Genomic DNA, 547,876 nt, shown 5'->3' on the forward strand with positions numbered 1-547,876 from the left:
TGAGCTGCTTTGCCGGGAAGATGAATTTTTGTGGTGTTCTTTTGTGCAGTATTTGTGTTAAAATCTAGCGTGGTTCATTACGGTAATGATTTTTTTGGTGGTGGTGGTGGTGTTGAATAAAACAAACATTCAACTTACTAACATTGAGTCCAAAACCTCCCTAAAAACATCTATACCACTAGGTGACGTAGAGATCTCTGCGCATTCTAGATAGATGTTTACTAACAAACCTTCCAATCCCCGAGGTTAGCAAGCTACCGGCCAGGATCCCCTTATCTTACTGGATAGTATTACACGCTCATCTAATGATGAAAACATGGTATCTCCCGAATATTCTAACCGGATGAGAGTCTAGTGCCATCATACGTTTAATTACAGTTAAACAGCAAGATAAGCATTGTGCAGCCATCCAGAATTGAGCGACCTTTATTGCTAATGCTAATGTTAATGCAAATTATTGTTTACATGTACATGTACCCCAGGTTGAGAACCACTGCTGTAAATTGTAAAATTGTGTCACTTGAATTAACCTAATAAGCCTCGGGTTTAAAACTCCCATTGTTTTATCATCAGATTTTAAGAAATAGAACCTCAATCCACCTACAATAGAGAACGAGTCCCATAAACCATGGTCCTCCTGGATTATTACCACTTGGCAAGTGGCTGACTATTATTTCAACAGTGGAGCTTATCGCATTCAATGTTTAACAACACTCCTTCTTTTTCACAGTTTTCCACAAACCCTACCGAAAATCCAACCTCCTATGTTTGGCTTCTTTCAAATTAGACAGTCCAATCTTGATTGTTAGAAGTTTATTCAAATTCAAATCAAATTTTCACAAAATACAGTAAGGACTATCCATAAACCTGGTGGACGGCTTGGGGGGGGGAGAGGCGATTTTCCACGCTCCATACAAAAAAAATTTTATTTGTTGGAAATTGTCTACGATGGAGGGAGGGGGGTTTGAGATTTCCCAAAAAGTGTTCACTTGGTTTGTGGATGGTCCCGTATTTTTATTTGCAATGTGGAAAAATAAATTAATAAAGGCCATTTGTTTTATTGGTTCAACATTTGGAAAAAATGAAAAATTTGCATTGGCCTTATACGAAGAGAAATAAAAAAAAAATCATTATTCTATCATCCAAAATTGTTTTGAAAACATTCGGATTGCCAAGCTTCTATAAATCATCACATCGGATAATTGAGTCTCGACTGTATGTAGCACACATGCTTTGCGGTCATGTAATCTCGACAACCCAAAATCCGTTCGTTAGATTAAGGGACCATCCATAAACCACGTGGACACTTTTTTGAAAGCACCGACCCCCCTTCCCTCATCGAGAACAATTTCCATACAAAACAAATCTTTTTTGTACGGAGCGTGGACTAAGGTGTCCACGTGGTTTATGGATGGTCCATAAGGGACGGATCCAACCCGCAAAGCTGTGTCTTGTTCAGCAGCGCTTGCTGGTACCATTTTCTGTCTCTGTCGAAAAAGTTCTTTAACTTTGAGTTTTAAGCAGGGGTGTGGGTTGATTCATATGGATAGAACCATCAAAATGGAAAATGTGTGATTCTTCAAAGGGCTTTTTTGTTGGCTCGAATCTGAACTTAGTGTCTACAACCTGGGCGTAAAAATTACCTTCATTCAGTTTTCAAAGGTGATTTTGATATTACTTTGAAAAAAAAAAATCAAACCATCCACATTAACGACCCCCGGGTCTTTTGTGGTCTCTATTGCAAGTTTCTGATCGAACCTAGGAGTCCGAAGGCTTGAATGGGGAGAGCACCCAAACCTCTTTTACTCCAAGGAACCTTCCACCCCAGTGTTTGAACTGACGACCTTTGGATTGTGAGTCCAACCGCCGCCAGCGATTCCACCGGAGTAGGCTTGGTTTGGTGTGTTGTTTGTACTTATGGCATGGAGACGAGACTCCTACACCTGGAATGACTTAACGGCCTAACAACAACCAAGGCCAGGACCGACATTTTACTTCCTCATCCGATGGAAGGTTGCAGCAGATGGGAATCGAACCCAGAATCATCCGCTTACAAAGCGGACAGCGTAACCATTCGGCCGCGCACTGCCACTTTGAGCAACAATGTATTTTTTGCTTAGCAATACACTCAACCCCCGTTGGTAGATCACTGATTTAGTTTGTGCCCCGTTAGTTGGTCAAAGTCAAACTAAAACGTGACGAACTGTCACTTTTTACACGGCGTCCACCCACACTATCAAAACAAACGTTTGATTGTGTGTGTGAACTCCGTGTAATAGGGGTGTCAAACTAAAAAGTGACCCCGTTCGTTTGACAGTTGGTGTCAAACCATCGGGGTTTGAGGTATTTACTTCAAATTTTGACTTTGGGTATTTTAAACTTTAAATGTTATGTTTGAAACAACGTCCTGAGCACATCATGTACACAGGAAAAATTGTGTAAATTTGGAAGGTGTAATTTTTTATGGTTAAGAATTATCTCTTTAAAGACGCAATTTTTCCTCAATTTAGACTGAAAAAGTGACATTACACCAAAAAAGTGGTAAAGTTACACATTTTCAGAGGTAAAATTATACATAAAAGATGTAACCCTTCCCAGATGTAATATTACAATGAATTTATAAACTGTTTAAATGCTAAGTAGGTAACTGTATTTTTTCTAACAAAAGGTTGTCACTTGTCAAACTGGCAGTATTGCTACAATTTTGCAGGTTTATCTAACTTTAATCCTAACCAAAGCCTGGTTCCCCTGCAAAACCACACAATTAACCTAATTTCATCTCTCTGCAACTCTGTTTCCCAAAACAAAACCTATCAGAAACTCTTTGTGATTTGAGCTTTTTGCAAACAATAACTGTTTCAACCGCACAGAACCAAACATTTACCACACTTTCCAGAATCACTATAGTCACTGGACTACATTGTGTCGGTGGATCTCGCTAATGGATGATGGTTTTGCGTTTGATGTCACGAATGGGCATTCAAAAGAACGATATCACTTTCGCACCACTTGACATTCGATGAAAAGCGGAATATTTTACATAAAGTTAAATCGAAAGTTTTGCTTCATCTGCAAATTACGCCCCTTTGAAAAGCTCGTCCAGGATTAGAACGCCACTATCATAGCCTTACGTGGCCACAATTTAGGTGACCCGAAAGCCGGAATAATTGATGCTCGGTTCTAATCCGAAGCCGTGTGATTCCCAGAACCACACAACCACCGTAATTGGACCCGTTTTAGTGACAACCACCTCACCGGTGATAATACCGGAAATATAGGACGGGCAGGTGTGAACGTGTTGGAGGGACTCAATTCAATAGCAATTTTTAAGCTGCGTGTGCTAATTAATTGTGGCAATGTTACACTTGAATGGATTAAACAAGTGGCATTTCCAGTGCATTTTAAAATGTAATGCTGCAGAGTGATGTCGGATGAATCCATAGAATTGATTCGTTTTAACACAATATGGAGTTGTACTTTTATTAAAACATGTTTTTAATTTTATTCCAGTTATTTCCATAATTGCACCCCTTCAATTGTTATTAACCTTTAATTCAAAAAATATATTTAAAACTTTCAGAGATCGTAACACCGTACAAAAAATCATGAAAAAATTGCACTCCCGGAATCACATTTTTACAGATTTCTTTCAATAAAATAACAAAATATTTTCAAACCTCAAAATGATAAGAAAAATTGTAACAAGGTATTGAAAAATAATGCTATGAAACCAAGAGCCCATATTTTTCTAAACCCATTTTTTAAAAAAAGCATCAATTGTTTTCTTTGAGTTGTTTGTAGAAGCATTTTACATATCGTGATTATTTTTACTATTTTTGGACCCTGAATGCTGAACCATCATCGCCCAAAGGGTGAGAGCCACCATCTCCAACCATAAGTGATTTAGAATTTTTAAATCCAAAATGGCGGCCAAAATCGCGGTGATCATGTGCGCGGGATACATGTGATTAATAAATAGGGAATCAAATATTTTCATTTGATTCAAATGTAATCGTAGAACTTGATTTTTTTACCCAAATGTATTCTGTTTAAAGCAATAATATAATACAATAAGAAGTAAATAAAATAAATGTGACAAGCCAATAAGAAAATGAAAAATACAACTAAGATGAAGATCACTTACCACTTAGCACATAAAAGAAATGTGGACATTTGTCCATACAAAAAAAAATGTATAAAGGATCGGAAAATATGAAAAAACAGGCAAATAATTCATTTAAAATACTGATTAAGATAAATGATAAAGAAAAAATTACCAAACTTAACAAAAGTCTCAAAAAAATTCTTCCAATACATAGATAACCAGGCAAATTATTGAAAAAAACATCAACGGATAAATTTTTAAGTGATGGTTTTACGAAAACTGAAATAATCTTTATAAATAGTAACTGGTAGTTATTGCTGTTCACCAAAAATGAGACTCTCGAATAACACCAATATCACGTACCGCCGCCCTAACGTAGGCAACCCGCATACATCCGAAACGTTTCACCAACACGCAACAAGTTATTCTTACTGTTGTAGGGCAATCTTCATTTTTCGCTCGTTTATTTCAACAGCCAACGACAACGAAAACGAAATAATCGTACATGCATCGTACACGTGTGTCGTGCATGAACCGAAATGAATTTGTTTTTGGACGGAAATGAACTTGCTCCTCTCTTTTCATCTCCGACGCTATAAAATTCATGCAAAGTTTACAGAAAAAAAATATATTTAAAATATTTTAAATTTGGCTTACGTTTGTGTTTTAATTCAATAGTTGTGTAGAAAATTTAAATGTATCACACTTTAACAAAAAGGTAATTAATTGACTATTCCTGAACAAGTTGGTTAGAATACTTACAGCGAGCATGACAACCACAACACATCGGTCTTTTTGAAACACCCTGCAACGGAGTTCATCGCGAGTTCATCTACAGACTCGCTTTTCTAGACTTTTGCTCTCTGAGAGAATTTCTTCTCTCTCTCTCTCTCTCTCTCTCTCTCTCTCTCTCTCTCTCTCTCTCTCTCGATTGCGGCATTCGTGGTCGGCCCCATGCACAAACCGGACGCCCTCCAGTTTCATTCGGAACGTCGGGTGGTACGGACTGTCACGTCGCTCGGTGACATAAAACAACAGTGTGACAACATACGACGATCGCGCGTGGACGTGAGTGTGTGGGTGATAAGAATCGGTTCTATTGTGCAAGCGCAGCTGGTGCGCACCCCTGTCTTATTGGATTAAACAATAGCGCCCAACCCACCGTCAGTACACACACGGTGTGGCCTACATTCGGCAAAGCCTACTACAACACCTAGCGATAGGGTTTGGGAAGAAGGAAAAAAAAATAAGTAACGAACGGGATTTGGTCCGCGTATCTTTCGGCTTGCGAACGGAGTCCGAAAGAAGAATCGCTCGGTTGTAGTGGTGGTAGAAGCGACGTGGGCTCTGCCGGCGAAGAAGCGAAGGAGGAATAACGAGGGCGTGTAACACGCGAGGGCGCCAAGAAGAACAGCGCGAAAGGTTGTTTTGGAGTGCGGCTTGAAGCAACTCACGAAAGTTGAAATTAAATCGGTGTGTGCAAAATTTGGGCTTGTGTTGGTGTGCTAGCACACAGTACACCCGTGGGGAATAATAGATACCTCGCGCGGGGCTTATTTTTGTGCCGCGTGGAGTACATCGAATTCGCAAGGTTCTACTGACCTCTGCCGTATTGAGGTGCGTTTTTTGTTGTGCTCAGCGCATGGACGCTGGAAGAACCAGCATAGCTGCGAGAAGTGACCCCGAGAGGTGATCGATTCCGATGTATCGGTGGGAGATACCAACACAACCGCGCACACGAGCCCCGTGAACCGGTTCTGCGGACCAAGCAGCACTCACGAAGAAGAGAAGAAGTAAACCCGTAAACAAAAACATCTAAGCGGCTGCTGTCGAAGACCCTTCAGGGCGGCGTTTCAACGCAAAGAAGGCTAGGAAGCAAGAAGAACGAAAAGGAAAAAAAACAGCGACCAAAGCGCATTACATAAAGTATTTACACGCTTGAATGACCAGCCTAGGTCGGCGGCAAAGGGTTCACCGAAGCAGTTGAAGGTATTCTGCAAAATTTAGCGCACGAGGCGCCTCCTTGCGGCTTGCTAGCGCATTACGACATCATAGGCAAAGCAGCGACTAAAGTCCAGCCCGCTGTCGAGTCAGTGAAGTGTGAGCTCTAGTGTGGAATTTCATTATTTCGATCCAAGAGTGCTAAGGAAGGGAAAAAAGTGGTGTAAGTGAGAGAGAAACAACGCTGGAGTAAGCAGATAGTGCAGTGCTGAAAGAGAAGGAAGAAGCGAAGTGGGTTATTTATGGTTTGGAAAGAAAAATAAAGCTGAAGAAATAGAGTTTATAAAAGGTTGTGCCGGGTGTAAGAAGAGGCGCGCAAATAAAAGAGAGAAAGCAAATTAATTGTTGATGATTCGTGCGTGCAGTGGAAATAAACAAATCAAGTGCGAGCCTTGGGATAAACAACAAACGAAAACACAGACAAGCGTCGGCAAAGCAGCGGGACATAAACATCGCTGATTGCAGTTCAGTTTATAAAGGTTGGTACAGAAAGTCGCTCACATGACTCATACGAGGCCAAATGGTCAAAGTTGTCCCGTCAAAGTACTACTAGACTTAAATCCCATTGATTCTCCACCTATCACAGTCTACAAACATTACTCTAAATGGTCGAATTTGTCTCAGCAAAGTTGTCCTACGAACTAGAATCGCTTCCCGATTTGTCCCACCGTGTCCAACAGATTTTTTTTTTCGCAATTCTGATCAAGGTTCATTGATGTTCCATTTGTATTACACTTATTGTAAGTTAAGTATAGTAAAAAAAAAATTATTCGATTTGGTCAAATGGTCAAACTTGTCTCGCCGAAGTCGGCCAACAGGCTTGTTTAATCGATTTGTTTTCATTGTTGAACTTTTTTCCAGTTGATTCAAACGTGTCCAAAGGGTTAAATTTGTCTCATCAAAATACTCTTTACTTGAATCACGAATTGATCTACCCTTGTAATTGGTCTATCATGGTCAATTCAAATAATTTTTGCATGACGTAATGAATAATGTTGTCCCACCGTTATGTGTCCAAAAGCATTTTTACCAATCAAACATTGTTACCAAAGTTGTCTATCAAACATTCGTATTTCTACGTTTCAAATGGTCGTATTTGTCCCATCGTTCTTGCACAAAAGATTAAATTATTTTCCCAAAATTTTGATCAACCTGTATTAATTCGTCAATAATACTGATTCAATTTACATTCCATCAAATCCAAAAAACATTACTCGATGACAAAAGGTCAAACTTGTCTCATCGATTTTGTGCAATTCTGTCCTTGATTATACAGTTCGTATGGGACTTCGGATGATCGAATCATGAACACAAATACCTTTTTTCTTGCTCTAATCCGAGTTCTACGACCCCATTTTTGTCAAACTTGAATAGTTGATGCCTATAAAATTACAAAATGCATTTTTTTTTCAATATTTTATCATTTAATATGGATTTAATTCTAAACCACTTTAGCATAGTTCAGGGGTAAAATAATGCAGCGATTTTTTCTATCGAAAGCCTTCTGATAATTGAGTCTGTATTGTTATAAATTTGTATTGATTCTTGAACTCTAGATTTATTTTATAGTTCCTATAAACATATGATACACAATAGCTTATAGCACCTTTTCAACAAAAAAAGCTCTGGAAGTGATTTATACTTAAACCCGAATTAGTTGAATCAAACGTGCCTCTGGCCAAATATGAGAAATATAGAATTTTTTCCAGTTTTTTTTTGCGAAAACCACGTATACACCAATTATACACAGTTTTACTGAATTTTTATCTACTGAAATTTTAGTAAGCGATTCAGTAGTTAGATTTTACTGAATTCTCAGTTAACTGGTATTTGTCACTTTGACAGATGATTCACTGAAATTTCAGCTCAATGGTTGTCAAAACAACTGAAATTACAGCTAAAGAAACGTCAAATTATTTTGCTGAAAATTCAGTAATTTTCTTGTGGCAATTTTACAGATCATTTGCTGTAGATTCAGCAATCGTTGCTGGTATTTCAGTTATCAAAATTTGATTTTGATTTGATCATTGAAAATGTTTCCATTACTGTTATTTTTACAATTAATTCATCAATCGTCCAAACCTAAAAAACAGGTGGTTAGAATCGAGGTATTTGTTATTAAAATTATTCTTACCTTGGTTTCTAAAGATCACAATACAAAATTTATAAACACAACATGTTTGAAAGAGGATTTTCACTCGGCAGCATCCAAACAATGAATCATAAGTGACATTTCACTTTGACAGATATGCAGTTAATGATTTTTCAGCAATGTTTTTGTTTTTTTTTACCGAATTTCAGCAAAAGTGATGATTACTGAATCGCATTCAGTTAATTATTTTACTAAAATGGCAATCCAAAATTTGCTGTGTAGCATTATGTGTGGGACAAATTTATTTTCAGTATTTCTTTGAAAACTGATTGATCTTTTCTCAAATGATATGTTTAAACATCATCTTATTTAAATTTGTCTTGATCCTTCAACGCCTATGGTAGAACCTCCTCAAAGTCCTCAAAACAATTTTCACTTCAATTTAACGATTTTTGAACTGTCCTTATTCTTTTGACATGGTTCTATTTAGGATGTTATTGATATATAGATATGAATATTTCATCCAATTTTGGTCATGTCATTCACATCAATAAAGAGCAAAAAAGTAAAAAAAATCCCGATTTATTAAAGGCGGGAAATGGTCAAACTATCTATCAGTATCAAGTTTTCCTTTGAGTCAATTTATATAGTACAGTCATCCCAAATATTCGGAACAACCACAAATTCGGAACACTTTGATGATAATTTGTCAATAGCATGCCAAAAGTAGCTTTTCTGTCGACCTTACTATTTTAAGAACCTTCATTTGGACATTATCTTGCTATTTCACTTGTAAAAGTAGTACTTTTTTAAAAACAACTTCATTCCAAGACTATTTTGTGCAGAGCAGCAAAACACTGCCTCCAAATGACCTGTTTCATAATAGTGGGATGTTATTGTGCCTCCCACAATTGTGGAACACCTGAATTTAACTGTTATTTTCACAAAAAAAAATTATCAAACCTTGTTTAAAACATCACTAAGCTTGGTTTCAGTGTGTGAAGTCATTATTTGGTAATAAATATGTACTCCTGGAGAAATCCAAAGTTTGTTTACATTCGTAAGAAAAAAGTGTTCCGAATTTGTGGATTTCAAGGGTCAAAGTAATTCTTCAAAATCTTCATATAAAAGTTAAAATATGCAGATGTTCGATACAGCATTTGAAAGATCGCAAGAAAAGCTTTCAAATGAAGGTAAAAGTTCAATTATCAATTTGCTATGATTTTTTGAACATTGGCCGATCTGGAAACCGTTCCGAATATGTGGGATGACTGTACTGCAAGCAGATCAAATTACTGGTCGATTAATTTTCAACTTTTTTAGGTCAAAGAAATTTTTCCTTTCATCAGCGTTCAGCTTCCCCTCCAGTGTTACGATTTGCCAGCCGTAACCTCCGTTCGAATCCTGTCCGAACTCACCGATCCAATTGAGTAGTCTGACTGTAACAAAATCGGGCCCCACCCAGTCGCTTTGGATATCATTCCTTTGCAATGCGTTCCAAAATTTGCGTACCCAGCGAACCGGTCGCCGTCCGTTTCCGCTCTGGCTGTGCTGTTTTTGTACCCTTGAACTCCCGTTATGAATCATAATGTACAGGCGCGCGCCGCATTCTGTGCGAAAAAAAAAACACAGAATGAAGTGGAACTAGACAGGAACGGCACAGCCCTGATGCCCTGATGATGATGATGAAGGACGTTGGCTAGCCAACAAAGGACCTAAAACCCCAGAAGATTGGCCACTTTCAGCGGTGGGAAAGACTCGACGAGGTGGCTGTTACTGTTGGTTTCAGTCAATATCACAAAAGCACAAATTTCCCATCACTGCCATCATCAGGCCATCCATCGGGCCAAGAAACTGCAGCGTTGGGCGTTGGTCCCCGGGGTCGTCCTGCTGTGCCATTTCTTGCCAACCGGGCTGCACCGGGGCTTCCATTCTTTTCCAATTTGCTCAGCTTCCGGCAGTTGGGCGCGTTCCTTGGTGCAGCAGTTTCTCCGCCGTCCGGACAACAGCTTGCACTGATGATGAACCACCGCCGCACCCCGGACTCTCTGGCTCTCGGAATGCCCTCGAGGGATTTTCTCCCCCACCAGTCAAAACCAGCGCCATCTGGTCTTGCTCAAGATTCCGCATTTAATCTGGGGCCAAGATTTGCGTCATTTCCGTCACTACTCTTACTTTTTTTGCGAGCGCGTTTCCGGAAACCGTTGGCATTCTTGGCCAATTCTGTTCTAGCAAAAAAAAAACATCCCTAATTTATTTCCTTCGCGAAGGCGCGTCGCTTGAACCCAGCGGTCCGGAAACGGTAAAATGTATGGCATTTGCCTCTCTAGGCATCAGTTCATAAAATGGGCTCATTCTTTGGTTGTGCGAGGCGGCGAAAAAATCGTTTTCCGCCAAATTGTACAAGGAGAGCCCTGAAGTCACACATTTTTCCCCAGGATTTCCATGTATTTCGCGTGCGACCGTAATTCACACAATCAATGTCACTTTCGGCGAACGCAGACAGGAGGGGAGCCGCCGTCTGCCATGACGTACACGTGTTCCACTTGGAAGAGTATTTCGCAGGTTTGTAAGGAATAGGGTTATTTTAAGATATTTTTTTTCTAAAACATAAGCCGCATATAAGCAACAAGCCATTAGAAAATTGGGTTTATAAACCAAATTCCCAATATGGTTAGGGAGAAATAAACCTCTTCCAATTTTAAAACTCGCTGGAATATTCGATAAATCATACTTAACTTTTGATTTTTAATAATATGATTTCAAGGTCTGAACTATCATGTCTTCAAAAATCAATGAAGATCAATTATTTTCAAACTGATGAGGCTTTATTCAGATTTATATTTCAGTTTAAAACTAAATTTCATCAATGGTATTTTCAAGGATTATTGTAATGTTTGACCTTAAAATTTCATACTTTAACGTGATAAAACAATGCTCCCTGAACACTTACTTCTTTACAGTGTTCAGCATGATTCCATACAATACAAAGACAAACTTATGGGAAGTAAGTCGTGCAGTCTGGTAAAAATATTTTCGAGACTGAAAGTCAAGTCTGTCATATAGAAATAGCCAAAAAAGTTGCCCGAAACCTTTGTTATTCAACTTTTTGCCTTTCTTACTAAAGAAAGGTATAGGTTTTACTTTATGGCTGGACATCATTTTTATCTTCGTAAATATGACGATTGAGCAATTTTTATCGGAAAATCGCTAAAAAAAATCACACTGCATCGATTTTTGACGCTCTATAGATTCACCTTGACAGAACTCGTTTGTCTCCAACCCTCGAATTTTGAGAAAATAAATTCAGTGGAGTTCGAGTGATGTCCGTGTGTGATAAAATTTCGCAAAATTTTGTGTCGCGATGTACTCGGTTCCCCTATTTTAGATTTTGATTGTTCCAAGTGCATTTGAAAGCTGGTGTGCTGAACCCGGACCATTTTGAAGTCCAATTTAGAAATATTCATCTGTTTTCGGAAGTGGCCAGACTTTTCAACAAAATACACAGTTTTCAGACGAAAATATGGTCATATTTTTCATTTTCTCCTATTTTATTTATCTCAAAAATTGCATTATTCGAGCTCTACAACCTCCCAAATTTTCATCAAGATTCATAATTTGGTTCTGGAGCTAGAGCCGTTTGATTAACCTGCAATAAGAAAAAAATCCCAAAAAAAGATAAAAGCCCACCTGGTGACCTTCGCTAACATTTTTCGTTTCTAATTTTATCCAAAATTTCTTTCTACATTCATAGTTCAGACCACGAGTGCGCATCTGAAACAAATTTGACATCTATCGGCAGTCCCGATCAAATTTTAGAACGATTTACTTTTTGCCTTTCTTACTAAATCACATCATTCTCGTCTTTGTAAGTATGACGATTCAGCATGAAATTTAATCGGAAATATCGCCAAAAAATCACACAAAAAATGCATCGATTTTCGACGCTTCGTCGCCAAGTAGACAAGTTGTCAAGTTGAGCAGACAAGTTCAAATACTGACGCGAGAATGCTGGCGCATATATTTTGTGGCTCGAGATATACTCGTTTGTAGTAGCTTGTCTACCGATGTTTCCTGCAACATGTAAGGTATCGTAGCTTTAAGATTTTTAAGCCCTGTCCGTTTTTGCATAACTGTCCAATGTTAATGCAAAAAAATTTGTGACTTAGGACATTAATCCGGCTATAAACAATTTGTTTCCCGTGTGCTCCTAAAATCGCCTAAAAGTAGACTTAATTTTTCGTGATTTCGTAAGTTTAGTTAATAGGTTTCATTGGATTTCAATAGAAGCTTTCTAAGCATTTCATCGTTTATATCGTTTTCAAAGTTTTCAACGCTCGCGACGCCAATGGGTATCTACCTAAGCTGCCCCTGATCGCATAAATGTCCCATATGCATTTTCATCGATTTTGAGTTATTGATGCAGTTTGGTTCAAAATCGTATGATCTTTCAAAAGAGCCTATAACATCCAGTACTTTGTTCTAAAAATCAGGAGAAAATCCAGTTTTTTCGCGAAAACTTAACACGTAGCCTTATGTATGGGACAAACTTCAAATGCGTTTTTCTCAGCTTGCTGTTTTTGCATATGGGACATTTATGCGAACATGCGCAGTAAGGTACTCGCGGTTGAGTGTGTAGTGGTGCGGTTGTAAAAATAGCTTTCTCTGACTCTGTCACTTTCATAGAAGCTGCATGGCAATGTTCCCTGCACCGTGCGGCACACGCGTTCACTTGTACCTCAGTTTTGCTTTGATTTTTTGTTTCGTGTCTGGCGCTTACCCGTGGCGTGAACTCAGTGAACAACCTTGGCTCATACGCTGGGTTCATGCCACGAGTGAGCGCCAGACACGAAACCGAACTGACGAGCCGACGCTGGCTCGTACCGAAGCTAGAAAATTAAAGCCGCGGTGTGCGTTATCACTGGCGCATGAGAAGCTTGCTATGCTCGCGTTTGTCATAAACTCTTGTTTGATTAAAAATATGTACGATTAAAAATATTCTCTCGGTGAAAATTGCATTTTAAATTTCTTTTGGAAAATGTCATTTACAATACCTTGCCTTCATTTTTTTTTTTTGTATCATTACACTTCCTTTTGTGCTGACGTTATTAATAAACATAGTCGATGTTATGAATTGAAAGAAGTTCTACCATTGTTGTATCCTTTTGTAAGAAAGGCTCTATCTCACCCCAGGTGGGATTAAATCGAGTTTAAAGACAATGGTTAATATGGAGACTTTTATGTAAAATAGTCTGGAGAACCGACTTTTAAACTTTTTAAGCTCCTAAAAGTGCCGTGTTTTTTTTCTTTCGTTGTAATTTACTACAAATTTGGCTTTGACCAGTTCCAAAACTCAAATGTTATCACAGATTCGGATTAAAAATAGAATTTTCTACAAGAAGTCACTATGGAAAACTTATTTTAAATCGAACTTTTCATTTGCCACATCGATCACTCCGTGAGGTTGCAACGAAGCGAGAAATAGCGAAATTTCGACCCATTTTGGTATCATACAAATTAATAACTCATCTTTTTGTTGGGATAAACATTTCGTCAGCTGTGTGCTATCTTGTGACATAGACCATTTTGGTCGAAAATGAGTTATTGATGACGTTTTGCTATACTTAAAAAACACTACAAGATGCTTTAACCCGATTTTGGAAACTCGCTTCCGTTTCCCGGATATCGCAATACACACTTGTGACATAGACCAATTTATCATCAAAATTATTGTGCACACTTGTGACACGTCATACATGTTGTTGGAAAATGTGGAAATTTTTTCTTGTTTTTCACAAATTTATGTACACACATATTTTCTAAAGGCAATGAAACGTTTTGTTGATAAAATATACTGATTAAGTCGAATGAACCATTGATTTGAGCTTATTTTAGTATGTATGGGAATTCTGTGCACACTTGTGACACGTAGTACAATTTTACTTTCGAAACGCACTTGTGACACGTGCTTTTCAGATTTTTGTTTACATTATTTACTGTATTTTTTAACTGGTGTAACCAAATTAGTTGAAACTTGGAGCGTTTGTTAAGCGATAGTATACAAACCGATTGCTTCAAAAAGTTTGGCTCTATCATTCATAGTTTTGAAATTATTTACCAACAAACTTTAAAAAATGATTTTCTCGAAAAGTACTAAATGGTCGTTGTCACAAGATAGCACACAACTGACGATTTGTCATTGTCATTCGGAGAATGTGTCAAAACTATTTAAAACACTTACGCCCGTCTCAAGTGTCATTATCGAGTGAAACTAGCTCCAAATATAATTGCTTATATAAAATGGTTTCCACCATCGACAAACTTTCCATTATTAGTTTAACATTATTTTTGGCTAAATGAATAGTGACAATAACAGTTTTCAATTTCCAACTAAGAAAGATTTTTGCTTACTTCTGAATCAAAAAAAGTTAAGCATCAGTGAGCAAGCCAGTCAGCAAATCAAACCGAATCAAACTCTCGTCCTACTTCTAAGTAAACAACGTGTGACTCAATAAGTTCATTCAATATACATTCTAGTTTCAACCGTCAACCTCCCCCAGTCCGTTTGGGAATGTTTACTTCATCGACAGCGCTAATTCCTGGAAGGGAGGAAAGTCGGGCGCAATGACTCAACTGCCCTGACTGAAAAGTCCGTCGGACGTCCGTCGTTTGTCGTCCGTGCAATCGTACGACGTCGCACGACAATGTCGTGCGACATTCGCACGAATGTCATACATTTTTGCACCAAAATGTCGTATTTGTCGTGCGATCGATCATCGAAATTGTTCGACATTGTCGTACGACATTCGACCGACGTCGCACGGTTTTGTTATTTAGGTTGTCGTGCCTTTGTCGTATGCTGTTTTTCGGGTTTTGAGGTTATGTGGCAGTAAAAATAATCATTTTTTTTATTTTTAAATTATGTTTATATGTATTTTTTCTGTAAATTAATCTTTTTCACTCGATTTCACAAACATTCATTAATTTTACTTGTTGTGTGTCGCGATCTTCATGTGGTTTTTGGCGTTGTCTTCCAGTTGGCCTTTCAGCTCATCTCGTCGCCTCGGCATCCCACAAATGGATGGCCACCGGAGTCCGGACAAGGTCGGTTTACGCACTTCCGGTACAAGTGTTTTTGCGATCGTTACAGCTTCCGTTCTGTGGGACAACACGGAAACGCTGGGTTGTCAGCAGGATTCGATTGGAATATTTTTGGTTACCTGAAAAAAGATTACGTCATTCGGCTAAATCATCCAAAATATAACTAGAAATGTGAAATTTAACTTTCAATGTAAAATTTAAAAAAAAAGTAGTCTCTAAACTTGTAAGTTTTTGGGAAAAAAAAGACAAAAAAATGTTAAGCATAACATAATATTTCATTGAAACATTTTAAATTTCAGATAAAAAAATCAAAATCAACTTATGTTGATTTTTTATCCAAAATTTGTATGGAGAATTTGATTTATTTTTTAAATTTAAAGTGCATGTGTTTCTTGGGACTCTGAAGTCCATGCTTTAAAGAAGCAATGAACTTTAAAGTTTTCGAACAATTATGATATGTTCGAATGTTAGAATCGTTAAAATCTAAAATATCTGAATAATTTTAAAATTAAAATAAAATCTTTGATAATCTGAAAAAAACGTTTTGAAAATATCAAGAATTTTAAGAATAACACAATTTTTTTAACAATTTTAGAATTTTAAAATTTTATAATTTTATAATTTTATAATTTTATAATTTTATAATTTTATAATTTTATAATTTTATAATTTTATAATTTTATAATTTTATAATTTTATAATTTTATAATTTTATAATTTTATAATTTTATAATTTTATAATTTTATAATTTTATAATTTTATAATTTTATAATTTTATAATTTTATAATTTTATAATTTTATAATTTTATAATTTTATAATTTTATAATTTTATAATTTTATAATTTTATAATTTTATAATTTTATAATTTTATAATTTTATAATTTTATAATTTTATAATTTTATAATTTTATAATTTTATAATTTTATAATTTTATAATTTTATAATTTTATAATTTTATAATTTTATAATTTTATAATTTTATAATTTTATAATTTTATAATTTTATAATTTTATAATTTTATAATTTTATAATTTTATAATTTTATAATTTTATAATTTTATAATTTTATAATTTTGTAATTTTGTAATTTTATAATTTTCAATCGTTTGGTAGTTTGTGTGAACTCCGTGTAAAAGGGGTGTCAAACTAAAAAGTTACCCCGTTCGTTTGACAACAGTTGGTGTCAAACCATCGGGGTTTGAGTGTATTGTTAAAAGATGACCAAGATAACCAAAGAAATAAATAGAATTGAATTGAATAGAAACAATTTTATAATTTCAATATATTTTTTCATATTTTTGAACGAAACTATACCTTTTAATAGATTATTTTATATTTATGTGAATCTTAGAAAATTTGAATTGTGGAATTGAAAAGATTCAGGAAAGATTGCTATGAAAAATAGAATTTTATTGTTTAGAATTTGTGATGGTTTCAGGTTTTTAATTCTCCAGTCCCTCCCACGCACACTTTCATCGTCCTCATTTGTTTTCCGTCGTCCAAATGGGATGCAACACCCCCTCTATCGTTTCAAAAACACAACTCACCGTATAAAAACCTCCGGTGGATCAGAAACGCCGTCTTCCTCCACCTTTCTTTTCACACGGAACATTGTACACCTCCCCAAGACTTGACGGGAAGGGGAATGGTCTTTCTCCCTCCTTATGTTCCATTGGGGGAAACATTCATTACTTGCCGTTTCATTGTCCTTGGGTATGGCACGCACCGCCACCTCCCGCGGAAAGTTAAAAACCAATCCGCTTCCTCGATCGCAGACCGGGTGCTTCCCTTCCCGTCTTCCGGCATGGCCCGCCGGATCAACGATGTGACCCGTTCTCCTCTTCCTCCTCCTCCTCCATCACGAAGGCCGAAATCAGGAAATCTGGAATATATTGCTATGATAAAGCCGCTCGCAAAAAAGCAACACAACTTACCAATCAACCGGTTCGATTCGGTACAAAGTTTCTTTGATTTGATCAAGTCCAAACAAGACCAACTGAAGAGAACTGTCAAACTGCGTCGACGAATATCGTGACGTCAAATTGAAGGAAAATCGATGGAAAAAACAATGTCGGGCATGTCAAGTGTTTGTCGTTCGTTTGTCGTCCTTTCGACCAATCGATATTGAAACGGTAAAATGAAAACCGCGCGACAGCTCGTACGACGTGCGACATTTTTCAAACAGGGTGTGTGCCAACCATTCCACACGGGGGGGAAACGATGAAATTCGTGACTTCGGTAGAGTTCAACATCCTCGTCGATGGAGCGTTCTTCTCCATAACTTGGTTCGCAAATCCGTGCTAAATTGCAAAAGCAACTTCACACGTTCTCCTGCAGCGCGTCGAGTTGAAGCCGGCGATGCAACACGGGCTCAACTTTCATATCGATAGAGGGATGTCGCTGGACGCTGTACGCTATAAAGTGGCCAGCTTTACGAGCCCTGGCAGTGCTGCGAATCCGATGCGCATAGATTCGCTCGCCGGCTCCGGAAATCGATTACATCCAAGTCTCCTTTCCCGGACTTTGGGTGTAAAGCTGCAAAGTTCTTTGGAAAATGCAAGAGTAATAGAACAGTAGCTGTTTATGTTTTTTTTTTATTAGAAAACACCGCAATTCAACCATCGACTCAAGTTCCGTCAAAGTTTGAGGTTAGAATTGTGGATGCGCTTCTCGGTCGGGATTTTTCAAGCAGCCGGAACGATGAACGTACCAACCAAGAATCCAACGGCCAAAATCCTCTTGCGGCAGTTCAGTGGCCAGGGGAGTTGTGGTTTGGCGCTGGGAAGAATTTCCCTGATGGATGTTCGTTCATTCTTTCCGCGGGTTTGAGGAGGATTCCGGGCAGACCGTCGTCTTGTCGTTTTTGGGCATCCGCCCAAGTGTAATGGAACGAGTTAATATTCTTGTTTCTTCTGTTTTATTTTCTTGTTTCTCTTCTCCTGGCCATTTCTGGTACAAACACATTTGAACAATCTTCAACACACACTCACTTACAGCACGTGTTTTATTACGGCTTATAGTCTTACCGAAGACGCTGGGACTTGGTCTTGTTCGCCTGCCAACCAGTAATGGTCATGATTCTCGGCGTTGCCCGGGTACGTGTTCCAAATAAAGAGCAAATGCCGCCGCCGCCGGAGGCCTTCTGGACGTGTCCAAGACATCCACGCTGCGCCAAGAATCCAAACCATGGTCTACGGGCTCAGGGTACGTTTATCTTGCAGTCACGATCTCTGTGTACGACACGCGGATATTGCCGGTGCTGGTGTTGGATGGATGTTGCTCTAACTGCAGTACGGTTGATGATGATGGTGACCTCGAGATGGACCTGGATGGGCGAACAGGGCTGAAGCCAATTAGTTGATTAACTTGATGTTTTCTTATAGATTTTAAAGCATCCGAACGAAGAAATCGAAATCCTTTGGGAATGAACCTCTGATAAATAAATCTCTCGCTATACTTACTGTATGTTTTTTGATACTTTGTGTTGTTTAACTTTTTTTTTGTTTCTTGTTTCTTGTTTCTTGTTTCTTGTTTCTTGTTTCTTGTTTCTTGTTTCTTGTTTCTTGTTTCTTGTTTCTTGTTTCTTGTTTCTTGTTTCTTGTTTCTTGTTTCTTGTTTCTTGTTTCTTGTTTCTTGTTTCTTGTTTCTTGTTTCTTGTTTCTTGTTTCTTGTTTCTTGTTTCTTGTTTCTTGTTTCTTGTTTCTTGTTTCTTGTTTCTTGTTTCTTGTTTCTTGTTTCTTGTTTCTTGTTTCTTGTTTCTTGTTTCTTGTTTCTTGTTTCTTGTTTCTTGTTTCTTGTTTCTTGTTTCTTGTTTCTTGTTTCTTGTTTCTTGTTTCTTGTTTCTTGTTTCTTGTTTTCTTTTGTCTTTGTTTGTTTTGGTAATCGCAATGGATGTCTTCGGCCTTTCGTTTGGATGTGAAGATGAACGGAATTTTTAAATGATATTAAAACATTACGATTTTATCAACTTTTCGAACCGTTTTTTGATGTCCTCATTAGAAACGAAATTCATTCAAATCCATTCTCCCAAAAATATCTCCTTCCGACCCAGTCCGACCCTCTCATATCGATTTTTCATATCTTTGCTCCAGATTTAATCTCGCAATGACCGCATTATGGTTATACGCTGCTGGCGGCTCCGGTCTGGTCTCTTGCAAAACAACAGAGATAAACCGTCCCCAAAATGTTTGCAAAATCCAACGCCCTGCAACAACTTCATCCCAGAAATAAACGAGCCAAAACAGCCGCAGCACCCAGCATCCATATCTGGGCGAATCTCGAGGAATCTTCGTTGCTCATGTTTTGGAGTCCCCTGGCCCTCCCCTCAAGGGTGCTTCTTTTTCATAACATTCCTTCTTCTTAAATCGCCTGTATTAGTGCATGTTTGTGTGTCTCTGTACCATTTTAGGACGTGTCGTCCAGCACACCCATTTTCGTCTGACCAGCGCGCACCCTTCTTTGGTCCAGAAGAATTATTGAATTTTTCATGGACCAAGAGCAATGGCTGCACTCCAAAATAAACTTTATGGTTTGTTTATGCGGCTGGAGAGGTTATTTTTATCCTCGTTCCCTTCTGCGTCTCCATAAATTGGTTTGCGTTCGTCTCTTTCTTCTTCTTCCTGCTTTCTTCTTGGAATATATGCTGCGACACGATCTCGATTCTTCGTGCTCTGTTTTTGCACCGGCACGAACGAGAGACTTCGGCCGCTGCTGCAGACAGGACAGGATGTTCGGCGAGTTCTTCCTTTTGTTTTCGTCGTCGTCGTCTTTGGTTTGAACGTTTTGCGCGCGTTTCTTTTAGCGATACATCCGTACGAACTCTTTGGCTTTGTTGCATTCTTTTGTTGTCCGGTTCGCTTTCGTTTGGTTCTTTTGTCCCATTTGGTGGATCGGTGTTTGGATTATGATTGAGAGAAAACTGTCATTTGTTGGTCAATCACAAAATAGGACTTGAAGAAACTAACGGGTTGGAAAACAAAACGAGTCAAAAGAGTTGGATTAATTTTATTTCGTGTTTTTTCTGTTTTACTCAGTTTGTTACGGTACACAAGGGGTTGAATTTAGAACGATTTTGTTTTTTTTCGGTCCAGTAAGGATTTGCCTTCGCCTTAAACTTTGATAAAAACCCGTCCCGAGCAGACGGAAATAACATGGGAATAACATTTTTTGATATTTGAAAATACTAGGCCAATAACATATTATGTTATTTATAACAAAATTTGTTATTCGTCGTTATGATTTTTTTGTTATTGAATTGTTATTGTAATAACAGATTAATAACACTATTAGTTATTCTTCGAACAAATATTTGTTATTATTTTTTGTTATTTTAACAACTAATCCGATCATCCCAATAACATTTGGAGGTATTCTTCCATAACAAAAAATGTTATTCCAAAGTTGTTGTGGCTTTCAATCAATATCAGACCAATAACAAATTTTGTTATGATAACATAAACTGTTATTCAAATCTTATGCAAAAATGGATTTTTCAAGAATATTCCAAAACACTTTCTGTTATTTTAACAGTATTTGTTATTGAAATGGCATGAATTATGTTATTACCGTCTGCCCGGGACGTAACCATTCGGTCACAGGAGGTTGGCAAGCCGGTATCTTCTGACGCTGTCAGATCAACTTCCACGGATCCTTTTTCGGATGTTCCAAATATTGGTTCTAGGTCCGGAGGTGTTTGGACCTATTGGTGAAATGGCATACTAAGCATCATGCAATCGGTCAAATATTTATTGTAGAATCAATTTCAAGTAACCACCTAAGAATTTGGATCAAGTATGGCCATCCCGGAGGTTCCGATTACTGGTTCTAAAAGGGGAATTTCGTAGACTCGGAATCAGTCAGTCAGTTGGACTAGATATGGCCATCCCCGAGCATGGGTAAATAACAAGGGAAATGCGTAATAATACCTTTCTCTGGTATCAATACCAAATTTTGGTATTCCTGGACCCTTTAAAATTTGTCTTGAAGATTATGCAAGAGCAAAATGTGGTATCATACCAATTTAAGGTATTGTTTTGATATTGCAAAATTGCAGAATTTGTCAATGGTCGAACATCACATATTGGTATTCTTTTGGTATTACAGTGTTTTATCAAATTCCTCTGAAACTATGGGAAAATTTTGACCAGTTTTGACAAAATAATTAATTTTGCGCTAAAATTATGTCTCAAAGCAAATGCTTTAATTGAAAACCGGAAATTTCAAACTTGAATTTAAACATTTTTGATATACCCCCTAAAGAAATGCCTTGAAATTGTGGAAAATTTTCTAAGTCAGGATGGCACATTTTGGTATTATTTTGGTATTTAAGTGTTTTATCAAATTCCTCTGAAACTATGGGAAAATTTTGACCAATTTTGACAAAATAATTAATTTTGCGCTAAAATTATGTCTCAAAGCAAATGCTTTAATTGAAAACCGGAAATTTCAAACTTGATTTTAAACATTTTTGATATACCCCCTAAAGAAATGCCTTGAAATTGTGGAAAATTTTCTAAGTCAGGATGGCACATTTTGGTATTATTTTGGTATTAAAGTGTTATATCAAATTCCTCTGAAACTATGGGAAAATTTTGACCAATTTTGACAAAATAATTAATTTTGCGCTAAAATTATGTCTCAAAGCAAATGCTTTAATTGAAAACCGGAAATTTCAAACTTGATTTTAAACATTTTTGATATACCCCCTACAGAAATGACTTGAAATTGTGGAAAATTTTCTAAGTCAGGATGGCACATTTTGGCATTCTTTTGGTATTACAGTGTTTTATCAAATTCCTCTGAAACTATGGGAAAATTTTGACCAATTTTGACAAAATAATTAATTTTGCGCTAAAATTATGTCTCAAAGCAAATGCTTTCATTGAAAACCGGAAATTTCAAACTTGATTTTAAAAATTTTTGATATACCCCCTAAAGAAATGACTTGAAATTGTGGAAAATTTTCTAAGTCAGGAGGGCACATTTTGGTATTATTTTGGTATTAAAGTGTTATATCAAATTCCTCTGAAACTATGGGAAAATTTTGACCAATTTTGACAAAATAATTAATTTTGCACTAAAATGATGTCTCAAAGCGAATGCTTTCATTGAAAACCGGAAATTTCAAACTTGATTTTAAACATTTTTGATATACCCCCTACAGAAATGACTTGAAATTGTGGAAAATTTTCTAAGTCAGGATGGCACATTTTGGTATTATTTTGGTATTGAAAGGTTTCATCAATTTTCTCTAAAACTATGGGATTTTTTTACCAATTTGGACAAGATAATAAATTTTGCGATAAAATGACTTGAAAAAAAAACCAAATACTTTCAAAAACGAGTCAATCGAAAGATTATTGAATTTTGGTTAATTTCAATCCAGTTTCATTTTAATAATACTTATTTTTCAATCTTGTTATTTTTCAGAAGCTTCAAGAACTTCAAGTACAGCCGTTCATCAATGACAAATGCATTCGGTGTGGTGAAGAATATCACTAAGAACAACATGGAATCATCAAAAAAAACGGAATCGACGTAACACCTTATAATGTGGCCCTCTTAAACCTTGCGGTTTCGTCAACGGATCCACAGGCGTGTATCGTTCTTTTTGCGACAAGACTCCGCCTCCCGGGTCTCCTAAGTGTGAAGGTATGGGCACGGGGAGAGGGCACCGAATACCTATATTTACACTTAGAATCACATGGAATCATCAGGTGAGTAGATTTGGCTGTTGCATATGGATCATTTCCGTTTTTTCACTAACTGCAACTGCTGCACTAAAAATGGTATGAAAATACCAAATTTTGGCATTACTTGTGCAAATATCAGCGACCAAAATGTGATCTTGGTTGCCCAGTAATAGATGGTAAAATACCATCAAATCATACCAAAATCATGTATGTGGAAGACCACAGGAATACCAAAATATGATTTTCCAAGGGCGCGGGAATACCTAAAATTAAAACCATGGCAATACCAAGTTTTGGTATTCAAGCAATGTTCAAAAATCCAGAAGACCTCAACTTGGTATTGAAATGGTTATTTTGAGGTATTATTTTGCCCTTGGAATAACATGGTTTGGTATTGTTGTGCCCTTCCACATACAAGACTTTAGTATGATTTCATGGTATTTTACCATCTATTACTGGGCAACCAAGGGCACATTTTGGTCTCTGTTATTTGCCCAAGTAATACCCAAATTTGGTATTCCCGTGTTATTTACCCCTGCTCGGGTCTTGGATTTTCCGAGTGCTTCAAATAATCTTAAAAAATCAAACCATCCACATTAACGACCCCAATTACTGAGAGTACCTTACTCATTAGTGAATTTTTCCAAAAAAGTTCACCTATCCAAAAAAAGTGCCGGTACTGAGACTCGAAACCAACACCTTTGGCTTAATGAACCGTGCTTTTGCCGTATGGGCCACCATGGTAAGGTGACTAAGCGGTCATTTGTCCACATAAGCCACTCAATGAAGAAATATCATCAGGATGTTGTATTAACAGTCAGTTTTAAGAGAATGCATGCAAAATATGTCTTTTCTAACAATTTTTCATCAGAATTTGATAATTCAAATGACTTGTTGTGTTTCGAATCCCGGGCACTGATAAAAGCTGATTCGAAATCCGGACACTTTTGCTTCGAATAGAGGAAAAAATCGTGACGTCAGAAATGAACTCAAATCACTCAAAGTTCATTTTGTGTGTGACTTTAACATTTTGGCCTAGGTTGACAGATACCTCGTTCCCAGGTTTTCTGTGGAAGAGAAAAGGATTCGAATACTTTATGAAAATCATACCTGTCAAAATTCCTAGCCTCAAAATTTTGTCGCGAGTTGCTTTTCTCCTCTATTCCGGACACTCGTTTTTGCTAATGAATCACACAAATTTGGACTGAAATGTTAGTGAATGGCATTCTTTAGTTCTTAAATAAGCTGTTAACATCAAAACAATCGATATTTTATATACAAATTTCTGCTTTGCCTTCCCGGTGCTTTGGACGCCTATAAAATATTTCACGTGAAATGTTTCGCATTTTTAGTAATCTTATAATTTTATTTTATTTAATAGTTTTGACATTAACTGCAGCGTTCAAACAAACATTAAATGAAAGTTGATGTTAGAATTCATCAAATAACCCATTTTTGACATTTACAATGTGAACTTATATCCAAATAATTGATAAAACAAGATGAGGTGTCCGGGTTTCGAAGCGTCCGGGAATTCGAATGACGTTATCCTCTCGGTTTTAAACTTTGGGTGTAGGAGTCCAAATGCTTGAATGGGAAGAAACCCCAAACTTCTTTCTACTTCCAAGGAACCTTCCACCTCAGGGTTCGAACTGACGACATTTGGATTGCGAGTCCAACCGCCGCCAGCGATTCCACCGGAGCAGGCTTGTTTTGGTGTGTTGTTTGTCATTATAGCAGGAAAACGACTCCCACACCTGGAATGACTTAACGGCCTAATAACCAAAGCCAGGGCCGACGTTTTACTTCCCCATCCCATGGAAGGTTGGAGCAGATGGGAAATTCAAATAATCTACTTTGGACTCATCTATCAAATCAATGGTCATGGTTTGGTTTCGGTTGCTTAAACTAGCCAAGCAGTATCAAATCGATGCCGGTGTGCTCTTTAATACTAAGCTTGCTGGTTTTCCTATCTAGATAGGACAAGAGAGCACACGAGCATCGACATGTTTACGGATGCGCCATTTTCAACAATATTATTTCAATTAACCAAGTCGTATTGATGTTTCCCCATCCAGAGCCCGAAGTCTCGCAGGTGAAATGTAAACATTTAGAATCGTCGCACAGCCTCGACTCTACTCGACACTCGTCCATGTCTGCCTTTTCTTGAAATTGATACCGTGCCCTGTCTGCTTCCCCTTTCTCTCTCTGGTGGCACTCACAATTAATCGAACCCAACGTGATCAATCGAGCGTGAAGCTGCAACGCACAACTACACCTTCTGGCTCGGGTACGAAAACAACCCACTCGACGCTCGACTTCTTTGTAGTTGTTCAACGCTCGATGAAAAGAAGAGACAACCAAACGTAAAACTCAAACAGACACTCACCATGTGTTTGTGCTGTTGATTCGACTGCAACGAGACGACCCGCAACAACGGCGCAGCAGTACACTCAAAACAAAACTTGCTGACATCAAATGCGGCTCGTTCATCGTAAACACGGAATGACAGCTGCTTCTCGCCGAGTTGAGAAGAAAGTTTGCCCTCCCAAGTTTGGGTGTACGTGAGGCACAGTGTTTGCCGAACTTCCCGCAGGTTTGGTGCCGATGCAGCAGCGCAGCTCCAGTCAGTCAACTGAAAGAGCTGGTTTGGGGAGAAAAAGCAGGGTACACACACCACACATACACACACAGACAGACAGTTACATCAAGTCAGTCCCAGAACGGAATCGAGTATCAAACGAAACCACCACCACCACCACAAAATCCGGCAGACTGACGAGTGAACGAGCACCGTACAGATAATGTGTGCTGGATGAGAGAACGACTGAAGAACCTCTCCTACCTTCGACGATGAATTGTACAGATGTGTAGAGGCACACGATCAGCAAGACCTCGTAGGAGAGGGCGGTCAACGGTGAGACAGCTTTGAAGTTTTGACCGCCACCGGGCCAATTAGTGCTCTCCTCGTGTCTGTTACTATTACGGGGTGTGTCTGACGAGCGATGTTCACGTGTGTTCTGGGTGGAACATCTCGCGGTTACGACGTTCGGTTCGTCTAGGTCGTTCAGTGACAGATTGCCACCCTGGCTTGCCGGTACAAATTCACTGGCATGGTGAAGAGATGTTTGCAAGATACAACTACAACTTTCTGATGGTTGGAATTCCGATGATGATTAACGAGAGAGTTGTGGTAACAGTTTCATTGCTCGTGCATGAACCAAACAAATTTGTAGTACGAAATTAAGAATTACTTACAAATACAAGATACTTCCAAGTTTATTTTTCCTTTTCAGAAGATGATAACGATGCGATGATGATGTTTGCCTCTCAATCTACAAGTATCCACTTGTGCCCGATGGAGCAAAACCCCAATCAAACAACAAAGATCGAAACAAACAAACACAAACGTCTCCCTCTCTTTACACACGTGTATGTTGACGGTTGCCGGGCGTCGGTGTGAGTGTGACGAGTGCGACTGCAATCTGTATAAATCTCGACTAAACGAGAGCACACCCAAACGGGAGATCATCAACAGATGCTACAAGATGGCGCACTTACAAAAATTCTGTGCGACTTCGTCTCTATTTTTCAGTGTTGGCATTCTCGCACGCTCGCGAGATAAAAAAATTGTGTCGTTCGCATTCATAACCCTGATAAGGGTCATTCCAGGTCAACTGAGTACACTTTTGGACTCGACCTTCACCGATTTGGACCAAACTTGGAGGGAACGATTATCTATCGATAGTTAACGTGAAGCCGTTGATCATTTTCGAAGAAAATTGATCATCACTATAAAATATTCTGTATTAAATTCAATTCAACGAATTTCAGCACCAAAAAGAATCAGCATGTGCCAGTTGTTGCCTTCTTGAAAACACTGAAAGAATTTTTGATCTAAATCAATTGTGCTTCAAAATTTATATAATTTTGTGGCACAGTCATTGACGTCTTAGTTGGCAATCATTGATTAATGACGATTTCCATAACTTTACAAGGAATGGGATAATTGTTACCAAAAGGAATCAGCATGTGAAGGGCACTATTCTAAACAACCTGTTGAAGGAATTTTGTCAAAATATTGAAAGCGATGCAAAATTTATATGTTTGAACGAAAAATCATGAATCCCAAGTTTAGTGCTGGTCCTCTATTTTTGGCACCGCCTTCTTTTTTTCTAAAAAACTTTTTTTTTTTTAATCATAACTTTGCAAATACTTAAGAAAAAGACTTTCTACAGGTTGCATTTTAAACCCTTAGGTGCCCACTAATATTATATTTTAACGTTTTAAGTATTAAAATTTAGTTTTGACCAATTCCTTATATATTTTTTTGTTTTATATTATCTCCATCGTGTTCCCCGGACAATTTTTCATCAAAATCAATGTAGACCTCAAACTAAAATGAACTATTTGCAAGATACAGTGATTTTACTGAAAAAGGTTTGATTTGAATTGTCCAAAGAATTCGATGAAATAAAATTTCAACCCTTAGGTGCCCACTAATATTATATTTTAACGTTTTAAGAATTAAAATTTAGTTTTGACCAATTCCCTATATTTTTTTTTTGTTTTATTTTATCTCCATCGTGTTCCCCGGACAATTTTACATCAAAATCAATGTAGACCTCAAACTAAAATGAACTATTGGCAAGATACAGCGAAAAAAGTCTGGGTTGAAATTTTATGTTTAGCCAGTCCTTATGGATTTGCTGACTTTTGCAGACATTCTTTAACGCTGAATTGGCATATATTGGAGCCAATCGCTTCAACCAGATCCGAACTGGATGACATTAGACTTTGATGTGGGTGCACCTGGCTCGCATGTCTTCGTCCATACTCCCAAGGCGAGAGTCCTTTGGCATCGCAAGAAAGCGTTCTGCAATAACACTTGAGCTTCTCGTGATCATCATCGAACCCAGCTGTTGTTGTTGCAGTGATGAGCTTAGCCGCAAAGTACACGCCCGGTAGCAGCTGAGGTCGCACGTACACACACACACATCCAATTAGTTTTATCGTGCTTGTAAGCACCAAGTGCAATTTAGTCTGGAGCGATTCTGACTAATCCACCTCTCGCTGACGAACAATGCCCGGCAGGCCACAAATCGGTGTCGTCCAAGTGATGCAATTTGTTATCGTTGCTAACCAATACAGAAAGAAAACAACTTTGACGTTTTAATGCTTGCAAGCATTTACTCGCCATTTCCTGGTGCCCGCCCGATAAGCCCTTTTACACTGCACTTGTTGATGCAATTTCAATTTAATTGTTACCGATAGAAACGATGAGTCCGGAGCAAAACAAACCACAGAAATGGTGTGCTAAACGTCGGGGGAGAGAGAGCGTAAAACGACCGTGGGAATTGTTGCAGGTTAGGTTCGGAGTGGGGAACAACTTCATTGGCACGTTCTTTTCCAGGGGTTTGTCCCGAACAGCCGAAGCGTTTGGAAAAGTAGGGCACTGGGCAGCTAGCAGTGAGAATTTTTGCCTTCCTCATTAAGGTTAGGCTATACCATAACTCGAAAGTTAATTTCTTAATTAGAACTTTTAGACGTTCTTTCATGAATACATATGGACTCAGAATCAAACTCTGGGCAAAAGTCTGCTTGGGAGAAGAAAATGATGTCCAGATCCAACAGGCGAACAACAGGCGAAGATTTAAAAAAAATTTCTCCGAGTTTTAGTTTTCTTTTTAACATAAAACCTCTGTGAATAATCTACATAGATCTTTTTAAATTTATTTTTGAATGTTTTAGGATTTTTTTGGCATGCAGTACAGTAGTTCCTTATAAAAAAGTAGCAGCATCTAATATTTTTTTTTTTTATATTTTTAATTGTATTCAACATTTTCAAAAAACATTTAGAGAAATTATTTACACGAAAAATATTTTTTCAATGAGAGATTTTGGTTTTGATGCTCCCTATAATTTTAAAGCAAAAAAAAAAATTTGGCGAATTGACACTTGGAGAAATGTTCCTTCGGTGAAATTACTTTCGGCGAAATGTACCAGATTCCTCAGATCTTACCATACTCTGCCGAATCACGAAATATCTTCATGAAAATCATGAACAATCATCTTTTTAGTGGATTCAATAAATTTTCTGTAATATGAAATTTTGTTTTAACCCTCTACAGCTCATTTTTTTGTTTTTTTTCCCCGTGTTCAGGAGGTCATTTTGAGCAACTTTTGTTCTACAAAAAACTTTACTTCTCTTGTTTTATGTTTTTCTTGTTTCACTTTTCAATTCAATTCAATTCTTCAATTCAATTCAATTGTTTCACTTTTAGCATTTTAATTCGCATTTATCTTGTTTAGTTTATGTTTGTTTTTGGTAGTTTTTGGCCTATTCTACCTCGTTCTGTCACATTTTGCTTTACATTTTGCCTTTACAATTTTTCATGCTTTTAAGTCACTTTTTCAAAATGGCACCATTATCATTTAAATTGTATAAAAATTCGTAGAGGCATAGTCTGGGACACTAGAAAAATTACTGCATACAGTTGACTCTCTGGTTGTCGATCCTCTCGATATCAATATTGCTCCATCTATCGATGAATTCTTCAGTCCCTTCAAACTGCATACTTCGATTGGCTTTATTCCTCGATATTTTCTCTTGGTTGAAAAATCTCTTCCTCGACGGTCCCTTGGATTCTGTTTGCTTTAAAAATCTCTTCCGGTTGTCAATATTGTCACTATCTCATGGCTTGCATAGACATTTTCTTTGCGAAACAAAGCTTTGAAGGGTGTTTGACATTAGTTTGTTTTTGTTTGCTGGACGTTACCATGATTCTCTCCCATAGCTGGGTACCAAGAAAAATATTTTTTCAATCGAGTCTTCATTTTGCATCGTTCTGTAAACTGATAATTCTCTTCCTCGACGGTCCCTTGGATATTGACAACCAGAGAGTCGACTGTACTACTTTTTACTTAAAATATAGCAAATGTTAGTAAAAAACACAGCCAAAGTTGACCCCTAAAAATTGACTGTTTTAAAAACATTGGCAAAGTCACATAAAATAAATAAAACTTCCAACCCATAAGTTTTCTTATATTTTAAGAGTTCTTCTTTCCAATGCTTTTTAAAGATTGAAAATTGATCGAAAATTGTTTTTTTTTTGCAATTCTGTCGTGAAACTACTTCTTTTTCCTGCCATTTTTGAACGACGAAATAAAAAAAAAAGTTTTAAAAAGTAATACTGTAAACCGGGGTGAATTTTGTAGGATTTCAATTTGTTTTTGGAATATTTTCCAACAGTTAAGGTTTTTCTCAAGATTATTACTACACACATAGTCCATGCCTTATTATGGAATAACAGTTTTTTTCAATAGTGTTTAGAAAAAAAGTTACGTTAATTTTATTTAGGTTAAACTCCAGGGTGACTTTGATAGTCAAAGTTTTTCTTGTTAAAATCATATTTAAGATGTTCAAACTTTATTTGTACGTTAAATGTACCATCACTAAAATAGCTGGTATAGGTGTTTAAAACAAAAATCAAAGTTTATATTAAGTTAAGTAATTTAGTTAAGTTTATAAGCTTTTTAAAAATATACAGCAATTCCTCACGAAAACAGCATGATTCGAAAAAAAAGTTCTCCGATCGAGCTCAATTTTTTTCTGGGGGATCCTTGGCCGAAATAATTAGACCCGTATTTTTTTGTTTGGCCATTAGGGTGACCTACGCCGTGTAAGGGTGGTTCGAAAAATTTCAATTTTCGTCGATTTTCGCGTCTGCGTCTTTTAATAACAAAAATTTTGGTATCCTAACATGCATAGGTCATCGCTGAAATTTTAAAGTTATCGCAGTTTTAGTGAAAAAAGTCGATTTTTTTCCCGTTTTCGTCATTTTCCCATTTTTGCGCGTGGTGCGTCGAAAAACCCAGTTTTTATTTTCAAAAAATCGTATCTCAGAGTATTGAAAATATAACTTCACCATTTTTTGATATGTTATGTGAAATTTTCCGAGGAATCCGATAAAAATATTTTCAGACATAGGCTCTTTGGTCCCGAGACCTTCAAAACAGCATTTTATGTTTTCATTCAACCTTTTCAAATGTTAAGCTAGATTTTTGAACCACCCTAACACGGCGTAGGTCACCCTAATGGCCAGTCAAAAAAATACGGGTGTAATTATTTCGGCCAAGATGCCCCAAAAAATTTTTTTTTGAATCATGCTGTTTTCGTGGGGAATTGCTGTATATACATACAAATTTAAGGTAATTTTTTTTAAAAGTCGGAATTTCGCCTCAAAATTGGTTAAAACTAGTTTTGTTTATAAAATTATTGATTTATATTGCATTTTATACTGAATTCGAAGCACAAATCAAAAGCTTTCACATTTTACCGGAAATTTGTTAAACTTAAATTGTCTATAAATTTGGAGATTTTTTTTGAGTTGTATACATATTTTTTATTATTTACAAATTAATTGAACCTTCTCTTAGTGGAAAATTGTCCAAAGAATCCGAAAATATATTCCGTTTTGCGATTCAAAATCATGTTCATTGAGTAACTCATGACACTTTGAGAAGTTTAAAATAATGACCTTCATCAACATTAAAACTTTTTAAACTTTTTAACTTTTCAAAATTTTACAAAAAGTTCTTCTTGAGGTACTTAAGGCTATCAAAGTCTCCCCGGCTATCAAAGTCACCCCGTTTTACGGTACTTTAAAAAAATGATTCAAAAGATTTATTGACAAAATACATGAACATTTGACTAATAATTTCACTCAATTGGTGTTTATCTGAAATGCAAAAAAAAAGAAATGTTGTATGAAACTCGTTGCAAAACTTGATTTTTTCAACACTTGTCGTATCTAAAAAGTCCTCTTTTTGCAACTTGTTGCATTAACTACTATTTTGTGATTTTTTTCCCAAAATGCACCACTTTTCCTTCTTAAATTTTCCGGTTGCCAGGATGACGTCACGTAACCAATCTCGCATGATTCAGCGTTTTCCGAGAGAATGAAAAAAAAAACCCCAACTAGAATAGTCCACACAGCAATGAATGCTACAACACGAATAAACCTTATTTATGGTCGACATGGAATGGAATCACTCGCTCATAAAACTTGCCCCCGCCCCACATGGTACAATCGTACAACCAACCATGTTGGGCGTTGATAGCGCAGTGTATTTGCGTTCAAATCATGCATGGAAAGTCTCCCAGTTGCTGTGCACAAACGGTACAGTTCATAACTTCCTTGAGGCGCCCAGGAGCCGATTCCGGTTCAAAGCATCCTATTTGCGGTAAAGGGTGGAGGTAGAGTGCAACTGGACTGGGTTGATTGTTTTGCGAGCCAGTGGTTTGTTTTGCTGTAGTTTCGATCGATATTTCGGCATTTGAACGCTTTTTGGAATATTACGAAGTAACTTACCCACATAACAGAACTGCTCATGTGACCACGGATTCCCCTACAACAAATCTGGGGACGACCTACCATGATCTGAATACCGAAGGAACCGACACGGTCACGTAGTTTCGATATTTTTCAAGTTATCTCCCAATTTCGGTGGTCCTCTTGACTACCGAGTAGAACAAACCAAATCCTACCAGTAGTAGTAGTCCTTGGGGAATCGATTCTTCTTGTGCGTGTGCGTTCCGTTGTAACACCATGAACCGGGCCAAGAACGAGAGATGTATCGAGCATTCATCGATTGTAATTTATGACCATTAAATAACTCGTACGGTGATTTGCTACGGTTTCGTCCTTTACGCACCAGGATCTCTGTCTCTTTCTCTCACTCTCTGACGGCACTTCTTTTGCCGGAGGCAAGATTGCTTCCTTTTCGCCCGGCTGCTGCTGGTTGGTTCGAAATTCATTACACTTGCCGCTTTTATCGGTAGGTTGGACTTGCCGAAAGTGCTGAGTGGGTTTACTGTGTGGCCAGCACCGGAATTGCCGACCATAAATTTTGCCGGAATGGTCCGGGGCTTGCATGCCATCACTACAGCGCTCCGGAAATGGAAGAAAGTCGTTTCGGTAAGGACACGGCAGTGGCTTCAATGGGCTGGAGATTTGTGTGCCTGTTGAAGTAGGTGCGGGATTAGTGTGCTGGCTCAATATCTATGAACATGTCCCCGGGCCGTTCATCAACGCGCACCTATCATATCAATGCTTGCGAAGTCGATTGAAGCAACAGGAGCTCGGAACTCGTCCCGGAAAACAAATCACCTAACCTCGAAGCTATTTTTCGCTCGAGCTTCTACCCCCTCTTCGGACGACCGGAAATCGATATCGAACATAATTCGTCGACTCGCTGTGAACGGGGCTGTAGTGTGGCCCAATTTGTTTCCCAGGCCTGTCGAACCTACACTCCTTTGACGAGTGTTCATCGTAACACATCGGCCTCAACAGGTATGGCCTGAACTCAATGAGTGTGCTCTTCTTTCACTTTTTTTTTGGGCGAGCTGTCTGTTTTTCTGCCATCGTTCAAATTGGGTCGAGTCCGTGGTCATGGCTGGGAGGAGGAGGAGCAGCCGGATGGGGACCGTTCAATCACAGTCAACTTTGGCAACAGCCTTTTGGTGACGAAATAAATATTTTGCCATCGTTCAAACTGGAAGGCAAGGTATTTTAAGATTCAAGGCCGATTGAGGACGACCACCAGAGCAGGAAAGGTCGGAAGTGGCTTAAAGCGTCATGATGTGTGGAATGAACGATTTTTTAAAGGGAAATAGATGGAAAAAGGATGACAGCTTAAGTTTGTGGTAGGACTAAACAGTTTAAACTGACAGTATTAGGTCAACAGTTTCTGCATTACTTTATTTCTTTGTAATTTAATTTCAAGTTTGACTCCACCACGCACCATCTCTCACCACTCCAAAACAAACCCTTCAACCCGTGTACACCTCTGAAGACAGGAGTTCTTACTTTTCATAACAAAGTAAAAGTCGACAAACGCTGCTGTTACAATGACTGCGACGCGTGCGGCGGACACAAAGTACCTGGATTACTACAACGTCGTCGTCGTCGTCATCATCGTTGACGCGGGCCCGGGACTACTCTCGGGAAGAGCGCAGAGCCCGGTCGAGTGTCGCCGGCGCCGGTGTTGCCTCGGGCCATGCCACCGTGACCTGGGACCAAAGGTGCACAAAAAAAAGCTCGGAGAAGCGGTGAGTGGTGAGACCCTGCCGGCACTGCTTGTAACGAGTCCTTCAAGCAAAGTTGGGTACTGTTGCATGTCTTGCAGTTTGGGGTAGGAAAGGGTTGGGAGTGGAACACCTCTTTCACCTGGGGTAGACCGACTCAACTCAGTTCCTGCTAGGACGACATGGTACAACGGCTCCCACAATCGCCCGGTCGACCCTAGTTTTGCGCACCGACCCTCGGGAGCCGTGCTCGACAGGCCACGAACTTCATGTTGCACACCTCAAGTGGGTGACTTTATTGGATTTTATGCTTCAACCCCGGGGGGGTGAAAAGTCATGCCGATGGAAGCGTACTGTGCGAGTATTCATTAAATGTGGAAAAATCATTCACTGGCGTAGTGGAGGCAAGTCATTGAGAAATGAAAAGTTGCGGCCGGACCAAGTGCCCTACTCAAGCCAACCGACGTCGAGCAAGACAGAGGTTAGTTTTCTCGAGTGACTGCATTTGCTTCGGGTTTCAGTGTCTTTGCATCTTAGGAATGGGAATTTTCTGGTTCTACGATGACCCTTAAGCTGGTAGCGCCACCGCTGGCAGAGTCGACGCTACCGGATGGACTCGAGTGAGGGACTTAATCATAGCTGGAATAACTTTCTATGGGGCTGGGATGCATTTCTATGTGGATGTGTTGGAATGTAGTTGGTTGAAATGAAATAAAGGTGCATAATGATGTCGGTAAAACGAGATGCATTTCATAAATTGCTCGTTGAGTTTGCGAGAAATTTCATCATCGTTGCCATATAATGGTTCAAAATAAAATTAAATACAACTCTTCAGAATAAACGTTGAGATAAACGTTCACTCTACAGCCCACATGTCGTCGCCATCGTGCTAACTTGTCGTACGTGCATTTTGGGCCAAATTGAGTTAAGAACGCCATTTTGTGCAGCTCACAATGCCTCACCTTTTGATCTTCACAGATCCCCAAAATTCGATTTCAATCCTGAGATATTCAACAAAAACCGAAAAAACTCCGTGCATTTTTGTCACTTTACATATGAATGTAGTTTCAATCTTGTCGTGCTATCTTGTCACTCCATGAAAATTGATGTAAGTGCGACAAAAGGCCAAAGGGATTTCAGGCCAGGAAATCCAGGATGCGTTTGTCGCACGTACAAGCTAGACTACCGTAAACATTTGTAATTATAACTCGGGACTCCAGCAACCAACTTCAACCAAACTTTGGGACAATGCACAGAATGGTGAGCCAAACAAAACGTGTTTGTTATTGTTTACATTGCGTGCTCTCGTTTTTGAATATTCAAGGTCAAACATTAAAACTCGTTTTTCTCGGAACGTCAAAATGGCGGGTGCGACAAGATAGCACGACGACGTCGATGTATTGTCGGTCTCTATTGCAACATTGCTTTTCAGACCGTTCTTTCTACACCAAGAACCCACCCACTCCGGGATTCAAACTGACGACGCTTGGGTTGTAAGCAGGCTTGGTCTTCTTGGTTCAGTTTTAGCCAGAACTTTCAGTCCGAGCATTTTGAGTTTTGCCTTCCTCACCTTACTGAGGAAAGGCAATAAAATCACTTGAAAATGGAAGTTCTTAATTCAACCTCGTAAGACCTTTCCAATGAGCCTTAAACATTGTAGATCTGATAACCCTATCAAAAGTTATGAGCACTTATTTTTCCAATTGTCCCAAAAGACAGTCCTATCAAAATAAATGAGTAACGAAGCTTTCTGTTGTGAGAAGATATGACGAGTAACACGGTATTACACAAGCGAAGATGTAATGTATGATTGTGGGGAAGGCACCAAACACCTAAAGGTGGATTAAGTAATGTTTTAAATTTAAATTTAATGCCTTAGTTACAGCCAGGGTTGTTAAAATAACAAAATATCACCTCTCAGCAACTACAATTATCTCGCCTGAATATTCATGCCTCAAATACAACTGCTCTTCTCTCTTCATTGAAACTCTCAGCGCCGAACATAGCCGAACACGTTTTCGTGTTTACCCACTCGCGATTGACATTTTCCATTTCTCTCTCATTCTCGCTTCCACGATCATCCTACCACAACAGCGTTTAACCACAAAAGCCGCCACAAAACCAATTTTGCAAACGCAGTTTGAAGGGGCGTCATGCGTGGTCGGCTCCTAATCGCCATCTCGCGTTCTCTCATTGCAGTTTTCGGAGAGGTTGAGAGACTCAGCGGTGAGAGCGCATAGTCGAGGAAAAGGGAAGGAGTGATAAAGAGAGGATGACATCGCTGGGAATCACGAGACACAAGAAGAGGTCTCACAAGCTATAGTGACGGCCGCTATACTCTCGGATATTTTTGGTGCAGAGATAATCTATTGATAGCTTTTCTATCACTCTTTTGCAACACTGGTTACAGCTTTTTCAAGATTTTTACGTTTTCAACCTGCAAACGTTTATTTAGAGAATCACTACATAAACATTTTATATTCTGGATTAAATTTTCAAAAGGTCCTATCTGCATGGGTTGTTTTGAAAATTTACTCTAGATCATCATGCAAAAAAGGTAGGCGTCGCATCACGCGACGCCCGAGACGCCATTCGAGTTTGCTGGTACCAATTTTTCGAAAAATTGCCAAATTTCGAAGATTTGTACCGAGATCCGAGTTGCTAAGAACTTAAAGGAACAGTTCTCTCAGATTTCGGTCATTCCATTTTTTTGTATTTTTTAATCCGACTGAAACTTTTTTGGTGCTTTCGGTATGCCCAAAGAAGCCATTTTGCATAATTAGATTCTCCATATAATTTTCCATACAAATTTGGCAGCTGTCCATAAAATGATTCATGAAAATTCAAAAATCTGTATCTTTTGAAGAAATTTGTTGATCGTTTTGGTGTCGTCGGCAAAGTTGTAGGTATAGATTTGGGCAACACTGAAAAAAAATGATACACGGTAAAAAAACTAGTGATTTTTTATTTAACTTTTTGTCACTAAAACTTGATTTGCAAAAAAACACTATTTTTAATTGGTGATTTTTTTTTAACTTTTTGTCACTAAAACTTGATTTGCAAAAAACACTATTTTTAATTTTTTTTATTTTTTGATATGTTTTAGAGGACATCAAATGCCAACTTTTCAGAAATTTCCAGGTTGTGCAAAAAATGATTCAGTTAGTTATGAATTTTGGAATCAATACTGATTTTTTTTAAAATCGAAATATTGCTCGTAAAAAATTTTCAACTTCATTTTTCGATGTAAAATCAAATTTGCAATCAAAAAGTATTTGAGAGAAATTTTGATAAAGTGCATCGTTTTCAAGTTAAATCCATTTTTAGGTGACTTTTTGAAAATAGTCGCAGTTTTTCATTTTTTTAAATAAGTGCACATGTTTGCCCACTTTTGAAAAAATATTTTTGAAAAGCTGAGAAAATTCTCTATATTTTGCTTTTTTGAACTTTGTTGATACGACCCTTAGTTGCTGAGATATTGCCATGCAAGTGTTTAAAAACAGGAAAATTGATGTTTTCTAAGTCCCACCCAAACAACCCACCATTTTTTAATGACGATATGTCAGCAACTAATAGTCCGATTTACATTATTTATTTTTTTTATTTTTATTTCTGAATATGAAACATTCATGAAATATTTCGATCTCTTCGAAAAAAATAATTTGAAATTTTTAAACCAGGACAAACATTTCAAACGGGCGTAATATTCAATTTTGGCCCTTTTAAAATGTTAGTCTTGATTTAAAATTTTTGAAAGTATTTTTTTCGAAAAGATCGGAAAATTTCACGAATGTTTCATATTCAGAAATAAAAATAAAAAAATAAATAATGTAGGGGAACTATACCCTTTTTCAGCCTATTTCTATTATCATCCTATCAGCACTTTGATCATGATTTACAGCTTTTATAAAGTGTTTTTGACTGTTCCAAAGTAATAAATAGCTCAAATTAAAGTGAGCAAGCAACTCTCCATTGTTGATACTTCTGAAAATGTTGATTTAATAGCGGAAAACTTCAAAAGTGATGAGAATTGGTCGAACGGCTTAGAGTGATTAAAATGGGTATATTTCCCCTAAATCGGACTATTAGTTGCTGAGATATCGTCATTAGAAAATGGTGGGTTGTTTGGGTGGGACTTAGAAAACATCAATTTTCCTGTTTTTAAACACATGCATGGCAATATCTCAGCAACTAAGGGTCGTATCAACAAAGTTCAAAAAAGCAAAATATAGAGAATTTTCTCAGCTTTCCAAGAATTTTTTTTTCAAAAGTGAGCAAACATGTGCACTAATTTAAAAAAATGAAAAACTGCGATTATTTTCAAAAAAAATCACCTAAAAATGGATTTAACTTGAAAACGGTGCACTTTATCAAAATTTCACTAAAGTACTTTTTGATTGCAAATTTGATTTTACATCGAAAAATTAAGTTGAAAATTTTTTACGACCAATGTTTCGATTTTTTGAAAAAAATCAGTATGGATTAAAAAAATCATAATTCGGTCAAAGATTTTTTGCACAACTTGGAAATTTCTGAAAAGTTTGCATTTGATGTCCTCTAAAACATCAAAAATAAAAAATTAAAAATTGTGTTTTTTTTGCAAATCAAGTTTTAGTGACAAAAAGTTAAATAAAAAATCACCAAAATTTTTTTTACCGTGTATCATTTTTTTTCAGTGTAGTCCATATCCATACCTACAACTTTGCCGAAGACACCAAATCGATCAAAAAATTCCTTCAAAAGATACAGATTTTTGAATTTTCATACATCATTTTTGTATGGACAGCTGCCAAATTTGTATGGAAAATTATATGGAGAATCTAATGATGTAAAATGGCTTCTTTGGGCATACCGAAGGCACCAAAAAAGTTTCAGTCGGATTCAAAAAATACAAAATTTAAAATTCCAAAAAAAGACCGATTTCGTGGAGAATTGCTCAAAGGTTAAATATACTTGGCCTACACGCCAGTTATGTTGAAAGTATACTCTTTAGTGGCCAAAGTACCTCAAAAGTTACATTCTTGAAAAAATATCTTTTTTGCTGATTAAATCCCATTTTAAATTTAAATGCATAGCGCTAGCTCCTGTTACGTCCAATCAAGCTCATATTTGGGAATTGCGCTCTGTACGCCTACCGGAACGAACCTTTGAATGCCTACCAATAACTCATTTTTGTTACATCCTATTAGCCATGGACGCATTCGCCTGTCAAATATTGAAAATTTTCACTGCAGGAAGTGTAATATGTAATATTTTTCTCACAAAGGTGTTGTACATATCCAACGCAACTTTTGCTGCGTCAATCGCAACCATTCCGGCACTTTGATTCGAACTTGAGTAAAAAAAAAAAACAAAATTTGATTTCGACCTTCCAAGTAGTCCACCGTCATTTCTCTGCACAGTCTTGCCAGCTAAGCTTCCACTTGAAAATTTTTCCACTTTTTAAGCTGCCTGTCGATATCCTGCCTGCCAGTAGATACATCACGAACCAGCTATCGAAGAGGCAGTCGTCGCAGTCGTTGTCGAACGTGTTCAATTATTCAACCGATTTACGGACTAGAGGCTCTAAATTTTCATTCGATTCTCTGCCGTAAGAGCAAGGACCTACAAGGACTTTGATGGCTCTGCTGAAGCAGCAGCTGCGTCGAGCGATTCCTGAGAACGAAAATCCTTTGCTATCTTTTCTGTGTGTTGAGTTGTTTGTTTTCTAACCGTGACGTGACCATCTGGAGCCGTGCAAGATAAAGTGGAAATTGGAAATGGATCCGGGACTTTTTTTTGGGACTTTTCGGTTTCGGCGAAGGCCTAATGCAGTGTATTCAAGGCAAGAAGTGACTTTGGATGCCATACCGTAAAACTACCACATCGAAGCCACGGGACGAGTCCCGTTGATTAACTCTCAGCAGTGAGCGTTCGGGATGGCCCAACTGTCGGTAATTAATCACTTTTGGGACGGCCGCTGGTCCGGGGAAGCCACAATATCGATGAAAGCGTTGCGTAATCTCGTCGGCCAGAGCCAGTAAATAGACGGCGCGCTCTCGTGGTGATTGATGGGATTGCGATTCTTTTCGTCGAAAAGATCCATTTCTGGCCACAGCGCCCGGTAGGGAAATGTGCCTGACCAGAGTGAATGCTGCTGGATTGGCTGCTGGACTAACTGGAATGGTAGCTTTCGAGCAGTGACTGAAGGATTCGTTTGTTCCTAGAAATTTAAGGAAAGCTATACCGTTTGTTAGAGAAATTAAGTCAATCATTCCCTCAAAGGAGGGTGTAGCCACAAAGGCCGCCACAAAACATACAGTAGTTCAACGGGTCGTAATACTTGGTTGGTTCCTAATCCCCCTTTCGCTTTCTTTTGCGGCTTTCTGAGTGAACAAGAGAATCTTCGGCGAGTGTGAATGAGGAAATGAGAAGGAGTGATAAAAAGCGAATAAGCGAAAAGTTTCTTGCTGGCACGAGACAAAAGAAGAGAGATAAAAAGCTATAGTGACGGTCGCTTTATTTTCTGATATTTTGGTACAGGAATGTTTTGAAAAAGTTACTTTTGCCTTCCTCACTGAGGTAAGGCTATAATCCTGCTCTAAAAATGAACTTCGTATAAAAACGTCGTAGACCCACCTTCATGTATACATATCGACTCAGAATCGAAAACTGAGCAAATGTCTGTGTGTATGTGTGTGTGTATGTGTGTGTGTATGTGTGTGTGTATGTGTGTGTGTATGTATGTATGTGACCAACAAACTAGCTCATGTTTCTCGGCACTGGCTGAACCGATTTGACCCGAACTTGTTGCATTCGACTTGGTTTAGGGTCCCATAGATCGAGTTTTATACAGATTGAAGTTTCGATAAGTAGTTCAAAAGTAATGTATAAAAATGTGTTTTCACATATATTTGGATCTCACTTAACTGTATGTAAACTATGTCCGGGTCCATCATCCGACCCATCGTTGGTTAGGTTATCGAAAGACCTTTCCAACGAGTCCAAAACATTGAAGATCTGGCAACCCTGTCTCGAGATATGGCCACTTAAGTGATATTGATATACTTTTTTGAAGTCGGATCTCACTTAAATGTATGTAAACTATGTTCGGGTCCATCATCCGACCCATCGTTGGTTAGGTTATCAAAAGACCTTTCCAACGAGTCTAAAACATTGAAGATCTGGCAACCCTGTCTCGAGATATGGCCCCTTAAGTGATATTGATGTACTTTTTTGAAGCCGAATCTCACTTAAATGTATGTAATCTATGTCTGGATCCACTATCCGACCTATTGTTGGTTAGGTTATCAAAAGACCTTTCCAACGAGTGCAAAACATTGAAGATCTGGCAACCCTGTCTCGAGATATGGCCACTTAAGTGATATTGATGTACTTTTTGGAAGCCGGATCTAAAAAATAGAAGAAACTTGTGTACACCATATTCTTGATTTACACAACGAAATGGGAGTGTTTAAATCGAGAATCGTTTAAAAAAAGAATGTCCATGACTTAAATTGAGAATATGACTTAAATTAAGAATATATGGGATTACGTAATTTTTCGGAAAATTTTCAAAATGTGTCAATTGTATTTTATTAAAAAATGTTATTGAAACATTTTATCATGGTTTTGGAACACCTGAGATGTTCTAGTCCATCCGAAACTTCCGGAAATGTTGTGCAACAGGCTTATCAAAGAAACAAGTCGAACTTCAAGATTTTGACAACGGATCCTACCCAGACTGCTTCAGTGAGTGTAGTAAGCTACAGATCATTATTGTAACAACTTATTGGGATGATCTGGGTCATCCAAGAACTCCCTGGAGTTAAGATCTTTGGTCTACCGCCGTAACAAGCAAGAGGTCGACGGTTTTGACCCCGGAACATATCCGCATAGCTTCAGTGAGTATGGGGACTACTTTGCTGGGGTGTTGAGATGTGTTTGAATGTTCTGAGTCATCCAAGGACTCCCTGGAGTTAAGATCTGTGAATCTACCGCCGTAACAAGCAAGAGGTCGACGGTTTTTGACCCCGGAACATATCCGCATAGCTTCAGTGAGTATGATGGACTACTTTGCTGATGTGTAGGGATATTCTGGGACATCCAAGGACTCCCTGGAGTTAAGATCTGTGAATCTACCGCCGTAACAAGGAAGAGGTCGACGGTTTTTGACCCCGGAACATATCCGCATAGCTTCAGTGAGTATGGGGGACTACTTTGCTGGGGTGTTGGGATGTGTTTGAATGTTCTGAGTCATCCAAGGACTCCCTGGAGTTAAGATCTGTGAATCTACCGCCGTAACAAGCAAGAGGTCGACGGTTTTTGACCCCGGAACATATCCGCATAGCTTCAGTGAGTATGATGGACTACTTTGCTGATGTGTAGGGATATTCTGGGACATCCAAGGACTCCCTGGAGTTAAGATCTGTGGGTCTACCGCCGTAACAAGGAAGAGGTCGACGGTTTTTGACCCCGGAACATATCCGCATAGCTTCAGTGATTATTGTAGACTAGTTTGCTGATGTGTTGTGATGTTATGGGACATCCAAGGACTACCTGGAGTTAAGATCTGTTGGTCTACCACCGTAACAAGCCCGAGGTCGACGGTTTTTGACCGCGGAACATATCCGCATAGCTTCAGTGGATACGGTAGACTAGTTTTCTGATGTTTTGAGATGTTTTGAGACATCTAAGAACTCCTTGGAGTTAAGATCTGTGGGTCTACCGATGTAACAAACCAGAGGTCAACAGGTTTTGACCCCGCAACACATCCGCATAGCTTCAGTGAGTATGGTAGACTACTTTGCTGATATGATGGGATGTTCTGGGCAATTCAAGGACTTCCAGGAGTTAAGATCTGTGGGTCAACTGACGTAAAACGCAAGAGGTCGACGTATTTGACCTAGGGAAATATCCGCAGAGCTTCAGTGAGTATGATAGACTTCTTTGCTGTTATGTTCCGTCCCAGAAAGTCCTTGTAACAGCCGTAACCCCTCGTGTTATAACTTAATGGAGTTCTTGGATGACCCAAGACAGTCCAATAAATTAGCAAAGTAGTCAACCGTACTCACTAAAGCTATGCGGGTCTGTCCCAAGGTCAAAAACCGTTGACCTCTTACTTGTTACGGCGGTAGACTCATAGATCTTAACTTCAGAGAGGCCTTGGATGTCGCAGAACATCCCAACACATCATCACAGTAGTCTACCATACTCACTGAAGCTATGCGAGTATGTCTCGTAGTCAATAACTATTGACCACTTGCTCGTTAAAGCGGTGAACCCATGGGTCTTAACTCCAGGGAGTCCTTGGATGTCCCAGAACATTCCAACACATCAGCAAACTAGTCTACCATACTCATTGAAGCTATGCGGATATGTTCCGGGGTCAAAAACCGTCGACTTCTTGCTTGTTACGGTGGTAGATTCACAGATCTTTACTCTAAAGAGTCCTTGGATGACCCAGGACATCCAAACACATCCCAACACCCCAGCAAAGTAGTCCACCATACTCACTGAAGCTATACAGGTATGTTACGGGTTCAAAAACCGTCGACTTCTTGCTTGTTACGGCGGTAGAGTCACAGATCTTAACTCTAAAGAGTCCTTGGATGACCCAGAACATTCCAACACATCAGCAAACTAGTCTACCATACTCATTGAAGCTATGCGGATATGTTCCGGGGTCAAAAACCGTCGACTTCTTGCTTGTTACGGTGGTAGATTCACAGATCTTTACTCTAAAGAGTCCTTGGATGACCCAGGACATCCAAACACATCCCAACATCCCAGCAAAGTAGTCCACCATACTCACTGAAGCTATGCGGGTATGTTACGGGTTCAAAAACCGTCGACTTCTTGCTCGTTACGGCGGTAGAGTCACATATCTTAACTCTAGGGAGTCCTTGGATGACCCAGAACATCCAAACACATCCCAACACCCCAGCAAAGTAGTCTACCATACTCACTGAAGCTATGCGGGTATGTTCCGGGTTCAAAAACCGTCGACCTCTTGCTTGTTACGGCGGTAGATTCACAGATCTTAACTCCAGGGAGTCCTTGGATGACCCAGGACATCCAAGCATATCCCAACACTCCAGCAAAGTAGTCCACCATACTCACTGAAGCTATGCGGGTATGTTACGGGTTCAAAAACCGTCGACTTCTTGCTTGTTACGGCGGTAGAGTCACAGATCTTAACTCTAAAGAGTCCTTGGATGACCCAGAACATCCAAACACATCCCAACAACCCAGCAAAGTAGTCTACCATACTCACTGAAGCTATGCGGGTATGTTCCGGGTTCAAAAACCGTCGACCTCTTGCTTGTTACGGCGCTAGATTCACAGATCTTAACTCCAAGGAGTCTTTGGATGACCCAGGACATCCCAATAAGTTCTTACAACAATGCACTGTAGCCTACCACACTGACTAAAGTAGTCTGGGTAGGATCCGTAGTCAATATCTTGAAGATTCGACTTGTTTCTTTAGTAAACCTCTTGCTCAAAATTTCCGGAAGTTTCGGATGGACTAGAACATCCCAGATGTTCCAAAACTATGCTTACATGTTTCAATATAATAACTAAATAACATACAATTCATACATTTTGAAAATTCTCCGAAAAGTTACGAATTCTCAAAGATTCTTAATTTAAGTCATATTCTCGATTTAAGTCATGGACATTCTTCTTTTAAGTCATGACTTAAAAAAAGTTGCGTAAATCGAGAATCGTTTAAAAAAAGGTGACTTAAAAAAAAGAATATGGTGTACAGCCATTGTTGTGAGGAAGGCTCCAACCACATAGGTGGATTAAGTTAGTTTTTGTTTTTCTCTTTGTTTCGTCGTCCGTGTCTGTAGCGGGTGACCGTGATCGGTCATGATCAACGACGACCAACTTTTTCATAAAAATTTTTTTTCGTAAAATCGCGATAATTCGTGATGTTTATAAGCAAACCCCTTATGTTTATATATAAATTTCTGTAATTGTATGTTCTACAATTTTGTAGAACATTGTTTCACTCTAAAAATAACCCTGCAAAGTTAGAACAAAACACAAAATTTTAAAGTGATAAATTTTGTTCTAAATGGAAAAGTGACCCTTCTGGGTCAATGTAGATTCGAAAAGTACATTAAATTTCCCATAAAATGACAAGTTCCAAAATTTTTGACAGTCGAGTAACGGAAAGTGGAAGAGTTTTTAAAACTTTTTTTTCGATTTTTCGATGAAAAATAAGTTTTTTTCGGAATTCGCCACGCCATCTAATCGAGCGTCTATTTTTACATAAAAGTCCCTTAGACACCAAATGTCTATCTCATCACCGTTTCAGGCTGCAAATTATTGAAAAATACCTCTTTTTTCGCATGTTCAAAAATTAAAGAGAATTACCTCTTTGTGGTTCACTCCTTTAAAAAAAAACTTTTTACTACCTTTGAGAAACAGATTTTTTTTTAAATAAAATCAGTCAAATAATTTTATTTAAAAAAAATAATTCTGTTTCTCTCTCTCTCTCGCTCTTTTTTTAACGTGAACAAACAAACACACACATATCAATGAATGAAAATGAAATTCATTTCAAGTTAACAAATCAATGACAGTAGAGCAGTTCTCTCAGATTTCGATCATTCGATTTTTTTGTATTTTTTAATCCGGCTGAAACTTTTTTGGTGCCTTCGGTATGCCCAAAGAAGCCATTTTGCATAAGAGCAATTCTCTACGAAATCGGTCTTTTTTCTTCAATTTTAATTTTTGTATTTTTTAATCCGGCTGAAACTTTTTTGGTGCCTTCGGTATGCCCAAAGAAGCCATTTTGCATCATTAGTTTGTCCATATAATTTTCCATACAAATTCGGCAGCTGTCCATACAAAAATGATGTATGAAAATTCAAAAATCTGTATCTTTTGAAGGAATTTTTTGATCGATTTGGTGTCTTATGCAAAGTTGTAGGAATGGATATGGACTACACTGAAAAAAAAATGATGCACGGTAAAAAAAAACTTTGGTGATTTTTTATTTAACTTTTTGCCACTAAAACTTGATTTGAAAACAGACACTATTTTTATATTTTTTTTTATTTTTTGATATGTTTTAGAAGACATCAAATGACAACTTTTCAGAAATTTTCAGGTTGTGCAAAAAATCTTTGAGCGAGTTATATTTTTTTCAATCAGTACTGATTTTTTAAAAAAATCGAAAAATTGATCGCAAAAATTTTTCAACTTCATTTTTCGATGTAAAATCAAATTTGCAATCAAAAAGTTCTTTAGTGAAATTTTGATAAATTAAACCGTTTTCAAGTTATAGCCATTTTTAGGTGACTTTTTTGAAAATAGTCGAAGTTTTTCATTTTTTTTAAATTAGTGAACATGTTTGCCCACCTTCGAAAAAAATATTTTTGAAAAGCTGAGAAAATTCTCTATATTTCCATTTTTGAACTTTGTTGATACGAAGCTTAGTTGCTGAGATATTGCCATGCAAAGGTTAAAAAACAGGAAAATTGATGTTTTTTAAGTCCCACCCAAACAACACACCATTTTCTAATGTCGATATCTCAGCAACTAGTCCGATTTTCAATGTTAAAATATGAAACATTCGTGAAAATTTCCGATCTTTTCGAAAAAAATATTTTCAAAAATTTTTAGTCAAGACTACCATTTCAAAAGGGCCAAACATTCAATATTACGCATCGATTTTTTGAAAAAATCAGTATTGATTGAAAAGTTCATAACTCGCTCAAAGATTTTTTGCACAACCTGAAAATTTCTGAAAAGTTGTCATTTGATTAGAAGACAACATATCAAAAAATAAAAAAAAAATATAAAAATAGTGTCTGTTTTCAAATCAAGTTTTAGTGACAAAAGGTAAATAAAAAATCACCAATTTTTTTACCGTGCATCATTTTTTTTCAGTGTAGTCAATATCCATACCTACAACTTTGCCGAAGACACCAAATCGATCAAAAAATTCCTTCAAAAGATACAGATTTTTGAATTTTCATGCATCATTTTTGTATGGCCAGCTGCCAAATTTGTACGGAAAATTATATGGACAAACTAATGATGCAAAATGGCTTCTTTGGGCATACCGAAGGCACCAAAAAAGTTTCAGCCGGATTAAAAAATACAAAAAAATAAAATTTAAGAAAAAAGACCAATTTCGTAGAGAATTGCTCAGTAGCTTTCCCTGCCTGTTGTTTTAAAATCTATTTGGGTACTGAATTGGAAATTCATTGACCCGTTTCATGTAGGTTGCCAACCGCAGAAGGGTCACACTGGCTTCGGGTAAATCTTTTCTAAACTTTGATCTCCTTTGAATAAATGGAAAACCACACAAAAACAAAGAAATGTTCAAACTTTTGCTGTACAACCTACACAAAGAACTCTTAAATTATCTAAATATCCGAGCCACAGTTGTGTTACAAGGAATCCAGAACGATTCTGAATGATAAAACATGCTGTCCAAGCAAACGATTGAACTTTGCTTTTTATTCAAAGCTGATCAAACAAAAATTCTTTCAAAGTGCAAATGCTCTTGTACATGTTTCAAGTTCTCGGAACACATTTTACATTGTTTGATATAACTTTAATTGTGTTTCTGGGAAATTTTGATAGAATTATTAATCACATTGCTCAATTCCAGAGCAGTAACACATATTTCCAGTGGTATCGAACACCATATTCAAAATGCCAACCTAATTCAAGAGATCTTGTTTTGCGTTACCAACCATCAGATGATTTCCAAGAATATTGGAGATGCAATGCAATGCGAAATGTTCTTTAGTTTTATATTTCAAATACTTGTAAAATTCCGATAATAATAAAAGCAAATTGATAAAAAAAAATGTTCTAATTTTACTTCTTCCTCTCTTTCCAGGTAAACTTATCAACCCCCACAAACGGACAAACGCAACTTCAGGAATGTTAAATTTTGACCGTCTTTTAAATTGATCCCGGTCGTCGTCGTCGTCTGGTGGTGAAAAAACTCAAGTAAACTTTGTCTCTTGCATCATGAATATTTACCAACAGTGTTGCCAGCGCAAAAGTCGACACAATGGCGCTCCGTGCTACTATGGAGCAAAAAAAAAATGTATCGTGCAACAGAAAAGTTGTTTTTTTTTTGGTCTTCCAAAAAGTGACGAGCAAGACGGGGAGAAATAAATTTTCCGAGTGAACAATTTTTCCAACTTTTTTTTTATTCTTTGTTTGATCCATAAAGCTGTCCATCAAAGCTCGCAAGCTGAAGTAAAGTCGAGAAGAAGATAAAGTTAGCCACTTGGTTTACCTACCTTAAGCTTCTAATATTCAATCAACTTTCGCATGCGGTTTAATTTCTTTTATTGTGGAGAAATCTTCCCAATCGTTTTGATTGATTTTTAAATTAGATTTTTTTTCACAAAAGCTACCTTTTGCTTCTTTATTTTTTTATTTTTATAACAATTATTTCTTATATTGGTCTTTTAATTTGTATTGATTTTTTTTATATAACTAAACTTCAATTTCAAAGACATTTTGATTCCAGATTTTCTCAAGTTTATGTCGCCTGGATCAGAAAGAGGTTTGGGTGCTCTCTCCATTCAATCCTTCGGTCTCCTAGGTACGAGCAGAAACTTGCAATAGAGACCACAAAAGACCTGGGGGTCGTTAACGTGGATGGTATATTTTTTTTTATTTACTTCAAATTGTTTTAAATTTTTGCATTGATTAGAATACATTTGGGTAGAAAAACAATCCTTTGAACAACTAATCCTAACTTAAAACTAAAGTAAAAATTCTGTGAATCATTCAAAATCATAAGAAAGAGTAACCTACGAACTGTATTTTAAGATGAATCCTCCAAGGGTTCTTACTTTTTCCTGGCGAGTTTTGCATCCACGCAGAGTTGTTGTCGTTTTGAACAGCTTCAATTCTTGGTCGAATGGTTGCCACCACAGTTGAAGCATTTCGCTTCGATGTTCTCGTTGATTGTGTTGCAAGCTTGAGTTTTGTGCTCACCTCGGCAGGTTGCACAACGACTCTTGATGAAACAGTTCCTTCCACCATGTCCAAACTACGTTTCCAAGTCACGATGATTATGAAAATTGCCCGAACTGCTTTCAGCTCAGACGGCGTTGTCGATCCTTTCTCGAGATGAACCAGGTACAGCTGATCACGATACTTGATGTCCTTGTTGTGTCTCGTCATCTTGAATACTTCGATCACGTTCAACTTAAGAGTTTTGAGCTCTTCTTTCAGCACACTCACATCCATGTCGTACAGGCCTCGGAGGACCTGTTTCATGGGGCGTTTACCTGGATCGTCATGGCTGTAGTATTCAATCTTTGTGTTGTTCAAGAAATCCCAAATGATTGATTTCCTAGGATCCGCCTTCCTCATCACATCCATTTGTTCCAAGGAAAATGAAGGGGTGGGGATTAAATTGTTTTGCGGTGCCGAGTGCTCACTAACCGACGGATATTGGATTACTTATCAATCAAATTTAACAACCCCCGAGCGTCCACACAGCGGAAGCCTTTTTCAGACTCAATTCAACTAGCCTAATCCTCCAACCCCCTTCTTTTCCCAGCAAACCCACCACTTTCAACGGGGAAAGAGCCCAAAATGGGGTGGTGAGAAAATGGGCGAATAAAAAATTACTCTCTTCCTCCGGTTTCGATTGGCGGCCCCAAATTGGTAACTATGGGGCGAAAATTGGTGCCGACCAATAAAAGGAGGGGGCCGGTCACAAGTGGGTTGGGAAAATAATATACTTGCCCTTTCGCGTGTGGAGTGCAGAAAAATTAAGGGTGGAGGAGGTTGGGAAAGGGGATGGCTAACTCTGTGATAATAAGCACCTTGGGGGTTGTTGGTTGAAATTGATTTTTTTTTCGTTCGCACTTTTCTTGCAAGCCGAGCATCTTGAGATCACGCCGTTTGAAAGAACATGACATTCAATTAATTGACATGGTTTCAATTGGTTGTTCTGTTTGTTAGTCTTTCATAAATATTGAATTACTTCCCATATCTAATCTGTTATAAATATTTCATTTCCTAAATTTGTAGATCTTTTGTCAATTAATTAATGAATAAATTGAAAAACTCTACAACCTCTCTAAAAATCGAGAATTTCTGAACTTTGGTCAAAAAGTCGCAAATTTCTGGCTTTTTTTTCTCAAGCCTTTGCAAATAATCTTGATTTCCTTTTTTTTATAAATATGTCAAAAATGTATAATGAAAAAAAATAATATAAAAACGTTACTTAATCCACCCTATCGCGGTTGCACTATGGGCCATCTCCATACAAACAGACGGCCAAATTATTTGTTTTTGCTTTTTCAATGTTTTTCATACAATTTTGGGTAATTGTATGGTATTGAAATGATATACGTCGATTTTTATGACTTTTCATGTTTTTCAATAGTTGATTGTTTATAATAAATAGTCTTTTCATACATTTGCAAGTGCAACAGAATTGCGTATATATTGTATTGCAAGTTTACATTATTAAATTATGGATAAGCTAATACATCCCCACTTTAAGGACACAACCCCTCCCTTCTCTTTTTTTCCCCCTCCTCCTCCCCCACCAACAAAATTTGGTTAAGCGTAATAAATTCATTTTAAGTCAAATATTTATTATTTACTGTTGTGTGTTTCTTTTTGTGAGTCTATGCCATATAACTTGTAGGGTTTATTTCTTCCTAATGAGTTCTTCGTTCCTTAGAAATTAGGAGAAAAAAGATACTGCCGCCACCTTTGCTTAATATTTGCAGGTACCTCATCAGCGGAGTTGGTCAAAGGATGACCAAGTCAAACTCGTTACTGACCAATTCCGACATCTACTGGCGAAGGTGATCTAGGACATCTGACGGCGGTTGCGGGGTCGTCCTCTTAAAAGCTAAGTAACAAATCAGTAAGGTAATCGTATTACAGGCCTGTCTATTATGGTCATGTTGAATACGATTAACTACAACACTAACCATTTAAACTTTCAGCAAACAAGACTTATGACGGACGTGACAAGACGAGGGCCTGTTAAGCTGTTAAACATTGTTTTCTGTTGTTTTCTTTGCTTCTGGGAATTAATTGCATAAAAACCATTCTGATTTGTCAAAATTTCCATAGAGTCTCGATCAATCAATAGTGAAATGATATCGGACTAAATTCGTTGATCTGTTGAACTAACGGTTGTCGGATTATGATTGTATCGACCATTGTTGCGAATCGAGGATCTACTGGAATTCTGACATCAAATGGTCGTCTCTTTTTCAATTCATGACTTGTAAAATATGAACTGTTAATCTATTTTTTTGTTTTTGTTTTTTAAAGAAGCCAGACAGGTTTTTAAAGAAACGTTCTAGATTTTTTGGCTATTAATTAAAATGTCGGGGATTTGAGATAAGAGTAGCTTTCGGATAGGTTACTTTAAATCGTGTATTCAATTCAAGTTAGGTACACCCAAAGGAAAAATATATCTCAAAATCTGCAACATTGGATTTGCTGCAGAAAATGTCACATTTTGTAACTTTTTTTGCAGCAAGCCCGTGATCATTTTTACCCGCGTGTAAAAATTTTAGCGATCTGCAGTTCTCACCAACACATATAATGCTGGCCCGTCCCCGAGCAACACTCCAAAGAGAAGCGTATATTGGTGCTCTTTCACTCACTTTTCATCAAGCGTCCATAGCGCGGTGGTAGCGTGTCGGATCAATAACCAAGAAGTTGGTGGTTCAATCCTCGTTCTGCTAGGTGTTTTTTTTTTGTGAAATACAACCAAAAAGCCGTCGGTAATGTCGATAAATGTCGGTAATGGGCAAAAATGTCATACTCCTATATCGCAAAAAATGCATGAGGACAGATTTCATGCAGATTCTGATATACTTTCATGCCGCCATGCATCACAATCATGCGACTGTCAGTTGGGTGTAGTTAGGCTGGTACAAATATTTTAAAAAGTTTTTGTCACCCCCCCTTCAAAATTGGCCCGAAAAATCAGGGGGCAAAAAAAATTTACAATAAACTTCAAAATTTCAATGAAAATTTAAGTGCAACCAGCTGAAATCAAATTAAAATACATTCTCCTGCGTTTAAAATCATTTTTAGCATGTTTGGGTTTATTAAAAAATCTTAAGATTTTTTGAAAATTTTCGATGCAAAATCTTTTTTTTTTCGATACAATTTTTGTTTTTGTCAGATCTTAGATTTTTTGAAAACTAATGATTGCAAAAGAACTGAACTAGTTTGAAATGCATTTTAAAACACTTTTTTCATTTAAATGTGAAGACTATGGCTTGTTATTTAAATTTTTATATTTTTTTATTTTTTTGCCCCCCCCCCCTTTACCCTGGGCCAGGGCCGAGGGACAAAAACTTTTTTAAATATTTGCATCGGCCTTATCCGGAAATGAATATTTGGACTTATATGAATAATTGAACATTTTGGACTTATGAATAACACACAAGTGTGCATTTATTCTAGAGTCAGATACAGCGTCAGTGTTTATTTGGTCGAAGTGTACTAATTCATTGGCAGATCTGGTTCTAGTTGTAATGTACGACAAGACTACTGACCTGTCTATGGCCCATTTTGAAGTGCTTCAAAAGACCTTTCGAATGCATCTAAGAAAGTTGGAATTGATGAAGTTTTACGGAAATGCGAGCAATTTTAAGATTTTTTAGGTTTTTTGGACCTCAAACTTCGAAGCCCGTTTTACCCCACTTCCCTTTGTCGTAGAGGGCTCATATTTGGCATGAGTTCATCTCATGTATAGACAAACAAACGCTGAAAGTTTCATCCAATCGGAGCACCTCGATAGGACCTCTAGAACAAACCGAGCAGAATTTACAAATACTGCCTCTTAAGTGCTTATAACTTTTGATAGGGTTGTCAGATCTGCAATGTTGTGTACGTGTTGGAAAGGTCTTTCAAATACCTTTCTGAAAATGTATAACATAACGGAGTTTCTTACAAAAACCACCCTGTTTACAATCTTCCGAACTTTTGTCGAAATTGTTTTTTTAGCATAACTTTTAAAGTACTTATATAAACTGCATAATTTTTAATAGCGACTTATGGGACCCCAAGACGGATCTAATGAGGCCAAAACGGACAAAATCGGTTCAGCCAGTCTCGAGATAATCGAGTGACAATTTTTTGATCATTATCCCACCACACACACAGACATTTGCTCAGAATTTGATTCTGAGTCGATAGGTATACATGAAAGTGGGTATAGGAGGTCTAATTAATAAGTTCATTTTTCGAGTGATTTTATAGCCTTTCCTCAATAAGGTGAGGAAGGCAAAAAGAATCATGAGTTCCTACTCATTTCGACTTTGTAAGCATGTCCCGTCCACACCTGTTCCCCAATCAGCTCTTCCACTATGTTTACCCACGTACCGCTTGGCGAGCGCGCGGCACTCATCACTAATTCAGCGGGGCACTCATGGGCAATCCAAGGGCGGGCCACTCTTAAATTATTGCCCCTGGACAGAACCCTCTTGTTTATAAATAAACGCCCGTGTTTGATTTCCAATCTTCGGCTGGTTTGTTCTTTTTTTGTTCCTCAAAAAAAGTGGGCAATTTCCATGAGTGCGTGTAACGCGAGTTTCTCTCATAACAATGGCATTTACGCAGCTTACTGGCTTTGTGTTGGTGATGGTGATGGCCGGGGTGAAAAAAGGGCACACAACACAATAAAAGTTTCATAAAAATAATTGAATTATTGATGAGAACTGGGGCTTGGCTCGGGTTGTTTTCAGGCGCGCGCTCGCTCAAACTTCGACACTTGATTAGGTATTCATGGAAGGTTACCCCTCGTCCTTTCTGCCGCCTTGTCGAAGGAGTTTGGGCAGGTCCTTCCACTCTCACAACATAAAAATATCCAGCAAAGAAAAGCCCGAGCCTCCCGTTCACCGATTCGGTCCGTTTGTGTTATCATGTTCAAAGTTATTAATTTTTATGACAGACATGTTCGTAGGGAGAGAGACAGAGAGGATATTGTTGATTCGATTATGGGGGTCGCTCGTTTATTCATGACCTGGATCCTGAACACAGTCCGGCGTTGGTCGGACTGTTTGCCGAACTAACGATGGGGGGGCTGGTTCACCTGGTTAGGTCGGTAAAGATAGGGACGGAGCTTGTTCAAAATTGGTGCAATGATTTATGCTGGTGACAATTCCGACAGGTTTTCAGGGGAGAGAGCCATAAGGCTGGGGATGAGTAAAGAAATGTTCTGGACACAGTTGACTTTTATCTGTTGGGAAGTTGGGAAAGACCTTGAAACAGGAATTGGACAAGTGACATTTCAGGCTTTATCATTGCTGTTGCAACCGCTATCAAACCTTTCAGCCAAAACCAACATTAAAACTACTTAGTCAAGATCCCCAAAACCCCGTTAAACCCCTCTCCAACCCCAGTAGGACCTCTGCAAAAGGTTGTTACGGTCTATTTATAAAACCTTCATAGAAGTTCAAGGCTTTACAACTGAATCCTAACAATCTCCTCAAAGCCTTAATAAAACCTTTGTTAAAACCTAGTTAGGAGTTATCGAAAATGACATTAAATGTATGAAATGTTCATACGTCTTCAAACGTCTTCTGCCAAAAAGGTTTTATTCTGGTAAAAAATAAATCTTCGTCTTGCCAAACGATATAAGGAAAATTTACCCTTTCCAATCAAACACCTAACTTCGTCTTATGGAGAGTTTGATGCTCGATCAAAGCTCCAAAAAAACTATTTAGCCTATAAACTTACCAGCAACAGCACCACCTCGAGTAAGCACACAAATGTATACCACTTACTGGCCAAAAGATCAAATTTCATGCACTTTTGATCATAATTCTATTTTGCGAGACCATTTCTCATCATTTTGTTGGCACACGTGAGAAACCCCTCAAACGCTTAATGAATATCGCCAAAATCAACTTTTCACGACGCTTTCGATACAAAACTGCCCCCAACCTCGGCAACATGTTCTTTTGCACATTAGTTGATCACTCACTTGAAAAATAATCCCGAAACATGTAAATAATTAGCAAGCGCCATAAAAAAATCAAACGCACCAAGTCTTTTGACGTTTCAATTTGGACGACCCATTCCAATCGAAGGCTGAAGAAAACCGAGCGAGAAGCGAAGGAAACTAAAGAACAAAGGTGCCTGTTGGAGCGAGCCAGTGATGCCAGGAAACTTTCTCTATAAATGCAACTTTTCGTGAATGTTAGCTTAAAATTTCATCAATTTTGACAGCACTAAGCAGGCCCAAAGGAGCACTGGAAGTAAAAAAAAACTAAGCTGAAAATAGGAAAATGGGAGTGGAAAAATGCATTCTCGTTCGATTAGAATACATTTTGGAAATATTTTTTTCAAATGCTTGTAAAAGGAATAGGATAACCTTTAGTAAAAGTGAAAATAAACAGAAATGTTAACAAAAAGTTGCTCTACTCGTTGGTGTACTTGGTTTTAGTAGATTTCAAGGAACACTCCAGGTTATCCATAATCATTCAAAAACGACCGCTTATTAGGCTTAAAATGGGTTTATTTCCCCTAATGGAGATCGGCCTGGGTTCGGTTCCAGAAGGTCCCGATGAATGTTGGCCCCGGTCTAACCGAGAGGTTAGGTCGTTAGGTCAGTCCAGGTGTAGGAGTCGTCTTCCTAGTTCCTGTTCCGGTGGAGTCGCTGGTAGGCAGTTGGACTTGCAATCCAAAGGTCGTCAGTTCGAATTCCGGGGTGGGTGGAAGCTATGTTGTAAAAAGAGGTTTGCAGGTGCCTCAACTTTCATTTGAACACCTAGTTTCGAGTAGGAGTCTCGCAATCGAGAACGCCAAAGCAATGCTGTAGAGCGATTAATTTATTTATTTTATTTATTATTATAAATTTCATAATCGCAAAACAAACATTTTGACAATTTGCGCAGGCAAATATTTACCTTCTTGGTTTTCATCTCCTGCGTGGTTACTAAGTTTCAATTAATTCTTCTCCGAACTTTCTTCACACACGCAAACTTCCACAAAGGATTCCACATCTCACCTCACTCAACATTCCCTACAAAGCACTGCAGTAAAGTCACACATCCTGCTAACACACAACTCGCATTCCGTCTGGTTGGCCAACCCTGAACCGACATTTGCGTACCTTCCCCGGGGGAAAGGACCCGCCACGGAACACCACTTGCCAGTGTGTACGACGCCGCTGAGTAAACAAAACCGGAAGCGGCTTTTCCCCCGGAATTGTACAAACACAAACTCGGCTGCTGCTGCCGGTCGTAGTTGCGCTATTTCCCACCAGAGGCTAACGCTCAACCCAAAAACTTTTTCCAGTTGGCCTTGCTCTCCGGGACCAGCTTCCGGCGGAAACGCAAAGTTTCACTTGGTACACACATACGTGGTGGTGCCACACACTCGTATTACACACAAAAGACACCGGAAGGTTTAGTCCTCCACCCAGATTCGTTTTTTTTTTGGGGTAGGTTCGAAACGTTAAAGTTTCAGTGCCGTTGAACTTACGTTCGCCTCACTTTTTCTTCGGCAACAGCTCTAAATTTTGCAACTATCAGGGGAAATTTGGCTGGTGTCACAAAATCTGGGAATCTCCCTCGGAGGAGGAGACTGTGGCCCTTCGGTTGGGACGACCTGGCTGGACCAACTTTGGAAATTAGTTTATGGCAACGAAGAGAAAGAGTTTCACTGGACCAACAGCACCTGGGGGGATGCTGGGAGGAAAGTTTGAACCATCTCTCCTTCTCTCTAGGTGACAATGAACTAAATATATGGAAAATGTGGTTTCCGACGGATTTGGTGCGGTGAACCCATTCTGTGGTACAGCTGGGACGTACCATATGGAATTAATTAAATTGTTCAAGGTAGATTTTATGGCACTCTTCTGTTGCTAATAGCTTCCAATGCTGGAAGTAGTTTAGAGCATTGCCCTGGAACGATAGAGAGACAAGTTTTGTATTCGTTTGATACCAGTGGGACAGACATTTCACGTGAAACATGGAAATCGACGCAATTGAACAGCGAATTCAAAAATTTCGAAAAACGGAAAATAAAAAATGTAATTTTTGGAGTTCTGCCTAAAATTGAAAATTTGGCTACTTTGTCAAATTTTTGTAGTACTTTTTTTAAGTTTTTTTCAATGAGCAATTCTTTAAATGAGCAATTCTCTACCAAAACCAGAAATGGATTTTATTTGTATTTTTTGATTTGGCTCAAACTTTGTGGGGGCCTTCTCTATGACCAAATATGCTATTTTGTGTCATTGAATCACCCATACAAGTCTCCCTACAATTTTGGCAGCTGTCCATACAAAAATGGTATGTAAATATTCAAACAGCTGTAACTTTTGAGTGAATTTTCTGCTCAATTTGGTGTCTTCGGCAAAGTTGTAGGTATTGTTGAGGACTTTTGAGAAAAAAATGGGAAACGGAAATTTTTTTTCAGATTTTTTATCAACTTTTATTCACTAAAACTCAATTTCCCAAAATAGGTATTTTTTGATTTTCGAGATTTTTTGATATGTTTTAGGGGACTAAAATCCGCAACTTTTGAGCTATGGTCAAAAAATCTGCCGCCAAGTTATGAATTTTTGAAAAATAGTGATTTTTGGAAAAAAATCCAAATTTCATGCAAAAACAAATTTGAAGTTATTTTTTAATGCAAAATTGAATTTGCAATCGAAAACTACTTTAAAATTTTTTTGATAAAAGAACTTCGTTTTCAAGATATAGCCACCGAAAGTTTGATTTTAGCAAAATATTAGCAGTTTTGCAATTTTTAAAAATAGTGACCATGAGCGACCATTTCTAAAACTAACTATTTAAATGGGCGTAATATTCAATGTTTGGCCCTTTTGAAATATTAGTCATGATTTACTTTTTTTTCAAAATATTTTTTTTCGAAAAGATCGGAAAATTTGACGAATGTTTCATGTATTAACATTGAAAATCGCACCATTTGTTGCTGAGATATCGACATTAGAAAATGGTGGGTTATTTTGGTAAGATTAAGAAAACTTCAATTTTCGTGTTTCTTTTTCTTAAAGCGGCTCTATCTTAGCAACCTGAGGTCCAATCTTCAATGTCTCTTAGACAATTTATATAGCAAATTTTTTGAACTTCTAAAAAAAATATTTTTAGAAATGGTCACTTATGGTCACTATTTTTAAAAATTGAAAAACTGCAAATATTTCGCTAAAATCAAACTTTTGGTGGCTTTATCTTGAAAACGGAGCCCTTTATCAAAAAATCTGTAAAGAACTTTTCGATTGCAAATTCAATTTTGCATTAAAAAATAATGTCAAACTTGTTTTTGCATGAAACTTCGACTTTTTCCAAAAATCACTGTTTTTTCAAAAATTCATAACTCGGCGGCAGATTTTTGACCATGTTTCTCTATGGCTCAAAAGTTGCGGATTTTTGTCCCCTAAACATATCAAAAAATCTCGAAAATTAAAAAATACGTATTTTGGGAAAAAAGTTGATGAAAAAATCTGCAAATTTTTTTTCCGTGTACCTATTTTTTCTCAAAAGTCCTCAACAATACCTACAACTTTGCCGAAGACACCAAATTGATCAGAAAATTCACTCAAAAGTTACAGCTTTTTGAATATTTACATACCATTTTTGTATGGACAGCAGCCAAAATTGTATGGAGACTTGTATGGGTGAACCAATGACGCAAAATAGCTTATTTGGTTATAGGAAAGGCCCCCACAAGTTTGAGTCAAATCAAAGAATACAAAAAAATAAAAATGGTCGAAATCGGCCGATTTCGTAGGTTGCTCAAATACAACTTTGCGATTTTTTTCTTCCCCGAAAAGCTTTTCATTTTTTGAAAAGTTCTGCAAAAACACAATTTTCGTCATTTTATATTTTAGATCAAATTTTGAAATTATCATTGAAAATCGAACCAATAGTTTTCGAGACTGAGCATAAACTGAAAAACTCGTTTTCATCGATTCGAGTTCGTTGTGAGGCTGTACCTCAGAAGCTTATTGTCTGATATTCAGAATTTGGGGTTGCATGCCATTTTTAAAAAATAATTATAATAAACGGTTTAGTACTTTTTAGGTGCAAATTTGATTTGCCTTTAAACATATTTTTTATTTTTTTCTAACGCATTTCTCGATATTTAAAAAAATCTTTTTTTTAAGAGTTATGGAAATGATTTGAAAATACAAAAATATATTCGGGATTTTTTTTTCAAATAAATTTATACTAATTGGTCCTAGTTATAATCTACAACTTTGCCGAAGACATAACATCGATCAGAAAATCTCTTTTCAAGATACAGATTTTCGAATTTTTGGCTACTCATTTTGTATTATCTGCCCCAACAAATGTAGGAAGACTTGTTTCTAAAAACAAATTAACTTTTTTTGGTAAAAGAAATGCATGGACAAAGTTTCAGCGAAATGGAAAATTTTAAAAAATATTTAGAATCTAGAGAACCGCTCATGTATTTTCACGTCTTTTCTATCAGTTATGCTGAGTTGCTACTGAGCAAATATAAATTAAGCATACCATCCTAGCAGTTTTCAACAATTATTTAAAAGAAAATACCAATTCTCTAAGTCGGTCAATTCTTACTCGAGTTACCGTGAAACCAGAATCGGAAAATTTATGAATTCTTTGATCAATTTTTAAGCTCATGGGAAAGTTTAGTGAAACTATGCAATACAAATTTTATCATAATTTGTATCGTGTTAAGCTTAGTTTCCTTTGAATTATTTAATCTTGTTAGGCGTGAAAAAAAACTGATCCGATTTTAAATTCGGATATTTTAAACCATTCAACAATCAAGCTTGATGGACGCATGTCGTAGAAAACAGTCGGCGAACATGTCACCTATCAATTTGCTAAACCTCGCCTCTTTCCCGTGCAGCTTTTGGCTGAAACCTGAAAGTTTGGTGTTTTTGCTCCAAATTCCCCATTGAGAGACAATCACTGCTCCTCACTAGATGCAACTCCTCTCCAAATTGACAGTTGGACATGGCGTCCATTTCGAAGTGAACGCAGCCCGTGCAGTACTCGAGACTGTCGTGTAAAATTGAAGAAACTTTGTTTCTGTGGTGTCAAACTGCAAAACAGCCACTTTATCACGGCTTCGATCCCGGTGACGGAAATTTTCCAAGCGATGTCGTGAAAAGGTGTCGAATTTCGCCCGTAATAGCTAATAAACCAAGCGTAATGAACTAGCGCGGTGCGGAGGTTGGCTAATTAAAGTGTCGAGCTTGTGTATCTCCGAGATGATGATGACGATGCAGTGCAGTCGCTTCAAAAATTACACCAAGTTGCGCAAGCGCGCTACCGAACGGGTTTGACTTGCTGACGACGTGCTAAATTGAGACCGCCGTGGAAATCCTAGCCCGGTGACGGTGGCTCCAGTTACCGCAGGACCACCTCAACCCCATGCGGGTAATGTTCAGCAAGTTCAGCGTATTATCAGTTTTGCTAACACGATACAAGTCGGTACAACTCGGTGTTGGTTAAACGAGCCTCCGTCAAGATATCAATGTGGAGTTTGTTGGGAGGACACTGCAAAAAATCGCATTTGGATGAAGCAGCTTTCAAAGTGAGCTAACGCTAAGGTGGTGTTCGGAACTTGGAGGTCGTAGGTGCTGATCTCTTCTGGTTAGTTTATTCAAGACTTTTAAATCTCATTCTTACCGTGCAGCAGCGTTCCATCACTACCCAGGAATGTCTCGTTTAAATTATCTCAAATTACCGCATGATATCATTTAACCGCTTGCCGTCGTCGATGACAAGACGACATGGTTTCAAACGCCCGTGCCCCGCCGTGTCAACTCATCACAATCGTCAGCAGCACCGCTTAAAACGGGAGCGATCCGATGTTAAGCTGCAGCGGCACTGATTAACAACCCCCGTCTTCATCGTGTGCCGAGGTGTGCAGAAATAATTAGCCTCCGATAATTGCTTCGGAGCTCATCGCAAAACTTCTTCCAGGGAATAGCTACAGAGTGGGCGTCCTGTAGCGAAGGTAAACTTTTCCAATCAATGTCCGGACGTCGTCGTCGTCGATAGGGGACGCTATTTTAATCGAAACTTGGTCTGCTGCCTTGGATTTTCAATCACCGAAGCGGCGGAAGTTATTACCTTGTGCCGGTGGCGGCGGCTGATGATGAACGTAGTGTCACACCGTATATCGGCACTCAATCACAATATTTTGCCTAGACCTGCCGAGAAAGCCGATCAAGGCTTGGGGACACACACTGCTGTTGGTTTTATGCAAAACGATCCGAACTCTAATCTGAATGGTAATGTGAGGAGTGATGTGGTTGCACGATGAGTTTGAATAATTCAACGAAGAAAAACAAGTTCATAAGTGGATCGACTTAGTTTGAATAAAATGCATCGCAAGACGGCCGAAATGTGCGTGTTTTCCTATGAGCGAAGATCTGCTTTCCCTACCCACCACTAGATGTCGTTGTGTGGAAGCGTTGATCTTGCATGCAAGTATCTGCTGTATTTGTCTGAATTCTGAATGTTTTCAGATTCAACAACTGTCAGTACATACAAAGCTTTTCCTCCGTCCAAAATTTCACGCTACGAAACTTTCAATCTTCATCATCCAATCGTACTCCGGTTCGATGGCTGCAAATATTGACCCGCAACCGGTTCAACTATGCCCATTCCAGAGTTCAAGACTCTCTCTCTCTTCGTGACTGTTTAACTTTTACAAACCAACACTTCCCGGAAGCTAGTCCGGTGTTTGAGTTAAGACTCGAGTACGGAACGTTGGCCGCTTGCCGGCTCCTCTCAGAAGTGGTTGAGCTTAAGAAAAGACCTACACAGAAACCTGCCCGACCTTCGTTAGAGACTGGAAGCGAAAGACAAACACAAGTGCTACCAAATGTCCTAGTTGGGTGTCAAATATTCGCTCACTTTCTTGGACTTTTGCCGGAACTTGCTGAAGGTGGACGAGATTGCTGAGTGGTGATTTAATTGGTTCAATTGATGAAGGATGTCCTGGAAGTGGGGATGAAACTTTAGAGCTTCCAATCCAATCAACCAACTTCAAAATTTTGAAGAAAATCTGTTCAAAAAGTTTATTCGGGCTGTATAGTTTACACTTTCTGATTGATTACTTGGAAGATTTTGGAAGTTCAAAAGACTGTCGTTTTTTTTTTTTTGCTAATTAAGTGCCGAATGCTCAAACTTGGTGACTTTGTAAAGAGCAATTCCAGCTCAAATCAGGATTTTTTTCTGGTACTTTTGTACCCGACCCTCCCCGATTTCAATGAAACTTTGTAGACATGTAATCCTAGGCCTATATAAGCCATTTTTGTGTATATGGAGCCAGTTACACTCGATAATGACATTTGAGAATGGCGTAAGGTATTAAAATATTTTTGTATTTTGTAATTTAAAAATTACTATATCTAGAAGCCATTGCGTCGTATCAAAAAGTGGTCAAAGACAAACTTGTAGGAAATTGGACGGGCTTTCTGAAAAAATACACTGAAACAAAAATACACGCCACATCTGTGAGATTTTTTGATTTTAAAGTCTAAAACTTCAATTTAAAGGTGATGTCACTATTTTTTTGACTCGTTTTTATATTTACGTAAGCAAATTTACTATCCAGGTTTCTACCACACTGAAAAAAATATTCTATTTTCAGTTATTAGCAATGTAGTTAAGCTTATATCTGTAAGCCCTTACATCCAATTGTAATGCTGTCAAACGCAAACTTATGGGAAATTGGACGAGCTTTCCGGTAAAAATATTAGAATTCCCCAATCATATAGAAATTCCCAAAAACCACCAAAAAACCCGTTTTTTCAACATTTTTATTTTGAAAACCGCTGTATCTTCCCAAGGAATGGACATAGGACAATGGTCAATATAAAGATTTTTATGTAAAATTGTCTGGGGAATCGATTGCCACTACCGGTTTTCAAAAATTTTGACGTTTAGACCACTTTTCAAAAAAACTGTTTTAGTAAATGATTTTTGTATTTTTTTAGGAGTGATATACCATCCTGCATTTTTCGTCAGTCTTTTGGTTACATTTTAGGCTATTCCCTCAAAAATTTTGAACGAAAAAAAATCGTGACATCACCTTTAAATTTAAGTTTTAGACTTAAAAATCAAAAAATCTCATAGATGTGGCGTGTATTTTTGTTTCAGTGTATTTTTTTCAGAAAGCCCGTCCAATTTCCTACAAGTTTGTCTGTGACCACTTTTTGATACGACGCAACGGCTTCTAGATAAAGTAATTTTTAAATTACAAAATACAAAAATATTCAAATACCTTACGCCATTCTCAAACGTCATTATCGAGTGAAACTGGCTCCATATACACAAAAATGGCTTATATAGGCCTAAGATAACATGTCTACAAAGTTTCATTGAAATCGGAGAGGGTCGGGTACAAAAGTACCAGAAAAATTCCTGATTTGAGCTGGAATTGCTCTAAAGTGTTCTTCCCTTTAAAAGAACGTTTTAGAAAAAAAAACGTACCATGCTATTTGAACCCTGTGTTTGTGGTTCCAAATTTCATGAACGCTTGTTCTCACTTTAGGGAACAGTTTATTTTCTTCGTGTATGAAAAATTCAAAACTAGTTAAAATAGAAACAGAAATCCTTAACTGCTCGATGGTGATATCGAGAAATACACTGATGAGAGTTTCATGAGCTCTTTCTATAAATTCTGAATAATACTTTCGATGAAATGTGAGCCAAACTGCTTTCAGCTTGTACTTTACTCTCGCTCCGCAACGTTCAAGCCCAACTTAACCTCCCGTTGAAGTACAATCACGAACTTTGATGAGCCCAAGACAAGACTCTCTCGATGAAAATCAATTTCCCATCTCCCACTGCTGAAGCCGCCGTCGAGCCGGGGAAAAAAATGGAACAAGCTTGAGCCTTCGTAAAAGTCAATAACGGCCGAATGATTTTGGATTTTGGTACTAATAAGGGGGAGCGGAAAATGTGTTCAGAAAGCTGCCCTTCTTTATCTACTCGTTGTATGGAAAAGATGGTTAAAAATTGAATCGAAAATCGATAAACTCGTTTGTTTTAAAATTTCAAAACGAAATCTCTCTTAGCTAGAATAATCGTCGCTAAGTGCTTGAAAATAAAACTAAACCACACATTATTTTTATTTTTTTTCTGCTTGAAAACGCTTAAAATGGATTCAATTCTCAATACTTGAGAGAAAAAAAAAAGATGAAAAAAGACACATCCATTGATTTATCGCCTCCCTTTCGAAAATCGTTTCGATCACAGTTCAATAGTGACTGATTTAACAATTCAGTGAGCAGCGTTCGTTCTTCCATCGTGCAGCACTGGTTTTATCTAAATCCGAATTGATTTCGGCAAGACAACGTCGGTGACGTTTGCCATCAAGTGGAAATCACTTTTGCTCTGGAGCCGTTGGCTTTTGGATTTGCGTTTCGATAGCAGCTTAACCCTCAAATGGTTCGACAGTTTGGCTTCTTGATGTTCATACTAAGATGTGTTATAAAAAAAAGTTTAGGTGACACATTCTCCGGGTATAAAAAAAAGAAAAAAAAATAAAAATTTGATTTAATAGCGAAGTAGATGATGTGATAGGATTTTGTATAGTTTAAGACTTGTAAAACCAATTTTTAAAACTAACTTTATCCACCTGTGTGGGTGATGCCTTCCTCACTCTTTGCCAACAATGGAAAATAATATTATGATGGCCTTGGACAAATATAACTAAAGTGAATATAATTCGAAACAGGGTTGCCAGATCTTCCATTTTATGAAAGGTCTTTCGATAATCTATCCAACGATAGGTTGGTTGATTGATTTGGACATTTCATACAGATAAGTTAGATCCGGCTTCAAAAATATACATAAATATCACTTAAATGGTCCTAACTTGAGACAGCGTTGCCAGATCGTCAATATTTATGACTCGTTGGAAAGGTCTTACGATTACCTATCAAACGAAATCTAACTTGATGATATTTGGTGCGATTCCCTAGCATTTATTCAATTTCCGAAAACAAAAGAAAAATCTTTCGATTACCTAACCAACGATGGGTCGGATGATGGATCCGGACATTGTTTACATCAGGGCTGTGGAGTCGGAGTCGGAGTCGGAGCCGGAGTCGGTGGAGTCTGGTCATTTTGGGGACCTGGAGTCGGAGTCGGAGTTGGAGTCGTCAAAACTCGAACAGCTGGAGTCGGAGTTGGAGCCGGAGTCGGCTAAATTTTAAGAGCTGGAGTCGGAGTCGGAGCCGGAGCCGAAGATTTCTGATAACCCGGAGTCGGAATCGGAGCCGGAATTATCTTAAATTCAACAAAAAATATGCTTTTTTATTGTTCAGTATTTCCTATAGAACAGTTTAATTTTAAAAATCTCTTTTATTTTTAATTGATTTATCAGATGCCATTATGTTTTTAAAGCTATTTATTGTGACCTAGAAAATATTTTACTTGTGGATATTTGTTTTTTATTATATTTTAGGTTTTTTCATATATTTTGATGGAGGCGCAAGATCATCCATAAAGCTTCGTTTGAGGTTTCACGAAGTATCGTGAACCTCCTTTTCAAAGTATATATAATTTTAAAATAAAAATAAATTAAAAAATTCCAGGGTGACATATTTTCCATGTCACAGATATTTGAAAAGGACATCTTAAGCGTCAATTGTCATTTAAAAAACAAGGTGCCTGTCACTGTGCTTCTTACAAATGTCAGCCTGAAAGTGAGCAAATAGAATTTTATTGTTCAATAGATCATTAAGGCCAGGTTTCTTATAGTTATTCATTCAAAAATAACAATTTAATATTTAAATTTATTAGCTTTGAAAAAAATATTTTCAATTTGAGGTTAAGCAAATAAATCCAAATTTACTTACAAAACTGTTCTTCTCAAAATGCCTCTAAAACTGAAAATATTTTTTGATTTCTGTTTCCATAACGTATAAAATTTGTAACATAGAAACTTTTTTTCCGTTTATTTACTCTACTTTACTTTTACTTAACTTATTTTTCTTGAGAAAAACATGACGCTTAGAGAGTATTTGAATAATCCTATTTATAAATGTTTTGAAAATAATTAACTAGTAATTGTTAACTTACTTTTGAAACATTTAAAGATATGTGGAGTCGGAGCCAACCATTTGTTGAAAGCTGGAGTCGGAGTCGGAGTCGGAGTCGGCTAGAGTTGATAGGCCGGAGTCGGAGTCGGAGCCAACCATTTGTTGAAAGCCGGAGCCGGCTAATCTGAGAAAGCCGGAGTTGGAGTCGGAGTCGTTTGAAATATGACCCGACTCCGCAGCTCTGGTTTAGGGTAGGGTAGTCATCAATGATACACTTTTGGTTTTTAAACTTCAACGATTTTTGTATTTTTTTCTTTAGCATATTTTAAATAACTTTTTGTTGCCTTTTCTTTCTTTTAGTTTGTTCTAACATTGACCAAAATATGAGATCGATCTGACGTCTACAGCCAGAGTTATTCAGCTGTCTCATTGTAGACGCACTTGGCAGGAACAATGAGACAGCTGGGGAACAATGAGAGACTCTACGAAAATCAACATTTTCCTAGCAAAACATCATGTTTTTGTATTGTTCCATTGCAGGTGACTTGCCTTGAACATTTTAGAGCAATTTTGCCAACATGAAACTTTAATTAACAAAAGTTATGTTAAAACGTATTTAAATTTTGTTAAATCCATTTATTTATACCAAATGACTTTATATTTTTTGTTAAATGAAGTTAAAACTCTATAAATATGCCAAAAATCACTTTCAATTCATGTTTTGAAAGATTTACATGGATTTTGAAATGTTTAATGAAGAAAAATCAAAGTGTCTCATTGTTACTCATGGGCTGAAATGAGTGGGGAACAATGAGACAGTGGGGATTCTGAGTATATTCTAAATTTTGGCCAAATCTAATGAAAGGAAATTGTAGCCCAACTTAATCCCTATGGAACGTCGAAAGACATTTGAAGAAATATTAGTTTTGGTGTGAATGGCAGCCTACGAGCGAAAAAATATTTTTTGTCCATAATTTACTTTTACACCCCAGAATCAAACATTTATGAATAACTTGTCAAGGGAGCGTCCATAACCAAAGCCACTATAATATCAGACGTGTATTCAGTAGACACACCTTTCCCCCAAATATGAGCCTGATTGGTTGAAACTACGACTTGTGAGAGCCATTTTATCATTGTTTCCCGTGTCTCATTGATGACTACTCTACCCTACATACATTTAGGTGAGATCCGGCTACAAAAAAAAGTGCATAAATATCACTTAAGTGGCCAGAACTCGAGACAGGGTTGCCTGATATTCAACGTTTTAGATTCGTTGGAAAGGTCTTTCGATTACCTAACCAACGATGGGTCGAATGATGGATCCGGACATTGTTTACATACATTTATGTGAGATCCGGCTACAAAAAAGTACAAAAATATCACTTGAGACAGGTTTGCCAGATTATCAATGTTTTGGACTCGTTGGAAAGGTCTTCAATTACAATATACATCAAGGTGGGTTTTCGAGCTTAAAATAAAAAGTTCAATTTTGGAGCAGGATTATAGCCTTACCTCAGTAAGGAAGGCAAAAATCATTTTTAGAGCAGGATTATAGCCTTCCCACAGTGAGGAAGGCCAAAAATTCAAAAATTAATAACCTAGACTTTTGACGCAAGTGAAGTGAAGTGAAGTAGAACAGGAACCATTTTTCCAAAGCTGATTATATCCGGAAAAAAAATCCCGTCGAATGCAACTGGGTTGATTGGAATTGGTAATTTTTTCGCAAAGATACTTTAGTAACTTGATTAAAAAAATATCACTAAATATTCAACATAAATAGTTTGCCAAGGGTTACCCAATTGTAAATCGTGTACCGACCATCAGAAACCCTCCCCGACCTGCTCGACTGTTTTTTGCAAATTTTCACAGCTGTGAACCGTTCTCACTCGCAACCGGGAGACTGATGAGTCACGAAATGTTCATTACGGAAAGTGCTTTCTGCCATTCAACACGTCATTTCCCGGAGAAACTCCACTTCAGCCCAAAGTGTGTGTGTGTGCGTAGGTGTGACTGATGGCTCAATGTGGCTGTGAAATTGTTCATGAGTTCATGGGAGACTTTTTTCCTTCTTCTGCTTTCGCAGAACTTTCATCTCATTCACACCCTTCGAACGTGTGAAAAGTGTGAAAAAAAGAGTCCTAAAATTTTACACGTGAGCGCACGCCTGAAAGTATGCACCGATAGCGTGTACATTTGGGCGCAGGAGTCTTATGAAAGCGAGAGGAGCAACTTTTCCGATTACATACACCGGGGTGCTTGATTACACGTGTGGAAAATTACCCCGCAACTCGAGAGTTTGGCAGCATGAGGAGATATTTTAAGCGTGTACGTTGAATTTTTCGTCTAGGTAAATTGTATTTCTTGGAAGATGGTACATTTCTGACAACATAACAGTGGTTGACTGATAACTGATGATTGGTAGCTGAAGAGTGAAGGATTGCTGAGAACTGAACTGCCCCTGATCGCATAAATGACCAATATGCAGCAGTTCCATATGAAAGTTAAAGAAAAAAAATAGTGCTTCGATTTGGCACAAAATTTTTCTGGGGGTTCCTTGGCCAAAATAATTAGACCCGTATTTTTTGTTTTGCCATTAGGGTGGCCAACGCCGTGTTAGGGTGGTCCGAAAAATGGCAATTTTCGTCGATTTTCACAAAAAACACTTTTTTCAAAAAATCATAACTTCGCTCCATTTCAACCGATTTTAGCTGTCTTAGGCGCAAATTAAAGATGATACATATTTTTAACGGATTCCTCGGACAATTTTACATAACATACCAAAAATTGGGCGAGGTTCATTAACAGGATTCAGAGATATGATTTTTTGAAAATAAAATCCGGGTTTTTCGACGCGCCTCGCGCGAAGACGGGAAATTGACAAAATCGGCAAAAATCAACTTTTTCACTAAAACTGCGATAACTCGAAAATTTCAGCGAACTAAGAACCAACGACTGAAGACGAAATACTCATGACTTAAAATTTAAACCTGAAGAGACTTCATAGCACAGCTGTCATACTCTCACGATCTAAATTCTTCCGAATCAATCAATTAACACAGTCTACCTCTACCAAAAAAACCATAATGTCTACGCTTAAATTATTCCTCTCACGCACACACACAAGTGCACCGAAGTCGCACACATTATTGTTTTGCATTCAGCACTTTTGTGTCGCCAAGCTAATTGTTATTCTGAACCGGCACTCAAAACGCGTATGAAAAACGCCGTTGGCGGCGTCGCCGTCGCTGATTGACTACTCTTTTGTTATGACACCAAGCGCCGCCGCCGCCGCCGATCGCACAAACAATACCAATCATTGTCAAAATTCGGATGGTAATTTCTGCAAAAGCAGGCAAAAACCGGTCTGTTTATACAGCCGTGCGTCATTCAGTGCGCCGGAGAAGATAAATGATCGATTCCAAGAAACGGCGTTTGGTAGAATTTTGCCTTTTGTCATTTGTCAGTGCAGAACAAAATGGCGGCTACTGCACGGTGGGAAAAAATCCCCCAAATTAATGGCAATAATTGAGCCATTTTTGGTTGGCCCGGCCAGACATTGCGTCCGCAAAGTGGTTTGATTTATGGTTTTTCCGTCTTCTTTTCAAGTGCGTAAGTTAGCACCCACCAACCTGACACAAGAACAATCAACAGTTTGCTAGTGTGAGTGGAACGCTCCAGTTATTCGTTTCGCACTCGCGAATTTTCGATCGATGACTCTCGTTGTCAGTTCTTGGAAAAGAAAACTTCGTCGTTTCCTGGCGGCCACAGCACCATCTCGATGGTTCGTTTGTTTTTAAGTTTTACATTGATTGACAGATTTAAAATGAAAATAAAATTATTTTTGTGAATAGGTTATGATTTGATGAAATCTGATCAAACTGGTGAGTCAAACTAAACTTTATTTGACAACCTTCAACTGTCAAACCAGCGCAATTTTACTGTGCTGTGTGTGTTTGTTTGTCGAACTTTGATAGCGCTCCTCGTGCTGATAAAAGTGGCTCGCATCTCTTTCTCGCACAACACCGTGGAGAGCGTGAAGGGCTGTCAGTCGAACACGTTCTGACATGATAAGAACGGAAGAAGAACAGGGCTGTAAGTGGAAGCAAAAGTTTGCTCCAGGAACTTGGGCAATCGATTCGTCTTGTGAATTTTGCTTTTGATTTATGGTTCTGCACTCTCCATCTGTTCCAGTTTTGACGATTTTGCTTGTTTATCATTTTTCAATTTTGATAAGATATATCGAAGTGAGTTTGCTAGTTGGAATGGAGTGTTTGATTGCTATTCAGTGTTTTATCGCACCAAGTTCTCGATGGCATGCTTTCCGTGTCTGATTTATTTTCTACGAAATGAACTCATGCAAATCAACCCAAATTGAAATGCCTGTCACAACAATAACTGGTTCTGATTTGGTTATTTAAACTTCGACTGGGTATAAATTTCTCTTCCACTTAACCTCACAAAGGAAACTCCCTCAAAAAAAATCCCTCGAGATTCAATCTCCAAAATCAAACCACTCACATCAAACCCATCCATCCGTGTCGTTCCGGATGACCATTTAGTCAAATTGGTCTCCGATATCCGATCGACCGACCGGCTTCTGCTGCCTAAACCATCATTTCCACGACCAATTGACAGCTGGAAATCCTACAAATGTCCGCACCCCCCTTCGCAAGGCACCCGCCGAGACCATTATCGTCACCATCGCCGAGAGATGTCGAACACGCATCTCAAACGGCCCATCACGGGAGATCAACCGGGGTCCGGCGGACGCGGCAGACAGACAGCGCAACCACAAACCACAAACCTCGGAATGTCAACGCTGCGTGTCAGCATGGCAAAAGTGCCTCCGAGCGCCATCTGTCATGGGCGATTAGGGGAAAGTGGGGCAAGTGTAACAAGCTAAGGAAATGCTCGTAATAACCCATTAAAAAGTTAAAAAACCTGTCGGATTTTATTATAATCATCTTATTCTAGGTCTTGACTAAGACTTTGTCAAAGCAAGTTTTTAAAAAATTCTGTTTTTAATGTAAAAAATTGATTTTAAAAATTTTGATTTTCCGTACGTTCTACTCAACTAGTGGGGCAAGACGAACAACCCGTTGGGGCAAGAGGAACAATGCATGAAAAAACATGTTAATTTGCTAATAATTGAACTGTTATCCCTCAGATACATCAGATTAGAATGTATTTGAAAGGTTTCTTCAATTTTTAGATTAAATAATCATGTTTTACTAAAATTTTTATCGTTTTTACGAAAAAAAATATTACTTAGATGATAAATAGTAAATTTTCATAATATCACTATTTTTTGTATGGACAATTTTTTTTAACGATTGTTATTCAGTTTTTAAGTACTTTCATGTATTTATTTCCCAATAAAATATGTTGTTGCCGCAATCCGTATTTTTTCCATACTAAAATCCTTATGGTACACTTGCCCCACCTGAACAAGATTTTTTGAAATTTCTCAACAAAAATAACCAAAAGTTAAATCATACTTTGTAATAGGTGCATGGCATTGGTAGGGACACTACTGATCTAGGAAAAATAGCACTTTGATAAAATGAGCCTTAAAACGAACCCTAAGCCTTATTTTGTACTTTCCCAATATTATAAGAAAACAAAGGTTTTGAAAAAACTTCATTAAATCTTATGCTCCGTGGCGTTTACGTCGTTTTGGCGGTTATGTGTTAGAAGAATCAGCTAATTGCATTGCTAGCAACAATTCCTCATACTGGAAATATCCAAAATTGTAAAAATTACGGCCGTACGAGTGATTGTCCCTCTTGCCCCATATGGTCGTCTTGCCCCACCTTCCCCTAATTGAAACGGACCGATTTGGGAGCGATTCGGGTTTAGGATTGTCTCGAAGATGTTCCATACGAAATGACGCACTTTTTGAAGACTTCAATGAAAGTCAGTGTGGCAAATTATCTCGTTCTTTTTTCCTCGTTCACGCTCACTCGCCGAAGATTTTTTTGCTTTCTCCGAAAACTGCAATGAAAGAACGCAAGAAGCAAGATTGTGAACCGACCGCGCATTACGTCCCGTTAAACTGCATCGGCATATTGCTTTTTGTGGCGGGTTTTGCAGCTAATTGAGGGATAATTGAGAGAAAAAGAGAATGTCACACAAGCTTTTGTAAACACGAGATAGACAGCGGCAAATCTTTTTGTTGGAAATCTCACGACGAAAAAAGGGCTTTGAATGTTGGGAGATGAGATTTTGGGCATGGTAATTGTAGTCACTGATATTTTTACAACTTATGAAGTCTTCTATGCAAAAACTAATGATTCAAAATGGCAAGTGAACACAATGACTGGTACGAAAGCAATCTTAAGGGTACACAGCAACCAAAGAAGTTGTTGAGCAATTCTCTCAGATTTCGGTCATTCGTTTTTTTTTGTATTTTTTGATCCGACTGAAACTTTTTTGGTGCCTTCGGTATGCCCAAAGAAGCCATTTTGCATCATTTTGTTTGTCCATATAATTTTCCTAACAAATTTGGCAGTTGTCCATACAAAAATGAAGTCTGAAAATTCAAAAATCTGTATCATTTGAAGGAATTTTTTGATCGATTTGGTGTCTGGGGCAAAGTTGTAGGTATGGACTACACTGAATAAAATATGATACACGGTAAAAAAAATTGGATGATTTTTAATTTCACTTTTAGTCACTAAAACTTGATTTGCAAAATCACACTATTTTTTGAATAAATGTTTTTGAGGACATCAAAAGCCAACTTTTCTGAAATTTCCAGGCTGTGCAAAAAAAAAAATGACCGAGTTATTAATTTCTTAATCAATACTGATTTAAAAAAATCGAAATATTGGTCACAAAAAAATTTCAACTTCTTTTTTCGATGTAAAATCAAATTTGCAATCAAAAAGTATTTCAGTGAAATTTTGATAAAGTGCACCGTTTTCAAGTTAAAGCTATTTTTAGGTAACTGTTTTGAAAAAAGTCGCAGTTTTTCATTTTTTTAAATTAGTGCACATGTTTACCCACTTTTGAAAACAATATTTTTGAAAAGCTGAGAATATTCTCTATCCCAAGTAGCACACTTTGTTTGCCAAAAGATTTCCGAACTTGTTGTTGAACTCATTTACTATGTTTTCCCAACGTCCCTGAGAACTCTTGAACGCTGGAAAAAGCGCACGTTTTTCTGTTGTTGAACATCTCTTAACCTGTTAGAAATGTGCGTTGTTTTAATTCAGTTTCACCAGCGCACGTCCTACTTGCATAGAGATCGTTTGTTGAACATGTCATAAGAACTCTTGACTATAAGATTCTGAACCGGGTTGGATAACGTCGTTAGAACCGTTTAACAACATTCTGCCTTTAAGATTCAGGAGGGAGTTGGGAAAACGTTTTTATAATCGTTCAAGAACATATCGTGGCAGACAAGACTGTTAAACAGGCTTTTCATAAAATACGTCCAAGGTGTTCGCTCAAAAGTTTTTTTTCTTAATTTAATCCTTTATTTGTGAGTAATGCCGCTTTACGACACTTTAACTACTAGTTTTTTGTTATTTATTAGTTTGGACAGGGATACGCCATTTATGAATGATAATAATATGAATGATGGATAATACAAAAATATCAACCATAAAAAATCATTCAATTTCCTCATTGTGCCTTTGGGGATTTTTTTTTTCAATTATGTTTGAGTGCTAATTAACATCGCTTGCTACTACTACTCTACTACTGCTGCTGGTTCCCGGTGCTGCATTTTCAGTTTTCCTTTTTGATGAAGAATGCTCAGGGCAAGTATCGAACCCAAGAGATCACTCCAAATGTCAAGTCCGGGCGCGCGTCTGCTTCTTTCCACGAGGGGTTATGTTGGATGAGCAGGCCTAAACGTCAATAAGAAGTCTGCGTTCATCTAGGTTTTACCAAGTTCACTAACAGTTTGCCAAAACTTCTTTCAAACATAAGCTGTTTCTATTTTTAGAACTATCTTTGCTTGTTTCGTCAACATATCCTTGCTCGGTTTTTAGAACACGAACGCGAACTTCACATAAACAACTTGTTTACGGGAAATCCCAGCCGAAGCCAAAGTTCAAATCTACTATGTTTACACGTTTAGCAAACTGAAATGAAACATCATGTCTGCAAATGTCATTTTGCTTTTCGAGTTCTACAAGCATGTTTCATTGAGGTCAGAATAAACTTCAAAATGAACTGTTCGTAATCCGTTGCTAGATTTGGCATTTGTGTTACACAGCCATGTTGAACAATTGTTTTTTGATCAAAATGTAAACAATTAACCAAATTTTTTGACACTTGTTCAAAAATTAACGAATAAAAACACTTATGCAGCAATTGTTCAACAAAAAAATAAAGAGCGATGTTTTTCTTGCTACTTGGGATATTTTGCTTTTTTGAACTTTGTGGATACGACCCTTAGTTGCTGTGATATTTTCATGCAAAGGTTTAAAAACATGAAAATTGATGTTTTCCTAGCCTTACTCAAACAACCCAACATTTTTCAACGTCGATATCTCAGCAACTTATGGTACGATTTAAGTTGTTTCGATATTTCGATTTTTTGAAAAAAATCAGTATTGATTAAAACATTCATAACTCGGTCAAAGATATTTTGCACAACCTGATAATTTCTGAAAAAATTGCATTTGATGTTTCCTAAAACACATATTACTTTTTTTTCGTAAAATCGCGATAACTCGTGATGTTTGTAAACAAACCCCTTATGTCTGTAAATTAAAATTTTTGTAATTGTCTGCTCTACAACTTTGTAGAACATTGTTACACTCAAAAAAATAAACCTGCAAAGTTAGAAAAAACACGAAATGCCCCTTCTGGGTCAATGTTGATTCGAAAAGTACAATAAATTTCCCATAAAATTACATGTTCCAAAATTTTTTACAGTCAAGTAACGGAATATGGGAGAATTTTCAAAACTTTTTTAGTGTTTTTTTCGATGGAAAATGCGTTTTTTCGGAATTCTGAGTACAGCAATCAAATCGGGCGTCTAATTTTACATAAAAGTCCCTTTGACACCAAATTTCTATCTCATCACTGTTTCAGGCTGCAAATTATTGAAAAACTCCTCTTTTTTTCACATGTTTAAAAATGGAAGGGGTCGTACCGCCCCTCCGTCACGAGATATCAAAAATTCGTGATCAGGGACAAAAGTTACCCCTTAGGACAAAGTTTCACGCAAGTCGAAGAGGGGTCGGGGCAACTTTTCCCGATTTCGTGTGAGTTGGTAGAGAATTACCCATATAAAAAATAAAAATAAAATAAAAATTAAAATAGTGTTTTTTTTTTTGAAAATAAAGTTTTAGTGACAAAAAGTGAAATAAAAAATCATCAAAAAATTTTTACCGTATATTATTTTTTTTAAGTGTAGTCCTTATCCATATTACAATTTTGCCCAAGACACCAAATCAATCAAAAAATTGCTTCAAAAGGTACAGATTCTTGAATTTTCATATATCATTTTTGTATGGACAGCTGCCAAATTTGTTAGGAAAATTCTGTGTACAAACTAATGGTGAAAATTGCTTTCTTGTGCATACCGAAAGCACCACAAAGTTTCAGCCGAATTAAAAAATACAACAATTAAAATTCTTAAAAAAAAACACAGATTTCGTATAGAATTGCTCTGTTGTCTTCTTATAGCAAAATTGTTGAACTTACGGACCCAATCCTGAAATAATTTGATTTTAAAAATTTACATATTTTATTGTAAATCTTTGGAGGATGCATGAAAAATGTTATCGATAGTTCCCGTAATTTTGGAGGTACCAAAATGTATATGTCAAAAATCTGGGTGAAATGCTCTGGTTAAAGTAAAATTTGGACCTAATCTGAAATTTGAGGCGAAATAAATTGAAATTATTTTGAAATTTTAAACAAATTGAGTGAAAAACCCTTTTCTTGCCTTTTGAAAAGCTCGCAGAAGTTTTTTTTTCTGTTTTCTATACCAACCCCGACAGCTCTCCCACGTTTAGAGAGACGTCAAGCGGCGAAACACGATAAACAGGGTTATTACATTTTGGTCTTTTTTTCAAAGGGCCTTGGCCGCTCCGGAATGTCCAAGTTTTTCTGTTACCCCGTTACTCCAACAGAAATGATTAATCGTGTTTCGCGTGTATAAAGCGAGCGGCCTCCGGAAAATGTACCCTCGTTTTGTGGTCCCGGGTAGAAGTTTCCTCGGGGCGGCCCGGTTAGCGTTTTTGTTTGGACAACAACAACAACGGCAACAATGACGCCGCCGAGTGGCGACTTTGGCACGTTGACTTTTCTCCATGGCAGAGGCCCCGAAGGAGGCCCGCTGGCGCTGACCTTGGTCATCCGTGCAGCAGGATTGCGTGACTGAAATAATAGATTGAATTTAATATTTGGACTCTTGGGAACGGTGCCAGGGTGGCTGCTCACGGGACTTTGTTGAAATGGTTGAAAAATTTCAAGTTTCACATAATGTCATGTATTGCCACCCTGAATTTCCCGCGGTGACTTGAAACTCTCGGGAGTGGCAATTACATATGTGTGCATTGTAAATGGCCCAAGACCATTTCTAGGAAAGTGACCTCTGGCTTTCTCAGAGGGAAAGTGGCCATGTCAATCAATATTTAATGACAGCAAAAACATTAACCTGCTTCTTGGAGGAATCCAAGCTAATACTATGAAAATTTCACTCTAGTTACGTTTGCAGTTTGTTGAAAGTTTCTCTTCTGCAGAACAATCGGCTATTCATTAGTGGTGTAAAATCTGGTGTTGTCCGTACCGGTTAAACTTTCTAAAAGGCAAAACTTTTCCTGTTTCACCATTTAGTTATGGCCTGCAGATTCCTGTTAAATTTCCAGATGCAACTTTTCCTTGCAGCTTGCAAACAAATTAAGTCATCAAAGCTCGTCATTTTCCGGACCACCACCGTCCGGCAGCTACACAGATGGACTACTTTTCCCAGCTTTCCGTGGCGACCACGACGACGATGGTGGCGGCCTTTATTTACTGCTTTGTGAACACAAAACCGGGGACCAAACACTCTCTTTAATGTGGTGTAGCGGGGTTCTCCTTCATATTCCGGCTGTTTATCATCCAGCCTGGGAGCGTCTTCATTTTCAACCGAGAGAAAGGATGCTGGGGCCGGATGTCACGTGGCACGGAAAACGGAACTTCAAAGTGACCGTAACTCAACGGTGTGGGAGAGATGGAGCTCGGAGTGGGTCAGGCATTTTCCCTGGAAGGCCTGGCCCAGATGGTCACTAACGATGGGGGTCATCAGCCGACAGAAGGGCGAACGGACAAATATTTGGTTGCCAGGGTTGGACAATCTACCTTCTTTAATGTGTGTATTGATTGAGACACTAAAGGTATATTTTAGACGCTTGAGACAAAAAGAACTCAACGGTTGGCAAAACTAAGCTCGGACTGTATCCTAGAACTTCCCAAAAACCACCCAACTGCAAGCGGAATTAATTTGAAGACAACGTGGAGAATTTCCCTTGTCCCCTAAAAACAAGGGTACCCAACCTTTTGGCCCTGCGGGCCAGATCTGATTTTTCTAAAGCAGAGGCGGGCCGGAACTAATGTCGGTGAAAGTAAAAAACAGTAAACATTTTTTGCCTTCCTCACCTCACCTCACTGAGGGAAGGCTATAAAATCACTCGGAAAATGAACTTCTTAATTAGACCTTATAGACCCACCTTAACGTATACATATCGACTCAGAATCAAATTCTGAGCAAATGTCTGTGCGGGTGGTTGGATGTTGATCAAAATAATTGCACTTGATTATCTCGGCACTGACTGGACCGATTTTGACCGTTTTGGTCTCATTTGGTCCGTATTGGGGTCCCCTAAGTTACTATCTATAAAAAATTATGTTTAGTTAAGTACTTCAAAAGTTATACTATAAAAAGCGATTTCGGCCAAAGTTCGAAAGATTGTAAAAAGGGTGATTTTTGTCTTGCTTTACATTTTTAGAAAGGTATTTGAAAGGCCTTTCCAATGAGCCTAAAACATCAAAGATCTGACAACCCTATCACAAATTATTAGCACTTAAGTGTTATTCGCACACTTTTTGGAGGCCGGATCTCAGGAGGAAGGCACCAACCACCTAAAGGTGGATTAAGTAACGTTTTTTCATAAAATTTATTTTAATAGATTAATTTAAGTAAGCAAATACATAAACAAGTGTTGCAAATAAGATTCAAATAACTTAATTTTAAGAAAGAAATACAAAGATTACTTTCAAAGATGTGTTTAATTGATTTACTTTTATTTTGTTTTGGACAAAATTGTATTGTAATTGTTTTAGTCGATTGAAATTGAATTCCGACACCATAAACTAAAAAAATATATCAAAATTGCGTCGTTGCAAGTTTTTATTCAAGTTTGAAAAATCAACAAGACATGATAAAATTTATTAAAACGAAATTTGGATTCAAATCTTCTCTACGAAAAAACATTTTTTGCGTTGTTGTGCACCTTTATTCAAATATTTTACAAAACATTTTAAAATTATTTTAAAGACATGAAATTAAAAAAAAGTGTATACACATATAAATCTGATTCGTCATTCTTCAAATTTCTTAGAATTATTGAGGATCATAAAAAATGCTATCTAATTTCTTGACTTCTTTAGATTGTTTTTTTATTTTTTTTTTTTAAATATGTGCAGCGATCTTTATTTTCAATATGATTAATTTGCCTTTTTTAAGCTATTTCCTAGCAAAACTTTATCATTGAAAAGTTGCTCTGAAAAAATAATAATAATTAATCAAAATCCTCAAAACAGAAACAATTGAATTAGAAATAAAAAACAGCCAAAACTTTAAGAAATTAGAATTCATTGTCTTTTGTAATCTTTTTGCATATTTTTCATGTTCAATAATAAATTTTATAACATCAATATTTAAATAATAAGAATTAAATTCAAACATAAAGAATGTTTAGATGTGAAATAAAATCATTTCAAAAAATACAAAGGCATAATCCTAACAAACGTTGAATTAGTAACATTGTATGTCAAAAGCAAAATAAGCAAATAATTGTTTTGTTATAATATCTGAAAAATTGATCTCAAGATAGTTTTTTTTGTTTAGACACTCAATTAATTTATTGAATATTTTATGAAGGGCTGGTCATAGAACCATTATGAAAAGCCGTCGCGGGCCGGATGAAATGGCTTCACGGGCCGGACGTTGTGCAGGCCTGCCTTAAAAAGTGCAGCATTGGAAATTTCAGTTTGTTTATTCTGATGATGCAACTTTGATTCAAATTTCCAACAAATTACCTTCAAAGATTTAGAGCTCTACATATGAGCAATTCTCTACGAAATCGGTCTTTTTTCTTCAATTTTAATTTTTGTATTTTTTTAATCCGGCTGAAACTTTTTTGATGGCTTCGGTATGCCCAAAGAAGCCATTTTACATCATTAGTTTGTCCATATAATTTTCCATTCAAATTTGGCAGCTGTCCATACAAAAATGATGAATGAAAATTCAAAAATCTGAATCTTTCGAAGGAATTTTTTGATCGATTTGGTGTCTTTGGCAAAGTTGTAGGTATGGATACGGACTACACTGGAAAAAATGTTACACGTTAAAAAAAAATTGGTGATTTTTTATTTAACTTTTTGTCACTGAAACTTGATTTGCAAAAAAACACTATTTTTAATTTTTTTCATGTTTTGATATGTTTTAAAGGGCATCAAATGCCAACTTTTCAGAAATTTCCAGATTGTGCAAAAAATCTTTGACCGAGTTATGATTTTTTAAATCAATACTTATTTTTTAAAAAAAATCGAAATATTGGTCGCAAAAATTTTTCAACTTCATTTTTCGATGCAAAATCCAATTTGCAATCAAAAAGTACGTAAGTGAAATTTTGATAAAGTGCACCGTTTTCAAGCTATAGCCATTTTTAGGTGACTTTTTTGAAAATAGTCGCCGTTTTTCATTTTTTTAAAATAGTGCACATGTTTGTCCACTTTTGAAAAGAATATTTTCGAAAAGCTGAGAAAATTCTCTATATTTTGCTTCTTCAAACTTTGTTGATACGACCCTTAGTTGCTGAGATATTGCCATTTAAAGGTTTAAAAACAGGAAAATTGATGTTTTCTAAGTCTCACCCAAAGAACCCATTATTTTCTAATGTCGATATCTCAGCAACTAATGGTCCGATTTACAATGTTAAAATATAAAACATTCGTGATTTTTCGTTTTTCCGATCTCTTCAAATAAAATATTTTCAAAAAATTTGAATCAAGACTAACACTTCAAAAGGGCCAAACATTCAATATTACGCCCTTTTAAAATGTTAGTATTGAATTAAAAAATTTTAATATATTTTTTTTGCGATCGGAAATTTTCACGAATGTTTCATATTTTAACATTGAAAATCGGACCATTAGTTGCTGAGATATCGACATTAGAAAATAATAGGTTGTTTGGGTGAGACTTAGAAAACATCAATTTTCCTGTTTTTAAACCTTTCAATGGCATTATCTCAGCAACTAAGGGTCGTATCAACAAAGTTTAAAAAAGCAAAATATAGAGGATTTTCTCAGCTTTTTGAAAATAATCTTTTCAAAAGTTGGCAAACATGTGCACTATTTAAAAAAAAAAATGAAAAACTGCGACTATTTTCAAAAAAGTCACCTAAAAATAGGTATAGCTTGAACACGGTGCATTTAATCAAAATTTCACTAAAGTACTATTTGATTGCAAATTTGATTTTGCATCGACTAAAATGAAGTTGAAAAATTTTTGCCGGATTAAAAAATACAAAAAAAACGAATTACCGAAATCTGAGAGAACTGCTCATATATGTGTGGGACTTACCCGTAAACGGGTAAGTCCCACTTTCTGTACCGCCTCCATGATCTGTGAAATGCAAACTTCTGCGAACTCTGAACCATTTTCTCCTCGATCCAAAACCCGAAAAAGAGAGCAAAGCATCGCCTCTTTTGCGCGGACGTCTTCCCGATAAATATTGGCACTAATTTTGCTCCTCAGGTGGCCTAGAAATGACCGAGATCGGGATGAGGAGGGCCCGTTTGGTCCCAGGTCAGCCCGGGTGGGGTTATCAGGGACAGGGCTGGGGGGAAAATTTAATTAAAGCCAACCCCTGAACCGGCTGAGCGCGAAGAATGATGATGATTTCCTTTCGGGAGAAAATACAAGGGGAAGCGAACCGCAATTTAAATTCAAATTCATTGTGATATTTTTGTTCTATTTGGATTGGGAAAATGTTACCGCTCTCCCGGAGAAAAAAGGCTTCCCACGACGCGTTGCGCCGGAAAATAGACGCCGCCGAGCGATAATGAATTCGACGAAAATTGGTGGGATTTTATGATTTTTTTGTTGTTGTCTTCTTTCTCCTCGGGAGGGCGTCGATGATTTATCATCCTTATTTGTGTGCGGAGCAACTTTTCCTGGCTGCTGTTTGCACAAATTGTCTTCCTAGGGTGGAAATCTGCCGTAATTAGAGCCAAAAGCTAAAATATGACGACAAGCTGCTGGAGGGAGGGTTCGAGACCTTGAAGTCGAGTTGACACAGTGAAAATCGTTTGTTATATTATTAATTATTTTCTTCATTTTGACTGAGTTTTTCTTCACATGATATCGAAACGACTGCATAAAATTCCATGTTAAAATGTCGCTTTTCTTCCAACAGTGCCCTTTGAGCCCAACACGACGTCTCATTATGCGTAAAAAGCGGATTTTTCTGCCCATGTAGCGAAATTTATTTGTCTCCTTGTTTACGGCTGGCAGGAACGTAAAAATTTCCACAAATTTTCCCCTCCGCACGAATTAAGTCGAAACAAAATCTGGAGGGGATCACACGTTGAGAAGAAGTTGCGTTCGAGCCATGCGTGAATGTGCGTGCGTGGCTGGCGGCCATAACCCAAGACCCCGAGACCTGTAATAAGTTTGCCAGTTTTACGTGACTTTGCTAGGTCTTTTTCTCTCTTCAAAGGATTACAGCTTTTGAAAGAGTTGTGTTTATGGTTTATGGTGTAAATTTATGGCACAACGCACGAACAGGAGATCAGAGGGGATAGAGATGTCATGCTAGAGTTGATGGAGCTTTTTGGATGTTTGGAGGCTCACACGCAAGTTGCTGATTGTCCAAAGTGATTAGAAGAATTTCTGTTTACTTGGGTGGTCAAAACCATTCGTCTAAAGCTGATTTAATTTCATTTTGATGATTATTTGATGCCGCGAAATTCGTAAGCATCTTTTGCCATATTGCTCCTCAATGTATTTAAACACTGATTTCTTTTATTTAAAAGCTCCACAAAATTTTAAATATGCATTTTGGAGGCAGTTGTAAAAAAATGCACGGCAAATTTTAAACTCAATTTTGAAGATATTATTCATTTCAATGTTTTTAGAAATGCAGAGAACTTATTTATTGTAAATTTAATCTCTGTTAAATTTATTAAAATAACGATAAACATATTGCATATAAAATTAAACTTTATTTATTTTTTTGTTATAAATGATTTTTATTCAATTCGGTTTAAGATTCAAAAGCTGAAAAAAAACATTTCTTTTTATTTTTCAATGTTTTATCATTTTCTGAAATTAAATATAAATTAAAAATTTAAATCAACAAAATTTTAATAGCGGAATAGAAGAAAATTCTACAAAAGAAAATCAAAAAAATTAAACTTTTCTTTTTTGCAATGAATATTTAGTGCCAAGTGGTTCTTTTTGGTTTGGCATTAATGCTTACTTTCCCGAGCAGACGGAAATAACTTGGGAAGGTCAGTTTTGGATATTGTGAGAAGATCGAAATATGTTATTGGGATGATCGGATTAGTTGTTAAAATAACAAAAATCAATAACAAAGATTTGTTCGAAGAATAACTTAAACTATGTTATGTTGTTATTGCAATAACAAACCAATAACACAGAAGGAATCATGGAGGAATAACAAGATTTGTTATTTTGTGTGGAGAGGTGGAGCAGCATGATAACAAAAATTGTTATTGAACTGGTATGTCTCCATAACAAAAAAAGTTTATTGTTTTGATTTATATGCAATTTGCAAATAAACCTGCAGTTGCCATAACTCCTCTGTACTAGTCAGGGCTGCAGAGCCGGGTACCTTCAAGCAACTTTGAATCCATACTTTGGAGACAACTCCGACTCTGGATGCAGGATACGACGTCAACGCCGACTTCAGCTCTCCAAAAATACCCGACTTTACAGATTACGACTCCAAGTGAAAGTTGCTGAAAATTAGCTGAATCCGATGTCGTCTCCGAGGTCTCACTCCAGCTCGAACTTCAACGTCAGCTCCGACTTCCTGGCTCTGTTGAAATATTATTCACATTTCAAAAATTCTCAATAAATAAATTAATTCCCTTAGAAAATGTAACAAAATTTAAAAAAAATCAACTATCAAAAGTTAATTTTATCGGATTAATTTTAGCTTAAGGACCCCATTTCATGGTCAAATAAATGACCACGATGAAATTGGTCAAAGTTATCCCATAGTTCTAGCCAATTTTAGCAAAGTCCCTTAGGGGGTATATCAAATAATTGATAAAATCAGCTTTCAAAATTTCAACTTTTTGGAAAAATTTTAGCTTAAGGACCCCATTTCATGGCCACCCCGACGAAATTGGTCAAAATTATCCCAAAGATCTAAACATTTATAAAAAATAATTACAGATTATGTTATGGACACTAAGAAACTTCTCGATTTGTGCGATTTATGGTAATTTTTTTTTTCTAAATCAGAATACCAAACGAATAACAAATCTTGTTATCAGGAGAGTTTTTGAAATGTATAACATTTCCTCTTATTAGCGTGGTATTAAACAATTTCAATATAGTATCACTTCAATACCAAATCTTGTTATTTTATCAGAAATTGTTATTATTTTTTCTTCTTGAAGTTGAAGTTCAGGAAAAAATAATAACGCTTTTTGTCATTTTAACAGGATTTGTTATTGAAATATTATTAATTTTGTTACTACCGTCTGCCCGGGTTTTCAGTAATACTAACCAGATTTCAGAGTACCGTGAAATTTCCGTTTCTTTTTTTCTGCCGTGAAAAATCACAAGTGTTTTTTTTACTGTTTCGATTGATTTGCAATAATCTTTTGTCAACAATTGTGAAGCAAAATATCAGCCTTTTATTTATTCATCTACACCCAAAGTTAAAGAACGAGGGGATAGTCCTCACGAAAAGAAACGTAAGGAAAGTGCTATATTGCGAGAGTATAGTCCTCTCGCGTGTTGATTCGTTCATTGGAACAGTTCATCCTATTGAGTGGCTTATATGCACAAATGACCGCCACTTAGTCACCAAACCATGGTGGCCCATACGGCAAAGACACGGTTCAATATGTCGAAGGTCTTGGGTTCGAGTCTCGGTACCGGTACTTTTTTTTTGATAGATGAACTTGTTTTGAAAATGAACCCATGAGTAAAGTACTCTCGGTAGTTTCGGGATTTATCCTCTCAGTCCGCACACAGTACCATTTTACTACCGAATCGTGATCTTTATCCTCTCGTATGCCGATGTCCAGTTCTGGGTGTATAAATTTAGTAATTGTGTCCCAGATTGTTTTAACTTTTTAACATGAATAAGTGAATTCTAATTTTGATTTATCCTTTTTCTTTTCAGGTACATACAACTATTGAAATAATCTCGTTAAAATAGGTAAATATGATTATTTGACAAATAAAAAATTAAGAAAAAAAAAACATGTTTTACATTCCAAGCTCTAAGCATCCTAAATGGATGCTTGTTCATGAAGCAATTCAAATTTAACGTTTCGCTTCGCTGTTTCGGTTACTTTTACTTTTGCAGATCTGGAATACTTTTCAGCATCCATTTGAGTGCTAAAATAGTAGTTTTTGCAATTCCGTCGTGAAATTACTTACTTTTCCTGTCATTCTTGAACGACGAAATAGCCTACTTTTCTGTACCAAAAATAACAGAATCGAATAACAACACTTTTCAAAATAAATACTGAAAAGTTCTACTTTTAAGCACTCAAATGGGTGCTGAAAAGTTGAACTTTTCAGCACTTGTTTCGAAAAGTAACACTTTTCAACATTTTTTAGATTTAAACGATTTATTGACAAAATACATGAAAATTTGACATAAAATTTCACTCAGTGTGTGTTTTTTGGAATTGCAAAAAATGTTGTATGGAACTCGTTCCAAAATTTGTTTTTTTTTTTTTTTTTCAGCACTCGTCGAATTTATCCAACGAGGTAACATAGGGTGATTTTCAAAACTATTCAAACGTGAATTCATACCATCTTTTGAAATTTTACCAATTTACTTGTGTGTAATCAACATAGCTGGTTTATTATTTTTTCAAATTGGATTTTAAATAAGTTAAGCCGATTGAAACCAACCGACATTGGAATTCGACTTGGTATTGTCTCTAACATCGAAGCCCCACCCACTTGTAGAATGCGGCCCCAATTTGGTTCCCCAAATAATTTCTACATTCCTGCGCTCAAATTGTCGCATTCTGCGCCCCGTGTGTAACTTCCAATTAAACAAGCATTACAAGTCTCAGCACGACGCCGTCCCAAAAGTGCATTCCACGCGACCCACGAGTTATCTTATCTTCGAGCTTAAAAACGAAGAAAAACTAGAAAACCATTTGCCGCACTACATGGTGGCACTACGCGGGTGACGACTATAAATATGGCGCGACGATGTGCACTAAATGTGTGTGTTTTGAAGTCTAAGAAATGGCTGTGAACAACTTGATTCCATTTGCCACTAAAGTGTCTGGGAGACGGCTGTCAACGGGACACAACTTGACACCCAGCGTGAACCTTAATGAGTGAGCCGATCTTGTGGTGACTGGATTCGTTGCTGTTGGAGGGGAAAGAGAAGTCGACAGCGAATTAATCATTCCGCTTTTCCGGGAGCGTGATGGCGGCAATGACCTTTTGGGGTTACGATCCGACGACTAACATATCATACTTTTTTTTTTGTATTGCACTATTGCACTTTGAAATAATGATTTTTTTGTCACATGAACGATAGTCCCAGCTTTAGATGTCCAATATTACGAGTAAGGAATCAACAAAGCTTCTTTAACATAACTCTTCATAAAGGAGAATTCCAACGAAGTGATACTATGTTGTACAGCTCTGAGTAATCCTCTCGCTGCAACTATCCCTCATTAGTGTGATGAAAGCAAGAATGTTAAATCTTCTCGCTTCTTTTCTCACTTTCCAAAACAAACATTCCCTCCTGACTGACTCTGTCACGTGTTAATGATCTGCTTATGCTGCAGTCGTGCCGTGTTCATAAGTGGTACATTTCACGACACTTTTCCATTTGTTAGCAGCATCAGTCCTGGGTGTCATCATGTCACTGTCCTCGATGCACGTCACCCGGTGACGTTTGAAAGCTCCTTATGTTTCCCTTTGTTGATGCTCTTCGCACGATTGTGTTCGCTTCGTGAGTGACGAAAGTCAAGCAGCTTGCACATATTTGGACAACATTAGGGGACAATTCTGGGGAACTACTTTTGTCGTCACTTTCCGCTGCTTTTTCAACCCTTGACAACCCAACCCTGAAAATTGTTTAATTATGTTCTGTTCAAAATTAGTTCTCAAAACAACAAGCTAGAACTTTAGCTTCACAGAAAAAAATAATGTAAATTTGGAAGCTTTAATTTTGGAAGGTTGGATATTACCTCTTTTATGATGTAATATTACCTCAATTTAGACTGAAAAAGTGACATTACACCAGAAAAGTGGTAATATTACACATTTCCAGAGGTAAAATTACACCTTTTTCTGACATAAAAGATGTACCCCTTCCCAGATGTAATATTACCATGATTTTTTTTTCTGTGTTGGAATGAAACACAAATTTAAATGTAAATCTCAACGATCCTTTCGAACCCCAATGTCAACAAAAGTGCTAAAAGTTAAAAAGTGTGACTACCCTGACAGAAAACTCTTTGGACTGACCATGAACTCTAGGACGACATTCGTCGTCGTCGTGTGAAACACAAAGAATGCAGACAAAGTCAGTCTGGCAGGCAGCCAGCCAGTCAGTCAGCCTGGGAGAGACATTAATCAGAGAGCATTCTTCGCTTCATTGCCGGCAATTGCCGTTTGCCGTCAGGTTTGATGATGCTGTTGCTTCAAGCTGTTAATTGGACAAATTGGGCGCACCCTGACGACCATTTTGTGGTTTAATGATTGTAACTGGAGTTTTTTTGTGTTAAGTTTGCTAGTTAAAGCTACCAAAAATTGATTTTTTGTTGATATTTTTACCTGTAGAAGTCAGGACCGTGGCCCGAAAATATTTTATTTTTGACCATATTGAATCTTATGGTTGATTTGAAAATTTTAAAAATATTTTTTTTGAGAGATCGGAAATTTCACAATAATTTTATTTTTTTACAATCGGTACTAAGTAATAGTCTTTTGAACAATTGACTTGCCAATCCAAAGGAGGAGGGATTGAACCCCGACTTGAGCGATTTTGGTTTTGCGTTCATTATTATATTACTATTTGCAGTTCGATTTGCGATGCCTTTCCGTAGGGTCGCAAGTTTGCTTCGTTTATCAGTACCCCACTAAACATCAATCATTGAAAACTCGTAAAATCATCTGAAGTTAAAAACTACACTGCTTAATCCTTTATTCTTTAATTACAAATGATTTTGGTTCTATCTTACCACAGCCGGCTGTCTAATATTAAACCATTTCATTTAAAATTTAACAGCCGATAAACGGGAATTGTCTCATCCGCAGCATCCGATTGCTTTTCTTGAGAATAATATATAATACTTTTCAACAAATGTTGAATGATGATTCCTGACCAAAAAACCTACCTTACTAATAAATTTTCAGGTTCCTGGCGCTTGTGGGGGGTAAGCACAGGGCAAACCAGCTGCCCTAGTAGCAACCTGCGCTAACTAACATTCCTGTCCCTTAAAATCGAGATCTACAAACTGACATGGCGGGCGCCGTTGGTGACCAATGACTGTTACCTATTCTAATTTTAGCAATCATGGTGTTCGATTTTTTCAGCGCATTCGTCGAAGCCTATAATTAGTAGCGCTGAAAGGATATTACGGTTCTGGTCTCCATGGATGTTTTTTTAAATCCCGGAATCGAAGATTTAATATTGTTCAAAGTTTGACAAACCGAAGGTTAAAAATAATTCTTTTGACTTTAAATTAGATTTCAGTAGATCGAATCTATTCAGTATTTAGGGTATAATATTTATGCAAAACAGTACAAAAAAGACAACGAAATTAAAAGCTTTGTAATTCGATTTTCCGAGAATTTTTTTTGAAATTAACCAGCTCAGAGGCTGTTCTACTCAGGGATGCCAATTGGTTTTGAAAATGTCTGGCACAAGCTCAAATGAGCAATTTTCTAACAAAACCGAAAATGGATTTTATATGTATTTTTTGATTTGGCTCAAACTTTGTGGGGGCCTTCCCTATGACCAAATAAACTATTTTGTGTGATTGGTTCATCCATACAAGTTTCCATACAATTTTGGCTGCTGTCCATACAAAAATGGTATGTAAATATTCAAACAGCTGTAACTTTTGAGTGAATTTTCTGATCAATTTGGTGTCTTCGGCAAAGTTGTAGGTATTGTTGAGGACTTTTGAGAAAAAATAGGGACACGGAAAAAAAAATTGCGGATATTTTTATTAATTTTTTTTTTCACTAAAACTCAATTTCCCAAAATACCTATTTTTTGATTTTCGAGATTTTTTGATATGTTTAAGGGGACTAAAATCCGCAACTTTTGAGCTATAGAGAAACATGGTCAAAAAATCTGTGATTTTTTGAAAAATTAGAAGTTTTATGCAAAAACAATTTTGACATTATTTTTTAATGAAAAATTGAATTTGCAATCGAAAAGTACTTCACAGATTTTTTGATAAAGGGCTCCGTTTTCAAGATATAGCCACCGAAAGTTTGATTTTAGCGAAATATTTGCAGTTTTTCAATTTTAAAAAATAGTGATCATGAGTAACCGTTTCTAAAAATATTTTTTTTGAAATGTTCAGAAAATTTGCTTTAAAATTGTCTAAGAGACATTTAAGATTTTTTCGAAAAGATCGGAAAATTAAACGAATGTTTCATGTATTAACATTGATAATCGGACCATTAGTTGCTGAGATATGGTCATTAGAAAATGGTGGGTTATTTTGGTGAGATTAAGGTGAAGCCGTTGATCATTTTTGAAGAAAATTGATCATCGCTATAAAAAATTCTGTATTAAATTCAATTTAACGAATTTCAGCACCAAAAGGAATCAGCATGTGCCGGTTGTTGCCTTCTTGAAGCCACTGGGATAATCGTTACCAAAAGGAATCAGCATGCGTAGGGCACTATTCTAAACAACTTGTTGAAGGAATTTTGTCAAAATATTGAAAGCAACGCATAATTTATATCTTTGAACGAAAAATCATGACAATGATGGAAGTCTTCACGTTAAGAAAACTTCAATTTTCGTGTTTCTTTTTCTTAAAGCGGCTCTATCTCAGCAACCCGAGGTCCAATCTTCAATGTCTTTTAGACAATTTTATAGCAAATTTTCTGAACTTCTAAAAAAAATATTTTTAGAAATGGTCACTTATGGTCACTATTTTTAAAAATTGAAAAACTGCTAATATTTCGCTAAAATCAAACTTTCGGTGGCTATATCTTGAAAACGGAGCCCTTTGTCAAAAAATCTGTTGAGTACTTTTCGATTGCAAATTCAATTTTGCATTAAAAAGTAATGTCAAACTTGTTATTGAATGAAACTTCGATATTTTTCTAAAAATCACTGTTTGTTCAAAAGTTCATAACTCGGAGGCAGATTTTTTGACCATGTTTCTCTATGGCTCAAAAGTTGCGGGTTTTTGTCCCCTAAAACATATCAAAAAATCTCGAAAATCAAAAAATATATATTCTAGGAAATTGAGTTTTAGTAAAAATAAAGTTGATAAAAAAATCTGCCATTTTTTTTCCATGTACCTATTTTTTCTCAAAAGTCCTCAACAATACCTACAACTTTGCCGATTGATCAGAAAATTCACTCAAAAGTTACAGCTGTTTGAATATTTACATACCATTTTTGTATGGACAGCAGCCAAAATTTTATGGAGACTTGTATGGGTGAACCAATAACGCAAAATAGCTTATTTGTTCATAGGGAAGGCCTCCACAAAGTTTAAGTCAAATAAAAAAAATACAAAAAATAAAAATGGTCGAAAACGGCCGATTTCGTAGAGAGTTGCTCAAATGTCTGTAAAACACAGAAAAATCTTTGCATCTGGCATCCTTGAGTTCTATTGTACCAACAGTATCAAAACAGTGGAGTTAATTTTATGTTTGTTTTTATTGCCCGAAATGCATAACGTTATTTTGGTAAGTTTGAAACAACTGCATTTTCCAATAAATTTGCCACATTTTTCCGGAAACAAAATTGCGCACAAACAATGCGGTCACATCAACTGATTGCACATTCCGGGAACTATTCCTCCGTCAGGGCTACCGCACTAATTAGTTTGATTGTTTCAATTTTGATTAGAAATTTATCCGATTATTAGTTTCGGTAGACAATGTTTGCAGAGCTCCCCCCCGCCCGGAAAAGGGTGCCTTTCCCCACCCACAATTCCCACAAAAAGCTAGCAGCGGACTGCCAGAAGCATTCACCAACTGGTACTGGTCCCTTTGTTTATCCAACTTGGTCAATATTGACTGAAAACTGGCAACATTTGCACTATCGCGGCCAATTACTTGGCAGCACTGGAACGTTTTGCGGTGGACCGCGAAACGGTTGGATTCTGAGTGGGAAACGAATTTAAATTGGATTTGAGATCATGATTGAAATTTCTTTTTTTTTGCAATAAAAAAAAATTAAACAGAATCATTAAAAGTTTCAGGTATATATTGAATTTTCACAATGTGATTTAAAGACCACGGTGAATTCCAAACGTATTGATGGTTAATAATTGATAATCAATTTCCTGCCCGACCTCCGGTCAGCTCAATGCCACCAGCATCGAACCCTGGGTTATATCAACGAATGCGGATTAAAATCCCCAGAATGAACCAATTTAAATAGCGTAACACTGGGATGATGGCGGCTGAAGGCCACCGTTCACAAATATTTATGCGGGACAATTTGGGATCAAACGGGTGAACGAAAAAAAAATATGCGAATTTAAACAATCAATGGAAATTTATGCAGGATAATGATTCTGGACGGTTTTTGGCTGCATAATCGATACATTTCGATTGACCGTGACACGTTTGGGATAAAGGGACGAACCTGGGTGCTGAATAGTGGTTCGCAAAACGGCCTCAATTTTGAACTGTCAAAGTGGAACCAATTTACTGTTTGCCAAAAGTAGAAAGTATTGCTATCGATCATTAAAAAAGGTTTTTTTTTTGCTGGAATGACAAATTTTTGGCTTTTGAGGAACTGAAGTTGAACTCAAGAATTTTTAAGAAAGTTGAAGACGAGATCTTATTTTTTATAATTATGAATGAAAATTGTTTATAGAGTCGATGCGGTTGTAACCAACTAGAAGCTGTCTTAATTGTTTGATTCTAGTTGAAATCCTACTGGTTAAGTGAAAATCTTCTCAGTTTGTTGGATCAACTTTGCTAGAATTAGCGATGTTTTTCGCTGGGCCAGGAAGAGCTGCATTCCCAAATCAGCCAGGGAATTTTTCTGCAACATCGCAGAATGACACTCTCGCCGCAGGACTTCGTCACACATAAAAAAGCATCTTCTAACCGATCGAAATTTGAAAACACACAATTTTCCAGCAAAAAAATGTCAAAAACTCGACAAAATAAAACACATACCCGAGCAGACGGAAAGCAGACGGGAATAACATTTTTTGTTATTGAAAAATACTAGGCCAATAACATTATATGTTATTTATAACAAGATTTGTTATTCGTCGTTATGAATTTTTTGTTATTGGATTATTATTGTAATAACAGACTAATAACATTTTTAGTTATTCTTCGAACAAATCTTTGTTATTATTTTTTGTTATTTTAACAACTAATCCGATCATCCCAATAACATTTGGAAATATTCTTCCATAACAAGAAATGTTATTCTAAAGTTGTTTTGGATTTTAACCAATATCAGACCAATAACAAATTTTGTTATGATAACATAAACTGTTATTATATCCTTATGCAAAAATAGATTTTTCAAGAAGATTCCATAACAATTTCTGTTATTTTAACAGTATTTGTTATTGAAATGGCATGAATTTTGTCATTACCGTCTGCCCGGGTACATACATGATTATCAAACAGCTCATTTACCAGTAAGAAGTAAGTCATGTAAGAAGTAAGTAAAATCCAAAAAGGCTTGAAATTCATATCAGCATTTATTATTAAATTTTAACAGCAAAATACTAGAAAATTAACAATAAATCAATAAAATAGACGACCAGAACAATATTACTAGGGTTACCAGGTTAAAATTGAAAAAACTGGAAAAATACCAAAAAAAAATCTGGCAAAAACTCAAAATTTTGAGTAGGGAAAGGAGGGAGGATATGGATTGATTTTTCGGCATTAAAAAGATTGATATTTAATTGTTTTATGAAATAAATATTTAGCGAACTTTTCGATTTCGATTATAATTAAAAAAAAAGAGTATCGTGAAGAGTATCGGGGCCGGCATTTATAAAGCGGATTCAGTGACAGTTTATCAAACAACTCAATGTTATAATGTGTGATGGTGTCTTGATAAGGTCCAGTTTGTGACGATACACTACTTTTCCTTTACTAAGCAATCGAATTCAGAAGGGAAAAGATCACCAGTTGTGTTGGTCCGAGCCGGGATTTGAACCCCGATCTACCGCATACGAAGCTCGATCGATTATTATCGTTTATTTAAATATTTTTTTTTCTAAATCGGCACAAAATGAAACGCCTGGCATATCTGTCAAAATCTGGCACAGATAATATTTTGACAGAACAGATCAACAAAACAGTAAAACTACAAGTCAACACAATAAAACAGAAAAAGAAAAACAGAACGAAATCTCTATTTCGTTCATATTTGCAAGCAAATAAAAAAATGATTTTCCTGCAAAGATCACGATTAATTCCAACCCGGTCATCAACACCACTCAAAAATATCATCAGCAACATATCCCACAATTGAGTGTACTCAGCTTCATTTCAATCAATTTAAAGCACTAATGAGTTGCCGCTAGCTTTTTTTTCTTCATTTCTTTTTGCTGTCACACCTAACCAGCAAGTGAAATGCTGCGCTCGAAAATTGCTCGTCATGACTGAAAAAAAAATCCACAAAAGCACTAATTATTTCCCGCACGTCGTCACTTCAAATTTTCAGCAGAAAATGCAAAAAACATAAAAATTGCGCCTCGCCCTGCGCAACAAAAAAAACTTTGAAAACTTGTTGCGTTAAAGTCGAACCGAAAAAAAACGATGACGATTTTTTTTACAGTGCATCCTGTTGAATATTCATTTGCAGTGTAAACATGGGTAGAGCGCAAAAACAAACCGTGGAAAAACAGTTCCACATCCATCAAAAATTTTCGCGGCAAGCTCGCTATCACCATCGTTTCGTAATCATCATTATCGTTTGAAAATGAGCAATTTCACGGAATGAGTAAAAAAAATCGCCTCACTTGATTTGGCAAAAGAAGAGGAGTGAAAGCATTTTCCCTCCCGCGAAACCACAATATTTACAGAGTAAACTTTGCTTGGAGTGCAATTTTTTACCCGAAAAACAATTTGTGAAAAATCACTGTAATTTTCGATCCGCAAAATAAGACACTTGAAACCCGCGGAAAAGTAATACGAGATCAGATTGAAAATGTATGCTATTCCAGCCTCTCCAATCAACTGAAGCCTCGTATTCACAACCTGAACCGCTGAAACAGCTCCTCGGCATAATCCTCTTAAGGGCGATGTCAAACGAACCAAAAAAAATGAAATAAAAGTATCAAAAGTGAAAAAATAAAATCACGCCATAACGAGAACTGTTTCCTTGGCGCAAAAAGCAGATGCAGCTACCACGAAGAGTAACGTGAATGTAAGAGTTACAGGGTGGAGGTTTCTGTTAAATGCTGTGAGTTTGAATGATCCAATTTATACCTGAAAAAAATGTGTTTTAAACGCATTTACAGAATTGCTTTAATATCAATTTGAAAAGAAAACTGCTTGTCTAAAGTCACCCCACCGTACTGATCCATATTTCAATTCGAAAATTGTGTTCCATTCAAAGCAACTGAAGTGTAACTTTTATCCCGAATCCACATTCAGTCTTGTTTTTTTTTCCTACACACAGCCGTGTCTTTCCCTAGCGCTGCTGCTTTTGCTGAAATCAAAAAAGCGCTCCGCTCAGAAGAAAACACATTTCCTGGATTGACATCAATCTTTTCACTCTGCGGTGGGTAGATAACTTTTTTGTTCGTTTGGTTTGTCTCCACTTTTTCCAACGTTCAAATTTGTTTTGTTGTGATACATTGCGGAAACTAGGGATTTCGTGTGAATAGATGGAGCTTTGGGGGGCTGTTGCCTTTTACAAAAAAAAAAAAACATTGTTAAATTTAGTTAAAACCAGGCACAAATATTGTATCGCTTCGGCTAATCGGAAAAATCTGCATATTTTACTAACCCTTTAAGTCCTAAACTCGCCTCTAGGTGGGCTTCGACCTAAAGCTTTTTGTTTTACTCACACTGATCACTTTGTCACACTATCTTGCGACTTTATTGCCAATGGTTTTATGTATATATAAAAAATGAGAAAAACATTTGAAAAGTAAGAAATTAACAACAAAAATGCAGCCAGAAACTTTCAATAAAAAAATGAAACTAATGGAAATAAATATTAAAAATAAATGAACTACAACGTAAAAAAGGAAAACTATGGCAAAATAGGTGAATTCCAAGCATATTGGTTAGAAGAAAAATCGTAAGCTCGTTTGCTATATATGCACTGTCCTGATGATCACGTATCTTAATAATAAAGTTTCATTTATAGAGATTTTCAAATGTCGTACAAAAAGGGTTAGTGAAATTTCACGATTTCGCAGACAGCGTGAAATCCGCGAAATTTGGCTTTTTCCGTGAAATCCCGTAAAATTTTATATTTGTGTGAAACTGTAACGATATTTCTTATAATAATTTATCAAACTTAAATAGGAATAAAAATAATCTTATGAACTAGTGTTGAATTACGCGAGTGAATACCCTGGTTTAATTACTAATATAGGGTTACAGATTTTTGACGATTTTGTTGACGGCGTAAAATTCGTGAAATTTATCAATTTCCTCAAATCATTTTTTTAAATAACAACATAATTATATCATCCATATAGACATATTTAAGTAAATTTCATTAGATTTCAATTGAAAAGCGTGACATGTATCATCTAGAGAAAGATTCAGTTTTTTCAGTTTCTTTTAGAAACTCACTAAATTTATTAATATCTTCATTCGCTGCATTACAAATTTTACTGCTATTCTGTTTGAAACGAAAAAAAATTAAATTAAAAAATTTAGAGTATTTTTAAAAACTTTTAAAAACATTTCAGATTTTTTTTCTGAGTCCTGTTTAATTTTAACGGTATTTGCTTATTTGGGTGGATGATTCCCGTGAAAGTTAAAAAATACTACTTTTTTATGTTTTCTGTTCCTAGGTATTTGGAATGAAAATTTTGACATCGTTGCAAATCACATTATTTTTGCCTATTGATTTTGAATTTAATTTTTGCAATTCCGTCGTGAAACTAGGGTATATGACCCTATTTTGGACCTAGTACCTATTTTGGACCTATTTTTATTAATCGAGGTAGTTCAGGCTTTTAAAGTACGAATTCACTGAATCCAACCAACAGAAAGTGTAGGCAGGATCGTTTTGTATCTTACCTCTTCCAAAAATATTAACATTTTTGATTATTTCCGCTTTTTCAGCCACTTTTTCCAACGCCATTCGAACTTCCTTTCATTTTCCTAGCACATCGATTAGGTCCAAAAATTCCGGCCTCGTTGCTTATCAGATTTGGCTCGCGGCACCTTGATGATTTTTTCTGTTTTGCACTGACACCAAGCAATTTCATCCGGTTTCCGAGCAATGTAACTGTTGTTTATTTAATTCTTTCTGGTTTTCCGTCACTAAACCATTGAAATAACTATTCTATTATCGAAAAAAAACTCATTTCAAAATATTTTTTCAAATCAGCCGCGTTGGACCAGTTTTTGGAGCTACTTTGCCGTCGGTTCAAGGCTATCACCAACACATGCATAACAAGGTGTTGCCAGTTTTGTATTTCAATTTATTCTCTAAGCTACAAAAAGCAAATGATTAACAGAAACAATGAAAATATGTTTTTTAAACGATAAAAATGCAAATTGATGCTAGAGATTTAGATGATTGTTAGGACCGATTGCAAAGTATCCCAAAATTTAAACTGATGTTGATTTATTTTTGTCTTAACATCATTATCACCAATTTAGCCGCATATATTTTTAATTTTTGCTTCAAAAAATGCAAACTGGCTACCCTGTTGGAATTGAAGGGGAAACGATTGAAAAACCTAAAGGGTCTAGTTCATTTAATCGTCAGCTATCACCGTGACAGGAGCTGTCAACTTCGCTTACGAGTGGTTTTTGAAAAAGTCGTATGAATTAAATTTAAAAAAATCTTGAGTTAGTTTAAAAAAGATCCTAAGCGCTAGTTGTAAACAAATCAATTTTTCGATTAGTTCTCGATCAATTTACAAATTATAAATAAAAAATGCTTTGAATTATCATCTGCACGTCTTTTAAATGCTCTTTACTGGAAAACAAACAAAATTTGGTTTGGTTCAGAAAAAAAATCAAATATGTGTCGGAGATCGAGATGGCTTTTGAGACGTATTGCAAACTAATCAGAGAATTATACATATGGAAAATATATTTTTTTTAATTTATCTATGTATAATTTTTAAAAATATAGGTATAACGATTTTTTTTCACAATTGGCAGCGTTGGTTTATAATAAATTACACTTTTAAATTTTACCGTTTCAATCATGTTAGAAACACAATTAAACCAGCTAGAAAAATAAAAATCTTCTTAAAAAAATAAGCATAAGAATTTTATGATTTGAGACATATAACCGGGGTGACTTTGATAGGTTTGATATTTTTCCGCAAAATGAAGAGTAAAAATTGAATACGTACGGAATGGTATGGAATCATACTGACCGTGGTAGAGAAGTGCTCAAAGTACCTCATGAAGAAATTTTCATGAAATTTTGAAAAGTTTAAAAAGTTAGTTAACTATAACTAAGAAAATGTTGATAAATAGCATTATTTTCATCTTCTCAACGTGTCATGATTTTTTCAATGAACATGATTTTGAATCGTAAAACGGAATGCATTTTCGGACTCTTCGGACAATCTTCTACTAGGAAAAGGTAAAATAAGTAATATAAATATTATTTGTTTTTGAAACATAATTTAAAAAAAAAATCTCATAATTTAAAGGCATTTCCAGTAAAACAAATTTCACATAAAATGTGAAAACTTTTGATTCATTCTTTAAATTCAGTTATACATGTAATATAAATCCATAATTTAATAAACAAAACTAGTTTCAACGAATTTCAGGCAAAGTTCTGAATTTTTAACAATATTACTTAAAATTTATATATATTATATTAAAAAGCTTATATACATAATTAACTAAGTATTGACATAAATGATTTTCTTAAAAATTATATCAGCAACCTAAGTGATGGTAAGTTCGAAGTAAAAATAATGTTTGAAAACCTCAAATCTGCTTTTAACAAGTCAAATTATGACTATTAAAGGCACCCAGGTATTCAAACAAAGATTTTTTTCAAATATTAGATTGTTTTTAAAGTGCAACATGTAGTTAAACTTTTTGTCAAGAAACTGTAAAGTTTAACATGACAGATGAGAAAGTTTCACACCAAGTTACAAGCTATAATCTCCCTTTAAAATTTCTTGATTGTTTAATAATATTTGAACATAAGCTCTGCGAAAAATTTAGAACCTTTTTTCATTGTATCTTGTTATGTATCTGTGTCATTCATTTAATTTTAAGATAAGGTGTTTTTATTGCGAGTAATAACGGGTTGTCTTTTATGTTCTAATGCTTGAACAATTAGGTCGTAAGAATATGCAAAATGTAAATAGGACAGAGACCTGCTAAAGATGCGTGAGTTTCCATTCAATATGATTAAAACACGTTTTCAAATTCAAATCCATTGTTTCATCATAATTGTTTAATTTCTGAAATAAATATTTTCCAAATTATAATTGTGGATAGGCCCTTTAGTTTATCAAACCGAGTTATTGTAAGTGTGCGTGTTGCCGCCACACGCCGCAATTCGAGTTGTCCAAATTTCAACCAATCAGAGTGTGGGTCCAAAATAGGTTCAGCGATGTCTCCAAAATACATTCAATAAGTCCAAAAAGCATCCAAAAAATGTTTTACTTGAAATGCTTATTACAAGGGATGGTTAAATTATTTTAAATTTTCAACAGTACACTTTGTTAAGCATGAATTAAGGCACAAAACAATCCTGAAACGAGCCAAATTAGTTAGACCGTTCCTGAGAAATATGCGAAATATGTTGACGCTTTGCATAGTAGGTCCAAAATAGGGCCATATACCCTACTTGCTTTTCCTGTCACTCTTGAACGACGAAATAGCCTACTTTTATGTACCAAAAATAACTGAACCGAATAGCAACACTTTTCAAAATAAATGCAGAAAAGTTCTACTTTTCAGCACTGAAATGGGTGTTGAAAAGTTGAACTATTCAGCTCTTGTTTCGAAAAGTAACACTTTTCAACATTTTTTTGATTTAAACGATTTATTGACAAAATACTTGAACATTTGACTTCAAATTTCATTTAATGGGAAATAATTTCGGAATTGCAAAAAATGTTGTATGGAACTCGTTGCAAAACTTAATTTTTTCAGCACTCTTCGTATTTATCCAACTCGGTGAACCTCGTTGGATAAATGTACGACTCGTGCTGAAAAAATCCTCTTTTTGCAACTTGTTGCATAAACTACTATTTTGATAAGTGAGATGAAAACTTTAAACAAAAATTTTTATGTGCTAAATGTCGCTGGAAATAAAAATTATTTTACTCTTTATGGCTGGACAAGATTTTTAAATCTTGGTTTGATATGCAATTTAAAAAAAATGTAAAAAGATAAAACAGAAGCAAATAAGCGAAACTTTTTAGCAGTTAAGCAGTTCAGTAAATGAGAATACGCATGCCCTAGATTTTGTTTAAAAAAAATATATAGAGCACATCCATAAACCAGGTTGAAACTTTTTTGAAAATTAGGGGAATTTTTATTTTGTTACGTTCAAATTTAGTGAAGTTTTTTTAGTTTATTGAAGAATAACATATAATGAAGCATAAAATGTAGTTTTTGTGATTTTAACATAAGATTTTGAGAGTTATTTTGACTTTTTCCACGTTCCACGAAATTTGCGTGAATTTGGTGTTTTGAAATTGAGGTCCCCGTGAAATTTGCAATTTTCAAGCGTGAAAAATCACTAAGCCTACATATAATCATTGGGATTTCCTATGTTTATTGAATCTTTTCAAATAAAACTCTGGATGAATTGGATTTCATTTGGCACAGATTTATGTTATAATTTTTATTATGAACTAAATTTATTTTAATTATTTTTTACTAATGCTGGTACAAAAAATTTCAAAATATTTTTCCCCAAAATGTTTCAAAACAATGCACTTCAGCAAAAAATATGTCACGCTCGAGCTTGAACATAGCTTCATACTTTGTTTATGTTTACAGCTGTGGTGTATTTGTTGTAGTCAGGATCATTCGGAAATCACGTAACACATTGTGTCTTTTCAGAACCCAGAGTATGATTACCGTAAAGTGATTAATCTGTTCCATTAAGTTACATTTCTTTAATAAGCGAAAATGCTTTAATAATGCGAATGTTTTTTTGGGCAGTTAATCCTAATTTATGAAGTCGTTACCGACATCTTTTTCCAAATGTGTTAATCCCATTAACATAGATGAAAAAAAGATAGGTGAAGTTTAACTATCAAATAAAATGTTTTTCGATTTTAAAAACATCGTTTCAATTGGAAAAATAAAACTTATTCAGACCAAAACCAAAAATTTTCTACAGACAGAGCATGGCATTCTTATTAAACTGCGTTGAAAACAAATTGAAAGCAAATTGACGAATCACAATCGATTTTATATTTTTTTTCGTTTTCGCCCAAAATGAAAGTTGCATGACGAAATTGAAAGCATTTAAATACTGACAAATTTATAAATGGAAAATGATTTTTAAAATTGAGTATCAAAATTTACTATGTTAATGAAAACTTGATTGGAACATATTTTTACGCAATTGTTTTTTTTTTAATTTTAAGCAAAAATAATAAATTAAGATTTAAACTGAAGTCATTCAACCTTTTAAAGACATTTTTTGGGTTTCCTTTTATTGACAAGTTTTAGTTTGCAGTTGAGCGTCCAATTTCCCGAGGTTACAAATTTCCCGGGAAACAGGAAATTTTCAACCAATTTCCCGGGAAATTGCGGGAATTTTAAATTTATTGAAATTGTTCTAATCTTGGTTCTAAATAATATTTTGCATCAAAATTGAATAGGACAGTGACTGTAATGGTTAAAATAAGTGTGAAAATCAACTAATAGCTTGAATGCATGCAAAAATCCATACAACTATATGAAAAATGTATATTTTTTCTAATATTATAAGCCTAAACCGTATAATAAATCAAAAAATGATCTCTGGTATATTTTGCTGAGACAGTAAGTAAAATGAATCCATACTCCACAATCCTAAAATTTCTTTAAAACTTGCTTCTGTGACCAATTTGAGAGAGTATGGTTTGACACATTAGGTTAAAACGAATAAAATCATTCAGAAATTGTTTATTTTATAGCAAAAAACTTTTCTAAACCAAGTTATACTAGTTTCAGCTCTTGAACAAATTTAAACTATGTTTGCATTTTGGGACACCAGTGCTCCATCATTCTTTTACTTTAAATAGATTTTTTTAACGAATAGAAGTAATTCTTCTTGCAAAACCCTATTTTAAATATTAAATGAAAATGGTAAACAAAAACGTAAAAAATCTCAATTTTGCTTTGGCGGCAAAGGGTTTAAATATTCTTTATTCTATATCCAATCATTTTTTAAAAAGCTTACCTGAATTGTAATAGTTTATTTTCATCAAGCAAGGTCTTTTCCAGTTGCTTCAGAAATTAATATTATCAGAAATAAATCTTGATATTAAATTGAAATTAATCCTTTTTTTCTAGAGCACTTCAAAAAATGGGGTCCAAAAAATGCATACTTCTTCTTGAATTAGGGGAATTCCCGAGAGTCTGGAAAATGTCGGGATTTCGAAAATGGGATGTAAGTGGCCACCCCGACATCGTGAAAACGGCGCTTGTATGCTGTCTTGATGAAACGACCATTTAGGCTGGTACAAATATTTTTAAAAGTTTTTGTCACCCCCCCCCCCCCTTCAAAATTGGCCCGAAAAATCAGGGGGTAAAAAAATATTTTTACAATAAACTTCAAAATTTCAATGAAAATTCAAGTGCAACCAGCTGAAATCAAGTTAAAATACATTCTCCTGCGTTTAAAATAATTTTTAGCTTGTTTGGGTTTATTAAAAAATCTTAAGATTTTTTGAAAATTTTCGATGCAAAATCTTTGTTTTTCGATTCAATTTTTGTTTTTGTCAGATCTTAGATTTTTTGAAAACTAATGATTGCAAAACAACTGAAATAGTGTAAAATGCATTTTAAAACACTTTTTTCATTTAAATGTGAAGACTATGGCTTGTTATTTTGAATTTTTATATTTTTTTTATTTTTATGCCCCCCCCTCCTCCCCTTGACCTCGGCCTGGGCCGAGGGACAAAAACTTTTTTAAATATTTGCATCGGCCTTAATACCTTTTAAGAAAATGTTTTTTTTTGTATGTTTGATGGCATATTTTTTCAAACTTTGTGAAGCAATCGTTTACTATCACTAAACAAACGCTCCAAGTTTCAACTGATTTGGTTACACCAGTCAAAATATAAGGTTAATATTGTAAAAAAAAAGTCTGGAAAGCATTTTTCCAAATTGTGTTTTGAAAGTTTGAAATGTACTACGTGTCACAACTGTGAAGTGAAGTTGAAGATATTCTTAAATTAATATTTTAAACCGATTTTTTTTTGTATTTTTTTGATTTATTGAACCAAATCAATTATAAAGGTTATACCCCTAGAACCAAAGATTATAAAGATAAACATATGTTTGTAAAGCTGTCACCAAGCTGTCACAATGTGACAGCTTTAATATGTGATGAGTAAACAGAAAAAAATATATTAAATTTAAAGGAAAAGTCTCAAACTTGTGACAAAAAAAAAATCTCTATATAATCCCTCATCGTATAGCCTAGACATTCCAAATCAAACTCCAGACTCAACTTCGAATAAGTGTTCTCTTTCATTTTAACCATCACTTAAGACCACCCACCGCTTTTAAAAGTATGATGAAAAGAAATGCCACAAACGATAAAACAATCGGAAGTGGCATTCTCAGCCGGTTCCCCTGTTCATAACGCCCCAAAGAACGAACCCTCAAATATCACCGGATTACGATTCCCCCTAGTCGTTTGAGGACTGTGACCACTTTTGTCAAGTTCTGCACAATTTGTTCTCCTCCTTGTCCGATTGGAAAGTGATTCATCCACCTACATAGCCCCCCGGGAGAAGGTCAACAAACCGAACTGGAATCGTTTCCAGAGCTCCGTCGAACAAAAGTGATAAGAGAGTTCGAAGCCCGAAACACCTCACCAAAGATCGAACCAAATCGAGCGCATTTCGAAGGCACTCTCTCGTAAATCCGGATTTTCGGTGTGTTTTTGGCCGGAGGCGTTTTATCAACGTTGTGGGACCCGGTTCCAAAGTGCATTTAGAATCCGAGTCCAGTGTTGTTCAAATATCGACCTCACTTTGGTTTATTGAACTCTACGGCGGCGTACGGGGCAGGGCTTGGAGATGGTTCGTTGGCTGGCAGGAACTGTGCGTTATCTGCATCATGGTAGCGCAGTGTTATACTTTGAAGCTTCGGGCGTTCAATATTTACAAACCACGACAGTTTGGAGAATCTGAACGTTTTCGGAAAAAAGTGTTCTAAAACGTTCTTATTGTTGTTGATCCCGACGAGTCACGTTGAAACCTAAAGTTACCCAACGTAACGGTCGATCATCGATAAGTTTAGACGGAAATGCTCTTGTTGAGCTTGACCAGAACGTGCCAGAATGCATTCCATGTTTGGTTTGGGCATTTCATTTACTCGGAATTGACGCGTCGGTGACGTAATTGAATGATAACGATTTCTGTAGGACTGGCAAGAAATGCATTCGACAGTTAGTCAGTTGGGCTTGATAGACAGGGCGTTCCACTGATATCGAAGCAGGATTGGTATCGCATGAGAGGTGTCTGAGCCGGAATCAACGGTATCGACGGTTCTTATCGGATAACCTCGTTTCGAAAGTGTCGATAAGAAGCTTTGTTTACCTTTGGTGCAATTAGTTGTGTACTGAGTGCTTGTTTTCATTTCCTAGCAAACTTATTAGGTTATTGGCTAATAGTTCAATCCATTGATAATATACACACTTAAAACTTATCTGTTATCATGTATTTTTATGGAGCAGTTCTCTCAGATTTCGGTCATTCGATTTTTTTTTGTATTTTTTAATCCGACTGAATCTTTTTTGGTGCTTTCGGTATGCCCAAAAAAGCCATTTTGCATCATTAGTGTGTCCATATAATTTTCCATACAAATTTGGCAGCTGGCCATACAAAAATGATGTATGAAAATTCAAAAATCTATATCTTTTGAAGGAATTTTTTGATCGATTTGGTGTCTTCGGCAATGTTGTAGGTATGGATACGGACTTAACTGGAAAAAAATGACACACGGTAAAAAAAATTTGGTGATTTTTTTATTTAACTAGGCCAAACATTCAATATTACACCCTTTTAAAATGTTATTCTTGATTTGAAAATTTTGAAAATATTGTTTTCGAAAAGATCAGAAAATTTCACAAATGTTTCATAATTTGATCGACATTGAAAAATGGTGGGCTGTTTGAGTGAGACTTAGAAAACATCAATTTTCCTGTTTTTAAACCTTTGCATTGCAATATCTCAGCAACTAAAGGTCGTATCAACATAGTCCAAAGAAGCAAAATATAGAGAATTTTCTCAGCTTTTCAAAAATAATTTTGACAAAAGTGGACAAACATGTGCACTAATTTAAAAAAATGAAAAACTGCGAATACTTTAAAAAAAGTTAAATAAAAATTGCTATAACTTGAAAACGGTGCACTTTATCAAAAGTTCAATAAAGTACTTTTTGATTGCAAATTCAATTTTACATCAAAAAATAAAGTTGAATAATTTTTGCGACCAAAATTTCGATTTTTTGAAAAAATCAGTATTGATTAAAAAATCATAACTCGGTAAATGATTTTTTGCACAACCTGAAAATTTCTAAAAAGTTGGCATTTAATGTCCTCTAAAACATATCAAAAATTAAAAAAAAATCAAAATAATGTTTTTTTGTAAATCAAGTTTTAGTGATAAAAAGTTAGTTTAAAAAATCACCAATTTTTTTTTACCATGTATAACTTTTTTTCAGTGTAGTCCGTATCCATACCTACAACTTTGCCGAAGACACCAAATCGATCAAAAATTCCTTCAAAAGATACAGATTTTTGAATTTTCATACATCATTTTTGTATGGACAGCTGCCAAATTTGTATGGAAAATTATATGGACAAACTAATGATGCAAAATGGCTTCTTTGGGCATACCGAAGGCACCAAAAAAGTTTCAGTCGGATCAAAAAATACAAAAAATAAAATTGAAGAATAAAGTCTCATTTCGTAGAGAATTGCTCTATGGTCAATTATTTTATGGCAATTCCTTTGCTTTAAAAAATATTTTCTTTTCATCATTTTCAACCATGTTTTTAATCAGGTCGTATAATCAATTTTCGGTTATGATTAGGATGCGAACTTTACCAACCTGAAGTAGGGGAAATTCTCGTATGTTTGGCAGGATAAGCACTCGCTCCTAACTCCATCCAATTTGCTGATTTTCACTTTTTAAACAACTAATTTTGCAAAACTTTTGATAGAAACTTGTTTGCTCGCTTCTCATTGAGCTATTTATCACTCGATTTCAGTTGAAAACGCTTTTAATTAGCTTTAGTTGAATGTCAAAGTTTTGACCTGCCAACATTAGAGGTACGCTGGAATTAGATGCCGTTCCCCTATTATGATCAAAATAGCCACTTTGCTTCCTCAGTTGGTCTTTACAAGTTTCCTTACAATTTTGTCAGCAAATTTTAAAATTAAAATTTTAATATTTAATATGTTAATATCCTACACAGAAAAAAAGTTGAATTTCGGAATGTTGAAAATTTGGTAGGTTGAATATTTACTCTATTTTTGAGTAATATTACATAAAAAATGTGTAAAAATGAGAACCTGATGAATATAAATCAAAAACTGATGAAAATTCATCATTTTCTGGGGTAAAATTAATCATTTTTTTTGCCACAAAATCTGTCACCATTTCTTGATGAATATTACCATCATTTTTTTTCTGTGTAGGATAACAACAATATATCGAACAATATAAAAAGTTTCAAAGATGATCAACCCAGCATCGCCAAAAACAGAAACCTATCGCCCTTCATTTCAAATTACTTTTGCTTCTTCACAGTCGCGTAAAGGTAACCTTCAAACAAAGAAAAAGTCCAGCTGCGTTTTGGTTTCCAATTTCCCAACAAAAATAAAAACACAAAACAGAAACCCGCACCCTTCGAAAACGCAGCCAAATTCTCACTTGAAATTAGTGTTACGTTCCATTTGATTGAAAATTACCAGATGATGTACTGTTTTGGAACTTCCGAACAAAAACGGAAGGGCAGGAAATGAAATTACCGTGTTATTTTTTTGTGCGGCTGTTTACCTCCACAAAAGGAGCAGGAAACCCTCTGCTAAATGTTTTCTTTTCAGACTCGGATCCGGACGTTGTTGAGTCTGGTGAAATTTGGAAGCTCTCTGGAACTTTTCAACGATCGCAAAAAAAAAACCGAGGAGAATGCCAAAACAAAAATATAAATTATTACCTGCCCACGTTTCCTGAAAGGTGCCACATCATAGAAACTTCTCCGAATCCCTTTTCGCTTTGTTTTCCAAAAAAAAAATATTTTAGCAAGGTCCATTAACAACAATATTTCTTTGAAAGGATTGGAATTGATAACATTACAGTCATCCCACATATTCGGAACACCCACAAATTCGGAACACTTTTATGATAATTTGTTAATAGCATGCCAAAAGTAGCTTTTCTGTCGACCTTACTATTTTTAGAACCTTCATTTGGACATTATCTTGCTATTTCACTAGTAAAAGTAGTACTTTTTGAACAAAAAACTTCATTCCAAGTCTATTTTGTCCAGAGCAGCAAAACACTGCCTCCAAATGGCCTGTTTCATAATTGTGGGATGTTATTGTGCCTCCTACTATTGTGGAACACCTGAATTTAACTGATATTTTCACAAAAAAAGTTATCAAACCATGCATAAAACGTCACTAAGCTTGAGTTTCATTGGTTTCAGTGTGTGAAGTCATTATTTAATAATAAATATGTACTCCTGGAGAGATCCAAAGTTTGTTTACATTCGTAAGAAAAAAGTGTTCCGAATTTGTGGATTTCAAGGGTCAAAGTAATTCTTCAAAAACTTCATATAAAAGTTAAAACTTGCAGATGTTCGATACAGCATTCGAAAGATCCCAAGAAAAGCTTTTAAATGAAGGTAAAAGCGAAACATTAAGTTTAATTATCGATTTGCTATGATTTTTTGAACAAAAAAATCGTTCAGAATATGTGGGATGACTGTACTAATTATTTACATAGTTTTGATTTTCAATGAAAATTTGTCAACTATTAACATAGGAATTGACAGCTCTGTCATCGTCAAAATTATGTCAGCTTGAACCAGCATTTAAATGCCATCAATCTCGGTTAATTTAATTTACATTTTCAATTATGCTGATATTAAAACTCCCCAAACAATCAACTGGGGAAGGGGGGTCCCCCAAACGGAGTTGGTTTTCGGTCCATTACCAGGATGTCCCCATCACAGTGCACTCCATCACGCCCCGTTTACGAACCCGGTTCCACGCATCAGTTTTCATCCCCGCACGACATCCGTCAACAATGTGGCGCGCGCACTATGGCTGCGCGTTTGACAGCTGTCACTGTCAAACTTGCGACCGCTCGTTCCCGGCCTCAAAACGGCCAGAATTAACGAGATAAACTGAGTGCGCCTTTCCATTTCCGATTCAATCAGCTGGCCGACGGCTGGCTTATCCCGATCCCGGAATCGCTATTTGCAATTACCTCCCCGCCTCCCCGAATCCAGCCGTCCTATTGACGCACCCCTCGCCGGTTTCGAACAATATATTGAATTTATCTCGTCCATCTTTTCGCGTCCTTTCGCATGGGTGGGCCTTCAATGTACGCGTGAGCGCGCACGTGCGTGTGAGTGCGACGTCCTTTTGCAGATATTTCGGAATCCGGGGGTATCGACGGTAATTATAAAGTTTACTTTTACCCTCCCGTTGAGCCCGCCTCCTGTTCCAGGGGGAAAGGACCCCCCGCGGAAAGATTCCTTCTATCAGTCTGCAGCCGACGGTTTTCAGATTTTCGAGGCTGCTTTCATTCGCGAACACAAAAATATTTCGCTTCGGTGCGCTCCCCCAAATTGTGGCACGTGGGCAAAAAGAGTGAGTGGGATACGTGGGGTTGAGTGAATTTAAATTTTATAAGAGTTTTTTATTATGCACCATACAGCCACAAAATATCTTCTCGAAAAATGCCACCGGGACCTTCTGGGATCGAACCCAGGCCGCCTGGGTGAGAGGCAACCACGCTTACCCCTAGACCACGGGTCTCGTTACAATAACTATCTACAGGTTTAAAAAAAATCATGGTTACATCATATCAGGCATGATGAACAGATTTTTTTTGAAAAAAAAAACTGGACCTAACCATTTTAAGTGAAATTACTATTTTTATGTAAATGAACTTTTTTCACATAAATTAAGGTGAATAAAAGGTAAAGTATAAAATTACACTATTCTACTGTATGTTGAACCCGCAGAAGCCCTCGAGTTCCGCTGAAAATCGATCAAGCGACTATTTGACTATTTGGCTCGGCAAACATTTGGCTGCTTATGACGAGGATGGTGATGGAATGAATGTGGGATAAAAGAGTCTGAAGCTGCCAGAAGGCAGACAGCCAGCTGCCGAAGGCCGTGTTTGTCCCCGTCGCGGTGCAAATATTGATAGACGTCGTGCCCGCCCGAGGGGAAGCACATCCCAGTGAAGGCCCCTAATGCGAAATGAGATAGTTGCCAATTATGGCAACTGGTACGGGCTTCAACATGATTTGAAGAAATTGGAACATGAAACTACCTTGTTTCACCAAAAGTAACTGAAATCCGTCGAGAGTTTTTGCCTTCCTCGCATTACTGAGGAAAGGCTTTAAAATCACTCGAAAATGAACTTTTTAATAAGACTTCCTAGAACGTCATTTATACACGGAGAAAAAAGAGTTCCCAAAATTGTGAACAAGCGTTCATGAAATTGGGAACCACGAACAAAGTGTTCAAATTCCATGGTACGTTTTTGAAAATCGTACCATGTCATTTGAATACTTTGTTCGTGGTTCCCATTTTCATGAACGCTTGTTTACAATTTTTGGGAACTCTTTTTTCTCCGTGTTCATATCGACTCAGAATCACCAGCTGAGCAAATGTCTGTGAGTTTGGCTGTTTGTAAACATGTGTACCGAATCAATGTCACTGGAATATCTCGTCACTGGCTTAGTCGATTATGACCATATTGGCCTCAATCGATTCGTCTTGGGGTCCCATAAGTCCCAATTAAAATTTATAAGATTAAGTAAAGCACATTAAAAGTTATGCTTAAAAAACTGCTTCATATAAATTTCACAATGTGCAAAAAGGGTGTTTTTTTCATCGAAACCTGCTATATTATATATTTTTAGAAAGGTTCTGAAATTACCTTTCTTGTGCATTAAGAATTTTCGAGATCTGACTTACCTATTTAAAATTACAAGCAGTTTAAAAAATGCTCTAAATTAACATAACCTAAATCTATTTCTCCACGGTGGTGTATGTACAATCTTGACAAAAAGTCTGTAGGCAATCTGTTCTTTTTACTCATCAATTATTTTTTTTAGAACCTCTTAAGTGCGTACCCGAGCAGACGGAAATAACTTGGGAAGGTCAATTTTTGATATTGTGAGAAGATCGAAGTATGTTATTGGGATGATCGGATTAGTTGTTAAAATAACAAAAATCAATAACAAAGATTTGTTCGAAGAATAACTAAAACTGTTATTATGTTGTTATTGCAATAACAAACCAATAACACAGAAGGAATCAAGAAGGAATAACAAGATTTGTTATTTTGTGCGGAAGGGTGGAGCAGCATTATAACAAAAAATGTTTTTGAACTGATATGTCTCCATAACAAAAAAAAAGGTATTGTTTTGGTTTATTTGCAGTTTGTTCCGACTTCCTCGCTCTGTGAAAATAATAACAGTTTTTGTTATTCACATTTCAAAAATTCTCAATAAATAAATCAATTCCCTAAGAGCATATAACAAACAACTTTCAAAAGTTAATTTTATCAGATTAATTTAAGCTTAAGGATCCCATTTCATGGTCAAATAAATGACCACGATTAAATTGGTCAAAATTATTCCATAGTTCTAGCCAATTTTAGTAAAGTCCCTTAGGGGGTATATCAAATAATTAAAACAAACATCTTTCAAAATTTCAACTTTTTACGATAATTTTAGCTTAATGACCCCATTTCATGGCCAAAATAATGACCCTGACGAAATTGGTCAAAATTATCCCATAATTCTAGACAATATTTGCAAAGTCCGTTAGGGGGTATATCCAATAATAAAAAAAAACATCTTTCAAAATTTTAACTTTTCAGAACAATTTGAGCTTAAGGACCCCATTTCATGGCTGAAATAATGACCTCGACGAAAATGGTCAAAATTATCCCATAGTTCTAGCCAATATTTGCAAAGTCTCTTAGAGGGTATATCAAATAATTGAAAAAAAAACAAATTTCAAAATTTCTACTTTTTAGAATAATTTTAGCTTAAGACCCTATTTCATGGCAAAAATAATGACCCCGACGAAATTGGACAAAATTATTCCAAAGCACTAAATATATTAAACAAAAGAAAAAAATAATAACAAATTGTGTTATGGACAATTAAAAACTTTTCCATTTGTGCGATTTATGATAATTTTATTTCTAAGTCAAAATACCAAACGAATAACAAATCTTGTTATAAGGAGAGTTTTTGAAATGTTTAACATTTCCTCTTATTAGCGTGTTATTAAACATTTTCGATATAATATCACTTCAATACCAAATCTTGTTATTTTATCAGTAACTGTTATTATTTTTTCTTCTTGAAGTTGAAGTTCAGGATAAAATAATACCATTTTTTGTTATTTTAACAGGATTTGTTATTGAAATATTATTAATTTTGTTATTACCGTCTGCCCTGATCAATATTTGAAAATCTGTAACTTTTGACGGAATTTTTGATCAATTTTGTGTTTTCGACTTGTAGGTATTAGCGTGGACTGTTGTAACCGTTGGTTTAGAAAAGAATAAGTACACCGAAAATTCACACATACATTTTTACAAAAACCCAATTTCTCAAAACGATTGCAAGATTCCTAAACAAGGTGTCCGAAGGCTTGATTGTTGAGGCAATTGCAAACCACTTTTTACACCTCAGCTTCCATCCACCCCGGGATTCGAACTGACGACCTTTGGATTGTGAGTCCAACTGCTTGCAAGGGTTTCCATCAAGACAGGACCCAGGGATTTCAGGTCAGAACGCATTTGACACAAGTACGAGCTCGACTACCGTTTACGGTTTAATTATAACTCGGCACTCCAGTAACTAAATTCAATCAAACTTCAGGGCAATGCACAGGATGGTCAATAGCGTGGTTCACGGATAAATGTGTAACCTGTGGTATTTGCATCCCAAGATTAGTGCGATCGTTTGTTCCGCGGCAAGTTACGGAGGGAGCACTTGAGAAGGCTTGCGGGCAGAACGACCTACTAGCGTAGCTGTCCAGCCCCTACGGACGCTACCAACGCTGCACCGCTAGTTGCGCTAGTCACCGCTAGGAGCGCACGAGATCATCGCAAACGCCCGCCTTGGGTAGCGGCGATGACCAAGACGATGGGACGATGGGACGAAGGAGTCCAGAAGGGGGAGGTTGAGGATCGCTGGGAAAACCCCGCCATTGCAACGGTCACTTTGCCTGGTATCTTGAAGAGGACGGTCGATATCCGTGAAAATCACCGTCACGAAGTAGTGAAATTATAGAAGTGAAGTGGAAGATCCGGTAGACGCCATCCCGGAGGAAAGCCGTCCGACGATCTGGAGATCCGGACGCAAGCAGGAGGAGCCTGCGTTGATTTGTGGACATCCAGGTAAATGTCGTTGCTTCCCCGATCTATCGCCGTCCAACCTCCCTCCGCCATCGCTAATTTCCGTCCCCATTGTGCCCACAGAACCCCTCGGTGTTCGTACGCTTCGCGTACAGGCCGGCACAGACGCATTCGTCCGCCGTAAGCCACCCGACACCCGCGGTATTCCCCGCGCGGTACATCATACCGCCGAGCACGATCGCTCACGCACGAGGATCGCCCGCGACACCGTTCCGGTGTGGGAACCGCCCTCGCGACGCCGCCATTTTGGTCTTCTGACCAACCGTCGCGAGATAAGACGCCAGCCTCGCCAGCCGTTATACCAACCAACGCCGGAAACCAGGCAGACCGGTGGATTCGTCCGCCGTAGTCCCAGAGTCCGTCAACATACTCGGGAGCGTCGAGGCAGGTGGCGCAGATGAGGGTCGAGTACGAGAGCAGCAGCTGACCGCCCATAGTGATCGCACAACGAGAGAGATAGACGTGTCCCGCCCCGGTTGACCGAGTCCCGGAGGTCGGTGGAGGCGTGTAGCCGTTGTTCGAGGAACGCGAGCTGAGAGTGAGCGGAAGCAGCAGTTCCGGAAAGGGCCCGAAGAAGAAGGAAGAAGGACGTGTGAGGTAGGATTAGATAGTAAGGAAGTGGGGGATCGAAGAACGAAGAACGCGCAGCTTGAGTCTGCTGAATAAAACACGAGTTTCCGGAATCAAGTGGGTTTGTTTTGTCCGTTGGTCCAATCGAGTGTTGCCCTTTCCGATTCCGGATTAACATGCCGACCCTGAGGCAAAGAGGGGGGTCTCACTAATGCTGGAGTTGCCCACCATTAGTTACAAATGAAAAAGACAAAAGTGTTCAATTTCGTTTGCATCAACCGGAATTTTGAAGTACTATGACCCAAAAAGCTAGCCTGAAATTTTAACTTATTTGGTTAAGGTTTAGTTGCTCCAGTTTTGATTTGAAGTTAGAATGGAATTTTAATAAATTTATTTGATTTATTTTTCACTTTTTAACTGTTCTTCTAGAAAGTTTTCCTCAACCCGATAAAACTTTATCATGTAAGAGTTTTCTTATAGGTTTTGATTCGGGGAACAACTTTGTAGAACATCGCAAAGCGCTAGGAAATGATCTCGAAAAGATACAGGTTAATTTTATGAGCATATTTTGAAATTTTGCCGAAAAAAGTAAACTCTAAAAAACATCCTGTATCTTTCCTGATCAATTCTTAGCACTTTGCGATGTTCTACAAAGTTGTTCCCCGGATCAAAACCTATAAGAAAGCTATGAATAGGAAAATTTGATAGGGTTTTGGGAAATTTTCTATAAGAACATGTAAAAAGTTACAATTCTCCATATTAAATTGAATCAAGTACCATACTAACATCAGATCAAAACTGGAGCAACTAAACCTTAACCAAATGAGCTCAAATTTTAAGGCTAGCTTCTGGGGTCATAGCACTTTGAAATTCCGGTTGATGCAAACGAAATAGAACACTTTTGTCTTTTTCATATATCCATGAACCACCCTAATGGTCAACCAAATAAAACTTGATTTTTGATAATAATATTGCGTGCTCTCGTTAAATTGAATTGCACTTTTTACAAACCATATAAGAAATAGTTTTTTGACGAAACTTTTATTGAATCTTTGATGGCAACCATTGCCAATTGCTATTATTTTAGATGGTTAAACCTTTTAAGGAATGTTTTAAAAATCATAAGATTGCCATTTTTCAATCAATGGTCTTCAGATCGCAAAATAGATGGGACGTTCAATCACTTTTCATGAACATTCGAAGTCAATTCTCCTCGTAACTCAGCTAATTTTCAATCCACTTTATGCTCAACACAGAAGGTCGTGGAAATACTTCCTACAATGCTTTCGTGTCACAGCTTTTGCGCAAAAAAAGCTCCATACCTACTTCCTTATGCACCAGAGCATTGCATTGTTTGTCAACTTTCAACACACACACACCGCCGCAGGCAATCCTTTCACTCAACAACAACAACAACTGCTTCTACATCGGAAAAAAGTTTTTTTTTTCCTCAAAAAAGAACAAGTAAAAATCCCATGTCATCGGAAGGACGCCTGTGGTAGTTGCCCGGCAGCAGCATACTTTTGAAGCTTTTTTCTCTCTTCCATTTGCTGACAGAATCGGCGAGTCCCAAAACGAGCCATTTCTCTGTCAACCGGGGCGCGAACCTTGAGCGCTTTTTTTTTTGTTCGCTCATGCCAAAGTTCTGCAACATTTTGATGATGATGCTCTCTCGCTGCAGCTCGCGATGTTCCGCCAAGTTCCAGGGAGCGCAACTTTTATGGCAAACAGGATGATGGTTGGATGACAGGCAGGCTGGCATCATGCAAAGTCCCCACGCGGGACAGAGTCTATGTTCAACGTGTGGTGACATGATGTGTTGGTGGGCTGTGGGAGTTTGATCTTGCTAGACCGGTAGGGTGTCTACTGAGTAGCTTGAGTTTGGTTTGTAAAGTACTCCTTAAAGTACAGTTATCCATACTTATATCATAAAATAATTTGAGTACTTGAGCCAGCGTTCCTAAACAGTGTGTGATGTTCTAGCCAGCAAAATAAAGGAAGTTGATGAATTCTACCGCAAATACCAATCGTTTGAAAGTTAATTCAGTCTCACCATTAAGAAGAGGAGACATTAGGTCTATTCCCGTACTGCAGAATTCTTCAATTGCGTGTTAAAATAATAGGTAAATTTAATTTGAAAATAATTAATTGTACCTGTAATGGTTTTGTGTTCTTATATAATTTAGTTTTGTGAAACTTTCAATGATGGAATCATAAAGGATGTATAACAAACAAACAGGCTGACGTTTTCTGCAAACAAATCAGACAAACTGTCATAAAGTGCGAGTTTGGCATAATCTAGTACCTCATTCGGTTATGTTATTGATAAACATAACTTTAGTTTCATTGTTCATATTTTTTTATTCATCATATTTTTTATTTTTCAAAATTGATATATTGTATTAAAAATCTAGACTTTCGGTACACTCCAATTCAAAAATTCCTGATTACAAAAAAACCACAAATTCTTCAATGGAAGCATCTTGAATCACAAAAAATACATGTTTGGAGTAATGTTATAAGTTGGAAACTTAAATTTAGTGGTTTTAGAGATTGGAAATTTTGACGAGGTCTTTTGACATCAGAGTACGAACCGTTTCATTTTTTTATATGGGTAATTCTCCGCCAACTCACACAGCAGTTTCCCCGACCCCTCTTCAATTTGCATGAAACTTTGTCCTGAAGGGTAACTTTTGTCCCTGATCACGAATCCGAGGTCCGTTTTTTTGATATCTCGTGACGGAGGGGCGGTACGACCCCTTCCATTTTTGAACATGCGAAAAAAGAGGTGTTTTTTCAATAATTTGCAGCCTCAAACGGTGATGAGATAGAAATTTGGTGTCAAAGGGACTTTTATGTAAAATTAGACGCCCGATTTGATGGCGTACTCAGAATTCCGAAAAAACGTAAAATCGCGATAACTCGTGATGTTTATAAGCAAACCCCTTATGTCTATATATCATCATTTTTGCAATTGTCTGCTCTACTCTTTGTAGAACATTGTTACACTCTTAAAATTACCCTGCAAAGTTAGAAAAAACACGAAATTTTAAAATGAAAAATTTTGTTCTAAATGAAAAAATGACCCTTTTGGGTCAATGTAGATTCGAAAAGTACATTTAATTTCCCATAAAATGACATGTTCTAAACATTTTTACAGTCAAGTAACGGAAAATGGGAGAATTTTTAAAACTTTTTCAGTGTTTTTTTCGATGAAAAATACGTTTTTTTGGAATTCTGAGTACGCCATCAAATCGGGCATCTAATTTTACATAAAAGTCCCTTTGACACAAAATTTCTATCTCATCACCGTTTCAGGCTGCAAATTATTGAAAAACACCTCTTTTTTCGCATGTTCAAAAATGGAAGGGGTCGTACCGCCCCTCCGTCACGAGATATCAAAAAACGGACCTCGGATTCGTGATCAGGGACAAAAGTTACCCCTTAGGACAAAGTTTCACGCAAATCGAAAAGGGGTCGGGGCAACTTTTCCCGATTTCGTGTGAGTTGGTAGAGAATTACCCATATTTTAGTTTTACAATTTTTGATTTACCATATTTTTCAATTTTACTTATTTTTGAAATTATAATTTCTTTGATTTAACAGTTGCTTTTGAATTTTTGATGTTCTGAACTCCTATTTTTTCTTTTTGATTTTTATTTCAAATTTTCAAATATTTCAATTTATATTAAGACCATTTACATTTTTCAAGTCCAGATTTTTTATTTCAAGTTTTTAGATTTTTTTCAACTTTGAACATTTTCAATTGCTTAATTTTTGATTAGTTAAAATAATTGCGTAGAGTTTGTCATTTCTAAAAAAAATATTATTTGTTTTTTTCTAAGTTTCTCAATGTAAAAGTATTACTTTACTTTAAATATTTTTATGTATGAATTTCTTAATTTTCGAATTTCTAAATGTTTGTGTTTCTTAGTTTTAAGGTTTTGATTCTTCATACCTGCAACTCTCATTTTTAACATTTTTACCTAATGTAAAAGTTTTGAACTGTTTCTTATGTCTAATTTCTACCTATGCATAATTAATTTCTAGTTAATAGTAAACGGTACTTGCTTGATTTTCAAATTAAAATGTTGAGTTGCATAGAGCCAGGGATGGAATAATCGCAAAAAAAAACATTTTCGCTTGCGAACTTTCTTCGCCCGCGAAAGAGAGAGGATGCAAATCACGCAAAAGAAAATCGCTCCCGAACTTTTGCAAAAAAATCAATCTGTTGATGATTTTTTGTAAATTTCCTTGTTAGCACCACTTAAATTATTTATATCGCTTTGTTTACACTCATTGCCCATCTACAAAAAGTGACAGTTCATTTTTCGACTTGTAACGTTACACATGCAAGTGTAGTAGTGAAAAAGATGTTCCGCCGAATAATCATGATGATGATATTTTTTGATTCCTTTTACCGATCTTTCGTGCGCGAGAGAGGAGAGCCATGCTCCTTTCGGATTTTTTCTCTTGATGAACGTCCAAAGATTTCTTTTGATGATGATTATTCCATCGCTGCATAGAGCAATATTGCTCCCGTTCTAGAGGTAAACTTCGGTCAATCACATTTTCTGTAATTTTTTTATTTGATATTTTGAAATAATTAAAAAACTTTAATACCCAATTTGAGTAATTTCACTCAACTAACCATTGCAGCTCTGCCAACTCTGAATGGAGTTATTACCACTTAAATGTTATTTTTTATATCTTTTTGAAAGAGGAGTAAGGAAGGCACCAACCTCATAGGTGGATTAAGTTTTTTTTCAATCGCGGATTTCTTGATTAGGCTTAAAGAATCACACAATGAAATTTGTAAACTAATCCTTTCTTTTTACTCTCTCTCTCGTTTCAGGTCAGTGTTAACATTTAAGTTGCGCTTACAGGTAAATATGAATTGGAGAATTTTATAGTTTTTGTTTCTCCAACTTCTTTGTCTCAGTTAGTATTCACCCTGCAACCAACCACTGCACCACTATGTTGGCGGTTGGGCAAAAGTTTCTTGCTGATCACTCGCTGAGTACACTTTCAACTTTCAGCCACCAAACGAACCCTTACCCCTGGCAAGTAGTGAGGGACTGCCGTCCTTGCGAAGAGGCAGCCGCACACGTTTATTACTGTTTCATGCGCGCGTATAACACTCTAATGCATATTAGATGGCTTGCACAGCAGTAGCGGTGCACATCATTGGCTTTGGCTAGCCCTGATGGCCATATTGTGGTGCTATCGGCGACTCTTCAAGGGTGGCGGCGTCGCGACGCGGCTGCATTTTGGCGATAAGTGACCAAATGGGCAACCCCGTTGATGGTCGACAGACCACCAATCAACACACCAGAAGGGCCGTTGATGACGTCGCGTGAACGATGTGGATATACGCCAATTAGGTCAATTACTTGGTCGAAGGGGTTCCTGAACGCGTTGGCGAGTGGTTGGAGTTGTCCTGCTGGTGGTAACAGTTCCATGTAACCGAGATGGACAGGATGGTCTCACACTTGACAGGTTTTGTTCACAGAGATGAATTGACAGCAAGGCACTACAACAGGAAACTGCAACGTTGAATGTCTTTGCACATGTACTTACCCTTTTCGTTATCCGGAACTGACTTACCTGGTATCGGAAAATAACTTAATTCTACTAGTTAAATTAGCAACTTGAAGTCCTTAATTGAACAGTTGATTTATAGCGCCTAAAGAGTATGCAACATCACATCCCATCTCAACAACTGAACAAAAGGTGTCACCCCAACCAAGTGACCCGGCAAATTCTCCAGCATCGGACAAATTCTCAAAACTCGACCACCTCCCCCCGCCAGTTTGGTTCCGTTTTGCGATAGTAGACAAATTTGCGCGGTACGCACGAAAAAATCCCTCCATAAATTATGGAAAGCCCCATATTTTCAGATTTGCCATCAAAAGCATTTTAGCTCCTCGTTTCACCGAGCACCAAAAAACGAAGCCTAAATCCAGGCGCGAGCTAAATTTTGACTCACCAACAAAAAAAAAAAGGTGGAATCCGGCAGGGAAAATCTGTCAAGCGGTATTTTTAAAAATCGTTATCTCAGCGGCGGCTTGAAGTGTCACCATCCGACCAGTGTTTGTGCTGCTGTCCGGAGTTGGCCCACGATGGATGGGGACAAATTTTCGTGCTAAAATGTTCCCCCGTATCGCGAATGGCTTGTCACTACCTTTCCGAAAAAAAGCTTGGTTTTAGAAACTTTTTTTTTTTGACGCAAGGGTGACCCCAGTTATTTTTTTTTTTTTTGAGTAAATGATAAAAATGTAGGAATTCTTTTGATCTGAATTCAATAATCAAATAGTCAAGCAGCCCATTAAGCTTCGAAACATAATTATGAATGTTTTATGTTTTTAGCGTTTCAACTTTAAAAATTTCACAGTAGTAGTGCGGTGCCTGTGTGGACGCGCAGTCCTGTTTTTTCGTGATATTTTCCGTCTCTTTTGTCGTCACCAGTGCATAATTGGCAAGTGGTCGTAAAAAAATATTCAGAGTGAAAAGTGATGTTTTGTGATTTTCAAAGCCCTTCCTATATCATCGTTGATCGGAAGGCACGGCGTCTCGTGGACTGTGTTAGAATTTTTCGAATAAGGTTTTATTTTTTGCGGTGAAAAAGCTATTTCGGGGGAATCGACGTAACACCTTATAATGTGGCCCTCTTAAACCTTGCGGTTTCGTCAACGGATTCACAGGCGTGTATCGTTCTTTTTGCGACAAGACTCCGCCTCCCGGGTCTCCTAAGTGTGAAGGTATGGGCACGGGGAGAGGGCACCGAATACCTATATTTACACTTAGAATTTTTTGCGTCCGCCCCGGGATTCGAACCGGCAACCTCTGGATTGTGAGTCCAGTGCGCGGTCCGATTGATCCACACAGGCAGACAAAAAGCTATTTCTATATAATGATCGAAAGACGCACTGACAATTTGGATCGTCGAGTTAATAGTGGAGCAAAATAACTGTGTGATTTTGTGTGTTAACCAGAAAGACTTTCCCATAGCATCGTTGCTCGGAAGGCTCGCCGACGGGTCTGTTATGAAAGTCCTCCCCATAGCGTCGTAGCTAGGGAGGCATCGAAAAGCCAATACCTTATCCTACTAACCAAAAAAATAATAATCACGTGATGCTTGAAGGAGATGCTGTGGATTCAACGGTCTCAAGCGGTATCAACAAGTATATAGCGAAAAACTATGTGCTTGATGAGTCTGCAACTTCAACTATCGGACTAACATTCCTCCCTTTCGTTGAACTGCAGGCTTCTTGGGAGGGCGCCGGTATTGACTAATAAAGTAGGGATCTTCAGAGGTTAAACAGTGAACGGATGGTTGGCTCCCACTGACCATTTTTGATTCATTGTTTAACTTCAGCTGATCCGTCAATAACGGAGTAGCAGCTCATTGGCAGTCAACCATGCTCATGCTCATGCTCATGCTCGACTTTAAAAATTTCACAGTAAAATGCAGACTTGAAAATAATCATACATTTTCAAATTATTTAGCAAGCGATGAAACGTTTGAAAATATAAAATCATTGAAGACTCTCATACAACTTGAATGATAATTCTGTCAAACCATTTTTAAAAAAGTGGCTCGATTTTGACAACTTGGCTGAAACGATAACGACTAGCTATCGACTTTTCATTGTATTTTTTAAATTTTAACTAAACTACGTCCATGTACTTGTACTCCCTATGTCAAATGAAGTCATTTGGCCATTTTGGCTTTAAACATATTTTGAGCCATATGGTGAAAAATCATGTCACGGAGTTTTTTTTTTGTTGAAACATTTGAAAAAAGGAAAACAAATAAAAAAAAATTAAAAAAAATAACTTTGTGAAACCTGAAACTGCTACTGTCATTCTCGAACGTTTCTTTCACTTTAAAACCTGCCCGAGCAGACGGAAATAACGTCAGAATAACATGTTTTGATATTTGAAAATACTTGGCTAATAACTTATAATTGATGAGAGTTCGACTGTTGTTATTATTTTGAGTTTGATCGGCTACTCAGTCTGGGCAAAGTGAAACGCTGTTTATGCTGTGTCCGACGTTTCGGTGCTGATTGGCGCCTTCTTCAGGGGGAAATAGCTTGACGTTTCTTGTTAGCTGCCTTTTTTAAGGCTAACGTCATAAATTCCATCAAAAGCTGGTGGTACACTGACTAAAATTAACAAATAATGTGAGATTAGGACATTTAGGGGCACTGAATTTAACAATTAAATATCTCACACTGTCGCTATGGTCACAAATTTTGTGGCGGTTCGAGTTACTTTGTTCGGGATATGATTTGGGCATTAAGGGGTATCATTTTCATCGGGTACGCTTTGGGTCAAATTGTGCGGGCGAATTTGATGTGTGTCAGTGTGTTGGGGTCTAATAGAGTGTAACACAGAAGCGTAAGCTGTGTTCAATCCATCGACATCCACTCTGTGGTTTACTGTGTGTTGAGTGTTGAAGATGTGGCACATTTCTAAAAATGGCAGTGTGTGTGACATGAAGGTTGTGTCTACAATTTTTGTGTTATCAATTTGAAAACGGTGGCCTGTGTTTACACAATGTTCAAGCAAAGCAGTTTTGTCTCTGATGCTATCCATATCTGTCTCAGTGTTTGTGTGATCTGTAACAATTTTTTCCAATTTGTTTACATCTGATCTGTGGCCTGAAAGTCTTGTACTTAGTTTGTTCTTTGTCATTCCAATGTATCATTTGTTACAGCTATTGCAAGGAATTTTGTAAATAACATTGCTGTTTTCATGGTGGTTTTTGGGGTCTTTCACTTTGGTGTGTAGGTTGTTTACAGTGTTGGTTTGTCTAGAGGCAATGCGGATCTGGTTGTAGTCACTGCGGAACACCTTTTGGAGTCGTTCAGTCAGTTTTGGGACGTAAGGGATGGATCGATAGATGGCATCTGCTTCGGGCTGTGGCTGACTGAGGGTGGGTGGTTGGGTGGGATCCTGGTTGGTGTTAGCGACAAGAGTCGCTACGTTGGGTTGCTCGCTGGCATTCGGGAGGGTTTTACTCTGGTGCTGTTGGATTAGACGACTGATCAACGTCCTCGGGTATCCGTTGTTGTGTAGGTGTGTGTAGATGATCTGTTTTTGGTCGTTCCAGCTGCTGTGTGTGGACAAAGTGGTCACTCTGTGGATAAAGTTGTTCGCAACGTTGACTTTGTGTTTCATCTGGTGAAACGAGTTGTAGTTCAGCATTCTACCTGAGGCGATGGGTTTGGCGTACCAAGCGGGCTTCATGTTTGTTGAACTCTTCTAGTACAACATCGATCTTGTCTGCTGGAACAGCAATAAACAGATCGTCCACATATTTGCGTACAATTGGTACATCGAACGGTAGCGCTTCAACAGCTTTGCCAATAACTGTCTCCAGCTAAATTTGCTAATAACATTTTATGTTATTTATAACAAGATTTGTTATTCGTCGTTATGATTTATTTGTTATTGGATTGTTATTGTTATAACAGACTAATCACATTTTTTGTTATTGTTCGAACAAATCTTTGTTATTAATTTTTGTTATTTTAACAACTAATCCGATCATCCCAATAACAGTTGGAGATATTCTTCCATAACAAAAAATGTTATTCCCATGTTGTTTTGGCTTTCCAATAAAAAATTTCGTTATGATAACATAAGCTGTTATTAAACTCTTATGCAAAAATGGATTTTTCAAGAAGATTCCATAACACTTTCTGTTATTTTAACAATATTTGTTTTTGAAATGGCATGAATTTCGTTATTACCGTCTGCCCGGGTATTCAAGGGGTGATTTCGGAATTACAAAAAAATGTTATATGGAACCAGATGCAATTTTTTTCAGGACTCGTCATGTTGATGTACGACTCGTGCTGAAAAATCTACTTTTAGCCCCTAAACTACTGTTAAAACCCGAATCAAAGTTTTAAATTTGCTTTTTTTATGATAATATGCGCCCTTCTCAAGTTACAGTCACTTTTGGTATATATTTTTGATCTGTTTTCGTGTTTGTTACATTCTTGAAAATTTTCTTGAAAGAAAATAAATCAGAAAAAAATACTTTGAAAAAACTGAGAAAATTTCCTACAATTTTCTCTCTGAGACTTTGGTAAAGCCTCAAAAAGAATACGAATCGATAAAAAAATTCCAATATTCAATTTTAAATGTTAAAAATTAAACTTTTGTGAAATTTTCTGATCATTTCATGCTTAATAACTAAAAAAATTTAAACCAAGCATAACTTTTGAAACGGTCTACAAATAAATAATTTTGTTGATTTCATACCCAAATTTTTGATCTTGATTTTTTTAAAGATCGGAAAATTTCATAAAGGTTTCATTTTTAACATTGAAAATCGAACCAACAGTTTTCGATATTGACTAATTGTCCACAAGGGGGGGGGGGGGGGTTCGAGATTACCAAAAAAGTGTCCACGTGGTTTATGAATGGTCCCTAAGTTACATTGATTCGAATTTTTTGTGAGGCTGTATCTCAGAAACTGATTATCCAATTGTCAAGCCTCAGAGAAAAAAAAAATGTTGGAAATTTTCTCACCTTTTTTAAAATCGTAATCAATACATTCAATCTTAAAAATATTTGAAAAATTTCGAAAATTATTGCTTCAAAGTGACTCCAAAGCGATGAACTTTGCTTAAAGTTCGGTAAATTTAGCTAATTAACATGTTTCTTATATTTTTTTCATCTCTGGAACCAGGTTTTGCACCATCATGGATTAGGGCACAAAAGATTTCTTTTGTGTTCCATAAAAAAAGTAAAAATCAATGTTCAATTAAAAAAACAAAGTATTTTTCGAATCAAACGTTAAGTGCAATGAGTTGAATACATACATTGGTATTTTTTAAGAGTGCAAGTATTAATGTTCTGGATAGTTCTAATTAAAATCTACAACTTTGCCGAAGACTTGATGTCTTGGTCAGAATTTTCCATCTCAAGATAAAATCCATCCATAAAACATGTGGACACTTTAGGGAGGGGGTTTCGAGCGTCATACAAAGAAAAAACGTACTCATTTTGTATGACCATCCCACCAAATAGTATAGGGACTTGTATGGAAAAACTGATGACGGAACATATTTTGACATAGGGAATGTGGGACTATGTTTCAAATTGTGAAATTATTTACGAAACTCTAGAGAACTACTCAAAGACTCTATTACACATAAGTGCTCATAACTTGTGACATCGCTTGCTCCTTATGGTCTTATGAGTTCCTAACGTAGCTAGAACTAACTAAGTTTTTATGCTTGTTGCGATAGTTTTTCAGCGAGGTCATCCTGCTATGCCCGAATATAGATGACCGTTGTTTCAACGATCTCTGCAAAAATGTTTAAACTCGCAAACAAAAACCATCCTACAAATATAGTGTACCTTTTCCAAGCTTTTGCCTGTTCCGCCGCAAATTTGTGCCAACGCGATAAGCTTTGCACTCGCTCTGGTTCCCTCCGTGGGTCGTGCCAGGACTTTGTGTCCTGCAAAAGGGGTTTAAACCGCGCTGTCCACCAGAACAATGTTATGACAGGGAGCTGCCAAAAGTTGAGAGACCATACCGCAGAATTCGTCAGCAGCAGTGTTTTTTTTTTGTTTCTAGGAGAAATTAAAACAAACAACTACAATAATGGTTTTCGGGGAGGACCGGCAACTTCATGACAGCAGCTTTGGCGCGTAAAATGACACGTGAAATATTTAAACTTTCAGGGAAGGGGGTGGGGGGTCATTTTAGTTAAATGTTTTGGCAAACATTTTCACACTTGGGGCCACCCGGTTGGATCCGGTTAATGGTTATCGCTTTAGCATAGTTTTTGGGATCATTTGTAGGGATGCAGCTTCTGCTGATGCTATGAAACTGTTTTTTTTTTTTTGGAATGATGTGTTTGTGCTAACCAGCAAACCTAAACAAAATGTTTTTTTAACGGAACGTAAAAGTGTTGATACCTGATGTGTTCAATTATCAAAAAAATTGGGAACGTACCTTAAAGGTGAACTTTGATTTTCAATTTATCTGGCCTCCATCGAACATGAAAGTCAAACATAACCCAAATTACCAACCTTTTTCTCCCTCCTCTTCTCTTCAAACGAATCCGTCCAAAAACACGAAAGATCGTCACAGCTTCAAAGAAAGCAACATCTTCCCCGGCTTTACACAACCTTGAACTTTTCAGATGCTCCGGAACCTACGGTGGCTTCCTCCGGAGTAATCAAGTACCCATGTGTTTTGAGCGAAGTTAGCAAACGAATTTCTCTGGAACACAACCACCCCCGATTCCCTCCCCCCATCAATGTTGAAAGGTTGCGCAAACATTATGCAAATTAGGCGCGCTGTGTCGCGATTAGAGGCTGCGTGGAACGGCAATGTGCCCCCGCTCGGCACTGGGGACATTTTTCAGAAACCCTCACCCAGCTATTGGGTGGTTTCCACCAGCCGCGGGGGAATTTTCTTGATGGATCGTCACCGGGACAAGTCACGCGAAAGACGCTGACGATGTCGGGCGTTGTTACAACGTGGCACAATGGCGGAAAATGCTCGCTGTAACTACCCAGAGGTTTAAAAATACAAAAATACAAAAATACAAAAATACAAAAATACAAAAATACAAAAATACAAAAATACAAAAATACAAAAATACAAAAATACAAAAATACAAAAATACAAAAATACAAAAATACAAAAATACAAAAATACAAAAATACAAAAATACAAAAATACAAAAATACAAAATACAAAAATACAAAAATACAAAATACAAAAATACAAAATACAAAAATACAAAATACAAAAATACAAAAATACAAAAATACAAAAATACAAAAATACAAAAATACAAAAATACAAAAATACAAAAATACAAAAATACAAAAATACAAAAATACAAAAATACAAAAATACAAAAATACAAAATACAAAAATACAAAAATACAAAAATACAAAATACAAAAATACAAAAATACAAAAATACAAAAATACAAAAATACAAAAATACAAAAATACAAAAATACAAAATACAAAAATACAAAAATACAAAAATACAAAAATACAAAAATACAAAAATACAAAAATACAAAAATACAAAAATACAAAAATACAAAAATACAAAAATACAAAAATACAAAAATACAAAAATACAATTGTTTTGCCTTAAAAATTACTAAATTTTTATTCTCTATATTACATCACCGTCATCATACTCAATTTGATATCACTCATAATTAGGGTTAGTGAATTTTCACGATTTAGCGGACAGCGTGAAATTCGTGAAATTTGAAGATTTCCGTGAAATTCCGTGAAATTTATCAATTTTCTCAAATCAATTCTTTGAAATAACAAAAATAATAAAAAAAAAAAACGATACTTAATCCACCCTTAGGTGGATGGTGCCTTCCTCACATTCAGATCGTAATGCTATCCAAATTAGATACAAAAGGGCGGACCTTTCAGTGTTCTATCAACTTGATTCATTATTCATACCATCAGATTGGGTAGTCTGATCTTCATAATTCAGGGTACTTATGTGCTTATAACTTTTGATAGGGTTGTCAAATCTGCAATCTTTTGCATCCAACGACAAGTCACATGATAGATCCGGACAACGTTTTCATCGAAATATCTGAGATCCGGCCTCCAAAAAGTGTATAAATAACACTTAAGTGCTTATAACTTTTGATAGCGTTGTCAGATCTTTAATGTTTTGGATGCGTTGGAAAGATTTTTTGATTACCTATCCATCGACAGGTTGCATGATAGATCCGGACAACGTTGTCATCGAAATATCTGAGATCCGGCCTCCAAAAAGTGTATAAATAACACTTAAGTGCTTATAACTTTTGATAGGGTTGTCAGATCTTCAATGTTTTGGACGCGTTGGAAAGGTATTTCAAATGCCTTTCTGAAAATGTATAACATAACGGAGTTTCTTACAAAAACGACCCTGTTTACAATCTTCCGAACTTTTGTCGAAATTGTTTTTTTAGCATAACTTTTAAAGTACTTTACTAAACTTTATAGTTTTCAATAGCGACTTATGGGACCCCAAGATGGATCGAATGAGACCAAATCGGTCCAAATCAGTTCAGCCAGTGCCGAGATAATCCAGTGCATTTTTTTATCAACATCCCACCACACACACAGACATTTGCTCGGAATTTGATTCTGAGTCGATAAGTATGCATGAAGGTGGGTCTAGGAGGTCAAATTAAGAATTTTGTTTTACGAGTGATTTTATAGCCTTTCCTCAGTAATGTGAGGAAGGCAAAAACCATCAAAAAGGACTTTTTAAGTAAATTTTACTAGTTTTCAATTGAAATGTGTGATATTGAAGATTTGTTAATTTTTTTTTAGAAAACTAAGGCCGTTGCAAATATTTTTCAAAGTTTTTGTCGCCCCCTTGAAAATTGGTCTGAAAAATCAGGGGGCAAAAAAAAAAAATTTCCAGAAACCTTCAAAATTTCCATAAAAATAGAAGTCTAGTCAACGGAAATCAATCATAAATGCATTTAAGTGCATTGATATTCATATTTAGCATGTTTGGGCTTGTTTAAAAATGTTTTGAATTTTTACGAAATTCCAATGTACAGCACCGCAAAAATTTTATTTTTCGCAAAAAATAAAATTTTCGTCAGTTCTTAGATATTTTGGAAATTAATGATGGCAAAACAACTGGACAGGTGTATAATGCATTTTAGAACACTTTTTTCATTCAAATGCTAAAACCGTGGCTCGTAAATTCAATTTTTATTATTTTTTTTTGCCCAAATCAGAGAAATCTTTTTAGCTTTATTAGTTGAATATAAGAGAAGTAGTTCAATAAATGAGAATTTGTGTGCCCTACATTTCGTTTCCAAATATATATAGAGTCCATCCATAAACCACTTAGAAACTTTTTAAGAAATAATGATATTATGCAACAAGTTGCAAAAAGAAGATTTTTTCAGCACGAGTCGTACATCTATCCAAAGAGGTTCACCGAGTTGGATAAATACGAAGAGTGCTAAAAAAATCAAGTTTTGCTACGAGTTCCATACAACATTTTTTGCAATTCCATAAAATGCACACTGAGTGAAATTTTATGTCAAATTTTCATGTATTTTGTCAATAAATCGTTTAAATCAAAAAAATGTTGAAACAAGTGCTGAAAAGTTCAACTTTTCAGCATTTATTTTGAAAAGTGTTGCTATTCGATTCTGTTATTTTTGGTACAGAAAAGTAGGCTATTTCGTCGTTCAAGAATGACAGGAAAAGTGAGTAGTTTCACGACGGAATTGCAAAAAGTTTTTTTTGTGTCACGTTTATTTAGTTAATATTTTGTTTAGTTTATTGAAGAATTATATGTAATGGAGCATGAAAAGAAGTTTCTGTGAATTAAACATAAGATTTTCAGAGTTATTTTAACATTTTTCACGTTCCGCAAAATTTCCATGAAATTTGGTGTTTTGAAATGAGGGTCAAAAAATCACCAAGCCTACTCATAATACAATAGAGCAATTCTCTACGAAATCGGTCTTTTTTCTTCAATTTTAATTTTTGTATTTTTTAATCCGGCTGAAACTTTTTTGGTGCCTTCGGTATGCCCAAAGAAGCCATTTTGCATCATTAGTTTGTCCATATAATTTTCCATACAAATTCGGCAGCTGTCCATACAAAAATGATGTATGAAAATTCAAAAATCTGTATCTTTTGAAGGAATTTTTTGATCGATTTGGTGTCTTCGGCAAAGTTGTAGGTATGGATACGGACTACACTGGAAAAAATAATACACGGTAAAAAAAAATTTGGTGATTTTTTTATTTAACTTTTTATCACTAAAACTTGATTTACAAAAAAACACTATTTTTAATTTTTTTTATTTTTTGATATGTTTTAGAAGACATAAAATGCCAACTTTTCAGAAATTTCCAGGTTGTGCAAAAAATCACTGACCGAGTTATGAATTTTTTAATCAATACTGATTTTTTCAAAAAATCGAAATTTTGGTCGTAAAAATTTTTCAACTTCATTTTTCGATGTAAAATCAAATTTGCAATCAAAAAGTACTTTACTAAAATTTTGATAAAGTGCACCGTTTTCAAGTTATCCCGGGCAGACGGTAATAACAAAATTAATAATATTTCTATAACAAATCCTGTTAAAATAACAAAGAGTGTTATTATTTTATCCTGAAGTTCAACTTCAAGGAGAAAAAATAATAACAGTTTCTGATAAAATAACAAAATTTGGTATTGAAGTGATATTATATTGAAAATGTTTAATAACACGCTAATAAGAGGAAATGTTATACATTTCAAAAACTCTTCTAATAACAAAATTTGTTATTCGTTCGGTATACTGACTTAGAAAACAAAATGCCGTAAATCGCACAAATAGAAAAGTTTCTAAGTGTCCATAACACAATCTGTTATTATTTTTTCTTTCGTTAAATATGTTAAGATCTTTGGGATAATTTTGTCTAATTTCGTTTCGTTTTGGCCATGAAATGGGGTCCTTAAGCTTAAATTATTCTAAAAAGTTGAAATTTTGGAAGTTGATTTTTTAAATTATTTGATATACCCCCTAAGGGACTTTGCTAAAATTGGCTAGAACTATGGGATAATTTTGACCAATTTCGTCGGGGTCATTATTTTGGCCATGAAATGGGGTCCTTAGCTAAAATTATTCTAAAAAGTTGAAATTATGAAAGTTGATTTTTTTAATTATTTGATATACCCCCTAAAGGACTTTGTTTAAAATGGTTAGAACTATGGGATAATTTTGACCAATTGGGGTCATTATTTTGGCTATGAAATGGACTGCCGCTCTAATCTAGTCCGTCCCATATGTTAAATGTGGGTGCTGAGATAACGCCGTGGGAAGCTCAAAAAATGTTTCATCATTTATCACAATTCTAATCAACAATTTTTTGATAAATTTATATACAATAATTTCAATATCAGTTCAACAAATATCCCTAACAAAAAATGGTTTCATAAAACTTATAATTTGGAGGTAAATTTGTGATATCTTCATAATGGAACTGACTTGCCTTTATTAGTCGATAAATAAAGGCAAGTCAGTCGAGGTATCAAGGTAGGCTTCAACATATACACCAAAAGTTAAACTGTCATTTCAAGGTTTGTTTTGGTAATTTCCAAGTAAATTTAATAAAATGAAATAAAATGTATGTTTATTTTATGTTTATTTCAGATGTATTTAATTTATAGAAGATTTCACAGCTGTACTATAAACGAGACTAAATGACTAGAGAGGCAAATTATATAAGAACTATGTCTCAACATATAGACCGTTGTAGTTGAGTGATCCACAAAACCGGAATATGAACCTTTTCCAGAACCAGGACTACGAAAATGCATTCAAGCTGGAATAGAATTTTACGGAATACTACCCATAATGGTGTGTAGTATCTTCTGTATTCGTGATTGTCAATTGTTTAAAAACAGCATGGTTTAAAACATTACGTTTAATAATTTATAAATACTCAAGCAAATACTCCTACAAATATGAACAATTTTTGATGTGTTTAATGTTCTAAAGGTTCTTAAAATCATAGTCCATGAAATTAAAATAATTTCATTGACCATTAAATCGATTCATGAGACATTTTTTAAGAAGGAACTAACTTGCCTTTATTTTGCATATGGGACAGCACGAAAGTGATTTTTGTTTTGGAATTTCAAGAACAAACATAACATTTTTATTAAATAGGCTCAAAGTACATGTAAAAACAAGACTTTTACTATGTTTATCTCAAAAATGATAAAAATACATATGGGACGGACTAGATTAGAGCGGCAGTGGAGTCCTTAAGCTAAAATTATTCTAAAAAGTTGAAATTTTGAAAGTTGATTTTTTTAATTATTTGATATACCCCCTAAAGGACTTTGTTTAAAATGGTTAGAACTATGGGATAATTTTGACCAATTTCGTCAGGGTCATTATTTTGGCCATGAAATGGGTTCCTTAAGCTTAAACTATTCTAAAAAGTTGAAATTTCGAAAGTTGGTTTTTTTTTATTATTTGATATACCTCCTAAGAGATTTTACTAAAATTGGCTAGAACTATGAAATAATTTTGACCAATTTTATCGGGGTCATTTATTTCACCATGAAATGGGGTTTCAAGCTAAAATTAATCCGATAAAAATACCTTTTGAGAGTTCATTTTTTTAAAATTTTGTTATATTCCCTAACGGAATTGATTTATTTATTGAGAATTTTTGTAGTGCGAATAACAAAAACAGTTATTATTTTCACAGAGCCAGGAAGTCGGAGCTGACGTTGAAGTTCGAGCTGGAGTGAGACCTCGGAGACTGCATCAGATTCAGAAAATTTTCAGCAACTTTTACTTGGAGTCGGAATCTGTGAAGTCGGGTATTTTTAGAGAGCTGAAGTCGTCGTTGACGTCATATCCTGCATCCAGAGTCGGAGTTGTCTTCAAGTATGGATTCAAAGTCGCTTGGAGGTACCCGACTCTGCAGCCCTGACTAGTACAGAGGAGTTATGGCAACTGCAGGTTTATTTGCAAATTACAAATAAACCAAAACAATAACTTTTTTTGTTATGGAGACATACCAGTTCAATAATATTTTTTGTTATTATGCTGCTCCACCTCTCCGCACAAAATAACAAATCTTGTTATTCCTTCATGATTCCTTCTGTGTTATTGGTTTGTTATTGCAATAACAACATAATAACAGTTTATGTTATTCTTCGAACAAATCTTTGTTATTGATTTTTGTTATTTTAACAACTAATCCGATCATCCCAATAACATATTTCGACCTTCTCACAATATCAAAAACTGACCTTCCCAAGTTATTTCCGTCTGCTCGGGATAGCCATATTTAAGTGACTTTTTTGAAAATAGTCGCAGTTTTTCATTTTTTTAAATTAGTGCACATGTTTGCCCAGTTTTGAAAAAAATATTTTTGAAAAGCTGAGAAAATTCTCTATATTTTGCTTATTCGGACTATGTTGATACGACCTTTAGTTGCTGAGATATTGCAATGCAAAGGTTTAAAAACAGGAAAATTGATGTTTTCTAAGTTTCACCCAAACAACCCACCATTTTCTATCGTCAATATCTCAGCAACTAATGGTCCGATTTTCAATGTTAATATATGAAACAATTGTGAAATTTTCCGATCTTTTCGAAAAAATATTTTGGAATTTTCAAATCAAGACAAACATTTTAAAAGGGCGTAATATTGAATGTTTGGCCTTTGTGAAATGTTAGTCTTGATTTGAAAATTCCAAAAATATTTTTTCGAAGAGATCGGAAAATTTCACAAATGTTTCATATATTAACATTGAAAATCGGACCATTAGTTGCTGAGATATTGACGATAGAAAATGGTGGGTTGTTTGGGTGAAACTTAGAAAACATCAATTTTCCTGTTTTTAAACCTTTGCATTGCAATATCTCAGCAACTAAAGGTCGTATCAACAAAGTCCAAATAAGCAAAATATAGAGAATTTTCTCAGCTTTTCAAAAATATTTTTTTCAAAACTGGGCAAACATGTGCACTAATTTAAAAATGAAAACTGCGACTATTTTCAAAAAAGTCACTTAAATATGGCTATAACTTGAAAACGGTGCACTTTATCAAAATTTCAGTAAAGTACTTTTTGATTGCAAATTTGATTTTACATCGAAAAATGAAGTTGAAACATTTTTACGACCAAAATTTCGATTTTTTGAAAAAATCAGTATTGATTAAAAAATTCATAACTCGGTCAGTGATTTTTTGCACAACCTGGAAATTTCTGAAAAGTTGGCATTTTATGCCTTCTAAAACATATCAAAAAATAAAAAAATAAAAATAGTGTTTTTTTGTAAATCAAGTTTTAGTGATAAAAAGTTAAATAAAAAAATCACCAAATTTTTTTTACCGTGTATTATTTTTTCCAGTGTAGTCCGTATCCATACCTACAACTTTGCCGAAGACACCAAATCGATCAAAAATTCCTTCAAAAGATACAGATTTTTGAATTTTCATACATCATTTTTGTATGGACAGCTGCCGAATTTGTATGGAAAATTATATGGACAAACTAATGATGCAAAATGGCTTCTTTGGGCATACCGAAGGCACCAAAAAAGTTTCAGTCGGATTAAAAAATACAAAAAAAATCGAATGACCGAAATCCTAGAGAACTGCTCAATAGCAAATAAGAAAAAAGGAAAACAAGACAAAATTCGTGATACGATTATCCGAAGAGACCTTCGGATAATGAGTTTGGACTGTTGTAAATAAATAAATTTTTCGCTCTACAGCATTGCCTTAGCGTTCTCGATTTCGAGATTTTTACTCGAAATTAGGTGTCAGAAGGCTTGATTGTTAAGTAGGGTGTAATATTAGGGTGTAATATGATTGTATGGAAAAAAATAAAGTTGTCCAAATTTAGTGAGCACAGCACTTTTTTAGTTCCTTCTGGGGTCCTAAACAACTCCCCAAAGTTTGGGACCGATTGGTTTAGTCCTCACTTTGCGCAAAGCGATTCAATTTTCCATATAAATTTGTATGGGGAAAATCATTTTTTTGGATTTTGGTATTTATCAAATCCACGTTTCATGCTATATCAAAACCGGACTCATATTCGGATGCTCTGGAATTTGCTCTACAACTTTCCCCAAGAGAGTATGGTGCTAGCTTGCCCCTAAAAAAAGATACAACGTGTTCAAAATTCGTCTAAAACGTGTTTTTTGCTCGAAAATCACGTTTTAGACGAGTTTTGAGGACGCTATATCTTCTTTCAGGAGCAAATTAGCACCATACTCTCTTCGGCAAAGTTGTAGAGGACATTCTAGAGCATCCGAATATGAGTCCGGTTTTGATATAGCATGAAACGTGGATTTGATAAATACCAAAATCCAAAAAAATGGTTTTCCCCATACAAATTTATATGGAAAATTGAATCGCTTTGCGCAAAGTGAGGACTAAACCAATCGGTCCCAAACTTTGGGGAGTTGTTTAGGACCCCAGAAGGAACTAAAAAAGTGCTGTGCTCACTAAATTTGGACAACTTTATTTTTTTCCATACAATCATATTACACCCTAATATTACACCCTACTTAACAATCAAGCCTTCTGACACCTAATTTCGAGTAAGAATCTCGAAATCGAGAACGAACGGTTTTGATATAGCATGAAACGTGGATTTGATAAATACCAAAATCCAAAAAAATGATTTTCCCCATACAAATTTATATGGAAAATTGAATCGCTTTGCGCAAAGTGAGGACTAAACCAATCGGTCCCAAACTTTGGGGAGTTGTTTAGGACCCCAAAAGGAACTGAAAAAGTGCTGTGCTGGAAAATCGATTTTGATATTACACCCTAGTGTAATATGGTTGTATGAAAAAAAAATAAAGTTGTTCAAATTTAGTGAGTACAGCAACTTTTCAGTTCCATTTGGGGTCCTAAACAACTCCCCAAAGTTTGAGAAAGATTGGTTAATCCTCACATTGCGCAAAGCGATTCAATTTTCCATATAAATTTGTATGAGGAAACCCTTTTTTTTGGATTTTGATATTTAAAAAATCCACGTTTCACGCTACATTATAACCGGTTTCATATTCGGATGGTCTGGAATGTGCGCTACAACTTTCTCCAAGAGAGTATGGTGCTGACTTGCTCCTATGAAAGGATAAAACGTGTTCAAAACTCGTCTAAAACGTGGTTTTCGTTTTAGACGAGTTTTGAGGACGCTGTATCTTCTTTCAGGAGCAAGTTAGCACCAAACTCTCTTCGGAAAAGTTGTAGAGCACCTTACAGAGCATCCGAATATGAAACCGGTTTTGATATCGCGTAAAACGTGGATTTTTTAAAAATCAAAATTCAAAAAAATTGTTTTTCCCATACAAATTTATATGGAAAATTGAATTGCCAATTTTTCTCAAACTTTGGGGAGTTGTTTAGGACCCCAAAAAGAACTGAAAAATTGCTGTGCTGGAAAATCGATTTTGTTATTACACCCTATTGTTAAGGCAATGGAGTACCCGCCGCCGAGCAGTTTTTGACAGTTCGCACCATAAGAAATACACTGTAGAAAAATGCAAAAACTGCTCGTGTGAGTGCTGCTCAATTGCCAACCTCTTTTTAACTTAAGCTTCCATCTACCCCGTGATTCGAACTGACGACCTCTGGATTGTTAGCCCAACTGCCTACCAGCGACTTCACCGGGACAGGATCAAAAGAGACAATTCCTACATCTGGACTGAGCTAATGACCTAACCTCTAAGTTAGACAGGAGCCAACATTCACATCCCCATCCGACGGACAAATCGCGTCTCGAAAAATGCCACCGGGACCTTCTGGGATCGAACTCAGGCCGACTGGGTGACAGGCAACCGCGCTTCAACATAATACTTTCCTTTTCGGGAAATTCCTGCAGCAAAATCAATCGCTCGTAATTGCTGACAGCTTGCGTGACGTTTTACGAGGTGTCATGTGCGACGCACCAGAAAAAAAGGTCCCAACACGTGTTCCTTGGTCCCACCGTCAGAGATGGCACACAGCACTGACCCCTTTTGTTGTATTCAGCCTAGCCTAGACAGTAGGTGGCACGTTGCAGGCAATAGCTGCGCTATTAGTGACAGTTTGATGGTGGTGGCCTCTGGAGCTCCACCAGTAATTACCGGAACGTGACGGCTCTTCCACGATGGCGAATGGTAAATGAAAGCGCGCTAGATTAAGGATCTTTCTCTTCAAAGTTGTGAAAGGTTGATTGACGGGTCCGTGTTCTAACTATTAGTTTTGTAATCTTCAGTGTTTTGAATATTTTACGAGCCTTTCATAACGTAACGTGGATAAAATACCCTGCTTTGGATTGAAACGCAAACCGACGCTCACAAACAGATGATGCTAGTCAGTCACTTCAATTAGACTCATTTGTCAGCCGGCATTCCGCTGCGCGGGTGCGGTCGGCTGCTGAAAGCTGCTCCTCCATCGTGGAAGCTTACGCGAGTACGTAATTTGTGCCGCACTCAGGGCGCATTAGTGTGTGTTTGTGGGGGGGGGGGGGAGAGAATAAGAAGCTCTTTCAAAAAGACCCCCGGAGAGTGCTTCCCGAACGAGTTCCGCAACATCGCAAGGCAGCTCTAAAGGTACTAACTCTAGTACATACAGGCTTCTGCGAATTTCACTATATTCGTATGTATGTGCGACTTAGTTCTGTCTCATTGCGAGAGCACACACACACACGGCTCGTTAGCGGTTGTAGTGGCACTTGAGCGGCCATAGGCGGCTTCACCAGGGACTCGCTATTACACAGTTTGACGTTTCAAGTACGGACTTCAAGCTATAGGTGCCGTTCGGTGCACTTGTTTACATTGTAGCAGGTAAGTTTAGGATTTAAGTGTCTTTTTCGTTCCAGATCATCAGGTAAGTGTTAATCGGATTAGTTTGTCAAACTCTGTCAACTCTGTCAAAATCTGTCAGTCCCATGTAAGGGCTAGTAATCGTATCCACCCGCATTAGGAGCTGGCATTTGCAAGCCCGGCTCGCACTGGATGACTTTTGATTAAACCGGTTCCACTAAACCGCAAACCGAGCAGCAGCTCCGTGCGGGTGCGGCCTATCGATCCGGGCGCGCTGGAAATAGGTCACCTTTCGGCATCACTCCACCAGCCCCGGAAGCCGGAACGGTCTATGCATTATGGATGAGTTTGCGCCACTGCTGCAACGGCAGGCGCGTTCGCTGGATGAAATTTGAATGACTGATTTAGTTCGCGTAGCGGAAAAAGAATAACGCGTTGTTATGATGACGCAAAACTAATCTCCTCCCAGCTTAAGCGTTTCCGGCGATAATTGGACGTTCCAGATCGCCGTCGTCGCATCGTCGCTAATCCAGCTGTGACCTCCGGGAACCAATTTCCTGTCACCTTGATGCGACAGCGTGTGTGTGTGTGTATCTTCCAGTTCTTTGAAGTGATAATGAATGTAAACATATTGGCATATTGATTCCCCGTTGCCGCAGCTGCGGTGCGCGACACTCGGTAGATTAAGCCAACTGTTGGACGGTTCACGGTGGGTTCGAATGCAGGCCACTTGTTTCTGTTTCGAAAAACGACTAGATTCCTGATATAATGACAGATTGACAGAGTTGACATTATTGTACTTACTTAACTTTCGCTGCGTAAGACTCAAGTTGATTAAACAAAACAGCTCTCGTAAGCCCACCGCGTGGCCATCCCGTCACCAAAGCGGTGTGCCCCCGAGTGGCCGTCGTTATCGCTTCTACGATGTGCATAATCAAGATAAGAATCACCAGGTCCAACCAGCAGCAGCAGCTTGGAGCCATGCTGATGGTTTGGTTATGCAGCTGTTCCCGGTGTCGTCTGTCGCTCCGGGGCAAGGAAGAAGACTGGAAAAACTGTCCCCTTTTTTTTGCTTCCTCTACGCCCGGGAGGTTATGGGTTGTTTGGACCAGGAAGGCGAATCCCACCGATTGAACCCCCACGCTCTGGAAGCCAGGGTTGAACAATGTGCCATTCGTGAGTTGTTTTGTGTTCCAGGGTGGTTGCAACCTAAATTTTACTAAGTCTGGATACAAATATAGATGGATAGTCTAATAACAGATTATCTAAACATTAATAATCAAGACTCAGTGTCCAGATAATTATTGAAATACGGATAATCCTCTTTCTTGATATCAAAACATTGGATAATTAAGATTACATGTTACGAAATTCTTCAAATTTTACAAATTATTATACAAACAAGTGCTGATTCTTGCACCCTGCCCAATTTCCCTTATCAGTGGCCGGATAGTTGCAGCAGCACACGTGGCTTGATAATCACATACCTGAGGGATGGGCGTGATGGGTCATTATTTATCACGCTGATCCGCCCGCTAGGCCGCCGGGGTTATGATTCCGGTGGATAAGCTATTGCACTGCACTGGGGGCGGTACGTTGGCGTTTTACGAATCCATTGCTGTGGAGGGGTGCACGCTTTCGCGTTGGAACTATGCCAAGCCTAGTCAGTCGCTAATAGGGCCACAATTAGGGCGCGACAGGCTGGAATAATTTAAGAAAAAAATGTGATGGATGATTGTGCGCGTCGCTGTTTAAGCAATCAAATTGTGGAAAAAGTTAAATGCTACACACATAAAAAAGTTGCAACCGACGGAATTCAAACCCAGCACCAACAGAGAGGACTAGTGCCTTAACTCGCTCGGCTAACAGACTAATTCAGTGTGGAAAGGATAAACTTCTCGCATTTCGGTCAAGTAGGTTTCCCATACTGATGGGCTACATATTTCTGGCTGAACAATTACATAAAATTTCATGACATAATGCAAACATAGTTTTTCAACAAGACTTTTTACACGCAGTTGGATTACTTTTTTTCTGTGCATGTGTGGAAATGTTAGAAACTATGAGGCATCCTTTATTATTTTGACAAATAATACAAAATTAACTAGGTACTTGTAAGGAAATAAAATCAGCGCGCACACATGAATCTACCTGAAAAATCATTATTGGTCATTGTTCGTTTTTCGCATTGCCTCATTTTTTTCAGATATAAATATAAAAATACAACTTTTTGTGGAGAATTATTCAATCATCCTTCTCAATTCGATTAGGGGAGTTTCGGAGTAATTTGGACAACTCTATCAAAATCCATTATTTTCTAATAATTCAAATTTTATAATGAAAACGACAGTATGAATGACAAGACTATAGTACTTTTAATGGCCTAGACGCACAGGAATACAACACAAGGTGGAATAGGTCAAGTGATTTCTGTAGTGAATCTGTAAAAATTTCCGAAGCCCCATTATCACTTACAAAAATCCTGATTGTTGAGGGTTGGGAAATTAAAAGCTTTGCAGAAATTCTAGGCCAGTTGAAAGCTATCAAATTGTTTCATGATTAGGTCTGGGAATGCTACAATTTTGGGAAAAGAAGAACACTTTACTGATTGGGTATACTCTTAAGATAGAGTTTTTTGTGGCACAAATTATTGAAACACACAGTGCATATCTGGAGATTTTTTGAAAAGGTCCAATAAACCAAATTTCCAGTTTTTGCTTTTAGGGTGTTTTTGAAACCGCCTTGAGTCAGGGGTATTAAAAATCACCCAAAAAAGCAACAACTAAAATATTTTTTTATTGGACCCTTTCAAACTCCAGATATTAATCTCTATGTTTCACTTGCGGCATAAAGCCATTTTGCATCATTAGTTTGTCCATATAATTTTCCATACAAATTTGACAGCTGTTCATACAAAAATTATACATAAAAATTCAAAAATCTGTATCTCATGATGGAATTTTTCGATCGATTTGGTGCCTTCGGCAAAGTTGTAGGTTTGGATAAGGAATTCACTGAAAAAAAATTAAACACGGTAAAAAAATTGGTGATTTTTTGTTTCACTTTTTGTGACTAAAATTTGATTTGCAAAAAAAAACACTATTTTTAATTTCTTTATTATTTTTTATAACGTCATGATTTGAAATCCGTACACTTAGTAGCATATCATTTTTGTTAAAGCTGGCAAAAAATCATGTAATAAGTTAGAAATGTAGAAATATCATCAGGATGTAGTATAAACAGTCAATTTTAAGAGAATGCATGCAAAATATGTCTTTTCTAACCATTTTTCCTCAGAATTTCCAAATCAAAATGACTTGTTGTGCTTCGAATCCCGCACACTGATAAAAGTTGTTAGAAACCCGGACACTTTTGATTCGAATTCCGGACACTCAATTTTACTTATGAATCGCACAAATTTGGGCCGAAAATTTAGTGACTGGCATTCGTTAAGTCTCAAATAAGATGTTAACATCAAAACAATCGATATTTTGTATAAAAACGTTACTAAATCCACCTTTAGGTGGTTGATGCCTTCCTCACATTCATATAGTCAATATATTCAGTAAAAATAGCAACATTCTCCCTTAACATGTTTAACAAATCAACTTTATTACTCATTTCTTTTGATAGAGTTCGCAGACCTTCAATATTTCTGGCTAAATAAAACTTAAGTGCTGATAACTTTTGATAGGGTTGTCAGATCCTCGATGTTTTAAACTCACTTGAAAGGTATTTCAATTATGTAACTAACGACGGGTGGCATTTTAATTGAAATATCTGAGATCTGGCCTCCAAAAAGTGTATAAATAACACTTAAGTGATAATAACCTTCGATAGGGTTGTCAGATCTTCGATGTTTTAGGCTCATTTGAAAGGTCTTTCGATTATATAACTAACGATGGGTTGCATGATGAACCCGGACATCATTTTTATTGAAATATCTGAGATCCGGCCTCCAAAAAGTGTATAAATAACACTTGAGTGCTAATAACTTTTTATAGGGTTGACAGATCTTCAATGTTTTGGGCTCATTGAAAAGGTCTTTTTAATACCTTTCTGAAAATGTATAACATGATAGGTTTTTTTGCAAAAACCACCCTTTTTACAATCTTCCGGACATACACCAAATTCGTTTTTTTAGCATAACTTTTGAAGTACTCAACTAAAATTGCTGATTTTAAATAGAGACTTATGGGACCCCAAGACGTATTGAATGAGACTAATACGGTCAAAATCTGTTCATCTAGTCCGGAGATAATCGAGTGACATTTTTTTGTCCACCCACCTACACACATCCACACAGACATTTGCTCAGAACATGATTCTGATTCGATATGTATAGTATACGTTAAGGTGGGTCTACGAGGTCAAATTAAAAAGTTCATTTTTCGAGTGATTTTATAGCCTTTCCTCAGTAAGGTGAGGAAGGCAAAAATTGCTAAAATTTAAGAAAATCAGAACCAAAAATTTCTGCTTTAACTTCCCTGTGCTTCGGACGCCTATGAAATATTTCACTAGAAATGTTTCACAGTTTTGGTAATCACATGATTTAATTTAATTTAATTGTTTTAGCATTGGCCACAGCGTCCAAACATTTTTGAAATGAAAGTTGATGTTAGAATTCATCAAATAACACAGTTTAGACAATAATTATGCGAACTTATATCCACATAATTGATAAAACAAGATGAAGTGTCCGGGTTTCGAAGCATCCGGGAATTCGAATCATGGCGTTATGTTTTATGGGACATCAAATGCCAACTTTTCAGGAATTTCCAGGTTGTGCAAAAAATCTTTGACCGAGTTATGATTTTTTAATCAATACAGATTTTCTTAAAAAAACGAAATATTAGTCGCAAAAAATTTTCAACTTAATTTTTCGTTTTAAAATTAATTTTGCAATCAAAAAGTACTTCGGTGAAATTTGGATAAAGTGCACCGTTTTCAAGTTATGACCAATGCATTAAATATTACGCCCTTTTGAAATGTTAGTCTTGATTTGAAAATTTTAACAGTTTTATTTTCGAAAAGATCAGAAAATTTCAGGAATCTGTCATATTTAAACATTGTAAATCGGACCATTAGATGCTGAGATATTGACGTTGGAAAATAGTGGGTTGTTTTGGTGAGACTTAAAAAACAATTTTCCTGTTTTTAAACCTTTGCATTGCAATATCTCAGCAACTAAAGGTCATATCAACAAAGTTCAAAAAAGCAAAATATAGAAACTTTTCTCAGCACTTCAAAAATATTTTTTTTAAAGTTGGCAAACATGTGCACATATTTTAAAAAAATAATGAAAAACTGCGACTATTTTCAAAAAAGTAACCTAAAAATGGCTTTAACTTGAAAACGGTGCACTTTATCAAAATTTCACCGAAGTACTTTTTGATTGCAAAAATTAATTTTAAATCGAAAAATTAAGTTGATAATTTTTTGCGACTAATATTTCGTTTTTTTTAGAAAATCTGTATTGATTAAAAAATCATAACTAAGTCAAAGACTTTTTGCCCAACCTGGAAATTCCTGAAAAGTTGGCATTTAATGTTGTGTTGTTTTTTTTTTTGCAAATCAAGTTTGAGTGACAAAAGGTTAAATTAAAAATCACAATTTTTTTAACCGTGTATCATTTTTTTCAGTGTAGTCCATATCCGTACCTACAACTTTACCGAAGACACCAAATCGATCAAAAATTCCATCATGAGATACAGATTTTTGAATTTTCATATATCATTTTTGTATGGACAGCTGCTAAATTTGTATGGAAAATTATATGGACAAACTAATGATGCAAAATGGCTTCTTTGGGCATACCAAAGGCACCAACAAAGTTTCAGCCTGATTAAAAAATACAAAAATATCGAATGGCCGAAATCTGAGAGAATTGATCATTTGTCAAAAGAAACCAAGGAAAACATAAATGTCTCAAATAAAAAAAAATAAAAAAAATGCTGTGCTACAATTTTCAACAACATAAATGTTGAATAGCAAATGCTAGAAGTCAGATTAAAGAATCTTGGTCTACTTCAAAAGCTTCATACACTTTAATATTCTTTTATTCACACACGTAGCACTTATCCCGTAACCCACTTCCTCTACAATCAGACAAAAAATAGCACAAAAATTCCTTAACAAAATTGCACCCTCCGAATACGGACCACACCAAAAATTCCACATTCTCACCATGGCGTCCTGTTGTCTTCTGCAGCCCCGGAATCTTCCGTACATTCCAAGTCGTCGACGCTACACCTTCCTTTTCCTTTACAGTGAGAGGTCTTGCTCCGCCCGCGGTCGAGGCCATGGTTTTTGTGGGCTCTGCCACGAAAGATCCAAGCTCCAACCTTACCATTTGTGCTTACATTTGCACTATGCAGAAGCCAAGCCCGGGACCGGAAACCACCACCACCAAGAACCCCTTGAAGGTGGTACGGCCATGGCTTGCTGAATTGTAAATTCATTTCGAAAATGCATTTCCCGGCGAATCTTGTATGCTCCTTTTGCCGTACGCGAACCTTTTCAGAAGCGGGAATATTTTCCTCAACAAGGAATCTCTCTCTCTCTCGCTCGCTCGCTGGAGTGCTTTATGGTGGTACGTGGTGGCCACGGAACCGCCGGTATTCATCTACCGAATTATTGAGTATAATTCCCCCCCGTGACTTTTCGGAAACGTAGAGCAAAATTAATGCAATTCTCGCTTCCGTTTTCCGCTGGAGAGATCCACACGGTGGCTGCTCGCGGAACCAGAAGGTGTTTAATTTTATTGAAAGCCACGTCGCGAACCGGATGGTCACGTTCGCGGGAAGTTCCTGCCATCGATTAGGGATTTGTAGCGTTGCCAAAACGGCATCGCTAACGGTACCTTCGTTTGCACAGGAGAGCGATTACATGGTGGAAGTAGCGGAATAGCGCTTATAAACAAGGTTTTATGACGTTTTATATCGACACAAAAAAGCCACCGACAGTAATCCTAGCAATATGTCGCCTGAATCCCGATCCGCCCATATTTCAGGGTTGAATGCTGCCGTTCAGAGTAACTGCATTTAAAAATTACGGACTGCTGATAAACTAAAGACGCAGAATTTTCCCAAAAATGAGCACTGAAAATTTCGTACGAGGTAGTGCAATCATCCATGACCTGCAAAGTCCCGCCGCGATCTCCGGGAATATTTCCGCTTCCAAAAAGGATTACCACCCCAAAGTCAAGAGTTCCACCCACCACCAGTGATATCCGCGGTTGGTAGAGGGTGGCACCGTTGTTTTATGAGCCACCACGTGACTCCCTCCCGGAATGGCGTCGTTCGTTGGATAACTCTGCTTCTTTCGCCTCCAACGGCAAAGTTCACAGTGGATCCGGCTCGTGAGAGGTTTTACATATGGAAGAACCCCCCACCCCCTCCCACCTCCCAAACGACTGAGCCACATGTGTGTTGTCACACATTTTCCCGCGGAGAACCTCCGATCATAAAAGCGTGGTTTGCGCGCCCCGCACAGCAGGGTGGCAGTAAAAACTATAGACCATAGCTCGGGTTAGTTTTCAAAAGGTCCTAAGCGCCAGTTGTAAACAAAGCCGTTGGTTCTCGACCAATTAACGAATTACGAAATTCAAAAATGCTTTGAATTGTTTTGTTTTTTGCACGTCCTTTAATTCAAACAAGTGTCCGCGAAGGCTGTTACGACGTATTGCAAACTAACCAGAGATATAGAGAAGAGTCAACGCGCCGTTGAAAGGATCCTGGACCCATATGAGCATGCATAACTCCAATTGTGACAGTCAGCTGCCTTCCCTTGGGTGTATGTGTTTTAACTGGTGGTAAGGGGGAAAAGTGACGCAAATGGTGCAAATAAACAAAGAAACGGGAAATTGAGACATTTCAAAAGGGTGGGAGGAGAATTTTCTTGGAATTAACAACAAAAAAAAAACGCACACACACAAACGGAAAAACGGCACTCGTTTTTTATTCCTTTGCAAACAATTGTAGTTGTGGGAATGTGAATAATTTAGTGCACGATTGGTACTCTTTTGTTTTTTGTCTGTCCCTGTTGATTCATTGCACTATGTAAAGTGCTTCCATTCCATGGAAGCGTTAGAGTGTTCAGCGATTCTTCACAGGATGTTTTGCTTAGTTATTTTCTTAAAATATATTTTAAAAATTCTAAATTAAAGAAAAAATAAGAAATGAGGTCCTCGTTTCTTATTTATTTTATATTTTGTAATAGTTCACGATTTGTTGAAAAATGCAAAATATCTTAAATCAAACTAGAATAAATACACAAAATAAAGAAAAAAAAATACTGTCTGAAGATCCAGGGGGACAATATGGGACTATCCATAAACCACGTAGATACTTTTTGAAATTTCAGACTCCCCCTACTCCTTCAAGACAATCTAAAACAAAAAAAAAGTTTTTTGAACAGAGCGTGGACAATGTCCAAACCTGGCGGTGTTCACGTGGATTGTGGATGGCCTTTGTTCCTTACAAAATATTTTGATGAAAGGATCAGTTTTTTTTATTTCTTTTTAATTTGCATTCATTAATTTTCAAAATATCAAAGAATCGACATAGCAAACGCGAATTTCACAAAAAATATATGAAAAGTTAGTTCGAAGTCCCTCGAATTATTTTTTGCTTCCTGAATTTTGGGCCAATTTTGATGCCCGAAGTTTTATTTGAAACATATTTTCTATGTCTTTACTGCCCATGTTCGCATAAATGTCCCATGTTTTAGACTTCTCCTTGGTGCGCGGTGGAGATGGGAGCGGCCGGTGGTGATGAGAGCCTGGTTCAGGTGGAGTTGGTTCTATTTCCAATTATCAATTCCTAGGCAATTTGGACTTAGACAATCATCACATCATATGGCGGAATCCAGTTTTAGAAATCACGAACAATCATTTTCCTCCTAAGTTTCACGTTTTCACGTTTTTTTAACAAACGAATTTGTTTTCAAACTTTTTACAAACTACCCATTGCTTCAAGATTACTTGTATTTTTTTTAAGTAAGAAGAGTGCAGAAAAACAAATAATTGGAAATAGGTTACTCTAACCTAGACGTTAAATTTACATGAAACAGAATCTGGATGATCTGGAATAAATTATTGAAGGCAAAACTACTTGAGAAAATTAAACTAACTTTTACAATAAAAAGTTCACTGCATTTCAAATAAATTTATATTGATATTTTATTTCCAAAGTCAAAAGTTTGTAAAAACCTTAGCTTGTGCTTGTAAGAGTTTTTTTTTAATTTTCCCGTTTTCAGAAGTTCATTTTGAGCAACTTTTGATCCATACAAAACTTTACTTCTCTTCTTTACTTATATTTTTCTTCCTTCATTTTTAAAATTTTAATTTGAATTAATCTTGTTTAGTTTATGTTTGGTTCTGATAGTATTTAGTATTAAGCTTACTCTACCACTTCCTATCATTACTTTTTGTCTAGGGACCATCCCTAAACCACGTGGACAACTTAGAAGTGGGGGTTATGGCGGTAGTCCACGATCCATACATTTGTTTTTGTATGGACAATTATCAACGAGGGGGGGGGGGAAGTTCCCAAAAAAAAAAGAGTCAACATGGTTTATGGATGGTTCTCTATCTAGTTTTTTCATGTTTTTACCAGAACTTTTTATTTTTTTTTTGTTCGATTTTCACATATGTTTTTACTGTAGAGCGATACCATAGAAGAATAATCTGGTACACTACACAAATTAATGCATACTTATTTTCACATAATATAGAGCAGACCTGCCCAACGTCCGGCCCGTGAAGCCATTTTATTCGGCCCGCGACGACTTTTCAAAATAGTTCAATGACCGGCTCTTAAGGCTGTTGATGAAATGCTCAATAAATAAATAGAGTATCAAACTTAAAAAAAATCATTGGATCAAATTTTCACATATTTTGAAAAATTATACAAGAAAACAGGAAAAAAGCTTTTAAAAAGCAAATTAATGATATTGAATGTAAAGATCGCTGCAAATATTTTTATAATATAAAAAAAAAATCTTAAAATGATTTCAGAAATTGGATAGCATTCATCTTGTTATTCATAAAATTAATAATTCAAATAAATCTAAAAATCTATTTGTTTCTACTCATTTATAATTTTTTATAAGAATATTTGAATAAAGATGCACAACAACGCAAAATTTGTGTTTTTGTAAAGAAGATTTGAACCCAAATTTCATTTCAATACATTTTATTTTGTCTCGTTGATTTTTGGACAGCTTGCAATGACGAAATTTTAATGTTTTTTTTTTAGTTAATGATATCAGAGTATTTAATTTAAATCGACAAAAATAATTACAATACAATTTTAACCAAAAAAACCCAAAATAAATCAAACAAACGCATCTTTGAAAGTTATCTTTGTTTTTCCTTTTAAAAATCAAAATATATAATTTTTTAACACTAGTTTATTTATTTGTTTACTTGAACCAACCTAATAACAAATTTTATATGAAAGTTGGTATGAAAAAAAAACTTTTATCAAACATTAGTTCCGGTCTACCATTCTGTCAGAAAAATAAGATCTGAACCGCAGGGCCAAAAGGTTGGTCACCCTTGATATAGAGAAATTTTTAGTAAGAATCACTAGCGTGCACAGGGTTGGGCAACATGGGGCAACTGCCCCACCATCCTCAGAAATTTGGTCTAAATTTGGTCAGGCGGTGTCCATAAACGACGTAATATTCAAAACGTCCATATTATTGCCCCACCTTCCTCAAGGAGCTAGCCACGCTACTGGTAAGAATCAGAGCCAAAGTTGACCCCAGATTTAATGTAAAATGTCATCAAAATGTCAAAACATTGCAAATCACATAAAACAAGTCAAACATCCAACCTTAGAATTTTCTTAAATTTGAAGAATTCTCCTTTCCAATGTGTTTTTTAAAGACCGAACATTTGTTAAAAATGGGTTTGGGGGAATTTTTAGAACGAAGCCCCCCTAGAGGAGAGGTTGGGTTCAAGAGAGTTAAGCTTGAGTTTAACCACTCATGGTTGTCCATGGACTGTATACTGCCCATAATTGAAAATTCGGCTATTATGACAAATCAAGTATTCCGAGAAAAACGCGTTTCAGTGTATGTCACAAAATCTCCGTCAAGGCAATTTCCCATAAAAGTGGCATATTAGCCGTTTGGTTTTTCGCATCGGCAGCCAAGTCTAAACACTATTTCAGTGAAATTCAAGTTCCAGGAGATGCGGTGGAACATCCACTACCGCCTGGTGCTAATATCTCGTTTTTGCCAAAAGTGGATATTAGCCATTTTTTCAATGGTGGGCAGTATAGAACTATATGTTTTGCCTTTCTTACTAAAGAAAGGTATAGGTATAGGTATAGGACGTCATTTCCAGCTTCGTAAATATGTCGATTCAGCATGAATTTTAATCCGAAAAATCGCCACAAAATCACACTGCATCGATTTTTGACGCTCTATCGATTCACCTTGACAGAACTCGTCTATCTCGAACCCTTGAATTTTGAGAAAATAAATTCCGTGGAGGTCGAGTGATGTTCGTATGTGGTAAAATTTTGCAAAATTTTGTGTCGCGCCGTTCTCAGCTCCCATAAATCCGATTTCGATTCTTCTAAATGCAGATGAAAGCTAGTGTGCTGAACCTGGGCGAGTTGCCGTGCAAATTTCGAAATATCCATCTGTTTTCGGATGCGGCCAGACTTTTCAACAAAATACACAGTTTTCAAACGAAAATATGGTCAAATTTTTTAATTTTCATATCTTTTATTTATCTCAAATATTGCATTTTTCGAGCTCTACAACCTCCCAAATTTTCATCCAGATTCATAATATGGTTCTGGAGTTAGAGCCGTTTGATTAACCTACCATAAGAAAAAAAATCCCTAAAAAAAGGTAAAAGCCCACCTGGTGACATTCGCCAACATCTAAGGTTCTCGCGGTTGAGTGTGTAGTGGTGCGATTGTAAAAATAGCTATCTCTGACTCTCTCACTTTCGTAGACGCTGAATGGCAAGCTTCCCACTGTGCGGTTAACTCGGTTTTGCTTTGCGCCTGCTTTGTTCGGTTTTTGGGCTCGTACCAAAACTAGAAAACCAAAACCGCGGTGTGTGTCGTCACTTGCGCATTGGAAGCTAGCTATGCTAGCGTTTGTCATAAACGCTTGTTTGATAAAGAATTTGTACGATTAAAAATATTCTATTGGTGAAAATTGCGTTTTCAATTTCTTTTAGAAAACACATCATTAATAATACCTTGCTTTCATCAAAAGATTTTTTTTATCAAGTCGATGTTGTGAATTGAAAGAAGTTATATTCTTTAGTAAGAAAGGCTCTATCTCTGATTAAATCAGGTTTTTTAGGTCAAAGGCTTGTAAAACAGTAAAAAAGAAGCAATGTTAAGAATAAAATTGAGAATTCAAAAAATCTTGGAGCAAAAAAGGAAACTTTTATAGGAAATATTTATAGAAAAAAAACTTCTTCAATCGATTCAAAATCTTTAATTTCTCCCTCAGGGCAAAAAGGGTAGAAACTCCTGCGAGATTTTTGTCTATTTTTCTTGCTTTGTTTTTTTTAGCATTTAAGCATTTTGTTTTGATTTTTTTTTTGCATTTTGTCTACCTATTTGGCTTTTTTTTGTTTGTGTGTTTGATTTGTTTCAAAGTTTAGTAGGATTTTGTATGATTATTGTTAAGCGAAACAAATAAAATCAGATTTAGTGAACAGATGGATTTGAATGAATAAATGTTGACTTGATTTACCTATCAATAAAACATAAATTTTGCAAAAGATTGAATAGATATTTTTAGTCATTCAATTTTTAGCCTATTTCTAAATCAGACAGATCCATTACACTCCATTAGGCTTTCCTACAAAGACGACCATTCAAAGCGAGGTAAACTCTTCAAGCAATGGCCCGTCCTCTCCAACCAGATTAGTCCATTACGGTTCGTGATTCTTTGACGAAAAATCTCCTTCAACAACTCTTCATCCACCCGTAGTCATCCCATTTCTATCTTCGAAGTCATTATTTGCTACCATTTCACAGGTAGCGGAGCAGGGCTCAAATCTTCATTTCGAGAAGACGACCGTTTTCATCTTCTCCGGAGCGGTCCTCGAAATCTAATCGAGTGTGGGTCCTGAGGATCCTCGACCGGATTGACCTTGGCCTTTAATCAGATTAGAGTGACAATTTGCAAAACCCCACTCATGTGGTTTCGTTTGAAAAGCTTATTAGATTATACGAGATTTGAATGCTAGTAGAGCACAGCTGAACCTCCCAAATCATTACCAGAACGGTCCATTTTCACCCACAACATTGACCAAGTTTCGCAGCATCCGTGTCAATCTTCATCCCCATGCATCAGGGTGTGATAACCCCGAACCCCGGTCTGGCAGTGCCATCATCCCTGGGACATAATTTATTGTTATTAGCCTTCATTTTCACTTCCTATCCAACTTTCCTGTCACCGTTTGGTGGGACCTGTCATGGCCCATGGCAGCTCCAGCTGCTCCAGCTACTGTGGTGGTGGTCACGGTCAGTGCGAATGAAAAAGAAGAACTAGAAGAAAAAAACATGACATTTCAGGAAGTTCGTCAACGGCGACGAATCGCCGGTGTGTGGACTCAGGACAAGGTTCCGGAACGGACGAACCGGAGCTCTCCCCGGTCAGCCAGTCAATCCTGAATCCTGAGGCGATAAATTTTCTCCGGGAACCCAAATTTGGTTCTTCTGTTTTTTTTTTGTCTCTTTACTATGCTCAGTGATGAAAGGCGGTGATATTGGATGGGTTAGATTGAAGAAAAAATAAATAATTTTATTACACCCAAAGAAAAATGTAATCGATTATTACAACATTCGACCTTTATTTTCGTTCATGAATTTTTGAAGTAAATGATAAAAAATAACAATGTTTTATCCACATTCGAAAACTTGTTCTTCCGAAATTTTGCTCATGTTCAACCTTTTGTCATTTTGCCCTTTTGGCCTCACGTACATCGCACATTTTTTTTAAAACTTTTTCAGCATTTATTTGCATAGAATAAATAGAGTGATAATCAAAGTGAGAAAAGCTTCTAAAGCTTGGGTGGATCAACGCTTGATGCTTTCTCCCTCGTCAACCAATCTGTCCGTCAGTCAGTGAGTATTCGTCTGACCTTTTCCGGGAAGCCTCCTCGGCACCGACTTTGCTCCCAGAAGCATTATTTTACGGCTCATAATTTACTGCCATTTCGGCGTTTTTTTTGCGTTGCTTTTTTTTGGAAACTCGTTGTTGATATGCAAGCGCTTCCGAGGATTTATTTCCACCTTTTTCGTCTCGTGCTGCTCCTTTCTCATGCTCCAGGGAATCCTTCCTTTCGGGGTGGGAGGGAGCCAGCCGGCTTCAGGACCTTCTCCGGAATCGAAAATCACGGCCCCGTGAATACGTGCTAACGCGGCGGCGCTGGCGTCGGATGATAATTTAATGCCACGGGGTTGTCTTTTGCTGAATGGAGAGAAAGGATTTTGTACTTTTCCTTCGCGCGCGAAAACAATGCCAAAAGGAGCCCGTTTTTTTGGAACGACGTGACGTTTGACGGAATAGACCGTTCCAAAAGGGCGTTTTTATTTGCGCTCCTGGGCGCGTACAAAGGTTTCGAGAGAGGCATTTTAGGAGGCGGGTAAGCGTTGTAAAATAGCTGATAACACCCAGCTTTTCATACTGTGGATGGCCTGAGATTGAGCTATCCTTCGTAGAAGAGATTATGAGGGAAATCCTTATCAGTAATACAGTTATTTATTAAATTCGGAACAGTTCCTCCAGTGTTGAACGTGTATGAACATTTTGATGATAAACGTTGACCTCTTATATCCATACTCGGCAATAAAAATCATAATGTACCTAAAAAAATTGAAGCCAAATAAAAATCGTAACTTAATCCACCCTAGGGTGGTTGGTGCCTTCCTCACATTTAAAGGGTGCTATCCAAAATAGACACAAAAGGGCGATGTTTTTCAGTGTTTTATCAATTTGACTCATTATTCATACCACTAGATTGGATAGTCTTCATATTGCAGGGCACTTATATGCTTACACCTTATGATAGGTTAGCCAGATCCCCAATCCAATTCGTACTTGTTAAAAAGGTCTGTTGATTATCTATCCAACGATATCTCGCATGAGAGATCCGGACAATGGTTTCATCAAAATATCTAAGATCCGGCCTCCAAAAAGTGCATAAATGACACTTAAGTGTTTATAACTTTTGATAGCGTTGTCAGATCTTCAATGTCTTGGACGCGTTGGAAAGGTCATTTGATTACCTATCCAACGATATCTCGCATGAGAGATCCGGACAATGGTTTCATCAACATATCTAAGATCCGGCCTCCAAAAAGTGCATAAATAACACTTAAGTGCTTATAACTTTTGATAGCGGTGTCAGATCTTCAATGTCTTGGACGCGTTGGAAAGGTCATTTGATTACCTATCCAACGACATCTCGCATGAGAGATCCGGACAATGGTTTCATCAAAATATCTAAGATCCGGCCTCCAAAAAGTGCATAAATGACACTTAAGTGTTTATAACTTTTGATAGCGTTGTCAGATCTTCAATGTCTTGGACGCGTTGGAAAGGTCATTTGATTACCTATCCAACGATATCTCGCATGAGAGATCCGGACAATGGTTTCATCAACATATCTAAGATCCGGCCTCCAAAAAGTGCATAAATAACACTTAAGTGCTTATAACTTTTGATAGGGTTGTCAGATCTTCAATGTCTTGGACGCGTTGGAAAGGTCTTTCAAATACCTTTCTGAAAATGTATAACATGACAGGTTTTCTTACAAAAACCACCCTTTTTACAATCTTCCGAACTTTAGTCAAAATTGTTTTTTTAGCATAACTTTTGAAGTACTTAACTAAACTGCATAATTTTTAATAGCGACTTATGGGACCCCAAGATGGATCGAATGAGGCCAAAACGGACAAAATTGGTTCAGCCAGTCTCGAGATAATCGAGTGACAATTTTTTTGATCAACATCCCACCACACACACAGACATTTGCTCAGAATTTGATTCTGAGTCGATAGGTATACTTGAAGGTAGGTCTAGGAGGTCTAATTGAGAAGTTCATTTTTCGAGTGATTTTATAGCCTTTCCTCAGTAAGGTGAGGAAGGTAAAAAATACAAATAAAATCCATTTTCGGAATTCGAGGAACAATGTTTGACAAAGTTTCGAAAGCCATACAGTCATCCCACATATTCGGAACAGATTACAGATCGGCTAATGTCATAGAAAATAGATAGTTGAACATAACGAGTTGCTTTTACCTTTATGTAAAAGGTTTTGTTGTGATCTTTCGATTGATGTATTGACCGGTTGTATTTTTTTTAGTTTGAACACGAAAAAATGCGTTCCGTTATAGACGGATTCAGGGCTGTGGACTCCGACTCCAACTCCGGCCCACCAACTCTAGCTGACTCTGACTCCGACTCTAGCTTTCAAAAAATGGTTGGCTCCGACTCCACATATTTTTAAATATTTCAAAAGTTAGTTTACTATTATTTCGAAAACCTTGATAAATAGGATTTTTTTTAAAAACTGTGTAAAAATGGAAAAAAACGGAAAAAAGTTTCTAGTTTTACAAGTTTTAGACGTTATTGAAACAGAAATAAAAAAACACCAGTTTTGAACGCATTTTCAGAAGAACAGTTTGGTAAGTAAATTTGGATTTATTTACTTAACCTAACATTTTCATTAAATTGATTAAAAGCTTAAATATTAAATTGTTTTTTTAATGATCATTAAAAGAAAGCTGGCCTTAATGATTGATTTAACATATAAATTCAATTTGCTCATTTTTAAGTTAACATTTATAAGAAGCACAGTGACTATCATAGTCACCTTGTGTTTTTAAATAACAATTTTAAACGAAACTATTTTTTAAAGCTCCATTGAAATTTTTAATACGTACATGGACATCACGTCAAGGCTGAACAAGTTAATTATTACAAATCAATGTATCTAAAAAAAATCTTCGTGATAAGAACGATTAAGGGGTCATTTTCAAATATCCGTGTCCTAGAGAATATTTTACCTCGGAATTTTGGATTTATTCGAATTTTTATTTTTTTATATATTTAAAAGGAGGCGCGCGATACTTCTTGCATCTTCACCTAAAACGAAGCTTTATGAATGGTCGTGCGCCTCCATGAAAATATATGAAAAACTTAGAATTGGATAAAAAACAAAAATCCACAGGATAAACCTTTCTAGGTCACGGATATTTTTTTATCTTGAAATCCTGTCCTGCCCTATCCTGAAATCTTGAGATTTGTTCAACGATAATTTGCAACAATATCATAGCAGTTTGCCTTAGGATCAACATTCTCAGACACTTTAAATTTTTTGTACAAAGTTATAAACAAGATGCGCATGTTGAGTTCCAAGTAATAGATTGTTAGAATCGTTGAATATTTGTTGGAAGAGTTATCCTGTCAGTGAATTTTTGTTTTCGATTTCCATAAATAGTGATTATTATTTATATTTTTTGATGTACCTCGTTACTTTTTTCCTGAACATTGATTTACTTAAAACCACCAAAACATTCGCTATCGGGGTATATGATGACTGTGTGTGTACTTTTTTCTGAAAGAACTAGATAAAATTTGGTCAAATCTGAGTATAAAGGGTACATAAATATTGGCAAAAGGACTTAGTCAAAAATCAATTGAATATTTCTGTCTACAAAACCAATATTTTCATTTTGTGTTATGATGATACTTCATACTTGGTTAAGAGCTGATTAACAGGTTATCATTTAGTGATTTCTAAAAAAAATAAAAATGGCAACGTAGCGCATGCAACTTGAAAAAAAAATAAAAAATATAAGAAGTTTTGTAAATAAATCTGTTTTATAGCAAATACTAAAAAAAAATAACCATAATTTTTGTTGAACTTAAGATAACTCCGACTCCGACTCCAACAGTACAAGTCATAATCTAATGCAGGTGGATCACTCTGTTGCTGTTCTTCCTTAATCCCTATCAGTCTACGCCGTCAGGGGTTTATTTGCTACCAGTTGGACGCCCTCGCTGCATGCACTATTCCGAATTAGTTTTCCAATGAAGCTCAGCGGGGGATTTTTCATTAAAAGCTTGGGAGTTTAAATGTTTAAAAAATGAATGAAAAACTCTAAAACCAAATGTTTGTCCTAGTTGAAAAAAATTTAATTTTCCTAAAAAATAGTTTTTTTCAAAGAAAACGTTTGAAGTGTGCGCAGAGCTTTCGACTTTAGCCCTAATCTTCCCTGCTGCCCCTCACATTTCGTGTGGGTGCATCGAACGCACATTGCGTCATTTTCCATCGCAGGACCGAGTCTGTCCCTGGACGCTTGTTCTGTCCCTGAGAAGTGTGTGCACTCTGCTCGCGTTGTTGGAGAAAATCCCGATCCCGGCAAATAATCCGAGAGCTTAAAACCAACACTTGGCGGCCACCGGGGGCCTTTTGTTTCTAGCTTCGGCGGAGAAAGCTCTTCCCGAGAGAGAGAGAGACATTTCGTGCTGGCAGCCCTGACTGTACTCAGCACTAATGGACTGTTATTGGTCTAGTTCTAGGGCTGGTGAAGAAATAATTCCCAGGAATCCGGGCTTGTTACCGGTCGACTTGTCTACACGCACAGGAAAAATATATATCAGAATCTCGGAAAGAGATATGGATTTGATCATTTATATTTCACAGTGGCGAGTTGGCCGTGCGTGTTGGGCGCGGACTTAGTTAGCTAGATATAACTAACTACCGCCGGTTTGATATTTTTTGGGATTACAAATATTTTTTCCTATCGTCTGCCAGATGTAAATTCACACATTATTAGAGCTAAAATTAAACATTTTTTCTGACATAAAAAATGTACCCCTTACCATGATATTTTTTTACTGCGATAAATTAAGACTGTTTGCTCAACAGCTTAAAATTGTGCACATTTCTCACAACAATGCTTTGCACCTCTCCATGGTGTATTCAATTTCTCCAGAAATGTATAAATCACTCTCAACGCTCAGTATACGTTTCATTCATCAAGGTGCATTTTACGAACAACAGTTTTTCACTACAATGCAGCATTTTATCCTCTCATTTCAGGTCAGTATCAACCCCTACTACCACCCCGTCGAAAAAGGCCAAGGAACTTTTAAAATTTACAATCGCAAAGGTAAGCGCTCGTTTCCAGAAGCTCGTTGAACATTTCCAGCAGCGTGGAATTCCTCCCTTTTTTTCTTGGAAATTTCCCATTAAAATGTGGTTTGCACTCCGCGAGCGGCTCATTTGCCAATTGTACTCTAATCCTTTTGCAGAGCTTTCCTGGCGAGCTTTTGGTTTTTTTTTTGCTGGCAATTAGTCTCACGAGCGAGCGAAACGCAGCAAGCGGACAAATTATGGACTTCAGCGAAAGCGGGAACGCCTCCCCGAAAAACAAACTAGGACTGCTGCAACCAGCGCAACCAACTCGTTACTCACGTGCCGACACGTGTCCAGCCCGCATCCGCCAGCCTGGTCGCCCAAGTTCGCCTGCGGACATAACTAGGTCCGGCAGCACACCTCACGGTGTACTGTAGGTAAGGCTTTGGAAATTTTGGTAGAAAAAAGAAAATTTTGATTTCGAACTTCTTCTAAAATTTAAGATCGATTTTCGGTTTATTTTTACATGATAATCAATTAATACTGTTTTAACTCAACTTTGGTTGAAAATTAAAGCTTTCTTGATTTCTTTTCTCTGCTCCCACCGTGCGCACATTCGTTCGTACCTCAGCAAAAATTGGTATTCAAGGCGGGGCCTTTCTCGCCGGCAAATAATAATAAAATGTAATGAGCTCGCTCCGTTCTGGTTGAAAGATCATACACACATACAAGCAAACACCCACACACAAACACCAACGTGTTTACAAACGAGGAAACCTGGCAGGTTGGGAAAAACTAGCCAGGCTCAGTCGCACCCACCTCCCGGGACCGGGAGCTTTCACCTGTACCCCAGGATCAGGACTCATTAAAATTCAACAAATGTAAATACGGAAAATTTGCTCTGTCCCTGACTTCTGGTACCGTCTAGTGCCGGTGATGGTGAGGTGTGACCCCGGGTGGCTTAAGGCCAGGTGGTGTGATGTCAGAGAGACTGACTATCGAAGTTTACGATGAAGATGCAGTTCTGTGCCGACTTTGGCCCCAAGGCGGACCCAGGGGAGAGGTCTTTGAGGTTAGCTTCTTTTGTGCGGCGGAAACAGATGACTGGATTTTGCAAGGGGTACTCCCGGACAAGGCCGGTCAGATTTTGTATGAAAGAAACCCTGGAAGAACTCGTTAAGCTGTGAGATTAGACTTCAGACAGTTCTTTGAAGGCGGTTCCGTTTTAAAACCGTTGAAGCTTTGCAATAATGAGAGAAGGCAGAAAAGTTATTCCAATAGGGTGCGGGACGTTTTGCCTAAAGTCGATTGGACATTACACCGAATACAAAAATAAATTCGACAGAAAACAAATTGTAAAAAAAGAAAAAAAAATCAAAAAAGAATTAGGAGTCCAAAGGCTTGACGCACCCTACGCACGCTTTGAAAGTTGTTCTGTGGAACACGAAAGATGAGCTCGTGAGGTTTTTGAAAAAATGCATAAATCGCAAAAACCAAAACGCACTTCAAAGTCAAAGTTCCTTTCGCAACCAATCAAGCCTATATTTGGGATTCGGGCTCAGTACACCTAGCGGATCGTGTCCTGAAATGCCCACAAAAATGACCCGTTTTGTTACATCCTAATAAATACAGAACATTATTGGTTGGACCCCCTAACTATAATTTAAAGTAAATACGGGGCAATTTGAACTAATTTGTCAATGCTTAAGAGGCAGTTTCTGAAAATATTGTTCGGTTTGTTCTAGAGGTCGTATCGAGGTGCTCCGATTTGGATGAAACTTTCAGCGTTTGTTTGTCTATACATGAGATGAACTCATGCCAAATATGAGCCCTCTACGACAAAGGGAAGTGGGGTAAAACGGGCTTCGAAGTTTGAGGTCAAAAACCTAAAAATCTTAAAATTGCTCGCATTTCCGTAAAACTTCATCAATTCCAACTCTCGTAGATGCATTTGAAAGGTCTTTTGAAGCACTTTGAAACGGGCCATACACATCCAGGATCGGTTTGACTTTTTCTCATAGCTTCTGCTGAATTCTGCAGCCAGCATAAGTCACTTTTTTGCAGCACGTTCCCGTATTTTCAGCTCGCTCTCTTCATCTCTCTTTTTTGCTGAAGTTCTGCAAGGCGAGAAGCAGCAAAACTTTTGCCTGGGTAGCGCGTTCCAGTACTTTTTCTGCAATATTGTACACAGTTGAGTGGATTTACTCAAATTGGGTATAAGAGTTTTTATTTATTATTTCAAAATATTTAAAAATTATTTAATATTATATTAAATATGAATAGGTAGAAAGTATACATTAGAAACAGTTCAAAACTTTTTTATTAGGTAAACAATTTTAGGAATGATAATTGCAGGTACGTTTAAAAAATATACTAAGGTTACACACAAAGAAAAATTACTCTAAATTTAAAAAGATCGTTCGTTGGATTAAAAGTTCGCGTTGGTGAATATTCATAGAAAGTTCAAACTTTTCAAAAGTTGGAAAGTTTTTGATACTACCATGCATTTATGGAACAAAATCGTTGTATTGGTAAAAGTATTTTACTTTTAATTGGAAAAGAAACCTTTTATGGCAAGAATACACAACATTTAGCAATACAGAAATAATTTCAGAAAAATGTGCTTGGTTTTTTAAATTTATTTAAAAAAAAATTAAGCAGTATGTTGGAAAAACATTTTTTGTATTTAACGCTTCTCCACTAGCTTCTCCTTTATACGGTACGCCATTTCCGAATACCACAGACAGGACGGTTCCGGATGAAGGCTTGGACGCACGACAGCAGTGTAACACGATGTTCACGTTTCCGGCCTCATTCAGGACAGTCTTGGAGGAGTTGGCCATTGATTCGGGGAGTTCCCGATCCTGGAAGCGCATCCGGAACATGGAGTTGATGAGGCCCTCGGAACGGAGTTCGATTTTGAGCACGTAATCCTACTTCGAGAATGACACAGATATTTTTTTGCTCACTGTCCAGATTCATTCGGCTGAAGCTGCGCCGTCGCGACGTGAGTGTTTGTGGGCGGGAAGTTGCTACAAGAAATGGAAAGTAAGTGAAGTTGGCTAGCCACTGCACACATTCTCAATACTCACCGGTGCTGTAAACCGCCGGCACCGAGTGCAACATCTGCGCTGACCACCTCCGATTATGTAGCTTTTCGTCGTCCTCCTCTTCGTCGGAGGCTCATCGTGAAAATAAACTTTCGCATACTTGTCCAAAAATCGGAAGTTAATCTTCTTCAACGCAATCTCGTTGTTCACGCAACGCTTTGGCAGCGCCATCTCCTCGGTGATCTCGCCCCAGTCCTCACGCGAATTGACCTTCAACCACATTCCTACCTCTCACCCTACAAAAACAAACAAAATCAATCACAAACCCCACAAAACACCCAAGCTCCCTTCTTCGCATTCCGGCCGTGGAACAGCTGCAGTTCTTGCAGGAAGCTGGCCTTGTCCTTTTCGAGCACTCGACCTCGTCCCGCTCCTGCACCACCCTCCTTCGAAGGCGTTCCGCTGCTGCTGTTTGGCTCACGAAGGTTTCCGCGTCCGAGTCCTGGCTGCTGCCGCGGTCGGCTTTGCTTTGCGTCCTAGACTCACCAGCACCATCGACCCACCAAAATGTTTGTTTACATTTGCGACTTAGGCGTACACGGTTACACGAGAACGTCAAAATGAAAGAAATTTTACAGTCGGATTAAAGTAAAAACTTTTAAAACAGTGAGCAATGAGATTTTCAAAAACTGTAACAGTAAAAGTTTTCATTTTCAAAACAATAAAAACTTTTAATGCAGCAAATTTTAACAACTTTTTAATTCAAAAGTAAGTTACTTTTGCCATTACCGCAATATTTTTGTGTGTGTAAATATAGAAAGGATAATAAAAACTTTTTTGTATAGCAGAAAAAAGTATACTGAAAAAATAAGGGTGACGCATCCAATTTAAAAAAAGAACATTAAAAAAACAAACATTTAGAAATTCGGAAATAAATAAATTCATAAATACAAATAATAAAAAATAATATATTCTCGTAGAGAAACATAAAAAATAAATCAAATAATTTAGACATTTTAAAAGCAAATATTTATATCAGAAAAAAACAGAAATCACAAATACAAAGATGAAAAAATAAAAAAATATAAATCAAATTAAATATTTGAAAACTCAAATAAAAAATTAAGAGTTCAAATGCAACAGTTAAAAAATCAATGAAATTATAATTTCAAAAATAAGGCCGTAACAAATACTTTTCATTTTTTTTTTCATTCAAATGTTGAAACCGTTGCCTGTACTTTTTATTTTTTTATTTTCTGAGAATTTTAGAATTTTGGAATTTTAGAATTTGCAGAGGCGACGCGTGGCCAAAATGTTTACCTGTTCAAACAATCTTTTTAGTAATTTTCAAGTTTTTTAGCTCAATCATATTTAAAAAATATCTTTTATACAGAATAAAAAAATTAGATGATCAGCAATTTTGTTGTGAGAGCTGTTGATCACATGATTTTCATTGAAAAAGTAACTCTTTTAAATTACAGCAAATATTATTGTTCAAGAAGTGTAAAATTGAAATGCTTTTTACATTGTAGTTTTCTATAATTAGCTTGTTTTGTAAATAAAAAAAAACTAAATCAAAACTTGAGGCGTAATCCAACCACAAGTTTTTCCCTGGAGTTTTCTTCAGAATGACTTCTCTTATGTTCCATTGGATTAGATTAGAGCAAAAAAAAATCATTATTCTCAAATCTCACTAAGCAAACATTCCGGATGTTGACCATTTCAAAACAATTAGGCCATAAACATTGTATTTTACGTTTCTCTTCAAAATTTTCCTAAAAAACTAGAGGGAAAAAAATAATATCGATGAAAATTATGAAAATCTACAAAAAATAAAATAACAAACATCACTTTATAAAATTTTCCCAAAAAAATTTAAACGATCAAAACTCATGAATTCAAACCAAGTACACATTATTACGACAGTTTTATTTTAATTTTTGTTTTTGGACAAACAACATGTAAAGGAAATTATTGTATGCTTGGTAGGTTAAAGATTTTGTTCTATTTTCTTCCAAATTATTTTGCAAATCTGTCGATGAACGTGCTTGCTCACTTTTAACTGAGCTATTTATCACTTTATTTCAGTTAAAAACGCTTTTGGAAGCAACATGCCGTTCTACTATTTATAACAATTAAAAAGTTTTCCAAAAATATTTGAGCGAACACGCCAAATCGTCTTAGAATCATGGAACAGCCAAGCGCATTCGTATCCATAAAGCTCTCAATGAAAATCTAACGCGCACTGAAAATTCTCCCAAGCAGCCGCCAACCTGTTCGTATTTCTCCTTGCACGAGTTCCCATACAACGCATCCAAAAATACACAGAAAGACTCCCATATTTGTACACGCTGGACGGTATGAATGTGGTAGTTCATGGTGTGCATGAAAGCTTTTGCAAAGTTACCACAAAACCCATCAATTCAAAATATACAAACGTCCCTTCAATAAAACTACTTGAATTTAGTAATGATAAAACATCAAATTTATTACAACTAATTATAAAACGCTCGATTTCACCCAACTTGCAAATTTTATGTAAGCGTGTGCTCAATCCATCACACCAACGTGCAGTTACCTTTCAACACGAAAGAGAAAAGAGAGCTTGCAGAAACTTCAGCCTCTCTCATTGCAGCAGTTCTGCCTGAGAGAAAAGTTTCTTTTGCGAACTTTCTTCATCCGCGAAAAAGAGAGGAGGCAAATCACGCGAAAGAAAATCGCTCTCGAAATTCTCCAAGAAAATCAATCTGCTGATGATTTTTTGTGATTTTCCTTGTCAGCACCACGGAAACATATTTATTTCACTTTGTTTACACACATTGCCCATCTACAAAATGTGACAGGTCAATTTTCGACGTGTAACGTTACACTTGCAGGTGTAGTAGTGAAAAAGATGTTTCGTCGAATAATCAAGATGATGATTTTTTTAGATTCCTTTTACCGATCTTTCGTGCGCGAGAGAGGAGAGCCATGCTCCCTTCGGATTTTTTTTCTCTCGATGAACATCCAATGATTTTGATGATGATTATATATACCATATATGTACTGCTTACTACCTTCTGCCTTATGCCTTCTGTCTTCTACTTACTGTCAACTGCCCTTTGCCTTCTGCACTCTGCATTGTTCGGCAGAAGTCAGTTCTACCTTTTCCGTCTCCTATCTTCTTTCTTGTATCGTTTTTTTGGTCTTTCCACTCTCGACTTAAAATTCAAAGCAGGAACACTGAACCACAAAACAATAGTGCTCAAATTTGTGCCGACTTTGATAAACGACAAAGTCTGTAAGCCACAAGCAAGCCATCGGAACGCACGCACACACGAAAGCTGCTCAACTATTTTGGACTCGGCATAAATCCGCCGTCAAGCGTAGTGGTGGTGGTGGTGGTGCCGTTTGGCCAAATGAGCTAGTGGAACAGTACAGTGGTCGTGTTTATTTGTTCACAAACAACCCCGAAAGCACTTTGAATATGCACACACACACACGAGCAGTGAATTAATCTTGCTCCTTCTTGTGGCGAGGAGTTCTGGCTTGTCTTGGTGTTTAACCAAAGGATTATGAACTCCGCAACGAGCGGCATGCGTTGGTTTGGATGGTCAACAGCGATCCGTCTACCAGCTGGTTTCTACACGGTTGGGAAAGCGGATAAGGAGCCGACTAGGGGCTGTTTTGCTAAGATTAATCATTCTCAAAGTGGGTAACTGGTAAGTGGGTCGCTCTGTATTAGGGGTGGGAAATTTGCATACATTCGGGAGTTTAGAAAGCACACAGGTTAGGCCACCGTTTGGAGCAATTAATTGCACCATTATAGTGCCGTCTGGAGTTGTACAATTTGTTATCACACAGTGAAAAAAAAAATATAAAAAGTTTACATTTAGAAATTTTTGAGGCTTATAGTTTTGTTGTCACTATTTTCTACTTAATGCTCAATCGTAACAAACTAAGCTGTCAAGCGTTTCAGAGTAATGGCCTGTGCTTGTTTCCCTAATATGAAACGCCAAAATGGAAGCCGTGGCTGGCACCGCAACTGGTAAGATGCTAAACCACGTGCAACTAGAGCTAAGACACCTCGCTAATTTAACGATGATTGCCACACGTACCGGCATCGTCGTTCGCAGCTTGATTGATGCATTCCACCAGGCCCACAACCCATTAGCGGTGGATCCATGCGCAATTGACATGTCAACATCTCCTCTATCCGCAATTAGCACGTGGGCGAACCGTCACTCAACTAGGGATACGGACCTCAAATCTCGGTCGATTGATTGACAATCACCAGCGAATGCTTGAGGGTGAATCCTGGAGTCGGATATCAGGAAAATGTTCCTTCAGTGACGTTAGAATTGATTGAGCAGGATAATTGAACTGCCATTGCTGTTTGATGGATTCTGGCATGTAATTAACACAAACCACATCAAAAAAATATTCAAATTCATGGCAATTGACATCCCTTAATTCATGTTAGACTGACGATAGCTAAATTGTTTCAACTCAACTTGAAAATTTTAACGTACCCAAATAAAACTGTTTGCTTTCGCAACGACAATCATATTAGCACACATTCCTCCAACACAAACATTGCCCCAAATATTGCTGCCCAACAAAGTGTAAATAAAGTTTCAGTTATGCAAAGTATTCCAGTCCACAAACCACGTATCCTGCCTGCCAAAAGCAAACAATTCAAAAATTCATTTCCCACCGCCATATAAACCTTGCCGTCAGGAGAACGGATGCTCGCCAAATTGAAGCAAAATGAAAAATGAATACAAAATACTCATAACCTCAATTCCCACCCGCACTATATGCCCAATAATGCTAATTGTGAAGTGAATTTATGCTTTCGCAGCTCGTTTGCAAATGCCTCACCCCCCTGAAATTGTGCTGAACGCGACGAAAAAAAAACTCACAAATTGGGAAATCATTTTCCAGTAAGGCAAATGACTGTGATTGCGAAACGGTTCGAAATTCAACGTTGAAAAATTAACCCTCGCCAAAGAGACAGCCAGCTCCCCGGAATAAATTCATATTCCCAGTGAAGAGAAACATTGAGCAAAAAAAAATAAAACAGGCAGCAGAAACATGAAAATAAAATGAAACAATATTTCCGAATTAAAATAAACGATGAGGGCCCCCGATCCTGGCCGGAGAACCGGTCACTCAATCAGCTGACCACTGAGCCGGAATAAATCATAATTGAGCACGAGCCTCTCCGCCACTTGGTGGCTCATCCCTCTCATTCAGGAGTTCATCGCCAGGACCCCTCTCACGTGGAAAATGCTCGAGCTTGCATGGAAAGCGGGAACAAGTGGGTGCTTCAGCAGTGAAAAGATCCAGCACTATTGAATGCGGAGTTTCAAGTTGAAGTTGAGTGATTTTGGGAGTAAGTTTGTTAGTTGAACTTTGGATTATACTTTCACCGTTTGTTGATACTAAAAAAACACAAAATGTTGTGGAAGATTGTAATAAAAAATATTCCGGTATTTGGAATACAACAATATTCAGTTGACAGCAAAATGTCACGTGTGCCCCTTGGATAAAGTTGAGAACCGCTGTCGTAGAGGGCTCAGCATGATTTCATAACCTCAATAAGATTCCTACGACAAACCGAGTATATGCTATAAAAAATGCATCTAAACCTATTGACATTTGACAGAGTTGACAGTTTTGACAGATTACTTCTAAAAAAATATACATGAGCAATTCTCTACCAAAACCGGAAATGGATTTTATTTGTATTTTTTGATTTGGCTCAAACTGGTATGTAAATATTCAAACAACAGTAAGTTTTGAGTGAATTTTCTGATCAATCTGATGTTTTTTTTTTTTTTTTTTTTTTTTTTAAGTAACTTTTATTGGCAGCAATGAAAATTCATTTTACAATAACATGACTATCTATTCTCTATTATCCTACTGTGGCTCAAACAGACTCAAAAATATTTCCCCACACTCAACAACTTGTTATTTTACATTACTACCTAGAATACATTCAAAAAATGTTTGAAGTGCTTTTTGAAAATCTCTCTACTATTCCACCGCGATTCACACAATCTACTTTTCAACTAATTCAACGTTCCTTCGCCAAACGTCTGCAAACAATACGCTAAACTTTCAACAGTTAACCACAACGCTGCTTTCAATTTTACATTTTGATCATTGAAATCACACCACAAAACCTCTTCTGCATCTTTAACTTTCAATTTTAATTTGTTAATTACTATATTATTTAACCAAGTCCAAATTATTTTTGAATGTACACAGTCTATAAACCTGTGTTCTACAGTATCCTGGGCACCACACAATTCGCAAAAAGGTGATTCTGTACCCTTTACTCCATGACGAAATAATTTTGAGTTGCATGGAATTATATCTCGTGGGGCTATAAATAAATAAGATTTCGCTGTAGTTGACAAGAAGTTCTTGCTGGTATTTTCAAAAAGTGTATTCCACTGCAAGTGGGGATTTTCTTTTTGCTTTTTAATTTCAATCTTCTTACTTTCAATAAAATAATCATATAATTTCTTACTAGTGTTCAAATGATTTTCATTTTTCAGAACCTCCGCTTCTTGAAGCCACTCTCTTGTATTTCGCGTTAAATTTTTGTTAACTAATTGGTTTATCATGAACGTATCAAGTTCATCTGACTTACCAAATAATATGTTTTTAATAAAAAGTGATTTTGTTTTACATTCTACGTCTAAAAGAGCAATGCCTCCTTTCAAAACCGGTAAATATAATTCATTTCTTTCAACTTTGTAAAAATGTCCTTTCCATAAAAACTTCCCACATATGGACCGCAAAGAAGCCAAATGTTTATTATCAGGAGGAAATACTTGCGCTACATACCATAGTTTGGATAAAATGTATGTGTTTAGCACATAAACTTTCTGGAATAAATTCAATCTTCTAGAATATTGTTGTAATAAGCTGATATTAATAAATTTTATAATTCCGTTATAATTTTGATCGATCGTTTTATCAAAACTTTGTGAAAAATGTACTCCTAAAATTTTTAAATCATCTACTTCTTTAATTTGTTGAGGGCCAATCATGCAACTGTTGAATCTTAAAAACTGTGATTTGAACAAGTTAAGTTTAATCTTTGAATACAAACTGTAATAATGAACAAGTTGCAGTATAATATCAAACTCGCTATCATTTTTAACAAAAATGTTGATGTCATCTGCATATGCTACTACTTTAAGAAATCTGTTATCAATTAACACACCATTAATATTCTGATCAATCATTCTAATAAGCGGTTCTATATAAAAAGCAGAAAGCGCCATACTAAGAGGACACCCTTGCCTCACTGAGCTTAAAATTTGGAACGGCTCCATCAAAAAACCATTGAAAAAAACGGTTGAGGTTGCATTTTTGTAGAGTTTTTTAGACAATTAATGAATTCATCAGGAAAATCAATTTTCTTCAACACCTTCCAAAGGAAATCATGATCTACGCGATCAAACGCTTTTCAAGATCAAGACTTAAAATTGCTCCTTTAAACTTTTTGACTTATTCGCTTTTACTAAAATATTTCTCAATAAACGTAAATTTGTAATGCAGGAATTATCTTCTACACAAGCTGCTTGTTCCGCACCCAAAACGTTTTTCATCATTGGTTGTATCCGGTTCCACAATATTTTAGTGAACAATTTGTAATCAGTGTTCAGCATACTAATAGGACGTTTGTTTTGTAAATCATATTTATCTCCTACTTTAGGGATGAGAGTTATCACCCCCGCTGTAAACAACGCAGGTGGATATTCCTCATTAACTAAATAATCGTTAAATAAATTTAAAAGGTCATCTTTCACAACATCGAAGAAAATGGAATAAAATTCGTAATTTAGGCCATCTGGTCCTGGTGAACTTCTGCTAGAAGCATTTTTTAAAGCATTTTCAATTTCATAAATTTCTATTGGTCTGTTTAGATGGATTTTGTCATTGATTTCAAGTTTTTTATTTAAATATCCTAAAACCGTTTCTGCATCAGTGTTGTTAACGTGCTGATTTTGAAACTTTTGAGAGTAATGGTGATAAATTTCATTCTTTAATTTTTTAATATCAGATGTTATCTCATCATTAATTCTAAGTTTAATCAGATTGGATGTTGAAGAACGGTTAATAAAAGATGTAACTTGAAACAGTGATAGTTTTTCATCGGCATGTAATGTTTCCGCTTTTAATTTGAATTTAATTTTACTTAAACGCCGTTGTTCTAGTTCCATTAATTTGGATTTCACTACCGATAATTCATTTGAACAATCGATATTTTGTTCTTGCTTCTGTACTATTTCATTCAAACAATTATAGTAGAAACTTTTCTCTCGTGCCGACTGCTGATTTGAAAGAAAATTTTCTTTTTTAAAAAAAGATTTTGCATTACTTTTAAAAACGGTATTCCACCAAAAATTTAAATTTGAATAAGAGTTTCTCAGTTTCAATTCAGTATACTTTTTTTTAAATTTGTCTATTATATCTGGGTCATTTAGTAAAAAAGAATTAATTTTCCAGTATCCACGTCCATAAAAATTCATAAATTGATGACCAATTTCAAGTTTCAAAACTACGCTGTGGTGATCCGAAAAAGCAACAGCAATAGTTTCTACAGATCTTACATTTTCTGCAAATTCTTTTGAAGCATAGATGCGTTCTAACCTAGATTTTGAGTTTCCTCGAACAAAAGTAAATATTCTATTTTTATTGTGATTTAATTCAATGTCAATCAAAGTTAACGATGAAGTCATATTTTTAAGTCCGTTACTCACATTTTTTATGGAACTGTTTGAATCGTTTTTGTCAATTATGCAATTGAAATCTCCCAGCAATACATTTTCTTTAGTTTCTGATAAATGAATTAAAATATCTTCTGTGAACAGCTTATCTCTTTCTTTCTTGAATTTGGATCCCGAGTGTGCATAGATATTAATAAAATTTATTCCATCAATTTCTGCAGATGTTATCCTGCCATTGCTATTCATAATGACGTTTGAATAGTCAATATTTTTTCGAATTAAAATTCCAGTTCCTTTACCATCTACACTTATGTTAACAAGTGCAGTGTGGGAAGATAAAAAATTAAAATTTTCAACAGCAACTTCTTGAACAAATACAAAATCGAAGTCGTTATTCCAAACGAAATCTTTAAACAAAGACAATTTTAATTTACTGCTAATAGCGTTCAGGTTAACGGTTGCAAATTTTCGAATAAAAGGCATTAGAAGGATGGATTAATCTTAGTAGAGTGCATGAATATCAAGACTATCATGTCAAACGTAATCAAACGCAAAGAACACTTTTTGAACGTATTCATGGCTGGACTCATAGATGTCCATGTCTTGGGCAAAGTTGTAGGTATTGTTGAGGACTTTTGAAAAAAATAGGTACACGGAAAAAAAAATTGCAGATTTTTTAATCAACTTTTTTTTCACCAAAACTCAATTTCCCCAAAATACGTATTTTTTGATTTTCGAGATTTTTTGATATGTTTTAGGGGACAAAAATCCGCAACTTTTGAGCCATAGAGAAACATGGTCAAAAAATCTGCCGCCGAGTTATGAATTTTTGAAAATATAGTGATTTTTGGAAAAAATCGAAGTTTCATGCAAAAACAAAAACGAAACTATTGGCACTACGCCCCCCGGGGCATGGCCTTCCTCTAACGTGGGATTTCTGCTCCAGCGCCTCTGACGAGACAGGAGAAACCGGGACCGACGTTTTACTTCACCATCCGATAGAAGCTCAGTGGATAAGGCGGGAATCGAACCCGCGTCTCATAGCATCATCGGGATCGGCAGCCGAAGCCGCTACCCCTGCGCCACGAGACCCACAAAAACAAATTTGACATTATTTTTTAATGCAAAATTGAATTTGCAATCGAAAAGTACTTTACAGATTTTTTGATAACGGGCTCCGTTTTCAAGATATAGCCACCAAAAGTTTGATTTTAGCAAAATATTTGCAGTTTTTCGATTTTTGAAAATAGTGACCATGAGTGACCATTTCTAAAAATATATTTTTTAAAAAGTTCAGAAAATTTGCAATGAAATTGTCTAAGAGACATTGAAGATTGGACCTCGGGTTGCTGAGATACAGCCGCTTTAAGAAAAAGAAACATGAAAATTGAAGTTTTCAAAATTTCACCAAAACAACCCACCATTTTCTAATGACGATATCTCAGCAACTAATGGTCCGATTTTCAATGTTAAAACAAGAAACATTCGTGAAATCTTCCGATCTATTCGAAAAAAATATTTTGATAATTTTTAAATCAAGACTAACATTTTAAAATGGCCAAACATTGGATATTACGCCCATTTGAAATGTTAGTCTTGATTTGAAAATATTTTTTTCGAAAAGATCGGAAAATTTCACGAATGTTTCATGTATTATCATTGAAAATCGGACCATTAGTTGCTGAAATATCGACATTAGAAAATGGTGGGCTGTATGGGTAAGACTTAGAAAACTTCAATTTTCGTGTTTCTTTTTGTTTAAGCTGCTGTATCTCAGCACCCCGAGGTCCAATCTTCAAGGTCTCTTAGACAATTTCATAGCAAATTTTCTGAACTTTTCAAAAAAATATTTTTAGAAATGGTCACTCGTGGTCACTATTTTTCAAAATCGAAAAACAGCAAATATTTCGCTAAAATCAAACTTTCGGTGGCTACATCTTGAAAACGGAGGCCGTTATCAAAAAATCTGTAAAGTACTTTTTGATTGCAAATTCAATTTTGCATTAAAAAATTATGTCCAATTTGTTTTTGCATGAATCTTCGATTTTTTTCCAAAAATCACTATATTTTCAAAAATTCATAACTCAGCGGCAGATTTTTTGACCATGTTTCTCTATGGCTCAAAAGTTGCGGATTCTTGTCCCCTAAAACATATCAAAAAATCTCGAAAATCAAAAAATACGTATTTTGCAAAATTGAGTTTTAGTGAAAAAAAAGTTCATTAAAAAATCTGCAAAAAAAATTTCCGCGTACCTATTTTTTTTTTCAAAAGTCCTCAACAATACCTACAACTTTGCCGAAGACACCAAATTGATCAGAAAATTCACTCAAAAGTTACAGCTGTTTGAATATTTACATACCATTTTTGTATGGACAGCAGCCAAAATTGTATGGAGACTTGTATGGGTGAACCAATGACGCAAAATAGCTTATTTGGTCATAGGGAAGGCCCCCACAAAGTTTGAACCAAACCAAAAAATACAAAAAATTAAAATGGTCGAAATCGGCCGATTTCGTAGAGAGTTGCTCACATTTCAATGATGTGTATCAAATCAAACAGGTTTAAAATATTTGCCCACCAAAGCTTTGTACGTAATTGAAGTTTTGTATATGAAAACTGAATTATTTGCCTATCCTGAAAAAAGAAAATCTCGTTTCAATGCTTGTAAACAAATATCTAAACCTATGAAAACTACACTTGAAAGCTCATCTTTCACCCTCTCATCTTTCGTCCCTTCTTGAGCTACCTTCAGCAACCTGCACTCTTCTGATTTCGTACACTTGCCAAAAACTTGCGAGAAAACCCGCGCGCTGACAGCCTTGCGTTCTGTTGTGATTCCGGCGCAAAATTTATGCCAGCCATGCACAACTTATCTGCACTTTTTGGAGGCCCCTTTCGACGTCGCGTCGTCGTCTTCGCTGACATTAACGCTATAAACACGCAAACCCCCTCGACTGCCTGATGTCTGCAGGAAAGTTTTACTGCACACAAGCACACTTTCGTTGCCGCAGTGATACTCTTCTGTCCAAAATGTCTCCAAAGTTTTGTTTAGTGGATTCAAGTTCAAACTGAACCCACTTGAACGAACCATCTCTGCGGTAAACTATACATAGTAGGCCTGGCCGCTTTGACGTTTGTGATGTTTCAACGCAATCTAATGCAATGGCGCACTTCAGATGTTGATAAATGGCAAGAAGAAAGCTAGGCGTAATCAAAACCTAAGGCTTTCTCAAAGAAAAAAGGGTTTGATACTCAGTACAATGTATTAAACAATATTAAGCATAAAGTAAACCCGAGTAGTAGTATGTAGCTAATCTTTTTTGCAGATTTATTTGTTTAAATCGTCTTGAAAATTTAGAACTTAAAATGGTAAATGTGACATCAGTGCAAACTTATGGCTTCTTTCTCAAGTTTTATTTCCACATACACACACGCGCACACCCATTAACCGGGCTGCTTATTACGAGCCATAAATTTCGTTATCAACGGGAAGTAACGATCATTATCTCTTGTTATCGTTTCTGAGAGGGGGTTGACAAGAAGAGTGCAACGGCGTCGTCGTCGTCGCCGCCGTTTCGCTCAAGTGACAGTTATTTCAAACGCGCGCGTCTCTGTGTGTGCGCGGGGGAGTGAAGGGGTCATCTCGCCGTGTGACTTGATTTATGGCGGCACTCTCTTTCTTTTATTACCGACGACGTCGGCGGTTTAGACGCGAAGGAGTTGCCACAAACCAGCAGCGTTTGGCTTTGCGAACATCATCATACTTTAAGGCTTGCTTAGATTTGGCGGAAATTTTATGGCCATCTACGACGACGGTGACATTTCAGCTTCGTTAAATTTAACGGCAACGATGGAGCTACTTTGACCTGCAGCCAGGTGATTACACTGATAGGCAGATAGGCCCTTTGTTCGAGTGGGGAGGAATAAAAAATAAGGGCTGATTTCACTGTAAAGGAGGTACAACAAAACAATTTGTTTAAGCCTCTGGCAACTTTTTTTTTAGCCTATTTGTTAAAGTTTATCTCTTGAATTTGCTAAAGATTTGTGTTCAACCTTTTTAGTTGGAAAGACGTCTGCAGACGTCGTTTAATCAGTACAGTGTTGATAGCATATTGGATTAGTAAAAGTGTGAGATTTCAGTGAGAATATAGATAGTAATTTGAAGCGGTTACTTGGATCAAAAATAATAAAGTAAGGTTTGCTAGCCAACTGTTACAGCATAAACATTTTACCAAACCATCGATCTACCAGCAAGCACATATTGTATTCTGCTCAAACAGCAACATTCCCTAATGATCTAATAATTATAGCTACCACCCAAACACAGCCCAACTTGTGTCGTCCAGCACCATGGCATTGAGTTATTATCCCACCCCAGGGGAAAAAGGTTGATCCTCCGAAATTCACCACAAAGTACACCCGTTGGTGGTCCGGATTGGAGCCCTACCACACGGTGACCGGCCTTGCTCCGGAAGAGACTTAAATCAAGATTCCGCCGTGTGCCCACAGTCTAGCTAGAAAAGCAGTTCAAGAAAAGCCGATCCATAAATAATTACTACGGGGAGGGAATTGTAAGGATTTATGGAAAATAATAATGAGATCCGAGAGCCCTACATGGCATGGTCCAATCGGAATCGGAAGGGATTATTTCAGGCTGTAAATTATGAACTCACGGCTGGCTTGCTGGAGTGGTCACCGGTGGCATCACAACGACGTCGTCGTGCTATCTTGTCGCACCCGCCATTTTGACGTTCCGAGAAAAACGCGTTTTAATGTTTGACCTTGGATATTCAAAAACGAGAGCACGCAATGTAAACAATAACAAACACGTTTTGTTTGGCTCACCATTCTGTGCATTGTCCCAAAGTTTGGTTGAAGTTGGTTGTTGGAGTCCCGAGTTACAATTACAAATGTTTACGGTAGTCTAGCTTGTACGTGCGACAAACGCATCCTGACTTTCCTGGCCTGAAATCCCTTTGGCCTTTTGTCGCACTTACATCAATTTTCATGGAGTGACAAGATAGCACGACAAGATTGAAACTACACAGAAAAAAAAATTTCGGTAAATTTACATCATTTATGATGTACCAAAAGTGCACGTCATTAATGATGCGAATTTACATGAACTTCATTTGAAATTTACGTGCCATCCAACGTAAACTTGCCGAACAAATTTTGCTTCGAAGTCGTGTAAATTTCCGATGAAACTTACGTAAATTTACCAAAGCGGAAAATTTTTTACTCCGTTGAATCTAGAATTCGATGTAAATTTTAATGTTTTCGTAGGCCATTGCTTAGAACGATATGCTCTTAAAATGCTTTTTGATCAAATTTGTGTGTTTCGACACTAATATGGTTGAAAATCAAATCTGACCGAAAACGAAATTAAAAGCAAGTCATTAAAAGCAGAAAAAGTGTTAAAATTTACACCAAAATCTAGATACAACGGAGATATATTAAAAAAAGTGTTGATTAAATTCACAATAAGATTGAGTTATAATACTTAGCTGTAAACAAGTTAACAAAAATATTTTCCTGGCTTTACAGATAGTTTTATATAAATATCTTTATGAGGAGAAGCTTAACTTACTTGATTATAAATTCATTTAATGCTGTCATCAGCAGACGTGATGTCACAGACTTTCGACTGCGTTGGGGTTTCTTCCTGGTCCACCTCACCGGGCGTGGTGAAAACCGACATTGGGATTTGGAGGGCATCTTTGGCTGGAATGTTGGCCCGTGTTGCTTTAGTTGAATTAATTCCTATCATTGGTCTTATAAGGTCACACCATACCCCATTCACAGCCTCGGCGACGATTGTTGACCATTCCAGTAGATTGCTATTTTTGGTTTGATTGAGAATCTAAAACGAATAAAAAATCAAGTCAAGTCAAAAGATTCATACAAATTTCGGCATTTTTGTACGACCCAATCTTACCCCCCAGACCCAAAGTCACCCCTGATGTCGGTATTCTAAAAAAAACAATGCACTTTGCACACAGCTACAATTATTTTAGCGTAAAACGTTAGCAAGGATTGCCAGTCATTGTTTTAATTTTCGATTTTTTGTAAATATCTAGAGTTTTTTAAAGTCCTTTAAGCCATGAGATTCCTTATGTTTATAGGGCCTTTACAAATGAAATTCTAGATACCTACTTTCTTTAAAGCTAGAGCATTTACAAAATTGTTCCAACTACCTATAATTGCGCATTCTTAACATTTGATTGTGCTGTTCCATTGACAAAATTGTTTTCTTACCTTTAAAATTGCAAAGCGCTTGATTGAGTTTCGTTCTGTTTTGTACATACAATTATTCACTTTTCTTCATCAAAAGGCGAAATTTTTCACATTTTTGAACTGATTTGTTTATGTTGAGCTTATTTTTTTTTCTTCGGTTAAACGTCAGTTTGACATGAAACATTTAGTGGTGAATTTAATTGATGTTCAGCTGCGATAACACTATCGTATCCAAAACAAACCCCAGTCGACTCTATCGGAATTCTGAAACGGAATTCGTAAACGATTCGAATTGAATTCCGATTGAGTTGAATGGGAAAGTGCGTACGCAAATCGCCATAAAGCAGGGGAACAGCCTCTAATTCTAGCGTGCCTCTAATGTTGCCATATCAGCACTTTGACATTCAATTACAGCTTTTTCAACTGAAATCAAGTGTTCAATAAGAAGTGAGCAAGCAAGTTTCTATCAAAAGTTTTGCAAAATTAGTTGTTTAAATTGTGAAAACCATCAAATTGGCAAATTTCCCCCACTATTAACAATGGAGCACCCGCAGTCGAGCAGTTTTTGACAGTTCGCTCCATAACAAATACATTGTAGAAAGAAGCAAAAACTGCTCGAATGGAAATGCTCCATTCAAAACAAAAAGCGTAGAAAATGGAAACGGGTAACAAATATTTTTATTTTGTAGAATGGAATATTTCCATTCGAGCAGTTCTTGTGGGAACTGTCTTTTCTACCACTCGAATCGGGTGCTCCATTTTTCAGGTATTTGTCCATTTCTTTGATGCCAATGTTAGAACCAAATGAAGCATTTCCATTCGAGCAGTTTTTACTTTTTCTCTACAATGTATTCCTTATGGGAGAACTGTCCTTTCTACCACTCGAACCAGGAACAATGGAGCGTTCAGTTTTTTTTCTTAAAAGGTCCGAAAACAAAATTTTGATCTCTTTTTATTGCTGTTTAGGTGTGTTTGAATACCCCTGACCCAAGGCGGTTCTAAGAACACCCAAAAAACAAAAACAAAATCTGTATAGGACCTTTAAAAAACTCTAGATATTTTCATTTTATTTTCCCGTGCTATGTCTAATGACCTCTTAATAATTTAGCAACTTCTGTTGAAGGATTTTTTGTGTAGTCGATTAATTTGTTTCTACATCCATTTTTAGTATTTGGACTTCCCATGTTTTTGTGATAATTTAAAAACTTAAAAAATGGGGTATTTTTTATTTGAAACAAATTGCCGCTAATAGCCACCAACATCATGTTTTAAAAAACAAAATAAAATAAATAATGAAAGTAAAAATCCAATTCTAGACACATTGAAGGGTGTCTGAAAATTAAACGCGATGTTTGGGATTTTTTTGCGCCACGTACTTTATGAATGAAGTCCATCACTTTTTGTGGTTTTTCATATTTTAAACTTAATTTAATATCTTACGCTACAAATATGCGTTCAAAGAAGGTCCGGGATAGTTTTGTGGCAAAAATTATATACGAGATGTTTGGCTTTTACAAAATATTGACACTCAACATTTAAAAATCCTCAAAAATTATATCAATTTCTTTGCTTACTTTTAAATCCCCATTCACGGAATACTAGAATACCCACCAACATTGAAGGAAGGCAAGAGCATATGGGAATCGAACACATGAGCATCCGCTTACAAAGCAACAGCGTAACCATTTAGTCACGCCTGCTCCTAAAAAAGATTGAAATAATAGCTAAATTTTCTAAATATTATTCACTCAATTACTTTTAATTCCTTCTCACCAGATTTAGCGTACACTGTAACTGAAAATCGCACTTTGCTGAGTTTGTTTTCGCACCGCCCCATACGATTTTTTTTCAGTTCAACTACGATTACACTTTTTTTTGTGAAATCGTAGTCGAACTGAAAAAATCGTATGAAAAAGTGTGAAGACGAACTCAGCAACGTGCGATTTTCAGTTACAGTGTAGGATATGAATGTCCCATTCCCAAAACCCGCGGTGAAATGCCATGGCTACCATGCCTGAACATTCCAGGTGGTGAATATTGATCAACTGTTGCCCTGATCTGTCAAAGGCTGTCGTCGGCCCGTCAACAAGCAGAAAAAAAATAAAGCTTTTTGGTGTCGTCGAGTGAAAAACTCCTCTCGTGTTGCGCTGGGCACCGGTGATAATTTAATTACTGTAATCCTCCCTCGTGAACGTTTCTGGACAAAAAGTGAACTTCTTCCAACCGAGTATTTACCAACATGCCAACTAACCTTGAGATGCTCCAAACCAGAAAGATTTATGAAAAGCCACTGCCGAAGTTCTTTCATTTTCTCCGGCGCAGCTCAGCCGACTGATGTTTTTCTACCATGATCAGCCGTTTGAACCGAATTCGCCAGCGGATTTTCTGTAATATAGGTAATTCATCTAGTTTAGGAACCAAAATTTCATTTTATCTGAACATACCTGCACCTGCAGCAACGCTTTGTGCCATGATTGTTATCCGGAACCTATTCTGGATGTTCCAGCGGACTCGTTTACTCGTTTACTTCCAGAAAAAGCAGGGATAGCTCTTCCGGTTATGCCTTAGGAAAAACAAAGAGCACTTCAAGCAATAGGCCAATGTCAAAGTGTAAACAAACTCACAATCCTGCTTACGTCAGGCGACGTTTCAACAGAAACGAGCAAGATAGACAGTTTGTTTACACTTTGGCATTGGCCCATGTACATTGTTTAACTTGAGTTGATTTGACTATTTCTGACGAAACAATATCAAACGATACTTGCCGATTAGTAAACAAACTGCATCCTTTTGCACACATTTACCAACTTGAGCTAAATGCACTTCTTGTTTACAAACTGATCACAATCATTTTACAACAGTCGCTAGATTGAAAACACATCCTTTTCGTTCCTTGACAAACATTCGACTGGTTTGTTTTTGTCGGCTGTCAGTTTGAACAACATGTTGAATTGAAATTTACAGCTTTAAGGTTTTATGTTGCTAAAAACTTTACATTATCGTTAAATTACATGCTTTTCATTTTTCAAAGTTGCCATTTTCAGAACTTGAAAGTTCATTTACGTGTAATACACGCATTACGTTGAATCTAATTTTACATGACGGTTCTTTAAATGCAAAATAACTCTTTAAATTGAATTTCAAATTTACATTGAGCATGTTTACATTAAAAACATCGATTCAGTGTCGTGTAAATTTACACTTTTTTTTCTGTGTACTTTCATATGTAAAGTGACAAAAATGCACGAAGTTTTTTCGGTTTTTGATGAATATCTCAGAATTGAAATCGAATTTTGGGGATCTGTGAAGGTCAAAAGGTGAGGCATTGTGAGCTGCACAAAATGGCGTTCTTAACTCAATTTGGCCTAAAATGCACGTACGACAAGTTAGCACGATGGCGACGACAAGAGGGTATCTTGGCACTAACCTCTATGCAAAGGGGGAGATAGACAGGACAATTAAAATGGATATGAAGGCCCCTGGAAGAGTGAGTGTGGTTGCCGGTGGTAGTGGAAGCGATGTGTGATAATGGTCAGTAATTGCTTAGGATGAACCTTAGTGAAGAGGTTAGAGGCATAGAGCTTAGTTCAATTCATATTAATTTAGACTGAATGTTTCCGTAATATAATGGTCGGGTCATAGCTCGATTTGAAAGAAATCTTCATGGGTTTTGATAGGATTATTTTTCATGGAAAAATGGCGGAGCTGTTAATACTAAAGTTTTGCGTTTTTCAAAAAAAAAATCCGTTTTCAAATGCCCATATTTTGGAAACAAAACAAGTCGAACTCGATTGGTATTTTAAAGGATTTTTTTTAATTATACGTCATCATTGCATTCCCCAGACGATTTTACATAAGCATCATCTTTTTTTCTTGTGGGGTAAAGTGGCTTAACTTGAGATAACCAATTTTTATGCTTGCAGTTGCAGAATTTACCACGATGAATTTTGCCAAAAAAAGAACAAGCTCACCTTACATGATGGGGAAGGTACATTTTATTCACACTTTCGTTAAAAATGCATGGCGTGGTAAACGCCTTTTCAACCTAAAAATGTGCTTATTCAATTCAATTCATTACGTCAATTCTAGATTAATTTTTTAAAGGGTCCTATCTGCATAGGAAACCCATAGCTCAAAAGTTGTTTTTAAGGTGTAACGTGCCATCATCAAGTATGGCGAATAAACATGGTTGATGAACTGTCCTGTTCCACCTTTAAAATGATGGGTTATTTGTTCCCCCTTAACCAGTGGAAATCTGGTACCTTTGAAGAAAATTGAAAATTAATCCTAAATGAGGCACCCAGCATAAAAGTAAATTAATCATCGTAAACAGAACAGTTGCGAGAATCAGAAACACAAGCAATTACGTCCAAAACGGATATTTTTTCCACACATTTTGCCTTTTTTCTAACACTTTGGGTTTCCCATACAAAAATTACACAACCGAAAAACGACCATTCTATTCACTTTACCTCAATAAATTGTTGATCCCCAAACGTGCTGCAGCCAGGAGCGTCTGCTGATCACCACAAATTTCACCAAAACGGACAATTTCGCGAAAATCGTCCTCCTGAACTTACGAGTTGAAAATTTCCGCGACAATTTTTTTCTCTTGTTTGACACGATTTAACACAACCATCAGTTACATTAGTATTGGTAATCATCATGATTCGAATCACATCGTGTTGCCAGAAATCGTATTACGGTATTTGATAATTAATTATTTTGATACTGATAATAGTGGATACTTTGTCTTCCTAAATGTCGTAAAAAGTCTATAAAATTAATGAATTTAGTTTTCCTCTATAAAAAATACATGTAACGAGTATAAAACCAAACAAATTAGTGGAAAGTTATTCAAAATAAAAGCTTATGCTAGAAGCTCTTTGAATTTTGGCAACACTTTTCTCTGACAGGCCGACCGGCCACTTTTGGCACTGACAGTTCTGTTTGTTTTCATTTTTCAAAATTCGTCCACCCGTGCAACGCAAGAAAAAAAGAAAATGCTCGAAAATCCATCTTCTGCTGTGCTTTTGGTTGTTGCTCCTACCCGGCACCTGTCCCATCTGCTGCGCGGCCACTCAAGGAGTGGGAGGTGAGTTTGGATTTATTTTTGTAGTTTTTTTTTTTTTTTTTGGAAGAGTTACGAAAGTGGTTCTATTTTTAGTTCACTATCTGGAGCCGGATGGTTTCATCGCGGATCTACCTGACCCGAACCGCATTTTTCAGCCGGGATTGAATACCTTTTGCTACCGGAGGTAGGACAAGCAGCTGGGCGGTTGTTCCAGACGATCGCATCACGAAACGGAGCAGAGTCTGCTTTCGTTCAACTTTCCGTCCAACAGCCGGAAGAAGGTAATTAAGGTGGATCCGTTCAATCAGAGCTGCATCGGGGTCGTTTCCGGCGAGGCGTCCGTGATCCGGTTTGAACCTGATCCGGGCAGACTTTTGGCGGATTATTCTGCTTGCGGCGGGGGTGTTTGTGTTTTTTGTCAGCGGTCAAACTATCGGACAACGCGCTGTTCTGCTACATTTGTGGGATTTTCTTGAGCACTTTCGCCGGCTTTACGAGGTTGTCTATTTGACCAGCAAGATCTTCCCCCGGAGGCCGATGATGTACGGCGTAATGTTGGGAGGATGGACGGTCGTGTTCTACTTTGCCCTGATGCTGTTCGACAACTTACGGCTGATCTTTGTCACGTACTAGATGTACGTGTTCTGGTACGTCCTCGTGACCGGATTCATCAGCTTCGTCGTGTGCTACCGGATAGGTCCTCCGAAGAACCAGACCTCATCAGGTGGCGCCTCCGATTGGCCGCGATCGGCGCAATCTTTCTCTCATCCGCCTACCGGGAGGCCACCACCTCCTGACCAGAATTCAACGAGCAAGATGCCCGCGAAACCATCAAAGCCTTCGACGAACTGCGCGATCGGCAACGAATGGACGCGTACCGGCAGCAGCAGAAGCTGATGGTACAACGAGCACCCGTATCCACAGGAATAATCGGAAGTGACAAGGCATTTGCTGTTGACTTTACCAGCGACTTGGTAATAATGATCACAGTTAACACTCCAAAAGTTTATTTTTTACTCCGTTCCCATTTGCCTTTGTAGGTTTATTTCTAGTCCATTATAAAACATATGAAATAAATGAAAAATAAATGGATATTTTATTAACATCAAACGAATTCAACCAAATGCTTTACTATATTTATCACATTGTATTATATATTTCTACGGATTAACCCTCTATAACCCAACCTCGCCTCTAAACGGGCTCGATCTAAAAAATCGACAAATTCAATTTTTCACCCAATTTTTGATATTTAAAAGGCTTTGGAATGAAGAACTCTTAAAATTTTAGAAAATTTAACGTTTGGAAGTTTGACTTGTTTTTTACTAACATTTCTTATATTTTAAGTAAAAACAAGCATAAAGTTGAAAAAGTGACTGTAAAAACATGAAAAATTAGAAATGCAAAATATAATGATAGGAGGTGGTAGAATAGGCCAAATACTACCAAAAACAAAGATAAACTAAACAAGATAAAAGCAAATTTATAAACTAAAAAAAAACATGAAAAACATAAAACAAGAGAAGTAAAGTTTTTCGTAGAATAAAAGTTGCTCAAAATGACCTCCTTAACACGGGAAAAATCAAAATTTTCGAAAAAAATGGGCGATACAGGGTTAATAAATTCAAAAAGTTCGAAAAGATTTCTAAAGAATTCCATAATGGAAATTTAACATCATACAAAATAAGACTCTTTTAAATGATATTGCAGCATGTTTTTATTTCTACAAAACCTCTTTTGATATGTGAAGCGAGAATTTTTGCGTACACTACTACCACTATACGGTATCACTAATACTAATTCATCAGTGACGTCATCGATGATGATCATCAAACTAACACTATCAAAATGCACTAATACATATGAAGTCGAGATTGTCTTCACGTTTCACCTTAAAATTTACTGTAGAATTTATCTATGGCGAGGTTACTTTCCATGTTCAATTTTGAAAAAATCACAATGAAATTTAAATAAGCTTTTATAAAATGTTTTAAAATTTTTCGTTAAGTAAATGAAAAGTCCACAATTTGATCTAAATTGTGTTACCATCACAACCAAAATTCAATAATCTTCCAAATTGACTATACAACTTACTCTACTCAAATAACTATAAATCTGAAGATATTTTAGCAGTTTCCTCAGATTTCGGTCATTTGTTTTTTTTTTTTGTATTTTTTAATCCGACTGAAATTTTTTGGTATGCCCAATTTTTTTCGGTTTGCCCAAAGAAGCCATTTGCATCATAAGTTTGTCCATATAATTTTCCATACAAATTTGGCAGCTGTCCATACAAAAATGATGTATGAAAATTAAAAAATCTGTATCTTTTGAGGAAATTTTTTTATCGATTTGGTGTCTTCGGCAATGTTGTAGGTATGGATAAGGACTACACTGGAAAAAATGATGCAATGTAAAAAAATTGGTGATTTTTTATTAAACTTTTTGTCACTAAAACTTTGCAAAAAAAAACATTGTTTTTATTTTTTTTATTTTTTTATATGTTTTAGAGGTCATCAAATGCCAACTTTTCAGAAATTTCCAGGTTGTGCAAAAAATCTTTAACCGAGTTATGAATTTTTGAATCAATACTGATTTTTTTTTTCTAAAAATCGAAATAAATTTTTCAATTTCATTTTTCGATGTAAAATCAAATTTGCAATCAAAAAGTACTTTAGTGAAATTTTGATTAAGAGCACCGTATTCATGTTATAGCCATTTTTTGGTGGCTTTTTGAAAATAGTCGCTGTTATTCATTTTTTTTAAAATTAGTGCACATGTTTGCCCACTTTTGAAAAAAAAAAACAATTTTTGAAAAGTTGAGAAAATTCTCTATATTTTGCTTTTTTGAATTTTGTTGATACGACCCTTAGTTGCTGAGATATTGCCATGCAAAGGTTTAAAAACAGGAAAATTGATGTAAGTCTAACCCAACATTCGTGAAATTTTGCGATCTTTTCGAAAAAAATATTTTCAAAATTTTTAAACCAAGACTAACGTTTCAAAAGAGCGTAATATTGAATGTTTGGCGTTTTTAAAATGTTAGTCTTGGTTTAAAAATGAAAATATTGTTTTCGAAAAGATCGAAAAATTTCACGAATGTTTCATGTTTTAACATTGTAAATCGGACCATTAGTTGCTGAGATATCGACATTAGAAAATGGTTGATTGTTTGGGTGAGACTTAGAAAACATCAATTTTCCTGTTTTTAAACCGTTTAAATTTTTTTTTTCGAAGGTGGGCAAACATGGGCACTAATAAAAAAAAATGAATAACTGCGACTTTTTTGAAAAAAGTTACCGTAAACCGGGGTGACTTTGATAGGATTTCAATTTGTTTTTGGAATATTTCCCAACTGGAAAGGTTTTTCTCAAGATTATTATTTTTAAAACATGTACTGGGGTAGACCACACAAAGTCCATGCACTGTTTCGGAAAATAAGATTTTCAATAATGTTTAGAAAAATAGTTACGTTAAAATTCTTAGTTTTCATTCCGGGGTGACTTTGACAGTCATAGTTTTTCTTGTTAAAATCATATTTAAAATGTTCAAACTTTATTTGTACGCTAAATGTACCATCACTAAAGTAGCTGATATAGTTTTTAAGAAAAAAAATGAATGTTATATTTAGTTTACTAAGTGTATAAGCTTTTTAGAAAAATACATATAAATTTTATGTAAAATTTTTAAAAAGTCGGAATTTTGCCTAAAATTTGTTAAAACTAGTTTTGTTTATAAAATTATCGATTTATATTGCATTTTATACTGAATTCAAAGCACGAATCACAAGTTTTTACATTTCACATGAAATTTGTTCAACTGAAATTACCTATAAATTTAAAGATTTTTTAAATTTTGTTTCAAAAACACATACTATTTATTATTTACAAACCTTTTTAACCTTCTCCTAGTGGAAAATTGGCCAAAGAATCCGAAAATACATTCCGTTTTCCGATTAAAAATCATGATCATTGAGAAAATCATGACACTTTGAAAAGTATAAAATAATGACTTCATCAAATTTTTTTTAAATATAGTTAACTAACTTTTAAAACTTGTCAAAATTTTATGAAAAGTTCTTCTTGAGGTACTTTGAACACTTCTCTACCACGGTCAGTATGTTTCTAAACCATTCCTTACGTATTTTAATTGTACTCTTCATTTTGCCGAAAAATCGCAAACCTATCAAAATCACCCCGGCTATCAAAGTCACCCCTTTTTACGGTACCTAAAAAACTTAAAAACGTTGCACTTTATCAAAATTTCACTCAAGTACTTTTTGATTGCAAATTCGATTTTACACCGAAAAATGAAGTTGAAAATTTTTTGCGACCAATATTTCATTTTTTTGAAAAAAAAAAACATAAATCAAAAAAAATCATAACTTGGTCAAAGATTTTTTGATCATTCTTGAATTTTCTGAAAAGTTGGCATTTGATGTCCTCTAAAACATATCAGAAAATAAAAAAATAAAAAATAGTTTTTTTTTGCAAATCAATTTTTAGTGACAAAAAGTTAAATTAAAAATCACAAAAAAAAATTTACCACGAATCTTTTTTTTTTTTCAGTGTAGTCTATATCCTACAACTTTGCCGAAGACACCAAATCAATAAAAAAATTCATTCCAAAGATACAGATTTAGGAATTTTCACATATCTCTTTTGTATGAACAGCTGTCAAATTTGCATGGAAAATTCTATGCTAAACGCTAAACTTTGGAACTACAAAAAGTGCGGTTGAAACCTCCATTCAAAGTTTGCTCCACCCCTCAAACCTGAAAAAGTGTTGAAAATAAAAGTGCTTCAAAGACCCTTTTTGAAACTGCACTGAAACCGCCGGGGTTGCATCACATTTTACGGTGAAACGAGTTCAACGAGAAATGCGTCAACCGCAAAATGGAAAAAAAAATCTTTTTCTTCCAAACTCTTTTCAGAACCCTACCCGTACAAGGTCAAAGGCGTCAGTGCAGAGGACCGTTTGAAAAGTTGGTCGAACGGGAAAGTTTCTTCAGGTGAACGAGAAAAGAGGTGAGAAAACTGGATGTGTGCGATAAGAGTTGCCGGAAGTTTTAATTATCTTTGAGATCGGGCACCACCGTTGGTGTGCTGTTGAGTGGTGATTCTGGAAGTCGGTTCTTAGCTGATTTCCGGGCGGGTTATTCTCTAGCAAAAAAATCTGATTTTTTATTCAACCTTCGTAAGAAATTCATCTATTTGTCTCAATTTAACTTTCTGCTCTTGCTCCACACTGAACTCGTTACATACTTTTACTGTCAGTCTCAAGTGCTTCAACCCAACTCTTCTGTTCCGTCACCCGTAATAAAGAGTTAGTCCCACTCTTTAAATTATCAACCGGCAATAAAATCTGCGTTTTCCCCATCCACGTTCCAATGCGGCGTGACACTTTTCCACCCCCAAATTCCTCGCGTTCCATCGGTCGGAAAATTTATTGCTCCACGACTAAATTGATTAGTTTCCATCTGGGCAAGTTGTCCCGTTTTCCACTCTAAACTCGCCGCTCTCTGGCCTGTCTCTCATCATTGGTTTCCACTTGAAACGAATTGCAACATTTGTTTCCCGAAAATTTATGACACCGTGTCCAACAGCACCATTCATGGGCTGCAATTCCCTCCCCCACATCACCCACACACATGTGCGCCCTTTTAAAAAACAATCTATGAAACTGTTTTGACACTAATCACAGCACGATGCTGACGGGATTTTAACCCGAAATGGTCTAGCACGAGCAAAACCGCTCATATATCATCTCTCACTCACACATACACTCACATATGTGAGCTCATAAAAAATATGTTTTGAAATCAGAATCGAAAGAGCGGGGTTCTGAACCCGGGGTTCGACCGACGCGAAACCGGACCGCAATTTATGGACTTTTGGGTGAAGAGTTGTTTTTTTTTCGTTCGTTCGTTCGCTAGCCAGGTCCATATGGAACACATTAGAGACCATAAATCTTTGCTATTGCCGCCGCATTCTCTCACTCCCGGTAACTCATATGCTCATCACCAAATCTAGAGTATTGTTTGAATAGGTCCTATGAACATATGAAACATAGTAGCTTATAGGACCTTTTTTTAAAAAAATAAACTCTGGAAAAGAGAGAGCGAAAAAAACTACTAGCAAGCTTTCAAAAACGTTACTCCCTTTTGAATTGTTACCGATGCATTCTAGTAATGCGCCCTCGTCTGCTTACATGCTTCCATTCCGGGTAATATTTTGAAGCCAGTTTTATGAAATCACAACAAAAATACACGAGCGAGTTTTTTTTTACTATTTGGAGTTTTGTCGAAATAACAAACGACCACTAGACAGAAAAGAAACGATTCTCCACGACTAAGGAAGAGTGAACTCATGTGGAACGGACACACACACACGCGCGCATGTCTTTTGTTATTGTTGAGTCGACTCCTCTTTTGTTACCACAAGCAGCGCGTGCGTTCGGATAATCGCACCTCGGTTGCTGGCTGTTGTTGCAAACAATAGGACGTGAACAAAAAGGATACTTAAGGAAAGGAGAGAGAGTTAGAGAGAGAGAGAGAGAGAGAGAGGGAGACGCTAAGTCGTCGAGTGCAATAATTGTGATGATTGTACTTTGACGAAAAAGTGTCGAATGTCCTACTTGCCTTAAAACATTTTTTTAAGATTGGTGTTGTACTTTCTTTCGTGCTCTCAACTTAAATTGATAAACCTAGCCATAGACACTCCTAACTGAGTGATAAAAGTAATGTTTAATAAGAAAAAAAAGTTTGTGTTTTTCATTTTAAACCACTATCAATAATTTAAAAAAATCAAGCACTTCATTTTGTCAATTAACAAAGCCTACTCAGAATGTTGAAAAATCTACACAGTAAAAACATGTGTCATTTTGGAAGGTTGAATATTAAATCTTTTTCAATATAAGTTTACCTCAATTCAGACTGAAAAAGTGAAATTACAAAGTGCTAAAATTACACATTTCAGAGGTAAATAACACGTTGAATGTTAAAAAAGATTTAATTTTGCCGTATTTTTTAAAGCATCGACTCTATGTTGCATTTTCTTTATGATTTTGAAAAAAAGCAAGTGTGACTGATTTCAAAAATAAACAGTTGTTTTTGATCGATCAATATGTTAAACAGCTCCACAAAGGTCCCAAACTTTTAATCTTAATTTCGACTACTTTTTGATAGTGTTTTTTTGCTTTCTGTAAATCATGGGTGCCCATTTTTTATGGTGGACCAAATTTAAAGCTTCCAAAAACTTGCGGGCCAAATGTGAAAACATATTTTAATTGATTAAAAATTACGTTATTTCAATCAGTAAAACTGAAACGTACTTCTATCAGTTAAAGCTTTGTTTTTTCAATTTAATGTATTTTTTCGTCGCTTTCATATCTGCGATTAAAAAATTAAATTTTCCGACAGTTTTGTTCAAAAAAGTTAGCAAATACGGTTCAGATTTTTTTAAATCAACAACACCAAAAATGCAAAATATATTATTCATATGCTTTGCAATTTTTATGTCTACAAAAAAAAAAGAAATCAAGATAGGCCACTACTAATATTTTTGAAAGAAGGCCGTGGTAAAAATCACGGACTGGTTAAGACTCAAGGGATGGTTGAACATTTTGTGGCCAAAGACAATCGTAATTTCACAAATTCAATGAGCAATTCCAGCTCAAATCAGGAATTTTTCTGATACTTTTGTACCCGACCCTCTCCGATTTCAATGAAACTTTGTAGACATGTTATCCTAGGCCTAGATAAGCCATTTTTGTGCATATGGAGCCAATAGTACTCGAGAATAACATTTGAGAAGGACGTAAGGTATTTAAATATTTTTGTATTCTGTAATATAAAAATAACTTTATCTCGAAGCCGTTGCGTCGTATCAAAAAGTGGTCAAAGACAAACTTGTAGGAAATTGGACGGGCTTTCTGAAAAAAAAACACTGAAACAAAAATACACGCCACATCTATGAGATTTTTTGATTTTTAAGTCTAAAACTTAAATTTGAAGGTGATGTCACGATTTTTTTTCGTTCAAAATTTTTGAGGAAATAGCCTAAAATGTTACAAAAAGACTCACGAAAAATGCAGGATGGTATGTCTCTCCTAAAAAAATACAAAAATCATTTACTAAAACTGTTTTTTTGAAAAGTGGTCTAAACGTCAAAATTTTTAAAAACCGGTAGTAGGAATCGATTCTCCAGACAATTTTACATAAAAGTCTCCGTATTGACCATTGTCCTATGTCCAATCCTTGTGAAGATACAGCGGTTTTAAAAATAAAAATGTTGAAAAAACGGGATTTTTGGAGGTTTTTACAATTTCGATATGACAGACTTGATTTTTCAGTCTCGTAAATATTTTTAACGGAAAGCTCGTCCAATTTCCCATAAGTTTGCCTTTGACAGCATTTCAATTGGATGTAAGGGCTTACAGATATAAGCTTAATTACATTGCTTGTAACTGAAAATAGAATATTTTTTTCAGTGTGGTAGAAACCAGGATAGTAAATTTTATTACGTAAATATAAAAACGATATAAATCAAAAAGCTGTCAAAGGCAAACTTATTGGAAATTGGACGAGCTTTCCGGTCAAAATATTTACGAGACTGAAAAACCAAGTCTGTCATATGGAAAATGCCAAAAACCACCAAAAATCCCGTTTTTTCAACATTTTTATTTTTAAAACCGCTGTATCTTCCCAAGGATTGGACATAGGACAATGGTCAATATGGAGACTTTTATGTAAAATTATCTGGGAAATCGATTCCCACTACCGGTTTTAAAAATTTTGACGTTTAGACCACTTTTCAACTAAACAGTATTAGTAAATGATTTTTGTATTTTTTTAAGAGAGACATACCATCCTGCATTTTTCGTCAGTCTTTTGGTAACATCTTAGAGTATTTCCTCAAAAATTTTGAACGAAAAAAAATCGTGACATCACTTTCAAATTTAACTTTTATACTTAAAAATTGAAAAATGACATAAAAGTGGCGTGTATTTTTGTTTCAGTGTAAAAAAAAATCAATCAAATTGAAATAGAAAAGAGGTAGAAGGTTTCCTTGTGTTAAAAAGTGTGAAAACCAGTCTGTAAAAAATGGTGCGTTCTGACTTTTGAATTAAAATTATATGTCTTTAAAGTTTTCTGTTATAATCAAAGTTAAAAGTCATTTCCAAAAATGTTAGACAATTTTTTTTTAACGAAAACACTTTCATACCTTCAACAAGATAGATTCTTCAACAAATTATTGACATCATTAGTTTTACAGGCACACAACTGGAAACCAGTCATTATTAAAAAAAAGCTTTAAATATTTAAGAATTCCCTTAACTGACATTGTTTGATGGAAGTCTCAATTGCCAATCCATCTTAATATTGATACAAAACACGCCATAACACAGCCATTCGATTTAGATTTCTCCCAGAAGCCAGAAGCCCCAGCCCGAAACCGTTCAAAGTTGGAGCAAAACCATAAATCACATTTATTAAGGCATAACTTGGAACACCCGGAACGATTCTTCGCCGCCACTGCCACCGCCATGGGGTACTTCATCTTGTTTGATTCCGTGGACCCTTTCGGGAGCGGACCGATTTCCCACCGCCCCATTAGATATTCATCATTTCGAAGAATGTGATAAATTGGATCCCTTCGATGGCCTCCGCTTCCTCCGAAGGGGAAGCGCTTGAAGTTATAAAAATTTTCCCAAGCTTTTTCCTTTCCTTCTCACCGGGACCAAAATTGTTCTCCTCTCGAGTGTTTTGGACGACCTCGACAAAAGTTTTTTTTTTTCGTTGCTTGCCCAAACAATGCTAAGAAAACATCTGCTTGTTTGAAAACGCATTTTTTTTTCTGACGTTGAGAAAATACTGGAAAATGAGGTGGTTTTTCATGTCGCTGTCCAACGATGTTTTCCTCTAAAATGAAAACGATTGTTGTTCTCCTCCGGCCCAAGCATCAACATATATGGAATGGGCAAACCCCTTGGAAAAATCGTTGAGCCTCTTCAGAATTACGGGTTTTCTTTCCGATACACTTTTTTTAAAGCAAATGAAAACGAATCGAAATGTGTTGTGTGACAAGTGAAGTGGAAAATCATCGCGTTTTCCCAGATAACAGTGGAATTTCAACCGGAGAAAGAAAGCAAGCAAAACCATCGAAAATCGAAAATGAAACGTAAATATTGTGGCCCATTTGGAAAGGCAAACATGGTTTACGAAAACGAAATGCTTGGACGAGGAAGGCAAACAGCATGGACTAACGTGGAATGCTTACCGGGTGACCACTTGGAGAACGGTGCCAATCAGGCGAGGAAATGTACGTGTTGTTTTAGAAATTACGAGTTCTTGTTTTTGGGTTTTCTAGTCGTATAAATAATATTTATGTATCCCATTGATTTTAGTGTTTATAAAACCTTGGTAATTTAAATATTTTTGTGTTTTATACTTCGTAAATTACTGTAACTCAAAGCCGTTGCATCGTATCATGAAGTGGTCGAAGACAAACTTGTAACAAATTTGACGGGCTTTCTGAAAAAAATACACTGAAAGAAAAACACACGCCACCTCCATGAAATTTTTAAATTTTTAAGTTTAAAAGTTAAATTTGAAAGTGATGTCACGATTATTTTCGTTCAAATTCTTTGAGGAAATAGCATAAATGTATCAAAAAGACTCACGAAAAATGCAGGATGGTATATCTTTCCTAAAAAAAATACAAAAATCATTTACTAAAACTGTTTAGTTGAAAAGTGGTCTAAACGTCATTTTTTTCAAAAACCGATAGTGGGAATCGATTCCCCAGATAATTTTACATAAAAGTCTCCATATTGACCATTATCCTATGTCCAATCCTTATGAAGATACAGCGGATTTAAAAATAAAAATGTTGAAAAAATAGATTTTTGATGGTTTTTTGCGATTTCTGTATGACAGACTTGATTTTTCAGTCTCGAAAATATTTTTAACGGAAAGCTCGTTCGATTTCTCAAAAGTTTGTCTTTGACAGCATTTCAATTAGATATATGGGCTTACAGATATGACCTTAATTACATTGCTCATAACTGAGAATAGTATATTTTTTTCAGTGTGGTAAAAACCTGGATAGTAAATAAGCTTACATAAATATTAAAACGAGTCAAATTAAAAATCTGTCAAAGACAAACTTATGAGAAATTTAACGAGCTTTCAGGTAAAAATATTTTCGAGAATAAAAAATCCAGTCTGTCATAGATAAATTGCAAAAAAACATCAAATAACCTATTTTTTCAACATTTTTATTTTTAAAACCGCTGTATCTTCACAAGGATTGGACATAGGACAATGGCCAATATGGAGACTTTTATGTAAAATTGTCTGTGGAATCGATTCCCACTATCGATTTTTGAAAATTTTGGCGTTTAGACCACTTTTCAAAAAAAAAAAAAACAGTTTTAGTAAATGATTTTTGTATTTTTTTAGGAGAGACATACCATGCTGCATTTTTCGTGAGTCTTTTTGTTACATTTTAGGCTATTTCCTCAAAAATTTTGAACGAAAAAAAATCGTTACATCACCTTCAAATCTAACTTTTAAACTTAAAAATTGAAAAATCTCATGCAAGTGGCCTGTATTTTTCTTTCAGTGTATTTTTTTTTTTTCAGAAAGCCCGTCCAATTTCTTACATGTTTGTCTTTGACCACTTCTTGATACGATGCAACGGCTTTGAGTTACAGTAATTTTCAAATTACAAAATACAAAAATACTTAAATTACTCACGCCCTTTTCAAATGTCATTTTCGAGTACAATTGGCTCCATATAGACAAAAAATGGCTTATATAGGCCTAGGATAACATGCCTAAAAAGTTTCATTGAAATCGGAGAGGGTCGGGTACAAAAGTACCAGAAAAATTCCTAATTGCTGGAATTGCTCTTTATTTTCACAGCTTCTGATTTAAAAACGCATTATTTGGAAATTGTTAAATTTATTGAATTTTGTTGTAAATTAATAAAATTGTTGTTATGAGTAAAGTGCATCGATTTTATCAGACATCGCGAAAATATGTTGGTCTTGTTGAATGAAAACGAAAAAGTGAAAATGTTTTGTCAAAAATAAAGAAATGGGCAAAGCGCGGTATTTATTTTTACCTTTTATTTTAATATTTTTAATTTCTTTTATAATTTATAAAAAAAGCTTGAAAAAACATTCCTTTTTTAATTTTTGTTCTGTGATCACTGTATTTATTTGAATAAATGCACCATTTTTCTACAAAAACTGAACCAAATTTACTTTAAATTTCACAAGGACTATGTTTTACACCTTCAGACGACTACTTTGACAAAACTGTTGGATGTTGGGTAATTCTCTACCAACTCACACGAAATCGGAAAAAGTTGCTCCGACCCCTCCTTCAATTTGCGTGAAACTTTGTCCTTAGGGGTAACTTTTGTTCCTGATTACGAATCCGGGGTCCGTTTTTTGATATCTCGTGACGAAGGCTCGCCACGACCCCTTTTTTGAACATGCAAAAAAGAGGTGTTTTTCAATAATTTGCAGCCTGAAATGGTGATGAGAAGGAAATTTGGTGTCAATGGGACTTTTATGCAAAATTAGACGCCCGTTTTGATGGTGTACTTAAATTCCTAAAAAACGTAGTTTTCATCGAAAAAAAACACTTAAAATGTTTTGAAACCTTTGCCATTTTCCGTTACACTATTGTAAAAAAATGGAAAAAGTCATTTTAAAGGAAATTTAATGCACTTTTCGAATCTACATTAGCCCAGAAGGGTCATTTTTTTCATTTAGAACATTTTTTTTTTTCATTTTAAAATTTCGTGTTTTTACCCCTAAGGATATTACGAGTTATCGCGACAAAGCATGGTGTTTTGAAAACATTACTTTTAGAATTAAAAACTTGTGGTTTTGCAAGGACATTCGGCAATTAACGAAAACATTAAATTCATACTGTTTACCTACTAGACCCAAGCGATGCTTTCATCCCTAATGTTCATTAGCACACCTGAATGATCCAAACAATTTTCTGCCATTCAAAATACCGAAAGTGTAAATGTCCCAGCTTCGGGCACCACTTATCGTTGAAAAGATCCCGCTTGTAACGCATACTTGGGTGCACATTCAACGGTACGATTGCATAGCTGCAGGCGCTAACTTTGCATGAAAAGAGTTACAAATGCAAACCGTAATTATGATTGCCAAGGTGAGGCTTTGAATGGACCGTTTTGAAACAGTATTTTCTTCCTGGAAAATGTCACCACGGACTGGTCCGGAAACACATCTTTTTCGCACGATAAAAATCGTGGCTGACACATTTAAATGAACCCAGAAACACATGTCAGATTGTGATTGAACCGGAACCACTCTTTCACCGACGGTGGGTTGGTTGCGTGGGTGGCCTGGCCCAGCGGAGGGTCCCATCAAATCCGCTCGTAAACATTCCGAACACGATGGCATTTCCCAGCGTGTGGCGGTGTCTTCTGGTTTGTTACGAGTTTTCCAGTCAGTGTCATAATTTAAACTATAATAGGGAGAAGGAATACGAAACAGGCTTCATGGCTTATTGTGGCTTCCGCCTCACGAGAAAAAAGTTACGAGGTCAAATCTTTTTAAATTTTAAATTGGGATTGGCTGTAGATTGGCTGGGACGCTAGTAGGACCAGAAGAGATCCATGCTAATTCCTGATTCGCCAAAAGGGATTGAAAGTCTGGATATAGATCAGGGATCCTTCGAGCATGTTTCCAAAACCAAAACCTTACAAAAATAATCAAAATTGTCGAACATAACCTTGCATTTCCACCAAATTTTCCACAGATTTCACTATCCCCGGGCAGACGGTAATAACAAAATTCATGCCATTGCAATAACAAATACTGTTGAAATAACAAAAAGTGTTATGGATTCTTCTTGAAAAATCCATTTTTTGTATAAGAGTTGAATAACAGTTTATAATATCATAACAAAATTTGTTATAGGTCTGATATTGATTGAAAGCAAAAACAACATTGGAATATCATTTTTTGTTATGGAAGAATACCTTCAACTCTTATTGGGATGATCGAATTAGTTGTTAAAATAACAAAAAATAATTAAAACAAGATTTGTTCGAAGAATTACTGAAAATGTTATAATAACAATCCAATAACAAAAAATCATAACGACGAATAACAAATCTTGTTATAAATAACACAAAATGTTATTGGCCTAGTATTTTCAAATATCAAAAAATGTTATTCCAAAGTTATTATCGTCTGCTCGGGTTCACCGGGGACCGTCCTTTCGTTTTCCCCACAGCCTCATGAAACCCGACACCGCCACTGGATTGCGCCACATCACACGACCTTTACAAACCGTCCGGATCGACGAGTCACAGGGTCACGGGACATCTGACATAACCTCATCAAATTGTTTGACACAACCGCCACGCTCTGTCGTGTTTGTGTTCCGCCGTAAACGGGGAACCTTTTGAAGTCTGTTTTGCGACAGCGCAGCAGAGTCGCCTTCTTTTTCGGGCTCCGGGAACAAAGGCCGTGAATCTACGATTCGATGGCAGAGCTCCAGCCGTGGTCGTTTGGCAGGACGTAAAGTGTGAATTTTTTAAGGTCTTACGTACAAATAAACGAGGTCGCGCGGGGGGATAGATGCGTGTACTCAGAATGTTTCGGTTAGTTTTGGATTTGGTGGTGTTTTGGTTGGCTATTCTCCACTCACTCACACAGCTGCGGCCCCCTCCGAAAAAAGCGCGTTTTAATGTTCGACCTTGAATAAACAAAAACGTGAGCACGCAATGTAAACAATAACTAACACGTTTTGTTTGGCTGACCATTATGTGCATTGTCCCAAAGTTTGGTTGAAGTTGGTTGCTGGAGTCCCGAGTTATAATTACAAATGTTTACGGTAGTTTAACTTGTACGTGCGTCAAACGCGTTCTGACCTGAAATCCCTTTGTCCAGTTGTCGCACTTACATCAATTTTCAGGAAGTGACAAGATAGCACGACAAGATTGAAACTTCTTTTATATGAAGAGCGACAACAATGCACGGAGTTTTTTCAGGGATGTGCAACAAAAGGTCGAAAGACATAAGGTCGAATGGACAAAAGGTCGAAAGACATAAGGTCGAATGGACAAAAGGTCGAAAGTGGACAAAAGGTCGAATGGACAGTAGGTAGAATGTGAAAAAATGAAACAAATAATTGTAATTATAAACTTAAACAAAATCAAGTCAAGTCTGTTTTTTTTCTGTGAGTTAATCCTTGGCTTATCCATCCTTTTAGTAATGATCTTTTTTTTAAATAAGCAGAATAATTTCCAAACCAGTTTTTGAGAAGATTTCTATTCTTCCAAACATGAGCAGATCTTTGAAACAAAAGTTCGGCTTCTGAAAAATGTTGGAAGTTTATTTTTATTTTTAAAAATAACCTATTCTTGATTGTCGTAATATTTTTGTGAGATTTTCCATTCTTTCAAACATGAACAGTTCCTTAAAACAAAAAATCGACTTATAAAATATTTTGGAAGTTTATTTTTAATTTTAAAAACAACATTTTCTTGATTGTCAAAATATTTCTGTGTGTTTTTTCCATTCTTTCAAACATGAGCAGTTCCTTGAAAAAAAAGTTCAACTTCTGAAATTTGTTGGAAGTTTATTTTTATTTTTAAAAACAACTAATTCTTCACTGTCAACATATTTTTGTGAGTTTTTCCATTCTTTCAAACATGAGCAGTTCCTTAAAAGTTCGACTTATAAAATATTTTGGAAGTTTATTTTTATTGTTTAAAACAACAAATTCTAGATTGTCAAAATATTTTTGTGAGTTTTTCCCTTCTTTCAAACATGAGCAGTTCCTTAAAATAAAAGTTCGACTTTTTAAATATTTTGAAAGTTTGTTTGTATTTTTTAAAACAATCAATTCTTGATTGTCAAAATATTTTTGTAATTTTCCATTCTTTCAAACATGAACTGTTGTTCCAAAAAAAGGTTGACTTCCAAAATATTTTTTAAAGCTTTTATTTTATTTTTAAAAACAAAATTTTCTTGTATGTCGTAATATTTGTGTGAGTTTTTTCATTCTTTCTATTTTGGAAGTTTTATTTTTATTTTGAAAAACAACTTACTCTTGACTGCCGTAATGTTTTCTAAGTTTTTTATTCTTTTAAATATGAGCAGTTCTTCAAAAAAAAGTTCGACTGCTAAAATATTTCTTAAGCTGTTATTTTATTTTTAAAAACCTATATTTGACTGTTGTTATGATTTTGTGAATTTTTCCATTCTTTAAAATATATTTGGTTCCTTTTTTTAAATTCTACTTCTTTAAATATATTTTAAAAGCTTTTATTTTATTTATAAAAATCGTTGGAATATTTTAGAGACTTTTTTCAAATTAAAATTTAAATAGTTTTGAAAAATTAAAAAGTCTTCCTTTTTTCAAATATTGTTGCAAGTTTTCTTTCCTTTAACAATCTATCTTTCATGGTCACAATAGATCCTAAGAAAAATCTGACTTCAAAAACATAACTGTATGAATAAAAAAACAATCGTATTTATTTATATTTAAAAAAAGAAAAACCCCCTCTTTCCCCCTCCCTTTTCAATAAGCCTCCAACAATCCGGAGGCAAGTTTTTATTCAGAAGACCTCAAAATTTTTAAAAATATAGAAATGAAATTGAAGAAATTTTTTAAATCACCTTATCATTATTTGTGTATTTAGGCTCAAATCAAAAGTTTTGTTTGGTAAATTTTTTTTTTTATGTTCGACCTTTTGTCCTTTCGACGTTTTGTCCATTCGACCTTTTGTCCACTTTCGACCTTTTGTCCATTCGACCTTTTGGCATTCGACCTTTTGTCATACATTCTTTTTTCAGATTTCGTTGAAAATCTCAGGAATGAAATCGAATTTTGGGGATCTGTAAAGGTCAAAAGGTGAGACATCGGGAGCTGCACAAAATGGCGTTCTTAACTCAATTTGGCCCAAAATGCACGTGCGACAAGTTAGTACGACGGCGACGAAATGCAGGCAAACTGTTAAAAAGTTTGTTTGTATCTTTGTCATAGTCTAATTAGGTCGTATTAATACGGCCTTAACGGTACCATCCCTTTAATTTTTAAACAATTTAAAAATACAGGTGATATGCTAAAAATCTGGAGTCAAAGGTAATTTTATGTAAAATTCAGCTCCAAATTGATGGCCTACTAGAAAAAAGACGTTTAGTTCCCGATCTGGGACCAAATTACCCCCTCAAAAAATGAAAAAGGTCGAAATATGTTTGGTCAATGTAGAATGACAGGAAAAGTACGTATTTTCAACAAATACAAAACAAACTGTTGATTTGCTGTAAAGCGTAAAATTCATTATAACTAGTGATATTTGAAAAAAAAAAAACATTTAAGTAATCCCTAGTCTCAGACGTAAACCTCCGCCAAATATCCAATAATCGTTTGCCAAAAAGATGCGATCTCTTTTTATATTTTTTTTCCTCGCCCACCACGAGGCATCAAGAAAGTTAAATTTGCTTCTCGGTATAAGTTTCTTTTTTTAAAAAAGGGGGTGAAACCGGGAAAGGCTTCTCAGCCGTGTGGCGTGGAAATGGGCAATAAGAAGGGGAACTTTACGCGGGGGAAAAAAAGTTGTGCAATGCAAGGCTGGTTGAAGCTGAGTTTGAGCTCTGTGACGGAAGTTTATTAAAAAGTTATAAATTGATTCGATAACATTTTGCGCGGGGAGTCAGCAGGACGGGATTCCCTGTATTAAAAATACCATCTGATACAATGCTAAATTTTCTTTTTTCTTTCCTTTCATCATTCTAGGTAAGATGCATACTATGGACAATTGACCTCTATTTACAGTAAGTTGTTTTTTTTTTTTTGCTTAAGTCGCGAGCCATTTGGAAAAGAACTGCGCTACGCTATAAAGGGTCACTCATTTTGGCAATAAAGAGGTCCCCAAAAACAAACAAGCATTTTCAATTTACAACTTCCAAAATCCCGAGCACCATTTGTTGTTTTCCCGGAGTCTGTTTTACGACCCACAATGTTCCACTTTGCCGGGAAAACCCCCGTTCCGATACCATATGAGCTCGTCTCCCGAAACTCCAAATCAAACTCACATTACGACGGCACTTTATAGCTCCAAGACCCATTCTTCACTCAGAGACTGGACGCCCACTCACCGAAGGCGCTGATTGCGGCCCTGTGGATGGGTGAAGGCGGGTAACATCACATTTCAATCACCCATTATTTTTTTTTTTAACGAAAAAGGATTTTGGCTCTAATGTAGTCCATGAAGTTGGGTGGAATTTTCCCCTGACAGAGGAGAAATCCCACTTGGGCTGTTCGAGGAGCGGTCATAAAATAGGAACCGGTGAAAACGAAACTGCAAATCAAAATCAGTATTGGTTAATTTGGGTAGCTGTCCTTCGTAAACAAGCACTTTTAAAAAGGTTCTGCTGGAGTCTCAACTTCGCGCATTGCACTTAACAAATGATCAGTTATCTACGGAATCAATCGTTTTTCTTAAAAATTAATTTTTGTATTTTTTAATCCGGCTGAAACTTTTTTGGTGCCTTCTGTATGCCCAAAGAAGCCATTTTGCATCATTAGTTCGTTCATATAATTTTCCATACAAATTTGGTGCTGTCCATACAAAAATGATATGTGAAAATTCAATAATCTGTATCTTTTGAAGGAATTTTTTGATCGATTTGGTGTCTTTGGCAAAGTTGTAGGTATGGATATGGACTACACTGAAAAAAAATGATACACGGTAAAAAATTTTTTGGTGATTTTTTATTTAACTTTTTGTCACTAAAACTTGATTTGCAAAAAAAACACTATTTTTATTTTTTTTTATTTTTTGATATGTTTTAGAGGACATCAAATGTCAACTTTTCAGAAATTTCCAGAATGGGCAAAAAATCTTTGACCGAGTTATGATTTTTTGAATCAATACAGATTTATTCAAAAAATCGAAATATTTGTCGCAAAAAAATTTCAACTTCATTTTTCGATGTAAAATCGAATTTGCAATCAAAAAGTGCTTTAGTGAATTTTTGATAAAGTGCACCGTTCTCAAGTTATAACCATTTTTAGGTAACTTTTTTGAAAATAGTCGCAATTTTTCATTTTTTTAAATTAGTGCCCATGTTTGCTCACCTTTGAAAAAAATATTTTTGAAAAGCTGAGAAAATTCTCTATATTTTGCTTTATCGAACTTTGTTGATACGACCCATAGTTGCTAAGATATTGCCATGCAAAGGTTAAAAAACATGAAATTGATGTTTTTTAAGTCTCACCCGAACAAGATATCTCAGCAACTAATAGTCCGATTTACAACGTTAAAATATGAAACATTCGTAAAAAATTTCGATCTTTTTGGAAAAAAATATTTTCAAAAATTTAAAATCAAGACTAACATTTCAAAAGGGCGTAACTCACGATTAATCTTGGTAGATGATTTGACAAGAAAGTGAAACATAATCATTGCCTTCCGAGCTGCGGCGCTATGAGAAGGACTTATTTCATCGCGTCTTTTTAACTTCTTACCGCCGGCGTGCCATCCGAGCAACGGTGCTATGGGAAGGGCTTTCAAAAAGAAATGTAATCATAATTAACATTATATTCATAAAATAATATCACGAAAATATCAAAAAGCGCTGCTACACAATACACGACTTCTTCATAACAAATTTCACAACGAATTTACGACACGAATCCCTATATCAATTTATTCCAGAAACTTCCACCACTTTCTCGCGGATTCTCGCGCATCGGTTCGCACCGATCTTCCCCCCAAAAACACCACACGACTGATCCTTTTAATAAATGAAATGCAAATATGTGGTAAACTAAATAGATCTTTATTTAATTTCAAAACTGGAGTTTTTTTAAATTCTGTTTCAATAACGTATATAACTTGTAACCAGGGCTGTGAAGTTGGAGTTGGAATCGGAGCCGGAGTGTGATAAATTTAATTAGCTGGAGTTGGAGTCGGAGTCGGAGTTATCTTAAATTCAACAAAAATTAGATTTATTTTCTATTTTTTAGTATTTGCTATAAATCAGATTTATTAACAAAACTTCTTTTATTTTTATTTTTTTTCAAGTTGCATGCGCTGCGTTGCCATTTTTATTTTTTTTTTAGAGATCACTAAATGATAACCTATTAATCAGCTCTTACCCAAGTATGTAGTATCATCATAACTAAAAAATAAATAAAACAAAATTGGTTTTGTAGTTAGAAATATTTAATTGATTTTTGACTGCATCCTTTTGCCAATATTTATGACCGGCTCCGTGGCTTAATGGTTACGGCTTCTGCCTCACAAGCAGAAGGTTCAGGGATCAAATCCCGGTCGGTTCCTTTGAAATTTTAATCATGAATTTGAACTTTGAATATGATCAAAAACGAAAATGTATCAGGCGGGATTCGAACTCACGCCTTAGGATTGGTGGTTTGGGACGCTAAGCAATCGGCCATCAGAAGGTTTACACTCTATCAGTGAAATGATCCGTAGTGTTGAAACATGTTATCTTCTCATATTAAATACGCGCTGATCCCTGATTTGCCTGAGGGGATTGGAAGTCTAAATATAGATCGAGATTCCTTCAGATGCTTGCTTCTATGTTTAGGCGGGGCCGAACAATGCCCAGCGACCTCGGAATTGGACCGCAAGGAGCTCTGCCATTCTAAAACGGGTCGTTGGAAGCAGCGCGAAGGCTATCACCACCTAATACCCGGGACTGAGATAAGCTGTATCAGCATTCGGCATATACAAAGTCTGATACAAACTATACTTTCCCATAATTTCGCTACCGGTTAGCGGGTATTGGATTGGATCACACACACACACACACACACACACACACACACACACACACACACACACACACACACACACACACACACACACACACACACACACACACACACACACACACACACACACACACACACACACACACACACACACACACACACACACACACACACACACACACACACACACACATCCTTTTGCCAATATTTATGTACCCTTTAAACTCAAATTTGACCAAATTTATTCTAGTTCTTTCTGAAAAAAGTACACAGTCATCTTATACCCCGATAGCGAATGTCTTGGGGGTTTCAAGTAAATCAATGTTCAGGAAAAAAGTTACGAGGTACATAAAAAAATATAAATAATAATCACTATTTATGGAAATCGAAAACAAAAAAATCACTGACAGGATAACTCTTCCAAAATATATTCAACGATTATAACAATCTATTTCTTGGAACTCAACATGCGCATCTTGTTTATAACTTTGTACAAAAAATTAAAAGTGTCTGAGAATGTTGATCCTTAGGCAAACTATTTTGATATTGTTTCAAATTATCGTTGAACAAATCTCAAGATTTCAGGATAGGACAGGATTTCAAGATAAAAAAATATCCGTGACCTGTGGATTTTTGTTTTTTATCCAATTCTAAGTTTTTTCATATATTTTCATGGATGCGCACGACCCTTCATAAAGCTTCGTTTTAGGTGAAGATGCAAGAGGTATCGCGCGCCTCCTTTTAAATATATAAAAAATTCAAATAAATCCAAAATTCTGAGGTAAAATATTTTCTAGGTCACGGATATTTGAAAAGAACCCCTTAAGCGTTCTTACCACGAAGATTTTTTTAGATATATTGATTTGTAATAATAAACTTCTTCAGCCTTGGCGTGATGTCCATGTACGTCTTAAAACTTTCAATGGAGCTTTAAAAAATAGTTTCGTTTAAAATTGTTATTTAAAAATACAAGGTGACTATGATAGTCACTGTGCTTCTTATAAATGTCAACTTAAAAGTGAGCAAATTGAATTTATAGGTTAAATCAATCATTAAGGCCTGATTTCTTTTAATGATCATGAAAAAAACAACTATTTAATATTTTAGCTTTTAATCAATTTAATGAACATTTAAGGTTAAGTAGATAAAGCCAAATTTACTTACCAAACTATTTTTCAAAACTGGCGTTTTTTAATTTCTGTTTCAATAACGTCTAAAACTTGTAATACTAGAAAAAAAAATTCCGGTTTTTAAATAATCCTTTTGCCTTCCTCACTGAGGTAAGGCTATAATCCTGCTCTAAAAATGAACTTCGTATAAAAACGTCGTAGACCCACCTTCATGTATACATATCGACTCAGAATCGAAAACTGAACAAATGTCTGTGTGTATGTGTGTGTGTATGTGTGTGTGTATGTATGTATGTGACCAACAAACTATCTCATGTTTCTCGGCACTGGCTGAACCGATTTGACCCGAACTTGTTGCATTCGACTTGGCTTAGGGTCCCATAGATCGAGTTTTATACAGATTGAAGTTTCGATAAGTAGTTCAAAAGTTATGTATAAAAATGTGTTTTCACATATATTTGGATCTCACTTAACTGTATGTAAACTATGTCCAGGTCCATCATCCGACCCATCGTTGGTTAGGTTATCAAAAGACCTTTCCAACGAGTCCAAAACATTGAAGATCTGGCAACCCTGTCTCGAGATATGGCCACTTAAGTGATATTGATATACCTTTATGAAGCCGGATCTCACTTAAATGTATGTAAACTATGTCCGGGTCCATCATCCGACCCATCGTTGGTTAGATTATCAGAAGACCTTTTCAACGAGTGCAAAACATTGAAGCTCTGGCAACCCTGTCTCGAGATATGGCCACTTAAGTGATATTGATGTACTTTTTTGAAGCCGGATCTCACTTAAATGTATGTAAACTATGTCCGGATCCATCATCCGACCCATTGTTGGTTAGGTTATCAAAAGACCTTTCCAACGAGTCTAAAACATTGAAGATCTGGCAACCCTGTCTCAAGATGTGGCCTCTTAAGTGATATTGATGTACTTTTTTGAAGCCGGATCTTACTTAAATGTATGTAAATTATGTCCGGGTCCATCATCCGACCCAACGTTGGTTAGGTTATCAAAATACCTTTCCAACGAGTGCAAAACATTGAAGATCTCGCAACCCTGTCTCGAGATATGGCCTCTTAAGTGATATTGATGTACTTTTTTGAAGCCAGATCTCACTTAAGTGTATGTAAACTATGTTCGGATCCACCATCCGACCTATTGTTGGTTAGGTTATCAAAAGACCTTTCCAACGAGTCCAAAACATTGAAGATCTGGCAACCCTGTCCCGAGATATGGCCCCTTAAGTGATATTGATGTACTTTTTTGAAGCCGGATCTCACTTAAATGTATGTAAACTATGTCCGGATCCACCATCCGACCTATTGTTGGTTAGGTTATCAAAATACCTTTCCAACGAGTCTAAAACATTGAAGATCTGGCAACCCTGTCTCGAGATATGGCCCCTTAAGTGATATTGATGTACTTTTTTGAAACCGGATCTCACTTAAATGTATGTAAACTATGTCCGGATCCATCATCCGACCCATTGTTGGTTAGGTTATCAAAAGACCTTTCCAACGAGTCTAAAACATTGAAGATCTGGCAACCCTGTCTCGAGATATGGCCACTTAAGTGATATCGATGTACTTTTTGGAAGCCGGATCTAAAAAATAGATGAAACTTGTGTACAGCCATTGTTGTGAGGAAGGCTCCAACCACATAGGTGGATTAAGTTAGTTTTTATCAATGTTTTCGAAATAATCGTAAACTTACTTTTGAAATATTTAAAAATATGTGGAGTCAGAGTCGGAGTCGGAGCCAATCATTTTTTGAAAGCTGGAGTCGGAGTCGGAGTCGGCTAGAGTTGGTGGGCCGGAGTTGGAGTCAGAGTCGGTTGGATCTGAAAGCCGGAGCCGGACTCGGAGTTAGAGTCAGCTAATCCCAGAAAGCCGGAGTCGTAGTCGGAGTCGGAGTCGCTTGCCCTGCTTGTAACCTAGAAACTTTTTTTTCGTTTTGTGATTAGAACTTATTTTCCTTGAGAAAAACATGACACTTATAGAGTATTTAAATAATCCTATTTATCAATGTTTTCAAAACAATAGCTAACAAACTTTTGAAACTTTTTTAAATATGTGGAGTCGGAGTCGGAGCCAACAATTTGTTGAAAGCTGGAAACGGAGTCGCCTGGAGGTGGAAGGCCGGAGTTAGAGTCGGAGTCGGAGTCGGTTGGGCCTGAAGCCGGTGCCGGATTACCTAATTTTCACCGTGTCCCGCTGAGCGAGCGTATTTCGTTTTAAGTCCGAGCCACAACCACTGCGAACTTTACCCAAACCAAACACTACTGGATGGATGTGGTTTGTCCCTGTTCCGAGGGTGGTTGGGTGAATTTGGGATTTGGGAGCTTCTGCGGCCGTAAAATGTCGCTTTATGTTCGGTTGGCGGCGCACAGACATTGACATTGCGTTTTTCAAGGGGAAATTCCCTCTGCGGGATGGATTTTCGTTTGCGTTGTGGTTGCGGGTGGGGGGGTTTGGGGATTTCTAATGGGTAGCGTGCCCTTAGTGGGTGGTAGGTAGGTTTTTCCCTTGTCTGTTAAAAGCATCAGATATAATTTAAGGATGGAGAATTGAATGGAATGACAGTTTGAACAGTCGCGTGGTTTCCATCGTTTGGAAATTAGTTGTTTGCTGTTTGGCGTTTACTTAGTCCTGCTTTGAATTATTTAATTCAAAAGAGCTTTTGAACCATGTTCAGCCTTTCAAGCATTTTTTTTGTCAGTAAACTTCAAATGCAATCATCGATTCCACCTGCTGTTTTTCTCCGCCCAGCTTAATTCCAATCAGTTCCACACCAGCCCATGATCCAATTCAATCAAACGGAGCTCACGCACTCTATCTCTCCCCCTCTAAGCAAATACGCCCACGCACGCAACGTGCGTGCCTCCACCCACCTCCCACTTCAATTCACAATTATCCTGTTGCAGACGCCGTCGTCGTCGTCGTCGCCGCAGTCGTTTGTCCTGACGCGAGCGCGCGGCATGTTTCCATTTAATTTGATTTCGACTCACAAAATCCCACCGCCACACCGCAGCTATGAGTTTTGCATAATTTCCACCACTTCCACGTCGTCCCCTTCTCGCCTGATGAAACCATTTGCCACTGCCTTGTGTCAAGCTGACAAGGGGGAGGGGGTACCGTAAGGTTTGATGACTTGGGGAACAAACAAATGTCAGAAATTAAATTTATTTTTTAGATTAAAAAAATGGTTCGTGCTAAATGCTAATTTATGATACAAGTTTTTTTTTATAATTTTTCCAACAGTTTTAGTAAATGATTTTTGTATTTTTTTAGGAGAGACATACCATCCTGCATTTTTCGTCAGTCTTTTGGTAACATCTTAGGCTATTTCCTCAAAAATTTTGAACGAAAAAAAATCGTGACAACACCTTTAAATTTAAGTTTTAGACTTAAAAATCAAAAAATCTCATAGAAGTGGCGTGTATTTTTGTTTCAGTGTATTTTTTTCAGAAAGCCCGTCCAATTTCCTACAAGTTTGTCTTTGACCACTTTTTGATACGACGCAATGGCTTCGAGATACAGCAATTTTTAAATTGCAAAATACAAAAATATTTAAATACCTTACGCCCTTCTCAAATGTTATTTTCGAGTACTATTGGCTCCATATACACAAAAATGGCTTATATAGGCCTAGGATAACATATCTAAAAAGTTTCATTGAAATCGGAGAGGGTCGGGTACAAAAGTATCAGAAAAATTCTTGATTTGAGCTGGAATTGCTCAGGAAAAGAAAATTTGTTCATAAAAAAGTCATAACACATGTTTTTGGCACACAATCTTCTTGCATCATTTTGCTCAAAGCCACTCCCTGCGGCGGCTCCCAAACCCCCCTACTGCGTTTGTTCTAATGACGAGCCAAATTGATCTGGACACGCAAACGCACTTCCACTCCTCCACGGCCAAGTTTTCACCGCATTACTACCGAGGGCCCGAGGGTTGTACTAATCTAATAATCGATACAATTTTCTGAAATTAGAGGGGTTGGGGGGTTGTGGGTTAAAAGGTCGAACCAAAAATAGGGGACGTGTGTGTCAGCAGCTGCTGGTCCGGCAATTAAACGGTGGATAGGCTAATGCGACTGATTTCGGATTTCGGGTTGAGAACTGATTTCATCAATGGCAAAACATTTGCTTATAATAACCGTTTTGGGGAAACAGCGATAAGCGCTCAAGCCTATTATTGCTGTGAAATAACGGGCTAGATAATTCTAAAATAATAGCAGAGTGAATCGAACTCTATTCATCAGGATCAAATTCCAATAAACCTAAAGCCGATAAACTATTCCTGCTGTGCTGGTGCACAAAAATTATGCTTTCCATAAATTGTAACAAAAAATAAATCGATTCCGATAAAAATGCACAACAACACACAGCTCTTAAGCTTTCCAGCTAAAGCTCTCTCGATGCGGTTTCAGCAACTTCACAACAAAATTGCAGCAGATCGTGCCGATGGTGGTGAGTAACAATAGCGAAACCCACTTCTATTAATCATAAAAATATAGTAGAGTATTTTTTTATGTATCGGATATAGATTTCCAATGACAGAGAACGCCACAATGCCATAACTTTTGCGGGCTGGCAGCACTGTTGCTCCCCAGATAGCGAAACTCGTTCGGTTCTTTTTTGTCTCAGTAAGCCCCAAAGCGATGGGCTTGGGGCCAAGTTGGTGGGTCAGAAGCAGTGACCAGAACCCGAAAATATTGCCCTATAAAAATGGAAATGTATCGTAAAACTATAACCGATCTGAATAGAGTTTTTTTTTCTCGGTACACCAAACTGTAGATCCCTTGGTAGAGTGCCCCACTTCAACCCACAGCTTCAGTTCCCCCCGCAAAAAGATATATTTTGAGTGGAAAACTATATAAATCGACGGCAAGTGGCATCCAAGCCCAAATCCCTCAAGAGAAACCGAGGGGGCAAAGTTCGAGAGCACATATCGCCCGTAAAACCCACTTGTACCCACCACGTCAGCCCCGCTTCTCCCCACCGTCGAAGCAATCCACCTGCAGCAGTTCCCACGGTTCCGTACACGTTGATCCGTTCGATGGCCGATCGACCTGTGGGCACTGGGCACTGGGTTTTGCGGTTTTACCCACCGACACCCACTGCAAAAGGGGTGGGGGGTGCGGCGGTGGATCTTTCAACGCTCAAAGTCATAAATCTTTCATTCGATTCGGCATCGTCATCCGTGCTGTTCTGCATACCGCACAAAATTAGACCGCGAGTGGGTTACGGTCTTTTAACTCACTTCGTGGAAGGAAGTTGTGTGTTTGAGGAAGAGAAAAGGACACTTTGAGTGGGATTTTTTCGGTTGATTGAATGGTGGTACTGGGAAGGAAATTGTTTATTTTCTAAATATTCAAGTAAATATTAATTTGAGCTTTAAAAGTCGAACGCAACAAAATTATTATAGTACACGATCATGCGCAGGACCAATAACGGCGCATTCCTTGTCATAATGTAGATCTCGGAAGAGTGGGTAGAACGATAAGACGCCTGGGTAACAATGCTAAGCAGCTAGCTTGATACTCTTTTTGACCTCTAGATTTCAATTTTCCAAATTTAGTTAACAAATTTAAATCTCTACTAACTTTAAAGTCCATCTTCACATTTCGACGATCCAGTCGGAAACGGGAACGGAATCATCACTCACTAATGCAAAGGCTATGAATCAAAGACCCGGGAGCAAAGTGGCGGTCCCGTCTTCTTCTGTTATGAAATAAAAATGACCTTCCCGCGCGTTCCGTCGTGCCGAACCGTCCCGGTGACCAAAAGGTTGCGAGTTGCTGACGAAAGGATGCCATCCGGAATGGAGAGAGTTTTTACCCTTTTTTTTTTCTTTTGCTCCCCCTCAAGTGGGATGGATTCTGTGGACAGAGTGAAAATCTACGATTGAATTAAACATGGGGGTTTTTGTTTGCCGATATGGTGGTGGGATTCCGTCACCCCCGGGGAGGAATGATGGTCAACATTGGCCAGGGCATCGATGGCAGGCCTTGGTCCAGCTGGATGAATTGCTAGGTGGAGGACCTTTTTTGTGGGATACAGGGGGTTTGTCCTTTCACGATTTTGTTGAAACGGGGATGGATCCTTCGGGGGCATGATTTTCGTCCTTCTTTACTGAGAAGGAACAGATTTGCCGGTTTATTTCAAGTGTATCGACAGCACTTTAGTGTGTTTGCTTTTGGTTTTGATTTGGGGCATGACTGATTTTTAAACACATGAAAAGTGGAAACAACTTTTATAGATTTCTGAAGAATTGTAATAAATTTCTATACTATTGTGCACATAGAATGAACACCATAAACATTTGCTTTAATCCACTTAAGCATTTATCTCATCAAACAGATTACTTCCGCCGTAAAAACTAATCCAACCATATTTCAATCCAGCTTCCTCTCCGTCGCCAAAATCCATTAGTGACAACATTTAACCGCCCTGACTCTGTCAAAGCTCATCCAAGCACCAAAGGATTAAAAGTGCTCTCACTTTAATTATGCACGAACACGCCCCATATCCAAAACCCTCCCCCCTCTCCTACATCATATGCCGGTTAACCACATCTAATTACTCAGCTGCTTCTGGCGTGGGAAGTTAATCGCAGAAGAGCCTCCAAAATGTGTGCTGAAATGATCCTAGGCCAAGATCATCATTAATAACAACGCGACCGGAAAAGTGGGTGCGCGAAAGTTCTGCTTTCCTTTTTTTCCAAGTCTACTCTCCGCCTGCTCTTAATTCACTTTGCCACGACAATGTTTCAATTTGCCGCCGAAACCCCCGTCATCAGACGACCGGAACGTGCACTTGGAAACTAATGAGAATCACGATGGAACGGAAAAAGTGACGGCGATCTTAGCATTTTAGAGCAATTCCAGCTCAAATCAGGATTTTTTCTGGTACTTTTGTATCCGACCCTCTCCGATTTCAATGAAACTTTGTAGACATGTTATCCTAGGCCTAAATAAGCCATTTTTGTGTATATGGAGCCAATTGCACTCGAAAATGACATTTGAGAAGGGCGTAATGTTCTAAGTCCAATCCTTGCAAAGTTGCAGCGGGTTTAAAAATAAAAATGTCGAAAAAACAGCTTTTTTGTGGTTTTTGGCATTTTCTATATGACAGACTTGATTTTTCAGTCTTGAAAATATTTTTACCGGAAAGCTCGTCCAATTTCCCATAAGTTTGCAATGACAGCTTTTCAATTTGACTTGTTTTGATATTTACGTAAGATGATTAACTATCCAGATTTCTACCACACTGAAAAAATATTCTGTTTTCAGTTATGAGCAATGTTATTAAGCTTATATCTGTAAGCCCATGCATCCAATTGAAAAGCTGTCAAAGACAAACTTATGGGAAATTGGACGAGATTTCCGGTAAAAACATTTTCGAGACTTAAAAAACAAGTCTGTCATATAGAAAATGGCAAAAACCACAAAAAAAAGCTGTTTTTTCGACATTTTTATTTTTAAAACCGCTGTAACTTCCCAAGGATTGGAAATTTTTCAACTTCATTTTTCGATGTAAAATTAAATTTGCAATCAAAACGTACTCTACTCAAATTTTGATAAAGTGCACCGTTTTCATGTTAAATCCATTTTAGGTGACGTTTTTGAAAATAGTCGAAGCTTGTAATTTTTTTAAATTGGTGCACATATTTGCTCACGATTTTCAATGTTAAACTATGAAACATTCGTGAAATTTTCCGATCTTTTCGGAAAAAATATTTTTAATTTTTTAAACCAAGACTAACATTTCAAAAGGGCCAAACATTCAATATTACGCCCTTTTAAAACGTTAGTCTTGGTTTTAAAAAATAAAAAATATTTTTTCCGAAACGATCGGAAAATTTCACAAATGTTTCATAGTTAAACATTGAAAATCGGACTAAGAAAACATCAATTTTCCTGTTTATCTCAGCAACGAAGGGTCGTATCAACAAAGTTTAAAAATGCAAAATATAGAAAATTTTCTCAACTTTCCAAAAATATTTTTTTCAAAATTGGGCAAACATGTGCACTAATTTAAAAAAAATGAAAAACTGCGACTATTTTCAAAAAAGTCACCTAAAAATGGATTTATCTTGAAAATGGTGCACTTTATCAAAATTTCACTGAAGTACTTTTTGTTTGCAAATTTGATTTTACATCGGAAAATGAAGTTGAAAAATGTTTGCGACCAATTTTTCGATTTTTTGAAAAAAATCAGTGTTGATTAAAAATTTCATAACTCGCTCAAAGATTTTTTGCACAACCTGGAAATTTCTGAAAAGTTGGCATTATTATGTCCTCTAAAACATATCAAAAAATTAAAAAAATTAAAAATAGTGTTTTTTTTGCAAATCAAGTTTTAGTGATAAAAAGTTAAATAAAAAAATCACCAAATTTTTTTTATCGTGCATCATTTTTTTCCAGTGTAGTCCGTATCCATACCTACATCTTTGCCGAAGATACTAAATCGATCAAAAAATTCCTTCAAAAAATACAGATTTTTGAATTTTCATTCATCGTTTTTGTATGGACAGCTGCCAAATTTGTATGGAAAATTATATGGACAAACTAATGATGCAAAATGGCTTCTTTGGGCATACCGAAGGCACCAAAAAAGTTTCAGTCGGATAAAAAAATACAAAAATTAAAATTTAAGAAAAAATACCGTAGAGAACTGCTCTAATGGCACTTGACAACTAACACACCCTGGGTTTTAAAGAAGTATGCGATAAAACCGACATTGCTGTTGGGTTTTCAAGTCTCTCTTAAAACTTTCATTAAACCGTATTCAAAGCCATTTAGCTTTTATTGTCTCAAGATTTTATATCCGAGGCATAAAACCCTGTTAGAACCTATTAATTAGCTCTTGCTTATTGGTTGCGGTGAATGTCCAAATAAAACTATTAAGCAATCAAGATGCTACCATAAGACCTTAATAAAACTAGGTGGTGGCCAGTTGGTTTTAAAATGTTACTTGGGTATACAAACTCAGAAAACATCATCATTTTTTAATCTCGACTTAATACAATATTGAATTCAATCAAAAAAAAATTTTTTGAACATTATCTCATTTTCCAACAAAAAAAAGTACAACATCAAAAGAATGAAAAAAATTCAAAACATTATTTGTATAAAGCAAACATTTTTCCGAAAAATAACTCGAATCAAAATTATTTATCTGCAAAGCAGGAGATGAAAACTAAACAAATAATTAGTTCCCTGCCGCGACAATTTTCGTTTGGCTATTTTTGGGTCTTAAAAATGCCTTCTAAACTTATCTCAAGTCTTCCCCTACAAACACTAAAACCTGCAGCCAAAAGTTCATTAATTCCACCATGGGAACCACTTTTTGCCATCAGCTTGTCAAAAGGATTGCCTTCCTAGTTCAAGTGACCATCTTCTCACCAACACCCTGTGCCGGAGCCCCGCCAAAGTGTTATTATTTTGCTTTTAATTTTTTGTCACGAACCAGCTAGACACTGCGCAAGGCCCCGGCTAAAAAAAATTGAAAACTTTTTTAATCATAAAACACGTCCGCAGTGTACGAGTGTTAGGTTAGGTTCATTGCATACTTTCAGGGGAGCAACCCCTCCCGAATGTGGTGGCGTTCCGCGGCGATGATCCTTATCTAAAGTACACACCCAACCAAGTGGCCGCACTAAGGGAACAGAGACGAACGACGAAGTCGTGGGCGTATTTGTTTGCCCCAAACAACCGTTCTTGCGCTAACCAACCGTGCGCGATGATAGTCATTAGCTCACCTGAACGGGCCCGGGTGGGTGGCCACCTGAAAAGTTTCAAATTACACTGCTAGGTGGATTGGTTAGCCGCTCCCCGTCCTCCACCAATAATTGCATGTCCTCGCAAGTCCCACCCCGTATGTAAATTACCGGGTTTCGGTTCAAGTCCTTGGGCAGAAGAATTCGAAGGAAAAGTTTCGTCTCGCGGGCGCTCGCAAAAGTCACGCTATCGTGTCGTAACCACGGTCATGAAACAGGTCACACAGCGTCCTTTCGAACCGACCGACCGTACTCTTCATCAAGTTGAGAGAGGGGTGGAGGGGGACGCCCCTAAATCCCTGAACGTGGAAATCTTGGATGACTTTAAAAGTGGGGTTTGTGTGATTGCAGGGAAAACTAGTTTGCACGTGACTTGATAGCTCAATGTTCCATGAAAGTTGATTTTCTGGGTGTAACTCATTTGAAATTGGGTTGTCATTGAATCGGAATGTTAAAATTGGATAGAAAAGTTTAAAACTGTTGGCAAACATAATACCATAACTGTTTGGGCTTAGCTGCATTGCAACAAGTTTTATTCTAGAGATTGATGAGTTTCTTAAAAAAAAAAGTGTTCCCAATTAATGCTGTCACTCCGGCCAGCTGATGCCAGTCCATCTGTCTACCGGCCCAAATTATGCCAAAAATGTTTCAAAACTGCAAACTTGTTGCAAACCTCAAACCTCAACCGCCACAACCTCACCGGTCAAACTTAAATTAAATTCCATTTCCGGCCAAAACCCAACTCCACCAATCACACAGCTGTCCATCATTTGCCAGGACGTCCGAATTGAATCCGATCCCACTCCAGGAACCCCCTCCCCGTTGACCCCGGTCATCAAGTCCATCAATCACGACGCCGGCAGCGCAACTCCCAGAAATCCCACGCCCTCCTAAATCACCCATAATCTAAAATCATTGATCCCCCGCTCCCTTCCAAATACCTCCCTCAAAAAAGGGGCCAAACGCGGGCTTTGGCTGATTCCGTTATTTGCGAGTGTCCCGGGCCCCGGGTTTGCCGAAATGGCTTCTGTCACGCGACGACCAAATTGACGGCCAGCGGCGACGAAAAAACAAACCTGACCGAATGCCAACAAACTTGAAGGTGTAATGCTCTGCTGTCGCAAATGTGATTAATTCTCTGTGATCGAACTAATGTAACTTTGTACGTGAAAACAGTTTTATACACCATGTTATCAACGTGAAATTTGCACAAATTGCACAAGTTGCTCAGTTCTTTAATAAACCGTTGTCTGATAGAAAAAAGGTTACACAATTTTTAGCCAAGTTGAATAAAAATTATTAGAAGACTATTTAACAACTATAGTTCAATCAAGTATATAACATACAACAAGATAACACACCTCCAACCCCAGACTATGACCGGAATTACGCGATGAGTGAGGCAAAAATATCGCGCTCCAGTTTGGTATTAAGTGAAATAACTCATTCTCGCGAGCCTGGCCAGGTAATCTCGCGTTGAAGATCTCGTGCGCGGAATGATGGCCCGAGTGACCTCCCTTAACGCGTTTTTGCCTCTGCGTTATTGATGTATCATCATTATCAGACGTTTTGCCTTCCTCACTGAGGAAAGGCTATGAAATCACTCGAAAATTGAACTCCGGACACTTAGTAAAATATCATTTTTGTTATCATAAGTCTTTTCGAACAATTTTTCATCAGAATTTTAAAATAAAAATAACTTGTTGTACTTCGAATTCCGGACACTCGATTTTGCTTATGAATCGCACAAATTTGGACTGAAATGTTAGTAAATGGCATTCATTACACGGAGAAAAAAGAGTTCCCAAAATCGTGAACAAGCGTTCATGAAAACGAGAACCACGAACAAAGTGTTCAAATTTCATGGTACGTTTTCCAAAATCGTACTATGGGATTTGATCACTTTGTTCGAGGTTCCCATTTTCATGCACGCTTGTTCACGATTTTGGGAACTCTTTTTTCTCCGTGTAGGCCTCAAATAAAGTGTTAACATAAAAAGGTGCAGGTGGTTATGTTCTACATAACCAATATGACAAAGAACTTTGCACTAACTCTAAAAAATAAATCCATTTTTATTTATATTTTTAAATTCTTCGCCAATTTATTTAATCTTTAATAATTAATTCTAATTTAATGTTTTCAATAATTGGCACCTCTGTGGAAACAAATTGCCAACAAAGGAAAATATTGCCAAACAAGCATGTTTCGGAAAACTCCGGGTGTGACCAATCCTTTCAAAATGGCCATTTTCATTAAAAGTATCAAAAACCATGAATTTTAATACTCATATTGCCCAAATCTGTATGGTTCCGTAAATGTCTTCCCGGGAGAATCTTTCCTAGGGCACTGGCCACTCCGGGTGTGGCCAATCCTGCCAAAATGGCCATTTTCATTACCAGTATCAAAAACCATGAATTTTGATACCCATATTGCCCCAATTTGTATGGTTCAATAAATGTCCTCCCGGGAGAACCTTCCCTCAGGGCAATGGCCACTCCGGGTGTGGCCAATCCTGTCAAAATGGCCATTTCATTACAAGTATCAAAAACCATGAATTTTGATACCCATATTGCCCCAATTTGTATGGTGCCGTAAATGTCCTCCCGGGAGAACCTTCCCTCAAGGCAATGGCCACTCCGGGTGTGACCAATCCTTTCAAAATGGCCGTTTTTATTACAAGTATCAAAACCATGAATTTTAATACCCATATTGCCCAAATCTGTATGGTTCCGTAAATGTTTTCCCGGGAGAATCTTTCCTAGGGCACTGGCCACTCCGGGTGTGGCCAATCCTGCCAAAATGGTCATTTTCATTACCAGTATCAAAAACCATGAATTTTGATACCCATATTGCCCCAATTTGTATGGTTCAATAAATGTCCTCCCGGGAGAACCTTCCCTCAGGGCAATGGCCACTCCGGGTGTGGCCAATCCTGTCAAAATGGCCATTTCATTACAAGTATCAAAAACCATGAATTTTGATACCCATATTGCCCCAATTTGTATGGTGCCGTAAATGTCCTCCCGGGAGAACCTTCCCTCAGGGCAATGGCCACTCCGGGTGTGACCAATCCTTTCAAAATGGCCGTTTTTATTACAAGTATCAAAACCATGAATTTTAATACCCATATTGCCCAAATCTGTATGGTTCCGTAAATGTTTTCCAGGAGAATCTTTCCTAGGGCACTGGCCACCCGGGTGTGGCCAATCCTGCCAAAATGGTCATTTTCATTACCAGTATCAAAAACCATGAATTTTGATACCCATATTGCCCCAATTTGTATGGTTCAATAAATGTCCTCCCGGGACCTTCCCTCAGGGCAATGGCCACTCCGGGTGTGGCCAATCCTGTCAAAATGGCCATTTCATTACCAGTATCAAAAACCATGAATTTTGATACCCATATTACCCCAATTTGTATGGTTCCGTAAATGTCCTCCCGGGAGAACCTTCACTCAGGGCAATGGCCGGATGACCGTTCTATCTTCATTAGAACAGAATTCTTCCCAAGTTGGTGCACAACCTGTGTCTATCAATGTGTGCATGTGTGTGTCTGAGCAATAAAATTACCACCATGGATCCGTCTTTGACGAAACCTCGTAAGGTACTAAAATTTTCTGAGGATATCTGTTTGCTTAAATAGTTCGCATGAAATGTGGCAACCATGGTGCAACATTCTCGCGTGACAGTTCCACGAAAGCAAGAGACAAGGCCAAATTTGCACCATGTTGCCGCATTTCATACGAACTATTTAAGCAAACAGATATCCTCAGAAAATTTCAGTACCTTACGAGGTTTCGTCAAAGACGGATCCACGGTGGTAATTTTATTGCTCAGACACACACATGCACACATTGATAGACACAGGTTGTGCACCAACTTGGGAGGAATTCTGTTCTAATGAAGATAGAACGGTCATCCGAAAACCAGAATGATTTGAGGCAATGGTGTTGGGACTAAACTTTTAGGATATTGGCCACACCCGGAGTGGCCAGTGCCCTAGGAAAGATTCTCCTGGGAGGACATTTACGGAACCATACAGATTTGGGCAATATGGGTATCAAAATTCATGGTTTTTGATACTGGTAATGAAAATGGCCATTTTGACAGGATTGGCCACACCCGGAGTGGCTATTGCCCTGAGGAAAGGTTTTCCCGGGAGGACATTTACGAAACCATACAAATTGGGGCAACATGGGTATCAAAATTCATGGTTTTTGATATTGGTAATGAAAATAGCCATTTTGACAGGATCGGCCACACCTTCCTACGAACCGAGGAATAAGCATGTGTCTTTGGTGAGGTCACTGGATTAACACTTCTTCAATTGAAATGGCCAGATTCACCGCCTGCGGTAGAAGCAATCGAAGTTCCACGAGCCGCAGTTGATGTTCCACATTTTCCGCAGGTGAAGAATCCAACCTGAGCGGTCCCAACAAAAAGAATTCAATCTCGCTTATCTACCCGACAGCGTCGAAAACAAGAAGCATTACATGAACGTTTGGCTTGGCGAGGATGTCAACGACTTGGCCAGGGCCACTGAAGACGAAGAGGCCGACGACCGGGTGTTGAACATCGTAGGGGGATAGCCGGAGAAAACGAGCCAGCACGAATGCAATTCGATTACACTGCCCTTGAGCTGAAACCACCACTGGGAGATTCATCAATGTCGCCAGTTGCGTAAACGGTTAACACCGACAATCCCCCTAGTCTCCGTTACCGGATGTGGAATTCAGCAACAATACATCCATCTCTCTGCCACTGGAGATTCGTGGCCCAATGTACTGCCTGGAACTGATGCAGATACCGGTGGAGAATTCGTTGGTCTGCACGTCCCAGGAGTACACCAATACGCCGATCAAGATTGACGATTGCGCGGTATGGACGTTGGAGAATGAGCGTCGGAAGCGGTGGCCCTGAAAAGGCAGCCCAACTTGCAGGTCGTGTCCCACTTCATGCAAACTTTCGGAAACATTGTCCAACTCGCGCCATTTATTCCCGTGGTTCCCCAGCTACGAAGTGAGCGGCCAATATTTTGGTCATTGAAGGATGACCTGTGTGAGCTGGGCCATTAAGTCGGCTTTAATTTAGCCAGCGTTCAATTTCTTGTAATAAAATAAAATGAAATAGCAACTTAATTTAGTTTTATGTTATAATTAAAATGTTATGAATTTGATGCCATTTGTAAAATGTCATGTCCAGTATCAAAAACCATGAATTTTGATACCCATATTGCCCAAATTTGTATGGTTTGATAAATGTCCCCGGTAGAACCTTCCCCAGGGCCATGGCCACTCCGGGTGTGGCCAATATCCTACCAGTTTGGTCCCAACCCCATTGCCCCAAATCGTTCTGGTTTCCCGGTGACCGTCCTAATATTCTTCATTATAACAGAATTCCTCCCAAGTTGGTGCAAAACCTGTGACTTTCAATGTATGCATGTGTGTGTTTGAGCAATACAATTACCACCGTGGATCCGTCTTTGACGAAACCTCGGTAGGCACTGAAATTGGTCAGAGGCTATCTGTTAGCTTATATAGTTCGCATGAAATGCGGCAACATGGCGCAAATTTTGCCTCGTCTCCTGCTTTCTTGGAATAGTCACGCGAGAATGTTGCACCACTGTTGCCACATTTCATGCAAACTATATATGTTAACAGATAGCCTCTGACCAATTTCAGTGCCTATCGAGGTTTCGTCAAAGACGGATCCACGGTGGTAATTTTATTGCTCAAACACACACATGCACACAATGATAGACACAGGTTGTGCACCAACTTGGGAGGAGTTCTGTTATAATGAAGATTGTTAGGACGGTCCCCCGAAAACCAGAATAATTTGGGGCAATGGAGTTGGGACCAAATTGGTAGGATATTGGCCACACCCGGAGTGGCCATGGCCCTGGGAAGGTTCTACCGGGGACATTTATCGAACCATACAAATTGGGACTATATGATTATCAAAATTCATGGTTTTGATACTGGTATTGAAAATGCCCATTTTGACAGGATTGGCCACACCCGGAGTGGCCATTGCCCTGAGGGAAGGTTCTCTCGGGAGGACATTTACGGAACCATACAAATTGAGGCAATATGGGCATCAAAATTCATGGTTTTTGAAACAGGAAATGAAATTTTGAAAATGGCCATTTTTACAAAATTGACCACACCCAGAGTGGCCATTGCCCTGGGGGAAGGTTATGAAGTAGTTCCTACCGGACTATCACTTCAGGTGTGGCCAATCCTGTCAAAATGGCCATTTTCATTACCAGTATCAAAAACCATGAATTTTGATACCCATATTGCCCAAATTTGTATGGTTCCGTAAATGTCCTCCCGGGAGAACCTTCCTTCAGGGCAATGGCCAATCCGGGTGTGGCCAATCCTGTCAAAATGGCCATTTTCATTACCAGTATTAAAAACCATAAATTTTGATACCCATATTGCCCAAATTTGTATGGTTCCGTAAATGTCCTCCCGGGAGAACCTTCCCTCAGGGCAATGGCAACTCCGGGTGTGGCCAATCCTGTCAAAATGGCCATTTTCATTACCAGTATCAAAAACCATAAATTTTGATACCCATATTGCCCAAATTTGTATGGTTCCGTAAATGTCCTCCCGGGAGAACCTTCCCTCAGGGCAATGGCAACTCCGGGTGTGGCCAATCCTGTCAAAATGGCCATTTTCATTACCAGTATCAAAAACCATAAATTTTGATACCCATATTGCCCAAATCTGTATGGTTCCGTAAATGTCCTTCCGGGAGAACCTTCCCTCAGGGCAATGGCCACTCCGGGTGTGGCCAATCCTGTCAAAATGGCCATTTTCATTACCAGTATCAAAAACCATGAATTTTGATACCCATATTGCCCAAATCTGTATGGTTCCGTAAATTTCCTCCCGGGAGAATCTTCCCTCAGGGCACTGGCCACTCCGGGTGTGGCCAATCCTGTCAAAATGGCCATTTTCATTACCAGTATCAAAAACCATAAATTTTGATACCCATATTGCCCAAATCTGTATGGTTCCGTAAATGTCCTTCCGGGAGAACCTTCCCTCAGGGCAATGGCCACTCCGGGTGTGGCCAATCCTGTCAAAATGGCCATTTTCATTACCTGTATCAAAAACCATAAATTTTGATACCCATATTGCCCAAATCTGTATGGTTCCGTAAATGTCCTTCCGGGAGAACCTTCCCTCAGGGCAATGGCCACTCCGGGTGTGGCCAATCCTGTCAAAATGGCCATTTTCATTACCTGTATCAAAAACCATAAATTTTGATACCCATATTGCCCAAATCTGTATGGTTCCGTAAATGTCCTTCCGGGAGAACCTTCCCTCAGGGCAATGGCCACTCCGGGTGTGGCCAATCCTGTCAAAATGGCCATTTTCATTACCAGTATCAAAAACCATGAATTTTGATACCCATATTGCCCAAATCTGTATGGTTCCGTAAATTTCCTCCCGGGAGAATCTTCCCTCAGGGCACTGGCCACTCCGGGTGTGGCCGATACTCTACCAATTTGTTCCCAATCATTTCGGTATTCCAGTGACCGCTCTGGCAACCGTCAATAACTTCTTGGACCTCCTCTCAAGTTCGTTCACCACCTGTTTCTTTCAACGTGTGCGTGTGTGTGTGTGAGCAATAAAATCCCAACGTAAGGTCTGTCTTTGATGAAAGTCTGATGGACACTAAATCCTCCAGAGGCTAACTTTTAGCTTAAATAGTTGGCACGGCATCCACGCAACAGAAACAGAATGTCACGCCGAGGGCATGCGACGGTAACGCTACATTTTCGAAAAATTTTGCATTGACACCGCAGATAGAGCTTTAAGACAAAGTCCTTTGTCAAAAAACGATATTTTATGTAAACAATTGCTAGAAATTAAAGAAATCAAAAACATAAATTTCTGCTCTGCCTTCTCGGTGATTCGGACGCTTATGGCCTATCTACAATCACTTAGCTTAGAACATCTAAGTAAAGTAGTTACATAGGAAAGTCTGCAACTTACGTTCGTCATCCACAATCAACTTTGAAAACTTGCTGGGCTGATATACGTTGCTATGTAGTTGTTTGTTTACCTTTGATATGGAAACGTCAACTTACCGTAGATTTTGAAATTTTCCAAACCAAATGTCAGTTTCTAATTTGATTACTTTCCATTGTAGAAACTCAGATTCATTTCCATTGATTCAAATTCCCAAGCTAAGTGAAATTTTCTAAGCTAAGTGATTGTAGATAGGCCATCATGAAATATTACAGTGAAATGTTTCACATTTTTGGTAAACCTATAATTTTATTTTATTAAATTGTTCTGGCATTAACTACAGCGTTCAAACAAACTTTAAATGAAAGTAACCTAAAATAGCTGGGTCTCTTTATTTACTGGCGAGAGTCACGCTAGATGCGAAACGCTCGGTTGCCACTTTACTTCAAATCAGTTTCTGTATGTTTTCTGGAAAAGTCTATATCAGGTATATTTTTTTATTCATAAACTTATTTTCTTCAGGTCATTTTTGGTGCTGGAACCTGCTTTGAACCAAGTCGGCTCAATAAACCGTAAGACCATAAACAATGCAATTCTTGATTAAAACAACTTAGGAGTTGAATTAGTTTGTAAATGTGAGGAAGGCACCACGTTTTTTTTGTGATTTCTTTACCTAGCGAAATTACTCTCCAGAAAAAAATCAACGATAGTACGAAATCCGCAGTACCAAGCGTTTTCATACGTTTATTATTGAACAAATATCATAAATTTTGGTAAATTGTTCACAATTTGGACTATTGTTCAACATGGTTGTGTAAAACCCCAATATAGCAACGGATTACGAATAGTTCATTTTGAAGTTTATTCTAACTTAACTGGGACATGCTTGTAAAACTCGAAAAGCAAAATGACACTGGCAGACATGATGTTTCATTTCAGTTTGCTAAACATGAAAACATAGTAAATTTGACCTATCGCTACGGCTGGGATTTCTCGTTGACAAGTTATTTATTTGATGTGAACATGTTGACGAAACATGCACTGATAGTTCTAAAATAGAAACAGATAATATTCAAAAGAAGTTTTGGCAAACTGTTAGTGAACTTGGTATAATCTAGATAACTGCAGCGATGTTGATTTGCATTCAATCCTGACTGAAAATAAAAATGTTCTCTAAAAGCTTAAAAATGAAATTGAATGTTTTTATGGTTGATTAATTCAATACTCAATGTTAAGGGGTTATCCATAAATGAATGTCAAAACTAATAAATCTCAAAAATCTAGTAGTTAAAGTATCATAAAGTAATTCAATTAACAAATATTGAGTATTAAATAAAGAAAAAAAACTTTTATGCGAACTCCTCGAACGTATTTTATGAAAACCCTATTTAACGTCACTGTCTGCCACGATATGATCTTCAACATTTTTAATTTAATTTGTTTGCTTTTGCATTTAGAAAATACTTTTTCAAACCCCCTGATAAAAATATTTTTGAAATGATTAGATAATTTTCTTTCTTTGAAAATCGGGCAATAATTTTTTGAGATAAAGCCTCACGAAGAATTCGAATCGATGAAAATATGTTTATAAATGTCACCTAAATAGTCTGTAATTGCCAAAATGAAACTTTTGCAAAATTTTCTGAACTTTTTCCAATTTGAAAATAACATAATACGCGTGTTGGGAATTTAACTTTTAGTTGTAAAAAGTTAAATAAAAAAATGTTTTTTTCGTATATCTATTTTGCCTTCCTCACTGAGGTAAGGCTATAATCCTGCTCTAAAAATGAACTTCGTATAAAAACGTCGTAGACCCACCTTCATGTATACATATCTACTCAGAATCGAAAACTGAACAAATGTCTGTGTGTATGTGTGTGTATGTGTGTGTGTGTGTGTATGTGTGTGTGTATGTGTGTGTATGTGTGTGTATGTATGTATGTGACCAACAAACTAGCTCATGTTTCTCGGCACTGGCTGAACCGATTTGACCCGAACTTGTTGCATTCGACTTGATTTAGGGTCCTATAGATCGAGTTTTATACAGATTGAAGTTTCGATAAGTAGTTCAAATGTTATGTATAAAAATGTGTTTTCACATATATTTGGATCTCACTTAACTGTATGTAAACTATGTCCGGCTCCACTATCCGACCCGCCGTTGGTTAGGTTATCAAAATACCTTTCCAATGAGCAGTGTTGCAAATGAGTGATAAAAAAGCTATCAATAGATTATCTCTGCACCAAAAATATCCGAGAGTATAGTGGCCGTCACTATAGCTTGTGAGATCTCTTCTTGTGTCTCGTGATTCCCAGCGATGTCATTCTCTCTCTATCACTCTTTCCCTTTACCCCGACTATGCGCTCTCACCGCTGAGTCTCTCAATCTCTCCAAAAACTGCAATGAGAGAACGCGAGATGGCGATTAGGATCCGACCACGCATGACGTCCCGTCAAACTGCGTTTGCGAAATTGGTTTTGTGGCGGCTTTTGTGGTTAAACGTTGTTGCAGTAGCATGATCGTGGAAGCGGGAATGAGAGAGAAAAGGAAAATGTCAATCGCGAGTGGGCAAGCACGAAAACGTGTTCGGCTATGTTCGGCGCTGAGAGTTTCAATGAAGAGAGAAGAGCAGTTGTATTTGAGGCATGAATATTCAGGCGGGATAATTGTAGTTGCTGAGAGCTGATATTTTGATATTTTAACAACCCTGCCAATGAGTCTAAAACATTGAAGATCTGGCAACCCTGTCTCGAGATATGGCCTCTTAAGTGATATTGATGTACTTTTTTGAAGCCGGATCTCACTTAAATGTATGTAAACTATGTCCGGATCCACCATCCGACCTATTGTTGGTTAGGTTATCAAAAGACCTTTCCAACGAGTCCAAAACATTGAAGATCTGGCAACCCTGTCTCGAGATATGGCCACTTAAGTGATATCGATGTACTTTTTGGAAGCCGGATCTAAAAAATAGATGAAACTTGTGTACAGCCATTGTTGTGAGGAAGGCTCCAACCACATAAGTGGATTAAGTTACAGTCGACTCTCTGGTTGTCAATATCCAAGGGACCGTCGAGGAAGAGGAGCATCAGTTTACAGAACGATGCAAAATAAAGACTCGATTGAAATTTGTTTTTTCTTGCTAACCAGCTATGGGAGAGAATCATGGCAACGTCCAGCAAACAAAAACATAGAAATGTCAAACACTCTTCAAAGCTTCGTTTCTCAAAGAAAAATGTCTATGCAAGCCATGAGAAAGTGAAATTATTGACAACCGGAATAGATGTTCAAAGCAAATAGAATCCAAGGGACCGTCGAGGAAGAGATCCTTCAAGCAAGAGAAAATATCGAGGAATAAAGACAATCGAAGTATGCAGTTTGAAGGGACTGAAGAATTCATCGGTACATGGAGCAATATTGATATCGAGAAGATCGACAGCCAGAGAGTCGACTGTAGTTTTTTTGAAAAGTCCTAATCATAACCTACAACTTTGCCGAAGAATTCTAATCGATCACAAACTTCCTTCTCAAGATACAGAATAGCATACATTTGCACAAGAAGAGAATCACAAATTAGTAAAATATTTTCAATATTTTCCCGTCATCTAAGTATTTGAAAAAAGCGCAAAGACCCTTATTTTCAAATGTATGGCTATGGGTCGTTATTTAACGGTGCCCATCAACCAGAGTTTTTGCACACAGATTTTTGTTACAGACATTTTAGTTTCTTTGAAACTACGGGTACTTTTGAAATATTTTTTTATTCATCCCGTAAAATACTGTCCACAAAGTAATATACAACAAAGTTTGATAAATTTTACATTCCCGCCCAAAAATTATAAAACAACGTCTTGTTTTTAAACAGGTTTGAAAATAATGACCTCCAGGAAAAAAATTCATTTATGTCATTTTTTGTCGTCTAAAAAGTATCAAAAAATGAGATTTAAGAAATACATTCTGCGCAATATATTCTTTTGTGAAAAAATCGATTCATTAAATTGGTAATTGTGATTGTTCTAAGCAATACCTTCAACTTTACCAAAGTCACAAAATCGAACAATATATTTATATTTTCAATAACTAATGAAGCAAACTGTCTTATTGGGTCACGAAAAATAATCACACTTTCATCCAAATCAAAAATGAGCAAATCTCTACCAAAACCGGAAATGGATTTTATTTGTTTTTTTGATTTGGCTCAAACTTTGTGGGGGCCTTTCCTATACCCAAATATGCTATTTTGTGTCATTGGTTCACCCATACAAGTCTCCATACAATTTTGGCTGGATTCCATACAAAAATGGTATGTAAATATTCAAACAGCTGTAACTTTTGAGTGAATTTTCTGATCAATTTGGTGTCTTCGGCAAAGTTGTAGGTATTGTTGAGGACTTTTGAGAAAAAAATAGGTACACGGAAAAAAAAATTTGAGGATTTTTTTATCAACTTTTTTTTTACTAAAACTCAATTTCCCAAAATACGTATTTTTTGATTTTCGAGATTTTTTGATATGTTTTAGGGGACAAAAATCCGCAACTTTTGAGCCATAGAGAAACATGGTCAAAAAATCTGCCGCCGAGTTATGAATTTTTGAAAAATAGTGATATTTGGAAAAAATCGAAGTTTCATGCAAAAACAAGTTTGACATTATTTTTTAATGCAAAATTGAATTTGCAATCGAAAAGTACTCTACATATTTTTTGATAAAGGGCTTCGTTTTCTAGATAAAGCCACCGAAAGTTTGATTTTAGCGAAATATTTGCAGTTTTTCAATTTTTTAAAATAGTGACCATGAGTGACCATTTCTAAAAATATTTTTTTTGAAAAGTTCAGAAAATTTGCTATAAAATTGTCTAAGAGTCATTGAAGATTGGACCTTTGGTTGCTGAGATACAGCGGATTAAAGAAAAAGAAACACGAAAATTGAAGTTTTCTAAGTCTCACCCAAACAGCCCACCATTTTCTAATGACGATATCTCAGCAATTAATGGTCCGATTTTCAATGTTAATACATGAAACAATCGTGAAATTTTCCGATCTCTTCGAAAAAAATATTTTGAAAATTTTAAAATCAAGACTAACATTTTAAAAGGGCCAAAAATTGAATATTACGCCCATGGTCACTATTTTTAAAGATTGAAAAACTGCAAATATTTCGCTAAACTCAAACTTTCGGCGGCTATATCTAGAAAACGGAGCCCTTTATCAAAAAGTATGTAAAGTACTTTTCGATTGTAAATTCAATTTTGCATTAAAAAATAATGTCAAACTTGTTTTTGCATGAAACTTCGATTTTTTCCAAAAATCATTATTTTTTCAAAAATTCATAACTTGGCGGCAGATTTTTTGACCATGTTTCTGTATGGCTCAAAAGTTGCGGATTTTTGTCCCCTAAAACATATCAAAAAATCTCGAAAATCAAAAAATACGTATTTTGGGAAATTGAGTTTTAGTGAAAAAAAAGTTGATAAAAAAATCCTAAAATTTTTTTTACCGTGTACCTATTTTATACCTACAACTTTGCCGAAGACACCAAATTGATCAGAAAATTCACTCAAAAGTTACAGCTGTTTGAATATTTACATACCATTTTTGTATGGACAGCAGCCAAAATTTTATGGAGACTTGTATGGGTGAACCAATGACACAAAATAGCATATTTGGTCATAGGGAAGGCCCCCACAAAGTTTGAGTCAAATCAAAAAATACAAAAAATTAAAATGGTCGAAATCGGCCGATTTCGTAGAGAGTTGCTCAAATACAAAAAGTAATCATAGTTATGAACGAAATTTTTGAAGGTATTTTCTGATGACTGCAACTTTCAACAGCAAAAAAATCCAAGTTGTGAACATTTCGAAAAATGCCACGCTCTCGACGGTGTAATTAGCCTAGGACACGCGAAAGCAACGTTTGCCGGACGAAGCGTTTTTCTTTCTAGCAAAGGGGAAATGGAAAATTGCAGTGTTTTCCACGGCACGAGGTGGTTGTCCAGCGATGATTATGACGAGGAGAGATGATTAGTGGATTGGAGGTTAGGAATCCCCTTGAATACGAAATTAAGGTCAAGGATTGTTAGCTTTGGGGTGGTGCTGAGCAATTTCAACTTAATTTGGGTTGGAGTAAAGAATATCTTAAAACGACAACGCCTCATCACCACACTTTCTACAATCGATCAACACCGACATAAACTCTTGTTATAAGAAGCAATTTTCAGATCGTTTACCTTCGAAAGCAACGAAAATTGCGTGTCTTTCGTGCGCTCGTCAAGTTTTTGTTTATTTGCCATAAAACGTTTGGAAAACGGTCCGTTTCGACCTGAATTTGTTTTTTTTTCTCTCCCAATTGAGTACCCTTTGCTTTAACGTGTCATGAAAGGGGTAGCACCACTTTGCCTTTTTTTATGCATTTCGTTTCGGATTGACAGCTCGACATAAAACCGTTGTTCCACTTTTCTCCGAAATGACGAAGACAGCTATTAATTAAAATGAATTGCTCTTCCCCTCGCTGCGGGTTTGTCTGGCTCGATTCCCTTAAGAATTCGGGCTGGCCAAAAACTTTGCCAAGGATTACCCAGATCAATTACATCCGATAAGCTTGGAACAGCAACAGCAGCGAAGTATGGCGAAAGGCGTTTCCTGTCGGGGCCAATTTCCGGCCGCAGGACGACTCTTCCGAGCACACGATATCTCAAAGCGACACGGAATAATTCGGTTTCCCGAGACATGGTGTATCGATTTGTGGTTGATGAAATGGTTTAAGGGAAGTTGGTTAAATTAGTGCTTCAACGTAATTCGAACAGTTTACGTTTAAAATTTTACTGTTTCGCAAAAGAAGTACAAAACTTTCTCAAACGTTAATTATTCTTCAGACTATAAAATAAAGAAAAAGTACAACCCCAACTTCCCCTCGAGATGAGGACAAATTAACTAATTACCTTCGGTTTTTTCCGCATGGACGCCACACCAACAATTGATTCGTGACTACAGATGAGAGTTCTGTGCTCCGAAAGGAGCAACTTCTGCTTCATTTGATTAGACAGCACTGGCACAGGGAGTCAATTACAGCTGTCAATGAATTCTGGATATTCCGGAGGGGTCCATTCCGCACCGGCCCATCATTCGCTCCAGCGGTAGTTTATTTCTCCCCAAGGACACATAAACCCGAATGTTCGCTTTACTTTTGCCAAAAAAAATCGTATCCTCAGCCTTTTTTGGAAATGTTTGACCACAAAAATTTGTTTAGTCGTAGCGATACTGTTTTGAAGTGAACGGTTTCTGGAATTTTGAAAAAAATTACCAGCAAATTATCAGCGACAATCTTCACTGTCACACACCTATGCCAACTTCCAACTCTTGTGATCCACGCTCTGCAGTAGAGTTTGGAATCACACAGGTTTCATGAACTTCCTCAGAGTAAACTGTTGGCAATTCCCTGTTCCGCAAGACACTGCAACTTTGCTTCTCGCTACAAGTACTCTGGCCTGCTGCAGGTGACGATGGAAAAACTTTAGATACTTGGTAACTCTGAACAGTAAAACATTGGTTTCAGCATTTGCAATAATTTATTGTGTGAAGACGACAATTGTACTACAAAAGGATGTCAATCATGAGACGAAGACACCCCGTGTGAACCACGGCTTGGTTGTTCCATGGTTCGTTAGTGGGGGTGACATGTAGCTTTTGGCTAAATAATTTATTTTATTTTATTTTTCCATAAATAACTGAACAATACAACATTCATACAACACCAGATAACATCCAATAGAAAACTGCCCATACATTTTGCAACTGCATGTGTTAGTTTCCAACTTCATTCAATTTCATTAAACTTCGACAACGGCTTGAATGTTGGTTGAATGTTTTCCATCTTTGCAGTATCACTCACATTGCTGTTGAAAATATATGAAAATCGTGCTAAACTTAGTGCTTAGGGGAGAGTGGGGAGACTTGATCCCCTTTTTTGTATCGCCCATAACTCTGCCAATTTCTCACAAAACTATGAACTTTTTGCATGAATTGAAAGCTTAAACATTCAACTATGTTTGGCTGATAAGGCTATTTCATCAGATAAACTCTTAGAATAATGCCAAGCGTTTTAAAAAAAATATTTTAAACCGGCATTTTCAAAATGTTGGGGGTAATTTGATCCCCTTTTCAACATTTTGAAGAAATCTTAAGCAAAATGTTTCTTATTAATCCAAACTTTTAATTTTCTATAAGATACAGCAATTTCACATTAAACCTGTACATTTGTGTTCAAAATATTACAAGTTTAGCATGTAAAATATTTAAAAACTTAAAATTTTCTTTTTTAGACCAAAATTGAGCATGTTCACAAAAGCTGGCAATTTTTGTTTTTTTGAATAATTTTTGAGTGTTTTCTATACTTATCAAAACAAAGAAAAAAGATCTCTTGGAAGTTTTTTTGCAGCATTTCTTCGAAAAATGTGTGTAACTCAATCTAAACAATTTTTTTTCTTTGTTTTCTACAATGAGTTTTAGTCAATTTCGCACAACTTTCTAGAACAAAGCTAATTATTTTACCCACATGCTGACGAGATACAGGCTTGGGATCAAGTCTCCCCGGGGATCAAGTCTCCCCACTCTCCCCTATGTGTGGGACAAACTTCAAATGCGTTTTTCTCAGCTTGCTGTTTTTGCATATGGGACATTCATGCGAACATGGACAGTATACGACTTTTTCAATTGCTTTGCTGTTTTTTTCGGATATTAAATTATTTTTTCTTGAAAGGCCATCTTATCACGGAGTTATGAATTTAAAAAAATGAGATTATTGCGAAAATTGACGAAAATTGTGATTTTTGCTAACACCCTAACACGATGTAGATCACCCTAACGGGAAAAAAAAAAACAAAAAAAAATATGGGTCTTATTATTTTGGCCATGGAACCCTGAGAAAAATTTTGAACATAGAATTTTTTTTCGGTTTATGCTCTTTTCAAACCAAACACATCTTAAAATCACAGTAAAAAAAATCTGTGTAAAATCGCATGCAAAAGCATGCACATCACCTTTGTGAGCAAAAGCATGTAATATTGTATGCGAAAAAGTGTACATAAAAAGCATGTACAAAAGAAAAATAAATAAATTTTGTACACCCCAAAAATAACATCAATTTGTTGAGAGTTATATCCAGATTACCAAATCCGCGCCCCAACCATCTCGGCTATCTCACCGCTGTGAAGTTAGCTGGATCAACACCGATGTAGCTGTATGTTCCCCATACATCGTATGCAGATAATTCAGTATACGACGTACGGAAAACCTACTGGTACATCGGCATTGGACACATTATTTACAAGACGGTGAGATAGCCGAGACGGTTGGGGCGCGGACTTGGTAATCGGAATATGACTCTCAACAGATTGATGTTATTTTTGGGGTGTGCAACATTAATTTATTTTTCTTTTGTACATGCTTATTATGTACACGTTTTCGCATACAATATTACATGCTTTTGCTCACAAAGGTGATGTGCATGCTTTTGCATGCGATTTTACCATCGGATTTTTTGCTGTGAAGTCGTAACTAATTGCTTCTGCTGGCTTTCAAGAGTAACATAAATTGTAACCTTATTCTAAACATTTCTGTATGCTTTCAGCATTTCCTTTGTCACATGCAGTTTATGTCAAACTATTGTGCCTTTTTTGTTTATTACTAGGGTTAGTGAAATGTCACGATTTCGCGGACAGCGTGAATTCCGTGAAATTTGGCGTTTTCCGTGAAATCCCGTGAAATTTTATGTTTGTGTGAAAATGTAACGATTTTTTATATCAAAATCAAATAGGAATAATAATAATCTTATTTCGGGGACGGCGTAAAATTCATGAAATTTATCAGTTTTCTCATTTTTATTTTCAAAATAACAACATAACAAATATTTCATCTAGGTTCATAGACTATTTAAGTAAATTTGATTAGTTTTCAGATATGAGAATAGATATGAGAATTGTTCAGATTTTTCAGTTTTTTAAGAAACTAACTAATTTTAGTAATATTTTCAATCGCTGTAATTAAAATAAAAATGCTATTTTATGTGAGATATAATTTCAAAAAACATTAATAAATCAAGCTATGTTTTATTCAAAATAAATTGAATACCATGAAATCATTTTGTAAAAAACATTACAGATTTTTTCTGAGTTCTGTTTATTTCGACGATATTTGATTTATATTAAGGTGGACGGTTCCTGCGAAAGTCAAAAAATACTACATTTTATGTTTTCATTTTGAATAAAAATTTCGATTTCGTTGCAAATTATATTATTTTTGCTTTTGATTTGAAATTTTAATTTTCAAAAGGGGGATGAAAAACAATAAAAAAATGTTAATGTGCTAAATGTCGCAAAATTCAAAGTTTTTCACTCATTTTTGGTGAACAAGATTGTTTAATCTTGCTATGATATGAGATAAAATAAAATAAAGAAAATCAGCGAAAACTTTTTGACTTTATTAGTGGAAAATTAAAAAAAAGCAGTTCTATAAATGAGAATACGCAGAAATCATTTTTAGTGTCACGTTCAAATTTATTAAAGATTGTTTTAGTTTATTGAAGCATATATAATGTAGCATAAAAAATAGTTTCTGTGATTTAAACATAAGATTTTCAGAGTAATTTTCACATATTTCACGTTCCTCGAAATTTGCGTGAAATTTGGTGTTTTGAAATTGAGGTCCCCGTGAAATGTGCAATTTTCGAGCGTGAAAAACTTAGCCTATTTATTACTATAAACCTCTAGCCGAAATTCTTGCATGTTTGATAGCTTACGGATTTGATCCTGTTGTCATCCATTTTGTGAATTCCCACGATTTCAACAAAAAACTATTTTAGCTCTGTCCTTGTAACTATCGTTGAATAGATTTTTTTTTAAGTAAAAATATTAAATAATGGTGTGTAAACTATCAATACCATGCTTGGTAGTGTATGTGAGTGTTTCATTAAATGGTTACTAAGCCAAACATTATTCGACAACAATCAGTGTCAAACCACCGGGGTTTGAGTGTAACTTATATTTTTATTTGATTTAGATAGAACTGATTGGCAACTGTACAGTAACGTCATGATTCGAAATCCGTGCACTTCGTAGCATATCATTTTTTTTATTGCTGTATATTTCATATCATCCGGATGTACTATAACCAGTCAATTTTGAGAGAATGCGTGCATGACATGTTCATCAGAAATTCAAAATTTTAATGACTTGTTGTGCTTCGAATCCCGGACACTGATAAGTGCTGATTCGAAATCCAGACACTTTTGATTCGAATTGCGGACACACGATTTTGCTTACGAATCGCACAAATTTGGGCTGAAATTTATGTGAAAGACATTTTTTAGGTCTCAAAAAAGCTGTTAACAAAAAAATTGCTAGAATTTAAAAAAGTCAGAACCATCAATTTCTGCTTTGCCTACCCGGTCCTTCGAACGCCTATGAAATATTTCGGCGAAATGTTTCACAGCTTTGGTAAACTCAGGTTTTTATTTAATATAACTGTTTGAGCATTGGCTACAGAGTTCAAACATATTTGAAATGAAAGTTGATGTTAGAAATCATCAAATAACATAATTTTGACAATAACTATGCGAACTTATATCCAAATAGTTTATTAAACAAGATGAGGTGTCCGGGTTTCGAAGCGTCCGGGCATTCGATGCATGACGTCAAATGAATATTTTTATAATACTAACCTTGTCAGTACTCTTGATTCTCTTGTTCATATTAAAACATAAATGCGAAATTTCAAACTGCGCATACCAACTCGATGCGCTTATGGCGCTGTTTTCACCACGCAACAATCGTTGTAGTCGTTGAGAACGTTGTAAAAGTTATATGTCAGATTGAGCAAAGCCCAGAATCGATCCTGGGTAAACTCCTCGCTTCCGAAGCCGTTCAATCTCAGTGGTTGTTGAGACACCGCTATCACCACAGTCATAATCTTGCGAACTGAGCGATGCTCCACGACGAACAGATCATCACACTCCAGCCTCATCGGCCAATCCAGGCCGTACACCTCGTTGCCGATGGATTGGTGCTGTGGAAAAAAAAACATTGTTTTAAATTTTTATTTGTTTGACTATGACGATAGCTGGATACTTACGGCCTCATTCAGCCAAGACACCATGCGAGTCAAAATCATGAATTCAAATGCAATCAACAATGCGTGTATTAATGTGTGTATGAAAATCATTGAGATGGATTTCTTAGTAGCCAAATATATGGCAGCGCAAGCTAAGCTCAAAGCAGTTGTATAGTAGAACAAATAAAACATCTTATTCAGCATCGGCCGAACTCTGTTCAACATAGCTAGGAACTCGACGTGCAGATCAATGCATTCGCCAATCTCTTCCTGGACAAACTTCCAGAAGTAGTACTTCATCTTGAGTTCGGTTTGCCAAACGCTGCAAGGTTCCCCTTCCATTTTCCACTGCACTCGCTGATCGGTGTTTTCGAAAATAACGGAAAAGCTTTTGGCAATCACCTTCACCTCAGCCCCCAGGCCAGTGAGGATCATGTAAGGGACTAGGTGCACGGTTGTTATGGCGAAACCTATTCCGACTGTAAAACACAAATATATTTTGCCATGAAAATATTGCAAAATCGGTAAACTGCTACCATCTTCAAATGGTAATTTGAACGCATGATGATGAGAAATATCTTGAAATGGGACACTTGCAATAGCACCGCACATTAACGCAACAACAGTAATCACGATTTTGCGAACATGGTAAAATGCATCTCTTCGGATACCTAGTGACGGTTCAAGACTTCTACCGAACCTTCTTCTGTTCACGTATCGCCGTACTGCCATCAACGAGTTGTAATGCCAAAGAACGAGAGCCATGTGAAGAACAGTGCTCAAAATTCCCAATGATACTTGAACGCTGTTGAGAACAATTTCGAAGTCTGAACCATTTGCCATGTTGAGAAAACAATTCCTCAAGGTCACAATCGCTGCTAAGATTACGAGCATACGGTAGATGTTCCAGCACACGCGAAACTGAACATTTCGCGAATTTAATCGGCCACCGGAAACCACCATCAAAAAGTTCAATCCAAAGAAGAAATCCGTTGAATAGTCAAAGTCTCGGGACAACGAACGCCGAAACGCAAACACCCGCGACTTGCCCTGGCTCCACCAAGATCTTTTCGATTGAGTGTAAGTCATTGTTCCGAAAAAGGTACTGCAATATGTTTCCAGCCCAAAACTCATCCTTATTTAAAGTGTGATCCTTAGGGCGTGGTTATTCCCTCCAACATTATACCAAAACATATGATGAACCAATCAGCGATCGACAACACTCGGTGGGGACCCCAATTTCCCCCTGAGAAGGACCAATCGTATCCGAGAAAGCTGTCATTGGGCCACGACATGCGAAAAACATGGTGACATCTCTTCTAGAAAATGGCGAAAAACCTTATTCTATCTGTACTTTTTAACTCCTTACATTGTTTTGTTTAATTGTCATTTCAAAGAAAAAATGTGAACTGAATTTTGACCTTAATTTTTAAATGTTTTTTTTATCATGTTTTATTGTACACCCAAACGACGATCGCATCAAATTCTGCATGAAATCTGTCCTCATGCATTTTTTGCGATCTAGCGGTATGTCAATTTTGCCCGTTACCGACAACTATCGATATTACCGACTGTTGTTTGCTACTCCCTCATATTGCATGCAATGTTGCTTGAATGCAACAGCGACGAACCGCTCTAACTCTCCATCAGGGTTACCAGGTCTGAACAGAAAAAAATCTGGCAAAAAATCTGGAAAAAATCTGGCAAGTCACTTTTCTCAAAGTAATTAGCAATTTTGTGTTCAAAAACAGTGTATTTTCACATTTTATACATTATAGATTTACAAAATAAACAAAATGCATCAATAAAACAATTTGAGGAAGAAATAGAAAATTATTTTTTTCAAATTGGCACTCAAAAAATCTGGCAATGCCAGATTTATCTGGCAACCTGGCACCCCTGCTCTCCATACAAAGTTTGGAAACAATTTTTGAAAATGCACTTCTGGGGACCCAAAACTGCATGCTTCCCCTCGAGTTGAGCCTGTATAGTCGGTGTAATCGAATCATTTGATAATTGATGTTTCAGATAATCGAGTTCCATGCTTTTATCACATTTTGACAAGTTGTGAGCATACAAAACACCTTGAGTCAGGGATATCAAAACACCCAAAAAGCAAAAAATAAACATTTTGTTTATAGGACCTTTTAAAAAATACACCATATTTTTTATTCAAGAAATGTGTGAATTTCCCAATTTTTCGGTGTAATTTTACTGTCTCAGTTAAGGCAATATCACACCATTAAAGAGCTTATATTACACCTACAAATTTTACACCTTTAAAATTTTCACAACTTCGTACTAAATATGATTCTGATAATTTCGTTTGTTTGTTTCATATTTGGTTGATTGTAAGCGATTCATCGATGAACATCACATAATTTAAAACATTTACAGTTCAATGCTTTTTCTCAACATAGTAGACACCATGGAATGAGGTGCTGAAATAAATTTATGGAAGATTCCCAATCGTCACAACAATCTGGAAATATTCTCATAAACAAGAACATTCTTAACTGCCAACACACAACAACACATGCTTTGGCAAATTAATGCTGGGAAAAACTTAAAAGATAGAAACACATGTCGATCAAAAATAATGTAGGAATGAGAACTCCCCATGTGAACCAAAATGTGGTCTAAATTTCTGGTTTTATTTGATTCTTATAAAAATAGGAAAACTCAAAAAATATTTAAACATTTTCTTTTCCTTCAAACAATTCTAAAGTTAAAATTTACTTTAAAAATATCTCGTCATGGTTCTTAAGAATTCCGGATTAACCGAAATTGGCCAAAGAGGCAACCGGGCTTAATGGTTGTGGCTTCTGTCTTACAAGCAGAAGATTCAGGGATTAAATTCTGATCGGCAGCTATGAAATTTGGAATCAGGAATTTGAACATTAAATATGACCAAAAACCAAATTAGGTGGGATTGGTGGTCTGGGACACTAAACAGTCAGTCATCAGCAGGTTTATACTCTAGCAGTGAATTGATCCGTAGTGGTTAAAACATGTCATCTTAATGTACCAACTGGACCACTTGGAACCGGTCCCAGGGTCCCCGGAAGTCTTGGCCATATTAAGCAATTGCTTTGAACAATGTTATAAGGCATGTATTAGAAATAAATGATAAAGTTAGGCATTGTTTTAGGAAAAAAATAGTTGTCTGCCCAATAAAATCCAAATCTACGAAAAAAAACCTACCGCAGGGCAATCCGGAACATTTCCGGTCATTCTGGACCATATGTTTCGTCCTTACGTTTGTGTAAACTGGAAGCAATTCCGGATCTTTTGCAACCGGTCCATGCGTCCAATTTGGTCGGTTCTATCAGAAGATACAAGATTTTTTAGATAAAAAATTACCTCAAAAATACTAACAATTACAATTCATCTCTTCGAATGCCTAGTGACGGTTGAAGACTTCTACCGAATCTTCTTCTGAAGAACAGTGCCCAAAATTCCCAATGGTAACACCGACCAACATAATTTCTGCGCAGGCTCAACTCGAAGCATGAACTTTGGGGTCCCCAGAAACATGTGCACTTTGATTTTTTCAAAAATTGGTTAGACTACAAAATAAGGCATTCTTTTTCAAATTTGAGGGTTAAGTGGTAGCAGGCGGAGAAGTGTCACTAACAAAATAGTAATACAGCAATTCCATTTGAAAAGAGCCGAAAAAAAAGTTCTCCGATCGGGCTCAAAATTTTTCTGGGGGTTCCTTGGCCAAAATAATTAGACCCGTATTTTTTTTTTGGCCATTAGGGTGACCTACATCGTGGTAGGGTGGGTCGAAAAATGGCAAGTTTCGTCATTTTTCGCAAAACCACTTTTTTCAAAAAATCATATCTCCGCGTCTTTCATCCGATTTTAGCTGTCTTAGACGCAAAAAAGTTGCGTATTTTAATTACAAAAAAATGGTACCCTAACATGTATAGGTTATCGCTGAAATTTTTAAGTAATCGCAGTTTTAGTGAAAAAAGTAGATTTTTTGCCGATTCCGTCTTTTTTCTAATTATAGCGCGTGACGCGTCGAAAAACTCAGTTTTTACTTTAAAAAAATCTTATCTCGGAAACATTAGGTTCGACATTTTTCGAGGAATCCGATAAAAATATTTTCAGACATAGGCTCTTTGGTCCAAACACGGCCAAAACGCCATTTTAAATTTTCATACGATTTTTTCAACTGTTAAGCTAGATCTCAAACAGCCAAACTAATCACCTTTCTTTTGCGTCTAAGACAGCTAAAATCGGATAAAATGACTCGAAGATAAGATTTTTTGAAAAAAGTGTTTTTTTTGCGAAAAATGACGAAAATTGCCATTTTTTCGAACCACCCTACCACGATGTAGGTCACCGTAATGGCCAAGCAAAAAAAAAAAATACGGGTCTAATTATTTAGCCAAGGAACCCCCAGCAAAATTTTGAGCCCGATCGGAGAACTTTTTTTTTTCGGTTTAGGCTCTTTTCAAATGGAATTGCTGAATAAAAGTTTTATGTTGATGGTTGCTTATTTATTACATTATCTAATTTCATATTTTTAAATAAACTTAGCTACAATTTAACAGAGAACTTCTGAGAAACTATCATCCCACATTTTCAACCCCTTGTGGTGTTTATGTAGGTCTTTACAATTGAATAATTCATTTGTGGCGTAAAGTTTTGCTGACGTGTGTTGTATAACAAGTGAATGTTGAATAGTTTAAATAAAGTGAGTGAGATAAATGAGATAGAGAAACAGGGGGGGGGGGAGATCTGTTAGTGAGAATACAACATTTCATTTAAAATTGTTGTAGGAATACTTTTCTATAAAAATGCATACTTTGATGCAGCAAATACAAAATATCTAATTGTGTTCAGAGTTTAATTTTTAATTTTTGCAAACGCCAAAATTAAGTCAAAATTCATTTTCCATGTGTAAATAAATTAAATAAATTTTCTGTTCAATTTACCAAATTGAGCAATTCTCTACCAAAACCGGAAATGAATTTTATTTGTATTTTTTTTTTTGGCTCAGTGAAAAAAAAGGTACACGGAAAAAAATTGCAGATTTTTTAATCAACTTTATTTTCCCAAAATACGTATTTTTTATATTTTCGAGATTTTTTGATATGTTTTAGGGGACTAAAATCCGCAACTTTTGAGCCATAGAGAAACATGGTCAGAAAATCTGCCGTCGAGTTATGAATTTTTGAAAAAATAGTGATTTTTGGAAAAAATCGAAGTTTCATGCAAAAACAAGTTTGACAGAGCAATTCCAGCCCAAAACAGGAATTTTTCAGGTACTTTTTTCTCGACCCTCTCTGATTTCAATGAAACTTTGTAGACATGTTATCCTACGCTTATATAAGCCATTTTTGTGTATATGTAGCCAGTACCACTCGATAATGACATTTGAGAAGGGCGTAAGTGTTTTAAATATTTTTGTAATTCGAATTTAAAATTTCTGTATCTCGAAGCCGTTGCATCGTATAAAAAGTGGTCAGAGACAAACTTGTAGGAAATTTGACGGGCTTTCCGAAAAAATACACTGAAAGAAAAACGCTCTACTTTTACGAGATTTTCGATTTTAAGTTTAAAAGTCAAATTTGAGGGAGCCCACGATTTTTTTTCGTTCAAAATTTTTGTGAAGATAGCCTAAAATGTAACAAAAAGACTTAAGAAAAATGCAGGATGGAGCAACTCACTTAAAAAAATTCAAAAATCATTTACTGAAACGGTTTTTTTGAAAAGTGCTCTAAACGTCAAAATTTTCACAAACCGATAGTGGGAATCGATTTTCCAGACAATTTTACATAAAAGTCTCCATATTGACTACTGTCCTAAGTCCAATCCTTGTGAAGTTACAGCGGTTTTAAAAATAAAAATGTTGAAAAAATTGGTTTTTTGATGGTTTTCTGCAATTTCTATATGACAGACTTGATTTTTCAGTCTCGTAAATATTTTTACCGAAAAGCTCGTCCAATTTTCCATAAGTTTGTCTTTGACCACTTTTAAAAATAATTCATTTTTTTGATGATTTAAGCTAATTTACTATCCAGGTTACTATACTACACTGAAAAAATATTATGTTTTCAGTTATGAGCAATGTAATTAGCTTATATCTGTAAGCCCATACATCCAATTGAAATGTGGTCAAAGACAAAGTTATGGAAAATTGGACGAGCTTTTCGGTAAAAATATTTACGAGACTGAAAAATCAAGTCTATCATATAGAAGTTGCGAAAAACCATCAAAAAACCATTTTTTTCAACATTTTTATTTTTAAAACCGCTGTAACTTCACAAGGATTGGACTTAGGACAGTAGTCAATATGGAGACTTTTATGTAAAATTGTCTGGAGAATCGATTCCCACTATCGGTTTGTGAAAATTTTGACGTTTAGAGCACTTTTCAAAAAAACCGTTTCAGTAAATGATTTTTGTATTTTTTTAGGTGAGTTGCTCCATCCTGCATTTTTCTTGAGTCTTTTTGTTACATTTTAGGCTATCTTCACAACAATTTTGAACGAAAAAAAATCGTGGGCTCCCCCTCAAATTTGACTTTTAAACTTAAAAATTGAAAAATCTCGTAAAAGTAGAGTGTTTTTTTCTTTCAGTGTATTTTTTTTCGGAAAGCCCGTCAAATTTCCTACAAGTTTGTCTCTGACCACTTTTTGATACGATGCAACGGCTTCGAGATACAGAAATTTTTAAATTCCGAATTACAAAAATATTTAAAACACTTACGCCCTTCTCAAATGTTATTATCGAGTTAAACTGGCTCCATATACACAAAAATGGCTTATATAAGCGTAGGATAACATGTCTACAAAGTTTCATTGAAATCGAAGGGGGTCGGGTACAACCGATTCCCCATTTGGCATGGAATTGCTCGACATTATTTTTTAATGCAAAATTGCAATCGAAAAGTACTTTACAGATTTTTTTTATAAAGGACTCCGTTTTCAAAATATAGCCACCGAAAGATTGATTTAAGCGAAATATTTGCAGTTTTACGATTTTTAAAAATAGTGACCATGAGTGACCATTTCTGAAAATATTTTTTTTTTTTTGAAAAATTGAGAAAATTTGCTATAAAATTGTCTAAAAGACATAAGTCACCAGGAGTGACCATTTCTGAAAATATTTTTTTTTTTAAATTGAGAAAATTTGCTATAAAATTGTCTAAGAGACATTGAAGATTGGACCTCGGGTTGCTGAGATAGAGCCGCTTTAAGAAAAAGAATCACGAAAATTGAAGTTTTCTAAATCTCACCAAAACAACCCACCATTTTCTAATGTCGATATCTCAGCAACTAATGGTCCGATTATCAATGTTAAAACATGAAACATTCGTGAAATTTCCGATCCATTCGAATAAAAATTGTTGAAAATTTTTAACTAAAGACTAGCATTTTAAATGGGCGTTATATTCAATGTTTGGCCCTTTTAAAATGTTAGTCTTGATTTAAAAAATTTCAAATTATTGGCAGATTTTTTGTTTTTCTATGAATCATAAGTAGCGGATTTTTGTCCCCTAAAACATATCAAAAAATCTCGAAAATAAAAAAATTACGTGTTTTGGGAAATTGAGTTTTAGTAAAAAAAAAGTTGATTAAAAAATCTGCAATTTTTTTTTCTGTGTACCTATTTTTTTCTCAAAAGTCCTCAACAATACCTACAACTTTGCCGAAGACATCAAATTGATCAGAAAATTCACTCAGAAGTTACAGCTGTTTGAATATTTACATTAGGATGTAACAAAAATGACTTTTTGGCGGGCATTCAAGGGTTTGTTCCGGTGGGCATACTAAGCCCAAATCCAAAATATGAGCTTGATTGGACGTAACAGGAGCTGGCGCTCCGCCCTTCAATTTTAAATGGGATTTAACCCGTAAAAAAAGATTTTTTCAAAAATGACACTTTTTGAGGCATTTTGGCCACCAATGCGTTTACCAAAAACATCACTGGCGTCTTGGCCAGATCCTTGCGCATCTTTTGGTATATATAACATTGACATTTGGAGCACCCTGGAGCTCGGTACAGGCCTTCAAAGTTTGGCATTTTTTCGAAAAATCGAAAAATCAAATGGCGTCTAGGGCGTCGCGAGGCGCGACGCATATCTTTTTTGCCGGGGCTGATTTTTCGAAAAAATGCCAAACTTTGAAGGCCTGTACCGAGCTCCAGGGTGCTCCAAATGTCAATGTTATATATACCAAAAGATGCGCAAGGATCTGGCCAAGACGCCAGTGATGTTTTTGGTAAACGCATTGGTGGCCAAAATGCCTCAAAAAGTGTCATTTTTGAAAAAATCTTTTTTTACGGGTTAAATCCCATTTAAAATTGAAGGGCGGAGCGCCAGCTCCTGTTACGTCCAATCAAGCTCATATTTTGGATTTGGGCTTAGTATGCCCACCGGAACAAACCCTTGAATGCCCACCAAAAAGTCATTTTTGTTACACTCTAATTTACATATCATTTTTGTATGGACAGCAGCCAAAATTGCTTATTTGGTCATAGGGAAGGCCTCCACAAAGTTTGAGTCAAATCAAAAAATATGAAAAATAAAAATTGTCGAAATCGGCCGATTTCGTAGAGAGTTGCTCAATTGCACTTTGTTTTTATGTATGCAATTCAAGTTGACTTCTTCGAATTTGATTGAACATGATCATTTGAAATTGAGTCTTTTTATGCTTCTTTCACTACGAACTTTCAAAATCAATACTTCTCATTCGAAACAAATGAAACCACGGTGTGGTTCATCCCACCCGAGAGCTTTAGATGGAGAAAGAACATGCCCCTTCCCATCCTTAAACTGTCAACCTGCTCTTCCGGGAATAATCCGGAATTAATGAAACTTTTTCTACACAATATTTCTCTCATCAGCACTTTATTCCGGCTCGTACGGTTCGAAACGCATGCTTGCTTGCATACATCACGGCGCAAAATACATACATCTGGGAGTGCGTGCGTGTGTGTGTGTGTAGAAAAATGGGTGCTATCTGCTCATGACGTGTGTCCTTTAGAAGAGAAAAAAAAACTTGCCACCGTGCGTAGAGACTGATGAATTTGCAAATTTCGCACAATCGCCTCAAAATTGGTTTTGCAATATGTCCCCGCAACCCACTTGTACCCATCCCCACCCCTCCCCTTCCATCCACCGGGTGTAAATCTTAGCTGCCGTTTGCCAATTGGAAATTCTAATAACGTTTTCCTCTTTCTTCTTCATCTCTTTTTTTCCAGTGAAATCTGCTGTGTAAGAGTGTGCTGATTCGTGCGTGTCCCTCCAAAACACACACATACACGTGCAAAGTCACCGGAAAGTGAGATATGTGATAAGGCTCTCACGCAGCTGGAATTTCAATGAGGTGAGTCCTTCGGTGGGTGCTGCCGCTGCGAGGCTAGTTTTGTCGCAAACTCCTCCTTCTACAAAGGGGCATCCAGATTTGCGGACTACTAAACTGCTGATGACTAAAATAGCGATGGGAATATTTTTACTTTATGAGTCTTTGGTAGATTGTGTTGGAAACTAACTTTAAAATGATACGTTTTCAACGAGATCATAACAAAAAATGTTATTCCAAAGTTGTTTTGGCCTTCAACCAAAATCAGACCAATAACAAATTGTGTTATGATAACATAAACTGTTATTAAACTCTTATGCAAAAATGGATTTTTCAAGAAGATTCCATAGCGCTTTCTGTTATTTTAACAGTATTTGTTATTGAAATGGCATGAATTTTGTTATTACCGTCTACCCGGGAAGCAGTCTGATCTTACTACAAGCCACCCCATAACTGTACAGGGGGTGTATGGAGAACTAACCACAGGGCAATTCAACAAAATCCTTTTCAATTTTGCATTGATACGTTGAAAATCATAAAATCGGTGCTATTTGGAATTATTTCTAATGGAGAACCTTCAATGCCTGACATCAAAAGCGAAATTTTCACCTCGTTCCCCGCAAGCGGTTCTCTCGTGTCTATCTTTCCTGAAAAATATTAATACGGCACTATTTGCTTTGTAAAATTGATAATGAATTTCCAGTCAAAATAACACTGTTGAGTTCTCGTTTCAAATTGCCTCTGTCCAGCCGCAATCAAAAACAAAATGTGTCATAAAATGCCTTATACATTATAACAGTATTACTACTGGCGAAAATTTGTAAAATAAACTATGATTTTTTGAAAATATATGTTTTCCTAAAGCGCATTTATTTTTCCGATCTGTGGTTCCAAAATTCAAAATTTACAAAAAGCTAGAATGTGCTTTTTTGATTGACTAACTTAATTCACTTTTGTAGTTGTTGTTTTCCCCACTACTTACCAAACAGGGATAAAAAAAAAAAATCCGCAAATATTTAATGTTCATCTGAATTAATTATGTTTTGAAAAGTTCAGCAGGAGAGGGGGAGGGCATATATCCTCAACAGATTTCGAGGAGAGGGCTTTACTTTTTTACAGGTAAACGAGTACAAAAAATACATAAACAATACCTAAGTGCACTTTAGACAGGCTAGTCCGGGTTATGGATCCGGACATTGTTTAAATACCGTAAACCGGGGTGACTTTGATAGGATTTAAATTTTTGTTTTAATATTTTCCAGCAGTAAAGGTTTTTGTTTTTTTTAGAAAAATAGTTACGTTGAAAATTCTTCGCATAAATTCCAGAGAGACTTTGATAGTCATAGTTTTTCTTATTAAAATCATATTTAAGATGTCCAAACTTTATTTGTAGGTTAAATATACCATTACTATAGTAGCTGATATAGTTTTAAGAAAAAAAAATCCATGTTTATATTTAGCCAGATATTTATTAAAACTAGTTTTGTTTATAAAACTATTGATTTAAATTGCATTTCATACTAAATTTGAAGCACGAATCACAAGTTTTCACATTTACATGATTTTTTTTCGAATTGCCTATAAATTTGGAGATATCCCAAGTATCATTTTTTTTTTTTCAGGAGTTCTACAAGAGCTCTTCAAGATAGCTACAGCATAGCAGTTTGGACCGTGGTAGGATAAATTCTCTTCAAAACTTCTTCAGGAGTCAAAACTTCTTCAGGAGTTTGGAAGAGTACTTGAAGAGAGTTTTATCCTACCGCGGTCCAAACTGCTATGCTGTACACGGAGAAAAAAGAGTTCCCAAAATCGTGAACAAGCGTTCATGAAAATAGGAACCACGAACAAAGTGTTCAAATTTCATGGTACGTTTTTCAAAATCGTACCATGGAATTTGAACACTTTGTTCGAGGTTCCCATTTTCATGAACGCTTGTTCACGATTTTGGGAACTCTTTTTTCTCCGTGTAGCTATCTTGAAGAGCTCTTGTAGAACTCCTGGAAAAAAAAGTTACTTGGGATTTTCAAATTGTGTTTTGAAATCTCATATTATTTATTATTTACAAAGTTATTTAACCTTCTCCTTGTGGAAAATTGTCCCAAAAATCCGAAAATGCATTCCGTTTTTCGATTCAAAATCATGTTCATTGAGAAAATCATGACTCTTTGAGAAGTTTAGAATAATGTCATTCATCAACATTTTTTTAGCCAACTAACTTTTTAAACTTTTCAAAATTTTATGAAAAGTTCTTTTTGAGGTACTTTAAACACTTCTCTACCAAGGTTAGTATAGTTCTAAACCATTCCGTACGTATTCTAATTGTACGCTTCATTTTGCGGAACAAATCGCAACCCTATCAAAGTCACCTCGGCTATCAAAGTCACCCCGTTTTACGGTAAAAAAGAGTTAGATCCAGCTTCAAACAGATACATTAATGTTTCTCACATGCATGCATACACATAAATACGCACATGAGCAGTTCTCTGAGATTCGGTCATTCGTTTTTTTTGTATTTTTTAATCCGGCTGAAACTTTTTTGGTGCCTTCGGTATGCCCAAAGAAGCCATTTTGCATCATTAGTTTGTCCATATAATTTTCCATACAAATTTGGCAGCTGTCCATACAAAAATGATATGTGAAAATTCAAAAATCTGTATCTTTTGAAGGAATTTTTTGATCGATTTGGTGTCTTCGGCAAAGTTGTAGGTATGGATATGGACTACACTAAAAAAAAAATGATACACGGTAAAAAAAATTGGTGATTTTTAATTAAACTTTTTGTCACTAAAACTTAATTTGCAAAAAAAACACTTTTTAAATTTTTTTTCAATTTTTGATATGCTTTAGAGAACATAAAATGCCAACTTTTCAGAAATTTCCAGAATGGGCAAAAAATTTTTGACCGAGTTATGACTTTTTGAATCAATACAGATTTTTTCAAAAAATCGAAATATTGGTCGCACAAATTTTTCAACTTCGACTTTTTTTCAAAAAAGTTACCTAAAAATGGTTATGACTTGGAAACGGTGCACTTTATCAAAAATTTACTAAAGTACTTTTTGATTGCAAATTCGATTTTACATCGAAAAATGAAGTTAAAAAATTTTTGCGACCAATATTTCGATTTTTTGAAAAAATCTGTATTGATTCTTCATAACTCGGTCAAAGATTTTTTGCCCATTCTGGAAATTTCTGAAAAGTTGGCATTTGATGTCCTCTAAAACATATCAAAAAATAAAAAAATTAAAAATAGTGTTTTTTTTTTGCAAATCAAGTTTTAGTGACAAAAAGTTAAATTAATAATCACTAATTTTTTTTTATCGTTTATCATTTTTTTCAGTGTAGTCCATATCCATACCTACAACTTTGCCGAAGACACCAAATCGATCAAAAAATTCCTTCAAAAGATACAGATTTTTGAATTTTCACATATTATTTTTGTATGGACAGCTGCCAAATTTGTATGGAAAATTATATGGACAAACTAATTATGCAAAATGGCTTCTTTGGGCATACCGAAGGCACCAAAAAAGTTTCAGCCGGATTAAAAAATACAAAAAATTAAAATTAAAGAAAAAAGACCGATTCCGTAGAGAACTGCTCACATACATTTGTTCAGTTTCCAATTATGAACCGATTCGTGTAGGTACATGAAGGTAGGCAGTGCCATAGCCAGGGGGTGGCTTCTGGGCATAACAACGTTTTCCTATAAGGGCGTTTTTTGATTTTATAAAATCTTGCATGGTGTCAGAGATACTCCACGATCGATTTATGTACGTATTTCCACATATTTTCCCCATCAATAAATTTTGTGCATCCTTCCCAAGCCAGTCCAAAACCAATTTATCCAGGACACACACCCATCAATCTACGCCCAATTGGGTCAGCGGAGCATGTGGAAGGTGCCAATCGCACGTCTGAATCGAGTTTTTTTTTCCACTATCTTTCAAGTTAAAAAAAAAATATTAAAAAATAACCTACCAATTGCTACGCCACGCTGGCGCTGCTACTGATCCATCAATAAACATCCATCAACGCTTTCGTATATATTGCACGTTGCATACATCAGCATAGAAATGAAGATGTTTCACTTGACAAATTTAGAACATTTCATAAGTATTTTTTTTAATTGCTAAATATTATCCTAAATTTTAAGCAGCGAAATCGTCTTTTCAAAAAATTAAAACAAAATGTCATCCATTTGTCTGTGCAAGTTTTTTCATTTTGCAAAGAGTTTACATTTTCGTTTCAATCTTGATGCATGTCGGCCGGTGTTCGATGTGTCACACGTCCCAACCCAGCAAGAACAGCAAACAAAAAAAAACAGCCGCCATGCTTCGCGCATATTAAATTTATTATTCATGACAAAAACACGAGATTAGTTCGAAAAACGTTCATCATCGCCGCTACCGACCGCATTCTTTCGGAAATCCCTTCTCTGCACTTCGATTTTTCTGTTAATTTTACACGCGGTTCTCTGCAACCCAACTTGAAAGCTTTTTGGAAGTGTTGCCAGTACTGTTGGTTCGTGGTACGTCAACTCAAAAGGGACCCAAATAAAAGGGGTGTTCAAGTATGAAATTATGAAAATCTCTTTTTAAACCATAAAAACTAAATGAGCAACTGTTTTGATTTCGAAATCGAGCTGAAAAATCTTCAAACGATCCATGGCTGAAAAGTGTCATCATCCAATCAAACGGGTACGTGACCTTTCACCAGCACCACCACCACCATCGCAAGTACGCTCCGTTCTGCCGACTCCGTGACTGACACGTCACGGAAATCGTGCCCCTTTTTTCCGTGCCCAGTCAGTCAGACACTGTGGTGGTGTGCCTCTGTGGACTACTTTTGCTCACCCACACCACCAGCCAGCCAGCTTGAGCACAATAGTGTTTTTTGTTTCGGTTTCTTTTTATCGCCTCTTCGTGCCCTTATTGTTATTGGCTTAGTGGTGTTGGTGCTAGTGGGTTGTGCTCCGATTGAAAAATTCAATATCGCTTCAAGAGCTAAAACAAACACATTTTGGAGGCAAAAAAAAATCTCCCCCTTTACTGGGATTTCATATCCTGACTGACGACGGTGGATGCACTTATTTTCGTCCTATTTGCTCCTATTTTTGGAATGCTTTCATAAAACAGGTCAAAATCAGGAACAATGTCCTCGCCGTCTGACAGCACTCTCCAGCGTGATATGATAACGATGATAATGGCATGAAAAGAGAAGAACTCGAGCAAAAAAAAAACCCCCCGCAATGAGATCACTCCGGCCAGGAAGAGAGGACCGAGACTCGTTTTCCTCTCGCTTGGAAAATCAGCGCATAGTTTTCCTATTGTTTGGAAAATAAACTGAATTTCGATCGAGGGAAAAAACAGCTTCGACACCCACTCATTCGACCCTTTTCATCGCGGACGGGGACTCTAAACTGGAGGAATGCGCGCAAAGCTGCCCCAGTTGGAATTGAATTTTGACCTTTTCGCAATCGGTTCCGGAACGCGGGACCCGGGACCAGGGAATCGAAAGTTTTCCAATTTAATTTTCGTCTCACTACAAACACAGTCATTTGAGGCGATTTTACAATTTTCGACAAAATGGGATTTTTTTCGGGAAACTTGAATTCGGTCAACTTGGCTGGAAAAAGATCGGCAGGGTTTGTTTTTTTTTGCAGAAGTGTTGTTTAGAAATTGTAACATATTTTATGATGTTTTAGTGACCAGTTTGCTATTTAATTTATGTGTGTGAGCAATTCCAGCTCAAATCAGGATTTTTTTCTGGTACTTTTGTACCCGACCCTCTCCGATTTCAATGAAACTTTGTAGACATGTTATCCTAGGCCTAAATAAGCCATTTTTGTGCATATGGAGCAAATAGTACTCGAGAATAACATTTGAGAAGGGCGTAAGGTTTTTAAATATTTTAGAATTTAAAAATTACTGTATCTCGAAGCCGTTGCATCGTATCAAAAAGTGGTCAAAGACAAACTTGTAGGAAATTGGACGGGCTTTCTGATAAAAATACACTGACACAAAAATACACGCCACTTTTATGTCATTTTCAATTTTTAAGTTTAAAAGTTAAATTTGAAGGTGATGTCACGATTTTTTTTCGTTCAAAATTTTTGAGGAAATACCCTAAGAAGTTACCAAAAGACTAACGAAAATGCAGGATGGTTTGTCTCTCCTAAAAAAATACAAAAATCATTTACTAAAACTGTTTTTTTGAAAAGTGGTATTAACGTCAAAATTTTTGAAAACCGGTAGTGGGAATCGATTCCCTAGATAATTTTACATAAAAGTCTCCATATTGACCATTGTCCTATGTTCAATCCTTGGGAAGATACAGCGGTTTTAAAAATAAAAATGTTAAAAACGGGATTTTTGATGGTTTTTGGCATTTTCTATATGACAGAATTGGTTTTTCAGTCTCGTAAATATTTTTACCGGAAAGCTCGTCCAATTTCCCATAAGTTTGCCTTTGACAGCTTTTTGATTTATATCGTTTTTATATTTACGTAATCAAATTTACTATCCTGGTTTCTACCACACTGAAAAAATATTCTATTTTCAGTTATAAGCAATGTAATTAAGCTTATATCTGTAAGCCCTTACATCCAATTGAAATGCTGTCAAAGGCAAACTTATGGGAAATTGGACGAGCTTTCCGTTAAAAATATTTATGAGACTGAAAAACCAAGTCTGTCATATATAAATTGTCAAAAACCACCAAAAATCCCGTTTTTTCAACATTTTTATTTTTAAAACCGCTGTATCTTCCCAAGGATTGGACATAGGACAATGGTCAATATGGAGACTTTTATGTAAAATTATCTGGGGAATCGATTCCCACTACCGGTTTTTAAATTTTTTGACGTTTAGACCACTTTTCAAGAAAACAGATTTAGTAAATGATTTTTGTATTTTTTTAGGAGAGACATACCATCCTGCATTTTTCGTCAGTCTTTTGGTTACATCTTAGGGTATTTCCTCAAAAATTTTGAACGAAAAACAATCGTGACATCACCTTCAAATTTAACTTTTCAACTTAAAAATTGAAAAATGACATAAAAGTGGCATGTATTTTTGTTTCAGTGTATTTTTATAAAAAAGCCCGTCCAATTTCCTACAAGTTTGTCTTTGACCACTTTTTGATACGATGCAACGGCTTCGAGATACAGTAATTTTTAAATTGCAAAATACTAAAATATTTAAATACCTTACGCCCTTCTCAAATGTTATTCTCGAGTACTATTTGCTCCATATGCACAAAAATGGCTTATTTAGGCCTAGGATAACATGTCTACAAAGTTTCATTGAAATCGGAGAGGGTCGGGTACAAAAGTACCAGAAAAAAATCCTGATTTGAGCTGGAATTACTCAATATTAAAATTATTTAAATAGGTTGTGATGTTATTTTGACCACAAAATGGAATAATTGTAGAAAAATGCCTCAAAATATAGTTAAGGACAAAACTAAAATTTCTCCTAACTTATTTTGAAATTATAAATAGGAGAGATGCATTTCAAACAAGATCAAAGCCTATCTAAAAAGGCCAAAAGTACATAAAACAAGTGAGCAGTTCTCTCAGATTTCGGTCATTCGATTTTTTTTTGTATTCTTTAATCCGACTGAAACTTTTGAACTGTACTGAAATATTGCCATGCAAGTGATTAAAAACAGGAAAATTGCTGTTTTCTAAGTCTCACCCAAACAACCCACCATATTCTTACGTCGATATCTCAGCAACTAATGCTCCGATTTTCAATGTTAAAATATGAAACATTCGTGAAATTTCCAATCTTTTCGAAAACAATATTTTCAAAAAAAAAAATTAAGACTATTATTTCAAAACGGAGTAATATTCAATGTTTGGCCCTTTTGAAATGTTAGTCTTGTATTGAAAATTTTGAAAATATTGTTTTCGAAAAGACCGGAAAATTTCACGAATGTTTCACATTTTAACATTGAAAATTGGACCATTAGTTACTGAGATATCGACATCAGAAAATGGTGGGTTGTTTTGGTGGGACTTCGAAGCATCAATTTTCCTATTTTTAATCACTTGCATCAAAATATTTCAGGTCGCATCAACGAAGATCAAAAAAGCTAAATACAGTCGACTCTCTGGTTGTCAATATCCAAGGGACCGTCGAGAAAGAGAATCATTAGTTTACAGAACGATGCAAAATGAAGACTCGATTGAAAATATTTTTTTCTTGATACCCAGCTATGGGAGAGAATCATGGCAACGTCCATCAAACAAAAACAAACTAATGTCGAACACCCTTCAAAGCATCGTTTCGCCAAGAAAAATGTCTATGCAAGCCATGAGAAAGTGAAATTATTGACAACCGGAAGAGATTTTTAAAGCAAACATAATCACAGGGACCGTCGAGGAAGAGATCCTTCAAGCAAGGGAAAATATCGAGGAATGAAAATAATTGAAGTATGCAGATTGAAGGGACTGAAGAATTCATCGATAGATGGAGAATTATTGATATCGAGAAGATCGACAGCCAGAGAGTCGACTGTATAGAGAATTTTCTCAACTCTTCAAAAATATTTTTTTCAAAAGTGGGCAATCATGTGCACTAATTAAAAAAAATGAAAAACTGTGACTATTTTCAAAAAAATCCCATAAATGGCTTTAACTTGAAAACGGTGCACTTTATCAAAATTTCACTGAAGTATTTTTGATTGCAAATATGATTGCGAATTTTTGCAACCAATATTTCGATTTTTTAACAAATTAGTATTGATAAAAAAAATCATAACTCAGCCAAAGATGTTTTGCACAACCTGGAAATTTCTGAATAGTTGGCTTTTGATAATATAAAAATAAAAATAGTGTTTTTTTTTGCAAATCAAGTATTAGCGAAAAAAAAGTTTAATAAAAAATCACCCTTTTTTTACCGTGTATTAATTTTTTTAGTGTAGTCCTTATCCCTACCTACAACTTTGGCGAAGACACCAAATCGATCAAAAAATCTTTCAAAAGATACAGATTTTTGAATTTTCAAACATCATTTTTGTATGGACAGTTGCCAAATTTGTAAGGAATATTATATGGACAAACTACATACCATACCAAACAGCTTAGAACACCATACGCGGTGCCCGTGCTGTATCAAGAAGGTTGTTCCATGTTGCTCGGTTCTGGGCTGCAGCTCGCCAGTCTCCTAAGTTGCAGATCTTTCTTAGGTCCGCCTCGATCTGATTACCCCATCGTGCACGCTGCGCTCCTGCTCTTCGGCCAGTGCCGCCATCCGGTCGCGCGCGGTCAAAGAGCATCCTGACAGGATGGTCTTCGTCCATCCTCGCGACATGGCCGGCCCACCTGAGCCTCCCGATTCTCGCCAGGGTGACGATGGTCGGTTCTCCCAGCAGCGCGTGCAGTTCGTGGTTCATGCGCCTTCGCCACTCGTTCTGAGCTGTACGTACTCCACCGTAGATCGTTCGCAGCACCTTCCGTTCGAAAACTCCAAGGGCTCGTTCGTCCTCTTGCCGCAGCGTCCAGGTCTCGTGGCCATAGAGGGCAACCGGTCTAATCAGTGTCTTGTACAGGGTCAGCTTCGTGGCGCGTTGCACTCGATCAGATGTCAAGGTTTTCCGTAATCCAAAGTAGGCGCGATTCGCGGAGTGGATACGAGTCCGGATCTCTAAGCTGGTGTCGTTGTCGGCCGTTACCAGCGATCCCAAGTACACGAATTCGCTCACCTCCTCCAGCACATCGCCATCCACAGCTAGAGGGTGAGTCTTGGGGGTCAACGTCCTTTGAGCCCCTCCCTTTCATGTACTTTGTTTTCGTCGTATTCATGGCCAATCCAATTCGTCCTGCTTGCGTCTTTAAGGCGGTGTAAACCCTTTTCACCGTCTCTAGGTCTCTCGCTATAATATCAATGTCGTCCGCATAAGCAAGAAGTTGGACTGTCCTGTTGCAAATCGTGCCTCTCGCGTCTATACCCGCTCTTCGCACAACTCCCTCAAGTCCGATGTTGAACAGCGCATTGGATAAGCCGTCACCTTGTCGTAACCCTTGATGCGATTGGAAGGGTCCGCTAGCTCCCTGCCACTCGCACGTGACACATCACACGATCCAAGGTAGCCTTGATCAGCCGAGTCAGTTTGTCCGGAAATCCGTTCTCGTGCATGATCTGCCATAGCTGTTCGCGGTCGACTGTATCGTACGCTGCCTTGAAATCGATGAAGATGTGATGTGTGGGCACGTTGTACTCACGGCATTTCTCGAGGATCTGCCGGAGCGAGAAAATTTGGTCCGTGGTGGCCCGAGCGCCAGTAAACCCTGCTTGATAGGGACCCACGAACCTCCGTGCGTACGGTGTCAGCAGATGGCAGAGGATCTGGGAGAGGATTTTATAGGCCGCGTTGATAAGCGTGATACCGCGGTAGTTGCCGCAGTCCAGCTTATCGCCCTTTTTGTAGATGGGGCACACGACACCATCCATCCATTCTGCTGGTAGTTTCTCCTCCCTCCAGATCTTAGAAATCACCAAGTGGATCGCCCTCGCCAACTGCTCTCCTCCATATTTGAAGAGCTCACCGGGTAACCGATCTTTACCGGCGGCCCTGTTGTTCTTCAGCTGCCTGATCTCCTTCTTCACCGTCTCCAGATCAGGTGCCGGGAACTGTTCGTCGGCAGCAGGCGGTCCAAGTTGGGCTTCAAAGCCGTCTCCATGCGCTACATCGCCGTTGAGGTGCTCGTTGAAGAACTGCTGCCACCTGTTCAACACCTCGCCTTTGTCCATAAGAAGGTTTCCCTCGGCGTCCCGACAAGTGTTGGCTTGCGGCGCATAGCCTTTGCGGGACCGGTTAACTTTCTCGTAGAACTTACGCGTCTCGTTCTGCCGGAACAGCTGCTCCATTTCGGCGCGATCGCGATCTTCCAGCTGGCGCTTCTTGAGCTTGAAGACCGTTCTCTGCTGTTTCAGCGCTTGTTTGTATCTGGCCACGTTCTCATCAGTTGCAGCTCTCAGCTTCACCGCATAAGCTGCTTTCTTCTCGTCAAGTAGCCGCTGGCACTCCTCGTCGAACCAGCGCTGCTTTCCAACTCGGACCGTACTACCTAGCGCGGCTTCAGCGGCACTGCCGATGGCCGAGCATATTCTGCTCCATCCATCGTTGAGCGAGGCAGCGCCGAGTTCCTCCTCCGTTGGCAGGCTCGCTTCCAGCTGCTGCACGTAGTGCTGAGCCGCAGCCGTGTCCTGCAGCCGCTCGGTGTTGAACGGCGGTGGGAGCCGGCTCCGTCGTCGGTGATACGTCGTCGACAATTTTGAGTGCATGCTTGCACCCACCAGGTAGTGGTCCGAGTGGATGTCCGCACCGCGGTACGTGCGGATGTTCCGTATGTCCGAGAAGAATCGGCCGTCGATGAGGACGTGGTCGATTTGTGTTTTTGTTCGTTGGTTAGGCGATGTCCAGGTGACTTTGTGGATGTCTTTCCGGGGGAAGAATGTGCTCCGTACCACCATACCGCGGGAGGCTGCGAAGTTGATGCACCGCTGGCCGTTGTCGTTCGTGACGGTGTGCAGGCTGTTCGGCCCGATCACCGGCTTGTACATCTCCTCCCTTCCTATGCGGGCGTTCATATCTCCGATGACGATCTTGACGTCCCTCTGCGGGCAGCTGTCGAACTTCTGCTCCAGCTTCGCGTAGAACGCTTCCTTCTCGGCATCGGATGATTCCTCGTGTGGGCAATGTACGTTGAAGATGTGATAGTTGATTGTTCGTAATACTTGAATTTTCGGTATGCAGCCGGATTGGGGCTGCGATACCTAGTCTCGGGGTGGGGCTGCCACCTTGAAGCTACCGAGACCCAGCTCCGGTTTTCTCTCGACACCGTAACGGGAGCCTTTCTCTCGAGGCCTAACGGTATAGCTACACCCTCCGAAGAGGATGGAGCCCCCCTTCCCTGTCAGCATACTACCATAGTTCCCACCGGGGTTGGTTACCCGATCTCTCCAATGGTTACTAGTATCCCGGCTAGCGCCGCGGGGAGGCCAGGGTATCGGAGTTACTGGACAAGAGGCTAATGGACCACTTGGTGGGTCTATTTTATTCCTGCGGTACTCGAAGTACCTATGGTACGCCATGTCCAGTCGTTCGCCAACCGGACATATGGACAAACTAATGATTCAAAATTACTTCTTTGGGCACACGAAAAAAGTTTCAGCAGGATAAAATAATACAAAAATTTTAAATTCTTAAAAAAGACCGATTTCGTAGAGTGAATAAAACAAAGCCAAGATTTATAAAAACATTTTAGAAGAATTAAAATTTATATAAAATGATGTTTGTGAAATTAGTAGATAGAGGCATTATAGACTTTAAATTAAACTCAAATCAACCAAATTTTTATTATCGGTTTCTTACATTTAACTATTTTTATGTGATTGATTTAAAAAAATATCGAAAACTTCATTCTCTTTCTGCATTTGAATGAAAGCCAAAGACAAAATGACTATGATTTTTTCGGTTTAAATAAATACGATGAGAGCTAAAATAGTTCGAGTTGTGAAACCTTTGCTTATACTATCTTTAAAAATAACGAAATGGCCTGCACAGTTAAAAAAATGCGAATTTGGAAAAATGATTTTGAAAGTTTGAACCCAATTTATACTGAAAATGGTACATTACACCAAAATAGTGGTTTAATTGAACATTTTCAGAGGAATAATTACACATTTTTCCTTCAATAAAAGATGTAACCCTTCCCTCCTTCCCAGATGTAATAATAACATGATTTTTTCTACTGTATGCTGTTTATCACCCGAAAAAACAAGTTCTGAAAAGGTCATTATTATGCAACTCATTTACTTTGAGAAAAGTTCTGGAGTTTTTTTTAAAAGGTCCTATAAACCAAATTTTCACCCAAAAAGCAAAAATTTAAAATTTGGTTTATAGGTCCTTTTAAAAAAAACTCCAGAGTTCAACTTTTCAAAAAATTTACAAGCAAAAAGAAGCGATGCTGAAAAGTTAAAGTTTTTAATACCTCGTAAAGGTGAAGCCAGCCGGCCGGGTCATACAAAACCAAAATACTCAGTCCAACAAATCGTCGCTTGTGTGTTATGTTGTTCGTCTGCTGTAAAAAGGTAGGACGTGATGATTTTCTTACAAAAATAAGTTTTTTTTTAATCGTTTGGATAGTATGGACTTACGAGGCCCCAAACCAAATTGCCTCATAAAAATGTAACGAGTAATTTTATAGGGTTTTTTCAGTGAGATTGGATTGGAAAAAAATGTTGATATCAACAAATTTCACGATTTTTTAGGTTTTGATTTGAATCAGCAGACTTGATCAATTTTCAACAAAAATCTCAAGGAAATATAATGTGTGTATTTTCCTAACAAGCCTTATTTCAGCATTTGAAACCAAATTCTAAAATTCCAATCTCGCTTCCATCTGCCCATTTTCGAACTAAAGATGAAAAAAGACAGGTGACAAGTGTGGGGAAATGTCAAGGTCCTTTTCCAAGCGATTTTATTCCACTTTTCCCGGCGGCGACTTCGGCTGCCAAACGTGTTGACAATCGCTTCAGCACAATTTTTTTTTTGAGCTGAAACGACGAGCGAGGATTGGGCGGCCAAGGACAACGTTCGACACAAAAAGCAACAGCAAACCTGCCATTCTCGGCCGAGCCATGTCCTCAATGCAAATAAACTTTCGAGTTTGAGCTTGAGCTAGGGAAAACGACAAAAAAATGGTTCGAAACGGCTTTCTCGAAAAAGAGACAGGACTAAGCGCGAAAAGAAAGGATTTTATTTATACATGTTTTGCCGCTTATTTTCGGAGACAACGAAAACAGGCAGTGCCGGAGAAAATGCTTTTTCAAATAGTGGAAAACTGACTGGTGAGAAAAGAGGCGAAGGAAAACGCTCTAGGTGAGAAAACATGGACTAAATTTGAATTTTGATTATATTCAAATGGTTTGGGACACGCGCCCTCCCCGGAACTTTGGCCGCTGTACAGGGAAAATGTCTTTGGGAAGCTTTTTTTCCTCATCTGCTGGTGAATAGCAGATAGTTCCGTGTTGTCCAGTTTGGTGGAATGTTTGTGCTTCGAACAGTTGCTGATGGAGTGAATTTGTATGCTAATAGTGTGAATAAATAATTGGTCAACTTAGGTTGTATTCCGAGGGACGATTGGGATTCAGGTGAAAACATGCACAAGTCAAGTTTGTTAGATAATGAACACTAACTAAAGTTATTTTTCTTGACTATTGGCTATGACTTGACTATGACTTGACTATGACTTGACTATGACTTGACTATGACTTAACTAGGACTTTATGGATTTGGGTTACTCACAGATTTTGATGTACCTACGCTTCAAACTGACTGTAACTTATTGCAATAAAAATCTCATCCGGCTAAATTTTTCAGACATATCGTGGCGCTTCTGGAAATCAGGTTTTCCCATGGAGGCAAACTTTACTTCCCCATGCCATGAAACAACCATTAAGCTTTTGTTAAACGAAACTCGCCCCCACAAGCCGCTAGCTGTGGTGAACATGGACAGCATACTCAATATCTTCACCAGTAGTCCCCATTTGCCCCAGCTCCACTTTTCAGCAGGGGCGTCAAGCCCAGGAAGTCGGTTGACTAAATATCGCCGGCAATATAAAACAAATTGTTCCAAATTGAACCAAATTGAGCTAGAACCAACCTACATTGGAGGAAAAAGGATTCGCCCAAATGTGTGTGTGTGTGTGATCGTAAGTGGGCGGTTTTTTTTCCTGGGTTTTCTTCCATTTGTCGGTGGAAAATCCACACCGTTCAGGAAAAGTGCCAAAATGGACCCAACGCCACCACGCTGGGCCACAAATTAGTGGTAATCCAATCACGAGGTAGATAAGGGTTCATCGAGGTCGTCGTCGTCGTTACCGGCGTTGACGTTGGTCGATTTGGGCTTGATTTTCGGTATTTACTTTAGCTTTGTGGTTTCTTTAAAAAAAAAAAACAAAAAACTAAACAAAAAAAAATGATAATTTCATTGAATATTTAAAAAAATGATTAGTTTTTCAACCCTTTGTAACCATTGTTTCAAACATAGTAAAGAAAAATATTTAAAACTTGGTCTTCTAATTTTTTTAACGATAATATGTAAAATATCTCGAAAAAAAAATATTTTTTTATTCAAACAAATTGAAGAATAACAAACAGTCCTCCTTTTTAGATGACTTTGGTCAACATTTCTACGCTTGATTGTCTTACGGGGGTTACCGAAAACATACCCCGAAGTCAATTTGTGACAACAGCGGTAATGAACCTGTAGAGCTTTCACTGAGCAAAATCGGTATTGATTGGACGGTTTACGCTTCCGGTAGATGTTTCGTAAGAAAGGAGCAATCGACGATTTGCGGGTCTGAAACAAAGAAACCAGTTCAAGATAAATTTTGCTGATCGATTGTAAAGTGTCACACAATTTTCCGTAATTTTTACATTTTTTGTGCGGAATCGTTTGAATCAATAGTTGATCTAATTCAGGCCTGGCCAACCTTTTGGAGATCAGTGTCTTGCGAACCTTCGTGGTGAACGGACACTAGAGCTGCGGTATTTTTTACTACCTAAGCTCAGAGTTATTTCAAAACAAAATTCACAGTCTTTTTAAAGACTACCTGAGTTATTTTCCAAAATTCTAAACAGTCTTTTCAAGACTAATCCCGCCTGAAATTTTGTTGTATTTTACAAACGAAGCCATCTTTTAAGAGAACTTTGCTTGCAAAATGCGTCAAAACAAAGGTAAACGCAAATCTTCTGAAGATTTGGTCGTTACGTCGGTGAAGCGTTTGAACGCTAAACCGGCTAACGGAAACAGAAAAAGAAAACAGCCTCTTCTGAGGTCTGATTCTGATTCTGAATGTGAGGTCAATCCTCCAATTCCATTGACAAACAGTTTCGGTGTTTTATCCGAAACTGATGACAAGGAACCTTCTCCTCGTACTGAGCCTTCTGCCGTCGAGAAACGAGTAAAGGCTCCGCCAATTGTTGTGACTTCCGTCTCCGATTTGGCCAGCTTTCGAACGCAACTGAAGAATTGCAAGGAAACTTGCAATTTGAAGGTTTCGTTCCAGCTTGGTCGAAGAGGAGAATGTCGCTTGTTGACGGAATCTTTACAAGATCACCAAACTTTTGTTGGTTATTTGAAAACCACAAACACAATTTCTACACGTATGAGACCAAGAATGCTCGTCCATTCAAGGCGGTCTTGAAAGGTCTCTCCAACGACTTGTCGGTGGATGAGATCAAAAACGAACTTAAGGTGTTGCTTGGCTTTGCCCCATCCCAAGTAATACCAATGAAGAAAAAATCAAACGGGAATATTTCTCGCTTTGGTTTGACTTCACAATTTTATCTGATTCATTTCAACAGAAATGAAATCAACAATTTGAAACTTTTGGACAAAGTACAGTTTTTGTTCCATGTACGGGTAAAGTGGGAGCATTTTAAGAAACATGGCGGTAATGGCCAGAATCTGACCCAGTGCCGGCGTTGCCAGGCATTCGGTCACGGTACTGATCATTGCGCCATGGTTCCAAAATGCATGGTTTGCGGGGATTCTTCTCACGACAAGGACAATTGTCCCGTGAAAGAAGTCACCCAATTTAAATGTGCAAATTGTGGTGGAAATCACAAATCAAATTTCTGGGATTGCCCCATCAGAAAAAGGTTTTGGATTCTCGTGCTAAGCATCAGCCGAAATCCAAACCGAAATTTTCTCAAAGTCAGGTTGTACCTGCATCTTTAAATCAAACGTTCGTGCTGTCTCACTCGAACAATTCTAGAAATACCCCTACCGTGGAAAAGTTAGGTAACAACAATGGCATTTCTTATGCTAACGTCGTTTCGGGTTCATCCACGAATTTTAAATCCTCTACCAATCTTTCTGAAATTGGGCAGGTACCTCAAATCTCATTTGAAAATTTTTCTGCTGGCAACGCTTTGGGATCTTCTGATCTCGGCGATGTTACGTTTGAAAAATGACTTTTTGCAAAACTCACTGTTTGGTTTGATTCAAACAATGAGTAATGCTACATCCATGATGGAAGCAATCCAGATTGGATTAAAATTTGCGAATGATGTTGTTCTTACCCTGAAGTTTAATCATGGATCTAAGTAATTCCATCAATATTATGAATTTTAATGCTCGCTCTTTAAAAGCGAAAGAAAATGAATTTTTCAACTTTTACGAGTTCATAACGTGCATGTTGCTGTTATAACCGAAACATTTTTAAAAACTGGCACTTATTTGAAAAGTGATCCAGATTATAAAGTTATAACTAATAACCGAATGAATCGAAATGGCGGTGGAGTTGCAATAGTTATCCACCGTAGTATGACTTATAGCACGTTACGTGACTTTAAGTTAAAAGTTATTGAAAGTTTGGGCATTGAACTTGAAACTTCTTTTGGGAAAATTATGATTGCAGCTGCATATTTGCCATTCCAATGCACTGGGGAAAATAAAAATTATTTCAAAGGGGATTTGAATAAACTTACTCGGCATAGATCTCGATTTTTGATCATCGGTGATTTTAATGCCAAACACCAATCTTGGAATAATTCAAAAGTAAATTCCAATGGTAAAATTCTGTTCAGAGATTGCACTTCTGGTCTTTATTCGGTTTTATACCCGAATGGGCCAACTTGCTTTTCTTCTGTTAGAAATCCATCAACAATTGATTTGGTGTTGACAAATCAAAGTCAGTATTGTGGTCCTTTAGTGACTCATGCTGATTTTGATTCTGATCATCTTCCAGTAACTTTTTCACTTTCTCATGAAGCAGTTACCAGACCCAATAGTTCTGTGTTTAATTACCACAAAGCTAATTGGGACAGGTATCAGCATCATATTGAGAATAATTTAAATCATGATTTTGTTTTAGAAACCAAAGCTGATATTGATTCAGCCTTGGAATCTTTAACTAATGCAATTTTGGATGCTAGGAATATTGCTATTCCTAAAGTCCAAGTCAAATTTGATTCTCCCATTATTGATGACGATCTTCAGCTTCTGATTCGTCTGAAAAATGTTCGCCGAAGACAGTATCAACGTTCTCGTGATCCTGCACTGAAGCGAATTCAAAAGATTTGCAAAAGGTTATTGACCACAGATTCACTCTCCTGCGAAATGAAAAGTTCGCAAGAGATGTCGAACAAATTAAACCTTATTCCAAACCTTTTGGAAACTTTCAAAGGTTCTTAAGAAACCTCAAAACCCATCCCTTCTTTAAAAGATGGTGATAATATTCTATTAACTAATGGGGAAAAGCTCAAAAACTTGCTCAGCAGTTTGAGAGTGCTCATAATTTCAACTTGAATGTTTTGAGTCCTATTGAAAATCAAATTTCAATAGAATTTCAGAATATTGTTGAACAAGAATTTTCATCAGATGAAGTTTTTAATACGGATCTGAATGAAATAAAATCTATTATCAAAAATTTAAAAATATGAAAGCCCCTGGTGAGGATGGCATTTTTACATTTTAATTAAAAATTACCAGAAGCAACTTTAAGTTGCTTGGTCAAAATTTTCAACAAATGTTTTGATTTGGCATATTTTCCCAGTAGTTGGAAAAATGCCAAAGTAATTCCGATTTTGAAACCGGATAAAAATCCTGCTGAAGCCTCAAGCTATCGGCCCATTAGTTTGCTTTCATCTATTAGTAAATTATTCGAAAGAATAATTCTTAATAGAATGATGACGCACATTAATGAAAATTCAATTTTCGCTGATGAGCAGTTTGGATTTCGCCTTGGGCATTCAACTACTCATCAGTTGTTGAGAGTTTCAAATTTAATTCGAAGCAACAAATCTGAGGGCTATTCTACTGGCGCTGCTCTTCTAGACATAGAAAAAGCATTTGACAGTGTTTGGCATAAAGGTTTGATTGCGAAATTGAAAAGGTTTAATTTTCCGATTTATATCGTGAAAATTATTCAAAATTATTTGACGGATCGTACTCTGCAGGTATGTTATCAGAATAGCAAATCTGATCAACTACCTGTACGTGCTGGCGTCCCTCAAGGAAGCATTTTGGGTCCAATTTTATACAATATTTTTACTTCTGACTTGCCTGATTTGCCCCCAGGATGTCAGAAATCACTTTTTTGCTGATGACACAAGCATCTCCGCCAAAGGCAGAAGCCTTCGTGTCATCACAAGAAGATTACAAAAAAAGCTTGGATATTTTCAATTCTTATTTGAAAGAATGGAAAATTACTCCAAATGCTGCAAAAACTCAACTTATTATTTTCCCTCACAAACCAAGGGCTGATTTTCTTAAACCAAAAAGTCATCACATTATAAAGATGAATGAGGTAAATTTAAAGTGGGAGGATCAAGTGAAATATCTTGGACTTGCTTTTGACAAAAACCTTACTTACAAGGATCACATTGAAAGTATCCAGGTTAAATGTAACAAATATATTAAATGTTTGTATCCACTTATAAACAGGAATTCTAGACTTTGTCTCAAGAATAAACTGTTAATTTATAAACAAATTTTCAGACCTGCCATGCTTTATGCTGTGCCGATCTGGACAAGCTGTTGCTTAACCAGGAAGAAAAAACTTCAGAGGATTCAGAACAAAATTCTGAAAATGATTCTGAAACTTCCTCCCTGGTTCAGCACCAGTGAACTTCATCAATTAGCCGAAGTTGACACTTTGGATGTTATGTCCAATAAGATAATTGATGCATTTCGACAAAAATCATTGCAGTCTTCAGCTGCATTGATCCGCTCTTTATATAGTTTATAAGTTAGTTTTAAGGTATCCCTTTTCCCTTTGTACATGTAGGACCTCCTACATTTGAAATCACTGAATAGCGAAAGCTACAATATTTCATGAATAAATGAAAGTTGCTTGTATTTAAAATTGAGGTGAAAAGTCATCGTTTGTGATTGGACACTCAATAATATTTTAACTGAATGAATGTACATGGAAAAGAAATTTGAATAAATATAAATTAAAAAAAAAAAAAAAAAAAAACCTTTTGGAGAAATTTTCACATTTTTGGTTTAACGTTAAATGTGAATAAAAACGACTAGTGAAAATATTTTTTCAAAAAAAAATCAAGTTTTGTTAATTGGTCATCTGAGAACCGATGTCACAGCTATAAAATTATTTTAAAAAAGGCAATTGAGCACTTTTCTACCAAAACCGGAAATGGATTTTATTTGTATTTTTTGATTTGGCTCAAACTTTGTGGGGGCCTTCTCTATGACCAAATAAACTATTTGGGTCATTGGTTCACCCATATAAGTCTCCATACAATATTGGCTGCTGTCCATACAAAAATGGTTTGTAAATATTCAAACACCTGTAACTTTTAAGAATTTTCTGATCAATTTGAGACTTTTGAGGAAAAAAAATAGGTACACGGAAAAAAATTGCAGATTTTTTTATTAATTTTTTTTTTTTACTGAAACTCAATTTCCTAAAATATGTATTTTTTTATTTTCGAGATTTTTTGATATGTTTAAGGGGCCAAAAATCCGCAACTTTTGAGCCATAGAGAAACATGGTCAAAAATCTGCCGCCGAGTTATGAATTTTTGAAAAAATAGTGATTTTTTGAAAAATCGAAGTTTCATGCAAAAACAAGTTTGATTTTTTTTATAAATGCAAAATTGAATTTGCAATCGAAAAGTACACTACAGATTTTTTGATAAGGGGCTCTGTTTTCAAGATATAGCCACCGAATGTTTGATTTTAGCGAAATATTTGCAGTTTTTCAATTTTTAAAAATAGTGACCATGAATGACCATTTCTGAAAATATTTTTTTTAGGTTCAGAAAATTTGCTATAAAATTGTCTAAGAGACATTGAAGATTGGACCTCGGGTTGCTGAGATAGAGCCGCTTTAAGAAAAAGAAACACGAAAATTGAAGTTTTCTTAATCTCACCAAAACAACCCATCATTTTCTAATGACCATATCTCAGCAAATAATGGTCCGATTTTCAATATTAATACATGAAAAGTTTGTGAATCTATCCGATCTTTACGAAAAAAATATTTTGAATTTTTTTAAATCAAGACTAGCATTTTAAATGGGCGTAATATTCAATGTTTGGCCCTTTTAAAATGTTAGTCTTGATTTCAAAATTTTCAAAATATTTTTTTCGAAAAGATCGGACAATTTCACAGATTTTTCATGTATTAATATTGAAAATCGGACCATTATTTGATGAGAAATGGTCATTAGAAAATGGTGGGTTGTTTTGGTGATGTTAAGAAAACTTTAATTTTCGTGTTTCTTTTTCTCAAAGCGGCTCTATCTCAGCAACCCGAGGTCCAATCTTCAATGTCTCTTAGACAATTTTACAACAAATTTTCTGAACTTTAAAAAAAAAAATTTTTAGAAATGGTCACTCATGGTCACTTTTTTTTTAAATTTAAAAACTGCAACTATTTCGCTAAAATCGAACTTTCGGTGGCTATATCTTGAAAACTAAGCCCTTAATCAAAAAATCTGTAGTGTTCTTTTCGATTGCAAATTCAATTTTGCATTAAAAAATAATGTCAAACTTTTTTTTGCATGAAACTTCGATTATTTTCCAAAAATCACTGTTTTTTTCAAAAATTAATAACTCGGCGGCAGATTTTTTGACAATGTTTCTCTATGGCTCAAAAGTTGCGGATTTTTGTCCCCTAAAACATATCAAAAAATCTCGAAAATCAAAAAATATGTATTTTGGGAAATTGAGTTTCAGTAAAAAAAATTAATAAAAAAAATCTGCAATTTTTTCTTCCGTGTACCTATTTTTTTCTCAAAGGTACTCAACAATACCTACAGCTTTGCCGAAGACACCAAATTGATCAGAAAATTCTCTAAAAAGTTACAGCTGTTTGAATATTTACATACCATTTTTGTATGGACAGCAGCCAAAATTGTATGGAGACATGTATGGGTAAAAAAATGACGCAAAATAGCTTATTTGGTCATAGGGAAGGCCCTCACAAAGTTTAAGTAAAATAAAAAAATACAAAAAATAAAAATGGTCGGAATCGGCCGATTTCGTAGAAAGTTGCTCAATTGTTATTTTGACGATAAAAAATGTGAAAATTGAGCCAATATGGTTCGGCAGGCCTGATCTTATGGCAAACAAGTGTTGGCATCAATTTTAAATGAAAACTTTTCAACTATTTAAAATATGTATCTTGATAACAGATTGACTTTGCACCAGGGTTGCCAGGTTGCCAGATAAATCTGGGAATGCCAGATTTTCCAAGTCTGGAGTTTTTTTTTTTTTTGACAAAGAACTTTGTCCTAAGGTTTCTATACGTGGTGTCAATCCAAAATTTTCGCGAAGCGAAAACGTTACGTGACGAATTCCCCTCTCGGCAAATTTCCCCTCTTTTTGGTGCACGTTGGTTGGATGAACGAACGTTTCCCAATCAGTCGATCGAGAGACGTGAGATTGATGTATCTAAAATCTCCCCCACTCCACCTCATAATTTTCGGATCGTCGACGAGCCAACAAAACTCGGCTCGGTCGGTCCCGAAAATTCATTCTATTGCTGGACGACGACGATGACACATCAGAAGCAGATGGCCTGGTGGCCCGGTAGCAGACGGCTTGGAGGTCCGGGAGCAGATGGCTTGGAGGCAAGGACCAGCTAAGACATGCCGGTCGCGTGAGTCGATCATTGGAACTGGCCATCACCTGGAGTGGCCGGAGGCCCCGCGGATGTTCCGATGGGGGGACATTTTCCGGACCGTAAGAGTTGTGGCAATATGGGTATCAAACTTTATGGTTTTTGATACCGGGCATGAAATTTGACATTTTGGCAGTAGTGGCCACAATCCGGAGTGGCCGGAGGCCCCGCGGATGTTCCGATGGGGGGACATTTGCCGGACCGTAAGAGTTGGGGCAATATGGGTATCAAACTTTATGGTTTTTGATACCGGACATTAAATTTGACATTTTGGCAGTAGTGGCCGAAGGCCCCGCGGATGTTCCGATGGGGGGACATTTGCTGGACCGTAAGAGTTGGGGCAATATGGGTATCAAACTTTATGGTTTTTGATACTGGGCATGAAATTTGACATTTCGGCAGTAGTGGCCACAATCCGGAGTGGCCGAAGGCCCCGCGGATGTTCCGATGGGGGGACATTTGCCGGACCGTAAGAGTTGGGGCAATATGGGTATCAAACTTTATGGTATTTGATACTGAACATGAAATTTGACATTTCGGCAGTAGTGGCCACAATCCGGAGTGGCCGGAGGCCCCGCAGATGTTCCGATGGGGGGACATTTGCTGGACCGTAAGAGTTGGGGCAATATGGGTATCAAACTTTATGGTTTTTGATACCGGACATTAAATTTGACATTTTGGCAGTAGTGGCCACAATCCGGAGTGGCCGGAGACCCCACGGATGTTCCGATGGGGGGACATTTGCCGAACCATAAGAGTTGGGGGAATATGGGTATCAAACTTTAAGGATTTTGATACTGGACATGAAATTTGACATTTCGGCAGTAGTGGCCACAATCCGGAGTGGCCGGAGGCCCCGCGGATGTTCCGATGGGGGGACATTTGCTGGACCGTAAGAGTTGGGGCAATATGGGTATCAAACTTTATGGTTTTTGATACCGGACATGAAATTTGACATTTTGGCAGTAGTGGCCGAAGGCCCCGCGGATGTTCCGATGGGGGGACATTTGCCGGACCGTAAGAGTTGGGGCAATATGGGTATCAAACTTTATGGTTTTTGATACCGGACATTAAATTTGACATTTTGGCAGTAGTGGCCACAATCCGGAGTGGCCGGAGACCCCGCGGATGTTCCGATGGGGGGACATTTGCCGGACCGTAAGAGTTGGGGCAATATGGGTATCAAACTTTATGGTTTTTGATACCGGACATGAAATTTGACATTTTGGCAGTAGTGGCCACAATCCGGAGTGGCCGGAGGCCCCGCGGATGTTCCGATGGGGGGACATTTGCCGGACCGTAAGAGTTGGGGCAATATGGGTATCAAACTTTATGGTTTTTGATACCGGACATTAAATTTGACATTTTGGCAGTAGTGGCCGAAGGCCCCGCGGATGTTCCGATGGGGGGACATTTGCCGGACCGTAAGAGTTGGGGCAATATGGGTATCAAACTTTATGGTTTTTGATACCGGACATTAAATTTGACATTTTGGCAGTAGTGGCCACAATCCGGAGTGGCCGGAGGCCCCGCAGATGTTCCGATGGGGGGACATTTGCTGGACCGTAAGAGTTGGGGCAATATGGGTATCAAACTTTATGGTTTTTGATACCGGACATTAAATTTGACATTTTGGCAGTAGTGGCCACAATCCGGAGTGGCCGGAGACCCCGCGGATGTTCCGATGGGGGGACATTTGCCGAACCATAAGAGTTGGGGGAATATGGGTATCAAACTTTAAGGATTTTGATACTGGACATGAAATTTGACATTTCGGCAGTAGTGGCCACAATCCGGAGTGGCCGGAGGCCCCGCGGATGTTCCGATGGGGGGACATTTGCTGGACCGTAAGAGTTGGGGCAATATGGGTATCAAACTTTATGGTTTTTGATACCGGACATGAAATTTGACATTTTGGCAGTAGTGGCCGAAGGCCCCGCGGATGTTCCGATGGGGGGACATTTGCCGGACCGTAAGAGTTGGGGCAATATGGGTATCAAACTTTATGGTTTTTGATACTGGGCATGAAATTTGACATTTCGGCAGTAGTGGCCACAATCCGGAGTGGCCGAAGGCCCTGCGGATGTTCCGATGGGGGGACATTTGCCGGACCGTAAGAGTTGGGGCAATATGGGTATCAAACTTTATGGTATTTGATACTGAACATGAAATTTGACATTTCGGCAGTAGTGGCCACAATCCGGAGTGGCCGGAGGCCCCGCAGATGTTCCGATGGGGGGACATTTGCTGGACCGTAAGAGTTGGGGCAATATGGGTATCAAACTTTATGGTTTTTGATACCGGACATTAAATTTGACATTTTGGCAGTAGTGGCCACAATCCGGAGTGGCCGGAGACCCCGCGGATGTTCCGATGGGGGGACATTTGCCGAACCGTAAGAGTTGGGGGAATATGGGTATCAAACTTTAAGGATTTTGATACTGGACATGAAATTTGACATTTCGGCAGTAGTGGCCACAATCCGGAGTGGCCGGAGGCCCCGCGGATGTTCCGATGGGGGGACATTTGCTGGACCGTAAGAGTTGGGGCAATATGGGTATCAAACTTTATGGTTTTTGATACCGGACATGAAATTTGACATTTTGGCAGTAGTGGCCACAATCCGAAGTGGCCGGAGGCCCCGGGGATGTTCCGATGAGGGGACATTTGCCGGACCGTAAGAGTTGGGGCAATATGGGTATCAAACTTAATGATTTTTGATACTGGACATAAAAAGTTACATTTGGCCATTATCTGAAATTAAGCAGTTAAAATATGCTGATACTAAGCAGTTAAAATATATTGCTTATTAGGCAGGAAGTAATAAATAGACTACTGCGATGCACATTTTTTTGTGCCACTGTGAAAATCTGTTTCTGGAAATTTAGAATAACTATCTCGTAATCATTAAGAGCCCTGTAAAGGGTAGTTTTTAATGTCTGCTGTTCAAATTTCCTTTACTGCCGCCGATTGCTTGCAACAGCCTTGCAAAAACATTCCCGCATCTTGGTAACATTCGAGTGGTGAAGGAAAGTAAATTGATTTCACTTCGATTTCTATTTCAGCTCCACTTGCAATTTCCGTCCCCTTAGTTCGATAGGACGGTTATTATAAGGGGGGAATTTGGACCGGACATTCTAATCGAAAATTTCAACAATCATCTTGCAAAGTTCTTTGTCATACTGGTTATGTGTAACATAACCACCTGCACCTTTTTTTTGAAAATGTCCAATAAACCAATTTTTTAGTTTTTGCTTGTTGGGTGTTTTTTGATACCCCTGACTAAAGGCGGTTTCAATAACACCCAAAAAACTAAAACTGGAAATTTGCTTTATTGGACCTTTTCAAAAAAAAAACTCTAGAAGTGTCTGCCAGAATAAAGGTTCACTCTTCTCTGTGCCAGGTATTGTCAGATTTTGCCAGATTTTTTACTTTATGTCCATTTAAAAAAAAAAAATGATTGTATTTCTTAAATAAAATGAAAATCCAACATTGTTGAGGTCATAAAACCAGTTAAACCATCTGAACTCTACAAACTTTTGAATTAATTCATGGCCTCCCTCCCCTTCACCATTCAAAATTGTTCGATTTTCGTCTGCCAGATTTTTAAAATTTTGAACTGGTAACCCTGCCTAGGACACCAAATTCTCGTTTCTTGATATGTTTCTATCGATTCTACGATTCTATCCCATTCCCCAGAATAATCCATTCCCCAGAATAACCCCTTCCCCAGAAATATTTATGACCTTGAAAAACATGTTACCTTTTCCATTTAATGTAGGCCATTTAGTTTAGCGCCGTTTGGCATACCATAATTTGGCATAATGGCGCATATTGGTCATTTGGCATAACGATATTAATTTCTCAACATTAATTCAATACTAGAATTGGTTTAACGAAGCCTTCTCGACTTGTGATAACTGCTAACACTATTTTTTTTTATTTTTTCATTCTTTAAGAAGAGGGGGATAACTGCTAAAGGAAAATTGTCAGCATGCTGCAATTATCACAAGTCAACAGAGTTTTCCCTTCTTTAGAGAAGGGGAAATTCTTCTTTAAAAGGAAAATTAAACTTTTGGCAGACAGTCAAGAGAGTTGTCCCTTCTTTAAAGAAGGGAAATTAAACTTTAGAGGGAAATTTCAACTTTTGTCCGCAGTTATGACAGTCACGAGAAGGGAAAATCCAACTTCAAAGGGAAAATTAAACTTTTATCAGCAATACTGACAGGCAAGAAAGTTTGCCCTTCTTTAAAGAAGGGAAAATTTAACTTCAATGGTGAACATCAACCAGAGTATTTGCCCCAAGATTTTTGTTACACATATTTCTACTATTTCCGAAACTACGGGAACTATCGATATATTTTTTTATTCATCCCCGAAAGTACTGTCTACTAAACGATGTATAACAAAATGTGCCTATTTATACAATCATATTGTTGCAGGACTGGTTCCGTAAGTTTGTCATTTTTGGAATAAGAAGACAACTACTTCCTGGGTTGCTGTTCACCCTTAAGGGGAAAATTCATCTTTCGTCAGCAATTATCACAAGTCAAAAGAGTTTTCCTTTCTTTAAAGAAGGAAACATTTATCTTTTGTCGTCAGTTATCACAACAAAGGCGAAATCTAAATACTTCACACTTTAAAACTGATCATTTTTTTGTACATTCATAATAAAAATAAAACTTTACTGAGGAATGGGTCATTCTGGGGAATGAGTTTCTGGGGAATGAGTTTCTGGGGAATGGGATAGAACCCTCAAATCTACACTCAAAAAAATGAGTTCTCGTAAACGTGAACAGAGTTCATGCCAAAGGGAACCAGGAAGAAAACTGTTCAACTTTTATAGTGCATTGCACCATGAAAGTGAACAGTTTTCTTCCTGGTTTCCGTTGGCATGAACTCTGTTCACGTTTACGCGAACTCATTTTTTTGAGTGTATTAAAAAAATAACTCTAGAAAAGATGGTATTTTTGTCATTCATTTTTTTTTTTGTTTTTGTGTGAAAAGTCGAATTTAATAAATATAATTACTCATTTAAGTAATGTACAGATCTTAAACCTACTTACATACCGTCAGTGGGGGTGACTATGGGTCAAAAAACGAAACACCTCTCGAAATTTCTTAATAACAAAAACAATTTAAATAACATCGAAAATCTTTTAACGTAGATTTGTTCTTAGATAGTTTACTAACATTTTCCCAAAATATGGTCGATTTTGATGAACACTATCTTAAATGCCAATTGTTTGAAAATTGACCCAATCTCACCCCTTAGAGGGGGTGACATTGGGTCAAATGAAACTAAAATGATGCTGAAATACAAAGATATGGTAAAAACAAGTCATCCAACAGCGTTTCTTGTTCGAGGGAATCGTATTGACACGCTACAATGTTTGAAGTGGAGATTTTCAAACATTTGGGTAGTTTTCGAGCAATTCTAACAAAAATATTAGAAAATGATTTTTCGAGAGGTCATTTTGGCCAAAAACGTACCCCAACTTTAGACATCTGCCGAAATAACAGGATATGTTCTAGGAACGAATTTTTTCAGCGAAGTCATCTTAAGATGTCCCCTACACAACCCTTTTAACAGAATTCAGTTTCATTGAAAAGAATCTGAGAAATGGTAAAACCCGTAAAAAATCACTTTGACCCAATCTCACCCCCCAGACCCAATGTCACCCCCACTGACGGTAATTCAAACTTTGACAAGACCTCTTAAGATAACACCACCAGATCTCACTCTAATGAACAATTTACATAGATTGTTCAATGGATGTAACCACGTGTCGTTCCAACTTTACAGCTAAAGTCCCCCCAGGTCGGAGGGGAAAGGGGTGGTGAAGCTGATAGTAGTGCAATTCGTCACGAACAACATCGTCGCTGCAGTCGTGCATGTGGTGCATTTTGCATGAATGGCGTGATTCGTGAGTAGCAGCTGCTGCTACTGGTTACAATTCCGTGAGCACAACCAGCAGCAGCAGCAACCGGTGGATTAGATTAGAACGAGCTTTTACTTGCAGTTGGGTTGGAACAGCACGAGAGTTATACAGATTTATGAGTGCTTAGTCCAGCATCCACTAGCAGCAGCAGTGTTGCCAGTGCATACAAATATGCAACCATGCAGTGGGTAGAATAATAAACGACAATTTTAGCTGCTTCACGTGGCACCGGATGGTCGTTGCTTGGAATACGGAATGTTTTGGGAATTATTTTGCAGCTTCTCGTTGGCATGTCCTGAATGCGATTCTTCAATGTTACATGATGTACAGTCATCCCACATATTTGGAACACCCACAAATTCGGAACACTTTTATGATAATTTGTCAATAGCATGCCAAAAGTAGCTTTTCTGTCGACCTTACTATTTTTAGAACCTTCCTTTGGACATTATCTTGCTATTTCACTAGTAAAAGTAGTACTTTTTGAACAAAAAACTTCATTTCAAGATTATTTTGTCCAGAGCAACAAAACACTGCCTCGAAATGGCCTGTTTCATAATTGTGGGATGTTATTGTGCCTCCCACAATTGTGGAACACCTGAATTTAACTGATATTTTCACAAAAAAGTTATCAAACCATGTATAAACATCACTTAGCTTGAGTTTCATTGGTTTCAGTGTGCGAAGTCATTATTTTGTAGAAAAATGTTTACTCCTGGAGAAATCCAAAGTTTGTTTACATTCGTAAGAAAAAAGTGTTCCGAATTTGTGGATTTCAAGGGTCAAAGTGATTCTTCAAAAACTTCATATAAAAGTTAAAAGTTGCAGATGTTCGATACAGCATTCGAAAGATCGCAAGAAAAGCTTTCAAATGAAGGTAAAAGCGAATCATTAAGTTCAATTATCGATTTGCTATGATTTTTTGAACACTGGCCGATCTGGAAACCGTTCCGAATATGTGGGATGACTGTAAAGCATTTCCAGTTGTGCATTGAGTAAGCTTTCTTGGAAATTTAAATATCGGCAACTTTTTTTCAATTTTACTTACTTCAAGCGTGTACCTTTCTCAGGACGTTGACTCTGGTCACCACCATTAATGGATACCGCCCATCAATTAATAACCCTAAATAGCATCGTCTGCCTCTGCAAAAAAAAACACCACGGTCCTAAAGTACCAATATCTCCTTGCCAAGAAGTGGCAAACGGGCCGAGCGTGACCAAAACCGGAGGCACTGTCCCACTAAATCAAGAAATTCTTGCTCTCTGCACCGGCCAGCGTTTTCGCAGCATCCACGTTACGATGCCGGGAGGATCCTCATTACGGCCGCTTCTCCCATATTAAACATTAAAACTTACCCGGTAATTACCCATAAATCTCGAAATTTTCCCGCTTCGCCCATTCCTCAAGGACGCCCCGTCCGAGTCGTGCCTAAATGAGCTTCGGAAATGGAGTCCCCTTGTCCAGGACATTGTCTCCCGGTACAGCAAAAAAAAACTCTCGCAAAACAAGATGAAGAAGAGGCATTACCGGGAGCAATTTCATTAGACCGAAATGACAATTTATGACCGGCGGCGTCGGCATCGTCAACGGCTCCGTTAAGGAGTCTCCATCAGCCTGAAATGAAATCTTCTCGGATTGGTTTCTTCAGCACTATGACGACGAGTGAGTGGGACACTACTACCGGGATGACGTTCAGCGCGGAACTGTTTATTTACCGAGCTGAAGATTTCCTCAAATTAAATAATAATCTTTATTGTTCTCAGCACAATCCCATTCTCGGCACAATAAATGGTCCTCCGGAGGACCGGAGCAATAAAACTCTCTCGTCCGTCAGGGTCCGAACGAATGCCAGGAAAATAGCACGGAATTCGCATCAGGATTCCGTCCCATTTGGTTTGATTCCTTCTGCGAATACCCTTCAGACTAAATCGGTACAGCAGGAGTAACCCGGGGGCATCGATAAAGCAATTGGGATTTTCAGCAGCAGTGTGTACCCGGGCGGAAACATTCCTGACCGTTTGATACCGACCGAAAGGCTGCGTTTAGTATCCTTCCGTGAAGGATCACGGTTAACTTAATCATTAACTGGATTGATGGTCCCTCCGGTTCAAAGGGAGATTGCTGCAAAGGGACATTGTTACAGAAGTTGGAAATGTAACCTGCAAATGGAAGTAATTTCGTATTTACTTTATCGTTAGCCTTCCGAGAGAAGGACGCTTTAAATTCATCAAGGATTCCGTATGCAAAGCATATTCAGTGTATTAACAAGTTAAAGTTTAGCAGAAGTGCAGTTATCTATAAATCCTTATCCTTATCCATCCATTCCTTATGTCCAAATGAACCATTCTTTAAGGTATTCAATTTTTTTTTCACAAAAATAATTTTGAGTAACGCTGCACTTTTTCAAAAATTAACAAATTTAGTTTGTTAATGATTTTTTTTGTAAATTTTCTAACTTCCAAAAACACACAATTTTCCAGGAAAAAAAACACATTTTGGCGAAAACCAAATCGTCCTTCATACCCTATCGATCAAAAATTGTCACTTCTTGTCCACTAAAACATTAAAGGGGTTAAAGTTTTTCAAAATCGAGTTGTTGTAAAAGAGCAATTCCAGCTCAAATCAGGAATTTTTCTGATACTTTTGTACCCGACCCTCTCCGATTTCAATGAAACTTTGTAGACATGTTATCCTAGGCCTATATAAGCCATTTTTGTGTATATAGAGCCAATAGTACTCGAAAATAACATTTGAGAAGGGCGTAAGGTATTCAAATATTTTTGTATTTTGCAATTTAAAAATCACTGTATCTCGAAGCCGTTGCATCGTATCAAAAAGTGGTCAAAGACAAACTTGTAGGAAATTGAACGGACGTTCTGAAAAAAAATACACTGAAACAAAAAAACACGCCACTTCTATGAGATTTTACAGTTTTTAAGTTTAAAAGTTAAATTTGATGGCGATGTCACGATTTTTTTTTCGCTCAAAATTTTTGAGGAAATAGCCTAAAATGTTACAAAAAGACTCACGAAAAATGCAGGATGGTATGTCTCTCCTAAAAAAATACAAAAATCATTTACTACAACCGTTTTTTTTTTTTTTTGAAAAGTGGTCTAGACATCAAAATTTTTCAGAATCGATAGTGGGAATCGATTCCCTAGAAAATTTTACATAAAAGTCTCCATATTGACCATTGTCCTAAGTCCAATCCTTGGGAAGATACAGCGGTTTTAAAAATAAAAATGTTGAAAAAATAGGTTTTTTTTTGTGGTTTTTGGTTTTTCTATATGACAGAATCTTTTTGTAACATTTTAGGTTATTTCCTCAAATATATTGAGCGAAAAAAAACCGTGACATCCTCATCAAATTTAACTTTTAAACTTAAAAACTGAAAAATCTCATGAAAGTGTTGTGTATTTTTGTTTCAGTGTATTTTTTTTTTTTTCAGAAAGCCCGTCCAATTTCCTACAAGTTTGTCTTTGACCACTTTTTGATACGATGCAACGGATTCGAGATACGGTGATTTTTAAATTGCAAAATACAAAAAAATATTTAAATACCTTACGCATTTCTCAAATGTTATTTTCCAGTACTATTGGCTCTAAATACACAAAAAATGGCTTATATAGGCCTAGTATAACATGTCTACAAAGTTTCATTGAAATCGGAGAGAGTCGGTACAAAAGTACCAGAAAAATTTATGATTTGAGCTTCATAACATTTTGAAAAAATTCTCTTAGTTTTTGCATTTTTTGTTTTTTTAATGAATATTTTTTGAATAATTTCTGTATGTTTTTACATTCTTTGAAACATGAGCAGTAGCCTGTCCCATTTTGAGGTCATGTCGAGGAATTTCAGGTGCTCACTTCTTAAATGATAGATTATGATGTTAGGAACAATGTTTTCTTAGACAAGAAAAAATAATAAAATACTTTCTTGCACCCCCTAGTCAATTTACTGAAAAAAGTCACTTTTTTGAACAAATTTTCTAAAATCGCTTGGAATCAATACAAAAACTGTTTCGATCAGGTGTGTATTATCTTCAAACGATAAGTTTTTGTCCACAGATTAAGATGCACTATCAATATTGGACCAAAACTTAAGTTTTTGGACTCTCCCAGGCGGATTTATGTCGGAAAAATCGCATTTTTTTCAAAACTTTTTTCAGAAATGCTCATTTAATTTAGGTTAGCCTATTTTTCCCAGTTAAACCAATACATGCAGCTTGTAGGAAATTTCGTGGCGAACATTTTTCCCTCTGAGAAAATGCAATTTCGACACTCCAGAGCCGAGATATTTGAGTTTTAGTGAGAAAAATGGTGCCAATTTTCAAAATTTCTCGGAATTTGCCCTTTTTGGCAAAAGGGTGGAGCTCCAAAATATCACTGTTTACACGAAATTTGAATTCAGATTCGGATTCAGCGGCATTCATTTTGATTAAGTTAGTTTTTACATTCTTCATTTTTTAAGCAATTAAAAAAATGAAGTATTAGTGGGTTACAAGATGGCACTGCAGCGAGAAAACAGCATAAATTATACAAAAAAGTTAATTTTTAAGGCAATTCGGCGAAACGTCCATTCGGTGAAATGACTTTCGGTGAAACGTACCATTCGGCGTAACGACATTCGGCGAAATGATCGTCGGCGAAACGACATTCGGTGAAATGTACCAGATCCAAATATAAGTACAATTAAAAATCGATTTTCGAAATGTTAGATAATTGGTCATATTTTAAATTAAAAATTCTAAACCTTAAGTGAGATGCCCATTATTTTATCTCAGTCTAATACAACGCTACCAATTTAAACATGGGAACATGAAGCTGTCAAACACAGCTATGGATTCACCAGAATTCCACAAAAATCATGCCCAAGCTATCTCCAAACGATGAGCGCAACCTCTAGCTTTAAATCCCGACACTAATTCGAGCTAATCCGGTGCACTTTCCAAGAATCTGCCAGCACAAGTGTATTCAACGTGACCTCCTCTTCAAAGAACGTCATACTACACTGATCTCCCCGCAAACACAAAACATTACCCGACCTGGACGCCATCTGCCTGCCAGAGCAGCGCGCAACGCGGCCTGTCCCGAGAAACCTCAATTTGCGGGAATGTTCGTGTGCTGAATCTGTTTGACATGCCAAAGCGTCTGCTGCAACCCACCCAGGTATGTGTGCCTCGGGAAGCGCCGAAGTTTCATTCAATTTGAGGGAAGGCAGATTGTCAAATTTCCCACCAAATCCCAAACGGGAGCCTGCTCTCGGAAGACACCACCGCGATAGAGTCGTTCCGGGATGCCTGCACGAGGTATGCAAATTTTTTCGACGAACCAATATAATGGCGACGTGACTCTTGTTGGCGGCGGCTCGATTCCGGAGAGTCGCACCTGCTGTGTTTCGCGAGGGCGTTGGTGTGCCAAGGGTTGGAAACAACGCGGCCGTGACCCTCGATGGCACCGTTTGTGTATTCACGGGGAAATGCTTTCCCAAACCGAGCCGCAAATCCGCACCTGCTGAAGGGCAGATTGGAGCACGCGGAGGGTTGGTTCGGTCTAATCATTTGATTTGTTTCTTTAATCTAGATTGGGTCGCGGTGGCCACGAAATCACGTTGAGGCAAGGCAAGCGGCCTATCGTCGTTTGGGATCAAAATGTGTAGGACCGTATCGTTTTAAGGTGCTGATGAAAATCGATGCCTCGCGAGGGCTAGAGGCTATTGCGATGTTTGTTCCTTTTTTTTAAGGATTTCAGTTGGTGCCTTTGAGCATACATTTTTGAAATTGGCTGGGTTATGGAGTGTGTGTTCTTACAAGAATCTTTTACGAATTTGGGTGGAATCGATGTTTTCCCCAATACATTTTCACGAATTTTGCCATACAAACATCAATGCTCAACGGCGACCTCCAAACCTTAACCGATTTTGCTCAAAATTGGCACAGATATTTATTTTTATTATACCCAAGTTTATCCAAAGTTCGCCCTGATTCGCTCCAGACGACGGTTAAAATAACTCAGAAGACTATCATTTATACCTTCCTAAATTGATCCCGAGTGACAGTGATTCGATCGGAACGTTGAAAAGCCTCAACGGTTGACACGTGTTCCTGTACGCGTTTTAGAATTTCGACAAGTGGTTCACCATATCAAAGTGCTTCTGGACTCTAACGGCAACGTCGAAAAAACGAACCTTCCTCGGGGCCGGATATTGCAGTGACAGGGTCTCTCTCTCTCTCCATTGAACGCCTAATGAACAAACATCGATCCTGACGATGACTCCGTCCGTGGCGTCTACAACAGGTCAGCGACAGTGGCCGGCCACTTGACACGGTTTCGCTTCCAATTTGGAGGACGACCTCCCTCCGAGGCTGACCTCGCGTTGAATGGAGCCGAAATTGTCAATTCTCACTTTGCGCGCTTCGTCCTGGAAAGCGCTGTGAAGAGACCATTCAGGAGGCCTTCGAGTCAGCACATCTTGGCCAACAAAAGTGATGTTTATTTGTCGTCCTCTAATTTGAATAATTTCGGCCTCCGCCGCTACAGGTCCAACGCTGTTTTGTGTCGGTTGACAAAAAGGACATCCTCACAAAAGGACTTTCCCTCTAGAGACTGATTTATTCCGACGATTGAGCCGTTCTTGGCTTCTTCTTTGGTTGAATTCTTGATTTTTCCTGTTAATGGAGAGGGGGAGATCGCCAAGCTTCTTGGTCTCCACAATTTATGTCCTGTAAAAGCTGTTGGAAAAATCTACGCGGAAGAAGACTGGACCAGCGAGAACGACTGGAGGTGATGGGTCGACCTTTTCTGCAAGTTGTCATTTCGACAAAAAACTTGGGCGATCAGAGGAAGTGTCGGCTGAAAATTTTATTATGCGAGACAGTAAATTTGTTCGATTTGTTTGTTTTTGTCTATCGAAAGTGTCTGTTTGTTTTCTTCAGAGATTTCCCCCTGTAATCATTGACATCCTGTTTGATATTAATTCTTGGTAATTTAAAAAAAACTTGATTTTGAGAACATTACCCGTTTTTGGTAAAAAGCAACTTATCTCGCCAGTCCGTTACTCCAAAAATAGATAAATATCACACTTATTAAACAAATGAGCGATTCTCTACGAAATCTTTTTTAGTGCCTTTGGTATACCCAAAGAAGCCTTTTTGCATCATTAGTTTGTCCATATAATTTTCCCTACAAATTTGGCAGCTGTCCATACAAAAACGATTAATGAAAATTTAAAATTCTGTATCTTTTGAAGGAATTTTTTGATCAATTTGGTGTCTTTGGTAAAATTGTAGGTATGGATATGGACTACACTGAAAAAAACGATACACGGTAAAAAAAAATTGGTGATTTTTTATTTAACTTTATGTCAATAAAAAACACTATTTTTATTTTTTTCATTTTTTGCTAAGTTTCAGAGGACATCAAATGCCAACTTTTCAGAAATTTCTAGTTTGTGCAAAAAATCTTTGACCGAGTTATGAATTTTTTAATCACTATTGATTTTTTCAAAAACCAAAATATTGGTCGCAAAAATTTTTCAACTTCATTTTTCGATGTAAATGTACTTTAGTGAAATTTTCATAAAGTGCACCGTTTTCAAGTTAAGACCATTTTTAGGTAACTTTTTTCAAAATAGTCGCTGTTTTCCATTTTTTGCTTTTTTGAACTTTGTTGATACGACCCTCAGTTGCTGAGATATTGCCATGCAAAGGTATAAAAACATGAAAATTGATGATTTCTAAGTCTCACCCAAACAACCCACCGTTTTCTAACGTCGATATCTCGGCAACTAATGGTCCGATTTACAGTGTTAAAATAAGAAACATTCGTGAAATGTTTCGATCTCTTCAAAAACAATATTTTCAAAAAAAAATAAATCAAGACTAACATTTCAAAAGGGCCAAATATTCAATTTTACACTCTTTTAAAATGTTAGTCTTGGTTTAAAAATTTTGAATATATTTTATTTTTCGAAAAGATCGGAAAATTCTACGAATGTTTCATATTTTAACATTGTAAATCGGACCATTAGTTGCTGAGATATCAATATAAGAAAACGGTGGGTTGTTTGGATGAGACTTAGAAAACATCAATGTTCATGTTTTTAAATCTTTGCATGGCAATATCTCAGCAACTTCTGTTCGTTTTTGTATAACGCACCAGTCACCATATTTAATTATAATTTCAAAATCTGAAAAAAATATTGATTTTCATGAACCGTTTGTTGTTTAAAGTTTGTATCTTTTTAAAATCAATTGCTGAAATTAGCTTATTCTGAAATAGAATCGATGGAATATACAAACCAGGCCCTTGGTTCACATGAGGAGTGTTTTGTTTTCATGTATTTATTATTAATTATTATAGCTGCAGTTTTGACGTTAGAAATATTTTCTGCCAGCAATTAATAATTTAATTAAGTGTGACGGTGTATCATTGTGTACAGTCATGCCTCGGTTTTGCACTGCCCCGGTTTTGCACCGTTCAACTGCCTCGGTTAAGCACGGCCCAGTGCTTAACTGAAGCTCAGAGCTTATGGGTTTTTGGCTATATGGGAGACATTGGCTTTAATCGTATGAAAAATCATGCAAACATAAAAAAAATTCTAGTGTTTTGGAATCGAAATGATGTCAGTTATTCATTAAAAACATTTTTTCATGAAAATTTTCACAAAAATACGTATTTTTCCTGTATTTTGAAAATGCATTTTTTTTCTCTAAAGAATCCAAAAATATATTTTTATTGGAATATGGGTATCAAATAATCAGGGTTTTTCATACATTTCGGATATAATAACCATTTTTTTTAGAAAATACTGCAAATTTTCACAAAACTACGTTTTTTGAAAAATATACTCAAAATTTTAATTTTTACAATATGAGTATCAAACGATCGGGATTTTTTCATACATTTCGAATGTAATAACAACATTTTCAGATAATACTCAAAATCTTCACAAAACTACGTATTTTCGAATAAAATACTCAAAATTTCAATTTTACAATATGGGCATTAAACGATCGGGTTTTTTTCATACATTTCGAATGTAAGAACAACATTTTTAGAAAATGCTTTAATTTTTCACAAAACTACGTATTTTCAAATAAAATACTCAAAATATCCGTTTTTACAATGTGGGTATCAAACGAACGGGACTTTTCCATACATTTCGAATGTAATAACAATATTTTTTTGAAAATACTCAAAATTTGCACTAAACTTCGTATTTTTGTAAAACTTTTCAAAATTTCAGTTTTTACAATATGGGTATCAAATAATCAAATCATTTTTTTTTTCAAAAATACGTAAAATTGTGAAAATTTTGAGTATTTTCATTTTTTAAGTAACATTCGAAATGTATGAAAAAATCCCGATCGTTCGACACCCACATCGTAAAAACGGAAATTTTGAGTATTTTTTAAAGAAAATTCGTAGTTTTGTGAAAATTTGGAGTATTTTCAAAAAAAAATGTTATTACATTCGAAATGTATGAAAAAATCCCGATTGTTCGATACCAACATTGTAAAACCGGAAATTTTGAGTATTTTTTTCGGAAATACGTAGTTTTGTGAAAATGTGGAGTATTTTCAAAAAATATTGTTATTACATTCGAAATGTATAAAAAAAATCCTGATCGTTCGATACCCACATTGTGAAAACGGAAATTTTGAGTATTTTATTCGAAAATACGTAGTTTTGTGAAAATTTAGAGTATTTTCTAAAAAAAAATGTTATTACACTCGAAATGTATGAAAAAAATCCCGATCGTTTGATACCCATATTGCAAAATTGAAATTTGTAGTTTTTTTCAAAAAGACGTACTTTTGTGAAAATTTTGAGTATTTTCTAAAAATGTTGTTATTACATCCAAAATGTATGAAAAAACCTGATCATTTGATACCCCAATGCATTTTCGAAATACATGAAAATACGTATTTTTGTGAAAATTTTCATGAAATAATAATTTTAATGAATAGCTGACATCATCCGATTTCAAATCACTATAATTTGTTGATGTTTGCATGATTTTTCGTACGATCAAAGCCAATGTCTCCCATACAGCCAAAATCCCATAAGCTCTGTGCCTCGGCTATGCACGCCTCGGTTTTGCATCCCCCATATGTGGTGCTAAACCGAGGCATGACTGTATTGATCTTCTAGAAAGTTCTATTACATGCATGTACTGCTAGGTTACCCAGAATATGGGACTTTTTCTAAAAACCTCGCTCCACAAGCAGATTATTGTTTCTTTTGCTATTTTAGGACTCTTGGCCAAATATGAGCAAAATCGGTCAACATTTACCCATTGATACTCAAGGGTGAATTTTGTATGGGAAAAATCGAAAAAATTTATGAAAACCCCAATTTTCTTACGAGTTTGTCTATAGGGCGCGCTACATCCATTCAAATATTCCCAAAAGTGAGAGTCTTATTGAAAATTTAATGCTCTACAACTTTGTAGAACATAACAGAGCTGTAAAACTCAAACCTGAAAATTTATTAGCAATTTAAAAATGTAATTTTTGCATGAAAAACTTTTTTTTTCGACAAGTTTAGGCTCGAGTATCAATGGGTTAATATCAACCAATTTCACCCAAAATTTATACAGATGCTTAAAATAACCCAAGAAACTGTTTTCCGCTTGTGGAGCAGGGGGTCATTTTTTCTGGGCACCCTAATGTAATGCATGTTCTCAGCAGCGTTAAAACAGTATTTGCGGTATGCACGCACACTAATTTGAAGTCTGCTAAGATTTCTCCCACTAACATAGCTGCTGAATTTTATTCAAGATTAATAAACTGAACCTGTAATTTCATTCATGGAGCCTTCATCAAAGACTACATAATTCTTATATTCTAGGAGTTTTGCCTCCTAAACTTATTTAGTAATTCGAAACCCCAATTGACAGCTTAGTGGGGTCAGAGATTGCTCAATACAAACAAGATTTGTTTTGTGTGGAAATTGTCCACGAGGGGGAGATTTCAAAAAGTGTCAACGTGATTACTAAATAAGAAAAGGAGTTGAAATTCCTAGAATAAAGGAATTTGCAACAAAAAAAATCCTTATCTAGTCGGATTCCACACCAGCCTTCCTGCTAGAGCCTCTCAATTCAAACAATCGTTAACTGGGCTGGAAAAGCGTCACTTACTACAGCGTGCACTCAGTTAAAGTTAAAAAGTAATGTTTTATTATTTTATTAAATCTTTTAATTTCCACTTTACAAAATTTGCCTATTATCCTTTAGAATAAAATAAAATGTTCGAATATCTAGTGCTGGTAACTCTGAGATATTTTAGTTTAAATTCCAACTGAGTGCAGTCTGCCTGACAGTTCCACTTTCTTTCCCTCCACCGTTCCAAAAAATTAATAAACGATGCACAGTCATTAAAAACTCATATTTCACCGGGCTGGAAAATTCTCCCCCGGCCTCACCCACTCACGCTCGGATTTGCCTGCTTTCGGTCGCTGGCAAAAGTTTAGGACTGTCTGTCTGTGTCATTATCTTACAAAATACAACCATCAGGTATCGTTTTTCTCTGTCCTTTTTTTCCTTCCATTCCCCTTCCCAAACTTTGTTTGGAAATGTTTTCCGACAAAGTGTTGCCAACTGCATTGAACACAGCTAGGTACACACATCCAATCCCATCCGACCGGTGTGGGCAAATTATTTTCTCATTTTCCAGACATGGCTTAGTGTGCTGGAGGGCTGTATTGGGGATTGGGAGGTTCTGTTTGAAGTATGAAACCAGCTTGAACCTGTACCTACAGACGGAGACGGTCCGTTGGGTTCAGGTAAGGAGGCGCAACTTTATCCTTTGGCTTGTTGTCATTACTAAAAAAAAAAGCTGGAAAATGTGTGAAAATTTTTCCCTCGGTGCAATTCTTTGATAGACACAGAAGAAAATTCTTAAAGGAAACATTTTGTTTCAGTTAAATTTTAAATCTTAATTCTTTTAAACAATAAAAACTAAGATTTCATATTTCGAGAATTTTTTTTCTCGGTGTTGCCAAACGTCCTGCCCAGGTGAGTGTGGGCGAAGTCCGTTTTTGCGGCTCCTGCATAGAATCCGACGACATTCATGCATTTTTCATCCCCGGGCGCACTCAAACCTTGTGGTTGGCTGACTACTGGTGGCACGGTGTCTCTGCATCAAAAGCATATTTCGCAAAGTAGTGTGCCGGTACGAAGGCGGATGTGAGGGTAGGTTAGGTGTTTGGAAAATGGATCTACCGTCGCTACTGGCGGCCAAAAATCCCTGGCTGGCTGGCTGTTGACCGCAAGTTAAGCGTTTTGGGACGCGCGAAATGGCTAGACGTGGCGGAATCCATGGGCGGGTAATGTTCGAGATTATTTTTCAGACCATTTAGAGATCGAGTTAAAAAAAATCATAAAAAATCAACCCAAAAAAAAATCTGTCCAAATCGACGTCGTCGTGCCATCTTATCGCCATTTTGACGTTCCGATAATAAACGCGTTTTAATGTTTGACCTTGAATAAACAAAAACGAGAGCACGCAATGTAAACAATAGCAAACACGTTTTGTTTGGCTGACCATTATGTGCATTGTCCCGAAGTTTGGTTGAAGTTGGTTGCTGGAGTCCCGAGTTATAATTACAAATGTTTACGGTAGTCTAACTTGTACGTGCGTCAAACGCGCTATGACCTGAAATACCTTTCTCCAGTTGTCGCACTTACATCAATTTTCAGGAGTGACAAGATAGCACGACAATATTGAACCTACTTTCAAAGTGACAAAAATTGAAATCGTATTTTGGGGTTCTGTGAAGGTCAAAAGGTGAGGCATCGTGAGCTGCACAAATGGCGTTCTTAACTCAATTTGGGCAAAAATCCACGTGCGACAAGTTTGCACGACGGCGACGCAATGGTTTTTCTCCAAACCAAGAGATTGTATGAAGAATTGCATGCAAAATTATTTCCTAAGTTAATGGATTTTCGCAGTTTCGGGATATTCAATCGGAGCAATTTGAATCCTTTTTATAAAAAATTGGCAGCTAGATAAACGGAATTTATGTCACCTGAAAACGATTTCTAAAAAAAAATTAAAAAGTGCTCATGTTTGCCAATGTTTGATTAAAATATTTTCGACAGGCTAAAAAAACACTTACACTTCGCATTGTTCAGCTTTGTTGATACGGCGTTGCTGATATACGGCCTTGCAAAGATAAAAAAAAAGGAAAAATAGATTTTCTCAGTGTGCCCCAATAATCCCTCGATAGGTGAGATCGGTCCGATATTCAATATAAAAACTTACTTAATCCACCTTTGTGGTTGATGCCTTAATTACTCTTTACCAAAAATGAGTAATATGATGGGTTTGGACAAAAATTTAATATTTTTTAGATCCGGAATAACAAAGTACATAAATATCACTTTAGTGGTCAAAACTCGAAACAGATTTTCAATATTTTGGACTCGTTGGAAAGGTATTTCGATAACCTAACCAACGATGGGTCGGATAATGGATCCGGACATAGTTTACATACATTTAAGTGAGATCCGGCTACAGTAAAAGTACATAAATATCACTTAAGTAGATATAACTCGAGACAGGGTTGCCAGATCTTCATATTTTGGACTCGTTGGAATGGTCTTTCGATTACCTAACCAACGATGTACAACATGATGATATTTGGTGCGATTTCCTGCCATTTATACAACTTCCGAAAATATGCGAAAACACATTGGGCGTCATCCATAAAGTATGTCACGCTCTAGGGGGGGAGGGGGGGTCTGAGCAAGTGTGACATTGCGTGTTATAAGTATAGGAAAAGCGTGACAAGGGGGGGGGGGGGGGTAAATTTTGGCTGATTTTAGCGTGACGTACTTTATGGATGAAGCCTTGTTTACATAACTTTTGAACTACAATTCAATAGCACCATATGGGACCCTAAACCAAGTAGAATGCAACTGGTTTAGTCGAAATCGGTTCAACCAGTGCTGAGAAAACTGAGTGACATTATTGGTCACATACAGTCATGCCTCGGTTTAGCACCGCATATGGGGATGCAAAACCGAGGCGTGTATATCCGAGGCACAGAGCTTATGGGATTTTGGCTATATGGGAGACATTGGCTTTAATCGTACGAAAAATCATCGGGATCGGGATGATGTTAGCTATCCATTAAAATTATTATTTCATGAAAATTTTCACAAAAATACGTATTTTTTCTGTTTTTCGAAAATGCATTTTTTTCTCTAAAGAAACCAAAAATATATTGTTATTGCAATATAGGTATCAACTAATCAGGTTTTTTTTCATACATTTTGGATGTAATAACAACATTTTTAGAAAATACTCAAAATTTTCACAAAACTACGTCTTTTTGAAATAAAACACTTCAAATTTCAATTTTTACAATATGGGTATCAAACGATCGTGATTTTTTCATACATTTCGAATGTATTAACAACATTTTTAGAAAATACTCAAAATTTTCACAAAACTACGTATTTCGAATAAAATATTCAAAATTTAAATTTTTACAATGTGGGTGTAAAACGATCGGGATTTTTTCATACATTTCGAATGTAATAACAATTTTTTTTTAAAATACTCCAAATTTTCACAAAACTGCGTATTTTCTTAAAAAAATACTCAAAATTTCCGTTTTTACGATGTGGGTGTCGAACGATCAGGATTTTTTCATATATTTCGAATGTAATAACAATATTTTTGAAAATACTCAAATTTTTACAAAACTACGTATTTTTGAAAAAAAAATGATTTGATTATTTGATACCCATATTGTAAAAACTGAAATTTTGAAAAGTTTTACAAAAATATGTAGTTTTGTGAAAATTTTGAGTATTTTCAAAAAATATTGTTATAACATTCCGAAATGTATGAAAAAAAAACCCGATCGTTTGATCACCACATTGTAAAATCGGAAATTTTGAGTATTTTGTTCGAAAATACGTATTTTTGTGAAAAATTAGAGTATTTTCTAAAAATGTTGTTATTCTATTCGAAATGTATGAAAAAACCACGATCGTTTGATACCCATATTGTAAAAATTTAAATTTTGAGTATTTTTTTCGAAAAAACCTAGTTTTGTGAAAATTTGGAGTATTATCTAAAAATTTTGTTATTATATCCGAAATTTATGAAAAAACCTGATCATTCGATACCCATATTCGAATAAAAATATATTTTTGGATTCTTTAGAGAAAAAAAATGCATTTTCAAAATACAGGAAAAATACATACACTCACATAGAGCACTGGGCCGTGCATAACCGAGGCAGCTGAACGTTGCAAAACCGGGGCAGTGCAAAACCGAGGCGTGCAAAACCGAGGCATGACTGTACACAGACACACATACACACAGACATTTGTTTAGTTTTCGATTCTGAGTCGATATATATATATATATATATATATATATATATATATATATATATATATATATATATATATATATATATATATATATATATATATATATCAAGGTGGGTTTTCGAGTTATAAATAAAAAGTTCATTTTTAGAGCAGGATTATAGCCTTACCTCAGTGAGGAAGGCAAAAATGGAAAATTTTGCAAAATTTTCTGCTGATTTCAGTAAAAATTCTTACAATCTAGCATAACATTTGAAAATGTCAAAAGTTTGTAATTGTAGCCCTTTCAAAAAGTTGATCTTGACTTTATTTTAAACTTCCAAATTATTTTGGTATACATAATGCATATTACAATCATTTTTTGGGTCAACGGGGGTTGAGATTGGTAATACAAATTTAATGTTTTTTTGTATGACTCAATCTCACCCCCAGACCCAATGTCAAGGGTTTTTTGCCTTCCTCACGTTACTGAGGAAAGGCTATAAAATCACTCGAAAAATGAACTTCTCAATAAGACCTCCTGACCCACCTTCATGTATACTTATCGACTCAGAATCAAATTCTGAGCAAATGTGTGTGGTGGGATGTTGATCAAAAAATTGTCACTCGATTATCTCGACATTGACTGAACCGATTTTGTCCATTTTGGCGTCATTCGATCCGTCTTGGAGTCCCATATGTCGTTATTAAAAATTAAAAAGTTTGGTTAAGTACTTCAAAAGTTATGCTAAAAAACGATTCTAACAAAAGTCCGGAAGATTGTAAAAAGGGTGGTTTTTGTAAGAAACCCCATCATGATACACATTTTTAGAAAGCTAATCAAAAGACCTTTCCAACGAGTTCAATAGATTGCAGATCTGACAACCCTATCAATAGTTATAAGCACTTAAGTGTTATTTATGATCTTTTTAGAGGCCGAATCTCAGATAATTCGATGGAAATTAGATTAGATGGTCATTAGATAGGTAATCAAAAGACCTTTTTCAACGATTTCAACAGATTGGAGATCTGACAACCCTATCAAAAGTTGTAAGAACTTAAGTTTTTTTTTATTTATGAAATTTTAGAAGCCGGATCTCAGATAATTTGATGAAAACGTTGTCCGGGTCTATCATGAGACTTGTCGTTGGAAAGGTAATCAAAAGACATTTTCAACGAGTTCATAATATTGCAGATCTGACAACCTCTGACAAAGTTATAAGCACGTCAGTGCCCTGAATTATGATGATCTGACTAACCAATCTGATGGTATCAATAATGAATCAAGTTGATAGAACACTGTAAGTTTAACCCTTTTGTATCTATTTTGGATAGCATTACCCTTTAAATGTGAGGAAGGCACCAACCACCTAAGGGTGGATTCAGTAACGTTTTTTTTTGTCAAGGTACATGCGTTTTGATAAATATTTGCTACGGTCTTACTCGAAAACTCTCCTCAAAACACTTTATTCTTCTGATTCTTAAATGTTTTAACTTCAATTTTATAAAAAATATAAAAATGCTCAAATTTCAGATTATCTTTTAAATATTGTTAATAGTGCTCCTGCTTCTCTATTAAAATGTGAAGAATATTTTCGCAACACTCTCAGTTCATGGCAAAGCCAACGAACTCTTCGGACCTGTATTGATTTCTTTCCTATTCAGACTAAAAAAAACGCAAGAGCACAAAATGAACCGGAAAACCGGTCGTATGGACTGCAAAATTCACCAAAAAATCGAGCAAGACGGCCCAAGAGTGCCACATTCAATGGGGCATTTTCGATATTTTATGATTCTTTGCGGTACTGTGTGTTGAATGGAATGACACAAACACACACACACTCATTTCCAAAATCACCTTTACACAATCACAAGTCCAAAGTGATCGGAAATGCTCCGAGTTGAAAGCGGGAAGCTTTTATCTCGGGGTGCATTACCTGGGTGGGATGCTGACTCTATTTTGTTCGATTAAATTTGTACGAGAATGTTTGGGGTATGTTGGCCTGATTCTAAAACAATATTTTCATTCTCTTTTTATTTACAGGTAAGCCTAGAATATGCAGATTAAGACCCTAGAATTGCAGTGAGTACTTTTGCAAATTGATTTCAAATATTTAAAAGGTTTTCAAATCACAACTCGAGCTACAAGCCAGTCAATTTAAATGTATCAAGAGAAACAGTTTTTCCATCTCGACTAACTGCGATTTCCCGTACGTACATATACCCAACACAAAGAACACAAACGATCCAATTAGTTTCTCACAAAACGACAACAAGTGGTTTGGACATTGGCTCAATTGAGGTTATGTTCAAGTTGCACTTCTCATTGCTCTTTAAAAGGGGTGGGGTGGAGGGTAAACTTTCTCTACCCCCCGCCCCCTGAAGCATTAATTAGAAAACACGTGCACACTCACGTGAGTGCTTGTGACAGTAGAAAATATCAAAAACAATTGGAGAACTTTTTCTTGATGTCCTGTTTCTTGTTAGTGGGGAACGACAAAACCAAGTTCCAGTCTCTGTGCAAAGTTTCCCGCAAGCTCTTTTGCTGTGTGATCATTAATACCCATGATGTGATATTTTTCTCTCGTGAAACTTCAGTTTCCGTGTTTTTAGTTCAGCACGCGGGACGACGTTCGTTATGGAGTGGCACACGCTTTTTAATTTTTTATAATTTCTTCTTAAACTGGAAAAAAGGAAACTTTGCCCTAGAGTGGCATGAACAACGAAGACTTAGTTTGGACGGGTTTTTTTTTCACACTGAAGAAGGTTGATAAGTTGATAAAGTTCTAGTCTGGAATAAATATTGCAATATTTAAATATTGTAACAAAACAAAACAATATTGTAACAATCATAAACAACAAAATTATTCATGAAATTTTGAAATTTGAAAGATAAACTTTTTAAAAATAAGAGAATTTTCCCAACTCCGTCTCAAAACCTCAAATGTGTCAACACACTTATTTTTTCACATCCTGCTCACTATCCCACCGAAGAAGATGTCGTCATCTTTTCATTCTTCCCGCGGGATTTTTTTTTTCTCCCACTCCAAACTAGTCAACCCAACCATCTCTCAAGAGAGCGAAAAACGAAAGCATTCGTTTGCCATGACCAACCACACGTCCCTCCAAAGTATGACAAAGTGGAAAACTGTGAAAAAATAAGTTCTCTCGAGAAATGAAAAAAAAAAAAAACATAAAATTTCGCCTCCCAAGGAAATTGCAAGATTTTTATTTTCTGACAGCAAAGTGAGGCCAACGAGAGTAAAAAAAAACGGGAAAGTTGGCGTGTTTTCATCGCTGCTTGCCCCAGGGTTGATGGGAAATCGTTGCAGTTGAGCAGAGGGGAAAATAAAAAGAATGAGAAAACTAGCTGAGGGAAAATAGAAAAATAGCAATAAAAATTGTAATAATATGAAATATAACTGCCGTTTCGCATGGCCGTAAGAGCGAATGCCTGGGGGGGGACTTTTGCGTGTCAAATGAATGGTTCTGAATAAAGTAACAAATCGCTTAACTTGCGGTTTGACGTTAAGGTGAAACCACTGGTTAAGGTTTGATGGGAGCGAAAGAAACTTGAGAAATCAAGTGGAAAATTTGTTATAAAAACTACGAAAAGTGTGAGAAGTTGAAAGCGATAAGCGAAAGGTAAAAGTTCTGAAGGGTTGCTGTCAATTTTAATCAGGGTAATGCTTTGTTTAGCAGTTGAGTTTTGTCGATGATTTAAAAATTTTAACAGTTCTTTATTGTTTGTTTTTAAATAAAAATTCCCTTCTAATGCATTCTTGGAATTTCTCTATATTTGCTCACAAAAGGTGCATCATTATTGTTACGGCCAATTCATCATTACACACCCCTAAAATGATCTGTAAATATTGAACGAATGTGGAAGTTGCTTATTTTTTCAATACCTTGAAAGAAAAATGTGTCACAAACTTATAAAAAAAATATGATGATGCAAAATTTGACGCTATCAAAAGGCATTGCATTATTCACCGTCATCCAAAATAAATCACGATGTGTACAGTACGCTACTTTACAATTCGTTGACGATTTTCGGACAAAATATTTTCCAAATAAGTAAAATTAAGATGCAAGTCGTCATAAATTTTTGAGTACGCCTAACACTTGCCTTGTTTAAAGAAAAATAAATTACCCGGAATTTATAAAAACCAAGGTTATTCAAATCCATGCAAAATTGAAACGTTGCGAAACCCAAATAAATATTTTAAAATGATGCAATATCTTAGCAATTTCCTCGGGTTTTGAATTTCCCCGGAAATGGGATTTTTTCAGAATCCTGGAAATTCCCAGCATTCCGGAAATTTTTTGAAACAGTCATAAATGTTTTCATTACATTTGTTTTATTTTCAAGCTTAAAATAATAGAATTAGCTCAATGCTTTTAATTGATCATAATCTACACTTCAATCTTAACAAAGACAGCAGTTTAAAAATAACTGAGCAACTCTCTACGAAATCGGCCGATTTCAACCATTTTTATTTTTTGTATTTTTTGATTTGGCTCAAACTTTGTGGGGTCCTTCCCTATGACCAACGAAGCTATTTTGTGTCATTGGTTCACCCATACAAGTCTCCATACAATTTTGGCTGCTGTCCATACAAAAATGGTATGTAAATATTCAAACAGCTGTAACTTTTGAGTGAATTTTCTGATCAATTTGGTGTCTTCGGCAAAGTTGTAGGTATTGTTGAGGACTTTTGAGAAAAAAAATAGGTACACGGAAAAAAAATTGCAGATTTTTAAATCAGCATTTTTTCACAAAAACTCAATTTTCCAAAATACGTATTTTTTAATTTCCTAGATTTTTTAATATGTTCTAGGGGACAAAAACCCGCAACTTTTGAGCCATAGAGAAACATGGTCAAAAAATCTGCCGCCAAGTTATAAATTTTTGAAAAAACAGTGATTTTTGGAAAAAAAAATCGAAATTTCATGCAAAAGCAAATTTGACCTCATTTTTTTGTAAAATTGAATTTCCAATCGAAAAGTACTTTACAGATTTTTTGATAAAGGGCTCTGTTTTCAAGATATAGCCACCGAAAGTTTAATTATAGTGAAATATTTGCAGTTTTTCGATTTTTAAAAATAGTGACCGTAAGTGACCACTTCTAAAAAAAAATTTTATTAAACTTTCCGATCTTTTCGAAAAAATATTTTGAAAATTTTAAATCGAGAATAATATTTGAATGGGCATGATATTCAATGTTTGGCCCTTTTAAAATGTTGGTCTCAATTTAAAAATAAAAAAAAATATTTTTTTCGAAAAGTTCGGAAAATTTCATGTTTTAACATTAACACGATTGTTTCATGTTTTAACATTGACAATCGGACCATTTGTTGTTTAGATATTGACATTAGAAAATGGTGGATTATTTAGATGCGACTTAGAAAACATCAATTTTCGTGTTTTTTTTTTTTTTTTTTTAAGCGGCTGGATCTCAGCAACCAGAGGTCCAATCTTCAATGTCTCTTAGACAATTTCATAGCAAATTTTCTGAACTTTTCAAAAAAAATATTTGTAGACATGATCACTTATGGTCACTATTTTTAAAAATCGAAAAACTGCAAATATTTCGCTGAAATCAAACTTTCGGTGGCTATATCTTGAAAACAGAGCCCTTTATCAAAAAATCTGTAAAGTACTTTTCGATTGGAAATTCAATTTTACATTAAAAAATTTAGGTCAAATTTGTTTTTGCGTGAAATTTCGATTTTTTCCAAAAATCACTATTTTTTTCAAAAATTCATAACTCGGCGGCAGATTTTTTGACCATGTTTCTCTATGGCTCAAAAGTTGCGGTTTTTTTGTCCCCTAAAACATGTAAAAAAAATCTCGAAAATCAAAAAAATACAAATTTTGGGAAATTGAGTTTTTGTGAAAAAAAATGTTGATTAAAAAATCTGCAAATCAAAAAAAATAAAATCCATTTCCGGTTTTGGTAGAGAATTGCTCAACTTAAAAAAATGTGTATGTTCTTTGTTGTGCATTGAAATTTAAACGAACATAAATTTATATCAATTTGTTTTCTTATAAATATATTTATTTTTAATATTTCTTTTGTGACGTGACTAGCAAAACTTAATAAATTTCATCGAAAATGTAGAAAAAACAAGAAACGACGACAAATAAAGTCTATGTAAAATGTTAGATAAGTTTTCATGTTTTAAATAATAAAAAAATACAAACTATCTTTTATTCAATACTGAATAGGTACCTTCTTCATGTTCAATTGATGTACCGAATTCCGATAATTGACATATTTTTCAAAAAGTCCTTGAAAAAATATGTTCAGCTTTGAGATTTTAAGGTCCCAAAACCTTCAAACCATCAAATAACCCTTATTTTTTGGTCTGTAAGTGTAGCAATGTTTTGAAAAGTTTTAGTATTAAAAATTTTAAAATATTTTTAACTGTCTCATTTGAATTCCAGTACTTGTTCGGTAACGTTGTTTCACTGGGCTGCTTTTTAACTGGGCGCTCGTTAACTGGGCTGTAGCCCACTCAATAAGCAGATAAACGTCAAAAAACATAAACAAACCAAAATGACCAAGGGGTCAATGGATGCAAAAAATCAAGTGTAATATTCAGTATTTGTGAATTTTAAAGTAACAATTAAGGAAGCATGAAAAATAAACTCTGGACACAAATTAAAGTTACTTTAAATTTTTATATTTAAAAAAAATATGCATTGATGGTCCCCTTGGAATTTTTTGTTCAGCCCAGTTAGCTGGGTAGCTGGGCGACGTTCTCAGCCCAGTTACCGAACAAGTACTGTATTATGTTACTCAAAAGAGATGTTTACACCACTTTATTTTGTTATGGCAGTTTCAGATATTATTCGGGCAAATTAGAACTTCTTTGTCAACCAACGAAAATATTTTTTTATTCTATTCTTTTCCAATACGCATTTTGATATTTGCATGAATGCCATGCCATTTGTTACTTTTTTTTGTTCTTGTATTCTAGTATTTTTGGATGGAATCTGAAATATGATGACATGCAGTTTTTTTTATCATATTCTGTCTGACATCAAAAGATTGCACCGTTTTTAACACTTCAAAACGGATCAACTTAAAGAGGTCTAGATTTGCCCACTATCCAATCGCGGAACATACCTCAAGCATTGCAAGAAAAATGAGCCATCGTCAGAAAACCACTGTTTTCGCATTTGCAATTTTTCTTCCCAAATGCTGAAGGTGCGACGGCACCCTGGTCTTGCCCGTGAAAACCCGTGGAAAAGATGCGGAAAAACTCAACCTCCAACCAACCAACCAGCCAACCTTGCACCGAGGCAATAACAATAAGGATTGATGTTATTTTCACGATCGTTATAAATTTTCATTATAACGTGACGTGGTGTTTCCTTCCCGTTCCCGTTCCTTAACTTTCTCCGGTTATGGGGAGGGGGGGGGGGGAGCTTATTTTTTTCGCTCACTTTTCCCTACTCCCTAGGCAAGAGGAGCACTTTTTACGCTTTTCACCTTCACCGAAGAGAGTGTTCCAGCGGGGAGGATTATTTTCCCGAAAGGATGCGGTTTGGCGGTTGAAGGTGGAGGAAAACTTTTCTAAAAAGCACCCAACTGTAACGGGCAAATTTTTGAGTGGAATCTCCCTAGCAGTGTTCGGCGCTCGGTTGCGTTCAGAGCTTCAAGCTTTTTGCAATACTTTTTCCCCAAAATGCAAAAATGCTGCAAAGTAGCGCAAAGCGATTCATTTCTGCTCGGGTTGCTACCGCCACGAAGGTCACCCCCAAACACCAACCAGACCCAGAAACCGATAAACCGCGAGGATAACTGAATAAAAACGTTAATTCTATTACTTTGGAAAAATGTGAAATTGAAACGTACGATGAGCTTTCCCACATAGTATCTCTGCCCTTTTGTTTATCTAACTTTGGTGATGTTTTATTGTTGTTTGTTTAGCAACTTTTACCCACCACCCCGTTTTTCCGCTTCGATTTGTTTTCCAACCGCCAACGATGATGGGGTTTCAGACTTTTTTAATCCTTGGCCGGTTGGTTGAGTGACCTGATTTTTTTTGTTGCTGCCCTTAATTTTATAGCAAAACAAACCCCAAACGAACGAATGGCGGTGGCTGATGTGGTTTCGCGAAAATAAAATTTGGTTCACGCGGTGAGCAAACAAACCAGTCGAAGAAAAGGGGTTGTTTTTATGAAGGGGTTGATTTTCCATTGGTTTCAAACCTCTCCCTGAAAAAAGAGGGTATAAATTTTTATGTTTATATTTATTTTTGTTTAATTTTACAGTGCGGAATGAAATGGGTTTCACCAGCGGTGAATTGAGAAGTCTTAAGGTGAATCTTTCGACGAGGTTATTGATCTAATTAGGTCGCTTCAAGTTTATCTTTGATCGATAATGAAACAGAAAAAAAATATTTTAAGAATAAACTCCTGATCAATCAGCCAAATTTTTAACACGGTTTAGATCTATTTTCATCTGATACCATCAATTATCCATCGCAGGAATAAATAAAAAAAATCAGCTTAGCAACTTGTCAAAAGGAGCTCCTAAATAATTTCAATTCCACGGAGTTAGTGACTTAACTTGTTCTATAAGACTGCAAAATTTCTGAAAAATTGCACTGTTTTTGCTATCTTTTCCAGCATTTTTTAAACAAGATTTCTCATATTTTAAATAGGGCGCCCAGTTATTTAAAGCAACTGTGTCAATTTTGAGCGAAATTGGTTAAGACCAACCCACTCCACTCGAGCCTGAAATTGGTAAAAAAAAAAGTATTTTTATGCAAAAATTACGTTTTTAAATCTCTTTTAAATTTTCAGGATCGCTCAACAGTGACCAATTTTGCTCAACATTGGTCTAGATACTTATTTTTTTATTTTTTCAAGTCATTTCTGAGATAGATATTTTAAAATTATGAATAAAAACATGTTTAGCCCAAAAATTATGTAAGTTTAAATTTTAAATGATTGTTCCTATTTAAAATTAAGTATTTCCTTTCATATTTGGTCTCTTTTATAAGGTTGTCGTATTTTTAATAGACAAAGTATTTTCCATAAAAATCGATTAATTTACCCTTCAAATTAACGATGTTCACCTCGTATTCGTTATGATTTCGAATAACATTTGGGTAATTCTCTTCCAACTCACACAGCAGTTTCCCCGACCCCTCTTCGATTTGCGTGAAACTTTGTCCTAAGAGGTAACTTTAGTCCCTGATCACGAATCCGAGGTCCGTTTTTTGATATCTCGTGACGGAGGGGTGGTACGACCCCTTCCATTTTTGAACATGCGAAAAAAGAGGTGTTTTTCAATAATTTGCAGCCTGAAACGGTGGTGAGATAGAAATTTGGTGTCAAAGGGACTTTTATGTAAAATTAGACGCCCGATTTGATGGCGTACTCAGAATTTCGAAAAAAAGTATTTTTCATCGAAAAAAACACTAAAAAAGTTTTAAAAATTCTCCCATTTTCCGTTACTCGACTGTAAAAAATTTTGGAACATGTCATTTTATGGAAAATTTAATGTACTTTTCGAATCTACATTGACTCAGAAGGGTCATTTTTTCATTTAGAACAAAATTTTTCATTTTAAAATTTCGTGTTTTTTCCAACTTTGCAGGGCTATTTTTTAGAGTGTAACAATGTTCTACAAAGTTGTAGAGCAGACAATTACAAAAAATGATAGATAGACATAAGGGGTTTGTTTATAAACATCACGAGTTATCGCGATTTTACGAAAAAAAGTTTTGAAATAGTTGGTCGTCATCGATCATGGCCGTTCATGGTCACCCGCGACTGACACGGACGACGAAACAAAGAGAAACGCAAAAAGTAACTCTTTCAATTTTTTTTCGTAAAATCGCGATAACTCGTGATGTTTATAAACAAACCCCTTATGTCTATCAATTTGTTTGTAATTGTCTGCTCTACAACTTTGTAGAACATTGTTACACTCTAAAAAATAACCCTGCAAAGTTGGAAAAAACACGAAATTTTAAAATGAAAAATTTTGTTCTAAATGAAAAAATGACCCTTCTGAGTCAATGTAGATTCGAAAAGTACATTAAATTTTCCATAAAATGACATGTTCCAAAATTTTTTACAGTCGAGTAACGGAAAATGGGAGAATTTTTAAAACTTTTTTAATGTTTTTTCGATGAAAAATACGTTTTTTTTCGGAATTCTGAGTACGCTATCAAATCGGGCTTCTAATTTTACATTAAAGTCCCTTTGACACCAAATTTCTATCTCATCACCGTTTCAGGCTGCAAATTATTGAAAACACCTCTTTTTCGCATGTTCTAAAATGGAAGGGTCGTACCGTCACGAGATATCAAAAACGGACCTCAGATTCGTGACCAGGGACAAAAGTTACCCCTTAGGACAAAGTTTCACGCAAATCGAAAAGGTCGGGGCAATTTATCCCGATTTCGCGTGAGTTGGTAGAGAATTACCCATTTATAAATAAATTGAATAAAAACCGTTAATTTCAAATTGAGATATCTAAAAATAGACACCGATAGACACGGAGATATTTTCAGGAAATTTAGTTGAAATTGTGTACTTTCAGGTGCTTTGTTCGGTTTTGTGCCAAAATGCGCCACTTTGAAAACATAGCAACTTGAAAATAGGCTCAAAATCACTCAAAAATGGTTATAACTCCTCAATTAAGGCTCAAAATATTGTGCTGTCTTCGGCAAAGATGTGTAATTTTATGTCATAAACAACTCTTCAAAACATAGTAGGCCGCTAAAATGCTAACATTTTGAGTTATCAACAAATAAGTGCTTTTTTGGACAATTTTTGCAAAAATGGCGTATAACTCAAGTAGATTAAGAGCTACAAATTTGGCGCTTTGGACAAACCAACATGAAATTTTCTCCTCTACAACTTTGCCGAAGACACCAAAGCCCTACAACGTCATCCAACAAAGTTAGTTTTTTCTTGACATCCTGGAAAGTCGTCACCCTGTATGTCAATAACTTCAAAAGATAGCCCTTATCAAGTACAACAATTCTTCCGAAGACACCATTTGGATAGGACGTCAAATAAAGGAGTTATCAATTTATTCCACTTAATTTTGCCATTCCGAACACTGTGCCTTGTCAAAATTGGCCAAAAGTTTCCCATTGTTTCAGAAGAAAATGATAAAAATACTGTAAAAAAAAATCTGATATTCTGACTTAGCAAATCATTTCTTTAGCGGGTATATAAAAAAAATCAAATTTGCGATTTTTGAATTTGAATAAAGCATTCGCTTTGAGGCGTCATTTTAGTAAGTAGGGTAGAGTAGTCATCAATGAGACACGGGGAACAATGATAAAATGGCTCTCACAAGTCGTAGTTTCAACCAATCAGGCTCATATTTGGGGGAAAGGTGTGTCTACTGGATACACGTCTGCCATATTAGTGGCTTTGGTTATGGACGCTCCCTTGAAAAGTTATTCATAAATGTTTGATTCTGGGGTGTAAAAGTAAATTATGGACAAAAATACTTGTTCGCTCGTAGGCTGCCATTCACACCAAAACTAATATTTCTTCAAATTTCTTTCGACGTTCTATAGGGATTAAGTTGGGCTACAATGTCCTTTCATTAGATTTGGCCAAAATTTAGAATATACCCAGAATCCAGGGCTGTCTCATTGTGCCCCACTCATTTCAGCCCATGGGTAACAATGAGACACTTTGATTTTCTTCAATAAACTTTTCAAAATCGATGGAAATCTTTCAAAACATGAATTAAAAGTGATTTTTGGCATATTTACAGAGATTAAACTTCATTTAACCAAAAATACAAAGCTATTTGGTATTAATATATGGATTTTACAAAATTGAAATACTTTTTAGTGTAACTTTTGTTATTAAAAGTTTCATGTTGGCAAAATTGCTCTAAAATGTTCAAGGCAAGTCACCTGCAATGGAACAATACAAAAACATGATGTTTTGCTAGAAAAATGTTGATTTTCGTAGAGTGTCTCATTGTTCCCCAGCTGTCTCATTGTTCCTGCCAAGTGCGTCTACAATGAGACAGTTGAATAACTCTGGTTATAGATGTCGGATCGATCTCATATTTTTGTCAATGTTAGAACACATTAAAAGAATGATAATGCAACTAAAAGCTCATTAAAACATGCTGATGAAAAAATTAGAAAAATCGTTGAATGTTGAAAACCAAAAGTGTCTCATTGATGACTACCCTACCCTAAGTTAACATTTTTCTGTGTGTAAAACATGTAAAACTATTTTTAAAAGGTATTTAAACAATGTGTTAAGGAAAATTGTTGATGTTACGAAAGGCTTTAACACTTTCGTAAAAAAACACAGCAAAGTCGGATGTTGTGAAATTTTATGAAAATTACCCACAAAATCGTGTTGCAATTCACTTTTAGATACGTTTTCGGAATAACAAGACATACTTTCAAAACAATTTATTTATTCTATTTATTTCTCAGTAAGACTTGCAACTTTCAATTTCTTTCCAAATTTGCAAAATTCTTGAAAAACCTTAAAATCATTGATCATTGGTTAACTTGGAAATGTTGAACAAAGTACAATGTTTCACCCAAAACCACAGAACACCGATCACGTAAATTTACGAAACCTGTTCGAATTATTCATAAACGCCACATCAAAACAGGAAACGCTTCAGCCGAAGGCGCGCAGGAAACCACCTCGCGAAACATTTCTCCCCACACCCAAAGTATAATGACTCAATCCGGCGATGATCCGCGGAAACCCACCCGGCCCCCAAACAGTCATTAACTATTCATACCTAGTAAATGACTGAGACGACGACATCGACCCGGCAGTTTGTACACACCCTTGTCGGTGAAAACTCTGCGCAACAATTTCCCAACATAACCTCTAACAAAGCACTTTGCCTAACGCTGCTGTTGCTGTACTGCTCGGCTGCGGTGGCAGAAACAAAAATCGATATTAAACTCTCTTGTTGGAAGTGGCGGTAGAGCAAAAAAACTCACTTGAAGTAATTAAATTTATGAAATGATTACACATTGGCACATATTTGCCGAAGGGAAGGAATTTTCTTCTGCCAACTTCAGCTTAGTAAGTCATAAGTCAGTCAAGTTTTTTGTTACTGATGAGCAAAACAAAATCACAAATTCCAAATCATTTGGAAAATTTATCATTTTACATAAAATTTACAACACATTCTTAATCCTGATAATTTTGTTCAAATTATTCTTATCTCATTTTCCCATTTGCAAACCACTCACAGGTTAACATAACTTTGAGCACGAATCTAAAAGCACATTACTGTCAAACCCCTTTCCACCGGATGCTTCGAAAGATTGTTGTTCCAACCTCACCCTCCTTCTCCAACGCAGTACCGCGGTAAAAATTCAAAATCGACCCGAAAAAGTTTCCCCCTGTTGGAGAGGCAAAATTAACGACGCCACGCGGAAAATCAATAACATCGCGTTGATGTTTTACCTGTTTCATTTTAAAGAAATTTTCCTCGTCTACGGCCACTTGCAGAATTTGTTCTGCAACGATTTTATTTATTTAGTGTAAAACATTAGCAAATATGAAAGGTTTGCAATTTGTTGTTTTGCAATTTATTTATTTTTTTAATTTTCACTTAATTTATGTTTATGAGTGATTGTACATAAAAGGATATTTTCAACAAAAAAAATGTGCTGCGCAAAGTAGGTTAGATAAAACTGGAATTCATGTTTATAGTAAAGTACGCTACAAGCTCAATGCGAAACAGCCAATTTCTGCGTTACGTCATATTTGTACGAACCCCCTGTTCGAAATTGAGTTGTTTCCCGCGAAACTCCTTAATGCGAAACGCTGTTCGACATTTTGCTTTCCGGCATTTCCCGCGAAAAAGGGGGGCCTACTTTTTGTTTACGTTTGATCACTTCCGGCGATTAAGGCAAAAGGGCCTCCCTTTTGAAAGGGGGAAGTTTGCGTGGAGGAACGCCCCAACGGTACCTTCTAAGTAAGTTGAAAACTCTGCCTGAAAGTGATTGGAATAGATTGGAAAGTTCGAAGTGTGCTACGTGGGGAGTTATAGGTTTGGATTTAAGGCGGAGGTAATTTTTGAGACTTGAACAAACATTTGCATTAGAGCAGTTCTCTCAGATTACGGTCATTCGATTTTTTTTTTTTGTATTTTTTAATCCGACTGAAACTTTTTTGGTGCCTTCGGTATGCCCAAACTAGCCATTTTGCATCATTAGTTTGTCCATATAATTTTCCATACAAATTTGGCAGCTGTCCATACAAAAACGATGGATGAAAATTCAAAAATCTGTATCTTTTGAAGGAATTTTTTGATCGATTTGGTATCTTAACCAAAGTTGTAGGTATGGAAATGGACTAAACTGAGAAAAATGATAAACGGTAAATTAAAATTGGTGATTTTTAATTTAACTTTTTGTCACTAATACTTGATCTGCAAAAAAAAACACTATTTTTGATTATTTTAATTTTTTTGTGGACATAAAATGCCAACTTTTCAGAAATTTCCAGGTTATGCAAAAAATCTTTGACCTGATTTTTTTCAAAAAATCTAAATATCGGTCGCAAAAATTTGTCAACTTCATTTTTCGATGTAAAATCAAATTTGCAATCAAAAAGTACTTTAGTGATTTTTTTATAAAGTGCACCGTTTTCAAGTTAAAAATGGCTTTAAAGCTGAGAAAATTCTCTATATTTTGCTTTTTTCAATTTTGTTAATACGACCCTAAGTTGCTGAGATATTACCGTGCAAGTGTTTAAAAACAGGAAAATTGATGTTTTCTAAGTCTCACCCAAACAACCCACCATTTTCTAACGTCGATATCTCAGCAACTAATGGTCCGATTTTCAATGTTAAAATATGAAACATTCGTGAAATTTTCCGATCTTTTCGAAAAAAAATATTTCAAAATTTTCAAACCAAGACTAACATTTTAAAAGGGCGTAATATTGAATATTTAGCCCTTTTGAAATGTTAGTCTTGATTTAAAAAAAATTAAAATATTTTTTTTGCAAATCAAAACAAAATTTAATAAAAATTACCAATTTTTTTTACCGTGTATCATTTTTTTTCAGTGTAGTCCATATCCATTCCTACAACTTTGCTGAAGCCACCAAATCGATCAAAAAATTCCTTCAAAAGATACCGATTTTTTGAATTTTCATACATCGTTTTTGTATGGACAGCTGCCAAACTTGTATGGAGTTTTATATGGACAAACTAATGATGCAAAATGGCTTGTTTGGGCATACCGAAGGCACCAAAAAAGTTTCATTCGGATTAAAAAATACAAAAATTAAAATCCTAAAAAAGACCGATTTCGTAGAGAATTACTCATTAGAAATTGGGTAAGCTTTAGTTTCTGAAGGTGTTTTCAGATTCTTATTTTACAAATAAGTACCTCTTTTAATAGTAATTTTGAGAATTTAATAAAAATGTACTAAAAAAATACATTTAGTGGGACGTAAAGATCCTTAACGATTAAATGCCTTTTTAAGTTGAACTAGCTCAATCAAATGTGAAATTTATAAAATAGGTTTATAATAACCCAAATAAGTTGCGTCAATTGCAGAATTACAATTTCAAATTGCCTTGTAAATTTAATTCCGTTGGCGTTCCGGGAAGCTCAACTCATCGTGTTGCATTATTCACAATATTATTTAATCGTGTGTCCAACCTCATCATTCCAACATGACAAAAAAAACCCGATCCCTCGGGATTGGTCATAACGATCATCATCACCATCAAAACATTATCGCGGCCATCATCATCATCATCATTTTTCATCATTGGTGCAGACTGATGGGTCCATCCCTAAATTACGTTGTTTAAAAATACAAAAAGACACAACATTTCATTTTGCTTTGTTTTTCGACTTTCGTGAAAACATTACAGAAAAATAGCCCTAGTTACGAATGGCCCCTCACCCGACCCATCGCCCTATTTCAGTAGTTTTTCCCTCGACTCGGCACGGACACGAACATTTCTTTTTTTCGTGTTTGTAATCAGGTGACAATCGCCAACGGGATGCACTGTTTGCCCAGTGGGACAATGTCACCACACTCTCGCCCATAAACACGTAGCAGCAGCCTCGTGTAAGTGCCAGTTGTCATGCGACACACACACACACACACTCGTTTTAACCGGCTGCAAATGAATGTTACACAAATTTCACCACCGCACTATCATTAAGGACAGTTGGTTTGAACGCGCTTCGTAGGGAGAGGAAAATTTTAAATTTTAAAAACAAAAAAAAAATAACAAACTTGGAGAAAACCTTCGGTACCATTGGAAAATTTTGAAATTTTTTACCGACTTGATGTCTCTAAAAACAGTGTCTTGTAAGATTGAAAATGTTGAAACGCGACCAAATAAACCTTTATCATAACATTTCCCCTCGGAGGGCACGTCGACGTCGTTTTTTTTTTGTTATTACAGATCATCAAAGAAAATCGTTTCCATTCTACGCGTGCATTTCAAATGCAATTGACTCACCGATGCATTTGACACACTTCCACCCTTCCTTTCCTGATGTAATTGGTTAAGGGTTGGTGGGTGGGTCTTCCCCCACCCCCCGCGCCCGTTGAAGGGTGACTAAATTTAATTGAATTTTTATCTCGATGGCCCAGTTTGTGCTTGGGTATGAAATGTTACACCATTATAAAATGAAGTGTGTCATGATGGATGAGGGTTTTGTGGGTGCGGGGGGGGGGGGGGCAATTGAATCGCAATTCTAAATGGGATTTATTCACATTTGGGAAGCCAAACCCCCCTCCCCCCAACCGCTTTCATCGCCAATTAGATTGCCTGTTGGGGTGGTAGAGAGGGGAAATGGTGACGGTCGCTCGGTCGTCATTGGGTTGTAATTTATAATTTCCCATTAGTGTCGGATTCAGGCGCGTGTTTAGTGGATGTGATGGTGATGGCGTCAATCAACTCTAGGGTAGAGGACCCAGAAATCGCCCACTTTATAGTGGCAATCTAGGAAATTTGATGAGAATTTGATGACAATTTATGGTTTTTGGTTCTATTTGTCGTAGAACGTTGATAAACTATTTGATTTTAAGTTTCCACAAGGTTTTTATCATTTATGTGTTCATTTTTTATAAAATTTTGCGTTTTAATAAAGTGCTCTGAAGAGCCTATTTTCGCCCCCCTAAATCCAATTTTCGCCCATCCTTGGAACCAGTTTTCGCCCAAGACAAAAAACAAGAAATCAAATGAAATTATGACTCAAAGCTAAGCAAATATGGTCTCCTATTGATACACAACATGTTCCCAAAGCTAAATTTCATTGATGTGCACATATTTTGTCGTACATATTATAAATTGAGGTTCAAAAAATCCTAGGAGTTTTTTTTTCAGATATCCTGCTTATTTTGAGATTCTCTGTCTATTATAACTAAAACCAAAACATGTTCTCACTGTCTCTAAAAAAATATGACTGAATCAAAATTTGTGATAGAACTCATGTGTCCCTGTTCTTCACCCAAGATATGGGCACACAGTTACAATTAGCTCCATGTTGTTGTTGATTTTGTTAGGGGAGCTTTAACTCTATTGGTCATTTGCTCCCGAATTGACTCAATATAAAACACTGAGTACCTCTTAATAAAAATATAAAAGCACTTGTGTAACTACTTTTCCATCCTCTGCTTAATTTGTTCTCCTATGTACCAGTAAACTTTTACAACATTTGAACAAAAACCCCTTATGAATGAAAGTAATTAAAATGATTATTTAACCTTTAAAAATAATCTAGAATGTTCCAAATATATTTTCAAGCACATTTCGCTGCGATTAGATTCGTTTTTATGGTAAACGAAAACTGGTTCTAGATAAAATCTGAAAACACAATACTAGATTTCGGCCTGGGCGAAAATTGGATCTCATGTTTTTTCTTGACCCCAGAAATCGCCCACTTTATTTCATTGAAATAACCTTTGATAAATTTTTAAAACAGGTAAATCACTAGATTTTCATGAAATTCAGACATATAGTGAACTAATGAATTATTCATTTACATTATTTTCGGACAAAATGAGTAGTTTTCCCTCATTAACATTATTACCCGCTGTAGTCTAAACTGACAAAAATATGGCGGCTGCAGTAAGGCTTTTTTTTGGAAAGCTTATAAAAACTTAATAAACAATAGAAATTCATTAGGAAAGTTTCAATTAGCACTAGAAATGAATGAATATGTAAACCTGCATACATAATTCAACCAAAAAACGGTATTAGTTTGCTAAATACAGATTAAATCCAGTAGGTGGGCGAAAACTGGAGCAGGGCGAAAACTGGGTCCTCTACCCTATTGGGTTTTGCGTTGTCTGCGGTGACACGTGTGATAATGAGCTTCATTGAAACGGGTAGATGCAGCAATTTGATTGAATTTTGCGGGAAACTGCTCGAATTTAAACTGTGACCTCAAGCTGGCTGCAATCGTTTAGTGTGGAATTGCAGTTTATTGTTATTTTAGATTGTTTTTGAACAGATGAATCCAGTTGAAATCAATCGGTGGAACTTTATTAAAAAATGAGTTAAATCTGTTTTGGATCACCGAATCAAAACCACAATACAACAACTTAATGCAACTTGCAAATTAATCAATCATATTTTTTAATGTTATTTCAAACAAGCAAAAACCACTTAGAAGTCAAAAGTCATATATTTCAAAATTAGTTATTAAAAAATAGATTTTCTCATTTTTTGTGGGTTATTAAATGCCTGGAACACTAATTTTCAAAATTCATGCCTATTTTTCCAAAACGTGAACTAAAACGTATCCAAAACAAATCATTGTACAGAAATAACATTTGCAAAGGACATAAATGGAAAAATAATGTTTTCCGATCGACCTCAGAATTTTCCTTGGAGTTCCTTAGCCAAAATAATTAGATCCGTAAGAAACCATTTTCGTAAATTTTCACAGAAATAACCTTTTTCTAGAAATCATATCTCCAAGCCAACCGATTTTAGCTGAAAAGAACGCAAAAAAAGTTAATTTGTTAGCCTTTCAAGGAAAAATAATTTTAGGACTGAAAATTCAGTCAAATATTGCAAAAAGTCGCATGAAAACTTGGACTTGAACGAATTCTTCGGAAAATTTCTCAAAACTTATTAAAAAATTGGAAGTGTCGACCCGAATTACGAAAATCTGAAAATTTTTAACCAGTTTTAAATTAGTTATGATTTTCAGTAATGGTTTGATGTAACATTCTTCAATATTAATAAGACACTGTATTTAAATAAAATGATATAAAAATTAAAAAAAAAAAATCATTATTCTGAACACTTTGAGCAAACAATTTTAATAGCCGGACCAATTTGTTTTAAATGTTACATCATTTATGATGTAACACTTTTGCAAGTCATTAAACATATAAATTTAAATGCAATTTAATGTAAATTTGCAACAATTTATACACAGAAAAAAAATGTAATTTTGGAAGGTTGAATATTACCTCTTTTATGATGTAATTTTACCTCAATTTAGATTGAAAAAGTGGCATTACATCAGAAAAGTGGTAAAATAACACATTTCCAGAGGTAAAATTACACCTGATGTACCCCTTCACAGATGTAATATTACCATGATTTTTTTTTTCTGTGCACGTAAAAACATGATTTTATGAATGATTCAACCGTTTATGTCGAATCTCAAGTCAACATCAACTGAGTTTACATGTGATTATTTATTTCCGTGTCGAGTAAATTCACATTTTCTAGGGGGAGGGGAAGTTTTTGAAGTGTTCAAAAGTGTTTATGTGGTTTATGCATGGTCTCTTACAAAAAACACATTGAAATATTTGTAAAACTTACTTCAGACGTTTCATAAACAACACAAATTAAAAAATCATAATTTTGGTTGAAATTCGGTAAAAAAAAGTGTTTCCATGCATATTTGTGGGCAGCTTGTACTTGTGAGTAAATGATACACAGAAAAAAATTGTGTAAATTTGGAAGGTGTAATTTTGGTAGGTTGAATTCCTCTTTTATGATGTAATTTTACCTCAATTTAGACTGAAAAAGTGACATTACACCAGAATAGTGGTAAAATTACACATTTTCAGAGGTAAAAATACACTTTTTCTTGCATAGAAGATGTACCCCTTACCAGATGTAATATTACCATGATGTTTTTCTGTGTAACGACTCATAAGCGGAGGGTCTAGGTTTCAATTAGCGGTCTCCTATTAATCCGCACACTCTGTCTCTTCCATTTCCATTCTTCCATTTTCGATTTATCGTGACGGAGGATAGTCAAAAAGACTTTCATGTAAAATAGTAAAATAAACATAAATTACTTGATATTTCGATGAAAAAAAACATATTTTTCATCACACAATTGTTGTTACTCAACTGCAATTCTTTCAAAGTTTGTGTCAATATTAGTTGCACACGTAGAAATTTGATTGAAAACTCTTTTGCTGGTCTATATTTGCCTTCATTCACTTCAGTTTGCAAAACCGCTCAAACTAACAAAGCTGACATAAATTTTATTGCCACCATCCATCGATATCCAATTAGAAAGCATCAACGCAGAACCGACCGGATGGAAGTTGTAATCTCTTGCCGATAGAAAAAAAAAGCTCCAGTCAACTCTGCTGGATGCATCCAATCAACCGACCTGCAGGTCCCGAAAGAATCAAGAGTAGTGCTTGGCCATAAATCTCCTCTCGTGGAATCGTAAATTTGCATAGACCATGGGCAAACAAAACACAAAACCTCCTATGGGGTTGCCAAATTGGCCAAATTGGCACCGGAGTTCAAGCCTCGATGCACCGATGAAGCTCCGCAATCGAAATTTATGTTACTTTTATTTTGAGCGCAGTCACCAATTTGGAAATATTTGTATTTGATCAAATTCCACTAGTTTGTCCCATTACGTGAGCTGCTCCTGGGAGACCCAGAGTGCACGTTCGGGCAGATATCAACCATTAATCCCTCTTTTTAGACCCCTTTTTTGTCTATTCTTTCTGCTTTTATAACCAATTGGATCCAATTTTACGGTGCAGCTTCACTGGAGAGAACCCTCGTCGTTGGATTTCGTTGATTCTTGGTTTTTTTTTTCCATTTCCATGCCTCACAGTTGTGAGCCAAAAGCCTGGCTAAAAGCATCTCTGTAACTACTCAGTTGTGGCTGCTGCGCTGCTGCGGTGGGAGCTTCTGGGTTTTCCATTTTCCATAATGGCCAGGAAGAACAATCCTCGAAGTGCACGGGGGGAAAAAGACGATTTGATTCTTAGAAGGTCAACAATTTAATATTAGAAAAAGTTGATAGAAATTGTTTTAAAAAAAAGTTTCCGCTAAACTAGAATCTTGTTTAAAACAAACTATGAAAAAAATCAAAATCAGTTGCTCTGCATATTCTTCATCAGTGCATTTAAATGGACCAAACAAATCGAAAAGGAAGGATTTCGGTTTCCGGTCTGCCAAACTGTGCAGTTTCGGAATTGATAAAAGTTGAAACCACCTGGGAAGGGATTTGCTATGAATATGAATTTCATTGTTTAACGCAGAATTTCAATCAAATGGATAAGAAGGAAAGCGGGAGACTTTTTTTTATATTTTTGGTAAAACAACCTCAAGCATAATAGTAGTTTGTGCAACAAGTTGCAGAAAGAAAACTTTCTAAGCACGAGTCGTACATTTTTTTCCAATCAAGTTTTGCAACGAATTGCATACATTTTTTTTTTTTTTTTTTTTTTTATGGATACCGAATTGCGCACTTCACAGCGTTGCTGAGAATATTCACCTACCCAGATTGGGTTAGGCTCGGTTGTGTACTGTTTTATTCTTTTGGATACTTTGAACGTTGTGAGTACATATGCTTTCTATGCATTTCCCAGTGAGCTGGAGCTCTGTGAAGGGATTGCATTTAACCTATCTAATCTAATCTAATCTAACATAGTGTAATAGCGATACGCTTAGGCGTGGATGGAGGCCGTTGGGCGGCGATGTGGTGGCGTTGGGTGGCGATGTGGTGGGCGTTGGGTGGCGATGTGGCGGGCGTTGGGTGGCGATGTGGTGGGCGTTGGGTGGCGATGTGGCGGGCGTTGGGTGGCGATGTGACGGGCGTTTGGCGGCGGTGCGGCGGGCGGAAACGAGAAAACAGTGCGCAAGGCATTAGTGGCATTTATGGCAGGTAGTTTGTAATTCTCGCTTTGATGATCGATTTTAAGGATCGTTTAAAATTTGGAAGGGATGTGGCGTTTTTGCAGGAGCGGGGTAGGGCGTTAAAGATTTTACAACCGATGAATTTGATTTTTTTCCGCCCGAATTCTGATCTCGGCCTCGGAAGGTAGAAATGTCCTTCCTGTCGACTGGCGCGGTTCACGTGCATCCTACCCTGGCCTAGGGAGGGGTTCTTCCATATATGAGTCACCATCTGCAACTCGTGCAGAGCTCGAACTGGTAGAAAAGAGTTGTCGGGATCCTCGTATAGTTGTCGCGTAGGGAAGAGATGCGGCTTGCGGAGAACAGTCTTAAGGCACCTATTTTGGGTAACTTGCAGCTCCCGGAGACGATGACAATTTGCATGTCCCCAGATAGTTATCAGGTAGATCAGCCGAGAGTGGACAAGCGAGAAATACAGAGCTTTTAGTGCAGATGGTGGCAGGAACGACGACACCTTTCGTAGGACTCCACCTATTGAAGATAGCTTCCGCTTCAGTTGATCTATATGAGCGTCCCAGCTCATTGTGTTATCCAGGGTAAGTCCGAGGAATGGGTAATTGGAAACTTCTTCAATTGTGTGATTGTTGATCAGAATCGGCCGACGTGCTGGGAGCGGTCTTCGGGGGGAGTGTATCAGCATGTATTTCGTCTTGGCCAGGTTCAACGAGAGGAGGTTCGTCTGAAAGAAGCTGCAGAGTTTCTCGAGGTCCTCTCGGATGTGCTGCTGGATGGTTGTACAATCTTTGCCTTTATAGAACAGAGATGTATCGTCAGCGAATAAACGAACTTTTCCTCGCAGATCCAGTTTCGCCAGGTCGTTTATGAACAGCAGGAACAAGATTGGACCGAGATTACTACCCTGCGGAACACCGGTTGTCACGAGGCCTGGTGAACTCCGAGATTCACCTATCGCGACAAACTGTAGTCGGTCTGACAGGTAGCTCTGGATAAGCGATCGCGCCACGCCCCTGAATCCATAAGAACTCAGCTTTTCCAGTAGCAGTTGGTGGTCAATGGTGTCAAAAGCCTTTTTAAGATCAATGAACACAGCTCCGTCAATTTCCCGTCTGTCCAGCGAGTCGTAGATGTCTTCTACAAGATCACAGGTTGCGTGTAAGGTGCTCTTCGCTTTCTGGAACCCATACTGGTGCTCGTAGATTATCTTGAGATGGTTAGCATAATCCATAATCCTGGTAACTAGCAGCTTCTCGATGATCTTGTCCAGAACAGAGAGACAGGATATTGGACGGTAGTTGCTTGGGTCTTTGGTGTCTCCGGATTTGTAGATCGGAATTACTTTGGCAATCTTCAAACATTGGGGAAGTTGCCAGTTTCGAGCATCTCGTTGAAGACGTCGGCCAGAAGAAGACTAAAAATGTTGAAGTGTGTTTTGACGAATGTGACTGGAATATTGTCCGGACCAGATGCTTTCTTGGAGTTAAGTTCGTTAATAAGAATCGTTGTTTCTGCTGCAGTCGTAGGTCGAAGGTAAATATTCCAACGAAGAGGGGTGATAGTTCCAAATTTGTTGATGTTCCTGTCGCTGTTAATCGTAGCTGCTAAGTTGGGACCGACGTCGCAGAAGAAATCATTGAACAACTGACAGATCTCATTCAGATCTTTAGTCGATCTTCCATTGACGCATAGCTCGTTCGGGTGGGTCCGCGAGGCTTGCAATTCCAAAAACATTCTTTGAATGGAACGTTATGTCAAATGTCCATGTGTTTAGTAAATTCCCCGTTCAAAACAAAACATTATTGAAAAGTATTACGTTTCGATTAGCGTATTTTTGGTGAAGAAAACTAGACCGTTGCATCGTTCAAGGATGACATGAATTTGAAAAAAAAATCAACCAATATTATTTAAGATGTTTGATAGGGAATCTTCCGATTTGTACAATATCTAAAAAAAATGGATTGGCTTTCATTTGACTTTTTTCAATTGGCTTGTTTTTCACTTTATTCAGCGGTAAAACTATTCGATAAGTCAACTCACCATCAACATTTCTTTGCAGCAAAAATGGTTCATAGTTTCTCGGTCATTTTAAAATCGATTTACTTTTGAAATTAGTTAAAATTTTGTATTGTCAACAGCAAAATACATTTCTCCGTTTTGCACTCAATTTATCGCTCGATACGGCTTGAAACACGGTTATAAGTAATAACGGAATAGTTTCAAAGAAAAATTGCATTTCTCATTCAATTAAAGAATTACTCCTAATCTTGCAATAGAAAATTCAATCTGCAGATGCAATACAGTTTTAAGCATCATAGGAACAAATTGCAGCACAAAAAAGCACTTTATATGATTAAATTTGCATTGATTCGCCAATCTTCGTTTACTGCTGGACTGAATATAAGGGTGATGTGTTCAAAGATCGCAAGATTCCCAGAATTAAGGTTCAATATCAAGAGGTAGATTTTCTGTGATCGCTTTAGTTCTTTGAGGAAAAAAACAAATCAATCATTCATTTACTTTTAATATTTACACAGCAAAAAAAGAAACGATGGTAAAATGGCATGTTAAAGCATTCACATCACCTTCGTCAGCGATTGTCCACGCTCCATACACCCAAAACTGGGCAGTGCTAGTCCGAGAGAATAATGGCCTCGAGACGAGACAATTGTGGTACCATTTACGGACACAGAGAACACAGCTCGAGATGGGCGAAAGAATAATTCTCTCGAGGTTCTTTGCAAAAAAAATCATCCGTCAAAAACCAAAAGTGAAAACTACGGGAATCGAACCATTGACCTTTGGCATACTAACCCAATGACTTAACTGCCTCGGCCGCCCCAGCTTAGTGTCTAAGGAGTGTTCAGATGCCCATGTATGACACTTGTAGAAGATTTATTGTATCAATCCACGAATGAACTCATTTTCATGGTGGTGTGAGTTGGTAGAACTATTCTCTCGATTTTGGCGCTGAGCCCTCAATAAATTTTGAGGGAACGATTCTCTCGACTCGGAATTTTGGGTGTACAAAAAAGATTTTATTCATATGGAAATTGTCCACGATGGAGGGGAGGGGCGTTTAGAAATCCAAAAAAGTGTTTACGTGATTTGTGGATGGTCCCTTCACAGGTGATCGCTTGATCAAATAAAAAAGTTCGCTCTACAACATTTCCTTGGCGTACTCGATTGCGAGATTCCTACTCGAAACTAGGTGTCTGAAGGCTTGTTGAGGCAATTGCAAACCTCTTTTTACATCTTAGTTTATATCCACCCCGGGATTAGAACTGCCGACCTTTGGATTGTTAGTCCAACTGCCTACACGGAGAAAAAAGAGTTCCCAAAATCGTGAACAAGTGTTCATGAAAATGGGAACCTCGAACAAAGTGTTCAAATCCCATGGTACGATTTTGAAAAACGTACCATGCAATTTGAACACTTTGTTCGTGGTTCCCATTTTCATGAACGCTTGTTCACAATTTTGAGAACTCTTTTTTCTCCGTGTACCAGCGACTCCACCGAGGCTAGACCCAGAGAGACGACTCCTACACCTGGACTGAGCTAACGACTTAACCTAATATTACATAGAACTTCATAAAATAACGCATTTTTTTACACGCAGCAGGATTAATACATTTATTGCTGTGTATTTCATACTGGTCAGTAACATAATACTTGGAACCCGGGCAGACGGTAATAACAAAATTAATAATATTTCAATAACAAATCCTGTTAAAATAACAAAAAGTGTTGTTATTTTATCCTGAAGTTCAACTTCAAGAAGAAAAAATTATAACAGTTTCTGATAAAATAACAAAATTTGGTATTGAAGTGACATAATATTGAAAATGTTTAATAACACGTTAATAAGAGGAAATGTTATACATTTCAAAAACTCTCCTAATAACAAAATTTGTTATTCGTTCGGTTTACTGACTTAGAAATAAAATTACCATAAATCGCACAAATGGAAAAGTTTCTAAGTGTCCATAACACAATCTGTTATTATTTTTTCTTTTGTTAAATATGTTTAGATCTTTGGGATAATTTTGTCTGATTTCGTCGGGGTCATTATTTTGGCCATGAAATGGGGTCCTTAAGCTAAAATTATTCTAAAAAGTTGAAATTTTGAAAGTTGATTTTTTTAATTATTTAATACCCGAGCAGACGGAAATAACTTGGGAAGGTCAGTTTTTGATATTGTGAGAAGATCGAAATATGTTATTGGAATGATCGGATTAGTTGTTAAAATAACAAAAATCAATAACAAAGATTTGTTCGAAAAATAACTTAAACTGTTATTATGTTGTTATTGCAATAACAAACCAATAACACAGAAGGAATCATGAAGGAATAACAAGATTTGTTATTTTGTGCGGAGAGGTGGAGCAGCATAATAACAAAAAATGTTATTGAACTGGTATGTCTCCATAACAAAAAAAGTTATTGTTTTGGTTTATTTGTAATTAGCAAATAAACCTGCAGTTGCCATATCTCTTCTGTACTAGTCAGGGCTGCAGAGTCGGGTACCTCCAAGCGACTTTGAATCCATACTTTGAAGACAACTCCGACTCTGGATGCAGGATATGACGTTCAGCTCTCCAAAAATACCCGACTTCAAAGTTTCCGACTCCAAGTAAAAGTTGCTAAAAATTTGCTGAATCTGATGCAATCTCCGAGGTCTCACTCCAGCTCGAACTTCAACGTCAGCTCCGACTTCCTGGCTCTGTGAAAATAATAACAGTTTTTGTTATTCACACTTCAAAAATTCTCAATAAATAAATCAATTCCTTTAGGGAATATAACAAAATTAAAAAAAATTAACTCTCAAAAGTTAATTTTATCGGATTAATTTCAGCTTGAAACCCCATTTCATGGTGAAATAAATGACCCCGATGAAATTGGTCAAAATTATTTCACAGTTTTAGCCAATTTTAGTAAAATCCCTTAGGGGGTATATCAAATAATTAAAAGAATCAACTTTGAAAATTTCAACTTTTAAGAATAATTTTAGCTTGAGGACCCCATCTCTTGGCCAAAATAATGACCCTGACGAAATTGGTCAAAATTATCCCATAGTTCTAGTCATTTTAAACAAAGTCCTTTAGAGGGTATATCAAATAATTAAAAAAACAGCTTTCGAAATTTTAACTTTTCAGAATAATTTTAGCTTGAGGATTCCATTTCATGGCCAAAATAATGACCCTGACGAAATTGGTTAAAATTATCCCATAGTTCTAGCCAATTTTAGCTAAGTCCCTTAGGGGGTATATCAAATAATTAAAAAAATCAACTTCCAAAATTTCAACTTTTTAGAATAATTTTAGCTTAAGGACCCCATTTCATGGCCAAAATAATGACCCCGGCGAAATTGGTCAAAATTATCCCATAGTTCTAACCATTTTAAACAAAGTCCCTTAGGGGGTATATCAAATAATTAAAAAAATCAACTTTCAAAATTTCAACTTTTTAGAATAATTTAGCTTAAGGACCCCATTTCATGGCCAAAATAATGGCCCCGATGAAATTGGACAAAATTATCCCAAAGATCTAAACATATTTAACAAAAGAAAAAATAATAACAGATTGTGTTATGGACACTTTGAAACTTTTCCATTTGGGCGATTTATAGTAATTTTATTTCTAAGTCAGTATACCGAACGAATAACAAATTTTGTTATTAGGAGAGTTTTTGGAATGTATAACATTTCCTCTTATTAGCGTGTTATTAAACATTTTCAATATAATATCACTTCAATACCAAATTTTGTTATTTTATCAGAAACTGTTATTATTTTTTCTTCTTGAAATTGAACTTCAGGATAAAATAATAACACTTTTTGTTATTTTAACAGGATTTGTTATTGAAATATTATAAATTTTGTTATTACCGTCTGCCCGGGTATACCCTCTAAGGGACTTTGTTTAAAATGGTTAGAACTATGGGATAATTTTGACCAATTTCGTCGGCGTCATTATTTTGGCCATGAAATGGGGTCCTTAAGCTTAAATTATTTTGAAAAGTTGAAATTTTGGAAGTTGATTTTTTTAAATTATTTGATATACCCCCTAAAGGACTTTGTTTAAAATGGTTAGAACTATGGAATAATTTTGACCAATTTCATCGGGGTCATTTATTTCACCATGAAATGGGGTTTAAGTAAAAAATAATCCGATAAAATTAACTTTTGAGAGTTCATTTTTTTTTTAATTTTGTTATATTCCCTAACGGAATTGATTTATTTATTGAGAATTTTTGACATGTGAACAACAAAAACTGTTATTATTTTCACAGAGCCAGGAAGTCGGAGCTGACGTTGAAGTTCGAGCTGGAGTGAGACCTCGGAGACTGCATCGGATTCTGCAAATTTTCAGCAACTTTTACTTGGAGTCGGAATCTGTGAAGTCGGGTATTTTTGGAGAGCTGAAGTCTGCGTTGCCGTCATATCCTGCATCCAGAGTCGGAGTTGTCTTCAAAGTATGGATTCAAAGTCGCTTGGAGGTACCCGACTCTGCAGCCCTGACTTGTACAGAACTGCAGGTTTATTTGCAAATTACAAATAAACCAAAACAATACCTTTTTTTTGTTATGGAGACATATCAGTTCAAAAACATTTTTTGTTATAATGCTGCTCCACCTTTCCGCACAAAATAACAAATCTTGTTATTCCTTCGTGATTCCTTCTGTGTTATTGGTTTGTTATTGCAATAACAACATAATAACAGTTTAAGTTATTCTTCGAACAAATCTTTGTTATTGATTTTTGTTATTTTAACAACTAATCCGATCATCCCAATAACATATTTCGATCTTCTCACAATATCAAAAACTGACCTTCCCAAGTTATTTCCGTCTGCTTGGGATTGCCTATGATTAAAGCTTTTTCAAAATTGAATTGTCACTGCTGTATGCTCCCAAGGAAGTTTAATATTGTATAAGGTTTTGCTCTCCCATTTGTACTTTTGTCCTGCGTGCAGAACGAACTTGAGTTTAATAAAAGTTTAATATTCCGGCTCGGATGCTTGAATATTTAAAATAACAAGAAAAAGCTCAGACCAGCTTCTTCTATCCAGAATTTCGTTTGCACTTGGATAATTGTTATTCATGTTTGATGTCTACTCAAATAAAGAAAAGTTGAGATGAGTTTCTGAAAAATGAAAAGTTAGACAGATGAAAAACTTTAAGTATTGATCGTTTTCTGCAACGTTTCCTCCCAAATTATAACCAAAACCTGAAGAAGAAAAAAACAACACGGCCAAATCACGCCTCCAATTTTTACGGACCCTAATAACGGGAACGTGTAAATTTTTACGATAATTATATTTGCAATTACGCCCCACGGGAAGCGAATATTCTGCTGGGCCAGCGTTCTCAGTTGAATCGCCTTCCACGAAAAAAAAGGCAACTGTAATTTTCACCGCTCCAAAATGGCTACTTTGGCCGTTATGGCGTTACTAATTTTGATTTCTACCCCCCGACCAATTCCTGTGCGGTAGCGCACCGCGTTTCGGGATTCATTTGAGCCATTAATTGCATTTCCTCACCGAGTGGTGGCAGCACCAGCACCTTGCGTTCAATATTGAATTGCAACAATCCGGGGGCATTCTTGGAAGGAAAATTGCCCGCTCCAGTGTGGCTTTTCCCACCCCAGAGAGGCAAGGCGGGGCCGTTATGACTCGACACGCACACAGCTCGGTCGCTTTCCCGAAGAGTCCTGAAACGATGACAATGACGGAGGCGTTTTCCCAGGAAAATGGAAATTTATCGGCTGGCTTCACTTTGATCGAGAGCGGAGCTTCTTCGTCATACGCCCCAACCTACGTTTGGCCTGGACTTGAAATCCACTCGGGAAGGGGGAAAACTTGTTCCTCACATGAGAGATGGTAATCAGCATAAACACCGCACTAATTGCATAAACTAGCTCGATTATCCCTCCATAGCTGCCAGGTGAAGACAACAACCAACATCGGAGCTGACTAATCGCAAAACTTTGCGTTGAATAATAATTTTCCACTCGCTGCAAACCAGGGATTCCGGTTCCGGGATCGGTGGCTCCCAAAGTGGGTGAAAAGTTTTCGGGTCGCATTTTGACCCACTTGTACTCCTCGGGATGGCTTGAGGGGTGAAAAGCTACCCCCGGGCCAAATTGCTGTTGTCTGTCGTTTACTTTGGGATGGCCCAAAATAGCTGTAAACTGAAACTGATAAAATCTAATTTAACAATGTTGGTTTGGTTTTTGGGGTACGAATTGAAAGCGATTGAGTTGTGCTGAATGAAAACTTCAACGAAACTGGATTTGAAACCCGAAGTTACTAAAAGTTGGAAATACAAATTAAGAATGTTAATAACACTCAAGCAGCTTTAAAGGATACCAAAAATAACTGATACAGCTGAAGTTGAATAAAATTTCAATGTATATGAAAAAAAAATACGAACAAACTTGTCAAACAAATGAGAAAACACTTCCTAAAAAAACGGGTAGAGTTTTCAATTTTTTGTCTTTCTTACTAAAGAAAGGTATAGGTTTTACTTTATGGCTGGACGTCATTTTCATCTTCGTAAATAAGACGATACAGCATGAATATTAATCGGAAAAATCGCAAAAAAATCACACTGCATTGATTTTCGACGCTTCGTCGCCAAGTCGACAAGTTGTCAAGTTGTCAAGTTGTCAAGTTGTCAAGTTGTCAAGTTGTCAAGTTGTCAAGTTGTCAATTTGTCAAGTTGTCAAGTTGTCAAGTTGTCAAGTTGTCAAGTTGTCAAGTTGTCAAGTTGTCAAGTTGTCAAGTTGTCAAGTTGTCAAGTTGTCAAGTTGTCAAGTTGTCAAGTTGTCAAGTTGTCAAGTTGTCAAGTTGTCAAGTTGTCAAGTTGTCAAGTTGTCAAGTTGTCAAGTTGTCAAGTTGTCAAGTTGTCAAGTTGTCAAGTTGTCAAGTTGTCAAGTTGTCAAGTTGTCAAGTTGTCAAGTTGTCAAGTTGTCAAGTTGTCAAGTTGTCAAGTTGTCAAGTTGTCAAGTTGTCAAGTTGTCAAGTTGTCAAGTTGTCAAGTTGTCAAGTTGTCAAGTTGTCAAGTTGTCAAGTTGTCAAGTTGTCAAGTTGTCAAGTTGTCAAGTTGTCAAGGTGTCAAGTTGTCAAGTTGTCAAGTTGTCAAGTTGTCAAGTTGTCAAGTTGTCAAGTTGTCAAGTTGTCAAGTTGTCAAGTTGTCAAGTTGTCAAGGTGTCAAGTTGTCAAGTTGTCAAGGTGTCAAGTTGTCAAGTTGTCAAGTTGTCAAGTTGTCAAGTTGTCAAGTTGTCAAGTTGTCAAGTTGTCAAGTTGTCAAGTTGTCAAGTTGTCAAGTTGTCAAGTTGTCAAGTTGTCAAGTTGTCAAGTTGCAAGTTGTCAAGTTGTCAAGTTGTCAAGTTGTCAAGTTGTCAAGTTGTCAAGTTGTCAAGTTGTCAAGTTGTCAAGTTGTCAAGTTGTCAAGTTGTCAAGTTGTCAAGTTGTCAAGTTGTCAAGTTGTCAAGTTGTCAAGTTGTCAAGTTGTCAAGTTGTCAAGTTGTCAAGTTGTCAAGTTGTCAAGTTGTCAAGTTGTCAAGTTGTCAAGTTGTCAAGTTGTCAAGTTGTCAAGTTGTCAAGTTGTCAAGTTGTCAAGTTGTCAAGTTGTCAAGTTGTCAAGTTGTCAAGTTGTCAAGTTGTCAAGTTGTCAAGTTGTCAAGTTGTCAAGTTGTCAAGTTGTCAAGTTGTCAAGTTGTCAAGTTGTCAAGGTGTCAAGTTGTCAAGTTGTCAAGTTGTCAAGTTGTCAAGTTGTCAAGTTGTCAAGTTGTCAAGTTGTCAAGGTGTCAAGTTGTCAAGGTGTCAAGTTGTCAAGTTGTCAAGTTGTCAAGTTGTCAAGTTGTCAAGTTGTCAAGTTGTCAAGTTGTCAAGTTGTCAAGTTGTCAAGTTGTCAAGTTGTCAAGTTGTCAAGTTGTCAAGTTGTCAAGTTGTCAAGTTGTCAAGTTGTCAAGTTGTCAAGTTGTCAAGTTGTCAAGTTGTCAAGTTGAGCTTCGAATACTGGCGCGAGAATGCTGACGCATATATGTTTTGGCTCGACTTATACTCGTTTGTAGTAGCTTGTCTACCGATGTTTCCTTCAAAATGTAAGATATCGTAGCTTTCGGTTTCTTTTGCTCTGTCCGTTTTTTGCATAACTGCATCCAATGTGTATGCAAAAACTTTCGTGACTTAGGAATTCATCCCGCTACAAACAATTTGTTTCCCGTGTGCTCCTAAAATCGCCTTTAAGTAGGCTTCATTTTGTCGTGATTTCGTAAGTTTATTTAACAAAGTTCATTGGATTCCAATAGGAGCTTTCTAAGCTTCTAAGCTTTATATCGTTTTCAAAGTTTTCAATGTTCGCAACGCCAATAGCTATCTACCTAAGGTTCTCGCGGTTGAGTGTGTAGTGGTGCGGTTGTAAAAATAGCTATCTCTGGCTCTCTCACTTTCGTAGACGCTGAATGGCAAGCTTCCCACTGTGCGGTTAACTCGGTTTTGCTTTGCGCCTGCTTTGTTCGGTTTTTGGGCTCGTACCAAAACTAGAAAACCAAAACCGCAGTGTGTGTTGTCACTGGCGCATGGGAAGCTTTCTATGCTCGCGTTTGTCATAAACGCTAGTTTGATTAAGAATTAGTACGATTAAAAATATTCTTTTGGTGAAAAATGCGTTTTCATTTTCTTTTGGAAAACACATCATTAATAATACCTTGTTTTCATCATTAGATTTTTTGTATCAAGCCGATGTTATGAATTAAAAGAAGTTAAATTCTTTAGTAAGAAAGGCTCTGTCTCACCCCTGGTGGGTTTTTTTCTAAATTGGGCTAGCTTGTTTTGAAATACTATTAGAATATCAACTCCAATGCTCGATTAAAAGAGGGAATTGTACGGAAATTTATCCTTTTCTCGAGCTTGGTAGTGTTAGTGTTAATTGTATAGAATTTGGCATGATCTAATTTTTTTTTTTTTTTGTTAGATCAACTGTTAATGTAGATCGGCTTCATGTTGTTTAAAAGTAGATTATTTAAAGACCAACTTTGGCCGTGATTTAAGATAATATCCGAATCTCTTTCATGTCAAATTAATATGCAGTGATTTAAGTTTAGGCCCAAATTATGTTCTAACGCAATTTATTTTAACCATATGGCAAAAGGTTAACAAAAAAAACAAAACAAGCAAACGATTATGATTGGAGGTCAAACAATAGGCCCAAACCACAAATTAAAAAAAAATAAACTAAACGCATATAAAAATTATGTAATAAAGCGAATCAAGAGAAGCATAGCTGGGGCTACCCGAGCAGACGGAAATATCGTCGGAATAACATTTTTTGATATTTGAAAATTCTAGGCTCATAACATTTTCTGTTATTTATAACAAGATTTGTTATTCGTCGTTATGAATTTTTTGTTATTGGATTGTTATTGTAATAACAGACTAATTACATTTTTTGTTATTCTTCGAACAAATCTTTGTTATTATTTTTTGTTATTTTAACAACTAATCCAATCATCCCAATAACAGTTGGAGGTATTCTTCCATAACAAAAAATGTTATTCCCATGTTGTTTTGGCTTTCAACCAATATCAGACCAATAACAAATTTCGTTATAAGTTGTTATTAAACTCTTATGCAAAAATGGATTTTTCAAGAAGATTCCATAACACTTTCTGTTATTTTAACAATATTTGTTATTGAAATGACATGAATTTTGTTATTACCGTCTGCCCGGGTAGTGATTTTTCGCAATTTAGCAAAAGGCGCGTATTTTGTAAAATTTGCCAAAAAAAAAAAATGACAATTCCATACTAATTTTTCTAAGATATTGTTATTTTTTCCAAAAATGTTTAAATTTAATCGTTTTGTGTTTATGTAAATGTTCCTTTTTTATTTTAAGGTTGTTCGATTTGTCCATCCTTTGGACATCCCGTGTTCAGACATAACCAACAAATTTGTAAATAATGTAATTAAAACCAAGAGTCGTTCCTACTCACCAGCATTTATGAGAGTATGTTTTCAATCCCACAAAACACCAACAAACGCACACCCCCTCGTACATTCTGGCCGGAGAATCCGTGCGTATGGCCCAGACCCAGTTTCTTTCGTTTCAGCCTCCAGCAAAAGCCACTTCGTTGAAGGAAACCCCCAGAAATCTCTTGTCTTCGTGGTAGGAAAACATTCCGTCTGGTCTGGACTGTATTTTGAAGAGAAAAAGCAATTTTGCAATGAAACCCCTCGCCCGCCGCCGTTGTTTTGTAATTGTATTTAGGGGCCGAAAAGTTCGACCCCGGTGTCGGAGAGTGGGAGGAGGGTTGTAAAAAGTTTGGTAATTAAATGGGGAATAGTCCTTGGGCTTCCCTTCAAAAAAAAAAAAAAAGCTCAGAAAATGGCTAGGGAGACTGTATGTGAGGGGCCTCTGCTGTGGAATGTGCTGTTATTGCGAAAATAATTGCTTTGTGATGGCTGCTATTTTGCGAGGAAAGTGCCCCGGACTACGTATTCAGTTAATTGACATGTTTTCGGTAGGAAACCTCCCAGTTAAAGTTAGTGTTTGACATGGGGTGTGGGAAAAAGTTATTTATGTGTGATGAAGCTTTCTAGTTAATTGTGTAAAGGGACTGTTGGCGGGATTGGTCGAGTGAAAGCTTTGCTAGATAATTTGAAAAGTTGGTTAGAAATTAAGCTTTCAAAGTTTAACATAATAAAACATCAATTCCATTACATTTTGAAACACCCCAAGGGCAGCAAACCCTTTTCTGGAGCTTCTCTGTCAAAAATATGACCCATAGCTCCAGTTTACGGATCCTAAAATAATTATTTGCACCTGCTGCCATGACCTTATAAATCGTACCTACACTGAACGAATTATGAACTACGCGCAATGCGACGCCAAACGAAGGATTTAGAGGGCAACCGGATGGAGTTGACGGGTTGAACCTTTTTTTGATATTGGGAGTGCCATTTTAAGTTGTTTTTTTTTTCTTTACAAAAAAAATAAATTCAATCAATTATGCCAATGATTTTTTGCCCCCCTTCCCCCAAACTTTAAAAAACGTCCCTAAATATCATTGAAGACAAATTTTTGCTGTATTTTTTTTCAATCGATTGTAAACTTTTTGCAATGCTCTGCTAAAGATGTAAACATGGTATTCATAATAATCCTTTCTGCTAAAACGCTCAACCCAACCACAAAACATGGTAACTCCCGTGTTGGAATATTGTATCCAAAAGAGATTCTATAGTTAAAGATCGAGGGGATAGTCCTCTCGAAAAGAAACGTGAGGAAAGTGCTATTTTGCGAGAGTAAAGTCCTCTCGCGTGTTCATTCGTTCATTGGAACAGTTCATCCTATTGAGTGGCTTATATGGACAAATGACCGCCAATTAGTCACCGAACCATTGTGGCCCATACGGCAAAGGCACGGTTTAATATGTCGAAGGTCTTGGGTTCGAGTCTCGGTACCAGTACTTGTTTTTGATAGATGAACTTTTTTTGAAGATGAACTCATGAGTAAAGTACTCTCGGTAATTTCGGGATTTATCCTCTCAGTCCGCACACAGTACCATTTTACTAACGAATCGTGCTCTTTATCCTCTCGTATGCCGATGTCCAGTTCTGGGTGTAGTAATATCAAACGTTCAATTACAGTTAAACAGCAGGATAAGCGTTGTGTAGCCATCACTATCATTTAAAAATATATGAAAATAACAAAATAAAAATCTGAATATCCAGACAAAAAAGGAATACACGAGTTTTCAATTTCTGGGAAATCGAAACATATTTTGAAAATTCCCAAGAATTTCATATCGAAAAATCCCGAGATGGACGTCATATTGGCCATTAGAAACATACAATTAATTATAATAATGATTATAATGAAACAAGCAGTTACAAAAATAATTTAATAATAAACATGAAAATTGTTTGCGGCTTTTGTGACACCTGAGCAGTTCTCTCAGATTTCGGTCATTCGATTTTTTTTTGTATTTTTCAATCCGACTGAAACTTTTTTGGTGCCTTCGGTATGCCCAAAGAAGCCATTTTGCATCATTAGTTTGTCCATATAATTTTCCATACAAATTTGGCAGCTGGCCATACAAAAATGATGAATGGAAATTCAAAAAACTGTATCTTTTGAAGAAATTTTTTGATCGATTTGGTATCTTCGGTAAAGTTGAAGGTATGGATATGGACTACACTAAAAAAACGATACACGGTCAAAAAAATTTTGGTGATTTTTTATTTAACTTTTTGTCACTTAAACTTTTTGTCACTAAAACTTTTTGGCAAAAAAACACTATTTTTATTTTTTTATTTTTTTTATATGTTTTAGGTTGTGCAAAAAATCTTTGAGCGAGTTATGAATTTTTGAATCAATCCTGATTTTTTTCAAAAAATCGAAAAATTGGTCAATTTTTCAACTTCATTTTTCGATGTAAAATCAAATTGGCAATCAAAAAGTACTTTAGTGAAATTTTGATAAGCACCGTTTTCAAGTTAAATCCATTTTTAGGTGACTTTTTTGAAAATAGTCGATGTTTTTAATTATTGGAAATTAGTGCACATGTTTTCCCACTTTCGAAAAAAATATTTTTGAAAAGCTGAAAAAATTCTCTATGATTTTATTCTTTCTCTATATTTTGCACTTTTGAACTTTGTTGATACGACCCATATTTGCTGAGATATTGCCACGCAAAGGTTTAAAACAGGAAAATTGATGTTTTCTAAGTCTCACCCAAACAACACACCATTTTCTAATGTCGATATGTCAGCAACTAATGGTCCGGGTTTCAATGTTAAAATATGAAACATTCGTGAAACATCCGATCTTGTCGAAAAAAAATATTTTCAATTTTTTTAAACCAAGACTTACATTCCAAAAGGGCCAAACATTCAATATTACGCCCTTTTAAAATGTTAGTTTTGGTTAAAAAAATTGAAACTATTTTTTTTTTCGAAAAGATCGGAAAATTTCACGAATGTTTCATGTTTTAACATTGAAAATCGGAACATTACTTGCTGAGATATCGACTTTAGAAAATGGTGTATTGTTTGGGTGGGACTTAGAAAACATCAATTTTCTTGTTTTTAAACCTTTGCATGGCAATATCTCAGCAACGAAGGGTCGTATCTACAAAGTTCAAAAATGCTAAATATAGAGAATTATCTCAGCTTTTCAAAAATATTTTTTTCAGAGGTGGGCAAACATGCACATTAATTTAAAAAAATGAAAAACTGCGACTATTTTAAAAAAAAGTCACCTAAAAATGGATTTAACTTGAAAATGGTGCACTTTATCAAAATTTCACTAAAGTACTTTTTGATTGCAAATTTGATTTTACATCAAAAAATGAAGTTGAAAATTTTTGCGACCAGTTTTTCGATTTTTTGAATAAATCAGTATTGATTCAAAAATTCATAAATCGCTCAAAGATTTTTTGCACAACCTGGAAATTTCTGAAAAGTTGGCAATTGATGTCCTCTAAAAAATATAAAAAAAAAATTGGAATAGTGTTTTTTTGCAAATCAAGTTTTAGTGACAAAAAGTCAAATTACAAATCGCTAAATTTTTTTACCGTGTATCATTTTTTTCAGTGTAGGCCATATCCATACTAACAACTTTGCCCAAGACACCAAATCGATCAAAAAATTCCTTCAAAAGATACAGATTTTTGAATTTTCATACATCATTTTTGTATGGCCAGCTGCCAAATTTGTATGGAAAATTATATGGACAAACTAATGATGCAAAATGACTTCTTTGGGCATACCGAAGGCACCAAAAAAGTTTCAGTCGGATTTAAAAATACAAAAATTAAAATTTAAGAAAAAATACCGATTTCGTAGAGAACTTAAAAATAATTTATTAAAATAAATTTAAAAAATAATAATTTGGAAGAATTTCCATGTGCAGCTGCGGGAATTTAAATTATATTTCTTCGTGGAATTTTTGTTTTGTTTTATCCTTACCTAGATTAAGATACTGTATGTTCCAACATATTTGGAACTTAACTTCTCAATAGTTAGTTTTGCTTGCACTAAATTAGCATGTCATAAATCAGAAATGCTTCCCCACAGTCAAAAGTACAAGGTATAAAAATCGTGTTACAATGCAAACAATGTTATTTTCAGAAATAGAATGTCCATGTATCACCAGACCCTCCAAACGACAGCACCACCACGTGGACCACCCTGCACGTGCTGAAAGTTATGATTGGCAGCTCGTTTAAGGCCGGGGACATTCCCGTGGGAAGGTTTCCCTCCAAAAGTACGGACGAAGATATATTATTAGCTGCCGCATCGTCCTTTCTTGAGCGCAACATCCTTGTAGCACACACGAAGCAGAACTCAGAACTTATTACCGAGCGGGTCGGTGGCCCATGATAAATGGACAAAGTACGCGTCCCTGTCGTTCCGACCCGGCGTCTTCTTCCATCCGTTGAGAAAGGGTTCCCCGGTGGCGCCCGGATTATTGAGTAAAAGGTGCGTGTCCTCGAAGTGAATTGGATTTCCCCAGGTGTGACGGTAAGAGCGCTCAGATCTCTGCCGGTGAACGTGTTGATGGGCCTGTTGAACACCGCACCGGGCCCCGGTAAGGCCAGGATCAGAGTTTATAATTTGCAGTCGTTTGTTTTGCTCTGGAAAGGGTCAGGCGATTGTTAATTTAGTCGTGACAGGTAAATCTGGTCGAGGTCGAGTATTAGGTGAACTTTGCCTTTTTGAGCTATTCCCCAATAGATGGCGCAACGACAGAAGTACCCTTTTCATACAACTTGCACGCTATTGGGAGAATTGCACAAGTTTCTTACAACATTGTATCGAAATCCTACGCGGCAAATGATATAAATTTCCCATTACGGTCGTTTGCGTACGTGAGCAATCCTTCGCAGGACATCCAATTTATGAAGGTCCTTGTTTCGCCCCCACACACAAAAAAAGGAAAAGTATTACCCATATCTTTCAGAGATATTGCGGCAACGGTGGCCGCCCCAAATTGATGTTGCATTATTGAGGCCAGGAATGTGGCGTAATTTGGCTCGGGCCACACCTAATGAGCATTTCTTTCGTCCCCTGGCATCCCTTCGAAATAATGACTAATGGTCGGAGAGGATTTCAGGCTACATGTTTTTCCTCGCTTTCATAGAAACAGACAACGTTGAATCTAATGGAAGTCCTCTCTTTTTTTTCTAACGTTCGATTTCAGGACATCAGCTTTATCGAAACACGTCGATCAGGACCTGCTGCCATTGGGAGGCCATTAGGAGCGAGTGTTCATCCATCTGGTCAATTACGGTGCCGAATTATGTGGTTGGGCTCGGAGTCCCCGCAGAGTGCTTAATTTGTGATGGTAAGTAGCTTGCGGTAATCGATTCGATTGAGTTGGGAAAGCGGAAATAACCTAATTGATATTTGATCATAGTGGAAGAAGTTAACCGTTGATTAAGATACTTCTGACACCAGTCACAATTTTGATTTATTTATATGTAAAATAACTTAAAAGTCTTCATCACGGCATCTTATCATTTTAATTCCAAGTTTAATTTATTCACCTCGCCATATCTCAACATAAGCCGGACGAATTTAAAATTCTAAATGTCCCCTCACAAAACACTTCTTCAGCACACAAATTGCCCACATTAGCGGTGTATGTGTTCGCCCAGGAGTGCCGTTAGCATAAACCTACTTATCGCAAGATTTGACAAATTGTGGCACCATTCACACCAAATTATGGCGACTGCCTAAACGGTCGTACTCCGCTGCTCGCTAATAAAATTAGCTTCGTTGAAGCGCCGATTCTTCTTAAATCTCCAGGGCCGACTCTGGCCTAACTTTTGTCAGGTCCGATTTCCCCCCCTCGAGGGAAGCGTTATATTCTTCGTTGTTTATGTAAGAAAAACCTGAATACATGTCGTCGTCCCCGAGGCTGCCCCGAGCCATCACACTCGTTTATGTTTTCATGAATAATAATGGCAATATTTTCCTGTTGTCCCGGAATAATCTGCTTGGCGCCTTGGATAGAATTGTCCCCGAAAGGGACGCGTGCTCTTTAGTGCACTGATGTTATGTTTTCCTGCAAATTTCCATACAGTGCTGAAGATAACGAGATGGACTGGGCTACTCGCCAATAGGTGGCAGCACGGCACTAATTGGTATTTGCACTAAACTTTGCACGCAACTTGTATGCAATGATGTGCAACCATAGAGATGATCTAATCTTTTAAGGGATTTCGGGGATTTCAAGTTACGTAATATTCGAAAGCTCCTAAAGTTAAAAGAACAAATTTCCTTTCTATGCCAAGCGAAAATCGTAAGTGTTCTTTTAGGATCGCTATCTTCCTTACAAACACTCACACTTATCACGTATGAGACGATCTCTGTTTCATGCATATGATTACAGTCCCACCTCCCTGAAAGACGTTCTTTGAAGCCGGGCCTTGCGCGGGGAGTCCTTGCGCGTAATGTCCCTCCAGAGCGTGATTTATTCCAAGACATCACACGGGCAAGTGTGTGAGGGCAAACAAAACATGAAAAACATGAAAAGAGTTCAAAACCCGGTGGCACGGCACAACAATGGGGAAATGTCATCCAGCAAAGAAGGCACTTGACTTTCTCTCTGATGGTGTCAGATGAGAGCCCTCTGGCAACACTGCTGGTGCGCTGATGAGTTCTAAGGAGCAATCTAGCCAAGTTGGGAATTCAGGTTGAACCTGGTTTTCAGAAGAAATAAAATGCTTTAATCAGTCAACTGACTGAGCTAGCGTGAAATCCAATTTGCCAGCTTCCGGGTTTAGTCGTGCGTGCTTTTCTTCGCTTTTGTATGTGTGGGTGGATTTAAATTTATCAAAATTAAATCTTGAATAATTAGCATGACACACGCGAACGGCTTTCAGCACTTCCCCTAAGACTCCTTCACTTGTACTAGCACAGCAGAGCACAGAGTCTTAATTCGATTGTTCCACAACGAAAACGTGACAGTCAGCAGCTCGTTCTTTCCAAATTTAGCGCCTTAGCTAAACGTCGTTGAATGATCTTCCGGCGTGAACGATATTAAAAAAAAACATCACCAAGAGTTGGGAATTACTATGAGTGTATGGCATAAACTAAAAAGATTACAAATCATGTCATACAAACTTCCTAGTAGATTTAATTTTACACATTTTCGCCAAGAAAGCATAACAGCGACGAGCTCGTACGGCGTTGAACATCTCGCAAGGTTAACATGCACAAACGAAGAAGCTGCGCTACGACTGCTCCAAGCTAGTTCGTGTGTACATTGTATCCATAACAAACAGCATTATGCCCCACCCTGTCCCACGTTTCCGCGAAAAAAAGGGGGCGAATCTCACAGTCCTCGCAGAACAGCCTCCTCCAATCACTATAAAATTTAAACATTCATTTCGGCGCGGGCATAAATTTAATCCATTTTGCATAATGAATGGGCGCGTGCTTTTGGGGGAGTTTCATTCCCGTGCAATGAAGGTATACTACGGTGTTATCTCGCCAGTGCGGATTCTATTTGCTACTGCTGCTGTCCCAGTTTGTTATCGAAAGCAGGCATCTGAGCCAGGGGGTTCAAATGGGATAGGGTTGGCATAAATCTTTAAAAATTGTAAAATGTTATGCTCCTTTTTGGCATTTTTATATCATGCTCCACGATTTCTATTCCATTGAATCAAGCAGCTCTCTACGAAATCGACCGATTTCGACCATTTTTATTTTTTGTATTTTTTTTTATTTGACTTAAACTTTGTGGGAGCCTTCCCTATGACCAAATGAGCTATTTTGCGTCATTTGTTCACCCATACAAGTCTCCATACAATTTTGGCTACTGTCCATACAAAAATGGTATTCAAACAACAGTAACTTTTGAGTGAATTTTCTGATCAATTTGGTGTCTTCGGGAAAGTTGTAGGTATTGTTGAGGACTTTTGAGAAAAAATAGGTACACGGAAAAAAATTGCAGATTTTTTTATCAACTTTTTTTCGCTAAAGCTCAATTTGCCAAAATATGTATTTTTTGATTTTCGAGATTTTTTGATATGTTTTAGGCGCAACTTTTGAGCCATAGAGAAAAATGGTCAAAAAATCTGCAGCCGAGTTATGAATTTTTGAAAAAACATTGATTTTTGGAAAAATCGAAGCTTCATGCAAAAACAAGTTTGACATTATTTTTTAATGCAAAATTGAATTTGCAATCGAAAAGTACCCAAAAGATTTTTTGATAAAGGGCTCCGTTTTCAAGATATAGCCACCAAAAGTTTGATTTTAGCGAAATATTTGCAGTTTTTCAATTTTTAAAAATAGTGGCCATAAGTGACCGTTTCTAACAATATTTTTTTTGAGAAGTTCAGAAAATTTGCTATAAAATTGTCTAAGAGACATTGAAGATTGGACCTCGGGTTGCTGAGATACAGAATTGCTCCTTTGTAAACGGTTGAATCACACTTAAAATCAAGTTTTTACGTATAATTTGTTGCATATTTACATCAAACTGCATTTAAATTTAAATGTTTAACAGTCAAAACCCGAAGCCTGCAAAATGCGTTACAGTAAATTTTCGCAGGCTTGGAAAATATGCAAAATAGCACCAAACTTCAATGTTTTATAGTGTTTTGGAATCGTCAGAATGTCTACTTTAAGGAAAAAATATGCAAATTAGTGGATTTTTGGGCGGGGCTCGGGGGGGAGGGGGTGAACGAAAAAATATCCGAGCAAAATGCGTTACAGTAAATTTGTAAAATTTATATCTAATGCAAAACATTAACTCAAAGTTTTATAGTGCTTTGGAAAGGTCTTCACATGAACTTTATGTTAAAAATATAAAAAGACTACGTTTTCCATAAAGTTTTACTAAAAAAGTTAAGTAAACATTTATTGTTCTATATACTAATATCAGTAAGAGAATAAAAACATGACTTTTTATTAGAAACATAATCATGCGACATATCTAACTTCTCCAAATTTCATGAATAGTCATTCTGCAACAAAATTGAACCGATTCAGCTGAACCGGTTCACCCAACCGGTTCAATAGTTGTACCGGTTGAACATTTCTGGCACAAAATGTATCATGTGACATGTCTAACTCTTTCAAATTGCCTGAAAAGTCATTCTGTAGCAAAATTGAACCGATTCAGCTGAACCGGTTCATCCAACCGGTTCGATAGTTGTACCGGTTGAACATTTCTGGCACAAAATGTATCATGCGACATATCTAACTCTTTCAAATTGCCTGAAAAGTCATTCTGTAGCAAAATTGAACCGATTCAGCTGAACCGGTTCATCCAACCGGTTCGATAGTTGTACCGGTTGAACATTTCTGGCACAAAATGTAGCATGCGACATATCTAACTCTTTCAAACTGCCTGAAAAGTCATTTTGTAACAAAATTGAACCGATTCAGCTGAACCGGTTCATCCAACCGATTCAATAGTTGTACCGGTTGAACATTTCTGGCACAAAATGTAGCATGCGACATATCTAACTCTTTCAAATTGCCTGAAAAGTCATTATGTAGCAACATTGAACCGATTCAGCTGAACCGGTTCACCCAACCGGTTCGATAGTTGTACCGGTTGAACATTTCTGGCACAAAATGTATTATGTGACATATCTAACTCTTTCAAATGGCCTGAAAAGTCATTCTGTAACAAAATTGAACCGATTCAGTTTAATCGGTTCACCCAACCGATTCAATAGTTGTACCGGTTGAACATTTCTGGCACAAAATGAATCATGTGACATGTCTAACTCTTTCAAATTGCCTGAAAAGTCATTCTGTAACAAAATTGAACCGATTCAGCTGAACCGGTTCATCCAACCGGTTCGATAGTTGTACCGGTTGAACATTTCTGGCACAAAATGTAGCATGCGACATATCTAACTCTTTCAAATTGCCTGAAAAGTCATTCTGTAACAAAATTGAACCGATTCAGCTGAACCGGTTCATCTAACCGGTTGAAAAGTTATGCTTCCTTAAAATCTTTAATTTTTTAAATTCTTTATATTCTCTAAATTCTTAAAGAATTAAAAGAATTTAAAGAATTTAAAAAAAAATCAAGAATTTAAAGAATTTAAAGAATTTAAAGAATTTAAAGAATTTAAAAAATGCAAAGAATTTAAAGAATTTAAAGAATTTAAAGAATTTAAAGAATTTAAAGAATTTAAAGAATTTAAAGAATTTAAAGAATTTAAAGAATTTAAAGAATTTAAAGAATTTAAAGAATTTAAAGAATTTAAAGAATTTAAAGAATTTAAAGAATTTAAAGAATTTAAAGAATTTAAAGAATTTAAAGAATTTAAAGAATTTAAAGAATTTAAAGAATTTAAAGAATTTAAAGAATTTAAAGAATTTAAAGAATTTAAAGAATTTAAAGAATTTAAAGAATTTAAAGAATTTAAAGAATTTAAAGAATTTAAAGAATTTAAAGAATTTAAAGAATTTAAAGAATTTAAAGAATTTAAAGAATTTAAAGAATTTAAAGAATTTAAAGAATTTAAAGAATTTAAAGAATTTAAAGAATTTAAAGAATTTAAAGAATTTTAAGAATTTTCGAATTTTAAGAATTTTAAAAATTTTAAAAATTTTAAGAATTTTAAGAATTTTAAGAATTTTAAGAATTTTAAGAATTTTAGGAATTAAGAGAATATAAAGAATTTAAAAAAAATAAAGAATTTAAAGAAGCATAACTTTTCAACCGGTAAGATGAACCGGTTCAGCCGAATCGGTTCAATTTTGTTACAAAATGACTTTTCAGGCAGTTTGAAAGAGTTAGATATGTCGCATGATACTTGTTGTGCCAGAAATGTTCAACCGGTACAACTATCGAACCGGCTGGATGAACCGGTTCAGCTGAATTGGTTCAATTTTGTTACAGAATGACTTTTCAGGCAATTTGAAAGAGTTAGATATGTCGCATGCTGCATTTTGTGCCAGAAATGTTCAACCGGTACAACTATTGAACCGGTTGGATGAACTGGTTAAGCAGAATCGGTTCAATTTTGTTACAGAATGACTTTTCAGGCAATTTGAAAGAGTTAGATATGTCGCATGCTACATTTTGTGCCAGAAATGTTCAACCGGTACAACTATCGAACCGGTTGGGTGAACCGGTTCAGCTGAATCGGTTCAATGTTGCTACATAATGACTTTTCAGGCAATTTGAAAGAGTTAGATATGTCGCATGCTACATTTTGTGCCAGAAATGTTCAACCGGTACAACTATTGAATCGGTTGGATGAACCGGTTCAGCTGAATCGGTTCAATTTTGTTACAAAATGACTTTTCAGGCAGTTTGAAAGAGTTAGATATGTCGCATGCTACATTTTGTGCCAGAAATGTTCAACCGGTACAACTATCGAACCGGTTGGATGAACCGGTTCAGCTGAATCGGTTCAATTTTGCTACATAATGACTTTTCAGGCAATTTGAAAGAGTTAGATATGTCGCATGATACATTTTGTGCCAGAAATGTTCAACCGGTACAACTATCGAACCGGTTGGATGAACCGGTTCAGCTGAATCGGTTCAATTTTGCTACAGAATGACTTTTCAGGCAATTTGAAAGAGTTAGACATGTCGCATGATACATTTTGTGCCAGAAATGTTCAACCGGTACAACTATTGAACCGGTTGGGTGAACCGGTTCAGCTGAATCTGTTCAATTTTGTTGCAGAATGACTATTCATGAAATTTGGAGAAGTTAGATATGTCGCATGATTATGTTTCTAATAAAAAGTCATGTTTTTATTCTCTTACTGATATTAGTATATAGAACAATAAATGTTTACTTAACTTTTTTAGTAAAACTTTATGGAAAACGTAGTCTTTTTATATTTTTAACATAAAGTTCATGTGAAGACCTTTCCAAAGCACTATAAAACTTTGAGTTTTGGTCATGTTTTGCATTAGATATAAATTTTACAAATTTACTGTAACGCATTTTGCTCGGATATTTTTCGTTCACCCTCCCCGAGCCCCGCCCAAAAATCCACTAATTTGCATATTTTTCCTTAAAGTAGACATTCTGACGATTCCAAAACACTATAAAACATTGAAGTTTGGTGCTATTTTGCATATTTCCCAAGCCTGCGAAAATTTACTGTAACGCATTTTGCAGGCTTCGGGTTGTACAGGGAAATTTTTTTCTTCGGGTCTTGACTGTTAATGACGTGCAAAAGTGTTACATCTCGCCATGGTTTCCGTCTCAGTTTGTTTAAAGGATGCGGTTACGCCAATTTCTGTCTCACCACGGCCTTCATCCCGGTTAATTTTAAGGTTACGGTCGCTACATTGTCATGATCATTTCAACTATTCATCTCTGTCTCGCCATAGTTTTCTCAGTTTGTTAAAGAATGCGGTCTCGCCCATTTATGTCCCACCACGTTCAAAGGCCTCGTCGCATGTTGTCTACAGTATTCATTTTTGACAAATTCTTTCCCACCACAAAACACTCCTCTCAACTGTTTATTTCTTTCCCACCATGGGTTGTGTCTCAGTTTGTCTCAAGGTTTTGATCCCACCAGGATCAAAACGTTCACGTCTCAGTTTGTTTCAATACTGTCTTGTCACGTCAATGAAACTGTTCAATTTCAGCTGTCCCACCATGGTATCGCTCAACTCCCACCCTGGTTGAGGACTTTCTAGCTCCAAACAAGCCACCCTACCCGGGCTCACTCCTTCTGGAAGCCCGAGAAATTCAAGGAGCATGGCGCGCAAGGTGTAAATTTGTCCCACCCCCCTACCCCTCTGGGACAGGCTAGGTGTCACTTTCGCAGCGAAAGGGCTTACCCGTTAGCTAGATTTTTTTTTTATTTTTCGTGAAAAGGACAAACTCACATTACTTTGAGCGGAGCCCAGCGACAAAAAAATGCGGAGGCCTTGCCAGGCAAAAACGTCGAGGTGTTTATTTTCGACTGTTTCACCCGTGTACACATAACTGTGTGTACCCACCTTTGATGTTGTTTTTTGCTGTATACCCTTTCTCTGCGTATTTTATTCCGAGCTTGAGGTAAAAATGTAAATAAATATGACTGTGTGAGGTGGCCCGATGGAAGAGATTGGATTTCAAACACCAGAGCGAGAAAGAAAAAAATCGTACCCGGTTGATCACCTGGAAAATGAGCCCCCTCCCACACGGAGAAGGGATTTTATTTAAATTTCAAAGTGATAAAGTTGTACAAAGTATGGTGTCGTTTGTTTTGAAAGCAGAGGTGTTGCGTCGTTGGCTAAACATTTAGCAATGATTTCAAAAACTGACCCTTCCTTAGTGAAACTTCTAGGACTAAGCAAGCACTTACGCAAATTACTATGCAACAAACAAACCTGAACCTGATACGAGGTAAATCCAAGTTCTACTTTTCTAATCTGTGTGACGGTTCGTTACACGATACGTACGTTGCACGAACCCATGGCAGAACAAATCTCTTCGAGATGGTAAATTGATAATGAACTTGTTTACTTGTTGACAGAAACTTGGAAAAGTTGAAATAAGATAAGTTCAGATAAGTTCTTGGATGATTTGCAAAGTGATGGGATTTTTAAACAGAATGCAAGCATTTTTTTCTACAATTTGAGAATACATTTCTCGTAGTTACAACTCAAAGTATAGGAAATTTAAAAAAAATCCAATTTAGCTAATTTTTAAAACTTTTAACGGCTAGAAATTATCTAGAGAATATCAATTACTCAGCCTATTGAAATAATTAGTTAAGTTCTAAATGCTATATTTTTCCCAAATCCAAACTCATTGTACCCAAGGCAACAAACGCAAATCTCGACGATGAAAAACAAAACAACAAGCATAATTTTCACCGCCGACTCTGGCCGACTTCATCAACCAAAGAGTGACCGGAAGAGGGAGCGACCTTCGCTGGCTTGCATAATTCACCAGCGATTCGTCGCGTGGGAAACTCACCGCGTTGGGAGTGTGTACTTTCCGAAAGTTTTGGAACTCGACCGACAAACAAGAGCGTCCTTAAATGGAAGCGGTGGCAAAGTTTCTCACGCCCACGCAACGTAAGATGACTCGAGCTATTTGAGCGTAATTTGGCCTACTACACGTTAATTCAAAATAACTTATTATTTGGGGGTATTCAATCATTTTTTTACATTTGGAGCAATTTTAACACAATTTTGGTTGTCTTTCTAGTGTGCTCTTGGCTCTTTTTTACAGAATTTGACTGAATTCCAGATTCGACACTAAAATTAACTGCAATTTATGTGGAGAACGTGCAATTACCCATAAAAAGATGTAATTTTACATTTTTTTCAAAGTAATTTTTTTGGACACATATTTGATTCTACGCATAGTAAGTTTTAGTTAAAATTGAAGTCTGTTTTAAAAATCAAAATTCCATGAACTACCGCTTATCAAAGTTGGCCAAATGGAATTCTCGACCAGACTTCGAGGGCTCTTCTAAAGCTCCGTCATCACCCCCAGTATTCCCGGAAGCCCTTCCGAAAGTTCTTCAAACATTTCCATACATGCCTCTTCAGTATAAAACCCCCAGAAATATGCAAACGTTCTCGTGTAACTCGCACGAAACGGTACTCCATTATCTGCCAAACTCGAACCAAAGTTGTTACAAGTTTAATTGAATAAACCCCCTGCTAATCGCACTCTTGGTGCGCAAATTGGGACAGTTTTAGCTTTCTGAAACTGCTCTTACCTTGAAAGTTGATGTGTCATGTAACTCTGTCAAAAGCAGAACAAAGCTCTCTAAATCAAATTCTGTTTTTGAGGTTTTGTTCACCCAGGACAAGGAAACCTTCTCAATTGACCAATGTTTCGTTGGAGACCCCAACCTTACCTCTTCTCTTAACAAAAAAAAAGAAAAAAAGGGCACGACTCAATTCCAAATGATTAATTTCCAGTGCTCCGGAACGGCTGATTGACTTTGTGTCTGATGGGTTTGACTTCTGGACGACGACGGTGGCTTCTTTTGATCTGTTTCGACCCTCGCTTGATTGGCAATTTCATTTGTCAATTTTGGCTCTTGTTTTCGAAACGGGGCGGGGAAGGTTTCCGGATGCGAACGGAACGAGCTTCAATTTGCAGTTTTTTTTTTGTTGTTTTGGGTTTTCCGTAACAAAGAATGCAACTCTGAGGAAAAATTAGATCCCATGTAGCAGTTGTCTGGTACCAATATCTTTGTTGTGTGGAATGGGATAGAATAGAAATAGTTTCCTTTTCCAAGCGATAATCGGAACCGGTTTGCACATTCCGGCACAGACGATTGGAGAAGGAATTGCTCCGGATATGTGGTGATATAGTAAGCCTTGCTTTGAGTTTATATAAAAAAAGAATTGTTGTAAATTCATTACCTTGCAAATTTATTGATAGTTTTAAGAATACTTGTTTTATAAGTTAGACTTTTGCTTTTCAAAAACCTTGAGAGAACATATTTGAAGAGATCTCACATCTTTCAATTCGATTGTTCATCTTTTTTAAGCACTGTTCATAAAAAAATTAAAAATCGTCAATCAAGGTCAAAATCAAAGTAAGTTTTCAATTTCAAGTCAATTGCTTAGCAAGAGCACTAAATCCAATATGCTCAATAATCGGTGATACATGTCCAAACAAATATGTATTATTAATTTCAAGTCAATTGCTCACTAAACCATTCAAGTAGTAATTCTTTACTAACTCACACAAAATCGGGAAAAGTCGCCCCGACCCCTCTTCGATTTGCGTGAAACTTTGTCCTTTTTTTTGACACCTCGTGTGGGACTTTTATGAAAATTGGACGCCCGATATGATGGCATACTCAAAATTCCGAAAAAACGTTTTTTTTTTTTTTTTCATCCAAAAAACACTAGACAAGATTTAAAAACCCTGACATTTTCCGTTACTCAATTGTAAAAAACGTTACTTAATCCACCGATGGTGGTTGTTTCTGTTTCATGAAAATTGTTCACTTTCAATAGTTATATTACTTTCAAGTTTTTTAAGCCTTAAGGCAGTAAAAAAATATATCTGTTCATTTTTCCCGGAAGTTTTAAATCAACAAAATCCCGGGAGCCAGTTCTCCGGATAGATCCTCACAACTTTTTCATCAACATATTTGAGATCCGGCCTCTGAAATGTGTACAAATTACACTTAGGTGCTCATAACTTTTGATAGGATTATCAGATCTTCAATCTTTTGAGCTGTCCAACAGACAGGTCTTTTGATTACCTATCCAACGATGGGTCGCATGATAGATCCGGACAACTTTTTCATCAACATATTTGAGATCCGACCTCTAAAATGTGTCCAAATGACACTTAGGTGCTCATAACTTTTGATAGGGTTATCAGATCATCAATCTTTTGGGCTTGTTGGAAAGGTCTTTCAAATACCTTTCTAAAAATGTATGATCAGACGGGTTTTCTTACGAAAACCACCCTTTTTACAATCTTTCAAACTTTAGCCAGAATCGTTTTTTTAGCATAACTTTTGAAATACTCAACAAAACTTCATAATATTTAATATAGGTCTTGTGGGACCCTAAGACGGATCAAATGAGACCAGAACGGCCCAAATCGGCTCAGCCAGTCCGGAGATAATCGAGTGCATTTTTTCGGTGCACGGACTTACAGACATACACACGCACAAACATTTGCTCAGAATTTGATTCTGAGTCGATGATATACGTGAAGGTAGGTCTACGAGGTCGAATTAAGAAGTTAATTTTTCGAGTGATTTTATAGCCTTTCCTCAGTAAGGTGAGGAAGGCAAAACAATTGGAACATGTCATTTTGAGGGAAATTCAATGTACTTTTTGAATCTACATTAACCCAGAAGGGTCATTTTTTCATTTAGAACAACATGTTTCTTTTTAAAAGACATTTGCAAAAAAATGATATGAACATAAGGGGTTTGCTTGTAACCATCACGAGTTACCGCGATTTTAAGAATCGTCAAACTAAATCTCGCGATTTTTCATCGTCAAACTGAATCTTAAAATAAAAAAAAAGTTCTGAATGAAAAATTACCTTTCTGGGTTAATGTGGATTCGAAAGTACATAAAATTTCCCTCAAAATGACATGTTTCAAAAAAAATTACAGTTGAGTAACGGAAAATGACAGAGTGTTAAAACTTTTTAAGTGTTTTTTTTTTCTATGTTTTTTTTTCGGAAATTTGAGAACGTCATTTAATTTTACATAAAAGTCCCTTTGACACCAAATTTCCATCCCACCACCTTTTCCATCTACAAATTGTTGAAAACATGTTTTTTTTTCGCATGTTCAAAAATGGAAAGGGCCGTACCACCCCTCCGTAACGAGATATCAAAAAAACGAACCAGGCACTAAAGTTACCCCTTAGTACAAAATTTCAAGTGAAAGTAAAATGCAAAAATTGTGCAGTGAAGTGGTAGATTATCGTGGAATTGATCACTCAATTGAAATTAAAAAATCATATAGGTGGTGGTTTACCAAATTAGTCAACAATGCCAACGCGTTAGCAAACAAAAACAACTGTGAGGAATTTGTTTGCAAACTTGTACAAGCAATCAAAATAATATTTTGAATACTTTTCCAATAAAGTTTCACTCCTTGTGAAATATAAATGGGTAATTCTCCGCCAACTCACACAGCAGTTGCCCCGACCCCTCTTCGATTTGCGTGAAACTTTGTCGTTAGGGGTAACTTTTGTCCCTGATCACGAATCTGAGGTCCGTTTTTTGATATCTCGTGACGGAGGGGCGGTACGACCCCTTCCATTTTTGAACATGCGAAAAAAGAGGTGTTTTTCAATAATTTGCAGCCTGAAACGGTGATGAGACAGAAATTTGGTGTCAAAGGGACTTTTATGTAAAATAAGACGCCAGATTTGATGGCGTACTCAGAATTCCGAAAAAACGTATTTTTCATCGAAAAAAACACTAAAAAAGTTTTAAAAAATGTTCCCATTTTCCGTTACTCGACTGTAAAAAATTTTGGAACATGTCATTTTATGGGATATTTAATGTACTTTTCGAATCTACATTGACCCAGAAGGGTCATTTTTTCATTTAGAACAAAAATTTTCATTTTAAAATTTCGTGTTTTTTCTAACTTTGCACGGTTATTTTTTAAAGTGTAACAATGTTCTACAAAGTTGTAGAGCAAAAAATTACAAAAAATTTTATATATAGACATAAGGGGTTTGCTAATAAACATCACGAGTTATCGCGATTTTACGAAAAAAAAGTTTTGAAAAAGTTGGTCGTCATCGATCATGGCCGTTCATGGTCTGTCGCAGAAACGGACGACGAAACAAAGAGAAACGCAAAAAGTAACTTTTTCAAAACTTTGTTTCGTAAAATTGCGATAACTCGTGATGTTTATAAGCAAACCCCTTATGTCTATATATCAAAATTTTTGTAATTGTCTGCTCTACAACTTTGTGCAACAATGTTACACTCTAAAAAACAACCGTGCAAAGTTAGAAAAAACACGAAATTTTAAAATGAAAATTTTTGTTCTAAATGAAAAAATGACCCTTCTGGGTCAATGTAGATTCGAAAAGTACATTAAATTTCCCATAAAATGACATGTTCCAAATTTTTTTACAATCGAGTAACGGAAAATGGGAGAATTTTTAAAACTTTTTTAGTGTTTTTTTCGATGAAAAATACGTTTTTTCGGAATTCTGAGTACGCCATCACATCGTCAAACATAAAAGTCCCTTTGACACCAAATTTCCTTCTCATCACCATTTCAGACTGCAAATTATTGAAAAACACCTCTTTTTTCGCATGTTCAAAAATGGAAGGGGTCGTAACGCCCCTCCGTCACGAGATATCAAAAAACGGACCTCGGATTCGTGATCAGGGACAAAAGTTACCCCTAAGGACAATGTTTCACGCAAATCGAAACTTTTCCCGATTTCGTGTGAGTTGGTAGAGAATTACCCAAATGTCAAACAAAAATATATATAAATGTCTCTAGATATTTATTGTGTAAAATTTCAGAGCCATGAAGATTGATTTCGAGAATGCTCAAAATTTAAGCAAAGAAATGCTTCCTCTAGAATATTACTTAGTAGTAGTATTGTTGCAAACTGCCATGCATGTGCTCAAGCAAACTGGAAAACTCAATACTCATCGTAGTCCAGGATGTAACGGTCTTGTTATTGTGAGCAGATTATAACAGAACCAATTTTCCTGCATCTTTTTCAGAGTGCCTCGGAAAATTCATCCAGTGAAATTGCACCGTAAAAAATGTTCAGACACCTTTTACGTTTTTTATTTTTGTAATGCCACTTCTATGGGTGACAAAATCTCTAGAGGTTAAATAAAGCCCAAGCCCAACTGCCAATATTGGGTTTTCTAAGTGTCATCTTCCGAAAAGCACTTCCCAGATCTGTTTTGCTCTGTTTAACATATATGATAATACCGGGCCCCGATGAAGGTCCGGACGTTACCTCCGCACAGCAACAGACTCCGCTGCCTGCATCTTCCAAGGCAGTTTCCCGTACCCGGGGTCGCTCCGCTTGTCGATTCTGCCGTTATTATAATAGATATTGAACTCATTTCTCCGGTCGAAGCGTTCCTTGTAGCAGCATAAAAAAAAGGAAAAAATATCTCCCCTCAAAAGCTCGTTAGAAGTGTTCAGTGTGGCCTCAAACTGCCCGAAGAGGGAAAACTGTGCGGAGTTTTCCTGCAGACGATGAATGAAAAAGTGGGGAAAAAATAAATAAAATCAATATTTTCCCTAGCTCGGATTCCCCCTTTCAAAGGGATGATCGCTAGCACGAGTTCTCTGCTGGAATGAAGCAGAAAGGATAATATTTATATTTTTTTTCACTGTTGAAACGATAGTTCTCTGACTAAACCTTTTTTTTTTTTTTGTTTTGAGGCGAACAGGGATCGGTTTCTTGCAACAGTCGCAATAGTTCGTGCTCATAAATTCCAGAAAACAGAAAAGGGCTTTCAGCGCTCCTAAATAAATATAAAACAATGTAATCTTACAAAAATCAGGATTTTTTTTCAAAAGGTTTTTTTTATCAATAAGTCTAGTGACGTTTTTTCCATTTTTTATTTTACTTTCACTGAAAACACAAACATCCCCTGCTTTGCTTTCCATCGGAGGGAAAAACTCCACAATAAATTTCAGGCACCTTTTTTGTTCAAGCCATTGAAATATGTTAAAAAAGAACAAGGAGCACCATTGAACAACAAATCTGAGCCTTTTCAGATACAAGGTCGCCCTGTAGATTGTGAAAACAAATGTAATTTATGTAGGCAAGTTGTGCAGAAATTTTGAGGCGATGTTATCGGATATTGTAGAAAAGAAGGGCTTTGTTTGTTGTACAAAAACCCCGAAAATTTATTGGGCAAGAAAACTCTCAAATTTCACCATGCCACCAATCAATTTTCAACATCTATTCCCTTTTGTTATATTACATGACACAGCGGCAGGCTATCTAAACCATGGCATGAAGTTTTGCTCCAATTAAGCCCGTAACTGGTTTCAATTCGGTGCATCCATCTCAGTTCGGATCGGCCAACCACAATTACTTGGCCGGACGGTCTCGTACCCGGATTCAGTCGAAACGTGTTGATCACGCCCGGCGTGATATCAATGTCCGTGAATATTTGAGAAGCCCTTTGTTACGAGGTGTTCTAAAATTTGTAAAGTTGCATACAAGTTGAAAGCAAAAATAGCTTTATGACTATATGCCCATGTTCGCATAAATGTCCCATATGCATTTTTTTGTCAATTTCGAGTTAGATGTGGGAATAGCTTCGTTTTTTATGCGTAGATAATTTCCTAATCTTTCAGATAGCCTATTTAAACAACTGAAAAAAATGTAAAATCAATTTAAAATTTGAGCTCAGAGCAATTCCATGTCAAATAGGGAATCGGTTGTACCCGACCCTCCCCGATTTCAATTAAACTTTGTAGACATGTTATCCTAGGCATATATAAGCCATTTTTGTGTATATGGAGCCAGTAACACTCGATAATGACATTTGAGAAGGGCGTACGTGTTTGCAATATTTTTATTTTTCGTAATTTAAATATTGCTGTATCTCGAAGCCGTTGCATCGTATCAAAAAGTGATCAAAGGCAAACTTGTAGGAAATTTGACGGGCTTTCCGAAAAAAATACACTGAAAGAAAAAAACACTCCACTTTTATGAGATTTTTTGATTTTTAAGTTTAAAAGTTAAATTTAAAGGTGAGCCCACGATTTTTTTTCGCTCAACATTTTTGTGAAAAAAGCCTTAAATGTTACAAAAAAACTCACGAAAAATGCAGGATGGAGCAACTCACCTAAAAAAATACAAAAATCATTTACTGAAACTGTTTTTTTTTTGAAAAGTGCTCTAAACGTCAAAATTTTCAAAAGCCGAATACGGGAATCGATTTTCCAGACAATTTTACATAAAAGTCTCCATATTGACCATTGTCCTAAGTCCAATCCTTGTGAAGTTACAGCGGTTTTAAAAATAAAAATGTTGAAAAAATAGGTTTTTTGATGGTTTTTGGTTATTTCTATATGACGGACTTAATTTTTCAGTTTCGAAAATATTTTTACCGAAAAGCTCGTCCAATTTCCCATAAGTTTGTCCTTGACCACATTTCAATTGGATGTATGGGCTTACAGAGATAAGCTAATTGTATTATCCAGGTTACTTTACTTCACTGAAAAAAATGATTGAATTATGAGCAATGTAATAAGCTTATATCTGTAAGCCCATACATCCAATTGAAATGTGGACAAAGAAATCGGACGAGCTTTTCGGTAAAAATATTTTCGAAACTGAAAAATCAAGTCCGTCATATAGAAATTGCCAAAAACCATCAAAAAACCTATTTTTTCAACATTTTTATTTTTAAAACCGCTTTAACTTCACAAGGATTGGACAAGGTTTGCAATTTTTTACAAACTCTGTCTTTATTCTTTATTTTTTATTTTTGATTTATTAATCCGTCAGAAACTTTTATGGTGCCTTCGGTATGCTCAAAGTTTGTCCATAAAAATTTCCATACAAACTTGGTAGCTAATGAAATAAGAAAATTCAAAAATCTGCATCTTTTGAAGGAAATTTTTGATCGATTTGATGTCTTAGGCAAAGCTATAGATATGGATAAGGAGACTGAAAAAAGTGATACACGGTGAAATTTTTTTTTGGAGATTTTTAATTTAACTTTTTGTCACTAAAACTTGATTTTCAAAAAACACTATTTTTTTATTGTTTTGATATGTTTTAGGGGACATCAAATTCCAACTTTTCATAAATGTCCAGAACGGGCAAAAAAAACATTGATTGAGTTATGAATTTTTGAATCAACACAAATTTAAAAAAAAATCAAAGTATTGATCGCAAAAATCATTTTTCGATGTAAAATCGAATTTGCAATCAAAAAGTACTTGAGTGAAATTTTCATAAAGTGCACCGTTTTCAAGTTATAGCAATGTTTAGGTACTTTTTTTTTAAAATAGTTGCAGTTTTTCATTTTTTTAATTAGTGCCCATGTTTTCCCACTTTATAAAAATATATTTTTGAAGAGCTGAGAAAATTCTCTATATTTTGCTTTTTTTGAACTTTGTTGATACGAGTGTCACCCAAACAACCTATTATTTTCTTATGTCGATATCTCAGCAACTAATAGTCCGATTTTCAATGTTAAAATATGAAACATTCGTGGAATTTTCCGGTCTTTTCGAAAACAATATTTTGCAAAAAAAAAATAAATCAGGACTAACATTTCAAAATGGTATAATATTGAATGTTTGTCCCTGTCTCTGATTCTTGTATGGAGAAATAAATGACATAACTCGACTTTTTTTTAACACATTGGATCATTGGAATCAATCATGCTTAATTAAAAAGAAAAGTTGCTTTAGTCGGGTTTTGTTTATGAGTGTTTGGAATAAAATAAATATTAACTAGGAGCTTTTATAATAAGATATTTTCCTCAAAATAAAATAAAATATTTTTTTCCTGAAACAAAACTTTTTACTTTTTTTAAATAATTTTTATTTTATATTTAATAGCGCATTTTAGTTAATTCATGAATTATGTTTTTATAACAAAGTAGCTTTAATTCTTAAAGCATATTTATCCTGGATGCTTCTTGTTTTGTTGAGAGTTCTTTTTACTGTCAATAAATTGATATACTTTTATTATTTACCTTAAACTTTGTAACGTTATACTTTTTTCACACTTTTAAGTAAATTTCTGGGGGGATTTTCTCCGAGTACATCGGCAGGTTCAAGACCTGCAAAACCCGCTTGGACCAATCATTCAGGAACATTCCCCAACATTCGTTTTTATCTTTATATCGTTTTTTGATACAAAGTCACCCCCCACTGAAGGTGTATCATTTGTGGATAAACATTTTTGAAATCTATACTATTTTTTTAGATTTTTCACCTGGGTGGAAAAAGCCTTTAGGGAGGGGGTTGGCGTGAAACTACGAAAAACCATGGGGGGGGAGGGGGATCAAAAATTCTCGAAAAAAAAAGCTACGTGGTTTATGCACGACCCCTATGGCCTGTTATTTCAATTTTTTTGATTTTTTATTTTTCAATTAGCGTTTTGTAGATCTGAAAAATGTTGCGTCGTTCCAGAGAAATCAACAAATTAGAAAAACGTAACGCACCGTGTAAAAAGAGGTTCCTCTGTATATCAATGTGCTGCGTTATCTCTTCCGTGATACATTTTCATTACTTTTGCTACCAGGACTTCAAAGTTGATTGCACAAAATATGTTATTCCCTCGTGCACCAAGGGCTCTCGTATCGTTTTCCATTATCCACCAGATGATCCCCGAGTAATAACGTCCTAGTGTGCGAAACCCCCCATGGGGTCCATATCAACCGATACACGTGGCACGATTAAAACATTCATACCGAATATGTCCCCCCGCCCCCCCTTTCACGATGGCAACCTCACTATGGTGGCGGTGTCCTTAACGAGTTGTGAGTGTCCCAGCTGCACTCTGGACCTTACATGGATATATGCACTCACCTATAATTGAAGCTTTATGACAATGGCTTTCCCGCTCGAATCCTTCCATATGGGTATGGTGGAACGATTCTGGCTTTTGTCCGAGACGATCATCTGCTGGTAATGGATATGGCAGCACTGTTGAAAAAAAAACAAAATGCTGATTTTTGGTTCATGAAACGGATGTTTTTAATCGATTCTTTTTTAAAGTGAAATATCATTCAATTATTTGCATTTCTTGAATTTCAAAAAATCTCTTTCAAACGTTGTAGTTTATTATTCTAGCTTTACGTTAATTTACTGATAAGGCTGGTACACATATTTTTGAAAGTTTTTGTCACCCTCCCCCCCCCTTCAAAATTGGCCCGAAAAATCAGGGGGCAAAAAAAATATTTTTACAATAAACTTCAAAATTTCAATGAAAATTCAAGTGCAACCAGCTGAAATCAAATTAAAATACATTCTCCTGCGTTTAAAATCATTTCATGTTTGGGTTTATTAAAAAATCTTAAGATTTTTTGAAAATTTTCGATGCAAAATCTTTTTTTTCGATACAAATTTTGTTTTTTATGAAATCTTAGATTTTTTGAAAACTAATGATTGCAAAACAACTGAACTAGTGTAAAATGCATTTTAAAACACTTTTTTTATTTAAATGTGAAAATTATGGCTTGTTATTTAATTTTTTATATTTTTTTATTTTTTTGCCCCCCTCCTTGACCTCGGGCAGGGCCAAGGGACAAAAACTTTTTTAAATATTTGCATCGGCCTAAATTTAAATTCATTTTTTTTCTTTTGGAATCTATAATAATGTGTCTCAAACCTCTTTAAAACTTTATATCTTTCTCAGACCGTTAGGATTGATAGGATTAACTGAATCCCTTACACTGAAATAAAAAAAAAGTACCAAATTCCTAAATTCTAGGAATTTTGGCTCCTTTCCTTATTTAGTAATCGAGTTTTTTTGGATTACTTAATAAGAAAAGGAGGCAAAATTCCTAGAATTTAGGAATTTGGTACTTTTTTTTTATTTCAGTGTAGCACTTCTTTGATTCTTTTTGTTTCTCTTTAATCTTTTCGAAGCTCATCAATAGGGTTAGTGAAATTTCACGATTTCGCAGACAGCGTGAAATCCGTGAAATTTAGCTTTTTCCGTGAAATCCCGTGAAATTTGATATTTATGTGAAACTGTAACGATTTTTCTCAAAATGATTTATCAAACTCAAATAAGAGTAAAATGCGAGTGAATACCCTAATTACTAACATTTTTTTTTTCAAAATAAGACATAATAAATATTTCATCCATACAGACTATTAAAGTAAATTTTATTTGGTTACTATTGAAAAGCTTGATATGAACCATTTGAAGAATTGCTCAAGTAAGTAAGTAATATTATTAGTAATATTTTCATCTGCTGTAACAAAAATTTAACTGCTGTTTTATTTTAAAGGTATAGTTTCATAAGTAATTAAAAGAATCAAGCTTTGTTTTATACAAATTAAAATGAAGGGTATTTTTTATCTTTCAAATCTACTTTAAAAAATCGGATTTTTCTGAGTCCTGTTTTATTTTAACGATTTTTGATTATTTAGGTGGATGATTCCTGTGAAAGTTAAACAATAGTACTTTTTTTTGTTTTTGTTTTCATTTTGAATAAAAATTTCAATTTCGTTACAAATATATTAATTTTGCTGATTTTTTTTAAAATTTAAATTTGGAATCGGGCGATTAAAAATTTAAAAAAAAAATTATCTGCTAAATGTTGCAAAAAATACAAATTATTCAACCCATTTTGGTTGGATAAGATTGTCAAATTTTGCTTTGATATGAAATTGAATAAAATAAAGCAAATCAGCGAACACTTATTAGCTTTATTAGTAGAATATTAAAACAACAGTTCAATAAATGAGAATACGCATGCCCTACACTTTGTTTCAAAATATATATTATATATAGAGCCCACCCATAAACCAGGTGGAATCTTTTTGGAAAATTAGGAGATTTTTTTTTGTGCCAGGTTCAAAATTATTGAAATAGTTTTTAGTTTATTTAAATAATATATAGTGAAGCATAAAAAGCAGTTTCTGTGATTTAAACATAAGATTTTCAGAGTTCTTTTAACATTTTTCACGTTCCGCGAAATTTGCGTGAAATTTTGTGTTTTGAAATTGAGGTCCCCGTGAAATTTGCAATTTTCGAGCGTGAAAAATCACTAAACCTACTCATCAAGGTTGCCGTGGTGAGTTTCCAATAATTCAAAATGACCGTTGGTTAAGCTGCAGATTGATGGAATCTAAAAGAAATTTCATATATTTGTCTGTGTTTTGAATATTTTAAATATCTCTAAAACCTGTTTAAATCTCTTTCAAGTTTTTTGAATCTTTGAACATTCTTCAGTAAAAGTCTAACCATGAATATTCCTTTTATTTTAACAACATCGATAAAACCTCATCGCAAAATTCTGCACTGTGCCTGCCTCCCAAGCCTCCACCGTAGAATGTCCGTTCTGTGTCCCCCTGCAGAATTTCTCCACTGGGACACTGGGGTTGGTCGTCATTGTTGGTCGATTTCTGCCCGCCAAAACGCGAGTGGCAGTGTTGCCAGCGAGACGAGCGCAGCCGGCAGTGAATGAATGAATTGATGGGGAATTTAAATTGATAAATTAACGGGCAATTAGAGTGACCTCAATTGTCTTTCGGAGCGAATGGCACTGCGCGGTGAACAGCCCCGGGTGTGCTGACTGTTGACTTTTTGTTCGCGATATTTGAACCGATGACGATTGTGTGACGATGCTGCAGTCGACTATCGACTTGACCCAAAGTGGGATTGGAGGGCAGATTTGCTGAAGAGGTTTTGGTGCACCCAAACGAAAACGTGCATGCAATGTTTGTCAGCACAACACGTTGTGCGAAATAAGCCAAAACCGGTAAGAACTGTCAATTTTATTGACAGTTTGACAGTTTTTTGACCACACAATCTGACAGAAGTGACAAATTAAAAATTGCTCTTTGTGGCAAACATTTCCATTGTTGCTTAAATCAAACGAGAATTCCTGAAATGTTTGCTCTCGTTTCAACAAATCTCGCCAAATTGACACCAACCGTGGCGTCGATTCTCCAACCCCGGGTAAATCCCGTACACGTCGCTGATTCTTCTCCACTTGAGTCAAACGACCAAAACGAATCAAATTTCCCGTCCTCCTCCTCCTCCTCCTCCCCCGGTACTAAATTATGCGTGTTTGTGAGCAAAGAAAGCCCGCGCACAATTCGTCACGTTTCGTTTCGTGGCTTGTCGCCGAGAACGCGAGAAATTGAATTTTAGTGACACTCTTTGGGAGCGCGTGTTAACACAGATCATCGACGTTTCCGTAATTCGACGCTAACTTTTCGACCCGGGGAATGGCTCAAGCGAAGTCTTCGTACATTGAAATTTGTTTTTTTTTGTTTTGTAACTGATTTGTAAAATGCCATGGAGTTAATATGATCAACATAAGACCTATTTTTTGAAAAATAACGCTTCTGAGCAACTCTCTACGAAATCTGCCGATTTCAACCATTTTTATTTTTTGTATTTTTTTATTTGACTCAAACTTTGTGGGGGCCTTCCCTATGACCAAATAAGCTTTTTTGCGTCATTGGTTCACCCATACAAGTCTCCATACAATTCTGGCTGCTGTCCATACAAAAATGGTACGTAAATATTCGAATATCTGTAACTTTTGAATGAATTTCTGATCAATTTGGTGCCTTCGGCAAAGTTGTTGGTATTGTTGAGGACTTTTGAGAAAAAATAGGTACACGGAATAAAAAATTGCCGATTTTTTAATTAACATTCTTTTCACAAAAACTCAATTTCCCAAAATACGTATTTTTTGATTTTCGAGATTTTTTGCTATGTTTTAGGGGACAAAAACCCGCAACTTTTGAGCCATAGAGAAACATGGTCAAAAAATCTGCCGCCGAGTTATGAATTTTTGAAAAATAGTGATTTTTGGAAAAAATCGAAATTTCATGCAAAAACAAATTTGACGTAATTTTTTAATGTAAAATTGAATTTCCAATCGAAAACTACTTTACAGATTTTTTGATAAAAGGCTCTGTTTTCAAGATATAGCCACCGAAAGTTTGATTTTAGCGAAATATTTGCAGTTTTTAGATTCTTAAAAATAGTGACCATGAGTGACCGTTTCTAAATTATTTTTTTTTGCAAAGTTCAGAAAATTTGCTATAAAATTGTCTAAGAGACATTGGAGATTGGACCTGTGGTTGCTGAGATACAGCGGCTTAAAGAAATAGAAACAGGAAAATTGAAGTTTTCGAAGTCCCACCCAAACAGCACACCATTTTCTAATGTCGATATCTCAACAACTAATGGTCCGATTTTCAATGTTAAAACATGAATCATTCGTAAAATTTCCGATCTCTTCGAAAAAAATATTTAAAAAATATTTAAATCAAGTCAACATTTTCTAAATACACTGGAAGAAAAAAAACAAGCCACTTCTATGAGATTTTTTTATATTTAATTTAAAAAGTCACATTTAAAAGTGAGCCCTCGATTTTTTTTTTCGATCATTTTTTTGTGAAAATAGCCTAACAATTTACAAAAAGAATCAAGAAAATTTTAGGATGGAGCACGATTCCTAAAAAAAATCAAAAATCATTTACTCAAACAGTTTTTTGAAAAGTGGTCTAAACGTCAAAATTTTCAAAAACCGAATGGGAATCTATTCTCCAGACAATTTTTACATAAAAGTCTCCACATTGGCCATCGTCTTAAATCCAATTCTTATGAATAGGGTCAGTGAAATTTCACGATTTCGCGGACAGCGTGAAATCCGTGAAATTTAGCTTTTCCGTGAAATCCCGTGAAATTTCATGTTTGTGTGAAACTGTAACGATTTTTCTCAAAATATTTTATGTAACTCAAATAAGAATAATAATAATCTTGTTAACTACTGTAGAACTAAGCGAGTGAATACTTTTGTTAAATTACTAATATAGGGCTAGTGATTTTTGACGATTTCGTGGACGGCGTGAAATTGGTGAAATTTATCAATTTTCTCAAATCATTTTTTTTTAAACAACAAAATATTTTTTTCATCTATAAAGACTATTTAAGTAAATTTACTTAGTTTTCAATATGTTGAATAGTTGTACCGATTTGCAATTTTTAAAGAAACTTACTAAGGTTAGTGATATTTTCGTTCGCTGTAATAAAAATTTTACGGCTATTTTATTGTAATGGTTAAGAAACTAGTTTTTTTTTTCAAATAACATGAAGAGTATTATTCTAAATCACCTTTTTAAAACATTTAAGATTTTTTTCCGAGTCCTGTTTAATATTAACGATATTTGATTATTTGGGTGGATGATTCCTTTACAAGTTGAAAATTACAACTATTTCTGTTTTATGTTCTGCTTTTGAATAAACATTTCGATTTCGTCGCAAATTATACTATTTTTGATAATTTGTATTAAAATTTAAATTTTGAAAAGGTAGATGAAAACCTTAAAAGTTATTTTTGTTGTGCTAAATGTCGCAGCAAATTCAAATTATTTTACTCATTTTGGCTGAACAAGATTGTTCAATTTTGCCTATGAAATTCAATGAAAATGTAAAATGATAACACAGAAGCAAATCAGCGAAAACTTTTAAGCTTTATTAGTTGGATATTAAAAAAATCAGTTCAATAAATGAGAATACGCATGCCCTGCCTTTTGATTCAAAATATAGATAGAGCCCACCCATAAAGCAGGTGGAAGCTTTTTCGTTAATTATTAGATTTTTTGACTAAAACTAAAATTTAGAAGTGCTTTTTTTAGTTTATTAAAGAATAATAAATAATGAAGCATGAAAAGTAGTTTCTGTGCTTTAAACATAAGATTTTCAGAGTAATTTTAAAAAATTTCACGTCCCACGAAATTTCCGTGGAATTTGGTGTTCTAAAATTGAGGCCTTCGTGAAATTTGCAATTTTCGAGCGTAAAAAATCACTAAGCGTACTTATGAGCTTACAGCGCAGCGGGTTTAAAAATAAAAATGTTAAAAAATAGAGGTTTTGGCATTTTTTGGCCAATTACTATATGGGTCATTCCATCTGAAGCGGAACAGCACTTGAAAATTACCATCTCCGATTCTGCCCGAATTTGGCAGAGCTGTTGAGACTATCAAAACATGCAAAAATCCCGAATTTCATCCAAATCGGACCACCCCCTAAATTTTTGTACCTTCCCAAAAAATCGACTTTTTGGCGATTTTTGAGCGAAACCCCTATCTTCAAACGACGATAACTCAGGAACCACAAATCTTAGAGAGTCGGCCTTAGATTCAATTTTGAAGGAAATTGGACGTAGAATCCATTTCTGTGATCAAAATTAAGACTAAAATATGTTTTCTACCTGTATTGCGCAATTGAAAACTTTAAATGGCCGTATCTCAAAACAGCCCTATTAATTTTTTGAATTTGACCTCACCATCGTATTCCCCGTCCAATTTCACATAAGAATCACTTATCGACAGAAAGGAATATGTTTCGTTCCAGAGATATCGAATTTTAAAGTTTTGAGTATTTGAGATTACCTAAATTAGCTACGCTCGCCGCCTCTGCTGGAAGCACTAAGCCGTGCTGATCAATAACTGCTACCTGCTTTTATTGAAATAAGATTTCATCCCAAATAATCATTAGCAAAATAGGCAAATATTGAATGTACAACGCAAATTCAAAAAAAAATAGGGCTGTTTTGGTCATTTTAAATTTTCAATTGCGCAATACAGATAGAAACCATGAAAAAAAACGAAACTATTGGCACTACGCCCCCCGGGGCATGGCCTTCCTCTAACGTGGGATTTCTGCTCCAGCGCCTCTGACGAGACAGGAGAAACCGGGACCGACGTTTTACTTCACCATCCGATAGAAGCTCAGTGGATAAGGCGGGAATCGAACCCGCGTCTCAAAGCATCATCGGGATCGGCAGCCGAAGCCGCTACCCCTGCGCCACGAGACCCACAAGATAGAAACCATATTTTAATCTAAATTTTGATCACAGAAATGGATTCTACGTTCAATTTCCTTCAAAATTGAGTCTAAGACCGACCTTCTAAGATTTGTGGTTCCTGAAATATCGTCGTTTGAAAATAGGGGTTTCGCTCAAAAATCGTCAAAAAGTCGATTTTTTGGGAGGGTACAAAAATGGAGGGGGTGGTCCGATTTGGACGAAATTCGGGATTTTTGCATGTTTTGATAGTCTTAACAGCTCTGCCAAATTTGTGCAGAATCGGAAATGGTAATTTTCAAATTTGCATTTTTTCTTGCACACTTCAGGTGGAATGACCCATATGTTAGCCTTGATTTTTCAGTTTCGACAATATTTACACCGGAAAGCCCTCCAATGTCTTATAAGTTTTCCTTTGACAGCATTTCAATTGGAAGTATGGGCTCACAGATAAAATCTTAGTTACATTCCTCATAACTGAAAATTACATATTTTTTCAGTGTAGTTTAGTAGATGGTAGTAACCATTATAGTAAATTTACTTACATCATCAATAAAACGACCTTTATTGAAAAGTGGTCAAAGACAAATTTATTCATTCAATTTGCATACTTCTAGGATGGAATTTGTAAGAAACACACTGTTGATAGTCACTCCGGTATTTAAAAAAATGATTTTCAATTAATCTATTTGTAAAGCACTATTAAAAAAACAAATCTGAAAGAAACGTACATGGAAATTGTGTTTACGATACGTTTGAAGTTTAACGAGATACCTACATAGCAACTTTAGTAGATTTTTCAAACTGAATGAAATTCAGTCATTCGGTGCATTTCAAAAAATGGCACGCTAGGAGTACTGCTAGAGAGGGACTTAGTAACGTAAAAAGGTAAAAATGTTAAGGTTTTGCATTTTAACCTTTTTTAATAAAAGCCCTTCATCGATATGGCAGCCCTTAAAAATGTACACAACAAAACCCATAAATCAGATCAAACAAATTTAAAATTTATAAACCTTGAGTAATCCTTTGGACAACATTAATCACGGTTTGTTTTCCAATTATATCGGTCCTCGAGCTCAATTAGCAACCCCTGCTTTCCCTCAATTTAACTTGCATTTGACAGCCTAAAGAACCGCCACCAGTATGCAACATATCATCCTCACTCCCGGCACAAAAACCGGTAATCAAGCTAATGCGATACGGGACCCCTTCTTTCTCAAAATCTAATTCATTTCCCTGTGCTTATTTTGCGACAATATTTATTCGGATGGTTCCATCCACACCAGAGGGGTGACACACACAAACACACACGACCCACATTATTGCAATTCAAATACCCAAACAAACCGCAACATCAGTCGTGCAACCCTTCGCGCACTTTATCAGATTGAAGCCAGGCAAACAATCCTGTAAAGATGTTGCATGAGAGAGAGAGGGAAACGAAAATCAGTCACTCGAGGCAATGAATTTTCACGGTGCAGGTAAAATGACACGGAGAGAGTTGGTTTTGATTTGAATGCACTTAAATATTGAATTTTAGCGTTTTTTCCCTCCGTGCTCCGCAGTCATGTGAAAAAAAGTGAAAGAAATATGATAAAAATGTAATCTTTCAAACCGTCCTCCGCATATGACAACCGCACTATACACTTGCAAACAGATGCAACCTTCGTCGTCGTTCTTGTTTCGTACATATATGTGTGTGTGTGAGCTTTATCTGTATGTGTGTGTGTGGTTTCATCTTTGTGTTTGACATCCAGACGGCAACGCAAACCTCCCACAGGGGAAATTTGTAAACTTTGCGCGCGCTCTTTCTCACATACACACACACACACACACACGGCAAAACAAATATATCACGGCCAGCATCCTTTTGGCACTTTTCTTCTCACGGAATTTTGTGTAAACAACAACTTTCACATGGCCTGCTGTGTTGTACACCTTGTGCAAGGATGTAGTTAGTGTAGCACAAACTACTACCACCGCGATGGAGCGCCAACACAAGAGTGGGCAAACAACGATGAAGCTGCTGCGCCTGCAAGGTAGGCTGCATGCAGCACAAACTAGCACTGACTAATGCTTATTACCGGGCCCACGATAAGGATCGCGCGCTGCACGGAGAGAAAACTTCGGGCTTATTTCAGACTACTTTGACTTGGAGTACTTACATTATTTGTGCGTGAGATCGACTCTGTTCAACCTTTTTTTTGCCGTGTATTTTCTCGTGTTAATTTGCATCAGTGAGTTTGTCCCGGTCGCATCCTAGCGTACGCCGAGAATATGGGAACGTGAGAAATAGGAGCCTGGAACACCGAGCAGCGCGCAGCAGTTAGTGTTTCTTTTACGACTTTTGTAAATGTTTAATTTAACTTTGTCTATAGTTAGCGGGGTGGCTATATGCCAGAGGCTCCTGAAGTAATGCTAGTTTTTTTTTGTTTACATTGAAAACTGAATTGTTATCTGCGGAAAATGCAAAAAATATTATCAAAGTTATTAATTTCAAAAAGGCTTTTTTATGTTCTAGCCAATTGCATCTCAACTCCTTGAAAAACTTGGCCAGCCAAAACGCAGAACTTTTGATTTAATTTGATAAACATTCTTGAAGACTTTTTTGTACACTTTTCTGTATATGTATTGGAAAGACCAGTGTGAGTGGGAAGCCTTCTCCATCTACAGATAAGCATGCATGATCAGCACCAATTTTGGTAATCGATAGCCACAAGAAATTCCCAACTTCCTTCTCAACGCAAATATCCTAACGAGCATCCCTCGCGAGACTTGGGATGATATTGCTTGCACACAACCCACACCTTGACTTCCACCTTCGAAAGGATCCGTACTGCGAGGTAATACGGCGCAAGCACGAGAAGCTGAAGTGCACTTCCGGGACAAACAAGGCGCCCCTCTCGCGCACATGTGACGTTATATCGCGATGCTGGTACGGATCAGGGTTGCCAGCGTCTGTGGCTCGCAACATGACGTAAGGGCAGTGTAAGAAGTCGGCGGAATAATTAAAAGCAACACCGTTAGTGCAGTTACACTGCAGGAGCAGGAGGAGCGTGCTGCCGCCAGCCAGGCCAACTATGCACATTCCGGCGCGCACTGACTAAAGGTAAACAGGCACTAAATTACATAAACACGGAATAACACCAGAGATACGCCCTGCTGCTGGTGAACACCTAGGATAAAATCTACTTTTAATGACTTTACCTAACAAGTCGTGCATACAATCCTGAGAATGAGGCTCGACCTAGACTTTTTATTCATGGTTTCGTTTTGTAGCAAATAATGAGGTTAACTATTTTTTCTTTTTTTGGTGTAAATCAAAATTAAAGTATATCTTCTGTTTTTAAAAATTTAAAAAGTAAAATTTTGGCAAAACACAATTCAAACATAAGACTAAATGCTACTTAAACGTTCAAACCGCATCAAAACCATACATTTTTGGGAAGAAGTAGGTGAAGAAAATGTTAGTTTGGATAAATTTCAATCAGAACTCAATTCTAATTTTATTAAAACTCTTCAAAATCTGAAATTGTGGAAATATACCCTTTCTCGGCTCATTTATATGATCGACTTATCCGAACTTTGAGCATTAATTCAAGGGGTTTCCAGCATCAAGGATTACTGACCAGTCTTAATGGAATTACCAGGATTACTGGCAATATGTCATGAATTACTTTGATTTCCCAGAATTACTTAGAATTTCCAGAAACCACGCAGAATTGCTCAAATTTATATAAATAACTTGGAATTACTGCCTAACTTCCAGCATATTGAGAATTGGATCGAATGACAGCTGTCAAATGCACAAAACCACGTGCTTGGCAATAGTACGTCCATCCCGGGGAATTCCCGGCACAAAATTCCCGGGATTTTTATATTTTGTACGGGGAATTCCCGGAATTAAACAAAAATCTTAATTTGGCCTGGAAATTACATTAGTATTACAATTAAAAAGTTTCAACTTTTCTAAAATTTCAGATAAATTGGTACCATTTTATTTGTTGTCATTTTTGTTTTTAGACATCTTAAACCAATTTTTTAGCTGTTTTAGTCATGTCATATAGAATTAAATAAAAAATAAATATTTATAAGATACTTATTTAATTTGAATTAGAAATGTGGTGCATATAAAATTCATAGCACAACAGAGAACAGCAAAAATTTGTTTAAGCTATCTAAAACCTGCTATCCTTGTTTAGATTGATATTAATAGTATTGAGCTAATTCTATAAATTTAAAGCTTGAAAAAATAACAAATATAAAGAAAACATAGATTTTATGACTTTATCAAAAACTAAAAACTTCCCGGGAATAAATAAATATTTTCCCGTTTTCCGGGAAACTCAAAACCTGGGAGAATTAGACGTCCTGCTTGGAAATCATCGAACAATTGGGTAAATATCAACATCATTTTGAAAACTGATTTTGGCGTTTGAGTGCATTTAAAGAACAAAAAAATCTTTAAAACGATCTAAAAGTGCTATCTTTGTTTAGATTGATTTTAACAGTATTGAGCTAATAGTATGATTTTAAAAACATAACGAATATAAAGAAAACATAGATTTTATGACGTTTTCAAAAATTTCCCGGGATAAAAAATATAAAAAATTGGACGCCCTACTAGGAAATCATCGAAAAATGTGGTAAACATCAACATCAGTTTGACAACTGATTTTGACGTTTTAGTGTTTTTCATCCGAAAACATTTGAATTGGAGAGCATCCAAATTTGCGGACAATCCGAATTCGCTCTGTACCATAAAAATTTACCATTAAAGAATTGCTAGTAGTTACTTGAATTAATGGGAAATAAACGAATTACTAAGTAACTATGGAATTACTCGAATTACTACGGAAAACTAGGTAATTCCAGAATTACAGAAATTACTGCAGAATTGCGGAGTAATTCTGGAATTACTGAATTACTTACTCAAAATCCGAATGATCCCGTACTAGCTGTAACTTTGGTTTCTTATATGAAAATTAATAGGCAATAAATAGAATCATGAAAGGTTTATCGAAGTTATCTTTTTAACAGTTATTTTTTATTATTTTCTGAAGTATGTTTTCACAAACAAGAATCATGGAATTACCAGGATTACTGAGATTAGTAGGAATTACCAGGATTACTCTGGAATTATTCAGTAAATCCGGAATTACAGAATTATTTGCTCAAATTCCAAGTAATTCCGGATTAGTGACCAGTCTTACACGATGCTGGAAACCCCTTGCATTAATTAGTGTGAACACTGGATATTGTCCGGGAAGAATCCCCAGCACCGGAGTAGCCGCGGCCGCTGTTGCGGAGAGAATGCGCTCGCTGACTGAGCGTCGGTGCAACAGCCGAACTGTCATTTGGTCTCTATTTACAGCGGTACAATGGGGTCCTATACAACAAGGTTGGCACAATACTCACAATTAGTTCATTAATTAATCTTATTAATCAGTTATTGATCAGCCCGCCTGTGTGCTTCTAGCAGATGCGACGAATGAAGCTGATGTACACCCAAAAGAAAAATATATCTCAAAATCTGCAACCGTGGATTTGCTGCAGAAAATGTCACATTTTATGACATTTTTTGCAGCAAGCCCGTAGATCATTTTTGCCCGCGTGTAAACATTTCTGCGATCTACAGACCTACACACTTCAGAGAGAAGATTTCTTTCATTTCATTTCATCAAGCGTTTATTGCGCGGTGGTAGCTTGTCGGATCAATAACCAAGAAGTTGGTGGTTCAATCCTCGTTCTGTTAAGGATTTTTTTTGTGAAATACAATCAAAAAGCTGTCGGTAACAAGGTCGGTAATGTCGATAATTATCGGTAACGGGCAAAAATTTCATACCCCTATATCGCAAAAAAATGCATGAGGACAGTTTTCATGCAGATAATGATATACTTTCATGCCGCCATTTATCACAATCATGCGACCGCCAGTTGGGTGTAGATAATCTCGAAAACACAAAACTTTAAAATTCGATATCTCTGGAACGAAACATATTCATTTCTGTCGATAAGTGATTTGTATGTAAAATTGGCCGGGGAACACGATGGTGATGTCAAATAAAAAAAAACAAGTTGGGGTGTTTGAGATAACGCCGTTTAAAGTTTTTAATTGCGCAATACAGGTAGAAAAAATAAATAAATCAACATTTTGATCACGGAAATGGATTCTACGTTCAATTTCCTTCAAAATTGAGTGTAAGACCGACCTTCTAAGATTTGTGGTTCCTGAGCTATCGCCGTTTGAAACTAGGAGGTTTGGTCAAAAATCGCCAGAAAGTCGATTTTTTGGAGAGGTACAAAAATGGAGGGGGTGGTCCGATTTGGATGAAACTCGGGATTCTTGCATGTTTTGACAGTATCAACAGCTCTGCCAAATTTGAGCAGGATCGGAGAGGGTAATTTTCAAATGCTGTTCCGCTTCAGATGGAATGACCCATAAAGCTTTTTGACTATTTCAAAGTAATAAATAGCTCAAATAAAAGTGATCAAGCATAGCATGTTTGGGCTCCATTAAAAATTACAACTATTGTTTTTTTTAATTCAACTGTTCCTGTTTGAATCAATGTTTCCTTGAAAAAAAAAAATGGAGGATCTTTTCGTGTGTGAATCTTTATAAAACTGACAATAATCATAATTTAAATATTTTTTAAAGACGAGAGATTTCACAAAAAATATAGAATCTACTTTTCAAAATGCAAAGCAAAAACTTCCAGAATTTTTAAGTTCAATTTAATTTGTCAAAGAACTGTTAAATTGTAGGAGAGTTTGTACAATATCTAAAAATTAGAATAAAACAATGCGTAAAAACCCTTTCAGGCCTGATGGGTCATATATGACCCATACCGAAATTCGGTTGTATAAAATCACACAGTGCTCAAAACATACAACATTGTTCAGCAAAGTTGTAACTTATGAGTTTCTCCTACGAAAAAATGTTTGAGTGGTTGTTAATGGACTTTTTGACGACCTAGAAAGTCCTGAAAAGCCGAAATTTGGGAACTTCAGAAAATTTTGAATAAAAATCAAGCTAACAACGATTTTTCCAGGCAAATGAAGATTAGTTATTACCAGCCACATCCTCGAAACCATTTGGCACCACTTCGATCCTTTGGGATGATCTAGGTCCTCCAAAGTGCCTGGAATACAGATCTTGGAGTCTACCACCGTAACAACACGATTCTATCAAGTTTCCGATTATGGTTCATATTCAGTGATGTCCCTGGGACCCTTTGGCAACAATATGAGCTATGTGGGTCACTTTTGGGATGTTCTACGTCCACCAAAGTGTCCTGGAATACAGATCTTGGAGTCTACCCCCGTAACAACAAAATTCTACCAAGTTTCCGATTATGGTTCATATTCAGTGACTCCAAGATCAGCTTTTGTTTGAAAGGGTATGAAACCCAAAGGATTTTTATTTTAAAAGTTGAAATATTCTTTCCAATTTGATAGTTTCAAAGAATGTGAATTCCTCACCGGTTGAGAAACGTTTCACTATCAAGTGTGATTTGTTGTAAGGAAGGAACCAACCACATCAAAATGAATTGAGTTACGTTTTTAATTGAAAGGTACTTAACACAAAACTTTATGAAGTTGAAAAGTTAAAGCTATTTAAAATGGATTTTTATTCCAAAATGTTACTATTTTTGCCTGCGTAAGTTAGACCAGCAAATTGCCTACAAGGTTGCTTCATAGACGTTGACGATTGGAGCCTCTAAAAAACTATTAGAAAAATGAAGTCTTGCTTTGCAAAAAAGTCATAAAATACTAAATTTGAACCTCTTGAAGAGTAAAACTTCTATTACTGTGACGATAGTTTAGGTCCCACCATTTCTCACAACAAATGCTCATTTATGTCTGTGTTACAACTTCAAAAATCTCAATTTAATCTATTCCCACCTCAATGTATCATCGTAGCCAAATCCAACCACTCTCAATATCCGTCAGCAAAGCCTTCCTGCGGTTTCACCCCCTTCCCCGTTCGCCGGGAACCCATCGTGAGCGGAAATGGAACCCATAATCCAGCTTATATTGCCGTAGGCAATGCCAAATCCTTGGATTTGAATTTGTTTTTTTCGGCTCTTCGTCTTGTCTGTTCGACGGCTTGAATCCAACCGTCTTGTACACCACACGAAACCCCTCCAGCAGAAGGTATATCACCCCTGAATGTATGCTACACTCTTGTATGACATATTTGAACGCTGCTGTTGCGCGTTCATCTTCCCTACCGGCAGATGTCACTGGAAGATTTACGGGCGGAAATTTCCGCCGACAGACAATTTCGGGGATCAAAACAAATGGCGAGAATGCGCTGGCGTGAAAATGAGATTTTACCTTTTCATGTGGTAAAAGGTTCGCGCTTCGTTAGGTTTCACGTGTTCTTGTCCGCCTTTTTGTGAGATATTTTTCGTGCAGGTGAATGTCAATGAAGATTGCACGTCTCATATTTCAAAGTGTGGGGCCTCGGATTAGGTTCAACATCATGCAAACTCAATTATTCACAGATTGTTTGTGGAAACTCGTTTGGGGAAAAAAACAGATCGCGAGACAACCCAGAGCGACAAGAAATTACTCTTTTTTGGGAGACTTCATTTTTTTTGTTACAATTCAGAGTTAAAATCACCCAGACTCGAATCAAATTTACACAAAAACGAGTGATATGGAAACTTTCCAAAATAATTAGTTCTAAATAGGTTCGATTTTGACGAATTTTTTTTTTTAAATGCAACTTTTGAAATTATCCTACCAAGTTTGTCTTAAGACAATATTCATTCCAATACTGCCGAGACATTTGGACACCAAAAGCTTGTCTTGCTCAAAAAGACAACTTTCCCCTAATCTCGAACCATTAAGGGGTACTATGCCTTTATCATACAATTCGGGGGGGAGATTGAAAGGACACACCGGGTGGGCCGTAGTCTCGTCCGGTGTGTACAAGATTAGGATGGTAGTACGACGGTCGTACAACTTGTCGTACAGGAGGTCGTAAAGCTTCACGACCGAAAAAAAGGCTTCGTTTTGGACAGGAGCATAGGACTAAGATACAGCCATACAGGAGGCGAACTCCTGCAAGGACAGAAATGGAAATAAACGACACCCGCTGACTTTCCAGACATAAACGCTTGTTATCTGGCTGTCTTCACCATAGGAAAAAAAATTCCTTGCTCTAGCATGCGTACCTAGTACGGTAGTTCTAAGGAAGGTACATGAACATGCCTTTGCGCTGATGATTGCTGAAAATTTGTCCAGCATAGCTACGCAAGGGCGTTGAGACGTTGCGAAGGGACGCTGGAAGCCTCGCTACAATTTATGAGCGCTGTTACTTCTAATGATGGTACACTCTAGTCTGGCTTAGAGCATTAAGGGAAAATGTGGGGCAATTTGGGAAAAAGAAAAATATAATATATTTAAATTGTAATTTTTAACCATTTTTGAAAAAAAAAAAAACATTTCTTGACAATTACCAAAAAAAATGCACTGTTAGACCCCTCGGTGGTTTACATCGACCTGTCAAATGTACACTCTAAATAGCTTGAAGTCATAAACAATCACTCTTTGTCTTTTTATTAGTTTGACTTAAATTTGGGTAAAATTACAAAATACCCAATTTACCCCACACTCAACCGTTATCGACCTCATAAAAAATACACGTGTCCTGTCTGGATAACGGCAAGGATTTAAAGTTTGCAGATCGTTCCCTTCCCGCTCCCCCATCGTGATCTCAGAAAAGGTCCACGATGGCCACTTACAGGCGGGATTTTCCAATTACTGTCCCGGTGATTTGTTACAAGGAAAAGTGTCCATCTTTGGGCGGGGTCCGGATTTTCCGGTCGCTCCTCCAGGGCACAAATCGTTGTTATGAAAAATCTCCCGTACGTGGTCCGCTGCGGCGCGGGGATTTGCTGGTCCTTTATTTTGCCGATGCGCTCGTTTTAGTCAATATTGGCATAACAAGATGAAGAAAGCGAAGAAAAAAATGTCGAAAGACACAACACAACCCAATATAATGGGGAGCACGTAAATCGTATCAAGAAAAACCAGCTTCTTGGGAATTGTTCTTCAACTCCTCGAGGTTTTTGGAGGGTAAAAACGAGAGGTCCACCAATGTTTTTACCTCCACCCCTTGTTTTTGGGGTGAGCTTTCCGGTTGTCATTTGAATTATGATGTGGTGGCCTTTGGTTTGTGGCCACAATCCCGCAACCCCCAGAAATGTGGATCCTAATTTTGCTAATGGAAGCCAAACGGAGGGCTCCATAAATAACGTTACCCGCTGGTCACCGGGGCTTTATTTGCTGTGGTTTTTGGGAATTTATCTTTTTTTCTGGAGGGGATTTTATTTATTGGGCCATTTCGAACTAACGGTCGCAGTGCGTTTTCCCCTTCAGGGTATGATTTTCGAGGGGCCATGGGTGCCAATTTACTTTGCCAATAGACAAATCCAGTGAAAGCTCAACGCTGCTTTTTGATAGTGAGAGATTTGACAGCTCCCATACTAAATGTCTCGATTTTCATACTTTTTGTTAATTTTCTTTTAAATTAAAATACTTAACATATGAAAACTATATATTTTTGGTGCCCAAAATTCCTGCTGAAACGAATGGTGTACTTATCTCGATTGCAAATTTTTTGAACAGTTTTTATTTTAATAATATTCTAGACACATTTTGTGCACCTAACCAATCAATACTTTTATCATAAATAATCATTTTATTACTTAAAAATTGAGTTTTCCTGAGCTCGTATATTCAAATACATGGAAGCTGTCATTTCTAACACCATTGGCCACCTAGCGGCCATTTCAAACTGGATTCGTCTATAGCTATGCAGAATGTGTTTGCCATCCAACCTAGTCTTTCTACACCCTTACCGAAAATCATGTTTTTTTGAGTTCCAAATCCCACTTTTCATACGATTTTTTGAGTTCAGGTACTACAACCATAAAAATGGTTATATGGGTTGAACTGAAAAATTCGTATTCGTATTCGTGTTGTTTGCTTATAGGCCTGACATAGAGAAATCTACGTGCGCATGTATTGCGTGTATGTACACGAAAATAAAGTGAGGTTAAATTTTGTCCGGCCAGCAAAATCAAATGGTGCGCTAGTGTGTGTACGCGAAACGTCATAAAGCTCTATTGGAAGAAAACGGCTTGACGTTGAGGACACTCAAAAGTGACAGCTCTTTGTTTACTACACGTTGACAAAGAAAGACTCATTGATGAGTTTGAAAGCAAGCCGTACATTTTCAGATGGGCAAATAAGATCAATGGAAGGAGGTGAGACAAGACTGAGATACAGAGAAACCTCTTTTTACGCGGTGGCGTTACACTTTCTATTTCGTCGATTTCTCTAAAACCATACAATATTTTCGCAAGTTTCAAAAAGCTACAAATAGCTTTTAAAAGATTGCAAAAATGTTGCGTCGTTCCAGAAAAACGTAATGCACCGATTGTTTAATATTTCTCATCGAACCCACCATCAGGCACCAGTTTAGCTTCATTTAAGCCTCTTCAATTATCTCGAGTATGCAAACAATTTCCCTGTTCACAAAACGGCGATGCCGTCTGAAGAGAAGAGCAGGAGGTACGTGTCTTGAACGAGGCATTCTACGAAGTATGCCATCCGGATGCCGGAGAGGTCGAGATACAATAAAATACATGTTAATCAATTCAAATATTTGCGGCGGCTCACCTTTGCCTGACCTGGAGCCGTTTCGGATCGGGAAGACTATGGCAAGGGTGATGGTATTAGAGCGATAAACAAGGATCGAAAAGCCAACGTTAAAGTATTTCAAGTCATTCTCGTCGGTGTGTAAACAGGCTGCAGAGTTGCATAAATATCTTTAGGTTTGGAAAGTTTTTGAAAGCTTTCGCGTGACTTCCTAGAAGTAGAACGAATGGTTCTTACCATCTGAAGTTACTAAAAAGTTGGGTTTGTGGGTAATAGGACCGTCGAATTTGGGAATTAAAGTTTAACCTTCAATTCTGGAGCAATACCAATCAGACTTATCAAAACAGAACTATGGCTTCAACCTAGATTCGAAGCAAAAGATAGGTTTGGATTAGTATCAACCACCTTATTATTAGCACAAATTCTGTAAATTGAAATCAAACAGAAATGTTCAAGCAGTTTCTGGTCGATCATAACTGAAAATGCTATCCCAATGTGACTTACATACCTGCGAAGCTACGTTATTACATTTCCAGCGCATTGGTCGGAAATCCAATATCAATCGGACGATATTGGTTTACATGGCAAATAAGTTTGAATCCATTCGCTGCAAAATTACGCAGAATCGTATGCAAATAAGCAGATTTTAAACAGTGTACGCGATTAAATTCAAATTTACACGGTAAAATAATGCCGTAATGATTTACTTGAAGTTCGTGTTGTACCAAAGCGTGTTGTCTCATCATTTGGCAGACATTTCCTTTGAAGACCCACACACAAAATTCGATTGTGCTCGACTCGCAGGACGCCAAAATGAGAGCCAATTTGGCGTGTTTATTGTTCCAAAGGACGAAACGACACCGCCATCATCATCGTCGAGGACGTCCCCACAACCAGAACCCCCTAACCAGAATATCGTTTTGGAAAACGCACATCATCATCAGCGTGGTTGTCATACAACTGCGGTTAACTTTGGCAACCACCGGAACGAAGCCCCAGCGACGACGATGACGACGACGATGGAGGACGGATTTAATCAGTTCTGGAACACGGGGCGTTCCGGAGGAGAACGTTCTCGAGCATGTTTTGCGTCCTCTTTACGATAGCAGAGAGCTCTTTAGAGAGCCACTGAGGAAAATCACGTTTTATTTGCGGCGTTGATTTTTAAGCAAATATTTTTTTACAGCTTTCTAACAAGTTTCGCTCTTATTCTCAGAAATCTTGTAGGATATTGAATTTGTGTATTAATTATTTCAATCGAAAATAAATCTTTGTGCATTCATTTTTACACCCCATCTCAAATCACTCAGTTTTCGTCTAAAAAGTTTAAACCGAACCTGCTAAGAAATGAGTCAATACACAGAAAAAAAAAATCATGGTAATATTACATCAGGGAATGGGTACATCTTTTATGTCACAAAAAAGGTGTAATTTTACCCCTGGAAATGTGTAATTTTACCACTTTTCTGATATAATGCCACTTTTTCAGTCTAAGTTGAGGTAAAATTACATCATAAAAGAGGTAATATTCAACCTTCCAAAATAACAGCTTCCAAATAAACATTATTTTTTACTGTGTAGGCATCTGTCAAATTTGGTGAATTTCACTCAGATCTTGGTGTTTGCCATCTTCTGCTCATTTCTAGGCGTCCGAAGGTTATGTGTGGTGAGTCACCCAAAACCTCTTTTACGGCTCTTACGCAAATGGACCGACGTTTTACTTCCCCATCCGAAGAAAGGCGTGATCAAGCAAATCTCGTCTCGAAAAATGCCATCGTGTCCGTCTGGGAATGAACTTACTGGGCTGAGAGCCTACCACACTAACTCTGGAAGGTGCTGTGTCCTATCCCTCGCCTAGACAAGACCAAAATCCATGTTAAAGCTTTTAGACCAAATCTGTCAGACCAAGACTGCCAGACCAAAGAGCAAAAAGTAAACAATCTTGGTCTTCGACGTAGGTGCACTCAAATCAAGAATATAAATTTGAAATAGAATTTTATTTTTCCAATTAAATGACTGATTTTGGACTGCAAATTTGAATGTACATCAGAAAATGATTAAACAGTGCGGCGTCCTGTACACCGACAATTAAATAAGCAGTTAAAAGCCTTATTCTACCACTTTATTTTTGGATCGCGTTTTCGGTTTACACCTGAACAATCTTGAAATTATTTATACGGATTTGTGATTCCTCTATTCCCATCATTCCCTTGCACCTACCACTGCACCACCGGACCCGGCGACTCAATGTGACTCAATTTTCGATGAATTCTGAGTGAATTAGCTCAAATCTGACAGATACCTTATTTACTCATTTCTGAGTAGGTACGGTTTCGACGAAAACTGAGTGAATTTTATCGTGTGTGTTAGTGTAGCTGAATCGAGGGGTCTCACAATTTAAATGTAATGCATTACGTTTTTCCCAAGGGATAATGGAAAGAGAGAAATCAAAAAACCGTATAAATAATGTCAAGATTGTTTAAGTGTAAACCGAAAACGTGATCAAAAATTAAAGTGGAAGAATAAGGCTTTTAACTGCTTATTTAATTGTCGGTGTACAGGCCGCCGCACTGTTTAATAATTGTCTGACGTACATTCAATTTTGCAGTCCAAAACCAGTCATTGAATTGAAAAAATAAAATTCTTTTTCAAATTTTCTTTTCTTGATTTGTGTGCACCTACGTCGAAGACCAAGATTGTTTACTTTTTGCTCTTTGGTCTGACAGTCTTGGTCTGACAGCTTTATCATGGATTTTGGTCTGGTCTAGGCGAGGGATAGGACACAGCTTCTTCTTGCATTTGACACACTGCAACGGAAAATCACACTTTTCTGAGTTCATTTTCGCACTTTTGCATACGATTTTTTCAGTTCGACTTTGATTACCAAAAAAAAGTGTAATGGTAGTTGAACTGAAAAAATTGTATGGAGAGGTGGAAAATGAACTCAGCAAAGTGCGGTTTTCAATGCACGTCTAGCAAATATCTGAAATCCGGCTAAAATTTCAACTGTAATTACTGGACTCGGGAAACATGAAATCATATTATAATTGCTTTTTGGCCACTTCAGTTGAACCCATTCTTTCGATTCTAGCCAGTTCAATCCGAATAATCAATAACTAGAGAGCTTTCATTGAAAGGCGAAATCCTACACATAAGGGTGTTCCGGGTGTTCCAATCTCGCAAGAATAAGACGAGATTTATGAATACACTCAAACCCCGATGGTTGTCAAACGAACGGGGTCACTTTTTAGTTTGACACCCTTTTAACATGGAGTTAACACACACTACCAAACGTTTGTTTTAATAGTGTGCATGTGCGCCATATAAAAAGTGACAATTCGTCACTTTTTAGTTTGACTTTGACCAGCCAACGGGGTACAAACTAAAAAAGTGTCAAACGAAAAAGTGACCAACCACCGGGGGTTGAGTGTAGTCGATACAACTTTTGCGCAATTGTTGTTTTAATAAAAAAAATTGACCTTAGATTTGGCAGTTTAGGACATTTCTAAAATTAAAACAAAATAATAATTTTTTTTTCTAGTCTTGACATCTACAACCCAGAACTGGGCATCGGCATACGAGAGGATTCGGTAGTAAAATGGTACTGTGTGCGGACTGAGAGGATAAATCCCGAAATTACCGAGAGTACTTTTCTCATGGGTTCATCTTCAAAAAAGTTCATCTTTCAAAAAAAAGTACTGGTACCGAGACTCGAACCCAAGACCTTCGGCTTATTGAACCATGCCTTTGCCGTATGTGCCACCATGGTTCAGTGACTAAGTGGCGGTCATTTGTCCATATAAGCCACTCAATAGGATGAACTGTTTCAATGAACGAATGAACACGCGAGATGACTATACTCTCGCAAAATAGCACTTTCCTCACGTTTCTTTTCGTGAAGACTATCCCCTCGTTCTTTAACTTTGGGTGTACTTCAAACCACCTTCAAATATAGTATTTTTAACCAAATTTCTGTTTTAAGCAAATATCGAACATTGTGTTAGAATAAAAAATCCAAAATACATTTCCAACTGTGCCAAACCAAGCTAAATGCTGAAAACCGGTGTATCTTTCTCATGGTTCTGAAGACAAGCAAGCATCTTTCTGCGCTATCGTAAACGACACGAACGGTAATGTTGTGTCTCCAAATAGCACAAATTCGTTTGTTCCGTTTTGCCACGTGCACAATAGCTTAGGGTGGGGGGGGGGCGGTGTGGCGGAGGACCTGCGATGGCACCGCCCCACCATACACAAGATAAAAACCCACTTACAGTGCTGCCATCAGTCCTGGCGAGAAAAGCGGAAATGATTGTTGTTATATCCCGACAGATATGGGGATGGGGGGCGGCAAACCAAGAAGGTGAATTCGGTGGAGCGATTGCAAGTTTTCGATTTTCCACCCAAGAAATTCTATTAACGAAAACAGAAAGGGGGACGGAGCGTTCGCTCACTCAATGGAAGGTGTGGGTGTGTAAACACATGGGATTCCACTTTGGAGAGAACACGCGGAAATGTGGCAAACCATTGTCGTAGAAGCAAATCTTTTGGAAATGATGTCATGGAATGTTGTTTGATATGTGAAATAATTATTGTGATTTTTAAGGCGCTCAAAACGAAACTTGCTGGTTTCTTTATAATAAACCATTTGAACAAAAAGTTCTAGTAAAGCAATAATGTACCAAACACTCAATTACTCAATTATTCTGCACGACTGCCATCTTCTACAAATGCTCAATCAGGCAACAGGCTGGTGGAAGCCTATCCTTAAAGAGCACACTCGAAATGGAGTGGCGCTGCCGAAACGTGACAAATTGAAAGTATGTGTCAATGTCAGCTTCGTTTCCATTTTTCATCTTTTTCTCTGTTCCATCTACCGGTTGCTTTCCGGGCTTGAGCTGAGTGGAAGAAATATCTTCCCACGGGCAGACGAGTTTGCCTTCTCGGGAAAGTTCGGAATAAAATTTACATGCACGCCAAAAGCTCAATTGGTGCTATTTGTTAAAGCCGTTTGATTTGGTGCATGTTTGCTATGGTTGGTTGTAAAATGAAATCGAGAATGGTAGGTTCATTTTCAAACAAAAAATGGAATAGAAATAAATTAGGCCGCTACGATATTATTATTAACTACGTCGCCACACTTTTTTTTTTAATCACAGACTACAGCGTTTTTTAAAGGTCCTATAAATTATTAATTGTGTGTCATATCTCGACTTTTGTTTATTAGGTCCAATAAACACCTATAAAATGTTCATCAGAGTAAGCGGGATACACTCAATGTTTACATTTGTTCAAAGGACCTAATCAAAAAGAGCCCAAACATCTTTATACTATCCAAGTTCTGAGCAAAATGCAAGGCAAGTTTGTCCCACACATAACCCGTAGGGGTTAACCCTCTACTGCCCAAATTTTTTTTCGAAATTTTTTATTTTTCCCGTGTTTAGGAGGTCACTTTTGTTTTACGAAATACTTTACTTCTCTTGTTTTAAGTTTTTCTTGCTTAATTTTTAGTGTTTTAATTTGCATTTATTTTGTTTAGTTTATGCTTGTTTTTGGTAGTATTTGGCCTATCATTACATTTTGCCTATCTATTTTTTTCATGTTCTTACAGTCACTTTTTCAATTTTATGCTTGTTTTCCACATTTTCTGCTATAAATGGCACCATTACCATTTAAATTGTAGAAAAAAAAAACTTCTTTTTATCTAAAATATAGGAAACGTTAGTGAAAACCACAGCTAAAGTTGACCCCTAAAAAATTACATTTTTAAAAACATTGGCAAAGTCACATAAAACAAGTAAAACTTCCAACCTATAAATTTTCTAAAATTTTCAAATTTCTTCTTTTCTATGCTTTTTAAAGATCTAAAATTGATTGAAAAATGGATTTTTGGCGATTTTTTAAATCGAAGCCCGTCTAAAGGCGGGGTTGGGTTGTAGAGGGTTAAATTTCTGGAGGAAAACTGGGTTTCCTCCTGATTTTTAGAACAAAGTAGTTATTGGATATTTTTTTAGGCTCTTTTGAAAGAGCTCAAGGTTTTTGCCTTCCACACCTTACTGAGGAAAGGCTATAAAATCACGCGGAAAATGAACTTTTTAATTAGACCTCCTAGACCTACCTTCATTTGTACATATCGACTCAGAATCACCAGCTGAGCAAATGACGATTTTGGCCGGAAAGGTTTTAATCGATCCGTCTTAACGTCCCCTAAGTTGCTATTTAATTTATTTTTTTTATTTTAATTCGGTTTTATTAGTGAATAATCATGTAACAATCAGTTCATTCGCAGTACATAACAGAGTTTTGGAGTTCCTTTCAGCTGTGTGTTAAATCTCAATCCATTTTGGCACGATTATTGCTTATCACTTAGAGATTACCAAGAGTAAGAAAAAAATTAGAAAAAACTTACTGGAATTGCAAAGGAAAGGGGATAGAAATAGAAAAAGCAAGTTGCTATTTAAATTCATGCAGTTTTATCTTGTATTTAAAAAGCTATGTTAAAAAAACTTTTTCATATTAAATTAAAATTATGATAATAAGGGTGTTTTTTTCATGAAACCCTCACATGTTATATATTTTTAGAAAGCATATGAGAAGACCTTTTAGATGGAGTAAGAATTTTCAAGATCTGACCTCCTATATTAAATTACAAACAGTTTAACAAATGGTCTGAATTCACATAACCTCAACTGGTCGGGTCTGATCGCCACGAAAAAGCCGTGTAGAGGGATGCCATGTTCCTCAAAGGCCGTGTCTGTATAATCTTGACAGTAAGTCTGTAGTTTTTTTTACTCATCACTTATTTTTATTAGGACCTCTTAGGTGCTGCGAACGCTAGGGGAGATCCATAAACATGTGAACATGTGGACACTTTAGGGGGGTTAGAATCACTATAAATGAGAGGAAGGCACCAACCACCTAAAGGTGGATTAAGCAACGTTTTTTTTTTCTTTTTTTTTATCAAACTGCGCCTCCAACTGCACCAATAACTCAAAAGCGATATAAGGCTTTCTAGGCCCAGTGAAAAATAAATAATTTAACTCAAAAATGACGAACTCCTCGTCACAGTGTCCTGATGCAAACAATGATCGAGCTGTAGCTGTCACAGCCCTGCGAAGTATGTTGGCTAGGATGTAACAAAAATGACTTTTTGGCGGGCATTCAGGGGTTTGTTCCGGTGGGCATACTGAGCCTAAATCCCAAATATGAGCTTGATTGGACGTAACAGGAGCTGGCGCTCCGCCCTTCAATTTTAAATGGGATTTATCCCGTAAAAAAAGATTTTTTCAAAAATGTCACTTTTTGAGGCATTTTGGCCACCAATGCGTTTACCAAAAACATCACTGGCGTGTAGGCCAGATCCTTGCGCATCTTTTTGTATATATAACATTGAAGTTTGGAGCATCCTGGAGCTCGGTACGGACCTTCAAAGTTTGGCATATTTTCGAAAAATCGGTCCCAGCAAAATCAAATGGCGTCTCGGGCGTCGCGAGGTGCGACGCATATCTTTTTTGCCGGGGCCGATTTTTCGAAAAAATGCCAAACTTTGAAGGTCTGTACCGAGCTCCAGGATGCTCCAAACTTCAATGTTATATATACAAAGATGCGCAGGATCTGGCCTACACGCCAGTGATGTTTTTGGTAAACGCATTGGTGGCAAAATGCCTCAAAAGTGACATTTTTGAAAAAATCTTTTTTTACGGGTTAAATCCCATTTAAAATTGAAGGGCGGAGCGCCAGCTCCTGTTACGTCCAATCAAGCTCATATTTGGGATTTAGGCTCAGTATGCCCACCTGAACAAACCCCTGAATGCCCACCAAAAAGTCATTTTTGTTACACTCTAATGTTGGCTGACATATTTATCGGGCAGTCAGTCAAAAAAACCAGCTAGAAGTCGCCTGACAAAAAAATTTTGCTAGAAAGAGATAGGAAACCTGATGCAAACAAACGTCCAGCTGTCATGTAAACATACTTTGAATGTGTTGGTAAATTTCTGACTAGAAAGCCTTATGGGACATTTATGCAAACTTAAAAAAAAAAAAACAATAATATTTCTAGCTTTTTTTTAAAGGTCCTATAAACTTATGAAAGACAATATTGCGGGTGGATAGATAAATTTTCATTCTGCTGCGAGTGTATCCCGCAGCTGCGAATATCGCAACGGCCCCTAAGTAGGCCTTTCAGTGCATTCTTTAGCTCATGTCAGTCTATTTTCTATCAACATCTGGTAGGTAGTTTTCTCTAGTTTTTATTATTGTTGAGTTTTCAACATAATATTTATTGAAATTTTAGTGGTAAAATGTCCGAGATTTGCACTGCCGTTTTCAAGCAATACGCCTCAATTGATACAGTGTACCGCTGTTACGAATTGTCGCGAACTGGAACAACCGTTACGAGCGGGATGGCGTTTTCAACATCACAGAAAGGAAAAAGTGTTCTTGCAGTTCAGCCCAGTACTGCGCCAATTTGAACCGTATCCAGCGCCACTCAGGGGTCAATTCCGTGTGGGTTTTATATGGTACTCGCATTCATTCCGACATGTTTGTTTGAAAGTGGGTGGCTGGTGGGTCTTTCAATCCAAGCAAAGGGCTATAAAAAAAATGATTTAAGCGTGTTTGATGTTTGAAATAAAGAAACCATTGTAAACATGTTGATTATTTGTTTTATTTACAAACAATCTGCAATTTTCATGATGAAAGGTGATAAAAAGGTCTATATTTGCATATTCCTAGTCCTTTTCCCTCCTCGTGGCTTCGAATGCGTTTCGTTCATTTTTTATCCCAAACAGAACGAAAATGTCCTCGACGCTGTTTAAACCAATTTTCAAGGATCCACGTTTTTCACTGGACTTTTGACCCATGAAGTTCTTTTCCTGACAGATGCTTAAAGTCTAAACAGGACTTCATCAGGCGCAGACCTTTTAATGCTCTGAAAATTTCAAAAATGGGTAATTAATTTTCAGCTGTGTCCTCTTTATCGTATACATTCCGGGATTATTCATCTCCTGAATCGCTAGAATCCGATGTAACGGATGCCTTCCGTTTTTTAGTTGATTTCATTTTTCCGAAGTGTTTGACACTTGAACAACGTTTGCGGTTTTTGAAATTGCGCGATTTAGTCGCCGCCGCCTACAGTTCAGAACAGACGACCGCACTGTGCACAGTAGCCAGAACCGCAAAATGTTAAATTATCTTGCCACGCATAATATATTCCTTTCCAATAAAAATTCTTGATTTTTTTCTCACAAAACAACCAAGAAATTACCAAAAAAAATCCTCCTGTTGGTGGATCCCTCGTTCTACCTAAGAACAGGTAAACAAAACAAACAGTCAATTCAAAATAAACAACAAAGCAAAGCTAAGCACAACATAGAATCAAAAACGTATTTGTTTACTTTTCTACAGATTGTAAAAAGCTGATTCGATTTTGAACAGTTTGCCCCGAAAGTGTGATAATCGGTAATTTTTGCTCTCACTTCTTATCTCTCTGAGACGATGACTTTGTTTAATCACAAAACCAACAGAGGACTTAATATCGCTCTAATTTGTTTCTTTTTCTCCCGTTTCTTCTTCCAGATTAGCAACCTCGACGTTCTCCGGCTGCTGCTGCAAGATAAGTGAACCCCGGCCAGTCCACCATCGTCCATCCAAGCTTGAATGTCGTCACCGGACCGGAGCTAACGAAACGGCAACAAAAACGACTACGACGACGGCTTCGAAGATTAGGCATCCTGGAGCGACCGCGGCGGAACCGCGCAACGCAAACGTCAAAACGATGGCGGCCAACCGCCCGACGGCGGTAGTGCTGCTACTGGTGCTGCTGCTGGCCGTTGGCGTGAGTCGAGGAACGAGGAAGATTTCACCGAGCATTGTAACAAGTGTCGATGCAGCTGGAAGAGTGGTAAAAAGACGGCAGATTGCACGAACCAGGCGCTGGTGCTAATTCCGGACGATTTGAGTTCGGAGCTGCAGGTGCTGGATCTGTCCAACAATCAGATCTCGGAGATTCGTGCGCACGAGATGATGCGTGCGCGCCAGCAGAACCTGCACAAATTGTACCTTCGCAACAGCACGATCGAGATTCTGCACCGGGATTCGTTCCGGAATTTGACCATCCTGATCGAGCTGGACCTGTCCACGAACAAGCTGAAACGGCTCGATCCGGGTCTGTTCGACGACCTGAAGAAGCTTCGAGTCATCATGTTGAACCACAATCAGATCGAGCGAATCGAAAACAATCTGTTCCAGAATTTAAAGTTCCTCACCAAGGTGGAACTGCGCTCGAACCAAATCTACCGGATAGCGCAGCACAGCTTTACGAACGTGCCGCTGCTGTCCCAAATCGAGCTTGACTTTAATCGGCTCCAGATTCTCCGCAAAGAATCGTTCGTCAACCTGGAGAAGCTCACGTCGCTGTCTCTCACGAACAATCCCTGGAACTGCAGTTGCGCGCTACGAAACTTCAGCGAGTTCGTCCTGTCCCGCAGTCTGTACCGATCGCCCACGACCTGTGCCCAGCCGTCTCAATTGGTCGGCCGCGAGTGGAACGAAATCAACCTGGACGACTTTGCCTGCCGGCCGCAAATCATCGAGAATCGAATCATCTATCCGGGCGACGGAGAAAATGCCACCTTCACGTGCAAAGTGACCGGTTTACCGCTCCCCCAGGTCGACTGGCTGTTCCACAAGCGACCCTTCCCCAAGAACGACAAACGGTTCAGCGTAACGAAAGCCGTCCGAACCAGCGGCAAGGACACCAACGAAGTGCTCGTGTCAGAGCTGACCATCGTCGGCGTTAAAGCCTCGGACCGTGGCCCGTACGCGTGCAAGGCCACCAACCCAGGCGGAACCGAAGAAAGTGAGCAGTTTTTCGACCTCAAGCCACCACCGCTGAAACCGGCCGCCAATCGAACCAACGACATCCTCTGGATTGTCCTCTTCATCGTCCTGGCCATCCTCGTGATCCTCATCCTGACCATCCTCATCCTGTGCTGCGTGTGTCGGAAGGCGCGTCGCTTCAAGAAGAACTCGTCGATCAGCGAAAACGGCCTAATGAACTCCAAGATGGACAAATCGGCAGACGGTTCGGTGCTGGACGGCGGCTCGGTCATCATGGAGATGCAAAAGAGTCTGCTGACGGAGGTGAACCCGGTGGAGAAACCGCCGCGGCGGGCCGACATCGAGGCGAACGATAAAACGAACGATTACGACGAGGGGCACGAGGTGAAGAAGACGCTGCTCGAGGAGACCGGATTCGGTGAGTGTTTATTTTCATCAAAAGTTCAATATTTTACTCGCTTCGCTTGAAGCCTTCGTTACCTCTAAAAAGCTACGTCATTTGTGTATGACGCATAATTTTTTTTAAGCTTTGTGTGCAAAACTTGAAAAAGATCGCGCCCAACTGGCATGCAACCAAACCACAACAAGCTGATCTGATGACGGATATTAACAGCTAAAAAGCTTTTTTTTTGTTTCCAGACAGCTCATTCTGTACACTGCTATAAAATTCATTTTTATAGCACAAATGCTCGAGTTGTACTAAAATTGGTGACGCAGAGCTCCAAATCCAGTGCTGGCCATCAGGGGGACGCTTACTTTTGTCTTCTTTGTACACACTCGGCCAACATTACCAAAGTTTGGGTTAAACTCCATTTTGTAAAAAATGGAAAAAAAAACATCGAAGCAAATGAAATTTGCACCCAACAACAAACCCACTACACACCAAATTTGTATAACTGAAATTCAGTAAATTTTTACTAAAATTTCAGTAAACGATTCAGTAATTTATACTTACTGAATTCTCAATTAAATGATATTTGTCACTTTGACAGATGATTTACTGAAATTTCAGTAAAATGATTGTCAAAACAACTGAAGTTTCAGCAAAAGAAACGTCAAATAATTTTGCTGAAAATTCAGTAATTTTCTTGAGGCAGTTTGACTGATCATTTGCTGAAGATTCAGCAATCGTTGCTGGTATTTCAGGTATCAAAATTTGATTTTGCTTGTTATTGAAAATGTTTCCAGTACTGCTATATATTCAATTATTTCATCAATCGTCCAAACCTAAAAAAAACAGGTGGTTAGCATCGAGGCATTTATTATTACCATTTTTCTTTCCTTGGTTTCTAAAAAACACTTGTTTTGCAACATGTTTGAAAGAGGATTTTCTCTCCGCAGCATCCAAACAATAAGTCATAAGTGACATTTCAGTTTGACAGATATGCAGTTACTGATTTTTCAGCAATGTTTTTGTTCATTACCGAATTTCAGCAAAAGTGATGATTACTGAATCGCATTCAGTAAATTATTTTACTGAAATGGCAATCCAAAATTTGCTGTGTAGGGGAAATATACCCTTTCTAATCAAACACCTATCTTCGTCATATGGAGAGTTTGATACTCGATTAAAGCTCCGAAAATACTTTTCAGGCTATAAACTTACTAGCAACAGCACCGCCTCGAGTAAACACGCAAATTTATGCCACTTTATGGCCAAAAAGATCAAATTTAATGCTCTTTTGATCATAATTTCAATTTTGCGAAACCATTTTTCATCATTTTGGTAGCACACACATCCACACGCAAGATCAGAGGTTTACTGCTTAACGAAAGTCGCCTTCAATATCTTTTAACTTGCGCTAACGATTTCAAAGCGCTTAGGATATAAAATTGCTTCCAACTACCGGCAATATGTTCTTTTGCACATTACTTAGTCACTCACTTGAAAAATAATCCCAAAAAATGTAAATAATTAGCAAGCGCCATCAAAAAAACAAACGCGCCAAGTCTTTTGACGTTTCAATTTTGACTACCCATTCCAATCGAAGGCTGAAGAAAACCGAGCGAGAAGCGAAGGCAAATAAAGAACAAAGGGTGGCCACCAACACCACCAACATACTGGTGCAGCGCCTGTTGGGGTGAGCAAGTGCTGCCAGGAAACTTTCGCTATAAATGCTACTTTTCGTGAGTGTTCGCTTGAAATTTCATCAATTTTGGCAGCACTAAGCAGACCCAAAAGATTGCTGGAAGAAAAAAAGAACTAAGCTGAAAATAGAAAAATGGACGTGGCCCAATGCACTCGACTGATTAGAATGCATTTTTGAAATATTTTTTTTTTAAATGCTTGTAAAAGGAATAGCATAACCTTTAATAAAAGTGAAAATAAACAGAAATGTTCACAAAAAGTTGCTCTACTCGTTGGTGTACTTGGATTTAGTGAATTTCAAGGAACAATCCAGATTATCCAGCATCATTCAAACACGAACGCTTATTAGGCTTAAATGGGCATATTTCCCCTACCTATACAGTATAGGTTGCAGCCTTGGCCGAATGGTGGTGTTCAGAGCAGCTTGTGTGCTCTGAAAAACTTTTTTCTTGATAAAAAAATGATGTTGGTCTGGTGAATATTTACAGCAGTTTTCCTAATTATAATGCACAAAGTTGCTCATTAAAATGGGGTGAAAACATTTCAAAAGCCATTTGTTTAAACTCGAGAGTCAAAATTTCAAAAGAAAAGTATATATTTGAATGATAGAATAATTCCTATTTTAAAGAAACTCAAAATATGACCATATTTTTTCGCCATTTTGCTGATTGTGTTTCACAGCCAAATTAACGTCAAAATAACATATAGTGAGACAATTTTGTTTTAGTCTGGAAGGTATTACCTAAACTTTATTATACAACGGTCCAAACTAGAACTCCTTGAACTTTCTGCAAGTTGAGCGCTCTTTCTTTAATTCTAAAAAATATAAGGCCGATGCAAATATTTAAAATAGTTTTTGTCCCTTGGCCCAGGCCGAGGTCAAGGGGGGCCAAAAAATAAAAAAAATATAAAAATTTAAATATCAAGCCATAGTTTTCACATTTAAATGAAAAAAGTGTTTTAAAATGCATTTTTCACTAGTTCAGTTTTTTGCAATCATTAGTTTTCAAAAAATCTAATATCTGACAAAAACAAAAATTGTATCTAATCTAATCTAATCTAATCTAATCAGACCCTAGCGCAGCCAATCTTTCGAAGGGATCCTGGAGAGTGCCTTAGGTTAGATGACGCCTAGCACTCTTCTTGTCATTTATTACCATTTGTAGTGCCCCATTGCATTAGAATGCATTGAAACATCACAAGCGTTAAAGCGGCCAGGCCTACTGCGTAAAGCCGTATCGCAGAGATGACTCGTAATTGGGTTGAGTTTGAGCACTGGGTGTTCGAACAACAACACAATTCTGAATCGACAGGGGAGGAAGAAGCGTGGGGACACACCACCATACGCTCCGAGATTTGGTTGTATTCGTTGGGAGCACCATGCTAAGAAGGTTTGGTACTCCGGGACCCTCTAGGATGGGACATTGTATTTCCACGAATGCCCTGGACACTATTTTGCCGTGGTTATAGCGCCACAACTCGCTCTCTGTAACAGTATTCCTAATTCCAGTCCACGCTCACCAAGTCGTCATGGCCTAGTGGTTAGCATTTTTGCTTACCAATCCAAAGGACGGGGGATCGAACCCCGCCTCGAGCGACTTTGATTTTTCGTTCATATTCATCATTTCAAATTTATGTGTTCTTAACTTTCTCGTTGGGAGCAGATGGGAATCGAACCCAGAACCATTCGCTTACAAAGCGAACACCGTAACCAGTCAGCCACGGCCGCTCCTTTGACAAAAACAAAAATTGTATCGAAAAAAAAGATTTTGCATCGAAAATTTTCAAAAAATCTTAAGATCATGCTAAAAATGATTTTAAACGCAGGAGAATGTATTTTAATTTGATTTCAGCTGGTTGCACTTGAATTTTCATTGAAATTTTGAAGTTTATTGTAAAAATTTTTTTTGCACCCCGATTTTTCGGGCCAATTTTGAAGGGGGTGACAAAAACTTTTAAAAATATTTGTACCAGCCTAATTAGCATTAAATATAAATTTTCAAAATAGATGTTGACACCCCTACATTTTTTTTATATTTTAGAACAAACTATCTAGTTAGGTATTTGTAATTCCATTTTACATTACTGGGACTCTTAAGATCCTCGTCAAAACCATTAATGCGGTTGTGCTAATCCACCCTTCCTGCCCTTTCGCCCACTCTTTCCAGCCGCCCAGGATGAGGAAACGGTTTCGGTAGCCCTGTCGGACACGACGGCACCCCGTTCGCGGGCCGCCTACATTGAGGAGGGAACGTACGGAACGGCGGTCACGCTGCCCCCGGACCTGCTGGCGTTCCCCTCGACGCGCTTCCCCCAGTCTCCGTCGATCCAGAGCTCGATGTCCAACATTCACGACGGACGAATCTACGGCAAGAGTCCGCTGTCCAGTCCGATCTACCAGCACGGTCCGGGCCTGCTGTCGGCGGCGTCCGGCGGTGGTGCGAGCGGTCAGGTTCCGGCCGGTTTCCGCACGTTGCAACATCCCAAGACGGGTCGAACGATAGCGATCGCCGCCCAGCGGTCCAACTCGCCGTTTACGGCGGCCCCGCTAATCTACCCGCAGGTCGTCATGAAGCAGGGCTACGTAACAATCCCCCGGAAGCCGCGCACGCCCAGCTGGACGCCCTCGATGAACTCGACGGCGACGACAGCCGAGCTGCTGCCTCCGACAAGTCCCACCTCCATCAGCAGTGAACTCCCGGCCGCGACGGAACCGGTCTACGACAATCTCGGCCTGCGCACGACCGCTTCGGGCAACTCGACGCTCAAGCTCAACAAGGCGGCCAAGGCCAGCGGCCAAAGCACGTACAGTATGAAGAATCGACCCCTTCCAGCGACGCCGGGCGGCCAGACGGCTTCCGCGGGCTCGAACACGAGCAGTGCGAGCAACTACGAATCGATCCCCGAAGTGGGAGGAGGACAATCAGCGACCCTGGCCAGCCTCGAAGCCATCTATGGCCGCACGACCACAACAGGCGGCGGCGCCGGCCCAAGCAGCAGTAGGAGTAAAGTACCGCCACGACCACCGCCGAAGCCCAAGAAGAAGCCGACGAACCTCGCGATGAACTCGTCGGCGGCGGCGGCGACCAATGTGGCGGCGGTGTCCAGCGGAAACAGTGGGATGGCCAGCACCAGCAGCACCAGTCCGCTGTTTGCCGACGAAGGGGACGACGGGACGGAGGTTTGAACGACGATGTGCGAGGAGTAGCTTTTAATGCAGAAAACGAAACGTAAGGAAAACAAAAAATCTTTAATATATATATTCGATGCATAGAATATTTGGCTAGTTAATAGTTATTTTTTCTAATCTATTTGAGAGTGAAAGTTACTGAAAGTGAGCGAGCGAGCGCGTGTGTGTACATTATATATATTCTAGGGAACGACGAAGCAGAAATCTTTATGAAATCGAAAACAATAGCATTTAAAGAAGAAAAACAAGAAAAAACAACTGAGGGTACTATTAGGTTTTTTTTTATAAGAAAATGACACAAAAGTAACAAAACACACAAAAAAAATGTGACCTAAGGCAGGCAGGAGGCAAATGAAGATCAAAAATTTCAAAAAAAAACTTAGGCTAATGTTATTGCAATTTGTAAAAGGAAGGGAGCTAGCTAATAATGAAGTTTAGCAGAAGGGTGATCGAACTGTAATAGCTATTTATTTTTATGACCAAGTAGAGATCGAGGTAAGGTTCGGAAATGTGAGGGGAAGTACTTTGGTGAGGAGTGTAGAACAAGCAACGTGTTGATGTTCGGATTTTTTTTTAAAGAGAAATATTTTTTTTTTTCAAAAAAGTTATTAAGTGAATTTATACGATTGAATTACAGTTTTTTCCCTGCAAAAATCAGACCCTTTTTGTTATTTCCGAAAAAGTAAGACTGGACATAATTATTGCTTTTGGCAAAACAACTTGCTAAACTTTAGCTGAATGTGTGTAAACTTGATTTTTTTCCACATGATTATCTCAGAACTTGCTGAATCGACTTTGTGAGCCTTATTCGGTTTGTTTCGGGGCCCCTTAACTGTGCTTACTAAATTTCGACATTGTTTGTGATAGGCAGGGTTGCCAGGTTACCAGATAAATCTGGGAATGCAAGATTTTCAAAGTGTCAGCCAGAATAAAGATTCATCCTTCTCAGTGCCAGATTTGGCTAGATTGTAAATTAAAATTTTTTAGGTCATAACGTTAATTAAACAGCCTGAATTCTACAATTTTTTTAATTCATTCATATCCTCCCTCCCCTTCACAATTGAGAATGGTTAGATTTTGATTTGCCCGATTTTTGATCGATACTTTGCCACATTTTCCTAATTTTGACCTGGTAACCCTGGTGATAGGTGACAAAACACTCCAATCGTCTTCACCACGACTACCTGATTTTGAAATTCTACATTCGTTCGTCCCGCACACAAACGAATGAGTGCTACGCTATTAGGTTTTACGCCGACTCGGTTTTGAGGTTAGAAATTTGACAGCTTGGCATCACTGTTTACATCTTTTGCACGTGTGTCTCGGTAAAAATGTGTGTGCGTGTGCGCTCGTGACGTCACGCTGTAAAACCTAATAGAGGAGAAAAGCAACTCGCGATAAAATTTTGAGGCTAGAAATTTTGACCATAAATTATTCACCTCCTTTTCTCTCCTACAGAAAACTTAGGACAATGTAGCTGTCAAACTAGGCCAAACTGTTAAAGTCACTCACAAAATGAACTTTGAGTGATTTGAGTTCATTTCTGACGTCACGATTTTTCCTCTTACACCCTTACCAAAAATCATGTTTTTTTGAGTTCCAAATCCCACTTTATATAACCATTTTTATGGTTGTAGTACCTGAACTCAAAAAATCGTATGAAAAGTGGGATTTGGAACTCAAAAAAACATGATTTTTGGTAAGGGTGTAGGGGAGAAAATCGTGACGTTAGAAATGAACTCAAATTACTCAAAGTTCGTTTTGTGAGTGACTTTAACATTTTGGCCTAGTTTGACAGCTAGGGTACGTTATCCATTAGTGGACCCCTTTCCTATAAAATTCCTAGCCTCAAAATTTTGTCGCGAGTTGCTTTTCCTCTCTATAGAGGAGAAAATCGTGACGTCAAAAATGAACTCAAATCACTCAAAGTTCATTTTGTGAGTGACTTTAACATTTTGGCCTAGTTTGACAGCTACATTGTCCCCAGTTTTCTGTGGGAGAGAAAAGGAGGCGAATACTTTATGAAAATCATACCTGTCAAAATTCCTAGCCTCAAAATTTTGTCGCGAGCTGCTTTTCTCCTCTATAGAGAACCTGAGAGAAAAGCGTCGTCACTCAGTGCAGCGCTTGAATTACTTGTCAAAATTGAGATCCTTCGTTTAAAAGCACATGAGCGGGAAAGAGACGGGAGAGCGAATTTTGTTGTGTTTGAGTGCCATGTCATTTCTCTTTGAAGGTTCTCTAGGGCGGCCGCTTGAGTGGTGCTAATTTTTCGTTCGTGTCGTCTTTGTGTTTCCTTTGTCTTTAAAATATTGAACTTTCCTTCGCTTGTGACAGATCCCTTTTCAAGCATTGATTGAGAATCTGGTTCGGGTGGAATTGGTTCCGTAGAACTCCCCATTATCAATTCCTAGGCAACATAAACTTAGACAATCATCGCATAACAATGACGAAATCTAGTACGCAAACCGCTCAAATCACCGTCTCCAAGCGAAGGAAAGCGTCCCAGACTATCGAAATTCTAAAACGTCACTGCCAATCTCCTGCTCTCAACTTTTACTAGTGTGTTGTGTTTCGAGCTGGGGCTCTGGAATTAACCCAGAAAAAAGGTCAGAATCTGTATTTCTCTCAACGATATCCTTAGCGAATTTTCAATAGGACGAAACCTTGGATAAAACAAGCAACCTATCTCACTCTTACTCAACGTGAAATCGTGCTTTCCATTTCATTAGGGCACACAACTTTTGTAAACAAGAGTGTATCCCTCTCACACCTTATGCAAACTGTCATTTGAGTGAAAGGGATACACTATTGTTTACAAAAGTTTTGTGCCCTTTTTGAAATGTTTGGCTCCAAATGTCACTAGAGCAGATGGGATTTGAAAAGTTACTAAAAGTAAAAAATCTCTTGAAAAATGCAAAACATTACGACGTACCGTAATCTGGGGCGAATCGGGACTACAGTCTGAATAGGGACAGCAGTTTTTAAAGCACTTAAAGCTTTTAAAATATTGTGCTCCAACATGGTTAAAACTGCTGTCCCAATTCGCCCCATGTGTCCCGATTGACCCCAGTTTACGGTATTGAACAGTCTGCGAATTAATTGGAATGATAACTTTTTCATTTATAGATGAAGTTAAGGTTATATAAAACGCTCAATTTAAATGCCTGAATTGAGTATTAATATTTCATTACCAATAAAATTAGAAGGCTATTCAAAAAAGTGCCACAAGCAATGACCAATTATTCGCTCCACGTCTTTTTTTTTATTTGCAAACACAAATTTCATCTTTATCAAAACATTACTTGGGCCCGCGATCCACGGTAAACGGGAGAAGTACATAATGACATGAAAAACAGAACCGCGTGCCCGTTGCCGCTTCACCCTAACCTCTCAAAGCACGCCGTTTCAGCCATAATTCACCGCGGCCGCTTCTTCTGCTCTGAAAACATGCAAACGCAGCAGCTAAATTAATTAAAAAGAAGCTTTCATTTTTTTTTTCTTCTCTGCACTGCTTTTCGAATTAGAGCCCAGAGAAGGACAAAGGAAAAGTGAAGCTCTCGGAAACTTTTAACGAGCATGCTAATTTAGAGCAGCAGCTTCAAATTGAGTGAGGCGGGGGAAGGGACAAATTGAAGATGCCATAATGGTGGAGAGTGTTCTTTTTTTATGGTGAATGACAGATTTGAGCGGTCGATTTGGTTATTTGGAGGTTCCGATGCGAGATTTATGATTGAATCATAGCGAAAATGTGTCTGATACTAGTTTAACGTGTGCTCGTTTGACAGTTTGAACCCCAGTCGGTAATTTTTCACGTTCTCAACTGTTTTCTGAGTGAAAAGTTGCCCATAAATAAACACATTGTATTTTCACTAATTATTCTGCATTCATCGGCAAAGTGTTTCCCCTACATTCGTTGAGTTTTCATCATGTTTTTGTTAGAAAAAAGAAAAAGATTGCAAAAGGCGGAGAGAATCGGAAACGAGAATTAATTAGATATAAGTAATTGAATTTCAAAAGTGGAAAAACATTGAAAAACAAGAGTGCCAATCGACTGAGCAGTGTTAAAAAAAAAACAGATAAAAAATGCCGGTAAAACGACAACAGAAGCAGAACTATAATTAGAGAGCGGCAAAAAAGTTCACACAGACAAACAGAAAGTTATAACGAACAGACGTGTGCTGTTTGTGAAGTTGTATAGCGGAAGTTAGGTTAGTAAGATGTAAAAAGCACAGCAGGAAGGACGATGCCGCGGTCGTTCGAAGCAACAGAAGATTGAAATTTTAAGGACAAGTTGGTTAGGTGAATCTTTTTTATACAAAAAAAAAACATGCAAACGAATAATAATTATTAAAAACAACCCTTGCGTGGCAGCGAACGAATTGTACAGTTGAGTATTTAAGAGATGAAAAAGTACATAAAATAAAGCAAACCCGGTGTTTGAGCAAAAGTTCTCATTAGCTTTCTAATGGCGAACATTTCACCCATGCAATCCGGCAACTCAGACAAGAAACTACACACTAAAATACACCGACTCAAATTTATACACAAACACACATACAGAAACAGACGGAGTGGGAGTGTCTCGCATCTTTGATGTGAAGTGGAACGCAAATTTGTGTTTACGTCTCTCTTGCCTGCATAATTTTAGCTTCACTAATTAAAAACTCAAATCGAGAAACCACCATCACAACCACACTGCTAACAAAAACATTCAGACGAAAGAAACACAGCGCTTGGCGAAAGAAATTCAACTTTCAAAAATTCTTTGAGGAACCTCTGATGAATATTTCGAGAGTAAATTTCAAAAAGTCGTACAAACCACTTCAAAATTCCGAAATCTACTGATAACTTCTTATTGAGGTCAAATTAAGCAAACCATTGTAATAGGGCCGAAGCCGAAGTGTAAACAAAGAGTCTATAGAGGAGAAAATCGTGACGTCAGAAATGAACTCAAATCACTCAAAGTTCATTTTGTGAGTGACTTTAACATTTTGGCCTAGTTTGACAGCTACCTCGTTCCCAGGTTTTCTGTGGGAGAGAAAAGGAGGCGAATACTTTATGAAAATCATACCTGTCCAAATTCCTAGCCTCAAAATTTTGTCGCGAGTTGCTTTTCTCCTCTATTCTGCTCACGTCAGTTGATGTTTACATTAGGAACGAGCAGGAGTAAACTTTACCGTGTACCTTGCATATTTTAACACTTTGGAACACATTCTTTGTTTTTTGTCCGTAATTTGCTCTGGATTTCAAAATAAGCTCTTTGAGGTTTAAATTAAAACTGACAAAAAACAGAGTAGTCTGAATCTCTTTCCTCAAAAGAAATTAACTTCTCCAACTTGAAATAATCATGACAAGAGCACTATTGTTCTCTCGCCAGCCGATAACAACCAAGCTAATATTCAAAGCGAAACACAGACAACACAAACACACACACACACACACACACACACACACACACACACACACACACACACACAAAATGGAACAATCCAAGTGAGAGTACGCGTAACCGGAAGCGAGAAAGAGAAACCACCCGATGTAAAAAATGCATAAATAAATTTAAAGCAAAAAAAAACTAAACAAATCGCCACGCCGTGATTAAGATCAAGTGTACTTGTAGTCTTGTAAGCCCAATTTGAATTGCAATTGTGATCGCAGCGGTGGCGATTGCGAATGATCGCTGATTTATGAAATCGACGTAAGACAACTTGTGAATAATGAAAAAAAAATCTGTTGCATTTCAGTTGTAAAAGTATCGTTTTCTACTCGGTTCCAGGAGTCTCCCCTTAAGTTTAAACACCCACACACACACAAACCGAGGAAACAAAAACAGAAAACATAATATATATACAATCTTCTATCGTTCTCCCGACCTTTAAAATTAATTGTGCAAAGAAAAGTGGGTGAACGGTGATGCAAGCGAAGGGAAACAACTCCATACACATACAGCTACAAAATAAGAAACAAAAAAAGAAGATACACAACTGGACACTCAAACGCAAAAATAAAAAGTACTAAACACCGATGTGGAAACTGATAAATTCTGTAAGCGCTGGGATAAAAAGAAAACTGGTGAATGGAAAAATAAAAAATATCTCAAAAAATAATTAAAAAAGAATATTTTTATTTCGAAGTGATGACAAAGTCTTTTTAATTCCTCCATATAAAACTGTTTTCGACTGTAGACTTGGTGCACGTTATCAATTCACTATAGATACAACAATTGGGTCCGGAAATTTAGCCTAAATTTGGATTATTATTGTTCACAACGGAGAAGCTTCAAGCGCTGAGGATTTCAAATGAATTTTTAATACATTTTTTTCAATAAACTTTGTGACCCTTCTTGACAGAAAAGGTCCTACTTGACAGTTTTTTCCAAGGGAACCATAGTTGACAGATTTTTTTTTTCAAGGGAACCATAGTTGATGCATCGTGAAATGTTGTAATGTAAATAGGGTCCTAAAGCCCAATATAAATTTTTATGTATAATTGTTAAAAAATACGATTACAAGCTATTTCTGATTACTTTTTTCATTTTAATGCAAAAAAACATAATAAATTGACAAGACAACATTTTTTCGATGGATCAACCATGGTCCCCTTGGAACGAGCTATCAAGTAGAACCTTTTCTGTTAAAAAGGACTGCGACCACACTGCGACATTATTTTTTTAAATTGATTTTTAAATCCATCGCGGTCCTACAAAGGGTCATTGTACTCAGAAAAATAAACTTTATCGCTGTGAACAATAACATCACAACATTAAACTTCATTGTAGGACCCAATTTAATGTTTTGCATTAGAATGATAACAAAAATTAAATCGTGTTTTTTTACCGTTGTACATCAAAATTTACTTAAGGTCCCTATTCCTCATGAAACAAGCTTGAAAAAAAAACAAAAGTGCTCGGTTCGATCCCAAAATTGAAGGGGGTACCTTGGGCAAAATAATTAATCTCGTTTTTTATTTAGGCCATAAGGGTAGCCTACACCATGTTAGGGTGGTCCAAAAAATAGCGATTGGGTACTAAAGCCCTATTTCAACTTTTATGTACAACGGTGAAAAACACGATTAAAAACCATTTCTGATCACCTTTTTTTCATTTTTATGCAAAAAAAATTGACAAGACCACATTTTTTCGATGGATTAACTATGGTCCCCTAGGAACGAGCTGCCAAGTAAGAATTTTTCTGTCAAGAAGGGCCAGAAGTTATTTTTTTAAATTGAATTAAAAATCCATTTTAAATCCTTCACGGTTGTTCAAAGGGTCGTTGTACTCAGAAATGTAAGCTTTATCGTTGTGAACAATAATATCACAAATGTGAGCTTAATTTTAGGTCCCAATTTTCGACAATTCTCGCAAAAACCACATTTTTCAAAAAATCATCACTTTGGCATTTTCAACCGATTTCAGCTGTCTTAGATGCAAATGAATGGTGATTAGTTTAGCTTTCAAAGAAAAATAGATTGAGGACCCAAAAAACAGCCCAACATTTGAAAAAGTCATACTTCCACTTCCAATGCCGTTTTGACGGTGTCTGGACCAAAGAGCCTAACAGGTCCAATTTTGAACCCTATTTTGCAAGTTCAGATCAGTTTAGGTCATGTTAACTTTGCATAACATTTCTACATGACCTTCTGTCAGAGTTATGGCAATTTCCGTAAAAAGTCGAAGCAAAAATGTTCGCGTGTAGCGGATCCTTAAGAACGCCATTTTGTGCATCTAACAATGCCTCACCTTTTGACCTTCACAGATCCCCAAAATTCGGTTTCGATCTCGAAATGTTCAATAAAACCGAACAACTCCGTGCATTTCTGTCACTGAATGAATATCGTCAAAATTTATATATATTTTTTTTTCAAATTAAGTTTACTTTATCACAGAGCTTTCGATACAAAACTGCACCCAACTTTCAGCAGCATGTTCTTTTGTACATTAGAAAAACAACCAAGAAGGTCATTGTTATCCGAGCATTCGTTGGTGAAGGTTGTCTGAATCAACATGACTCGTCGCGTCCCGGCGCAAAACGCCGGCAATATTGCCCTACCTGCGGCTCAAGCAGGCAAAAAAGTGGGAATTTCCAAAAGGAAGGTTGAGGCCTCAACTGATGGCCAAAAACCGGGGATTTCCAAAAAGGTGCTTTTGGAAGTGACATCGAACAGCAAAAAGACGAAAAAGAGCGACGGTACTGTACCGATGGATGAGGAGGAGGAGAACTCTTCGTCGCACGAGGAGCAGCTATTGAAGAACAACAAGTTCGCTGGACTGCCTGACGAGGACCAGGTAGCGGAAGCAAAGGAGAATGAAGTGAAACAGCGAAAGGAGAAACTGCCTCCTTTTTATGTGAGGCAATCAGCAGCAACGATCGACTTTCGAGCGGGGCTGGTTGAACTCATCAAGTCTGGGAAAGTCCTAGGCAACATTCGTCTGTGTCAGGACGGATTTAAGGTGCTGGTGCAATCCAGGCAGCACTATCAACTGGTCAAGGATTACTTGACCGAAAACGAGGCGGAGTACTTTACCCATGATGTCGTCATGGATAAGCCGTACAAAATCGTCGTCAGAGGTCTGTACGACATGCCAGTGGAGGAATTAGCTGCCGAGCTAAAAATTTGAAACTGGATGTGTTGGCCGTGCACAAAATGAGCCGACGCAACAAAGACATCAAGTACCGTGACCAGCTCTACCTGCTGCATTTGGCTAAGGGATCGACGACGCTTCCTGAGCTGAAGGCAATCCGAGCGGTTTTCAACATTATCGTGTCGTGGGAGCGATACCGACCAGTGCATCGTGACGTCACACAATGCTTCAACTGCCTGGGCTTCGGGCACGGAGGTAAGAACTGCCACCTGAAGCGTCGTTGCGCCAAATGTGGTACCGATGCGCACATCACATCCCAGTGCATCCAAGATTCGCTGGTGAAGTGCCTCAACTGCAACGGTGAGCACTCGTCAACCGACCGAAAGTGCCCCAAGAGAGCTGAGTTCGTGAAAATTCGGCAGCAAGCATCGACGAAGAATCAGCCTCAGCGTCGTAGAACTCCTCCAGCCCTGGTGGAGCAAAATTTCCCACCTCTTCAACCGCGACGCCAGGTCCCGAACTTGGCACCGTTGCCGTTGGATCCCAGGAAGAGAGCTGAGATGAATCATCCACGGCCGGGTTCCAGCCAGGAGCCGAGACCGCCACCACCGGGCTTCAGCCAGGAGCCAAGACCAACCCAAGAACCAGCAGTTGAGGAAAATGGTAATGATCTTTACACCTCAACCGAACTCCTCAATATTTTCAAACAGATGTCCGCTGCACTGCGTGGATGCAAAACCAAGACCCAGCAGATTGAAGTGCTGACCTCGTTCGTCATCCAGTATGGATCGTAGGTCCCTCAAGCTGCTGAATTGGAACGCTTGCTCCATTAGGAGGAAGAATTTAGAGCTGGTGGATTTTCTTCGCGAGAAGGAGATCGACGTAGCTGCCATCACGGAAACTCATCTGAAGCCCGGTGAAAAAGTTTATCTGCAAAACTACAAGATCGCGACGCAGCTCGACAGGACCACCTCTGGAGGAGGAGGTGTGCTTGTCGCTGTTCATCGTGATCTCAAGCCACGCCGGCTGCCACACTTTAAGCTGGACATCATCGAGGCCGTTGGGGTGGAAATTCCCACTTCGGTTGGCCCAGTACTCTTCATTGCTGCATACTGCCCACGTCAGGTGAATGCCAGAGATGGTTCAGCAGCAAAACTGAAGAGCGATATCCAGAAGCTGACACGGCGGAGCGCAAAGTACATCATCGCTGGTGACCTCAACGCGAAGCATGAAGTTTGGGGCAACAGCAGGAGGAATCGGAACGGAGTGATTCTGCACAACGATCTGCAAAACGGATACTACAACGTTGTGAGTCCGGATCGTCCAACGAGGGTGGCTCGGTCTGGGAATCACTCAATCATCGACTTCTTCATTACCAATATGGCTGAGAACGTGGCTCATCCTGAGGTGTTTGAAGAGTTGAGTTCTGATCACTATCCGGTGGTTGTGGAGGTTGGAGCTTCCGTTACTCCGCAGCGGCAACCAACCCGGAAAGATTACCACAACGTTGACTGGCAGCAGTTTCAGCAAGTGGTAGACAGCAACATCGACTATGATCAACACCCGGAAACTTCTGCCGATATTGATCGTTCGCTGGAGGTGATCCAGCAGGCTATCAACCAAGCAGAGGCTGCCAACGTTCGGGAGGTTCCTGTTAATTTTAAGGTAACTGATATTGACGTAGATACTAAACACTTGATTAGACTTAGGAATGTTTATAGGAGACAATATCAACGGACTGGGGACTATGACAAAAGATTTCAGTGAACAATTTGAACAAAATCATACAAGACCGACTTGACAATATCAGAAATCAAGAATTTTCAAAACATGTAAGCCAGCTTGGGAATTATTCAAAACCATTTTGGAAACTTTCAAAAGTTCTTAAAAACAAACCAAAGCCTATTCCTCCTCTTATTGTTGAGGATTCTCCTTTGATTACATCCGAGGAAAAGGCAAATGCACTTGGGCTTCATTTTGTTAGTTCTCATAATCTTGGCGCTTCCATGACCAGCCGTAAAGAAACATCAGTTGCCAATAGTATTTCAACAATCAATGACTCTACCTTTGAATTTCCTGCAGATTCCCATGTTTCTGGTGAGGAAGTCAAAGTTGCAGTTAAACAAATGAAAAATATGAAAGCTCCAGGCTTTGATAACATTTTAATCTAGTGTTGAAAAAACAGAGTGATCAGTTCTTTCAACATCTAGCCAATATTTTCAATAAATGTTTGCAACTTGGTTACTTCCCCACCAATTGGAAGCTGGGCAAAGTCATACCAATTTTGAAGCCTCAAAAGATCCAACATCGCCAACAAGTTATCGTCCCATTAGTCTTTTGAGTAGTCTGTCCAAACTCTTTGAGAAGGTCATCTATTCAAGGCTTTTGGATTTTACCAACGATAATAATATAATTTTGAACGAGCAGTTTGGCTTCCGAAAGGGACATAATACTGCTCATCAGCTTACGAGAGTAACTAAAATCATCAAGCAGAACAAGCTTGAGTCTAAATCAACTGCTATGGCTTTGTTGGATGTTGAGAAGGCTTTTGACAATGTTTGGCATGATGGTTTGATACATAAACTGTATTTATACGGTTTTCCAATGTATCTTATCAAAATTATCCAGCACTATCTTTCGGAGAGATCGTTCAAGGTTTTTCTGAATGGGATTGCTTCTGGATTATTCAACATTGATGCTGGGGTTCCCCAAGGAAGTATTCTTGGCCCACTTCTGTACAATATTTTTACATCTGATTTGCCTACTCTTCCTGGTAATGGTGTGTTGTCACTTTTGCTGATGACACTGCCGTTATTTATAAGGGTAAAATAACCAGATATTTAGTTGGCCGTCTTCAGAAGGGTCTTGACGTTCTTTCCGAATACTTTGGCGACTGGAAAATTCGCATAAATGCAGCCAAAACTCAAACCATCATTTTTCCACTTTCCAAATCGGCCCGATTTGTCCCAAAGGATGATGTTTTGATTAAAATGAATGATGTTTCGATACCCTGGTCAAAGGAAGTTGTCTATTTAGGTCTCATACTTGACTCGAAACTTTTGTTTCGGCAGCATGTAGACAAAATATTGAACAAGTGCAGCATTCTCATCAGGTGTTTGTATCCTTTAATTAACAGAAAATCAAAGCTTTCTTTGAAAAATAAGTTAGCAGTTTACAAACAAATAATTTACCCCGTTATTGAGTATGCAGTACCTGTTTGGGAGTGTTGCGCTAGAACTCATAAATTGAAGCTCCAGCGTGTCCAAAACAAGGTACTCAAAATGGTTTTGAATGTTCCTGGCTGGACAAGATCAAGTGAGGTTCATGAATTAGCAGAAGTAAAAATGTTGGATCAGAAGATTCAAGAAAAATGTTTGAAATTCAGGGAAAAATGTGCTATTTCTGAATACCCCTTGATTCAAGGATTGGTTTAGTTTATGGTAAGTTTAAGTTAGTTTTAGGTTAGGTTATGTTTTCTTGACATTTTTTTCCTCATTGTACCTAGTGTTACAAAAATGATAAATCATATACTTTTAAAGTTATGAAAATAAACAGTGTTTAAATCACGAAAAGCAAACTAAAGCTGAAGAGCCACAGCTGACCACTTATTATGTAAACCAAATGTAATTATTATAAGAAAGATTCAATAAAGTATATTTAATTCAAAAAAAAAAATACAACCAAGAAGGTTAAAGCTGCCAGAAATAAATAAATTAACAACAACAACATTAGAAAAACATTCAAGGGGAACTATACCCTTTCTCAGCCGATTTCTATTATCGGCCTATCAGCACTTTGATCATGAATTACAGCTTTCATAAAATGTTTTTGACTGTTCCAAAGTAATAAATAGCTCAAACAAAAGTGAGCAAGCAAGTCTCCATTGTTGACACACCTGAAAATGTTGATTTAATAGCGGGAATAGTGATGAGAATTGATCGAACGGCTTAGAGTGATTAAAATGGGCATATTTCCCCTAGTTAAGCAGTCTCGAAATATGTAATTAATTAACAAACAAAAAACAAAACAAACGCACTGACGTTTCACCCTGGGTGATGAATACACTCAAAGTAAAAAGTATCCTTTTTTCAAGTTCACCCGTCGTCACCCTTTAAAAGGGTATCGAAAATTAACTGAATTTCACATACCCTTTTAAAAGGGTGACGCCGGTCGAACTTTAAAAAAGGATAGAAAGTATCCTTTTTGAGGATTAAAAGTACCCTTTTGAGGGATACTTCTGACTTTGAGTGTAGAGAGAATTCGTAACGTGATTTTTGAATTGTCCCACTTTGTTTACATCTACAAAGTAGGCGGCTGTTCAAGCACAAGCATGACTTTTTTCTTACTGAGAAATGAGCTGTTTTATAATCAGTAGTAGTTTTTGGCATTTTTTGCAGGAAAATTCTGTGTGTTTTCAAGTTCCGATCGGTTAGAAGAGGTTTTTCTTTTTCACGGGTGACGAAGAACTGCGGCGAGAGTTTCATTCTGCGATGTCGCTGGTAAATTTCCTGGGTGATTTTGGTATCCTGCAGCTCTTCCTAGTCCAGCGAAAAAAAACATCTCTAATTCTAGCGAAGCTGACCCAACAAACAGATTTTTTTCAACTAATTCAGTAGGTTTTCAAACGGAATCAAACAACAAAGGCAGCTTCTGGATGGATACAACCGCATCGACCCCTTAAGCATCTTCCATTCATAATTATAAAAAATGACGATTTCGCCTTCAACTTTCTTAAGATTGCTTGACTACATCTCGATGTCCTCAAAGTTTTTTTTAAATATTTTTAATGATTGATAACAATACTCTCTACTATTGGCGAACAGTAAATTGGTTCCACTTTGACAGTTCAAAATTGAGGCCATTTTGCGACCCACTATTCAGCACCCACTTTTCACCTATTCAAATCGAAGGTTGAAGAAAATCTACGTGCGTATGTATTGCTAAAGATTGAGGTTAAATTTTGTACCCTGCAGGAAAACAAATGGCGTGCGTGAGATCGGACTTAGATAACTCTACCTCTAGTGAAGACTAATAAAGAACAAAGGCCGGTCACCAGCAACGTGTCAGTGATGCCAGGTAACTTTCTCTATAAATGCAATTTTCGTCACAAATGGCAGCACTAGGCAAACACAAAAAACGCACGGGAAGAAAAAAAACCTCAGCCAATTTTAGAAATTGCGTGAGGCCCCAGTGCATTCTCGTCTGATAAGAATAAACCTGGGAATTATTTTTTATTAAATGTTTGTTTAAGGATTTTTTTTAGTAAAACTAAAATGAAACAGAAATGTTCACAAAAAGCTGCTCTACTGGTTGGTGCACTTTGTTTTAGTAAATTTCATAGAATCAAATTATCCAGCATCATTCATCGATTGAAAATTGAGAGCCAAATGGGTAGCACCCTTTGGCAACCTAGTACTTGGAAAAACTCATTTTCCGTCATCTCTGTGCCGAAAAGCCGGATCAACAAAGTTCAAAAAAAAAAAAATTGTAGAGAATTTTCTCAGCTTTCCAAACATTTAATTTTCAGAGATGGTAAAGGCAAATATCAAAATTCACAGAAATGCGAAATTCACTGAATTTAGCTTCAAATTCGCCATCAAGCATGTTCACTTTCAGCTCTACTCTGAGTCCATTCTAAAACTAACTTATAAAGTTTGTGAATATTCATAAAAGTTTTAATCCAAAACTTGTGTGACAAAGTATGTAAATCACAAAAATAATTATAGAAAGTCAGCAAAGAAATAATTGTCACGATTGTCACGTAAAATTTGCTCCTTTCATGCATTTTTCCTGGTTGCTCGTTAAACGATTGTCCTTTTCATTTTTGTGAGCTTTTTTTTTTTTTTTTTTTTTTTTTTTAATTTGTATTTATTTTGATTTTCATTTCCATGTACATTCATTCAGTTAAAATATTATTGAGTGTCCAATCACAATCGATGACTTTTCACCTCAATTTTAAATACTAGCAACTTTCATTTATTCATGAAATATTGTAGCTTTCGCTATTCAGTGATTTCAAATGTAGGAGGTCCTACATGTACAAAAGGGAAAAGGGATACCTTAAAACTAACTTATAAACTATATAAAGAGCGGATCAATGCAGCTGAAGACTGCAATGATTTTTGTCGAAATGCATCAATTATCTTATTGGACATAACATCCAAAGTGTCAACTTCGGCTAATTGATGAAGTTCACTGGTGCTGAACCAGGGAGGAAGTTTCAGAATCATTTTCAGAATTTTGTTCTGAATCCTCTGAAGTTTTTTCTTCCTGGTTAAGCAACAGCTTGTCCAGATCGGCACAGCATAAAGCATGGCAGGTCTGAAAATTTGTTTATAAATTAACAGTTTATTCTTGAGACAAAGTCTAGAATTCCTGTTTATAAGTGGATACAAACATTTAATATATTTGTTACATTTAACCTGGATACTTTCAATGTGATCCTTGTAAGTAAGGTTTTTGTCAAAAGCAAGTCCAAGATATTTTACTTGATCCTCCCACTTTAAATTTACCTCATTCATCTTTATAATGTGATGACTTTTGGTTTAAGAAAATCAGCCCTTGGTTTGTGAGGGAAAATAATAAGTTGAGTTTTGCAGCATTTGGAGTAATTTTCCATTCTTTCAAATAAGAATTGAAAATATCCAAGCTTTTTGTAATCTTCTTGTGATGACACGAAGGCTTCTACCTTTGGCGGAGATGCTTGTATCATCAGCAAAAGTGATTTCTGACATCCTGGGGGCAAATCAGGCAAGTCAGAAGTAAAAATATTGTATAAAATTGGACCCAAAATGCTTCCTTGAGGGACGCCAGCACGTACAGGTAGTTGATCAGATTTGCTATTCTGATAACATACCTGCAGAGTACGATCCGTCAAATAATTTTGAATAATTTTCACGATATAAATCGGAAAATTAAACCTTTTCAATTTCGCAATCAAACCTTTATGCCAAACACTGTCAAATGCTTTTTCTATGTCTAGAAGAGCAGCGCCAGTAGAATAGCCCTCAGATTTGTTGCTTCGAATCAAATTTGAAACTCTCAACAACTGATGAGTAGTTGAATGCCCAAGGCGAAATCCAAACTGCTCATCAGCGAAAATTGAATTTTCATTAATGTGCGTCATCATTCTATTAAGAATTATTCTTTCGAATAATTTACTAATAGATGAAAGCAAACTAATGGGCCGATAGCTTGAGGCTTCAGCAGGATTTTATCCGGTTTCAAAATCGGAACTACTTTGGCATTTTTCCAACTACTGGGAAAATATGCCAAATCAAAACATTTGTTGCAAATTTTGACCAAGCTACTTAAAGTTGCTTCAGGTAATTTTTTAATTAAAATGTAAAAAATGCCATCCTCACCAGGGGCTTTCATATTTTTAAACTTTTTGATAATAGATTTTATTTCATTCAGATCCGTTTTAAAAACTTCATCTGATGAAAACTGTTGTTCAACAATATTCTGAAATTCTATTGAAATTTGATCTTCAATAGGACTCAAAACATTTAAGTTGAAATTATGAGCACTCTCAAACTGCTGAGCAAGTTTTTGAGCTTTCTCCCCATTAGTTAATAAAATATTATCACCATCTTTTAAAGAAGGGATTGGTTTCTGAGGTTTCTTAAGAACCTTTGAAAGTTTCCAAAAAGGTTTGGAATAAGGTTTAATTTGTTCGACATCTCTTGCGAACTTTTCATTTCGCAGGAGAGTGAATCTGTGGTCAATAACCTTTTGCAAATCTTTTGAATTCGCTTCAGTGCAGGATCACGAGAACGTTGATACTGTCTTCGGCGAACATTTTCAGACGAATCAGAAGCTGAAGATCGTCATCAATAATGGGAGAATCAAATTTGACTTGGACTTTAGGAATAGCAATATTCCTAGCATCCAAAATTGCATTAGTTAAAGATTCCAAGGCTGAATCAATATCAGCTTTGGTTTCTAAAACAAAATCATGATTTAAATTATTCTCAATATGATGCTGATACCTGTCCCAATTAGCTTTGTGGTAATTAAACACAGAACTATTGGGTCTGGTAACTGCTTCATGAGAAAGTGAAAAAGTTACTGGAAGGTGATCAGAATCAAAATCAGCATGAGTCACTAAAGGACCACAATACTGACTTTGATTTGTCAAAACCAAATCAATTGTTGATGGATTTCTAACAGAAGAAAAGCAAGTTGGCCCATTCGGGTATAAAACCGAATAAAGACCAGAAGTGCAATCTCTGAATAGAATTTTACCATTGGAATTTACTTTTGAATTATTCCAAGATTGGTGTTTGGCATTAAAATCACCGATGATCAAAAATCGAGATCTATGCCGAGTAAGTTTATTCAAATCCCCTTTGAAATAATTTTTATTTTCCCCAGTGCATTGGAAAGGCAAATATGCAGCTGCAATCATAATTTTCCCAAAAGAAGTTTCAAGTTCAATGCCCAAACTTTCAATAACTTTCAACTTAAAGTCACGTAAAGTGCTATAAGTCATACTACGGTGGATAATTATTGCAACTCCACCGCCATTTCGATTCATTCTGTTATTGGTTATAACTTTATAATCTGGATCACTTTTCAAATAAGTGCCAGTTTTTAAAAATGTTTCGGTTATAACAGCAACATGCACGTTATGAACTCGTAAAAAGTTGAAAAATTCATTTTCTTTCGCTTTTAAAGAGCGAGCATTAAAATTCATAATATTGATGGAATTACTTAGATCCATGATTAAACTTCAGGGTAAGAACAACATCATTCGCAAATTTTAATCCAATCTGAATAGCTTCCATCATGGATGTAGCATTACTCATTGTTTGAATCAAACCAAACAGTGAGTTTTGCAAAAAAGTCATTTTTTCAAACGTAACATCGCCGAGATCAGAAGATCCCAAAGCGTTGCCAGCAGAAAAATTTTCAAATGAAATTTGAGGTACCTGCCCAATTTGAAAATTGGTAGAGGATTTAAAATTCGTGGAAGAACCCGAACCCGAAACGACGTTGGCATAAGAAATGCCATTGCTGTTACCTAACTTTTCCACGGTAGGGGTATTGTTCGAGTGAGACAGCACGAACGTTTGATTTAAAGATGCAGGTACAACCTGACTTTGAGAAAATTTCGGTTTGGATTTCGGCTGATGCTTAGCACGAGAATCCAAAACCTTTTTCTGATGGGGCAATCCCAGAAATTTGATTTGTGATTTCCACCACAATTTGCACATTTAAATTGGGTGACTTCTTTCACGGGACAATTGTCCTTGTCGTGAGAAGAATCCCCGCAAACCATGCATTTTGGAACCATGGCGCAATGATCAGTACCGTGACCGAATGCCTGGCAACGCCGGCACTGGGTCAGATTCTGGCCATTACCGCCATGTTTCTTAAAATGCTCCCACTTTACCCGTACATGGAACAAAAACTGTACTTTGTCCAAAAGTTTCAAATTGTTGATTTCATTTCTGTTGAAATGAATCAGATAAAATTGTGAAGTCAAACCAAAGCGAGAAATATTCCCGTTTGATTTTTCTTCATTGGTATTACTTGGGATGGGGCAAAGCCCAGCAACACCTTAAGTTCATTTTTGATCTCATCCACCGACAAGTCGTTGGAGAGACCTTTCAGGACCGCCTTGAATGGACGAGCATTCTTGGTCTCATACGTGTAGAAATTGTGTTTGTGGTTTTTCAAATAACCAACAAAAGTTTGGTGATCTTGTAAAGATTCCGTCAACAAGCGACATTCTCCTCTTCGGCCAACCTGAAACGAAACCTTCAAATTGCAAGTTTCCTTGCAATTCTTCAGTTGCGTTCGAAAGCTGGCCAAATCGGAGACGGAAGTCACTACAATTGGCGGAGCCTTTACTCGTTTCTCGACGGCAGTAGGCTCAGTACGAGGAGAAGGATCCTTGTCAACAGTTTCGGATAAAACACCGAAACCGTTTGCCAATGGAATTGGAGGATTGACCTCACTTTCAGAATCAGAATCAGACCTCAGAAGAGGCTGTTTTCTTTTTCTGTTTCCGTTAGCCGATTTAGCGTTCAAACGCTTCACCGACGTAACGATCAAATCTTCAGAAGATTTGCGTTTACCTTTGTTTTGACGCATTTTGCAAGCAGAGTTCTCTTGAAAAGATGGCTTCGTTTGTAAAATACAACAAAATTTCAGGTGGGGTTAGTCTTGAAAAGACTGTTTAGAATTTTGGAAAATAACTCAGGTAGTCTTTAAAAAGACTGTGAATTTTGTTTGAAATAACTCTGAACTTAGGTAGTAAAAAATACCGCAGCTCTAGTGTCCGTTCACCACGAAGGTTCGCAAGACACTGATTTTTTTTTTGTTGTTTTTTTTTGTGAGCTTTGTTGATGTTCCCCTTTTTTCTACAACGCTGCAGGGCTACTTTCAGAATGATTTCGCTTTTTATTTAAGTTTATTTTAAACATTTTCTTTTTCTTCTTCATTCACTTACCGCCCTTGCAGTTAATTATAATTTAACTTTTGCTAAATTTAGCATTCCCAGTTATCCTTACCCCGATTCGACGTTCTATCCCACCCATAAAGCACCGTCCGTTCCATTAATTTTTATTTCCTCTCCTTGACCAAAGCTTTGCCGATTTAGCTTAAACAAGGGAAGAACAAAAAATCTGCACTGGGAGCAAAATTAAGCTGAGCGCGCATTCATTTATATTAATTCCACCGAAGAGGGGTGAGAAAGGGTATCGAGCATGAGATATAGCAGCACCACTTTTTGTGTCACGTTTTTGCCGGATAACTCGCGAGGGATTCCGGGGAAGTAAAGGGAAATCTACTTAAATTTTTCAATGAATATTGTTGATAACTTTTAGATTAGCAAATATGAATCACACGCAAAAGTATTGTTTTGTTTGTTTTACGTACCTGCGGTGATTTTTCCGTGTTTTCGAGAGTCAAATTGGGCATTAAATACACTACTTGTTCGGTAACTGGGCTGAAAACGTAGCCCAGTCACCGAATGCTGCTCGTTAACTGGGCTGAACAAAAACTAACGAGGGGACCATCGATGGTTAATACTTTCCTAATGAAATATAAAAATAAATTTTACTCAAATTTATTTACAATGCTCGCTTTTCATTCAAATTTTCTTAAACTGTGACTTGAAATTAAACAACAAATTTAAAAAAAGTGTATTTATTTATTGAACATGATTTTAACATCCATTAACCCCTCTGTCATTTCGGTTTGTTTTGGTTTTTTGACGTTTGTCTGCTTTTTAATTGGGCTACGGCTCAGTTATCGAGCGCCCAGTTAAAAAGCAGCCCAGTTAAACAACGCCCAGTTATCGAACAACTACTGTAGTTAACTAATGGATTTCAAAAAAAATTACTCTGTTGGCTGTGTTGATAACTACCTTGAAACTAATTAATTCAGCTCAGCCAAATTACTTGAATAAGCCCGTCTGTCATTTTCAGAAAAGATCGCAAGTATGTGAGCGTTCTTTTATTACGTAACGCAGTTTGGGGGTGGTGGGAGGGGAGGGGGTTCAAAGGCTGTGTTACTGTCAGGGCCCCGGCGATGGCCTAATATGAGCTACCGAACAACATTGGCAATATGGCGTCGTTTGTTTACAAACATAAGATTGATTGTGGACAAACCGAAAAATTTACTTTTTTGTAAAAAAAAATCTATAATTATTGTGCAATAACATTAAGTCTTACAAAACAAACAACATTTTGTCAAATTCTAGACCAGAATTTGCTTTATTATTATTTTTCAATTTTAACCTCTTTTATCGTGATTCTGATCAAAATTGCACAGCAAATTATCGTGCCTTTAGTGTATCTTTAGTTTCCACATCGATTCGCTGTAGATTCGTGTTTAAATTTTGAAATTTAACATAAATTAAACAAGTTGCAAAATTCCCAACTTCAGCCATGTGCAACAATTTCCACATCACCCGTGCGGGAACCGATAATGGGGTAATTCATGCGTTCCAAACTGTCAAAATTCCAAAACGTCATTGCCATTCTTCGGTTCGCTGCTTTTGTTCGTGTTTGAAGTTTCGGGCCGAGACTCTGGTTACTGTCAATACAAAAGTTTTAAAAAATGAATGGAAATTTGGTTAATAGGGAGGAGCAGGGAGGGGCGTTTTTTGTGTTACGTAATAAAACAACGCTCCGATTATTCACCTCACGTCAATTTTCCACATCATCCAGTGTTGTCACGAAACGTCCACCGCATGGGAGAGAAGTTGCGTGCAATTTATCTGCCCACATACCACATACCTACTTGAAAAGGCACAATAAAACGCTCCACGGTGGTTCTGAAGACGGCTTCATCTGGATATAAAACGCAAACCAGTCCAGAGTACAATTGTCCACCTCCACGAGAGAGAGAGAGAGACAGTGACCTGACCACCGTAATCCGGGCCCGGGTTGGCTCCGTAATTGCTGCTGCATGTGACAGTTTCCCCCCCAGCATTCCGTAGAGCTCCATCCTTCATCCACGATGACCTGCAACCCGGTTCGAAGATGGCCAGGAAACCAGGGAGGAAGTGCATTTGGTGATACTATACAACCTCAACCGCAGAACACCGCCCAGTCACCGTCGTCATCATCATCAACGCCATGCTGGAATTGCAGGAAATTAATGCCTTCGCTGGGAGTAGTAAATTTATTTGCTATTTTCATTAAATCGTTCCTGGGGACGGACGCAATGGAGTTTTATTCCACCCTCGCTTTACTTTCTTGCGTTGGGACGGTGAACGAAGAAATTACGGTTTCTTAACCCTCGTTGGGGCAGTTTAAAAAAATTAAAAAGTATAAAATATATAATATAACTTTATCATCCCGGTACGAGAATCGAACTCACGACCTCAGGATTGGAAATCCAGCACGCCGTTAGTTGAAACCCATCCCCTACCGGTCAGTATTCCCAGTGAGCAGATTTACTCTTTGAAGGGATCTGACTTTGCCGAGCCAGACAGGAATCGAACCAATCACAATCACCAAAAAAATTTAAATCACCACCCATGGTATTAAAATTTGAATAAAAAAAGTGTTTCAAAATTCATTTACACCTGCCTTTTTGTTTAATCATCACTAGTTTTCAAAATATCTTAGTATTGACCGAAAAAAAACTTTTTGCAGGAAGTTCTCGATTTTTTAAATATTTTAAAATTTACTAAAGAGCAAGTTTTTTGCCAGTGTGAAACGAGTCGTGCTCCGATTTGCATAAAACTTTCAGCGTTTGTTACATGAGATGAACTGATGCCAGTCCAAAAAACATAAAAAAAATCTCAATTCCAGCTGTCTTAGATGCTTAGATGCTTAATTCGAAAGGTCTTTTGAAGAACTTCAAAATGTACCATATACATTCAAGATTTGCTTGACTTTTTCTCATAGCTTTTCCAATTACTGCTATAAATTGACTTTTTCAAAACCTTAACATCTCGGATTAGATTTCAAAAAGACGTAAGAGCCAATTCTAAAAAAAGCCTTTTTGCCTCGGTATTCGACCTACTTACGAAATACCAATTTCAAAAATGCTTATGATTGTTAATCTACACGTCTACAATTGGGCAGCGAATGACCAAGAAGGTTAAAGCTGCCAGAAATAAATAAATTAACAACAACAACACGTCTACACTGTGGCTCTTACGGCTTTTTGAAAACTCTCCCGATGTCATTTTTTTGCAACAGCCTTCAACACCCATAGTAGTACGAGGCAAAGGTGCGCACCAACCTTTTAAATGAGCAATTCTCTACCAAAACCGGAAATGGATTTTATTTGTATTTTTTTATTTGGCTCAAACTTTGTGGGGGCCTTCCCTATGACCAAATATGCTATTTTGTGTCATTGGTTCACCCATACAAGTCTCCATACAATTTTGGCTACTGTCCATACAAAAATGGTATGTAAATATTCAAACAGCTGTAACTTTTGAGTGAATTTTCTGATCAATTTGGTGTCTTCGGCAAAGTTGTAGGTATTGTTGAGGACTTTTGAGAAAAAAATAGGTACAGGGAGAAAAAATTGCAGATTTTTTTATCAACTTTTTTTTCACTAAAACTCAATTTCCCAATATACGTATTTTTGATTTTCGAGGTCTTTTGATATGTTTTAGGGGACAAAAACCCGCAACTTTTGAGCCATAGAGAAACATGGTCAAAAAATCTGCCGCCGAGTTATGAATTTTTGAAAAAATAGTGATTTTTGGAAAAAAAAATCGAAGTTTTATGCAAAAACAAGTTTGACATTACATTTTAATGCAAAATTGAATTTGCAATCGAAAAGTACATTACAGATTTTTATATAGGGCTCCGTTTTCAAGATATAGTCATCGAATGTTTGGTTTTAGCAAAATATTTATAGTTTTTCAATTTTTAAAAATAGTGACCATGATGATTTCTAAAAATATTTTTTTTGAAAAGTTCGGAAAATTTGCTATAAAATTGTCTAAGAGACATCGAAGATTGGACCTCTGGTTGCTGAAATACAGCGGCTTAAAGAAAAAAAACACGAAAATTGAAGTTTTGTCATATCATATTTGGGTTTTCGACTTTTCTTAGGGACAATTTAAGTATGTGCAAAAATAAAGTGACAAAACAGAAGTTTCTGAAAGTCATTAAGAAATTACACTTTTGGGCAATTTTGGTCTAATATTTAAAGTTTACAAAATAAGGTTTACAAAACTTCAGGTTCACGAAATCTTTGAAACCTTTAAACCAGTGTTTAGCCTAGCCAGTACCAAGTCAACTCAATCGGAATTCTGAAACTGAATTCAATTCGAATCGTTTACGTATTCCGTTTTAAACGCAACAACCGATTCCGTGTGCGTACCGGTTGTTGCGTTTGAAACGGAAAACGTAAACGATTCGAATTGAATTCCGATTGAGTTGACTGGGTAACCTTGTTAACCCTTAAAGATTTTTTGAAATTACTCTTCTTCTTTTTTTTTTATAATCATTTTTGCTAAAAAGAAATTTGCGGGACAAAGGTGCGCACTAAAATTTCCATACATTTTTGTATGAAAAACAATTCAAACACATTGGATAACTTTTATTTCTGATAAAATTGATTAAAAATCACTTAAAACAGTAATTCAGCCCAAATAGGACGAAAAAATAAAACTTATGGACAATCCGCTCAGATTTTGGTCATTCGATTTTTTTTTGTATTTTTCAATTCGGCTGAAACTTTTATGGTGCTTTCGATTTGCCCAAAGGAGCCATTTTGCATCATAAGTTTGTTCATATAATTTTCCATACAAATTTGGCAGCTGTCCATACAAAAATGATGCATGAAAATTCGAAAATCTGTATCTGTTGAAAGAATGTTTTGATCGATTTGGTGTTTTCGGCAAAATTGTAGGCTCTACTGAAAAAAAAACTGATGCACGGTAAAAAATCGTGATTTTTAATTAAACTTTTTGTCTCTAAAACTTGATTTGCAAAAAACATTATTTTTATTTTATTTTATTTTTCATTTTTTGATTTATGTTAGAGGAAATCAAATGCCAACTTTTCAGAAATTTCCAGGTTGTGCAAAAATTCTTTGACCGAGTTATGCATTTTTGAATCAACACTGATTTTTCAAAACATCAAAATATTGGTCGCAAAAAATTTTCAACTTCATTTTTCGATTTAAAATCGAATTTGCAATCAAAAAGTACTTTAGTGAAATTTTGATAAAGTGCGCTCTTTTCAAGTTAAAGCCATTTTTAAGGTAAATATAAAAAAATGAAAATAGACGAAGTTTTTCATTCTTTAAACTTAGTGCACATGTTTGCCTACTTTTGAAAAAAAAGTATTTTTGAAAAGCTGTGAAAATTCTCTATATTTTGCTTTTTTTCAACTTTGTTAATACGACCTATAGTTGCTGAGATATTGCCATGTAAAAGTTTAAAAACAGGAAAATTGATGTTTTCTAAGACCCACTCAAACAACTCATCATATTCTAACGTCAATATCTCAGCAACTACTGATCCGATTTACAATGTTAAAAAAAACATTCGTGAAATTTTCCGATCTTTTGGAAAACAATATTTTCAAAATTTTTAAACCAATACTAACATTTCAAAATGGCGTAATATTGAATCAGTATTGATTAAAACAATCATAACTCGGTCAAAGATTTTTTGCACCGCCTGGAAATTTCTTAAAAGTTGGCATTTAATGTCCTCTAAAACATATCAAAAAATAAAAAAATAGTGTTTTCTTGCAAATCAAGTTTTAGTGACAAAAAGTTAAATTAAAAATCACCAAATTTTTTACCGTGTACATTTTTTTTCAGTGTAGTCCTTAGCCAAACCTACAACTTTGCCCATGACACCAATTCGTAAAAGAATTCCTTCAAAAAATACAGATTTTTGAATTTTCATATATCATTTTTGTATGGTCAGCTGCCAAATTTGTGAGGAAAATTATATGATTATATTGTCGTGATTAAAAAATCCTGTCGAAAGCAGCAAATAAAAAACTACGGTTGAAAGTGCGAAATTGTGCAGAATTGCTGAGTTTATTAGTTTTAACAAAATCAAACAAATAATCGAACACCGAAAAATCACATACAAGGGTTAAAATCGTTTCGCTGCAAGAATGCTGATTCATGATTATTTCCGGCACGTTTATAGTTGTGCTTTCCTGGGACATTTTACTTACTCCAGGACACACGTGCACACTGCAAGAATGTACACACACACACAGAGACACACTGGCAAAAACATTAACGCAAGTTTCCCTCCGTGTTCCAAGGGTGGCTGGCACAGTGTAAAAACTGGTCTAGCAAGGGTTGATTTGCACATTACGTGCAGCTTGATGTGATTGGATGCAATTGTGGTTTGTGTTGAATTTTAGTTGAAATGATTGAGTAGTATCTGATTGGAGCGTGCCTCTAATGTTGCCCTATCAACACTTTGACATCCAATTACAGTTCATTTAAAGCGTTTTCAACTGAAATCGAGTGATAAACAGCTCAATATAAAGTGAGCAAGCAAGTTTCTATCAAGAGTTTTGCAGAATTAATTGTTAAAATAGTGCAAATCAGCAAATTGTATGGAGTTAGGAGTTGGTGCTTAACCTGCTAAACATACGAGAGTTTCCCCTAATTTAAACAATTGGTGAAACCTGACTTAAAATAATTTAAAGTGGAGTTCTAACAGAAGCTATTTTAAGTTTCAATACACATAAGCATCAATTAGAAATCGCAAAATGCATTATCGATCTAATTCAGAAAACATAAACCGGGTTTTGATTCTATACGAAAACAATAAATATATAAGTGGGGACAGAATCTGAGGAATTTCAGCAACGTTTCGTAAATAAAAATATGAATGAAAAGCTTAAAGTATTGTAGTAGTGAAAAAAATTGCTTTTCAGTTTGCAAATTTTGTTTAGAAAATCAAACCTTACGGTTTCGTACTAGTATTGGCAAGCATATGATTGGTATCAATGCTTCAGGCCTAATCCATTCATTAGAGCGTTAATTGAATGATAAACGAGCGCATTGAGCGTATTTGCATCAAGAAGCAGGTTGGATATATTGGCTTGAATTAAAATTAACATAGGAGGTCGATTTGAGTTCAAATCTTTAATATTATATTTGACATTTATTCAAAACTTGTTTGTTGTGATTAATGGATGTTTAAATAAACTCGAGTTTTAGAGAAATTTTGTGTCAAATGGAAAATACATTTTATTTATTTAGAATCTGATTAGAAGAAAGTTACAGCTTATTGACTTTAAATAATCAGGTTTCTTAAATTATTCCTCTTCGCAATACTAAGGACAGCAAAATGAACGTCATTTTTAGCGGGGCTGGGAGTCATTTCGAAGGAAGCAGCAGGGCTAATAATAATTGTGCCAAATGGGCCAATCTAATTGACTGGCGGATTCTGTGATCAGAAAAGAAGAAAAACCATTATCACTGCCTGAGATAACTCCAAGCCAAAAAATAGACGATGAAAGGTTCAACAATTTCCGTAATATGAAACACTAGCCTAGGTAATTTCATGTTATAATAATTGATTGGTATATACTTGAGTGTATAACTAATTTGAAAATGAATATTTTGTTGTGTCAATTTATTCGATCATTCTATTATAGGATTCAATTTTGGAGAAAACTATACCAATATTCAAAATAGGATTCTAACAAGATAATTAGGGCTAGTGATTTTTCACGGCAAATAAATCAAAATTACGCGGCATGCCTATTACAAAACATTGAAATTTCACGGCAATTTCACGGTACTCTAAAAACTGCTCAAAATAAACGTTAAAATGTATACTTCTAGCAAAGTTATTAACAGAAAAGTGTCTTAAAAGTTAGCAATAGTTCTATATAGAGCAATTCCAGCTCAAATCAGGAATTTTCTGGTACTTTTGTACCCGACCCTCTCCGATTTCAATGAAACTTTGTAGGCATGTTATCCTGGGCCTATATAAGCCATTTTTGTGTATATGAAGCCAATAGTACTCGAAAATAACATTTGAGAAGGGCGTAAGTTATTTAAATATTTTTGTATTTTGCAATTTAACAATAACTGTATCTCGAAGCTGTTACATCGTATCAAAAAGTGGTCTAAGACAAACTTGCAGGAAATTGGACGGGCTTTCTGAAAAAAATGCACTGAAACAACAATACACGCCACATCCATGAGATTTTTTGATTTTTAAGTCTTAAACTTAAATTTAAAGGTGATGTCACGATTTTTTTTCGTTCAAAATTTTTTAAGAAATAGCCTGAAATGTTACCAAAAGACTGACGAAAAATGCAGGATGGTATGTCTCTCCTAAAAAAATACAAAAATCATTTACTAAAACTGTTTTTTTTTTTTTGAAAAGTGGCCTAAACGTCCAAATTTTCAAAAACCAGTGGTGGGGATCGATTTTCCAGACAATTTTACATAAAAGTCTCCATATTGACCATTGTCCTATGTCCAATCCTTGGGAAGATACAGCGGTTTTAAAAATAAAAATGTTGAAAAAAAAGGGTTTTTTGGTGGTTTTTGGCAATTTCTATATGACAGACTTGGTTTTTCAGTCTCGTAAATATTTTTACCGGAAAGCTCGTCCAATTTCCCATAAGTTTGCCTTTCACAGCATTTTAATTGGATGTTAGGACTTACAGATATAAGCTAAATTGCATTCCTAATAACTGAAAATAGAATATTTTTTTCAGTGTGGTAGAAACCAGGACAGTAAATTTGCTTACGTAAATATAAAAACGATAACGTCATGATTCGAATTCCCGGACGCTTCGAAACCCGGACACTTCAACTTGTTTTATCAATTATTTGGATATAAGTTCGCATTATGAATGTCAAAACTGTGTTATATGATGGATTCTAACATCAACTTTCATTTAAAGTTTATTTGATCGCTGTAGTTGATGCCAAAACAATTAAATAAAATAAAATTATAAGTTAACCAAAAATGCGAAACATTTCAACGGAAATATTTCATAGGCGTCCGAAGCACCGGGAAGGCAAAGCAGAGTTTTATGTTTTTGATTTTCTTAAATTCTAGCCATTTTTGATATAAACTATCGATTATTTTGATGTTAACAGCTTATTTGAGACCTAAAGAATGCCATTCACTAACATTTCAGTCCAAATTTGTGCGATTCATAAGCAAAATCGAGTGTCCGGAATTCGAAGCAAAAGTGTCCGGATTTCGAATCAGCTTTTAACAGTGTCCGGGATTCGAAGCACAACAAGTCATTTTAATTTTCAAATTCTGATGAAAAATTGTTAGAAAAGACATATTTTGCATGCATTCTCTTAAAACTAACTGTTTATACTACATCCTGATGATATTTTTACATTTCCAACTTATTACATGATTTTTTGCCATCTATAACAAAAATAATATGGTACTAAGTGTTCGGATTTCGAATCATGACGTTATAAATCAAAAAGCTGTCAAAGGCAAACTTATGAGAAATTGGACGAGCTTTCCGGTAAAAATATTTACGAGACTGAAAAACCAAGTCTGTCATATAGAAATTGCCAAAAACCACCAAAAGGCCACTTTGCAAAAAAAACAGTTTTAGTAAATGATTTTTGTATTTTTTTAGAAGAGACATACCATCCTGCATTTTTCGTCAGTCTTTTGGTAACATTTTAGGCTATTTCCTCAAAAATTTTGAACGAAAAAAAATCGTAGCTTCACCTTAAAATTTAATTTTTAAACATAAAAATTGAAAAATCCCATAAAAGTGGCGTGTATTTTTCTTTCAGTGTATTTTTTTCAGAAAGCCCTTCCAATTTCCTACAAGTTTGTCTTTGACCACTTTTTGGTACGATGCAACGGCTTCGAGATACAGTCATTTTTAAATTACAGAATACAAAAATATCAAAAAAATTTACGCTCTTTTCAAATGTAATTTTCGAGTGCAATTGGCTCCATATACACAAAAATGGCTTATATAGGCCCAGGATAACATGTCTACAAAGTTTCATTGAAATCGGAGAGGGTCGAGTACAAAAGTACCAGAAAAAATCCTGATGTGAGCTGGAATTGCTCTATACAAACTAAAACCCCCTGACACAAATTATTTATTTGAAAAAGGAGTATTGGATTTATCTTGGGAAATTTTGAAGAATTTCCGTCAATTGAATTCTAGACTTTCTGTATTAGGTCATACAAACGAATGTAAACATTGAGTGTATCCCGCTTATACTAATAAACATTTACATTAGGTGTGAAAGGGATACACTCAAACATTTGTTTAATGGACCTAATAAAAAAAAGTTCAAGAATTTATGATTCAGCTGTTTTAATTTTATTGAGATTTTATAAAATCTCGTCCTCTAATTCATCAAACCTAGAATCATTAAAAGAAATGCAATATTTTTTGCTTTTCTTAATTTCAGCAACTGCAACAGTAAACTGCTTTTAAAATGCTTTTGAAAGATCTTTTAAAATGATTTAATTAAAAAATAAAGCTTAATTGCACTGAGCAGCGATTTATCAATTGAATATTTCAAATTTCGCGGCATTTCACGGTATTTCCAAAATTTCACGGCCAGGGGCGAATTTCACGGATTACGCGGCTTCCGCGGAATCACGAAAAATCACTAGCCCTAAAGATAATCTTTAAGCACTCTTTCTTTAGAATTATTTCAGACAATTTACTAGGAACAGTAACAACTCAAAAAGAAAGGAAAAATCGATTTTCCAACAGAACTTCAACGCTCAAGCTCAAACTTTCGCGATTGACTGCAAATTGTTTCAGGGATTTGTTTCGCAACTTTACTCTCTCGATAGCGAGCGGCAAAAAATCCCTGCACAGTTTTAAAACCCTGCCCCTGCCTGTTTCCAAGGAGGTTTGGTCAGCTTTTCTTAAAATCGCACATTTCTTTTTGCTTTGTTCCAGTTAACCACAACTGGAGTTTTTTTTAGCCTAAAGCTCTCTACCTCTCCCACTTCTCCACACTACTGTGAACAGCTTAATGGTAATGGACGTTCTGGTTCAGCGGTTTTTTCGATCGTTTGCGATTTTTCCTGCACTTATCCCAGTACAGAAAACGGTAAGCTGTTAGTTGCTTTCTCTCCATAAAACAGCAAAAACCATTTTCTTCACGCAAAAGTGCCACTGTTAAGACGGTTAAGACGGAAGACATTGGCTGGTGCTGGATAGTGCTGTATTGTAGTGCAGTTTGGACATCGCAGGATTTAAGCTTCTTATTTGCAAGTTTTGTGGGTGCAGTGCGAATCGGTACTTCTTATCTAGTAGAAGTTCTTACAGTAATCAATGAAAAAAAAAATCAAAACATTGTACAAAAATATGACTAAAACAGCTGTCCCGGTTCTCCTAATAAATTCACATTGGCCCCAGACGACGATGTTGCCAACTCCAAAAGGTTGGCCTAATCACTCATGCAATACTTCGAAATCACAAATTCGATCTACTCACCCAACATTGAGCAACGATTTGGGCGCAATTTATTTTCTTTCTGGAAACAATTGTAGACATTTTTGAATGGACAATCGTCAGTCAGCATTCTTACATCAGTTATCTCACAAAACTGAACGGAAAGGTCAATGAGGAAGGAAGTGTTTGGTTTTGCATGGCAGGTTCTTCCAATTTTCGCCCAGTTCAATTGCTACGGATTTACCAGCATTGTCTCCGTCCACATTGGATGTGTCCTTCGGAACAGCTTGTCCTTTGCTGTCGGATCACAAGTGCCAGCAGATGGTGCAGTCTGAATTTCGGGATACAGATTTCGATATCGATCAGCGGGGATGCACTCCGGTTAGGAACGGTACACAATTGCTTGGGAAAGGAAATTCTGAGGAAAAGTTTTCGGGAAAGCCATTTGATAGCAACAGAAGGACGATTAAATTAGGGTTGTCTAGTTATTTTGTCTTTTGTCTTTTGTCTTTTGTCTTTTGTCTTTTGTCTTTTGTCTTTTGTCTTTTGTCTTTTGTCTTTTGTCTTTTGTCTTTTGTCTTTTGTCTTTTGTCTTTTGTCTTTTGTCTTTTGTCTTTTGTCTTTTGTCTTTTGTCTTTTGTCTTTTGTCTTTTGTCTTTTGTCTTTTGTCTTTTGTCTTTTGTCTTTTGTCTTTTGTCTTTTGTCTTTTGTCTTTTGTCTTTTGTCTTTTGTCTTTTGTCTTTTGTCTTTTGTCTTTTGTCTTTTGTCTTTTGTCTTTTGTCTTTTGTCTTTTGTCTTTTGTCTTTTGTCTTTTGTCTTTTGTCTTTTGTCTTTTGTCTTTTGTCTTTTGTCTTTTGTCTTTTGTCTTTTGTCTTTTGTCTTTTGTCTTTTGTCTTTTGTCTTTTGTCTTTTGTCTTTTGTCTTTTGTCTTTTGTCTTTTGTCTTTTGTCTTTTGTCTTTTGTCTTTTGTCTTTTGTCTTTTGTCTTTTGTCTTTTGTCTTTTGTCTTTTGTCTTTTGTCTTTTGTCTTTTGTCTTTTGTCTTTTGTCTTTTGTCTTTTGTCTTTTGTCTTTTGTCTTTTGTCTTTTGTCTTTTGTCTTTTGTCTTTTGTCTTTTGTCTTTTGTCTTTTGTCTTTTGTCTTTTGTCTTTTGTCTTTTGTCTTTTGTCTTTTGTCTTTTGTCTTTTGTCTTTTGTCTTTTGTCTTTTGTCTTTTGTCTTTTGTCTTTTGTCTTTTGTCTTTTGTCTTTTGTCTTTTTTTTCTTTTGTCTTTTGTCTTTTGTCTTTTGTCTTTTGTCTTTTGTCTTTTGTCTTTTGTCTTTTGTCTTTTGTCTTTTGTCTTTTGTCTTTTGTCTTTTGTCTTTTGTCTTTTGTCTTTTGTCTTTTGTCTTTTGTCTTTTGTCTTTTGTCTTTTGTCTTTTGTCTTTTGTCTTTTGTCTTTTGTCTTTTGTCTTTTGTCTTTTGTCTTTTGTCTTTTGTCTTTTGTCTTTTGTCTTTTGTCTTTTGTCTTTTGTCTTTTGTCTTTTGTCTTTTGTCTTTTGTCTTTTGTCTTTTGTCTTTTGTCTTTTGTCTTTTGTCTTTTGTCTTTTGTCTTTTGTCTTTTGTCTTTTGTCTTTTGTCTTTTGTCTTTTGTCTTTTGTCTTTTGTCTTTTGTCTTTTGTCTTTTGTCTTTTGTCTTTTGTCTTTTGTCTTTTGTCTTTTGTCTTTTGTCTTTTGTCTTTTGTCTTTTGTCTTTTGTCTTTTGTCTTTTGTCTTTTGTCTTTTGTCTTTTGTCTTTTGTCTTTTGTCTTTTGTCTTTTGTCTTTTGTCTTTTGTCTTTTGTCTTTTGTCTTTTGTCTTTTGTCTTTTGTCTTTTGTCTTTTGTCTTTTGTCTTTTGTCTTTTGTCTTTTGTCTTTTGTCTTTTGTCTTTTGTCTTTTGTCTTTTGTCTTTTGTCTTTTGTCTTTTGTCTTTTGTCTTTTGTCTTTTGTCTTTTGTCTTTTGTCTTTTGTCTTTTGTCTTTTGTCTTTTGTCTTTTGTCTTTTGTCTTTTGTCTTTTGTCTTTTGTCTTTTGTCTTTTGTCTTTTGTCTTTTGTCTTTTGTCTTTTGTCTTTTGTCTTTTGTCTTTTGTCTTTTGTCTTTTGTCTTTTGTCTTTTGTCTTTTGTCTTTTGTCTTTTGTCTTTTGTCTTTTGTCTTTTGTCTTTTGTCTTTTGTCTTTTGTCTTTTGTCTTTTGTCTTTTGTCTTTTGTCTTTTGTCTTTTGTCTTTTGTCTTTTGTCTTTTGTCTTTTGTCTTTTGTCTTTTGTCTTTTGTCTTTTGTCTTTTGTCTTTTGTCTTTTGTCTTTTGTCTTTTGTTTTTTGTCTTTTGTCTTTTGTTCAGTTTTCAATCTTCTGATTCTTTGGCAACCCTACAAGTACACACTTTCCTAAATTCAATCAAAAAAAATGTAGAAAGCAGACAATGCTCTCCAAACAGAGAAGCGAAACAATACACAACACTTGTTTACATGTTTGCCAGAGCTTTCCCAAACGGAGCTGCATTCTTCGTTTTCGTCCCATAGGTCATTTCGAGTGCCGAAGCCGGTCGCGCAAATTTCATTCTGGAACCCTTCTGTGCTGAGCTGTATTGTCGATGCACCTAGAGCACGAAGCAAGCACCATCTTGTTTACCTTCTCCGTTCGCCGGAATCTTAACCGAGCTCTCCTGTATACTGCTTTTTGTATGTGCAATGGTTTATGGAGTTTTCCTCATCTTTTGTCATCGCTGGCTATTGTTGTCGGTTTCTTGTGCCTCAGCCAGCGCGCTGCAGCGCTGCAAAACGTCACATTGACAGTTATTATGATCCTGTGACTGGTTGCGCACTGTCTAGCAACCTTGTTTGACCAGACCATGTAAAATTAAATCAATTATCAAATTTGTAAACTTAATCTTTTCACAGCACTGGGACAAAAACGCATGCTGCTGCTCCGGGGACATGTCCCCATCAGAATCCTGAGCAAATATTGTCACCACATTTTTCCAAACTCAACCCAACTGACGTTGAACGGAGGATAGCAACAGAACAGAAGGTGGTTCCTATTGAAGAGGAGTCCCTCTTGGGCTTGGTGCTCAGTGTTTTAAGCTCTCGAACTTAAGCCGTGGTTTTAGCGTCTGTTTGCCGTTGTGGCTTCACCGGATGCACAATGAGCAGTTTTTCATTCCAGTTCGGGCGAGTGCATTTTGTGCGTTAGACACGTGTTCTGTTCAAGCATGCACACGTGGTCGGTTTGACTGTGACTATTGGTTTGGGTACATGAAGAATTGTATAAGAAAGAAGATATTTTTGTTTTATTTTCCAAAGACAGAATATTTTTCTGGAAGGAATTGTAATGTAGTGAAGATTCTGCTGGAAATTTCAGCTAATATAAAGCTACACCCAAACGGCGGTCGCAAGATTGTGATGCATGGCTGCATGAAAGCATATCAGATTCTGCGTGAAATCTGTCCTCATGCATTTTTTGCGATATAGGAGTATGACATTTTGCCCGTTACCGACAGTTATCGACATTACCAACGATTTGTTGTATTGAACAAAAAAATCTTAACATAATGAGGATTGAACCTGGGTATGGTTCGCAAAACGGCCTCAATTTTTAACTGTCAAAGTGGAACCAATTTACTGTTCGCCAAAAGTAGAGAGTATTGTTATCGATCGATTAGTGAAAATATTTTCTTTTGTTGAATGAGATTCGCTAGAATCAGCCATCTTTTTGCTGGACTAGGAAGAGCTGCAGGATTCCAAAATCAGCCAAGGAATTTCGACGGTAACATTTCAAAAGGCATCATATACATTTTGACACTTTCTGGGTTATTGCATATTCTGAAAGTACTCCTAATAAGCTACCTCTTCACCAAAAATGAGCAAAAGTTACTTTAGTAAAGTCTGTTTAATTATGATTTTAAATAAAGTAACATAAACAAAATCTCTGCCATCAGCAGTCCCTGTTTATATAGCCCTGTCAATCTGTCAAACAAAAGAATACATGAACCTAGTGACGAAAAAAAAGCAACATGAACAAAGCGCCATGTACATTCGGCGAAGAAAAACGAATCATAACAAACCGCTCCCCTCAATGACAGCAGGGTGATATCGACGTTGGTGATTTCAGAAGAAGTTATGTTTGTGTTTCTCAAATAAAATTACGGAACTAATGTTTTATTGAATTTGGATGATCAAGTATCAATAAAAGCAACGTTTTCCATCGTTTGTTATCATTAGAACATCTTATTTTGCTTTTATATTAAAAGTGGAATTGAAAATGGATGCTCAACATTCTAATGCGTTTTTCTCAAAACGCATGGTTTGTACATGATGCTTTTTGAAATGTTGGCGTCGATTTATATGTGACATCGCAGAATGACACTCTCGCCGCAGTTCATCATCACCCGTAAGTAAAAAAAATCCTGTTCTAACCGAACGAAACTTGAACACACACATAATTTTCCAGCATAAAATGTAGAAAACTAGACAAACTAAAACACAAACCACTGATTATAAAACAGCTCATTTACCAGCAACAAAAAAGTCATGCTTGTGCTTGAACAGCCTCCTACTTTAAAGATGTAAACAAAGTGGGACCATTCGAAAATCACGTTACGTAATCTCTCTATTCATCACCCAGGATTGAACCATCAAATGTTGAAGTGTTGCTCGAGGACGCGCCAGCTTTATATGTGTTGGTGAAAACTGCAGATTGCTGACATGTTTACGACGCGGGAAAAAATGAGCTATAAGCTTGCTGCAAAAACTGTTATAAAACATAACATTTTCTGCAGCAAATCCACTGTTGCAGATTCTGAAATATAATTTTCCTTTTCCCCCTCAAAAACAAAAACAAGAACAGGATTTTTTCCCTTGGCCGTGACATCTGGTCAATACCGTATAATGCCGGGAATTTTGAAAAATCACTTGAAAAGATCCTCCTCAGTGTTTAAAAATTTAATTTTTGCAATTCCGTCGTGAAACTACTTACTTTTCCTGTCATTCTTGAACGACGAAATAGCCTACTTTTCTGTACCAAAAATAACAGAATCGAATAGCAACATTTTTCAAAATAAATGCTGAAAAGTTTCTACTTCAGCACTTGTTTCGAAAAGTAACACTTTTCAACATTTTTTGATTTAAACGATTTATTGACAAAATACATGAAAATTCGACTTTAAATTTCACTCAATGGGTGTTTTTCAGAATTGCAAAAAATGTTGTATGGAACTCGGTGCAAAACTTGATTTTTCAGTACTCTTCGTATTTTACGACTCGTGCTGAAAAAATCCTCTTTTTGCAACATGTTGCATAAACTACTATTTTGAATTGAAACAAGCATTTTGGAAGCAGTTGTTAAAAGAGCAATTCCAGCTCAAATCAGGAATTTTTCTGGTACTTTTGTACCCGACCCTCTCCGATTTCTATGAAACTTTGTAGACATGTTATCCTAGGCTTATTTAAGCCATTTTTGTTTATATAGAGCCAATAGTACTCGAAAATAACATTTGAGAAGGACGTAAGGTATTTAAATATTTTTGTATTTTGCAATTTAAAAATTACTGTATCTCAAAGCCGTTGCATCGCATCAAAAGTTGTCAAAAACAAACTTGTAGGAAATTAGACGGGTTTTCTGAAAAAAAAAAAAATACACTGAAGCAAAAATACACTTCACTTCTATGAGATTTTTCAGTTTCTAAGTTTAAAAGTTAAATTTGATGGTGATGTCACGATTTTTTTTTCGCTCAAAATTTTTTGAGGAAATAGCCTAAAATATTACAAAAAAACTTACGAAAAATGCAGGATGGTATGTCTCTCCTTAAAAAATATAAAAATCATTTGCTACAGCTGTTTTTTTTTCAAGTGGTCTAATCGTCAATTTTTTTCAGAATCGATAGTGGGAATTGATTTCCCAGACAATTTTACATAAAAGTCTCCATATTGACCATTGCCCTAAGTTCAATCCTTGGGAAGATACAGCGGTTTTAAAAATAAAAATGTTGAGAAAATAGGTTTTTTGGTGGTTTTTGGCAATTTCTACACGACAGAGTTAGTTTTTCTGTCTCGTAAATATTTTTACCGGAAAGCTCGTCCCATTTCCCATAAGTTTGCCAAAACCTTTTAAACTCTTTTTAAAGCTTGTAGCGTCATGATTCGAAATCCGGACACTTAGTAGCTTATCATTTTTGTTATAGCTGGCAAAAAATCATGTAATAAGTTGGAAATGTAGAAATATCATCAGGATGTAGTATAAACAGTCAGTTTCAAGAAAGTGCATGCAAAATATGTCTTTTGTAACAATTTTTCATCAGAATTTTAAAATTAAAATGACTTGTTGTGCTTCGAATCCCGGACACTGCTAAAAGCTGATTCGAAATCCGGACACTTTTGCTTCGAATTCCGGACACTCGATTCTACTTATGAATCGCACAAATTTGGACTGAAATGTTAGTGAAAGGCATTATTTAGGTCTCAAATAAGCTGTTAACATCAAAACAATCGATAGTTTATATAAAAATTTGCTAGAATTTAAGAAAACCGAAACCATAAATTTCTGCTTTGCCTTCCCGATGCTTCGAACGCCTATGAAATATTTCAAGTGAAATGTTTCGCATTTTTGGTAAACTTATAATTTTATTGTATTTAATTGTTGTGGCACTAACTACAGCGTTCAAACAAACTTTAAATAAAAGTTGATGTTGGAATTCATCAAATAACACAGTTTTGACTTACATAATGCGAACTTATATCCAAATAATTGATAAAACAAGATGAAGTGTCCGGGTTTCGAAGCGTCCGGGAATTCGAATCATGACGTTAAATCCGTTTTGATTGTCAAATGTATTCTTCTTTAGAAATACATATTTTTATGTGAACTTCGAGTGACCTTGATCTTCTGTGGGAACATCCATGGATAGAAATCTTGTAAGCATCTCCGGTAACGGTTTTCGAATTCGCAAACATTGAAATGTTTCCAAAATCATCAAAATTTTTCTCGATTTTGATTTAGGCCGTTTCAAATATTTTTCAATGTTTACGTGCCTTTGGCTTGAATTTGAATTGTTTTTCACTAGTAAAAGCAATACTTTTTAACATTCTAACGCCCAAGGCTCCAAAAAAGTTGGAACGGTAACTTCAACTCAATGGTTCTCGGGCATAGCTCAACCAATCAAGATGATTCTTCTTTCCAGTGCACAGTGGTCCGAAACCGAAATCTAGCGTGACAAAATTGATAGCGGCCACACGTTAAGATTTAGAGCTTTGGTGTCTTCGGGACAAATGATCAGGGTCAATAGGGGCCTCTTTTGGTATGGTGGGCATTAGGGTGGTCCAAATTTTAGGGTGGTTCAGAATTTTTATTTTGGCGGGATGACGAGATAGCGCTTTGGTGTCTTCAGAAAAGTTGTAGAGAACACCATTCTGAGCAACTTTGCTCAAGAACACAAAGCTCTATCTTCAAACGGTAAGTTTCTAGAGCCATTTTTGAAATTTAGGTTGAAGTGTTTATGAAAAAATGAGTTTTTTGAATTTATCAACTCAGGCTTGTGTCGTAGCGAGTTGGTGTCTTCTAAACATTTGTAGAACTTATCAAAACACACATTTATCTTCCAAGAGAGCAAAAATCGGACCTTAAAAACGAAAGTTATATTTTGAAATGTGAATAACTTGAAAGGTGGTGGAGCTTGACCTCGAGCATCTGAAAGTTGAGTACATTTGCTGCTCGGGGTCTTTTTGTTAAACTTATTTAATCTCAATTTGAAAATGAGCGTTTTTATAACTTTTTGATAACTGACCAAAATTCATTTTTCAAGAATAAAAATGTTCATTTTGACAAGCTCTACAATTGTCTAGAAGGGCTCAAAAATGTACAAAATGATCTAGTGGTTATAAAAGAAGAAAAAAGTTTTGGCTGAAATATTTCAGGAATCAACAAAATAATTAAATTTATTCCTGAAATATTTCAGCCAAAACTTGTTTCTTCTTTTACAACCACTAGATCATTTTGTATATTTTTGAGCCCTTCTAGACAATTGTAGAGCTTGTCAAAATGAACATTTTTATTCTTGAAAAATGAATTTTGGTCAATTCTATCAAAAGTTATGGGCAAAAAACGATTTAAAAATGCTCATTTTCAAATTGAGATTAAATAAGTTTAACAAAAAAGACCCCCGAGATATTTTCAGCAAATGTACTCTAAAATGTGTACTTTCAGATGCTTCTAAGAGCGAGGTCAAGCTCCACCACCTTTTCAAGTTATTCACATTTCAAAATGGCGTCTTTTTCGTCGTATTTTGGCTATAACTTTCGTTTTAAAGGTCCGATTTTTGCTCTCTTGGAAGATAAATGTGTGTTTTGATAAGTTCTACAAATGTCTATAAGACACCAACTCGCTACGACTTAAGCCTGAGTTGATAAATTCAAAAAACTCATTTTTTCATAAACACTTCAACCTAAATTACAAAAATGGCTCTAGAAACTTCCCATTTGAAGATAGAGCTTTGTGCTCTTCAGCAAAGTTGCTCAGAATGGTGTTCTCTACAACTTTTCTGAAGACACCAAAGCGCTATCTTGTCATCCCGCCAAAATAAAAATTTTGAACCACCCTAAAATTTGGACCACCCTAATGCCCACCATACCAAAAGATGCCCCTATTGACCCTGATCATTTGTCCCGAAGACACCAACACTCTAAATCTTAACGTGTTGCCGCTATCAATTTTGTCACGCTAGTTTTCGGTTTCGGACCACTGTGCAGTGATTTGTAAGAATGTCTAGATGATCCTAAAATTTTGCAGAACTTAATTTGAACAAATCTGTAATTTCTGCGACCGAAAACATCGTTCCAACTTTTTTTAAACGACTGCCTCCGCGGAATTTTCGGCGATTTTTTTTTTACACTCGAAAAAAAAAGTTGGAACGATGTTTTCGGTCGCAGAAATTACAGATTTGTTCAAATTAAGTTCTGCAAAATTTTAGGATCATCTAGACATTCTTACAAATCACTGGGAACAAGAATCGTCCCGATTAGTTGTGTTATGCCCGAGAACGGGCGTGTTGAAGTTACCTTCCAACTTTTTTGGGAGGCTTGGCCGTCCGTGCAAGTTTGACATGCGTTGGGCAAAAAACGAAACTATTGGCACTACGCCCCCCGGGGCATGGTCTTCCTCTAACGTGGGATTTCTGCTCCAGCGCCTCTGACGAGACAGGAGAAACCGGGACCGACGTTTTACTTCACCATCCGATAGAAGCTCAGTGGATAAGGCGGGAATCGAACCCGCGTCTCATAGCATCATCGGGATCGGCAGCCGAAGCCGCTACCCCTGCGCCACGAGACGTTGGGCATTCCAGTGTTAATTAAAAACTGCATCTCAAGACAGCAGTATCAAAAACACTGCCACTTAATTGCCTGTACCATAATTGTGGGATGTTATTGTGCATCTCACAATTGTATAACACCTGAATTCAGCAGATGTGTTTACAAAAAAACTAAGTTTGAGTTTCTTTGGCTTCAGTGTGTAAAGTCATTATTTTGTGAAAAATATGTACTCCTGAAGAGAACAAAAGTTTGTTTACATCCGTATGAAAAAAGTGTTTCCGATTGTGTGGAGAGTCAATGATTTTCATTAAAAACTTGATTTAAAACGTAAAGAATACAGCCGGTCAATACAGCAATCGGAAGATCACAAGAAATGCTTGCTACCTTCATGTCTAGCACATCGTTATGTTCAATTATCGATTTTCTATGACTTTTTTAACCTGTGCCGATCTGTAAACATGGTCCGAAACTGTACCTTCCAACGCTTGTTTCACTCATTTGAACACAACTAACAACGCATAATTAATTTGAATAAATTTCATCCTGCGAGCATCTCGAAATTGCGACGCTTCTGGGATGCGTATCTGTTCCATAAATAATTATTTCTTAAACTTCCTGCCCTGCAAAAGCTACACTTTTTTGTCTTTTTTCCGTGAGCTCATATTTAATGCAAATGATTTCCAATCTTATTTTGATGATTTTAATCTGCTTGGCGCCAGCTTTTTTCCACATTTGTTTCCTTTCCCTCCCGCAGAAGCTTCACCAGAGTTCGCGCTTGGTATGCAAAATAACCACCGGAACTCGGAAAATGTGCCTCCCCCCGACCCCCGGAAGAACTTTGCAAATACGCTGCAAAGCCGGAGGTCCTTGTCTCAAGACTTACGTCCGCTCGAATGATAATTATAACATTCCTCAGGATGACGGACGGAGAATCGGGAAGAAGGCGAAAAAGAAGACCACCGGAAATAGCTCCAAGAACATTGCCCCAGGCTCTGAGGTGGTTGTTGCTTCTTGAGGGGAAGGGGGAAGGGATCCGCCACCTTCTGGGTCCGCCAGGGTTGATACGGAGCTGTTTGCTAATGCCAACAAAATCTGTTTAATCTGTCACCCTGACTGAGGATGAAAGCTTTGTAGGGTGAGTGAGCTGTGCTGCAAATAATTCTACTTGATTTTATTAGAGTTATTGTTTCATTGGTTAAAAATGCATCAGGTAAAACATATTTGTTGGTTTCTTCAAAATTTAATTTAAAGCTCTAATTAAAACAAAAAGTTTCTAGCAATATTCTAATTAGTTTTCTCAGTTTCAATTTCATTTAATTATAAAAAAGCCCATGGTTTAGCAATAAATTTATGCTGAGACACCCTGTCGCCGTCCAGAACCTAGACAGTGCCGTCGTAACTCCAACCGAACATTTTCGGTGTACAGCAGCGTGAAAATACGCAAAAACCACGTCCTTTTCACACAGCAATGATAATTGGGATTTTCGCTCTTTTCTAAACTAATTAATTTTGGTCCCTTCCCTTCCACCGGAGGCCGTCATTTATCGCCACTTTTCGAGCAGCTTAACTGATTTTGCACACTTTGCTTCTGGCATTTGAGCATCGGGATTTCTGCTGGCTGGCCGAGGGCTCCCATCTTCTGGTCGTACATCTCGCAGAACTTCACTTCTTCGAGGGGAAATCTCCACAACTTCTTCGCCTTTTCCGGCGGACGATGTCAGTTAAAGGAAGCGTATAATCTCTCCAATTTTCACCATCACGCGGCACTGTTCTCCTCTGTCTCTTTTGACTATAGCCATGTAAGCCACTTCCGAGGTCCTCTTCAATCCGGGACCGATCCCGCACGACCTGTCTGTCACTAATCTGGAAGGGAAAGCCAAAATCTTTCCTTGGGCAAATGTGCTGAAATTAAGGGCGAACTCATCATCTAATGATTTTTTAATCCTCCTTTCAGGGCCAGATTAGTAATTACTCCGAAGCTTTCGCCGCGGACTTACTCCGTCCAATCCGGATGGAAGAAATAATTAGTCAAGCTTGCCGTCTACTTTAGAATCACTTACTAAGAGGAGACATTATTCAAATTCAGTATAAAAAAGAAAAAGAAAAGGGAAGCGGAAAGATTTTTGGGTTTGATTTAATAATTATTCAATCACTTCTGATTGCAAATTATATTTTGTATCTAAAAAAAATATGTTTGACAATGTTTTTATTTTTTTTTCTAATTTCACAATTTTTAAAAAATTATATCTCTAGTAACAGATGTTTGTACCATCCTAAACTCTAGCCAAAAAGATACATTTTAAGTCCCTAGAACATATAAAAAGGAATTCAAATGTAGTTATAACAAGTAAACTGAAAACATCGGGATTGATAACCTACAGGCGAAGAAACTAAATCGATCAGGAAATTCCTACTCATTTAATTGAATGGAACCTTGAATGGACAATCTCATTTTGGCTTTTTATTTTGACTTATTTTGGTAGCGGTATAAATATTGCACAATGTTTTATTGAAACAAGAAAAAAAACATAATTAAAAATCCTGAAAAACAGAAATTCTAGTGCATATAGCATTTAGCATATAGTAAAAGACATTTGACATTTTTTCATTACTACTATACTACACGCAGACAAATTTTCTTTAAATATCAACGAATTTCGGTTCAAAACAAACAACTTTTTCGTTTGTTCTGGCGTCAAATAAAGCATTCGTTTTAAGTTACTGACGAACATTGCCGATTATTTCAGTACTTATCTGTGATTTCAAAACACTCTTCGTTCAAACTAACGATTTTTTCATTTATTCGATTTTGACAGCTGACAGCAGAGAAAATCAGTCAGTAGAATCAAATGATTATTTCAGTTTAGTTTAAGCTATTGTTCATTGGCTTGTACTGAAATTAGTAGTTAGTTTTAAGGGTATCGTTTGCTTGTTTTGAATGACTTTCATTTCATTTCATTTTGTTTTTCGCTTGGTTATCATGGTTTTGCCCAATAATCCACAAATAATATTTATTGAACATTTGACCACGCGGTAGCTTGACACACTAATTAGATCACTCATTCACTAATCACAGATTAACTAGGAGCTGCATTCTAATCGCCCATGGTATACATCAAACGGTGGAATAGGTTCTTGTAGTTCACCTAGCCGATCTGCAGCTAACCCGATCCAGCAGCTTCAGGATTTTGCGTGACAAGACGCAATGCCTTTTGCGATCGGACAAAGCTGAAAATTCATTCATGATTAATGTAACATACTGCACAGTTCCCGACACAGCACTTACCTAAATCTTTCATTCTTAGGAATCCGTCTAAACTTCTAAAAATCGGAGCAATTCCAGAAACTACGTGATTTTCTCAAAATATCAACAATTTTCCAGCTCCAGTCCAGCTGTCAAACTTTACGTTTATGACTCTTTTTATATCAAATAACGAAAAAATCAGTTGAATTTGCTTCCAGATAGAAAAGCGTTTGATTCAACATAAAAATGTATTTATATTTAACAAATTTTCAAATTTATTTTTACCGTACTTTAATATTGTTTCGTCTAGTAAAATCAACAGAATTTTCGTTTGTTATATTTGGTTTTCTTCTTTTCATTCTAGCACTACATACTAAATAATATCTAATGAGTAGAACTATTATTTTAAAATATCTTGATTTTCCTGCGTGTACCTCATGTAAAGCAAAGCCCTCTGTGGCCGAGTAGAGTATCCAATTAGTAATCCAAAGGTGTTAGGTGAAATCCTACGTCAAATCGGTATTAAAATTTGAATTTTGATTGCCTGTTTTTTTTTATTCGTATTTATTCAGATCTTCTTTTCCAGGTATATTTATTCAGTTAAAATATTATTGAGTGTCCAATAGGCCGTCCCAAAAAAATGAAAAGTTGTCAAATCTTCGGTGCTCACCCCTAGAATGATAGATTAGGATGTCAGGAACAATGTTTTCATACAACAAAAAAATCCCAAAAATGGTTTACAACTCGCGCGCGGAGCTTAAATGAAAAAAGTGCATTTTCCGAGTATTTTTCAGAAATGCGCGTAACAATCATACTAAAGTCATTCAAATTTGGTCGCCTTGGGCTTCAAGTGATAGTTTAATGTCCCCTGAACAAGTTACTGTATAGACATAGTCTATAAAAGCTTGTGTTTGGGCATGGCAGGGTGTTTTAGGGAGATTTTTTTTTTATTTTTTAGACAAAAAAAACAAAAATCACTCCCCAAAACCAGCCAAAAAATTTTGCAGCTAAAACTGTTGCATTTAGCTTATATGAAATTTTACGGAGATCATTTTGCTCTTTTAACATTCAATTTATGTCCACGCAAAGCCGAGATATTCGCATTTTAGTGATCAAAAAGTGACGAATTTTCAAAATTCTTGGTATATAAGCGTTTTTAGCATAAAACATTGGCTACTATGATTACAAACGAGAAGGCATATATTTTGGATATATTTATTTTGTATTTTGTTCGTCACATTGTGAGAAAATCTCATGTTTTTTCATGAAATTTTATTAACAAATATCGTTTTTGTAGCTGGTGACCAAATTTGAATGACTTTAGTATGATTGTTACGCGCATTTCTGAAAAATACTCGAAAAATGCACTTTTTTCATTCAAGCTCCGCGCGCGAGTTGTAAACCATTTTTAGGAATTTTTTGTTGTATGAAAACATTGTTCCTGACATCCTAATCTATCATTCTAGGGGTCAGCACCGAAGATTTGACAACTTTTCATTTTTTTGGGACGGCCTAGTGTCCAATCACGATCGATGACTTTTCACCTCAATTTTAAATACTAGCAAATTTCATTTATTCATGAAATATTGTAGCTTTCGCTATTCAGTGATTACAAATGTAGGAAGTCTTACATGTACAAAAGGGAAAAGGGATACTTTTGATTGCCTGTTACCAGGGTTGTTAAAATATCAAAATATCAGCTCTCAGCAACTACAATTATCCCGCCTGAATATTCATGCCTCAAATACAACTGTTCTTCTCTCCTTATTGAAACTCTCAGCGCCGAACATAGCCGAACACGTTTTCGTGTTTACACACTCGCGATTGACATTTTCCTTTTCTCTCTCATTCCCGCTTGCACGATCATCCTACCGCAAGAGCGTTTAAAAAAAACCGCCACAAAACCAATTTCGCGAACGCAGATTAACAGGACGTCATGCGTGGTCGGCTCCTAATCGCCATCTCGCGTTCTCTCATTGCAGTTTTCAGAGAGATTGAGAGACTCAGAGGTGAGAGCGCATAGTCGAGGAAAAGGGGAGGAATGATAGAGAGAGAAAGACATCGCTGGGAATTACGAGACACAAGAAGAGATCTCACAAGCTATCGAGAAATTAAAAGTGAGAGTGTGTACGTGCAACATGGAGTTAAACTTTTCGAAGTGCCATCGGAACCTTCACAGAAACTGCACAGAAAGTTTAACTCCATGTTGCACACACTCTCACTTTTAATTTCTCGATAGTCACGGCCGCTATACTCTCGGATGATTTTGGTGCAGAGATAATCATTTGACAGCTTTTTTATCACTCATTTGCAACACTGCCTGTTACATAATATGTTTTTAGAGTGTTTTTTTTTTTCAATATTTAATCACGTCATTTTTACCGCCCTCTTGGTTTACTAATTTTCAGATCACTAAACTATTTTGTGGTCATTTTTAAGCTCATCAAACCAAATTATATATCCAAAAAATCCATTTTTATTTTACTTTTTTCTTAGCTTTTGCTTTTACGCCCATTTATCAATCAGTGCCCAGAAATGCTCAATTATTGTTTCTTTTAAGATGAAGCCGTTGATCATTTTCAAAGAAAATTGATCATCACTCTAAAATTCTCTGTATTGAAAACAATTGAACGAATTTTTGCACCAATATGAATCAGCATGTGCCGGTTGTTGCCTTCTGGAAGCAACTGAAGTAATTTTTGATCTAAATCAATTGTGCTTCAAAATTTATATAATTTTGTGGAACAGTCATTGACGCCCTAGTTGACAATCATTGATTAATGACGATTTCCATACTTAGGAAGGAATGGGATAATCGTTACCAAAAAGTATCAGCATGTATAGGGCACTAATCTAAACAACTGGAGAAGGAATTTTGTCAAAATATTTATGGGGACGAAAAATTTATATCTTTGTACGAAAAATCATGGCAATGATGGAAGTCTTCACGTTAATTGTATTTAATTTTTTTTTTTTTCAAAAATACATTTCGATTGTAATGGCACTACATCATCGCAAATTTAATTACGTTTTTAGCAATGTTTACATCATTTCTGTTGCTGGAAAAAGCGTCGTTCGGCCTAATGTCTTATCTCGTTTGAAGCAGAACAACACCAAAATGACACAAAAGTCTACCCAGATAATCCGGTAACGACCATGTCCTCACCAAACCAGAACGAGAAAAAAAAAATCTACGAGGTGCTTGACAAAAAGTGGTTACCCACTGTCAACAGGAGAAAGGGGAGGAAAAACCTGGCATGAAAATGCAAATTGTGAGCACCGAAAACCGACGCTTCTTGTAAATTGGATTATGGAGTGGAATTTCAGCGTGAGATGAGTTGTGTTCTGCAGAGGCACCGCTGGCTGTTACGTTCCGGGGTCGTGGTTCTGTGGCCAACGGGTTTCCATTTTCGCAACCGGCACGACGGGTTTCCATAAATCATGCAATTAAAAATTTTGCTAACCAGAAAAGTGAGATTTGCGATGCTCGACAAAAATCACAGCTCGGATGAGCATTCGCGGGATCTGTGTGAGTGTGTGATGAGTTGTACGTACATCTGAGGCTACTGTGGCCAGTTGAAAATTGATTTCTTCATACACACAACCGCTGCAGTTCTCTCCATAACCGCGCAGCTCCGAAGGCACGTCGGCTAGTGTTTGAAAATGTAAGTTTACTATCTGATAGACTGAGTAAATTTCTGAACATGTGCGAGTAAATTTATATAAATAAATGCTACAAAGTTTTCCCGTCTTTTGAAACCTGCCTGATCGGTTGTCCAAGTGGTACGGTGGTACTACACCGATCGGACTCTAACCTCCGAGGCCATAAATCACTCAAAACAAGTCGGGAAATGGTTCGCGCGCAAATTTTTCCGGAATCGATTTCGATCTTAAACTACTGCGCGTGTTGCGTCATGATGTGTATGAATGGTCCCGGTGCGGCCCAAACACCGGAAATCCGGACAGCAGATTCTGGGTGGGTGTGTGTGTGTACCACTAACTCGCGGCGGGACTAGCGATAAGGTAGAGATAACATTGGAGAGGCCCGCTAGAGGCAAGCGTCACCGTGGCGGCGCGTGCCTTAAGAAGCTGGTTGGCGCCATTTGAGCGTATAAATCTTTTCTGCCGTCGTCTTCCGGATGCATACGCCATGGGGGTGAGGAGCTTTTAAGGTTGGATAAAGTACCTTGCAACAGTGGAGCTTCGTAAAGTTTTTAGAAACAAACAGAAGTAATTCTCTAATGATGTCAATTTGAGTGCATACTCAAACCCACAGTGCTGAATTAACCACAGCTCATTTACAAGCGTTTGTCAGTTGTCAGTTTTCATGCATTTTTCTGATTCGAACGTTTACAAAGTAGCTCAATTGCTCTCTGTTCAATGGTATTCGTGTATTGGTCTGTTGTGATTATGAATAAATAAATGGAGTACTGATTAAATTTTTCTCACGGTGTTCAAGTATGGCCGTCTATTGTCTGTGTCCGTAATTAGCCGGACCGCAGGACATCCCACTGTGGAAATCGACGTTGCCGTTCCCGCTCCACACGTTTCTAGGGCAATGAAAAGATAAATCGAATTGCGCTACCGAAAGCTAATAAATTAAATTGTCTCGAGGATTAGAACCGAGCAGATAGAAGACTTCCTAAACGAGCCTCTCGAGGTTGCCCTTCTACCTTCTAACACGGATCCAACTGTTTTGTACCGGGCCAAGTTCAGCGGTGCTGCAGTTGTACACATTCGTCAGTATTGCCGGAAAGCCGGAAGTTGCAGGCTCTGCACCACTCTGACCACCGACCGACATGAAAGGTATATTCAATTCGGTAAGTGATGAATGGGCAAAGTTCATTTGACTCCCCCGGAACGTCAACCGCAAATAAAGTGAAGAATGAGGCCACCACCTGCCTGGTCTTGTCCCTAGGAAAGTCGTTGAAACAGATAGACATGGAGCAAGCTTTCCTAAGCAGAAGTTGGGCTTCAAGTGGTCCTTGAGGAATTTGCCTGGTGGTAATTGCTTACGGGACCTGCTCGGTAGTAGACCAATGGGGCTTTTGGGGCTAAAGTTTACGCCACTTGGCGCATGTGGGATTCAGGTGGATTCTGTGTGTGTGCTCGTAAATTCATCAAATGAGATCTGATGAGCAATTTATGCACTGAGGAGGATGAGCAGTAGTAATTGCTCTGGCATCGGGTTGATAATTGTCGAGGTGCAAATCATAATTGGTATGAAATAGTGCTAATTTGTATGAACGTACAAAGCACTCTAAATGTAAAGGTTGGCTTTGACCACCGGTAATCTGACAAAATTTGAATTCCTTTGCCAAGACTGTTATCTGAAATTTGTTTCAAAGAAAAACTATTTGAGAGTTTTTAATTTGAGAAAATTTTAATTTTAGTTTTAATAATTTATGTTCAATTAAATATAAGTGTATGTCTAGAACACATCGTCGCCGTCGTGCTAACTTGTCGTACGTGCATTTTGGGCCAAATTGAGTTAAGGACGCCATTTTGTGCATCTCACAATGCCGCATCTTTTGACCTTCACAGATCCCCAAAACTCGATTTCAATCCTTAAATATTCAATGAAAACCAAAAAAGCTCCGAATTTTTTTGTCACTTTTCATATAAAAGTAGTTTCAATCTTGTCGTGCTATCTTGTCACTCCCTGAAAACTGATGTAAGGTCAAAGGGATTTCAGGTCAGGAAGCGTTTGACGCACGTACAAGTTAGACTACCGTAAACATTTGTAATTATAACTCGGGACTCCAGCAACCAACTTTAACCAAACTTCGGGACAATGCACATAATGGTGCTTTCGTTTTTGTTTCTTCATGGTCAAACATTAAAACGCGTTTTTCTCGGAACGTCAAAATGGCGGGTGCGACAACATAGCACGACGACGTCGACATGTATTAACTAACAATTGCCCCATAAAAACTCAAACATGTTTATCCACACCCAAAGTTAAAGAACGAGGGGATAGTCCTCACGAAAAGAAACTTGAGGAAAGTGCTATATTGCGAGAGTATAGTCCTCTCGCGTGTTCATTCGTTCATTGGAACAGTTCATCCTATGAGTGGCTTATATGGACAAACGACCGCCACTTAGTCACACTTAGTCACCGAACCATGGTGGCCCATACGGCAAAGGCACGGTTCAATACGCCGAAGGTCTTGGGTTCGAGTCTCGGTACCTAATCTAATCTAATCTAATCGAACACAAGCGCAGCCAGTCCGAAGAAAGCATCCTGGAAGAACTTGTGGTCACGAGGTGGTCACTTGAAATATATTTCATTTATGGCATACGTACATCCGTATGAGCATCCATATTTACGTGCATGTACGATTCATTAAAGAGTTTTGTTTCAGTGTTTTTTTTTTCAGTTGTCATAGCAGACTGCCCTTGTTTACAAACAAGTTGAACGAAAACAAAGAGCACGACAGAAATAATTTCCTAGTAGCTGCAGCAGGCTGAGGCGAACTCGGGTGGAAAAATAAATTCAAAGTTATGGTCAGCCTGGAAATCTACGCCAAGCTGTGTTCCGAGAAGACTTTTGCGGTATCAACGTGCATCTGCTGAAAGGCCCATCACATTTTGCCGGCTTGCTTAACGAGATCAAGGATAGGTTCCGGGAGGTTTAAGGTGGCGGCCGGTGCTAGAACAGGGGCAGTTAGGTGTGATGAGCTGGATGGAGGTAATGGACAAGGATGTAGCAACATCGAAGCAGTAGCAAACGAAGATTAAACTATACAAGAAGTGACTCAAGCCAAAATGGACAAATTCATGCACCCGGTGGCATCGGTACTCTTGGGCATATTCAAGCACGCTTATGGTCCGAAAAATTGCACGTTGTGATTTATGGTTTCGACCAGTCCTTTCCGAACCTACTGCTACTCCCACCACTACTCCCTTTCTTAAAATACTCTCGATGACCACTGCGAGGACGAACTCAACGAGTTGTGATGGTTCCGATGGCCGCTGGATGTTTCTGAGTGCCGGTGATGGCCCCGCGCGAATGTTTGAACTTTTTCTGCTTGCGTTCGTTGCAGTTATCGGCCGATGACGCCTGTTCTGCATCGGCAACACAATCGGGTCCTTAGAATTACTCGCATCCGGAGCGGACAACCGTGATATGACCGAGTAGAAAACCCATGAGAAGCAGAACCTGTACCTCAACCTTTGTCATAGCGATGCCCGATGGTTATGTGTCTGTTCTTTCGAAAACCAATCGATCATGTCCAAACATTTTATCAAAATGACTAAAATAGCAGCCCCAATTCGCCCTGTGTCCCGATTCGCCCCAGATTTACTTATTAAATGGAAAATAAATAACAGTTTATGAAATGTTTGTTTTTTTGGTTGTCCTGGTCTTGGTTGAATTTGGTTGTCCGGCAGCTGTCTAGCTAGATCGCAACTCGTCGGCTAGGGCAGCTGTGGCCGCCGCTTCGGCGATCCGGAAATTTACCTCCGCCCTGGCCGTTGGATGGTCCGAAAGCTGTTTTTTCGCCCGGAAGCTGTCTAATTGATTCGCAACTCGTCAGCTAGGGCAGCTATGGTCGCCGCTTCGGCGATCTGGATGTGTACTACCGCACCAGCCGTTGGATGGTCCGGAAGCTGTCTGGTTGTTCTGGTCCTGGTTAAATTTGATCGTCCGGCAGCCGTCTAGCTGTTCCGTTGGTTGGCAACTCGTCGGCTAGGCCAGCAACAGCCACTTCTACGGTGATCCGAAATCTTTCATGGGTCTTGGCCGTTGGATAGTCACGGGTTCTTGCGGGAAAACTTGCGGTGAAAAAGTCCAGAGAAAGTTCTTTTTTCTTAAATCACGTAGAAGCAGCTGTCAAAAAGGCGCTCGATATTTTACTGGCAAAACGTCACTTTTATAAAAGTGACATCTCGCCAGAACACTGATATAAATCATACAGTGACTTCAGCGCATCATGTGCATCCATATTTACCTCGATATTTACGTGGCCGGATGAAGCCGAAAGCGCCTGCTTTCTTGTCAAGATTAAAATTAGTACCCCGATTACAAAATGTAGGAGGGAGGAGGAAATGAGAATAGGAGAATGGGAAGGTGGGATTGGGTTCGAGTCTCGGTACCGGTACTTTTTTTTTTATAGATGAACTTTTTTGAAAAATGAACAATGAGTAAAGTACTCTCGGTAATTTCGGGATTTATCCTCTCCGTCCGCACACAGTATCATTTTACTACCGAATCATGCTCTTTATCCTCTCGTATGCCGATGCCCAATTCTGGGTGCAAGGATAATTGCGGTCTTCAACCCTCTAGGTACTACTCAAATTTTTTATGAACATTTTTAATTTTTCCCTTGTTTAGGAGGTCATTTTTAGCAACTTTAGTTTTACGAAAAAATTTACTTCTCTTGTTTTATAATTTACTTGTTTCATTTTTAGTATTTTAAATTGCATTTTTATTATTAAGTTTATGTTTGTTTTTGGTGGTATTTGGCCTATTCTACCACCTTCTATCATTACATTTTACCTATCTAATTTTTTCATGTTTTAAAAATAGCTTTTTCAATTGTTTGCTTGTTTTTCACATTTTCTAGTATAAAATGGCATCATTATCATTTAAATTGTAACAAGAGGCATAGTCTGCTACACTAGAAAAAATACTGCACTCTTCTTTTTACTTAAAATATAGGAAATGTTCGTGAAAAACCAGCCAAAGTTGACCCCTAAAAAATACATTTTTGAAAACATTGTAAGTAAAACTTCCAAACCATAAATTTTCTTAAATTTTAAGAGTTCTTCTTTCCAATAATTTTCAAAGATCAAAAATTGGTTGAAAAATGGATTTTTGTCGACTTTTTAAATGGAAGCCCGTCAAATCGAGCTCTGCAAAGTTCTAGAATCATCTAGACATCCTTACAATTCAACCCGATTTGTTGAGTTATGCTCGAGAACCAGCGAGTTGAAGTTACCGTTCCAACTTTTTTGAGAGGCTTGGGCGTCCTCTTAAGTTGAACATTAGGGTGGACCAAATCCGGGCTTTCTCGGAGCAACCCCCTGGAATCAAAGATTCAAAGATTCTGACCACGGGAACCTCTCAAAATGTATGGAGAACAACAACTGTTTCAGTTTTTTACCTGTACAGGGCGCAACAGTCGTCCAATCTTGATCAATTCTCAGATATAGGACCTTCGATAAATTTAGGACAACTTATTTTTAAGAATTTTTGGCTGAAAAGTTATTAACTTCCGAAAGGGACCATTTTTACGCAGCCGACTCAAAGGGGCAGGTCGACAATTTTGAGGAAAAAAAAGGTGTTCACGTGGTTCGTGGATGGCCCCTTAACTGGTTGTTGCGGTTAGTTGCGGAAACTTGAAGAACCATCCGTCTCCATATAAGTTAGTTCCTTTATTGTTCACTAGAAAGTAAACTGTGGAGACGCAAGGTGCATAACATTGAGTTAAGTTAATGTATTAAAAACTTAACTGTTGGACACTTCCTATTGAAAATTTAGGAGGCTCATAACATGATGCATTATATTTAAGTAACCTAGGTTTCGCAATTGGCCTTTTGTTATTATTCAATAGTTTTATGTATTTTTTCTTGAATGCAATAATATCAAGATTTAATGATGTTAATTTTAAGTAGACAGGTTTTCCAAATATTTAAGGTTATGATTCCCATCCAACACATGTTCGTGAAACTATTTCTGGAGGCAAGAGTCAGCGAAACCAGCGCGCTTCACGGTTTGCTCAATTATAATTCTATCCGATAAAGTTCCCAACAAAAACAATCAGCAAACAGCAATCGGACTCTAATTTGCCGCCTCTTGTGCCCGAGTGTGGCCACCACCACGTGTTTCACGTTGAGAAATAAATGGAATAGTTTGTAAATAACTTTCGCCCAAACTCGAACAAACAGCTGTGGTTCATTAGAGTGCCATTCGGTTTCACCTCCGGTCACCGCCAGGTCTTCGGGGATCCTGTGGCCTGCTGGACCTTTCTTATGGCAAAAGGCAACTTCGAACCTGTTCTGCAAAGGCTGTGGCAGTACCAGTTCACCCTTGTTTTCTTACCTGTTCAAACCAAAGCCAGTGGGGAGCCCAGCTTGGAGTCTTGCAAATATATTTAAATCAATTTCCATTTTGAAATGTAATTACATCAGGCTGACTGGCACCTTTGGATTCAGCAAGAACTTGTGTGAGTAGGAGCTTTTCGCCAAATCCAGGGGGCCAGTGGGGATGGAAAGCTTGACACTACGCTTAAAAGTATATTTAGATTTTTATTAAAGACATGTAACCATTTTTCGAATTCGTGTTTTACATCAAAAGAGTTGACTTTAGTAATTTTGAGAATATTTTTGGACAAAAATAAAATAACATTAAAACTATGAAATATTTGGTAATTTTATTTGAAAATTTGAAACATTTATCCTAAGAGGGTTACCCAAAAATCTCGAAGACAGAAGCACAAACTTTCTGAGTGAATAAATGGCAAAGTTTGTGCAAATTATTCAAACAATTTCCCCTTTTCCTCCACTTCACTCACTCCTTACTCCTTTTCTATCTGTTCGTCGCACGGGATTGCGGATAAAATATTTGCCGATGCGAACGGCCTCAGCAACAAAAAAAAAAAGCTTTTTCGTAGACTTTCCGCTCTGACACTCAACTCCAGCGAGGGCGATAAGCATAAAAATGGAACGAATAAACGCACTTTTTAAGTGATTTTTCTTTGCCTCCCCCTTCCTTCTCGCAGAGCCTGCTGAAACTGACTGGCGGCAATTTTCTGGGTGGGAATTTGAAATCTGTTTGAATTTTCACTCGCGCAAAAAGCCCTCCAAGTTTTTGGCCATCGGAAAGTTAATTGTTTTTCACTTCCAAGAAGCTCACTTGGGCGTTTTGGGGCCGTTGTTGGAAGCCGCCTGAGGAGTTTAGACAGGAAAGGGGTAAATTAATTTATGGCATCAAACAACGACAACAAGCACCGGAAGCACTACAGATTCGCCAGTGGAGGTGATGGTGAGCTGTCACCAGGTAGGGGAAATTTTGTATTTAAAAATTTGATATGACAACCTGTAATTTGAATTTTTGCTTGTGATTTGCATTAAATTGCACACCTTTTTGACATTTTTTTATCTTTTTGTTTGAGCACATTTCGAGTGCTCATAACATTTGATAACATCCGAACATCACTATCATAAAAATATCTAAGATCCGGCTTCAAAAAGTGTATAAAATCATAGGAGAGCAATTCTCTACGAAATCGGTCTTTTTTCTTCAATTTTAATTTTTGTATTTTTTAATCCGACTGAAACTTTTTTGGTGCCTTCGGTATGCCCAAAGAAGCCATTTTGCATCATTAGTTTGTCCATATAATTTTCCATACAAATTTGGCAGATGTCCATACAAAAATGATGTATGAAAATTCAAAAATCTGTATCTTTTGAAGGATTTTTTTGATCGATTTGGTGTCTTCGGTATGAATATGGAGAATTTTCTCAGCTTTTTAAAAACATTTTTTTCAAAACTGGGCAAACATGTGCACTAATTTAAAAAAATGAAAAACTGCGACTATTTTCAAAAAAGTCACTTAAATATGGCTATAACTTGAAAACGGTGCACTTTATGAAAATTTCACTAAGGTACTTCTTGATTGCAAATTTGATTTTACATCGAAAAATGAAGTTGAAAAATTTTTACGACCAAAATTTCGATTTTTTGAAAAAATCAGTATTGATTAAAAAATTCATAACTCGGTCAATGATTTTTTGCACAACCTGGAAATTTCTAAAAAGTTGGCATTTTATGTCCTCTAAAACATATGAAAAAATAAAAAAAAATAAAAATAGTGTTTTTTTATAAATCAAGTTTTAGTAATAAAAAGTTAAATTAAAAAATCGCCAAATTTTTTTTACCGTGTATTATTTTTTTCCAGTGTAGTCCGTATCCATACCTACAACTTTGCCGAAGACACCAAATCGATCAAAAAATTCCTTCAAAAGATACAGATTTTTGAATTTTCATACATCATTTTTGTATGGACAGCTGCCAAATTTGTATGGAAAATTATATGGACAAACTAATGATGCAAAATGGCTTCTTTGGGCATACCGAAGGCACCAAAAAAGTTTCAGTCGGAAAAAAAAATACAAAAAAAAATCGAATGACTGAAATCCTAGAGAACTGCTTAGGGTTGTCAGATTTTCAAACTTTTTGAACACATTTTCAGAGTTTGAATTTTACACCACGTATCGAATTACAAAAATTAGTTTGTATTTGTGGCCACCAAATTTTGAAATAAAAATCAACAATTTAAAAATAAAGTAATAATATGTTTTTGTGGTAAAGAGTAATAATTTAATTTGAATAATGCTAAATTCATAACAATACTATCCAAAACCAATTCTTAACTTCACGACACTGTACGACCTCCTGAATATGCTCAACTCTTCCTCCACGACAGGCACCGGAAAATCGGCTCCGTCATCAGTTGGGCGGCAGGGTGAGAGCAAAAGCTTGTTTCCATTTATCTGTCAGCGGTAATCTTGTGCAAATAAGTCGAATACTTTGCAAAAAGAAGCACACAGTTTTGAAGAGAGAGAGCTGACAGTGCGCCCTTTAACCGCACCGCAGCCGTTTTCCACCTGGTTTGGCCCATCTGCTCTATAGAGGGCCTGAAAATTTATCCCGCCAACAAACGACGATGACGATGACAGTGAATTGGGGTAGTCAAATACCTCCCAGCCTCCTCAAACCTCTTTCAAGCTCAAGCCCTTCTTGGTCTGGCCTGGGGGTAATCGAATCAGATAAGCCAGTTTGTTGACAAGAAAATGCTAATGCTCCCTGTATTCTTCCATTTCACAGTAAAAATGGGAAACTTATGAAACAAGACGAGCTATTTATTACTTGATTTCGTTGCGAACGTTAGTTAGAAGCTGTAATTTAACGTTCAAGTTGCTCGATGAAACATTAGGTTTCATAGCTTAAATCAGCTCATGCTTTTGAAAAAATTAAAAAAAAAATAATTGAATTTAATGCATAACTAACCTCGTTTTCACTGTGTCCACGAAGAATGCCAAGGAAAAAGGGCATCGACTTCCTTTTATTATAGAAGAAAAAGTACAACCAGGTGGCTTTCAGCGGGATTCCTTCTCGTTTTTTCCCTTTTTTTCGTTTTAACCCTAAAATTGAATTTTTCAAAGCTTTAGAAACGAAACGAACGTCACCGGGTGGTACACCTGTGTGTGTGCCAAAAAGTGCAAGTAAAGCGTGTGCTTGTGTTCTTTTGTACTTTCGTTGAGCCAGTTTGTGTGTGTGTCTACCCGTCAGTAAAGACGGGTTTAATAAATAAATTGGATTTTTCTTATCCCTTCAACAGAATCTTATCGACGATGACGAGAACAACGTCTGGCTCGTTCATTCGTTCGTACGGCTTAAATTGTATTGATGCTAATTGGCGAACGTCGCTGAAATTATGGTAAAAATAGGGTTTGACTTAGCAATGGATGCCAACTAATTAATTTTGACGCTAAGCAGAGCTTGTTTGATAAGACTTTTCTTTGTAAAGATGCGCATTTTATGAGAGATTTTTTATTTAATAGTTGCAAAATAGAAGTATATTTCATTATTATCATGTGAGTCAATCATTTTACCAAATAAATACATTTTAATTTTTTGGACCGGAAATTCTCGAAGTCCGGAATGTTTCATATTGTTCCATATTCCAGAATTGAAAAAAAGTAGTTAGGTCATTTTCTTTAAACTGACATGGACTCGGTAATAGTTGTCCAAATCCCATTTCAAATTCCGTTAAACTTGGTTCTAAGGGTTAATTTTAACCCTTATTACTTATGTATCGGACTAGCATTCCTATTCACTTCTCAGTGATCTTACCACTGGTCGTAGCCGGTGCCGGTATTGGTTAACATAATATAGACCTAAGATCCTGGTCAATAACGGAGTAGCAACTACTGATGGATACCGCTGCTATGCTATGCTAATTTATATATATATACAGCAGGGGTGCCCAACCTTTTGGCCCTGCGGGCCAGATCTGTTTTTCTGAAGCAGTGGCGGGCCGGAATTAATATTTGATAAAAGTTGAAAAAGTAAACACTTTTTTTTAAATTTTCTTATGATTGGGTTCTTTAAAAGCAAATATATAAAAGAACTAGTGTTGCAAATATGATTGATATATCTTGATTTAAAAAATGAAAAACAAACAACATTCAAAAATTTGTTCATTTGACTTATTTTAATTTTTGCTTGTTTAAAATTGTATAGGTATTGTTTTTGACGATTGCAGATAAATACCTTGATAAATTTTTTTATAAAAAAACACATATAAATTTCAATGATCGTTGCAAGTTTTTGATACATTTTTCAATATTTTTAAAATATTTCCAGCGATCTATTTTCAGTATGAATGATTTGATTTTCAAGCTTTTTAAAAAAAAAAACTTTATCACTAAAAAGTTGTTCAGGAAAAATACATTAGTTTTGCTTACTTATTTATTCAAAAGAGAAAAAAAAACTTCAAGCTGAAGTAAACACAGTCAAAACTGAAAGAAATAAAATTTAGTGTCTTTGTGTAAATTTTAAGACAACAATCCAAGTTTTTTCATAAATTGAACAATTTTACGAAATGGATATTTTTGTTTTCCTGCACTATTTTTTCAGTTTAAAAATATCAATATAAAAATTATAAGAATTAAATTCAAACATGAAAAATGTTCTTATTATATGTTAAAATTTGATCTCAAGCTTATTTTTTTAATTCAGACAATAATTAAATTTATTTAATACTTCATGAACAGCCTTAAGGGCCGGTCATAGAAGTATTTTAAAAATCCGTCGCGGGCCGGATGAAATGGTTTCACGGGCCGGATCCTGCCCGCGGGCCGGACGTTGGGCAGGCCTGATATACAGCAATTCCCCACGAAAACACAGCATGGAAAAAACAAAAGTGCTCGGATCGGGTTTTTTTTTCTGGGGGTTCCCTGGCCGAAATAATTAGACTCGTATTTTTTTGTTTGGCCATTAGGGTGACCTATGCCGTGTTAGGGTGGTCTAAAAAATGGCCATTTTCGTCGATTTTCGCAAAAACCACTTTTTTCGAAAAATCATAACTCCTCGCCATTTCAACCGATTTCAACTGTCTTACACGCAAATGAAAGGTGATAAGTTGGCCTTTCAATGAAAAATAGTAAAAAGTTTGAAAAATCTAGCCTAACATATGAAAAGTGCGTATGAGACTTTAAAATGCCGTTTTGACGGTGTCTGGACCAAAGAGCCTATGTCTGGAAATATTTTTATCGGATTCCCCGGACATTTTTACATAACATACTAAAAAATGGAAGGAGTTCATTAACAGGATTCCGAGATATGATTTTTTGAAAATAAAATTCGTGTTTTTCGACGCGCCACGCGCAAAAACCGGAAATGACGAAATCGGCAAAAAATCAACTTTGTTCACTAAAACTGCGATAACTTGAAAATTTCAGCGATGACTTACACATGTCTAGGTACCAAAAGTTGCGTCTTTTAATTACAAAAATATGAGTAGTAGAGTAGTAGTTTCAATCTTGTCGTGCTATCTTGTCACTCCATGAAAATTGATGTAAGTGCGACAAAAGGCCAAAGGGATTTCAGGCCAGGAAAGTCAGGATGCGTTTGTCGCACGTACAAGCTAGACTACCGTAAACATTTTTAATTATAACTCGGGACTCCAGCAACCAACTTCAACCAAACTTCGGGACAATGCACAGAATGGTCAGCCAAACAAAACGTGTTTGTTATTGTTTACATTGCGTGCTCTCGTTTTTGTATATTCAAGGTCAAACATTAAAACGCGTTTTTCTCGGAACGTCAAAATGGTGGGTGCGACAAGATAGCACGACGACGAAATTAAAAAAAGTTTGAGTGTGTGCTCATACAAACCTTTGAATTTTTGCCTATTTACATGTATGTAACCCCTTATGAAAAAAATAATTTTGCTAGGTCATACTCAAACAACTCCCTTAAGACTTAGATTTCAAAAAGCGTTATATTGAATATTTGACCCATTTCAAAAACAAATAAAATCCATTTCCGGAATTCTTGGAAAACAGCTTTATTGTTTTTATTTGAGTTATTCATCTGATGTCTTTTTCACTCACTACAACCATTAAAAAGTTGATTTCCACACCCCCCGAGGGGATCAACCCTAGGTAGAAAAACCCTCTGGCTTGTCCTTAAAATTGTCCTGTGATTATGGACGCAAAAAATAGACTCATGTTTAGAGCCATCCCACTTCAGGATGGGCTCGTTCCCCCCTGAAAGGATAGGCAAACGCCGATATATGCAATAACATTGGACATTTTAGCCGTCACAACTACTTGTCTGTGACATCCACTGATCACTAGACTTCTGACAAAATGGTCCGCTTGCCCGAGACTCTTCTAACACATACACACAATTCGGCAGAGTGTTTTCTACCGAGAAGAAGCCTCGGCATCCATTAATCTCGTTGCTTTTAATTAAATTTGTCCTGGGACGGCTAATGGATACGGTTGTTTTAGCAGAAAAGGTAAAATCCAATTTTTGAAATAGAGACAAATCTGTCCCGGGCCGTCCCCCGAAGTAGCTTCGGGTTTTTGTTTTTTTATATGGTCACTTTTTTTGCGGAAGCAAAATTTGTAGTAAGTTTAGGCGAGAAAGGTTCGTTTGGGGTTAAGGTACCACTAAAGCCGAAATCTGGTCAATTTTCATATTTTTTGCCAACACTTCCAAAAAATGTCGCGCAACATAAATTGATGTTGCAAGGTAACCAGTCAATACAATTCGAATTCTGAAACGGAATCTAACTTGGAATCTAACTAGAATCGTATACGAATTCCTTTTCAAACACAGCAACCTTGTTCGAAACGGATGTTGTAGATTTGTTTTGTTGGTTCCTGGGGGCTACCACCGTAATAAGCAAGTGGTCGAAAGATTACGACCCAGGATCATATGCCAATAGCTTCAGTGGGTATGGTAGACTACTTTGTTGACTACTTTGTTGATATGTTTGTAATTTTGTAATTTTGTAATTTTGTAATTTTGTAATTTTGTAATTTTGTAATTTTGTAATTTTGTAATTTTGTAATTTTGTAATTTTGTAATTTTGTAATTTTGTAATTTTGTAATTTTGTAATTTTGTAATTTTGTAATTTTGTAATTTTGTAATTTTGTAATTTTGTAATTTTGTAATTTTGTAATTTTGTAATTTTGTAATTTTGTAATTTTGTAATTTTGTAATTTTGTAATTTTGTAATTTTGTAATTTTGTAATTTTGTAATTTTGTAATTTTGTAATTTTGTAATTTTGTAATTTTGTAATTTTGTAATTTTGTAATTTTGTAATTTTGTAATTTTGTAATTTTGTAATTTTGTAATTTTGTAATTTTGTAATTTTGTAATTTTGTAATTTTGTAATTTTGTAATTTTGTAATTTTGTTATTTTGTAATTTTGTAATTTTGTAATTTTGTAATTTTGTAATTTTGTAATTTTGTAATTTTGTAATTTTGTAATTTTGTAATTTTGTAATTTTGTAATTTTGTAATTTTGTAATTTTGTAATTTTGTAATTTTGTAATTTTGTAATTTTGTAATTTTGTAATTTTGTAATTTTGTAATTTTGTAATTTTGTAATTTTGTAATTTTGTCATTCTGTAATTTTATTTTCTTATTTTTTTATTTTCTTATTTTCTTATTTTCTTATTTTCTTATTTTCTTATTTTCTTATTTTCTTATTTTCTTATTTTCTTATTTTCTTATTTTCTTATTTTCTTATTTTCTTATTTTCTTATTTTCTTATTTTCTTATTTTCTTATTTTCTTATTTTCTTATTTTCTTATTTTCTTATTTTCTTATTTTCTTATTTTCTTATTTTCTTATTTTCTTATTTTCTTATTTTCTTATTTTCTTATTTTCTTATTTTCTTATTTTCTTATTTTCTTATTTTCTTATTTTCTTATTTTCTTATTTTCTTATTTTCTTATTTTCTTATTTTCTTATTTTCTTATTTTCTTATTTTCTTATTTTCTTATTTTCTTATTTTCTTATTTTCTTATTTTCTTATTTTCTTATTTTCTTATTTTCTTATTTTCTTATTTTCTTATTTTCTTATTTTCTTATTTTCTTATTTTCTTATTTTCTTATTTTCTTATTTTCTTATTTTCTTATTTTCTTATTTTCTTATTTTCTTATTTTCTTATTTTCTTATTTTCTTATTTTCTTATTTTCTTATTTTCTTATTTTCTTATTTTCTTATTTTCTTATTTTCTTATTTTCTTATTTTCTTATTTTCTTATTTTCTTATTTTCTTATTTTCTTATTTTCTTATTTTCTTATTTTCTTATTTTCTTATTTTCTTATTTTCTTATTTTCTTATTTTCTTATTTTCTTATTTTCTTATTTTCTTATTTTCTTATTTTCTTATTTTCTAATTTTTTATTTTCTTATTTTCTTATTTTCTTATTTTCTTATTTTCTTCTTTTCTTATTTTCTTATTTTCTTATTTTCTTATTTTCTTATTTTCTTATTTTCTTATTTTCTTATTTTCTTATTTTCTTATTTTCTTATTTTCTTATTTTCTTATTTTCTTATTTTCTTATTTTCTTATTTTCTTATTTTCTTATTTTCTTATTTTCTTATTTTCTTATTTTCTTATTTTCTTATTTTCTTATTTTCTTATTTTCTGATTTTCTTATTTTCTTATTTTCTTATTTTCTTATTTTCTTATTTTCTTATTTTCTTATTTTCTTATTTTCTTATTTTCTTATTTTCTTATTTTCTTATTTTCTTATTTTCTTATTTTCTTATTTTCTTATTTTCTTATTTTCTTATTTTTTTATTTTCTTATTTTCTTATTTTTTTATTTTCTTATTTTTTTATTTTCTTATTTTCTTATTATCTTATTTTCTTCTTTTTTTTTTTTACGAATTTTAGAATTTCAGAATATTAGAATTTTAGAATTTTAGAACATTAGAATTTTAGAATTTTAGAATTTTAGAATTTTAGAACATTAGAATTTTAGAATTTTAGAATTTTAGAATTTTAGAATTTTAGAATTTTAGAATTTTAGAATTTTAGAATTTTAGAATTTTAGAATTTTAGAATTTTAGAATTTTAGAATTTTAGAATTTTAGAATTTTAGAATTTTAGAATTTTAGAATTTTAGAATTTTAGAATTTTAGAATTTTATAATTTTAGAATTTTAGAATTTTAGAATTTTATAATTTTATAATTTTAGAATTTTAGAATTTTAGAATTTTAGAATTTTAGAATTTTAGAATTTTAGAATTTTAGAATTTTAGAATTTTAGAATTTTAGAATTTTAGAATTTTAGAATTTTAGAATTTTAGAATTTTAGAATTTTAGAATTTTAGAATTTTAGAATTTTAGAATTTTAGAATTTTAAATTTTAAATTTTAGAATTTTAGAATTTTAAATTTTAGAATTTTAGAATTTTAGAATTTTAGAATTTTAGAATTTTAAATTTTAGAATTTTAGAATTTTAGAATTTTAGAATTTTAAATTTTAAATTTTAGAATTTTAAATTTTAGAATTTTAAATTTTAAATTTTAGAATTTTAGAATTTTAGAATTTTAGAATTTTAGAATTTTAGAATTTTAGAATTTTAGAATTTTAGAATTTTAGAATTTTAGAATTTTAGAATTTTAGAATTTTAGAATTTTAGAATTTTAGAATTTTAGAATTTTAGAATTTTAGAATTTTAGAATTTTAGAATTTTAGAATTTCAGATCTATTATTTTTTTAAGATTTTCAGAGCCATTATTTTTTTTCTGTAAAAAAAGCGATAGAAGTTTTGTAAATTACTTTCTAGTAATTTATTTATAAAAGATACATAAATTTGTTTACAAATAACTTACCGAACCGCAGGTCCAGAAATGCGTTAGAAATTTGCGATATCTCAATATTTTTTTCAATCCTATCGACTGAGATGCATTTTCGTGCCTTGTTGAATTGATGCCGTGCCATCGTGAGATTTACTTTGTTTCGAGAGGGCAACATGTGATTCCATCCGACCCGTCTTTCCAGATCTTCTGTCCTCCCGTTCTTGGTGATGACGCGGCAAACCCGGGTTTCTTCGTCTTCCCGGGACAACACACACACTCCGCTGGACCAGCTTACCTCCACCCGCCAACTCGGGTTTTTTCCGTCTTCCCGGGATAACACACACGCCGCTGGTCCAGATAACCCTCTTCGACAAACCTGGGTTTTTTCCGTCCTCCCGGCACAACACACAAACCGCTCCTCCGACGAATCCGGGTTTTTTCTGTCTTCATCCACACACACACACACACACACACTCCGCTGGACCAGCTTACCTCCACCCGCCAACTTGGGTTTCTTCCGTCCTCCCGGGACAACACACACGCTGTTGGTCCAGCTAGCCTCCTCCGAAAAACCCGGGGTTTTTCCGTCCTCCAGGGACAACACACACACGCCAACCCGAGTTTCTTTCGTCCTCCCGCCGCTGGTTCAGGTAATCTTCTCCGACAAACCCGGGTTTCTTCCGTCTTCACACACAAACTCCGCTGGACCAGCTTTCCTTCATCCGCCAACCCGGGTTTCTGGGCCAGCTTATCTCTAACATTCTCGGTGGGACGCGGCAAACCCGGGTTTCTTCCTGGCACATCACACACAAACTGCTGAACCAGCGGAAGTTGGACACTTTCCCTACATGCACCAAAACCAAACATTCTCACTCCCGGAACGACCAACCGACCTGTAATCGCGGAATTTGAATCGACATCCGACCGGAATCGCGTACCAAACAGCTGTTACCAATAAACGTATCAACACAAACATATGCAACAAAATAAACTGCGTGCAACAAAACAAATTTAGAAAAGATGCACAGTAGAAACGGTTTTTGTTTTGGAATTTCAAATCGTTCAATGCAAATTTGCAAAAATTATTGTAATATTGTGTGTAATGTTACCAAAACCTACAGATTTCATTATCATTTACTTGAAAGCATTTTGGCAAAAAGTAATTGGTGGTAAAGCTGAATTATTTGATTGTTTTCTGTGTTTTACCATCTTTATTCAGCTTTTTCATACTGTGCATGCAACAAACGCGGTGTCAGGCAAGGATGCCGGTACGACAGGGAATGTCCGGAATCGGACTTTCAACTTCCTGCTTACTTTTGGCCACTTTGGGAGGAATTTCGGGAAATCCGGGTACCAATCGATTCCTTGAAATGTCCCCAAGTGAATCAATATGTTTTGAGCATGGTTTACACAGTGTTTTCGATGTTTCAAAGCATCGCAAAAAAAATTTTTTTGAGTTTCCATACAAACAGCAGTTTTTTGTTAAAAATTCTTGGGTTCTGCTTATTTTTTGAAGAAACTATATGATCAATCTCAACAATTTTGGTCTCATTAGCTTCGTAAAACATTTTTCAACAAAATGAGGCATTATGGAGGTTCTAAGTGTAATCAGGAAAGAGATATATCAATTTTGGTAAAAAAAAAGCCAGGGGGGAAAATTCGATTTAGGTGGTACCTTAAACAGCAGCAATGAGTAAGGTTTCCCGAATTTGGTTGAAAAAGGAAATTTAATGATAATGTTTTAATTTTGATGATTTGATTATTTGTTAAGGGTTTTTCTCTACTAGAATGTCCACTAACAATTACAATATTGACACAAACATCACGTGAATAAATAAAAAATGCCCTCCCAAAAATATGAACTTTTTAACAAATAACACATTTAAGTGCAATAATACTGGCTTTGAATGATTTCCCAACGGTGATGATTACCCTAATCTTGCAAGTGTAATCACTAACTACTTCTTAACACTAGCTTTAATATTTAACCATCCTAGCCGAGCGGTGCAACTACTCACTCTAACAAACGTTGCTCAGTTGCATCGTTCTACCACTTTGACTGGTTTGGAAGCAAAGAAAAATAAATTGCACTGTACATTGGCGTAGTTTTATTACCTCAAAAATAGGCACTCTTTCACGAAGAACTTGAAGCAAACCTTTGCGAAAAAAAAGTGAAGAAAACTATCATCGAGCACCTCCTCATGCAACGCCACTGCTGTGCCACCTCACCTCAGAGGGAAATCCAGCATCGAGGTAAGATTCGCGTGTGAAAAGTACTCACTCTAGTTCGAGCTTATGCTTCACCACCTCCGCCACCAGGTGGTGCACGGATGGGAGGAAAGGCACGTGCCAGAAGAAAAACTAGCAAACGAATGAACGAACCAACGTTTCCGGCTTATCAACCCAGGTGCATTAGAGACACGTCGAGTGGAAGTGGGTTTGTGCTTTTCAAACCCCCCCATCGGATGGTATTCCGTGTGCCATGGTTTTATCAACCACTCGAGGGAGACGCGAAATTGGCAACCATGTGCTGCTGCATATGCATGAGCTTTTTAGCTGATGCTCACTGGTTTGTGTTAAGTGTGCTAAAGAGAAGAGCTCAATTGGAAAATATTGCAAATGTTCACATTTTCAAGTACCTTTGATTGCTTCCTGACACAGTTTCGGTTGATAGAATTAAGCCATAAGCATTACCGTGTATAATTAAGATAGTGACAATTTTCCAACAACGGCCAACACATTAGATGCCCAAATGGATTTACATGCTGGTCCCCAATAAGAAGGATGATTTAAGTTTGATTCTTCGCTGTCCAGCTCAATTTGTCGAAACCTGATCATCCCAATCCAAGTACATTTACATACGATTTTATATGAAGAAAGTCCCTTTTAAGTTGTCACCATTCTAGAGCATGTTAGTCATGTTTGTTTTTCATGTCATAGGCTGTAGGACAATTTTATTGGTTCCACCAAAATTAAACTTTTAAATGACAGATTTTTCTGTTAGACCTTGGATATTTATGCAAACCCTATCTGCAACATTTTTCAATACGAGAAGAACAATTAAAACAGAAGGCTTAAAACAGGTTCTTTAAATTAACATTTTTTACAAACTGACTGGGTCTGAGATTTTCAAAAATGGTCCACGTGCTTAACGGGTGAACCCTTATGAAAATTTTGCATTACCTATCATAATAATATAATATTATATTATAATATTTAATATCGAATCTTTTTGATAAATTAGGTCCATCCTAAAGCATCGTTGATAGGAAGGCACGCCGACGAAGAACTTCTGGAGAATCACAAATGAATTAATCAGGCTTCACTGAATACCAAGATCTGGTGCGGTTTTCGTGTCACTCTAGCACCTAATCCGAGCTGTTTATTGTCACACCATAGCAACTGTACCGAAAGCAACTTGGTACATCACCGGTGCACCCAACTGTATAGAGGAGAAAATCGTGATGCCAGAAATGAACTCAAATCACTCAAAGTTCATTTTGTGAGTGACTTTAACATTTTGGCCTACACAAAAAAAAACAATTCTCGTAATCGTGAATTAAGTTCACGAATGTGAGAACCACGAAGGAAATTGTTCATGAGTATGGTGCCTTTGGACTATAAACGTGAATGTATTCCTTCGTGGTTCTCGCATTCATGAATTTAATTCACGATTTCGAGAATTGATTTTTTTCCGTGTAGTTTGACAGCTACATTGTCCGCAGTTTTCTGTGGAAGAGAAAAGGAGGCGAATACTTTATGAAAATCATACCTGTCAAAATTCCTAGCCTCAAAATTTTGTCGTTAGTTGCTTTTCTCCTCTATACCAAGATGCAACTCAACAGAATGGTTGATCCAAGTAAACCAGAGGCGACATTGTTTTGATTGAGGTTTTTCATCCATCATTAACATCTTCGGGTGGCCTGGCGGTTGTTATCACGATCACGAGGTTCTTGGTTCAATCCTGACTTCAATATTTTTGAGTTTTTTTTTTCAATTTTTACTATCAAAATTAGTGATTATATACATTTAAAAAAAAAACTTCTTCGAACCTGCGACGCTCTAGTCAAAGGGTTAAAATTGAATGGATTTTTGTAGTGGAATGGAGAAAACGTTCTGTATTATGCAGGCATGTAAATAAAAATGCCTATTTCAGGATTATATGCACTAGAAGTTAGAGTTTATATTGCATGACAATACGAAATTCTATTCCTAAAGAATTATTCTGGACAAATAAAAAACATTCAAAAAAATAAAATAATAACTGTCGAGATTCGAACCAAGAACCTTTAAAATACTAATGCAGTGCCTTTGACAACCACACCATTAAGAACTGATGGCTTCTAGGCTGGCTTGCTAGGCATCAAGAGTTCTAAACTTCTCCCGTGTGGTAGGCGCAGAAACCATGTCAATAGGGACGTGGCGTTACATCGTGCTGCCATCTGGTTTTTTGAAGTGCAAGAGTGGAAAAGTGCTGAGTCATCGTCTAAAAATAGACGGCGTCCTATCTCGCCCAGCAAAATGAAGTCGATAAAGTAGTCGGTTTCGATGAGAAAAAGTGGAAAACGTGGTCTAAAAATAGCGACGCCATACCCCTATTGTGTGTACCCGATTCACACCACCGTCACACCAAACTTCGGTTTCGGTGCACCGATCAAGCTACCGAGCTGTGTCGGTTTTTTTTCGTGACGAGAAATGGTGCGCATAGAAAAACATAGCATCATAGCAAACCGTTGTCGCACCCGTCAAAAGGTAAGTCTGGAATTAATTATATATTTAAATATTTATTAAGCTATCTTTTCTTCTATCTTGCTATGCCATCGATTGGGCCATCCACTTCCCAGTGATTCTACCTCTGGTCGTAGCCGACGCCGGTATTGATCAGCATGATAGGGGCCTTCGAGAAGTTGCAAAGCGAAGAAAAATAGCACCCAGTCATCTTCCACGGCTCGTGAATGTAAGGAGGTCTTGGTCAATAACGAAGTAGCAACTGCTTCTGTTTACATTTTTTGACGTTTAGGTATGCATTTTCAATAAAATAAACGAGTTTTTATTTACTTTCTTGAACTAAGAATTGTCAACTGGGACGAATCGGGAATGCAGACTGCATAGTGGCAGTGGTTTCAATTCTCTGAAACGCATTAAATCTGGTTTACTTGCTGTACCAACCAAAAACTCAATATTAAAATCAAAGTCTGGACAGTTTAGCTGTTCCAGATCACTGCCGTTTTATGGCGATATGATGTATACGCCATTTTGGACATTTTCAATTTTATTGTACAGTCTGATAAAGAATCTTAAAAGCTACCTCCTGACGAAAGAATTTTTCAAAAAACTGCTCTGGGGCCCATTTTATTAAGCAAACAAACAATGATGTATACGCCAATTTTACTCATCATGATGTACGTATACATTGAGAATTGCTAGAAGTAAAATTCAATTCTGTTTGAATGTTGATTTAAGGTTTTGAAACCAAGTCAAGACTTGGCAATATTTTATTACATTATTTTGATATAATTCTTAAGAGGACGTCCAATAGGCGTCATCCATAAAGTACGTCACGTTCTGTGGGAAGAGGGGGGTTTTGAGTAAGCGTGACATTGCGTGTTAAAAACATAGGGAAATCGTGACAAAGGGGGGTGGAGTAAATTTAGGCTGATTTTAATGTGACGTACTTAATGGATGACACCTTATCCACATCCACGTAGACATTTTTTTTGAAAATTCTAGACCCACCCACCTCCCTTCCGGACAATTGTTCATGCAAAAAATGTGTTTATGGAGCGTAGACAATCGCTAAGAGAGCGTTCTTTGATTGCGTAACGCAAAAAATCGGATTTTCAGACCCCCTCCTCCCCTTGTGACAAAATTTCCATACAAATTTAAAAAAAAATGTATGGAGCGTAACACGGCCTCCAACCCCCCTCCCCCCAACTGCGTTACGTAATAAAAGAACGCTCCCTAATACCCTCCCCCTCCCCCTTAAAGTATCCACGTGGACAATGCAATAAGGGATCCGCTCAGCTGTCAAAATAGCTGGCACAAAAAATATAGCCAGCTTTGATCAAGCAATGTATACATACATCATTGGGAAGTAAAAGTAGTGATTTTTTATTGCTATTTTTACGGCCAAATGATGTTTGTGGTTTAAAATCGTAGAGAATAGGAAAAAACAAGAAATTTTGTAGGGGCCACATTTTTAATGTACTTTTTATCAATTTCTACAGAGCAGACCTTAAATTAGTCATTTTAAATTGAAAATATGAACAAAAACAGAAAATCGTGTCTACAGCAAAATCACTTCAATGGCGTATACATCATATCGCCGTAAAACGGCAGATCACCTCCTGTGCTCCGATCTATCACAGTGAAGTGTATTGCAATTCAAATAAGTTAATCTGCTTTGATTTTGATACCCCTGCTAAAATAACCCTCTCATTGAAGAAACTTTCAGCAACTCCACAAACCAGCGACGTTAATTGGCTCAAATTCCGGGCGAAGAAACAAAACAATATTTTTATCCCATCGTCAAACAACATTGTTTGTGCGGTCTCCAACTGCGGTGGGTAACAAAGTTTCCATTTTGCCTCCGACGAGCACTGGTTCAAAATGGAGTCGGAAAATCCAACCAGGCCAACTTTACACCCCTCCCAGCAAAACTACCGCTGCGAGAGCGGATTCCAAAGTTTGTTTACTTTCTGCCCGAGAGCTAGCTTTTTTCCGTTTGTGTTTGATTGAAATAAGCTTTTTTTTTCTTTTTCTCAAAGCGCTGATTTCTTCCAGCGAGCCATAAAATCGCAAACTATAAAATCATAAAACTTTTACCATTTCCTCCTGAGTGAGCAGTTTCTAGTTAGGGAAAAGCGGAAAAGCCGGAAATGTTCGGTTGGAAAAATGCGCCCAACCCGAAATGGTATCTTGTGTGTTAAATTAATAAAACTATATTAACTTTAAACTTTGGGTTTGAAACAAAAAAAATTGTAATGCCCAAATTTTGCATGACATTTTTTCTACAGTGCAGATGACAACAAAATAGCCCGAGTAAAGATAAAAATCAAAGCTATGCATAATAATAAAACAAAACTAACCCAGTTTGCAGCAGACAGCAGACAGTGATGAAAAATATTTGATTTCAGACCCGAAGCGTTTCAAGATAACGGGAAATAGTTCGAGGAAAACTTTTGCAGTAGAACATAAAGAAAAATACACAGCGTTTTCACCCTGCAGAGTTTCGCTGGATTGGCTAAGAGCACGATTGTTGTAATAGAGCAATTCCAGCTCAAATCAGGATTTTTTCTGGTACTTTTGTACCCGACCCTCTCCGATTTTAATGAAACTTTATAGACATGTTATCCTAGCCCTAAATAAGCCATTTTTGTGTATATGGAGCCAATAGTACACAAAAATAATATTTGAGATGGGCGTAAGGTAATTAAAAAAATGTATTTTGCAATTTGAAAATTACTGTATCAAAAAGTGGACAAAGACAAACTTGTAGGAAATTGAACGGGCTTTCTGAAAAAATAAACTGAAACAAAAATACACGCCATTTCTATGAGATTTTTTGATTTTTAAGTCTAAAACTTAAATTTAAAGGTGATGTCACGATTTTTTCGTTCAAAATTTTTGAGGAAATAGCCTAAAATGTTACCAAAAGACGGACGAAAAATGCAGGATGGTATGTCTATCCTAAAAAAATACAAAAATCTTTTACTAAAACTGTTTTTTTTTTTTTTTTTTTGAAAAGTGGTCTTACCGTCGAAATTTTGAAAAACCGGTAGTGGGAATCGATTCCCCAGACAATTTAACATAAAAGTCTCCATATTGACCATTGTCATATGTCCAATCCTTGCGAAGATACAACGGTTTTAAAAATAAAAATGTTGAAAAAATGGGTTTTTTGGTAGTTTTTGGCAATTTCTATATGACAGACTTGGTTTTTCAGTCTCGTAAATATTTTTACCGGAAAGCTCGTCCAATTTCCCATAAGTTTGTCTTTGACAGCATTTCAATTGGATGTAAGGGCTTACAGATATAAACTTAATTAAATTGCTAACAACTGAAAATAGAATATTTTTTTTAATGTGGTAGAAACTTGGATAGTAAATTAGCTTTCTTAAATATCAAAACGAGTCAAATCAAAAAACTGTCACAGGCAAACTTATGGGAAACTGGACGAGCTTTCCGGTAAAAATATTTACGAGAGTGAAAAACCAAGTCTGTTATATAGAAATTGCCAAAAACAGCCAAAAAACGTTTTTCAACATTTTTATTTTTAAAACCGCTGTATCTTCCCAAGGACTGGACATAGGACAATGGTCAATTTGGAGACTTTTATGTAAAATTGTCTGGGGAATCGATTCTCACTACCGGTTTTTCAAATATTCAAAATTTCGACGTTAAGACCACTTTTCCAAAAAACAGTTTCATTAAATGATTTTTGTATTTTTTTTAGGATAGACATACCATCCTGCATTTTTCGTCCGTCTTTTGGTAACATTATAGGCTATTTCCTCAAAAATTTTGAGCGAAAAAAAATCGTGACATCACCTTTAAATTTAAGTTTTAGACTTAAAAATCAAAAAATCTCATAGAAGTGGCGTGTATTTTTGTTTCAGTGTACTTTTTTCCCAGAAAGCCCGTCCAATTTCCTACAAGTTTGGCTTTGACCACTTTTTGATACGACGCAACGGCTTCTGGTTACAGTTATTTTTAAATTACAAAATACAAAATCGGAGAAGGTCGGGTACAAAAGTACCAGAAAAAATCCTGTTTGAGGTGGATTTGCTCAAAACGGGGTTTTATTTGCACAGTTTCTAATAATGTTCTACACCCAAAGCTGGGCAGCTCGAGACAAGAGAATAGTGGTACCATTTACAGACACAGAGAACACAGCTTGAGATGTGCGAGAGAATTATTCTCTCGAGGTTCATTTGCAAAAAAAACATCCGTCAAAACAAAAAACCAAAAGTGTCGATTACGAGAATCGAACCAGAGAACTTTGACAGACTAACCCAATGACTTAACTGCCTCGGCCACCACAGCTTGGTAAGCAAGGAGTGGTCAGATGCCGATGTATGCCACTTGTTGGAGGTTTATAGTTTCAATTGACGAATGAACTTATTTGTTTTGGTGGTTGAGTTGGTAGCATTATTCTCTCGATTTTGGCACTGAGCCCTCAATAAATTTTGAGGGAGAGATTCTCCCGACTCGGAATTTTGGGTATATGTATAGATGAATTATGTTTCCGGTCCGTTTATCTGCTTTCTTTAAAATATTTGAGTTTTTTTTGTAACACACATCTTTTAGTTTATATTTAAAAAAAAAAATGACGTCACAACCGTCATCAGGGGTAACAATGGGTCTGGGGTGAGATTGGTTTATACAAAAATGCTGAAATTTGTATGAACCAATCTCATTGTTGAAATCAGAAATAACCATAAAGTTAAACTCGCCCTTTAAAAGCTTCAAAACAACAACAAAAAAATAAGTTAGGGATAAAAATCTTTTGTTTAACACTCCGCGTTTAATTTCAAATCCTTGTCAGTCCATCGTCCAGCACGAGTTTTGTAAAAAAAAAATCCTACTCTGAACGCTGAACGCTTTCGTGTGGTTCGTAGAGTTTGATTTGCACTCGAGAATGTAAACACGCTGCTGGAAAAGAAATTCAACAATGAGCAATCCCCCTTTCGAACTCAACATGTATAAAATCTTTTTAATTATAAAAAAATAAAGAGAAGAGAAAACTATTTTTATTTTTGTTATAACTTTCTCTATTTTTTGACAAGTAACAACTGCTCACCTACCATACCAAATCTTGTTTCCAATGACGAAAATATGCTTGCTGTTGCTGCAACTCGAAAAACTCACTTTTTTATATCAAATCCTTCGGGACAACAAAAAGTGTAATTCTTTGAGTTCACAACAAAAACGAATCCAATAAACCATTGTTGATACACACATACACGTTTGTTCAACTCACAATTGCACAACGAAAGATGTGTTTGTTCGTTCGTGCAATTTCGCCTTTGTTGGTGTCGCTTCACTTATTGTACAAATTGAAAGGACCCCGCATCTGCTGAATGGGGCAAGCAAAATTGTGGGAAAATAAATTAGGCAACTATGTTGGGGGGAAAACCATTTGAAGAAACCATCACAATTCACTTCCTCAAATAGCGCACTCATTAGGAAGAGAAAAAAAGAACTGGGAATAAACAACCTTCCGAGATTTGCTGACTAGAGTTTTCCAATTAATGAGGAAATCTCCTTCAAGTTATCGAGGGAAAGAAACACGAATGCCAAAAGCAGACATGCAAGAGAGAAAAAGGAGAAGAATTATAATATGACAGGAACGACAGTTTTACGAAGTTATTTCTGAATAAGGTCCATTAAACAACATAATCATTTTTTTTTTTGCTTTTAAGGTGTTGTTAAATACCCCTGACACAAGGCGGATTTAAAAAAAAAACAAAAAGCAATTATTTGATTTAAAAAACTCCCAAATGTATTAGGCCGATGCAAATATTTAAAAAAGTTTTTGTCCCTCGGCCCTGGCCGAGGTCAAGGGGAGGGCAAAAATATAAAAAAAATATAAAAATTTAAATAACAAGCCATAGTCTTCACATTTAAATGAAAAAAGTGTTTTAAAATGCATTTTACACTAGTTCAGTTGTTTTGCAATTATTAGTTTTCAAAAAATCTAAGATCTGACAAAAACAAAAATTGTATTGGAAAAAAGATTTTGCATGGAAAATTTTCAAAAAATCTTAAGATTTTTTAATAAACCCAAACGTGCTAAAAATGATTTTAAACGCAGAAGAATGTATTTTAATTTGATTTCAGCTGGTTGCACTTGAATTTTCATTGAAATTTTGAAGTTTAAATAAATATTGTAAATTTTTTTTTTTGCCCCCTGATTTTTCGGGCCAATTTTGAAGGGGGGGGGGGGTGACAAAAACTTTTAAATATATTTGTACCAGCCATATACATTGTCAACACGTTTTTGGCAACACGTTTTTTTTAAGCATTTCTGCTTGCCAAAAATCAACGTAAATTATCAAATTGTTCATTATTGTGTAAAGTTAGAATTGGTTTTCGATCATCAATTTAGCAGAAAATAAAGTAAGTTTCATTTATCAGTCGTTTTTGACGAAAGGAAATATGTCACAAAGTCGTGTTGCTAAAAACGGCAAGGCACTGTAATTAGTTTGCTAATAATACTAACGACGATTCATAACGTAGCCATGAATTTTTATTTTTATTGTTTATGCTGGTTTTGCCTAGTTTGGAAAATAAGTCAAGGTCATACATGTTTCTTTAAAAGACGTGCTATTTTTGTTTCCGATGTTCACGACAAGGCACAGTGTTCGGAATGGCAAAATTAAGTGGAATAAATTGATAACTCCTTTATTTGATGTCCTAGCCAAATGGTGTCTTCGGAAGAGTTGTTGTACTTGATAAGGGCTATCTTTTAAAGTTATTGACATACAGGGTGACGACCTTCCAGGGTGTCAACAAAACTAACTTTGTTGGATGACGTTGTAGGGCTTTGGTGTCTTCGGCAAAGTTGTAGAGGAAAAATTTCATGAAAGTTTGTCGAAGGTGCCAAATTTGTAGCTCTCAATCTACTCGAGATATAGGCCATTTTGGTCAAAAATGTTTTTGGTGATAACTCAAAATGTTAGCATTTTAGCGGCCTACTATGTTCTGAAGAGTTGTTTATGACATAAAATTACACGTCTTTGCCGAAGACAGCAAAATGTTTTGAGCCTTTATTGAGGAGTTATAATCATTTTTATGTGATTTTGAGCCTATTTTCAAGCTGCTATGTTTTCAGAATGGCGCATTTTGGCGCAAAACCGAACAATGCACCTGAAAGTACACACTTTCAACTACATTTCCTGAAAATATCTCCGTGTCTATCGGTGTCTATTTTTAGATATCTTAATTTGAATTTGACGGTTTTTAATCAATTTATTTATAATTTTTATTCGAAATCATAATGAATACGAGGTGAAAATCAATAAATTGTAGGGTAAATTGTTCGATTTTTATGGAAAATACATTGTCTATGAAAAAATACGACAACCTTTCTAAAGTGACCAAATATAAATGGAAATACTTAATTTTAAATACGAACAAGTATTTAAAATTTGAACTTACATTATTTTTGGGCTAAACATGTTTTTATTCATAACTTTATATTGTGTGTCATAATTTTAAGCATAAACAATGTATTATCGATAAAAATCGATAAATTTACCCTACAATTTATCGATTTTCACTTCGTATTCATTATGTTTTCGAATAAAATTTATAAATAAATTGATTAAAAACCGTCAAATTCAAATTAAGATTTCTAAAAATAGACACCGATAGACACGGAGATATTTTCAGAAAATGTAGTTGAAAGTGTGTACTTTCAGGTGCATTGTTCGGTTTTGCGCCAAAATGCGCCATTTTGAAAACATAGCAGCTTGAAAATAGGCTCAAAATCACTTAAAAATGATTATAACTCCTCAATAAAGGCTCAAAACATTTTGCTGTTTTCGGCAAAGATGTGTAATTTTATGTCATAAACAACTCTTCAGAACATAGTAGGCCGCTAAAATGCTAACATTTTGAGTTATCACCAAAAAAGTACTTTTTTGGACCATTTTTGCAAAAATGGCCTATATCTCGAGTAGATTGAGAGCTACAAATTTGGCACCTTCGACAAACTTTCATGAAATTTTTTCCTCTACAACTTTGCCGAAGACACCAAAGCCCTACAACGTCATCCAACAAAGTTAGTTTTTTGTTGACACCCTGGAAGGTCGTCACCCTGTATGTCAATAACTTTAAAAGATAGCCCTTATCAAGTACAACAACTCTTCCGAAGACACCATTTGGCTAGGACATCAAATAAAGGAGTTATCAATTTATTCCACTTAATTTTGCCATTCCGAATACTGTGCAAGGTTCACATATAATCAATTAATTACCCAAGTTTAATTAAATTTTGGCATGATGCTAATAAGTTTATAATTGATTAGGGGACTTTATTTATCCCAACAGAAACAAAAGATAATAATGCTTCAATGGAAAAACGTAAAACAAAGCATCATAATTACTGTCAATTTCTACACCTAAACATTGGGTGGTCCGCCCCCACCTCAGTAGTTTTAAATTCACAATAGCTCATTAACACGGGTTTGAAAGTTGCTTCTGTACACTACACAAAGCCCAAATCCATCATACCTTGACGAAACTGAAGCGTTTACTGGAATCAACTTCAAAAATGTCGAATTGTGTTAATCATGTTTCAGGTATGATAAAAAAAATTGTCATTGTTTATTCAGCTGCGATTGATGATTGGACCAATCAAAAACGGATAAATATTTTAAATATTCTACCCATCAGCCAAGCCCGATGTTTTAGTCACAGGAAAATGTGTACTCATCATTTTTTTTTAAATTTTGATGACGATGGATCAACTATAGTGCCCTTGAAACGTGTCGTCAGTAAGGCCTCAATACTAATTTTCAGAATAGATTATAAATCAATTATTACCTCCTTATGGTTTTCCAATGTGTCATTGCGCTTAGAAAAATATGTTTTATGATTGGAACAAAAAATCCGCAATTTGAACTTTTAGGACCCAATTGGGTAAACTCCAACAACGTCTTGGCAATTTTACGATTGAAAGCAGTCAATTGTAGCTCCTGGGTCATAACTTTTCCACCCCAATCATCCCATATCATATTCCAAGTTTTTTTTCCAAGAGAATTTCCAGTACCATTTCCATCGCAATGAGCCAAGCCAATGTGAAATACGATATTTATTATTGTTTCTTATAAAGTTGTTGCTCTGAGTGCGCGGCAGGTCAAAGTAAAAAGAACCCACCCCCTGACGACACTTGAAGCTGCTGTGTCCTTACCGATGAAGACGAAACTTTTATCCATCAAGCGTACTTTATTGTTATTGACAGCTCTAGCAGTGCGCGCCGCCGTCTGGTCTGGCCGGGAACGATCCCGAGCAAGAAGATGATGATATCGTGTGCCCATAACCGATGGAAAAACTCTCAGATAACAGGGACGAAAAGCGCAGGAGAAAAAAATAGCGCCTTTCACTAACGAAGATTTGTGGCTTAATGAATTGGTGATTTGGGATGGCTTCACACAGCAGCTGGAAAAAAATGAGATGGAATATTAACGCGGATGAATTGGTGCACAGTTGGAAAAACTCATTCAAGCGCAAAATATATTATTTTGTTGTTTCATCATCACACTCAAACAAACTAGGAAGGCCAGAACCTCAGACAAGATAAGCAGCGTTTCGATCAATTTGAAAATAACATTTAGATTTGTTTGCGTTCACCTCGGGATCCGAACCAGTAACCCTTGGATTGTGAGTCCAGTGCGCGGTCCGATTGATACACAGTGTGACACATTCAGCTGAATTGGTTTCGAGATGGCAATCGTAGTGGTCGCATTGTGTGACAGAAAAGCTGCCAACCAGAGTTATATTATAGTTACTTTGCGATCTTCTGTTTGGGTGTACTGAGTGTTCAAAAGGTTTATGGTTGAACTTGAACAGATACCTCGTAAGTGAGAGTTCTATTTTTCAAAAAAAAAATCATCGGCAATTTCTCACAGTGCTCGCAACTTTTCGCTCAGGCTTATTACCATCGATGATAAATTGGGCTATACATATCGATGATCTATGTTAGGAAGTTTGCGGGAACGCCCGAGTTAAGAGGTTATGTTTGTCAGTTGACTTAATATTTCGGTTTGACCTGGAAAACTTTACCACTTTCGGTTGATTTATCGACATCGCTTTTGACGTGGAGTTGTGCCAACATCCTACATTTCTACATTCTTGCAAAAGTTGTTATGATTTAGTTGCAATTTCTTAACACAAAAGCACGGCGAATGTGCTGGCGAATTACACCAGCCTGGGTGAAAAGAAGTTAATCTGGATAGTTTCTGCAGCTTGGCAGTTGGCAAAAGTGCCGTCTTGCTATATACGAGCCAGTCCCTTGCCAGAGCTGTCTGTTAAGTGTTGCATTACACCTCTGACGGTTTGTTTATTTGCTGTTTGTTTCTGCACAGCTTTTACAGTAGTTTAGTCGCTTGAGAGATGTGCTTCCCTTAAAAAAAAACAGGGTAAGAGATGCAAACCACGATAGTTTTTTTTTTTAACAATAAAACATGTCAAAATATTTAAGACTTGAATCGTTCAGTCTCTTGTCGTTTAAGCTGTCGTCAATTCAAAACTGACTTGGGGAGTTTGTAAACATTAAAAAAACTAACTTAATCCACCTTTGTGGTTGGAGCCTTGCTCACTCATTACCAACAGTAGCTGTACACAAATTTCATCTATTTTTTAGATCCGGAATAAAAAAGTATATAAATATCACTTAAGTGGCCATATCTCGAGACAGGGTTGCCAGATCTACAATGTTTTGGACTCCTTGGAAAGGTCTTTTGATAAAGTAACCAACGTTGGGTCGGACAGTGGATCCGGACATAGTTTACATACATACAAAACTTTTAAACTACTTATCGAAATCTCAATCTGTATAAAACTCGATCTATGGGACCCTAAATCAAGTCGAATGCAACAGGTTCGGTTCAAATCGGTTCAGCCAGTGCCGAGAAACGTGAGCTAGTTTGTTGGTCACATACATACATGCACACACACATACACACAGACATTTGTTCAGTTTTCGATTCTGAGTCGATATGTATACATGAATGTGGGTCTACGACGTTTTTATACAAAGTTCATTTTTAGAGCAGAATTATCCTGGTTTTTAAGCGAAGATGGCGTTCGAATGGTGAACGTCCCAAATGTCAAAATCGCGTAGCAAACGAAAACTGTTTTTCGTAATGTTGGTACCACTGCACAGTGGTCCAGATCGCAAAATTAAGTGGAAAATGGATTTTCCGAAAAATGGTTAAGTTTTGGAGCTTTGGTGTCTTCAGAAGAGTTGTTGCATATGGAAAGGCGCAACTTTTGGTTTGGTTGACAATTAGGGTGGTTCACGATTAGGTGATTTTGAAATCTAACACAGAAATATTTGGGAATTTTTCGTCTTCTAGAAAGTTGACCAATCCAAGTCGAAGACACCAAATTTAAATCTACGCCTTCTACGACCAAATTTATAGAAAGCATCTGAAACCAAAATCAGTTTTTAACGTGGCAATTTTGAGAAAGTGGTATTCACTTTTAGAGCTCTAAAAACAAACATTTTATTATCTAACAAGTCAATTTGGACTTAGGGTCAGTTACAGCGATTTTAAGGTAAAAGATGCAAATTTAAAACTTAAATATCTGAAATGGCGCAAGCAATTTTGCACTAGGTTGCATTTGAAGAGATCCAGCACTACAAACGCTGAAAATCTCAGGGTGTTTTCTTTAAACTCGAGATATCTTCATTTGAAAGTCTAATTTTCAAGGGTAAACCTATGGGACACCTAACGAATTTAGAAAATTGTCAAATATATGTTTTTCCATGTTTTCGCTGAATCTGAATCTGCCCTCAGAATTGACCAAAATGTCGAAAATCGATTTTGGTCATATTTTGGGCCATGTAAAATTATCATTTAAACCCATAATATGACCAAAAATCGATTTTTCGACACTTTGGGTCAATTCTGAGGGCAGATTCAGATTCAGCGGGCAAAATTACATGGAAAACATATATTTTGACAATTTTCTAAATTCGTTAGGTGGTCCCATAAGGTTTACCCTTGAAAATTAGACTTTTCAAATGAAGATATCTCGAGTTTAAAGAAAACACCCTGAGATTTTTTCAGCGTTTGTAGTGCTGGATCTCCTTTCAAATGCAACCTAGTGCTTAAAATTTGGCTTGCGCCATTTCGAGATATTTAAGTTTTAAATTTGCATCTTTTTACCTTAAAATCGCTGTAACTTTTGACCCTTAAGTCCAAATTGACTTGTTAGATAATAAAAATGTTTGTTTTTTAGAGCTCTAAAAGTGCCCCGAATACCACTTTTCTCTAAAACTTAACCCTGAATTGCCACGTTAAAAAAACTGATTTTTGAAGGTTTGCCCAGATGCTTTCTATAAATTTGGTCGTAGAAGGCGTAGATTACGAGATAAAATTTTGGTGTCTTCGACAAAGTTGCTTGGATTGGCAAGCCCGTCAACTTTCTAGAAGACGAAAAAATTCCCAAAAATATTTCTGTAAAGTTAGATTTCCAAAATCACCCTAATCGTGAACCACCCTAATTTTCAACCAAACCAAAAGTTGCGCCTTTCCATATGCAACAACTCTTCTGAAGACACCAAAGCTCCAAAACTTAACCATTTTTCGGAAAATCCATTTTCCACTTAATTTTGCGATCTGGACCACTGTGCACTGCGTGATTTTGACATTTCGGGCGTTCATCATTCGAACGCCATTTTCGCTTAAAAATCTGGATAGCCTTACCTCAGTGAGGAAAGCAAAAACCGTCCTATTGGCTGCTTGACAGATCGAGTTGATTTGACAGCGCTGGTCGAGCGCCGCAGCCAGATTGCTACGATCGGTTTTCCCACCTTGCGCAATCTTGCTACGACGAAGAAGAAGTGGAGAGAACGACGCTCGGCGCAATTCTGAATTTGAACAATTTGAACTGAATTTGAACAATTTGAACTGAATTTGAACAAATATTGCAACTTTTTTGTGGTTTCAATTTATTTTCACTGGTTTGCGTTAAGATACTACAACCTTACTTGTATCATTTTTTGATTACACCCACTTTTACTCTTCTCTTATTCGCTCTTTCAAGTTGGATCCAAACAATGTCCGTAACGGATGTAAGCTTTTCCTTTCTTTACCCCACCCAAAGCTATATTGTATCCCCGTACTCCACGATGTCTGGCTTGATATGAAATGCGGATTAGAGATGCTCAAACGAGTGTAGATCCTTACCAGAATCCGCTTGGTTTCTGAGTGTGTGTTGCGTGGGTGGTTAGCAAACCACACCAGTTTAACAAGGGTGAAAGAGCAAAGTTGGAGGAGATAACCGCCCTGGTGGCGCCATCCGGACAATTAAAGATGTGCGCTTTTCGTCTGGAGAGTTGCTTCATGATACGAAATACGAAGTTTTGATCAAAGAATCGTACAACTTGATTGGAACTTGCTCATGGAAAACATTATTATCTAATTTATTTCTTGGATGCCACAGTTAATCAAATTTCAGGCATGAAATAAGTATATATATTTTTCTTTGCAGCGTTCTGTTTTCAAATGATTTATTTTTTGTTTAAAAAGAGGTCAACATCTATGATGATCTCATGTTTACTGCTCCAAAAATGTGTTCTTCGCAAGTTTATTCATTTTAATGATACCACTCGTAAGCAGCTTTCCGACAACGTGACGTGTCTTGTTTTACTCCTAAAAGCAAATTCAAACGCATCATCATCAGCAGCAGCGGCAATCTCCAGCATCACCGCATCATGATCATAATCATCGTCAGCTGCCGGAAGTTTTCCGCTTTACAACGCTCAGTCATCATTAAAAAAGGAGATATTTGGAAATAATATCATCGTGAAGAGGGAAAAAAAGAAAACTGCACCATTAAAAAATGCCTTCCACCAAGTCTGAGAGATAAAAAAAAAAGTTAAACAAACTTTTTACGTTTCTAACATCAGCAAAAAATACTTCAAATGAGCCCAAAAAAACAAAAAGTTTTTGACTTGTGCGTTTCGCTCCTTTTTTTGTTGTTGTTACTTTTTGTTTGACAAAACCATTAATGACTTTTGTCAGGAGGGCTGGTCCGTTAATTTGCACATTCCGGTTGGCTCCCACGGTTGCGTCTCCCGTTGGCGCGTGGCAGTGTCACGTTGCCGGAAATGGATACTTTAATCCAATTTGGCCGGTGTCAAAGATCAGCGGCTTTCAGGGATCGTTTGAGACTTTGATATTTTTTGCTGCTGAGCAGTTCTCTACGAAATCGATCCTTTTTTTTTGAATTTTAGTTTTTGTATTTTTTAATCCGGCTGAAACTTTTTTGGTGCCTTCGGTATGCCCAAAGAAGCCATTTTGCATCATTAGTTTGTCCATATAATTTTTCATTACAAATTTGGCAACTGACCATACAAAAATGATATATGAAAATTCAAAAATCTGTATCTTTTGAAGGAATTTTTTGATTGATTTGGTGTCTTCGGCAAAGTTGTAGGTATGGATAAGGACTACACTGAAAAAAAATGATACACGGTAAAAAAAATTGATGATTTTTAATTTAACTTTTAAACTTGATTTGCAAAAAAAAACACTGTTTTTTTAATTTTTTTTATATGCTTTAAGAGACATAAAATGCAAACTTTTCAGAAATTTCCAGGTTGTGCAAAAAATCTTTGACCGAGTTATGAATTTTCGAATCAACACTATGTTTTTCAAAAAATCGAAATATTGGTCGCAAAAATTTTTGAACTTTATTTTTCGATGTAAAATCAAATCTGCAATCAAAAAGTTCTTCAGTGAAATTTTCATAAAGTGCACCGTTTTCAAGTTATAGCCATAATCAGGTAACTTTTTTGAAAATAGTCGCAGTTTTCCAAAAGCGAGATAATTTTCTCAGCTTTTCAAAAATATATTTTTCAAAAGTGGGCAAACATGTGCACTTATTTAAAAAAATGGAAAACTGCGACTATTTTCAAAAAAGTTATCTAAATACTTGAAAACGGTGCACTTTATGAAAATTTCACTGAAGTACTTTTTGATTGCAGATTTGATTTTACATCGAAAAATAAAGTTCAAAAATTTTTGCGACCAATATTTCGATTTTTTGAAAAAAAATAGTGTTGATTCGAAAATTCATAACTCGGTCAAAGATTTTTTGCACAACCTGGAAATTTCTGAAAAGTTGGCATTTTATGTCCCCTAAAACATATCAGAAGATAAAAAAATAAAAATAGTGCTTTTTGCAAATCAAGTTTTAGTGACAAAAAGTTAAATTAAAAATCACCATTTTTTTACCGTGTATCATTTTTTTCAGTGTAGTCCTTATCCATACCTACAACTTTACCGAAGACACCAAATCGATCAAAAAATTCCTTCAAAAGATACAGATTTTTGAATTTTCATAAATCATTTTGGCATGGACAGCTGCCAAATTTGTATGGAAAATTATATGGACAAACTAATGATGCAAAATGGCTTCTTTGGGCATACCGAAGGCACCAAAAAAGTTTCAGCCGGATTAAAAAATACAAAAAAAATCGAATGACCGAAATCTCAGAGAATTGCTATGCTTTTTATGACGTTTTCATTGCTAAGTGGACGCTTTTTGAAATCTCATGCCACCCTTCTCCCCTCGCGTTTGTATGGAACGTGGACAATCCCGCTCTCTCCCTCCCTCCCTAAGGTGTCCACGTAGTTTATGAATGGTCCTTAGACGTAAATTAGTGAACATTTTCTGCCTATTCAATTAATTTAAAAACCCTACTAAGAATTTGTTTTCAAAACAAATTAGGTACAAATGAAATGGAAAATTTTGAGACAACGACAAAATAAAATGGTTCGCAATGTTCAAAAAACTAGTTTATTTTTTGCCATTCATCTTAAAATCATCCAATTGCAGGGTGTTAAACTTGATACGATTAACGGTCAAAAATGCTCCCAACAAGGTCCCTTTTATTACCGAGTTCCCCTGGATCCGAGCCACCAAGAGGACACAGAAAGCCCAGCAAAAAAAACAGTTCCAGTAAATCCAGCGAGCGGACAACCGCCATTTGACCCTTTCCTTTTTTGCTGTCATCCAGCCGATAACGGTTAGAACAATAACGAAAAAATGGCCTACAGCAAAAAAAACAGGTAAAAATGGCGTTAGGTACACCTTTTACTGGTGAACATTTTCTTGACTCCTACCAGGCAGCAGGGATCCAATTTCCAAATCCCATATTACAAAGAGATTTTCATTTCTCCTGCCCCCTGGTGTGCGCGAGAATCCGGAGCGGAGCGGACCGGGATTTGCACGGCACTTACCGGGGCTTGGCTAGGGTTCAGATAACATCCACCCCTAACGGAATGTTGGACCGGGCCGGCCGAGATTGTTCCGAGGATGGATGAAGCGGGTGAACGGAGAAAATTGCGTCCTCGACGAGTTTCACAGGGTTTTCTTTGATTCCTCGGTAATTTCTGGGAATTTTAAAATGTGACCTTCTTTGTTGCAATTTTTTTAAGCGATGATTGAATGGTTGTAATTTAAATATTTGTAATATTGTTATCATTGTAAGTTTTGCCTTCCTCACTTTACTGAGGAAAGGCTATAAAATCACTCGAAAAACGAACTTTTTAGTTAGACCTCCTAGACCTACCTTCATTTGTACATATCGACTCAAAATCACCAGCTGAACAAATGTCTGTGTGTTTGGCTGTATGTAGACATGTGTACCAAATCAATGTCACTGGAATATCTCGTCACAGGCTCAACCGATTTTGGCCGGAATGGTTTTAATCGATCCGTCTTAACGTCCCCTAAGTTGCTATTTAAATTCATGCAGTTTTATCATGTAATAAAAAAGTTATGTTAAAAAAACTGTTTCATATTAAATTAAAATTATGGTAAAAAGGGTGGTTTTTTCATGAAACCCTCACATGTTACATATTTTTAGAAAGCATATGAGAAGACCTTTCTTGTGGATTAATTTTCAAGATCTGACTTACCTATATTAAATTACAAGCAGTTTAAAAAATGGTCTGAATTTACATAACCTCAAATGGTCCCGTCTGATCGCCACGAAAAAAGCCTTGTAGAGGGATGCCATTTTCCTGAAAGGCGGGGTCTGTATAATCTTGACAAAAAGTCAACATAAAAGCTCTTAATCGGTCTAGTTATGGCCAAAAATTTGAAAACTGTAAAGCGTTCTAATACAAAATCAGTTGGTAACACCAATTAATCATATTTAAAAACCCCTATTGTTTGCTTTAATTTGCATAGTTAAGAGTAACTTCCAATTGGAAGGAACTGAAGTTTCTCCCCAAGTCCAAGCCACTTGCTTCCATCTCACCTGGAAAAACAGTCAACCCAATCCGCCCAAGCAAAAATGGTAATTTGAGCCCATGAAAACTGTTGATGAAAACCATCTGTTTGTGCGCCCTCTCAACTTTAGCACACCTTTTTCGGCCTCCTAAGAAGATTAATCGCATCGAGTGCGTCCGCAAGGAAAAAGAGGAAAAACAACCCATTTTCTCCGGAAAATGGGACCCGGAAAACTCTCCCAAGGGTCGGGGAATTCGGGTGGGCGAAAGCAACAAAGTTTTGATCACATTTCCCTAATTTTCTTATTAGACAAATTGCTTCCCCCAGCGGCGGTTACTCTCCGGAATGGAACCGGGTGGGGCAAAAAGTTGGCCTTCCGAGAGGTAATTCCACCAGGGGAATGCCCAAATCAAATAAGCGGTTCCACTTTATCGTTATCTACCGGTGCTCTCCTGTCAGCGACTCTGTCGAGTGGGTTACAAAATTCTAAAAAAATGATGGGAAATTGGAAAATTCAGCCATAAAATATCAAACCCCTGAATGAAATTAATAATTCATAAATCATTTTATTCACTTGGCGTCCATTTCTGAAAACAAGAATTTCCAGAGAATTCATCGAGGCTCACCATCAAACTCCATAACAAACATCATTAAGTTGTAAAGAATTTAATTGGAAATACGCAGAATGTTTTCAATAAAGTGTTTTAATCCGATTCTTCGAAGAGTCATTCAACGAATGAATTTATTAAATTTCAATGTGCTATCGAAGTTGAAATCAAAATGTAATTTGTAACGATTCCGATAAGGTACAATTTTTTAATTCGTTCTACATTGAAATCTAACATGCAAGTGATAGCGCAAAAGCGCACAAAAATGCACACGTGTGACATGTGCTTAAATTCCGAAAACTGGAAGCGCTTTACGTATGAAAGGTGTTTTTCCCACGAAACAAGATAGCAAAAATACATACACCTAAGCAAACAACGTCGGACAAATGATACAATTTTTATTTGTTATTGAACGAGAGAAAAAAATGCTGTGCACATCGTTGCTGGAGTTGCTGAATCGAGCAAAAGGAAAATAGAATAGATGTCAGTGGTACCGTGTCATTTTTGATGTAAGGAATACAAAATTTATCTACAAGAAAAAAAACTAAAAAGGTAAAAACAGGCAATAATAGAAAAACAGTTTAAAAGTTTGAATATTAATTTCCATTTCCAGAAATCAGAGTTCAATAGTTTTGCAAATCTTACTGAAAAACGGTTAAAAAATCACTCATAAATTAACTATTTAACTCCTAGACCAGGCCTGTCCAACCTTTTCGGCTCAATTTTAACATTTTTGATCGTAAAAATTATAATTGTTATTTTTTTCATGATTTATTTGATGGAATCGGTTCACATATGACCAGTGAACATAATTTTTCCAAAAGTTTAAAAAAATATTTATACAAGTCGTTTTTATCTACATTTTATGTAAAAAATCAATCCGGCCCGCTTTTTCGCTTAAAACTTACATAAAAACGACGTGCAGAAATATTTTTTCAAACTTTTGTCAAAGTTATCTTCACTGATCATCTGTAAACCGATTCCATCGAATAAACCATGGAAGAATGAACAATTGGAATTTTGACGATCAAAAATGTGAAAATTGAGCCAAAAAGGCTAGGCAGACCAGTCCTAGACCCACCTTCACGCATACATATCAACTCAGAAGGGACCTTCCATAAACCACGTGGACACATTTGAGAGGGGAGGGGGGAGGGGTCAGCGGTTATCCACGCGACATACACAAAAGATTTGTTTTGTATAAAAATTGTCCACGAGGGGAGGGTGGGGTCTGAGATTTCAAGAAAGTGTCCACGTGGTTTATGGATGGTCCCGAACCAAAAACTGTAGACATCTCTCTCTCTCTCTCTCTCTCTCTCTCTCTCTCTCTCTCTCTCTCTCTCTCTCTCTCTTCCTCTCTTTTTCTTTTGTTGTCTGGTCACTTACAAAGATTAATTAAATACATCAACAGGTCAAAACATTGAAAAAAAGGGTTTTTTTTTATATAAACAAAAGACCTGTTTAATGCGCCCAAACGATCATAGATCTGATTAGGTTAACGTTATGAGCACTCAACTGTTAATTATACACTTTCCGGATCTCAGGTATTTTGGAAAAAAATATGTCTGAATCTATCATCGTGGGATGGGCTGGGCAATCAAATGTCATTTTTAATTAACCAAAAAGATTGAAAATATAATAACCCTATCAAGAGTTATAAGCATTTAAGTCATAAAATATCACTTTTTAGAAGGGGACTATCCATAAACCACGTGGACACTTTTTTGAGAATCTCCACCCCCTTCGTGGACAATTGCCCATACAAAAAAAATCTTTTTTGTATGGAGCGTGGACAATCGCTTACCCCCCCCCCTAAAGTGTCCACGTGGTTTATGGATGGTCCCAAGCCGGATCTCAGATATTTTGACAAAATTCATGTCATCCATCGTTGGATCCGTTATCAAAAGAACTTCCCAACGTACCCAAAAAAGTGCAAATCTGACAATCGCATTAATAGTTTTGTTATGTTAAATTTAGAGATGCTCGGCCATCTTGTTATAGAAAAAAAAACTATGTTAATGTGAGGAAGGCACTAACCACCTGGATTAAGTAACGTTTTTACAAATTTTACAAATATTAAAACAATTTTTAAGAGATGGTGCTCATAAAATTTTATATTTACTTTTCAGCGAGGAATAGATGCTGCAAAAATGAAAAAAAGACTATTTTTGGCCGAAATGTTCCACCATTGTAAGAAATATTTATACTAATCATTTAATAATTCTTTATGATCGACATATCAATGATTTTTTTAAATATTAAGAAGCCAATTTCATGAAATTTTACAAAACAGTTCAAGCTACTGAAATTCTAACTCACCCATTTCAAAAGTTGAGCAAACCATGAGAAACATTTCCTAGTTCAACTTTCTACAAATCCCCAGCGGGCGTCGTTTGGCAAACTTATTATGAAACTAGTATTAGGTCTTGAGATGACAAAAAAATCGAAGTCGAAAAGTCGATGCAAAAAAGTGGGCAAGGGTCCATCCATAAACCACGTGGATACTTTAGGGAGGGAGGGGGGTTTTCGCGATTGAGAGGATTTGAGATTTCCAAAAAAGTGTTCTCGTGCTTTTTGGATGGTCCCTAAATGTTGGCCAACTCGAAATTGAGGAGGCAAGCAAAAGCAAACAACGGAAATCTTTTGTCGAACTCTAATTGAACAATTTTACGATTGTGTGTGTCTGTGAGTAGCGTGTGAATCTGAGGTTTTTCGTTTAATTTCTCATCCAGCAGTCAGTCAGTCCGTGTTAAAGGGGAAAAAAAGTACAATAGAACGTGAAAACTTCGATGAAACAAAGGAAACCCACTCGAAATGACTGTCCTGGTGTGAATGTGTGGTAACGTTTTAGGAAATTGAAGAGAGCGAGAAAACGGTAGAGTGAAGTTTCGCTCGAATCGACAAATTAAAATTAATAGAAATTCAATTTAAACTTCTTATCGCTTTTCCGCACATTTTTCGCCAAAAAGTTTTTTGAATTTTTACCGGCATCGCAAAAGAAGTGGTGGATATGGCTGTGCAACTTTTTTGTGGCGCCAAAAGTTGAAGACCACACAGAAAATGCGAAGTGCGGTTAGGACTTTGGGTTAAGAATTTTAGATGGTTTTGCTGTCCAGCGACTCTACGAATACAGGACCTAGGGAGACGACTCCTACACCTGGAATGAGCCAACGACCTGGGGCAACATTTTCTACCCTAGCGTGATCAGACCAGCCCGGGAGCATGTTGACAGCTCCCATACAAACTGAGCTTACCCCTTTTGTGGGCCCAGTGGGCCTAAGATGGCGGCCTTTGATATTATCTAGCCAAACATCTGAAAATGGCGAATAGTTTAAATTAATATAGTTTTAGCCATGTTTCGGTTTAAAACGACAAAATAAGCATTCTGGAATGATTTTCTTGAAAAACTTGAACAGTTGGAGGGAGCGTACTGCGAAAGCCGTCACGAAAAAAAAAGTTTCCCATGCAAATTTTGAGTTGCGTATTTAATGGTCGGAACCCGACGAGGCCCACTCGCCATCTATCGGTGGACACGCGCAACTCACGAAAACTGTCTTGTTAGGGGACGGCTGGATCAGACAAATCTCGTCTCGCAAAATTTCACCGGGGCCTACTGGGAACTAACCCAGGCCAACCAGAGTGTGAGCTTACCACTTTTTAAAAGAAAAATAATCGACTGCGAAATAATTATAATAATCTGTGGGTAATACTACCAACTCACGCGCAATCGGGAAAAGTTGACCCGACCCCTCTTCGATTTGCGTGAAACTTTGTCCAAAGGGGTAACTTATGTTCTGATCACCAATCTGGTATCTTGTGACGGAAGGCAATACGGCCCCTATCAATTTTGAACATGCGAAAAAAGACTAAGAATTTGCTGCCTAAAACGGTTATGAGATGGAAATTTTGTGTCATAGGCATTTTTATGTAGTATTGGACGCCCGATTTGATGGCTTACAGTCATCCCACATATTCGGAACGGTTTCCAGATCGGCCAATGTTCAAAAATCATAGCAAATCGATAATTGAACTTAATGATTCACTTTTTCCTTCATTTGAAAGCTTTTCTTGCGATCTTTCGAATGCTGTATCTTTTATATGAAGTTTTTGAAGAATTACTTTGACCCTTGAAATCCACAATTTCGGAACACTTTTTTCTTACGATGTAAACAAACTTTTTTTTCTCTTCAGGAGTACATATTTATTACCAAATAATTACTTCACACACTGAAACGAATGAAACTCAAGCTTAGTGATGTTTTATACATGGATTGATAACTTTTTTGTGACAATATCAGTTAAATTCAAGTGTTCCACAATTGTGGGAGGCACAATAACATCCCACAATTATGAAACAGGCCATTTGGAGGCAGTGTTTTGCTGCTCTGGACAACATAGTCTTCAAATGAAGTTTTTTGTTCAAAAAGTCCTACTTTTACTAGTGAAATATCAAGATAATGTCCAAATGAAGGTTCTAAAAATAGTAAAGTCGACAGAAAAGCTAATATTGGCATGCTATTGACAAATTATCATAAAAGTGTTCCGAATTTGTGGGTGTTCCGAATATGTAGGATGACTGTACTCAAAATTCAAAAAAAAATGTGTTTACTTGTTTCAGCTCTTGAACAAAATGGTACAGCTTTTTTATTATTTTCTTAAAGCCATACTTCTCATGTTTGTTTTACTTCAAGTTTTGAATAAATAACTTTTTGTATTTTTTAACACCTCTCAAACCATACTAAGTAGTCTTTTAATGATTTTCCAAAAGGTTTTTTTTACTACATGATTTTCAGGTTTATAATTGACCTCGTTTGAAAGTTTTTTTCATGACACAAAAACGTAATTCAAATTGTACGAACATCTCATTTGATCATAGTAAACAAAAAATGTTCAACACACCGACGTCGTCGTGCTATCTTGTCGCACCCGCCATTTTGACGTTCCGAGAAAAACGCGTTTTAATGTTTGACCTTGAATATTCAAAAACGAGAGCACGCAATGTAAACAATAACAAACACGTTTTGTTTGGCTGACCATTCTGTGCATTGTCCCGAAGTATGATTGAAGTTGGTTGCTGGAGTCCCGAGTTATATTTACAAATGTTTACGGTAGTCTAGCTTGTACGTGCGACAAACGCATCCTGACTTTCCTGGCCTGAAATCCCTTTGGCCTTTTGTCGCACTTACATCAATTTTCATGGAGTGACAAGATAGCACTACAAGATTGAAACTACTTTCATAAGTAAAGTGACAAAAATGCACGGAGTTTTTTCGGTTTTTGTTGAATATCTCAGGATTGAAATCGAATTTTGGGGATCTGTGAAGGTCAAAAGGTGAGGCATTGTGAGCTGCACAAAATGGCGTTCTTAACTCAATTTGGCCCAAAATGCACGTACGACAAGTTAGCACGATGGCGACGACACTCTCTACACCCAAAACTGGCAGCGCTAGTCCGAGAGAATGATGGTCTCGAGCCGAGAGAATAGTAGTACCATTCACGGACGCAGAGAACACAGCTCGAGATGGGCGATAGAACTATTCTCTCGAGGTTCATTTGCAAAAAAAGTTCATCCGTCAAACAAAAAACCAAAAGTGTCGACAACGGGAATCGAACCAGAGACCTTTGACAAACCAAACCAATGACTTAGCTGCCTCGGCCACCACAACTTGGTGACCATGGAGAAGTCAGAAGTCGATGTATGACACTTGTTGGAGATTTATTGATTCATCTAACGAATGAACTCATTTGTTATGATGGACGATTTTGGCACTGAGCCCTCAATAAATTTTGAGAGAACGATTATCTCGATTCTGAATTTTGGGTGTATCTTACCAGTAATTCTATAAAAAATCATATCTGGGTAATTCTCTACCAACTCACACAAAATCGGGAAAAGTTGCCCCGACCCCTCTTAGATTTGCGTGAAACTTTGTCCTAAGGGGTAACTTTTGTCCCTGATTACGAATCCGAGGTCCGTTTTTTGATATCTCGTGACGGAGGGGCGGTACGACCCCTTCAATTTTTGAACATGCGAAAAAAGAGGTGTTTTTCAACAATTTGCAGCCTGAAACGGTGATGAGATAGAAATTTGGTGTCAAAGGGACTTTTATGTAAAATTAGACGCCCGATTTAATGGCGTACTCAGTATTTCGAATAAACGTATTTTTCATCGAAAAAAACACTAAAAAAGTTTTAAAAATTCTCACATTTTCCGTTACTCGACTGCAAAAAATTTTGGAACATGTCATTTTATGGGAAATTTAATGTACTTGTCGAATCTACATTGTCCCAGAAGGGTCATTTTTTCATTTAGAACAAAATTTTTCATTTTAAAATTTCGTGTTTTTTCTAACTTTGCAGGGTTATTTTTTAGAATGTAACAATGTTGTACAAAGTTGTAGAGCAGACAATTACAAAAATTTTGATATATAGACATAAGGGGTTTGCTTATAAACATCACGAGTTATCGTTTTACGAAAAAAAGTTTCAAAACTTTTTTTCGTAAAATCGCGATAACTCGTGATGTTTATAAGCAAACCCCTTATGTCTATATATCAAAATTTTTGTAATTGTCTGCTCTACAACTTTGTACAACATTGTTATAATCTAAAAAATAACCCCGCAAAGTTAGAAAAAAACACGAAATTTAAAAATGAAAAATTTTGTTCTAAATGAAAAAATGACCCTTCTGGGACAATGTAGATTCGAAAAGTACATTAAATTTCCCATAAAATGACATGTTCCAAAATTTTTTACAGTCGAGTAACGGAAAACGGGAGAATTTTTAAAACTTTTTCAGTGTTTTTTTCGATGAAAAATACGTTTATTCGGAATTCTTAGTACGCCATCAAATCGGGCGTCTAATTTTACACAAAAGTCCCTTTGACACCAAATTTCTATCTCATCACCGTTTCAGGCTGCAAATTATTGAAAAACACCTCTTTTTTCACATGTTCAAAAATGGAAGGAGTCGTACCGCCCCTCCGTCACGAGGTATAAAAAAAACGGACCTCGGATTCGTGTTCAGGGACAAAAGATACCCCTTAGAACAAAGTTTCACAAAAATCGTTGAGGGGTCGTGGCAACTGCTGTGTGAGTTGGAGGAGAATTACCACTGCAACAATGTGTAAAACAAATAAAACCACGTGCATTCATAATTATCACCAAGATTCAATTTCCACTCGTTATCTCCCCACATTTATCATATTTCCATCATTAATTTAAATTTTCTGCCAAATTATGTCGCACTTCCGACAGTCCATTCGAGAGTGTGCTTCAAAAATTCAATTTATCCTTGAAATGTTACCCCCTCCAATTCTCCCTTCAGGACAATCCAACCACCGGCAACTCCTCAATTCCGAAAACTGGCGAGCAGACCACATTAATTAATAAACATTTTTCAAATTTACTTTCACCGTTTCATTTTTAAAATTTTGTACAGGTTGTTATTGAAAAAGCCCTCCTCGTATTTCCACCTGATTATCATTACTGGGCTCATTAATATTTGTTTAAGTACGCAGCGGAATCACCACAAAAGTTGCCAACGAGCGAGGGAAAAAATTATCACAATTGCAACTTCCCACTCAAAACGAAACCGTACACGAGCGGAGGAAAAAGGTCAAAAATTAATTGTCACATAATTATAGTGGGATTCCAGTGCTTCGCAAAATCTCTTTCGGAAAAAAATATGAGAATTTTACTTTCCGAGATTCCGATATTCTCAGCAATATATAATCATTCGCTTCAACCATTGGTTCGTTTTTTTTTTGGAAGTATTCCACCACTGATCTCATTATGCTGATTATGCTGCTGCTGCTGCTTACTGGTGGTGAATGGCTTGCAAAAGTATCATAATTATTATGATTATTGCAGTGCAGTTGGCTACACTTGCTGTTCGCTCAGTATTAATGCCTCTCGACTGTTTCCTGTGTCGTCCTTCATTCATTTAAATATTTTTTTTCCCATCCCCTCCTCGCATTGCAATGCTCATTTTGGCATAAACATGTTGACCGCACATTATTAATAAATAATTACACTCGGGGTTGGTGGGCAGGGTATGTGTGTGTGTGGCATAATCCCAAAGTGAACATTCCAAGATAAGAGAAAGGGGTGAAGTTGGGGGTGTTCCATAATGAGAGCTCTGTAAATCAATTAAAGGCACGCAGTTGGATGCTTATTTGATATACAAGCACCCACAGATTTAACCGCACACGTAATAACCATAAAGTACAGACTTTTGCACTTGAACGAACTGCTCTAATTGTTTCAATTAAGGGTAACATTTAAAAAGAACTGAATTTTAATTTAGACAGAGTATTAATTGTTATTTATAAACATATTAAGCTGTAGTTTGATCTGTATTTTAATGTCGACAATGACTTAATGAATCAAAACATATGCAATGCATGACAGCAGATTTACACTACGTAAACAAATTTGCCCGAAATTTTCGGAAGATCATGGGTTCGATTCCCATCTACATCAACTTTCTACCGGATGGGGAAGTAAAACGTCGGTACCGGCCTTGGTGTTGGTCCTTGGTCCAAAGGTCGTCAGTTTGAACCCTGGAGTAGAAGGATCCTTGAAAAAAAAAACTAACTTAATCCACCTATGTGGTTGGAGCCTTATTCACTTGTTACCAACAATGGCTGATATGATGGAATTGTACAAAAATTTCATCTATTTTTTAGATCCGGAATAAAAATGTACATGAATATCACTTAAGTGGCCATAACTCGAGACAGGGTTGCCAGATCATCAATGTTTTGGACTCGTTTGAAATGTCTTTTGATAACCTAACTAACGATGAGTTGGATGGTGGATCCGGACATAGTTTACATACATTTGAGTGAGATCCGACTTCCAAAAAGTACATAAATGTCACTTAAGTGGACATACCTCGAGACAGGGTTGCCAGATCTTTAATGTTTTGGAGTCATTGGAAAGGTCTTCTGATAACCTAACCAACGATGGGTCGGATGGTGGATCCGGGCATAGTTTACATACATTTAAGTGAGATCCGGCTTCCAAAAAGTACATAAATGTCACTTAAGTGGCCATATCTCGAGACAGGGTTGCCAGATCTTCAATGTTTTGAACTCTTTAGAAAGGTTTTTTGATAACCTAACCATCTATGGGTCGGATGGTGGATCCAGACATCGTTTACATACATTTTAGTGAGATCCGGCATCCAAAAAGTACATTAATATCACTTAAGTGGACATATCTCGAGACAGGGTTGCCAGATCTTTAATGTTTTGGAGTCGTTGACAAGGTCTTCTGATAACCTAACCAATGATGGGTTGGATGGTGGATCCGGGCAAAGTTTACATACATTTAAGTGAGATCCGGCTTCCAAAAAGTTCATCAAAATCACTTAAGTGGGCATATCTCGAGACAGGGTAGCCAGACCTTCAATGTTTTAGTCTCGTTGGAAAGGTCTTCTGAAAATCTAACCAACGATGGGTTGTATGATGGACCCGGACATAGTGTACAAACATTTAAGTGAGATCCGGATATATGTGAAAACACATTTTTCGAAACTTCTACTTTTCGAAACTTCAATCTGTATAAAACTCGATCTATGGGACCTTAAACTAAGTCGAATGCAACAGGTTCGAGTCAAATCGGTTCAGCCAGTGCCGAGAAACATGAGCTAGTTTGTTGGTCACATACATACACACACACACACATACACCCACATACACACAGACATTTGTTCAGTTTTTGATTCTGAGTCGATATGTATACATGAAGGTGGGTCTACGACGTTTTTATACAAAGTTCATTTTTAGAGCAGGATTATAGCCTTACCTCAGTGAGGAAGGCAAAAAGGTTTGGGTGCGCTCCCCATTCAAGCCTTTGGACTCCTAGGTTCGAGCAGAAACTTGCAATAGAGACCACAAAAGACCTGCGGGTCGTTAAAGTGGATGGTTTGATTTTTGATTGATCATACATCATTGACGATTCACTTGTGTGCTATCTTGTGAAACGTGCTATCTTTTTATAGCAGACGTGTCACAAGATAGCACACAAGCGACGATATTTTAAAATAGTATCTATCTAGGTCTCCGCCATACATTTCAGCAACTTGCCGAAGTATTTGGCGGGTAAACACTACACTCAGAAAAAAGTACTGGCAAAATCCCAATCTGTAAACATTTCCAGATGTAATATTATCATGTTTTTTTACTGTGTAGATTTTTTGACAGCAAAAATAGTATAATCCTTTGCGGACGGTACATACCAAATCGTAACTATATAAATTGCTACAGCTAATTCAAATCAACTTGAATCCACTACAGTGTTTATTGAGCGATGGCTACACCCAGAACTGGACATCGGCATACGAGAGAATAAATAGCACGATTCGGTAGTAAAATGCTACTGTGTGCGGACTGAGAGGATAAATCCCGAAATTGCCGAGAGTACTTTACTCATGGGTTCATCTTCAAAAAAAGTTCATCTATCAAAAAAAGTACCGGTACCGAGGCTCGAACCCAATAGGATGAACTGTTCCACCTTCGGCATATTGAACCGTGCCTTTGCCGTTTGGGCCACCATGGTTCGGTAACAAAGTGGCGGTCATGTATCCATATAAGCCACTCAATAGGATGAACTGTTCCAATGAACTAATGAACACCTCGTTCTTTAATTTTGGGTGTAGCAAACAACAACAAAAAACCTAACATATTTGCTCAACCTAATCATTACCCACAAAAATGAAAATTTTGCGTTCAGCGAATGCTAACCCCAACAGAAATTGAATTTTCATGTTTCAAATGTTGTTGTAGGCCGAAACTAAGCGATTGTCCAACTCTCACGCCATGGTCAACAAATAGGCAATAGTGAGCTAATATTTACAAACCTTACCACCAGTTTGAAACATAAATAAATCTGGTTCAACCGACGCAACGATGGACGGGGCGAATCCGTGCCAGGAGTAGGGTACCAGAGTTGAAACGCCACAAAAGCAAATACCTCACACGCAAAGGTCTATTAATTTTGTTCAGCTCCAAATCACATGACCAGTACCAGATATATTAATGCTATACATGCACAATACGCACACACACATTTGCACATTTACACAAACAAGCCACAAAACGCATACTCTGAAATCCTACTGCGAGGTTGGGGGTCGGTCTACGTCGATCTCGGCCCTTCCGGCTTCTTTTCCCTCCGAATGGCCATTCGTTTCCGAATGGTCGAAGCGAAAGTGCATCAATGGTGTGGCTTTTGAAAATGGTGTAACTTTTTTATGTACAGACAGCTCCGAAAATGATACTTGCATGCTTCACAATAAAATTATGTTTGAACCCAGGATTTCTAACTTAAATATCAATGGGCTGTTGCAAATATTTTTTCTAAATATTTGAGTGCCGTAAGTTTTAAAATAATTTGAAATGCACTTAATAATCATTGTTAGCTTATTTAAGTATGTTTAAATATTTTCAATTTTAGTAAATTTTCGATGTACAGCACCGCAAAAAGTTTTTTTCCACAAAAAAATCCTCAAAACATAGATTGGAAACTAATGATTGCAAACCGACCGTACTATTGTAAAATACATTTTCCAACAAAATTTTCATAGAAATGTTTAAATTTTGACTTGTAAATTTGACTCCAAATATACTCCCAATTATGCAAAAATATTAAATAAAGAAGTTTGTTTCATTAAAACTTAAAAATCCACTATTTTAAGTTTAAAAAAAACCCTCTTAACGGTCTATTGGTTAAAAGTTTAGTAATCACTAATTCAGAATCAATCAAATTGATACCGATGAATGTGACAACCGCAAGCTTTCAACGATTTGGTCGATCGCCCCACACAGCTTTGCAAATCCTTCGTCAATTGCTCGGCCCACTTTGCTCATTGGTGGACGCTCATGCTCAGAGAGAAGCAAAGCTAAAGCAGGTTTTAGACTATGGCAATCAAGATGGCAATCAAACAAATAAGTTTGCACTGTTTTGTGTTTCGTGTTTAACAAACTCGCAAACTCAAATGTATGCTAGCTGACGTTCAAGGAAAAAAATCAATTTTCGAAATCGCGAATTAAATTCACGAATGCGAGAACCACGAAGGAATATATTCACGTTTATAGTGCAAATGCACCATACTCATGAATAAATTCCTTCGTGGTTCTCACATTCGTGAATTTAATTCACGATTACGAGTATTGATTTTTTTCTGTGTTTCTGCAAACAAACGCATGCAAGTTGGCATTGAGAAAGTACTGTCAAATCTCAAATGTTGTGTAAACAAAAAAAAATGAGGATTGACCTGTATGAGAGAGAGAGAGAGAGAGAGAGAGAGAAGAGCAGCTGCTGTCCAAATTTATAACTATTTCAGTCAATTTAATTTAATCATATTTTTTTCAGAAAACAATTAAATTGTTATTGCTATACTTTTCAACCCATTTTAAAATGTTAGCATTAAACTGTTGAAAACCACCGTGACGGACAATGGAAGCAGTGAATATTTTCGCCCTGAAACTTCTAGAAAGGAAAGGGGGGGAGGGGGGGGGGGCGTACATATATTTCAAACATATTTGCCGCAGCGTGCCTGCAGCAAATGTTGAAAGTTTTGCGTTTAGACAACTGTAAATGTACAAACAAGCCGACCTGCAGGGGGTTGGGGGCCTGTGGCCAACGGCCATCACCCCCCATCAGCGGGTTTAGGACCCCCGGGTTTAGCGAGTTCGGTGGGTCGGAAAAACTGAGTGTGTGTTGTGTGTGTGTGTGTGCATACCACACGAACATGAAAACAGATTTATGCCTTTTCCATGTAAAGAGACACCACCAAACAAGCTCTCCGGTAAGAAAATGGAGAGCTGGACAACTCTGGCAAAGAGGAAGGGCAGTAGTGAAGGGTGGCGTGATGATAAAATGTCCCGTCCGTCACTCCTGTAGTCCTGTCCAGAAGACCCGGCATGCCAGGACTGCTGGTGCACGTGCAACTGCAGAGCTAGAATTTTAGCCAGGATAGAAATCTCTTAAGAATCCAGTTCTATTTAAATTTAAAATTTCGATCAATTTTAACTTAAAATTTTCTTATGAATGCTTTTTCTTTATGTTTTTATGATTTTAAAATTATAACTAATCTTTTCTTTCACTACTTAAAACTAATGTCCGCTTAAGTGTTGATTTACTTGCCAGCTGGTTGTCACTGGAATAGAAAATACAACCAGATAGTGAATATATGAACAGTGGATTACATATCCGTACGTCCTCCGGAAAACTCGACGTAAATGGCTCAAACATACACTGCGGGCTGCTAGCAGTGCCACACGTTAGCCAGAATGATGGACTGAACACACATGGTTCTAAAATCTGATTTTCAGGAGCTCTGGTGAGGATGATCCTCTTGCCCAAAGGAACTTCTGCTGCTGCTGCCTGCTGGTAGCTGTTTTACTGGTTATGGAACAATTGACGAGATTACACACAGAATGGCCACTAGCAAAATTGGCGGCCAGCTTTGGCCCACCAGGACATCGGACTTGTACCAGAAATTTTCCCACAAACAACAGACATGTTCTTTTTCCCCGGTGATGACCGTAAGAATGCTTCGTGCGTTAGGTTTACTACAGAACACCGTTAAATGGGGTGGATAAAACTCGTCAAAAAATCTTTCATGAGTAAAAATTGAATTACTTCTTGCGTAGCTTTTTATTTAGAAAGATAGGCTCCTGCATAGTTTACTTCCAACCTCAGGATTCGAACTTACAACAACTATTCTAACCAGCAGAGCAGTTCTCTCAGATTTCGGTCATTCGATTTTTTTTTTTTGTATTTTTTAATCCGACTGAAACTTTTTTGGTGCCTTCGGTATGCCAAAAGAAGCCATTTTGCATCATTAGTTTGTCCATATAATTTTCCATACAAATTTGGCAGCTGGCCATACAAAAATGATGCATGGAAATTTAAAAAACTGTATCTTTTGAAGAAATTTTTTGATCGTTTTGGTGTCTTCGGCAAAGTTGTAGGTATGGATATGGACTACATTGAAAAAAAACTGATACTCGGTAAAAAAATTTTTGGTGATTTTTTATTTAACTATTTGTCACTAAAACTTGATTTGCAAAAAAAAACACTATTTTTATTTTTTTTATTTTATGATATGTTTTAGAGGACATAAAATGCCAACTTTTCAGAAATTTCCAGAATGGGCAAAAAATCTTTGACCGAGTTATGACTTTTTGAATCAATACAGATTTTTTCAAAAAATCGAAATATCGGTCGCAAAAATCTTTCAACTTCATTTTTCGATGTAAAATAAAATTTGCAATCAAAAAGTACTTAGTGAAATTTTGATGAAGTGCAACGTTTTCAAGTTAAATCCATTTTTAAGTGACTTTTTTGAAAAAAAGTCGAAGTTTTTAAATTTTTAAAATTAGTGCACATGTTTGCCCACCTTTGAAAAAAAATATTTTTGAAAAGCTTTGTTGATACGACCCTAAGTTCGACGTCGTCGTGCTATCTTGTCGCACCCACCATTTTGACGTTCCGAGAAAAACGCGTTTTAATGTTTGACCTTGAATATACAAAAACGAGAGCACGCAATGTAAACAATAACAAATACGTTTTGTTTGGCTGACCATTCTGTGCATTGTCCCGAAGTTTGGTTGAAGTTGGTTGCTGGAGTACGGAGTTATAATTACAAATGTTTACGGTAGTCTAGCTTGTACATGCGACAAACGCATCCTGACTTTCCTGGCCTGAAATCCCTTTGGCCTTTTGTCGCACTTACATCAATTTTCATGGAGTGACAAGATAGCACGACAAGATTGAAACTACTTTCATATGTAAAGTGACAAAAATGCACGGAGTTTTTTCGGTTTTTGTTGTTAATCTCAGGATTGAAATCGAATTTTGGGGATCTGTGAAGGTCAAAAGGTGAGGCATTGTGAGCTGCACAAAATGGCGTTCTTAACTCAATTTGGCCCAAAATGCACGTACGACAAGTTAGCACGATGGCGCCGAGTTGCTGAGATATTGCCATGCAAAGGTTTAAAAACAGGAAAATTGATGTTTTCTAAGTCCCATCAAAACAACACACCATTTTCTAATGTCGATATCTCAGCAACTATTGGTCCGATTTTCAATGTTAAAATATGAAACATTCGTGAAATTTTCCGATCTTTGAAACAAATATTTTCATTTTTTTAAACCAAGACTAACATTTCAAAAGGGCGTAATATTGAATGTTTCACCCGTTTGAAATGTTAGTCTTGGTTTAAAAATTTTGAAAATATTTTTTTCGAAGAGATCGGAAAATTTTACGAATGTTTCATAATTTAACATTGAAAATCGGACCATTATTTGCTGAGATATCGACATTAGAAAATGGTGTGTTGTTTGGGTGGGACTTAGAAAACATCAATTTTCCTGTTTTTAAACCTTTGCATGGCAATATCTCAGCAATCTCAGGAAGAAGTGTCGTATCAACAAAGTTTAAAAATGCAAAATATAGAAAATTTTCTCAGCTTTTCAAAAATATTTTTTTCAAAGTTGGGCAAACATGTACACTAATTTAAAAAAAATGAAAATCTGCGACTATTTTCAAAAAAGTCACCTAAATATGGATTTAACTTGAAAACGGTGCACTTTATCAAAATTTCACTGAAGTACTTTTTGATTTTCGATTTTTTGAAAAGAATCAGTATTGATTCAAAAATTCATAACTCGCTCAAAGATTTTTTGCACAATCTGGAAATTTCTGAAAAGTTGGCATATCAAAACAAATAAAAAAAAAATAAAAATAAAAATAGTGTTTTTTTGCAAATTAAGTTTTAGTGACAAAAAGTTATATTTAAAATCACCAATTTTTTTTACTGTGTATCATTTTTTTTTCAGTGTAGTCCTTATCCATACCTACAACTTTGCTTAAGATACCAAATCGATCAAAAAAATCCTTCAAAAGATACAGATTTTTGGATTTTCATACATCATTTTTGTATGACCAGCTGCCAAATTTGTATGGAAAATTATATGGGCAAACTAATGATGCAAAATGGCTTCTTTGGGCATACCGAAGGCACCAAAAAAGTTTCAGCCGGATTAAAAAATAAAAAAATTAAAATTTAAGAAAAAAGACCGATTTCGTAGAGAACTGCTCATATCAGCAATACCAGTACACTAAAACTCAAACAAATGACGTTTTGTAAATGTAATTTTCCATGGCTTTTTCATTTTTACAAACATATCTCCCATACTTTTTCTTTAATTTTTATTCGAGAATAAAAATGTAAATTTCTGATACACATTTTTGAAACAGAGATTTTTGAAACTGACCAAAATATACATAATATTTTTAAAAAGTGTATTTCATGTGAAAATTTGAAGGAAAAGTCTTGATCATTAAATTCAGAATGATATTCACTGTATTGTTGTTTTCGTTCCACTGAAATTGGAAATTTTTAAAATTTCTTAACAAATGCAAATTTTATTTTTATCATTCAAATCCAAATCAAAATGCTCAGATTTGGCTCAAACTTGGCATGGGAGTTCCTTGGGCAAAGTAATAAGACGTAAGTATTTTTTTAGGATTGGGGTGCCCATATCTAATATAAAATTCAAAAAATTATATTTTGAACTACACGCACAGAAAAAAAAAATCAATTGGGTCCTAAAATTGAGCTTTAATTTCTGATATTATTGCTCACAACGATAAAGAGTACAATGACCTTTTAAACGACCTCAAAGGATTTAAAATGGATTTTTAATTCAATTTTTAAAAATTAACTTCACGACCCTTCTTGACAGAAAAGGTCCTACTTGACAGCTCGTTCCAAGGGGACCATAGTTGATCCATCGAAAAAATGTTGTCTTGTCAATATTTTTTTTGCATTAAAATGAAAAGAAGTGATCAGAAATGGTTTTTAATCGTGTTTTTTACCGTTTTACATAAAAATGGACATAGGGCTTTAGTACCCAATTCGTGAATTAAGTTCACGAATGTGAGAACCACAAAGTAATTTATTCATGAGTATGGTGCATTTGCAATATAAATGTGAATATATTTCTTCGTTGTTCTCGCATTCATGAATTTAATTAACGATTTGATTTGGTTGATTTTTTTCAGTGCGTATAAGGAAAACAAACATCAATTCCCGCAATTGAATGGACTTTTCCGAAACCATTCAACCAATATTCAAAACCTCGCCATTTCCGAAATTTTGTTCACTTCAATCAAATATCAACTCAATTATTCCAATTGTGTGTTGGACCCTTGTTATGCTGTCCAGAAATTGATTGATGGTTAAAAATAATTTAAAGGTTTAACCCTTAGCTATTGAGCACCAAATAGTTTTAAATCTTAGCATCAAGATAAGAAAGAGACAAATTTTAAGTTGATTCAATAAATCTTGACGTTTTTATTGAATTAAAAATTCAAAAAAAAAATGATCAACATAAACAGCGGTTCAGGGTAGTTTAGAGCAGCGCAGGGTTAACAGCACCGCCTCACGGTGTCCAGCTTTCCCGCTGATGATGGTCAACTCCAAAAGGCTCTGCATGTGTGTATGTGATGCCTTTAGTAGCTAGGTCATAAATGTGACAGCACTTTGGGTAAACTATGGGACAGACAAGGGAAGCTTTCGGGAGGCGCCCTGGCACAAGTGAACGAGCAGGCATATTAAAATTATTTGCATAGCTTGATAACCAGACGACAGCATCAGCCAGTAGCAGCGAAGCTTTTGCACCGCAGAACTGAATGAAAACCATCAGCTTCCATCACTGCACGACCTAGTGAACACGTACTAATAAATGAAATAGCAGATGTTACCCGTGCACAGATTCTGAAGGGCTTAGGCAACGGAATATTTTATGAGGCACTCTGCCGGGTACGGAATTTGTTTTATAATTAGCTTTTTTGAAACGCTTAGTGCGAGGAAGGAAATTAATTAGTTTTCTTTTTTGTGTTTCAATAACTGGTTATTTTATAGTTTTTTCATGACTGATTCTGCAATGCCAACAAACTGAGAAAAACATCATTAAACTTCGCCGGTTCATTTTTTCTAATTATTGTGAATTCCATGCTCACTCTCGGCGATCTTAACAGATTTTACCGCAAAACACGCTAGCACTTTGTTCGCGCAACTACTCGCGTGAAAGTTGAATTAATCCATGTAATTTTAACTTTTCTATGTGCTCTTAATGCTTCTTGGGTTCTTCTTTTTTGTGTTCTGCCACCACTCAGAGGAACAGCGTAAAATTATACGCCAACGGAAATGGTTTGCCCTTTTTAAAAAGAAAGAAATAATTATTTCCACCAGGACAAGTGGGGTGAACTTTTCTGTGGAGGCACTAAACCAAAATATAGTCAAATACTCCCACAAGGCTCCATCTAACCCCTACCAGAAGAAATCTCCCTATTTGTTACTGTTCTCCGGCAAACTTCCTTCATTTTTGGTCTCAAGCGGCGTTTCCGGCATTTCCCTCCCTCCACAGGGGAACACCTCCACGACCCTGTTCCAGTGTACCGCCAGGAAAGACTTCATACACTGCTACTCCGCTGTCAGAAATAACTCATTCTTGGCTGAGTTTCGCTTGTGCCACCCTTAACCATGGTCTGATGGGATGGTTGGCAAAAAAAGGGGTCCATTTTTTCTCATTTTGGAGGCCCTCACCCCTTATGGCGCTGCGGTAACATTACTTTGTTAAGAGAAAGTAGGAGAAAAAAATGCTGGGCAAGAGAAGATAGATTAAATCAGAAACTTGTTTTATGAGCGAAATTTAATTTAAACTTCTGCCTTTTCTTGTGGAAAACCCATTTGAATGCTATCGCTAGTTGAGAACAAAACCTTTTTTAAATTCTTTAACATTTTTAAGCACTTAATATTCATATTCTTATTTTATTACAGTAAAAGGGGTAAACTCCCTCTAGTGTGTGTAATCCTGATCATGTCGAGAGTTGAAAGAAGTTCACATTATCACATTATCGTTTATCGGAGGGCAACATGTTGAGTCTATGGGGTGTGTGCAAAGTGATAAGCTGAGAAGGCTCTTATATATTGGCTTGTTGATAACAGTGTTTTGTCAATCCAGCTATTACTGAAAAAACATGTCGCTATCCTCGGCAAGGCAATCTTATGGGAAATAGAGTCTTTTTTTCGAGGGCGGATAATCTATTCCAAAACGTATACAAATGGACAAAAACAATGATTTTTTACAACAAATATTTTTAAATCTGCTGTCCCTTTAATAGGATATGACTTAAGACAATAGTCAATATTTTAATTCAGCTATTCCCCACAAAAACAGCATGATTCGAAAAAAAAGTTCTCCGATCGGGCTCAAAAATTTTCTGTGGGTTCCTTGGCCGAAATAATTAGACCCGTATTTTTTTTGTTTGCCCATCAGGGTCACCTACGCCGTGTTAGGGTGGTCCGAAAAATGTCAATTTTCGTCGATATTTGCAAAAACTACATTTTTCAAAAAATCATAACTCCGCATTTCAACAGATTTTAGCTGTCTTGAGCACAAACGAAAGGGTATTGATAGATTTTTAAGGAAAATTTTTTAAAAGTTTCAAATATATAGCCTAACATATAAAAAGGTCAGATGAAAACTTAAAATGCTCTTTTGAAGGTCTCGGAACAAAGAGCATATGTCTGAAAATATTTTTATCAGATACCTCGGAAAATTTCCAATATTCCAAGATACGATTTTTTGAAAATAAAAACTGGGTTTTTCGACGCGCCACGCGAAAAAAAAGGAATATGACGAAAATGGCAACAAATTGCATTTTTTTCACTAAAACTGCGATAACTTAAAAATTCCAGCGATGACCTGTACATGTTAGGGCACCAGAAGTTGCATACTTCAATTACAACAATTTTGGTTAAGATCATCGCTGAAACATTTAAGTTATCACAGTTTTAGTGAAAAAAAAACTCAATTTTTGCCGTTTCCGACATTTTCCAGTCTTTGCGCGCGGCGCGTTGGAAAACACAGTTTTTATTTTCAAAAAATCGTATCTCGGAAAATTGAAACCATAACTTCACCATTTTTTGATGTGTTATGTAAAATTTTCCGAGTCATGATTTTTTTTTAAATGTGGTTTTTGCAAAAATTTACGTAAATTGCAATTCTTTGGACCACCCTAACACGGCGTAGGTCATCCTAATGGCCAAACAAAAAAAATATTATCTAAGTATTTCGGCCAACTTTTTCAGAGAACTTTTTTTTCGTGGGGAATTTGCTGAATTTGTATGTTAAAATTATCTCGAGAATTGACTCACTAACCTTCAAAATAAATTGTAAAACAAACAAAAATCAAAGGTCTCCAAGAAATTGCGTGTAATTTTTTCAGTGTTTCAATAGATTTTCTAAAAAGCAAGATACAGCAATATCTAAATTAAGAAACAAAACATAACTTCAAGCTCACACCCTTCTTAATTGTCATTCTCCAGTGCACTGGAATCATTCGTTCAAAAATGGCTTTTGATAGCCCTAGGATAATATGTCTACACTTATCACTTATCGAAATCTTCCAAAATGAAAGTTTTTTTTTCACTGCGTGGATTCTCTGATTTTTTTGCAGTTTGGTTTGACTTTGGTGTTATCAAAAGATTATTGTTGCGAATAGAAAGGTGGTTATGGTTTCTAATTAAAGTGTTTTAGAAAACTGTTTTTTTATGATTTGTTTTTCAATTTTTGATTGAGCGAGTTGTGGCGCTATAACCACGGCAAATAGTATCCAGGGCATTCGTGGAAATACAATGTCCCATCCCAGAGGATCCCGGAGTACCAAACCTTCTTAGCATGGTGCTCCCAACGAATACAACCAAATCACGGAGCGTATGGTGGTGTGTCCCCACGCTTCTTCCTTCTCTGTGGCTGCGCTAGGGTCTGATTAGATTAGATTAGATTAGATTTGTTTTTCAATTTTTGATTTTTCTTTTCTAAAGAGTTTTGCCTTCCTCACTGAGGTAAGGCTATACTCCTGCTCTTAAAATGAACTTTGTGTAAAAACCTTCATGTATAGGGTAGAGTAGTCATCAATGAGACACGGGGAACAATGATAAAATGGCTAACACAATTCGTAGTTTCAACCAATCAGGCTCATATTTTGGGAAAAGGTGTATCTACTGGATACACGTCTGCCATTAAAGTGGCTTTGGTTATGGACGCTTCCTTGCAAATTTGTTCATAAATGTTTGATTTTGGGGTGCAAAAGTAAATTATGCCTGAAAATTACATTTTCGCTCATAGGCTGCCATTAATACAAAAACTAATATTTCTCCAAATTTCTTTCGTCATTTCTTAGGGCATGAGTTGGGCTACAATTGCCTTTCATTAGATTTGACCAACATTACGAATATACCCAGAATCCAGGGCTGTCTCATTGTTCCCCACTCTTTTCAGCCCATGGGTAACAATGAGACACTTTGATTTTTCTTCATTGGACTTTTCAAAATCTAGGGAAATCCTTCAAAACATGAATTGAAAGTGATTTTTGGCCTATTTATTGAGTTTTAACTTCATTTAACCAAAAATATAAAGTTATTTGGTATAAATAAATGGATTTTACTAAATTCAAACACTTTTTAGTATTACTTTTGTTAATTAAAGTTTCAAGTTGGCAAAATTGCTTTAAAATGTTCAAGGCAAGTCACCTGCAATGGAACAATACAAAAACATGATGTTTTACTAGAAAAGTATTGATTTTCGTAGAGTGTCTCATTGTTCCCCAGCTGTCTCATTGTTCCTGCCAAGTGCGTCTACAATGAGACAGTTGAATAGCTCTGGCTGTAGAGGTCGGATCGATCTCATATTTTGGTCAATGTTAGAACACATTAAAAGAAAGAAAATGCAACAAAAAGCTCATTAAAACATGCTGATGAAAAAAATACAAAAATCGTTGAAAGTTAAAAACCAAAAGTGTCTCATTGATGACTACCCTACCCTACATATCGACTCAGAATCGAAAACTGAACAAATGTATGTATGTAGGGTAGAGTAGTCATCAATAAGACACGGGGAACAATGATAAAATGGCTCTCACAAGTCGTAGTTTCAACCAATCAGGCTCATATTTGGGGGAAAGATGTGTCTACAAGATACACGTCTGCCATATTAGTGGCTTTGGTTATGGACGCTCCCTTGAAAAGTAATTCATAAATGTTTGATTCTGGGGTGTAAAAGTAAATGATGGACAAAAAAAACTTTTTCGCTCGTAGGCTGCCATTTACACCAAAACTAATATTTCTTAAAATTTCTTTCGACGTTCTTTAGGGATTAAGTTGGGCTACAATGTCCTTTCATTAGATTTGGCCAAAATTTAGAATATACTCAGAATCCAGGGCTGTCTCATTGTTCCCCACTCATTTCAGCCCATGGGTAACAATGAGACTCTTTGATTTTTCTTCAATAAACATTTCAAAATCGATGGAAATCTTTCAGAACATGAATTAAAAGTGATTTTTGGCATATTTATAGAGTTTAAACTTCATTTAACCAAAAATACAAAGTTATTTGGTATTAATATATGGATTTTACAAAATTGAAATACTTTTTAGTGTAACTTTTGTTATTAAAAGTTTCATGTTGGCAAAATTGCTCTAAAATGTTCAAGGCAAGTCACCTGCAATGGAACAATACAAAAACATGATGTTTTGCTAGAAAAATGTTGATTTTCGTAGAGTGTCTCATTGTTCCCCAGCTGTCTCATTGTTCCTGCCAAGTGCGTCTACAATGAGACAGTTGAATAACTCTGGTTGTAGATGTCGGATCGATCTCATATTTTTGTCAATGTTAGAACACATTAAAAGAATGATAATGCAACTAAAAGCTCATTAAAACATGCTGATGAAAAAAATAGAAAAATCGTTGAAAGTTGAAAACCAAAAGTGTCTCATTGATGACTACCCTACCCTATGTGACCAAAAAACTAGCTCATGTTCCTCGGCACTGGCTGAGCCGATTTGACCCAAACCTGTCGCATTCGACTTTGTTTAGGGTCCCATAGATCGAGTTTTATACAGATTGAAGTTTCGATAATTTGTTCAAAAGTTTTGTATAAAAATGTGTTTTCACATATATCCGGATCTCACTTAACCTTCCCTTGGTATTAAAAAAAAAATCACACATAAGGTATTGGGGTCCTTTTCGAACCCAAATTTTAAAAAATTGTCAAAAATCCAGTTTTTGAACGATTCTTCTTTTGGTCACAAATGAAAGCTTAGAACGTCCCCTTTCCGAAACCGACCTGGAAAACCGAATTTGGTCACTGTGGCCACCGGGAATCGGCTACAACCGAAAAAGGACCTTTTTGAGACCCCAACTTTGACGACCTGTATCTCCGGCAAATTTCAACCAATCAGGATGCTCTGGGTTGCATTGGACAGGTATTTACCTGTACTTCGACCACAAATATTAATATCAGCGCCAGGTGACCTACCGGTCCCGGAAATCCGGAACATCCGAAAAGCTCATGTTTTACTGTTTTTCACGTATATGTGATACCAATACACTCATGATAGTTGAAATTGAACAATAAAATATACTAAAAACACAATACACGATTGCCAAAACCACTCTGGAGTGTTAGTGGCCACTTTCGGGTAACCTGGAACTGGTTCCCGGGTACTCTATGAACGGCCAACTTGACTTATTTGGTGAAAACCCATCATGTTGCACATCAAACTCCATGAAATTGACAGATATGTCAATCTACGGTCATGCCGTTGTTCCCTGATCCATTCTGGCCATTCTGGAATTGGTTCCCGGTGGCCCCTAGGGGACATTCCCGGAATATGAGAAAAACCCTATCATCTGACATATCAAACTTCATAAAATTGAAAGATATATCAATCTACGGTCATGCCGTTGTTCCCTGATACATTCTGGCCATTCTAGAACTGGTTCCCGGTGGCCCCTTGGGGACATTCCAGGAATATGAGAGAAACCCTATCATCCGACATATCAAACTTCATAAAATTGACAGATATGTCAATCTACGGTCATGCCGTTGTTCACTGACCCATCCTGGCCAATCTGGAGCCGGTTACCGGTGGCCCCTTGGGGACATTTCCGGAATATGAGAGAAACCCTATCATCCGACATATCAAACTTCATGAAATTTAAAGATATGTCAATCTACGGTCATGCCGACCGTAGATTGACGTAGTTTTCAATTTCATGAAGTTTGATATGTCTGATGGTAGGGTTACTTTCATATTCCAGAAGTGTCCCCAAGGCGCCACTGGTAACTGGTTCCAAATTGGCCAGGATGGGTCAGCAAACATCAGCATGACCGTAGATTGACATATCTTTCAATTTCATGAAGCTTGATATGTCGGATGATAGGGTTAATCTCATATTCCGAGAATGTCCCCAAGGGGCCACCGGGAACCAGTTCTAGAATTGCCAGAATGGATAAGCGAGGGTTTCTCTCATATTTTGGAAGTGTTCCCAAGGGACTACCGGTAATCGGCTCCAGATTGGCCAGAATGGGTCAGCGAAAAACGGCATGGCCGTAGATTGACATATCTTTCAATTTTATGAAGTTTGATATGTCGGATGATAGGGTTTCTCTCATATTCCGGAAGTGTCCCCAAGGGGCCACCGGTAACCGGTTCCAGATTGGCCAGGATGGCTCAGCGAAAAACGGCATTACCAAAGATGGACATATCTTTCAATTTCATGGAGTTTGATGTGCAACATGATGGGTTTTCACCAAAAAAGTCAAGTTGGCCGTTCATCGGGTACCCGGGAACCGGTTCCAGGTTACCCGAAAGTGGCCACTAACACTCCAGAGTGGTTCTGGCAATCGTGTATTGTGTTTTTAGTAAGTTTTATGGATCAATTTCAATTATCATGAGAGCATTGGTATCACATATATGTGAAAAACAGTAAAACATGAACTTTCCGGATGTTCCGGATTTCCGGAACCAGTAGGTCACCTGGCCCTGATATTAATATTTGTGGTCAAAGTACAGGTAAATACCTGTCCAATGCAACCCAGAGCATCCTGATTGGTTGAAATTTGCCGGAGATACAGGTCGTCAAAGTTGGGGTCTCAAAAAGGTCCTTTTTCGGTTGTAGCCGATTCCCGGTGGCCACAGTGACCAAATCTGGTTTTCCAGGTCGGTTTCGGAAAGGAGACGTTCGAGGCTTTCATTCGTGACCAAAAGAACCGGAATCGGTCAAAAACTGGACTTTTGACTATTTTTTAAAGTTTGGGGTCGAAAAGGACCCCAAAACCTTTGGAAACGGAATCGACGTAACACCTTATAATGTGGCCCTCTTAAACCTTGCGGTTTCGTCAACGGATCCACAGGCGTGTATCGTTCTTTTTGCGACAAGACTCTGCCTCCCGGGTCTCCTAAGTGTGAAGGTATGGGCACGGGGAGAGGGCACTGAATACCTATATTTACACTTAGAATTTTTTGCGTCCGCCCCGGGATTCGAACCGGCGACCTCTGGATTGTGAGTCCAGTGCGCGGTCCGATTGATCCACACAGGCAGACAACCCAAAACCTTTAAAGTAACTTTAAAAAAAAATAGTAACTTTTTTTATGGACGCTCCCCTAGGGGTCGTCCAAGGTTTGTTTGTTTTGTGAAATGTGTATTTATACTATAAATTTAATGTCAGAAAATTTCAAGGCTTTAGCATGTATATAGCAAAAGTTATGTCAAATTTAATTTTCAAAAAGGCCGAAAAAGACCCCAATACCGTAGGATGGGAAAAAATTACTTTGTTTACTCAAATGGACCAAAGTCTAGTGATGATTTTTTACGTTATGATTAGAAAACATATATTTGAATTAATGAAAATGTCAACGCAAAAATAACTCAACCTGAAATTTTTTAATAATTTCACAATACAATTTGTTTTATACATGCACATTGCACATCGTCCCAGTCAATTTCCCGATTTCCAATACAAATCACAACACAACTTAACTCAAACACAAAAAAAATATCTACCACGTTTCAATAAAGTCGTCCAGCGAAAAGTTAATCGCCACACAAAGTTTGCAATATTATTGAGCGGTACACTATTAAAAAAGTTGACTTTTTTTATATATTTTTTTATTCAGAGGAGGTAATTGTTTTCTTTGTTTTCTCAATTATTGATATTTTAGTGTTATGTGTTGATTTTTCACCATTGCATTGTGAGCAAAGTTCTGCATTGCAGATGTGCAGCGCATCGCCGAGCTGCCAAATTGAATTTGTGCAGTTTGCTGACTTTTACCGCTGCTGTCCGATCCTTGCTGTGCGAAAAGCAGTGTAAATTGTAGAGCAGCAGTAGAAAGAAAGCTACCTACAACGCATACAATCATTTATCAGCCAAAGTGATGGTTTTTCCCCTGGGGGAATCTGGCGCCGGCAGACGAAACTAGAGGGATTTTTTTTTGTTCATTTGTTTTGTTGTTCACTTTTTATGATCTCGCTGCTGCTTTTGTAAAACTTTAAACTGCACCGCTCTTCTGTTTTCTTTTGTCAAGCTTCCTTTTTTCCTCCACCTTTTAAGTTTTCCCCATTCACTCTGTTTGAGTTAGTACAGAATGTTGCTGCGAAAAGCTCCAGCTCCAAGTTTCTCACGAGGTGGGGCCCGAGCTCAGTGAATTTATGCTTGAGCTTTTCCTTGTTTCTTTGTTGTGTGCTGCTCACAAAAATTGGGAAAATCCTCGCCAGAACGGCAGGGGCCCTTGTAGCGCAGCCAAAATAAAAGAAGAAAGTTTTGAAAGTTGATTTTCCCCGATATTACCGAGCTCAATATTCGGTGCCAGGCCTCGCAAAGTCGACTCACGTGGAGCCAACAAGTCGGTGCGCCACTTTTCTACAGAGCCCCTCTGGGAATTTGCCCAATTTTTAGGATTTTCGTTTCTGTTGCATACCGTTAGGGGAAATTCGCTCAAATCTCTGCATTTCGGGGTGGCACGTTCAAACTTGACGAAACATTTGAGAGGAATGCCAGAGGGATCACTGTTTGGCGCACTGGAATCGAGTGCTGTTCAACTTTGGAAAAATGGAGAGGATTTGGGAAAAAAGATGAAAAATTTGCTCAATGTAAAGTTTTCTGAAGATATGCACAACATTACGAAACAAAACTAGAACACATCAAGTTTTTTTTCTATTCCTATCAGTTTGAACTGTAGATGACGCGCATAATCTGTTTCAACTATGAATGCCAAAAAATAGAAAATAAGTGCAATGTAACTAGAGAATTCAAATTTATACAGAAATGTACCATGCGTCTCCATAAATCTAAACAACATCCAACAGTTCGATGGGCACGGAAGTTGTTCTAAGTTTTGATTTTTATGTTTGTTTACATGTATTTTTTTATTTTAAATTTTGTTTTTGATTGTCAATACAACATGCCAATGATCAAATCCTACTTCTACTTGCAATGGGTCGAACGAGATTTGATCCCTGAACCTTCTGTTTGTGAGACAACTATTAATTCAGGGATCCTGATGACTTTTCCAACCAAAAATGCGGTTATATTACTCAGTCAAATTTTGCTAGTTAAAAAATTTACATTATTTACTGTTTTGCAACTCAATCATAGAAAAAAAAAAGATGCGTCAGTATCCCGAAGAAGAAAAAAACTCCTGTCACTATTGTCGGGGTCAGTTCCATAGTATTTCGGCCTCCATTAAGTGAGTCAGCGTGTCACCGCCGTCGTTTCCACCGGTCACGCTCAACGAAGCAAGGTGGTGCCGTTACCGGCCGAGTGAGAAAAACCATTTCCAAGAACAGACAATTTGGACTGTCCGGTCAGACAGGGCATTAATCTTGTCGGGATGGACGTGTGCGATGTGAAGCGTACGTGAGATCCCTATAACGAGAATGTTGTTTTGCGGAAAAAAATATCTCTGTTAGAATCTGTCATAGTTTTGATATTGTTGTTTCATGCATGAAAAAAAAAATAACAGTAAAAGTTATATTTTTACACACATGAAAAATTCTGTAGAATTTCCCAAAAATCGATATTTTCAGTATTCCTTCATGTCAAAAAATCCGTTTTGAGTCATTAATAGTTTTTTTGGGGTGTATCCCATTTGGCATAATGCCATTTGGCATAATGCCGTTTGGCATAATGCTGTTTGGCATAATGGACGTTTGGCATAACGGTCATTTGGCATAATGGCCACTTGGCATAATGGTCATTTGGCATAATGGCCACTTGGCATAATGGTCATTTGGCATAATGATGTTAAAATTTCAAAATAAAGTTAATATTGGAATTGCTTTAAGAAGGCTACATTAGGTTGTGATAACTGCCGGCGAAAGCAGATTTTTTCTTTCTTTAAGATTGTTTTTCTTGATTTAAAAACTGCTGGGGGTGCCCAGAACTTGAAACGTTTATTCAACACGTTGCTCCACTTGCTGAATATTGTTCCCAGGGCTATTTTAAGCCATTGAGCCCTAGATTGAGCCAAATATGTTCGACATTTAAAAAGGTTAATATTTCCTTTAAAGAAAGGGATACTTTCTAGGCTTGCGACAACTGCACATAAAAAAGATGAATTTTGGAAGGTTGAAAATTTGGTTGGATAAATATTACCTCTTTTTTTGAGTAATATTACCTAAAAAAATGTAAAAATGTGAACCTGATGAATATTGATCATAACTGATAAACTGATGAATATTCACCAATTTCTGGTGTAATTTTGTTTTTACACAAAATCCGTCACTATCTCCTGATGAATATTACCATGTGTGCTGAAAAAGTTGAATTTTCCTTCTAAAACTGAATTTTCTTCATTAAACAGGGCAAAATGCGCTTTAGCTGTGGTCACAACTCAAGCGAGTTTTCCCTTCTTTTTAAAAAATATTCACCCATATCAGCAGTCAAAAGAGTTTTCCCTTCTTTAAAGATGGGAAAATTCAACTCATGTTAGTAGTTATCTCAAATCAAAGAAAGTTTTCACTTCTTTAAAAGGTTAATTCGAGGGTTAATTCAACTTGTGTCAGCAGTTCGATGCCAACATTTCAAAAAGCATTATGTACAAACCATCCTTTTTGAGAAAAAACGCATTTGAATGTTGGCCATCATTTTTCAATTCCCATTTAATATAAAGGCAAAAGAAGATGTTCTAATGATAACAAACGATGAAAAACGTTGCTTTTATTGATACTTTATTATTATTATCAATAAAACATTATTTCCGTCATTATATTTGAGAAAAACAAACATAACGTCTTTTGAAATCGCCAACGTCTATATCGCCCTGCTGTCATTGAGGGGGGCGCTTTGTTATGATTCGTTTTTCTTCGCCGAATGTACATGGCGCTTTTTTCATGATGCTTTTTTTTCTTCACGAGGTTCATGTAGTCTTTTATTTGACAGATTGACAGGGTTATATAAACAGGCACAGCTGATGGCAGAGATTTTGTTTATGTTACTTTATTTAAAGTCATTATTAAAATAAAACTTTACTGAAGTAACTTTTGCTCATTTTTAGTGGAGAGGTGGCTTATTAGGAGTGCTTTCAGAATATGCAATAACCAAGAAAGTGTCAAAATATACATGATGCCTTTTGAAATGTTACCGTCGAAATATTAAGAATGTTACAGAACTTCAACTTTTTCTTTAAGCTCTTCTGGCAGCACTTGCTGCGGAAAGAATGCGGCAGGCTACTCTCATGAATTTTGCTTGAGCCTCGACACGATTCAGGCTCGATCTCGAACTAGGTCGACTCGAGGCTCGAGCCAAAATTCTCAGTAGGCAAGCAAGCTGCCAGAAGAGCTTGAAGAAAAAGATGAAATTTCCAGCGGTGGTGTTATAAATTCAGTAACATTCCAAAAAGTGCATCGTTGTTTAAATGTTAAGCTATAAAATGTACAAAAAACTGCTGTCCTCATTCAAACTGTAGTGCCGATTGATCCCAGTCTATGAAATTGAAATAATTTTGAAAATTTAATATCATTATGCCAAATGACCATTATGCCAAACGGCCATTATTCCAAATGACCGTTATGCCAAACGTCCATTATGTCAAACGGCATTATGCCAAACGGCGTTATGCCAAACGGCATTATGTCAAATGGCTTTATGCCAAATGGGATACAACCGTTTTTTTGTACATCTACATACAACTTGTGCGGGCTGGTCATACAAAAGGAGCATTCGAATATTCGAAGCTCTGTAACTTGGGAAGGAATTTTCTGATCGATTTGGTGTCTTCGTTGTAGGTTATGATTAGCCTTAGTGACTTTTCACGCTCATTTTTTTCAATTTCACAAGGACTATAATTCCAAAATTCCTAGTTTCACGGGAATTTCAAGGAATATGAAAAATGTTAAAATAACATAGAAAATGTCTTGTCAATACTGATAATATTTTGTAAAATTTATTGTATATTAATAATAATTGAATAGAATTGCAATTCTCCTCATCAATTTTGACCATGAAATCAACAGAATATCTCGTGTTTTTATGCTCTGCTTTTTTAATCACGTAAAATTTAAAAATTACTGAATCAGATGAAAAAAAAAACCTTAACAAGGAATGACCCAGAGAGAAATTTATAAGACTGACTTTTATCCGGCATTGCAAATCCACAAGTTTTGCTCGGAATGTTCCAAATTTCATGGAGTTCACGCTTAATCATGAAAATGCAATTACTTAAACTTGTCATTAAGACTTTTCAACAAAGAACAGACACACAGAGAAAACATATATTTTTGTTTCACTTCGTATCACTAAAACTAAATTCCAAGATTTTTGTTACAGATATTTTGGTATCTTCAAAACTAAGAGAACTTTCAAAAATAAGTTTGATAAGGGATGAATAAAAGTACTGTCTACAAAATAATTTACAACCAAGTTTGACTATTTTTACAACCAGATTGTTGCAGAATTGAGTCCAAAAGATTGACAATTTTGGAATAAGAAGACAACAACTTCCTTGGTTGCTGTGCATCCCTAAAGTTTAAATTTTGTGAAAAATAAGTATCTCTTAGTATTTATAACCCTTTTACCTCTCATTTACAAACTGACTTTAAATCAAAAACTATTGTTCCGACTTTGGAAAAAATCTCTTTTCAATAAAACATAATTTTGAAATTTCAAAATCAAGCCCAACCTTTCACAAGGGCTAAAACCCTATTCTAAATATTAACAGTTTAGTATGTAGCATAATCAAGTTAAATATTATCAAAAACTTTGTATGGCTTAAAGCGACGCTTCAATGTCACCTTGGCAGTTGAGTCTCACAAAAAAAAAACAATAAAGTTCGACCACACTGCAATATTTGGAAAATTTTCAATAACCTCCTCCCACTTCCGGCCGCATTCCATCGCATTTTCCAAGGGATCTGCGTGAAATGTCAAAGGGGGAAAAAATAAATGCATTTTTAAGCGACAAGAGGTGGTGGTACATAAATCAAACCCAGTTGCGGACACATTTTGTCCCGGAGACTGTGGGTCAGAAATTGGCTTGGGAGATATTTTTTTTCCTTTGCACGTGTTTTGGCTCATATTTTGTGTTTTAACGCACAAAAAAATCGGTAGGGATTATTGCATCATAAATTGATACCGTGGAAAAGGATGACGAAAATTACGGTGTGGCATAAATTGCATAGAATATATTTCTGGCAGAATTTCGTCGCACTTTTTGCTATCCGTTATTTGTTTCTTTGACAAAAGAAAATTGAAATTTGATAAAGATGTATTGAAGTTTTTGCTTTAATTGATCAAGCGTCTCCATTGTAATCAGCTGTTTTAAAAATTACAAAAAACAGCTATTTAAGTATTGAATTATATAAAATCGCAGAGTTAACCAAATCTCAATCAATAAGCATAAAAAAATATATAAATTTCCGTCACCACCTTCAAACTAGATTCAAGAATGTTCCCAACCCCCAAATTGAGGGTCCAATGTCAGCGTTCCCCGTGCAAATAAATATTTCACCGTACTGTTTTTCGTTTCGTTCCTTTCCTTTTTTTTCGCTCATCGTGGCAAAAATATATTACACGGATTAAAACCATATTTCATCTGACCCTGCTGGCTGCTGGCACCACACTTGTCCGCATGAGGTTGGGCATCATAATATAAAGTATCCTCTTTCTGCTACTGTCAACAAATTTCACACCGCGGAACCGGGACCATTCACCCGCGGGCACAATCTCCGTGTCACGTGTGCTCCCGAGTGCTACTCCGCGCGTTCCAGAAAATTATAGGGATAGTTTTTTGTCACTGCTTGACCCCATAATTTAAGTGTGTTATTAAAACCCTCTAACGTAGTTTTGTTCGAGATTTTTTGCTTTTCATAAGAAGTTTTAATGAATTTTTTTTCAATGTCTTTTTTGTATGAGATTTGAAAATCATTAACCACATTTTGTCCAGTTTTTTAATATTGAATATAAATATTGATTACCAAATTGGAACAATTTTTTTTTCATATTTCGAAAAACATTACATTGTTTTTTTAGGGAACATATAATTCACTTTTTTGAGACACTACACGCAGAAAAATCGTTAACACCCGTTCATGAAATTGGGAACCACGAACAAAGTGTTCGTACCATGGGATTTGAACACTTTGTTCGAGGTTCTAATTTTCATGAACGCTTGTTCACGATTTTGGGAACTTTTTTTTTTCTCCGTGTTGGACAAAGTGATATGATAAAGACTATTTGAATATACACAATACTTAATTGAGCAAAACCGGAAATGGATTTTATTTGTATTTTTTTATTTGGCTCAAACTTTGTGGGGGCCTTCCCTATGACCATATAAGCTATTTTGCGTCATTGGTTCACCCATACAAGTCTCCATACAATTTTGGCTGCTGTCCATACAAAAATGGTAAGAAAAAATAAGAGACAGGAAAAAAAATTGCAGATTTTTAATGAACTTTTCTTTCACTAAAACTCAATTTCCCAAAATACGTATTTTTTGATTTTCGAGATTTTTGATATATTTGAGGAGACAAAAATCCGCAACTTTTGAGCCATAAAGAAACATGGTCAAAAAGTTTGGCGCCGAGTTATGAATTTTTGAAAAAATAGTGATTTTTGGAAAAAAAATTGAAGTTTTATGCAAAAACAAATTTGACATTATTTTTTAATGCAAAATTCAATTTGCAATCGAAAATTATTCTACACATTTTTTGATAAAGGGCTCCGTTTTCAAGGTATAGCCACCGAAAGTTTGATTTTAGCGAAATATTTGCTGTTTTTCGATTTTTAAAAATAGTGACCATGAGTGACCATTCCTAAAAATATTTTTTTTTGAAAAGTTCAGAAAATTTGCTATAAAATTGTCAAAGAGACATTGAAGATTGGACCTCGGGCTGCTGAGATAGAGCCGCTTTAAGAAAAAGAAACACGAAAATTTAAGTTTTCTAAATCTCACCAAAACAACCCACCATTTTCTAATGACGATATCGCAGCAACTAATGGTCCGATTTTCAATGTTAACACATGAAACTTTCGTGAAATTTTCCGATCCTTTCGAAAAAAATATTTTGAAAGTTTTTAAATCAACATTTAAATGGGCGTAATATCCAATGTTTGGCCCTTTTTAAATGTTAGTCTTGATTTAAAAATTTTCAAAATATTTTTTTCGAAAAGATCGGAAAATTTCACGAATGTTTCATGTGTTAACATTGAAAATCGGACCATTAGTTGCTGAGATAACGTCATTAGAAAATGGTGGGTTGTTTTGGTGAAATTTAGAAAACTTCATTTTCGTGTTTGTTTTTCTTGAAGCGGCTCTATCTCAGCAACCCGAGGTCCAATCTTCAATGTTTCTTTAACAATTTTATAGCTATTTTTCTGATCTTTAAAAAAAATATATTTTTAGAAATGGTCACTCATGGTCACTATTTCTAAAAATCGAAAAACTGCAAATATTTCGCTAAAATCAAACTTTCGGTGGCTATATCTTGAAAACGGAGCCCTTTATCAAAAAATCTTTAGAGTACTTTTCGATTTTGCATTAAAAAATAATGTCAAATTTGTTTTTGCATGAAACTTCGTTTTTTTTTAAATCGCTATTTTTCAAAAATTCATAACTCGGCGGCAGATTTTTTTACCATGTTTCTCTATAGCTCAAAAGTTGTGGATTTTTGTCCCCTAAAACATATCAAAAAATCTCGAAAATCGAAAAATATTTATTTTGGGAAATTGAGTTTTAGTAAAAAAAAAGTTGATTAAAAAATCTGCAAATAAAATTTTTCCGTGTACCTATTTTTTCTCAAAAGTTCTCAACAATACCTAAAACTTTGCCGAAGACACCAAATTGATCAGAAAATTCACTCAAAAGTTACAGCTGTTTGAATATTTACATACCATTATTGTATGGACAGCAGCCAAAATTGTATGGAGACTTGTATGGGTGATGATGCAAAATGGGTTATTTGGTCATAGGGAAGGCCCCCACAAAGTATAAGTCAAATAAAAAAATACAAAAAATAAAAATGGTCGAAATCGGCCGATTTCGTAGAGAGTTGCTCAATTGTAGTTTTTTTAATTTATTTTCATTAGCGCTACAACCTTTTGAAGAAAACATTGCAGATTTTTTTTAAACACGACTTGACTTACATTCCAATTTGGCCAAAAAATCGATTTAAGCCTGAAAATATTTGTTTTCAATGGTTGAAAAAATTTCACACGACAATATATAGTTTTCAAAACATCGATAGACAATTAAGGGCCGAAGAATTCATTTTTCATAATTTTGATTCTTTGGAAGACCATAATTTTGCAACCGCAATGTCCAGAAAAGGAAATTGGAGAGTATTTTTAATGAGCTAAGATAGAAACTATTTTTAAACAATTGAAAGATTATTTTTTTCAATAATTTTAACCGAAAATATGAAAACGGTGCATAATATGCAAAATTCACAAAAGTATATTTCAGTTCCATGATTAATTTAACATCAAAATATTGTTTTTGAAAGCTTATTTGGGTGAATTTTTGATACTTTCAAAAAAAATCATTATTTTACAAAAAAAATGAAGAACTTTTCATCTATCGTATCGCAGCAGGCTTGGATGAATGGTTACGCTGACCGCTTTCTAAGCAAAAGATCATGAAGTTCGATTCCCATCTGCACCAACCTTCCATTAGATGGGGAAGTAAAACGTCGGTTCCGGCCTGAGTTGTTGTTTTTAAGCCGTTAAGTCATTCAAGGCGTGGGAGTCGTTTCCCTGCTATAAAGACAAACAACACAACAAACCAAGCCTGCTCCAGTGGAATCGTTGGCGGCGGTTAGACTCGCAATCCAAAGGTCGTCAGTTTGAACCCTGTGGTGGAAGGTTCCTTGGAGTAGAAAGAGTGCTGCTACTAGGTTTGAGCCTTTGTACTCCTAGGTTCGAGCAGAAACTTGCAATAGAGACCACAAAAGACCTGAGGGTCGTTGAACCTACAACTTTGCCGAAGACACCAAATCGATCAGATAATGTATGGAGACTTGTATTGAGCATAAGGGGTCGATGGACAAAGTTCCCCATCCAAATAAAAAATGCAAACATTAAATACAGTTGTTTTTGCAAAATTCTAGGGATACAATTTGGATTAAATCACACTGTAATTAATTTATTCGATGCTAACTAACCGTTCCCATTCGAAATACCGAGTCATTTGCCCGAATCCCATGTAATCCGGCAACTCTTGCACAACTGATGGTGTAAATCTGCGCTTCCAAATTAACAGTTTCTTTTAGCGAACTGACAATTTAATCACTATTACACAACAAACGGAAAATTCAGCGCTGCAGTTGATCCATTGTAGAGTGCCTCCCTGGGGGAAAATAACTGAAGCCCTTGGTGGACGGGCCACCATGCTGTGAATTTGCTAAAAACTCGCCCCGAGGACCAGTTTCAAACTCCACTGCCAGGCAACGATGCGAATTGTTCTGTTCCATGGTCGTTGGTCACCGCGGCCGCGCACCGTGCTGTTGAACGTCGAGTGACCACTTCCGTGGGACAATAAACATTCGAAATCGACTATTTAAAGATTTTTTTGTGTGTTTTTTTAATGAAAAAGTTTTTCATTTTCCTTTTCCATGCATTTTTTTTTGTAAGGTAGTTAAATTTAAAAAATAGAAATCATATGACAAAATAATAGTTCACACTGATAGGTGCATTACTCATCTGAAGACACTTCAGATCTATTGTTTGTTTTTTTCCCAACAGCAACTCATTCGCTTGTTCCACAAATCGCACTCGTCACACGGTCCGTGCGACCATAAACTAACAGCATCTGTACAAAGCTGCAGTGTGCCCAGCTCGCGAATGTGGCGCGAAATGTTTGCAAATGTTTTATTGCAGTCCATTCGCGGGAATCTGTGGCCGGTCCGACTGCAATTTGCTCGAGTGGTTCGTCCTCTCTCCCCCAACCAACCACGACGCATCGGATGCATACGGGTAGGAAATTGGAATGAATTTTTAATGTTTGTTGAATGTGAATGATTTAACGGTTTAGAGGAGAAAATAACATGCAAAATGTATGAAAAAAACGAAGTTGACTTTATAGCTGTTGGCCAGAATTGCTAATACCAACCACTAGTGTCTTCCTTTTACCTAAAAGGACTTCGCCACCCTGGACTCCTAAGTGTACGAAAGTATGGCACGGAGCGACATCGCCGAATACCCATATTGACACCTAAAGGGCGCCCACCGCTGGATTCAAACCAAAAACCTTCGGTTTGTGAGTCCAGTGCCCAGTTAGATTGATTCACTTGTTTATAACTAAAACGAACAACTTCAACAATGATTTTTTACATTCCTTTTCACATTCACTTATCTGTGAATCAGTTTGCAATAAAACAATGTGTAAATTTTATTGTAAAATTAACCAAATTTAACTTAAACCACATAACCCACTGTTGCCAACCGCTTTGAATAAACACAAAGCGAGAAAAAAGAACTCAATAAAAACAACACAAAATCCGGAAGTAGCATGAAATTGGGCTTTCCTCTCGGGTCGTCGTCGTCGTTGTCGTCGAGACCGGAAAACCTCCAGGAATACAGTGCAATGAAAAAGGGCAGAAAAAGGGAGCGAGAAAGCATTCCAGGATAATTATTTTCATTTCCATCCGGTGGCCACCAACCAACCAGCCTGATGGGGTGAAATAAAAACATCGAGTGGAAGAGGTGTGAATTTGGGCAAGTTCAAAATATAAGTGTGCAAAATTTGTTTTCTCTGTGGTGACAGATAGGTCAAGAGAAAGCGAACGAGAAGTTGGTCCGAGTTGTAGCCAGCATTTTTGGGCTTCAGAAATCACACTTGCAGCTGTTCACGCCCGTTATAGTGTTAGGCACTTTTTTTTGGGATGGTCATAATTTCACATAAATATTAACATAGATCATATTTTATCACAGAGGTTAAAATTTGGCCTTTTTGATTTTGAGCAAAATATTCTTGATTGTATATAGTTGCGACTTCGAATATCTAAACCAACAGAGTTATAATAAAGTTCCACATGTGAGGGCTTTTGTTAATTTGATTTGGTTAACCGCGGTGGATTTTCTTGAAATAATTCGAACTGTCAAAAATCCACCACAGATTTTTGTGCGATCAATGTGGTAAATGCTTTGGTGGATTTTTGACAGTTCGAATTATTTCAAGAAAATCCACCGCGGTTAACCAAATCAAATTAACAAAAGCCCTGTGGTTTTTTTCAACTTAAATATTTCACGCATTTTGGCTGTAAAAAATAATTCCAAAAATAACATATTTCAATTTCATTGCAATATTGTTTTCATTCTTCGCTTTAAAATATAATGTTTGCAAAAATAAATGCGCCAAAAAAAACATAGAAAAACATACAAATTAATGAATTCAGTGTACATAGTAGGCTTATGCAACAAAATAATTAATTTTATTCCTGAAATATTTCAGCCAAAACTTGTTTCTTCTATTGCAACCACTAGATCATTTTGTACATTTTTGAGCCCTTCTAGACAATTGTAGAGCTTTTCAAAATGAACATTTTTATTCTTGAAAAATGCATTTTGGTCAATTCTATCAAAAATCATGGGCAAAAAACGATTAAAAAATGCTTATTTTCAAATTGAGATTAAATAAGTTAAACATAAAAGACCTCCGAGATATTTTCAGCAAACGTACTATAAAATGTGTACTTTCAGATGCTTCTAAGAGCGAGGTCAAACTCCACCATCTTTTCGAGTTATTCACATTTCAAAATGGCGTCTTTTTCGTCGTATTTTGGCTATAACTTTCGTGTTAAAGGTCCGATTTTTGCTCTCTTGGAAGATAAATGTGTGTTTTGATAAGCTCTACAAATGTCTAGAAGACACTAACTCGCTACGACACAAGCCTGAGTTGATAAATTCAAAAAACTCATTTTTTCATAAACACTTCAACCTAAAATAAAAAAAAAAGCTCTAGAAACTTTCCGTTTGAAGATATAGCTTTGTGCACTTCAGCAAAGTTGCTCAGAATGGTGTTCTCTACAACTTTTCTGAAGACACCAAAGCGCTATCTCGTCATCCCGCCAAAATAAAAATTCTGAACCACCCTAAAATTTGGACCACCCTAATTTCCACCATGCCAAAAGGTGCCCGAATTGACCCTGATCATTTGTCCCGACGACACCGAAGCTCTAAATCGTAACGTGTGGCCGCTATCAACTTGTCACGCTAGATTTCGGTTTCGGACCACTGTGCAATGTTATGTTGATGTTATGTGATGTTATTTGACGTCCTTTAGAAGACCGTATTGCCTTGCAGTTGGTCTAAATCCATTCTAAATACCAACACCAAGGGTGGCCCCTTCTGCCCCCTGGTCCATTTGGATCCCCCCCCCCTGTCCCTATAACTCAGAAACGGTGCATGATTTATCAAATCTCAAAAGTCATTTTCGATTGCAAATCGATTAAACACAACATGTTATTTATTTTACACCTACCAAATTCATTGTTAAAAAAACTCTCCTTTGTAAAAAAAAGCTAATCAAAGCGTTTCAGATGTATTTCTAGACTTATTTTTTAAAACACAATAGGTTATAGGACCTTTTGAAATAACTCTAGATTTTTTCGTTACATTTAGAACATCAAAATGGGGTAAACTTAAGGCTACCAACTCTTGCTGAGCCAAAATCCGTATACTTCACCGATATGACACCATGTTATAACAAAAACTGTCAAGGAATTATTTAGATAAATTTGGAATTTGGGAATCATAAATATTTTTGTTAAACGTTTAAAAGTTTACGAAATGTCAAGTTTGCTTTTACGATTAATATCGTTGTTAGTGTTTTCACGAAATCATTTCTAGAGTTTTTATTGGAAAGGTCCTATAAATACAAGCAAAACAGAAGGTTTTCACAAGCCAAAATTTGAAATTTTATTTAATAAATATGTTTTGAAAGGAATTTGAAAAGAACAATCATTGACTATCAAGTTTGAACTGAGGAAAACCCGGAAAATTATGCAAGTTATCCCTTTAAGGGTGCGCAGCAACGAAGGAAGTTGTTGTCTTCTTATCCAAAAATTGACAAATTTACGGACCCAATCCTGAAACAACGGGATTGTAAAATTAGTCAAACTATGTTGTAAATTACTTTGTGGACAGTACTTTAAGGGATGAATAAAAAAATATTTCGATAGTAGCCGTAGTTTTGAAGATACTAAAATGTCTGTAATAAAAATCTGGGTGCAAAAGCCCTGGTTGATGTGCTCCGTTAAAATCAAACTGACAGTTAAATAAAAATAACTAATTAGAGAAAGCTTTTGGACCAATTATAAATGCAATGAAATTTTTAATTTTTTTTAAAAAATTCCGTACAAATCCATATTATGCGAAAAATTCCGTACAAAAATTCCGGCCTGTTAAAAATCCGCGGAGAAGGTCGAAAATTCGTACGGTAAGGAAAAAATCCGTACAGTTGGTAGCCTTAGGTAAACTAAACTAATTACAAATTGTGTTTAAACCTTGAAAATTGAACCAATAGTTATAGAGATAAGTGTTCAGATCTCCAACTTAAAAAAGCTCTTTTTCATCGATTCAAATTATTTGAGGCTGTATGTTTGTAACTAATTGTCCAATTATCAAAGCCACAGAGAGAAAATTGTAGAAAATTTACTTGGTTCTTTGTAAAATAACATTTTTATTACAATGAAAAATGTTCAAATTTATAAAAAAATTAACCTTGAAGTGAATATAACTCTTAAACGGAGCATTTTGTGAAAAATGGTAACAGATTAAAAAAAATAGGTGATAGTTGGTGCCTTTCACTTTTGGGGCAATGACTGTCAATGATGGTTCTGAATTCAGGGTCCAGAAATAGTAAATTGAAATGAAAAAAATTATGTGTAAAATGCATCTACAAACAACACTAAGGAAACCATTTTTTGATTGAAACATTCTGAATCAAGACTTGAATGTTTTTCTAAAACAAACATAGCCGAAAAATGGCCGATCGGGAATGTTGCCTTTCAGAGCCTTAAGAACTTATCGATTGCAAATTTAATTTAGCTTTCATAAAAAAGTGTTTGATTTTTTTTTTAATTTTGACCACCTTTCGATACTTTTCAAAAGCACACTTTCTCAAAACATCTTAATTATATTGTTGATGGGATTTTGATTAACCGCGGTAGATAATAATAATTCGATGATCGATGTGGATACTTTTCTACCAAAGTTTTTTGTGTGATCAATGTGGATTTTTGATAGTTAGAATTACAGTGGACTCTCTGGCTGTCCATGTCATGAAGATTAGGTAAAGTAAGGCGGGTTTTCAAGCTGTCAGAATAGTTAGTTAGCACGAAACCCGGATTTTATTTGGCGATTTTCAGAATAGTGAAAATTTGACCATTTTACTAGCTAATTTCCCCGGATTTAAAAAAAAAACAACTAAAGGCATTTTTCGGTTCAGTTTGGCATGCTTAACAACTCCACAGAAAAAAATCTGATGAAATTTACCCGTAAAATGGTATTTTTTTTACTTTTCTGAAAATCGCCACAAAAAATCCGCTGGGAATTCCCGCCTTACCTTATCTAATCTACATACCTTTACCGCAATAGATCAACTCTATGGTCGCAGTGGTTCTAAACCCAGTAAAAAATCTACATACCTTGCTGGCTGTCGATCTTCTCGATATCAATATTGTTCCAGCTGTCAATATTTTTTCAGATTGATTTGATTTTTGGTTCTATAATTTGATAACTCCCGCTCTCGACGTTCCCTTCAATATCGATAGCGAGAGCGTCCACTGTATGTCAAGAAAATCAGTCATAAACTTTGGAATTAATATAAGAATAAGAACTATAATATAACTATCAAAAAATATTACCATCCCTTTGCAAACAACATTTGCATGACTGTATTAATGCTCTCCGGTCTAGGTCGGATCGGGTTGGATTGTGAGCCTCGCTTTTCCGGGGCAGACACTCCACCGCCCTTATTCTTGTGTACATTTTCGTTCATCCCACTCACTAGTGATAATTTCATCCTTTTCGCGCTGAAACAATCCAGCCCTCTAGCTTGATGTTGTTTTTAATATTTAAAACCATCAGGTTTTGCTGGCAACGCTTTTCCGTACTGTATTTCCTCGTTTTCCACCTCCTTTTCCACGACCAAAAATGCCATTCTCTCATTGAGATTGTATGTGTGTGTGTGTGTTTGTGCGAATTTTATTATTTTTTAAAATGTTTATTTTCCGCCGTTTTCGCAATTTCGCTAATGGTCGCGGCTGCTTTTGCCCTCTGCTAGGCAAAAATATGGCGCTGCTGTCATCGCCTTTTGGATCCCCATAAAAACAGGACATTTCAGAGAAAGGAAGGGGGGGAGGGGGGTTGGGGAACCAGGAGCACCATTTGCAGCTTATTTCCGGCTGTGATAGAGTTACGATTTTCAGCACCAGGGCAAAACAAGAGGGATGGAGGGGTCGGTGAAATATCCTGTTCATAATTTATGGTGCAACAGTCAGCATCCAGGAGCATTTTGGGCAAAAAGAAAAGGATGCAATTGTAAAAATGGGTGCTCATGAATACAGATTGGTAGTGTGTGCGCGGACCCTCGTCGGTGCGAACAAGAACCAAGATCTGCAAGCTTTCCGGCTGCTCCAACGCATCGATCATGCTGTCCAAAAGTGTTTTTTTTTTACTGAAAGAACTGAGGAGCCCATGGAATTGCTTTAATTAAATATCACGAACAAAACAATTGTAATTTATACAATGTATTGTTGTCAGTGTTGTAAATGAGTGATATAATCATTATCATCTATCATTTGATGAATCTTGCACCAAAATATCATGAAGGTATAACAACCGTCACTATAGCTTGTGAGATCTCTTCTTTTATCTCGTGGGTGCCAGCATGAGCATTTTCCTCTTATCACTCCTTCTTTTTTCCTCGTTCACGAACACTAGCCGAAGAATCTGTTGTTTTCTCAGAAAATCACAAAGAAAGAACGGGATTGGGAACTGACCACGCAATACGGCCAGTTAAAGTGCGTTGAAATCATTTATTTCAGCCAAAAGGGCGCTTCCAGTCAAATATTCTTATTGACAATTTGTATAAAAAAATTTAAGTCGTGGGGGCGCCTTCAGTCAAATTTTCGAAAAAAAAAATCGCTCCTCGAGTTGGCGACTTTGCGACTAACTACGACAGCACTATAGGACACTATAGCACTATAGGCACTATAGGACACTGAAATGCATGGTTTACTTTCCAGAATAAATGAAAATGACTTTAACAAAATTGAAAGGGCGCTTCAACATTGGGCCAAGAAGTTGCTGGTCTGTTAAAATAAAATTTTAACATGAATTGTAAATTTTGTATTGTTGCGGATTTTGTGGATAAGAGTTATTGAGGGTGAATCAATAATTTCAATAGCGTTTGTTTAATTGCATTTTTTGAACAGCAGAATTGACCGAATAGCTACGCTGTCGGCTTTGTAAGTGGATGGTCATGGGTTCGATTCCCATCTAGAAGTAAAACGTCGGTCCCGGCCTTAGTTGTTGTTGTTAGGTCGTTAAGTCATTCCAGGTGTGGGGGTCGTCTCCCTGCAATAAAGACAATCAACACACTAAACCAGTGTTTCTCAACCGGTGAGGATTTCCCCCTGGGGGGAATTTGACCATTCTTGGGGCGAATGACGATGCTATAGAAATCCAATGCGTTTTTGTAAAAATATATATCTTTATTCGTAATTTTTAACCTTTCAAAAATCAAATTATTCGCTGTACAGCATTGCCTTGGCGTTCTCGATTGTGAGATTCCTACTCGAAACTAGGTGTCCGAAGGCTTGATTGTTGAGGCAATTACAAACATCTTTTTACACCTGAGCTTCCATCCACCCCGGGATTCGAACTGACGACCTTTGGGTTGTTAGTCCAATTGTTTACCAGCGACTCCACCGAGGCAGGACCCAGGGAGACGACTCCTACACCTGGATTGAGCTAACGACCTAACCTTCTAGGTTAGACCGGGGCCAACATTTACTTCCCCATCCGACGGAAGGCGTGGTCAGACAAATCTCGTCTCGAAAAATGCCACCGGGACCGTCTGGGATCAAACCCAAGCCGACTGGGTGAGAGGCAACCACGCTTACCCCTACACCACGGTCCCGGATAGCTTACAATATATTTCAATATATATGTATTTCTTTGGTAAATTAAAACATCATTCATTTTGCAGGTGTTTTAAAAAATATAGCTGACTAAAACTAGAATTCCCCCCCTCGTGGACAATTGTCAATACAAAAAAAAACTTTTTTGTATGGAGCGTGGACAATCGATATTACCCCCTGAAGTGTCCACGTGGTTTATGGATGGTCCCATGTTGAGTATCGCACTATGTCTTTTTTAATTTTTTTTTTTGCGTCCCCCTGGACCCCGGCTAGAGTCGAGAGACAAAAACTTTAAACATTATTTGCATCAGCCTAATTTTGTGAAAGTAAAACTAAACCTATTTTTGTTTTAACTGGGCAGCTTTTGAAAAAATATATTTGTGAAGTTTGGCGATTGTCGTGATCGGGGACTTTCTTTTATAATAAAAACACAGATATTTTGCAATTAACAAACAACACGTCTTATTCCACAGAAATTAACCACAAAACTGATTTGACAATCTTCATTCTCTCTTTCGCCAGCCGCGCGCATCTCGTTGTTTTCTCGCTTGTTGTTCTCTCTCGCAGCTCGCTAGCGCGCTCTCGCACTCCATCCGCAATCAGCTAACAAGGCAATATTCATGAAGGTGCGCACTTTTGTTGCGCTCTTAACTATTATTTATGATTTATATCAATGTTATAATAAATACTCATTTAATAATTTATTACATATTCAATCCTGCAACCCATAATCCCTACATTCTCCCTCTTTTCTACTCTCAAGATGACGAATATCAATCATAATTCCTAACAGAAAAATTGCATGAATGCTAAATTAACCAATGTTTTTTTTTTATTTCCTAAAAGATTTTCGTCGGATTCCTCGACTTTGTTTTCATGCTGATCTAAATACGAAAGCGCAGTCTTCGAAATGTTTCATCTATGTTGTCCAAGAGACTGACATCCGATCGCAGGAGTTGTAGAAAATGGAATGCACTGATGAGGTTGAAAATTTAAAACACCTGAAAATATAAGAAAAAGAAAAAAACGAGGAGAAAAACAAAAACCACAAATATTTCTCAAATAAACGCAGGTTTATCAATTTTTTTATGCAATACGAGATTAGTGATTGTTTACCTGATTTTCTGTAAATTTTATGTAATTTAAAATTAAAAAGCAAATTTTACAAACATTGCTGAAACAACACAACACGATTTAAAAAAATAATAATTCAAATTCAAAAGCAATTTTTTTTAAACATTTCGTATTAAATGGAATCAAATTATTTTTCTTTATTATCATTTTGTGAATATGAAATATAAAACAATGTGTTCTAAATTCAAAAATCTAACATGTTGCTGACTTAAATAACAAATGAAGCATAATCCTGGCGTTTTTAAAGTTTTAAATTCATGTGTACCATATAAAACAAAGAATAAATATTTCTAAAAATATATCCAATGTGGTAATATATTTAATTTATTTTTAAAAAAATCTGAAACAAAAACTATGACAGGCACAGATATTGTTTTTACTCAAATTTACACTTTGAATTTATGTGCGCCCGCCACGGAGTTCAAATCGATCAGCCCAGTGCCACGTCCGATTGATCCACCAGACGGGACTTGAAGTTAAACATAAACTGATTTTAATATTAAATGCAGTCGAGACGAAAAGTATATGTTTGTAATTAATACCCAAAAACACCCAAAATGGATCTACAAGCAAGCTTATTCCTTCCTCATTTTCAATATTTTTATCTGTACTTTTCTGTAATTTATTCCCAACCAAGCTGTACAGCTAAAACAAACAACTTTTTTTTTATATAAAGGCTAATATGGAAATCGGAAGGAAAGGAAGGCTTTACGAACAGCAGAACAAAGGAGAGGGAGCGTTTTCTTGGGGCTTTTCTTCACCCTATCTGGCTTGCTTTCGCTTCTACTGCTGCCCATTTGATTTTTTTCTTGACCGGTTCCTTCTGATGTACACACACCGCTTAACATTCTATCAAAAATTACCGCATTTTAACTAATTTTGAAACTGTTAATAAATCATGGCAAAAATTACTAAAATGCAAAATCAGTAATATTTTTAAAGAATTTGTTTTCATCAGTACCGGTACACTTTCATAAAATAAAAATAGTCCGTATTTCAGTTTAGGATGATTTCTTAAAAGCAATCTCAATAAATGAAGCAAATTGCAAAAATAAGATAAATAATTCAATTAATGCTCAAAATGTGCTTTGCTGCACAAAATACATTTTTTTATAAAAAAATAAAATCAAATGTTGTTTATTCTTGCCACAAAAGCTTTCTTAATTTTTTTACCGATTTAACGATTTTGTTCTGTAAATGCATGGTAGTATCAAGATTTTTCAACTTTTATATTAAAAATTTTGAACTTCCTATTAATATTCACTTACGCGATCTTTTAACCAAACAAACGATAGTTTTTACCGAATAGTTTTTTCTCTGTTGTGTCTACTTAATAATATTTTTGTTTATCTTGAAACAAAACATAGTTCAGAAAATATTATTCTAATGAATAAAACAAAATCATGTGGTAAATTGTTGCAATAAAAATAAAATATATAAATTGAAATAAATGCCGTTCCACTATATTCGATTTCTATTATATGTCAAATTAATTTTCTCTTCAAATTGTATTTAAAGTAGCTAAAGGAATGGATTCAAGCACTTTTGATATTACCGTAGATTAGATTATTTAATGTTACATTTAATCATGATCCAAACAATGTTTAAGGTCATTTTATTTATAAATACCTTCAAAATTTACTGTGCTTATCAGATAACAACAAAAAAAATATTTTGTTCAATTATTCTTGTAATGCATAGATGTATACCTAAAAACAGCTGAAAGATTTTTTTAATGTTTTATTTTTAAATATTTGGTTTTATTTTTCTCGTAATGTAAAATGGGTTCCAAGCAACTTTGATATATTACTTGAGTAGATTGTTCACAGAAACTTATTTTTATAATCACGATCTTTACGATCCCTGTCAATGGTTTCTTTTCTTATTTAAAATTTTAACTTTTTCTTTGCTGATAAACTCCTGTTATGTAATTTGAAAATGTTTGGTTTCATAATTAAGTACAATCGATTAAAGAACCCCAAAGTGTCTATAATTTATTTTAAAATAATGTTTCTTTTAATTTAATTTTGATATATTTACTTTACTAAAATTCTGAAAGTGTTTTATTAACTCAATAAAATGATACATTGTTAAAATATAATTTCTATCGAAATTAATGAATGATTTTGAACTATTTTGATACAAATCACAGATATTGCATTGAAAAATAAAAATTAATATAATAAATATAAATATTTCCTAGTTTTTTTTTAAAATTATGTTTTTTTTTTCGTTGCTCAAATTGTCACTCATACTTCTAAATTCTAGATTAAATTTTCAAAACAACCTATCCCTCATAGGTTTCCTATGCAGATAGGGCCTTTTGAAAATTTAATCGAGAATTCAAAATTAATATTTAAATATTTGTATTATTTTCTCTTGTGACGCAACGCTCTCACACTTTAAATTATATTTTAAGAATTTCTGATGATTGATCATTCCTTTATTTATTATTTAAAAATGCATCAAATTAATTATTAAGTGAATTATTTTACCTTTTTTAACTAATAATGTAATGTTCATGTTAACGATTACTTAAATTTTTACTTCCCTGTGAAATAATGTTGGGTTTCAAGCAACTTTTGTATCACAGCTGAGTAAATCGATTTAAGTAACAATTAACCATAACTACTATCAATATGGAATACTTAATCATTAACGTCTTTCAATTTAGAGGTTTATCTTTCAAGAGAGGACACTCCAGTGTTAGATAAAGTGACAACCGTTTTAGTCCTATTCGATGAATTTAAAATCATTTTTTAGGTAGTTCACAGACATAACGCCAAAATACATATTGCTTTATTTGTGGATACCAAAAGTGCTCACTTTCACATTTAAATTTATTTATTCATTTTCTTATGTCAATTTCTTTTGTGATGTTAAAGACGGTCCTTAATTGAATGAAAAGATTTGCTGAACAATATATTTCTAAAATCCATAAGGCTCCTTCTGCGAAGTTATTTAAAAAAAATCATCGCAAAAGTCTGTCGGGTTCCTTTATCGAGGAGATTGTTATCTGACTGCTTTTGCAAAGAACTCCAGCACAGATTATTCATTTTTTTAATCTGACTACCATCACAGAGGTCTGTCTGTCAGGCTCTAACACAGAGAAGACTTTTTTCTGACTACCATCGCAGAAGTCTGTCAGGATCCAACACAGAGGAGACTTTTTTTTCTGACTACCATCGCAGAAGTCTGTCAGGCTCCAACACAGAGGAGACTTTTTCTGACTACCATCGCAGAGGTCTGTCAGGCTCCAACACAGAGGAGACTTTTTTCTGACTACCATCGCAGAGGTCTGTCAGGCTCCAACACAGAGGAGACTTTTTTCTGACTACCATCGCAGAGGTCTGTCAGGCTCCAACACAGAGGAGACTTTTTTCTGACTACCATCGCAGAGGTCTGTCAGGCTCCAACACAGAGGAGACTTTTTTCTGACTACCATCGCAGAGGTCTGTCAGGCTCCAACACAGAGGAGACTTTTTCTGACTACCATCGCAGAGGTCTGTCAGGCTCCAACACAGAGGAGACTTTTTTCTGACTACCATCGCAGAGGTCTGTCAGGCTCCAACACAGAGGAGACTTTTTCTGACTACCATCGCAGAGGTCTGTCAGGCTCCAACACAGAGGAGACTTTTTCTGACTACCATCGCAGAGGTCTGTCAGGCTCCAACACAGAGGAGACTTTTTTCTGACTACCATCGCAGAGGTCTGTCAGGCTCCAACACAGAGGAGACTTTTTTCTGACTACCATCGCAGAGGTCTGTCAGGCTCCAACACAGAGGAGACTTTTTCTGACTACCATCGCAGAGGTCTGTCAGGCTCCAACACAGAGGAGACTTTTTCTGACTACCATCGCAGAGGTCTGTCAGGCTCCAACACAGAGGAGACTTTTTCTGACTACCATCGCAGAGGTCTGTCAGGCTCCAACACAGAGGAGACTTTTTCTGACTACCATCGCAGAGGTCTGTCAGGCTCCAACACAGAAGAGACTTCAAAATTAACTATGACTAATCAATTATAACGGCAAAAAACGTTGCTCAAATCAAATTTCAAAGCAAAACATTGATTGTCAATTTCTGCATAAATCTATAAAATTTTCATTAGATTTCTAAAACGATAGTTTTCAATTTCCACAGCATCAAGCAACAATCTAATATTGCATCAAATTCACATCAAAAAATTTATCGTCAATAATAACAACAATCAAATCTTCATTCAAATGAGAACTATACATTTTTTCATTAACCATAAAATTAATAATCAAATTTAGCATCAACTTCAAAACAAAACATTGGTCATCAATTACCATATGAACAATCAAATATTGCGTCAAATTTAAAACTCAAAATTGCCCATCATAAAACCACAATCAAATATTGCATGAAATTTAAAACCGAAAAAAATACCTTTCTATAATAACAAAACTCAAATTCTGAAAACAAATCTTGGCCTTCGATTGCCACAACAAAAGCAAATCTATCATCATATTCAAAGTAATAACTGGTTTTCGATTACCACAATATCAATCAAACCTCGTATCTTAATCGAAACAAAATATTGGTTTTCATTTTCGCAAAATAAGCAAATTTGTTATCTTATCATAACAAAACATTGGTCTTTAATTCCCTCATCAACAATCAACTCTTTCAATCAAAATTAAACCTGTAAATTTTGTAATTTGTGATTTTATTGGACTTTGCATCAAGTTATTGCCACAACAAGCATATATCATCAATAATAACAACAATCCATAACAATCAAATTTTGCATCAAATTCAAAACAAAACATTGGTCGTCAATTATAATAACAACTATAAAATTCAAACAACAAATTTGATTTCAATTACCAATACAACAACTAAATTAAAAACAAATTATCTACCTTCAATCGCAAACTAATCCTCCATCAAATTCAAAAAGAAATATTGATTTTCAATTTCCACAATCTTGTCAAATCTTTTGTCAAATTATAAACAAAATATTGATTTTCATCAATCACAAAAATAAGAAAAAAAATTGAAGTCTAATTCGTAACAAAACATTGGAGTTCAATTTCCACAACAACAATTAAACATTGCATCAAATTAAAACAAAACATTGGTCGTCAATCAAAACAACAACAATCAAATCTAAAGCAAAAATGTGATTGAACAAAAACAATCAAATTTCGAGCAAATTATTTGCCTTCAAATTCCACCATTAACTTAGAATAAAACATTGGTTTTCAATTATCACAACGAAAAGCCAAACTTACTACTTCAAAACAAAACATTCATTCCCAATATCACAACAACAAGCAAATCATTCATTAAATTCAAGACCGTCAATTATCGCAGATAGTTTTATGCCTTTTATCAATTTCAAATAACAAGTTCAAGCAAACATCTACCTGTTTCAAAACACAGGCAAAACAACAAAGCGAAACTTTGGACCTGCATCCTGGCAGGTAAATAAAACTGTTGGATTTCACAACACAACAATTCAAGCAAAACAAATGATCTTTCATGAATCAAATGGTTCGACTTACCGGACTGTGCCATTGTCGTGATCGGGGACTTTCTTTTATAATAAAAACACAGATATTTTGCAATTAACAAACAACACGTCTTATTCCACAGAAATTAACCACAAAACTGATTTGACAATCTTCATTCTCTCTTTCGCCAGCCGCGCGCATCTCGTTGTTTTCTCGCTTGTTGTTCTCTCTCGCAGCTCGCTAGCGCGCTCTCGCACTCCATCCGCAATCAGCTAACAAGGCAATATTCATGAAGGTGCGCACTTTTTGTTGCGCTCTTAACTATTATTTATGATTTATATCAATGTTATAATAAATACTCATTTAATAATTTATTACATATTCAATCCTGCAACCCATAATCCCTACAGCGATGATACGTTTTTTTGCGAAAATAAATTACATTAATTTCTGGGAGTTTTTGCATCGTTTTGAGTAAATTTCAATTATTTTGAATGATAATCGAGTATCAAATAATATAAAAAATATCAGTCAAGATTTTTCATGAGGTTTTGCATTCCATTGAATATAAGCAAGTAATGAATTTTTTTTAAAATGCTGCAGGTATTTGTAAATAGTTGCGAGCGAAGAAAAAAATCATTGCTGTAAAATATTTAAACTTTCTACAATATTAATGCCAAATTAATGACATTTGTCTAATGGGGGGGGGAATGAAGTTCTTTACATTCAGCCAAGGGGGGAATGAATCAATAAAGGTTGAGAAACACTGCACTAAACCAAGCCTGCTCCGGAGGAATCGCTGGCGGTGGCTGGAATCGCAATCCAGAGGTCGTCAGTTCGCGAACCCTGGGGTGGAAGGTTCCTTGGAGTTGAAAGAGGTTTGGGAGCTCTTCCCATTCAAGCCTTTGGACTCCTAGGTTAGACGATTTTTTTTTTCTTTTCGAAAATTATACGTAGAACGGCTGTGTTTGTCTAGTAAATTCAGATTAAATACATTTCTAGGGTTTTTCATGTTTATACCAGCCAAGACCTCTTTATTATGGCGTGCACTACCAAAAACTCTTCACCCCAAAAAAACAAATTTAAAAAAGAGAGAAAAACCTACACTCTGCCTCCCTGCTAATGGAGTTCTACCGGTATGTTACTCGTTTTTTCCAACCGGCTTCCTTGACGACCCTCATTACTGGCCGTATTTAATCCTCCACACGACCGGCCGACCACTCATTCCAGTTTCTTTACCGACTATATAGTACAGACGATTAGTTTCGCTGTGTCATTCCGACGGGCTGACCTTCCGGCGATTGGAATATGCCAACCCATAAAGAACCCCTTTTTTCGTGCTCTACTTCATCCTGCTGTGCCTTTTCAAGAAATGTAGTCGACTCACGCTGACGACGCTAGTAGTTGACTGTTGGGCGGCGGGACGATCTGCCGAAAGAAAAAGAAGTCCCAGCTTTCTTATGACTAAAACTACCTACTAAACTATGAAGTCGGAGGAAGTAGCGGCAAACAGTGCGCTAGGGTGGTTACTAATTTATTTTCATTTTCTACTTTCACTCCATCCACAAGAGCAGCACTGTTTTCAAATTTTTGATCGAAGTCCTGACTCGATTATCCGATGGTTTGTATGGGACATTGGGTAATCGAATTATAAATCATTTTTTATTTTCATATTTTTTAATTTTCCTGTAAAAATCAAATTTGAATTCTGCGACCACATTTAAGTAAAATTTAAATGGATGATTGCCTTAAAAACAACCAACTTTTTCAAAAAACTCGAAGTGTTAAAACAATAACTGGCGTCTCCAGCTATCTTGCATTTTTCGAGACGAGTTTGTCTGACCACGCCTTCCGTCGGATGGGGAAGTAAATGTTGGCCCCGGTTTAACCTAGAGCAGCGGTTCTCAACCTTTTCTTGGCTAGGTACCCCTTTTCTGTTACATAAACGGCTGGTACCCCCTCTTGTTCATACATGAAATTTTTTCGTTTGCATGAGTTTTTTTAACATTCCAATTTTGTGTATTAAATTTTCATTTACATTTTCATATATACACTTATATTTTTTTTTAATTTTTATTCGGGAATTAAAATGGAAAATTGTGATGACGGACGATTTTTGATATTGTTGAAACTGCTCAAAATATACTTTTAAAAGAATTCAGATTTAATAATTCTATTTAATTTAATAGTACTTTTTTCAAGTTAATATAAAAAAAATCAATTCTATTTATCTATTTTATTTTAATTCCCCGAACAAAACATTCTGACCTAGGACGGTACAGAAATTCGCAGCACGAAAAGTGAAAATTTCAAATTTCAGACTAGGGAATCGTAATCGGGCTGTAGTGGACGAATTTGGATGCTTCAAATTGCAAAAGGTGGGTTTTTTGTCCTTTATCTGACCACCATAAAATTTCTCTCTAGGGAGGTAAACTAGAGACCCTAAATAGTCTCAGTTTTTTTGGTCGAAAAATGTCAACAAAAAAAATGAAATCAATGTATTTTTGAACAAATATTACATAAAATAGGGTATTTTAACCATTAGTGGACCCCCTAGTAGAGCCAAAGCGCATTTTTTACAATTTTCAATATTTTAAGCACTTTTTCATAACCCTTTGTACAAAACAATGAAATCTGAAGTCTTTTGAACAATTTTGACTATTTATTTCATCAGTTTTTTTTTTTTGAGCAGAAAAATAGCAATTTGAAAATAAAGTGTTTTTTGCCTGTTATGGACCCCCTTTTCCTATAGTGGACCCGGGTCCACTATAGGAAAACTGTTATTTTTATACCATATTTCAACGATATTTGATGTAATAATAGGGTATTTTAACCATTAGTGGACCCCCTAGTAGAGCCGAAGCACATTTTTCACAAATTTTCAATATTTTAAGCACTTTTTCATAACCCTTTGTACAAAATAATGGAATCTGGAGTGTTTTGAACAATTTTGAGTGTTTGTTTCATCAGTTTTTTGTTTTCGAGCAGAAAAATAGCCATTTGAAAAAAGGCCACCTTTTCCTATAGTGGACCCGGGTCCACTATAGGCAAACTGTTATTTTTATACCAAATTTAACCGATATTTGATGTTTTGATGCATGGTGTAGGTCTAATCATAGATATAAAGAATAAAAGTTGGATTTTGCTCACTTTTCATCATGAACAAATATGTTTTGTAAACAAATTTGGCTTTAAACAACAAAAAACCTAACAGACATTTAAACACATTTATTTCCAAAAAAGATCCGAGAAAACGTTTCAAAAACCACTGTAATCATACAAATAATTTAAAAAAGTAATTTTGATGCAATTTTTTCCATATTAATTACATAAATGATTGACCGAAACTAAACAATAGTTTTGTTTACAGTTGCTGATAAAACCACGCATGTTTATTTAAAAATAATGTTTTGTTATTGATTTATTATTATAAAATATCATTTCAAACTGCAACTATGATGGTTTAGTTAAGTACCATTAACTAAAGTTTTGATTAATTATAAATTCTTTCGGCTTCAGCATATTGGTACTTTTAACATAAAAACAGCTATATTTATACTCATAATTGATAAAATATGCGTTTAAGTTGATTACAACAAGCATTCATTGTATGTTTAAGAGAAACTTTTGCTTAAATACACAGTTTTCTTTATTTTTGTAAGTTAAATTAACAGGGGTCCACTTTTGGAAAAGTTTGGATTTTCGTTGTCCTATATTGGACCCCCCTAATTTTTGCTCGAAAATGAGCAGTTCTTCGTTTTATTTTAGTAAAGTTACTTAAACTTACATTATTTCGACCTGCTGAAGTTGAATAATCAGTCAAAAAATGATTGGATAGTTAATTCAATCATAAAATATAAATGCAGTTTTGTTGTGAAAATGCTAGTGGCCATGGTTGATTTCAGATGTCGAACTCAAAACACTTATTTTGGCTGAAAGGACACGTCAATGTCAGCCAACATTGTTTTAAATGATGCTGAACATGCCAAATAAAAAATTTGTAGACAAAAACACGCTTGCAATTGTGATTTTATTGAATTTTTCATCAAAAACCCTTCAGAGGGTCCACTATAGGAAAGGGGTCCACTAATGGATAACGTACCCTAGCAACTTTACAAAAATAGTTTTCATAAACTAATGTTTTGATAAGTTTAACTTAAAAAAACTATATTTTAACCAATTTTTAATATAAACTCACTAAACAAAGTTATCAGAAGTTCAAAGTTGTCCCAAACTGGCTAGAGGTACTTGTATTTGACACAGAAACAACATTTCATAAAATAATTCACTAAAATCGATCAGATTTTGTACTTTTATTAGTACGGACAATAATTTGACCTCTTTTTAAAACATTTTTCAGTAAAGTATCTTTGTAGTTTTTAGAATAGGTTTTTTACAAATCCAATTACTCGATCTTGAAAAGATCATTCTGCCGCGTCGATTGATGTATAAAACATTATAAAACTTATTGCACACTTTGCACCAAATTCTCCACCCTTGCAAATATCTGCTCACCAAATATTTGCACACTTCAAATCCTCCCCTCGCCCCCTCTTGCCTATAATGGTGCGTGTCTCGACTGAGCTTTGATGCTTTCGACCACTTTAGAACAGTTTCAAACTAGGGTGTTTGTATTAGATAGTTTTTTTCTACTGTAGTTTGAGGTGTGTATTTACTTTGTTGGAGAGCTTTCCACAACTTGCACGATTGTCTAAAAATCGCTGCAATCTTCAATAAAACTTTAGCTGAATTGTATGTACTTTTACATCACAAAAAGTTTCCGTACGGGGTGCGGACAAATATTTGACTCACAGTCAGCGATGGAATAATCATCATCAAAAGAAAATCATTGGATGTTCATCAAGAGAAAAAAAATCCGAAAGGATCATGCTCTCCTCTCTCGCGCACGAAAGATCGGTAAAAGGAATCTTAAAAAAATCATCATCTTGATTATTCGGCGGAACATCTTTTTAACTACTACACTTGCAAGTGTAACGTCACACGTCGAAAAATGATCTGTAACATTTTGTAGATGGGTAAAGTGAAATAATCAATTTTAAGTAATGCTGACAAAGAAATTCACAAAAAATCATCAGCAGACTGATTTTTTTTCCAAAATTATCAAACTTACGGACAAAATTCTGCAACTACCTGTTTGTGAAAACAGTAAATTTCTGTTGTAAATTTTTGGGCAAACAGTATTATACTTTAGGAGATGAATAAAAAAATATATCCGTGATTAGGGCGACCTACGTCGTGTTAGCACAAACTGTGATGTGACCACCCTGCTTCAAATCATTTGCCGGTTGTGCGTCGCCGTCGTCATCCGCTCACTTGGTGGCCCAAGTAAAATTTATGAACTTTTGGACAAACAAGCGGAAAACGAGCACCGGGGAACACGATGTTTACAAAACGCCCGGAATAATACTTTACTTGCATGCTAGTGAGTTTTTGTGAGCAACGGAGGGGTTTTTCATTCTAGCAAGGCACCAAGACGGAAGCGGACGATTAATCGTCTCAACGTTTTCGTGTCCCAGACCTGGCCCTGTCAATCATCCGATCAGCCCCGCCAGTACCAGCAGCAACCGACGTCCTGCTCAGGACACGCATCATCAATCTCCGCCCTGCGTCTCAAGAGACGGAGAGGAGGGTGGGGACGTGATCGAAAGGACACGACCAACACGGTGACAAGAAGGGGAATGGGTTGGGGGGGGATTACGTTTGTCTGTGTCATGTCGTCGTCTGCGCTGGATGACGGGAAGGACGTCGATAAATAATATCCTGCTGTGAGGGAAGGGCTTTCTCGTTATTCGATTTCCGAATGATATTTTGAAAAAACTCAATTTGTAGTATGATAGGTCAACTTGTTTGCGGATCCTCTACGCTCTAATGGGTGTGAACTGAAAAAATAACATAATCAGAAAAACTGCTACTCGAAATGCATCTGCCGATGTTCTCGGAAAAGTTTCTTGTTGTTGAATGTGGCCGTGCACACGTTACAGGTGAAGATGATGACAGCGGCTGGAAGAAAAAGTCAATTTTAGCCATATGAAACACTACATTTTGCTCTCTTATTCTTACCGTGAACGGCGGATTCGTGATCGTTCTGCAGTCGACGAGTGATGAAAGTTTTGTCGCAATACGTGCACTTGTACGGTTTGATTCCTGTGTGTGAAAAAATTAAAAAAAAAAACAATTTAACGTAGTACAAATCTGGAGTTTTTTTTTACAATTCGATCATCTTTTGCTCCGTAATCTGTACATCTCGAGAACTACATCAGCAAACTTGGCCCAGAGGTAGGGGCAGGGGAGGGGGTAGAATGGACCATGGGGGCAGAATGGGCCACTCTTGGTTTTGGGCTTTAGGCAAAGGTCTTATAAAGGACGTCAAATAACATCACCAAACCGAAAACCACTTTTGAATTCATTGTATTTTTCGAATTATGAGCAAAAATGTAAATTTATTGACAAAACCACGAAAATGCTGATTATTTCGAGGATTTTAAATAAGCTTTCTGAAAATTTGGATTGTTCGAAAAGGTTTGTTCAATGTTTATAGTGTTACTAGATGTAAGAAGGTAAAGAAACAACAACGGAACCATCAAATCATTTAGAGGCTTGGTGGTGAAAGTGTCAAATTTAAATCCACTTGGAGGCAGAATGGACCACCCTTTTTCTGCTTCAGAAATACAAGCAAAAGTTACGAATTTGAGTTAAATGGATTATTTCACTCCTGGTAGCTTCAACATCACGTTAATTGCAACATTAGTTGATTTTTTAGTTGTTTTGATGCTTATTTGTAAAAATAATGTCTTATTACAACGTTAATATGTTTATTAGGTCTATTCCCGTACTTGCAGAATTGCAGAATTTCTGCAGCTTCTGCAGAATTCTGCAGCCAGCATGAGTCACTTTTTTGCAGCACGTTCCCGTACTTTTCAGCTCGCTCTCTTCATCTCTCTCTTTTGCAGAAGTACTGCAAGGAGAGAAACCGCAAAACTTTTGCCTGGGTAGCGCGTTCCAGTACTTTTTCTGCAATATTGTACACAGCTGAGTGGATTTACTCAAATTGGGTACCGTAAACTGGGGTCAATCGGGACGCATGGGGCGAATTGGGACAGCAGTTTTAACCATGTTGGAGCACAATATTTTGATTTTTCTGGTTAGTTTCGGTTAGAACAGACTCAGACCAACAAAATGTGTACATCCATTTCCAAATATAAACGCTTTAAGTGCTCTAAAAACTGCTGTCCCTATTCAGACTGAAGTCCCGATTCACCCCAGATTACGGTATTAAAGTTGTTTTATTATTTCAAAATATTAAAAAAAAATGGTTCACAAAAAAAAGTAATTAAAAAATTCTTAAGTTAAGTTTACCTCTGTAACGGGGATATTATTTTGTATGCAGTACAACATTTTATTCAAAAAATCAAGGATGTATTATTTATTAAGTAACTAGAAATTAATTATGCTTAGGTAGAAATTAATATAAGAAACAACTCAAATTTTTCACATCAGGTAAAAATAATACAAATGAGAGTGGCAGATACGTGTAATAAATATGATTAAAAAAAGGCAAACAAAGGTTTTATATAGAAGGGACCAACACATGTTTTAGTTGCAGAATGTTTGAAAGATTATTCATAATAACATAAATAAATTATGACTGGATGTCACACGAAAGAACAACGGAGACGCAGCAAAATTGACAAAATTAAAAAAAAAAATGAATCAAAAACTCAAAAAATTTGAAAAACTTAAATTAAGAAATCCGGAAATTACAAAATCCATGATTAAAAATATTAAAAAAATCTAAAATTTTCAAATTGAGAAACTTTCAAATAACATTTATCAGATATTTGAGATTTTTAAAATGAAAAATAAAAAAGAATAATAAATCACAAATTCAAAGCTTAAAAATCAAATAATTATAAACTAAATATTTCAAAATGTTTTAAATTTCAAAAGAATTTTTATTTTAAAAATTCAAAATAAAAAAATAAAGGTTGAAAACAAAATTGAAATAAAAAAAAACAAAAGTTTGAATATTTATGAGTTCAGAACACCAAAAATTCAAAAGCTACAGTTAAAAATAATAAGATAGAAAATTTAAGAAATTATAATTTCAAAAATAAGTAAAATTAAAAAAAATCTGTAAATCAAAAATTTTAAAACTCAAATATAAATAAAATAGAAGCAGTCCAAATTTCCAATCTCTAGATCATCTAAATTTGAGTTTCTCAAATATGACTCCAAAATATGTGTGTTTTTTATGATTCAAGATGGCGAAGAATTCAAGAATTTAAGAATTTAGGAACTTAAGAATTTAATTATTTGAAAATTTATGAATTTAAGAATTCAAGAATTTCAGAGTTTCAGAATTTTAATTTCGACAAAATTACATTAATATTTTTTTTGTTCATATAAGAATACAAATTGGTAGCACCGTTGAAGGTACAATTTATTATTTGCCAATTAAATTTACCTATTATTTTAGCACATATATTTAGTATATTTAAAATCAATTTAAGATCAAAAATTATTCGCAATTCGCAATTTTCAGTGTAAGAACGGGCCTTGACCGATCTTATGCACTAGGTTCCCAACGAACACGCACTGCCCTTACACCTACATCTCACCCTTGCTCTGAGTCAGTACGAGCAGCACGCTAGAACACGCTTTGAGTGTTCGTGCCAGGCATGCACACCTTCTTTTCCGGTTACGCATTTTAACTCGGCCGGGGGTGGTACATTACGTAGGGTTTGATGTAAGTATAAGCGCCTAACCATTTATAGTGTGCCTATCAACTTTCATTAAAGCAAAAACTGTTTTATTTTTAGTTTGAATTCAAAAACTAGTTGTTATTTACTGTGTTTTGTTTTCTCCTGAAATCTTTCCTAGTGTTGAGTCGTGTTTTTATGTTGCTATTTCTTTTGTCGCGGTGTTTTGTTACAATTTTGGTCCTAAGCATTTTATAAAAGTTTTTCAAAAGTACAATAGTAATATTTGTGTTAATTCTTTGATCACTCCAAAGAATGAGTAAGGGCTCGAACCTCATTTGTTTGAAGAAAAGGGTAAAGATTGAAAACAATGGACAATGAAAGAAATATACTATTTGAAGAATCAATAGTAAAAGAAAGATAGTAATTTATAAAGTAGATAAAGAAATTAACTATAATTTATAAATAGAGGTAAAAAAAACAAGCTTAGATTGTATTGAGGGCAATTTATAGGCCCAAATTTGAATATTGGCCCAAAATGAATATTGAATTATTCAAATAGACAAATAAAGAAAAGGCACATGATAAACAAAATTTACTGCCAAATTAAGGATTGATTGATTGATTGATTGATTGATTGGTTGGGAAGGGGGAAAGCAGGGAAAGCAGGGAAAGCAGAAAGTATGTTACAGCAGCATCAATTGGTAAAATAGAGTGAAAAAGCGTTGAGAAATAAGAGAATCAAATGAGTAAAATCGAAATGGAGGATAGTAAACAGAGCCGCGTTAGAAAATCAGTGAAACAAAATAAACAGAAGATAGGTGGTAGCTGAGAATGAAGAGAAGAGAAACCCCGTTGTGCGATGTTTCAGGTACATCCACAGCAGTTGACTCAACATACTGCGAATCAAAACAATACCGTCTACAATCACAAATTACTTCCCTTTCCCACAATGTCGCGCCCCTTTCTTTTAGCCGTCTCGACTTTGACCCACGGTGGTCAAAGGTTTACGATCCGTTTCCACAGGCCACCAGCTAGGTCATCATGAAAACCAAGCCAACGTGGAGGTAAGAAAATAGGACACTTGCAAGGAACCAGAGTTATACTGTCTTGATCAAGTATGATCTAACAGGACTACGGACGTAGTCAGTGACGCTCCTTCCAGGATGTTCCTCGCCTGAGCGTCAACTGAAGAGGTATCATCAGCATCATTCGCACTTGGCCTGCAAGTGGATTTACTCAAATTGGGTATTAAAGTTGTTTTATTATTTCAAAATATAAAAAAAATGGTTCACAAAAAAAAATAATTAAAAAATTCTTAAGTTAAGTTTACCTCTATAACGGGGATATTATTTTGTATGCAGTACAACATTTTATTCAAAAAATCAAGGATGTATTATTTATCAAGTAACTAGAAATTAATTATGCTTAGGTAGAAATTAATATAAGAAACACCCAACTGGCAGTCGCATGATTGTGAAGCATGGCGGCATGAAAGTATATCAGAATCTGCATGAAATCTGTCCTCAGGCATTTTTTGCGATATAGGAGTATGACATTTTTGCCCGTTACCGACAATTATCGACATTACCGGCTTTTTGGTTGTATTTCACAAAAAAAAAACACTTAGCAGATCGAGGATTGAACCACCAACTTCTTGGTTATTGATCCGACACGCTACCACCGCACCATGGACGCTTGATGAAAAGTGAGTGAAAGAGCACCAACATATGCTTCTCTTTGGAGTGTTGCCCGGGGACGGGCCAGCTTTATATGTGTTGGTGAGAACTGCAGATCGCTGAAATTTTTACACGCGGGCAAAAATGATCTACGGGCTTGCTGCAAAAAATGTTATAAAATATGACATTTTCTGCAGCAAATCCAATGTTGCAGATTTTGAGATATATTTTTCATTTGGGTGAACAACTCAAATTTTTCACATCAGGTAAAAAAATACAAATGAGAGTGGCAGGTACGTGTAATAAATATGATTAAAAAAAGACAAACAAAGGTTTTATATAGAAGGCCGGCCAGCGGGTATTGGATTGGACCACACACACACAACAAAGGTTTTATATAGAAGGGACCAACACATGTTTTAGTTGCAGAATGTTTGAAAGATTATTCATAATAACATAAATAAATTATGACTGGATGTCACACGAAAGAACAACGGTGACGCAGCAAAATTGACAAAATTAAAAAAATGAATCAAAAACTCAAAAAATTTGAAAAACTTAAATTAAGAAATCCGGAAATTACAAAATCCATGATTAAAAATATTAAAAAAATCTAAAATTTTCAAATTGAGAAACTTTCAAAAAACATTTATCAGATATTTGAGATTTTTAAAAATGAAAAATAAAAAAGAATAATAAATCACAAATTCAAAGCTTAAAAAATCAAATAATTATAAACTAAATATTTCAAAATGTTTTAAATTTCAAAAGAATTTTTATTTTAAAAATTCAAAATAAAAAAATAAAGGTTGAAAACAAAATTGAAATAAAAAAAAAACAAAAGTTTGAATATTTATGAGTTCAGAACATCAAAAATTCAAAGTCTATCTTAATGGAAACTATGTTAGAAAGGTCCCTTAAGTCATTTCTTATCTCCCTTCAACGTTGTATTAGACGAAATGGCTTGTTTTCTAAGGTGGCATTCTGCCCCGCACCCAGGAAAAGGAGCCGAAAAAAAATTAAGTTGCTCAAAAATAGGGGAAATATACCCATTTTAAGCCTAATAAGCGGTCGTGTCCGGAAATCTGTCCTAGATAAACAGGACCACCCGCGTGACCACTTCAACCGAATTTTGTAATAAATTTACACCAAAATATTATTTTTGGTTAACCTCTTTCGCGTTCGCTATTTTCCTATGTTGATGTAAACAATCAGAATACACCAATACTAGGTACTTCATCTAAAGCTTTGTTGATGGTGGGCTATTCACACATACTAATGCACATTCTCTATCCAATGCATTGTTTATGGTGGGCTCTTCACACTTACTAATGCGTGGGCTCTTCGAGGTTTTGGTGACTGTCAAACGTTCTAGACGTTTACAGTGGTGCCAGAGGGCTGACCAGCGCTCTTTTGGGTCTGCTTAGTGCTGCCAAAATTGATGAAAATTTAAGCGAACACGCACGAAAAGTAGCATTTATAGAGAAAATTTCCTGGCAACACTGGTTCACTCCAACAGGCACTGCACTAGCATGTTGGTGGTGTTGGTGGCCACCCTTTGTTATTTATTTGATTTTGATTCTCGCTCTGTTTTCTTCAGCCTTCGATTGGAATGGGTAGTCAAAATTGAAACGTCAAAAGACTTAACGCGTTGGTTTTTTTTATGGCGCTTGCTAATTATTTACATGTTTCGGGATTATTTTTCAAGTGAGTGACTAACTAATGTGCAAAAAAAACATGTTGCCGGTAGTTGGAAGCAATTTTATATCTTAAGCGCTTTTAAATCGTTGGCGCAAGTGAAAAGATATTGATGGTGACATTCATTAAGCAGTTAACCTCTCATCTTGCGTGTGGATGTGTGTGCCACCAAAATGATGAGAAATGGTCTCGCAAAATACAAATAATGATCAAAAGTGCCGGGAACCGTGGTGTAGGGGTAAGCGTGGTTGCCTCTCACCCAGTCGGTCCCGGTGGCATTTTTCGAGACGAGATTTGTCTGATCACGCCTTCCGTCTGACGGGAAGTAAATGTTGGCCCCGGACTAACCTAAAAAGGTTAGGTCGTTAGCTCATTCCAGGTGTAGGAGTCGTCTCCCTGGGTCCTGCCTCGGTGGAGTCGCTGGTAGGCAGTTGGACTAACAATCCAAAGGTCGTCAGTTCGAATCCTGGGGTGGATGGAAGCTAAGGTGTAAAAAGAGGTTTGCAATTGCCTCAACAATCAAGCCTTCGGACACTTAGTTTCGAGTAGGAATCTCGCAATCGAGAACGCCAAGGTAATGCTGTAGAGCGAATAATTCGATTCGATCAAAAGTGTATTAAATTTGATCTTTTTGGCCAGTAAGTAGCATACATTTTCGTGCTTACTCGAAGCGGTGCTGTTGCTGGTAAGTTTAAAGCCAAAATAGTATTTTTGGAGCTTTAATCGAGCATCAAACTCTTCATATGACGAAGATAGGTGTTTGATTAGAAAGGGTATATGTCTCCTAGTTTTCAGCTAAAAAGCCCACTACACTGAATTCATAAATTTGTATGTTATGCTATGGTTTTTGGTGGATTTTCCTTAGGCGGTCCATTCTGCCCCCCTGCCCCTATAACGGTACATATTTTGAGCACCGTGTAATCGGATTCACCTTGAACGCTAGTTAACACCTAGGTAACATTTTTGTTAACTAGGTATGCACGTACTACTTTTTTTTACATAATCTTAACTTGACTCACCCGTGTGCCCCATCTCGTGCCGATGCCTGTTGGTATGGTCCGCGAACGTCTTTTCACAATATCTGTAAAAAGTTAGCACACTCCGGTTAGGACAGATCAGTTAGCAATCGTATCAAGAATGTGTCCAACCTGCAGGAGTACGGTCGCTCGCCCGTGTGCGTGCGCATGTGAAGGTCGAGCCGGGCCTTCAGACGGAACGCCTTCGGACAGTGTTGACACTGGAACGGAAGCTGGTCCATGTGGATGACTTCGTGTTTCTGCAGTGACCCCTTGCGCTGGAAGCCGGTTCCACAGGTGGCGCAAACGAACGGTTTTGCAGTGGAATGACTCAGCATGTGGGCTTTGAGATAGGCCGCCGAGGCGAATCCCTTCGTGCAGAGTTGACACTCAAAGGGTCGGAGGTTCTGGTGCATGCGTTCGTGGGAGGCCAATTGTTGGGCGCTTGTTAGATGCTTACCGCAAAGTGAGCACTGGCGGAGCGAGCCAACGCGCCTGTACCGTCGCTTCTGATGAAATAGAAGCGATTGATACGTGAGGAACCGTTTGAAGCAAACCGAGCACTCGTGTGGTTTGTCTCGGTGCGCTGGCAGATCGTACTCGATCTTGTTCGTGCTATGATCTTCGTGGGCATGCGCAATCATGTCGGTTTCGTTTTCGAACACCTTGCGACATCCGGTGGCACAGCAGATTCGAGTTTCGGGGCCATACCGGGGCATGACCCGTATCGGTTCCAAGTAATCCGACTGGATAACTTCACGCTCGGGATGGTTGTGAGCATGCTGGTAGCGACGCTTCGGGTCAACGATTCTTGCACGACACCGGATGCACTCGTAGATTTTGGTGGCTTTCTGGTGCTTTCGGTGCGCTTCTAAGGCCACGGATGAAGTGTACCGCCGGGCGCAGGTCGGACACACAAACTTTTTCTGCAAATTGATGGTGGATTTGCTGGCATGTCCCGCCGAATGCTCCGCCATCTCTTCCTCAGTATCAAATACCTGGTAGCAACCGCAGCACATGAACTGTCCCTCTTGGCGTTCCAGCACTTGGAACATTTCTCGCTCGGTATCGTCCATCTCTTCGGCTCCTCCTGCGTCAGTCGACACGTTCGCTTTTGTAGGCCTCTTCTTCCGTTTGCCACTCAGTGGTTTTCCCCTTCCCGTGACCGGTCGCATATTGCTCACCCTCTCAACGCTCTTGGTTTCTTCCAGCGATTCCTCAAATCCCTGAAACTCCACGTCCGATCCCGACTCCATCTTCAGCTCAAAAATCAGCTCCTCATGGTGATCTTTCTCGTCATCCTTCCAGATAACCTCCTCATACTCCAGATACTCCTCCACCCCGTTGTCCTCGTCCACCTCTACCTTTTGAATCTCCAGCAGCGGCAGCTTCTTACTTACGCTCCCGGTACGACCCGCCTTGAACATCTGCCTCAGCGATCGATCCGTCAGCCGAACTTGTCGGATAAACTCCACGAAGCGTCGCAACTCCTGCACGCACCGCTCGCAAACGCTCTCCGGCAGGCCGTCTCCCGTCCGGACCTGGATCGCCGTCAACTCCTCGATTACGTCCGTTATCGGACTGTTTTCGTCTGCGTCCAGCGGAGAAGCTACCGAGAGGAGCGTATCCGCACTGGCCATGCACGCACGGCATACCGCTGCAAAGTTGACCTCGGTGACGGAAGTCATAGCACTGCTGGTTTGCTGAGCGGAAAAGTCGGAATAACGTAATTTTTGTTCAGTTTTAACTCGCGAGTGATTCTTCTAACTTTTTGAAGTGCTTCAAGAGGTTTCGAATTTTAAGTGGAACTTGTTTACATTAACAAGGCAGCTGTCACTTTTGCTCCGGCAGTCGGTACCGCTGTACACAAAGTTGCAGTGATGCCAGAAACCCAGTTCGTAAAAGTGTAAACTTTACTCTTTTTCAAGTACACTGAAACCCCGATGGTTTGACACACCAATTATTGTCAAATGAACGAGATTCTAGACGAGATTACGTTTTGCGTTGGCCCGAGCCAACATCCCGATCTACCACTGAGGCAGAAGCGTTACCACTTGGCTACGTGACTCGATCGTAGCTCGGTGGTAGCGGCGGAAGCGAAGACAAGCAAAGACCCTCTCCTTAAAAAAAGAAAGACGCCACTGCACTTGTTATGTTTGTAAACAAACCAACGTGCTCAAGTAGATTCGGTGCACATATCAGTTCATGTCCAGGATATCACCCTGAAAATCAGCCTCGGAATGGCCTCATCGTGGAAAAAGTACGTCCTATGGTTCGCCCAGGAGCACGTGGACTTCCGGCAGGCTGTAAGTTGTTGTTTAACAGACATGTGACTGTGTCAATCTGGTTAGCTATGGGCTGTGCTATGACGGCCTGAACCAGAACTAGGCTACAAGCGAGTGCGATGTTTGACCAGTACACTAAGGTTCAACGTTCTCCCTTTAGGAAATCGCCTCTCTGTTACGAGTATGGAACATTCCGATGAACACTGCCAAAAACCACCGTCCGGAGAATCCGTTCTGGGTCGTGGAACTCCAGGGTGAAGAGGACGCGCGCAAGTTGGCCTCCCGATCGATGTCACTGCGGTGTATTTTCGAGCTGTGGTCGCACACCAATCTGCTTGGAGCGTTCCACGACCAGCTGAACGGTTACATTAAATCCAACATGGCCTCGTTGGGACCGTTGTTCCGCGAGGACCGCAGCTTCAAGGTAACCGTTGAGACGTACAATAAGCACTTCTCGCAAGCGGAAAAGGTGGCCAAAATTGAAACGCTACACTATCTGCCGGTGACCGGTCCGGTAAACCTTAAAACGCCGGACGTTCACTTTTGGTACATCGAGTTCTGGGGGTTGGATCCGATGAACGTTCCGGAGGCTCCGCTGGACGTGCTGTTTGGCCGATGGGTAGCCGATGGACGGCGTGACATGATTAACGAAATTTCGCTCAAGAAGCGTAAATTCATCGGGAATACCTCGATGGATCCGCAGCTATCGCTGTTGATGGCAAACCAGGGATTGGTTCGGCAGGGTGACCTGGTGCTGGATCCGTTTGTGGGTTCCGGGTCGCTGTTGGTGGCTGTGGCCAAATTTGGCGCATACGTGCTCGGGAGCGACATCGATTATATGACGGTCCATGGGAAATCTAAACCTACGCGAGTCAACCAGAAGGTGCGCGAAGCCGACGAAAACATCTACGCCAACTTGAAGCAGTACGGCTGCGAAGACCGGTTTGTGGACGTGTTGATATCGGACTTTTCACGTAGCATTTGGAACACCAACCTGATGTTCGACAGCATCATTACGGATCGTAAGTGTCTTGATCAGCTTATTAGTTTGAAGGGATATACAGCTCGACATTTTTTTTCTTTCCAGCACCCTACGGAATCCGCGAGGCCACCGAGTGCATCGAGTTCAAGACGCAGCGGCGGGCAACCTGCCTGAACGAGGGCGTCGTCCACTATCCGTCCACCTCGCCGTACCAGTTCGATCAGCTGTACCGCGATCTGATGAACTTTAGCGCGCGTTACCTCAAGCTGGGAGGTCGGCTGGTCTGTTGGTTTCCGGTGCTGCGGAAGGACTTCACCGATGAAATGCTGCCACGTCACAAGTGCCTCAAGCTGGTCGCCAACTCGGAGCAAACGTTGACGGTGTACAGCGCGCGCCGCCTGCTCACCTACGAGAAGGTCTCCGACCGGGTCGAGGATTTGGACTCGTACGAGCTGGCGCAGGCCATGGTGGACACGTTCCGGCGGCGGTACATGAACATGGTGCAGCAAACCAGCGGCACGCGGAAGGAACGGCGAGCTGCGCTGCGTGACGTTGGCCGTGAGGAAGCCATGCGACGGGGAAAGACGCTGGACGCGGACGGAAAGTGGAAGTTTATGAGTGGGAGAGGTGATAAGGCGGACAAGTAATAGACGGAGTGGGAATTTTTCGACATAAATTTGAGTTTTATTTTGTGAGAAAGGGACACTACAGGGGAGTACGTTGGGGGAAGAATCGATTCTTCCGATGGCAGTTTTTCAGGTTCGTCTACATACGGGCGACTGTAATTTTCTGGCGGGGAACCCTACAACAAGTAACACGTGTAATTTAAGCAATCCATCGGAGCAAATCTCAAAAATACCTAATGTGGATGACACGGCGACGATCGCTCGGGTGGATCAGGTCCAGCTTCTGGCTCCACTCGTACTCTTTCCAGTCCTCCTTTCGCTTCTTCCGGTCAAAGTACGATATGATGCAGCTGACCGGAATCCAGAACAGGGCCGTAAGCATCACCACTGCCACTAGAAGTTGCGAAATTGTGTCATTATCGTTTTCAACGTGTTTAATTTGACAGTTGCCTTTAGGTTACCTGACGTTTGATTAACCTTGAACAGGCCCTTGGATCAAGTCAGTTCAATGTAAATCAAGAGTGAGGTAACGCATTGTCATTTGACATAACCAAACTTTTCGGTTCCTTCAGGAAACGTCACAACAGTACTGCTTGCAAACGATTCTGTGCTTTCTTGAACTAAGCTTGCTAGTTAGTACAAGAGAGCACAGATGCATCGATATCCGAGTGGACATAAACCGATTCTACTTACTGACGATGTTGTCCCGCAGAAACCGCAACACCTTGTTGATGTTGATCTCCTCGATGATATCCCAGAACCGCTCGACCACGTCCTGGATGGTTTTCTCGCACATTCCCTTGTTGCAGAAGCCCTGGATGCAGGGCGTCCCGTCCGGAAGCACATCCGGCGGTTCCACCGGGAAGCACGTCTCGTTGATGCTCTGCCGGCAGCACCGCTTGCACGCATCCGTCATCGTGTCGCACATGCAGCTCTGCAGACCCTGCGTCTCGCAGTACGGAATGCACTTCCCGTTGCGACACTGTCCCCGCTCCTGGCACATGGTCCCGTCGCCCATCGGCGGACTTTTCGGACAATCGGCGTGATTACCGCTGCATCGTGCCTCCTGCTCACACGTGGCGTACTGCGCCTCACGACACTTGACCCCGGCCATCATAAACTGACAGTTCTGACAGCACGGCGAGTTCTTGTCACTGCAAACCGCGCCCTGGTTCCGTCTCAGCTTGCAGTTCTTATCGCAGCAAGCATCGTTGTCCTCCGTTCCCAGCAACCCAGCGTCGCACTGTTCGTCCCCCTCAACGCGCAAATTCCCACAGAACGACTCCTCCGGTTCGGAAAAGCACCGGCCCGACTTGGCCTGCAGCACCTTCCGGATCGAGCGCAGCGAACAGGGCGAGAACTTTTTATTGTTCACGTCGTACCCGCTGACCGAGTAGGTGTACATCAGGAAGCTACCACCCTGCGACGCCGACGGTGAACACTCCGGAATGTCCGGATCGTGCTCCGAGCCCCAGTTGTGGCCAAACTCGTGCGCCGTCACGAGATCCGCCTCCCGCGTGATGACCCGCTGGCCGTAGTGGTTCCGCGAACTACTCAGCCCCGAGTTGAGGTACAGCGTGTAACCGTTCTTGAAGTATTCTGGAAGGATTCAAGGTCGAAATGTTAGACGCGCTTCCTGCAAGAGAGAAAACCTGAAACTAGAACACAGTGGAGAGCACCTGGTGTGCAGATGCCGCCGACGGAGTTGCGCCGGGGAGAGCCCACGTACGCCAGACCTAGAATGCCACCCTCGAACTTGAGGTCGGTGAACAGGTGCGCCAGACAAAAGTCTTTGTGGCTGTACTCGCGGGAGAATACCTTTTGTGTGTTAGTTCGTTCCAAATTCCAGAAGCAGCGTGCAGTAGACAAGAGTTGCGATTTGTGGGATTAGTTTCAACTGAATGTTCATCCTGCGATCCACGCAGATTGAAAGGCAGTCTAGAGGAACTACAAACATCTACAACTAGTTTGTTTTGGGATGGTGAAACTGATTGCAGATGAACACGTTGGTAGTCTCAACAAACAGCCAAAACTTGACGATTTCGACCAAGCACCATGTCGACAGCTGCGACATGGGGGTCGTGCATAAACCACGTGGCCTTTTTTTGGAGAATTTTTGACCCCCCCCCCTCATGGTTTTTCGTGGTTTCACGCCAACCCCCCAATATGGCCACGTGGCTTTTTCCTCCCAGGTGAAAAAAACAAAATAAGTATAGATTTCAAAAATTTTTATCCAAAAATGATTTACCCGTCAGTGGTGGTGACTTTTGGTCAAAAAACGATATTGCTGTTGTTATTTTAACACAATAAAAACATTTCAAATTATATCGAAATAAATATTGTTGGGGAATGCTCCTGAATTTACCAACATTTTCCCAAAATATGGCTAGTATAATCACACCGTTCATCAATGCAAATCGTTTTAAAATTAACTCAAACTCACCCTTTAGAGGGGGTGACATTGGGTCAAACAGAAAACATTTTAATTTGTGTAGGTGCTGTAACACCATTAAAAGCAATTTAATAATATATAAAAAAAAACAGAAATTCACTTAAAAGTGTGAAAAAAGTATGATATCACAAAGTTTAAGGTAAATAATAACAGTATAACAATTTATTGAAATGGTACAGAAAGTAAACAATACTCTCAACAAAAGAAGCAACTTAGTAAAACATATGTATTCAAAATTATGGCATTGCAGTGCAATTAATTGCATCCAGAATAAATATGCTTTAAGAATTAAAGCTATTTTGATATATAAACAGCATTCAAGATTTAATTTAAATGCGCTTTAAAATATTTTCTTAAAATCGAAATGAATTAAATAAAAAAGTTTAGTTTCAGGAAAAAAATATTTTCATTTTATTTTAAGGAAAATATCTAGTTATGAAAGCTCCTAGGGGAACGGCATCTAATTCCAGCGTGCCTCTAATGTTGGCAGGTCAGAACTTTGACATTCAATTAAAGCTTATTAAAAGCGTTTTCAACTGAAATCGAGTGGTAAATAGCTCAATGAGAAGCGAGCAAGCAAGTTTCTATCAAAAGTTTTGCAAAATTAGTTGTTTAAATAGTGAAAATCAGCAAGTTTGATGGAATTAGGAGCGAGTGCTTAACCTGCCAAACATACGAGAATTTCCCCTAGTTAATATTTATTTTATTCCAAACATTCATAAAAATCCAGACTAAAGCTACTTTTCTTTTTAATTAAGCATGATTGATTCCAATGATTCTGTGTGTCCAAAAAGTCAAGAATCAGAGACAGGGACAAACATTCAATATTACGACCTTTTGAAATGTTAGTCTTAATTTTTTTTTTGAAAATATTGATTTCGAAAAGATCGGAAAATTTCACGAAAGTTTAATTTATAAACATTGAAAATCGTACCATTAGTTGCTGAGATATCGACATAAGAAAATTATGGGTTGTTTGGGTAGTAAACATCCATTTTTCTGTTATAAAATCTTTGCATGGCAATATCTTAGCAACAAAGCAACAAAGAATTTTCTCAGCATTTCAAAAATATTTTTTTTAAATTAGGCAAACATGGGCACTAATTTTTTTAAATTAATAACTGCAACTAATTTTTAAAAAAGTTACCTAAAAATAGCTATAACTTGAAAACGGTGCACTAATGTACTTTTAGATTGCAAATTCGATTTTACATCGAAAAATAAAATTGAAATTAAGTTGCGGTCAATATTTCGATTGTTTTTTAATCAGTATTGATTGAAAAATTCATAACTCAAACAACGATTTTTTGCCCGTTCTGAAAATTTCTGAAAAGTTGGCAAAATAAAAAAAATAGTGTTTTTTTGCAAATCATGTTTCAGTGACAAAAAGTGAAATTAAAAATCAGCAAACTAAATTACCATTTATCATTTTTTTCAGTGTAGTCCTTATCCATACCTACAACTTTGCCGAAGACACCAAATCGACCAAAAATTTCTTCAAAAGATACAGATTTTTGAATTTTTATTGCTGCCAAATTTGTATGGAAAACTATATGGACAAACTATTGATGCAAAATGGCTTGGGCACCAAAAAAGGTTTCAGACGGATTAAAAAATTCGCAATTCGCAATTCGCAATTTTCAGTGTAAGAACGGGCCTTGACCGATCTTATGCACCAGGTTCCCGACGAACACGCACTGCCCTTACACCTACATCTCACCCTTGCTCTGAGTCAGTACGAGCAGCACGCTAGAACACGCTTTGAGTGTTCGTGCCAGGCACCTTCTTTTCCGGTTACGCATTTTAACTCGGCCGGGGGTGGTACATTACGTAGGGTTTGATGTAAGTATAAGCGCCTAACCATTTATAGTGTGCCTAACAACTTTCATTAAAGCAAAAACTGTTTTATTTTTAGTTTGAATTCAAAAACTAATTGTTATTTACTGTGTATTGTTTTCTCCTGAAGTCTTCCCTATTGTTGAGTCGTGTTTATCTGTTGCTATTTCTTTTGTCGCGGTGTTTTGTTACAATATTTTGGTCCTAAGCATTTTATAAAAGTTTTTCAAAAGTACAATAGTAATATTTGCGTTAATCCTTTAATCATTTCAAAAAAAAAAAAAAAAAAAAAAAAAGGTTTCAGACGGATTAAAAAAATCAAAAAATTAAAATTTAAGAATAAAGACCGATTTTGTATAGAATTGCTCGAAAATCGATTTCGTGTCTTTGGAAAAGTTGTAGACATCGCGCTAAACATCATTCTTTTAGTCATGGACATCCAAATTGTTTAAGTCTTACTCTTACTTTAAATTGATTTTGCTATCGACTACGTGTTTTGATAAATTTAAAAAAGATTAAGCTAAAATTTGGAATTTATTTTACATTTTTTTTTCAGTTGTTTAAATAGGCAATTATCTACAATTTAAGATTTTTGATCCAACTTTTGGTTGGAGATATTACCTCAAAATAAATACAAAAAAAATAATTAAATAAGTAATTTTCAATCTTTTCAATATCTTTGAAATTATTAATACTGGGACGCCCAACGCATGTCCAATATACACGAATGCCAAAGCCTCCCTAAAACGTTGGAACGGTAACTTCAACTCACAGGTTTTCGGGCTTGTCTCCGAGGATTTTCGGGCGATTTTTTTTTACTAGAGCAAACAAAAGTTGGAACGACGTTTTTGATCGCATAAATTACAGATTTGATCATTTCGAGTTCTGCAATGTTTAAGGATCATCTATACATCCTTATAATTCACTCAAAAAAAAAAATGTCCCGGTTGGTTGAGTTATGCCCGAGAACCAGCGAGTTGAAAGTACCGTTCCATCTTTTTTAATGAATTTTATTTATGTTGGTCTTGACGGCATTGTATTGAAATTTATTTCACAAATTGATATCGGCATTTGAAAATTAAGTGACTCTATAAAACTTAAATTATTTTGATGTGTCTATATATTTGAGTGGTTTTATCTCAAATATGAAGTTGAGAGTATAGTATATTTTCTCAGCTTAAAGAAAAAACTAATATTTTCAGGAAAGGGCACCTTCGGCCCCTATTTGTTTAATCTTTAAATTAATTGAGAAACAAAAACAATGTTTGCTTGAAGCTCGTTTTTTTCTCTAAAAATCTAAAATGTTTGCCCATGTTTCTCTTTGGCTCAAGAGATGGTCCCTATTAACATAAAAAAAATCTAAAAAAATACCTACAACTTTGACGATGGATAGTAAACGTGTATTTTATAAAATGTTATGTAATATAACAATCCGAATTGTGTAACCCATGAAATAAAGAATATATTTTAGACCAAAATATTCATCAAATTTTTTTGTGAATCTTAAAGTATGTATCGTTCGTTTTTTCGTTACTGGTTGTTTTGTAATGTTAGACGTTTCACTTGCAAATGAGGTAGTGATACTGAAATTTTGCGCGATAATCCTGAAATTGGGGTTTTTAGTTTCTTTGTACTTAAAAAAATATTGCATGAGAGAGGAGATACAAGATATCTTGAGTTTGTTTTAAGTGTCAAAAGGAAATCTTTCGATTAAGATTCTTCGATCACTTATAGGACCAGCTACGGTAATTAGCTAAGATCTGAGATTTTGAAAAATTCGCAGAGAATCATTTTTAGGCACTACATTTATAATACATTTTTAGTTTTTTGCCTTGTTACGAAAATCTTATAAAATTGTCAGCAATATTTATTTTTTAAGTTGTTCCAAAATAGAACTACCGAAGACTACATCTACTTTCAATGCAAATTTGCAAGCACATTTTTAGCTACTTGATACCATCAACAAAAAAATGAAATTGTGTTTGCATTTTGGTACGCATTTTTTAGGGTATATTAACTTTGGATACTGTCACTTTATTTTTTAACAGCTTTTAAACTTTTGCAAAACGTAGTTACATGAGTATTAAAAAGTGTACATTCAATTACAGGCTCAAAGTATTGATATGAATCTGCCGAAATATATAATTCAATATTGAATTGGAAAATATTATGACATTGAAATATAAGTAATAATTTTAAACACAATAATTGTTACACTTCAAGTGTAACAAAAAATGTATGCATATAAGTAAATTCAAAGCGCGTATTTTTTTGGTTTTTTTTTTAAGAAAAGATTTTTTTTAAAGGCCACGTGGTCAGCCGTCGACCCCCCCCCCCCCCCCCCCTCCCCCCATGGCTTTTCATGGTTTTTTTCGGTCGGATTTTGGACCCCCTCCCCCCCCTAAGGAGACCACGTGGTTTATGCACGACCCCATGGTGAAGCTTCAACGTCCAGCAGCAAACTTTAGTACATTCCATGTTCCGATACGTGTCCGTGTTTTCATGCTAAAGATCGTTCCATTCCCCCCCGAAACTCACCTCCAGCAGGTTCCGCACGTCCCACTTTTCGCGCACCATGTTGTAGTGCGCCTCACCGCCGCGAACCCGCGTCGGTTCCGAGTGCACCACGATCTTCTTTATGACGAAGCCCATACCCTTGAAGCCCTCCTGATCGGTGCGGTCCTGCCAGATCGTGTCGTTGTAGATTTTGTGCACCCGATCGATGAGACTGATCAAATAGTTGATGGTTGTTTTGGTGTTGCTTCCGCCCATTTCCTGGAAGAATCTGTAATCCGCAACGAGCAGCAGCGGACAGCGCGTCTTCGTCGGAGTGTACTCGTACTGGTCGGCCTGTCGTTTCTTGCGGGACTTCAGCTCGGCCGCCGACACCGTGGCCGCGGTCCAAACCGACGGAATATCATCCGGATCTGGACGCACCCCATCCTCCTCCTCATCGCCATCGTCATCATCGTCGTCGTCATTCGCTTCCAGTTCCAAGCCCTCCTTCACGTAACCGCAAGTCTTCGGCACTCCACCCATCTCACCACCGACGGCATCAACCTGGTCCCAGCTAAACTTGATATCGGACGCCTTGTACGCAATCATGTGCCGATCACTCAGGTGGTCCAAATGCCGCCACGATGGTTCAATGTGGTACGTCTCGTCCGGAAGGAACACCGAAGCCGTCAGAATCCCATCCTCCAAGTGAGCATTAACCTGCGAGTGAACCTCCCCAAAGACGCGACCCCTCAGGAAGTTATCATGGTCCAGGTGCACGATCGATTCCGCCCCGCTTCCGTCCACCGAGTACGCCCGGAAGTTGCTGTGCAGAACGTCCTTGTGGGGATGCAATATCAATCGAAAGTTCCGTCCCAACACCTTGAACTCCACCTCCTTGATCGTGTTGAACGGATGACTGCTCGGTTTCGCCCCGCGCTTCGTGATCCGATGGGTCAGCTGGTCCGCGTGCAACGTTTCGTAGTGCTTCAGATTCTTGTGCAGCTGACCCGCTGAAAACCGATCGATACTGTTATCATGCCCTGCGTTGCCTACCTTGAGGCGTAACCAAAACTTTGCTCACCATTTGTAGTTTGTAAAACGCAGCAAACCAACAAAATCAAACCGGAAGCGATGAGGTTCACCGACGGGCATCGATTCCGGTTATTTTCCACCATTATTGCAGCACTTTTCATGCAAAATTTCCGAATTTTTCAAGACTTTGAAGGGAGAAACAACTTTTTCACTTGGGAACCATCTTTGTTTTGATTTCTTTCTGCTTTGTTTGACGTTTCTTTTGTTCGTGCCGCTGCAAAGAAATTTTGCGTGCGTGAAATCTTGCAGCTCTGTCCAGCAAGTAAACAGATGTAGATAAAAATCGAGGAAAAGTCAAAACAAAGTATTGGAAAGTGCAAAGTTCTTCAAGACTCTAAAATTTCCCTAAATTTACTTGTAAAATAATGGCAGAGGAAGCTATTTTCGAGTATTTGCACTCCGAGATTGTGAGCTACACGTTGAACAAGGAGGGTGACAAGGTAAACATAACAAATTTTTTGTTTTCAATTCACCCCACCCCATCCTCCCCCCTCCCCATCAAAAGGAAAACGACCTGTCCGCGCTGGAGTACATCGGCTACACGACCGGTTACCGGATCATCGAACGCCTCACCCGCGAGTGGCCCCGCTTCAAGGACGAGCTGGACACGATGAAGTTTATCTGCACCGACTTCTGGAGCTCGATTTACCGCAAGCAGATCGACAACCTGCGGACCAACCACCAGGGCGTGTACGTGCTGCAGGACAATGCGTTCCGCTTTCTGACGCGGTTGTCGGCCGGCTCGCAGTACCTGGAGCACGCGCCCAAGTTTGTCGCGTTTACGTGCGGGCTGGTGCGGGGCAGCCTGGCCAATCTGGGCATCACGAGCGTGGTGACGGCGGAGGTGCAAACCATGCCGTCGTGTAAGTTTCATATCCAGGTCAACCGGGGATAGCTTGCGGGAGGAACCGGTGGGAGGGGGGAAAAGGCTACCCGGAATAAACGAGGTGTGCTTTCCGGTTAAGCTTGCTGCGGAAAAGTTTGTTGAAAGAAAGCCTACATTCTTAAGTTAATGAATTTTTATTGATTTTTTTTTTATTTATGAGATGTCGCTTCATCTCTAAGAGTGTATAAAGAGGAACGACTCAAATTGGAAGTCATCATCAAGGAACTCACTGAGGACTTTACAATTGCATAATATTTTATTATATCCGAGATATAATAAAAAAAAAATATCTGTATTTACACTGCCGTTCTATGCTTAATAGTCCCATGTCATTTTTGGACGATTCTGACTTTCAATAATTTGTAAGTTTAGTTTGACATAAACTTTTCGATCTAGTACTTTGTTTGGAAAAATTGTAAAAACAATACCTAGGCTGTTTGTCCCACAGTTACACTTCTACGCATAATTCTGGAGCAACATTTGAAAGGGGCGGTACAACATTGCTCTTACGGCCTTTCATTACACGCGTTTTAATGGGACCAAAGCCCGTGAGAGCAATATCGTACCGCCCCTTTCAAATGTTGCTCCAGAATTGTTCCACCAGGTATACGGAATTACCGTAAACCGGGGTGACTTTGATAGGATTTCAACTTGTTTTTAGAATATTTTCCAACAGGTAAGGTTTTTCTCAAGATTCTTATTTTTAAAACATGTACTGGGGTAGGCCACACAAAGTCCAAGAACTATTTCGGAAAAAAGTTTTTTCAATAATGTTTAGAAAAATAGTTGCAGGCCAAGTGCGAATGATGCTGATGATACCTCTTCAGTTGACGCTCAGGCGAGGAACATCCTGGAAGGAGCGTCACTGACTACGTCCGTAGTCCTGTCAGATCATACTTGATCAAGACAGTATAGCTCTGGTTCCTTGCAAGTGTCCTATTTTCTTACCTCCACGTTGGCTTGGTTTTCATGATGACCTAGCTGGTGGCCTGTGGAAACGGATCGTAAACCTTTGACCACCGCGGGTCAGAGTCGAGACGGCTAAAAGAAAGGGGCGCGACAATGTGGGAAAGGGAAGTAATTTGTGATTGTAGACGGTATTGTTTTGATTCGCAGTATGTTGAGTCAACTGCTGTGGATGTACCTGAAACATCACACAACGGGGTTTCTCTTCTCTTCATTCTCAGCTACCACCTATCTTCTGTTTATTTTGTTTCACTGATTTTCTAACGCGGCTTCTGTTTACTATCCTCCATTTGAATTCGATTTTACTCATTTGATTCTCTTATTTCTCAACGCTTTTTCACTCTATTTTACCAATTGATGCTGCTGTAACATACTTTCTGCTTTCCCTTAATTTGGCAGCGATGTTAATTTTGTTTATCATGTGCCTTTTCTTTATTTATCTATTTGAATAATTTTTCATCTGCCCTATAAATTGCCCTCAAAACAATCTAAGCTTGTTTGTTACTTCTATTTATTAATTATTGTTAATTTCTTTATCTACTTCATTAATTACTATCTTCCTTTTACTATTGATTCTTCAAATAGTACATTTCTTTCACTGTCCATTGTTTTCAATCTTCACCCTTTTCTTCAAACAAATGAGGTTCGAGCCCTTACTCAATTTTTGGAGTGATCAAAGAATTAACCCAAATATTACTATTGTACTTTTGAAAAACTTTTATAAAATGCTTAGGACCAAAATTGTAACAAAACACCGCGACAAAAGCAATAGCAACATAAAAACACGACTCAACACTAGGAAAGATTTCAGGAGAAAACAAAACACAGTAAAATAACAACTAGTTTTTGAATTCAAACTAAAAATATAACAGTTTTTGCTTTAATGAAAGTTGTTAGGCACACTTTAAATGGTTAGGCGCTTATACTTACATCAAACCCTACGTAATGTACCACCCCCGGCCGAGTTAAAATGCGTAACCGGAAAAGAAGGTGTGCATGCCTGGCACGAACACTCAAAGCGTGTTCTAGCGTGCTGCTCGTACTGACTCAGAGCAAGGGTGAGATGTAGGTGTAAGGGCAGTGCGTGTTCGTCGGGAACCTGGTGCATAAGATCGGTCAAGGCCCGTTCTTACACTGAAAATTGCGAATTGCGAATTGCGAATGTTTAGAAAAATAGTTACGTTAAAAATTCTTAGTTTTAATTCCGGGGTGACTTTGATAGTCATAGTTTTTCTTGTTAAAATCATATTTAAGATGTTCAAACTTTATTTTTACGCTAAATGTACCATCACTAAAGTAGCTGATATAGTTTTTAAGAAAAAAAAATCAATGTTTATATTTAGTTAACTAAGGGTATAAGCTTTTAGCAAACTACATATAAATTTTAGGTAAAATTGTTAAAAAGTCGGCATTTTGCCTGAAATTTGTTTAAACTAGTTTTGTTTATAAAATAATCGTTTTTTATTACATTTTATACTGAATTCGAAGCACGAATCACAAGTTTTCACATTTTACATGAAATTTGTTCAACTGAAATTGCCTATACATTTGGAGATTTTTTTAATTTGTGTTTCAAAAACACATATTATTTATTATTTACAAACTTTTTTGACCTTCTCCTAGTGGAAAATTGTCCAAAGAATCCGAAAATTCATTCTGTTTTTCGATCAAAAATCATGTTCATTGAGAAAATCATGACACTTTGAGAAGTTTCATCAACATTTTCTAAACTATAGTTAACTAACTTTTTAAACTTGTCAAAATTTTATGAAAAGTTCTTCTTGAGGTACTTTGAACACTTCTCTACCACGGTCAGTATGTTTCTAAATCATTCCTTGCGTAATTTAATTATACTCTTCATTCTGCGGAAAAATCGCAAACCTATCAAAGTCACCCCGGCTATCAAAGTCACCCCGTTTTACGGTACATATTAGTTTTGCAAAGTATTGTATATTGCTACCTGCTAACATTTTTAAAATTCTGAAACTCTAAACTCAAAGATTCTTAAACTCTAAAATTACTCAATCTATAAATTTAAAAAAAATCAAGAAAAAAATAGAAATTTATTAATTCAAAAAAATAATTGAAAATCCAGAAATTGAAAAAAAACTTTTTTTGTGCTCTCATCCAAAATATGAGCTTGGCTGATTAATTTTTGCAAAACCTGACACTCCTGCTTTAAAGTTTTTATGGAATTTGACCTATTTGGCCAATATTTTATCTATAAATTTGCCGTTTTTTTTTTTGTTTTGCGGTTGTTTGGTACATACCTCAGAGATTTTTAGTTTTGCATAGAACAACTTTGAGCGAAAAGATTATTATACTTTTTTTAAAGATCTCCGACTTTTAAGTCATCAACGCTACTCCGACACATATCTAAGTTTTCACCTACACCAGGGGTGACCAAAGTATGGCCCGCGGGTCAAACGTGGCCCGCGAGGTGATATTTTGTGGCCCGCGGGCCCATTTTGAATGATCATGTAAAATGGCCCGTTGATCACTTGTAAAGTTATTTTTTACTTTTTCAAAGTTAAGGTTTATTTTAAAATTTTTATATGCTAATCTTTTTTATTTTTTGTTGATAAAAAAACTTATGATTTATTAATATTTTGATCCCCACTTATATCGTCAAAACTTTCATCAAACATTTTTAGAAATATTTTAAAAAAAAGTTCAAGTTTGACTTAGGTAGAATTCTGTAATATTTGCCAAAATATAAGTTTTCTTTATTAATTTGCAAGTCATAATAATCCTTTTATGAACTGACCCTGAAACATACATTGCTCTTCCTTCGGGATTTGAACTCATTACAGTTAGATATCGTATCTGATTGACTACCAACTGATTCAGGCAGACAAATTGTGGAAATCTGAGGATCAAGTTTCTTACAAATATTTTTCAAAGCTTTCGTCGAAAAAATTGGCTCGGAAACAAGGAGCAAAAATATATTTCCTAAAAACTTTAAAACTTAAAAAAATAGGTGCAATCAGCTGAAGTTTATTAAATATGCATTCCTTTGCATTTAGAATCATTTGAACATGTTTAGGTTTATGAAAAATCCCTGGGCCTTGTAAAGTCAAGGGGCATGATTTGATCCTAGTGCATTAGTTAAAATTTGGGTATACATTATTTTTTTATAAGCACTATGGACACCACTTCATGCTACGAGAACTCGCTTTGCCGCAGCCCCAGGGCTTAAGCGTTGACCGATAAGCTGTCTTCGTGAACTAGGTAGTTCTCCGATAGTGAAAATATCACAATTGCACAAGACACCGCTGCTTCTGTGACTTTTTCACTATCACAATGTGGGTTTTAAGTTGGGACTTCAGGATAGTATAATTGTGTTGTTGCTTAGCATTAGCATTTAAAATCAGTCTGTATCCTTTCCAAATCTATTTGATGTTAAAGTTAGTTGCAATTGTTAAGTATGAGTAATGCTGTCAATAAACTTTGATTGATGTAGAATACTAGGCATTCTTTTATGTCAAATTGTCCATAGAGTCTCGATCAATCAATAATGTAATGATATCGGACAAAATTCGTTGATCTGTTGAACTAACGGTTTTCGGATTATGGTTGTATTGACCATTGTTGCGAATCGGGGAACTACGGATCTTTTGACGTAAATGGTTTTTTCTTTCTCAAATCGCGATGTTTATCCAATTTGTATATTAGTTACTGTTCATAAATTTGTATTGTTTTTGATAGAAGTTGTAATACAACAGTTAAAGGAATGTTTAGCTTTGAACATTAAGTTTAGAGGATTTTAGATTGAAGTTTAGATTTTCAATTCAAGTTAGTTAGCAAATGAATATTTGGACTTATATGAATAATTGAATAATTCGGACTTATGAATAGCACACAACTGTGCATTTATTCTAGTGTCAGATCCATACAGCGTCAGTGTTTATTTGGTCGAAGTGTACTAATTCATTGGCAGATCTGATTCTAGTTGTAGTGTACGACAAGACTACTGACGGACGTGACAGGACGAGGGCCCAGTTTAGAAACATGTTTAGGTTTATGAAAAATAATTTAAATTTAAGTTTATTTTCGTTGAAATATATAAATGTTTTTTCTGTAAAATGTTTTTTTTTTCGAATCTTTTTTTAAAATAATGATTGCAGTCTAAGTATACGGAAGCTTACATTTTTTTTTCATTGAAATGTTGAAATTCTGGCTCTCAACGATTTTTCATAAGCCACACTAAACTTATAGATAAAATTACGCCTTTAGATAAATTGTTCAACATGTTATGTCACCATTTTCGGAATATGAAAACAAAACTTATTTTTTTTTTAAACGCAAGTACATTCAGCTAAAAACTTTTTTTTTCAAATACCTGAAACAATAAAATCTGGAGTTTTTTGAAAAGGTCCAATAAACCAAATTTCCAGTTTTTGCTTTTTGGGTGTTTTTAGAACCGCCTTTAGTCAGGGGTATTAAAAAACACTCAAAAAGCAAAAACAAAAAAATGGTTTATTTGTCATTTTCAAAAAAACTCCAGAAATCATCAATACCGATAGAAAACCGTTATTTTGTATTTTCTATTATTTTGAATTGACATTTTTTTAAATAACAAAAATTAAATGTTTTGAATTAAAATAACGTAATTTAATTTTTGTATAACCTTTTTTGTATAATTGGCCCACAACTTTCAAATTTGGCCCGGCCTCCAAAAACTTTGAGCACCCCTGACCTACACTGTAACTGAAAATCGCACTTTGCTGAGTTCGTTTTCGCACTCTTTCATACGATTTTTTCAGTTCGACTGCGATTACACAAAAAAGTGTAATCGTAGTTGAACTGAAAAAATCTTATGAAAGAGTGCGAAAACGAACTCAGCAAAGTGCGATTTTCAGTTACAGTGTACACCATGAGGCAATCTTGAACTTTTTTGACGTTTTGTCTCGGCTCTCGATTTCGCATTATTTTGTAAACATTCCCTCTACGTTCGTGCCGTGGTTTCGCAGTTGCAGTCAGAACTTTCCCAAATTTCAAGTCGAAAACTTCCGCCAAATCAATGGGATTCCAGCTCCCGGTGGCAGTGTGCGTATAATGAGTGACGGAGTGGCCTCGGTTGCGCGCGAGGAAAGTGCCCTTGTTAAGGCCAACGCAGCAGCGAACCGCGGTAAGAGCAACAGTAACAGCAACTCTAAAAGATCGGCGGCGCCCACTTCCAGTGGTGGTGGCAACAAATCGGATCGTAGTGCTCCGGCAGCACCGGACGGTTCTGCCGGATCTGGACGCAAGAACAGTGATCGGCACGTGCTGAAGAAACGGGTTCTGCCAAAGTATTACACGCGGGAGAACGACATCTACGTGACGTACAAGTCGGACTTTGTGGTAGGTTCCGGGGGGTATGATGAGGGAGGTAGTCAGTTTTTAAATATAGATGTTTTATTGCAGTTGCAGTTTAAGCGCTGTCTAGAGATATTGAACTCGTCCATCGGAGAGGTGTTCCTGCACTGCACGGGTCGCGCCATCAACCGCGGCATCAATCTTGCCCTCAAAGTTAAGGCAGAATATCCGGACGCGTTTGATTACGAGGTCAACACTTCCACGATAACCGTAACTGGTAAGATGATCTAAACTGTTTTAGCACACAGAACTTCATCACTGTTTCACTCGCAGACGATCTCCACCCGCTGAAGGACGACGATGATTTCGGCGAGCAGCGCCGAATGAACTCCTGTCTGCACGTCCGACTGTATCGTACCGTTAAGCTGAAGCCGGCCAGCACCGGCGCGGCCTAAACCTCCCACCATTCATCCCGCAAGCATAGCGCTCCTTCCGGAAACGCCCCTGGAATCGCTGCTCCCGCCCGCGTCGAGCAAATCCGACACCATTGCCAAGATAGCCCCGTCACGCAGCAGCACCAGCGGCAGCCGGAAGATGACCGACGAGGTCGAAATCAAGACCTACTTCAAACTGCTCGACGTTGTCAAGTGGATCGGCATTACGCAGTTTGAAATGCTGGTCAATTTGTTGGCCTTTCTCGTGTTCACCATCATTCTGACGGTCAAAGTGACCACCGGAACGCTGGCGGCCACCCCGATCAGCACCAGCGAGTGGCTGCTCATGTTTTCGCCCCTTTTTTGTGGCGATTTTTGTAACGCGTACTTTTGCGTCATCGTCGGCATCCGGATGTACCTGGGGAACAAGCACCGGCAGGCATTGCACCGGCTGTCCTGGAGCATCCACGTGCTGCTGCTGACCGCCGGCTTCAAGTATCTGGTGTGCATGAAACTGTCCGGCCAGAGCGGGCTCGAGTACAGCGAGGTCTTTTCGCCGATCTTTGTGCTGCTGCAGCTGATTGCGGTGAAGGCGTGCCAGTTCAAGCAGCAGTCGTGAGGGGATGACGGCGGAACGAGCGGGGGTAGCGGTGCAGGTAAGGTGGGCGTTACATGTTCGGGATCGTTCTTTATTTTTGTGTTTCGAAATAACATGATTCATTTAGTAATTCGTTATAATTCCTGTTGGGTGAAACATACCGAAAAACCATTCAAATTTGACAAAATGTGCTGGGAACTTATTTCTATGGAGAAGCACGATACCGTCAACTAGGGCGAATTGGGACTGCAGTCTGGATAAAGAAAGTAGTTTGAAAAGAATTTAGAAACTATAAATTAGGAAATTAATTTTCTAATTCAGTTGATCTGTATCTGTTCTAACAGGTTCTAACCAAAATCGATCAAAAGTATTAAAATATATTGCCTTATGTGTCCCGATTCGCCCCAGATGGCGGTATTTAAACTTTATTTGATATACCCAAATCCAATGAATTGTTAAAAAAATATATTTCAGAATCCTATCATCCACCATTTTTCGAAGTGTTACGTAAAATATGCTGAAATTTAAAAAAAATATTTAATCTATCCTTGTAATAAGCAAACAAAAATTTCATTTGACCTATGAAGGGTTCTCTTCGTTTTCGCAAATCGACTTATCTTTTTTATTTTTTCGATTTGAATGAAACTTCGACCTTGTACTTATTCCCTACGTCAAAAGAAGCAATTTTGTATTATTAGTTTTCCCATACAAGTCCCAATACAATTTTAGGGGCTGTATGCAATTTCCTATCTTGAGAAGGAATTTTCTGATCGATTTGGTGTCTTCGACATGTTGCAAAGTTGTATGTTGATGATTAGGATTATTCTGACAACTAATTAGGCCCACGAAAAAAAGAAAAAAACAATCAGATGTTTTTATTAAACTTTTTACAGTGGCAAAAAAAGAAAATCAGCAAATTTGATGAAGTTAGGAGCGAGTGCTTGACCTGCCAAACACATGAGAATTTCCCTTAGTTTCCAAGATAAAGTCAGTTGATAATTACAGACTAATTACGTGAAACTTAGAAAAAACTATGACATTTTTAATATTTCAGAGGTGCTCTTCTTTCAGGAACTATTTCTAATACGCAAAAAAAAAAGAAAAAGAAAATGTATATCTAAAAGTGGCTTGAAACTCTTAAAACCGGTAAATTATATCTAGATTAAATTTTCAAAAGGTCATATCTATTATAAGAAAAATTGTCCGATTTTCCGACGCTTAAAAAAATACTTTTTTCAAAAATTCATAACTCCGGAACCAGATTTTGCACTATGGCTAGAAATATTATTTTTTAAGACCCCTAAAACAATAGAAAAAAATTAAAATTAAAAAAATACGTGTTTTGTGAATTCAACTTTTAGTGAAACAGTGCCATCCCGTTTTTGGCAACACGACATTTCACCACATTTTATCTCGTCAAAAAATTCGGTTGAATAAACAAACCACATTTTTCTTCTAAATTGTTGATTGAAACCCAATTTAAAACTTCCCACAATAATTAACCATTTGAAATTTAAGCTGATTTTTGGTAAGCAAAAATGTTTGAAAACTTCGTGTTGCCTGAAACGTAATGCCACTCAAATTTAAATATCTTATTTTGTAAAATTATTTATAGAAACTTTCTTGCTCACATCCTTTATTTAATGCGCTTGATTTATTTTGAAAACACTTTTTTATTAGGTCCTATAAACAGATGAAACACAAAAGCTTATCCAGGTTTTTAAGCGAAAATGGCTTTCGAATGGTGAACGCCCGAAATGTCAAAATCGCGCAGTAGCACCAACAATAGAAAAAAAAAAATGTGGCTGTCATGCCATGGCACACTTGTTCCGTAATGTTGGTACCACTGCGTGATTTTGACATTTCGGGCGTTCACCATTCGAACGCCATCTTCGCTTAAAAACCTTGATAGGACCCTTTCAAAAAAAATAAATAAATAAATAAATAAAAATCTAAAATTGAACGTCAAAGTGATATGTTAACATTAGAGACACAATAGAATTAGATGCTTTTCCCCTATTAGGTTTTACGCCGACTCAATTTTTAGGTTAGAAATTTGACAGCTTGGCTGCACTGTTTACCTTTTTTGCACGTGTGTCTCAGCGAAAATGTGTGTGCGTGTGCGCTCGTGACGTCACGCTGTAAAACCTAATTGGTTGGATTGTAACATCACTGACGAACTGACGTGCCACCAGGAACAAATTGGTCGATCATTTTTGACCGCACACTGCTTCTTTTTCTTTCTACTGTTCTCTTCTTCGGCGATTGTCAGAATTCGAGTTTGACGTTTTGTCACATCAGCTGTTTTCTTGCTGTGAAGAATTCTGGAACAACATGTGTTAATGGCGGATAAGAGTTGGAATGGAAATGTTACGAAAAGTCTAAAAGATAGCCTAATTTGGAAGTTTAACGAAATTTCTTGCCTCATTTCACCTTAAATAATGCAAGATTAGCATAATATTCATCGTTTTGTTCAGAATTTGCAAAAATTTTCAGGCTTCAATATGTTTTCCCCCATTTTCATTTGTTGTTCCTGAAAGTTTCTCAGCAAGTGCAGCTGCGCATCTGTAAAATCGTCTGTTTGACAATCGCTGATCGCTGAGGGTGAGTGAGAAGGAAGATAGGAAAGTGCGGTCAAGTTTGGATTCGGGGTGGCACGTCAGTTCGTCAGTGGTAACATGCTGGGACGGGACGGCTGGATAGAGTCTTCTTATTGAGTGTTTACGTTTGTATTCTTCTTCTGTTTTTTGCAAGAAAATTCGTGTTCGAAAACAAATATCAAGCAATCTGTGATTCAGATAGCTTGACAATTCAAATTTTCTTGATGATGTTTTTCAACTCAGTGCTCAAGCATGTGGATGCCTTGTTGTTTAGTTTCTCCTCGCAGATTTTGTTTTTTGAATTTGGCTGATAAAATTTGCGGTTGGACGTGGGTGGAGAATCCTGAGTTTATATTCCATCGTTTTACGGTGGATCCGTTCATAAGGAGCTGCCGGATACAAATTACTTGAAATGGTTGGCAAATCAAAGAAGAGTCAAAAATGTTCATTTCTTCAATTTTTAATGTGTTTTTATATGAAAGATTTTTCATTTTCATTTGGATGTGAAAAATGCAATACGATTTCAATGCGTTTTCTTACATCAATCTAAAAAAAATCCTAAAAAGCCTGCAAGCGAGCCTGCAAGTTATTAAATGGGAGGGGAGATTTTTTTTTGAACGGCTCCTGTCGTTGTCCCGTTACGCAAAGAAAGTAAACAAATCTTTCCCAGTTCCCCAAAGAGGAGCACGTCGAATTCAACGGCAATTTTTACTCAACTTTAAAGAAAGTTAACATTCCTTAGGTCGCACGCCCTAAGGTGTCAGAATCGAAAGAAATGGCTGGCAAAAATTCAAATTTGTACCAATTCATTCACTTCAAAGAGCATAAAAGTTTGTTTTTCAATTTGTGGCAATG

General features: G+C 36.8%; 10 protein-coding genes and 2 long non-coding RNA genes across 16 annotated transcripts; 7 read left to right on the forward strand and 5 right to left on the reverse strand.

Annotated features, from left to right (window-relative positions):
* The first annotated feature begins 5,087 nt into the window (after positions 1–5,087).
* Positions 5,088–376,053, forward strand: LOC6032196 (leucine-rich repeat-containing protein 24). Its single transcript, XM_038249209.1, is given in 6 exon segments — positions 5,088–6,585; positions 238,913–239,037; positions 322,293–322,436; positions 369,264–369,528; positions 369,531–370,944; positions 374,784–376,053. Coding segments are annotated over 3 exon segments (2,499 nt in total). The 5' UTR covers positions 5,088–6,585; positions 238,913–239,037; positions 322,293–322,436; positions 369,264–369,462; the 3' UTR covers positions 375,803–376,053.
* LOC119765413 lies at positions 15,101–17,419 on the reverse strand. The gene is made up of 3 exons (XR_005276704.1): positions 17,240–17,419; positions 16,853–17,187; positions 15,101–15,418 (listed from the first exon to the last, which is right to left on the reverse strand). It is a non-coding gene; the product is annotated as an uncharacterized LOC119765413 (long non-coding RNA).
* LOC119766208 lies at positions 33,909–112,148 on the forward strand. The gene is made up of 3 exons (XM_038250645.1): positions 33,909–34,165; positions 111,623–111,729; positions 111,811–112,148. The coding sequence occupies exons 1-3, from the start codon at positions 33,909–33,911 to the stop codon at positions 112,146–112,148; spliced, it is 702 nt and encodes a 233-aa protein (XP_038106573.1).
* Positions 172,063–173,131, reverse strand: LOC119765412. 2 transcript variants are annotated; one of them, XM_038249211.1, is made up of 3 exons: positions 172,820–173,131; positions 172,356–172,424; positions 172,063–172,285 (listed from the first exon to the last, which is right to left on the reverse strand). In XM_038249211.1, exons 1-3 carry the CDS (start codon positions 172,865–172,867, stop codon positions 172,148–172,150), a joined length of 255 nt encoding a protein of 84 aa, XP_038105139.1. In that variant the 5' UTR covers positions 172,868–173,131; the 3' UTR covers positions 172,063–172,147. The 2 variants fall into 2 exon arrangements, with proteins under 2 accessions (XP_038105139.1, XP_038105138.1); XM_038249210.1 differs by having other exon boundaries at positions 172,074–172,424; positions 172,820–173,119.
* Positions 229,373–230,126, reverse strand: LOC6032194. The gene is made up of 2 exons (XM_001842785.2): positions 229,713–230,126; positions 229,373–229,646 (listed from the first exon to the last, which is right to left on the reverse strand). Exons 1-2 carry the CDS (start codon positions 230,124–230,126, stop codon positions 229,383–229,385), a joined length of 678 nt encoding a protein of 225 aa, XP_001842837.2. The 3' UTR covers positions 229,373–229,382.
* Positions 376,054–517,194: 141,141 nt separating the features above from the next.
* Positions 517,195–526,250, reverse strand: LOC6037522 (zinc finger protein 2 homolog). The gene is made up of 5 exons (XM_001847325.2): positions 526,233–526,250; positions 524,597–526,167; positions 524,468–524,529; positions 517,433–517,516; positions 517,195–517,372 (listed from the first exon to the last, which is right to left on the reverse strand). The coding sequence occupies exons 2-5, from the start codon at positions 526,150–526,152 to the stop codon at positions 517,281–517,283; spliced, it is 1,794 nt and encodes a 597-aa protein (XP_001847377.2). The 5' UTR covers positions 526,153–526,167; positions 526,233–526,250; the 3' UTR covers positions 517,195–517,280.
* On the forward strand, positions 522,020–522,298 carry LOC119765280. Its single transcript, XR_005276613.1, has 2 exons — positions 522,020–522,082; positions 522,141–522,298. It is a non-coding gene; the product is annotated as an uncharacterized LOC119765280 (long non-coding RNA).
* A 357-nt stretch (positions 526,251–526,607) lies between the features above and the next one.
* On the forward strand, positions 526,608–528,407 carry LOC6037471 (tRNA (guanine(10)-N2)-methyltransferase homolog). Its single transcript, XM_001847326.2, has 3 exons — positions 526,608–526,770; positions 526,910–527,771; positions 527,837–528,407. The coding sequence occupies exons 1-3, from the start codon at positions 526,705–526,707 to the stop codon at positions 528,376–528,378; spliced, it is 1,470 nt and encodes a 489-aa protein (XP_001847378.2). The 5' UTR covers positions 526,608–526,704; the 3' UTR covers positions 528,379–528,407.
* Positions 528,391–536,410, reverse strand: LOC6037469 (ADAM 17-like protease). Of its 4 annotated transcripts, XM_038258561.1 has the most exons (6): positions 536,226–536,410; positions 535,184–536,154; positions 530,037–530,175; positions 529,051–529,956; positions 528,591–528,750; positions 528,391–528,533 (listed from the first exon to the last, which is right to left on the reverse strand). In XM_038258561.1, the coding sequence occupies exons 1-6, from the start codon at positions 536,335–536,337 to the stop codon at positions 528,497–528,499; spliced, it is 2,325 nt and encodes a 774-aa protein (XP_038114489.1). In that variant the 5' UTR covers positions 536,338–536,410; the 3' UTR covers positions 528,391–528,496. The 4 variants fall into 4 exon arrangements, 2 of the variants coding, with proteins under 2 accessions (XP_038114489.1, XP_038114490.1); XR_005278070.1 differs by lacking the exon at positions 528,391–528,533 and having other exon boundaries at positions 528,607–528,928; positions 528,981–529,956; XM_038258562.1 differs by lacking the exons at positions 528,391–528,533; positions 528,591–528,750; positions 530,037–530,175 and having other exon boundaries at positions 529,777–529,956.
* Positions 536,411–536,491: 81 nt separating this feature from the next.
* LOC6037470 (trafficking protein particle complex subunit 6b) lies at positions 536,492–537,200 on the forward strand. The gene is made up of 2 exons (XM_001847328.2): positions 536,492–536,676; positions 536,742–537,200. The coding sequence occupies exons 1-2, from the start codon at positions 536,602–536,604 to the stop codon at positions 537,129–537,131; spliced, it is 465 nt and encodes a 154-aa protein (XP_001847380.1). The 5' UTR covers positions 536,492–536,601; the 3' UTR covers positions 537,132–537,200.
* A 5,781-nt stretch (positions 537,201–542,981) lies between these two features.
* LOC6037472 (ribonuclease P protein subunit p20) lies at positions 542,982–543,875 on the forward strand. Its single transcript, XM_001847329.2, has 3 exons — positions 542,982–543,434; positions 543,498–543,666; positions 543,723–543,875. The coding sequence occupies exons 1-3, from the start codon at positions 543,147–543,149 to the stop codon at positions 543,842–543,844; spliced, it is 579 nt and encodes a 192-aa protein (XP_001847381.2). The 5' UTR covers positions 542,982–543,146; the 3' UTR covers positions 543,845–543,875.
* Positions 543,876–543,961: 86 nt separating this feature from the next.
* Positions 543,962–544,551, forward strand: LOC6037467 (transmembrane protein 203). Its single transcript, XM_001847330.2, has one exon. The coding sequence runs from the start codon at positions 543,984–543,986 to the stop codon at positions 544,440–544,442; it is 459 nt and encodes a 152-aa protein (XP_001847382.1). The 5' UTR covers positions 543,962–543,983; the 3' UTR covers positions 544,443–544,551.
* Positions 544,552–547,876: the final 3,325 nt, after the last annotated feature.

The sequence above is a fragment of the Culex quinquefasciatus genome, chromosome 1 (assembly GCF_015732765.1).
Source record: "Culex quinquefasciatus strain JHB chromosome 1, VPISU_Cqui_1.0_pri_paternal, whole genome shotgun sequence".
Classification (NCBI taxonomy): domain Eukaryota; kingdom Metazoa; phylum Arthropoda; class Insecta; order Diptera; family Culicidae; genus Culex; species Culex quinquefasciatus.

Excerpts from the sequence above, each read along its gene's own strand:
- LOC119766208 (XM_038250645.1), top strand. The coding sequence starts at position 33,909 with ATGACTGCGACGCGTGCGGCGGACACAAAGTACCTGGATTACTACAAC. Across the intron at positions 34,166-111,622 it reads AGTCCTTCAAGCAAAGTTGG|AAGTGAAGTGGAAGATCCGG; the intron begins GTACTGTTGCAT and ends GTGAAATTATAG. Across the intron at positions 111,730-111,810 it reads GTTGATTTGTGGACATCCAG|AACCCCTCGGTGTTCGTACG; the intron begins GTAAATGTCGTT and ends TTGTGCCCACAG.
- LOC119765412 (XM_038249210.1), bottom strand. The coding sequence starts at position 172,867 with ATGTACAAAACAGAACGAAACTCAATCAAGCGCTTTGCAATTTTAAAG. Across the intron at positions 172,425-172,819 it reads AGCGCTTTGCAATTTTAAAG|ATTCTCAATCAAACCAAAAA; the intron begins GTAAGAAAACAA and ends TATTCGTTTTAG.
- LOC6032194 (XM_001842785.2), bottom strand. The coding sequence starts at position 230,126 with ATGATCCTCACTGGCCTGGGGGCTGAGGTGAAGGTGATTGCCAAAAGC. Across the intron at positions 229,647-229,712 it reads TGTCTTGGCTGAATGAGGCC|CACCAATCCATCGGCAACGA; the intron begins GTAAGTATCCAG and ends TTTTTTCCACAG.
- LOC6037522 (XM_001847325.2), bottom strand. The coding sequence starts at position 526,152 with ATGACTTCCGTCACCGAGGTCAACTTTGCAGCGGTATGCCGTGCGTGC. Across the intron at positions 517,517-524,467 it reads GCACGAGATGGGGCACACGG|GAATCAAACCGTACAAGTGC; the intron begins GTGAGTCAAGTT and ends TTTCACACACAG. Across the intron at positions 517,373-517,432 it reads TCACGAATCCGCCGTTCACG|CCGCTGTCATCATCTTCACC; the intron begins GTAAGAATAAGA and ends TTTTTCTTCCAG.
- LOC6037471 (XM_001847326.2), top strand. The coding sequence starts at position 526,705 with ATGGCCTCATCGTGGAAAAAGTACGTCCTATGGTTCGCCCAGGAGCAC. Across the intron at positions 526,771-526,909 it reads ACGTGGACTTCCGGCAGGCT|GAAATCGCCTCTCTGTTACG; the intron begins GTAAGTTGTTGT and ends TTCTCCCTTTAG. Across the intron at positions 527,772-527,836 it reads CGACAGCATCATTACGGATC|CACCCTACGGAATCCGCGAG; the intron begins GTAAGTGTCTTG and ends TTTTCTTTCCAG.
- LOC6037469 (XM_038258561.1), bottom strand. The coding sequence starts at position 536,337 with ATGAAAAGTGCTGCAATAATGGTGGAAAATAACCGGAATCGATGCCCG. Across the intron at positions 536,155-536,225 it reads CGTTTTACAAACTACAAATG|CGGGTCAGCTGCACAAGAAT; the intron begins GTGAGCAAAGTT and ends ATCGGTTTTCAG. Across the intron at positions 528,751-529,050 it reads TCTGCGGGACAACATCGTCA|TGGCAGTGGTGATGCTTACG; the intron begins GTAAGTAGAATC and ends CGCAACTTCTAG.
- LOC6037470 (XM_001847328.2), top strand. The coding sequence starts at position 536,602 with ATGGCAGAGGAAGCTATTTTCGAGTATTTGCACTCCGAGATTGTGAGC. Across the intron at positions 536,677-536,741 it reads TGAACAAGGAGGGTGACAAG|GAAAACGACCTGTCCGCGCT; the intron begins GTAAACATAACA and ends CCCCATCAAAAG.
- LOC6037472 (XM_001847329.2), top strand. The coding sequence starts at position 543,147 with ATGAGTGACGGAGTGGCCTCGGTTGCGCGCGAGGAAAGTGCCCTTGTT. Across the intron at positions 543,435-543,497 it reads CGTACAAGTCGGACTTTGTG|TTGCAGTTTAAGCGCTGTCT; the intron begins GTAGGTTCCGGG and ends GTTTTATTGCAG. Across the intron at positions 543,667-543,722 it reads TTCCACGATAACCGTAACTG|ACGATCTCCACCCGCTGAAG; the intron begins GTAAGATGATCT and ends TTTCACTCGCAG.
- LOC6037467 (XM_001847330.2), top strand. The coding sequence starts at position 543,984 with ATGACCGACGAGGTCGAAATCAAGACCTACTTCAAACTGCTCGACGTT.